Raw genomic sequence first — 576716 nt, forward strand, 5'->3', positions numbered from 1 at the left:
CAAACTAATTCCAAAACAAATTCAAAGCCGAAAACCCTTAGATCCCCTGACAATCTTTTCAGACAGCTCCAGAGCATCCCGCAAATCTGTCATCACTTGGAGGGATCCTCACACTCAGAAGTAGGTGTCTGATTTGCAGGTGGTCGCAGGATCACCACAAGTTGCAGAACTTGCAGCCATGGTCAGAGCATTTGAGTGGTTCAATGAGCCATTTAATCTGATAACTGACTTGGCCTATGTTTCAGGCATAGTTTCCAGGGCAGAGAGAGCCTTACTAAAGGAAGTCGCAAACCCAAAAATTCAGTTTGCTTTCAAAACTGATTCAACTGATCTCCCACCGAAAGCAACCATTCTATGCCATGCATGTAAGATCACACACTGACCTGCCAGGATTTATTGCTGAAGAGAACAGGAGAGCAGATGCCCTAGCTATGCCCATCAAGTTAGTGAATCTGCGTAACAGATTCCAGCAAGCCCAGCTGAGCCATGCAATGTTCCATCAGAATGCTTCAGCTCTCATATGAATGTTCCACCTCACTCGAGACCAGGTGACAGCCATTGTGGCGATATGCCCCAACTGCCAAAAACACCAACTACCATCATTGGGTCAGGGGGTTAACCCCCAAGGCCTAGGCAGTTGAGAGGTATGGCAAACAGATGCCACCCATTTCCCCCAGTTTGGTCGCCAAAAATATATTCATGTTTCTGTGGATACCTTTTCCAGCGTGACCTTCGCCTCAGCCCACTGTGGAGAGAAGGCCAAAGATGTTGTCAACCACTTAGTCCAGGCCTTTGCTGTGTTGGGGGCACCAAAGAAAATTAAAACTGACAATGGCCCAGCGTACATCTCCTCAGAATTAAAAAGATTCATGAGCGAGTGGGGTGTGAAACACATTACCGGCATCCCTCACTCGCCCACAGGCCAATCCATTGTAGAAAGGAAACATCAGACACTAAAAAACTGTTAGAACAACAAAAAGGCAGCAATGAAATCGCCGCTCCCATCCTAAGACTTTCTAAAGTGTTGTTCACTTTAAACTTTTTAAACTGTTCCTATGAAGAACCCAACCCTCCTATCATGACATACTTCACAAACTGCTAAAAATAAACTAACTGAGAGACCTGAGGTCCTAATTAAAGATTCTGACACATTACAAATACGTGGCCCATACCCCCTAGTCACCTGGGGTAGAGGCTATGGGTGTGTTTCCACCCCAGAGGGTCCAAAATGGATCCCTGGGAAGTGGATCAAGCCTTTTATGAAACCACCAACAGACACCAAACAGAATAAAGAAGCTGCCACAGCCTGGAAGAGGAGGAAAACCAGACCACCTGAAAAAAAGGCTCCTCTTCCAGGCCCGAAAGACAAACCCTCCTCTTCCCAGTCTTCCTAATGTGTTTCCTTCCCAAAAATGATCCCTCATTTTATTTTGAAAGAGGCGGAGTCCACGGGAGCCATTGTTATTTAAGTTAATTGTATTTGTGTTATACTTTTCCTAAGGCTACCACCCTTGACCTCATGATGACCTCCTAGCTGCTGCTGTCCCACCTGCTGCTGCAGCTCCTTTTGTGCCACCACCAACGAGGCGAGGCATGGATCATACCGCAGCCACAAAACAAGTGAATATACCTGCCCCAAGACGTGAGGAGACACACTTGCAAACACTACATAATGACAATTCTACAGCCGGCCCGTAAGAGTTGGGCCTCGGGTAGAGTGTGGACAGTGTATGTTCGCGCCCCTCACAGCTATTGGGTGAACGTACAATTTGTCAAGCTCCTACCATCAGAATCCCGACCAGTCAGGCCTAATCAGATTCTTACGGTAAATAGAAACCCTATCTTCACCCCACCTGGCCCATTAGTTACCTATCAAATACCTAAGTCAGCTCCTTACGATCCGTTTCTCAGTGTACTAAACGCTACCTTTTTGTCATTGAATCAATCAAACTTTACAGAATCATGCTGGCTGTGTTATGACGCGCAACCCCCTCTTTATGAGGGCATTCCACTTAATGTTCCTTTTGGCTACTCAGCAGCACAAAATCCACACCAGTGCAGGTGGGACGCCCCCCGGAGAGGAGTTACTCTGAGTCAGATCACAGGCCAAGGCAAGTGCTTTGGCAATGCAGTCTTGGCAAAACGAATAGGCAATGTCTGTACTGAATTTGTCAAACTTGACAAAACAATCAATAAGTGGGTGGTCCCATCCGCGTCAGGAATGTTTATTTGCCAGCAATCTGGAATAACCCCTGTGTGCTTCTTGGTAAATTTGATAATTCCGCTGATTTTTGTGTCCAAGTTTTAATTGTTCCTAGAGTCCTGTATCACCAAGAAGAAGAAATGTACCACCTTTTCGAAGAACCTAGCTGGCTCCACAAGAGAGAAGTAATAACAGGCATAACCATCGCAATGCTGCTCGGCCTTGGAGCCACCGGCGCGGCCACAGGTGTTTCAGCCCTCGTGACCCAACACCAGGGACTTTCTCAGCTGCAGATGACTATTGATGAGGACTTACAAAGAATTGAAAAATCCATCTCCTTTCTAGAGAAATCTGTCTCCTCTCTCTCAGAAGTCGTCCTGCAGAACAGGCGAGGACTGGACCTCTTGTTCATGCAACAAGGAGGCCTGTGTGCCGCCTTGAAAGAGGAATGCTGCTTTTATGCAGACCACACCAGAGTTGTACGGGACTGTAGCGGGTTGAGTTCGAAACCGGGCAGAAACACCAATTAAATGTAGTGGTTTTGATTCAAAATATTCATTATTTACTTATTTTCCTTCTGTGAGATAAGAATTAGGAGAAAAGCAAAGCAGGCACAAACCTTAAACAGTTGCAGTACAATGAAAGAGCTTTATTACTAACAGAATTAAAAGTAAAGAGAAAACAACAAAACAAAATTGAAGTAAATTCCCCCCCCCCCCTCCTTCCAGCACTTCTCTCCTTTTACCCAGCTCACACAGGGGATAACAGAACATGGGCTGTTAGTCAGTGCTGCAGTTCTTGAAAAGTCTCTCTCTTATGCTTAAGGAAAAAGGGTTTTCCTTCAGCTGCACGTGGTTCCCAAACTGCCACTAATAGCAGACCCGCCCGGAAACAAACAGTCTGCTGTGTGTAGAACATCTCTCTCATGAAGAATTTCATAGTTCTTTCATACTACAAAACATGGGCCATCACATGGGGTTATTCATCTTTTTAAGGATGAGTTATTTTGGCCTGCACACAGAGGCTTTTCTTCGCCACAAGTCTCTAACAGCCTCTCACTACTTCTATATAGCCTGGCATAGGCACTCTTCATAAACTTCACAGGCACACGAGGATACTCCATCCCCCATGTTCTTCAAATGGATTAAAGAGACAAACAGTTTGTGGTATTACAGTTTCTTACCACGGCATGCAAGAAGGTTTTTTTTAAGCTGCGCGCCAGAATCGCGGCGCCGCCCTCTTTTCTCCCGTCGCCATGCTTAGCTCCGTCCCACGTGACTCACTTCTCTTTCTCTCTGACTCTGAAGCCGCCATGTTGAAGAGTGTTCTTGTTCAGGCTTTACGGTGGGGAAAGCCTCGCTCCCTTTGTGCTGCTGGCTGCATGGTGTCTTCTTCAGTTCAGCACGAAGTGTGCTGGCTGCAGACAGGAGGCTCTGCCGGCTCCCGTTGACTCCGCCGGCTCCGCATGGAGAGGAGAGGGACCCGCCTGTCCCCAGAAGCCGCGCTGGATGGGTTTAGCTGTGAGCAGTCCATGGCTGGTTTGAGCTGCCTGCGGCTCTGGGACAGTCCCCCCCCCAGCGACCCAGGGTCCGTGCCGCAGCGTTGGGAAAGGGGGAAAAGGGGAAAGGGGCAGTGGCCCCGGCCCGGCGGGGCCGGGAGGCTCGGAGCCCCCCACCTTCCAGCAGGCGAGCTCCGACCAAAGGGGAAATCCCGCCTTTCTGTGCGGTTTAAATATGTAAATTGTGACAAGCGTAATTGGTCTTAAAGACTGTCCATCAACTCAGGGTCAACCCAACACAGGGACTCAATGACCGAACTAAGAGAAAGGCTAGCCCAGAGAAAAAGAGAAAGAGAAGTCCAACAAGGATGGTTCAAGTCATGGTTTAATCAGTCTCCATGGCTGACCACCCTTGTTTCCACTCTAATAGGCCCCCTCACTATGTTACTCCTAATGTTGATTTTTGGGCCTTGCATACTAAACAAATGGGTGTCATTTGTTAAAAGCCGGTTAGAAAAGGTTAACATTCTATTTGTTGACTGCCAACAATTGCCCTAGAGTGCATTTATTTTGTAAATGTTATATCACTTTTTATAACTTGTTATTTAGGTTTTTACTAGTTCTTGAAATTTTATACCATTTATACTTTGCATGTTTTTTAATCAATCATGGAGGGGGGAAATGTGGGTGATTCAGGATGGGGGGGGGGAAATGTAGGTGATTAGGGATAGGCGTTCGGAAGATGTCACATTGTACGGGACAGGTAGAACCCCTCCCCTCTACAGGTAATACGTGAGCAGAAGGAAGTGACGCGGCAAACCCAGGTTATTTAACCCTATGTAATCCATGAATAAGCGCCATTTGCCATCCACCACATTGGTGTCTGTGAGCTGATGGTCCGAACGACCATGCCGTTCCTGAACCAGGTCGCTACACCTCCGAGAGGCAACAGGAGGCAGAGGGCATTAGGCAATTGAAAACCCTGCCTGGACTATTAAAGAATCCTTCTGCAGTTGGGCTCCTGAAAGTAGAAGGGCAACGAGTGCCAATTGCCACCTCGACAGTGCACCGCTGGCAGTATCGGACAAATCGAGATGCTGTGATCCCCATCCACAAGATGATCCGTGAGCTGGAGAGCCAAAGGGTGGTCAGCAAGACCCACTCACCCTTCAACAGCCCCATCTGGCCTGTGCGCAAGTCTGACGGGGAATGGAGATTGACTGTGGACTATCGTGCCCTGAATGAAGTGATCCACCATTGAGCGCTGCCGTGCCGGACATGTTGGAGCTCCAGTACGAGCTGGAGTCCAAAGCAGCGAAGTGGTACGCCACTATTGACATTGCCAATGCATTCTTCTCCATTCCTCTGGCAGCAGAGTGCAGGCCTCAGTTTGCCTTCACCTGGAGGGGCGTGCAGTACACCTGGAACCGACTGCCCCAGGGGTGGAAGCACAGTCCCACCATCTGCATGGACTGATCCAGACTGCACTAGAAAAGGTGAGGCTCCAGAACATCTGCAGTACATTGATGACATCATTGTGTGGGGGAACACCGCAACCGAAGTGTTTGAGAAAGGAGAGAGAATAATTCAAATTCTCCTGCAAGCTGGTTTTGCCATCAAGAAGAGCAAGGTCAAGGGACCTGCCCGAGAGATCCAGTTCCTGGGAGTAAAGTGGCAAGATGGACGACGTCAGATTCCCACTGAGGTCATCAATAAGATCACAGCAATGTCTCCGCCGACCAACAAGAAGGAAACACAAGCTTTCCTAGGCGCTATAGGTTTCTGGAGGATGCACATTCCCGAGTACAGCCAGATCGTGAGTCCTCTCTACCTGGTTACCCGCAAGAAGAATGATTTCCACTGGGGCCCTGAACAGCAGCAAGCCTTCACCAGATCAAACAGGAAATTGCTCACGCCGTAGCCCTTGGCCCAGTCAGGACAGGACCAGAGGTGAAGAACGTGCTCTACTCTGCAGCCGGGAACAATGGTCTGTCCTGGAGCCTCTGGCAGAAGGTGCCTGGTGAGACTCGGGGCCGACCACTGGGATTCTGGAGCCGAAGCTACAGAGGGTCTGAAGCCAACTACACTCCCACAGAGAAGGAAATCCTGGCAGCTTATGAAGGAGTCCAGGCTGCCTCAGAAGTAATCGGCACAGAGGCACAACTCCTCCTGGCACCCCGACTACCGGTGCTGGGGTGGATGTTCAAAGGAAAGGTTCCCTCCACGCATCACGCCACCGACGCTACTTGGAGCAAATGGATTGCCCTCATCACGCAGCGCGCCCGAATTGGAAACCCAAGTCGCCCTGGGATCTTGGAAATAATTACAACTGGCCGGAAGGTGAGACTTTTGGGTTATCTTCTGAAGAAGAAGAGGAGCAGGTGACACGTGCCGAAGAAGCCCCACCATATAACGAGCTACCAGAGAGTGAAAGACAATACGCCCTCTTCACTGATGGTTCCTGCCGAATTGTAGGCGCTAGCCGGAAATGGAAAGCCGCTGTATGGAGCCCCACACGACAAGTTGCACAGGCTACTGAAGGAGAAGGTGGATCGAGCCAATTTGCTGAGCTCAAAGCTGTCCAATTAGCTCTGGACATAGCTGAAAGAGAGAAGTGGCCAAAGCTCTACCTCTACACTGATTCATGGATGGTAGCCAATGCTCTGTGGGGTTGGCTGGAAAGGTGGAATAAGGCAAACTGGCAGCGCAGAGGAAAACCAATCTGGGCTGCTGAAGAGTGGAAAGACATTGCCACTCGGGTAGAGAAGCTATCCGTGAAGGTCCGTCATGTAGATGCTCACATCCCCAAGAGCCGGGCTAATGAAGAACATCGTAACAACAAACAGGTAGATCAGCTGCGAAAATAGAGGTGTCCCAGATAGACTTGGATTGGCAACATAAAGGAGAACTGTTCCCAGCTCGATGGGCCCATGATGCCTCAGGCCATCAGGGGCAGAGATGCCACCTATAAGTGGGCACGAGACAAAGGGGTGGATCTAACCATGGACAGTATCTCCCAGGTGATCCATGATTGTGAGACATGTGCTGCGATCAAGCAGGCTAAGCGGGTGAAGCCCCTGTGGTATGGTGGGTGATGGTCCAAATACAAGTATGGGGAGGCCTGGCAGATTGATTACATCACGCTGCCTCAAACCCGCCAAGGCAAGCGTTATGTGCTCACGATGGTAGAAGCCAGCACTGGGTAGCTGGAGACCTACCCTGTGCCTCATGCTACTGCCCGTAACACCATCCTGGGCCTTGAAAAGCAAGTCCTTTGGAGGCATGGCACCCCTGAGAGAATCGAGTCTGACAATGGGACTCATTTCAAGAACAGCCTTATAAACACCTGGGCTAGAGAACATGGCATAGAGTGGGTGTACCACATCCCTTACCATGCACCAGCAGCTGGGAAGGTTGAGCAGTGTAATGGACTGCTTAAAACCACCTTTGAAGGCACTGGGTGGGGGGACTTTCAAAAACTGGGAGGTGCATTTAGCAAGAGCCACCTGGTTAGTTAACACCCGAGGCTCCACCAGCCGAGCAGGCCCTGCCCAATCCAAACCCCTACAAACAACAGATGGGGATAAGGTTCCAGTGGTGCACATGAGAGGTATGCTTGGAAAAACTCTGGGTTAATCCTGCCTCGAGCAAAGACAAACCCATCCGTGGGGTTGTTTTTGCTCAGGGACCAGGTTGCACCTGCTGGGTGATGCAAAGGGATGGAGAGACCCGATGCATACCTCAAGGGGACCTTGTTTTAGGGTGAACTACCCATGGCTCTGTACTTGTATCAGTATCAGCACGTATATATGTATATAACTTGGGTGATGCATGTATTTATATGGTTAAAAGGATTAAGTTTCATGTAACATGTTAATATGGAAAAAATTCGGGGTGGCTAATGATGGGGTTTTAAGAGTTCTAGTTTTTTTCCTGTTAAAGGAATTTTCCCCATACTGTTCCTAATCGCTGGGTACTTAAGAAACAAAGGGCTGGGGGTGGGGTGTGCCTGGCTACTCTTTTGTTTCACCTGGGTGTGGGGTCAGTTGGGTCTTGGCGTTCGGGGGAGAGAGGAGCTGCTGGTTCTTTTCGCCCGCTTTTTCTTTCTGCTGGAAACAACACCGGGATCCCAAAGCCGCCTTCCCTGCCTCGCTGGAGGCCGGGCTGTGGCCCGCCCTGCCCCGCCGTTGCTTCGAGCCTTTGCTATGCTGTAGCTGTGCTTGTCCTGCCTGCCCAGACCTCTGGGGGGTTCCCCACTTGGATACATCACGCCTGCCACCCGGGACTTGTGCTCATCCCTGGCGCTCCAGCCTGCTGTTCCAGCCCGCCGTTCCAGTCTGCTGTTCCCGAGAGTCCGGCTGCCCAGCGGTTTGTGAAGCTTTTGTTCCATCCTTCCCCGGGACCCCAGGCCACCAGTGCTGCATGCTCCCCGAGCCTCGGGGGAACCATCGCACCTGCCCTGCTCACCGGGAGCCGCCAGCGCCCCTGCCGGCTGCGAGCAGAACTGCACCCGAGGGGAAAAAAGGCCTGACAGCTGAGAAGGCTGGGGCTGGGTTTGTGATTGTTTGCTGTTACTGCCATAGTTATTGTTGTTTGTTTGATTGGTTATATATATAATAGTAAAGAACTGTTATTCCTATTTCCCACATCTTTGCCTAAAAGCCCTTGACTTCAAAATTATAATAACTCGGAGGGAAAGGGTTACATCTGCCATTCCAAGGGAGGCTCCTGCCTTCCTTAGCAGGCACCTGTCTTTCAAACCAAGACAGGCCACTGAGAGGTACACCACGTTCCATCCCTCAGCTCACCTGGAAATGAAAGGATCCAGTGTGGATTGAGCAGTGGCCCCTCTCCGAAGCAAAGCTGTGCACTCTGGAAGCCATCATGGAGGAATAGCGTGCCAAGGGTCACATCATTGAGACCACCAGCCTTGGAACTCCCCTGTCTTTTGCTGAAAAAGCCTGGCAAAGACAGGTGGAGGCTTCTCCATGGCCTCCGTAAGATCAGTGAAGTCATTGATGACATGGGTCCCCTTCAGTCCGGCCTGCCCTCACCACTGATGCTGCCCAGAGACTGGATGCTTGCCATCACAGATATAAAAGACTGCTTCTTCAACATCCCACTCCACCCTCAGGACACCCCCCAGTTTGCTTTCTCTGTCCCCTCCCTCAACAGGAAGGCCCCATTCAAAAGGTACCACTGGCTTGTCCTTCCCCAAGGCGTGAAGAACAGCCTGACCATATGCCACTAGTACGTTGCCCATGTTCTGTCCCCCATCCGGAGCCTGTTCCCAGACTCAATCATTCACCACTATATGAATGATATTCTGATCTGTGCATCAGAAAAAACTTACTTGGACATGACTGTTAAAAGGACTATTGAAGCCATAGAGGAAGCAGGGTTTGAGATTCGTGAAGACAAAGTGCATTACACCAGCCCATGGACTTACCTCGGATTCCAGATCTGTGAGAGGACCATCGCACCCTGGCAACTTGCCATCCAAGATGACCCAAAGATCCTAAGAGACTTACACAAGTTATGCGGATCCATCAATTGGATACGTCCCCTGCTAGGGATTACAACAGAAGACCTCACCCCCTCTTACAGTCTTCTCCACGGTGGTGAGTACCTAGACTCTCCACGTGTCCTCACACCAGAAGCCCAAGATTCTATCACCAAAGTCCAGGAGGCCCTGTCTTCATGCCAAGCACATCGTGTCAAGCCCAGCCTGCCCCTCCAGTTTATCATTTTGGGTAAGGGCCCTCGTTTCTATGGGTTAACTTTTCAATGGGATCCTCAACTCAGAGACCCTTTATTAATACTTGAATGGATTTTTACAAGCAATCAGCCTACAATAACCACTCCTCAAGAAATGATGGCACATCTAATAAAAAAGGCCAGAACTCACCTCCGCTCTCTTGCAGGGTGTGAATTCACATGCATATACTTGCCATTGACCACTGAAGATCTGGAGCATTTGCTCCAGACCAATGAGAGCCTCCAGTTCGCCCTGGATAGATACCCAGGCCAAATTTCTACCCCCGTGCCAAAACATAGACTTTTTAATCATGATTTGCCCTTTAATTTGATCCCAAAATTAATCCAAAGTACAACACCTCTCAAAGCTCTAATTCTTTTTACCGATGGCTCAGGGTCATCCCATAACTCAGTAATGACTTGGAGGGATCCCAGGACTCAGAAGTGGGAGTCTGATGTCCAGGTAGTGGAAGGATCACCACAGATTGCCGGGCTAGCAGTCGTCGTCAGAGCCTTTGAGAAATTCAAAGACGAACCCTTTAGTTTGGTCACAGATTCAGCTTATGTTGCTGGCATAGCTATGAGGGCTGAACATGCCTTTCTCAAAGAGGTCTCCAATCCAAACTTACACCCATTGATTTCTACATTGATTAATTTAATCTCCCACAGAAAACAACCTTACTATTTATGCATGTAAGGTCACACACTGACCTCCTAGGTGCCATCGCGGAAGGGAACAGGAGGGCAGACGCGCTAGCCATGTCGGCAGAGACTGCTAACATCCCTGACATCTTCGCCCAGGCAAAGTTAAGGCATGCATTTTATCATCAGGATGTTCAAGCTCTCGAAAGACCAAGTGAGAGCAATTGTAGCAACATGTCCAAACTGCCAAAATTACCAGATACCATCTATGGGTACCGGAGTTAACCTCCGGGACCTGAACAGCTGCCAGTTATGGCAGTCTGACGTGACCCACTTCCCATCTTTTGCAAAGTCTGAGTATGTGCACATGTCGGTCAACATGTTTTCTGGGACAGTGTTTGCATCAGCCCATGCAGGAGAGAATGCCATCCACACCATCAAGCATTTTCTCCTTGCATTTGCCACCCCGGGAGTCCCTGAACAAATAAAAACAGATAATGGGCCTGCCTATACCTCCCGCAAATTGAAAGATTTCTTCAACCAATGGGGAGTAAAACACATGAAGGGTATACCCGCTAATTCCACAGAACAATCCATAGTAGAAAAGACTCATCAGACCCTGAAAAGAGTCCTCAATCAACAGTGGAGAGAAACAGAGATTATGTCTCCCACTGAGAGACTCTGTAAGGCTCTCTATGTTACTAAATTCCTGAATTGTACATCATGAGAGCCTGACTCCCCCATGCTCCATCACTTCTCGAATTTGACCTGAGCTAAGCTCACTGAGAAGCCACCAGTGCTGATCAAGGATCCAGAAACAGATCAGATTTCTGGGCCTTTCCAGCTGATTACCTGGGGGAAGGGGGTATGCCTGTGTTTCACTACCATCCGGCCCCAAATGGTTCCCAGGAAAAAACATCAAACCATACTTAGCCCCTGCAAACACTGCCTCCACAAATAATAACCAAAATATCCCACAGTCTGACACATCAGGTCCAGATAACCAGAGAAGCTTGGCCTGGAGATGGAGGAAGCGTTGACTACCAAGAAGAATCCACTGTCGCGTCACCAGGTCACAGACAAAATGCAGCTCCAAGAAGAACTCTACTTAACAAAATGCAAACTACAGGCCAGACATATGTCTGGCCAATGCTGTTATAAATAACAAGTTATTCCCCAGTAATCCCTAAAACCTCACTTACCTACATACCTACCTTCCTGTTCCCTCCCCTCCCTCTCCTCCCCAGCCCTCACTTACCTCCAACCAGAATATCCCAAACTCTCTATCCCCCCCAAAAGCATTCATTTTAAAAAACAAAGAAAGGAGAAATGGAAAGGGAGGAGGGAGGAAAAGCGAAGACAACCCTACCCCTTCACCTCAAAGCTAACAAATTTTCATTTATATTCCCTATCAGAAGCCCCATCCCTGTCTAAAGATGAGACCCATCTACCTTGGTGCTGCCCTCACTGCTGCCTGGATGCTCCTCACAGCACCACAGGTCCTCAGTTGGGTGGTCCCACAGCCCAGCCATAACATCTGTGTGACCCTAGCAAGGACATTAAAACAAGATAACTTGTGCCTGTCCATGGGCAACTTAGACAACCCATTGTCAACGTGCCTGGTAGGGATTCCTCTAGCAGCACATGAATACCCATATACAGGTAAGAAACCCAGTCTGGTAGACATCTGGGACAAGTGGACCAAGATTCTTCCACAAGCACCAGAGGAACCCCAGGAACTGGACTTACTGGGGTCCTCCAAAGCTCACTTCTGTATGCAATTTCATTATAAACTATCCGGCCAACATTTGAACCACCTTGACCTTATTAGGTCTACCCATAAAAAATTTATCATCAAATAACAAAGTTTATAATCTTCCAAACTGGTGCAATTACACCAGTCATATGCTTTCGTCATCCTCGCTCCATCCCAAAGTGTTGCCCCGAGGAGCATTTCTTATTTGTGGAGACAGGGCATGGGCCAGGGTCCCCTCACGCCTTCAAGGGGGTCCTTGTAGCCTTGGCCAGCTTACTACCCTCACCCCAAACATTACGATACTCCAAAGTTTAAAAAATGATTCGGCACACAAATTGGCACACCAAAAACGATCGTACATGGAATATGACAAAAATTGTCATTCCCAAGTTATTAATTGGAGTAAAGGAAAAAGGGAAGCAGTCTCCCTGCTTCTACCTTGGGTAGCCGCTGCTAAAGCCCTTGGTGAGCTAAATCACCTGGGGTGTTGGCTTAGCAAGCAGGCCAATGCAACATCTGCCACCCTTAGCGATCTCCTCCAAGATGAAGAAACCACCAGACATGTAACACTGCAAAACGGGGCAGCCATTGACTTCCTGCTCCTAGCCCATGGGCATGGCTGTCAAGATTTTGAATGCATGTGCTGTTTTGATTTAACATCACGTAGTGACTCCATCTCAAAGAACATCCAGCTGCTAAAAAATCAAGTCCACCAAATCAAGACAGAAGAAAAAATCACAGGTGGTCTCAACAACTTTCTCGGAAAATGGGGACTCCGAGGGTGGGCACTTTCTTTAGTTAAGGGTGCTTTGTGGATTTTCATTGTAATTCTTATTGTATTGCTTATGTTCTCATGTTTTTTATGCTGCTTTTAAGGGGCCATTGGGGAGGCATTCTTGGTAAAAAAAGAAGGGGGAGTTGTGGAGGGCTGTAAGCCCTTCTCACGAGAGCTCTCTGCACTCCCTTGGAGCAGAGAGGCCTGAGGGCAAGACAACTTTCCCCAGAGATAAGCAACCTTCTTCCAAGTCGTGGTGACAAAGTGAACCACCCCCAGCATGCCTTGTTTCTCTATGGTAATAGCTTCTACCCAGTAGGCTAGCTGGTTTCTACCCCACCCCCTGCCTTTCCAATAAAGAGCCCCCTGCTTCTGCCCCTCAGCAGGGAGCCTTGTCCCTGGCATCCCTTTCACAGGGGCTGCTGGACAATAAAAGCTACCTCTGTGGAACTGCTATACGAGGCTCCTGTCTCTCTGTTCCCGAGTTCGCCTTGGGTGATTTCACAAAGAGCTGAATCACAAGAGCTGGAATCACTTGTAGCTGAGAAATTGCTACACCCACTGAAATCACTTGCTGCTCAGGGAGGCCTGCCACCGCCCCTGGAAGAGTTGTTCCTTGCAGGACACTCCCTCCAGGAAGGTTGTGGCACACCAGATTGTCCACCCCCGGCTCTCTGGTAGCAATAATGATTCTATAAAAAAAAGGTAAATATAAAGTGGATCTAGGCATAAATAAAATGTATCTACAATATATATTTGTACATTCCTGTATACATAATTTCTCTGCCTATATAAAATGTATCCATATATATTCAATATCTACACCTATACAATGATTTATTGTGGGAGATAAGAAATCCTGTTTACTTCTGTTTACTCTTGCTCACCTGAAAGCACTGTTGGAAAGGTTCAGCTAACAGCAAGGTAAAAAACAGGTTACATAACCAGAGAACAAATTGTATGGCTAGCATGTGGTCACCTTGTGCATGAGGCAGTGATTGGATGGAGATATGCTTGGACCCTGTGTGATCAAAAAGGTGGTTGGGTAAAAGGACATGTGAAGAGCAACACCACAGTGGCAGGTAGCTAATGTGTGCTTGTTTTGCTTAAGTTTAGAGCATAAAGGGGTTTTTTGCAATAAATGATTTTCTTTGGAACAAGCAAGAAGGACATCCATGTGTCTTTATTCCTCATTGCTACAAATAGCAGCCCGATCAGGAGCATCTCACAGACAGTGAAAGACATGGACCACACCGGTAGCAACCTCCACTAAACCACAGTGGTGAGTTGACCAGAAAAATTCAACAAAGGGACCCAAAACGTGCACTTATCACCTAGCAGGTGAGCAGTGGGGGAATTATGGGAGGAAAAATATCCCTGGAACAAAGACAGAGGCTAGACCTTCTACAGCTGCTCTTGCATTGGCAAAATACAGACATTTCTGATGCTAAGCTAAATACCTTTCTGGACAGGGTGTCCACGCACGTAAAATATTTCCCTTCTAACTGGGACTTTTCAATTGGAGGCCTGGCAGGCAATAGGACAGAAACTTTTTGATATTGCCAGGAATAGCGATGCCGATGCTTGAAAGAACCTTGCCACGTGGGGGACTATTATGGTGGCTCTTAAAGAAACCCTCACGGAGGTCTGCCATTTCATGACTTCAGAAACGGATTCTCCTGAGCCCTCAGCCCCGCCCGCACCCACTTCCAACATACTGGACTATCCCAAGGGCAGCCCATCACCTATGGAGGTGCTTGACCTTGATGAAACCCTTACCCAAGGTGGTACTTTTGACCCTGGACCCATAGACCCCGAGCAGAAGGCAGAGCTCAGACCCTGATACAAAGACAGGGGAGTTTATTTGCAAACTGCAATCTGATGGAGGGCACATTGCAGGCACTGCCTATACCATTAGATCAGTGCTATTCTCTGGATGAAGAACCCCAAGATTGTTACTATCTTGGGACCAGGGGTGTCCACAGAGTGTCCGTGCAGCTTAAAGATATTGCAACAGATTCTCCACATTGGAGCAACTTCTATTATGGGTTAAGGAACCTTGTGACTGTTTTCTAAATGAGAGACACTTTGATGTTGAAAACCCCTGAGTGTAGCTGAGGCAGGGAGTGCTGAGAAGCACACTGATAGTGAACCGGAGAAGGACGTATTGCCCTCAGCTCCTGTTACGCCTATAAAGAAGCCAGACCTGTATTCTCCCTTGAAACCGCCCTTACCCCCATCTCCGGAACCCTCTGATACTCCCGCGCTTTAGCAATGTGAAACGTGTGCACCGTGGGTCGGAGCCGCTTCCCCCCCACTCCGCCCCTCCCTCCCCGGCGCCGGCAGCAGCTCCATCCCGGCACGGGCGGCTCCACAAGCGGCGGTGCCTTCCCGCAGCCCGTCCAGTGGCAGCTGCGCCTGGGGCACGGCCGTAGGCATGGAGCAGCCCCACCGCTTCGTTCTCACCGTGTATCGCCCAGCCCCAGAGGGCGGCGGCAGGGGCAGGCGGGCCCCCGGCGGGGAGACTCGGATACCTACACCGTGCGGGGGGCCCGGGGGAGCCGTCCGGGGCTACGCAGCTCAATCCGCAAATGTTTTTTCAAAATACCTTTTTAACTAATGAAACTGAGTTGCAGAGAAATTGTCCCACTTGAAGTAAAGGACAGAACGGTTCCTGGCCTGCTGCTTCCCCCCTCCCCGTGTCCGCGATATGGAAAAAATTAACACTGGAGTGAAGCCTGTAAATCGAAATTTGACAAAGACGGTAACTCTTTCACCCCGCAGCAAACGGACTCAGTGCCTTTTAACAACTTAACCACGTTCATGCTATTCTTCATCACGTCTTGGAGAATACTAGAGATTTAATAATTTTACAGTGCCTTGATAGAGCTATTAAATCTGCATCAGCTGTAGAGTCTTCACAGAATGCAAGTATCTTTTGAAACCAGTTAATGAATTACTGTTAGTATACTTGTAATGGCAGGCCTGGATTTATAAACTTGTATATACTTTCTGTAAAGGAAAATTGGCAAATTTAGGTATTGTTAAGCTTTCTGAAAGTTATTTCATTGCTGCACTGGTCATGAGGGCCTGAAGGGCATAATATTCAAATTTACAGAAACAACCTTTGTGTCAAAGATAGCTGAGAAAATTTTCTGTATGTCACATTTTGTAAGTGAGAGAGAAATAACCTACAAGAAATCAGTAGGTTTGCATGCCATTTCACAGTTAAGAAAACTTCCATCTCATTTTGAGCTTTTGGGAAATACTTTGTGACAACCTTAGTGTCTTTGTGAATGCAAACTATTAATGTTAGAAAATAGGTTTTACTGAATCACAGAAACATATTTTGTTTTTGTTAAACCTAACTTTGTATTTTAAGTAAACTGTAGATGTTGGCAGGACTGTTTATTAGAGAAATTTAAGGTTACCTGTGTGAATGTAATGTATTTCTGCCTGCAGATAGCATCATCCTTACTTTAACACTGCTTAGCATGGTCTAAACTCTTCAGAGGAAATATTCATGTATTGTATGGTTACTAAAACTTGTCATGTAAGATGTATACTGCCTTGTCAAGAACTTTGATTTAAAAGTATGATTTGGCTGAATTAATACTGACTTTTTGCTTAGTAGTAATGATGGAAGATTTTACTGTTAAATTAGAAAATTGTATACCTGAAAAGATATTTGCAAACTCAGTACCCCTGTGGACAGAATGATTCATATTTGAAAGATACTATTCAACATCTTAATCTTAGCATAAGTTGCAGGTGGCCCCTTAGAAACATCAGGAGATCCCTCCTTGGAAATACTTAACTGACCAAAATGTGAAACCACAGCAATTAACTTCAAAGCCTGATGTCAAAATATTGAATGATTTACAAGAGTTACAGGGAGCCATTAGCTGGGTGAGGCCCACGCTAGGTTTAGCCACTCATCATTGAAAGCATTTGTTTGCTCACTTGAAAGCAAATCCTGACTTCCCCATGACCACTATCTGCAGAAGCTATTTGAGGTTTAGATGTAATTAGCTCACAAATCTCCACTGCAAAAGCAGGCAGAATTGTACCAACTTTACCTGTTTGCTTGCTTTTTACCCCACAGCTTTAATAAGATAATTTAAATGTGAATATTTCGTGTGCTTGTTTTGCTTAAGTTTAGAGTATAAAAAGGCCTGGTTTTTTTCCAATAAATGATTTTCTATGGAACAAACAAGAAGGAGGTCTGTATGTCCTTATTCCTCATTGCTACTAGGTATATATATATATATATAAATATCTATATATACACACACACATAAAATAAAAGTTTAGTTTTTCTCTATGGACAAAATGAAATGGGCAGCCAATCTAGTGTGGTGGTACATTTCCTCCCCCATGTCCCTCCCGCCCCCTGGCTGCACTATGGTCTGAGAAATGCCTATTAGGCCTTGGCCTTGATGGACAGCACCTGGACTCAGCTCCTCTTGAGCATATCAGAAACAGTAACTGCTCTCAGGAACTCGTGCTGTCTAATGAGCTCCTGCTTTTTTATGACTAAAGCCCACAGTCTTGTGGCCCTATAAACAGCAGTCCAAAATGAGCCTTTTGAGTGGTCCTTTAAGCCCTTCTGGACTGCAGAGGCTGTGATCAGCAACTTCCCTCTGAGTGGGGCCTCTCAGCAAATGAACTCTCAAGTTTACCACATTCAGCGAATCCCTGGATGACAGTGAATCCTTGAGTGACACCCCCCACTCCTCGAGGCTTGACCCTTGGATTGTTGAGAAGATGCAAAAGCATCTGAAATGAGTATTTCACTACCCTTGCAGGGAATTTTTTGCAGATACCTTTTACAGACTCTTCATGTCTGTGTGCATGCAAGTGTGCATAAGCTATAGCAAAGGTGGGAGAAATGCTGTTCTCCTATGTTGTAAGTGCCTTGGTCTTTAATAACAGTTAAATAATCTAGTAAGTAATGTAACAAAGTTAAGAAATTAGAGTGTTAAGCTGGTTTGTCAGGTCAAGTTAAGAAGGGTTCTGTGACCTAGTGATTGGTGTTGGGAGAGGGTGTTTTGGGGTTTGCTTCTTTTGCGGGCAGAGTTTGTTTAGGGAGCTGGAAACTTTATGTACTATGATGGACATCACTGCTTCCTCAAACACATGACATCATCCTACGCATCATCAAGAGAGGCACGGATTGGGTAAAAAGAACAGCCAATGGAATCACCTCCTGGACAAATGATTGGTCAGAAATGAACCACGGAACGAGCCAATCATATCGAACATGCAAATGAAGGATTGAAAGGGAACTGACCAATCATGAGCCGACTCAAAGACTATATAAACTGTTCTGGAGGCCAGCACTGGGGTCTCCTGAGGTGTCCTGTACTGGGCGAGTGCCTGGTGTTGCACTCACACTGTTACTTTTCACTGCCTTGCTGTCTGTGGTATTATGGGCTACTTCATATACCCATCCCCAGTTACTGTTAAGATAGATAATTAGTGATTGGCAACTTCAAGAGAGTGTTTTTGACATCTTACATTCGTAAGCACCTTATATTTTTAAGTAAGATAGGCCTGTAAATAAATTACTATTGTATAGTAAATCTCATATGAGTCCTTTGCTAAATTGTTACATTTAAGTTGCAAGTTAAGCTAAATGCTATTAAGTTAAAGGTGCTCTTAAGTTTAAATGCTGTTAAGTGCTATTTAGTCTTTAGGTCATACTCCTTTTTATCCTTACCACTTCTATCCTTTTGTCACACACACACCCACCCCACCTCCACATAAAGAGTGTTCAGTTTACTTTGGTTTAGATCGATCAGCTCTGGATTTTTGTTTGTTGCTTTTCCTCATTATGCCCTCACCGTCTAGTAAGTAGTAGAGTGAACCTTGCAAATGATTAATTAGGAGTTAATTGCACGTTGATAAAATATACATTGATGAAACAGACATGAAAAAAGACACCTGTTAGAAGAAAACAGCAGTCACACAGTGCTCATGACACAGATGCATGTGTGTTCCTGCATTAGCCATCACAGGGCAGGTTGTACACTCCTCTAACACCAGGTGCTGCTCATCTGCAGCCTGGGCATGGCCTGGCAGGGGGCTTGCCAGAAGATTCTTTAAAGTTTTACTTCAGCTGCCAGCCCCTGTACTGCTGCAGGTTCACTCCCAAACTTTACTCTCTGGCATGCCACAATCCACCCCGTTTTTGACAGGCCTAACAGGGCTGTGCCAAAGGGAAGGTGCCCATTGGCAGCCCTGTGTTATGGTCCAGGACTGTAGTCCCTGTGCCTGTCAGCACTTGAGCCATGGAGTGGAGTTGGCACAGTGCAGCTCCCACATCTCCCACAACCAGCACCTGGGCTTGAGTGGGTGATGCCCTTGAGAGGAAAGCTAATGTCTTTACAAACAATTTGATGGGTGAAGGTCTGGGTGTTAATGTCTTTGAAATGGGTCTTAATGTCTCTATTAACTTTGGGCAGCAGGTTTGTTACAGAGCCCGGACAGCTTGGCTCCCCAAACAGCGAGGGGGTCTGCACAAGCCTGAACTTCTGAACTTTGGGGTAAAATGACAGGTTCAGGGGAGCATATGTAGTAGGTAGTTCGGGAAGGACGTACCTTCCTATTACCTCAGCCAATGGGGAAAGGAAGAGGGCATCATGCGGCCGAGAATTTAGGAGAAAAGGAAGATGTGTCCTCCGAAACCTCAAGGGAGAAACACCACGGGCGTGTTCCCCAGTGGCCTCTTTCCCTTTATTTGAATAACGTTGCAGGACTCCTCTGTCTCCTTTTTTGAACATAAATCTCTGGCGTTCGTGGATTTTCCTGACACCCTGAAGGAGTATTTTTCCCTGTTAAGCACTAAATTAGGCATTTCTCACCAGTGGTACTAAACCTGCTTGATCGTCACCCACGATGAATTTGGCATTCTTCTGGCTGCGAAAAACTTCTTAATCCAATTTTTCTGCTCCCACCGCCCCCCCCCCCCGCCCCCCAATCCCCGCCCACCTCCAATTCCCCCCAGTATGTTAATATTTCCACCGCTCAGGGTCTGGATACCCTCAACAGATGAGCTGCAGAACAGCCACAACCCACTGCTCTCACTGCTGATATGCCAGCAGCACCCAGCCATCCCGGGAAGGGGCCGCCCGCCTCCCGCATCCCGTTTCCACTGCGGCGCAGCTGGGAGAGGCTGGGAGGCTAAAGAGAAACCTCCCCGCACCGCTCGTCCCTGGCAGCCCCCATCGAGGGAGTCATCGCTGTGCCGGGAGGTTCCCAAGCCAGGGGACACGGCTGCCGGCTGGGGGTGATGAAGCCGGGCCGCGTTCGGGTCAGCGCCGCTCGGTCGCGGCCGGCCAGGGCCGCGCTGAGCCGGGCTCTGTGGGGCTGCAGCCTCACTGCCCCGCGCCCACGGGGACAGCTCGGGGACAGCGCGGCCCAGCCCCCGCGTCAAAACCCCGGCCTGTCCGGTGCCCCCGTGCCCGCTCCGGAGCGGCGATTGCAGGGGAATTCCTCCCGGTGCCCCGTGCCCGCTCCGGAACGGAGTTTCCCAGAGTGATCCCTCCCGGTGCCCCGTGCCCGCTCCGGAGCGGTGTTCCCAGAGGGATCCCTCCCGGTGCCCCGTGCCCCGCTCCGGAGCGGTGTTCCCAAAGGGATCCCTCCCGGTGCCCCGTGCCCGCGGCTATGACCCCGGCAAGAGCTGGAGTGTCGCGTAAACCCCCATGGCCAGAGCTAAGAGGGGACAGCTGCGCATAATCTTACGGTCCCTCCAGGAGCTGGGAACGCCGGGCGGTGCGGGATTGGTCGCGGGTGCCGTCGAGTTGGGGCGCAGCGCTCTGTGTTGGTCGCGTCGGTGGAAAGGTTACCCGGCGCCGTGGTCTTATAGGGTTCTCCTGCGTGAAAACATTTCTATTAATCATTTCTACTGTCAAACAAAAAATATGTTCTCATGAGAACTCGCTGCACTCTTAGATAAAGGCAAGGCCATGCAGGTGGTGTAATCGCCTGTGCTGAGTGGGAGCTGACAACAGACTCCTCACTACACTTTGCTGGATAAATTCATCCTGAGGCCAAGGGATGTATGCAGGATAAAGGACGACCAGGCTGTACCTGCACTGCAACACACCTGAACCTGCTGAGCCAAGACAGCTACTCTGTGCAGTACTAACTTCTAAATGTTCAGTGGCCTTCACCACTAGGATGTTTGGAAATGCCTTTATAATGTGCTTACGCATTCTATTGCCATTTCAGTGCATTCAGAAGCAGAGTTTAGCTGCTTTTGATGTATTCTTCAACAAAATATCCAGATATTAGTATGTTTTCTTTATTTCTGCAATGATTACTACTAGTATTTTCTCTCTAGAAACATTTGTGTGCCAAGCATTGTAATTTTGACACATTAGACTTCAAAATAAATTGATGCTTAGTTAAATACCAGCTAAATGAATGCTTTGTGCTGTCATAATATTTTTATTAGTTGAAAGTACATCAGTTAGCAAAAACATTCAGGAGTTTGCCAGTGAAAATATGTTGACTGGGTTCTGCTTTCATTTCTGTGAGTGTGAGTAAACATTATTACCATGGACCTGTGAGAAGTTTATTTTGTTATGGCTCTTACTGGAACATTAATCTTTAAGCTTGCCTTTGTTAGGTGAAAGCAGAAAAGATGTGAACCTCTAAAGAGTAGTTCATTCATGAACACTTTTCATGAATCTTCACATGTTTGAGATGACCTGTTATTCTGATGGTCTCTTTAGTTAATTCATAGTCAGAAAGTGCTTCAATTAAAAACACCCAGAAGTTCAGAAATAAGAGAAATCAATGTTGTCCTGTGTACTCCCAAGCATGCCATATGAAGCCATTCTAACTGTTTTTTGTAAGGCACCTGTGTGTGAGTAGCTGACTGGGGGAAACACCATGCAAATTCTTGTACCATTTTGCAGGCCTTTTTTCCTGGAAGCAAACAACATACTTATTTTTAAACCTCCTGGTGTGAAGGGGCTGCTAATCTGCATGGAGAATATTTTACTTCATGAATAGTATGATTTGTTCTGGGATTGGTGTATTTGCCAAATAAAATATTAATGTAACACCCTAACTATGTGTGGCTTGTGTTAGTGCTAGCTTTTAAAAATGAAATCTTGACAGCTCCCCATTTCTTTAAGATTGTCTGGACAAAAGCAAATACCTAAACAAACTCAGAATTTAGAAACAGGAGAAAAGACATCTGAAAAGTATGGACCAACTGGCTGCTAAGGGAAGCCAGTATAGTTTCCCCAGAAATGGGGAATCCTGTGAATAACATTTAAGGATTACCTGAGTCTTGTAGCCACTCTGTAACCCATCCATTGTGAATCAACCATGTGGAGAGCAAAATAATAGTTGGAATGGATATGTTCTTAGATATAGAGAAGGCCTATTTGCTCAGCCAGGATCCAGCCGGGCAAAAGAGAACAGAGATTTTCAGTGTGCAAAATGAGGTGGTGCACAGCAAGAATGCAAGCCAAATGTATACAATACAACAGCAAACTAATCTTTTTTATTCTTGGGTGTAATACCTTTTTGTTCTCCTTCTCTAATTTGTGTGGTTGAAGCTTGCTTTTCACTTGAAACATCCTGAAATAGAGATTACATCATTTATCATTTCCCTGGGAAGCATTGTGACAGTTCTATTCTGTTACCTCATTTTCAGACCACAGTTGTGTCACTTCCCATTAATTGTCACTGCCTATGGCAGCCTGGATTAGTTCTGCCAGGGAAATTTACAGTATTAGGGGTCATGACACTGCTCCCTTTCCAGGTACCCTCTTCCCTTGTCACCTGCACTGCCCCTGAACAGATGGTCATCAGTGGAAGGAAGCCTGGCTCCAGCTAGGTCAAGCACAGACCCACCTCGGCAAATTATCTGGCTTGCAATTCAGCTTTGGGAAGTGATAAGCTTTCAGGATAGAAAATTTGTTTTTCCCCATATAGCTTTATGTATGTGTTTTTCCCTCCGTCCCCTCCTCTCTAGTATCGTGCCAGCGTCACTTCATCTGCTTATTTCCTGCTGTCCTGAACACTTATGGATGCTGTTCCCAGAACAATACTTTCTCTGAACTATTAATAAAAGAGTCTAGATTTTCTAAGGTGATAGCAGTACTTTTTTGGCAGAGCAGGATCATGTGAGGAGAGCAGTCTTGCTTGAGGGGGCTGTGGAAGCAGAGCTGCCTTCAGTGGGGGAAGAAGCCTGGAGTTGGGATGACCCTCATGCAGGTTGTGCCCTTCCTATGGGTTCTGGATAAGGGGCATATCAGCAGCCCCAAGTATTGCATGTGATGAGCCAGGTCTGCCCAGGGAATCTCACCAGGAGGCACACACAACTCCAGGGAAGGCCGCAGACTCACCAGGGACAGGCACATGCCCAGCCAGAGCTTCTGCAGGGCTCCCAGGCAGAGAGCATAGCAGGTCCCAGGTGAGGGACCATCAGGGAATTAAAACCTGTTAGTGCCTGACAGAAATGTTTTTATCCGCATGTTTTTGTACATCTCCAGTTCCTTCCACCTCTTATCCATCTCCTGGTGCTTTGGTCATCCTCATTGTGTAGAAGATAGTTTGCCTCTGTGCTGCTTCCTGGAGTTGGGCAACAAGTTCCTGCTGAGATCAATGTCTGGTGCAATGCTGGGTGTATTTTGATGCAGGGACTGCTGCCAAAAGTTGTTAGGAGCCACCCTCCAAGTGGTTTTGCTGCCTCTCCCTGCAAAGTTTCAACACACCATCAATGCAGGAGGGAACTGGTAGTTTAGATACAGTCAGAGATGCCCCTTGTCCCTCTGCCCGTGGGCCAAGATTTTAATCATCTACACTCTGAAAGAAGTAGCATGTAAGTAAATATTGTGGATAATTCTAAAGCAGGTGCTTCAAACACCTTGTGTCTGCAGATCATTTTTGGCTATCCACTCTAGCCATCTGGGTCAAGCAATGTCCCTGTGTTGATGTGGCCAGGCAGCCCAGGGTATGCACACATATAATAATGTTCACTGGTGACTTAGTCATGTACATGTTATTCTCCCCACGGTGATTTTCATCTAAGATAGAGATTTAACCTTTAATTTTTTTTGAGGTTTTGTGCTGTTTCCTGACTTGCCATGGTAACATTAGGCAAGAGAAAAAGCTTCTGTCCATGCAGAGTCTCAACTGTGCTTTAAAAGAATAGCCTAAAACAACCAGCTTTTGTGTCTCTCTTTCCAAGCCTGTATGTTGGCAGTGGTTCTGACACTAATAGCTTTTGATAGGTAAAACAAATAACATTTGGGCACATTTAGCTTAATAGTTCCCTTAATATAGTCTTGTCATGGAGCTAAATTTGTTTGTTGATAGATGAAACTATCAGAACTGAGACAGAGACTTCTGTGAACTGCTTTATTTTTCTGTCATTTCTTCAGGGGCTTATGATGAACAACCGTAGTGATTATTATACACTAGGTTATTTCCTGCTTTTCTGTCACAGGTGCCTCGCCATTAAGAATTTCATTCAGTACATGATTTCTATGTAGTTTTTTAAAGCTCTAAAATGTTGTTATTTTACATGGCTTCTTACTGCAACAGAGAACACCATGGTCTGTGGTGGTATGTGTGATGTATGACACCATGGGATATATACAGATAATTCTATGTATGGATACTTATAAAACTCTGACTGGAGTTTTTCCATAAGTAAGAAGTTGCATTCAGGGGATTTAGTAGCATCATGATTATAAACTAGATTTACTTTAAATGTGTTTGTTTAACCAATTTATTTTTCTGGGTTTTTTTTGTTTGTTTTTTTTTGGTTTTTTTTTTGTTCTGTGCCATTCATTTTTATGGTGTGTTAAGGCCACTTTCATCTCAGAATGTCAAAATACTTTACATGTTTCACAGGCAGGCAAGAAGTCATGCTATGATTTGTAGTTCTGGAAATGGAGCTTGATCATCCTTGATCATTCTGAGTAAGGAATGGAACCAAGATAATATACTGTTATTTTTCTGTGTGACTTTGTTTTCACTGTATGGATGTGGTAAGCCTATCTCAACTTACTCTAATTGAGGACTTAAAGAAATAAGTACCAAATGCTGCTGACTATTTGCAGAGATCATAAGAATATTCTGTAATGACTGTAATTTTCTTGCAGGATCTTTGTAGGCCACACTCTTCTTTCCTTTTGACAAATCTATTCTTTCCTTTTGGGGTCACCTCTTGCACTCCACAAAACAAAATTTTTCCTGGAATATTATCAAGTTTTGCATGGTTTGATGGCTCTGCATGTTTTCCCATCAAACATATCTGTTTGCCAACATGTATCTCTGGATAAATACAATGCTTGCACCTGAAAAAGCAGCACTGGCTGATGTGGAATTCAGACCAAACTGAACAAATGTTGCTAGGAAGGGGAAAGTGCTGCTATACTGCTAAGTAGATACATAGAAGTATATTTTCAAATTCAAAACTTCAATTATTTTTTTTTCCTACCTGGAAGTTGATCCTTCTGCCCTGACCTTGATTTCTTACAGCAATGACAGTTTAAATACTACATAATGGAGAAATATCATGGGATATGAGACTTCTGCAAGTGTCATGTGGAACTCAGATCTCATTCTTGCAGAACAGAATAGCCTCAGAAGTAATCCCTTGCGGAAAAAAATTGAATAAGAAGTATGATTACTGATGTTTTTTACACATGCAGACCCAGAGTTTACTCAGTAGATGTACTGATCAAGAGAGCTTTGCAGCTAGAGAAAAATTCAGGTATAACCATTACTTCTTCAGAACAATGGGCTTAGAAAATCTAGTGGTTTAACTATCAGTTATTGGAAATACCTGGTAGCTTACTTACATGGATGGGCTGTAAATCATTTGTGGCATCTTTGTCCTTAGCACAGACATCCCATTAGGAAAATTGTGTACTCCCACACACAGAATGAAACAAACAGACAAGAAAACCCTACAACATTTTAAGGCTCTTAATTTAACAAAATATTTTAATGTCTGACAAATCATAATTCCAACAGCACAAGACAGGCTGAAAGTAAAATTGCATTTAGGAACTTCATAAAAATATTTAGAATGATAGAATGGTTAGAAGGGACCTTAAAATTCATTTCATTCCAACCCCCTGCCATGGGCAGGGTCACATTTTTGCTAGAACATGCATCTCAGAGCCCCATCCAACCTGACCTTGAACACTTCCAGGGATGGGGCAGCCACAGCTTCTGTGGGCAATCTGTGCCAGGGCCTCACCACCCTCACAGGGAAGAATTTCCTCCTGATAGCTAAGCTGAAGATACTATTGTAGGAGTGCCTTACCAATTCCCATGTGAATAACAGCAGAGGAACAGGGATTGTAATTCTGACGTGATGAGGGCTGAGTATTGCCTGTCTTAAGCCTCTGACCAGTCTGATATACAGGAAAATGGCACATATTTCTCTGGTGTTTGTAGGAAGCCTGTTTTGAGGTGTGGCATTTTGAGATGAGTTCTGTTTAGGCTGATCTGTAAATAGTATTGAAGTGGAAGACAGAACATTGCAAATTAAATGAATTCATTATAAAGCTTTGCAATAACCAACATAGTTAACAAATTTTCCTTTTCTGAGCAAATGTGGCCAGTATACATCTACCCATCAAAATGCTATACACAAAGAAAAGCATACGTCTTGTCTTCTGGCCTCTTGCTTTCTGACTGCGTAACTTTCCACCTTTATTTTTTCTTTCTTTCTTTCTTTCTTTTTCTTTTCTTTTTCTTTCTTTCTTTCTTTCTTTCTTTCTTTCTTTTTCTTTTTCTTTTTCTTTTTCTTTTTCTTTTTCTTTTTCTTTTTCTTTTTCTTTTTCTTTTTCTTTCCCTTTCTTCTTCCTTCCTTCCTTCCTTCCTTCCTTCCTTCCTTCCTTCCTTCCGAATCATTTGCAGGGGGAGAAACTCTTCTGCAATGTTTTTTTCATTAGACCCTTTTGATGATTCATTTTCACGCAGATGCTGTCATTTAACTCTGCTGGTGCATCAGAGGTTCAACTTGATCGAAGTTTTTGGAACATGAATTTTTTTCTAATAGCAGGATGCTATCAGGATCACTTTCTCCTTTGTTATATAATTTCTCTGAAAAGGTCAGCATGACCCTATCTTCTGGGCAGAATTCATAAAATTATAAATATGTTGGTCTAGTTTTAAAATCAAAATCTTGTTTGACAGAAAAAGCATGACCTTAACAATCACCTTGTTGGGATCTGAAAATGGGAGCTTATGTAAGTATGAATAAAATGGACATTACCTTTGAAAAATCCACATTTAGAAAACCTCTTTCAAGTTATAGCCAACTTTTGCATTTGTTTTTTGTCAGTTTTGGAAAATATTCTTTAGTAAATACAGAATGCCTGTGAACTTACTGGTGACAAAATGGAGGACTGAGTCAGGAATGTAAGTCAGCACAGTTCTGACTGCAAGCCACCTTAGTTTACAAAGTCAAGGAACTGATTTCTGCTTTAAAATGATCTGTAATTTTCCTTCCTTTTCAATATATGTTTTTTTTAAAAAATGCAAGGGTGTTAAATAGCACATCTTTTGCAACCTGATTCTGAGAGTATTTACCTTATTTAGGTAGTACCCTTTAAAGTTACCTCAAAAAAGCAGTGAGAAACTGGAAACTGTCCCGTGGTCTTTTCACATCCACAAACAAGCCTTTCTGCTCAAAAGTATTTTGACAAATAAATATGCTATTTCATATACTCCAGTATTTCCTGTTGGGCATTTGCTATGTTGACACAGCAAACAGTGTCCTTTTCAGTGTAGAGAATAATAAGAGAATTGTGTGGTTTAAAGCAAAAGCAAAACAGTCATTGACTTTGTTGGGCACCCTAAGGCCCTTTCTTAATAAACACATTTTTCAGAGGAAGAAGTATTCACATTTTATAAAAGTTACATCACATTATATTAATATGTAAAATATAGGTCCATTTAGAAATGTGATTTACCACAGCATACATTCACAGAAATATTTTTGAAATAGTTTGTGTCAGAAAATAAGCTGTATAGCCAGAAAGTACTGCTGATAAATGAAATACATTGAGACTCTTTCTGAACATCAGAAAAGTATTAGAAAATCCGTGTAAGTCCAATGATTGCTTACTGCTGACTGTATGGACTGGAGCGTTACAATTCCAGGTGTATCTCTGCTGAAAAAAGGCTACTCAAAGGTAACTGAAGATCAAACATCATAATAAATAATAAACTATGTTATCATTATAATAATACATTCAGTGATGAAAATTTTCTTACTGTCGTGCAGCCCATTTGGCTGCCTGAATCCTGCTCCAGATCTCAGGCAGGAAAGAGTATGTGTTGCAGTTAGTGACAGCAGACTGTCAGAACGACAGGTTGCAGGAGTGCTGATGCATCATGTAGATTTTTCATTTTTTTCGTGAGAGAAAGAGGAAGGCACACCTGCTAAAGTAGGGGCAAGTCCAGAGGAGGCACCAAGATGGTCAGAGGGATAGAGCACTTCTCCTATTAGGAAAGGCTGAGAGAATTGGGATTGTTCAGCCTGCAGAAGGCTTTGGGGTGACCTAAATGCAGACTTCCAGTATTCCAGTATCTTTCTCCATCAGGAAAGATGGAGAAAGACTTATTGACAAGGGCCAATGGAGTGACAGGACAAGAGGGAACGGCTTCAAACTGACAGAGAGTGGGTTTAGATTGGATATTAGGAAGAAATTCTTCCCTGTGAGGGTGGTGAGGCCCTGGCACAGGCTGCCACAGAACTGTGGATGCCCCATGCCTTGAAAGTGTCCAAGGCCAGGTTGGACAGGGCTTGGAGGAACCTGGGATAGTGGCAGATGTTTCTGCCCATGGCAGGGGGTTGGAACAGGACGATCTTTAAGGTGTCTTCCAACCAAAAGCATTCTATGATTCTGTAAAGCAGAATTTACTGTCAAGGAAGAGTTGAAGTAAAATGTCCTCAATTTTTTGTTGCTTTTAGCTTTTCTTCATGATCTCTTCTCACGGACTAAATAAGCCCTCTGCCCTCATTTTTAAAGCAGTCCAGTAAAGTTCCTACTAGCAACAATCATGTAGAGAAATCCATAGCAGGGGCAAAGTTCAGCTGGAGCTGCTGTTGTTTAAGTGGGGTTAGTAAGAGGGCAGATGTGTGTTTGTGTGGGTATCTTCCATGTTGGTTGCTTAACTTATAACTGGAGAAAACTGGGGCAATGTGAGTATAAACCCGACTGTTGAAAGAATTCCCCAGGAGTAACAGAAACATAGAATCAATTAGGTTTGAATAGACCTTTAAAACCATTGAGTCCAGCTGTTAACTCAGCACTAACAAATCCACCACTAAACCATGTCTTTACGTGACACATCTTTCAAACACTTCCAGGATGGTGACTCAAACACTTCCCTGGGCAGCCTGGTCCCATGCTTGATAACCCTTTTGGTGAAGAAAATTGTCCTAATATCCGATATAAACCTCCCTTGGGGCAATTTCCTTTAGTCCTATCACTTGTTAATTGGGAGAACTGGTGTCAGGGCTAGCTAATGCTGATGGTATTATTGCTAGATTTGTTTGGAGATTGTATTAACTTTCACTGTATGGCTGTTCAGTTCCAGAATTTCATTGTGGCTAGCATTTTCTTGTCTTTTCCAGCAAATTCAGTCAGTTAACAAGCTATAGAAATAATTTTAAAAGTGTTCTCAATCCTTGCCTGTGTCTGAGTGTCCAAATGCATGTGAGTATGGAGAAAGCTACTTATATTCAGATGTGTCAGCAAAAGCTATCAAACATATGTCGCTTGAATGAAATGTATTGTGTGTTTAGAAAAAGAAAAGTAAAGTAATTGATATAAAATCAAAATTACACATACAAAATGCCAGGTATCGTGTATCTCACCTGACATAAAAGAGTTTTGAGTGTTAGGCACCAGTTTTTGATCTCAGTAGCCCTTCAGGACATTCTTGGTGGGATAAGATGTCTTCTCTTTTCTGCCATGTGACACAAAAGTTTGTTCAAGGTTGGAGCCATCTTATCAGCAGGAAGGAAATTCCTGCCTGCTAATAAATTCTAAGCTGGTCTAAAAAAACCTCTGCAGTATTTGTAAACTGCTTCACTTTCTTCTCTTCTGGAGTAGAGAGGAGCCTAGAGCACTTCAATATGATGCTGAAGGATTGTGCCATTATTCCTACCTCCCCCTAAAAAGGCTGCAGTCTAGAAAGGGTGTGGAAGATAAAAAATTAGCAGTTATTCTGTGCACTTTGTCTCTTAACTGGCTAAAAAGGAAAAGAGTGAATCATATGCAGAATTCAACAGGTGTGGGAGAACTGTGTGGAGCATGGAGGTGAGGAAGGACAAGGAGCACCAGTGAGAGCAGGGCTGTAGCTGAGCAGAACTGAATGCAGAATGAACGGGGAAAAATACAGAATTCTCATCAGCAAAGTGACAGATGCTATTTCTTTATCTGAGCAGAAGCACTAGGTGCTGGGAGAAAAGCCAGATAGAATTCACTTTGTAAATGCCTCAATTTGAAAAAGACCATTAAGCTCCCAAGTCTTTAACAGATTCCATCATGAACTAGGAGAGATGCTGCACATTTTTAATTTTGTTTTTCTTCTGGAAGTTAGTGTTGCTCGTTAAATTTCCATGGTGAACCAAATGAGTCCCTGAAACAAACATATCCCAAAAAGTATGGAGCTACTTGTGTCAATAATAATTGACTAAATTTTCACTCAAATGGCCTGAGTCCTCAGATAAAACTCTGCTGACATTCTTGTAATGTAAATCCCTTTTAGAAGAAATACATACCTCAGCATGTGGGATGTGATTATTTTAGATTTATGGAACAGCTTTGTTCCCTTACAATTGCCTTAGGCAGTGTAGTGAAGGAACTTTTTGCCTTTTCTTAGGCTCTTTGCAGGTTTTTTCTGTTCTTTTCCCCAATATAAGAGACATCCTATTCAGAATCATGTTCCTGCTAGCACAGAGCCCTTTAGCTCCCATCATTTCTGTTTGTGTATGCTGGGGCATGGTAGAAATTATTTCAAAACCCTGTCTGACTGGAGTGCTACTTGTTCCATTTTTTTTGGTTTTTGTTTCCAGAGCTTAGTGTGAATGGATTTTCTTTTGCTTAGTTAATTGCTCATGAGCTTTCTGATTCTATATTCATCACTTTCTATATCCTTTGAATATCTCTTCCAGTTTAACTTTTCTTGCCTTTACTGTGGGTATTCAGGGTATAAAAACAGCCTCTGGGGTATCTTTCTGTTCTCCAGGCTGTGTGCTGAAGAATTATATTACTATTCTCAATTTCAGCTTGTTTTCAAATTTCTTTTTCCCCCCTATATAACTGCTCCTTTCTCTAGCTCACCTACTTTTCATATCATTGTTTTCTTTTTATTAAGAGCTATATATAACTTCTATTAACATTTCATTGCCAGTGCTTTTTCTTTTTCTTTGCTTTCTTTTGCTATGCCTGTAATGTAAGCTCTGAAGCTAAATAATATTAGGAGTTATTTTAATTCTTCACATCCCCCAAAAATGATCACAGTCTTGAGGACCCTTTAGCCCTTCCTACTGTTTAATTACATTAACCGAGGCTTTTATTTGTGTTTTGATAGTGTTTTGATTATTTCCTACCTCCTCTCCCCCACCTGAGCCTTTCCACTAATTGTGCTGGACTGTGCTCTTCTGAAACCTGTAGCCATAAGATACAAAAATCTATAGAGTTATTGTTTGCCCTGCATTGGATACAGCTTGACTTTTATTAATCAGTTATGTTGATTCTCATTGCTGATATTTCGTACAGGGAGTGAGTTTGTTAATCTGTAGCAAATTTGTTATTACTGGATTTTTAGTTCAGTAAGAAAACTTTATGATTCAGTCTGATTAAACAAAAGTCGAAGGCTTGGAAGAGTATCTCTGAAGAACAGACCCACAGTGATAATAAAGAAGGGCTTTTCCACATTCACAACCATCTTAGTAGTTCCCTACTAGGTAGCATCACTTCCTTGATGGCCTGAGCAGTGCACGTTGGTTGTTGAGATAGTGGCTAATGGAGAAAATAGGAGTTCAGTGCAAGATCAGGGACACCTGTAAGAAAGGAATGAGCTCATGTGTATCTATGAATTCACTAAATGCCTTTCCATATGTCTGTATTTCTTTTATCTTGTCAGCCTTGATGGCAGAAGCAGGGAAGATGAGGACTTTCAGATTTCCAGGCAGCCCGAGTGTTGCTTCAGGATCCTTGAGATTGTCTTTCCCTTTTCCATGACAAAGGTGTTGAATGACAACCATGGACTGAAACTGGTGACCCCAGTCAGTCCCTCACTGAGAGCGAGAGGGTGAATCTCAGCCCTGTTGCTGACTCCCATGGACTATGTCTGCAGAAGCAGCAAGGACAGTTCCAAACTGCTCTCATGGTAGAAGGAAGGTGGCAAAGGAATGTGGGGATGCTTGGGCCCTGGTGGATGAGCCACATGCATGCTGAGAATTAAAGTGTGTTTTACTCTCTGCACTGTTATCTACCTGGAAGTTATTTCTGGCCAGAGGGTTCACAGTGTGAAGGTGTCCCTGTCTTTCACTCTCTTTACAGCCTACAACAGCTGCAGCATCTGAAATTTTCAAGAGAAAGTGGGGGGTAACCAGGCTTCTCTGACTCAATTTTTCACATTTTAGGGGTGACCTCAGGAAGAAAACATTTTTCCTGCTCTCCAAGTATTTAGCCCTTGTCTTCTCTGTTTTCCAAAAGTTTTATTCTGTGGAAATGCCTTCTGCTGACTTGCAGGAGTCAGCTATGGGTTTTATTGCAAATGTACACATATGTGTATGATCTCAGTTTCTGTCTCTGAAACTTGTTTTAAGCATTTTAAGCCTTCTTTGCTGGCCCTGCTGCTTATAGAAATTGCCTCTATATTCTGAGGAGGTTTCTGGCACTACGTAAAGGAACTACTTGACCCTACACACAGTGAGAGGGAACCTCGGCACATTGGTAAGGTGTTTCCACCTTGGCAATGTGTTTGCCCTTAGGTTGGGGCTCCCTTTATTTGTGTTGAAAAAGCACAAACGAAATTTACCTCAATTGTGACAATGGTGTCTGACTGCCCAGCTTGTGGAGCTTTTGACTAATACCTAGAGGAGATATTAGGGTGGATGTATTTCCTTAGGAGTTCTCTGCTCATTTTGTCTTTCACTGTGTGTGACCACCTCCTTTCAAGGGCAAACAAACTTGGCTGTCTTCCTGACTCACAGCTGCTTTTATTCTTAAGTTTTCTTTGAAAGAGAGATGAGCAGCTGGAACACTGAGTTTGGACGTTGCTGCTCTGCTGGAGAGAGTGGACCTGGGTGTGGGAGGAGTGAAGAACTCTCCAGGCAGTGTGGGGCTGCAGCTCTTAGTCAGTTCTAAGCCATCTGTCAGGTGCGGCCTGGAGCAAGGGTGAGTGTGGGTGGCCATCAGTACCCCATGGCTTGCCAGTGAGGAACTGGTGATGTGGAGGTAGAAGGGAGGAAGGGGTCGGTTTTGGTAATGGGGAGGTGATGAGGGCACTGGGTCCCTTCTGCCTTGCCATCAGAAGTGACTTTCATGTTCTTGTCATATCACAGGCTCAGAGCAATCATTCCCTGTCCAGTTAAGGCTAAGCCTCATTTGTGGAAATTGACGCTGTTCTGTGCTTCACTGGAAAACTGGTATTTTTTCTTTCCTTTGGGGTATAACAATTATACTTGTGTATGACTTCAGCTGTGTAATTGTATTCAAGTGTGCAGCCAGTCTGGCCACTTCTGTTTCCTTTTGATTCCTTGGACAGTAGCAACTGATCGCTGCTGAATCCTATTGCAGGTGGCACTGATTTATATATTTCAAGTAACGTATTTGTGCTAAAACTCAGCATAGCAGGATAGCTGCCGTGAGTCTCTACAAGGGTTTGGGGACAAGAGGCTGCAGGGACAGGAGAGCAGGGGTCATATCAACCAGAGAAGTTTGTCTTATTACTATTTGTTGCATATTGGGCATAGATGAGTGCAATGGGAGTGTTCTCTGGCTGCAACAATAGCCTTTATGCATTGAAAAGTAAAAGCATTATATAGAAAGGGGCGGAAAAGGACACAGGTTTAAAGAGTGTGTAAGTGACTAATGCAAGTAGATGCAGTAAGAGGTTAAACAGAATGATAATGGGTGATATATCCCTAGACAAAATATTCCTGCTTTATCGTATGCTTGTGTACTTGGGCTTTTTTTTTGAACTGGCTTTGTATTTAAACATTGCCTGATATGTGATGTGTGTGACTTTGTTACTCAGTTTTGCTTTGGAAAGTCTGAAGACTTACGTGGATTTCACTATCAAACTTGCTGGTTTGCAAAGAAGAATTCCGCAGTACTCTGACAGTCATAGCAAAACACATTGCCCAAAGAAAATGGCTTTATAAGTAGATTGTCACACCACCATTGTAATTTGTATGTCTACATCCTTGCCTGCTTACAGTGAAATATTTAACAGTGTTTATTTATGAGCAGTGTTTAATAGGTTTGAGGGTGAAACACCATGGGAAACGATGAGACAGGCACGCAATTTCTTTAGGTCTTGTCTCCAGCTTATCTTTTTCAGTTTGAAACGCCAGGCATTTTTTAAACAGATATTTCAAAGAGAGATTGTGAGACACAGAGTGGCACCCAGCACGTAAAATAACAAGTTCACAGTCTGTAGCAACTCAATTGATGAATATTTTGGTTTCAGTGATCAGATATTATGCAAACTTTGAAGGGGAAACAGAGATTTTATGGGATATGGAAGACACAAGAAAAGTTGATGCCACAGAGATTTATGCTAGTTCTCTAGGTCTTTAATTCTGTAGTAATACAACCCAACAAACTCAAGAGTCTTACTGTGTGAGTGAATATGCATTGGATGCAGATACCTGGATTGAAAAAAATGTTCAGATCAGTTTTGATTAGAACTGCACTTCATATTATTAGAATGTGATGGATGTATTTGTATGAGGAGGAAGTTCAGTTATGTTTAGTTTTCTCCTCTGAGCAATTTATAACCTAAGCATTAGTCATCTACCCAATCTCCAGTCCCTTTCAGGATATATAAATAAATACAGTGTAATGCACAAAAAGTAAAATTTATGACCATTGATTGATGTCACTTGTGTCTCTTGCGTGTGATGCTGAATAGAGGGTAAAGAAAACAATTTCTTAAAACATGCACAGTCTTGATTCTTTCCATAGACATGTACTAGCAGTAGGCTAAATCCTGCAGCCTTTACTCAAACTTGTTACCTAATATGATGATTAAATGAAGAAACTGAGATTTTCACCTCTAGAATGAAGCTAATTCCTGTGTAGAAAACCAGTCCAAAGCATATGATCTTCTTTGAGTTCTGAGAGTCAGACAAAAGTGTTATTTCTTGTGCTGTTGAGTCCCTAAGATGCATTTTGGTCTCAAAAATGCCAAAGTTAGCTCTACCACCTATAGAGTTCCCTTTACCTTAGCTGTTCTCTATATTCACTTACATCTCTGGGATGTTTTCCAGGATGCTGATTAGGTGCCTCCTGCATTGCATCATGCTATCCTTCATTTTTTCCTACTTTACCTGCAAGGCTGATGATCACAATATTAATAAATTATGCTTCTTATCTCACTCCTCCCTGTCTCCCAAACCAGGTAATAACATGTGTCCTGATTTAAAACTCTTTTGATATTCTTATTATTTTGGCACTCCTCATAGAAAATTTTGACAAAAAGAATTTGTCAAAAAGATAAAAATAAATTTTGATATTAGTTCTGGCAGTACTATTATAAATTATAAAATGTTGGGTTATTCAGCTGACTCCCAGCAGAAACTGGGAACTTCAGTGTGTTTTGCCACAAATGAAAAGCAAAGAGGAAATTCCTATTTATCTGAAGCTGCAGAATTTTTCTTGTGCTATGTTTACTCGTGTGCATGCACACAGATATACGCAGTGTGTGAATGAAATGGCCTGAATGCCAAGGCTGTTTTGCTGCTGCCGTGCTGCAGAACTCTCACAAATCTCAGGTTTGCTCTTATTAGTGATCCAAGTGATCTGAAACAACATTGTTTTGGGGTTTTAAATTGACTCAGAAGTTATTTCCTGGTTTGCAAGTGTTTCTTCTCCTAGCCAGGTTTTGTAGAAAGAAGCATTTGGAAAATGCTCTCGGGCGCATGGTGGGATTCTTGGAGCTGTCCTGTGCAGGTCCAGAAGTTGGACTTCAGTGATCCTTGTGGGTCCCTTCCAGCTCAGGATATCCCATGATTCTATGTTTTGTACTTGATAGTGATCTTAACATAATTATTACTTTTCTGAAAAATCACATCAGAAATATATGTGCCCTCTAGTTTGTTAAATGAATTATGAAATACCTACCTAATGTGTGGTAGAATGCTTTTGAAGGAGACTACAGGTTTGTTAAGGTTGAAAACTTTGATACAAGTCTGTGAAAGTGTCTGTGACTTTTGGCCAAAATATTTTTTTAAGCAACAAAAATGTATTCACCCTCTTTTTCAAAATTTTGGTTTTGACCTCAGTGTTGGAAAACTCTTTTGTACCATGTTGCCTGATGTGGTCACTGGATGAATCCATGTTGTTTCTGCATGGCTGCTTGAGTTGTACATTCAAGCCAGGCTGTCCTTGTGACTGGGAATCTGTGTGAAGCTGTGTCTGTCTGCAGATTTGGAAAACATTCTGTTATCCTTTCCCCTGGCCGCTTTTCCTATCTGTGCTGTGCTGTTTTCAAAGCAACGTTGAGTTCACTGATTCTTTCCTCCCTTCAAACTTTCCCAAAACAAGAAGGGGAAAGAAAAAAGGAGAAAAAGCCAGGCTGGAAAGTCATAATGCCTTAAAAAGGAAGAGATTTAGCTGTTACAGGACCACCAGTTCGAGCAGCACTTCCTAGAGGCAGCCTGTAACCTCCAACAGTACGGAGGAAGGCATCTGAAGTTCAGGTTCTCTTGTGCTGTGCTCTGCAGTGAGAGGGGAAACATCCCTCCTGATGGGAGTGATCTTTCTGGAAAAACGATTGGAAAGTTCTGTAGCAAAGTCCCTATTTAGGATGATCTGTGGGCATATCTTTGCTGAGGATTCTGGGGTGCAAAATGATGATGAAATTAGGGAAGTACTGGAAGATGACAGGTGGGCCCCTGTGCCCACCTGTCATCTGTGTCTTTTTTTTTTTTTTTTACTGTGTCTGCTGGATTGAGGCCTGAACTCATGTATACCCTTCTAGGGACACAGGGATGTCTTTTTTTGCAGCACACTGTTCTGGAAAAAACCCTGTCTTAACTATCTTCCAGAGCACAGCTTCCTTTCAGACGTTAAGGCTGACCAGCTGAAAGTGGTACATATGAAGCTGTGTAAGGAGAGGTTTAGGTTGGATATTAGGAAAAGGCTCTTCACCCAGAGGGTGGCTGGGCACTGGAACAGGCTCCGCAGGGAGGTGGTCACAGCACCAAGCCTTATAGAGCTCAAGAAGCATTTGGACAATGCATTCGGGCACATGGTGGGATTCTTGGGGCTGTTCTCTGCAGAGCCAGGAGGAGGATTTTGATGATTCTCATGGGTCCCTGCCAACTCAGGAAATTCTATGATTCTTTGATGCTTAGGGTGTACTTGGTAGAAATCATTCATCTCCAGTGCCAATTGTTTAATGTAAAAAAGGTGGAAAAATTTGGGGTTAAAATTACTTTTGTTCACAGCTGTGAGTGGTGATTCACAGAAGTTATATTTGCTAAGGTGTGGAATGAAAAGGAAGAATACTAGGATGAAGCAGAGACTTATTCTGCAGTCGTTCAATTCCAGACACCATGGTTTAGTAGTTCTGTGCTGTGCGTTAGGCTCGCTTAGTGTGTTTATAGAACTGGTACTGATTCCATCAGGGCTGTGCTTCATCTGCCTGGATTTGAGCTGGGAAAACACAGAATGAACAAAGAGAAAAGCAACCTGTTTTTCTCCCAGAAATAAATTTATAGCACTGAGTTAGGTTTCTTTAGTTTTTACATTCTCTGGATTAATCTAAAAACACTTCCATTAGGTCTTTTCCAAACACACTGATATCTGGTCTGGCTTTGTTCCCATTGTGTAAGCTGCACGTTAGCAGGCAGAATGTATTCATCAGGCCTTGGAAAAGGGCTACTGCAATACTGGGGAAAAAAATTGTAGGAAGAATTTTCAGCAATATTTGCTTTTTGATTTGGGAAAAGGTCTCCTGTTAAAAAAAAATATAATTAACAGCAAGTAACTGTGGACTCAAGAATAATGTTTTTAGTAAGTCCTCCCTCAGTAAGTCCTGGACAGGCTAGGTTGATGGGCTGAGAACAACAGAATGAGGTTGGCCACAAGGTGTGTTGCCAAGGAGGCCAGTGGCATCCTGGCTTGGATATGCAATATTGTGGCCAGCAGGACTAGGGCAGGGATTGTCCCACTGTATTCAGTGAGGCTGCACCTTGAGTGCTGTGTTTGGGTCCAGGCCCCTCACTGCAAGAAGGACACTGAGGGGCTGGAGCATGTCCAGGGAAGGGCACGGAGCTGGGGGAGGGTCTGGAGCACAAGTCCTGCGAGGAGAGGCTGAGGGAGCTGGGGGTGTTTAAACTGGAGAAAAGGAGGCTCAAGGAGGACCTCATTGCTGTCTACAACTCCCTGAAAGGAGGTTGTAGCCAGGTGATCATCAGACTCCTCCTAAGTAACAAGTAATAGGGCAAGAGGAAATGGCCTCAAGTTGCACCAGAGGAAGTTTAGACGTCCTGGATATTAGGAATAATGTCTTCAGCAAAAGGGTTATCAAGCCCTGTAACAGGCTGCCCAGGGGAAGTGGTGGAGTCATCATCCCTGGAAGTGCTCAAAAAACATGTGGAAGTGACATTTAGGGACTTGCTGGATTAATAGTTGGACTTGATAATCTTAGTCCTTTCCAACCTAAATGTTTCTGTGATTCTAATATCACTGTGATCCTTCTGAAGTCAGAGCCAGTACTTGGAGCAGTGAGATAATCTTTCCTCTGAGGTCCATTCGACTATCTTCCACTGTCTCAGGCTGCCTCAGATTTGTATTTTCTCTGAGAAAAAGAATATTCTGCCCCACAATCTTAGTTTTTCCTCTCTCCTTCCTGTACCACAGCATAGCAGACAACTTAGAAGTTAAAAAATGGCTGCCAGTTGCTTACTGATCCTGGAAAACGGATTTATGTATTTTGCAACCTTAACATTATTTATCCCCTCCTCCAGTTTTATGACCCTTTATTTCTTTCTTCCTTCTGTAAAACAAACAAATAAATTACAAAAAAACCCTTTCTCTGTTGTATGGCTAGTTTGACATGCAACACAGGTAGTGAGCTCATTCAAGAATGACATTTAAAAATGCCCCATATTCTGAGGGCTAAGTAGCTCAGCTTCCTCAGTGCTGGACTGACAATCTATCACAGGCTGCTTAAATTTTAGCACAATTCCCCAGTGGAAGCAAGTCCCACTCTGACTCCTTCCAAAGGGACTGCTTAATGAATAAGGACTGATTCTGCTTGAAAAAAAGTGATCTGCCTCTGTTGAGAGTGTAAATAATAATAAGCTGGTTCTGGCTTTAGTGCTATTTTAATCATATTGAGTAGCACTTCATTTAAAATGGATTCCAACAGTTTAAATTCACATGTGTAATGGTTTATTTATTACAACTCCAATTATTTTGATACGTCCCAGTATATTAATTCCTTTTGAAAAGCAAAATAATAAATGTCACTAGCTGTTATGCAGCAGATCTCAGGTTACCTGTGCTATCATTATTTATATTAAAGATATTGTAAAAGAGCCTGTAAGAAACAGTTTCATTGTCTCTAACTCAGGATCCAAAAGAGTCTTTTAAGGTGGAAAGGAAAAAAGTTATAGTAGGGGCAGGTCTAAGATTCTTAATTTGAATAATTAAACCTATTTTGTATTTTTAAAAACATTTCTAGGAAATAGGGACTTTATGGCATGATTGTTACTCAAGTCAGCACTATTGTTAGGATTAGAATGCATTTGAATTTGTTCTTTATATTCAGGTGTTTTAGCATTCAGGGAGACAATTTCTTGCACAATGAACAGCAGATTTAACTATTGTTTTATCATCACTGTCTCATTCTTTAGTGAGCTTTTGATAACATGACTTTTAGCTTTTCATGGCATGTACGATTCCTAGTTTGAGATGTCTTTGTTAGCATTTTGATTTTAAGATAGGTTTTAGAGAAAAAAGTTTTTACTGAATCTAATTAAGTATAAATAGTTTTTGTAGCAATTGTAGCTGGAAACCAATCTGTCTAAAGTTTTCAGGAAAACTCGAGAATCCAGATTTTTGTTCCTAAACCAAAGCTTAGTTTAAATGGTGGATTTCAGGTCTGAGTTTGAGTCTGGTTCTGGAGCCTTACACAGCTCCACAAAAATATTTTGGTTTTTAGTGTGGGATTTTTTCTGAGTGTGGAAAAACAGAGATAACAGTAGGATGATTGGAACAGAAGTTGCCACATCCCGTAGAAAGATTCTGTTTCATGTGACTTCAACCATTATTCTGTATAGAGCAAGGAGATGTGTCATTCCTAACCACAGCTTTTTGCTCATTGCATTGCTAGAGCAGTGCAGAGCTGTCCCTTTTCTATATGATAATGAACCAAGACAACAAAATTACTTACCCTTGGAGCTCGGAACAAAACGTCTACCATACCTGTCAAACTGTATTTGCAAATGAGCTTGTTGACTCAAACCCAGCATAAATCTAGAGAGTGTAGATGGCAGCTACTGAAGATATTCAGTAGTGCATTACAGGAAAAGGGTTTTATTCAGGTTATCAATATATTACCTTTCAAATAGTTTAGAAAGCCATTCAGTAAAATCCAGATTTTCTAATAACTAATCCCATTGAAAGTGAATGGAAGCTTTGTCAACTCTCATCAAGAAACCTATTTATTTGAAAAATAGCTAATTTGTTTAATAGAAATTGAAACTATTAATTCCAAATTTACTATTCAGTAAAATACATTTTATTTTCCATGAATATTGTGTGCTTTCTTAGTTTTAGCCTAAGCTTTTACAAGTGAAATAAATTTCTTTCCTCAACTCTATTCATCATGAAAAAATATAAATCCTGTCTTTTATGGAGCTGTCATAGTTCCTAAGAAATATTAGACCCTAGGGCCCACTACTCCATTTAAAACATCCTTCATGTTCCTACAATCTTTTTTTTTCATATTCCTTTTGCTTGTTTGATGACTTTTATTCTTCCCCTTCTCATTTTGTGAAATTCAATATTATGTCCTTTTTCTGCTTTTTTTAAAAACACAACTTAATAGAACACAGTAAAAACCAGAGATTTGGTATTTTTAGTTTTTTAAAGGGAATATAGCCATGTTTATCACATTGTCTGTATTCTTAATTTTCCTCTTTTGTATTTTTTGTTTGCTTGCATGCTCTCTGAAAGATGTAGGAAATCCAGATGAATTGAAAAAGAACTCAAGCTATGTAAAACTTGATTCTCAAGTAATATTTACATCCCTGAAGAGGCAGAGCAATACATACTGGGATTTACAGAAATGCACAGAGACACTTATTTTCTCCTTCATATTCTGAAAATTCTGGTTATGCTGCTTGTGGAGCTGATGAAGTAATGCTTAAATGCTTATTATTGATTGACTTATTTATTTATTTATTTTCTTTTTTCCTTTTCAATCCACTCTTTTCCTGGCTCATTTGCTCAGGATTGTGCTTGTATCCAGACTTACTACAGCTTGATCCTTCTGCTCTAAGAGGCCTCAGTGCAGTTAACAGCAGGAGGCAGGGGAGCAGAGTTGTGTTCTCAAGGGAATATGTGGGGAAACAAGTCTCACTGAAGGAAGTTTCTCAAGATGATCTGACTGATGAATTAACTAACATAGCTCAGAAAAAGAGTTGATTTGGAGTCTGAGGTGTTGGAGGTGTGGGGTTTTTACCAAATTTTCTCTCTTTTATTTTAGTTTGAACAGTTCATACCAAATGCAGATGAGATTCCTGTCACCTAACTCTAGTTATCTTAAAGTTAAGTGCTCATTTTCTGCTAATTGTCTAGACACTCTATATCATCAATGAAAAAATAGAGGCACTTCAGGAGTGATTAATCCCGTCCTAAAATAGATGTCTAAGATGGGATGAATTGGAAGTAGCTGTCTTCCTCCACCAAATAGCAGGAGAGCACTGACAACTGGTTAGACAAAGAGGAGCTGAAGACAGGTGAGACGGTCCCCCTCTTCTCTCTCTCCCTGGTTTCACTGATTTAGGATATGAGTTACATTTTTCAGTATTTGCCAAATAGTTTGACCATGCTAGTGTCAAATCCACCAGATTCAAGAGTGCATAAGGCAAAAATCGATGTACCCAGTTCCACTGATCCTGTGCATGGGAAACCTGTGCTTTGTTGGGGTTTGTCAAATGGTAGCTGAAAAAACAAAATCTGGTGCATAAAGCATTGCTCATATTCCAGGTTGGGATCAGCCTAGAGATCACCATCCACCCCCAGGGAACGACTCCATTTGGTTAATCCTCTGTACAAACAATGTCACAGTGACACTTCAAAGACATCCTCTCACTTTCTCATTTATTTTCTGAAACACAAATATTCTAATTGAAAAACAAATTAAGCATACGATGAATGTGCAACAAAACTCAAAAGTAACTGGAATTAAAAGCATTTCAAGCTGGCAGAAATATTAGACAGGTTTAATACCATATAAATGGTTTTCTCAATAAAATTCAGAATTAATATCCATTAGAACATTAATAAAGGTTGAAACTTTCCTCAGTAAAGAGAGTACTTAGTAACTCTTTTACAGTAGGAATTCTGTGCAGTAATGTTTTTTCCCCTGTATTTTTTGTGAAATGAAGTGAATATGCCATTTAACCTTGAACTTAGCAAAAATGTTTCTATTTCCTAAGTATACTTTATAACAGAAAGAAACCAACTGAAGGCAGTTATTAAACTTTAATTTGCTTCTCCAGAACTAAGGTTCTGCTGAATGTTTTTCATAATTGGACAATAATGTTTTTCAGACAATAGTGAACCCTTCCCTGAGAAAGTGTGGACAAAACAGCCGTTCCTGTGATATAAGATGTCACCTCTATGAAAATTTCCTTAACAATTGAAAGGAAAAAACATATTTTTTAAGCCTGCACTGATTCTGGGCTGAGACAGGAGAAAATAACACTGTCAGATTCTCATTAAGGTCTGCCCATCTGTAAAATAGTTTCCCTGGATTTTGGTAGGAATGTAAGTATGCCAGTGCAAAAAATTACCCAGTTTCTATGATACATTTTGGTTCTTGAACTACTCATTGTTTTTTTCTCTTCCCTTCGTTATTTTAGTTCAAGGAAAGGAATACCCAAGGACTGGAGTTTCTGCTAGGTTGTTATCAGAGCTTTATCTCATTCATATTTAAAAGCACTTATGCTCATTATGCTTACATTTCACTGATACCATCTTAAAGTAAGAACTGCAAATCCTTAAAATCCCCTGCTCAGTAGGCACAGAGGTCTGTGCTGCAACACCACTTTTCCTTGATTGATGTATGTTGTAGTGGAAACAGACCAGTCAGTTAACTGCACAATTGTATGATTATGGTGCACAATGCAGCATCTTTTCTCATCTAGCTGTTCCTTCAGTTGTACAAAACAAGATGCTGTAGATGTTTCAAAACCAAAAGATTCTTCTGTTCTACTTTCATTAGGACATAACTTTTGCTAGCATTCTGATATTTGTTGTTCTTTAATTAAGATGATTTCTTTCTCTTACCAAACTGTGACTATAAAGACATACACATTATGGATTATCTTTTTAGTCCTTTTAATAATAATAATAATAATAGTAATAATAATGATTAAAAACCCTGTTGCAATTACTTTTCCATTTATTATCATGATAGATTTTTACAAAGGAATTTAATAAGCACAGATTTTTGGAGTTCTTAATGGAGTTGAAAGAATAGCCTATGCATGTTGTTGTACATGCCTAGTGGAATGGTGAACATAAATCACATACCCACACACAGACAGAAAACAAGGCACTGGTAAGACTGTACAAGTAATAAATGACCAAGAGGTTGTTGATACATTAAAAACCGAGATTCTAATGAAAACTGTGTCAGCAGCCATCTAAACACCCTAAAGCTGTGCATGGTTTTGGGGTTCTCTGCTTAATAGCCCTGCTGTGTCCCTCTTTCCATATGTGTTGGAGCCCACGTTTGTAGGTGAATAAACCGCGCCGATGCTGTTGCTGGAGCGGACCAGGAAGTCGGCCAAGCGCTGTGTCACACATGTGGCAGTGTTGCATTTCCTCTTCTCCAGCTGGTGACTGCCAAGATGAAACAAAGAGAGCCAAGATGAAGTCAAATGATGAGCAATCGTGTGTGCCACTTCTCATAGTCACTTGAGCTCTGCTAATGTGGGAGTTCTTTTAATATGTGCACAAATACAAGAACATTACAATCTTCCCACCACCTACTTTGTGCCTGAAAAAAATCCTTGTGCTGGGTGTTATTATCAGTTTTAATGATGGGGGTTATTGAAATGCAGAGACCTGAACAGTCATATGTCATTTTTATTGATATCCTGCACAGCAGTTTATGACATCTAGAAAACCTGTAATGATAGTATAGGTAAGACACTAAGTGAAAGCAATGACTAAATGTTTAACTTTCAGCTGAACTTCTAAATCTATTTAGAGCTCTTGCTGATATCATGAGGATTACTAACATAATGATAATCACTAACATTTATTTAGTTCTCTTGTTCCCACAGAATCATATCCCTCTCTCACTGAAGTGAGTGGTAATATTCCAGTCCACATCAAGTGGATTAAACCCAAAGACTCTTTCTCCCAACTGCACCACGTATCATGAGAGGTAGCAGGCATTGCCAGCTTCTGCCAACTTCATTACCACTTAGGATGGTCTTTAGCTCTGTCCCTCTACCACTTAGCTCTGACTAAACAGAGATTTCATCTACTGAAAATCTGCCCCATCTTTTTTGAAACACCAGCAGCTTGAAAGTTCTGTTGTGGTGGGAGAGAATCATTTGCTGAATGATATTTTAAAGAGCGTCCATGGAAGAATCCATATCTAAAAAGAACATTTTATCATCTGAACCAACAGACCATTTACAGAACCACATGTAAAACTTATGTAGCATGAGGGTTTTTTTTTAATCACAATAAAATGGTTAGCTTGAGAGAGCTTGGGTTTTCAAATTTGTTTCTTAGACTGCTGTGTTGTTCCTTCAGACAGAAATACTGGCTTGCTGAGATTGCCTACTGAGTTATTGCTGATTTTCTTGGATGTCTTCATGCTGATATAGCATGAGTTAGATATTAGACAGTGGCTAAAATTTACTGTGAAGAGCAACAATTTCCCAGTTTCAAACTCTGAGCAGTTACCAATATGTTCCTTTGCTTATTGATTACTAAATCTGTAATCTAAAATGTCATATTTGAAGTTATTTGTATTGATGTAAGAATCCAAATGGAACAGCAGCTGTGAATGTCTGTATTATACTGGTTCTTCATTAGCAGATGGGCAGCAATTTTTAAGCAATTAATATATTAAATGTGTAATTGCATTAAAAGAAAATGGTTGGATAGGGCTTGATATAACCTCTCATTGATGTTCATGCATCTTTCTATTGATTTTAATCAATTCATTTACATACGAGGTTCAAAAAGCAACTGGTTCTCATGGAGATCCTGCTTTGTTTGTGGAGGCAGAATTCTCTATTTCCTTAAAGCTACAAAATCAGGGCCTGACACCCCAAGTTCAAAACTCCAGCCCTTACAGGAAGCTGCTGGGTTTCTATCTCGTGTCTGGCCTGGCTGAACCCACCAACTCTTTTAGCTGTGTGGTCTGTAGCCTTTAAATAAATATATGCTGCCAGGAGAAAATTCACCCGGTGAGACACGGTTCTCAGCCCCAGAAAGGCAGATAAGGCACACCACACTCATGAAAGTGATGCCTTGTGTTTGAGCATTGCAGTTATTTTGGGGGTTTTTATTTTTTTCTAAAGTGATAGCTGTAAAAATGTGAGAACTTCATCTCTATTATAAAAATACATTGGAAGGTACAAAAATTGTCATATAATATTATTTTTAATATATGTATTCAGAGAGAGAAGAACAGGCAACTATATATACATATGTATTTACTGAATTTATCCATAACAGAATTGTCATTGAAAGACATTCACTCAAGAACCTGACAAAACTAGATGAACTTGAAGGTCTCTGCCAACCTTGATGATTCTGTGAAAAGTAGAATAGTTCAGTGCTGCTTATCTTTTAGTACAAATTGCAAATACATCTTGAAATGTTTTTTATTCATTAAAAAGTTGCCTGAAATTGAATTTATGAATTTATAAATGAGAATGTATTTCAGACAAGTTAAATTCTATCAGAACCAATTTCTTATTTTCCTTCTTCCCATGATTAAATTCATATTTAATTCTGTGATTAAAAAATTGCTTACTTACCGAAAGCATTTGTACTATAAAATAACTCCATTCTAGCAGAACAGTAGTATTGTTAAGAAGGCTATGTTTTCTTTTTTTTCCCCTTCAGGGCTTGGAAATCTGACAAAGTTTTAAAAAAAAGAAGGAACTTTCAAAATACACCGTTCTTCTCAAGGTAATGTAGTATTTGCAGCCTTTGTAATTTATGAAAGTGTTATAATTATAAAGTGATTAAATGATTTGCAACTTTGTCCCTGGATTTCACTTTCTACCCTGAATGCTTTGATCTTTATGTTACAGAAAAGCTGATCTTTATGCTTACAGGAAAGCTCTATTTAGTAGAAGGATATTTTAATCTCTTTTTTTTTTTTTTTTTTTTTTTGAGGAATAACAGCAGAAGCAGAGTCTCAAGTGGCAGTATATCACTGGAACAAAGTTTGCTTCATGATTCAATCTGATATGACTGGAAGAAACAAGGAAAATCAATACCTTTTTGTCTTTGCTGCTGGTTGTTCTGGCATTTCCTCACTAAGTCCTGAGAGTGTATGCTGTGACATTACAGGCAACATCCATCCTTGTCTCTTGGAAGTACTATCAGATAGATCATCAGCCACAGACAGTAATCTTTGAACAACAATAAAATAGTGAGCTTGAAAAACTCTATTTTTGTATTATTTGAGACATGAAAGCAAAAGCAACTCATGCAATAATCCGATCTTTTCCCCTAAAAAGAAATGAACATGATTATTTATTACTCACTTCTCAATAGGTGTAGCTTCCAAACAGCTCAGAGTGACAGAAAGTGCAATGAAGAAAACTGACAGCTTTAGGTTGCACATCTTTCCTTCCAAACTTTCTGAAAAGAACAATGATTCAAAACTGAAAGCAAACCCAAATACTCTTCAGTATGTCCTATCATTGATGCCCATTCTGTCCTAAATCAAGAGCAGGTTTTTTTCACAGGCTAGAGTGAGAAAAATGATCCCCTCAAGTTTAGTGAGACAATTCAGTTTCAGAAATACAGCTCTCAGCAGTAAATGCTTGTTTTCCAGACAGTAGTTTCAATCCTATCCCTTCTCTCTGGGTTGCATTGCCCAGTCATATCCCAGTTTCACATTGTGGTCCCCAGTGCAGTTTACTCTGAAGTTGTCTTAGCCTTTTCCTGAAAAATGCTCTCGATTAATAATAGGGAATATTGTGCTTTTCTAAAGCACATCTGTTGCACTGCAGGTAAAGTAAGAAAAAGGGGAAATTATTTACCTTTTTGTGGTCACGGATCTGACTGGAGAAGCCAGCAAGCCCTCTTGGTTAGCAAGAAGTGTGCATGCAACGATTCCACGCTTGCATCTAGCTCTGGAGTATCCTTTTCCCTCTTCCTTTCTGGCAAGTAATACGGCTCTTATATATCCTTGACACCTTTCTCAGCTCTGACATCAGGCAGCACAGAGAGACTGTCGTTAATTCCGATCCCTATAGACAGAAAGTGCCCCAGAGAGGAGCAGAGGCAGGTGGGTCATTATTGCACTAGTACATCAGTAAATATTCACCTGGTGTATGCAGAATGCCCTCATGAAGGTACTGCAACAGCATATTGCACATCAGGAATGTAGCCTCAATTTTACAGCTCTGATAAGCTGCTGAGATAATATTCCCCGTGGGTGTTTTCGAGGGCTAAATAAGGTAACAAAAGTTACAAAGAAAGCCAGAGCAAATGAAACACCAGGCCACTGGTAATCGAAATACAAGAAAACATATCTCGAAAAGATGGAAAAGTTAAAGCTGGGGAGGTTTGTTGTAGAATATAGATCAAAAAGAGAAGGTGTCTGAAGGGATAAAAGCTGTATGACGAATAAGAAAAGAGTGAAAGTTATTTAAATTGACAGATAGAGTTTTCATTCAGGGTAACACAGTAGAAATCATGTACATTTTTCAGTCAAGTCTAAATGTGAATGAAAATTCTGTCACTATTAAAGTAAAATCTCATGTTTTACTAACACTGGTGGATTCTTTGTCATGCGAGAAAATTGGCTCAATTAATACTTTTCAGAAAGCAAAGACTAGGATTAAAAAGCCAGGAAATGTCAATATAAAACTACCTGTGCAAATTTATTTCTCTAGTATCATGGAGTATGGTTCAGGGGAAAATGTACAGTTTTTAATAGACTAAATCCAGTGTTAATGAATCTGACTGCAGATTTCCAAGGATACAACTAGAACCATTTTCCTCTGATTTCAGTGGAAATTAGGCAAATCCCTTTTTTTTTTCCCTGGCCTGTGTCTCCTTAGTTTCTGCTAGGTACCCCAATACCTTTGGAAAACAGGTCTTTTAATTATTTATAGAGGTCGAGGTTCTGGCACAAAAGCTGAGCAAAAGTTCTCAGTGATAAGAAGTTACCATGTACATCTTTTCTATTCCCAAGAACAGGAATTAGTTGCTTCAGTGCCAAGTCCATTGCCTTAACTGGAAACCCCCTTCTTTGTTGGTTTAGTCTGTAGTACCAGATTTTCATTGCAATGGCTCAAGTTCTAGTGTTGGCTCGCTTCAGGCATCTGTGCTACTTGAGGTGAATACAGAAGGAATATTTAGCTGGGGTAGTAGCCTCTTAACTTGATTACAACAGTCTGCAAATAAGACTCTAGAAAGTGACAAAACACTTTGTTGATTGTTGTACATGTTGCTTTGGGGTTTTTGTGTGTAGTTGTGGTTATTTTTTTTTTAAGGGGGTGCCACTGCTGGATATTGCTCTCTGTTTTTGATATGATCATATACTTCTTTTCACCAGGTTCCTGTTATCCCCTCTCTGGATGGACAGTCCCAGTGTGAGAGAAGTAAGTACAGTGCTTTATCTTCACCATGACAGTAAGTTTCGTGCAACATCTGAAACAAGTTTATCTCTCCAAAGACTCACTGTAGAATTTGACTATGATGAAATAATATTCTGGTGTTACTTTCACTTTAGCAATTTCACTCCTCTGAAATGAAGGCATGATAAAACCCATTTTACAGAGATAGAATTGTGCTGAAAAGCAATTATACAGATATTTGGCTGGGGATTGACACCAATATTCACTGCTTGGCTATTGGACTTGAAAATGCCTTGGTGTGCTTTTTCCTGGGTGGAAAGAGATCTGTGTGCCACTGACACTCAGCAGTGGTCTTTATGCTCAGCCTATGTGAGAGATGTTGTTTCAAGTCCTGAAAAGCAATGGATAGATCATTTTGTGTTTAAGATTTCAAAAGACTGAACTGAATACTCAGAATCTCTTCTGTTTTAAGGCATCTAAGTGAGTGGTTTCTGTATCAAAATTTAATCAAGCTACGGGTTGAGAGAAATAAAATGAAACACCAATTTTCAAATAAATATTGATCCCAAATTCTAACTGCAGCTGTCCTGCAAGTGGACTGGGGGGAGCCACTAATGCTTTGAGAGAAGAAGAGAAAGGCTGCTTCTTGAGTGCATTGTAGAAATGAAAGTAGGCTCATGATGTCCCAGGAGCATTGCCAGCCTCCTGGGCCACACAGCCTCTTGGCAGAGTCAGCAAGAAGTCTATCCAGCAATTAGTCACATGTAAAGTTAACAAAATTAAGGTATTGCAGCTTCTCTTGCTAGTTTTCTTGAGCAGCAGTAGTGTTTTCCTACACAAACAGGAATGGAATATGAAATTGTGGAATCTCTTTGACAGCAGAACAATTCATAACTCAGATTTTAAGATGCTGAATACTATGCAGTTGGTGCCATTCAGTGAGTGGTTGGAAAGCTATTTTTACCAAAGTTCCTTAACCTTGATCTTAGGCAAAACCTTTTATTACTGTGCATGACAACTGTTATAAGCATAAGGAAAAAGAAAATCAAGTGTTCTCATTGAAGAAATCTGTGATCAATTCGATTCTGAGTAGTTACATGGTAATTTTAGATATTTATACTAGTGTTTAAGTCTCTGTGCAAAGATTTGTCTAAAAAAATGTGCCTATAAGAGGGCTAGGTGACACCATAGCTGAGGTTTAAAAACAATCCAGAAGACATATTTTCCCAATGCCCTGGCTCCTTCTGGAAACTACCTACACAATGTCTGGAATTGCAAAATGCTGACCATGCTCTGCACTGGGATGTACTGGCATCAGAGGAACAGGGAACCAGCCTTGTCTCAAGTGTCTGCTGCTTTTATATCCTGAGCAGTGGGATTTGAATGACTAAATGTGAGATGAATAGGGAGGCCATTCTAGTGCCTGTTTCTAATGCAGAGGTCTAAAACAGCTTAGGTGATTTGTGCCTGTTTCTCCTTTTTGCCTACAAAAGCAGCCTTGGGTGACTTGCTCAGGTGCAGATGTTTACACTGTGGGTGTCTAGATGCAAATAAAATTAATTTCATCAGGGATGCTTCAACTCTCTTATGTTCTCAGTGCTTGAGGTTTAAGGTTGTCTCCCTCATTCTCACATTTACCTTTTTCTTAGGCTATTCTTGGCACCTGCTGGGCAGCTGGTTCCCACTTTTAATGGCTACTTTTCAATGTCTGAGCTCTACATTTGCTTAATAATGTTAATAAGACATGTTAAGACTCTTTGTAATGGATGTGGATGTATCTGTCCCATTTGTGAGTGTCAGAGCCATATTACCTGTTGTGGGCACTTCCCCAGCTGCTGTACAGCTGTGTGAGGCAGATGTCTCTGGTAAATTATGCTGTTGCTCAGTTACCAGGAACTAGAAGTGTGTGAATAACTCATGGACTAGTTGGCCTGTTGTATCAAAACAGAAATAAGTAAGGTTTAGGCATTACCTTGCAATGGGTTTATTTCACTTTTTTGAGTAAACTAGCAATCAGAACAGCAGCAGCATTAATACACATCAGTGTAAATACTACCAGTAACGACACAGAATGGTGCAGGTGTCACAGCTTGCAGCTGTTACCTGAGTTGAGCACAATGTTTAATGCAATTATTTCATGTTCATAGCAATTTTAGTAGCCTTTCATTCCTTTTAAATTAAGCTGCAAACCAAAAGTAAAGCATAAAAAAGAGGTTTCATTGACAGTCTCAGCACATCTGAAAAAGTCAAAGTAGCCTACATGGCCAAATGTGAAATCAGAAGATTTCTGCTGTCATTTTATATGTCCTAAAATATCCAGGATTGCCGTTCATGAACCTGGCTATCAGGACACTATTGTAACAACTAAAAGCTATGCGGACCATCAGAGGGAGCGTAAAATCACACTAGACAATTATGATTAGGGACCTTGATTGTTCCCTAAATTTTTACATTTGGATGGCAAAGTCTGAAAATTTTGGCTATAATGCTCTCTTCCCAGTATTTCTTGCTTGGTGCTGTGTTGTTGAATACTACAATGTCTGTACTTTCTGGTGCGTGGAGTGGTAATTTTCTATTGTTAGCACTTAAGCTGTGCGAACTGCTTTGATCAAGTAGTGTTTTATCAAATATGCTTTTGCTAGCACAACTTTCTTTGTTACTCCTGTTTCATGTGGGCCATTTCAGTGCTGATAAAATAAAAAGAGCTGTTCTTGTTGATCCCAAAACTGATGTTAAACCTGAGGAAGAAATATGTAAGAAGCAGCTGAGAAGTAAGAGGTGGAAAGTTCATCATTTCTCCTCCAGTGGAAAAAAACGATGAGTCAGAAATGAGTGGTGTCCATCCATGGAATTGACAAGCAAATGGAAAGAAGTAATTTGGGTAGTTAACAGTGTTTTAAACCAACTTTTATGATGCACTTTGTTACTCAGCTCACAGAACAATGATGTAGCCTCACAGGACTATTGCTAATGATTGCTCTGAGAATGAGCTCAGCAGTTTGTGCTGAATCGGTGCCTATAGCTGGGAATCCCTCAAGCAAGAGAAATAAACTCCATGTTTAGATGAGAAAAGTCAGAATTGACAGCTCAGTGGTTGGTGAGTTATAGTTCCAAGTGCCATTCTTATGTACAGTTTATAGAGTTTTAATTGCATCCAATGATTTACCTTTGAATACAACAAAAGTTTTAACTTTTTGATTTTCTTTTCCCCTGTCTCTCCTGCAACCTGTTTCCAGCAGTTAAAAGCAAAAGCAGGACTCCATTTGGTTAGCAGTGTCACTCTCAAGGGCTCTAGACAGTGCTAATGGTAAATATGAATATGGAATAGAAATACTGTTCTTTCTTTCTCGTAGCCTAAGCCATCCATTGCTTCCTGCTATGCTAATTCCTATCAGTCACTTACATAGCAATTAATGTCTAAAAAGGTATTCAGGTTTCAAAGATACTGCTGGAATGTATACATGCCACTACTACAATAGTATAGGGAGTTCTCTAACACGTGTTGTATTCATGTGTACTTCAAAGCAGAACAAAAAGCCTTGCTAAAAGGAAGGGCAGGGTGACTATATTGAATTACAGAATCACAGAATGGCCTGGGTTGGAAGGGACCTTAAAGATCATTCAGTTCCAACCCCCTGCCATGGGCAGGGACACCTTCCATTATCCCAGGTTGCTCCAAGCCCCATCCAACCTGGCCTTGGACATTTCCAGGGATTGGGCAGCCACAGTTTCTGTGGGCAACCTGTGCCAGGACCTCACCACCCTCACAGGGAAGAATTTCGTCCTAATATCCCACCTTAACCTACTCTTTCAGCTTGAAGCCATTCCCCCCTGTCCTGTCATTCCATACTTTTATGAATAGTCTCTCTCCATCTTTCCTGTAGGATCCCTTCAGGCACTGGAAGGCCTAAATTAGGCCACCCCTAAGCTATTGAATGACAGACTGAAGTCTCTCTAAATGATCCTGTTAGGGAGAAAAGAGAGGAATTAAGCATGTGTAGAAGTGCTGTTTCTGATTTACTAAGTGTAACTGTGAGAATTCTCCACCCCTTCTTCCCCACCCCAGCATCTTACATAAAGAGCACAGACATCTGTAGAAGATGCAGTGAGACCAGGAACCACCCTCCATGCTCCCCAGACTTACTGCACTGCAGGTGAATCACTGGCAAGTATGAAGCAAATGAAATCAGTCACCTCTCTGAGAAACTGCTGGTTTTCATAAGAATTCTACACAGATTCATGTCAGCCCTTCACCCCTGATGCAGTGCATAACTTCTAACTAAGTTTTCTTTTAAACTATCTCACTTTTAAAAAATCACTTTTTTTTTTTTCTTGGCAAACTACTGCAAGAGAATGACAATCTGGCTTTGTCTTGAAACACTCTGAGTCTTTTAGATGATGCTGTCTTGACAGCTCTGCTATTAATAGTGGCATTTTCCCTGCTGTTTAAAAAGGAGACTTGTGATGAACTGAGAATCAGTCATGTTCGCAATAATTTTTCACTAGGGGCAGATGCAGTCTATGAGCTTACGTAGGAGAATTTACGTTGACAATACCATGAAACATTAATTAACTTATTTATGGTATGTCATCACACGTAGCTGCAAGATAAGATAGCCTTGCTTCAAAAAGAAGTGCAGTAGGGCTGAATTTACAGTGTGCTTGAATCATTGTATGTGTGAGTGTAAGACCTGACCTTTTCATTCTGCTTGGAGATGGGAAAAGACTTAGACAAGCACAAGGAACGTGAATCAGTACATGACATCATCTTTCTACTGTAAAAAGTCATTAACAATTCATTAGAAGTTCAGCATATGCATCTGAAAACATCTAGTGGATTTTTGGTCTGTTATGGTAGTGTCTTTTATACCAGATATTGCTGTTTCCTTCCATTTAGCAGCAAATCCACTTTTGGCTGAGCTCATCCTTGATACCAGAAATCAGGAATGGTGTGAAAAAGTCAGTAATTAAATGTGAGCTCTCACAAATAATGTGGGAGCTACAAGGGACATGGCTAGTTCAAAAGGTGCTGTTTCTTTTCAATAAATTGTTATTGAGCCAAATACCCAGTGAAAATTGAAAGGACTGCATCATTGTGAGGGGAAAAAAAATGAGGCTCTGGAACATTTCAGTCATTTACATATTGAAACAATTTCATATTAACACATACTGTGCTAACGAATGATAAAATTTCAATGGGACAAAGTTAAAAAGTCACCTTATGAAAACATTTGATTCAGAAAAGAGCCTTGTGCAGAGCAGCAGAGAGGCACAGACTTCAGGACAAGCGTCTTTAAAATCCGTAGTTGTTGAATACCTACTGTATATTTAGAGTGGGTATCTTAAACTCTGCTTTTGATTTCAGAGTATTTTCTGTTGCATAAATTATTGTCTACATAGGTAGTCTTTTTTATTATTACTATTTTTCTTGATTTGCAGGATTCCTACATGTTTCCACTCCAGCTAGTGACCATGATTCTCATGACTGTAGGCTTGCTTTTGTTAGTTTTCACGGAGTTCCCACGGGCTGCAAATGGCTCATTTCACTTTAGAGAGCTATGACTTTGCCACATACCTATTGGAGTTGTGTTCATGCTTAGTTGTGTTAAAAAATGAGCAATGTTGGCAATGATTTCATGTCGACACAACATTTCATACCACTTCATGTAAATGAGGGTTTAACACATTCTCAAATTTTTTTAAGATGATGTCATAAGCATAAGCATTAAGTCATAAGCGTTATGATGTCATAAGCGTTAAGATGAAGGCATAATCTTCATGGTTTTGTGGATCACTACAGCTCACTGCTTTAAGTCATATATCATCCTGCTGCCTTCTATAATACTCATAACAGTTCATAGAAGTTGAAAAAGCCACTGTTGAAAGAACCACAGAAGTTATCACCGTAGAGGTGAGGTATTTTTTATTAGAAAGTCTTAAAGCTACACTGTTATTTGAAGTTAGTATTTTAACTTTCACTGCCAAAAGACAATGTATATTTCATGCAACTTTAACCCTTCTGAGAAAGAGTATCTGCTTCAGGGGATCCTATGAAAATTTCCCATGTTTTAAAAATGAGATGTTTGCAGCTAGAAAGCCGTGCTCACAGGTGCATGCCAGGCTATGTGTCTGACTCCCAAAAGGTCCTGGATCTTCCACTCAGATGTTTCACACCTTTTAGGACTGACCTAAGTAAAGTGTGCCTAGAAAGGCCAGGAGTATCATCTTTAATCATCTAGCCTGATGATATCTCTGCACACAAAGCATGTTATCACACACCAAAAACCTTGTGGACTTGATGGATAGTGAAAGTGAAATGTTATCAGGTTACATAAACCACTGATTGATGAATCATAGGTAATGTCATTTTTTCAGAGGAAAAGACTCCAGAGTATTGAATGAGAGCTTTGGTGGATGGATGCTGTGTTTATTCCTACTGGGTCCCTTGTGGAGACACTTAGGCAGAACTCTCCCAGCACCTACGCGTGCACATAATCTCACCTTCACAGGTAGTTACAAACAGCCACTCACACACACAGTCTGTGCACGAACAGGAGACAAAAAAGTGAGATGGGTTCTTTGCATGCAATTCTGAGGTGTTTAATGGCAACACACTCAAAGGGGGCAGAGGCAAGAAGAAACAAAACCGAAAGCCCAGGCCAATTTTATCCCAAAAAATCCCAAAGGCGGGCAGAGCATCCAAAACCAATAGTCTGAGGGCTAGGGGGCAGAGGAAAGGTTGAATGACATAACAGGAGCCAATGGGAAAAGGGATGGGAGGGGGGAGAGGGCCAGTGACCAGCAGAAGCTGGACAAAGGGAGAACTTTCTGGCCGAGTGTTGTAAGGAGAGACCACTTCTAGGGCAACTTGGGGGGTGTAAAGTGGACTCACCAACCGCAACACCAGAGAGACTTTGAAGCTTTGAACTTCCAGTCAACCTGCAGTACATTCGTTCCTATAACTTTTCTCAAAGTTCATACTTGAGACAATTTGCCTTGTTAGTGGAAAGCTGACGACCTGATTACACAACAAATCCCTTTGTACTTCAACTAGGAGGTACTGCCCAAAAGTATATAATTAGGCTTTCAACATCCTGAAAAGCTGTTTCGACAATTGAAACATTTATGTTTTCTAACATTTAATACTGGAAGTTTGTACAACAGAATGTCTTCTAGACTTGCAGCAAATTTTATGAAAAATAAAGAATTTTATTTCTTCATAAATTTTCTGCAAGGCTAGAAAGCATGAATATGCTTTGCTAAAACAAAAGCGAAGTCCCCAAATCCATACAAGTGCAAATCAATGTGCTAAACTGCTTTCTTAAGGGAGTAACTGTTATGACAGTATCACTGGTTTAAATAAATAACTAGTTATGAAACCAGACCGCAATAATATTTTGCACATATGCAGTATTATCTTCAAGGTAGGGTCTGAACACTTTCTAGAAAGGTCTATTTATTGTTCTTGTGTAAAAATTGAGGCAATCATGAGTTGAAGGGGATGAGTAGAGTTGATGGCAGGGTTGAGGATGGAAGATAGATCTGAATTTTCATTTAGCCTGTAGCTGACATGAACTCTGTTGAGGTGAGAGGGAAGGAAATCTTACTGGATGGTCAAAGTAAATCTGAATTCAGACTCAAAATAGGCAGAAAGTTTTGTGCCTGTCTGTATTTCTGCACATACAGGGGTAAACATCACCCTACTTTTTTATTAGATGCAGGTGGATACTTTTCTACCTGGTTTGAGTAGACCAAGGTTTTACCTATGAGTTTATTCACAGGTCACTACAATGAGGCCTTGTGGCTCCTCATGATTTACCTTAGTTTGGTATAAACACTGCCTAAATAAATACATTTTTGATTAATAGAGAATCAATTAAATTATTATATCTTTCCTTATTTTGCATCCTGCTTCTCTTTCTTTTGAGAAAGTAGGTTCACAAAGTATCTTGAGCAGGGTTTTTTTCATTTATGCAGATGCTGGAACGCCAATGAGCAGGTGAAACAAGTGAAAATGTTGTGAAAGAGTCTTTGTTGTGAGGTTCCTATGCTCAGTTCTGCTGGTCTGTTCAAAGGTTGAAATTTGCAGTGGAGCTTTTGGAGTGTGTATCCAGAATAGGACACAACCCTGAGAAGCCAATTCTGTGTTGTCCTTGTAAGAAATTCTCCCTGTTAACCTCCATTTGACTGGGAGGTACGTGGCTATTCAGCTATCACAGCTCTGCACTGCCAGAGAAGCAGGTCTCAGCAGACACTTCTGAGAAATAAAATGGTTTTAAACATTGCTCTGAATTCAGCTCTGAACTGACGGGGTGAATGATGGTGAACCTACTCTGTGTCATGATATCCTTACCTGTTTTGCCATGCCATGTCCTATGGGATGTCCGACCCTCGGTTGCTGTGGCTCTGTGGAGATGCAGTTCATATTCCCAGCTTTTCATGCATTAGAAGTGGTTGCTTACAACTGCTGTGTTGGGAAAGAGCTACTTGGTCCTTAGTGGTTTCAAAATAATATGTGAGGGCAGAAATGTCTTCTGTATTTTTGGTAGGTAAATCATCATGACATACAACATTTAGACTAGGACCAATAATTATACTCTGCATTTTTCACTGAGAACTTTTACTGCTTTCCATAAGAACACTGTTTATCCATTTGAATTTCCTGTGAGTTTGCACAAGCAGCTGTAAGTGGGTCCTGACCTTAGGCTGGGAGATCCTGGCTGACAGGATTTTTGTTCCTTGGCCAAGATGAGTAGATCTAGAATGACATAAAGAGAGATAACCAGGACAGGTGTCAGCTGACCTGATTTTTATCTGTCTAAAAATTAGTTATCCAGACTAAGCTAAGCTCTTGAGACTTCCAAATCAAAAGGAAGAAAAAAGCACCTCCAAAGAGGTTCTTCCTCCTACTTGCTTTAGACAGCTGTCTCGAAATGGGATAAATTACTGTCTGGAAATACCTGACTCTAATTCCTATTGTGAGGCTCTGGATGAGGATCTTCAACACAACTCCTTGCTACGAATAGGTTATACCTGATTCTGTACAAATACTTGATGTTCTTAAGGTTTATTCCTTGTAATGAAGCAGTTGAATGATTAGAGCTACCCCTGAAACAAAACCTATCCAGACAGGAAAAGATACATGTGGTCTCAGTTTCTCAAACACAAGGTTGATAATGCAGGAAATATGAGCTTAGTGAGAATATGGCCTTTAGCAGAAATCCCATGGAGAAGAAGGGAATTCTGTATGCTAAGACATCATAGGCTCTCTGTAATGCTTTATTACCCATGAATTAATCACAATCAAGAACAATGCTGAATTCCCTATGTGTTGAATTTTACATAAATTTACTGAATAGTAAACTGTGCATTTATGAACATATGATAACTTCATATATCTACTCCTCTCTTCTTGGAGAGCTGTTTAATTTGTACCTGTTGCCAATTATAAATCACTTAAACTACCTGTTAAAATAACCTCTGGGTTAATTTTTCTGCCATGGAGATAAGTATTTAAAGGAAATTTTAAGTGCCTGCTACAAGGTGGTGTTTACTTGACTGGAAATTTTGATTTTCATTTTTTGTGATTCCTTTGTTGGGTCTGAATCTTCAACCTTACTTGTCCGGAGCTGAAGTTATTGTTGAACAAAATAATATTGCAGAGACTGTAGAATTACACAGTCCTGTATGTGATGTTACTATGATTTTTTAATCTCAATGAAGTTTATTTCATGGTTATTTATTTAATAATTTATTGAACTCCAAGACAATGGCTTTTATCTGCCCATTTTGCTTATTTCAGTGGGCAGTGTCCTCACAGCTCAGATCATAGGTTTTTGTCTTATTATTTTGTCAGAGGATTTTTTAATTTCCCAAACGTGGCAGTGGGTAAGCGAGGAAATTATAAAATGCAAGAAAACTGTTGAAATACATTAGGGGGAAATAAGAATTTACCTCAGATTTTTGTTAGAGGATCAAAGGTGGAAACACGTTTTCTGTTTCTGGTTAAGATGTATAAACCAAATCCCAGTACGGGCAGCCATCAGGTTTGATTTGGAGACTATTAGGAAGAGAAAACAGAAAGCAGTGCTACAGCTCTAACAAAATGCATATTTTCTGAGGAAAATGAGGCTTTTCACATATTAGAACCATGTAAAGATCTTTTTACTTGAGAGTTTTTCTCATGTGTGAGAACTGAGAAGTTACCATATCAGAAATTCAGGCTTTCATCAGTCCCAGTCCCACCCTCACCACACGTTTTACACATGGCATTTAGGATTTTGGTGTGCATTGGCACTTCTTTCTGGGAGGGGGACAAACACAAGTGTCAGCAAGAGACTTTAGGTCACAAATGAAACCTGTCTGAGCACCAATACTTGAAGGTGTATCTACTGATTCTTAAATGTGATGTCTAATGGACTTAATCCAAGTCAAATTATCTCTTCTTGTCATGTTAACCAGAACTATTTATGCTTAGTCAAACTACTCTCTGATATTGTAATGTCCAGTAATCAGCAACATAATCTCATTCCCTTCTTCCCTTCTGACTCTGTGTCACCCTTTTCTTGAACTCCACCCAGCCTGTAAATTCACACATTATGTGCACTCTTAAAGTTCTTTTCTCTCCTTCGAGTGCTCTCTGGATGTCTTCAGTGGGCAGGATTGTCTGCACTTCATGCTCAGAGATCTGACACAGATGTAGCCCTTGGACTTTTTTTTTGCAGGGAAGAGAAAGAGATGGGCTTAATTTTCCTTCTAAGAACTCAGCCCATGTCTGTCACATCTGAGTGAGTACTCTAAAATGCACAGCTGAAACAATTTGGCAAAAAACCAAGTTTGGTCCCATTTTTAACAATGTAGATTAAAATTCAAAGTTCAAGTGTGCCATATCTGTGATTTCTTGCAGAAACCTTTTCAAAACTGTAAGTACCTAATTGTTTTGCCATGAGAATAATTTCCTTTGTCTCAGTCTAACATTAGTGTAATTGCATTTGAGTAACAGTTTGAACTGTACCTAGAAAACAAGATTTCAAAAAGCTTTTTGCAACCAGAAAAATAAATTAGTTAAAAATTCTGACACCATAATTGCTCTCTGAATCACTGCGTTTTGTGATTTTTAACCCTGTTTGTAAACAAAACAAAGATGTAGCAGTTTATCTATATGACTAAGCTGAGCTAAATGGAAAATGGATTTTACATTGGAACTAGGATGTCCTCTTGGGGATTAGACAAGGCAACTTGCAAAACATTGCATCATCAACTTTTTAATCCATATATTTGGGTGCCTTTGTCCTTTTTATCAGTTAGCTAGAGTGAAATGTGATTTAGAACTATAAAATGTACTGCTGGGTTTGTGTGGGACAAATGGGTCCAAAGTGATGTCTCAATGCTTGCCTGCCTGCTGTTGTCAGCTGCACCAAACAAGCCTGTTTCAGTCCACAGAGGAAGCATCTGCTTTGGTTTTAAGCCAGCCTTGTTCAGCCCAGGTTACCTTGGATGCTGAGTGTCCTATGGCTGCTTTGGACTGCTCACACTGTGAGATAAATCTTTGTGCACTGTGCAAAGTGGGTGTCTTCTGATCACTTGTCTGTCTTTCTGGTTGCCCATGGAGATTTAGTCAGACAGTGGAGATGAGTGGAACAGGCAGTTGTGGTGTCACTGCCAACTTCTTATCCTGCCATTAATATGTCACCAACTCAGTGCAGAAGTGGAAGGAGGGATTTTACTGCCCTCTTCCCTGAAATTTCAGAGAACGTTGCAGACTTATGAGTGGGATTCAGGTTCAGGTGTTTACATGACAGCTGGTGGGTCAGCAAGAACCCGAGGACAAACTTTTGCATAACTATATTTTAATATAACTATATTTTAATATAGCTGTATTTCTGCCTGTTTAATGAGTTAAAGAGGTTTGCAGATGAGTCAGAAGAGCCTGAGAGTGTAAACAAGGTACGCCAGAGGAATGTACAACGGAGAGTAGGTAGATGGGAGAAGGGAGTGGGAGCACTCTTGGTTCATCTTTAGGCACAGAAATAGTAATTTAAATTTTAACCTAGACTTAAAGTGTGGCGTGAATGCACCCGAGCTGAGTGCAGTATGCAACTGTGTCTTTCTGATAATTTAGGCTGTTAGTCTGTGTTGGCTTCAGTAACACTTGATGAAGTGTGACCACAAAATATTATAAAGCTGGGGAAAGTAATTTCAGAATCATAGCTGGAAATAATAGTTCTGTCTACTTTGTTATTCAATTAATAATCTTAATAATCTTCCCAGTAAAAAACTGATTGAAATGCTTTTTTTCCCCTATCATAATTTATGCTCTGAGGGAAGGTATGAATAATTAAATGCAAACAATGCTGTTTTGTCTTCTCTAATTGCATGAGGAGCAGTGTGATGCATCTGATTCCCCAAGTCAAATGGTAACAGGCTGTCTGGTATCTTGTAGCACAAGAGAAGAGAAAACCTGCAATTAGCCAGATGATGTTCCCTGTGTGTGATAGTGAAATGCAGGGACTGGTACAGTAAGGGGAAGAATCCCTTTGCCAGCTCCTAGAAGAGGACAGACATAGGGGATGGCTGTGATGTTTTGGCGGTGCTGGTGGGCTTCAGAGAAAAGCAGTATTTAGATAAGGTGTAAACAATGCCCTGGGATATAAACTTTTATTCCAAATTGCAAAAAAAAGTACAAAGCTGTACGAGCACAGTCCTGTGATTGAACACAGTTTGTGCAGGAATCTGTGAGCAGAGCAGAAATAAAAACTATGTATCCATCATAGCTAATTGTCTGAGTGCTGACCACCTACAATTAATTGTAAAGTATTTCCAGGAATGCTGTAATGGTGCATTATCTTTTTAAAAACTGGAAGTGAGAAGGTAGCTATAGAAGGAGTTAATGCTTGTGAATTTACTAGGAATCAAGTAACTTAGGAAACACATTTGAGAGGATTAACATTGTTGTAGAAATTAATGTTTGAAGAGCTTGACCAGGAGGGTGCTGAGCTGAAGAATTTGAAACACAATTGAGTCCTATTGGTGGACTTGTCAAGCTTGCTCCCCAGCCCTGGATCCATGAAGTGGAAAACACAGAGAAGAGCAGGTGCTGCAGGATCACACTTAGAAAGTGTATCCAAGACAAAAAAAGAGGAAATTAACCTGTATCCATCCTCACTATAAGGTAGGGCTCTGACTTGCCCTGGCTTTCTTCAGCTTACTCCATCAGGCAGTAGGGAACTGTATTGCATAACTTTATTTAGCAGAGTCTTTGTAGGAGTCCTTAGAATGAGATCTGTTTAACTCATTGTGCAAACCCTCAGATGTGTCGGCACTTTTACAGGTAAGTATAGCCAAGTCCCTGGGATATATTGCTCCTTCTTTGAACACATTTTTGGAATATATGTAAAATGTTAAGAAAGCAGGTGGCTTAGCACTACGAGGCACACTAATCATCAAGTTGAAATGGAGATAAGTAAAAGTAGGCAGACAAATAAAGAGGAATATTTTTGAAAATCTTGGGATGAGAAGGAGAGTGGAGTCTGTTTTGAACTTGAGTTGGTCTGGTGGTTTTGTTTTATTTTATTTTCCTCTAATTTTAATGCCAAAAGATTAATGTGTGTATTCTAATCAAGTTGCTTCTTTTAAAATAAAGTCTGTTGACTTGTATTTTTCATTGGAATCCAGTTTGCAATTATTTAAGGAAAATGCTAATATATCAAATCTTTTAGAAGGAATCTAATATTTTTGTGAACATGGGACAAAAAATTTTGTTCTTTTCTCTCATCTTTTTCAACACTGTGATGGGATGACTGACAGACTCAGAAACAGACATCAGTATCAATTGAAAAAGGCAACATGAAGGACCCTGAGAAGCCACATGCTGAGGACAAAATCTGCTGCATTTCCAAGCTGAAGGTACAGCAATATTTTAGCAATTTTGATGGAACACACAACTCTTATTACTTGCATATACAGTATTTTGGTAGAAGTTACAGCCCAGACTAAATGAATGGATAAGCTGTTCTTTTCTACCCTTAATGTCCTAACCAAGGTAAAACAAGTTTGTGAACAATGGGGCTGGCTTTTGCTCTCCCTGAACTTTACCTGCTGTGATGTGTTGGAGGTATTTGTTGATTGCTGCTTTGGAGCTCCACCACTGACTTTGTGTAATCCCCCCAGTCTAACGTGTTTACCCTTCCTTCTTAAAGCTGTGAAATGAGCCTTACTGACTGGGATGTGGCAGTAAAAACCGGCTGTTGATATTGAATAGTAATTCAAGTTGTTGAGAAATGCTAGTAAATCTTGTAAATTACCTTATTTTTCATAGTAATTAAAACCCCAAATACATTTCTTTTGCCTTTTAGATTTTGCAGCAGATGTATCTAAAAATAATATTGATTTCATTTCATAAATTCTCTTTATAAAGAAGCCTGATGTTAAAAGAATTTGAAAACTACTGCACTCATTCATTTTAACTTTTTAACTGTCAGTTGCTACTAATTGTCTTGTAAAAAGGACATGTTATATACTCCTTCTGGTTGAAATTACTTGTTCTGGGCTTATGACCTCTGCTGAGATGGGAGAGCAGATCCTGGGTCAAGTAATTCAGCCAAAGGAAACGATCCTAGTTCTGCAAGCAATTTGTCATTCAGATGAACAGAGGGTGGGAAGGTCCTGCAGATGGCAACCTTGCAGCAGGCACACGGCTGCCTTGGCTGGGTAAATGGGACTTGGGATTTCTGAAGACAGTCTTGGTCAATTAGAGATGGTGAAGAACAAAGTTTTCTAGTTTTTTTTTTTTCTTTTTTTTTGGTGTGTGTGTTTTTGTTGTTGTTTGTTTGTTTGTTTAGTGAAGCCATAACTCTAGAAAAGAATAGATGATGGGATTTGCACACGTCAGTGAGACAGAACTGCTCACTTTTTTGACTGGAAGCACACCTTCAGTGAAGGCAATAACCATGGAATATTCATAAATATGTTACTTTGAATTCTTTATGCATTCTTCTCTTCCCTTCCAGGTATTTCTGCTGGCACTGTCACTTGCATTCCTTGGGAAAACTATGTCTGGTGCTTACATGAACAGCATGTACACACAGATAGAGAAACAATTTAATATCCCAGCTTCTTTGGTGGGCATCATTAATGGAAGCTTTGAAATTGGTAATCTCTCATTTGAATATTTCTGATTCTTTGAAAATGTAATATGTGGTCTGACTCTCATTTGCTCACAATTACTGTATGTGACAATAGTGGCCAGCTCTGTCATTCCATTTGAGCTGATATGTAACAATTTCATGTCTTGGAAACTAATAGGACCACTTAAATGGGGAAGTTTAGGTTTAAAAACTGGTTCAGCTAATTTATGCACTACCATAAGATATGACAGAGAAATTAACAAAAGAGAACTAATTTATGAGCTTTGTATTGAATCTTCTTGAAGAAAACAAAAAAAGCAACTGTGTAAGCTTTGTTTGAATTTAAGGCCATATTTAGCATTTTATAGTTCCTTTCATTAAATTTGGTTGGAGTGGATTGTGAATCCTTACCTGAACTCAATACTATTTCAAGCTTTTGTATCTGTACAGCTGTACCTGCAAAGAAAGTTTCCAGTTCTACCTTTAGTGCCTGTTGCCTTGCCTGTCAGTAAGTTTTATTGCCCAGTGATAAATTCAAATGCACATCTTTAAGTGTCATTCAAGCCACGGGTTCAATATGGTCTGTTTAGAAATTATACATAAAAAAGGCATTGTCTTCTTTCAGAGCATGACTCTCATCACTCAGAGACATGATTTTGTTCTTCTGACAAAAAGATCATAAAATTAGTAGGTGTACAATTACTAAATTGCTATTTTTATAGGGCCTGATTCATAATATGAAGCTTGATTCTTTTCTTAGTTGCATAGCAATAAATGGAGAAAATCAACTGATTCTGAAGTGAAAGTGGAGGAGAGGAAAATGAAGATTTTTAGCACATTTTTTTTTTTGAATGGTCCTGGGTATAAAAACCTGTATTTTTTATTCTTAAAAATTTACTGAAATTAATATTAAATTATTATTCCATTTTTTTAAGATGATTGTCATCTTGTGTTTATTATTTTCACTACAAAAACACTAGGAGATACACTTCCGTATTTCCCTACACATTACAAAATAAAGAATCCTAGGGGAATAACTTCCTAAACCAGCTATTATTCTGCAGTCCCTGGGCCTGATCTCTATGCAAAGTAGTGGGAAATTTCTTCTCTATAAAGGTGCACTCAAAAATCTTTCTCACTGTGATCTCTTTTCCACTCTGCCTTTTATTCTCATGTTCTTTTCATGTGATGTAACTCTTCCAAAAAAAGATCATACATAGCAGGGAATTATTGCACCATGTAGGCAGTTCCCTGTCTGGTGACACTTTTTACAAGACAAGAAAAGAACCAGCAGCTGAGCTTACAAGAAGTACTCACATTTGTGTTGCACTTTCAAAGATCATGGGATGCCTTGGTTTGTGAATTGTGAACTAGGTTCTCTTTGCAGGTAACTTGCTGCTGATAGCATTTGTGAGTTACTTTGGTGCAAAGCTTCACAGACCCAGAATAATTGCTTTGGGCTGCACAATTCTGTCACTGGGATGTCTTTTGATATCAGTTCCTCATTTTCTGTTTGGAAGGTGAGTGTTTTGCTTAGCTCACATCAGCTTCTGTGATCCTTACTTGCATGAATCCATACATCCTTCCACTGAGTGTGTTGCTTATTGAGAGAGACATTGCTGAGCATGGATTCAATATGATCATTGCAGAGCAGTTTCTTTTGCTTCCGAGATGGCTTCAAAAGTCAGTCATCACTTCCTGAGGAGAGTCTCCCCTCTGGTGGGCACCTTCCCTTGCCTTTGCCTTCATCATTTTGCTCCCCCTTGTGTGGGCTCTCCCAAGAAACAGTGTGCTGTTATACTGTCACTTTACACTACTAGCTCTTATCTGCTTGGATGGGCAAGAGAAGGTGATTTTTAAAGGTCTCTTGGTTTGGAACCTGGATGACAGACCACCTGGTCACTGTGTTGGCAAGGCCTGCACTGACCATAATGATTCATCAACTACTTTTAAATGATTTTTGCTTGGCTTAAAAAATTAATAATGTAGGCTTGTGTAGGTTTCAATCAGAAAGGTGTTTTTTGATCCTTCAGTCTTGTTGTGTCAAGTGTGGAATGGCTCTGACAGCCTTGGTGGCACCCTCTCTTCAGTTAACTTTTGACATGGATTCCCTTCTTCCTACAGCTACACACTCTTCTTATAGGTAGCTCCAGTACTACAGTACAGACACATGAGATGGTTCTCATTAATATCTTCTTGACCTGTGCATGCTTTCCTTTGATTCCAACAGGTATCGTATTGAAAGCAGCATTTCACAACGGGAAAATTTTTCAGTGATGCCTCTATGCCTTGTCAATCAAAGCTTGTCCTCTTTGCCTACAGAGGAACGATCAACAGGTATGGCTTTTCCTATGCCTATTAATATTTTTTTCTGTGTCTATAGTGTCTAAGTAAATAGGTTTTTATTTTCATTAGCAATCACTTCAGGGTTCTGCTGTTGATCAGTACTGTTTGAAAGCCTAGAAACTAGAGGTCAGGAAATTTCCTGGCCTTTGTGTTTCTTTGGTCTGTGACTCCAGAGCTAAAACATTTCATTCATGCAGTTTTCACAGTATCCAGGCAATTCAATTAACATCCCTGGTAGTCCACTTTGGGATAGTATAACACCAGGTTATTCTCACAAGTGTTCCTCTTTTTGACTTGAAATCCTATGATGCCACGAGGAGGTTGGAATCATATTTCAAAAATGGGTAAGAGGCATAAGGATGCTTTTTTGTTGTACCACATAGGAAATAAAAGTCTGAGAAATAGAGCTAGAACTAAAATATAGACCTCAATTCCCTTTAGAGAAAATAGTTTAAACTAGGCTAAAACTTATCTGTGAGACTGAAACATATATGTGCACTAGCAATGTGCATGTAAAGGAACTACTGGGAAGTCAAAGGGCTCAGAGGAAATCATTAAATAATCACACACAAAATTCTCATGCTGAGGGTAGGATTAATCTCCTGGGTCTTTAGCTACCTCAAATGGAAGCATTGAATCAGAACCATTCCTTTAGACTCCCTTGGTAGCTGGACAAAGGAGACTACAGAGCTCTTGCAGAGCTTGTCTCTTGCTGTAAGGACATTCATGCTCCGTACTTTAGGGTGGATCAGATTACCTCTTGGGTCTGCCTTCTGACTGCTGGAAACTTAGGTGATTGGTGGATGGTAAAAGTTAGGTGACCCGAACCCCACAGTTTATTGTTAAACTTAGTGATGGAGTTCCATCAGGGTGTGCTAAAGCTGAATCACACTGCTGTAATACTGTCTGAATGAAGTGGCATCAAACCTTAGTGTTGTGCTGCAGTTTCCTGTGTCTCCATTTAGTAATGGATGCAGCTTCCAAGCTTTCCAAGACTACATGTCAGTTAAACTATTAATTTTTGCATCTGCGCAAGAAGCTGTGAAATGGGCACACCTAACAGCACTTGGAATTAACCTTTCGCTCGAAGATTTCAGATACTGTATTTTCCCATTTTATAAATGTAAAAATAAAGGTATAGAAAGGCAAATAATTTTCATCTAAATGATTTACAGCCACTCAATATGCACATTAGAACCCACACATCCTCAAGCCTATGCATGCAGTTGGGTAAGGTGATTGTTTCTCTATTAGTTTATGGACAAGCAAGACTGTGATGTTCATATATATGAGTCCATTTCCTGTGTGAAGCGAAAGCTGGACTGAATTTGACCACATCTGTGTGTAGATTGCTTCACCTGTGTTTGCTGACAGCAATCTGACTTTGAAACGGGAGATCCAGGTTTCATCTGTGGTCAGTAATGCATCCACTCAGAAAGACAGCAGTTGCTGCTAACAAAGCTGGTTTTTATTTGATAATGAATTTGCACTGAGAAATCTCAGCATGAAAAAGTGGGAGAGAGCAGTGGAATCTGAAGCAGACTATGGGATGAAGAAATCCCAGTTCAAGGAGAGAAAGGAAGTAAAAGCGTATTGTGACCCGTTTTTTCTCTTTTTTTTTTTTTTAATAGAACAGGCTACCCAAAGTTTAAGCTATTGGTCAATTCTTTATCTCTAGATTTTCATTAATAGTTGGGATTAAGACATTGATTCTGACTTCTTGTTTTGCTCACAGAATGTGAAAAAGAGCCTGGGTCCTTGCTGTGGATATTTGTGATGGTTGGAAACATAGTACGAGGAATGGGTGAAACTCCCATCATGCCTTTGGGCATTTCCTATTTGGAGGATTTTGCCAAAGCAGAGAATTCACCTTTCTACCTGGGTAAATCTATGCTATTGTGATAACTACCCTCCCCCAGACACACACACATAAACAAAAGCAAAAGAAAGGATTATTATGATGCCCTTCAGTCCAATAAAGGAAGACAGAAAACAGTGATTAGTGCCTTATCAAAATAACAATATTGTAGAACTTGTAATTTAACCGGAGAGAAACTTTTTGGAACCAGGCCATTTTTAGGTGCAAATGCCTTTTCAGTAGAGCTGCCCTAACCACATGTAACAATTCCAAGAAGATAATTATGTCTGGGTTCTAATTCAGGATGTTTTCTCTCTTTCCTACTCTAGCATGTCTGCATACAGCAACTGTAGTCGGCCCCTTCCTTGGTTTACTGTTGGCTTCATTCTGTGCAGAGCTGTTTGTTGACATTGGATCAGTAGGTGCAGGTAATGGGTGAATATATAAAAACTTATTTTTAAGTCTACGGTTGGTGTATTTATCAGAGCCAAAAGATGTTTCTTTGCTAATATGTGATAGTCCTACCTGAGTTTGTTGGTGTTTCTTTTAGAATGGAAGGTCTGTGTATAATATTCAATTCACAAATCAATATGCTTATAAATTATTCGACGAAAAATTGTGTCATCTGGCTTAACATAGGAAAGGACTAGAATTAATTTAATACAAACCGCTGAAATTTCCCAGAAAATTAGCAACATTAGAAAAGAAGACTGGAGAATATTCTCCTTCATGAGCCTCATTTTAAGAATCATTGAAATGCTTTTACGTCAGAGATGACTAGGAAAACACAAGATGACAGCAAAGAATGTTTCTGAACTGATCCAAGATGTCTGGTTTTGTGTTTTGTTATAGATGAGATAACTATAACAGCTACTGATGCCCGCTGGGTTGGAGCATGGTGGCTGGGCATTTTGATTTGTGCACTGCTGAATCTTCTCGTGGGAATACCATTTTGGTTTTTGCCCAAGTCACTTGTGAAGGAAGGTGAAACCAATGAACCTGAGGAGACAAGTGAAAAAAGAGTAACACCATTGCAAGAAAATGATAAAAATGGAACCAAACAGACCATGTATGAAATTGCTAAAGGCAAGTTATATTGGATTTATTTCCTTCTTACTTTAGTCCTAAGGTGTGAACTGTGTGTATTTGTGTAATTAAAGATGGGTCCAGGATATGCAATGCCTACTCTGTTTTCATGTCTCTGTAGCTCAAAGGATTTGTGCAGGGATTTAAAATGGCTCCTTGCAGAGGAATAAAGCTGATTTCATAGATCCAGGATCTGGACTCCTTCCTTTTCCCCTCCTGCATTTCAGGTGTATGTAGATCTTTTCTTCCCATGAGAGGGGGACTGAAATCTGGTTAGGAATATTACAACTCAGTGAGCTGTGGATAAGTTGCAGATATTAGTTTCTTGTACCCCACATTCACTGTGCAGAAAAGCAGAAAACCAACACATAACTTGTGTCTTTCTTGAATCCAACTGAAAGCCCTAAAAGGGAATTGACAGGTGCTTAAGTGTCTCAAAAAAATTAATTACTGTTGAACAAAGATGTATTCGACTCACATTTATTAATGTTACCATTAGCAGCTTGCACATCTGTGGCCTTTCAAATCTATATATCTGTAGGAGGTTATTTTTTCCTTCTTTATTTGTTGCTGGTTGGAAATGTAAGTGAATAAAACATGTCAAAGACTATCATCTTCAGAGTAGTCTCCTGATCCTGTCCTGCTCAGGGCCCTCATTTTCAGAAAGTAAGTGCCATGTGGCAGCTCCCTCTCCATCCTGCTTCCAACTGAGCCCTGAAAATTCACCATACTCAGAGTGAGTACTTAGATCTTGGCTGATGTTGAAACTTCATTTTGATGTTTATCAAAATGAAGCATCTCTTTCCGCTGTCATGTAGCCTTAAATGAATCCATGAATAAAATACTGTTCTAGTGAGGAAAGGTTCCTAACTCAGATGTGGGTCCTTAGTACTCCAGGGTCCTTTCCAAGCTTATGTTTTCCTGATTATTCCCTCCCCGTGCTTCTGTGAATGTTCACTGTCCCTGAATATCTTGAATGTAGAACCTTTTCATTTCACAGAATAGTTGAGGTTGCAAGGGACTTCTGGAGCTGACCTGGTCCAACCTCTGTTCAACCACTTACTGCCTATTGACCAGGACATATTCAGACGACTTTTAATCACCAGGGATTTCAAGTTGAAACTTGATGCTTTTATAGTTAAAAATAACCCAAAATAAGATTAATTGAATAATAATAAAATTTCCTCAAGAAGCCCTGATTAAAAGTGTCACTGCCTGTGTAAATAATGCAGCCTATTTATAGTGTTTCTAACTGACTAATTTTTGCAAGATTTGCATACAGATCTTCTTCTAATGAGGTACTTGCTTACCTCTGAAAGATATACACCCATCCTAAGTGGTGCCCACTTTCAGTGAGGCCCAGTCATTGTTTTGTAGATGCTTATATTTATCTGCAGAGTTTCTTGACAATAGCTCAGCACATTAATTAACAGAGAACACTAGACAAAGGGGAATTGTGGGGCTTTTTTTATGGTTCAAATCCTGACTTAATGGGCATTAAGCAGAGAAAAGACCTCTGTAAATTAGTTTCTCAGATGCTTCCTTGGCTGAAGGTTGGATGATACAGGTTTTGAGAGGATGGTCACAGCTCTCTTCAGGCCTCTTCTTCCCCAGCAGCAAAACCCAAAATCAGTGTTCAGGTCTCTGGGGGCAGAGACCTTGTCACAGATCTATAGTACATCTGCACCCCTTTGTGCCAAATGCCGGGTGCAGGACAGGGGTTTTGATGAATGCTCTGAGGCATGAGATGAGAGAAAAGGGAGGAAAGATGGGGCAGTAGCTGCTGCTGCTGTGATTTATTATTTTTTTATAAGCACAGATTTTTTAAGTGTGAGGGTATCTTTGGGTAGAGGAGAAATGTTAGGGTACCCTGGGCTAAGCAAGTAATCTTTGGCCTGTGGTGTCTGGCAAAGCACAAGATTTAGCCTGATCCCATTCAGGACCAATTCTGTTCCCCTCTTTCCCCCACAGCCACGCTGAGCAATGGGTCATTCTTTTCATAAAGCATCACACTAACTCATGGCATTATGTCATTCCAGATTTCATCCCCTTCCTCAAGGCTCTGTTTCACAACCCCGTGTATATGTTATTTATATGCATAACTGTGTTACAGTTCAGTGCCTTCGATGGCATGATATCCTTCATGCCCAAATATCTGGAACAGCAGTTTGGAAAATCTGCATCAGATGCCATCTTTTTAATTGGTATGTTTGAATTTTTCTTTGCTCTGTTCTATCAATTAGTGATGTCTCTATTCAAATTATCTATATTTTTACATATATACCTATGTTCATGTGTATTTACATGTACATACTAAGGTTAAATGCTTCTACATGCGAGGGATATCACGCTACAAAGCACTTTTAAATGCTGTAGGGTACACATTAATTTATAATATTTATGTAATAATTTATTGTCCTATAGAAAGGTAGAAAGGCATGACTCCAGGATAGGAGCATGTAGGACTGGGTCCTGATTCAACACTTGAGCTAGAATAGAATCTCAATGCATTTTCTGCTAAACATCTAATTTTTTGTGCAGAATTTTATAATCTAATTCGCATCTTTTGAATTGGCTCAGAAAATTCAGCTGATATGAAACTAAGCCATGTGATATTTGTGTAAAAACACTTCCAACATGTCTTTCAGTCAAAATTTGTTTCATTAAAGTATCAATCAGCAAAGAATGCGAGAGCACATTGAGTAATCTCATCTCAAAACTGAAAAGTCTGTTCCTCCTTTCTGTGATGCTCAGGGTGCATTAAGATGTACCTTAAGATGTGCACTAGATTATCTTTCTGTTGAATTTCTCAGTCAGCTGGAGAGGCTGGACTGAAACCATATAATTTTTTTCTTGGTTTTTTTTTTTGAGTTGGACCTAGAGTTCAACTCTAGATTGCAATTTTCCAATTAATAATTTCAGTCCTACCCTGTAGCTCACTCCCCAAGCAGTTCTCACCTGCTGTTGACTTTGGCAGAGGTTTTGGGTGTGAAAGGAAATTAGCAGGGACCCATTTCTGACTGTAGTTAAATTATTCAGTCACAGGCACTCTTTGATTCTTTGCCAAACACAACCTTCTCTAACAGCAGCTGCAGTAGCTACTTCTTTATCTACCTTATAGTAGAGCAGCTTTGATGGTCTCCTTTATTTTAACATGGAAGTTTCACTTGTTTAAATAGGTGTTTACAACTTACCAGTTCTATGCGTTGGGTATTTTTCCGGAGGCTTATTCATGAAGAAATTCAAGATAAATATCTATCAGGCTGCGAACATAGCGTTTTGGGTATCTTTACTGGAATACCTTCTCTACTTTGCTGCCTATTGGACTGTCTGTGACACCTCACCAGTTGCTGGTCTAACAGTTTCCTATCAAGGGTATGTTCTTTGAGACTCAAGAGGACTTCAGTCTTAAGACACCAGGATGATATTTCTGGTCAAGAATCTGCCAGGGCCTCCATTTTATTTTCCTATTCTAAATTCTCAAGACTTTTTGCTTGCATGAGGCAGTAGGTCTGTTTTCTGTTATCTCTGTTTCAAACAATAAAAGTGCATTAAAATGGATATCCATGTAAAGACAATTGCATGTCCATATTAATTCTTTTACGAATACAATTAGTAAAATCATGTAACTGCAGGTGAAAATAAAAATTGTTGGTCAAACCAGGCATACATGAGTGCAATTTCAGAATAAGAGAGGAAAAGATCCCCTTCTTAATCTTACACCGGTTTACTCAAATTTCATTACTGTCAAGTTATCAGAGGATATTTTATCTGCAGTTTCTTGATTTGAAGCCTGCCATTAATCACCGGGAATCATAGAAGGGTTTGGGCTGGAAGGTACCTTAAAGATCTTCTGTTTCCAACCTCCCTGTCATGGGCAGGGACACCTTCCATTAGACCAGGTTGGGTTGTGTGTCTGTAAAATGGACATGGAGGTGTAGATGCAACTCTTATGGACAATCAAGGACATACATGCCATAGATGAGAAAAATGCTGTAGGGTACACATTAATTTATAATATAAATGTAATATAATACGATTTATTGTCCTATAGAAAGGTAGAAAGGCATGACTTCAGGATAGGAGCATGTAGGACTGGGTCCTGATTCGACACTTGAGCTAGAATAGAATCTCAAGCATTGCAGAAGGTTACTGTGGCTATTTCATTATTGAAATATTTATTCATCTTCTAAATGTGTTTCAGAATAGAACAAGTTTCATATGCTGAAAATACTCTACTGGCTGGATGCAACATGGATTGTGATTGCCCACTTAAAATATGGGACCCTGTTTGTGGGAACAATGGAATCACTTATGTGTCACCTTGTCTTGCTGGGTGTAAATCCTCAAGAGGAACTGGAAGAAGTGTGGTAAAGCATACATTTTATTGTACCGTAGCTATGAACTATAGTAGGTGATAAATAATTATACCAATATAGGGTGGGGAATATCCATGCACATTTGATTGAATATATAAGGTGAGAGATTTGAACAAATTCATTGAGTAGCACCAGAAATTTCAAAATGAATATGAAAAATAGTTTAAATTAAAAAATATAATGAAGAAGAGTGCTTCTCTACTAAGAATTAAAGGAATCTTAAATGCTTAACATGGAGTGAGAAATTATTCTGAAGGTATTGCCAGTTGGGAACCTGAGTGCCCAAGAACATTTCAGCCAAAATGATAGTCTATAGCATGGACTTAATAATCTCTTCTACCCTGTAGATTTAAACAAGTAACCAGGTATTTCAGAGCTTCTATCCCCACATACAGGGGATGGCTGGACCTGGGCCTGGCAGTCTGGGAGAGAGGCCACAGTGCAGTGCTGCTCATGAGTGACGATCTCAAGTGCAGGAGACAGTGAGCTGGGTGCCAGCAGAGTGTGGGTTTGCCACTCAGTGTGTGAGTTTGGACAATCTGTGTGATTAAAACACTCTTATGACAGGTATTTGAAAACTGCACCTGTGTCGCAGCCTCAGGGTTTTCATCTCAAAACATCTCTGCAACTCTGGGCCAGTGTGATGGACATGAAAACTGTGACAAGATGCTCCATTATTTTTTAATATTGACATTAGTCTGCAGCTTCATTTTTTCCTTAGCAGCCATGCCTGGATACATGGTCTTAATAAGGTACGGTAAAATTTCCTTGCCTTAAGAAATCTACTGGACTTTTTATTTTGAGGTTTTAATTCTCCAGGGAATTAAAAGTTGCTTAGTTTGCTTATGGAAGGAGGAAGAGGAGAGAGATCTTATGTCATTTCTGTGCTGCTAAGCTTTAGTGTCATGTCAGCTTTATAATCTGATGTTGCTTCTGGCTATCAGCTTTATCCTGAATTAATGCAGGAACACTGAGTCAGGGCACTGGGACATTGAGTGGTGTGTGATACCCATGTGTTTATCAATCACAGGAACGTGATGTTGATTAAGGCACAGCTACCTGGCACTTTGTGTTGGCCTTGGTACAAGTGGAGGGTGCCTTGACAGAAGCTTTTCCTTTTGTGATTTGGCAGTTCTAGATAAGGAACTTTTCAGCAATCGCCTAATGAACGTAACTCTTTCAACGACTGCCCTTACTAGAATGGTTTGGGCTTAATGTGATGAAGAACTTGATTTAAAAAAAGGGTTAAATAGCTCTTATTAATGTCACCTCTACTAATAAGTGTAAAATGCAATTATCATACAGGTCTCTAAAGCCTGAAGAGAAATCATTTGGAGTGGGTATCCATGGACTGGCTTCAAGAGTATTTGGTAAGAAAATATCTAACACACTTCAGAAGAGCAGCTAGAGCTGACCTAGAGTTAGAGAAGGGTCACATCAGGGCTATGGGCATGGCACAGGAGTCATTGCTTCTATGGAGTGCCTTTGATTGGGAAGAATTTAGAATTTTTTTACAGATCTCAGCAGCATGGCAAAGTAGAACAGCTTGCAGTTTGCATTTTTTTTATACTGGGTAATAGGCTGGTACCTTGGTATGACCCCAGTCAGAATCTAAGCACTATGCATCCACTTACTCTCCTCCCACATGGAATAGGGAGGAGAGTTGGAAAAATGGTAGAACACGCAGGTTAAGAGAAGAACAGTTTAGTAATGGAAAGAAAGAAAAATAAAATAATAATAGGAAAAATAGAGGAATAAAACAAAAGAAAAAAAAGTGACGCAGAATAAAATTGTGTGTGATCTGTTGACCAATACCCATCCCATCCCCAAGCAGCAGTCGGTCCCTCCTTGCCACTTCTGTCCAGTCTGTATACTAAGCACGACATTCCAGATTATGGAATATCCCTTTGGCCAGTTTGGGTCAGCTGTCCTGGCTGTTCCCCCCCATGGTTTCCTGCGCAGCTCCTCACTAACAAAACATGAGACACAAAAAACTCCTTGATGCAAGCACTCCTGAGCAGCAACTAGAACATCACTGTGTTATTAGCATTATTCTCCTATTAAATCCAAAACACAGCACTGCACCCGCTGCTTAGAAGAAAATTAACTGTATTCCAGCAGAAACCAGGACATGGGACTACATCTGCTGCTTGTTGGAATGCCATGTGGCATTCCTTCATTCTTGCTTATTGTTTATGTTTATTGAAGGCAGCATTGCCTCTCAGTGATTAGAGAAAATGTTGAGTTCTGAATAGGAAACACTGTCCATACTGTAGCATGTGGATATTGTTTAACAGGCCACAGGGAAGAAAATCTTTGGTTGAGGGTAGGTGGATGAGGAAGAAGAGAGAGCATAAGATATATAGAGAATGTGGCTCATGCTGCAAGAGGACAGTACAGATGAAGTAGCTGACAAACAGCATAGGCTCTGTAGTGTAGCTGATAACCAGAAGAAAACTGCTATTCACAGAAATGTTGCTAATATCCTTTTTAGCTGGAATTCCATCTCCCATTTATTTTGGAGCTTTGATAGATACCACTTGCTTGAAGTGGGGTACTATGACTTGTGGCGGAGAAGGAGCATGTAGGATATATGATATTGTCACATACAGGTATATTTTCTACTTTATTTTAATTTCTCCTTCTTACTCTATTATTGCACACATAGAGATGTAATTTTATGCACTTTATGTCTTCCTAGTAGACAAACTGCTCCTGTGTTAGAGACGTGACATAATTTTCTTTGGCATTGGCTTTATTTGTCAAGTGCCACCTTTGACACAGACATTGGAAAAACCTTCGAACAGCAATGTGCTGGTGCCATAATATTCAATAATAACCTTTCATGAGAACAAGCCTTAAAAACACTGAATTATGATAAAGCTACTGAAAAGCAGCACGCTTACGTGGGAAAAAGTTTTAATGGGTGACTGCAAATTCTTTGAACAGAAAATGGTTGAAAGAGTACTTGAATTTAAAAAGAGAAGAAGTTTCTAGAGAAGACACAGTAACTCAAGTTGGAAATCGGCCCAGAATACCTCACCTCATGTTTTTATAGTCCTTCAAGGATTGTTGTGGGATTTTTAAAGAAAAATCTAGTTGAACTTGTGGCCTCATACTAATTCCTTTTAATAATGTGTTGAGGTTGATTTGGAAGAATATTCCTATGAATATCTAGAAATTTTAACCAGGTAGTCTGAGCCCTTTCAGGACTCTCTCTTTTCCCTATGGATAAAGCCATAAGAGTACCAGGTGCCTGACTTCACTGGCTAAATTGTTTGCCTGAAACTGGGAGATGTAAAAGGCCATTTCGCTGACTGACATATTCTCTGTTCTCCCATTCTCATCCTCTGTGAGATCCAAAAGGATCAGGGCACAAGCTTTAGACTGGCTGTGTAATTTTCACAAAACAGTGTTTGCTGAATAGTTTTGTACTTTTTTACAAATGCATATATTTAATGAAACTCATGATTTATTTCAGGTGGCTCTATCTTGGCCTGCCAGCAGTGTTACGTGGAGTGTCCTACATCCCAAGTACACTAATTCTCCTCCTTTTAAAGAAGAAACTGAAATCTGAAAAGCCAATCTTATTGAATGCACCAATAGAAATGCAGGATAAAGAACAAGAAGCAGTGAAATAGCATTTCACAGAAGGACATGTTGGGGAAAAAACATTGCACTGTAAATATTGGATATATCCTTGTGAAGAATTTTGTACTTTAACTAACGAACACTTGGACAGAGATTAATAGAATTACACGTAGTTTTATCCTAATTATATTATAAAAGTATCAGTTTGTAAACACAAGGCATGGGAAAAAATGTGTTTGGTGCAAAAGAAAAAGGACTAGAAATAAGAAAACTTATGAAATGCCAGGTTTGAGTTCTCTGAGCAAAGGGCTATGAAGCAGAAACATATGCATTCAGACCTGGTTCACTGAAAATAGAGAGAGTTTTGTGTTTGACTCCAGGTGATGCCAGATTTCATCTCGGAATTCTCCCACGGTTTCTGTCAGAGTCTCTCTCATTGACTGTAGACAGGATTTGTGGCTTCTTCAGGCCCCATTTTCCATATTATTTAATGATATTATTCGTCCTTTCAGGCAGGGATTATTTGTTATTCTGCATAGTACAGGTGGTCAAAATACTGGAAACCTGGTTTATGACATGTCTGGGTGTTTTGGCAATAATAATAAATTTAAAAATTACATTTTTAAAAAATGCCGTGTTATGGTGGTGTTTCAAGATTTGCGTAGAGCATTGACAAGGAAAGGTCATCAGGATTCGTTACTTCCGTTACCTGCTGCCCTGGGATGTCTTAAATATTTAAGGAAGAAACCCTAAATGTCTCAGGTAAAAAAAAAGTAAAGGAAACCCTGCTGATAAAAGTCATACAAGGTGTCTCTGTGGTTTAGTGCATCCATGTTTAGCATCTGATTTGGCACTGCCTCTTATTTGGCCCCAGTGCAAAGAACCCTTAGGTCTGTCTGCCAGTGTCCATGCAATGACTTCCTGAGGCTTTTTATTACAGGTCCTGGTTATTATTCCCTACTGGATAAGGCATGGAGGGAGTTTGTGGAATGACCACAGACCAATGCTCCAGCACCTGCAAATATTTCCTACTTATTTATTCTATATGGCACAGACCTGCTCCCATTCAAACCACCTGGGGCCTTCTGCAGCCACCAAAAAAAGGGAAGGGTATTTTGCCACAGTAGTTCATTAGTTGAGTTACAATCTCTTTGCTTCAAGGTGTCTTATTGATACCATATGTGTGTGTGCTTGGAATTGCTTCCTGTCCTTGTGGAATCAGTGAGAAAAGATCCATTTCCTCCCACAGAGCAGGAAATCAGCTTCAGAATTTGGAGTTTCTTCAAATAAAAGTGATCCTTAAAACTAATTCTTTTGAAAAGATGTCATAGTCCCTGTCTCCCTGAACAGGTATAAGATGGGGAAGGGGAATGGAAGAAAGATAAACATGATGCAGTCAGGAACAGAGCAGAACAGATAATTCAGCTCCCTATTTAACCACAGATCTCCCAGAAGCTTCGCGGACATCTGAAGCTGATTTTGAGCATTGCTCTTGCTAGCATGGGGTACTCACTGAAAGCCATCATTCTTCCTTGTGGTTATATTCTTCCAAAGCTGGAGTTAAAAATCCTTTACAGACATTTAGTCACAGCTTGGTGCCAAGGTAACCTGGGAAACATGAAAAGTTACAGAGCACCAGAATTTCACAGCTGTGGGAAACAAAAGGACTTTGTTAAGTAGGCAAATCTGTGCCACATAAATAGAGCACTGCCAAAGGGTCAGACCTAGTTAACTCACTGTGTTTTGAAGTGGAAGGAAGCAGATAGGAACGTTTCCAAGTTTTAAAATTAGCATTTCAGCAGGAACATTTCCAAGTCTTGAATTTAGCATTTCAGTAGATATATTAATGTTGTGTTTAATCGCTCTGGTTCATCTGCCTGAGAGCGTAGCAGTGAAAAAGGCCAGGTTCCCCAGGGGCTCTGCTGCCCAGACTGTGCATCCAGGTAGGCAGTGCTGGATGGGTGATGCCTCCTTAGAGAAGCTTCTGGGCAGAAACCTGTGGTGGGAACATTGCATCTCCAGAGCAAAACCAGGAAACAGAGAGTGCAGGTTGTGCCAAGGTGATCCTCATGAATCCGGTATGATATGCCATGCCTGGTACAACAGACACTCCTAGGATTGGGTTGTGAGGTCAGAAAATTACTCTTAAAGCTAGTCCTTCAAATGTAAAGCCAAGCTTTAGACTGGCTTCCTTCAAGTTTTAACATGCTGACTGTGATTCAGCAAAACTGTTTAAACACGTGCTTTAAAGTGATTGGCCTTATTGATGTTTATTGTTTAAATAAGTGCTGTTGGATATTTTGAGACTGAACCCCAAACAGACACAGTTGTGACCCCCATTTGAACAGAGGTGGGTTACAGAAGGTACTCAGAGGGCATTCATTGTGCTTGAATGTTTGGTCTGGACCTGGTCTGATGTTTCAAGCACCAAGACCTGTGTCAGCACTGTGGGTAGCACAAGTCACAAATGGGAATAATGGCAGTAGAAGTAACAGTGCTCTAAAGTTTATTAAGCAACAACATACGAATATCTGGGTTGATGAAGTCCAATATGAAATTATAAAAATGAGTGTCAGGTTTCTGAGTGCCTGAGAGCCCAGCAGACAGCCAACACAGTACAACCAACTACATCTTTGTCACTAAAGTTTCAACCCAGGAAAGAGCACTCAAGAGCTGAATTTTGATCCTTGAGCCTACCAAGTGGAAGGCTGGGTGTTGATGCCTGGATACGGATGCTCTCAAACACTGAGAAACAAAAACTTGAAGTTTTTCAGGCAATGTGATGATCTTGGAGGTATTTAAAAGGCAGTGTTACACAAACTGTGCACACAAGTGTTTATCTAGCATTTTAACATGTATTCATCTAGCATTTTGTACTCAAGGTCTTTTGTAATGACCCTTGATGTTCCATTGGGGTGTTTTTAGACTGTGATCAGCTGTTGAGCCATCATTTTCAAAGAAAGAACAAGTCTTCAGTCTCACTGAAAAATGTCAGTGCTTTGTAAAATGCACATCTCTGTGCATGAGCAGGCTATGTGTTTTAAAATTTTTTTCATTATTTTTATTTTGTCTGTATTTTAATTTCATCAGCTATTTAATTGCCAAGTCTCTCATTATTTTAGTCTAACCTGTATCCTAAAAAATACTGTGTCTGGTATAACCTTCATTGCAGCCCTGCTGCTTCCAACTTTTAAGAATTGAAACCTTTACAATTAAACATTTCTGGATATGCATATTGCCCAAGCTATGATCATGATTGTTTTTTTTCTTGACAGGAAATTACTCATTTGGGAGGAAACTATGTTACCTGGCAAGCTGATTTTAATTAGTGGACAGAAGGGAGGTGTGATGACCAAAGCTGCATCCTTACACTATAATTTGGTTGAGGTCAAGTCTGATTGTGATATGATGCTGGCTTTGTGTTTGTGATACAAACATATATTAACACGTGTAGTCTGTGAACACATGAGCATTACAATTTTGGGCAAGTATTACTGGCAGCTTAAGTTTACTTTTCTGTAGTTTCATCTACGGTGAACAGTGGGCTGTTTTTCTAATCTTTCTATCTCAAGTGGAGTTTAGCAGCTGACTCTTCCCTACAGACTCTTCTCATCAAAGCAAATCATGGTACCAGCAGCTAATTCAGCCTGTGGCTGTGGAGAGGAACACCCTGAGAATAGCTGGGATGGGATTTGGCATGCAAAGAAGCCAGATCACTTTTTAGTTTATGTAAGTCTGGTCACATGATACAAACTGGGTATATCCAGCAACAAGTTCTGGGCTACTGCTGGTTTTTTTTTTTCACACAGAATTGTTGTTAGTCTTTTCCTTTCTTAACAAGGCATAAAGTGTTCCCAGTAACGATGGTTGGGATTTTGAACTTCCTTTGTTTAGGACTTTCTCTGAGAATGTAGAAAATTACTTGGTAATTGCCCCTCTCTTGCTTTGTCCAGGGAATCAAGGACATACATTTCTTAAATCACAGCAGACTAAATCACAGGATAAAACAGAGGATCCCTTTGGAAGGTGAAATCTTAGGTGTTGCAATGCCTGACTTCCCTTCTAGAAGAGACCATTTGGTAGCTCCAGGCCAGAAGTGTGCCTATTAATTTCCAGCAGAGGTGCTCAGGGGATACAAGCACACTGTGCTCAGGGCTTTTGCTCATGTGTGTGACCAAGGTTGGCAACTTGCTGGATCCTTACAGCCTGGGCAGAGCAAGAGGAAGGCCCTTACATGGAGGGCAGAAAGCCCCATTACAGGTGGGAAATGGTGGTTTAAAAGAAATAGTTCATTCCAGAGGTTTTGCTTTCTAAAAGGCCTTGGCCCCCTGCATTGGTCAAAAGGCTGCCTGGCTTTGTGAGGTTATCATTTAAATGGTTCCAAAACCAGCTTTGGAAAAAACAAACTTCTCATTTGAGGTTAATGAGACACAGAGAGGGCCAGTTCATGCTGTACCTTTGCTGTTACTATTGTTTCAAAGCAGATGGCCAGAGTGCAGGCAGCTGCATGCTGGCTGGTACACCATGGTTTTTCCTTCTTCGCAAGAAAACTTTCTGATATAAAGACAGAATCGTATATAAAACGAGCTTAAGTTTCTGCAGAAATTTTCAGAATTTAGAAAAAATTGCCAAGAGGGCACAAGACTCGTGGGGTTTGTTTGTTTGCTTGTTTTGTTTTGTTTTGCTTTGCTTTTGGTGGTGGTGGTGATGTAGCTTTCTACCTCACATTGTAGCTCTGAATGTTCTTCCTGGTGAGTCTGTATAATAGGATAGCAGGATTTGCAATGTTGCTGCTGCTACTTTGACAGTTCTACTTCCATGACTGGGATTTTGCAGGAACATTCCTTTCAGATGTGTTTATATATATATATATATATATATATATATATGTATATATATTTGTGTCTGTGTGTGTGTGTATATATATCTATATATGCACGCAGACCCAAACAGACTTGTTTCAGACAGAGACAGCCTTTTTATGCTGTCCTTCAATTTTCCAGCATTACAATTTAACAGATGGAGTCTAATAAAGGACTTCCCTTTTCATTTTCATTCCTTTCCTGTAGAAGCCTGGCATCTGAAATCCTGTCTTGGGTGCTAGAGAAGTTATTTCTAAGTTCAAATATAGGAAAGACAAAACTATTCATTGTTTCCAGTTCCTCTGTTAATTTATCATGCTATGTTTTCAGGTCAGAAAGGCCTGAGCAGCAGAGGCTGGGTTCAGCTATAAGCTGTCCTCACAGAGACCTTGAGATCCAGTATAATATTTTCCTTTGTTAATTAGACAAGTCTATGTAGAGAAGAGAAGAGCTGGTATTTCTCCAAATCTTACTTCTGTATGAACATCAGGAACTTGATACTATACACACACAGAGTCAGACAGTGGTATTGTTAAGAAAAAGAATTACAACTTCAGTAAATACCTGGGGACATGAAGGGTGGTAAGTGTGGGAGAGCTGTTTTCCTTTGGTACTGCAGGCTGATAAATAGCAAAGAAACCCGTATTACACAGAAGCCCTTCTGGTTCTGAGGGTGATCTATTGCAGTCATTCAGTGTAGGTGGTGTAATTGGTACCAACCTCACTTCTCTGCTGTGTGAATTTTTCACAGTGTGTGTAATACCAAGGAGAGAGGAGCCTATACAGGGCTGCAGTTCAGTCCTCCAGGTGCAGAGATCACTGATAGGGAATTACTCTGAAATTCAAAGGCCTGAGTGCCCTAAATGACAGCTGAGCTCTCAATGCTAATTTGCATTTTTAAAATCACAAACTCACAATAACAGTTTTAAATAAAGAGACAGGAAGAGAGAGTACCAAGATTCAGGTTAGTCTGAATATACCTTTAGTTTAAAAAAAGTAAATAGGTAGGAGAAGAGGTACCAAGAGGTACCAAGAGAGGTACCATTTAGCTTGTGTTTGCATGGAAAGGGATCCAGATAACTCCCTGGTGCGCAGTGAAGAAAAACTGCTTCCCCAGAGTTTTGGGCTGGCAGATAATTCTCTGGGATAAAAGGTGTTGCCTGTGGTCACTGGAAAGGGAGGGCAATAAGCAGAGGGTGCTGTGGCTGATATCCCTGGCACTGACACTACAGCAGGAGAGAAAACATCTGGTGCATCTGCTTCGGGTATAACAATTGCACTGCAAGCTGCAAATGGGAGCTCTGGGGCTGTCAAAGGGGATTTAAACTCCTGTCCCTTTATAGTGCTCATGCTGGAGAATGCAGGCAGGGATGGTAAGGAACAGAGGGCAACAATTTAGTGTCCCAGGCCTCTAATTCTTGTACTGACCAAGTTGGGTTAACACTTTTGACTTTATAAATCGAGTACAGTAAATAAATTACATTCCTTACCATCAGTAAAGTATTATTTCTTGGCACATATTTATTGATGTTTGCCAAGTCAAATTTTAAAATATAGGTGGCATGACTTCTATTACTTCTCTGGAGATTGTTTTATACTCTGTTAATTTTGTTCTCTTGGAACCTTTCCCAGTGTGTCACAAGCACCCTGTAATGTTAATTTTTTATTTTAATATAGAGTTTCCCATCCAATTTAACTTTATTTTTTTTCTCTTTGATATTTTTACATTCTTCAGGTATTTACAAGTGTCAATCTCCCTAAAGTAAGGCTGTAAATTCTCTGTGTGTACTAGGTACATTATGATTTGTCTCAAGAATGCATGAAATTTGTGTCATGCTCCATATCCTATTGCTCTGAAAACTGCTTCTTGGTGGCCTTTTGTTTTGCTTCCTTGAAAAATGGCTTATTGTATATTGCTTTAATATTTTGATACTGGGTGAATTTTTTACCTTTGAGATTTTTCAATAATTTGGGACATTAACAAAACAAAAAGCAAAGAACTATTTTTTGGAAATTGGATTGTCATTGGTCCTATGTAGCTGAGTGTCAGAAACTTGTCTCAGGGACTCCTGTTTTTGCTTTACAGAACTTCTGTTACGAAGAAACATGGGTGAAAAAGAACCATGCTGCTTCCTGGAGTGGAATACCAAAACAGTGATTAGAGCTCTAGCTGTATCAGTGATACCTATGACTTTTCTTCCAGATCATAGAGGGTGATATCTTTACATTCCTCAGTAGAAGAAAGAAATTCCCGTGGGATGTTTGCCTAAGTTTATGCTGCACAACAATGTTAATGATAGTTCACAATATGTTTGCTTTAGTTAGTTCTCATGTAAAAACCCAGCTTGCTCAAAACCAATTACTGAAACTAATGCTTAAAAAATTCTTAAGTAATGTTAAAACTATTCTAATGAATGGTTTTATTGAAAAACAAAACTCTACGTAAAATATTTTTTCAAAAACTGACTGTAAGAAAAGCAGCCTTCTTTGGAACTGCAAAGGGAAGTACGGATCTGAGATAATTTAGGAAATATTTTCCTTGAAGCTTCCCACATCCCTCTCTTTTTAAGCGAAAGTACAAAGTTTTAAGTTTTCTTTAATGACTTTTGAAACACCCTTTAGTAGAAAAACAGCTCTAGGTTTCATAAGTAATAATAGTCTTGCATATAAAAGTACTTTAAGATTTCTTCATATTTTAAAAAAGTGAAGGTAAGTTTATAATATCCAAATATACAAACAAATTTGTATTGAGTTGTTCCTTCTACATTTTCCACCAAGGATAAAATGAATACTTTTTAAGAATTATTTAATAAGTTGTTATTATCGTACTTTTGAATACAAGAGCTGGCTAGCCCTTAAACAACCACTACTTTGATAAGCCATAGCTGTGTAGGCCCATCATAATGCTCACAAGAGTTCTTCCTATGACTTTGGTCAAATTTACTGGAATCCAGGGGATTTGCACTCTTCTCGTGGCAGGGAATTTCTCCTGTTACCACCCACGGGGAGATAAGATTGAAAGTGTACTCCTTGCACAGATATGCTACTGGAAGTGCCCAGAGTTAGCTATTTACAAGTGGAGGGCTTCTCTCCACTGCTGCTCTGCTCATGAAGGCACTAGCACACTTTGTGAGCCAGCTCCCTGCTCCTTTTACCCCAGCTCAGGCACCTTCTGCGTTCTCACAGGGCTGGCACAGGCAATGGGCAGGTCCCACTCTGAGCTGGAGGTTAGAGAGGACATCAGAGATCTTGGCCTGAGGAAAATAAATCAATAATAACATATTTGAAGATGATTTCCTTTGGGTTGTATTCCACTATAGACTTGCTTGTTTACTTTCTTTTGATACAAAGTTTCTGTGGCACAAAAGGGCTGTGATTTTTAGAAGCTAAATTTCTCCATCAGTTTGTTAGGTTCGTGTTTAATTCAGCTTGTGCATAAGACACTTGTGAAAGGTGATTTCCAGTGGCATACATTGAAGTGAGCATCCTTTTTCCAAAGGTTGTCAGTTAAACTTCTCCTTTTCAGCTTTGAAAGCATCCCCAGTTTGGGCTGTTCAAATCTTGTAACGTTTTATTTGTAAGAGTAGGGTGTATCTAAACAATAATTCCTTTATTCAGGTTAAAGCATTGTTCCAGCATGTGCTGGAGATTCAGACTGGAAATCTTACATTAACTCTGACAAAAACTTGATTTTTTCAGATATCCTTTTCTTTTTCAGAAGCCTAATTAGTTCAAGCACAAATTGTATCTAAATGCAAAGGTGCAACTGACTAAGAAGTGTTACGAGTTGGATTAATTTTTAATGTCTATTTCTCTAAGGTTGATGGTATTGTTTCCCATATAAGCACACATGTAATACCTGTCTTACAGTCTGAAGAGATCATAACACTCTTCATTTACCACTAATATTGTTTGAGGTTTTTACACAGGAGTACTCAGTAGGCTCCCACCATTGGGGAGAAAATTCCCTTACTGCAGAGTTAGATGGCACCAATTTTGCATGATGCCTGTGAAGAGCTGCCAAATTAAGTTTTACAGGAGAAAATTCTCATAGGAGACCACTTTGAAATTATTTTTGCCACTTGTATCTTTGTCTTTTGTGAGTTTTCTTTGGGACCTAAAGAAGCTGGAATTAGTAAAATAAGATCAAGTGATTGCTTGCCTTAGCAACCCCAAATCCTCTGTGTGCTTTTCCAGAGGTGAAAAAGTGGTGCCAAGAAAAAGACTGAACAACTTATGTAGAAGTCATTCCTCTAAGAACTCTTTTGCTATTAAAGCAGAGGATTAACTGTTTTTCTCCCCTCATTTTGCACATGTTGTCCTTCAATGTTTCAGCAGCAGTAGGGTGTAATCTATCAGAATTCATGTCCCTCCTCCCTCTGTGACTCAGGAAACTCATGATGTGACTTGCAGACTGAGCTCCCTGAACGTTGCCCTTGCAGCCCCATCAGCTCACATTGTCTCCTGGCTGCCAGCTTGGCACTTGGGATTGTGCTGCTCCAGGCTGGGGCTCTGTTTGGCAGGAAAGCTTAATCAGTGCAACTGAGCATAACTAAAGCGGTGACAAGCGGGTCCCCCTCGTGCAGAGCTTTTTCCACCAATGAACAAGAGGCAGCTCCTGAATGGAAGCTGCCATCTGCTTCACCTCAGTGTGGCAGGAGGCCAGGGCTAAAAATTCTGCAGTTTCTTAAGTGACTGCCACACCAAATAACCTCTTGGAGGAAGGAGATGGCTGAGCACTCTCTCTCTGAGTGTCCTTACATGCCCTGGCCGTGGAGCATCTTGCACCCTTTTGATGTGGTTTATCACACATGAGGGTTGCTGTGCAGCCAGCCAGGCACGTCCCATCAGGGATACCACGTCCTGCTTTGGGAACGTGGATGGTGGTGCTGGGAGCCAGGCTGGGAAGAGGCAGCTCCTCCCACTGGAGCTGCTCCCGGGGCCGTTTGCAAGGGTCTCTTGCACCCACCTCCTGCTGCACACCACTGCCAGCCCATCAAAGCCAGCCCTGGGTCACACTGGAAGCAGCAACCCTTCAGCAGCAATGACAAACACTTCCTCACTGGTAATCTTCTCTCCTGTTTTTGAGTTTCTATGCTACCATGGACCTTGCAGAACAGGTTCCCAGCCAGTTGTCAGGCTGGTGGCTGACACAACAGGCCACAGTGTGGCTTGTGGAGAGGCTCTGTGTGTGCTGCTGGTGCTGTGCTCTGCCAGCATGTGCCAGTGGGCTGGCCAGGCTCTGGCAGATGTGCCTTGCCTCTCCAGGACTGCCCTTCTGTAGCAAGGGCCCTTTTCCTCACCTGCCAGCAGCTGCCATATCACAACTGATTTGGACAAGGCATGATGGCAAATGCTGTCACAGGCACTGGAGCTCAGTTTGAAAAAGCTGCAGAAGACTGTTTTTATGGTAGTGCTGAAGTCTTTTATGGTGGGATTCATCTCTTCTGACTTTCTGTTGTCAAAAGCTGATCTTGGCCGTCTAGCTTTTCACAGCCATGTCTGCTGTTCATTCCATCTCCTGCCTAAAGTAAGTATCTAGAATAGAACAAAGAACCTATGCCTTTGAAAATACTTCTGTTTCCTCCTCTGACGATAAGGTGAAGCAGATTGAGTGGCTCATCTGGAAGTGTCTGCACTGAATCCATGTGGTGCTGCCTTGTGAGTGGATATTAGCATCTGTATGCAAGGTTCACAAGAAGTGTCATGTCCTCTATAGATAAACTTCCATGTATTCAACTTTAAAATACATTTCTTGTGCATGTCTCATCTTGAGAACTGTGTTTAAGAGCCTGCTCCCCAAACAGACAATGGGCTTGCAGCGACCTTTCAACAGACTTCAGTTTTTCCACCTGGTTGCAGACTGACAGCAAGAATAAGGAGGGAATCCACTGCTAATGTTCATACATTTTTTTCCTTCTAACTTTGCAACATTGTAACAGTTAAAAGCAGTCCAAATACAGGTTTCAGTACATGTAAATTTGACATTGTCAGGTGATGGAAAATTTGCTTCATTCTAATGATATTCTGGTAAATAAATCTAAGCTTTTTAAAGATTTTAAAAATAATTAAAATAATTAAGGCATTAAGAAATAAGCAAAGATAACTGTCCTTCACCTAAGTAAAAGCATGCAAATGAGAATCAATTTATCTGAAGAATAGGTTTGATGAATTTCCCATATTCTGAACTCTTTTAAGAGAAAGTGAGTTTCAACATGTACATTGTTCCCTTGCATTAAAACAAAATTAATTAAACAAGAAGTCAGCATTTAAAGAGTAATGCAGGAACACTGCATTAAAATTATCATAGAAAAACCCCCTTTTTTCTGTTGCAAATATTCTTACTAAATAGTAGAAAAAAGCTGTGTTTTATTTGTTCACTGAGTATCTAGTATAGAGAGTATATAGTCCTGCTGGTAGAACAGAAAAATTGAAACTTTAAATTAAGACCTGTAATAACTCAATAAATATATAATGATCACAGTAAAATGTGTAAAATTCTATCAAGCAAAATCCAATAACAAGTGCAAATATGGCAGATAAAATGATTGTCTGCAGTTAACCTGCAAGCTTCCGGGGATAATGAGAGCTTGCATATTTATGTACTTAGCAAGTTTATAATTTCTTTCAGCTTTCATAATTTTTTTTTTAGTTTTGACTAAATGTTATAATTCCATGTATTTAATCGAGTTAATTTAGCCTTTATCAAATCCCTTAATGTATTTTTATACAGAAGAAGATAATCAAGGCTTTTCATGCAAACCTCTGCACTGGGGTTGTGACACAGAGGGCTCAGATCTCAAAAAGCAGTTCATGCCCTTTCAGGAGCTAAGCCACCCCTTGGTGTCTCTGCTGACCCTCCTCCAAAGCACCAAGAAGTGAAAGCTAGGAGGCTGTAGATGCTTGGAAAAGCTGAGCCTGTGCTCTCAGGGCTCTTATGCCTGAGCCGAGCCCACTCCATGGTTGTTGGGTGGATGGTAGGGAGTTCCTTTTGAGAGGTGCTTCATGCAGCTGCAATGTTTAGACTTTAGGGGAAAAAAAAAAGAGTGAAGAAAACAAGTTGTTCCACCCGGGAGAGGCTGGCACCACTGGCAGGTAGCCTGCCAAAGCAGTGGCAGCACAAGAAACCTGCCTTCTTCTGCACAGCTTTTGTATCGGTGATTGTGGGAAAGTTTTGCAATCACCGTAAGAAGGAAATCCAAGGTTTAAAAAACATGTGGTGAAGTGCTCCACTTCTCGGAGCAGGCAGCGCTTTGGCTGTGATGTTGCACTGGCTCCAAGCCTGGAAGCCCTCGGGAACAGGAAAGAAACAGCCTGACACCGCTCTGACACAAAGTAAGTGCTCTCTCTGCCTCTCACTGTCTCTCCACAGCCTCCCTCCCTGCTTCTTTCCATTTGTTAGTTAGTCGGTTTGTTTGTTTAGTTGTGAGGTGCCAGTGCAGCCTTTCTGCACATCTCTTTGCCACTAAACTTGAAAGACTTCATGTAAAGTGCAAAGGTACAATTCTGCAGATTCAATATTTTTTTTTAAAGGATAAACACTGTTTGGAGCAGGACTTTTTATCCCTCTGTAGAAAAGCTATCCATTACCCCTAATTCATAAATTAAATCTTTTATTATTTTTCTTGCTTCATTTAATTTTAAATACCACTGGTGTCAATGATTCACTGGTTTGCCAAAGTTCAGATTCTCATAGAATGGTTATGGAAAATGTGATTGCTCGATTAGGTGTAAGAGAAGTGGTTCTACAGTTTAACATTTGAGTTTAAGGTAGATTATTAGTCTGGCACCATAAATCAAATTTTATATTTAAAATTAAATGTATTGGAAAGAAAATCATGTCACTCATTTAGATACTGCTTATTTCACAGAGTCAGATGTTTCACAGAGTTAATCATCAGCAAAATACAAATCAATACAGAATGTATTTGCTTTAGAGAACTCTGTCTTTCAGCTCCTATCCTGTCAAGATTGGGGTAAGTCTGTCTTCACCATACTTCAATTATCTATAGCTTACTTTTGACTTTTTTTTTGTTTGTTTTTTTGTTTTTTTGTTTTTTTGTTTTTTTGTTTTTTTATTTAGTAGCTGCTGAACATAGCCTAAGGAAGTTTAGGTCCCTTTAGAAATTTCATATGTGGTTTAGTCTGAAATATACATGTGTTTGCTTTCATAGTCCCCTCTTACTGGAGTAGGATTTGGAACTAAAATCTGCAAAATTCAAGTTAGAGTTCTTATGAGGCTTTATATCTCTTTATGAGACATTAGTGCCTATTTTTCGGTTGCTAGGAGTAACTTTTAGGGGACTGTTGGGTTTCTAAGAGTGTTGTCCTTTCTGGGCATTGGTGGACATTTCTCTCGGAATCCAGGTAATCCTGGGCATCTTGCTTGGGAGAACTGAACTCTTCAGAGGAACCAAGTGATGTTTGTGGGTTAGCCTGGGACCTTGCCACATCCCCACAACCCTGGTGTCAAAAACCTCCCACAACACTCATGGGTCAGTTGGCCTCAGAGGCCTGCAGGAGGGAAACCTTGAAAGTTCCCATATGACTTAAACAGCATGGCATATTTAAGATTCCAGTGTCTTGGGGGGAAAATATCACAGGCCAATTTCTTGACACATGTTCCTCTATGCTCCTTTAATATATGTGCAAATGTATATCAGAGCTAACTAGTTGATTTTGGTACTCTTGCACCAGTTTTCAAACAGACAAACTTGGCAATGGTTTGTTTTACTTATTATCATTCCAGATGTCTCATTATTAGCTGTTTTCCCCTGCTCAGCTTAATCTGCACTAGCCAACATAGCTAAGGTGACTCCTTAAATCAGAGCCAACTTTTAAACTAAAAAATTTATCAGTCTTAATAAAATATCTACATTTATCATCTGTCCTGCAGGGAACTTGTGAAGGCTTGCAGACTTACAGATAGTCATTATTTGTTTCTTCTAATCAGTGCTCTCTTTTACCTTAATATATCTTTACTTATCATATTCTTACCCTATTTTCTCCTCTGTCATCATTTGTGGTCTGATTCTACAAACATTTATCCAATTAATAATGTTACTCATCCAAATGCTGACAGAATGGTAGTGTTCACTAAGAAAATCATCAGAAATATAATAGCAGAAGCCTACTGGATCACACCAAAGGTCCATTTAGTTTGGAACAGTGATCAAAAATGGATAAGTCAGAAAAAGTTGGTTCAAGTGTGGGGAAGATGTTTTTCTGACAAGCTCTCCTAACCTCCACCTGCCTGGGGACTTTCCTTTTCCACAAAGATTTCTAAAAACTGTCAGAAAGTTACCAATAGCTTTTCCATGTATCCAAGAAAGTCCTGGAGTCTTTTAGAAAGCAGATGTCACAAATCAGGTGCACTAGTCCTTGACTAGTTACGGTAGTTACTTTGAACACTCTTTAATGTCTTTCCTGAGGAAAAATTTCAATGTGCAGATATCTCAAGCAGTGTCTTGCCACTGAGTATGTCTGAAAAACATTGGAACATGCAATTCTTATGCAAATAATAGTTAAACATAGCAATACTTTTCAAACAGGAAGACCTGTCTATCAGACCTGGAGAAGGAAAACCATGGACAGACCAATCGCTGCTGGCCAGCTTAAAGAAAAATCACTGTTCCAGGACAGTGATGGCAGTGCAGTTCCTGCCAAGACTATGTGCCATAATTGTTCAAAGCTAAAGGTATGGAAGAGCCCTGACCACATATTTTCTCTGGATCACTGAATTGCCATTTGAAGTCCTATCAAAATTCAGTTAGTTATGTATGGCACTGTTTGGCACTATATGTTTTGGAAACAATGATCTGGGCTGCATCCATAGGGGGATGGAAGGGATTTGGACAGCAGGGGAGGGAGGGGATTCTGCCTCTCTGCTCTGCTCTGCTGAGACTCCACCTGCAGAGCTGCCTCCAGCTCTGGTGTCCCAACACAGGAAGGACATGGAGCTGCTGCAGTGAGTCCAGATGAGGCCACCAAGATGGTCAGGGGGATGGAGCAGCTCTGCTATGAGGAAAGGCTGAGAGAAATGGGATTGTTCAGCCTGGAGAAGGGCAGGCTTTGGGGTTACCTAAATGCAGCCTTCCAGCACCTGAAGGAGCCAACAAGAAAGACTGAGAGAAACTATTTCCAAGGGCCTGGAGTGACAAGACAGGGGGAAATGTCTTCAAACTGACAGAGAGTAGGTTTAGATTGGATATTAAGAAGACATTCTTTCCTGTGAGGGTGGTGAGGCTCTGGCACAGGTTGCCCAGAGAAATGATGGATGTCCCTGAATCCCTGGAAGTGTCCAGGGCTGGGCTGGATGGGGCTCCGAGCAATCTGGGATAGTGGAAGATGTCCCTGCCCATGGTGGGGGAGTTGGAACAAGATGATCTTTAAGGTCCCTTCCAACCCAAATGATTCTGATTCTATGGTTGTGATTCCAAGCACACAGAAGTCAATAAATGTGCTCAGAAGTTAAAAAATGAGGTAATATTTTACAAAAAATTCATTTAGAGGTGTGCTATAGTCACAGTGGTAGTTGCAGATACATCTTTTTATTCGTGTTTTTAAGAACAGGAGAAGGAGAGCTAATAAGATATACCGTGATAATAAGTACCAGAAATGAACAATGTTATGCTACAAGTTTTTCTTAAGGAAGGAAACAGCTAAACCAATATGTACTAGAAAGTTAGAAGGTGCATACTATCAATGTAAATTTTCCTTTTCCTTGCAGTAGCAGAGTTTTTGGATGCCGCCCTGAAAAAGAAAGTAAGATCTGTTTTAATGATAACGATGGGAAGATTCTTCTCACAGAGAATTAGAAAGCAAAGCATGTGATTTTTGTGCTTCTTGAGTGGGTTGCTCTGGCATCCAGCCATAAAGCAAAAATTGTTACTTTGCAAACTCAATTATTTTCTCTCTTCAGATATTTCTTGGAGCTCTAGCTTTTTCCTTTTTTGCCAAAGGATTTTCTGGAAGCTACATGAAGAGCATGTCCAGTCAAATTGAAAGGAGATTTGAAATCTCATCATCGATTTTTGGCATTATTGATGGCAGCTTTGAGATAGGTATATTTCTTTGAAAGTGGATAAGTGCTTCTTAGTACATTTTCACCCCCAACATAAATCTATTCTTTGTACTGGTTCTCTCTCCTGTTGATGCAGGTAACTTAATGGTGATGGTGTTGGTGAGTTACCTTGGACCAAGAGTTCATCGGCCAAAAATAATTGCTGTTGGGTGTCTCATCATGTCTGTAGGAGCCTTTTTGTCAGTGATGCCTCAGTTCCTAATGGGACGGTAAATATGGAGAGTTTTCACATTATGCACTAATTGAACTTGATCATATGAAGTGTTTTTTAAAGCACACATCTGGGTTAAAAGCTTGCCAGTAGGAGTTTCTTCCAGCTATTCCAACAGGAAAATGGGTGGACTTTTTAGTATTGACTTTCTGATTTCCTCTCTGAAAGCTTACCTCTTGCTACAGGTAAGCAAGAGAGAAACCTCAGGTTTCTACAGAATTTATACATAATTAAGGATAAAGTGGGTTAAATTTTTCACCTGGGATGAATATATATACATAGATATGTATATTTTTTTAACTGTGTTCCCTTTTTTATACTTAAGTGAAATGCAATTAGATCTTGATGGAAAAGGTTTCTTTCTCCATGGTGGTTACTCATGATAAGCTCTTTAAAATGCTGAAGACTTTTATCTAAACTTGGGGAGAATTAAATATCTAAATTTTCACATTTAAGCCATAACACATAATTGTCAGAAGCAGGTCATACCTTTCCAATCATTTGGCATCCTTGCATCTGCCACAAAGGTAAGAAAGAGGTGCCATTATGGGAAAACATCAGCTCTGTTTTGTGTAGACAGATGTGGATGAACTCTGCCTCTCTCCTGCTGTCTAAAGAATGATCTCTGGAAGCAGCTTTGTCACTCTTTAGCTCAGGAAAATATTGGGGTTAGAATCATCATAACACTTGAAAATTGTATGAAGATACCTATTTTTTTTAAGCAAAGCACTGGAAATGGGCCTCCCCTCCACTTTGTATGAAACGGGAATGAACATATGTGAACACAAGGCTCAGACACACTTCCTGCAAAGCAAAGTCCTTCGTGTGTCAGTTGTATTTCACATAGTTGTTTTCCAGTTACAATTATGAAAGGATAACTGTTAGTGTGGACAACTCCTCCACGAGTGTGTCAGCTTGCTCCCCAGTGTCATCTGAGGGCCTTCCAGTCACAGATGCTACAGAAACACCCAGCACAATGATAAATGTTGGTAAGATAAAGCTCTGATGCTGGATTCCCTTCTTCTGCTTGTCCCCACTGTACACCCTTTTTTTCTGGAAAGCAGTAAAACCCTGGCTAGAAACCATGATATATACAAACCTACCCTATAATGATTGTTAAAACCCATATTTTATGTTATTTTACTGTTGCTGTAAAGTATTGTCAGAATTATGTTCACAGAAATACAAATGTTTATGGCCTGCAGGATGTGAAAAAACAACAAATTCCTATCTGTGGCTCTTTGTGTTGGTGGGGAACCTTTTACGTGGAATTGGGGAAGCACCAATTATGCCACTGGGAGTTTCATATATCGATGATTTTTCTAAAGAAGAAAACTCAGCATTTTACATAGGTAATGTACAAATGATTTTTATGCTAAACATTCTGTTCTTTAACATTTCTATAGTCAAGAAAATACTCACCAAAAAAATCTATCTGGATAGTTTTGAGTTGTACAGAGACAAAAAAAACCCCAAATAGTGCAAAGGACGTCTCATATTTATTTTCTAGGGATCATTCCAGGATGGTCTTTTTGCTTTCCCTGAGTAGCTTCTGTGATGAAGAGAAGAATAATCAAATGCTCATTTCCCCAAAGTGCAAAGTCATATTTGTCTTTTCTGGCATATCATCTTCAGTACCACACCTTCAGAGGACCAAATTCTTCCTAATTACTATTTCACAGAAAAGGGAATGATCCTTAATGTGAGGATCTGTAATGTAGTCACAATTAATTACAGTAATGTAAACATGTTTCAGGAGCTCTTACCCGACTTTTTGAATTTTACATGCAGCACACTTCCAGTTGAAAGCTTTTTAAAGTCACTATTTACTGGAAGAAAAACAACACCTTGCCCAGGGTGTTGTAACAAATCCTTTCTACTTGGGATTTTATTCTTGTTTTGACAGCACATAACCTATTGCCCAAGACAGAGAGACTTACACCCAAGCTAATTAATTTGTTGGCAAACTGATTTAATAGCATGGGGTGTTTGTGTGGCTGAGGGAGCTCAAGAACTGTGACCTGAAGTAAATTTGGTGAAATTGAGCTGGTCAGAAAGATAGTAGGACACAGTTTCAGCAGGAGCTCAGTATGTAATACTACAGGGAAAGGCCATAACAAATGTCTTAATTTGGGAATGAGAAAATCTTCAGGTTGAAGAAAATGGAAGTATCGGGGAGGTAGCTGTCAAGAAAAGTGCTCCACTCAGCAGTTATCCAAAATATTTGTAATCACCTCTGAGCTTCAGATTAAAGGTATTTTAAAAAGTTTAGTTGATTTTTTCTTGTCAGAATCTAATCTGGGAGAGATTGAGACAGGTTGGGGCTACTGGGCAAGTGAGATTAAAAATATAAAGTAAACATGGAGAATAGCATGAAGTCAGCCAAAATGAAAACTGGGTTGTATAAAAGAAATAAAGTATTTAATTTACAATGTATTAAAATATTTCACTTTTACATTCAGAATAGCAATTTTCATTCACTTATTCCATTTTGGTGGACTGAACCACTTGGCAAAAAATGTGAATATTGAAACAGTCTTTTCCATAGAGCAGAAATTTCTTTTCTTGTCTAAGTTTATTTCTTTTCTATATCTTATTTTTTATCATCTGGCTAAATCAATTTATAATCAATGTTTTTGTAAAATACAAACATACAAAAAAATATTTTCCTATAATGAAAAAAGTTAGTCAAGTCTTGCTGATGAATTCTGAGCATTAATCTTGTTATTTGACCCTGAAAAAAAGTCTCAGCTTCCTGTCACTCCTTTTTCTTTTGTCCTTTGGTATTTTGTTGAGCAAGAACACAAGTTATTTTGAAGCAGAGACAGCATTTTCGTAACAGAATGAATTAAAATCATTTTGGTAGGGTTGTGGTGACCGCAATAATACCAGAGTTGCAATAGGAAGGCACAGAAAATGTAGCATACTTATTAAGATGTAATGATTTATTACAGAAGTTCTGGGTGGTAAGCTGAGCAATCACTATATTCAGAAGAGAATTTGCAAAACCAACTCTTTCTCAGGAGGAAAATCTCTGCAGTAGAACACAATAGGATTTACAAAGCATAGTTCTGGATGTGGGCAAGAACTAAAAGGCATTTGGTAAAGAATTCCTTCTTTTCTAATAGAATGAAGCCTTCTGCAACTTCAAGGTGTCAGTTCTGTGCTAGAGTTCACAAATCCGAATTACTGAGCTGTATTTTGATGCTGCTACCTCCTCACAACTAAACTTCAACAGAACAACACAAGTGGCAAGGGAATGTGAGAAGCTATGCTTGAATTATTTTGAAGATATTTTGTTTTATTTTATGTTGATTGCCAGTAGTGGTCACCAAAATCAAATTCTGCTGTATTTAGACATCCAGTCAGCAAAATGCAGTGTAGCTTCCCAGGTTTCTGGTAGCCTTCACAGCTTATTCATTTGCTCCTAGGGGCATCCCACCTTCTTCTGATCTACACCACAGCTATGGTTAGGGCAGCTTACACCTTATATTCTCGCTGCTCAGGAGCCTCCCATGAGACATTCCATAACAGCCTGTGCCCCTCTCCTGTCTCCTCCCTCCTCTCTCATGTCCTTGCCCTCAGAGAGGAAGGCTTGCCTTGTACATGCAGTGTTTTGCTCCGTCTCCTTTCTCTTCCAGGCCTGGTGAGATCCTCGGGCATGTTTGGGCCGACCCTGGGCTTCCTGCTTGGCTCGTTCTGTGCCAGTCTCTGGGTTGACATTGGCATCGTGAACACTGGTAAGGGACCATGGGGTGGCACCTGAAGCGAGAAGGTGTCTGGGTGTAGGAACCTCCATGCCAAGAAGCACCTTCCCAGCTCACTGCCCCAAAACCAGGGGCTCTCTAGAGAATTTTTCCTGCTCAAGAGCTGCTCAAAAATTGACATTTTAAAATCGTGTGTTGCAGTGCGGTTGGAATAGCACTTCAAAAAGACCCCTACCCCCACTGCACCTCTTTTATGCTTGCACACACACTTGTTACACCCTTGCTGTGCAGCTGAGTACAAATGATTGAATGAAAGGCCCATCCCCATGCAGTGATAGGCTCATGGACACTTTCAACACTTAGCAAAAAGTGTGTTCTCATGAAAAGCATGCAGCAAAGATTCATCTCAAAACTCATGTCGTTGTTCAAATCACTTAAAAGTCTCTAATCCCAGGGAAAATTTGAGGAAATTTGGGGAAAAACTGTAGAGTTTGAGGATGGAGAAGGAAGACTCTGAGAAACTGAGAAAGGGAAGGGGGTTTTTTTGGTGGTAAAGGGTCCTTTTGCTGTCACTCATTCCCCAGAGAGTATTGGAAGATTGGGGCAAGGAAATGCCACCATGGGCCTAAATGGACACCTCTATTTTTGACTGCATAGGACTGAGTCACTTCCAGGGACGGGTCATTCACAACTTACCCAGGGAAGCAGTGGCTGCCCCACCCCTGGAAGTGTTCAAGGCCAGGTTGGATGGGGCTCTGAGCAACCTGGTCTAGTGGAAGGTGTCCCTGCCCATGGCAGGGGGTTGGAGTGAGATGATCTTAAAGGTCCCTTCCAACCTTAGAAACTATTCTATGATTCTATGATTTGAAACAAGCTGCATTTTAGTTCTTCATATGGAACATAGATCACCTCTGTTCTGTTTTTAAAATAGTATATATGAGGATATGCAGTAATTTATAGTAATCTATAATAATTGTTCTGCTTAATATTTAACCTATTTTCCTGTCTTTCTGTATTTTATAGATGCCATTAGCATAAATCCTAAGGATACCCGTTGGGTTGGTGCCTGGTGGCTTGGATTGCTTATCTGTGGAGCAGTCAACTTCATTGCTTCATTGCCTTTCTGGTTTTTGCCCTATTCCTTACCAAAGGAAGAAGAGAATGAAAACTTGAAGATTAGTCACTTGTCTGTTCAAGGAGATCACTGTAAAATAGACCCCCCAGCTCAGCCACAGTTAAAGTTCTCAGAGGCAGTAAAAGGTGAAAATTATTGCCCAGATATTTGCATATGAATTCTGTCTCATGGATTCATTCTGAGCTGAGCATGAACTCACACAACCTTCAGAGAAATGCATGTTTCTGCAGCGCAATTGATGGACAAAAACGACTTTAATTTGTGCTATTATAATTACATGCTAAGGGCGAGTTTCAGTCCTCTCCTGATGTCAGACAGCTGGAAGAAACTCGTGCTGTTCCTCTGAGCTCCAGAGATCCTCAGTTCATAGTTGTGAGATGATGTATTACAGCTATGATCCTACGACAATGAAGAGAGTGGGGAAAACATCCCATCCCTCATTAATGGCCAATCCATAGCTGGCAGGCTACTGTTTCACTGAGGCAAATGTTTGGGAAGGAAACATGGAGCTCATTATGACTACATCAGATGCTGGAGGGACTTCACTGGATTTGTGTATGAGCGCAGGGATGCTGAATTAATTTCATGCAGGCAATACCAGATCCAACCAGCCATTGCTTTTACTTTTATATTTTTATTATTAGACACAGGGTTTTGTTTGTATGGATGTGCACCTCTACAGCAGATGTGTTTTGAACTCCCACATTTTAGGCAGCTGTGCCAAGAGCCAGACTAGAGTCTAAATGCAGGTGTTTATGTTCACTTTATTTTAATGGACTTCGGTATTCTAATCAAGGGTCCCAGAAATGATTCCAGCCTTTTTCTGGGGCAGGTGCTTCTGTTCCCTAAATATCACCCTTATATGGGGTTCTTGTGTGGTTGGTGAAGGCTTCTGCTTTAGGAACCAGATTTTATACTTGGCAGTGGGTCTAAATGCTCTGTACACACATTGAGAAGGTGTGTTGCAAGCCTGAGCAGTCCCGGGGAGGAGCCCTGTGCCCTAACAAGATAATCTGGGATTCCTGATCCCCATCTCAGCACCCACTGTTGCCATTTGGCCTTGCTTCTCCTGTAAGGCACGTGTTGGCAATGAGGAAAACTTTCACTTGAGCAAGCATGTGTTTTGATAGGCACAGAATTATAACCTGCAACGCAGCCAGTCATTACATCAAAGTTAATTTTACTATCTAAAGGATGCCAAAACAACTCTTCTCTGTGTTTAGCAGGGTGTACAGCATATACCTCTCCATTGCAGATTTCTTGCCAGCACTCAGGAAGCTGTTTGGAAATTCAATTTTCGTGGTGTTCATCTTCCTCACTATTCTCCAGTACAATTCCCTTGTTGGGATGATAACCTATGAGACAAAGTTTATGGAGCAGCAATTTAATGTATCAGTGGCAAAAGCCATCTTTCTAATTGGTAGGTACTTGACTTCTTTTCAAATTCCAGTGTCAAAAAGGAAGCTTTTATTTGTTATTTTGCCTTCCTTTTCAGAAAGAGCTTGTGTGAACTTTTTTTTGGTTAAAAAGAAAGCATGTAGTGGTTTCTTAATTTTCTTACTATATTTTGAAAATGGATGTTAATTTTAGTGTTAATTTTCCTGGTGCTCCTAATTCAGTGAGATAGAGGATTATTAAAACTGGGTGGAAGCTTTTTCATAGTGAGATTTGGGTTATGTGTCTTTTTGCGAGTAAAAACCACGCATGAGCTGCAACTAAGTAAAAACTACTAGAAAAAGAATTAAATATTCAGTGAAATGTGTAATTTTTTTTTTTTCAGAATAACATATTGGTATAAATGTTATTTCATTTTGATTACAAATGCAAATTTTATAAGCAATAACGAACCAAAATGTAGTATTTTGTGTCACTTCATTAATTTCAAAGCTCTTTTTCTATTTACCAGTTCTTTCAAAAATAAGTTTTTCGTAGTGTTCTACAAAAAAGAATGCTGAAATTTTATTAATCATACAGTAATTAATATGGTCTCATAATCTGGCAGGAAAACCAGGCTATGTGAGGTCATTGCAGAACTGGTATTGCATTACTTTAATCTGAAGACACAATGCCTTGGTCAGATACAAATGTGGGAAGAACTTTCTTTTTTCAATCTTTTTTTTCTGAATGCAGAGAAAATTTTACAGAAATGACCAAGAAAACCAACCTACCAAAAAAGCAGAGAAAGGCAAACCCCTCCCAATAACACCTTGTAAAACCTCTCTGTTCAGCAAGTAAATGTAAGGGCTGGTGTTTGTGGAATACTGAACAGATTAAATCTAAATGCAAATCATGTCATTATTCACTCTCAGATCAAAATGGAATCCAGTGAAGAGCCAGATGCAGCTTCCTTTTATATTCCATTTTAGAGACTTTTTTGTAGCTTTCATAAATTTTTATGTTTTATTTAATGTGAAGTGCCTATGAGCTAAGACATTGCCATTTACTCCAGTTTCTAACAGGCACCTGTATATATACATATATATATATATATACACATACAAACAACAATATAGTAAAGATACAGCAAATATTGAGGAATTGAGCTTGTTAGTCATAATATGATTTGAAAAAGAAAGTGGGGAAGTGAAATTACTAGAAGGTAATACAAATCTCAGAACCTCAAAGAAACAGCCCAAAAATAGGTATCTGATATTTTGAAAATACTAGAACCAGATATTCATTCTAAAAGGGTTAATGCAAGTGAGAGCAGCTAACATTTTTCTTACCTTCTAATTGCAGGTGTGATACTTTTACCTATCACAATCCTAGGGATGTTTCTAGGAGGCTTCCTGATCAAGAAATTCAAGCTTCACATAACTGAAATGGCCAAGTTTGCATGCATCACCTTTATAGTGGCATATCTGCTAAACCTCCTGTACTTCACGTGCAACTGTGAGGTGCTCCAGGTGGCTGGTCTGACAGCGCCCTACTCTGGGTTTGTATCCCCTCAGGTTTGGGGTGATTGTGTCATTTGTCACAGCTGCTTTTTTGGGAGTGATGCACAGAAGAAAATCCTAGGTTTTGAAACAGACTTGTCAGTCTGAAATCATACCTAATGCTGGGCATGGGAAAATATACCTATTTTATTTTTCGAATTTTGTTTAAACTGGACATTTATTTTTTCTAAATTCTCTATTTCTTTTTCCTAAATTCTCTGTTACTGACAGTATAGCTATATATTCTGGCAAATTGCTAAAAAAGATGACATTTATTACAGGCAAACTAAATTTCTATATTCTATTTCAAAGCTTTAATTAAAAGCCAGCCTTCTTTTGTCATGTAGGGAGTGGGATGCAAAAGAAGTGTTGAAAATGGCTTTCCCATAGGCACTGCCTCCAGAAGGGACCATCACTAGATCAGTAGTTATGAACCCACATGGGGGATTGCCAGCCCCCTGTGGTACCTGGAGTTGCTTCTGACCCACTTCTCATCTGGGAGGTGGAAAGTGGTCATGGATCGTGTGCTGCAAAGAGAGGTTCCCCCTCCCTTACCAGGACCATGGGTCACGCTTCCTTGAGAACATTTTCCAGACTCTAGCAGCCTGCCACAATTGCCTACTGTTTAAATTTAGCTCAGTCTGGTCCAAATTTCAAGGGATTTTAAAGGATTTAACTGAATCCAGCAGGACTTGCTACATTTTCAGTTCAGACAGGAACTCAGCCCTGTGTTTTTTGAACTAAGCCTGTGCTCGGGGAAATATCTAAGTTATCTTGGCAAACCTGATGTCCAGTTCAACTTTGAGCTTAGTTTTTGACATAAAAATGTGTCAGAGGTTTGTGCAGTGGAGATAACTGGTTATCTGGAGTGCAACATCTGAGACTGCAGAGTGAATTAAAAATAAGCATAAACAACAAGAGAGCTTATACTGAATTACAGTTTCTCCAGGAGAACTGAATCTGGAGAATTTAGCACATACTAGGGTTGTTTCTGGTTTAGCGACTCATTTCATGTTTTACCTATTTAACAATTTATGTTTTGAAGAAAAGCAAAAACCTAATGAGGGCTAAATCCCTCACTTATCTTCCTTTCTAAGAGACTTAGGGGAAGTGCAGCCCACTTAATGTGTGCTTTTGATTGAGGGAAGGAAGAAGGAGGAAGAAAAGGAAGATTTTGAGCACTTTTACCTTACATTGTGATTGACTTCACAGCAAGGATGGTTTGTAGCTGGTGGCCTCCTAACAGTTTCTGGAAACTGAGAACTGCTAATATGCGCTCAGAGTGCCCTGATACAGTGACCTGGATCCAGGGGAAAAAAATGTCAAATACATCTTGCTGTTTTGGTTTTATGTAGTTTTACATCCCTACCTCTATGACCTGGATATGGTGTAATATCCTGCTCCTGGTCTTTTCTTAGGCCATGTCTCTGTGATAAATTCTAGGTATGATTTTCTTTTTCTTTTTCTTGGGGTGAGATTTCGAATGCAAAAGTAATGCCAGATATTCCCACCCAGCTTTTTCAGTTCCATGCCTTTTCAGTAACAATCCATAAAAATGTTAATGCTTGATGAAAAATCCCAAGAGAACTTAGTTTTAGCTGAAATCACCTTAGTGTCCATATGACAACTTCCCAGTGCCTTGGGTGGTAGCAGGTATCTGTCCATTTTGATTGCTTTATTTTCTCCATGTTTTTCCTGGCTACCCCTAATATATATATTTTTATTAACTATATAATTCCACTAAATAATTCCTTAATTTCTTTCTGTTCTCCAGAACGAAGCACCTTTCCTCCAGCAAGCACATCTACATGGCCAGTTGCAATGCTGAGTGCGGCTGCAAGGTGGATCAGTGGGACCCCGTCTGTGGGGATAATGGGATCACATACACGACAGCCTGCTTTGCGGGATGCAAATCATCATCTGGCACGGGAAGGAACATGGTAAATATCCAGGGGGGTAGATGATTGTGCAATAGGACAAGGAACAATGATTTTAATTTAAAAGAGGGTAGCTTTAGACTAGATATAGGGAAGACATTTTTATCAGCAGAAAAGCCATTTCCAGGACTTCAGATAATCCTACCTGAGCAAGACCATTATTCTAATGTTCTATGTTTGCAGAGGGGTGTGCAAATGATTCTATCTTCTGGCAGGAGCAGAATTGTCTTCATGTAACAATACCAAAAAAAAGACAAGCAGCATTATCAGGCTTGTATTTATACATGCCATCAAGCTTCACTTCAGGAAAATTTGCCTTCAAACCCCTGTCTCCTGCTAACTTCAAAGCCCACTCTCAATCCAGCACCAAACGGTCCTTAGGCATATAATGATAGATATTCATGATAGCATATTTGGGTCCACACTTCTATTTTTTTTGTTGTTACTCATCTTCTTCATGGGATGCCTGAGCAAAATGGCTGAATAGCAGTTCACATCTGATTTTGTTAGCTTTGACCCATTTTAAACACACACAGAGCACCTTCTGTTCTAGCAATGGCATGGCTGAAACTAGAATTCCAGTTGCTTTGTGTCTCTGGAGCAGCTCAGAGATGCTGGAGCATATCAATGAACCTGGCCATCAGTCTGCAGAGATGATTACAGAAGTTTTTTCAGCATGAGCAACAGCCTGGCTGGTATGGGGAGTGAAAAATCCAGCTGCTGAAATAGCTGTTTAGTGCCACTGAATTCTGAATAAATAAATTCTTCTTCTCATCTTCTCCTTTCAGGTGTTTCACAATTGCAGCTGTGTGGAAGGACAAGGGCTCGGGCCTGGCAATTCATCTGCAGTTTTGGGACAATGCCAAAGAGAAAGCTGTACCAAAGCCTTTCCCTATTTCTTAGCATTACAGACTGCGTGTGCGTTTATTTTAGCCTTAGGAGGCACTCCTACATACATGATTATGTTTAGGTGAAATACTTTACCTTACCTTGACTATAAAGCTTGGGGAAAGAGAAACAGAAAATGATATCTACTATTTCATTCCTGCTATGAGGAATGGCATGTGGATCAAATTGTGCCCCTGAGGATTTGCTTGTACTCTGAAATCCAGCTCTTTCAGAGGCAGAGCAAAATATCTGCCCAGAAATTTAATTCTAATTTGATACTGAGTAGATACATTGGTGATGAAGGCAGGGGCATTATGCTGATCCTGAATGCTGGGTTTCATTTCCAGTTATAGGGATGTTTTTACCAGAGATTGGTAAATAAGGTCTTGAAATAAGATGCGGTGCTAAGCCATAGCCAATGCTGTTCACATTATTCAGAGAAAAACAGGTACCTTTGTTAAGCCTTGTGGTCTCACAATGTCTTCTGTGTTGGGAGAAGTCTGATACTCCCATTTTTTTAGTCAGCTGATGGAAAGAGAATTACAGCAGGAATATCTTTAAAATTTTCATTCCTTCAGTTGGAAAGCAGCACCACTGTTTCACGTTCAGAAGAAAAGGCAATGTTCTGTGCCTGTCACGTGCAAATGTCTTTCTCCTCCTGCTCATGGGTGAATCACGATCCCAGTGGTCAGTGCACATGACTAAATAACTTGGCTAAGCTGCTGATTTCCTGCAGTATTTCTAAGTGTAGTGCACACCTGGGTTATGGACAAGGCTCACTTTGCTGGCTGGTTTTCAGAACCCTAATATGTATAATGAGAACCCTTTGATGTTGATGCTGAAGTGACAACATACTGGTGTATAAACTCCAGTCCAGGGAGCAGGCTGTGCACAGCAAGGTGCCCTCCTGCCCCTGTGCCAGCTCAGTACTCCCCTCTGCTTTTGGTCAGTTCTTGCAGCTCACCTGATGGACACGGGCTGCTTTCCACTGGTAGGAATGAGGGACTTTTATAGCCAGGTAACTCACATTTGCTGTCTCGGTGTTAAATGCTAGAGGCAGAGGTGGGTTTGATCTAACAAGGACTACACACCCTTGTTCCCTCTGGTCGTCACTGCACAGTGCAGCCCCTTATAAAGCAAGGCAGCTTCTTGGAGCTTACATTGTGGGCATGAACTGTCTTGGTTGGCACAGGCTTAATGTGCCTGTGCATTGTCTCCCAAAAGTATTTACAACCGGTTTTCCTTTGGTTCAAGATGAGTTTCTGTAGATGCTTCTGTTTATTTCAATGAGTGTTCTTCTGTGGAAGGAGACTCTACATCTGAACTTTAACTGTGGTGGATGTTTTCAGTCAGGGACTGAGTGGGCTATGCTGAGTAAGCCACAGTACTCCTGTGATGGGGCATGTGCAGATGTACACAGCAGGACTGTAGCTTCATTACTCTGTTCCTCAATGCACTGTTTTTGTTTCCTTTCCAGATCTGTTTCACCAGACCTGAAATCCTTTGCTGTAGGGATAGAAACTTTGGGTGGTAGAGTACTAGGTAAGACTTAATTTCTCTGTGGTTTTCAAGTGGGTAGTCAAAGAAGCCAAAGAGGTAAACCAAAGTCAGCCAGTGCAATGCCCTTGCTCCAGAGAAGAACAAAAGAAATTTCCCCAAATTTTCTCTGTAAGCAGACTATACATTTCAAAATACTTGAAGGAAATTGCTACATATTTCATGGTATGTATTTACAAATTATGATAATCTCTTCAGATTTTTTTTCTATACAGAAAATAAATTAGGCAAAGGAATGAAATTTCATTTTACTTTTGAGTTTCATATTTTTTAAAACTGTGGATACAACTACCTGAGCTTGATCAGTCTGCATATCCTTAACACCTATGCTCCCCTTTGCTGACCATTATTCACTTAAAGCTCCCATGCATTTTGCCTATTATTTTGTTTCTTGAGTTCATCTGCAATAAATAGTCATTTAAGTATTCAGACACACAGTCTACCCTGCCTCAAGCAAACCTTGCCTCATCTTCCCTTGTTTGCTGATTTTGAAATCTCTGCCTTGCAGACAAACCCAAATAGTCATTTGGATCTCTTTTCCAGTCTCTGTGTTTTAGCTGAACACTGCAGAGAATCAGTCTTCTGCTTTTTAAAGAGTTTACTTCACATAATTGCACACTCTCACTCAAACAGCTTACTGATGATACTAAAACATCATTGTCTGTCTAAAAGAAATTCTTTCTGTATCACATAAATAAATAAATAATACTTATTACCTGGTTTCTTTGGAGCAAGTGCTTAATTTCATCCCTTTGCACTGCACTAATCACCTTTTCATGGCAAATTGTTGTGAAATACCTGAATATATATATGACTATACATAAATATTAATATGTCATGGCATGTAATTCCACACCAGGGATTGCAAAAGAAATGTTGGTTATATTATTTCTTTAAACAACGGAAGTTAAACTTCTAATAAAAATACCATCAAAGGGAATTGCTAACATTTCCCTTGCTGGATATTATTAAGCTATAATTGTCCATCTTTTCATCTCCCTTTAAGTACTTGCTTAAATAGTTTCATAAATCTTGGAATCTCAAAGCTGGAGCTGGATGTTTAGTCCCATTTTATGCAGGCAGAATTCGAAAACCTTGAGATTCACTTCCTCATTTCTTTACATGGCATTAAATGATGAGATCTCCATGCCTGAGATCATGTAATGAGAATTTCTTTGCAGGAGGACTCCCAGCCCCTATTTATTTTGGTGCCTTGATAGACGAGACCTGCTTAAAATGGGGGACAAAAAGCTGTGGGGGATCTGGATCTTGCCGAGTGTATGACACAAAAGAATTCAGGTAAGCTGCATCCTCATTAAGGTTTGGGAATCTGGGCAGCAAGGACCAAGGTGGACTTTCCTCATGTCAATTATTTATAGACTGATTAGGGTACTAACAGCACCACAGCTCCTTACTTTGACTAGACCTTAAAAGGTAAATAAGCCAAATAATTTTCATTCAATCTGACATCTCAAATTGCAGGACACTGCCTTAAGTCACCAGAATTAGTTCTTTTGTTGTAGCCTGCACTGAATAATAAAATAAGCGCACTGTGACACTTTGGCTTTGTGGGATGCTGAAAAACAGTGGAGTACGTGTAGCTCTGCAGATTCTCTCCCTCATCCCTCATCCCTCATCCCTCATCCCTCATCCCTCATCCCTCATCCCTCATCCCTCATCCCTCATCCCTCATTTATTTGCTTCCTATTGTATGACACCTCACAAAATCCACTTGGAGAGGGGACTCAAATGACTGGAGAACTGTGGCCAGGAGCACTGAGTGTGCCAGTGAGGAGCTGGGGAAGGACAGGGACAATAGGCAAAAAGCCCCAGCTGGTGCAGCTCCTCTTTTTTGAGCCCTAAAATAGAGTCTGCTGAATGGCAGCACACTCCAGACATTTCTGCTGTATGTCTAAGACCTGATTAGAGCTTGTCTGGGGCTAAATATCACGAGGTCATTTGCTTTCTGCCTGTTATTTCTTATTTTAAAATGTGAAGCAATACCTGGCTGAGAATAGATGGTTTTGTCAAAACGCTGTTCATGTCTTACTTGGTTCCATACAGAATTGAAAAGTTTTAGTAATATAAATGTATTTTGTCCCTTTTTTTCCCTAGGAATGTCTATCTTGGCCTCATTGCAGGACTACGGGCAGGATGCTGTCTCTTGTACATAGTGCTCTCTGTTTTAATTATGAAACACTTCAAACCAGATGGCAAAGAGATGACAGATACTAAAAATGCAGAAAGATCAACCAGCAAAGAACTAGATACTGCCAACAAAAGAGAAATTCTTCCTGGTTTAAGAACCTCAGAGGAGAGTGAGGAAACTTATATGTAAAAAGAAACAAGGTCTTTTGTAACTTTGCCTATGCTTCAGTTTTTCTGAGCACAAAAGGAGTGTAATTACTGACTTCAACAACTATTTTACATTTTGGGAGTTCAAAAAATATCCTTGAAACATTGGCTTTATATTTGCTTTACCCAATTGTCCTCCTTTTCTCATCTGAAACAACAATAAGGGGAAAAGGTGTTCAAAATTTTGGGGCATTCTCTCATCCTCTTGCTCTCAGTCCCTTTCTAGACCAACCGTAGGACAAGCCAAAATTTTTCAAGTGTCATAAATTTGATTATGATTGAAAAATTAAGAAGAAGAAATCCACAACAAGCTGCTTTGACATTTTTCACTGAGTTTATTTTGAGTCCTCTTGCTCTGTATTTAGTCCTACAGCTCTACATGGCCAATCAAGTTTCACTTGGGCTTCTCTGATGGCCTTTGCTGTGGGGTTCATGGCCAGAGTTCATTGTTCCAGATTCAGTCCCATGTGCCATGGCCAGGTGAGACCCCCAGGGCTGTTCAGAGCACCCTCTGAACTCGAACTGCACTACAGCTCTGGGGTTTGGCTTGAAAGTGTTAAACAGTCAAAGTGGAAAGCAAATGAAGAAAGTGGTGTGTTAATTTTGCAGCACATCTCAGTAATGGGTTTGAGAAAGATTACTCTGAACTGATGCAATAAAGTGATAGGTGTTTAAGTATCTTTGATTTGGTTTTTTGTGTTTGTGTGGAGGGAAGGGAGGGCATTTTTATCCTAAGGACCACTGTATTAGTACCATATATATATATATAAAAATTTCTTTCATTGTTTAAGGGACCTCCAGTAAACCTTGAAATACATAACTGAATACTTGAAAATTCACAGCTTTTCACAGGCAGCCTTGTCTAGGGAGAGGCTTTGTTGGAGGAAAATCCCAACAGTTATTAAAAGAGGAAAGAAGTCTCTAAAAATATTATTAGTGTGATATTTTTTGACAGCCCTCAGGATGTACGTTTGCAAAGGACCAAATCTACTTAGTAAGATCACTGCAGATTTTGTCTCCATCACTACAGGCATTTTGCTTTATTTTCTGGAGGGTATCTCCTCTCCCTGCAGTGCTGTGCAGAAACCTAAAACTGGGAAACAAAATTTCTTTCCTAATTTTAAACCTCCTTAGGATTTGGAATAGAGACAATAGAGAAAATAGAGACATAGAGAAAATCTACCACACTTTATCTGAGAAAGTAGCAGATCAGAGGGCTAAAGAGAGGGACTCTCCATATTAAATTATTTTCTGACCTTTCTTCTACCATCTGCCCCATGTCAGTGCAATAACAGGGATGGGAAAAGGGTTGGTTTGATACTCACTGAAAGGAAGTTCCTCATATCCTGGCCTTTGGGGCTGGAGTTGTTTGCATTTTATTGCTTAAAGACAATGACCAGCACATTTAGACATTGTTTTTTACATTCACAGCTCTGATTGTAAACTGCCAGCAGATATGGGCAAGATGTGTCTATTATAAGAGATGAAAGGAAAAGCACTTAGAAGAGACTGAAATTGCATCTAGGTCTGGAAATTATTAAAGAAAAATCCAAGTTCCGGAAACCTTAGGAACTGTACACAGAGACAATCATGGTGTGTCATTCTCCTGCAAGCAGTATTTTATCATTGAATAAATACCTTGGCAGCTCTAGAAACACTCATGATCTGTGCCAGGCATAGAGTCAGTCAGGTTACTCATACTAACATCATTACCCTTTTACTTCTGTTGTTTGGGTACTTATTTCTGTACAATGTTTTTTTACATTATAGGGTTTTTGTGACTGGAGCATCTCGATTTTCCCAGGAGGTAATGTTTTATCAAAGGTGCGTTGATAATTGATGTCAGAGTGTAAATGAGATTCTGGTCAGATCTGATGATTCATGTCCAGATATTTACCCCAGGTGAAACTTAGTGAAGCGAGGTTTTCCAAACAAATAAGAATTAACATCATTCTTCATAACAGTCCTAAATCGATAACAGCACAAACCCTGCTGCAGGTAGTATCAAATGAGCCTCTTGCTCAGTATTCTGACAACTCCAAGGCTCTCATTTCCCTGTGCTTCCAACATGTACTGTTTTTTGAGTGCAAATCTAAGCACTCTCCTGTGAGCAGAACGCAGAAGTTTCTTCAAGGGAACAACTTGTACTTCAACAATCAACTAGTATAGAATATACAGAAAATTAAATAGGTGGTCAACCAAGTGGCATTTTCCTAAAGCTTTTCATCTCCTTGCTTCTCACAATAGAGAAGTAAAGACATTCTCCCTTCTAATTCCTCGTGCTCCAAAGGCAAGGCTTCACCATGCTGAGACGCAGAGGGGCTCCTGGGAGTCTGGTTTGATTGCAAAATCACATTACTGACTCTAGGATCAGAACTGTTATCTTTGTCCTGTGTGAGAGCAGTGACGTCTTTGACCCCAATCACTGGGAAAATCCTCCAGGAAGGAAGAAAAACGTGTTGCCTTCTGAGTTCATGAGAGAAATTGTTAACCAAGAAAGCTATTTTGAAGGCAAATTTGCAACAAATTTGCATGGCATGCTTTCAAATACCGACTACAGACCGTGTAGTTTAGGGACCACTATAGACAGCTTGCTGGGCCATAAATCATGGTAACGCCACTGAAATCAATGGACAAATAGAAAAAACAGTGAGTTTTCATCAGAATGGGGGAGGTTTAAGGGCATAAGCCTTGTATTTACCCAACTCTTCTTTGAGGATATCAAAAAGCTCTTTAATGGCATTTTCAAAGTCCTTCTGTCAGAATTACTACAGAAGACAGAAGACAGCCCAGTTACTTGGCATTTCTCTGTGTTTAGATATACAATTGAGCAGACATAATGACCTATGACTACCTGTTTTTGTGATGTTTTCTAGTTGTTTATCAAAGAAATAGAAAAAAAAGCCCCAGCAGCCCTAAACCCACAGTTTTCTGTGTGCATTAGGATCATGTACCCTATAAAAATCAAGCCCTCCTATTGCTTTTGTGTCCCCATTATCAACAACTCCTGTCTATCCTGGCACAAAAATAAGTTAGGAATAAAGTACTACTTGTTGCAGAGTAAACAGAAAATACCTCAGGCTGTCAACTTAAATGTAAAGCACTCAAAATTTTTTTATAACATAGGAGAGAGGTAACATTAGATTTAGTCTACCAGTTTTCACTGTGGAGTATGTTGTCATTTTGCCTTCCTCTAGTTTGAAATATGGTCAAAGTTTTTTCTAGCTGAAACTGTTAATATAGGTCTGAATCACAAGGGGTTTTTTTTCTCCAGTGGTACTTTCTAATTAATTCATGTGTTTATTCTGAACTCCATAAACATAACTAATTCACAGTTCAAGTTGGGGATTGTTTTCCAATGGGACTGAAATGCTGTTTTTTTAGCTAGGTGTTCTAAACATGCTATAATGTGATTACCACTTTTAGTGAAAAACTAAGTAAGTCTTGAGTGATTATGAGGAAGCAACAGGTCATCAGATTTCTGTGTATCAGTGGAATGAACTTAAATGAGGGGCAATACAGTAACTGTTACAAGAGGAATAAAGGTGGTAACACAATATTCTGATGGAATCCTTGAGATTTGGTCAGAAAAAGAATTACAGATTGCAGGAAAAAAAACACTAGGAAGTATTGCTAAAATTCTTATAACAGATCTGCCTCTTAAACCAGAGACATTCTGAGTCAGTGACTGTCAAACCTAAATAATTCATCTCCTCATCTGTGTTGCACTATAAGGCATTTATATAAAATGCAGCATTTTCTTCTCTAAAATCACCAGGTAGGAAATCATCAGAAGAGTTTCATGTTTCTCAGTAGGAGATATTGCTGCATAAATGAATGAGTGCTCTTATCTGCAAAACCCATAAATGACTTAATCATATTTGAATGCGTCTTTATTTTAATATCATCTTATCAATGGAACACTGATGTCACATATTATTACCTCTAAAATTAGTATTACACTAGGTCACATAATCACAGACTTTGTGCTGAGTCCTGGCTTAACTGACAAGACCAATGAAACCTGAAATATTACTCCAGCACTAATAACAGGTTATAGTAGTAATATTAGTAACAGTAATATGATCTGAAATATCTCAGAGGTCCTGCCAGGTTTTCTGTATTGATTGCTTCAACATTTTTTTTTAAAGCTGCAGGTGCACAGGTCAGAAAACCATCTTCTAAACATAACATGTAGATAGATTTCTACATAGAATTTTATTCTTCACAGCCAGTAGAAGGTATGAATCACACAAGATTATAATGGCCAAATCCAATATTATATCATTTGGAGGATGGCTCATCAGGATACCTGGTTTGCAGAGTGGAACACGTCAGCACATGAATAAAATTACAAATGAAGAGAAGAATTTGCTGTAGGAGACTATGAAAAAGTTTCCCACCAATGCTTATAAGTATGGATCTGCATATTAAAAATATGATAATAAGTTTGGAGGAAGAATTTCATTTTTGTGTGTCCTATTTTAGGTAATTTGGGTCACAATTTTGAGTTTAAAATCATTAGTATTCAGAAGTCTGAAAAAATCTACCAGCAGGCTCACTGAATAAAGCATTTCTTTACCAAAAAAAAATCAGGACACCTCAAAAACATTTTAACTTTTAATTTTCAGGGTTTTTTTAAGTGTCATTTCAGAGCAAGCACACAAACAGGTTCAACCCTTTTAAGATCATGAATGTTTGACAATCCCTGACAGTTCCAATCTCGTATTTGCTTTAGCCTGCAAATACCTGACCTTGTTTCGATTGGAAAAATGGCTAGATCATAAAGTTATAGAACAATATACAAAACAAGAGGAGATTCATATTGCAGCCAAAGGTATGATCACACCTGAGTGAGCTTAAACTACTGAGTCCAGCTGCCACCTGTTAAAGTGCTGAAAAAGGCACCTGCTACAGATTCTGGGAAAGTGATGGGACAGAAAGCCAAAGCCCTGTGCTGGAAACTGAAAGGCAAAGGCACGTTCATAACTACTGTCATTTGAGACTAAATGAATTAAAGCTAAACTTCCAGAACTGTTGTCTCCAGGCAAAAATTACTCTTGAGTCAAGAAATGAAAGGGTGGGAACTTCAGATAAAATAATGTTTCCAAAATACTTATAAGCTATATATAATATCATTTTTCAGACATGCAAAGCTCATCCAGAATGAGGGAACATCTCAATAACTGTTAATAAATAATATAGCATCCTGATTTTTGAAGCTGTATCTCTTTAAAGTAGGAAGTATTTCCTGAAGCACTCACTTTCTTGTATGTTTACTGTCATCTAAGTCATACAAATGGAAGTTTTCAAAGCACTGACACGGTCCTGTTTCATTATTGAATGTGAGTTAACCTTTTTGGAACCTGCATCCATTGGGGTGCCATTATAAAGAAAACCAGAAAGACAAATTTTAAGTTAGGAGTTTGACTTACAAATCTGCTTTATAAGTGCTTTGGAAAATGTTATTTTACCTAGCTTGCATTCTTGACTGAAGAAGTAAGACTGTAACAGAGTAAGGGAGTGAATGTGAACATCTCAAATGCCCAGGTAGTCTGTTCAACTTCAGTGTTGAACAGTGTCAAAAAATGTAGCAGATGCTCCAAGCAAAGTTTTGGCGGATAAAGAACACTTCTTCTCATGACAGATCATTCAAATGTTTATGTGTAATATATAATAGTTATTTCCAGGTCTGTTTTTCTCTGTTCTCTGACTCCATAATGTTGACAGAGACTGACCTAAGAGCTGAAGATACAAATGGAGAGTTTGGTGGAAATACCATGATTTCCATTTTTTTCTGTAGATCCCAGAAGACATCTTCAGAGAGAAAAACTGAGGAGCAGCAGAAAGGAACAAAACTAGTGCATGCTGATCATTGAGCTCTCACTGCAGAGGGTAAGTTGCATCAACTTAGAAAGAGGTGATTACAAGTAGGGGAGTAATTTCTTAACAGGATTTTAAGCTGCACAGTGCAGGAACTCACTCCAGCATCAACACAAACAATCCTAGCCCTGTGTGCAGTCCCTATCCAGAGGTCCCCTTTTTTTGTATTAACTGGGCTGGATTATCTGCAGATTTTCATTGTTAATACCAAATGTTGGACCAATTTAGTCTCGTTACTGTAATCAGTTCTGCTCCTTGTATTTCCATGTCCTTTTTTTGCTCTCTTAATTCAGCTTTCAGTGTAACACCTAAGAGCTGATGTCTTGCAGAGACTGCCCATGTGTGCTCTCTGCACTGAGTTTAGGTAACTGTTTTCACCAATTCATCTGTTCTCAGAGATAGAACAATTTAGGTAATACATCAATTTGACGCATTTTTATTCTGAGTTTGGCCCATCCATCCTTCCTTAAGTACCTGCTGCTACATCAGTTTTGTTCTGCAGTTCTATGTTTGTTGAAATGTTCAGTCCTCTCAAACCTTTTAAGGATCAGCAGGAGCATATTTGTTCAATACACTGCCTGCTGTTTCTTTGCATGCCAATACTGACATTTTTTCCAAGTTCAAATTGACTGCAAAGTGCATCCCTTCTCCAGTGGTGTCATCAATATAGAGATAATGACAACTGACCCAATGACACATCTTCCAGACCTTCTAATGCTTGGATGACCTTAAAAACTAGCTGTTGAATTTCCTATATCCCTGGAGGATTTGTCAAACAGGGCATTTGTGAGACCTGGATGGCAAAAGCGTTTCTTACCCTCCATAATGCTTCTTTTTAACCAACTCGATGCATTCCTGAAGTCAAGGAAAACAACAAACAACTTTAAATCCTGTGTATTAAAATGAGGATTAAAAAAAAAGACTAGTGGGCTGAAATTAATGATGATTCAGAAATGAGTCAGCTATTGAATTCTCCTTCAAAATCTGTTTTCAAGAAGGTGGGGGGGGGGGGGGGGGGGGAAGAATAGTACGAATAATTGGAAACCAAGGAGCTTTTGCAAGTAAATACTTGCAGGTACTTAGTGTAAGTAAGGAATTCCAGAAAGCATGCATGAGAAGGAGCACTAAGAAAAATAATTAGTGCTATTATTGCAGGTATCTTTTAAAAATAATTGATAACTGCTAGGATTTCAGGTGAATGCAGCAAACAATTTGACATTTTGAAAGACTTGAGAGATCTCACTGCATATAAGACACTTATCATTGAAGTGAGTTGAACACAACAGGGTCAGGTTGTGACCCTTATCCCACGGGGCACTCAGGGTGGGCTTGCACAGAACTCTAGGCTGTCCCTTATGTTTTCATATTTCACACTGATGCATTAAATTTATGTTATCTTTTAAATTCCAAGAGTTTTATTAGAGAGGAAAATGCATATATTTGTTTGCAACTAAAGTCAGTTCTGTTGTTCTGCTGCATTGGATATAAAGCTTGGCAGATGAGCATTTTGCCAAAAAATCCGTCTGATAAATTCTGAAATTTAAAAAAAGAATAGCTATAATATTTAACACTGCTTTAGATGACAGTTAATGAGTTCACCTCCCAGCTTGGACAAAGTCAAATTATTCACACCTGATGGATTTGCATCAGTAGATGCCTTGTCACCAAAACAAAACTGACAGATTTTTTTTTTGTCTCTGTGTCATATGCCTCTGATGTATTTTATTGCCTGTAGATTATACTCCAGAATAAAACTGTGGCAACATCCATGGGGTTGTAGCACCACATAAAAAAACAATGAGCCTTTCTCATGTTTTGCATTGATTCAGACGTAAAGCTCAGGGGACTGCTTAGAAAGACTTAGAAAACCACTTCTTTTTTTTTTTTAATGTGTTCCAGCTTTGTCTTGAAGAGGAGATACTAAAAAAAAGGGAAACACCTTAAGCAAAGCATACTTAGCTCAAAAATTGTTTCTGTATTGATTTTGGACATCAGCCACTCCTTGAAATGTGGGAAAGATTCCACACAGTTGTTTTTCTGTGCACTAATAGAAAAGACAAGAATAATTCCCTCGCCTGCTTTAGGCACAGAAAGTAGCAAGTTAGGAGAAGACTTTTTTTTTTTCCTATGTTTTTTTTCTCACCCATAGCGCAAGGTCTGAACAATGTAAATTTATTTTGCAGTTTACAGCATCTCACCTTTGCTGTGCTTCTTTTAGGAGTGGTGACTCCACCACTTCTCTGGGCCATCTATTCTGACCATTTCTGTGAAGAAACTATTCCTAGTGTCCAACCTGAACCTCCCCTGGCACAGCTTGAGGCCATTTTCCCTTGTCCTCTTGCTGGTTACTGGGAGAAGAGCCTGACCCCCCTGGCTACACCCTCCTGTCGGGGAGTTGTAGAGAGCCACAAGGTTCCCCTGAGCCTCATTTTCTCCAGGCTAAAGAAGAATAAAGAACTTCTCTAGTTTGATGGATGGAGAATCTCTGCCTTCAGTAAATATCACTTCATTTGGAAAAAAAAGTCCCATTCTTCTCCGTTCAGCTGCTGCAATCACTGCTAAGTGACTGTCATAACAGACAACATTTACTTCAGAAAAATTCAGCATTTTGCTCAATGTACGTTGGGTTTTTTTTTTTATCTAATATGCCTGTTAACCATATCCCACTGAGCCCTGAGCATCTATTTTAAAGTATCAGCCGTCCTGTTGTGAAATGCTACTCAAGGGCTCATCTTTTTATTTAAAGTAATAACAAGTTGTCAAGCTCCAAGTGACGCGAGTACAGTGAAAGAAAACCAACAAAAGCAGCTTTGAGTATATGAGCTAAAGGCTCACGCCGAGGGAATTTTAAGGTGTGTGGAAACACGGATGAGTGTTTTTCCTGCCTGATGATGAACTTGTCCCGGAATAACCAAAACTGAGTGTGAAAAACGAATCGATAGCTGCGACAGTCACTGGGGGAAACGCCGTCGTTTGAGTGCCCTCTGCCGGACACTGCGTGGCATCGCAACACAGCCACGGGTAATTCTTGTGTTTCAGAATCACTTAACTAGAAAAAAAAGTATTTTTAAATAAAATTCCCCCACTATAAGGCTTTTTTTTTTTTTTAAATTGTTTTCATGAAAAAATTTCTGTATTTTTAAGCAGGCATAACCTTTTCAGCTCAGGTAAGATAAAATTCTTCTCGGAAAAATACAGCTTTTGCTAATTTTGAGATGAAAACCAGTTGCAATGATGCAATTAGATGAGGTGTTTGGCTAAATGCTTTGGCTTACTGTGAATTCTGATTGAATTTGATGGAATCAGAAAGCTGCTCTTAGCCTTGAGCTTCTCTCTCTTGTGTCAGTCCACTGCGTGGATCTCCATATACAGGATCAGGATCACTTTTTGTGGGCCTTTGGCATGTGGATGTTCTGGCAGCACCTGACCCCACTAAAAACAGCAGACTGGCTCTGTCAGAGCTGCCAAGGGAGGTTTTTCTTTGTCTGTTGAGAATTTGGTTCAGTTTGTGGAACTCATTCTGTTACTGGTAACCAGGTACACATAAGGCACTTTCATACTTGTTTGTTAGTATTTATTGCTGTTGTTTGCAGTTCTGCTATTAGTTATACTCTCTCTACAGTGTTATTATTTATTATTTAGTTACTCACAGCATTGTGAATAGTGTTTCTGAAAGAAGTTGACCTGATTCACATGCCACTGGTCTAAATTGCTTTCTAAATAGAGGATTCATTCTCCGCATCAGAAGAACCTGGCAAACGTTCTTTGATCTTGCAATTGTCTTCTTTATTCATAGCAGCATCTTCTTGTCCATTCTCTAGAGGCCTGGAGTTCTTATTTTGAAAGTGTTTCTTTACCAATATATAAAAAATTATTCCAATCAAGTAGGAAGGACCTCTTAAAATTGCTGCTAAACCAAGGAAGACATACCTGTGGGACAGAGCATAGAGGATTGGGCCATTGAATTTTTCAAAAACACTGAAGAAAATCAATTTAATGGCTGCTAAGGTCCTAGTATATACAAAAAAAAAGCTTAGGGGAAGATATTAAAACTCATTCTTTGTGCAGGATACCACAAACTGGACATTTTTACTTGCAGAAAGATAATTGCAAAGTGAAATTCCAACATCTCTCTCCCCCTCCCCCCCCCCCCCTCCGGCCCCCCCTTTCTTTTTGGAAGATTTTTGGTCACTTCAAGGCTTTAGGCTCTTTAGGGCTTGAAATATATTGAGGTATGTAAAAATAAAAAACACATCAGAAGTGGTGACGTTTGAGTGAAACTGAGAAAAATCTATGGAACATTACCCCAAGAGACTGATAGTGTTTGGGTTTCACCAACACCTACAGCTACTCAGTACAATATTCTTGCATGGACTTTTCTCTCAAAAGTGGCCAATGCCCAAAGTTAGCATTCTCATCAGTGTGAACAAACTACCTGCAAATAAGGTAAATTTGGGTAACTTTCCTGTTTATGGTAACTCCTGAAGTCCAAGGTATTTTTAATTTGCTTTAAGTACATTAAAAATTAGAACTCATTCCAGACATCTCTGTCCTGGATATTAAATTTCTTTTGCACAACATAAAAACTGACTAAAAACTGAGAGCTTAACATTTGATGTTAAGATTTTTCAATTTCAGGAATTCTGGACTGACTTAAAGCTGAGCCCAGAGTTAGTCACAGCGTTTCTGTGTGGATCACACACTACAGTGTAAGAGAACAAAGCATGTCTTTCCACAGTGAGGGTTTTGTGCCCTAATTTGCTTCACCTGTTTGCATTGGAGTCATAGAGCCTGCAAGCCCCTCGCTTCCCACAGCTGGTGTTTCCCCATTTCAAGCACGTCTTGTCGATCACTGCACCGAAATAAACTGGTGCTGGAATCCCACCTGGAAGGCAAGCAAAAATGTGACAAGATTTCACAGGAAAGACATCTTCTTAGAAATCAGCTTTATATTTTCTTAGTGGTGATTACGAGCTGCAAGAGCGGCTCTAGGTGGATTGGACTCTGCAATGATTTCTCTTACCCAGCATTCTCATAATGAGTGTGTATAGACCAACTGCGAGAGCTTTGAGCTCTGGCTGAACACATCTGAAAAAAAGGAAAAAGATGGATAAGTAAGAAGTGTTGGCCTCTTTAGAGTTTAGACATGCCTATTAAACTGCTATTAAATAACCTGAACTTAATACTCTTGTTGATGGAAAGCCAAGATTTGGAAGAAGAGTGCTTCCTTCATCTGCTGAAGTGTGTTAAGTGGTATGAAAAAGGTGAATTAATCTACTGATTTCCATCAAAAAGCTCCTGGCAAGTCCATTCACTAAGCATAATTAAGGAAGTGAAGTTTTCAAGTCATAATCAGAGTCTATCCCGACCTTATTGAAACAAGCTCTCCAACTGCCTTCACACTCAGGCATACATTTCCCTCACTTGATGGAATACTTAATGGGAAATATCCTATTGCCCTAAGACAAAAGAGTTGCAGGTAGCAGGGTTAGTGCAGCATCTTTGTGTGCTTGAATAGAATTCCTCTGTACAAAGACACATCTTGGACAGCACAAAGCCTCCTGGCAATATGCTCCTCTGTTTCGTGGGGAACTGCACTCCAGGCATCAGAAATGGGCATTGATCTTGAATTCATTATATATCCAGCCTCTGCCATCTCCTTGCACATCCAGAAATCCTGACAAATGCATGGCACTTTAAAAATCCAAGCAGAAAAAAGGGACATGTTCTGGAAAACCTGATTACACCACCATAGAACCACAGAATGGTTTGGTTTGGAATGGACCTTAAAGATCATCTTACTCCAAAACCATCCTGCTGTGGGCAGGGACACCTTCCACTAGAACAGGTTGCTCAGAGCCCCATCCAAGCTGGCCTTGAACACTTCCAGGGACGGGACAGCCACAGCTTCTCTGGGCAACCTGTGCCGGGGCCTCACCACCCTCACATGGAAGACTTTCTTCTAACCTAAACTTTCTCTCTTTCAGTTTGAACCCATTACTCCTTGTCATACCACTACAGTTCCTGATGAGCAAGAAAGTCCTTTTTTCCCTAATGTGAAGAAAAAAACATGACTTTGAAAGTCTCACTAGAAAGCCTCCACCTTTGGTACACAGCCAGCTGTACTCACCTGAACATAATCATGTACGAAGGAGTGGCTCCCAGTGCATAACAAAAGCCACCTATGACTTGTATTACTGTGTAATAAATGAACTTCATTGAACAATCATCACTTTTTGGACATTGCCCCAAGGTGGCAGAATTGTTTCCTGTCCATGAACTGTTGATTTCAAGACATCTGCAGTTATGGAAGACCTGGAAGACACAAAGCAGGTGTCTCATGAAATGGGGATTCTGTTGGAGAGAAAACAGAGTAAAGAGATAGCTCCAGACCATTTCTGTTCTGGAGTGGTCACCTGGCATCAGGAAACATGCAAATGGCACAGCCCAATGACTGGAGCTTTGTCTCTGGGACTATGGGCATTACCTCCAGCATTCCATGGCAAGCAAAAATCACTCACCCAGAAAAACAAGCAGTATCCTGACATCCCAGAGTCTCACATGGAGGAAACAAGCTGCCTTTCCTTAACCCATTTTTCATACTTAAACATTAATGATCAGTATCAGGGAAGATTCTACTCCATCTTAGTGTACTTCTACTGTTAGGTAAAACCTTATGGCAGCCAAAATGAGGTTTATGAAAGGCAAAGCATGGACAACCTTCAGGCAACATGAAACCTATCTGATTTGTGTGTTTCTACCTCTTGTCTTCAACCTACAGAAGATTAAAGTTAATATCTACAACAAGGAGGTAGGACTTTTTGCTTAATGTGCAATAACTCAGAGACATCTCTCTTTTCTGTGCTCTCTGTAACCAGAAATCAAAAATACCTTACTGACTTTGGTTTTTTTATCCTACTTAGTCCCTGATGTTACATGGAAAATAAGCTGGTAGAAAACCTCTGAAACCAAAGCAGGGTCTTACTGTGCTCTTTCCATGTCCCTCGGAAGTCTTGCACCCAGCCAGACACGCCGAAACATAGGTGATTCCATTGGCTCCACACACAGGATCCCACACATTGGAGGCACATTTGCAGTGAGAGTTGCACTCAGAAAACAAGGAATTTTTGTGGTATGGAATGGGGTTGCTTGGAAGTTAAGTTCAGACAAGTGTAAGAAATTTTTAATTCAGTGCTGAAGTCAGCAAAGTCCCTTCTCTGTGACAGCGTTGCTGTCCTGAAACCCACTTCATATGCCCAGGCCATGTTTTCACAGCTGAGTATCTACATCTCTATTGGTCTGTTTGAGATTCCATCCTACTTGCACTGATATTAAAGTGATTACTAGATTATAGAGAATTTTAAAACAAATAAAAGCATTTCTACTGATTTTACTGACAGGTGTAGACAGAAAAGAGAAAGGAGGGAGAGGTCAATTAATTGAACTTAGAGCTAGCAACAGTTACCACAGTCCTATCAACAATATCTTTATCTGTTGGTAAAAATGCACCAGTGACAGAAACCAGATCTCCTGATCGCTGTAGTTAAAAAATACTCCTCTGTTAATGCCTAGCCTAACTTTTCATGGAGGATATGAAGAATGCAGTATTCTCTTTTGCTTTCAGACCTCCTTTGTGTATTGAGCAAAAAGGGATGTCTTCCCTCATCTTCTCCTTTCTAGGTAAGTTAAGCTTATGAGCTTGCCATTTTTTCATCTCAGTGCTCCCTAAGCATATTCCCTGGTCCACCATTTACATTCTTAGTGAAAACACTGCACAGCAATACCCCCACCCTCCCCCAGCAAAACAACCTACATTGCTAATGATGCAATTCCTAATTAATCTTTAACCAGCATTGGGCTTTGTCACGCTGACACTCTGCTGACCAACAAAACTACCCCAATGACATGTGGCAGTGTTCACTTTCTCTCAAGTATTGCAAAAGCATGTTTCTCTTTTGGCCTTGATGTCACAGTACATTTTTTGAGAACTATGGAGAAAACCACAATCTTTTCTATTTTATACTCACCCTTCATAGGACACTGTCATCCCTGCCACCACATAGTTATCACAGCCAACAAAAAAGTGCAATAAACTGATGGCATAGGCCAAAAATGACATGGTAAATGAAAACTTTGTTGCACTAATGATGCCCATTTTGTACTTTTTCATTATAAGTCCTCCTAGGAAAATTCCAAGACTCACAGGAGGTAAGGATGTCACTCCTGAAAGAGATTATAGAAGGGGAATGTTAGAATTAAAGAATTGTTATGGTCTTAAGAGCCAAAGTCTGTCCTTAGTTTGTCCCTGGCAGCTTCATGGTCTGTTATGACTTCAGGAAGGTTTGTGTTCAGTCCAACCCCTGGGTTGCATATGCTGTTTTTGAAGTGCCTAACCCTCCAAACCCACTTCCATTGCAAGGAACTTGTTAGATGCTTCAGCAACTAAAACTTCCCCACAGCACTCATTGCATATTTGGGGTGCCCTTGCTATAGATATAGTATCAATGCAATGTAATGTTAATATAATTTAAAAATTTCTTATGGTCCCATAAGCACACAACCCGTGTTTTTTATAATTTAGGTTCAGGTCACACCACCATTTACTTCAACCTGTTCTGCAAGGAAATCAGCTCCAGATAAAACACACGAGAACCTTTCCTCATGCACTCCTTACAGCACAAGCAGTCCTTGCACGGTGTAACTCACCTATTATAAAGTTGGATTTGGATGTAGATTGTCCATACTGCTGTTCCATATACTTTGGTTTGTAAGTGAAGAAACCAATAAAACCACTGAACTGTAACAGTGAGCAACACAAAAACGTAAAGTACATTCGATTACCCAATACTTTTTTCAGGGAGGTATAGAAATCTGAAAGAAAGGGACATATGAGTGGGCATTGAAAGATGCATGGCATAATTACTGGTGAGTAACCCGCAAAACTTAGGGCAAGGTTCTGCTCTCAGCTGTCCAAGTGCAGGTTGTACTGATCTTCATTTGCATGAGGGTATCTGAAAGCAAAATCAGGTTCTTGAAAAACACCAGAGGTTGAGATACAGGAAGAGAATCCTAAAAGAAGACAGAAGTATAGGTTAAGGCCTGGGTGCTCTATTGAGATATGTACATGAAGACTGAAGGGCTCCACACAGCACAGACTTGTTCAGCTTGCATGAATATTATCACAGGCTCAAGGCTAAGTGCGAACTGCCTTGGTGGAGATATCCAGTGTCTTGCACTGGGATCTAAACAAAAAATTTGACAAATGAAGCAATGTCACCTCTTTCCATCACCTTTCCACCATTTTTGTGGCCTAAGGACTGCACAACCAGAGCTATTCAAGCCTGATGTATTTTCATCAGGTACCAATATGCTTCAGAGTTTCCATGAACTCTCTCAGATGAATAATTTGTCTTTCCATATTGCAAAAGGAGCCGTTATTGTTTCCTTTATATTCAAATACAGAAACACTTTTCTACTGTTCAAATTTCTTCCAGCACAAAATTTTAGAGGTAGGTGCCTCTCAGGTGATGATTTATTGCAGGTGATGCATGCAGAACCTCAGAGTCCTTTTACTTCTAATAATTTTTGGTGGATCTTTCCTTTCCTGGAGATAGCTGCCTGGTTTAGATGGAAGTGCAGGGGAGGCAAAATGTTTTGCAGAACTGTTACATTCCCTATGTGTGTTTTGCCTACTGCTTTTCACATTTATTCAACATGAGAAACACTTGCCTTTCAGCATTACTGACCACTTCCTTGGCTTAGTTTTTTCAGGAGAAAGTTTATTCCTCGAGGAACCCGTGTTTTCCAAGAGACCACGTGAAGTTTTGTCCTTATTGGGTTTCTCTGGCTTTTTCAGACTCTTTGGCAGGAAGCAAAATGGAATAGCAGATAGGAAACTGGCTGCTCCACCTATTAAAAAGCCAAGCCACCATGCTCCCACCCAGCGGGAATCCTGTGGGGTGATAGTGATGCTCCCTAGAAATGAGGGAAACAGGCACAAGTTACCCCAGTGAAGAAGCTGAACCTTCCCAACCTTTGTCTGCTATGACAGCTACATTTTATAGTGTCTGACTTCCAACAATAATGAGGGAAGATCCATGCAGTGAAAGCATCAGGAATCATACCCTGAATGGTGTTATGGAATCACAGATTGTTTTGGATTGGAAGGTACCCTAAAGCTCATCTTGTTCCAAAACCCTGCCATGGGCAGGGACACCTTCCAGTACACCAGGTTGGTCTGAGACCCATCCAACCTGTCCTTGAACACTTCCAGGGATGGGGCATCCAAATCTTCTCTGGACAACTGGTTCCTGTGACCTACCATCCTCACAGGGAAGAATTTCTTCCTCACATCTAATCTAAACTTACTCTCTTTGGGTTTGAAGCCATTCCTGTTTGTCCAGTGCTATTTTATCTGCCATTCTACACCTTTTACTGACTGATGTTTTGTGGCAGACATGGCAACACCAAGGTCCTTACCCAACACGTGGGAAACCAAAGGGGTGGCAGACAGGCCTCAAGTGTGGTGTGCTTTTTAGGCTGATACCTTTCTCCTGAGACCATCCTCTGCTCTCCTGAATTGTGTAGGTTACTAACAAGCAACTGGACATTCTCTGTAGTGTCAGCGAAATTAGCCACAGCTTTAAATGGATTGCAAGGCAGATGAGAGCAGCTGGTTGTATTTTTATGATTGTTAATTCTGGCATGTTTCACAAGACTTTTCCTAGCATGACTGGAATTGGCTCACTGTCTTTACTCTTAAATAAAATCAAACACTGGCTTAACAGAAGGCAAAGACAAAATAGTTCACCTGTGTAACTACAGGATTCTGAACATCTGAAAACTTCTCTGTCCTGCTAGAAAAACAAGATCACTGAAAGGGAACAGGATGAAGGACCACAGCCACCACTTACAGGGATTGCCATGTCCCCTCTGGCATTGTGCAGATGTCAATACTTACACACGTTTTCACTTCATCTGAATAAGGAAGGGGTGGGAAAAAGTGTATAATGTGCTGCAAAAACTATGTGAAATGTAAATAATGTAAAATACTCAGTGGAATGGGTGGATAATTCCCCCAAACTGTAAAGCTACTGCGCTAGCAGAATCTTTTTGTTAAAATTCAAGTTTAGAAAAAAATCTTGGTTCTGTGAGAGTTCTTGGTACTAATAGAGTTAAGTGTGTATTACAATCCTTTAATCTTAAAGGACAGTTCTAAAATATGCTCTCAGTATAATTCTGTCTTCACTCTAAAAGCTTTTAGTAATTCAGTAAAATTTTAATAAATTATACAATTTAAAAAATTAAATAAATATAATTAAAATATAAAATATATGAATATAATTAATATAATGAGAACATATGCAACTGTTTATATGAACTTCTTATGAACAAGTATTAGCTTACTTTCACTTTTCCTCCTTTTTGCTTACCTAAATCCACAAATCCAATATCCACGTACAGTTTCGCACATAGAGATCCCAACAGGAAACCAAACATTGGGCCCATCATGGCTATTGTGTGCAAACATGCTGAAAATACAATGAAGCAGATGCTAGTACCCTCTAATGGCTGGATGTTGTCTTCTGCAGAGGGTGATCAACCTGTTATACTATGACTCTCTCAGTTTACTTCATGTTGAGATTACCTACATACACAGGAACATTCTCTTCTTTAGCAAAATCATCGAGATAAGAGATGCCCAGTGGTGTTATTGGTGTCTCACCAATCCCACGTAACATGTTTCCCAGTAAGATATATATCCACATATATGATGATGGTTCCTTCTCACAGCCTGCAGATGAGAGTTAACACCTTTGTAATAAAATATTTGAATGGGAAACAGTGAAACATCACAGGAAATGTAGCGCATTAAATGATTATAGCTTAGAATTCAAGGCATTAAGAACATTTTCCTTATGGAAGATAAATGAAATGCTGTCAACCCCATTATAACTTTTCGTGATCTTTTAATAACACTTTCTTCTTCCTCCATTGCATTTGATTTCTAAAAATACAGGTAAGTATCACCCATCAGAAAAAATGCTCATTAAAAAACATAACTTACTGATATTTTCATAAATATATTACCTGGCATATATAATGTATCTTTAATGTGAGAAGTCTGAGATGGTTTCTGGTGCAAAGCTTGGCTCATTCTCTACCTGTGTCCCATACAAGGAACACATAGAACAGCTGTATTCCATATTGTAAGGAGGATAATAGGAATCTCCATTTATTTCTGTTAAACTCTGTGCAGTTTCATGTCCTATTTCTTCCACTCCCCAGCTCCAGGTCCTGGGTAACTGAATCCTTGCAACCAAGGATAAAACAAGCTCCTGTATTTGTACTTTCATTTACAGTTCCTTACCTGATAGCGAAACTTCCAGGACAGTGTCATTCACATCTTGATGTAGGGAACAGGGATTTATGCTGGTGGTTAAGTTGGCTGAAGAAGCCGTATGTGATGTTGTCTCATACTTGTAGCTGCAAACACACAACAGTAGGTTTAGAAACAGTGCTCACTGGGGAAACACCAGTGTGGTAGGGCTGGAACCATTTGGCTGCTGTTTCCCTAAAGAGAAACGTATCTTTGATTAAATATCAATTCAAAGTGCTACTGAAGGAGCAAATAAGATTATTTAAGAACATTTTAGAAAACTGAAATACTAAAATGAAGAACAAATAAGACTTAGAATTCTCTGTCTGGAAGGCATAACATTTTAAGCTGGAAAATACAAAAGGGCTTGTGAAAGTATTTCAGATGGGATTGAATTTTTGGTGTCTAAATTTAGGGCCAGGTCCAAGTAAACTCCCCATGTTGACCTGACAGCCAAGGAGAAGAAGAATGTCTTGAGTTTGAGCAAAGGTCCCCTTTTCATCTTTGATATACGTTTAGTCAGTTCAGCTGCTTTAGCATGATCCCTTTCCCAGAAACAAGTGCTGCTGAGAGGCAAAGTACAATTAGCTTTGGCAGAACAACATGGTAAAGCACACATTCTGCTTCAAGGAGCTGCCCTGTCTCAGACCAGGCAGGCTTATTTTTCAGGTTGAAACAAAGAGCAGTCATCAGGAGAGACAGTGCAGAGCAGCTCTACAAATTTTCAGGCCCATGTTCATGAGCTGCCTAGCATAGACAAGTATGATACATGGTCTGTCTTAAAGAGTGAAAAACTGATGAAAAGTCTGCAAGATCCACTAACATGAAAGAAAGCATTACTCAGTTTTCTTTTTGCACTAGTATACCTAAAAATATTCCTATATATTTAAGAAATCAACATAAATATGTCTTTCTCTATTAGCTATCCCTGTGCCCAAGCTATGGCTAGAAACATTAGCACATACAAGTATAATGCAGTAATTCTCTGAGCCTGCAGAAAATGAATAAAAATTAACCAGATACAGAAAATCAGTTTAACCAGGCATGTGCATTTGGATCAGGAAAAAACCTAGTATGAGTTCTACCAGCACTGATCCATCTGCAGGCTCTAGCATAATTTCCTTCTTTGCCTCCTTTCTGAACAAGCCTGAGTGGAAACTAAAGCATTGTGATTGTCCCATGTTTTCCAGGAGTTGAACTTTCACTTCAGAAGAGCTGTATTTTTTAAATGAACAGTCACCATCACAATAGTAATGTGTGTGTGTGTCACGTGTGCTTCATTGCACATGGAAGTGAGGTTCTACAGGCCTTTGGAAATCTAAGGCTAAATGTAGACCAAGTTTCATTTAAAAACCAGAAAGCAGAATGCAATTCCAATGTTAGGTTACCCAAATTAACCATGATTAGTACTTACTATCCCATGAAGAAATGAGGCATTGCTGATAAAAAGCATCCCAAAGCCATAGTAAAGCATCCCACAGCTATTACTTTTGGCCTATGAAGCTTAGCTCCAAAGTAGCTTACGAATGCAATCACCAGCAGGTTACCTGCAAGGTAATGAACCAGAATTAGTGCCAGATGCTGTCTCATGTTTCTCTGAGCAGTTTTCTGCATGTTAGGGAATGTCCATTACCCATCTCAAAGCTCCCGTCGATGAAACCTGCAGTAGATGACGTCAGGTCAAACCTTCGTTCAATCTGAGTGATGGAGCTTTTCATTATCGTACCACACAAAGCTTTACTGAAGTAGCTGAATGACAGAGCAGCCAGAAATATCTGGAGAAAGATTCAGACAGAAAATGGGAGGTAGAGGCAGGAAAACTGGTCACAGAGGGATCAAATATATTTAAAGCTGTGTGGAACAATCACCATCATTACATATATTTGTTACTCAAATTGCAGTGGCAAAGTTACATCTTAACCCAAATTACCTTTTGGTTGGGTCATGCGTCCCTTATTTTAGGCCAATTCATAACTGATTCTAGCTCAGTCATATGGCATCAAAATAAAGGCTTTATGCAAGTTTTTATGATACATCAGTATGAGGAATGTGGTAGTGACTGATTGAGTTCATCTCCGTGTCATATGATATATTTTGAAATGTTGCCTATTTACCATATATCTCACAAGGAAAAGCTTAATACTCTTTGTAGTTTGACTGTTTCTTCCACCAACACACATTGTGGCTTTTGCAAATAAAGATTTATTTGGTAAAATGTTTAAGTTTGTTTAAATATTATCCAGCTATTTCCACATAGTCTAAAAACCAAATAGACTTATTGCTCACTGGGCAAGAGTTCCAATACAACAGAAACTTGGGTAACTAAACAAAGTAAATATAGGTATAGACATTGCAATACTATCCACTGTAAGAAATGAAGCCAATCTGGGAAGTAAAAGCTTGAAAATTGGTGTATTTACTCTCTTTTTGTTAGGAATGAAGAGAAAAATCTCCAAGTGTGGGGTCTTTCCTGACATGTTCTATATTTCCTGAGCTTGACTGGCAAAAATCCAAGAATCACCCTTCGTGCCTTATGCCAGCAGTGCTCTCAGAGGGTTTGGCTGCAATCACAAACTGCTGATAAGCATGAAAACACAAACAAAAATTACTGGGGTAGTTTGGGTTTTAAAATGCAATCCTCAGGTCAGCCACAAAACATTTGACGAAATATGGTTCACCTCGCCTTATTTTGACCCTACAAGAATGGTGGTGACAGCAACCTCCAGGCAAGTGCATTGTAGGCACCTAATTGAGGCTCGTTCAAGTCTTCCACTTGAAGTAACTTATGAGTAAATATGGTAGATCATGAATTTTTACTTTCTTTAGAAAAAAGATAAGATCTGACCATCCCCTGTACCTCTAGTGCGTATCCAGTTCCACAAAAGATAGGGGGAGCAGGAGTGAAGGAATTTGGCATGTCACATCTTGAACAACATTTCTTAACAGATAACAATGGTAATTCATGGTGATATTGCTATGGCACCAAACCTTCAATCCAGTGGGAGAGGAAATCTTTTTGACTGGTGGAATTTTGTTTCCTTCATCATCCAAAAGCTGGTCAGGTTCTGCTTCCTGATTTGAGTCATTGACATTGCTGGGTTTGGTTTCCGCTGTCATGACTGATTTCTTTACTGAGTGATCTGAACTCAAGAGAAAACAGTAATAAATACAAAAGCACATATGCCAAAATAGAGCTGCTTAAGGACCTCTCTGATGAATCTGGTGAAACTAATTATAGGAAAATGCGGAGATGTTGAAACTGAACCTTTCTATGGAAAATTATTTGACTCAACGACTTGTATGTTTCAAAGTGTGTATTTGTTTAAATCCCAAAGTGTCTAGTTTTGACACCTTTTTTTTTAAGAGACATGAGCACCCTCCTTTCTACCTTGTCCTGTCTTTTAATGCTAAAAAGGCAGTTTTGATGGAGGAGTAAGAGACAAAGTCTCTGTCCAAAAATAAAGTACAAGGGTCAACAAAGCATCAGTGCTGAAGTACAGGGAGTCGTAGGAAGCTCTAAATTTGCAGGCCATGTGGCTTAGAATTCAGTCGTCAATTTGGTAAAATCTGTAGCAGCACTGTACCATCCAATTTATTCCTTTTCACTGGCTTGTTGGAAACAATTCTTAGTGACAAAACAATTTATTATTTCAGCTAACTGGCCTCCTGTAAGAATATTACATGGTTTTTTTTCCTCTTGCAATAATACGCAGGGTATCCCTGATCTCCTTCTGTTTGCAGAGTGCTGTCTATATGCCCAGATGCATGAAATGATCTGCAACTCAGCAGTTCAGCAGAAGTGCTCCAGTTCCCTCAGAAACTTCCTGTAGCCATAGACAATGATACATCCTTTGATACATCATAATGTTTTAGTGCTGAAAGCCTTGTTTTGTTATTAAGTTGTGTTTTGGTTTATTGCAATGAATAGGTCAATATTTCTTTTTTTTTCCTCAGCTTTTTAAAACTCTGAGTGATGGATAACAGCTAAAAAAATACACTTCAGGGAAAAGCTGTTGAGGAAGTTATATATCTGTTTGCAAAGTTTATTTAAAGAATGAAAACACTTGCCTGTTTGTGCAACTCCTACTACAAACAGAACAGATTTCTCAAGGACGATCCAGAAGCCACTGCAGAACCCCTTGGAAAAAAATGGGTCACTTGAAAAAAGCAATCTTCATCTGCAAATCTTCAGATCTGCAAGTAGGAGTATTGCATATTCTATTAGAGAATTGAAATTAATGCCCTGAAGTCAGAACTCAGAAATCACAGCTCAGAAGATCTGATTTGTTTCACCTTTCACAATACTCTCCTCATTTGAGAAAAGGGTGAAAAAGAGAGAGGGGGAACAAATCGCACAAAGAGAGGTTTATATGCTTGAATGCAGCTGAAAAAAGTTGGATGAACTTTTGCAATGCTGGAAAAGGTCCATCTGCTTTCCCACTGCTAATATCTACTTCCCAAACTCTTCTGTGGCTGTGCTGTAAGTCTGGGTCAGCACATGCATCAGGACCAAAAAAATTAGTTTCTCCTTCCCCTTGGCTACTCAGATAGATAGGAACAAGAAGTAGAGAAAGGATTTCTCCAAGAGTGCACAGCTACCAACAAAAAATGTTACGAAATAAAATTACTGGTGCTCAGGAAAAGTTAGTACACAAATACTTTTGAGCATCTGGTCCTCTGAAATTCACCTGTCTTTGTGTAACCTGAAGATATAAACACCTCCTTGTAATTATGATACATTGATGGCTACAATAATATGCAATATCATTGCAGGTCACAGGACAGGAGAAGTAGCTTTTTTTTGAGGGTTTAAAGGTACAGCATGACTTAGAATCTGCTGGCAGTGTCTCCTCCCACCCTCAGATGACCCTGACCTATACCAATATCAGCTGGAGATGGATGAGATGAGGGCTGGGGAAATTCCAGGCCACAAGAGCATTAGAAAAAAAAGATGAAAGGTCAATTCACAATTGATGCCAACATACAGTAGCTGCTGAGCCCGATAACTTTAAGTATTGATAAAGTTGCTATTTTAGTTTTTTTCAATTAGCATTTCCTTCCATGTTTAATAAATCAAGGGTCTGGTTAAAAGTGTGAAGTATGAAAGCAAAAGTATGAAGCTTTCTGCACCAAATGTGCCCTTTCACTAATATGAGTTCTCTAAAACTACCATTCTTTGCCTGCACAAGCCACTCTTCTGTAATAGGGATCTGAGAGAGTTGCATTTGCAGAAAGACAAGATCAGGCAAGTAAGGTATTGGTATTGTTAAGGTAGTCAATCAACCCAAACAAAAATTAACCTGTCTTTATTCTTAGGGGAAGAAAACAAACCTCTTCCCAAAAAACAAGCAAAAAGAAAAAAAAATCCACTAAAAACTTCTGAGTGGTACAGACAGATGAAATTTAACACTCAGTTCACTTTTTAGGACATTTGACAAATTCACTTGATTTTATGCTCAATACAGTCTCTTCTGAGAACGACTTTGGGTGTGGAAAAATCAAGGGTCTTAACTAACAATCAGTTTGGATTATTTGTGTTGCTGGGAGCAGACAGCTTCCACAACATCATGGGAAATCATTCAGCAACTTGCAATTCAATTGCAGAGTGAATACAGCCAGCCTTGCAAAGGACAGGTGCAGATTTATTCAGTGCTTCAGGGGACATGATCTTATAGGGGCCATGGCCTAATTCTGGGCCTATTCAGTAGATCTATTCCTTACTGGATAAAAAAAAAAAAAACCAGCTTTGTTTTATACCCCCTAATTATATGCAAATTATAATAAATAAGAACATAAGTTAAAAAACTTCAGCATGAATAACAGGTAATTAGTTTACAAAGGTCAAGACACCAGTTTGCTACCGGTTTTGTAGACTCTTATAAAAGAAAAATATAGTGACGTTTGAGGACCTTTAAGAATCCAGCAAAGACAGTCTAAGTCTTTGGGCTGATTATCACCACAGTTACACTCTCAGGGACTGTGACATCACCCAGTAGAAGAGCAAATGGCAAATCAAGAGCCACATTTCCTCCAGTAATTCATGGAACTGTAATGATTTACACTAACTGCAGTGCTAATCCAATTGTCTCACTGATTTTTAAATACAATCACAACAAGACCTTTTAAGTTCACCTAATATGAAAAGTGAGTATCACAGAGCTGTGCAGACATCAATGCTGCTTGCATTGTCCACAACATACAATGCTTACAGTTCAGAGACACACATACAGTGCATAATGCCATCATTAAAGCAATGACACTTTCGCCAGGACTGTCACTGGTGTTACCGACTATAGCAAATGCAACTGGTAGCACACAGGTCGTGTTCAATAGCTGCAAACACTAATGGCAACATTTTAAAGTCAAGACAAACAAAAAGAATATTAAAGAGGTTCCTACCTAGGTTCTGCATCCACAACAACAGCAGTTATACTATCACATAAATGCTCAAAAGTCAGAGTATTCGCTCCTTAAGCAAAGCTCTGCTGGTACTTGGTAGAAGAATCATTAACTTCCAACACAAACCAATGTTTTAATCTTGTCTCCTCCCAGTTCTGCCCTCTGTTAAAGGTCCCAAAATCCATGTTTATCCACAGCGGTCAAAAGTTAATTAGGAAGAAGACGTGCAAGTGTGTTCCTTTTGTACATTCTTGTGAAGCATCTTTTTTTTTTTCCTGACCTTGTCTAGATTATAATGGTTCACACCTTCCTGATGTTTAAAAATGTGGTGCCCCAGCTTTGGAAATATCCCTGTTTCCAATGCATTTTGTTAGGAAGTTTCATTTTCACAGTCTATGGCTAAAGTCCATTCAGCTCAGATCTGCTAGAGCCAGCCAAGGACTCTCACGAAGAGAAAATATAATACCTTGGATATATGGAGTAAAACGGGTGTTCAAGAATCATTTATGCTTAGAATACTGTTCAGATTTATAGTTTAGTGCTATTAACAGCACAGGCAGGGCTATGTGTACTTTGGAGCAGCCCTTTATCTACTTACAACCCTTGTTCAAGGAAACCAGAGCAGGTTTCCTGAGAGAGAATTTATTTGATTGTGCCCCTGCTGTGCATTCTGCCTGATTACTGAGAGTAACTGTAGTTAAAAGATAAGTTATTCTTGAGGCAGGTGAGGTATGAATACTGTCTGCCCGGATGTTACACCACAATACTCCACTCCTGGTAGTTCTTGCCCCCTTCCCTGCCACCACTTTTATCACATCACTGGCCATTTCATCATAGAAATCAACCAGCTTAGTCAGACCTTGATTTATCCTTGATAAATCCGTGCTGGCTCTTCCAAATCACCAGTCCATTGTGTCCAATAATGGCTTCAATCTTAACTTGGTCTATAATCTTCCATAAATTTCTGCTGCTATTTTATTGATTCATTTTGGTTGTAAATTTTTGTGCAGAACAAGTTTTAGTTTTCCATGACTGAGTGATTCATCATTGCAGAGAAAATCCATGGTTTTACATGATGACTGCATCCATTATATTTAAGCCTGAATGAAAAAACAACCACCATTGCAATCACTGCAATTTTTCTAAAAGAGCTATTCCTCACAGTCAGAGCATTACTTAGCATCAAGTACACGCAAGAGGTGGAAACTCATGGTCCTATAACAGATGTGGGCCTCTTTTTAATCAGCATTAGTGATCCTTCAAGTCCTGTTGTGGCATAAAGCTTCGACCACCCTGTGCTGGTTTGGACAAATTTGGAGGAAAATATCCTCTGATAGAAGGCAGGTTACAACCACCCCCCCCACCACCAGGTTCGGGAAAAAAAAATTTCCTTGGAGTGATGCCATGAAGATTTTTTGCCTTTTCTTTTATACCCTTGTTATACCTTTTTACAACTTCTGTATTCTTACTGCTTTCTGTCTACATTCTTAGACTTGTTTGTCAAGCTGAGAGATTAAACATTTTAGAAGCTTTGTATTTAGGGATCAGTGTGCCCCAGACCCCAAGGTCCTCTCCAGAACACACGCCAGAAACTAAGATAGAATCAACCAGGGGAAGGTTCCTTGGGGAGGGGGGCTCATTGAAGCCTCTCTTTGGGGAATTTTTGATAGATATGCTAATTAGTAACACCTATAATATTATATCAGATCTTTTGGGGGTGCATTGTGGGGTGCATTTCAGTGCATTTGACCTGGACGTGTGGACCTAAGGATCCTCAAAATAAACACCAAGGTAAAATCCCTTTTCTCCTTCTAACCATGTTTGACTCTTGATTTTAAGACCAAGAAAAGCCATCAGGAGGAAAGTGAAAGAGATAAAAAAATATTTATTTAACAAACACACAGGAAAAGGATAATAATGCTAAATAATAAAACCTCTCGCTGTGGAGAGAAACCTGGGAAGATTTCAGAATCCTTCTGTAGGTGTAGTCTCTCTCCTCCTCCTCAGAGCTGGGTCGTGGGCCCACCTTCTCCTTCAGTAGCTTCTGCAACCTGCCATGTGAGGCTCCATATGGCTGCTTTCCACTTTTGTTTCATCCCTACAATGCGACAAGAACCGTCAGTGAAAAGAGTGTAGCGTGTGTCTTCTGATGGCAGTTGGTTGTACAGTGGAGCTTCTTCAGCGCGTGTCACTTGTTCTTCTTCATCAGCGAGACCAAAGTTTTCACCTTCAGGCCAGTTTGTGATTATTTCCAAAATCCCAGGGCGATTCAATTTTCCGATACGGGCGCGCTGTGTGATGAGAGCAATCCATTTGCTCCATGTGGCATTGGTGGCATGGTGGGTAGAGGGAACCTCGGCTTTAAACATCCACCCCAGCACCGGTAGTCGGGGTGCCAGGAGGAGTTGTGCTTCAGTGCCAATTACCTCAGAGGCGGCTTGGACTCCTTCATAGGCTGCCAAGATTTCCTTCTCTGTTGGGGTGCAGTTGGCTTCAGACCCTCTGTAGCTTCGGCTCCAAAATCCCAGTGGTTGGCCTCGAGTCTCACCAGGCACCTTCTGCCAAAGCACAGACCATGGCTCCCGGCTGCAGAGTAGAGCACATTCTTCACTTTGAGTCCTGTCCTGACTGGGCCAAGGGCTACGGCGTGAGCGATCTCCTGCTTAATCTGGGCAAAGGCTTGTTGCTGTTCAGGACCCCACTGGAAATTGTTCTTTTTGCGGGTAACCAGATAGAGAGGACTCACAATCTGGCTGTACTCAGGAATATGCATCCTCCAAAAGCGTGTGGGACCTAGGAAAGCTCCTTCTTGTTGGCTGGTGGAGACACCGCAATGATCTTGTTGATGACCTCAGTGGGAATCTGACACCGTCCATCTTGCCATTTCACTCCCAGGAACTGGATCTCTTGAGCAGGTCCCTTGACTTTGATCTTGTTGATAGCGAAACCAGCTTTCAGGAGAATCTGGATGATCTTCTCTCCTTTCTCAAACACTTCTGCTGTGGTGTTCCCCCACACAATGATGTCATCAATGTACTGCAGATGTTCTGGAGCCTCACCCTCTTCCAGTGCCGCCTGGATCAGTCCATGGCAGATGGTGGGACTGTGCTTCCACCACTGGGGCAGTTGATTCCAGGTGTACTGCACACCCCTCCAGGTGAAGGCAAACTGAGGCCTGCACTCTGCTGCCAGAGGAATGGAGAAAAATGCATTAGCAATGTCAATAGTGGCGTACCACTTTGCTGCTTTGGACTCCAGCTTGTACTGGAGCTCCAACATGTCCGGCACAGCAGCGCTCAATGGTGGAGTCACTTCATTCAAGGCACGATAGTCCACAGTCAATCTCCATTCTCCTTCAGACTTGTGCACAGGCCAGATGGGGCTGTTGAAGGGTGAGTGGGTCTTGCTGATCACCCTTTGGCTCTCCAGCTCACGGATCATCTTGTGGATGGGAATCACAGCATCTCGAGTTGTCTGGTACTGTCGGTGATGCACTGTCGAGGTGGCAATTGGTACTCTTTGCTCTTCCACCTTCAGAAGGCCGACTGCAGATGGGTTCTCTGATAGTCCAGGCAAAGTGTTCAACTGCTTAATTCCCTCTGTCTCCACAGCAGCTATTCCAAACACCCACTTGAGTCCCTTTGGGTCTCTGAAATACCCACTTCGGAGGAAGTCTATGCCCAAAATGCACGGGGCCTCTGGACCACTCACAATGAGATGTTTCTTCCACTCAGTTCCAGTCAGGCTCACCTCAGCTTCCACCAGGGTCAAATAGAATAACAATATAAATAGAATAGCAATAGAAACAGATTCTACCCCCCATGCTGCGATGGGATTATTGTACACTGCGCACCAGTGTCAACCAAGGCATCATATTTTTGTGGTTCTGAGGTACCAGGCCAACGAATCCACACAGTCCAAAAAACACGGTTTTCCCTGGCCTCTACCTGGCTAGAGGCAGGGTCCCTCTAATCCTGGTTATGCTTCTTTCCCTGGGGATACATCTTAGAGGTTCCTTCAAGGGGATCAGACATGTTACCGTCTTTTCCATCATTTCTGGCAGTTTGGCTACAGGCAACTGGAGCTACTTCCTTTCTGATAGAACTTCCTTTCTGAAACTTGCGCTCCTTCAATTCACGCACTCATGCTGCCAGAGCAGGAGTGGGTTGTGCCTCCCACTTCCTCATGTTTTCCCCCCTATCATACAGGAAATACCACAGCTTACTTAATGGGATGTACCTTCTCTCTTTCTCTGGGGAATGTCTGCGTTTGGTAGCAGAATCTCTGATCTGTACTGCTGAGATTTGGAGAAGGCCCTCTTTAATCTCCTTCTTGAGTTCCTGGTGATTCTTCTCCATTTTATCTTTCAATTTCTGTACATGTTTTTCCACAGATGCGATTCTTGCATGTGTTGGGCCATGCATGGCATCTGCATATGCTCGGAGCTTTGTCACCATATCCCGCACAGTCTCATTCACACCGTAATCCAGTTTCATCATTGCTAAAGCAGAAGCGTATTCTTGTGGCCCAAGTCATATGAGTTTTCGCCACATCACTGGGTCAACTCTGACCCTGTCTGGACTCCTCAATCCTGGGTCAAGAGCGTAGACAACCTCTACCACCCCTAGTTCTCTCAAGTGCTGGATCCCTTGCTCTATGCTCTTCCACTGGGTTTGCTGCATATACAGGTCATCTCTGCACGGATATCTATCCCTTGCGCCATTCAAGACCCATGTCCAGAGACTGTCAGACTCAGCCCTCCTTATTATCGCTTGGTTGATAGCTGGATTACATGACAGGATCCCAAATGCCTCGCTTCAGCACCATCCACCATTACATCATCACCTGCAGCACCCCAAATACGGACCATCCAACTTATTATGGATTAATCAGATCGTTGTGTGTAGTCATTTCTTAGGCTACGAAGGTCCCTTATGGACATGGACTCAGTAATGGTTTCTGTGCCTGAGTCAGTTGATGGCTTTGAGGTTCCTTCCCCTGCATCATCATCATCTTTCACTAGGCAATCAGTTTTGGTTGTGTGCTTTTTCCTTGTGACAGGAGCCACTGTCAATGGCTTAGGCTCTCCATCTGGTTTGGCTGCAGCCTGAATGACTGGGGTGTCTGCTGATTTATCTTCCTGCCCCTCTACCTTTGCTCTACCTCTGCTGCTCTACAGTACCTAGCAGTGTGTGATAGGCATATGCCAAGGCCCAACATATTGCAATGAGCTTTTTCTCATTAGACTTGTCATTGTATTTCTCTTTGAGATATTTCCCCACCTCAGCTGGGTTCTGAATTTGTTCAGGGGGGAAATTCCAAGCTATTGGGTCAGAGAATTTCTTCAGAGTTTGGCCCATATCCTCCCATTCCCCACACCATTTAGGATTTTCCACATCTGGGTCAGGTGTCTCATCAGTCACCCTGGAAATCTGAGCTCTTATTCTAGACAAGCTGCAAACCACATAGAGGAAGCTTACTAGATAAAGTACCAGGAGGGTGGTCTCTTTAACATCCAGGGGAAACTGAACATTCTCAAAAGATAATGTATCAAATTTAAAGGGGAGGGAGATGAAAGGCTGGGAAACCCCATCTCCTCCACCTTCAACAAACTGGGTACAATTACTAATAAATTCCCAAAACAGGCTACTGAAACTAGGACTAGGATTAGGACAGAGCAACCACATATCATACAGACTTTGAACAGCTTCCTGTACCTCTGTCAACTTCTTATAAATCATTCACTGAGCACAGCAAAAGAGAAAACCTGGATTCATGCCCCTGCTCAGCAAAAGTTACGTTTCAGAGACAAGATTGGAGCAAGTTGTGGATAGGCAAATAGGCCTGGGGACCAGAAAGGCACTAGTACATCAAGCCAGAGAGACATTATGAAAACTCAACCAACATGGTGACTACTTTGCCCCAACACAAAGTAACTAAATTCAACTCAAAATGTAATTAGTACAGGTTTTTTCACTTTCCTTTGAGCCATGTGTTGGGCACCATTAATTATCTGTGCTGGTTTGGACAAATTTGGAGGAAAATATCCTCTGATAGAAGGCAGGTTACAACCATCCCTCCCTCACCAGGTTCAGGAAAAAAAATTTTTTCCTCGAAGGAAAGTGAAAGAGATAAAACCTATTTATTTAACAAACACATAGGAAAAGGATAATAATGCTAAATAATAAAACCTCTCGCTGTGAAGAGAAACCTGGGAAGATTTCAGAGTCCTTCTGTAGGTGTAGTCTCTCTCCTCCTCCTCAGAGCTGGGTTGATGTGGGCCCACCTCCAGGGCCTCGGTCAAAAAATTCTCCCGATGTGTTCTGATGTTGAAACAGTCCAGAAGAGAAGAAGGGAAAAACCAAAGTCCCAGGAAAACAAAGTTCAACTCTCCATCTCCCTCTGGAGAAAAGGAGCCAGGAGCTGGCTAAAAAGCAAGAAGGGTGCTTTCTCCACTCTTGCTGCTGCAGCAGGAGTGTGTATCTGTGTCCTTGAACAACTGTTTCAAAAGGTTCGCTCGGTTTTTTCCTCTCGCCCCTCTCAGAGACACATTATAAAGTCACCCCAAGACACACCCTCTTCCAGCAGGTTTCTTATACCATAACTGACATTTTCTAGTCACAAGACAAGCATCTTGGCCCCTGTTCATTGTTTTTTATTGCAGGCTACCACACCATGCTGCTAATCTGTGTGGTTGCTGGTGTTCCATCAAGGGTGCAGACACACAACTACCTGTGTCCTCATCCTACTTCAAAGGTGTGTCACAAGCTCCACTGTTAGGCTCTGACTATGTCAAGATAAGTATTCCCTGTTGTTTTCAAAGTTTTATGGTGAAGCTTTGCATTCCCAAGGTTTCATTTTCAGATTGTCTTCAGATGTATTAGCAGACCTACCCAAGTGGGTTTTTGGCCTTTTAATCCTAAACATCTGGAAAGGGATGGAGCTAAATTTGCTCTTTTACTTGGGAGTAGTAGAACCTGTGCAAAAACGTGCTACTTTCTTTTTCATATAATGGAAACAGTATTTCTTTGTTTTCATCATTCTGACAAGTGAATACACATCAGTTTCTCCCTATTTTTTCCTAGTCCTGTATATACCATTAATTTATAACTTTCCAGGAATTAAAATATTTTTTGTACTTTGCTTTCAGTATGGCTGAGAAGAATTTTTCTATCTTCAGACTGCTGCTGTCCAAACTGTCTGTGGAAGCATTCACAATCAAAGCTGACTTCTTGAACCAAGAACTGTTGATTGAAACTACCAGAATGGGAAACTAGTGAAGTCAAATTGAAGACTTGGTCTCACACCTAAAAAAAAGAGACGTAATTCTTTTTCCACTCTCCCCCCCATATTACTTACACTTCCAGGAAAAAAAAAAAAAAGGATTATGATAGTAAAAATCCCCTTAATAAGAACATAGAGATATCAGTAATTTCTGATTCCTGTTGAGATTAAAAGCAGTCCTTACAATGTAAGCCACAGTAAGTCACCTTTAGCACAGGAGCTGGTTGCAGACTCCTCCAGGCAGAGGGTGGCAGCAGATCCCACCAGAAGAAGAGGCTGCCAAGGCACAACTGGCAGGGGGCAGGCTGCAGTAGCAGGGAGCTGCTGGCCAGGCAGAGGCCAACTGTAGTAGGCAGCTTTGATTAGAGCCCTTATTCTCAAGACACTAATCCCTAGATACAGAAAATAAATGTATTTTAAAATTTAACTCCTTGTTAACATACTAAGTAAAAGGGATAGTCTACAGCTAAGCAAATGTCAGGATACTACAGGAATCCTGAGAGGGTGAAAAAAGCCTTTATCATAATGGAAAAGGCTTCTTTGGTGCTCCTGTCCCAGAGTGTCTAGTTTCAATTTGGTGCTGTAGAGCTAACAAGAGAGAAAAGCATGCTGAGAGGCGGATCTGTTGTTTCCATCTTAGCCAATGTCTGGGAATTTATCCTTCCACTGCTCAGCGGAGCATTTGTCTTTCATAAGAGCTCCATAATTTTGTCATTGATTTGCATCATGCATCTATCTGGGCAAAAGTAGACCATGATGTGCTGTTTTGATGATATTTCTTATTTTTTTTTCTACTTAAAATACAAAGGGTAGCTATTAATGCTGTTTGTGCAGTTTCTCTTTGCATTCAGTCTTAATCAGCAGCTTGGATTGGAGTTGTTATTACAGACACAGAATTGAAGTGTAAGTCATTGGCAGGTGAGAGTGCTTAGACCTTTGTAGGAGCCAATCCAAATGTGTGCTGCATCACAGAACAACAACAACAAAAACTATGCAGACTTCAGGTGAAAGCCCAGTGCAAGCCCCCCATCACCTTCACATGGTCTGGGATATTACCTGATGTAACATGACTGAGATAATTAATATGGCTCATGTAATTGAATACCCGGCATTATATAAAATACCCCTTCAACAAACTGTTCATCTGTCTCGTTACACTAGAGCAGATCTTTGACAGGAATGGGCGAGTCTTGATTTAAAGACTACACCTGACAGAAAAATCTATCAGATGTCAGAAACACCCCAAAGACTGTTGTTAGAGTGAAAAAAAAAAAGTATCTTATTTCTATTATAGTTCTGTTTGATTTCCAGACACTGGAAAACTCTTGGCACAGTTAAATAAACAGATTTTTGCTGACTTTATAACATTATCACAGGTTGGTTTTTACATAAACAAGTTTGTGTTTTTCCACATTTTGCTTTAGAAGTGCCAACATCACAGGAGCAACAAAAGGGTTCTGGATACCACTGTGTACAACTGTCAGAGACTGAAATATTATAGTTTATGACTTAAACATTATCTTAAAGGACTTTTAAAACTGTATTCCAAAAGCTGCAGAGAAGACTACCGCACCCTGAATGGGGCCCTGATGGAGGCCTCACACGGCTTGCTGATGAAGATAGGAAAAAGTAACAACTCAGGGCTGGGGACATTCACCGAGCACAGGCTTAACATGTCCAAGATGAGGACCACAGCCCCAGGGCTATCAGCTGCCAGGCTCGAACAGACCCCCTGCACCAAAGGGTGAGGGGAGGAGACGCTCTGGGTATCTTGGAAAAGCCTCTGGTCAGAGGCGCAGTGACTGCCCATCCTCCAACTGTGCAAAGGAGCCCAGCTGTGGGGCCCTCACCCGGGGAGGGGAAAGCTTATCCACAGCAGAAGGGGGTGACATGGCCCATCACAGGGGCCCCCCTCAAAGGGGTCCTCAGACCCTGCACCAGAGCACCAGAGATGATGCAACAGACCCTCAGTGTTGCAAGGGACAGTGTCAACCCAGCCCCTGCAAGGGAGGCACATGGGCGTTCCCACCTGGCCCAAAGTGTATATTAACCCATGGGATTCTGCACTCTCTGGCGTGTGGCCGCGTGGCGTGTGGCAGTGTGGCATGGCGTGTGGCAGCATATAGCGGCGTGGCCACGGCGGCGACGGGGGACCCTCACCACCAGCAGACCAGATGGAGGGGAGCAACGAGACATCACTGGGACCCTTGGATGGGTGAGATGCTTCCATCTAACCCCTGTCACCTCTCCTTGTTCCCCCACCCCCCCACGCACACTTCCTTTTCTATTTCTTTTTCTCTTTTCCCTTCCCTTCTCTTTGCATCTCTACTATTAAATAAAATACATCAATTTTTTGGCAACAACATCTAACCTCATTTGGTTTTAATCTCGTTTCTGGGGATATTTTGAACCTTCTAAGTTTTTTTCCGGTTTATGCACAGAGACTTAGCTTGCTTTGCTTTTCTGGGTTTAAACTGGATCGTAACAACAACCCTTCAAACTTACTATGCTCAACAGCCATGAGAGAGAGCTTCCTGGCCTGGTCACCATCCAGCTGTGAGAATGTGCTCCACATGCTCTCCACTAAATCCTTTCCTTATTTACTCTTTTCAAAATTCAATGAACTGTACTAATCTGGGATGAGCTGTTGGTTAACTAACCTCCTGATATTAGCCACATGTTGCTTAAGTAAGGTCCTTTTAATGAGCACTTTAAATCACCATTAAAGGGACCCACACTTAAATTGCTGTCATCATTTTTACAGCAATTATGGACTTTTTGTCTTCTAGAGGTTGATTAGCACTGAATGAAGAAGTGCCTCATGCAGCACTTGTTTAGTGATGGTCCAGGGCACAAAATAAGACAACCAGGCTGGGTCAGACCTATATCTAGCCTTTGGGCTAGATTATGAAAAATTATTAATAATGTTTATTTATTTGCAAATGCTTTTAAAATACCTATATGACCTAGCTGCTTGCAAGTCTTTAGAAGCACTTTATAGCTTCTAGAAGTAAGTTTTAGTAACTTGTTTTTCTTTTAATGTCATGCAGAATTAGGCTGCATGTTGTGTCATCATCTGTCAAACCAGCCAGAGTGTTGCTGTCAGTGTTTTCTCTCAGATTATACCAACTGTGCTGTTATTTCAAAATATTACAATAGTGGTTTCATACATCAGTCTTACTCATTATTTTGAGCACTTCAAGGAGGCAATCTATAATTATTCAGCTTGTTTATTCTTTTTGAGACATCCACACCCTTTGCTCTCTGTTTTTCAGCAATTTCCTCAGATGCTGGCATGGCATGAGCTATAGATAAATTGCATTGTTCCCTCAGTCTTCTGACCTTGCCTTTTTGCCTCCTTTATTTGCTAGAATAAGGCATGATTAAAAATGATGTGCCTATAACTAAGACAAGCAATGTCATTTAAGAGTTGCATTTTTTGCTGGGAGGTAAAAGAGGAAATGTGCCTTTGGCTCACGTGCCGCAGGCGTGATTGCACATCCCATTATGTGGCATAGCCTGGTTACCCTGCCCTCGTCCTGCATGTGACAGCTGGGGACCTTGCTGTAATATCCCACTTTTTACATGGCATACAGCCCATGGGGACTTCCTAACAAAGGGTGTGAGTCCCACTCTGGCCTCTAAGGCTGATATTAAAGGTTGGGAAATCACCTCAGCTAATTCTTTTAACAATCTTACCTTTGACAGTGAAAGGCGTTTGCTTCTTTGCAGTCTCTTGGTTGTGGTTTAGTATCCCTAACTCTAAAAAGAAAAGAAAAGATCCAGATTTGTTGACCTTTATGAGTCAGCACCTACTGCAGATATAGTTTAAGATGAAGAATTCTGGTAGGAAGATTCTGACAGGTCCAAATATCCTAGTGCTAACATCATTTTTTCAAATATTATAGCAAGTCCAGAATATGTATCTCTAGTCAGACACTCATCCATGAATCCATGTTACATCTTAAAGTACTAAAATAAAGTAGCAGAGTTGAAAATAGTTCAAAGTGGGAATGGCTTATATCTGCTCGCTAACTTCCAGTATTATCATTGCTGAAGGATGAGAGGAGAAAAGTGGTCATTTTCAAAACATAATGAAAATAAGACTTACTGAAACCAACTCCTTTCTAGTATTCTATGTGTAAAGGAAATGGGTTATGGAAGGAAAGCCTGCATTTTAAAGAATTAATCACTAAGTACAGGCTTCATATATAACCATGAAGTTAACATACATAACTGATGAAGCTGATTTTTTCTGTCCCTGTTTCTTTCTGAACTACAGTAGTATATGTTTATGTCTCTTAATTTCTTTATTTGTCTGTTGTGGTTTAACCTCAGCCAACAATTAAATATCATGCAGATGCTTGCTCACCCTGCCCCCACAGAGGGATGGGGAGAAGAATTGGAAAAAAAAAAAAGGCAAACCCTATGGATTAAGAACTGTTTAATAATTAGAATAAAATAAAATGGAATAATAATAGAAGAATAATAATTGCAATGAAAAGGGAGGGAAAAAAAGAAAGAGAGAAACAAAACCCAAGAAAGACAACTTTTTGATGCACAATACAGTTGCTGACTGATATCCAGGCTGTTCCTTAACAATGACTGGTTCCTCCTGGCCAATTCCCTCCAGTTTATATACTGGAAATGGCATTCCAGGGTAGGGAATATCCCTTTGGCTAGTCTGGGTCAGCTATCCTGGCCATGCTCCCTCCTAGCTTCTTGTGCAGCTTCTCACTGGCAGAGTATGGAAAGCTGGAAAGTCCTTGACTTGGGGTAAACACAACTCCGCAACAACTAAAACGTCAGTGTGTTATCGACCCCATTCTCATACTAAATCCAAAACACAGCACTCTTCCAGCTGCTAAGAAGAAAATTTTCTCTCTCCCAGATGAAATCAATGAATTTTCCTGGCCCTCTTGCTGCCGGGCATGAGCAGAACTGCCGCAGTGACAGCTTCACTGCTGCCAGGACTGATTCACAAAGTAGGAATCACCCCCATTGCTTTGACACACATACAGCATCAAGCACTGAGTGAAATGCAGATATCTCTCCTTTTTTATCCCAGTGTGTACTTAAGCTGGGTTCCTCCTTTCTCTCATTGGATCTGACAGCTCATTTCTATGGGAAGTGCCCTCCCCAGGAAGCTATGGAAAGCTCCAAGCATTTTTCTTGATCCTGGATGCTGGTGCAGTTTGACATTTTTTGCTGTTTTCATGGTGATGTAATATGAATGAGACCTGAGACAGGAATGCCCGTATTTGTGATTCACCACAACCACAACTCTTGACTTAGTCCCGTATTCATAAACCTTCAGATTATTTTAATTATGTTTGTTTAGTTCAATATCTTGTTCATAGAAGGCCAAGTGAACAGCCACAGCTGTCCAGGACCTCACTGCCCATAGCCTCTGACACTTGCCTGGGAGGACAAAGATCTGGGACAGGAGGCTGGGTATCCCACATTCCAGGGAGACAGGCTGCTGTCTAAACACTCACCCATGTGGCAAATCTGGGTGGCATTGGTTCTTCCTCTGACAAATGCATTTTCTCCAGCAATGCGTTCAAAGCCTTACCTTCTGCAGATATTTGGTGCCTAAGCACCACCCTTCTTGGTGTTGCTATTGAGTGGATTAGGTAGTTCCCTAATGGCATAGTGTAAACACCGATCATTGATAAAGCCCAATGAATCCCACCCTTATGCATGTGCCCCTCCTCATGCACCCCACAGGAGAGGCAGCAGGGTACCTGCAGTCACTGCTGGGACCCAAATGATGTGATATGGGTTTGTTTGGCCAATATTGTGGTGAAGGATGAAGCCTACCTTTCATCATGTGCTCAAAAATTCTAGTTCTTTAAAGGATATCCTTGTGGTGCTGCCACTGGCTTTTCCGGTGCAAGGTTTCTTGAGATTTTTTTTCATATTAAACAACTCTCCTTTGCACTCCCCACCCCAAATATAATTAATATCAAATATTGACAAAGTCCAAAAATGTCTTCGTTTCAGCTAGAAAATAAAATAAATTAAAAGGAAGAGCCCCAATCACCTGGTCTTTTAATTAATTTTAATTAATTTTATTTTTCCCAAGCTGTCTTTTCATAGTTTTTTAAAATATTAATCATATGTATCTTGTACCATTTTGTTATTACATCATAAAGTGCATGGAATTATTTAGTACACTGAGTACTAGCGAGAAACTGCTGGAAATCTAAAAAAGCTCTATTTTCATTCCAGTTTCCTTTGGATGATACTCTTGTGGTCTCTTTGACTGTAATGACAACTTCTATTGTTGATTGTTGTGCTACTGGACAAAGCTACTGGAAAACAGATTCCTAACCACAACATTTGATGTCCTAAGTGTTATGGATTGAATTCATGAGATGCCCAGAGCCTGTGGCTGATTTGTCCTTCCAGCAAACCACCTTCCTCCTGCCCTGTGCCTCACTGTTTGCAAGGACGGGCTACATGCCCGAGATCCCTCCACCTTCCAGGTTGCCAGATCAGGTTTTGTGCCCTGGTTCCTCTTGGCTGGTCCCATGGCAGAGGGAGCTGCATGGCAGCCTCCTCACTACCCCTCACACCCGGGAGGAAACCGAGGGGCAGCAGCAGCTCCTACAGCTTCATGAGGAGGGAGGGAGCTGAGGGGCAGCTGCAAAAACAGTGTCTCAGTGAGGGAAAAACTGCACCTCCCATAGGAAATCCCCTCACTCAGCAGAAAAAATGGTGAGCAGTGTTTTTAGAGCTGTTCACGTGCTAAAAATTGGTGGTCTTTGCTTTTGGGGTTTACAGTGAAAATTGCAAGAAGGTGAACATTTTCATGGTGGATACTAAGATACTGCTTCACTGATGATGGATTTTTGCCTGGAACACCACTCACTGGGTAAAATCACGGTGGAGATCTCAGTTTTCCTAAAGTCTGGTCTCCTTTTCTGGCCAGTAAGTTGACTGAATTAACTGGTCACTATGGACAAAATTATCTTTTCTGCTCTTTGTTCTACAGGTGCCTCTCTCCCCGTTGGCTGAGAGGGTCTCGTCTTGTGGAGAAGACCTTTTCCGGAGAACCCAAAGGACAGCAACACTGAAGAAAATGGACACCGTGCCCAACACCAATGTCAGCCCCAGGTACACATACCTGAGAGAGAAATGATTGATCAGAGCCTGTGTCAAAGGCAACACATGACTAGAAGGCATCAAGGACACATTCATATTTTCATGGGGTAAGGCTGCCTAAGGACACTTCAGTCAAGGGGATGACCCTGGAGAAGGGAGTTTGTCAGCTCACCCAGGTCAGGTATAGTGTGGTCTGTGGTCAAGAAAGCATCTCAGGCATTGACTGACCTCCACCCCCATGTGCTTCAGTAAGAATAGCACTAATATTTTTAGGGCAATTACTCTATTTTTTGGTTGTCTCATAAACAGTACCAGTGGTATCAAGACCATTTGATGGCATTTTTGCTTTACAGGCATATTGACAGCAACAACAGCAGCAACAATAACGTCATAATGTTTTATTAGTAAAAAGAGATTTTGCTCTTTCCTTCAAGTTTTCAAAACAAAATGTACCCTCCTCTCATGTTTATTTTCCTTGTGGTAGGAGAAGGTACAACCTGTTCTCCCATTTTCCTCTTACCATTGTTATTCCATTCTTCATTTCTGGTGAAGCCTTTCACAAATGCAGTTCAGCCAATTACTGTCCTCTAGCAATAGATTGATAAAGACAACTCTGCACTTAAGCCTCTAGGTAAGCCAAGCATGTTTTGTGGCACCTTTGCCTTCCATTTTTTGATCCAGCTCCAACATGGAGAAAAATGAGGTTTAATAACTTATTTACACACACACACACACACAATGACAGCAGAGACCCTGAAAGGTGAGGGAAGCTTTAAGCATAAAATTGAGGTTTCAACACGACTTTTTTTGGTGAATTATTAAGTGACAATTATTACCAGCTGATACTGAAACAAGATGATTTGCCCCTCCCCCAAAAAAGAGATTGAATCAAAAAAGAATGGTGAAAGGTGAGCATTATTGTTAATATTGTTAGTCAGAGCCTTTCATTCAGTTTCAAATCTTTCACTCAAATTTTCTGATAGAAATTCTTCTACCAGTGCCAGGTGTAGATTTACTTTAAGAACAAAAAGAATGAATGGAGAAGAGCAGTTACCTGAGTGCACTGGAGTCATAGAGTCTGCACGCTCCTCTTCCCCCACATCTTTTGCTTCCCCATTTCAGGCAAGTGGTATCTATGGCTACTCCGAAATACACTGGGGCTGGAATCCCCGCTGGGTGTATTTAACAAATAAATAAAGGTAAGAAATTTACTTTCCAGGGTGATCAGTTCTGATCTAGAGGCACGTTCATGCAGAACATTGAATAATATATTCTATTCAGCAATGACACTTCCTCCCTGTTTGCTGGTTTGAGAAGACGTGCCTTGTGCTGCCCAGGCACACACCACCCTTTCCTCCCTGTGGGAAGCCAGGAAAACATGACAAAACATCAAAAAGCCTGTGGAAGTCAGTGCTGGAGTGCTGGCCACGGTTTGGTTTCCTCACCCTGTGGGACATCTCTGGGGAAAAAAAATAGGAGATACTTCTCCTTTCTTGAGAGCCATGGAGTCTGCTCAGCTTGGGTGTAGGAGTGTCCTGTGTGTCGGGTGGGGGATGAGAAGGGGGTTCCCAGTGGGGCTGGGGACCTGCAGCGGGGCTGCAGGAATCCTCCAAGTATCTTGAGATCCTGCTGTGGCAGGGGCAAACCTGCTGCAGTTCTTGGGGGTGATGGAAAGGAAAAGCCTTTTTCATGTGCTGATGGGAACATCCTGGACTCTGTGTCACCTGGGAAGTCACCCAGGGTTGCTGGAGAAGAAAGTAAGCCTGGAGAGAAAATTCTGGCCTGCAAAGGTGTAAGAAAGAAGCCAAAAGCTAGTTTTGATGGAATTTCATCCAGTTCATCCAACTCAGCTCATTTAAATAGGTGACTTGCTTCTTGCTATTTTTTTTTCCATGAAGAACTAGAGGACTTTAGAATTTCCAGTTCATTGGCATCTCATGTTACCCTTGATTTCAGGTGGCTGTAGCACAAGGCTGCAGTGAACCCCGCCCCCAGGCACACCTGTAGTCAGATTAATTCCCTTAGAAACTAGTGAATATATGCCTGAAAAGCAATCACAAATTCTCAGCCATAGCTGTTGTTTTATGCTTTTTGCTGAGTAAGGGGACAAGATGTAGTTTTGATGTTAGCTTCATCTAAAGGATCACATCTCTATAAATATTGGCCTTGTGTATTTTAACTATACCTAACACATAGTTATGTGATTTATGAAGTACAAAGCAATTTCCTTTTTCCAACCTTTTTTTTTTAATCATATGATATTTATTTGCAGATAGACGTTGTTCTTTCCAACAATCAAAGCTTAATTCTAAGGGAAATGATTAGTGAGGAGTGTATTAAAACCGACTCAGGAGTACAGACTTACCAAGTACTCTTATTGCCAGGGTATAGATACCAAGTGCAAATGATTTCAAGTGGGGCTTAATGCATCTAAAAATAATAATAATAAAAAAGGTGTTAAAGAGAAATAAAGCATCAGGTGTATATAATAAGAACACAAATAGAAAGCAAGAGAAAGGAAAGAAATGTTACTTTTTCCTCCTTATTGTCACAGACCTTAACCAAATTGCAGAAATATGTAAAAAAGGTGATAAAATCAGAACGGCATCCAGGAATTCTGAACACCTATATTCAGCATCACATTTTAAGATGGTTGTGGATTTTCAGATGATATCAGCACTTAAGTGTTACTAATACAGGATAAGAAAATTGATAGTGAAATCATGCAGCCATTGGATGGTTTTATTCAGTTAGAAACTCCATTAAATTCAGGACAAATCCCAGGCTAGTACAAGGTATTTAGGCACTCACTTTTCATTGCACTCTATCTAGGATCAGGATCACAACTCCTGTAAAGGTAAATCTTCCAAGCCATTCTCTGACAGAGCAGACCATTTGCATTTGGACTCTTCTGAGATTGCAGGGTGAGTCCAACACACACATCCAGTTCTTCTGGCTCCAGATGAGCCCTGCTCCCACCTTAGACCATCATCTTGGCTCCTTGAGGGAGGGGGAGGTGGTGGGCAGGAGAACAGCTGCCTTTCCCATCCATGTGATCAGCAGTGTGTGTATGGAGCCTCTCAGATTAGCAGGAATCACCTGCTCCCCCACCAGCTACTCAAATGTGCTGTTTCTCCCAGCATGTACCAGACTGACTATTACAATCCCTAATCCAGCACAAATCTGCGTATATGTTTGATTTTGGCAAGTGAGTAGTACCAGCCACATGACAAAACAAGGACATTTTTGGTATGTGTGGTAACATGTATATCAATATGGTAATTAATAAAACTTTTGTCACAGTCATTCTATTAAATATAAGTCAGAAAAAATAAAATGGACTGAAATTCTATTGTCACTATGGATGAACATAGCACTCTGGAGGTACAGTCTGTGTGCTCTGAACTAGGATGGCCTCTGCTTCTGCAGAAATTAATGTAATTGGGAATATGTTTTAAAAAATAATGAAGACATTTCAGAATGAACTCTATTGTTCCCCACCAGTGATAGTTTTCAACACTTTATTCTCTAATGCCCCAGTCATGGATTATCATCATTCAATCTGTTGATTGTGGCTTATACAAGCATTCCCATCTACAAGGGCATGACTGTAAAATGATTTTAAGTTGGAAGAACAGAGTCTTGCTCTCCTACCAGACACTTGCTACATAAGCGTGCCTCAGCCTAGAGTTCTCCTAAACTAATCTGAGGGCATAGAAAGCAAAAAGTGGAAAATAAAACCAATAACTGGATAGTTAATATGTGTTTCACAGGATTAATATCCTGCAAAAAAGTATTCTCTTTCAGATGAAAAAAAATTGTTTTATTCTTTGTATTGTCTTTGCACGGAAACAGGAGTCCTTTGTGATCCTGAGTGATAGCCAGACCTCTTAGGGAGATCTGAGACTTCCTTTTCACTGCCTAATCGCCTGCTATTAATAGCTGGTGCTTGAACAACAGCTATCTGAACTGCAGGGCTTTTTTCTCCAAAACTGGGCTGTCCCAAGTTCCTTGGCTACTGTAATTAGACTAATACCACCAAAATGGCATTTCAGCAAATGACCTGGTCACCCGCTGTAAGCATATTTCAATGACTTCAGTGCGCAAATCATCAAAGTAAATGTCACTACATCTTACAGGCTTTTAGGGATGTAGCTGTATTTGTGCTCCATGGCAGGTGCAACGATATCTGCTCATCTGAAAACATCAGCTTGCTTAAGTGCTGGAATCTTAACAGAGATTACTGAATACGGAATGATTTTTAAAACACATAATTGGAAAAAAATACATAATGAAGTCTGCAATTTGACCTTGGGACTACTTGTATTCAAAGATAATTTACTTTCCTTCGGGTAACAGAAGCACACTTCCAATTCAGCCAGATTTTTGGAGAAAGTCAAGTCAGTGAAGGATTTCAAAAAAGAGAAAAGTAAGCATGAGCTTAAAGTGGAATTGTGCCCACAGGTCACTTGCAGTGCAGAAAAAAAAAAAAAAAAAGGATTGAACTTACTGAAACATGTTTTATTTAGTTGCACATCAAAGGTGGATGCCTTCAATCCAGCAGGAAAACACATAACTTCTCAGCTTCAGTTAAATGTCTCTCAAAGTAAAATGATTTTCAACAGCAATAGAAGCTTTGGAGCAGAACCAATAAAACTGTTTTGCTGATTTCATATAACAAAGTGGTTTAGTATTGTAATTGAAAACCTTTCTAAGCTTTTTTAACTAAATCGATTAAGCAGTAAGACCCCTAAGAGCAAGTTCTTAGGGCTGAGAAGGGAAGGCAACTCTGTGTGATTTAAGCATGTATGTGTTCAGCTATGAAATCTCCTCCCAAACTTTTTATGCAGTGGAGACAAGAAGAAAAGCAGGAGGTTGAGCATGGCTACCATGATTTTGAGGCCCTGCGTGGTACCAGATCTGTACATTTCCCACCATATGTCTTATGGATAGAAGCAAGATATCATGTAGAGGGAAAGGGGAAGGGAACTGCATCCCTGCATAGCTCTATGCCCATATTTATCCAGCATGTCAGAAGCAACCACAGAGAGCGATCTGGTGTAAATCCTGAAGGCTTTTCTGCAAGCTCTCCACTCATGAATCATCCTCATCTTGGCACATGGACAGTTCAGCTGTGCAGAAGCTTCAGTAAAAATTGTCTAAAATAGATTACAGTATGATTGTTCTTGGAGTGAGCCCTTGGGGAGAGAGAGATGCTGTGTGGTTTTCCAGCACTCAGTGGTAACCCTGCAAGGTGTGTGAGGAAAGCTATGCAGCTTGTATACACCTCACTGGCAGTGTTTGTGCAGGGCAGTGGAGAAGGATCCTCACCTCAACCATTTCTGAAAGTCTCTGCGTGAATATTTATTCTGGTTCAAGGATTGTGATGGAATCGTAGCTGAAGTCACATTTCTTTATTTAGGTTTTTCCATATGGTCTATGTTCAGCCAGTTCTAACACTGGCATTGTCTATGTGGTTTAAAGATACCAGCAATGAGACAGGGCCTGGTCCAGAAAATTTGATTCAAAACCAAAGAGAATTTGGGGGTAAGAAAACACAGTTATAATACTAAAGATTAGTTAGACTGGATTTACTGTTGTTTTGTTTGAGAAGCAGAATGTGCCCATCTGGAAATAATTTGGAAAAAGGAACTGAGAAAGAAAGATTTCCAAAACAGAGCAGAACAGGACTTGGAATCCAAAAATCGCAAGAAGCTGACAAAAATCCAGATTAAGCACTGGTAGTATTAAATACCTTTTGTACTTTCTAAAATTAGCTTCAAAGCTTACAGTCAGTGATGGATAAATAGTTCCAGCAGTTAAATATACACTGGGACATGCATTCAACAAATCTGTGCTTATCACAACAGGAAAAAAAAATCTCATGCTAAACCAATCTTCAAAACAAAGAGAAAAATACTAGGAATACCAGGAGGGGAGGGAGTACCAGTCACATGTCAAAACACTTTGAAAACATTTGGCAATGCTAGCAGAAATTATTGCTTACCTTAGAAGCAGTATGTATCCGGGTGTGCCACCTACTGACAAAGTGTATGAAGTGATAACTGATATTACTAGAAAATACAGAAACATCCTGGGACACTCATTTCCTTTTTGACATGGTCCCACCACAGCTGAGGAGCTTTGTGAAGATTCAAAGGTTCCCACGCAGCTGCAGTTAAAAAATACCTGGAAGAGAGTGGGCAAAAGAGTATGATAACCTAAACGGCGGGGAAGTAGATGTTTAGGAATATCTTATCATGCTTTTCTGGGTGGCTGAAAGTTTACATCCAAAGGGGGAAATGTTTTACAAAAGGAAAAGGCTTATTCAATGAAGGACAAAATTATAAAGTATCAACTGTTGATTAATGTAGTTATTAGTTTTTTTCAACAGTCTTGGTAGCCAACAGCTAAAAAAGAAAAGCCTCCAACATTCTCTGCTTGTGATTTCTGCTGGCAACAGCGAGAAAATTTTAAATGCGTGTGGCAGATTGCTAAAAAACCCTGAGGATTTCAGGGCTCAAGAGAATGCGCCATGCTCAATTTTAATCCACTTACTCTGACAGACCCAGTTGTATCAGAAAGAATTATCGCATCTCTTATGGAAACGAAAGATTGTCTTACGGTGTTTTTCCCACTGCCGTTGGATGCCTGGCAGCCGGCGAGACAGGCGGAAACATAGGTAACTCCGTTTTCCCCACAGATGGGGTCCCAGTCGTTCTTGGAACATGAGCAGCCTGAGTTGCACTCTGAAAACAGGGCTTGCTCGTAATCAGTCATTGGTTTAGTTCTGTGGAAAAAGAGAAATTGCAAAGGTGTTGTCTATAAGATGTGGAGGAAATCATGATCACCTCATGGGTTATGCTCTCTTCCAGGTGCACTGGGCCAGACCTTCCCTCTGTAGCCCATTAAAGGTTGTCTCTTCACAACCACACAGCAGTGTAAATCCTTTTTTCTCTGTTATACAAAGGTTTTCACAGTATCACACCACCTACTGTAAGATAGCATGTATTTTATTAAGGGGGACAACTAACAATTTATATTCATGCATTTTCTCAGATTTTCTAAGGTTTTAGTTATCTGAAGCTTGATGCAGTTTTAACACAACTAGGAAAGTGGCAAAGAAGGGACTGAATTACTCATGGGAAATGGTCTCTGTAGAAGTTACCGAGAAATTTATCAGAATGGGATTCATTTAAACTGAGTGTCTGATACCTTGCAGGACAGCTCTCTGCCAAATTCAGTCATCAGATACCAGTGAAGCAGCTACTGGGGCTGCTGTGAGTCAGTGCTGGAAACTCCTCCCAAAAAGTTAGTTTTACAGAGTAATAGCATGGGCAGAAATGTTAGCCTCAGGTGTACCTTGTGATTAACATAATGGTTAATCCATGCGTCCTTAAGTTTTGAGTTCAAAGGCTATTAAATGCCAGGCACACAGAGGCAAGAAAATTAATTGAATCTCATCCCCCCTACTGAGCTCCTCACATTTCCAGGAATCACTGGGCTCAAAGGATGGGTCCCATGGCAATAATAATTAAAAAGTAATCAGAAAAATAATCTGCACTTGTGACATAAACCCCTCTGGTTTATGCCATAATCATGAGAAGGTCATGACACAATGCCCACTGGAATGGAGTGGTTTCCACCGATTTGAATCAAATTTCTGGGAAGCATATTCAGGTCAGTCACTCTCCTTTCAATAATATATACTTTGTGAAATAAAATGAGGAAGGAGTTTGGTTTCCAGTAGCCCTTTCTGCTGAAGCATGGCCTTCCCAGCATACCCGTGGTACGACACAGTCAGTCCAGCCACGTCCGAGTTCTCACAGCCCATCGCAAACAATGAGAGGAGCAAAAGGTAACCAAAGAAAGATGATCCCAAGGAAAGTTTTGCAGTCCCTAAAACACCTATTCTGAATTTTTTCATGATCAGTCCTCCAGAGAATATGCCAAAGGCCACAGCAGGAATATTAATAAGACCTGAAATCAAACAGAAAAATATGTATTAATGAAAACCCCAGCTCAATGGACTAACCTTGTCAGCCACAAAAACAGCTGCAGCAAGGAGATGAAGGAACAAAACATAAAAGATCTTCAGTCAGGGCATTTTATTTTGTCCAGAATTAGAGTGATCCTTGGAGTGTTACAAAGGTGCTGGGACAGCTTTGAAAAACTTACTCCCAAGGACATGCTTCTTTGCTGGTTCTTTGACAGAGAGATTATGGATAAAGTTTAGATAATGCTCTTCCAATATCTTAAGCTAGGTGATTTTTTCCATAATTAGGTTGTCAATGGAGTCATCTGCTGATTCCTAGAGGACAAATTCAGTTTTATCTAACGTTATGAAAGCTGGAGCAAGACCTGCTTTTTTTTTTTTTTTTTTTTGTGCTTCAAATTGCTCTGACAATTTTGATATCTATCAGAGGTTGTGATAGAAACTGTTCTCTAAAAAAGAAGAAGAAAGAGTAAAAGAGGGAGTGAAAGAGAAATAAACACTGTGAGTTGAGTCAGCTGTCAGGTTTCTTAGGAAGAGTGGATTTGGAGACAAAGGAAAAGTAGGAGGAAAAACCACCTTATTGCAGAGATAGCCACCCAGCAGGATCCTTCCCTAACCAAGCCATCACACAGTCTGTGTTGGATATAGTCCCTATGCTCAGAGAAATCAAATGGTTCGCAATCCTCACTCAGTTTGCAAATACCTGAAAGCTTAGCTCCAGAAAATCTTTAAATACAATGAGAAGTACTACACTGAATGTAGGGATTGTTTTCTGGACTTTCTTTGGGCATCAACTATACTTGAAGATTTCTCCTTGCTTTGAGGAGTTTCGTGCCAGGAAATTCCAGCTTCTATCTTTAAGGAATTAACATAGCACAATGGATCATTACAGCTTTTCTGCATATATATACCTCGGTTGCTGTGCAACTAATACTGCTCTGAAACAAGGCAGTTCCCTCTGTGTTGGGTAGACGTAAACCTCTTTGCTGTTTAATGCTATTGAAGCCTTGGACCTCTGGAGCTGAACCCCACATGCAGGTTCAGCAACCAGGCAGTCAAGTCCACCCTCCTGAAATCAGCTACAAAAATATCCATCTCAGTACCCAAAGGCTGAAGCAGCTTCTCTCTCTTGTACTGTATGGGACAGCTTGGGATATGACTTGACTTCCTTTTATTTAACACCATTCTCTTCAGAGAGTCACCTTTAGCACTCACTGAACTGATCTTTGCTTTGTTGAAACAAACGGGAAGCCATCAAGGCAGCAGATCTGTCTGATGATAAATTTATGTAAACTATTTAAAAACTATTTCTCAGTTATTTTCTTGTGTTGTACATATATTACTTTTCAAATTTCCAGTTAAATGGGAATTAAGGTATCAAATTATGTAAACTTTTACAGTAACTCCTGCATAGATAAACTCCGAGTTACCTAGTGCTGAAGCAAAAATGAAATAGCTTACCTTCTATAAGCTATTACTTAAAGTCAGACAAGGAAGGAGAAGAAATAAAAATACCCTAAAAAAAATACAATTTTTCCTACATGCCACTCCTAAAATGTCCATTTTAAAGATATCAAGAAGCAGATATAGCATTACCTATAACAAAGTTAGTTTTTGAAGATGTCTGCCCGTACTGTTGTTCAATGTACTTTGGCTTATATGTCACCATGCCAATTAAAGAATTGAACTGAATGATACTTGCACACAAATACAGACTGTAAACTGGATTCCCAAAGAGATTCTTCAGTGATGGCAAGAAGTCTGGAAGACAAAACAGCAGAAATAACAAGCAGGTCAGAGAGAGAATAACTGCTGTGAGCAATGCTTTGTAACATGTGTGCACCTTCCAAAAAAACCCAAAACTGCAGAACATTTCAAAGGGAATCTCTGAAGTTCTGTGATGTTCCTAACAGCTCCCCCATTTCTGGATGGGGGAACAGTGGAGAAAAATACTAATCATAAATTTCCCAGAAGAGATATCTTGTTTTATAAACCTTCTTTTCATTATAAGCTAGGAATGATTTGGTTTCTATGTGTCCTCAACAGCCGCAGCACCGTTTAGCTTAATTTGGGGCAAAGAGTGCTCAGCACAGCTGACAGGAAGCACAAACATGTTGAGGTACAGATTCAAGTACTGAGGGAAAATGCTTTTGGCAAAGCAGGGCCAAGGAAATGCAATTGTGCGAAACAGCTCCTGTCTAAATCCAGGAAGCCTTCTCTAATACTGTAGCTGGTCTGTGCCCATCTATATTCTGATAGATATTGTACATGTTTTCCTAATGCATGAACTTACAGGAAAAAAAATTAGCAAAAACTGAGGGTTGTTTTTTTTTCTGACCACCACATCTGCAACAGTCACTATATGCATTGGAGAGTGAAATCTCATGTAAAAATCATAATTCTGATGCCATTAAGATAGGGCCGCAGAAAGTATAAAATTTTTAAGTCTAAAAGCCTTTGAGAGAAAAACTCAACGATCAGGAAGAAAACTCCAGTGATTTGCCTTTTGCCATCTCGGCAAGCTTCGCTTGTTGCTGATAGGGTGCGTGTTGGTCTTTGTTTTCCTCAATGATGAACTTTGACTGCTCGGAAGAGGTGCTGGAGTCCTTCCTGCTCTCAGGTTTTGGGAGGTGCTTGGGCAGGAACCAGAAGGGGATGCCGGCCAGGACGCTGATCACCCCAGCTATCAGGTATCCCAGCCACCACGCTCCCACCCATTGCATGTCCTTGGGACTTATTGTGATGCTGTCTGGAGAAAGTGGAAAAGAAGAAACAAATAAATAAATTTTGAGAATATTTGCTGATAATAAGGAAGGTGGTTTTGGAGGGACTTTCCATGCCCACCTCACCAGGTGTAGCTGTGTTGTGTGTCACTATGGGCGTTTTGCAGGAGCAGCTGTGGGGACACGGTGAGGACTTGCTGATTGCTGGGGCACAGCAGCGGCCTAGCCCTGACCTGCTGTGCCACTTGCACAGCCCCAGAGATGCTGCAAGGACCAGCAAATGGGGAAGTCCGGGTGGCCACTCACTTGCTCCCAGTCAGGCTGTTGTGCACAAAAGCCCCAGGGAAAAATAGTTTTCCTCCTGCTTTCTTTCTTCCTGTTTTCTCAGAAGGAGGGCAATCGGGAGATTCGGTACCCCCTGCCAAACCACTTTTCCAGGTGGCAACAACAGGATATTAAAAAAGCACACATGGGATCCTGAGCCTCAGTCCTGCTTCCTCCTGGCTCCCATTATCTCCCCAGAGCCTCCTCACCAGAGCACCTCTTGGAGGCACCTGCTGCAGATCTGCTGGTGCTGAGGAAGAGTGAGACCTCTTTCCCCCTCTACACCTATCCTTCTTGCCAGCCTGTTCTGCATGGACCCCTACACTGCTGTCATCCTTGTCATTTCATGAAGTGCCTACTCTACCCCTGATAGCTCCTCATGCCTAGAAGATAACCAGATAGTTCTTGGCCGAAAATAGGCATGAGGAGCCTGACTGGATTTTTAAAGCCTGAGTGTTCTGACTTACCCAGATCTACAAAGCCAATGTCAACATAAAGTTTGGCACACAGGGATCCCAGCAGAAAGCCAAATATTGGCCCTATAATCGCCACTGTCTGTACACACCCTGGAATAGAAAACAGGAGACTGTTACACTCATGAGCTAAAAAGGGCACTGGTTCTTCTGCATCTAGCAGCAGATTATGGAATGTGATGGGTAACAAGTGATACAGTTACACAAATTGAAATATTTTCAAGAAGAAAAAAAGGCATCAATACAATTTTCCCCATGACAATGATGCTTTTTACTGTTATCCAATTAAAGAGTTAAATTCAGCCTGAAGGAAAAATGTCAGGAACCGGAATGGCCTAAACTCAATAGCAGCACCCATCTATAACTGCTAGAAATGCTTTAGTTGACAAGATTAAAGTAACTGGAAAGCAAATGTCATTTTGTAAATTTAAATGATCACTTTAAGTTGAGGTAGGCCCTGAACAGGCTGAGAAACCGCTTTGCTTTTGGGAGGTTTCCAGTGTTAATATGTTTCAATATACCTGCAGCCAAACTTTCTGAATACTTTGAATTTGCAAAATTCACCTGGAAATCTGGGAATCTGAATCTTTTACAGAGAGAATCTGATTTTTTGCATTTTGCCTGGCTGGAAACTTGTCAAGAGCAGATGCTGATGAGATAGGATTTTTTAGGTAATATTTCTGGTGAATGTGCAGTGGTCAGACAATGAACACAAGAAAACAGTGCTACCAACTTTCTAAAGTTTCAGCACTATTGCTTATAATTCCACATGAATCTGGAGGGAATGTTTTGAGTGCTCACTGAAATTCTATTTTAAGTGCTTAAAAGAGTGCATGTTTTTATCACTTTCCAGAGAACTGAATGTGCACAGAGGCTCAGCAGTCCACATCCAGAAGAATTAGGAAGATTAGGGTAACAGCAGGGACCCAAGGTCAAATTCTTTCACCAAATTAAGATAATGGAACTGTGCTGGTATAATTAAATGGGAACTTGGTCCCTTGAGTGTACATGACTGTTAAATGAACTTTAATATTGGAAATTATGCAAACAAAACAATCAGGGCAACTTAATTCAATAACATTCATTCCATTATTCAGAATGACTCAGTCTCCTCTGGGGAAAAATCCATTAGGAAAAAACCCAATATTTACTTTACCAATGTATAAGGCAGCATTCTCTTCAACAGCATAATCATCGATGTATGTAATTCCCAGGGGCTGGATGGGGGTTTCACCTATTCCACGCAAAAGATTTCCGAGTAAAACATAGATCCACATGGAAGAGCCTGCTTCCTTTTCACATCCTGTGTATACAACAAGAGACAACAACGATGTGTTTGTAACAACAGTTTGACACTGAAAGCTCAGGGCTCCTAAAATACTTCTGTTGTAGGAGAAACAGTAGGAAAACTGTGAAACAGCTTAAGGTAGACAAATTTTTAGCATGAGCTGTCTCAAAGATACTACAGTTTTGCCGGTTTTATAAATTTGTTACCACATCCCTTTTTAGAAAACTCTTTCACTTCTAACAAAAACTGGGATCTCCTGACAGAAGGATTTGGGAAACATTGATGATAGTGAGCACTACCAGCCCCAATATTTAACATTCTCACCTGAATTTATTTTTGCTTGAGATTTTTCCAAGGCTGAGAGTGGAGTTTGGTTTTTATCCTGCAGACATGGAGAGATGATAGCAGTCGAATTGATGGTGGAAGGGAATCTTTCGTATCGGTATCTGTTTAGAAAACGAAGTTGTATTTATTCACAAGTACTGATAAGAAAAAGCAATCAGATCTGCTACTACCAGATAGGCTTATAGCACTTAAATGCAAATTTCATCTGCATCCATATGAATCCATCTGGATCCATCACCAGTGATAGTTTACAGGGGATAAACAGAGCTCTACTTATACTGCAGCAGTACATGACAATTGTCCTGTTGGTTCTTTTTTTGTCAGCGATTCATTTCAGTTTAGCAGGCACTTTGCTCTACTATGATACATGAATTTGGACTAAGAGATTATCAGACAATGGTGTATCCTCTGGCTTGTGATTGGTACTCAGATTGTCTTCTTGAGTTTAGTAATCACTTCTTCACTGACATTTCAACAATTCCTAAACCATATCAAAATGTGGCCAGTCAAGATCAGAGACTAATAAAAAAATAAGTTGATTACTACTGAAAATAGTACACATTAAATTATTTGCTTTACAGTAATAAATCTTTTCACAAAAAAAAAAAAAAAAAATTAAGTAACCGCATCCCCATATGCCTATTCCCATCTTCATAATCAATGCCTAAATATTTTACTGAGCTGCCATTCAGTGTGCACAGCCCAGCTGGAAAACACTGATCTCTTTGCACTTACCGTCCCATGAAGAACTGGGGCATTGCAATTAGGAATGTTCCAGCTGACATAATTAAGCAGCCTGCTCCAATTATTCTTGGCCTGTGAAGCTTTGCTCCAAAGTAGCTCACAAGAATTATGATTAGGAGGTTCCCTTTGAGAGTACAAAAGGAAAATTGAGTTTTACCGCTTGTTGATAAGAGATCCTCTAAAATAACAATTCCTAGTATGTAGTATAGGCACTGATTTCAGGGAGAGAGGGCTGATGGGGTTGGTCTTTCTCCCTCTTTCCAGGCATTCTACAGGAGCCCAATGCCTTCTGTGATAGGAAAACCATAAACCTTTGGATAAACTGCTGGAAAAGAGGAGAAAGACTGTGCCAGTTGAAGAGAGCAAATAACCAGAAAAGCAGAAAAAGGAGAAATCAGAGTTTTATACACTTAGGCTAATATTTCATTCCTGTGAGTACCACAGTCCACTGAACACCCATGAGATAAATTCAGTAATCTGAAATTGTAAGAGACAATGACATGCTGGAAACCTTAGTGTGAGAGGGAAGGAGAGGGACCAGACAAGAAATGTAGATTACAGCTAGAGCTTTGTCCTCCTGCTGCTTAATAAATCACAAAGGACAAACACTGGTGGGGGAGGTGGATTTCTGCCTGCAGAAATCTGGGCAGGCAAATTCTCATTCAACATTCAAAATTTCTATTAGTATGAATTAGCCACATGCTAAGCTTATCAAATCACAATTTTTTTATTTCTATGCTGAATTGGTTGTATTAGCAACCCTGTCCTATTGAATGTAATCGTACTGATAGTCCCACTTATTTTTACCAGGTGAATCTTGCTCAGTTTTATGGTTCAGGGAGATTCAAACAATCATTCTTCACAACAGATTGCATCACTCTTTTTTCTGAAAATAAAAACGGGTTTCTACAGCACATACCAATTTCAAAACTTCCATCAATAACACCAACCAAAGAGGAAGGGATGTCAAATCTTCTTTCTATTTGCGTGATAGTACTTTTTAGATAACTTCCTGACAGTGCTTTAGCAAAATAAACAAAAGACAATGCACCAAGAAATATCTGTGAAAAAAATGACAGTGAATAAAATCAGGCAGTACAGAAGATATTATGAATTATTTTTAAACAAGTTTTGCATTCCTACCTCTTCTTTTGCCAAATAACCACATCAATATTTTTCCTACATCTTATTAAATGCTAGATTGCTAATTTGTCTATCTCTTATGAGCAATATTGATAAAAACTGAATTGACTCTCAACCACCGCTCATTTCAGGTAGATGCCAAAGCTACTGCTCAGTTGAAAGACAGAAACTGGTGATTTCCTAAGGAGGCAGTATCTTACACAGTAACCATAACGGTAAATGCTAAGTGTGGCTTGGTGGGGAAGTGAGTTTTTGGACATTTTGAAATATTACATGCTTCGTGAGTTGAACAGTGACCTGCCAAGCAATTCTCTTCTAGGCTCATCCTTCCCCTACAAGATCTCTTGCATTTTCCTTAGAGTGCACCTTGCATTTTCCTGGGGACAGACTTCTCCCATCCTTTTGTTATGTAGAGACAGTTTTCTCTCAGTTATCACTGTATCTGTTTTAGCATGTTCTTCTGAACCAGGAGTGGGCTTTGGACATTAAACTCCATCTCCCTTCACAGTGCTTTGGTACATATTTCAAAGGTGGACACTGAGCCCCTTTCCCACAAAATTAAACTGGAAGATGAGGGCTGGTCTGAAATGCATGTAGTGGGAGTGCAGGGTCCTTAGCACCATCTGTTTGCTCCTGCAGCTCTATTGCCTAAATTTGCCCTCACTGAATGCAGCCCTGTAGAGTTTATGAGTTCCAGGGATAGTCGTGCACAGTGCAATTGGTCATGGAAACCACAACATTGCTTTCTACCCTCAGGTACAGGCGGTGTTGACTCAATATGAATATGGATGCTTTCTGTAAAGCCCAGTCCCAGAAATTAAGAGAGACAGTAACATTTCATATGAATAGAGGTCTAGAGCCCTGTGCTTCTCCTTATCCTCTCTGACAATCACACTCCCAGTACACAGGTTCTCTGAGCAATGTACTCACCTCCAGTGCGAAACTCCTTACAGCATCTCATCTGACAAGGTGCAGTGGTAATAACATCACTGCTGAATGCAAATTTTTGTGTTCAAATATATCTCTGTGTCATGTTCAATACACTTTATCCAGTGCTGGCTGTCCCTCCTTCAGAAACAGTTGTGGGTAAATAAACTTGCACAGCCCCTCTCTGGTTCTTTTTTCCTACAGCAGCAGGTCTCAATGAAGTCTCTAGTACAAATATTGCCGTAATATTTTACATTTTCTGTATGTTTATGCCCTTGGATTTTAAATAGCAATGTGAGAGCACTTTTTTTTTTTTACAGGAAAGTTGTATAGGTAAAATACAACTTGAAAAGCTTCTGTGTGTCTTTAGCACAAGTTTTTTCACAGGATTTGCAACTGTCCCAGGTGTGCAGTGGTGGAAAGACACTCCCAATTTAGGGCTGGGACAGAAAGGTACAGATGATTTCACATTCTGCTCTGGTTTGTCAGTGCTTGTGAGCAGATATTTCACCACATCTATCTGGTTAATACAGGCAATTTTAAGACACAGGAAGGTTGATAAGAAATGTTGATAATTGGTAAAAACAACCTGTTGAATCTGCGTATTATTTTCTTAACACATTAAGCAAAACCTGAAGCGGACTTTTTCATGATTTAGAGATAGCTTAAATAATTTTATTCTGACTCAGCAAGATCTAATCAGAACTCAAAAAGGGTTAGTTCACAAAAAAAGAGAGGTTTTCTAAGTTCGGACAGGAATACATAAGTTACATTGGTTTGGGTTCCCAGAAGACACAACTTCTTTAAAGAGAAAGAAACTGAGCTGAAATATTATTGCTTCTCTATTTCTGGAGCTAATAAGATGATTCCTGACTGGCTAATCTGTGACAAGTTTTATTCATTGAGGGGATTGGATTATTGTTGTAGCAAATGAAGGAGCAATGATAGAATTAGATTATGGTACAAAATTTAATTAATACAACTCATCTTCTATTTCAAAACAAAAAAATTCAAAATTTCTAGACTTCAGGGCAACTGTTGCTGATGTCATTGGCTGTACTGGGAGCTGGATTAATATCTGAAAGTAGATGTGTGTGTGAGTGAGGGGGAAAAGCAACAGAAGAAAAGACTGTGCATGATGAAAAGAACGGGCCAAGGCTGAAAACTCATTTTCCGAGTAACTCAAATCATCTCACCATAGTATGGTGATTTTTGAGACCTCACCCAAGAGAGTGTGTCAGCATTTTGGAAATAAGGTAGAGGCAGTAGGCAAAGCTTTGTGCTGCCTGCTGTGCCCCTGTGTCCCGAGCAGGGAGCAATGCTCCTCCGAGGTGCAGATCCCACCAGCAGGTAGGCAGAGCTACATTGTGAGGCTCAAAGCAGGGACCTCCCATTACCTCCAGGAAAAACTTCTTGGGGGTGAGAGAAATGTAGATACAGTGGTGATGCTTCTGCAGCTTCATTTCTTAGTCACCTCATGCAGAGTTCTCTTGAATAAGGAATATTACAATAATGCTTTAATAATATAGCACTCAAAACACACAGACCATAATACAAATACAACTTTGGAGAGCCCAGGAGACTACCACGGCTACAGTCTTAAGCAGTCTGTACTGACAGCCTGTGGTATCTGTCTGCTCTGTTCTTAACTTTGGGTGGTGCAATAAGGAAGATAGAAGGACTTTTCAGGATGGCTCTTGAAGATCTCATAATATGCAAGCCTCAACCAACAAATTATATTTGATGACTGTCAAATGTTAGGCAAAAAGAGATCTGAAAAAGATTTTCTTGTGACTTAGAAATACCTCTAATAATTTCATACTGACTCAGCAAGACATAATCAGAACCTAAAAAGGGATCATTCACCAAAAAAAAAAAAAAAAAAAAACCACCAAAAAACCAGAGAGATTTTCTAAGTCCTTACTGGAAAATTCAAACTTCTCTTACTTTACCTTTATACCTCCACAACACGACTGTTTTTCCTTGGATGCGGATGATTCAGATTTGAATGAAGAGCGGTCCACAGGAAAGATTGTGTTGTTTGAGAAAAAGTGAGTATTTTCTTTTGATGAAATCTCCATGACGGTATCCTCTGCTTCTAAAGCAGAAAACATGAAGAACATTTTAAAAGGGCATCCTATTAGCTCAGCCTCAAAAGCTCATCATGTGACAGCAACACCCTGCTGGACTGTTTTCCCAACAACAGCAATTACCAGACTTTACAAAAGAATCTGACCAGTGCACTGGATGTTTAATTATGGAAATTTGCAATCCACTTGCCTATAATAATGGAGATTAAATCATACTCAGCAAACAGCCATCATCTTCATTCTCTAGCTATCATCAATGTGATTTCACTAAACATTTGACCAAGCATGGCCAGCAGACTAAACAAGGCTCATTATCATTTCAAACAACATTTCTGAAGTCTACATGTAAATTCACGTTTCTAGATGTGACCAGGTCTGCAGAGATTTCTCAGCGCTGATCCCTGAATTTCGCATATATTTGGGACATTAAGTAATTAGATCAAAGGAAATCTATCCCCATTAATGAGGTACTTGAATTGTTTTAGATGGAAACATTAGCTCTAATCATCTGATTTTAGCTAATGAGTTACACAAGAATAAAGAGGTTTAGTTCCCTTTACCATTTTACATAGAGTCTTAGGGCTCAGTGGTCAATTGTTTCAGGAAAAATGTGAATTTGCTTCTTTGCAGGTAAATACAAAGAAGTAAAGAAAACCTAAATACTGCACTTTGAAAACAAAAGATATCAGTAATTCCTAAATCTCTAGTTACATACTGCAGTACTTTGTTCTTAATTTCAATCTCTAAATCAGATCTGCAAATATTTATGAAATCAGCATCTGTGTTCACTTTGAGGCAGTCCTATGTTTTACAGAACTGCTGCCTGAAAATATGAATAAGAAAAGTTCCTGTTCTTATATGTTTGTCTGAAGACACAGATCTTACATAAGTTAAAAATATGTATGCTTTTATGTATATGTATATACCTCTGGATACATATGTTTTCATGGCTTCCCAAATAAGCACTTGTTTTACCACAAATACAAGTGAAAATAACAAAAGTATATCTTTAGATGCTAAGATTTGCTCACAGGCTCTTTTCATGTATGAACAAGACAAAAGGACTTTGATTGTGGCACCAAAATTTTCACCAAGGTCTCTCCATCATTTAAAATAAGAGCTATGACTACATATAAGAGAAATATTTGCATTTGACGCTGTCCTGACAGGAACTCTAATGTATTTTCTTATCAACACTAAAGAGCACAGAGATGTTTTTGCCATAAAAAATAAAATTTTTTTGTGCTTGCTGAACACTTATTGCACATATTCCTGTTCTGCTTCTGGCTTCCTTGATGTGTCGGGAAAAGTCACACTGTCTCTCTCTGCCCCATTTCTGAACCTGTACAATGGGGAAAGACAGCATGTACCTACAGCAGTTGCATGAGGATAAATTATTTTGTGACAATCACATAGGGTGTGCCATGTAAGCACATCAACTAGCCTTTACTGTAAGGTTTGAAATGCTCTGCATATTTATGGCAATTTTGGAATTAAAAAAACCCAAAACCTGGAAAAGGAAAACATATGCACCACAGCTAAATGAATTGTCCTTATCTCTGAGCAAAGCAACATCCAACTAGAGAAGGTCTGGCAGAGGTGGAGGGTCCCCTCCACTGCACCCCATATGCAGGATTGGTCAGAACAAAAAAAAAGATTGCTGTGGTGGTGTGGGGGTTGAATATGATGCACTGATGCTTGACAGCAGCATGCAAGTTTGGGTACCGCTGAGCTGGTACAAATCTCAAAAGGACAGCAGAGCTTAAACAAAACTTTTGCTCAGCAGTATACAAATTATTACAGTATAAAAATTATTAACATTTATCTTCTGACTCTGGATGTCAAATTGAAGAGTGCAAAGAAGGTCTGATATTCATACAGGTTCTACAGACTTTAATATATCCCCAGCTGCTCTTGTGGGATGCCTTTAAGAAGGTTGGTAAGTTTTCAGTCACATGCAACCATGTATCTCAGTGCATCAGTTTGGTTGCCCTGACAATGCCTCTGATGGAAACTTTTAACATGAGACAGAGTGCAGAGAAAGGTACCCAGAGTAACCACAGCCAACTGCACTATTAGTTTTGATCCTTCCTCTTTAGTGAAACCAGAATACACAGGGCTGTTTCACTGTAATCACAAATTTGGCACTCAAATACTTTTGGCACCATCGGTGTTATACTGGGAGTATTCCTAATATACTGTCAATTCTGGAAGGAGGTGAGGGACATCTCTGGTTTTATCCAAGAAAATATCTAGCTGGTAAGGATGGTCTCTTACTGAATTGGGTATAGTGATAGCCTCAGGTTTCTACCTTATCTGGGATACCATATTTCTCTAGTGACACAGAAAATGAGGACAGAGGCTGTGTAAGCACTTCCTTTCTAAACATGGCTAGAATGTCAGAAAAATGTAATCATAGAATCATAGAATTGTTTAGGTTGGAAAAGACCCCTAAGATCATAGAGTCCAACTGTAGACCCAGCACTGAGAGGTCCACCACTAAACTCTGTCCCTAAGTGACACATCTGCCCATCTTTTAAATACCTCACCAGGATGGCGACTCAACCACTTCAACTGGGCAGCCCATTCCAGTGCATGACAACCCTTTCAGGAAAGATTTTCCTGGTATCCAATCTAAACCTCCCTGGTACAACTTGAACCTGTTCTCTCTTGTCCTATCCACTGTTACTCAGGAGAAGAGCCTGACCCTCCCCTCGCTACAGCCTCCTTTCAGGGTCCCACCTGATCCTCTTTTTCTCCATGGTAAACACCCCCAGCTCCCTCAGGTGCTCCTCACAGGACTTGTGCTCCAGATCCTTCCCCAGCTCCATTGCCCTTTTCTAGACACACTAAAACACCTCAATGTCCTTGCAGTGAGGAGCCCAGAACTGAACACAAGATTTGAGGTATGGCTTCACCAGTGCTTACTACAAGGGGGCAATCACTGCCTTGGTCCTGCTGGCCACGCTATTGCTGATACAGACCATGATGCCATTGGCCTGCTCCTGCACCTTTAAGATTTCTTTCTTGAAGAGTGTCCAGCCTTCCTTGACCCCTTTTCCCCTCAGAACTGCCTCCAAAGGAGCTCTGTCAACCAGTTTCCTAAACAGGTCGAAGTCTTCCCTCCAGAGTCGAAAGTGGCAGTTTGCTGAGCTCCCCTCCTTACTTCTCCAAGGATTAAATCTCTTTCATTTCCTGATCACTGTGCCCTAGATAGCCTGCAAATGCCACATCACCTCCCAGTGCTTCTCAGTTCACAAACAGGTCCAGTGGGACACCTGCCCTCACTGGCTCTGTCACCAGCTGTGTCAGGCAGTTTTCTTCCACATGCTGCAGGAGCCTCCTAGATGGTGTGGACCTCTTAGACCTCACTTCCTCTCTGCTGTGCTGTATTTCTAGCAGACTCTCACCATGACATCTGCCTTGCTGGCCTTTCCACTGACTCCTACCCATAAACAGCTGTCCCTATTGTCACCATCATTAAGCTCTACAAATCAAAACACCCCCTAGTGTAAGGCACTCCCACTGCCTCTCCCTCTGTGCCTGTCCCTTCTGAAGAGTTTATGATCATCCACTGCAGCACTCCACCTATATCACACCTATAACAACTGAGTAAGTGCAGGTGGGTGACACTTTTCCTTAAGGACAGCTGCTCACACCTTGTCCCTGACTGTCCCCTGGGCTCACAGCTGGGGCTCAGACCCCTCCTTCCATCCCTGGCTCCAGCTGCCTGGGGTGTGGGAGCCCTCTCTGGTGGCTCTGCTTTCCATTCCACCAAAAGCACGCCCGGTAGCTCACCTGTGACACAGCTCGGGTGGCAGGGGCACTCACCCTCCCCAGGGTTGGCATGTGGACCTGTGCCTGATGGTCAGGTGCAGGGACAGACCTGTCCCTGAGCATGCATTCAGCAGGCTAAGACACCTCCAGGCAGTTCCTGAAGTGCCCCTTCACTCATCCAAACTCCAGGCAATGAAAAAACCTCCTTCCCCTCTGGAAACTCCTCCACTCTGCAGTAAGCCTCCTTAGCCATGCCTTTGCCGTGTGTCAGCCCACAGGCACAGGAGCTGCACTTGCTGGACTGGGTGGACACAGAAGACTGTTCACCCATGAACCCAGCTAAAGGACATGCTCTCTGAAAAGTGAAGCAACAAAGAGAAGAAGAAAAGCTGAATCTTACCTGGCAGCAGGAATCCCCAGAGATGGTGTCTACTAGTTTTCACAGGTAAGCTTCCTCTACTGCTTATGCATACCCACACTTGCATGCACAGGCACTGGTCCCAGATTAGAAGGGGGAAAAACTGGAGGGGAAAACCTCCTCTTAGAAATTACCCTCTCTGGGGATGTACATCTTATACTGGAGGTAGAGAAAGAAAACCAATAGGGGTGGGGGAACTCGTTTTGTCTCTTGTTTTGCCTGAGCATTTGCTATTTGCCTGCCACCCATCCTCCTCCCCCACCTCCTCAGGTTTTTCTTCCTCTGTCCCCTGTTATCAATTCCAGGACACTGGGCACACCAGCAAAGCAAAGATGCCGGGTGCCCTAGATGGGAATCATGAAGAGCATCTAAACAGCTCCCAGGGAGTATTTTTCTTTGCAAGTTGCTGTAAGTTTGATGAGGCACGTGACAAAGCTTTGTGGAGAGGAAAAAACCAAAACTCTGATCTTCTTAATTGCTCAATCCCAGGAAACAAAAGACTTCAAGGGGGAATGGACTTGGAAAAAAAAAAAGAAAATGGAGAGTGCATGAAAGAAGACAGACTGGAGGGTGAACAGGTGATTCACAAAGACTCCTTATCCAGTCCTTGGTCCTTATGCCCAGTACGCCCTGCTCCCCAAAATCCCCAGGGCAAAGTCCCTATCAACATGATGTAAAACCAGAGTGAAAAGATCCATTAAGGGGGAGGACAGAATTGCATGGGACAGTCAGTCAAGTCCTTTGCCACAAGGAAAGGAAAGGAAAATTTTGCAGACTTCATTCCCACCCTGAGCTTTTCCTGCCGCAAAGTCACAGCTACTGAAACATTTATTTGCAAGTTTGGGTAAAGGTGAAGAACGTGACTAGTTCCCCCGTAGTTTCTTGAGTAGAGAGAGGCTGTAAATCCTGTCTTCTGCTACCCTGTAGGCTTTGATTATATAAACAGAAAAGGTATTGAAGTTAGAAATTCTTCTTCCTTTTCCCTTCTTGTTGTCTCCCACCCTCTGCAGTACAGCAGGTTCCCATGGCAGCTAAACCCTCACTCACATAGCCAAACACAGAGTAGGCTTCTGCTTTCCTAGATTTAATACAAATTACCCTTTCCTTCGTTATTTCTCCATTTTGGGTTCTTAATGCGGCTGGAACTTTATTACACTACACATAATTCACATTTTGTACTTTAAAGTGTCTTATATCCTTCTTTGGTTTGGAAACTTGGAACTCTATTTTCCCCTTTTCTAAGAGATATCAGGGTGCCTAATAGTCCACAGTAATTAGTGATTAGGAGACTTAGTGATTATGAGCTCTTTCAGCCTCTTTAAGAGAACAGCTTCCAGGCCATTTCCTTCAATTATTAGGAAAACTGAGTTTACACAATACGGGATCTGTACTAGTTTTACATGACCTTTAATCTTCATTGCTGACCTTGTTGCTTTCAAAGATTTCTGACACAGATTCCAGTTATTCTGCCACTGGTAACGTTTACCCCACTGTCCTTTAAAATAAGTGAAGTTTCATGATCAGATCCATAAATTTGTTAAAAAAATTCCTTAATGCCATAATCCTCCAAGACCCCATTATGCTACGAATTGTATTGATGAACACCAGAGCATTGTCCTCCACACTTACAGAAAAGTACCTATGGGCTGGTTTTATGTAGTTCAGAAAGCAGAAGTGCTTTGAGGAACAAGGACCACAAGATTTAGTGCAATCCTCTCACCTTTCCTGGATTTTTGGCTCATTGTAAAACCTCTGTATCAAGTTTTTACCACATTTGGGCTTTTACTGAAATTTTATTGTAGAGCCTTCTCTGACTTCTTTATAGATGCTGATATCTTAACTGGAACTTCCCCAACACCACCCTGGGGGAGGTATTTTCCATTACGGAAAGTTTTCTTACGCCTCCAGAAGAGTGTCACCATTCCTTTATGACCCAATGATAGTTCCTCAGAAATGATCGTACTTATGTTCTCTACAATACTTTTCAAGATGCTCAGAGTAAATGAATACTGGATCCTCTCTAAAATTCAGTAAGTTAATCTGACAGAAAAGGAAGTCTCATCCAGGTAGGAATTTTTTAGTCTTCTAGGCCTTGCAGGCCATGGATATCACATGGAAAGGCAATGCAGTACATCACCTACCACAATTCACTACCAAGAACTGAGACATGAGAAACAAATCACTACCAATTCCAACACAGGACATGACACCTCTTGCTGGTCACTTTTCTGTGCCTCCCATAGCACAATGACACAAAACCCATTGGAAGCTTGCTAGACAATCAACCAGACAAGAAAGGTTTTGCTTTCCTATAGTCCTAAAAGAAATTGCCTACTTATTCTGTAATTGAAACAAACAGAATTGAAACAGCTTTAAAGCAGCTACAGAACAAAGAACCAGACTGAAGCTTGTTCCTTGAGGTCTGTTTTCTTTACATTCCTACTTTGTAATAGTTACAGGAAATTAGAAGCCAGACCACCTTAATTTCTAAAGCACAGGTTAAATTAATTACACTTACAAAGCCTTGTCTAGCCAGAGTGAATAGGTGTGGCAAGAGTAATCTTCGTGCATGGGCCCACCTTTACACTGACAACATAGCAGGTTTGTGGGCCAGTCTTCAAACCATCCAACAACCACAGAACTCTGAGGTGCAGCCCCAGGAAACCAGCTGCTGCTGCTTCTTCAGGCACATTTCATGAGTAAATGCTAACCTTGTCAGTCTCAAAAAATCCCAAAGCTGCCCAAAACCCCATACAAACACCTGTCATCTTCCCCCCCATCCCGCCCAGTGTTTAGAAGCATGAAATGTTTTCCTTTCTAAAAGAAATTTTTAAAAAATGTATCCCAACAAAATGCATTTTCATCTGCTAAAAGGAAAATACTGTTTAAAAAAGCAAGCCAAAACGTATAAATAGGATTAGGATATACCACATCACCTTAAAATCTTAAATGATTCTTACAGTCCAACAGAGAATACATTTCCAACCCTTAATATTGTGCTGCAAAGCAAAGTTACTTAAAAACTCTTGGTGGAATGAGTCCTCAACTACTCTCACTGAGCCTTGGCCAAATGCTCCTTTAATACTTTATTTATGCTAACATAAATACTCCAACCCTGGGCCACTTGGTGCCTGGACTGACTCAGAGGAGAGCCAGTCCCAGCAGCAATTACTGTAAATGTGTAGCTTGCAGTCAATGACGGGTAGAAAGAGGGAAGACATCTGTTGTTAACTAATAAGGCATCCCAGTTTTACTGCCTATAAAATTTTAATTGCTTTAACTATGCTACTCTACTGCTATGGATTATTCATTTCTTGACATTAATTTTCCTCTTCTTTTTGTTGCCAGTCCTAGGAACAGGCTTGGTAAGAACATAAATGAGTAGGAAACCCACTGCCAGAACAAACCTTGAGTACCCATTCCACATCAAAGAACCAGAGACAAGTAATACACTTTGGCTGTTAGAAGCTCTTGGGGATTGCTGTGAGAATTTTAGCATTGGGGACTTTCTCATCCAACTAAGGAGTTCCAGATCTATCCTCAAAGAATAGTTTTCTTACCAAAGGACAGCAAAGCAATTGAAAATTTTTCTAATTATATTTTCGACTAACTTCTTGTTGTTAGGATATGCAAAGGTCCTACTGAATAGTCTCTTTACTCTGAGGTGCTCATCAAATTATCCTGACATTTTCAGCCCCTTGCATGAGACATAGGGAAGAAAAACTTTCAAAAATAGGAGTGGGAGTAAAAACCTTTACTGTACCCTGATCACAGAACAGTATCACCTCTTCTGTGTATGCTCTCCATGCTGGGTGCCTGAGGCAATGTTTAGGAGTGTGGTCAATGGCTGTACATTACCTTGAAAGAGCTTGCAGAAGGTGACTGATCAGGTAAAATGGCTCAGAGGTTTTCTTTCCTGAGTGATTCGTAAAAAAAAAAAACCAACCCCCCCTCCCCCAACCCCCCCCTTCCCCCAGCTCAAATGACAGAGTCAGACAGGTTTTAATGAGATCTGGAAAAGAAATACTATGTATTTTATACAGCACCACACTTTGCAAAGATCCCAGAGGGCCCTGTGAAACCTGTTTCTGAGGGAGTATAACAAACAGGATGAATGAGAATTCCAGTGATGTGACATTCTTCAGGGCAGGAAGCATTTGGGGAGCTTTGGGGAGAATTTCTGTGTATAAAGATGTAATAAGTGAGACTGGAACTTGTCCAGCCATTAGAGATTAATACCATTAATCTTAAAAAAAGTCCTCTAGCACTTTCCTTAATGAAGATAAGTTCTTTGAAGTAGGTTTAAAACCAAAGATTTTGGCTAGAAATGTGGAAAGAGAAGGTGCAAATAATTGAGCAGAGGAGCTGATTACACAGAAGGCATTGAATTTGTAGACTATGATGCCTTTGGCAAGAACAGTAATAAACAATCACCATGTGCAAAGGATTGTGAAGGGAAGTAATTTATCAGCAACAACAACAACAAAAGGCACATTAAATGAAGCCGTTTTGCAGATCAAACAGGAACCTTCTGCTTTGTATTTCCTGGCTGAAGACAAGCAGGTGCTGCAGCAACCTTTTATTTGTATCAGACTTCCAAACCATTATGCCTGTGTCTATCCCAGATTGTTTAGTGATTATAACTAACAATCTACATTGGGTGTGACACAAGCCATCAAAACCTGCAGTTAAACTTGAAACTTGCATGTTTTCTCATAAATTAATGCAAGGTTCCTATCACCTCTTGGCAGTAAAGCTGTTCAACAAAGTAGTTAGTTTTGACACCTGCCACTGCAGCATGCCAGGTCTTTGAGAATCCAGTGTGGAGTGGTTACAAATCTCCCTTGGACAGTATGAGATGGCAACCCCAGAGCTACAGACTCCATCAGCCAGGGTAGCACCTGCAAGTTACTCACCTGTCAAAGTCGTTTGCTCTTCCATGCCTACATTAATCACTGACAATATCCGGGGAGTCCGTGGTGTTATGAGGTTGATTTCCACAGGGTTTTGGTGAGATAATTGAAGAGACATTAAAAGAAAGCACTGCTAAACAAAGCGCCAAGAGTTCTCTGAGAATTATGTTTTTAGCAAAACACCTCAAGTGCTTTTAGGCAAGTGGATTTGCCCAAGCAATTGATTGTGATGTGAACACCTGGAAAATGCAACATTTAATTGAGCCACTACAGACTGTGCGTCATGGCCTCCTTTATGCTTTACCAGAACCCCAGGAGAGTCAGGCTCATGTGTGGTCTCATTAGCAGATTCACTGCTTCTGCCCTGCGTTTTATTGCTCATCTCTTCCCATGGGAACCTCTTGCTGTTTGAAGAGCTCCAGAGAGACTTTGGTGATTTTCAGACAAGTGTATTCTTTACTTTGGTAGCCACTACTCTTTGTGGTGAGAAGTAGTGAGGGAAAAATTTTTCTTTGCTACTCCAACTGCATTCCTCTTCTGTGAATTTTAGCATCAAATAATTACATGCTATTGAGTTATTGTTTGGGACAGACCAGCTGCTGGCTTAGAATCAGTTCCCTTGGAATAGGTATAAACATCTTTTACTTTCCTATTGGCAAGGATCCCGACTTGTATCTTCCTAATCACTGCCTGGTGCAAATTTCCTTACATTTTTTCCATTCAAAATTTTAGCCAGAGGACAAATAAACTGGGGGATTTGAAAACTGACGGCCAGATATGTGGCTGATACTCTTGCAGATTTCGAAATCTGTTAATTTTTAAGTTATGGGAAAAGAGGCTTTGAACACATGGTTGATAATTTTTATGCAGCCATTTCAAATCAATTAGCTGAAGAGCTCTCCAGGTCTTTGATGAAAGTAGGTAATAAAACTTTAAAAATGGGTAAAATTTTTGACAGCTGTGAGATACTTTTTTGAAATTATAAACAGTGAGCAAAGACAGTAGCTAGATGTCAATTCTAGCCCACATAAAAGACTAGTAAAATTTTTCACTGAAAAATGACAGCATACTTACCAATATAATGGCAAGAAAATTGATTTCACTCACTGATGTCCCACTTTAACAGATTACTCCTATGATTAATATGGAAAACTGTTAAGGTAACACATTTCATTTTCTCTGGAAGCATTAGTCACTCTGCATTGCTGTGGCTGAATGCTGCCATGTAATACTGACCACATTCAATCCTTATGGTCCATATTAATTGGATTGAGCAGTACACAGATGATGGATGCTAAATATTGGTCATCAGTAAAGAAGAATGGTTATAATGAGGCTTTCCACAGATTGGCTGAGCCATAAAGTATTTAACATGGGATTTATTAGTAATCTGAACCAAAGTGCAGAATTCTGCAGGTAAAAGTTGCAGGAAATCCGATACCAATAAACAGGAGCTTGGGTCACTAACACATACCAAGCAGGGCTGGCAGCTAAAATAGTAATTCAATATATACAAGCTTTTACTGGATTTAAATCAGAGTCCAAAGAGGGTACAAGTCATTTGTAGTCTGACACTTAAACTGAAAGCTGGGCACTGAAAGCAAATTTGTTCAGTAAAGGAAAAAGAAGCACAGCCAACAGGATACCACAGAATTATATTTATGTTGTACATTTGTCTTCACATTGCAACATCCACATTGTTCATTTTGTGACAAGTATTTCTAATAATTTTGAATACATATTTACTGTATAATACATTTTACCAAGAGGCACTTCCAGTAATTCTGGCAAAAAGGAGCTTCATTAGAGTGTCTAACTTACAAAACAGTAAAAATAAATAATGTTTATCTAAAAGATTTTTTTTCCTGTACAGAATCTATTTTGTACAAAACATTTATCAGCCATTAACTAAATCACTTAACAAATACTTGTGAAGAGAATATATTAAGTATTGCTACATGTATCGAGTGCAAGATACTAGTGAAAGGAAAAGAATTATTCTGTTTATGAAAATCACCTAAAAATACAAGGCCTTGTTCCTGAAGTGTTTAGAAAGGAGAAGCTTGGTTACAACAATATTGACAATATATAAATATAAATTAACATATGTAGTACTTAGTGAAAAGAACACTGTGTTAAAAACTGGCGTGTACAAATCCTAAACAAGATGGCACTTTTCTGCATTGCCACTTTGGCTGGCAGTTGTTTTTTAAAATATTGCTTCAAAAGAATTATAAAGGTACACAAAACCCTTTTCAAATAGAGCCATATAAAATTACACTCCCCCCACCTTTTTCTCACCTTTTGAAGCGAAAAAAAAATCAAGGAGGGATTAAATTTGTAGTACTCGAGTGATTTGTGGAAACTTGCTACTATAGCTGAGTCTGAATAAACATCATTAAAATAATTTTGCCCTGAGGTCCCAGGCCAGGAGTCAAACCTCACAGGATAGGATGTAAGATGACCAAATTCCTCAGTGTTTCCTGAAGTAAAAAAATTTGTCTGGCCCGTTGTCGATTTTAAAATACAAAATTTGTATAATTTGGCCCTAAAATCTGGTGGGGGTCAAGTGCTTCAATTATACTGGCAACTGAAGATTTTAATTCAGAAAGGGTTGTGATCTTGCTATGTTAATTTCTTGATTACCAGAATGGGATTTTTAATTTTCTTAATCACACTTTCTACATGATAAACATACTTGCATATTGTAACCCAGACAGGGCACACTGAACTGGAAAAGAATTATTTTTGGAAGGTATTTCTTCTACAACTGGAGGCAAAGGTGAAAATATATGTTTTTGTTGGAAAATGTCCTAGATGTTCTTCTATCAAAAGCACTAAAAAGGAAAAAAAAACTGCCACCCGTCAGTGAAAATGTTAATCTGTTAAACAAACGTAACCCACAGTATGAATCACTGCTTTTTTAAAAGTGAACTTAAATTACTTTCCATCATGCAAACATCTTATATTGATTACTCAAGAAAAGAACACTTAACTTTAGAAAAGTAATGACCAAAAGTATGCTGACATCGTTGAAATATTAAAGATATCATCAACATCACATAGCAGTTATTAACATTGTCTTTGATCTTTTGGGACACCATCTGCAGTACTGTATCAAGGTTTACAAACACCTACAAATCAACATTCTGCAATCAAATACAGGTTTTCGTTGTGTTTCAGGATCAGGCAGGAATTTTGAAAAGGAAAGTCAGCTTTAGCAGACTTTAGCAGGCTTTCTACCTAAAGCAGTATGTACACACATGGCAAACCCCTCACTGTTTTCTCTCTGACCAGATCACACAGATTTTTTATATTTTTTTTTAGCAAAGCATGGGGGAATGTCATAGGTTAGCTAACCTATGACAGGGAAACATGACTAGGGACAGAGGAGGGAAAAAACCCTGCCACCAAGAACTCCCAACTTCTTTAAATAAATACTTAAAAGCAAAGAGCAATAGGAACAATTGCTAATTCACATCAATTGTTTCAAAGCATTTGCTGCAGTAAAGGAAGACAGCATCGAAAACTGGAGCTATTATTTGATCTGATTTCTATGGTTTTGCCTCAGGACAAGAGAATTCAGTCATAAAAGCACACATGGCCTGCAGCTGTGGCAAAGTCCTGTATACCTGCTCTTACACTTCCACACAGAAGACAGAAATATTTGGGTTTCCCCAACTAATTCACTGCTGGGATACACCCCTTTGCACACCTGCAGATTTCAGTGGTGCTCCCTGGAGCACACAGATTCCATATGGCATCCAGGGCAGAACAATTCTCATCTGTTGCCCCTTTCCCACACCTTGGACATACTGCACACATGACTTTGGAATATGAAACCACTGGCACAGACCAGTGACCTGAAAAGCTCAAATGAAATATTCTTTTTTTTTCCTCCTCTTGCAGCAACCAGAGTTTTCCTTAATGAAGGAAAATTAAACAACGTCAGCCAAAAAGTCTTCTTGATTTACTACATCCTGCAGCTTGACAGACCAGAGTCAAGGCCAGTTGGTTTTACCTGAGCTCATCAGCAGTTTTACATGAGCAAGCGCTTGGGGGAATGTCTGCATACATCTCAAGTGATACAGGCAAGGTTTCAGACTGCACAATGCTTATCGTTTCAGTTTTATCAAAGAAGTATTGTCAACTTGCTCAAGCTTTTGCCCCCTTTTGTCATGGTGAAAATGGACTCTCCAGAAATACACCAGCACTGCTCCACCCCCAGGCTCCTGAGGAGCTTGTATTGTCCTAAGAGCTCAGGCAGGTGCTCACTCAGGTGACATCTCCATCCTACTGAGGTGGTGTGATGCATTTTTCATCAAAAGAACACCTGCCTGCCAGGAAAATCCCACTAATGGCTTCTGAATAAATCATAATTAGGTTGTAAATGGAGAATAATTCTCACACTGCTCCCTCCAACACTGGAACTCAATAACTACCACAGCAGAGCAGGGGCTAAACCCTGCTTTGATTTACCTTCAGAGGGATGTTGTTTTGCTAAAAGAAAGTGATGAAATTCAAAGAAAGATTTATCATACTAAATTGCTCTCAAAAGTACTGGTGCTATTTTGCTCTAAAGTTTGACTCCAATAATCAATAATTTTGCAAGCTCTTCCAATGTTTCTTAAGATAGCTGTCACCTAATTTCAATTATTCTTTCATCTGTTCAAAATCATTTAACATGTATTTTTCTCCAAGATCTCTGGACTTTCTTATTTGTTGATTCACTGAAAAATAGGGGGGAAAAAAAAAAAAAAAGATTCCTCCACTCTAATTAAGGGGAATAATAATTATCTTCTCCTTAACACTGCCATCATTTTGACTAACACTGCAACATCAAACAGAAATTAAACTCCCAGAAACTTTATGTTTACTCCATTTCAGCAGGATTACATTTGATTTTGAAAGAAAAGGAAAAAAAAATTTGTTCTATAGAATCTGTTTGATACCGGACTACAATTTCCTTTTCTCCTTCCCACAAAATGCTAGTTTGACTTCCTTCCTGCATGTGTGCAACCCCATCAACTCGAGGACTGATTACACCCACTCTGAGCTGTCAGCTGAGGAATACCCAGGTTCTAAGGCCACCATCCAGGGCTGAGGCTGGCAAGAGGAGGCAACCCTTTGTGCCTGCAGAGAGGTGCGTTCCTCACTCTGTGAACGTGCTTCTGTCTAATCTTCTGCCCATGAGGCCATGGGATGTGCAGCAACTTCTCATACTCATCCTTAAACTGAAACCTTCCTTCCTTCCTTCAACATGTGATGTTGGAACATCTCGATCATGACAGGACTTGCATAAGTAATAGCAAATGTTACATGTTGTTTTCATGCAAGTTTTCCAACAGTCAAAAGCCTCTTCTTCAGAGAACAAAAAGCCACAGACTGCGGCTGTTGTCCTCCCAGCCCACTGAGCACTGTGTGTGTGAGATGGGCCAGCCCTAGCATGGGCCACAGTGCATCTGCACTGCCTCTCCCACACCTGAATTGCCTGGTGCCCTGCCTGCGCTGTCTTCCCTGGATCCCAGTGCCAGCAGAGCTGGTTTGCTGGGCTCCTGGGCTCACACTGACTGGTGCATCTGGCTGCACATACTGAAGGTTGGTGAGAGGCTGGACTCAGACCTGTACCCATCTTCGTCAACAGCAAAGCCCTCACAGGATCACACCATAGACTGAGTAGGATAATTCAGAGACTTTGCACAAGTACTTAATTAACAATCAGGTCCAACCACAAACCTTTTGCTGCATTAGACTTATGGCTAAGTTTTCAAAAATCCTTAGGGTTCATGTTGAAAACTGACAAAATTCTCTAGGATTCCAAGACCAGCTAGGCTCAGGTTGCTGACAGCTACCCCACACCTACTCAGCTCACAGATCAGCAGCATGGGCACAGCACTAGATGCCCACAGAGAGTCCTTACAGGCTCTACCACTGACTGATGCTCAATTTGGCAAGATCTTTGGCTTCTTCACACTGCATTCTACTTTCTAGGACATTTCTGAAGAAAGATGGGGCCAGAATTTCAGAAAGAAAAAAAAAATTCCAGCAAAAAAGCAGACAGAAATTTGGAATTTTAAAAGAAAACAAATTAACTTAATGTCCAACATGGAATGCATAGAAAGGGACTTGGAAGTGGAATTTGCTTAGATTCCAAATGGTACTTTAAAAAGCATCTATCTGAACCTCTACAGCCTTAACTTCCTTCCAGATTCAGACCACCAGGATCTTAAGAAATTCTACCAGTGGTACACTAATGGTAAAAGACCCAAATGCATCTTGTATTTTAGGCTGATGATGATGCAGAGAGAAGTTCACCCATGATGCCAGGATAAAAACTGCTGAAAATTATCCTTGCATTAGTAACAAAAGCATTCTCAAATTACATTTACCCTGGGAATCACTTCCTGCCATAACATGACCATGTTTGCTATGAGAACCAGCACCCTGCACAAGGTCACAGGGGAGGCCTTTGGTGACACACAGCTTTGTGTAAAAGATTTCATTCACAGAAAAAGGCTGTCCAAAATCCTGCCAAGAGCACAGTAAAATCCCTTTTCCCTAGATTGTTTCAACTCAATTCTGATGCACAGCTTGCAACATCTCACCAAACACCATCTTCCTACTGGAAGAAGTAGATGATTTTGAGAGATGAATTTTAAAATGCCCTGCACATTAGCTAAAAACAAACCAAGATTTTAGAATTAAATCATAAATATAGAGCACATGGCCCTTTGAACATGGTGGAAACTATTGTTTTTAGACACAGCAGGTTTGGTTTCTTAGAAGCTAATGTCTTACACTCCTCCTAAAAGAAAAGGTAATGAAATACTTTGGGGCTTTCACGCTCTCTACTTCTACGTGTTCCATCTGCAACACAAGTGCAATGAGAGAAGTTATATTCCATGGTAAACAGCATGTGGCTATCAAGGAAAGTGTCAATATATGGACAAAAGTGTTTACGTGTGGTTGCTATGTGACAGACAGAGTGCTTTTGCAAGGGAGCTGCAAGGACTGTAAAAGCCCCATAATTCAGGCAACAGCAAACTTCTAGACTAGGAGAGAACAGGATCAGACACCAAGTGACATTAAAGAGGGGAAAACAAAATATCCAAATGGAAAAAATCATCTAGTCTTTCTCTTCCTGCTTTTAAAGAACAGAAAACTAATAGGCTTTGGGGTTTTTTGTCACTGCAAAACACTGTTCAAATGGGGGTTGCTTTCTCCAGTATCTAACACGCTGCTTTGCATATGGTATGTACCAGAAATTCCTATCAACATTGTAAACATGCCACCTAAAACATGAGCGTTTTGTTGATTGGATTCAATTAGTTTTCTTTTATTTTTTTTTCTTCCTAAAATATTTCATAGGCTGTGGTTTATTTGGTGCTTGTAACACCAAAGACTATGCAAAGTGGAAAACCTTCAAGATCTAGCCTCCAAAAGGCTGCAGTAACTGCAGGTGAAAAGTTTTGCCTCCTTTGGACTACAAAATACTGTGGAGCGCCCTAAATTACCTGCTTCATTATCTATGAACCCTAAAGCACAAAAAAAGGAGATTTTTCACATTCTTGACATAAAATCTCTCTGGTATTTTCTTTTGTGTTATATCTAAGCCAGCCTGGAGATTTCCTGATCATTGTCTGCAGACATGCACTTCAAAGACTGAGAATCAGATTCATAAGGAGTGGCCACCTGCAGAAATTGGATTTGACTACTCAGTATTTGGAGTGGGAAAAAGAGTCACCTCTTACCAAGCTGAGCACTCACAGCTACTTCAGCTTCTTCACTGGAATTTCTTTCCAGTTTAGATAAAAACAACAATCATTCTGATTTTAAGCCTGGCAGCAATTTCTTCACCATAAAGATCCAATTCAATGACTGTTCCCACAAACAGGCTTGGGTAGCAATGGTGTATCAATTTCTAACAGCTGCATTGACAATGTCAAAAAACAAACTAGAAGCTGACACCAATTTTACTTAATGGCAACCAAAAATGATGACTAGAAAAATATAATGGTTCAATTTCAGCACATTTTTAGATAACTTTTCTTAGTTCAACCCTGCATATGCCAGTTTAGAGGAATATGTGAAACTTCACTTACAGGATTTTGCCTCATTCTTGAATGCCTCTTTGTAATTTTACGAGCTGGAAACCCACTAATGCTGCAATAGAATTTTTTCATCTTCCAGGTACTGTAAAACCCAATATTAAAGTCCAGTTGCAGTGATTATGTACTGAAAATTGAGAAAGAAGTGCTTGGAGATGTGACATTTTAAAGCATCTCTGTGAGTTTAATTTTTAAAGGACAGAATGAGGCATAATAAATCCTTCTCATACTATAAGGTATGCATATCATTTGTACAAGAAAAACCCAAATAAAATGATCAATCAAAGTGACTGAAGAGATGTGAAAACAATGCAAGCTGGAATTGGTGGAGACTTGCTGAGATCTTGGAGACAACTTTTTTCTTTTGAATGCATTCTGCTATGTCCTTTCCCTTTAAAATAGCAGTGCGATTTGGATCTTTGCTTTCCTGATTTCATTGGAAAACACTGCCTAAATATTCCTGCTGATAAGAGCATTCAGAACTGTGCTCCAGTCACTCTGCTGAAAGGCAAACACATTCTCTACTGGTAAGAGTAGGACAGGACAGTATCACGCAAATGCAACCAGTAAAAACCCCAAATCCTCTTTTGAGCAAAACCTCATTCTGACATAAATGCAAAGCAAGAAGGAACTCTGAAGTGATAACACAAATGTGATTGGCTTTGATAGAGAATGTTTTCCAGTGTTTTGGGGAGGTGTCAACAGGATCATGAAATTTGGTGAATGTGTAATAATAGCAAAAAGTGATGGGTGTAATGTCAGAAACTTAACACAGAAAGGACTTCTACAAACTCTGCCTTTCACAAGGAAACTTACTCTCACAAGCAGCCCTCTTCTTGGTAATGGGCTGCAGAATCAAAGTAGAAAAAACATACATAGTCAAATAATTTTTGAGATACTGAAGTTTATATATATAATTCCTTCTGTGGGAACAAATCTCTAAATTGTGTGGTACTGGTCAGTGCTGCCAGTCTCCAAGAGCATTAATATTTTAAAGCCTTGATCCTGTAGACCACTGGCTTCCCAGAAGGGTCTATACAAATTACTCAAGACTTTATTTGTGGGGTTTGGAAATGGCTACGCTGTATAAAAATGTTTTTGTATTTATTTTTTAAAAAATTATCTTTACAAAACAGCTTTTCCCTTTTTTTCTTTTTCTTTTTTTTTTTCTTAAAGATATCATTATCTACAGGAACCCATAAAAATTTTTCCATATTTACATCTAGATAGCTAATCATTGACAAATATACCGTGACATAAAATATTGAAAGTGAATATCCAACCTTTTAAATAGACATTTGGCTCACAGCATAAACAACAGAGAAAACAAATGAACAGAACAACAACAACAAAAAAGATCTGCTGTTCTTACAGGCCTGATCTTTTTCTTTCTCTTAAAAAAAAAAAAAAAAGAAAGAAGAAAAGTATATTGGTGGGACCAAACATGCTGCTTCTAAGCAGAATGCCAGCAACAAACTGCTCCCATCCAGCACCTCACACTGAAAACCCAAGCTCTCTGAAGCTCACGTGAGTGGTTGCTGGGACACCCGAGTGTCCAGCCCATGCAGGACTGGCACCTGTCCCCCATGCAGCTCCTAATGCACCCTTTGCATTTTTCTGGGGAAGGCCATGACCCCCACGCTCCCCCTTCTTTTCTCTCACAACAGTTTAGCTTTGTTCTTAAATGGTACATTTGGTCATTGATGCCCAGAGGCAGAGGGTGAGGGCAGAAGAGGATAGTGTGCTTCCAAGATAGCTTCCAAGCACACATCTGCTCCCCATTTTCTCCTGCCCAAACACTCGTGCTGACCCCACGCAGCTGTTCATGTGTGCAGCAGTACAGGGAGGGCCAGGTCATCTCCAGGGGAACAGACTGCTGTGTCACACAGTTACCCCTTTGGAAACAGCCCTCCTGGCACATCCCTTTTGCCAGCAGTCTGGGAAATGCCGAGGAGGAGGAGGAGGAGGAGGAGGAGGTGGTGCCGGCACAGCTGGGTAGGGCCAGAGCGGCAGCCTGGGCCACTACTGAATGGCTGCTGCCTGCAGCTGGAGTGCAAACTGGGATTGGAGGGCTATGGGAAAGCAAAGCTCCTCAAAATCGTTCCCTTGCAGGCACAAATTCTCTAAAATTCTGGCCTTCTGTTTGTTGTGGTATATTGGGACATGTGCTACAGCTAGTGTGGTAAGAACTCAGACTATGCTATATTTCCTCACATCCACTCACACTTGCAAACACCCCCTCACTCACACATATGTGTTGGCAGGATATATCAGCATTCATATAAAGCTTTGGAACTTTTATCCCTCAGCATTAAGAGCAAAAGCTACTTAACTGGTACCTTACTGTTAACTGCAAATGTGCTTCAGAAGCAGCATTTCCTTAGATAACTTTCTTCTGTAAATATCACAGTGACCATAATATATCATTAAATGTATTTTGCTGAAGTGTGCAGCCAATAACCCTGGCTATATATATATATATATATTTTTATATAATTCCACCCACCCCCAAAATCTCTTCAAAGACAGTCTGTAAAGCCGGTGTTGCAGTGTGAAAGCTTCCTTGAGCATAGGAGTTTAAACAATGTACCTCACCATAAAAAGGAAAGAGAAACAAATTAAACAGCTGTAGGCGCATTATCCCATACTTCTACAGTGTTGTGTCTAAATGCTGTGCTGGCTTGAGAAAGAGTCTGTGCACGAGTCAATCTGTCTTAAAATACTGCTGTAAATATTGTCATTGGTTTGGTTCTACAGTTGTGTTCTCCTCTTCATCCTTCTTGGCCTTCCCTTTCTCCTCCTCCTCTTCCCTGATGGCCTGGATTTGTTCTGAAGATTGGTGCAGTGTGGATTGCTCCGTGCCTTGCTTCTCTGACCCAGCTAACCTCTCCTCATCCTCAATCACTTTCTGCCACATCTTATGGTTCTGAAGCAGGTGCTGAGTGATCTGACAGTAGATTTTCCTCCTCTTGAACTTCTTCTTTCCTGTAAAACACCATGTGACATTATGTACTGGTTTCTATTGGGGAAGGAAAAGGGACTGAAGGTATAGGAAGCAGACAGAGTGTACTGTGACAGATTTTTAAACCCACAAATTTAAGCAGTGTTAAAATTCAGAAAGCTGTGTCTCTCCAGACCTTGGGGAAAGCAAACGGGTTTCCCGCACAGTTTGAGCCCCAGCTTCATCCTATCTCAAGGCTGCATGTTGTCCCTGACTCTGCTGCTCACAGCAGCACCTAGTCTTTGAATGATTATGCATCAAACGTTGCTGAGCTGTTTCTGCTCATTTTATATCAAGTTCTTAAAGACTCTGATCAACACACATTAAATTCTGTGCCCTCCCCACCCCCAACAGATCCCTACTGATTGTCCTAGGGAAAAAAATCCTAATTTTTTTTTTCCACATTTTACAACTCAGAAGAGCTGTAGAAGGATAATGAACGATTACTAATGAAGCATTAGTAATCAAAGGAGGGAACCCATTCCTATGTCCCATTTTCAGTCATCTATCTCTCCACCATTGCACTGGAGGTGACCTTAAAGCTTTAGCACAACATTGCTTTGGCACCAGTCTGAGCACTAAAGAAGGACTCATACAGCCAAATACTATCAGGAAGCTTGCTTCTCTTTGGTTTTGAAGCACCAGTCCCCTGCTCTTAGCCTATGAAGTGTTTTTGTCCCTGGTGGTTCCCATGGCTCCTGACATAGCTGCACTACAAGTGTTTTGCTTTCTGAAGGGTGGTTTTTTTTTTCCTGTCAGTACAGTCTGTCCAACACAGATTGTTAACTCCTTAACAGTACAAAGTTTGAAAAATTTTCCTGGTCATTAACAGTGACAATGGCAGTCACAGAACTGAAATAATCACCCCTCCAAAGACAACTGCTGATTTTTCTTTAAAGAAGGTGACGTAGAGGAATGTTCTGTACCAAATAAATTTGCGTGGATTAGTATTTGCAGGTTGCCTAAAGCATGTCTGTGTCAGGATCCAAAATGGTTAGCCCTTGAGGCTTTTGAACTGGAAACAAAGAGCTTTTCACTGAGCACAGACCAAATCCAATTCAATCCTTCATTAGAAAGCCCTTGGTTCCCTGTAGGAAACCTTCAGGTTTAGCACTAATAGGAAGCCCCTACCCTGCCAATGCCACAGCAGGACATTCTCTCCTGGGTTTCCCAGGTGACCCCACATCTTGTTGCTCTCTACAGACACTGGCTGTGGTGTTAAAATTTGTCTGAATCACTAAAGACTGAGTCTGTTTAATTCTTATACTTGCATAAGACCTACAGGGAAAGTATGTTCCTGTATAGTAAAAAAATTTTTTCAAGCTACCTTAAGTTTTGTAACTCTTAAATTTATCTGAACTGCTTCAGTGAATTATCAGGACTTAGGTGAAGTGTTTTCTGCCACAATTATATTTCTATCTGCCTAAAAGGCATTTTCATCAAGAAGAAGATCTCTCCCAACATCTACACAAGTCTTAATATCTGTGCATCTGACATCTCAACCTTTTATTGTTTCATTAAGAAAGTTTAGAACATCCAAAATTGTGTTGATCACTGGTATACATTTCTAAGGAACTATGAGGCCCCTATATTGACACAAAAGGTGTCACAGAATCCTGAGTAAGATCCACACAGTCACAGAGAATTAAGGAACCTGAAGAAAACAATTTGCCACACATAGGTATGATAGAGAAGATGAACATCCCCCATTTGGTACAAAGGAAGTAGAAAGAATTTGTTGGATATTTCAGAACTTCTGGTTCATTAATCTTTAAAGTTTTGAAGACCATAGTCTAAAAACACCAGGCTGAATAGTAAGGTACTATAACAGGGTAGAATGTGAAAAAGAAAACAGAAGACCACTAAAATCGGTCTGTTTGCAATGTGAAAAGTGTTAATAATGATCAGTGCTTTTAACCTGAAAACAGCATTATTTGACTGCACTACTGGTGATACAGAAGATAAGTGAATAGAGATACAAGATGAAAGGAAACAAAGGATTTCAGATTAAGGTTAGACACTCCATGGATATATGAGAACATCCTTCATCTTTTTTTTCATCTTTTAATACGGCAGTATCAGTTTCAGGCTTTGGGGTCTGTGTTAATTACCAATTGCATACACTTCCTCCTAGCAGGCACTTCCATAAAGGCCACTCTGCCACAAACACGTGGCTCTGCCTATTACAGAACTGGCAGATCATGAGGTGCTAAATTAAGCCATGTGTGTTATATTGATGTTTACTGTTCTCTACAAGATTTTTTGTGCATGTGAACGTGCTAAACTTAAAATGTGTGTGTGTGTGTGTGTGTGTGTGTGTGTGAACAACAGGAACACCAACAATGATTTCTTAAATACCAACTGTTTACCTCGGGATCTTATTAGAGGTAAAAGGTTAATTCTGCACATCAGGAGACAGATTTTTGTTCCAATCCATATGTGACTTACTGCACTCATCAAATCTTTCTCAGCTTTCCCAACAGAAAACAGGGATGATACCCAGGTAGGGCATGAGCGTGTGGGAAAGAACAGAAAAACTGAGGCTGTTGAGGGGAAAAGCTGTATATTGGCATTTCATGAGTGCACTTAAGGGTGGTGTTTCCTGAAAGTTCTAGATGTAGGAGAGAGAGAGAGGGAGAAAGGACATGAAAGGAAGAAAAAGGTAAAACATGCAGGATTAAACCGCTAAAAGAAAGAAGTCTACAGCTGCAGTATTTTCTCTTAAAAATCACTTCCCACAAGTGCCTGAAAACTCCTTTCAAGGTAAAAAGCTTTAATCTCAGTACAGCAAATATTAGCAATGTTGCATTTCTAGAGAAGAGGCAGGAGAATATGAGCTTTAGTTACTGATCAGCCAAGTGATGCAGCCCCCAGCACACAACACAGCAATGCTCAGTGCCAATTCTCTTCCCACTCTTCTCCACATTTCCTTGAAGAGATTTGCATTAAAATGATTCCATAGTTAAAAACTCTGTTACTGCATCAGCATTTCAGACCCTTATTCTATTATTCCTGTACATCATACTAACTCGTGGAAATGATGAGTGTTTTCCTTGGAAAATCTTCTCCCAGACTTCCTTTTTTCAACTGAAATTCTTGCAGTCTATTAACACCAGTCCTGAAAGAGTCTAGAAAGCCCTCATGCACAGACAGGTGACCCACCACCAGAAACCTCAACTAAGGTAGAAATAAGTGGTAGATATGAACCACATTGGTCCTGAAACCATGGAGCATCTCCATTAACAATGTAAGTGGCTACAGCTTCACCAAGGACAGCACTGACTCACTGTCCCTCTGGAGGAGGCCCATGTTGAACCTGGCCAGCTCACAGCCTCAGCTTAGTGTTTTGGTCACAACATGGAACTTGTTTTGTTGGAAAATGTAAGTGTCAACAACTTACTGGATTCGGCATTTTCACAAGTTTCCATTTCTGCTGTTTCTTCCTCTTCTTGCTCATCAGTGTCTCCTGATTCATCACTATCTTCTATCCATTTTCCTGGCATCAGCCCCGCTGAGTCATAGGAGTTACACAGTGGTCCCACGATGTGAGTGATGAAGGACTCCTGGAGGTGTGCCAGCTGAGGAGCAGAGCGGTCCATGAAAGGGCTGATTGGCAGCCCCAGGCTGGCCTCTTCATCACCCTGGAGATGAAAAATAGCCGTAATTTCTCTGAACGAAATGAACCAAAACTATGTCACAAAAAGGGTGTAAAGCACATCCAACCAATTAAAAATGCTGAAGAACAAGAAGCAAAGGCCAATGGCACTTCCAGCATGGCACTGCTACAGTGCCATCGTGTCAAATGGGCAAAGTTACAGCTCTTTTCTTGTAGGAGCTGATACCAACCCACTACTGATAACATGAATTTAACAAGGATGTTAATGACTCTGCAGAATGATTCCCCTAGCCCTTGTCCTGAACTTTACACTGTGTGAAAACTTGAAAATTATTATTTCATTTCTTTATTTACATTATTTTAAAAAAATCCCTTCTGATTGTGTGATTGCTAGCTCACACCAACCTTGTTTACCGGGAACAAGACAACTTCAACAAGACAACTTCTACAAGACAGGGCTATCTCACCAAACTAGTGTTCTTAATGATTTTGTCCTTATTAAAAGTAACCTGGAAATGTCCTCTTGGCTTTGGGTCATAAATATTTGTTTCCTGCAACTATTAGAATCATCCCAATGAAAGCAGGCTTTGCTCACAAGCAGTAAATCTTTCCCATGAAGCTTTTTCTTAGCTTTATTTGGGGAGAGAGGGAGGTATAAGAAGAGTTTTTTCTCTCTCCTCTCGTGATGTAAAATAAAGTAAAACTTCATTGCAGAACCAAATCTGATATACTCAATTTCCTATCACAGCAAGGCTTCTGGTGATATCAGTGCACTTTCAGCTGAGCAGACATTACAAGATGCCATTTCCCCCAAAAAATATCTAACCTCCCTAACAAGCCTGATATATAAATTAATGCTTTTAATACAATACAGAGTCCTACATTTAAGGATATAGATTAGAATTTGGGGATACATTTTCAGTTTCCATTATATTATACATTGCTCATATATATCTCCTTGTAATGTAAATTTTTCAGAATTAATGGTCTTCATATCTGACCTGTCTGTATCTGTGTTCGGTGAAGGCCAAAAAATGAGAGCTAAATTTTGGAGCACGTACAGCAAATATCTCATTTCCTTATGTTTTCTTCGTTACTTTTACAATAACCAACCCTGAAATGTTATGTTCAATCATTAAAAACAAAATATTTGTGTTGACAAAACACTGAAACATGCCATCCATTCTTGAAATAGCAAGCAAATTAAGAAGAGGTGACAGCTTGCTCTTCTTTACAGAAACATATCTGAGATTTCCTGGTTGTGAGCTGGGAAAAATGCTGACTGTTGAAATGTTTACAAATTCTTTTTTGTTGTTCTGTTAAAACATGATTTGTTATGTGAAACATCTTGCAGTGTGTTTTTTTTTATTCTAATATGTCTAACCTGTCTTCAAATAATTATGCTGGGCATGTGAAGAGAAAGAAACATCCTGCAACAATATGACACAGGATTCTGAATATTTCTATACAACACATTTTTACTAAGTAGTGTTTATTTATGTGTAATTCTTCAAAGGAATTGGGTTTTATTGTAACAAAGATATTTCATGATTTTCACAGCAGAGTGAAAATATGTGTGCTTTTTAATAATACTTCCTGGAAAATTCAAACTTCCCATAAAATTCTCCTTTTTAAAAATGAAAATATGAAGACTCTTCCAGTTGCAGAAAAAAATCTAACACTCAAAAGCACGGTGAACACGGTTTAATACACCTCTTGTAGCATATTACATTAAAGAAAACCAGATTTTATTATAGGTAAAATAAATTGAGAATCTGGCTTATCCTGCTTAAAGTCAAAAGTAAGTCCAAGAAAGAAAATGTTCTCTGTTTTGAATCCAATTTCTGGATGATGGAAAACAACACAGATTCATACTGTGGAATAGATAACACAGTATCTTCCCACATCTGTATTCTCACAAGCTTGCTTCACTGTCCAACACTGTGATGATACTAATGTATCGGGGCACTTCCCTCTGATGTAACTTATATTGGAACAAAGGAAAGTCATATAGCACATCTGATTAACAGCCTTTGTCTGCCTGCACCAGTCACCCACATAAGCTATGATCATCACCAGAATTGTGAAGCACAGTTTGTTGGGACAGTTGTAATGAAGAAAATTTCCTGAACGAAAATTTGGGACATGAAGGTTGTTTTGGGACACACTTTCTTTGTTTAAGAAAAAAAATGAAAACAAAAATTGAATAATAATATAATATTCATAATATATGTAAGGTTCATTGTACTTTCTTTTTCTTGGGAGATTTAAAAGAAATTATGAAGCTTCAGGTCAATGTTCGAGTTTTGTTCCTTTTCCTGTCTCCTTACATCCTCCAGAAGTCAGCAGCAAATCCTGGTTGGGTTTTTTTTTTTTCCAAACTGTAAGTGCAGTAAATTTAAGGAAAATTGAAAAGGTTTTAAAAGGGATTAGTCTGTGACTCCAAGTTACTGCACAGCCTCCTTGAGAAGTCTGTGGGTTGTCTGGTTCAGTGATTTAGCCTGCTTGCTTCATCTGGAAAAGACAGGATGTGGAGTTTAATCTGACCAAAACATTCAAAATGTTCCCACTCAGGAAACAGAGGAATAGTGTGGGAACAGCCCTGACCCTTGCACTCAGCAGGGCTAAATAGGTTATAATGAGAAAAGGTTCCGTTAAGGGCTCCCTTACACCTAGAAAGAGAGGACCAGTGCCTGGCTGTGTTCCCAGGTCTTTGTAAATCAATCTGTGGCTCTCCCCCTTCCTTGTGTCACCAGCATGGCCTTGCATAATTAGTGCAGTTGTACTGACAAACCTCTGAGAGCGGGAAGTGTTGTCTTCAAAAATAAAGTATGGGTCAGGATCAATGTGTAGGGAGCAGATGTGGTTGGCTTGTGATGAGCTGAAAGCCAGTGTTACAGTCCTGCTCAGCACATAGAGGTTCTGCTTGTGTGAACAGAGATGTGGCCTGCAGGGAAGCTAGAATAATCCCACTGCTCTGTTTAGATCATCTGAACAAGGATGTTGTGTCCACTTTTGGAGACTACATGCCAATAAAAGTGTGAGACTGCAGAGGAGAGCCATGAGAACCATCTGATGTCTTGAAAGAACACAGAAGGAAGGATGAAAACATGGTTTGCATTAAAGAAAAGTGAAATGACAGCCATGATGACTGACAACAGGGGGAAAAAAAAACAGGAAAGGAACACTTGTTCACCATGCCAGTGCTTGTCCATAGTGCCGGAACTGAACAGTTCAGCCTGTAGAAACACCATCATCAGAGGTCTCTGAGGACACATCAGAAACCTCAGTGACAAACGGACTTTCACTGGTCCAGCAAAAGAATGGATTAATGCAACTCTAGCCAACCTCTTCACTCCCATTCTCTCCCATCACCAGCTGTATCATGCTGCAGGACTGTTTCACACCAGCCATGCAACTTTGGAATGCATTTACCTGTTCATAAAACTCATTGACGATGCCTTCTGTCCACTGCAGATGCAAGTCTTTGCATTTTGCAGGCCCATTGATGTCAGCCAGCTTGATGCACATCTGACAAACCAGCAAGCGGTCGTTCTCATTGGTCCAGTCAATTCCAACATCATCGTTCACCTAGGAGACAGGAGAAAGAGACCATGACAGTAATCCTGGGCAAAAAGATGCACCCACAAAGGAAGTTCTGACCTGGGATACCGTACAATATGTTTAGCTATTTAACAAAATCACTAGCATAAGCAGGTGAGCTAACCCCAGGCTGGAATTAACAATATGGAAAAAGAAAAGTAAATGAAAACCAAAGAACATTGAGATGAATAATGAGAAATCAATATTTAGCACATTATGCACCTGTTTAAAGCACTTACTAGGAAAACAAACAAATGCAATGTTTCCATGACATTTTTCAGGAAGTAAATACCTACTGGTGTATAAATATAGATTACCATAAACTACCATGCTGGTTTGATTGCAGTGTGAAGATGTGTGTAATGAGCTTATTTCCCTGTTTGATCTAAGTTGAAACTATTTCCACCCTTTTTCCTTTTCTCTATTTTTCCCATACCTCTCACAAGAAAAAGTGATACATATTACCAACTGCTCTAAAATAAAAGCAGAAAGATTAAGGTTGGAAGGGACATGACTAGCAGGGATGCAGAAGGATCTCAGACTTTTATGGACCTACAGATCAGTTTTCTGCCTACCCTGGACCATATTTAGGACCTTTCTTTGCAGATTCTTAAAGCCTAACAAAGAGAGATGTTATAGGGAAATGGAAAACAAAACCAGTCGTACATCTGGAGGCTTCAAAGTGTCAGCGTACAGATCCATCGTAAGCAGTACCACAGGAAAACCTTTTATCTGTGTCACCAAAACAGCTAGGAGGTCCTAGATATGAAACACACTGTCCTTGGGGGTTTCTCACAAGGAACAAGAAAGCAGTACTAGTTCCAAAGGCAGGTAACCAGTTAACATGCCAACAGCTTTGATGGGTGATGGAGTTTATTAAAATATCTGAATAGGAGGTGAATTCCAATAAGTTAGGTTGAAACTGTAAACAGGTTTTAAGAAAGGTTTCTCAGGGTTGTGATTTTATGCTCGCCGAATGGAGCATGCAGGAAAGATCTTTAGTGATCTTTCTCTGGAAAGAGAAAGGAAAGGAAGACCATGCTTTCACTGCATTTGGAGTTAGAATGTCAAAATTGTTGTGATTTCTGTGCTTTGATAATACAACAGTGTCACTAAATCAGTGAAAATTCACTTACAGTAGCCATTATGGAAACTTAGTAATAACATCTTTGATTTTTCCCCTCCAAGTGCTTTGTTAATAGGTCTAAAGTGCCAGCGAACCAGAAAGCAATGCTGAAAAGTAGAATATAAAAATAGTCCGTAATATTTTTAGCCTTAAACCACCTTCTGAAAAGAGTGAATATGTATAAGAAGAGAAGCTGTGCCTCTAACTTTAAATGAGTAAAACCCAACGGAAAGGCCAGATTATTATTCAACATTCTACAGCAGCCAAAAGGACATTCAGAGGAAATAGAAACCCTTTTTGTTGGATGCCACCGAGGCCCACAATCTTTTCTGACCATCCCCCAGAAACTCAAACTAATCTCACCTTGGCGTTGAATTTGGCAACAAAATCAAAGTGTTTCTTCAGGTCAGTAGCCAAAATCGCCTCAATGACGAGGAAACGGAAATGCTTGAACTCCACGTGGTCCAGATTGACCAGGAAGTTGTACTCTGGCCTGGACATGAAGAGGTTCCAGGCAGCAGCAGCGTGGTGGTTCTCCAGCACGGAGCGGTCGTTGTACAGCACTGCCTGCGGAAGCAACGCAGGCAGGGGGACGCTGAGGAACATCTTAGCAAAATCACAGCAACGGATTATTCTGTTTCAGGCCAAGGTTAATGGCTAATAGAACACAGGTGTGTGCTTCCCTGATTCTCAGAATTACCCTCATTTAATGGATTACTGTCTTTGGTAATTGTACCAGGCAACTGTGTCCATGTAGGCCTGATTCCAAATGCAGAAACAAGTCAAATTCCAGTTTCCAGCCTGAAAACACATACTCAGCCTGACAGATAGCTCAATGCTAAAATCCAAAATTGGTGAAATCTTTACCAATATAGGATTCGTAACTCTCATAGTCACGGTAATTCCATTAAGAAAATAACAAGAAAATTATTTTTTCCTACTACTTTATTTTCAAACTAGAGGCAATACATAAAGGCTAATCATCTAACTTCTTTTTCTGAGTTTTAAAACCACAGAGCTAGAGCACTTGTTTCTTACAATTAGATTTAAAGATAGTAGATATCTTCTCCCAGTCTATTTACCTGGCCAGAGTATCAAAGTTCTTCATCACAGAAATGCATTACAAGGATGAGAAGTATTACTATCAATTTATAGACACATACTGATACCAGAGCGAGTTCAGGTGACTTGCTCTTGGTGACAGAGGAAGTTTGGTTGCAAGCTGGGGAGTAAATTTCTGCATCCCTACCTGACTTGCCACCATTAATATATCTTTTTTTATTTCCTAATCCATAGAAGTATTTTCTAGCACAGTGTGCTGAAGCCAGGTGGGTCAGCTATGTAAAGTAAGGAAAGATGATCACATAATTAAGCCAATAAAGAGTAACTCAGAATTGCTGCATTCAACTCTCAGGACTGGCAGCAACTTCTGTGTAACTTTAGGCAAGCCTCAATTCTACATTTATAAAACTGAGATTATTTTCCACTCCCTGCCTCCAAATACTTTCATAAAAAGACTGCAGCTGCTCATGCTCTATAGAAACAACATAAAATATGTTATGATCATGCACAATTAACTTGCAAAGCACAGTCAACTACACAAGTGGGTTTTTTTATTTTATTTTAATCTTTCTACGCCTTATTTGGTAGAATAATTCTTCCATTCTTTCACAGTTACAAATCCTCTACCAGTCAGCAGAGCTTTAGCTTCTCCTTCACTGACACAGTTTATCAGTACCTTTTTCTTAATAGCTCTGCAAACTGAGAGTGTATAGGAGGACTCTCACCAGCAATCCCCAAGTGAAGTGATTATTTCTGTCACTTTGATAAGTTGTTTCAAAATATTTGGCAGACTTGTGCTTAATGGAAGCCACAGGCACCACTAGCAAGGAAAAGCTGTCATCAAGACCTTCCAAACTGTACAGCAACACTGCCTGAGATTTATTTACCTGAGGAGCACTCGTTGCTACCAAGAAGGCATTGGTCCTTCCTGGGTGATCATAATCATGCATGGCTGCAGCTACATAAAGAGCCATCAGCTCCAGGGCAGGGATGTTGCCAGCCAGGCATCCATAGCTGTCATCTGTAGGTGTGTATGTCTTCGAAAACACATAACCCATGTGGCCATGAGTGATTCCACTGTCAGAATCTGAGCAGAAATAAATAAATGAAAACAGTAAAAAAATCCAATGACATTTTTTCATTGGCCTACTGTAACAGAAGCAACAAAGAGGGAGAGAGGGAGCAAATTTACAATACATAACAGAAGAGTAAATGCAGCCTGACCTCAATGCTTTCTGTGCCTATGATCCAGTACAATAAGGCAAACAATTGGAAAGGAACAAATCCTGATCCCACCTGGGGATCTTCCCGACATCCAGCAAAACCTATTTTCAAATTATGTAAGTTACAAGCAGTGAGACATGGATTCACAGCCATGCCGGAGCTTTGTGAGGGAACTTGATCTCCCCACTCCTTCCTCTAATTTCTTTCATCATGTAGACAAGTCTATGAGACACTGATAGTCCTTAAAGCAATGGACTAGAATTTATTAATTACATTGCAGTGCATTTTTTCCAATATGAACGTCTAGACTTTTAATCTTTGCTGATAATCCTCTTACCATCCTCTTTTTGAAGCATCTCAAGCATACCTGTCAGAGACACATACTGAGATGCTTTGCTAATTTAATCTGAATGACCTTGAATGGATCTTGCATGCAGCTGAACAATGTTTTCCAAATAAAAAACATCAAAAAACCTCAAAACTCAACCCCCCCTCATTCCACCTCACCTACAAAGCCACCAAAATCCCTTTCTAATAAATGTTTCCAGGAATAAAACCATTTAACACCAAAAAAAAAAAAAATTGAGCAAACTCCTGCTTTTCCAGCAACTCTCTGAGAACTCCCACAAAACACAGACAGGTCCTCTAGTTGCCACAGCTGAACATGGAGAAGTTAATACAAAAATGCAAGAAGAACAGCTTCCTGTAATGAGCAATCATAAAACAGAAGGAGAGTGAAGTCTTGTAGAGCAGTTGCCAGATAGTTACAAGTCTCTTTCTTTGGAGACAGTGAGGAAAAGCAAAGAACACTTCAAGACAGCCAAGCAGTGGCAAGTGCACAGCACTACCTGCAACGCCCCAGAAATTTTAGAATATCAAAACAATGAAGGGTTTAAGGATTTAAGTCTACGCTGCTTCTGGTGCAGCATTGAAAAGCACTATTAATATGATTTTCCTAGGAAAAAACCTATTGCAAAAATCAAATGGTAACAAAGATCTGTCGTTATAGGCGACCATGAAGGCTTGCATTCACACATCATTAAATGTTAAGTATTGGGTTTTGGAGGAACAATTCCATTCCCTTCAAAGTCACACAAAGACACCTGAACACCCTCAGCGTCCACAGTGTTACTGAACTACAACACTGTGTTACAGATTGCAACAAGTTCTGCATGCAATCCTCAACTGCTGGTTTACACCAAATTTCATGAGAGAAAATTTAAGAATACAACATTAAAATATACCTGAATCACTTGCTGACCCGTGGTCATTAATCACAGTTGGGAGTCCTGGGATGGGCTGAGTTGTAAGGTACCACACGGCGTGTAGGACATCAGTGGCATGGATTCGGTTGTGATCTGTGATGGAAAGAAAACCACCCAGCTATAAAACATCAGGCTATTTCTGACAGAGGGATATCAGCACCATCTAGTGGGTACTGTGTGGCAGTCAATCCAGCAGAGACAAAATCAACATTACCACGAGCATCAGGGTTGTTTTTACCTTTTCCACAGAAATAATAAAAAAGATAAATTGATTTTGTTCTAGACAAGATATTCCTCTTTCCTAAAACAAAACACACGAGAAAAAAACCAAGGAAATACAGTGCTAGCTTCACAAAAATCCCAGAGACTCTATGAATAGTTAAATGTTTTAAACAGAAAGGAATGGCTTCAGCAGAACAGGCTGTGGGACTTCCATCTCTAACCTCCTCAGGCTGCAATCTGCTGCTTTAGATCCCTGATCCAGGTCAAACACAAGAAAAGGACTGAAACTGTGTCTCTTACTTTCCCAGAACAGGGTCCAGACCACCTGGCTGAAGGCATTTTGAGGTAGTTTTCCTTAGATCCTTCCCACTGTAGCTGCTCCAGCTGGTATTTATTTTTTTGACAGAGAGACTATATGACTTTTTATATATAATGTCTCCTACATTTTTCTGGGAGTGTAAAGAAAACATGTTCCTCAGTGCTGGGTTTATCTGCCAGCTAAAGGGGGTAATAACTCTTTCCTCTTGGGAAAACAAGAGTCTTTTGCAGCTGAAGCAGTTTGATAAATTGGATTTGAATACTTTGGGGATGACTGAAAAAAGGTTTTTCAGTGAACAAATGCTTCCCACTGAAAAATATCAGCCAAGCTGTAGTTACAGAACAGGGTTCACTCATGTATTTGGCATATTTTTTCTGCTTATAAAGCTCATCTCCTTTGGTAGCACAGCATTGGTACTGTGTAAAAGTCCAAGTTGCCTTTAGGGGGTTAAATGTTTCAAGAACCTCCAGCTGGGGCACTGGGGTTTTTATGCAGTTGCATTATCAGAAACAGTCTTTACTTATAATAGCTTTATATGATTTCTGGCTTGTGCAGATTTTGCCATGAATTATGAAACAATGTGAAACATAAAACACAAAGAAAAAAGCTGGGAGGCTGTGGTTCAGCACCAGCCTCTGCCTAGCCATCCACTTGGTCATGATGTACTAGAAGAAAAAAGTAGCTGTTATAATGTGAGAAGAAAGGCTTCAACACACAAGCATGTGGAAAACGCCCAAAACTTTAAGGAAGCATCATTATCTGCCAGGAATTTTTACTTACAAGGTATCTCTCGGTATCCACACTCCAAGGCATGAAAGTAGTTCATAAATTCCCTCACTGGTATTTTAAAGGTTTCAAACAGCCCCATGTCTTCAAAAAGCCTGTATGATACCTGAAAGAAAAAAACAATAAAAAACGATGCTGCTAAGTAGATGAGAAAAACTCTAAAAATTAGATATAAAACTCCTTAGGTCGAATTACCCCATGAAAATCTGCTTTCCTGGTAGTATTTTCTCAAATTCATCTGATCCAGCTGTAGCTGCAGCTATTTGCATTTCTAGAGGGATATGGCTACGCAGTCAAGATATTAGTGCCTAACAGTCCTCCTCATTCCCTCATTACAACCCTCCAGATGTTGTTCTCTTCCTTTCAGGCATATGGATCCCTCAAATTTTGCAAACACCTCAGAAACCTAAATACGTAAAGATGTTCAGAGGTCCTCGGTGCCTTTGGAAAAAATTCTCTACAAACTTACCTCAGAAACATCATCAAGTTAAATCAATTCCCAGAAATGGAAGAGCAAGCAAAGGGCTGACAGAAAGGGGAACCATGTGGATCCTATGCAGTGTCCTTGCTTTCTCTCCAATTTTGGAAGTGAAATAATAAAAATGACTTCAACAGGATATAAGAGGCAGCAAATAGCTTAGGAAGCAGAGCTGCTCTAAGTGTTCCTGCACTGTAACCACCCAGGAGAGGACGTATTGGGAAGGAGAATGTGACGGATGAGTGAGGAGGTGTTCTGGAAAGATGAATGCTTAGAAATGTAGACAGCAGCTGACGCAAAATGGGCACTTCGGAAGACAAGTTTATCTTAACAGACAAAACAATGGGACACAGTAAAATCACTGCCTGATGTTTTCACTTCTTTCACAAATTGGACCCTAAAGCCTTGCAGACTCTATTTATTTACTGCTGCTAGGCTAAATTCTGTCCTTTTGATGCCATCTGCCTGGTAATGACCTGCCTAGAACTAAGCAACTTGAAGCACATTTGGACTGATGAGTGCTACATGGCAAGAAATGGTTACAAATTACACTTTGTGTTTTACACCTGAATGTAAATCAAACATCTATCCACACCTGTTTTTTATTGTATATTTTGTATATAAAGTGGGACCTGTGAGCTGCACCTGAAGTTTAATGAACATCAGCTCCAAATGTCCTGCCACTGTGGATTTTTACAGTAAGAATAACAAAAACGATATGAATTTGCAGCATTAATGATCCTCCTCCTGCCTCCCCTCATGGTCATTCCCTACCAGGAAAAACCTGCCTGTGAACTAATTCTGGCAAAACATTACAACAGGCAGTGATGGTGCAGAGACAGGTTGAGTGTGGTGTCTGACCCCATCCAGGATGACCCTCTAGTGACCAATATCTGACAGTGGGAGTGGGAGTTCTGCTGGTGGCCCCAGCTCTTACTTCTGTTCCTACCATAACTGAACTACTGAACTATTGTGCTCTGGAAGACAAGAACTTAGAATAAAAGGTAGGGCCCGTAAAAAGTACCCTTCATTACTCTCTGAAAACCCCATGGGATGCCCCTGTATTGAGGCAGAGTGAGTAGAGTGACCTTATGCATAATTTGGATTAGACATAGAACCCTTTTCATCTCCCTAGAATCATGGTTTAACTGTATCAGCTGGGATCCAGTATTTCACCTAGAGAGATGAGGATTCTTACATTCTAGTTTTAGGTCAGTGAAATGTAAGCCACTTATTTCCAGAAAAACATCTCTGTATAAAAAGAGGAATCATAATAAAATAATATTCTGCGGGACCAAATCTTACTGGTCTACACTAGCAGCACTGGAAAGGTATCTTAAATAAAGCATATCATAAAAGCATGTTTTTCCTCCCCTTGGATTTTGGGGGATGGGAAATCCCATAGTTGAAAAGAAGCAAAGTTGACTGTGATGTGTAGGCATGACAGCTTTTCCCTCTGACTTGGAGTAAAATGGCATTATTCTCTGTGGTCATTAGAAAGCATAAGTAGCCAAGCACATACTTTGGCCATTTTCTTTCTTTTCTTTCTCTCTCTCTCTCTCTCTTTCTTTCTTTTTCTTTCTTTCTTCTCTTTCTTTCTGTTCTCTCTTTCTCTCTCCTTTCTTTCTCTTTCTTTCTTTTCTTTCTCTCTCTTTCTCTCTCAGCAAATACGGAGGAAGCAGGTGTAAAGGCAGGTCAGAAAGATGAAAAACAGGCACTGATGTCTTCCCCAAAGTCAACCAGCCAAATTCTTTCATTTAAAAAAAAAAACAAAAACAACTGTGCAGCTTTTTTTATTCCTTGCTCTTGATTAAACATTTTAATGTGCTTCTTCTGTCTTTCAAAATACTTTCTTCCCAACCCACATGCTGTTTCAGGAGCTCCCTGGGAGTTGGAATCCCGTGGGCTGAGCACTTGCAGCTGAGGTGTGGCCCTTGCTGCCAGGGGCAAGCCCAGGGACACTCTGATGGCTGCCAGGTGCTTGGCAGAGCGTGCTCCAGCTCCTCCAGCCTCCCTTTCCTGCCTATCTCTCATGATGGCTAATGCTTGAATGAATCATATATAACTCAGAGACTTCTAGTGGCACTGCCTGACGAAGGACAAGCACTTCTGCATGATTCCTAATGGAAGCTGTTTTGCAATTGGGCATTGTTATTCAGATGTAGTTCCTCTCCTGGGTGTTGCAGGCACACGGGAATGGCTCTCCTTGGTGGACATGTGCAAGGCTTAGATTAGCAGTTCCCTTCTCAGTGTTTGCAGGCAACCCTCTCGCACTCCTTTTTATGTCTTGTGTATTTGCTTTCTTCAGATACGTGTTTCTTTGAAATTGCTGGCACCCAGGCTCTGGCTCTGACAAACTCCTCCCAAGGCGGGTGTGATGATCCCAGGAATATCCCATCCCCCACGTGTGGTGATGAGAGGACCAAACAATCCTCTTGTCATCATGCAGGGACCAACTCAGAGGCCCTGCAGTGATGCCACCCTGCCTCCGACACTGCTCCTGTACTGCCAGCATAGGAGCACCTCCACTTCTCTCTATGGGCCCAGTAATAAAAGCTAAACTACAGGTTTTAGTCTTATAGGAGCTGCCAGAAAAATGTTAAGTGTGACTGAAGATATTATTGAACTTTATGGCCTGTTATGAAGCAACAGCTCAGTTCTGAGAGCTTGGCTCTTCATTTCTGAAATGAGACTGAATTGCATGTTCCTCTCTAAACGCTATCATGATTATTTGCCACATTTACTGTGCTTGCCACTCTAGTTTGCACAGATGCTTTCATGGCTCCTGACTGGTTTGGGGTCTTTTTACATGTCTAAATCAATTTAACATTCCACAAAGAAGGAACAGACATCTCAAGCAGCGTCAAAGATGCTAAGCCAGCATTTGCTTTCTAAACTGAATGTTTCCCTAGAGGCATGTGTCAACTTTACTCTGTTCCATCTCATAAATTTAACCTAGCAAGGCAAACATAGTTAATTCAGCTTTTTAATTTACTTTTTTTTTTTTTTTGAATGGGTTAGTCCATTTAATAGCAAAATACAGAGAATAAATCATTAGAGCTTTTGCTTTCCTTTGTTAATAATATCCCAGGTTTTAAAAATCAAAGTAGAAAAAAATAGTGCTTTGGCTGGAGAAAAAGATTTATTTATTTTAGTTTCCTGATTTCTGAAAATAATTTCATTAGCAACATCTGAGTAGGTGGGGGAAATAAGGATCTCTATTTTGTGAACAAGGCTGAACTTGCTACATTCTGCTGTTAGGGAGAGGGAGTTATTACAAACAGCTGTTACAGAAAATGTTGAATTTTCATCACAAATATTAAAGCTTCTCTATTTTATTTCACAGGTCTCCTTTTGTGGAACTGTGAAGTGGATAACATGTTGAGAACCTGTGCAAAAAACACATGTTGGGAAATAGAGTGAGGAGATTTAGTGCAATTTGAAGGAGGCACGGAGGACTCACGTCCAGAGGTACAGAACCCCACGCAGCTTGGTAAAGTGCTTAAAGCCTACAGAGGTACCCATGTCAAACCAGAACAAATTTTGGCTCATCCAAGCCATTGGTTATGCCATTAAAAGTAAGTGTGCCTTATGTTTCATTCATTGTTCTATTGTCATTCCATGTTATGAGCTAATCATACTGCTAATGAGCAGTATGATCTAAAAGAGCATTTCAATCACACACTCCCTGTCTAGTGCAAAAGTGCCTCAATGTGCATCACTGAATTTATCCAATAAATATATCCAATATCCACAGTTTGCCTATTTCTCTAAAATGAACCTAGAGACTTGGCAGGCTGGTCAAAGACAGATGTTGCTTGCCAGCTACAGAACACTAAAAGGCAGACCACAAAATAAATTTGAATTCATGCCATGGTTTTCCTTGCTGACCACCAGATAGTTGAATCTAGCTGAATAATAGGTAACCACCAAAGGACTGTAATTTGATCCAGCATTCTCTGGAGCTTGTTACACTGAAATCTGCCTGACACACTACCCTCTGTGTTTCTGGGGGGGTGATAATTGTACCACATTGTACCAATTAACTTTATCTCTTCTTTCCAGCACTCATCACTACATAATGCCTTGTAAAGTGATACTCGTTCAGTCAGATTCTCTTGGGCTTTTTTCCCTTTCATCCCTAAATAATAATAAAAGTAATTACTTGCTTTTCCTGTTTAATAATCTTCAATACTTTTATAAGAAAAAATGACTAATTTGTCAGTGTGCCAGGAAAAGGGGCATAACAGAGTAAAAAGTTCAGCCAAGAAAGTGATTATGAAAAGTGACACTAATTGTGCTGGGTAGAGACAGGCTGTGTCAGTAACTGAATTAAACCCACAGGAAAGAATAAAAACCTGAGAGCTGAAAGAAAGACTAGTAAGCTCTCCTATCCCAACTCATAGCAAATGAGTCTTCACTATGTAATAATCATATGCATTTTCTCTCAAAGTTCTGATTCTTTAAAAATGAGGGAATATAGCAAGGATTCTTTCTCCCCCCACTTCCTCAGACCTTGCTTTCTTGCCTAGCCTGACTAAAATCTTCAGTATAAAAGAGGACCAAACCTCTGTATATCTTGCATCCACTGAATATATTTACTGTTTAGCTCTCCCATGCTAAACCCCGTGAGAAATTCTTTCCCAAAGAGCTCAGTAAGGGATGGAAGCATCTCAAGAGAATATTGAGAAAAGCAGAGAGAAGAAGGCAATATAGGTGCATGGTTTTTTCTTTCACATTTTTAAATTTAAAAATGAAGACATTCAAAAGTAAGGAATATCATGAGACAGAGTTCATACTGTCAGCTTTGAATTAGGTGTCAGGGATCACAGTTCGTTGGATCATCAGCTTGTAAGGATGATGGCTTTTAACACATCTGTGTCTAAATCTGTCAACATTCAGACACTGCAGACAAGGTACACTTCTCACCTGACTGAGAATCCGACCGCATTTCTTCCCAATTTTTTCCACCAAATCAAAGATTGGGAAGTTCCAATTATTTAGCTGCTCCATCAGGGGATCCAAGTTGTCCATAACCAGAGGCTCAGGAGCCAGTACAGGCTTGTCCTGTGCCAGAAATCAGAATAAAGAGAATTGTTAATTCAGTGAAGCATCTCAAGCAAAAAATTATGCTCTTAGAAACTGAAGTCACATTAACATCATGTGTAAGTCAGTGGTACTTCACTAGGCTCAGTGTAGATGTCCTCATTTCTAGCAGCCCTGCAGCTACTCACTCTCCTTTGTAATGTGTTTCACTTGAATGGATAGGAAAGTCTGCTTATGAAACAGCAGTGTCTGCACTTAGCACTGAGACTCACTCATTCTTTCATTCACTCATGGGAATCATTCATTCATTTCCAAGGGAGTCTGCCTTCATTGTGAAATTCGCTGTGGTACAGAGGGAAAAGCTCTCAGTTTCTGCTTCTGCCTCACGACCCATTCATTACACCCTAACATGGCTAACAGACCTCAGTCCAAGTGAAGACTTGTACTCCTTAACCTGGAACTACCTGTTTTTCAAGGTCTGCAAATAAAAGATGGGTTGTGCCCCTCCTTTCATATTTCTCCCTGTATACTCCCTGGAATTTCATTTTACTTAGAAAGTGGAGATGAGTAAATGCCAGAACATTTCAAGCAAAATGCCTTCTCTCAGCACGTCCAACTCCAACAGATTACAATAAATTTTTCAAGAGCTCCTGCCAACTTCAAATTATTAATTCAGTTGTACAACACGCTGTGGAAAACTTAACTAAACAAAGCTTTCCCTCTGCATCTCAACCAAGCTCACAGCTGAGACAATCATCACTTGTTCACCACAGTGCAAAATTTGTTGTTTAATACACCTAAAATAATACCTTGCAGCACCCTTAGACCAGATTTTTTCTGTGGGGATTTGGGTTTTTGGTTAGTTTGGTTTTTGTTTTGTTTTTGTCTTTCCCCTCCATGTCAGCATACACTCAGCCTGTTGTGCTGGGGCAACTTAGAGGAGCTACCTCAGGTGGTATCAAGGGATGCAGGATGATGGTCTCGGGTGTGTAGGACCTACAGCTGGATCCCTTCCGTGGCTGCTCCTTGGAGCAATCTGTGTCATCATCGTTTTGTACGATGTCGCTGCTGTCGCTGTTGTTGGTCTCATAGTCAGAAGTGGCTTGAGCAGGATCATCTGCAAACACAAATCACAAAGCTTGTGGTGCGAACAGCAAGGACTTAATGGAAGTCTTCCTGTGACCTTCTGAATAATAGCAACAGGATCTCTGACTCATAATACGTATGTGCTGCTTGGCTGGCTCTGAAGTCAGACAATCTGTCCAAGGGCATTAAAGATATACCCAGCAGAGTGTAAAAAATGGCATCAGGGAATGAAGAGAGAAAAAATTTTGAAGACCATTATTTAAGTAAATGGAGGGAAACAGTATATCCTTTATATTTTAACTCCGTAAGAATTCTGTACATGTTGTACATACGAAAAGGGAGGGAGCTTCAAAGATGATTTGTATGGACTCACCTGTGTATGTCCTCCTTTTATGACAGACAAGCTCATCTGCCCTTTTAGTGGATGATTACTGAATTTGAGGGAACGAGGTGTTTTTGACAAAGAATTACCTGTTCTGTTCAGGGTGTGTGCAGTAGCATCATTTCTGTTTAGTGTCCCATCACCAGCTTCTATTTGGTTGTAGGGTCTGCCACAGCTGAAATACATCAAGAAACATGCACAGTATAAAGAACCACGTGCCTCAGACAGTCTTGTGTAAAATGATTTCCTGCTGGCAGTGTGAGATTATGTCATACAGTATCAGCCATGGTCCAGGGTACATTCTCCAGACAAAATCACAAGAGAGTGCTGAAGTTTTATTGGATCTCAGGACAAAAATACAAAAAGAACTTGGATTAACTGGCCACCACCATTAAATTTGTGTTTTCAACAGTAAACCTGTATCATGTGGTTTCTTTAAAGGATTTTTTTTATTATTTTCTAAGTATACCAGTACAAAATAAATTCCCTAGTTCTATACTACAGCTGCCCAATAAAGATGAATTAAAATTATGAAAATGCCAGAGTCCCATACAATCTTAGAGAATTCAGTTTGAACACAGTCATAATCTGGCTTCACTGTTCTTGCTTAAAACTTTAATATGTTCCTCTTAAGGAGGAAAATGATATTTTATCATTTCTTCAGTGACACCATACCAAGTACATAAGAACCAAGACAGCAGAGTTTGTTTCATCATTTCCAGAACAGAAACACATTTTGGGAGGGATCACAATATTATGACCTTTTAAAATGACTGGCTCTTCCCTCCCATTAAAAAGCTGTACTCCTTGTGTATAATTCTCTTTAAACCCTAATTAGGACCTGACATTTTAGCATTTTCTCTGGTCGGAGTCAGCATTTTGTGGCATATCTTATATGTAACAGTCTTCGCAAAGCAACTATTACAGAATTATTTGGATTGGTCAAACTTTGTACGAGAAACTTTGCACCATTGTAAGTTCAACATATAAAAATGGCTGAAATCCTGTGCCAGCTAGCTTTTGACTGGGTCATCCAAACATATCCTGGAGCTTGGAATGCCCTGCAAACTCAATGAGTTCCTGAAAGACTTTCAAATAAAAACACTAATCTGTATTCAATGATACCTGTAGTGCATAGTGAAGAAAATAAAGTCTTTATCACTCAGGTTGATAAACAAGAGGAAAAAAGGTATTAATTTTCCCCTCTCATATTCCTTATGGTTTCTATAAGGTCAGTGATAGCCTTTGATTGGCTGTAATGCTACAAGGCTTTTGCACCAGTATGAGTGCACCTCTTTATTTTGTGAACACATGCAAACTCACACTGATTTAATGTGTATGGTCCACAAAGCACTGTAGTAAAAAAAAAGATTACTGAGCTGCCCAGTAGAACACTTGAAATCTGCTGTGTGTCGGAGGTAAACATGCCCATGCAGCTTTAACTCAATCCCTTCATGCACAGGCATTATAATACACTCCTTAGCTTCAGGATTGTTTGCTATTTTTTGCACAGGATTTCTGCCTCATCCACTCAGCAGAATTAAAAATGATTACTTATGAATTAGTTTAACAGCCTTTCCTGATATATGCTCTTGCTTAACGTGCTTTTCAAACTGTGCTGTCTTACCACACTTCACTTTGTGAGTAAAAAAGAACTACAGTAAAACTGCCATCTTGATACCCCTGCCTGATCTGCCTTAAAGGACTGAACCCATCAAGAGTTCATTTTCTCTTTTGTTGTTGTAGGGGTGGGATTAGTTTGTTTGTGGCAGGGGTTTGCTGAGTTGGTATTACTCCTCTACAAGGCAGGTGTTGAGGCAGGGAATTTAGGGATTGCATACCATGAAGACCAGCAATCTACCATGTGAAAGCTCAAACATTCAAAAATTTATCCTTGGTGTTTGTTAATTTAACTCTCACAACTTGTCATAGCCATTTAATTTCTTTGGCATTTGGGATTTTATTTTGTTTTGATTTTGCCTTTCAGCTGTGCCTACATTACATGTGTACATTATTTATGTGTTCAGCTTCTATCTCTGGATTTAGCACCTCTATATACTAATGGCTAGAAATGGGACAATGCTTATGATTTTTCAATGGATGTTAAAGGAACAGTGACTATTAGCACTAGGGGATGCCAATTCTATTAGCAATCATTACACCAAAATATTTTAAATAATATGTTTGTTTCAAATAATCAACAACAAAGACTATGTCAGCAATGTAACTATTTGCAATACTTACACAGTCTAAGCATTTGAAAACAAGTAAACTGAAAACCTACATAATCTATAAAACTTACATAGATCCAATAAGACAGCAGTCACAAGTTAATGAGCATTTTACTGGTGATAATAATGAAATCAGTCTGCACATGTCAAGAAATTATATTTCATTACTATCTACAACAACCTTACATTGATTTTTTTTGGCATTTTTAATGCAATTGTTAACTTTTTTTTTTTAATAGAAGGCTTCCAGAGATGATTGTCACTTGTGAAATAGCAGTACTTTATTGTATTATTACCACTTTGAAGTGGTAATAAAGGCACAGCTTAATAAGACTGTAGCACCTTTATGCTGTATTTCTGTTGTGTAATACAGTTTTAATTTCAAATGAATCTGTCCAAATCCCAATTTTTGTAGACCTTCGGAAAACTCTTAAAAGCACTTAAGTTTCTATTTAGTCATCTAAATACGTCTTAAAAGCCTGTTGGGATCCTACCCCAAGCTCCAGTGAGGATGACTCCCTTGAGCACACTTGGAATCTCAGTTTTGACTTTCTGACAGCCACTTCCTAGCCTTGCACACAGCACACTGAGACACATCCAAAGTCACGTGATTGAAGCCAGAAACAAAAACTGTTTCCAAAGATAGTCAAACTTGATAACAGCCATGCTCTCTGCTGGCTGGCCACTCCTCCTGAGAGAAGGCTCAAAATTACAGAGTCTCCAGGCATTGTTGGCCCACCTTTGTCAGAAGCCTACAGGCCAGAAGCTTTTAAACCCTAGAAGTCAGATTTTTCTATTCAGCATAAGGTGCCTGCTGTGGAAGACTTGGCCTGTGACCTAAAGGTGACTGCTCATGTTAAGAGCATGGCTTGAGAAGCACAAGCTGTAAGCCTGAGACCCAGCTTTGGGATCAGGTTACTGATAAAGAATTTATTTATGAATCAGGCTGTCCATCTGACAGGAATAAAAGCAATAAACAGCAATAAACATAGCCAACAGTCTTCCAATTTAAAAGCACTTTGTAGCATTAATCTACACATTTACTCAAGTATTGTAAACCTGAAATATCAACACAAACACTGCAGTAAATCACAAAAACTTGCATGTGGGCCAATAGAACATGTTCCTGAGAACAATGTGAAATGATTCCAAGGCATGTCAAATTATTATCTTACCTGCTGCAGATGATGGAGGGACTGATTATAGGGTCTGACAGGCTAGGTGCACTCTGAGTAGAAGTTAAGACTTTGTGTGGCTTTAAGCCCTGCTTGGTGTCAGTATCTGTAGACTCTGGAAATGACACAGAAGATGTTTTTCCAGTAGGACTTGTGGCAGGGGTCCCCTGAATCGGTGAATGGCACGGGGAGGTGAGAGGTGAAATATTTGGTGGGATACCTGGCCAAGGAAAAGAAGAGTCTTGTCAATTAACAGAAGTGGCAGATGGGTACTAGTTCACTGTTCTCCTCTTGAGATGCACCAGCATAGTCTCCAAAAACAAAATAAATAACAGAATACCCTCCTCCACTCTGAGCCAAGCCCAGGGCTGTCACAGAGTGATGAACTTCCATTACTATCAGCCACTTTTACCTCTTGAAGATCTGGCTCAAAACACAAAGCTTATTTTCCCTGTTGAGCAGGATGCACTAAATGGACAGGCATGAAGTGAAAGACATGTTTGTGGCATGACTGTTGGTACCAACATGTTGTAGTGACAGAGACACACAGCCCTAGGCAGGCAGTTCCCAGACCCTTCTGCAGTTTCTCTATCACCATCTGCAAAGCAGGGACAAGGAAGGCTTACACACATTCCCAGAAAATTTGGATTTCTCCATGTTTGAAGACTAGCAATAAACCAAAAAGAGGAATTTTTAGTAGTCATACATTATACAAAATACTGTGCTTCTGGTGCCATTTCTGCATTCCTCATAGATTTTGACCTTGATCTTCAACTTGAGTTTATTTTCCAGTATCTGTTGCTCACTAAGGGAGACTTGCAACCATTACCTGCAGCACACGGTACTGTACACCTGAGCTAGAGTATAGAAACTGCCAATATCCACATGTGCAACCCTAGCAAGATGTAGTTCTCTCTGTCCCTTATTCCACTAAGCACCACTGCCAAGATGAAATGCATCAGCCAGTCCAGTATTTAAACAAAGTGCCGCCTTCTCTTGGAATCCACTTTACAATTCCTAGTCTCAGACAAAATGATCCTACTCCAAGTGCAGAGGAGCAAACTTAATCTATCTTAAAAGGAAACGCACGGAAATTGAGTTACCTGCTGTTCTGAAGTTTGTAGGAACTCAGCCCCAGTTAATTTACCACATTCATCTTCAAAGCCAAAGGATATCAAGGCCTTAGGAACTTGAACCGGTTTTATGTTTGAATTGTGCTCTCTATCTAAATGTATTCCAGACACAAAAATTACCTTAAAATAAGGCAATATGTTGATCTAAGTTTATGAAATATTAACCTTGCAAGATATACATGTACAGTTCCAGTGTTTTTTTCCCTGATAGCAACTTACTGTGATAGGAGGCTAAAATATGATCTACTGTTGACAATCCGAGAGTTCAAAAAAAATTCTGATAGTTACTGTGCTGTAATTTGGAGATATCCAGCATCTCACTTTTGATTAAGGGTATTTCTTCAGCAAAAGTGGTATGTATTTAGTGTTTTAATTCAATGTTTACAAGTAGGATATAATGCTAGTCTTGAGATCAGAACACTACAGCCTTCAGAGCAATTAGAATGTTATCAGATGGCCATGACACAGGAAAATTGCCTTAAAATACAGAAAAACCTGTTTCACATTTATGAATTCATTGAGATATCAGCTTTTCATCCAACAAAAAAAAGTTTTTAAAAACATTTCACAGTCTGTTAGTTGCACAGGTGATAGAGTTGGATTATTATCTATCTTTGAGCTATATGTTACCAAGTAATACTCGTAACTCTTAGAGGAGGGAATACATATGGTCATCTTTCAACAATTTGAAACAAGTCCTGAGAATTTAAACAGCACTTTTCACAATAATATCTCTAATCACAGCAGGCTTTCTACTGCTAGTAGGGCTCCAGTCTCTCGAAATATTTTTTGTTGTGTGTGTTTTTGGGTTTTTTTAAGAGAGTAATTTACCAGGGAAGGTAACTACAAATAAATAAATTTACCAAAAAAAAGGAAACCTTTTTCCAATAATCCAACATTCAAACATTTACTGGCAAAAGTGAGAGAAAATGTCTTGCTACAGCAAGGATTTTTTAACAATCAAGAGAAGAGAAGAATAAAAATACAAAGAGAATTTTTTAAGTATGTCCATGCACTTAGGTCCTCCAGAACTTCTTCAAATGTGCAGTGTTGAAAATATAGGACAGTGACTTCGATGTGATGTGAAATTACAGATGAAAACACTTGAGTTTTTGCCAAAATAGGTAGAACTAGCAGTATTTTAAAATGTGAATGTTTTCATGCATAATTAAAGACATTTTATAAATTTTATAGATTAACATATTTACAGAATTAGCCAGAACAATTTCTACTAATAATAATTGTATAGTGCCAATGGAGCTGACATGAAAGTCTAAATTGTATTAAGTAGTGCAAATTGAAATTATGTAGTTGGAACATGAAAACAAATCATAACTAAAAATGCATGATTATAAACAGTCTAAAATATTGTAATATCAATTTTCTACATAAAACACTGATGAAAAATTTTTACTCCTCTCCATCAGCATCCCAAGGAATTGCTTGTGATGGAATGGAGATCTCTCTTCATCATGGGGGAGCTCATGTATTTGGACAACAGAGATGACTATTAACACTTTCTGAAAGCAGGAATTGCTAAATGTAAAACTGACTGATGGGCTTGATAAGTGTTGTTTTCCAAGTACAAGATATTATACACCCACTCCTCTCCCTTTCAGTTTACTGGGATAATCCCTGAAAATCACAAGCCAAATGTTTATTTTGTTCTAAAGTGAATTCCTGGATCCTTGGTACTATGTCTCCATTATTTTCCAGTTAAATTTTATTCATTTGCCTATGTGCCTATTACCTTTTAAGATAATATTTTGCTACTTAATCTTCACTGTGGTAAAACAAAGCAGCTTTGTACAAGAGAACCATCTTTTGTATGGTTCTCTTCAGTTTGAAAAGGTGATGTGATGTGACAGCACTAGAAATGCAAAATAATTGTGCAGCCATATCTTCAAACTCATCTCTAAGTTGGGATTCTCTCACTTTTCTAATGTCAGGCCTCAGGCATCTACCAATTTCTATCTGATAGCTCGGTCGCCAGGATCTCTGAGTAATATTATCTCAACAGTATTTCTCTTTGGTTAAAAAGCAAGCTGGTTTGAATTGTGAGTTGAAGCACAGGTAAACAGCATGTTATACTGCGTTTGTAGAGAGAGGAGAACCACATTATTGTGGATTAAGGCTGCTTCATGGCTGTCATATTCTACATTTCATTATCAATTCCAGAGTGACCTTCTCAATTTCTTTCAGGAAAGAAATACAGGAGTAATGCTTTTTTAAAGGGTCAAAAAGCTGAGTGAAAAACCCCATATTTCTCACCTCTAAAAATCAGTAAGAATGACCTGTACTTTCTCAATAGTGAATATACAGAGATAGACCTCTGAGTTACAAAGGTTTTGTCTTGGATATGTTTGCATAAGACAAGTCAATTGCTGCTTCCAGCTCACAATGGATTTATGTAGGTTGTGCTTTAGGAAATCTCACTCAAGTGATATGCACAGACAGCTAATGTCACAAATGTTATGCAAAACACCCTGCTCTCAGCCCTGCTATAGTCAAGGGAATAACAAAGATATAAATCACAATTTAGTATTGCATTTGCTGCATCATGTCATGGCTAACTTCTATAAATCAAAAGAGTCAACACATTTACAAAGGGCGTGACTATGAGCTATAGTATTTTAAGCCACTGTGTTGGGTTTTTTAAAATAAAAGAAATAACTATATTATATTGATGGAAAAATAAGAAAAGCAGCAGGTTGGACAGAGAACAAAAGCAGATGCACCAGCTCGTCACAGGGAGCAGTTAAGCAAGGCTGACAGAGCTCAGGATGCCCACTCACCTTGCCGGCTCTGCCTTTTGGCATTCAGGTGGTTGGTAGAGGACACGGCGTAGGAGGTGGAGAAGGACCTGCTCTTTGTGATTGTCATCAGAATGGAGCTATTCCAGGAGTCAGAGCTGCTAAACCAGAGCACAAACAAACAACATTCAACACAGGAAAAAGCCTCAGTGGCAGATCTTAAGAAGTTAGGAGCTGCAGCAAGAAGTATGTGATACTGAGATAGCACAAAATCTGATGAGGAAAATGACATCTAGGGGTTGGCTGAAATGGTGTTTGTGAGGCACTCAGAGTACTGTGTTCAGCAAAAATATTTACAATGCAGACAGCCTGAAGCTGGACTTCCCTCAATGCTGAGGCCTATTTGCCTTATTTATACAAAGATGCCTTCATTGTATTGTTTTGACAGTACAAAGAGGCTCAAAAGTTGACTTGAAATAAGTTAGATTTATGTTCTCTTTTAACACCTCCTTAAAAGAGCCAGAAGTGACACAAATTCTCAGCAGAACTGGAAACCCAGTCTTCTCTGCTGAATGTGCCACAGCAGATAACACAAAAACCCTTGGGGCACTGGAGAAACTCCTCAGGAGGCTGGGGAGGATTGAAAGCATCCTGCATGGCCATGGTTAGTGGTGTGTCCCTTCGTGCCCTAGCCAGAAATTCCTGCTGCATCCCCAAAAAAATCCCACTGACAGACCCTGGAGACATTGGTCCAAGAGAAACATGCTGAAGGAATCAGGGTGCATGTGTCCATGTGTAGGGGGGAACAAATGTTAGTCCCCTACAGCAGCAGGGGTTTATGCTTTTAGTCTTTGGGCTGTAATTGTATGCCAAAAGATGCCAAAATCTTCTGTACAGCAAGAAAACTGTATTTATACTCATTTTCCTGAATGACACCCATCAAATGTCAGCTTCTTGCAGGGATGCAACACTGGCTCTTATCAAGCTCTCTGGACAGGTCTTCCAGGCATCTCAGGCTCCACATTCCTCCTCACAGCCTCACATCCAAGGGATGAGGTGACACTCAAGGCAGAAGACAGACTTTTAAAGTAGCATAGCTCCAGCTGAGCTTGAAAAAAATAAACTTGAAAGGGAAAAAAAAAGGATTCTGAAAGAAAAAAGCATGTGACACTGTGTTACCTCTACAAACATTGTTTTGGAATAGTAAGTACTACCTACAAAAATATTTGTTGGTTGTCTTCATGGGCCAAAATTCTTAAAATCTGTGATGAAGTGAGGCAAAGAAAGAATACAGGTGTTTTTTAAAAAAATTTGTTTGTTTTGGTTTATGGTTTTGCTTTTTTTTTTAATTGATAGGAAGAATATAACACACTGGCCCACTGCACAGTAAAATAACCCCCATGAACCAAACCAAACCAAAAATTTCTGAACCGCATTCTTTGATTTCCTGTGGGAGAATCACTCGATATAAAAAGTGGGTGAGGGAAAGAATGCGGGAGCTCTATTATTTTTCCAGTATAATGTCTACCCATTTCAGTGACATGGGGCTGGAAGAATGGGGGATTACTAATCTCAAACTGAGAGTTAAGGGGGCTTTTTTGCAAATAGAAATCCAGAAGTGATGTCCCACATTGTGAGGAACAAGCTGCATGTTTTGTAACTACAGAATCTGCCACAGGGCAATTCCAGGGTCAGCCTCTCTCCTATCCTTCAACTTATAAAATGTTTCTTTCTTTGTGACCAGTGGAGTGCTTGAATTTGGTACAGGGGAAGTGGCAGATAACCAAGATATATTTTTTTCTCTTCAGTTCAAAATTCTTCTCCTTGAAAGCAGATCTCTCTTGGTCTGCCAAAATTTTTAAAGCTAGACTTATAGGATTCATTTTCCCCCTTTCTGGAATACACATTGTTTCTCCTACTGTAAAAGAAGTAGTGCAAACAGTAGGCTGGGAGGCTTGACAGAGCTATAATTATACAACTGGCGACATTAAACATAGGAAGAATTGATAGCCTGCTTAGCTGGCTCCTCATGCAGAGTTATATAACAACTGCAGGAAAGGCCAAATAATATTTAATTGCTCTCCTTCTCCCTCTGATTCCCATCTTGGGACACTTACACACTATGTGAGAGTGGGATCAACAGTATAAATCACATGCACCCCAGGAACCACAGGTCTGTGAGTGAAGAACATTTGCATTTGGTTACAGCTTCCTTATATTTACTTTTACTGAGACAGATGGGACTTCTCACAAAGGGAACTTTGGCAAAGCACGTATTTTTCTTGCATGAGACTTTCAGGGTACTCTGCAGGCTGCCTTGAGCACCTCCATGCCCTATATGAGAGTCTCATCCATTGGAAAGGTTTAAGTATCTGGAGAAAGGCCAACCTTGGAAGAAAGCAGCTCTTTGGGGCTGCATTCACCCAAGCCACCCAACAGCCAACACTGGTGATGCTGGGCCTTCCCAGGTCCTATCTTTTTCTCCACTACCATCACCAAATTTTGAATTTCAGAAAAGCATGTGAGTCTTCCGATGTCACGGCTCTGAATTCTCTTCTTGAATTTGGTGCTTTCATTCTGATCTTCCTTTCCCCAAGGCACAGCATGTCTCCACATTCTTTCTTCATCCACCAGCTCCAAGATGATAGCCCTTGCTGTGGTGGGGAGGGGACCTGAACTTTATTCTCACAGGGCGGTACCACAACTCGCTGCTCTCCACCCTTCCTTTGAAGGCTCTGCTCCTTTCTGACTAGAACAGAAATGTATTCATGGATCCAGAAAGGAGGAAATCCTGTTGTAATGACATGATGTGTAGCTATTACAACATTTATTACAACCTTAATTAGGCTAAACCTCTGCAAATTCCCCAAACAAGTCAGCTGCTGGCTATAAGCAGCTGAGCAGACTCAATTCTCTCTCCATTTCATGGGAGGACTATGTGTTTTACGATACCGGCTTGGGAATCAGACCCCGAGAAGAATGGAAGATGGAGTAGTGCTTTATGAACTGGTTTAATGACAGGACCATATCATTAGGTGAGTTCTTAGAAATGGCTGGGTTAATGGTTACAATTTTTGCTTGGCTGGGCAATAACGACCCCTGCATATCAAGAAAACTTTAACCAGATATCTTGCCTTTTTTCCAATTTTATTGGGCAGTTCTGCATTTCATTAGCATAAATAGATTTTTTAAAATTTATTTTTCTGCCCAATAATATGAATAATTTTGGCATAATCTGACAAAAAATGGGAATGCTGCTTCTTTGGCAAATCAATTTATAGAAACATGAAGTAATTCTAAACCAGTAGTTCACAGCCAGCATTTTTGAATGTTGGACATCATCACACAGAACCAAAGAAATCTGTCCAAAGAGACACATAAAAGTGAGGGGAGGCAATTTGTAACCTGGATGAAGATGATTCATGGGGTTTGATGCTGGCACTGCGATCCCTTCTCACTGGGGCTGGCTCCAGTGTGGGTAATCCTGTGGCTGATGTTGTTGTGGTCCAGGTTGAGGACACTCGTCTCAGCAGTCCTGGAGGCAAACTTCTCCGTAAGCGCTGCGGAGAAATCAGCTCCTTACAGTTTATACAGGCTTACAAAACCTCTACACATGCAGAAATAAAACCATTTCCATTTGCTTAATTCTGTCTGACAACACCTAGTGAGATACTTTAAATCTGGATTCTCCCAGCTATTATTCATTCCAAACACAGCCAATGCTTGAAATGCTTGGAGAGTCTGGACCATCCTCCCTATCTCAAGTTTAAAAAAAGATGCATGTCCACAGCCCCATAGCCACAGATGTTCAACACCTGATGTGGCCAAAGGTACTTAAACAAGTTGTCAGGGCCACAAAGGTGACTGAAGCATCTGTTATAAAAAGAAAGGCTGAGGGAGTTGGAATTGCTCAGTCTGAAGAAGAGATGGCTCAGGGTAGATCTTACCGGTGTATACAAATACCTAAAGGGAGGGTGTAGAGAAGAAGGCTCTTTTCAGGGGTGCCCAGTGACAAGGCAAGAGGCAGTGGAGCAATAACTGAAGTACAAGAAATTTAATTAAAATGTAGGAAAATCTGTTTTACTGTGAGGAGGACTGAACACAGAGAAGTTGCTTGAAGAAGCTGTGAAGTCTACATTCATGGAGATGCTCAAAAGCCAACTGGACATCCTCCTGAGCAACCTGATCTAGGCTGAGCCTAGAGAAACTTTCTCCTCGATGAGCTGAGGGATAGGACTGGACTAGACAATCTCCAGATGCACTTTCAGCCTCAACTACTCCGTGATTTAAACTGTCACGAACCCTCAGAATCAGAGATTCAAGGCAAGAGAGGCTGTAAGAAAAATAATGCAGGGGAGTCCAACTTTTTCCCCTACTATATCTACCCAACCCAAATATTACACACTGAAATAAAACTTTCATGCTCTGGGATACAATGCCTCAAAAAGCTTAGAGAAAGCAACACTGTTTACAGCAGATTTTTCTTGACCACCCTGCCTTTTTCTTTTATCTGACTCTTCCATTTCTCCAATTAATAGGATTCACATGTTTTTTTCAAATTTTTGCTGGCAAATAAAGGATCTTTTTTGGATCCAGATTTGCTGTTGCAGATCTTGTAATTTTGTCAGTTGTTTCTCTTGTGAAGTTCTCATGAAGTGTTTATAGTTAAGAACTAAAATAAATATATCTGCAATGGAGAGCTTCGACTTTGCCAGAGGGTCAAGAAATATGAGATGGAAGACATCTGTGGTTCTGAAGCTCAAAGTTGCAGATAAATATGTTAACACATTATCTCCTTACACGAAATACGCAGTGTCAGATGCTTAAGGTGAAGATCCTAAGTCTGCTTTTAGGCACTTAAATAAAGACCTGCAAACTATTTGTTTTATGAACCATAATACATTTAGGTCAGTGAATTCTTCAGTCAGATTAGTTCTCTGTACCTTTAACTCATTTCTTCATCCTTCATTTCTCTTCTCCTCATAAGGTATTATGCAACAGCAAACTGCTATCTGCTCCCTGCGTTTACTCATGTGATAGCAGTGTTCTTTCCCTCAGAGCCTAGAGTGCAGCCATTATAGACATGGTCACTGAAATAAACTGGAAAATGTGCTTAAAAACCTGTGAACATCCATTTCATACATACAGCTGCTAAACAGGCAAATAGGGTGGTAATTATCATCACGCTACACTATAATAAAGAAAGAATCACGAGCATTGCAATTCAGATGCCTGGAAATGCTGGAATGAATACTGGCTGTGCCATTTAAACGGTACAAACATAAAAGCATTTGCCTGTGCACACATACTCTGCCTATATTTAATTTTACAAGGGAGGCTGCAGTACAAAAGCATTTTGGTTTAGTTTCAGAAATGAAATGTAAGCTTTGCAAGATAGCTAATTAGCAACAAATCTACAACTCAAACTACTTCAAATCTGATGTGCTCTTTCCAGGTGTTCACTTACTCAGTGTGGGTGGTTAACACTGGTTATTTCCTGTCTGATCTCTGAGCATTCATTAAGCCATTTTTCAAGGCGTGTATATATATCTGTGGTTCTGTCTTTTTCTTCTCAAGACAACTTCCATGAGCTCACAGTATTTGTCATACTAATGACTGTGATGATATTTTTGTTAGTTTGTGGGGTATACAACAGTTTAGACTTGATCCAAAGCACCTAAAGGTCATCAATAGAGACTTCTTCACTGACTTCTGTAGGTTTCACTCTTCTGGTTAAGGGAAGGAAGAAGAGATGAAGCCCAATGACATCTGAGAGCCCAGTGATGTCCCTTTAGGGAGAGCCAGGCTCCAGCACTCACCTTGGGAATAGCTAGTTTCTCTCCTTTCTCCGGACATTCCTCCGAGTCGGAGCAGGTGTAGTTCTCACTGAAGGACACCAAGGGATTCACCCTTGGCTTGTGGATGGCCTGGAAGGTTAACTGTGTATTGAGCAGGTTGCTCACTGTTCTCAGCGACGTGCACACGTTGGGGGGCAGCGAAGGATCGGCCAGAAGGTCTGTGATGAGCCCGTGTGCTTCTCCCATGACAGCGATATCCACGGTGATACTGGTACCAGAAGACTAAAGAAGAGAGAAATAATACATATAAGACAACAGAAGTGAACAACCTGCTGAGTACTACCTCAAGCTGTGGTGAACTCTCTTCCTAGCTTCTGTTAAAGCGGTTACAGGTGGAAAAATATTAACATAAAATAATTCTTTAAATACAGAGAACAATGCTGAATAGATCAATCAACAGTCTGCAAAGACTTTGTAATTCCATCATATCTGATTTCACAGCTTTCACCATCTGCAGCTGACTTAACCCATCTGAAATGAATTGTTCAGGCTCCCGATGGAGACATGGTCAATAGCCAGAGCTTATTTGCACAAATAATTTTGGAGACATGGCTTAGGATGGGAGGAGTCTCTCTTGAGAGATACCTGCGTACTAACTACGGAGATATCTAGAACAACTAATGTTCATTGCTTATGCCTGGATGAATGAAATGAATCCCAAGCATATACTGAGATTTTTAAAATATCCCCGTGCAGCTAAACTAAAGTATTCTGGTTTGGTGGCAACAGCACTCTTCTCCAAGCAATTGCATATTGGGCAGCTGTATCAAAACGGAAATGGAGTAAAAAGTGGATTTTTTAAACGTTAAAGTTGTCAAGTCTGTGAATTGACAGATATATAATACAATTGCAAAGGACTGGGGATCTTTAAACTCTAATAAACAACAGTGAGACTTGGATGCACACAGAAGTAGAACACCTAAAAAGGCAGGAGGCATATGTAATTTCAGTGCATTTCAGCCTCACTAGCTGGTGCCCTAAAACCCACCATGAATTCTGCATGGAATTGCTAATTCAAGGCACTCCAAGAGTGGCCATCTACCCTTTCTTGTGTCTCTGACACATAAGCTCAATCCTGCTGCTACTGTTTGGGACTTAGTAGGTGTATGTGCAGTTTCCCAGAGAGACCACTGCAGCAGATTTTGTACTAATTTGCTTTCATATATTTCTTAGAAAAAGCTAAAATACACAGTTTGCTAAATGGGGAGGTTATGTCTGTGAAAAGAGCATATAAGTTACTTGGAGTGGCAGGCAAAGAGCATGGAGAATTGGTCAGACTCAGAAGAAGAGTGATTAAAGCCCCAGCCAGGAATGACTCATCAGTGACAGCGTTCATGGACCTTAAAACACAAAGAACAGAGTAACACAACTCGACACTACTTTGTTCTCAGAAAAGGCTTTACAGGCAATAAAAAAGTATTTCTGAGGAAAGTGATATATCAGTTAAGTATAGCTAAACCTCTTCTGTCTGTCTTCCCAGTTGCATAACGTGGACATCAGGCCCTTGGCAAATAGATATTTCACTCCACTGATCCCTTTCTCATGTCCTACTTCTTGCTAAGACAGAGGTAGGCTGCAGGACCAGAAGATAGGCTTCCTCACTTACCATCCTCTCCTGCTGCCAGAAAACCAGCCTCCTCCCCCATTTCTCTGCCATGCTATGAAATAGCACAAAACAGAAACTGCTTGATCTACTGGAGTGCTATTTCATGCTACTGAAAAAAATTAATGCCTGAATTTAACTTAATGGCTCTTTCATTGCTTAACATCTCAGGAGCGCATGCGGAAGATTCTGGCAGATGCTAAAGAAAATTCTTAAATTAAAGGACAAGGCTTGGGATGGGAGTAATTAATTATCTATCTTAACCTCAGCCATGACAAATGGACCAAGGGGGAGTGAGGCAGAATACATCACTCAAAATGCGACAGAAGCCTCATATTTTCAGCAAAACTGTGTCATCTACAGTTTAAAATTCTATTAAGCCTGGAGCCTGGAGTTGTCGACCGCCAATCAGAGACAGAGATTAATACTTCTACGAAGTAAACAAGTCTGACTCAGCAGGCTATAAGCAGAGATTCTGTACAGCAGTACTAATATTTTGCAAAGCAGCCAGCATTGTTCTCCATGATTAGTACCAAGTGGGGAGAGGGAGAGCCCTTCTCTTCTCAATGGTGGATTTCTGCCACAGGGCCTCCAGCTCCCTGTGTTGTCATGTGTGTTGGTGACCCCTGCCTTAACTCTGAGACCCAGCAGGTTTTTCCCACTCAAATGCCAGGCTGTGGTGAGTTATGCGAGTCATGAAATATGAATGTTTCATCCATCTCAGGGTGAATTTAGAGCACGATCAGACGAGTCTGACTAGATAAAATTACAGCTATGTAGATTATTATTTTCTAAAAAATATTACAAATTGAATGCATGGGAACATTTTAAAATATGTTACTTTTCAGATTCTCTACTACAAAACAGTGGAGAACTGTGTATGGTTTGCAGACCATTATTCAGAAAGTAAATGACAATGTGGTTCTCTAAAGGGCAAGGAAACCTGGAATTTAGTGCACATCACTTTGATGATGTGAAAGCAAGAGAGTAAACTGGTGAAAATTTTAGATTAATGTAATTGCATATGTGCATATGTATTGTACATATGCACATACACGTGCACACAGATATATATGCACGGAGTCTTTTTTTAGGATAAAAGTGCATACAAAATCCATGATCAGTCTTTCTAAGTTGTTTTCTACTAACGTGCATAGCCTCTGCATGAACGGATTTGGATTCTTTCCAAACCACTTTACTCATTGAAGCTCCAAGGCCGGATACTTGGGAATAGTGGCATAAACAACGTTTGCAATCAACACTAACAAACAACTAATTTGACGAAACAAAACAAAGCAACGAAGAGCTAAGCTAAGGTGAATTTAATTTCACAATGGTCAGTGTTCATTTACTCATCTATGCCAATAATTATGAATGCAGTTCCCTCCCATGAATTTTGGATAAGACTGGCTTGCTGTTCACTTTGTGACTTCATTCCAGCCCTGATTTCAGCAATGTCATGCAGTGACTAAAACTGAAACGCTCTAGGGCATGAGAATGAGAAAGCAAGCAGGCCAGGAACAAAAGCAAAACTAAACAGGGTCATTTTTAACTAAGGTAAGAAGAAAAATTAATTCCTTACAATGCTGAAAAACAGCTGGTTTAGGCCACGGGGCCATCTGGAATTACTAACTGGGCCCAAATGCACTTGCTGCATGTTTTGAGGGTTTGTTTTATGTACAGAAATTAAAAAAAAAACAACCCAAAACATACTGCTGCATGTGCAAAAGTAGCATGTCCCAGTATCACACAGACGATTTTTGTCAGGGCAGGAAACAACTGTAAGGAACACTCTTATATTCAATAAGAAAAAAGTATAGTGAAAAATTTTAATAATCATTTAGAATTTTTAGGTTTGACTCATCTGTTTTGGAGTCTGCAACATGACTAAAAAAGCTTTCAAATTTTGCATAACCTTCATTGGGCTTTTCTATTACAGTTCACAAAATCCTATTTGTTTTCTTCTGTTAAATTATATTATGCACAAAACTCTTAAGAATAGCTTTTTACTCAGTAGGAGGAAAAAGCAGATAAAACTGTGCAGGAAAAATGAATTTAGGAAAATAGGAATAACAAATTCCTTTAGCCATAAGACCCGATAGATAAATTTTGGTATGAACTATTCCTGTTGGCTCACCTGTGGAGCAGATTTGACATCCGTACACTTAACAGATGCTTTACCACAAAGAAAAGTCTTCCCCCTTCCCATTCATGTTTTGCATATGATTCTCATCCAGCTTAATTAAAAAACACCTCTCTCTCCAACCTAGAAAAAGGGTGATTATCGTGACTACACAAAATCAGTCAAAACTTAAGCAGGAAAAAAACCCCAACCCCAATTATCAATTACAAACCACAATTCCTTTCATGCAGCCTCATGTTAGGAAAAAATAAAATCTTCATTTGCTGTGGTTTGTACAAGGAAAAGCAATGAAGGCAGAGATGTTGGCCTTTCACAATGTTACACTCAAGAACACTCTGTAAGCAAAAGAATGAGGGAGGCGAGGAGGAAAAAGAAAAGAAAAGCAGCATCCAGCGTATCTTCAATCTTCACACAATTATGAGCAACTATAAATCACAATTTGATATGGTTTCCAAGTCACATCATAAATGTTCAGGCCAAGCTGTCTGGAAACAAAATTAAAAGCAAATATAATTCTCCATTATTTTAATGTCCACAGAGCAATTTGAAGGATAAACATCAATTGGCTTCTATGGAAATAATGAATCATTTTAAAGGCGCCACAGACTTAACTACTCCACCTTCCACTGAATGACTAAGGAAAAAAAGCGTGCATGCAATTCTTTCACATTTCACTTTTCTCCATTTAAAGCTCTAGAACTGGAGTGTTTTTATTTTTATTTCTCTCTTACTTTGTACTAACAGAAGATTTCAGATTTTCTCTTCTCTGGTGAGCAAGCAAGATGTTTACGACAATCTTTTCTCCAGCTTAATGAAGCACAGCATTCCCACTGCTCTCTGGAGGTGAACCAGCCACAGGCTCTGTAAGGCACACTCTTTGGTGGGGCTGAAAATAGCATCTTCCTGTTGTCTCATCACATTGATCAAAGAAAACCTTTCCAAGGCATCTATGTAGTCACCGACTTTGCCACTGAGTCTTTAAAGCACCCAGGGCCACATTACCATAAACCAGACACTGACGCACAAAAGATGAGCCCACAATGAAGGAAACTTAAACCTTGCTTGAGCTGTAACGATTTTCATTTTAATCCTGGCTCTAAGATGCTTGAGATGGCACCACTACAGCAAAGCAGACCTACCTGATAACAATTACATTGAACTCTGATCTGCAGAGCAGATAATGTCATGACTGCCCCATGAAGTGTGTCTGTAGCATGAGCACATGCCAGAAAGATGCCAGAGTCCAAGGATCACAGAGCAGCCAGAGCAAGTCTTTCAAAGTAGCTCTGCAAGCAGAGGATCTAATGAAATGGGTCTCACTAAAGAGTTATACTTTTTGTCCCCTCACTGTATTGCAATGACCCTTTTCCTCAGCAATAGACCTGAGGCCACAGAGTCAGCAAGAGGCAGCCAGGCCTGGGGCTGGTGTGCATGTTGTTGAGCAGCTGGCTCTGTAATCTCACAGTATATTAAACTACCAGTCTTCTACTACCAAGCAAAGCCACTGATTTGGACCTTCCTCTGGTATCCCACCATTGGCTAACATAAAATTTCTAGGAAGGTGACCATCTCTGAAACTTCCTCCCATCTGCCACATTTGTTTGGAACTGTCACAGAGGAGCATGACCATGTAAGACTACTTTCTTTAGAAAACCAGGATGACAACACCACCATCCTTTAAGAAAGAGACACTGGTTTGGGAAGGAAATACTTTTTCCCCCTTCTTATAAAACCTGTGGAATGTATCACTGTCTATAGCACACTTTGTCTGGGGAGGCAGCTGCCATCCCCACATCCTGCATCTCTACCTTAGGTGACACCACTCACAAAGCTCATAGTTACAGCTGACTAACTTTCTTCCATTACAGGATCTTTCAGTTCATGACAGCTTTGTCAGCCAAAGAGCTCAGACTGAAACATATACTGCCAGGTATTTGTCTGGGGTGAATTATTTCAGTGTTTGAGAAAAATTGCTCAGACATTTACAAGAAGACTGTTGGAGTCTTTTATCCACGCTAAAAACTCTTCGTAAACTGATACCACTTAATCTGCAGCAGGCACTGAAGGTGCAGGAAGGCCTTTTGCTTTCCCTGCCTTGATAGGTCCAGATTTGGTTGTGAAGTCCCTGGGAGAAACGAAATCAAAGCCAGCCCTGCATGACCTCTGTGAGTTATGAGAAACCCACCATCAAACTGCCCTAAGTGTGCTCACCTCCACACACTGCACATGTGTCCTCGTGCACTGTGCACAGCATTCCAAGGGGCAAAGGATCACATTTAAGAAACAGAGAACACATTTGAGTTCTATGCAGTTTTGGTGCCATCTGTAACTTTCAAGGGAGGCAATCAGTTCTTTCAGGTTACCTAGCAGGCTTTTCCAGATTTGTTACACACACCGAAAGGAAATGTCCTTGTGGTCACTAGCAACCAAGCAATAATAAAAACATAGATGCAGAAATAATCTCAAGGAGTGGGAGGATTGGATTTGTTAAGATTCAAGACCTACAGACCAGGAAATTCCGAACCCGTGTGGATGCAAGTACTGGACACAACCCAATGCAACATAATTAAATCCCTGTCATTTATATCTGACAGAAAGGACCTCAAATGAACTAACTCCACTGGTACTGACATAAAGCAGTACTTAATTTTCCACCTTCCCTCCTGCCCCAGTAGAGCGCAGCTGGAAAACCCTGGAAGGCATAGGGAAAAGGGGCAGAGGGTTGTCCCCAGAGAGTGTGCTGGGTGGCACAGCATGGCAAGGGACAAGCTGCAACCAGCCATATATGTGCTCTGCCTTGGGCTTCTTGGGAAATCCCAGCTCAAGTGAAGATGCTCAGACAGTTGGGATGACCTTCTGCATAAGGCACGCCATGAGGAGGATCCAGGGAAAGCAGCTCCTGGAAGGAGGAGAGAGCACGAGCTGAACTTCCTGGCTAAGAGCCGCTGGTCACAGCTTGCAAACCTTGTGGAAACTCTGACGCTGATGTTTGATGTTCTCAGCAGAGCCTTGGGGACTCAGTCACCCAATTCCAAGGGACTTTCCGTGCTATTTGGCTGCCTAAAAACATTAAACTATCACGACTATCCAGCCCAAAGAACTACTTGATGATGTAGAGTAGATCACAGAGTCAGTCACAGTCAGGGTAGATTATTTAAAATGTAGACACCACTACAAATAAACTAGGAACTTTAAAAATTATTGCTTTTAATTAAAGCACAGCAGATGGGAAAAATTAAATTCTAAATGGGGCTGAAATCTGCTTTGCATAACACAGACTGAGGAAAACAATTCTGTACTTCAGAGGCTGTCCTCAATTGTCTTACATTATTGTTCTCCAATTTGTACATCAGATGGTCACAAATTGGTAGCTTGAAGCTGATAGTTTGTGTTCATACGAAGAAAACAGTGACAACTGTCTTCAGCCTCAACTTGAGCTGCAGTACCACAAGCTGGGACCTAGCAGGAGTGGGATGCTGGGTGCACACACAGTGGAGGATAAACCATCTATTTATACCTGGTGATCTTAACCATTTGAGTTTACAGCTCCAACATCCCAACTGCCTGCTTAGCATGGAAAGCTATTTTAATTCTACAGTGAACTAAAACAGAGCAGCCAAATATACAGCATGAGTTTAAAAAAAAATCCATTGAAAGCAATAATCACCATTCTGCCTTCTGTGTACTAACTAATCCTCCCACATTTTCAACTTGACAGTCTCAGTTACACCAGAGCAAAGCCAAAGGAGTCACACACTGCCATATTTTCTCCCTTTCAAAGTATTTCAGGCTCTTTTGGGATGCAGCTTGAGAAGAGACATCACAATTAGCAGCAAACTTCAGAAATATGTATGAAAATAACCCCAGCTAAAGATTCACATCCACCTCAGCCCTTCACTAAGAACTGCTGAACAGTATTAAGAAGAGCATTACCAAATATCATTAAAAACGTAATGCAAATAAATGCAGCCTCTAAATGAAGATAAAAGATTGGGGGGGTGGAGTGAAGAGTTGCTACACAGGGTGTCAAATGTATTTTCAATTACTAAAAAGGAATTGCCACAGGAGAATAAACAGAAAAAAAAGAAAATTTGGTAAGGTTTTAAAAATGAGTGTTAAAAACCAGAATAAGAAAAAATTAGAAACCAGGAAGTAATCATCAGTGAAGCTGTAGATAAAGAGCCTTTAATGTTCAGTCTGTTCTTACTGGAGTTAGGACAGGGATTTGGAAATGACAGCAGGAGCCAGATGTATATGTCGGGCCATGTTTTCCATATGCTGCAGCAACAGAGCAGAAAGATCCCATGAAATTCTCCAGTGACCAGGAACACTAATGATATTTAGTGGCCCATTTTTAAGGATGGGCTTTCCCTGAAGCCAAATGCAGACAGAGATATTCTCCACCTTTTGAAAAGGATAAATCCTCTGCACATCAAACTCCAGCGAGAGCTTCACAACAAACTGGTCAAATTTTAAATTTTTTTTCTTCTCCATCAGACCTTGTGGTTTGCATTATTTCAGTTCTCCTGATTTTAAGCACTCGCACTAATACCAGTTAATAGCCACTGAGTGCTACAGATGCCTCCTCCTCTTTCTCATGACTTTATGTCGCTAACGAACTCCTCTGTGAAAAGAATTAATCATTTTTCTGTAACACTTGGCTTTGGATTCTTATATTATGACTCATGCAAGAAAAACAACTGTAGCCCTAGGGACTTGCAGCCCCCAAATCCTTCATCATAGCTGCTGCAGAGCTATTATTTCTCTAAGTCTCAGAGCTACTAACATCTAAAGCCACGACCTGCAAAAGACACACTAAGCATGCACTAGATGTGAAAATGCCCCACCTCTCCTGGATTATTTCTATGCTGACTCTTCAATGAAGATCAGAACAGAGAGAAACAGTAATTCATATACAAGAAAAATAAAACACTATCCTCTATATGCCTTCTGTGGTATTAAAATAATTTTTTTCACTTACCACAGATGTAAACTGACAGACCGGCAAGCCCTGAGGACTGCTTTCAACCTACTTCATCCTTGACCTGCAAGGACCAACTTAAAGACACACTAATTTCGTTTATACTGTGGGCTCATTTTGCCTTTGCTGTCATGAATGAAAAAAAACCCAAACCAAAACAATTTGCCTGCTGAGATACAAGATACACCAGCTGATCGCCACAGGTCAATGCCTGCATCAGATGGCCATTTTCAGCCACTGCTGCTCTGGCCTGTAATCTACACATTGGATGCTAAAGGCTCTAGGATTTTCTAAGTCATCTCGGCAATCTCTAACTTCTTCCATGTAGCTGGTGGCTGATTTGTCTTGTACACAGTTTTAATCTAAGAAAAGTTTTAGTTTCAACTTGTGTCTTTTAGGTTGTGAGCAGTGCTTGACTTGCACTTTAGAAAAAGAAAAATGTAAAATGCATGTAATGTTCCTAATTATGACACCCTGGCTGCTTCTCAATTCCAATTAGAGATAGACCCAATCTGTACTTCTGCATCATTAATATCTCACCATACTGAACTCTGACTGTCTGGCTCAGGGTCTGCACTATTTTATGAGGGCCAAACACTTCTGTGTTTTTGGAAAGCTTGGATTCAAATTCACATCTAAATATAACAGCACCAGCTTCTCATTTACAAAAGGCAACAGAACCATAGAGACCAAAAAACAGACACAGATCATGAAGCACTGGTGCTTATGCTGGCAACCACACTAGACAATGATTTCTATCTCCACAGTGAGTTATGTTTTCTGCTTGGATGTGGATATTAAGTAAAAAAAAAATCAACTGTGGGTTGCACATGGGCTTTTTTAAATGTTAAATATCCTTGTGAAGCTGAACTTCAGTGGTTCATCTGAATCTACTCCAGTAAGAAATCAGTGGTTTTTTCAGTAAGTGCAATAGAAGCACTTACTACTACTGAATAGGTAGGCTGAATTGGTCCTGGTAGACAGGTTAAAAGTCTTAACTGAATTTTTAAAAGGAAGTATAGAAAAGAAGTTATCAACATACAGATCTGTTTTACCACCTAAAATCAAAGATTTTGGAAGATACATCAGTATAGAGCCTTGACATTTTAGCTCAGAACTAATCCTATTAATTGGTGCACACAGCATTGAGCTACTTGCTGATGAGACTTACAATCACATGATTGAGCCACAGAGCTCTCTTACACAGAGAACAGTGTGGTGTCCTCACAAACAAGAAACAGCAGCTGAAAGTAGGCAGCTCAAGGATTCGCAGTGCATTGACAACTTCAGACAAACACAAAAAATATTTTGTACTGACAGAAAAATTATTGGTTTTGGAATTTCCAGCAACGGGAAGGGCTTTTTTTGGCTTTGCTTCAGCAATTTTAGAGTAGCTTTATTAAAATATAGGAACAAGAAATCACATCAACTTCTCAAAACTTAAATCTTTAGTTTGAAAATGATGAAATGAAGTTCCTCAGTTGTTTTTTTCAAAAAGGTTATGGCTTCTCTTTGTGAAGAACAGCCTGGTGCCCATATTTGCATTGTTTTCTGCATTAGACTTCTGTAGAGGCATAGTGTGTCTCTTGTGGTGAGAGGCTCACAGTTGAATTAAATGGGATCCATAATGGATTAGACTCCAGAGATGACTTCAATATTCAAGTTTGTTAACACTGGTGACCTAAGGCAGGGTACTGAAGCGAAAGATCTCTCCCCAAAGTCAGTTTAACTTTGAGGGGTTAAGCTCAGAACAACAAAGATAAAAGACCAGTTTAATCACAAGGAAACACTTGACTTCATACTCCTGACCTTGGTGAACAGTCACGCACATCTCTCATTGAAATGCTTTATGTAAACATATTTGTTAACAAACTGAAACAGACCACAAGCTAAATTGTTTGCCATACGGTGCTCTGACTGATCAGCTGATGAAGCATATGGATTCTGTCTTCCTAATTCTCTATTATCTTCCTGACTGCTTCCATCTGAGTGTTACAAGTGGCCTCAGATATCCTATTTATCCCATTAAAGTAAAATAAATAGATCCATAAATTGCTGCTCAATTCTCTCTGTACACCCTCCTTCTCCTCCTAATGCATTTGAGAGACTTTTGGCAACATTAGGAAACAGCCTTCTCTAGAAAGAAGAATCATTTCACTTAAATGATTTGTTCTTTTAATTACTGTCATTCCTAGCTAACACAGAGCAGAAAATGCATATCAATAATGCTCACTGTGCAACAGGTTGGCATTTTGCCAGGAATCTGAAGACTGCCCTTAACCTAAGTAAAAATTTATTTGTATCCATTTCCTCGTTTAATGCAGGCTGCAACTACTGCGGAGAGTAAGGCTGAAGCATTCTGTATGATGCTACAGCAAAATGAAATACCCAACCAAATTAAATATGCACAACACTTTTATCCACTTGCCCTCTTACTCTTCACGGACAGATCAAAGAAACATGTTTGATTTCCTGTCAATAAAATCAAGGTGGCACAAGAAGGCAACATGATGAGGTCCAACTTTGTTCCGCTTTTTAGGAAAGATGGCTTCAATTAGGATGGCATTTTTCTGGCATGGTATAAATATGTCTTTAAGTCATAACTAACTATATAATTATCTCATTCTATACACAGCCACAGTAATATACTTCACACACATGTAAATAGCTCACTTTAAATAAGGGAAGGGGAATTAATTGGAAAGAAAGAAATTAACACTTAGTTGGCCCTTTTTTTTTTAAACGGAGAAGAAAATGCAAATCAAAAACTGTCTCTAAAGACTATTTAATCTTTTGTGTATAAAGACAACCATATAAGCCTGTGCCAGCTACAAACAAACAGTTGCAAGTAGGACTTCACATTTAACTCTGAAACCTCATTTGTGTGGGTTTGGGTATACTTTGTAACCAGTCAAAAAAGACAAAACCATGTTCTGACCCTGCGTAGAATTTAGGGTCTGCTTTAAGGCCTTGCTTATGTGACCAGCCTAAATGCAAACCAGCCAAAGGACATTTCACCAAGTGCACAGAATAAATTATTTTAAATAAAACCTGTCTATTGGCAGACTACTAACCACACACAGTAACTATTTCTCCTTGTAATATGATGTTCATTTAGCTCTGTATAAACAATTTATGAATCCACCTTTAACATAACATAACCTTTTCTCCCTGCACCAAGCTGACAGCCATGGAAAACCTCACATGGCTCCAGAGCAGCAGGCTGAACTCTGTTTCTCCTCGGGCAGCAGCAGCACTGGTGATGCTCTGCACGCCAGCCCTTCATTACTGATGAGAACATAACGAGAGAGGAGATCAGAGAGCAGGTCTCGTGCTGGAACTGAGCCACAGCCTCACTTAGAATCCAAGCCAGGCAGACTGGGAGCTCCCAGGGGATGGACCAAGGAAGCCCAAAATGTCACTCCTCTCTCTAAGGGTTACTGCCTGCCCACCAGGGTCTCATGGGGTCAGCGGCACAGCAAAAGGCGAAAGGGCAGGAGACAGAGTCAGGCAGCACAGATAGGAGGACATCCAGCTGCACAAGCGAAAGTCAGACTGGGAAAAGGGGATGAGAGCGAGAAAATTACAGAAGACCTAGTCTGAACACCTATTCCAGGCTAGAGCACAAATACTTCCATAAATGAGCACACCACCAAGACACCTAGTGCCAGATGACCACTGCAAGTGAGTCAGTGCCTCAGGTAACAGCCATGGTACAACTGAGCAGAACTTTTCATACAAGGCATTACAATCCTGCAGCTTTAGGTGCAGAAAAGCCTCTCCCAGGCATCACCAGATGGCACTACTCTTCCTTCAAATCAAGACTGTGGCTCTGCTGTGCCCATGAAATGCTATCATCGATTTGGGAGGAAAAAGATCTTAATCCATGTTTTTTCTATATTAGCCCAGCAATCTCTCACTGTTCACATTCTTTCCAACGATCTTGCAAATCTTGTACAAACAACAAAGAAATTCTGCATCTGTGGGAGGTGGAGGGAATCTCATAACATTTTGAACTGACTCTCATACTAAAATATTCCATAGCAGAAGGATTACAGAAGTTTCTCTAGGAACACAAAACTCCCCAAGCAATGAAGTGCTTGACAACTGTATTAAGAAAGCAGAATTCCTTCCAGAGAAATAAGTCAAACACATAAGGTTAACATATACATGCCTCTCTCTTCTCCCCATGTTGTATTTGTCTGCTATCAGAGCTGTTGAAGATGCTAAACTCTACCTGTAATTGTGCAGTGTTTTAGCATGAAAGTATTCTCTAAATTTGGTTGAAGTTTATTGCATTTTTCCCTCCCAAAAGGAGCTGTTAAGAGTATCCACATACCAATAATAATGGAAGAGAGAAAATGAAAGTACATTAAAATGCTAATAAAGAAACATCAACACACATATACACAAAAAGCAATGTTTACACATGCATGTTAGTGTAAGCATGCTTTCTTTTGGTTATTGACGTGATTTGCAAAAAGATGCAAAGTATTCACATTGGCACGTCTTCAGTTGGGTACAAGCTGATGTCAGGCTGTGGAATACGGCTAATTTGGGACGGAATGGACACGTTCAAATTGAAGTCCCAAAACCCTCTGATTTTAGATGAGAAAGAGTGGTATTTCTTTTTTGCTTGTTTTCTTTGTGTTTAATCCACCACAGGACTCATCTGCACTCAAGACCTTACAAATTGATAAACTCAGGGGCAAATTAATCTTCCAGAGTGACTCCTCTAACTTCACCAGGAGTCACAGCAGAACTGAAGTCTGCCTGCTGTGCTCATGAGCTGAATTCCTTCACAAAACAGATTTTTGTTTTTCTTCTAAGCAACTCTCCCCCCTTTCAGCTCCCTAGAAGTTGACAGGCTGTTTCCTGCTCCATGATCTGTGAATCATGATGTGAACGCCGATTGCTACTCCCCTGTGAAATTAAATTAGGTATCGGAGCACAGCATGAGCAATAACTTTGCCTGAGATGCCAGCCCTAAAGAAACTCTACATTTTCTTCCCCCAGTTGAAGAATGGAGTTATGAAAGCAGGGTCAAGTTGGTTATTACTCTTCGTACTCTGCAACATCACCAAGTCTGCTCTGAGCCAGCTTAAAATTATTTCTCCACTTCCTAGTCAAGAAGGTACCAAAATTAAAGAGTCCAATAATTCACTGTATTTATTTGTGTGTTCTTCTGTAACCACTTAGCACCATGTGAATTGCAGCAATGCTTAACATACACAGAATACCACGATAAATCACCAGAACTTAGTGCATGTCATACAGCTGGGAAATTGGTAAGACAAGGGTAACCAATAGTAACACATGGTTTACCAAGCAGGAAAGGGAAGTCTGTGATGCCGCGTTTCAAAGTGCCTTTCAATAGCACTTTGTTAAGCAATAAAATATTCACACTTGGAAAGATCATAGGGTTATGTTGCCCCGTATTTTTTTTTCAGACATATGGCCCTTGGGAACTTACACACATCTTTGTCACTGCCGTGTACTGTGAGCAAGGAGGCACCACATGGGTACATCTGAAAGCTGAAACTGCTAGAAAATAGAATAGTAATGTATTAAAACCCGGTTTGTGAGCTCAGATTATTGCTCGTTCTGGAGCCTATGGTAATCTCAGATAGGTTTAGGGGAGTTTTAGTTTCAAATTGTGATGTAGCTGTCAAAATCAGATTACTTAGCCTCTGTTCTGCATTACTATGGAGTCCATGATGCTCCAACAAATGTAGTTTGTGTTTCTTTCGAGGAAAAATAAAAAGTCCTCCCACCTTTCATTCTCAGACAGAAATACAATTCTCCTCCCTTTAACCTGAGAAACTACTCCAAGATCAATTTCATAATCTGCAAGAAGCAGAAGTCTTCATGCTCCCCAAAATTGTCTGGCTTTTCCTTCTCCAACATTCACATCTTTCCCTGTGAGCCTTGCAGGTTCCTCCAGGTTCACTTCTCCAAGGTCCACTCAAAATCTAATCATAAGCTCCCTCCCTTCTGGGTTAGTTGCCAGACAAGGGCTGATATTGGAGTTACTACGTCAGTAAGAGATTGTTTTGGCCTTCAAACACTGCCATGTCCCCTGCCCAGCTGCTGTGGAGATGGCTCAGGCACAGCAAAGTAAATTGGTTTAATCTTGTGCATCTGGTACTGAGCTCCCAGTCATCTGTTCAGGGGTATAAAGGGACTCTGTTCCATTTCAACACATCGATCATGTCACAGCCCAGCTCCAGTGATAGAGCCTGGAACCTTCAAAATCTAAATCCTGATAGTTCCTCTTCTCTGCTAATATTTATCACAGTGTTGGACTTGCATGTTTGTTCCACAAGCTACTGAGTCACCTGGACCTGAGAGATTGTAAGTAGCCCTCTTAGAGCTACACTCTAAGTCTGTTTATTATCCTAAATTCACAAAAGTATTCCTCTGTTGTTTAAAAAGAAGTCCACAAAACCTCTGCAAAGCACAACTGTCTAGAGACTTTCAATATTTCTACATTAGCCAAATGAATGTGAAGTAAACCCTTCATCTCTGCATCCTCTAAAGGATTCATAAGGCAACAATATCCCACAGAAGGCCCTCTGGGTCCCTGGAAGGTGCAGAGCACTCTTCGCCTATACAGTGAGCAAAAGCTTTAGATCACTTCTGGGAATGCAAATGAATGGGATCCACGTGACCCCGGTAATAAAAGGCTCCTGTCTCTTTGCAAAGCATTGAAATGCCATCTGGCAATTTTGTTGACGTCAGCAGGCACAGAAAAACAACCACCACCTCCCCCAAAAAAGCAAAAGCCTTGGGCAGGAGGGGGAGGAATGCAGAGTTTCATGGTGTGTGTGCACTTCAGGCTGGTGTTACTGAAAACCCACGGCAGCGCGGTCAGCCCGGAGCCCAAATTCTGCACCAGCAGTGCAGGCAAACGCACCCCCCCCGTTGTCCCTATTTGATACTGCTGAGCAGCCCTGCGTTCCCTGGCACCCCGGATTCAGAGACATCTGTTTTGATGCCGAGCATCAAAAACGAGCACTACATCCTCTCTGTTATTTTGCCTTGTCACTGGCAGGTTGCTGAAAGTTTGTGCGTGAGGAACGAATCTCTCAGTGCAGGCTACAGGGAAAGACACAAAACTTCCAGCAGTACTTTGCAGGGTACAGAAGATATGCCACTCAGTTGGCTGCTTTAAACATTTCTTGCACACTGATCTGGAACACAGTGAAAGAAATTCTGTACTAGTTTTAAGTAAAAATCTCACACCAACATTGCATGATGACAAGAGATAAATGACCAAGGATAATGTAGAAAAGATGTCCAAATCCTGCGGGGATAATATATTAGCTGCAGGCACGAATTTTAAATTGTATCTAATAGAAGGCATAATATTGCGCCAAGTATTACCTGCCATTTGGCACAGAAAAATTGGCTGCATTTTCATGAAAAATGACAATATTTTATGTCAATAATGTAAGTTACCTTATCTATGATAAGCTAAAATAATACTATGAACACATGTGCATGCAAAAGAAGCAGGCATCTTTTTGTGTTAAAGTACATTTTCCTGTTATCAAAGATTTCTTCAGTTATTTCTAATCTCAGTAAACAATTCACATCAAAATGCAGGAAAGGGCAGCAGAGCACTGCTTTAACACAAACTTTAAAAGGATGGACATGTCCTCCATGAGGCACATTTAAACGCTGAAGAAAGGAGCTTTGTGAGTTGCTCTTAACAAGGGATTAGAAATTTTACAGTAGCTTTGTGACAGAAACACAATTCCCTCAACAGTATTTCTCAAAAAAGATTAGAACCACACAAGATGGGTGACGATGAGGAGAGAAGGATGGAGGGAGGAGGCTCTAGGGCCACATGCTCTCAATTGTCACACTGAAGTGTTGTAACAAAGCACATTCTTAAGGCTCTCCTGGATCAAGGCCTGACTGACTATTCAAACCTGCCTGAACTAACAGTCCTTTTTCTTTGCCCTGCTCATTCCCCCCCTTCTCTCCCTCTTTTACCACATCTCCTCTTACTGAATGAAACCGAGGCATTTTTCTTACAAAACTGCTCTTTGAATTCCTAATCTCTGCCTCAGTGTAATTTTTTAACAGCAAGTCAAAGCAGCACTGTGTAAATAACTGCAAGGAGACAGCTCTGCCTGGAAACTGGGAAGTTTTCCTTGCTCACATCTTAGGCTTGAAAGCTTATGCTCAATTCAATTAAGAAAATTTATGGGTAATTCCACAGTTTCTTCCCAAATCCTTATGTTCTCAGGCAGCCAACCCAGAAATGAACAAAATCCCTGACAACTGACTACTTTCTGCCAGCACATGGGCAATTATGCAGAAAGTGTGTATTTAATTGAGTTAGTAGTAAATCCTGATTTAGGAATGAATCAGAGGATGGAGAAGAGATACAGCTATTCCCTGCTGCCATTTCAGGTTTAATCACTTCTGTTAAGGTTTATTTATTGACTTCATAAAATACATAAACAACAAAACCATCCTTCCATAATATTATAGGTATTAAGCCTCCACTTGAAGATGTAGGAGAATAAACTTAAAGCTACACACATGACAAGGGAGAGATTTTCTGAATTCTCCCCCTATCTCTCAGGTCTGCATCATATCATATCTGTTTTAAATATAAACAATTTTCAGAGTTCACAACTAAGTCCCACTCAGCGATTCTGGTTAGAGCACTCTCCAGTAAATCTTGTGTTCAGCAACAAACAAGAAGTTTTCATGCCTTCTTTCACTGATCCCAGAGTAATTTCAATGAACTCATGACAAATACAACCCCCACACCTAAGTGGTCATCCTGAGGACTGTGTTATCTTCAAAATCAGCAAGATGCCTCTCCATCCATTCCAATCACTCACTCAAAAAAAAGTTGTCCTCCCTGTGTCTGTATGACAAGTGTGTGTTTCGCCTCCTGAAGCTGTTGCAGACCCCTGAGCTCCTCAGCTAAGCCAAGAAACGGCTGTAGCAACATTCCCAGGAAAGTCTTAGCAGCTCCACTCTAATGAACTTTCAGCTTCTAGTTAACATAATGTCCAGACACATAGCCAAAAATTCAGGATTGTAAAATTAATCTAATTTTCAAGGTTCATGGGGATTATTCATACACTGACATCCACTATGCATACATTAAATGTGACTTATTCAGAGGGAGCCCATCACTTTGGCAGCCATACACAGTGTGGGAGGAAAGCAGTGCCACTTGCAGATCCTCCTGTACAAATATTTGTTTGTTCTTGTACAGAGAGCATTTCCTAATGCTATTTCCTGTTTTCCAGTTGCTTTGTTCTGGTCTCCAAGCAAGTCACCTCTCTCTCTAGCAGAGTTGTATCTTCCCCCTGCCGGGTACATCTGAAAATTTCTTTGGGCCAATTCATCCACTCTTCCAACTACTCGTGGACTCCCCACCTGAAGTCAATACTCAGGGCTCGGGGAAGTCCCTTGCCCTTTCACTGCCCTCCTCTCTCTTGGAGGTCCTTCCATATTTCAGTTTGGAGACTAGAGCTGAGCAAGCTAAACCCCATGGAGGCCCAGCCTGGGCTGGAAAGTTTCAATCTGAACTAAATCTAGCACAGCAGGCTGGCAGGTGACTGGCTGCACTGAAGGACTTCTCTAAACTGAAGTTAAGCTAAACTGAAAGGCTTTTAAAACTATTTCAGGCTCCTGAATTCGATATTGAGTTGTTAATCAAAAAATGAATATAAACCCAAGGACATGTATGTGGTCAGGCCACTTGAGATGATTCCTCTCTCCCAGTTTGTGTGCCAGCCCCTTGCTGAGGGCTCCGTTTCCCAATTCACAGCTGATAGCGCAGTAAACACCTCTGGCAGTGGAAAGAATGTGGCCTTGACACAATCCGGGCAGCCACTGCAGACCCAGCCAGGGAAGGCAAAATATGGAAATCCCAGCCTCATGCACTGAGGGCTAAAGCACTTACAAGGTGCCCTTTTATCCCTCTCATGAAGCTGAGAGCAGTGTGCTTACTAAGTGTGTGAAAGGGTCCCGTGGAGCCCTTGCCACCTTCCTCTGAAGGCTGAGCATCCTCATCTGAGGGCAGTTCCACAGATTTTACAACAACAGTATAAATCACAGTCAGAAGCTCAACCAAAGGTTTACAATGCAGATGCTATGCTCACATATTTATAGGCCATTATGAAACAAGGTAATTAAATATTTCCACTAGGCTAAAAGTGCAACAGTGCTAATATCCTGGGAAGAAGTGAAATTGGGAAGGCTGCAGATAAAATCTCTGTACTAGGATCAGCAATGGTAAGAAATTACAGGTCATTTGCTTATATTACAGATGTAACAGCCTTGCTAAGTTGTGGATCACTGAGACAGCATGATCTTACCCTCTCCAAAAAGATGCCAAAGAGAAAAAAATTAGAATCCTACGTTCCCATGAAGCAAGTAAAGCAGGTGTTTAGTTCATTACTAAGTTACCTCATACTGGTATTATCAAATTTGTTTTTCATCCTAAGGTCCTTTACAGCAGCCTTCAGAACCTAAGCAGGGGTGTGTTCAGTTGTATTATTTCGAGAGGACGTACTTTAGCCACATTTTCACTGTCACCACAAGAAGACAGGAAGGATTTCAAGGGAAATGGGGAACCACAAGAAGCCATGTGCAGAGTTCAAACTGTAACTGTGCTTACAGTCAAGCATCTCACCAAATGGGGCCACTGCAAGTAAGAGCTCTGTCAGTGCATCCAGTGTCAGCTGATGTAGAAACACGCTGGACTTGCAGCTAAGCTTTGCCATTTATTGCTTTTACTTTCCAATTTGATCAGGAGAAAATTATTTCTAACAAAGGGTAGCTAATTCACATTTGTGAACCTGCCTTTTTGCTAACCCCTGCGTTCTCTGCTGTGCCATCCAATCTAACACATATATCATTGTGAAAAGTTTTAAACTTAATTTACCACTGTGTTGAAGTCTTTAGTGTGGAGCAATGTGATAGATTTTACCAACACTTATTAAAAATAAAGAGTAATGGAGCAAGCCATAAATAAAATAAAGTGCTGGCAAAGCCTGGAATGCAATGAATACATCTGCACTTACAGCAGTGGCCAAACCATAGTGCTTTATCATAGGAAAGTAGCTTGAAATAACTTTTCAGTGTATTTGATATATGATACCGCTCTTTTAAAACCAAGACTAGAGCAAGTTTGTGAACTTCAAAGTGAAGTTGTTTCCGGTGAGAGGTTTATTTTGTTATGAGCTTGACATACTGTAGCTGCGACACTGAGCAGGGTTGCAATGTCAAGCTTCAGAAAGTTCACCCACACTAACGACAGGCAATCACATGAGCCTGACAGCAAAAAATGTCACGGGTGGGGGGGGGGGGGGGGGGTCTTCCAAAGTTTAATTTCCCAAGCAGTTTATCTCACACAGATTGCACACAACACCCCCCTACTCAAATCTCAACACAGAATGAGGCCTGAAGTGAGTGTTTGAATTTTCTTCTGTCTGGTGTATAATAAATCTAATTCATGTAAGGCAGTTTTGGCACTAAGCTATGTATTTGCACATTTCTGTTGGCTTAAGTCACACTTTCTGTTAGGAAAGCTGCTCAGAAAGGTTTATTTCCTCCACTGCTATAAACTGTTGGCATAAACAACCATTCAAAAATTTAACCTCAAGTTACTTGGCATTCTAATGGTTTACACTGAAGCCCACAAACTTGGGTTTCTTGTTAAAATCTGTGTGAATTTAAGTGTGTTAACCTTCAAAATATTTAAATTCAACCTAAGAGAATAAGAAGGGGGTGGAAGACATCTGATAGCAACACTGCTCACTTCCACTGCTGTCTGACTGGAGAGTGACACAGGAGAACCCACACAGATGAATCCTGAACTGGCAGAAAGATGAGACAGGGAGATACCGTATTTTTTTAAATTTTGGTCTTCCATTTCTATACAGGCTCCTCTGTGTGTCCCCTCTCAGCATTATCTCCTTCTTAGTCTTGGTTCCTTCCTAATTCGAGCTGGGGGGGGGGGGGGGGGGGGGGGGGCGGAGGGGCGGGGGTGGGGAGCGAGGTTTGGATTGTTTGGTTTTTTTAAATTTTGTTTCTTGGAGGGTGACAGGAAGGTCAGCAAATAACTAAAATGTTTTGGAAACCAAGCTACACAGTAGCTTCAAAGAGGAGTGAAGCCAGATGGGACAAAGGGTTTGGTATGAAACACCAGAGTGCTTCGACAGTGGCACAGATTCACCTGAGTCGTGCCTGCTGGGTGCCACAGTATCGCCAGTCTGAAAATGAAGGGATGAATAAAACATGCACTCAGTCACTGACTCATACACATACAAGCACACGAACTCTTTGGCACTTCTCCCCCTCCGAAATAATACAGGAAAAAAATAATCCAAACAAATATCCCAAGGAAAATTATTTTGTGCTTCGCAAATTCTGTTACAGAAAGGGGATTTATATTCAAGCAAGTGTTTGTGCGTGCAGCTGGAACGGAGCTTTTTGAGAAAAGTACTGAAGCAATGACTAAGTCTTTTGTGTCTCTGTTTACCTAAAACTTGATTAGCACATTGACATGCAAAACACAGACACTTTCCAAAAAGAGTTACAACGCACCACGGGAAAAGGAGCAGTGCCAAAACAACATCATACTGTTCCTAGCTAGCTAAAAACTCAGTAACTCTGGTCAGTTAGCAGATCTTTAAATGATTTTCCTGACATCCTTCCTACGTCATCTGAGACTGGTAAATCAAAGGCAGCTTTCTTTCTGCTCCCACAGCTTCATCCGTGATAAACACCCTGCAGCTGGCTATGGAGGCAGTGCTGGTAATAGTTTATGGGTGGGATTAAATCTGGTTTACTCGTTCAGAAGACTTTCTGTATCCATGCAAGAGAAAGCAGAAGGCAGAGTTGGGCAAGGAGCACTTTTCAAGGAAGCATCACTCCTGTGACCTGAGCTACATGTTTAGGTGGTGCTGAGGCAGTAGCTGACACCACAGGAGAGCAGAGAAGCAATCTGCCCCATGCACTTTTCTTCACAGGATGTTTAGGGATGTGCAGTTTCCACATAGCGGTGTTGGGATGGGTTTTTTGTTTGCTTTTGAGGTAACATTTGGTCTATCTTCAATGAACTATATCCACTATGCCTCATGTATTCCTCACATGTGTTACTAATCCTTTTCCAACTGTCCCGTAGGTGAAAGGGAAGAAATGAAAACACAAAAGGCAAGTGAACAGCTGAGCAGATACAGATCATCAAATCCACTGACACTTGACGTAAAACAGATGCTGAGTGGCTTAACAGTGATACTTATGGAGTGATGTAGTGAAGTACAGAGACACCAAAGCTAACCAGGGAAGATCTCTTCATTGCTGGAAGCAGACAAGCCAGGTGAGCTGAGAAATTGGATATGTTATTGAGGCTATCTGTCTGATTCAGTACAGGCTGAACTGTTCCCAACACCAAAGCTAATTCGCCTGTATCTGCACGAGTGTACTGTCAAAATCAACACTTTTCATTTGCTAAGTTAGGAAGGAAAGTTTAGTTTGCTAAGTTAGGAAGGAAACAACAATGCTACCATAGAAGAACCCTTTAATCTTAAAATTAGCAGTGTGCCAGCTCAATTAAAAACCATTTGTTTTGCACCCTCTGCCTACATTCTTTAGTTGCATTCACCGTATAACTTTACACTGTTTGGAGTTCTTTAATAAAAAACCCAACCCTAAAACCCCATAAATCCACAGCCCAAAACTCAAGTAGTGACTAGTCACTGTCACTTGTAGGCTAAGCATATCAGAAGTGGAGGAGGTTAAAACTGAGGCAGAGGAATAGATTATTCTATACCGCACCTATTCTATTCAGGAAACCTTTCCAATGCCCTCTGCTACCTCCCCCAAAAACCAACACATCCCACAACAGTGTATGTATAAGAATTCAGAACCTCTATCAGATCACTTCTTTTTGAAAGCAGTTTAAAAATATTTTGCTTCTATTTTTAATAAAATAATTTAGATAAGAAGACTTAGACTGTATCCAATATTGGGCTCCTATGGAGTCCAGCAGCATTTAAGCAGCACAAAAGATGTTATCTGCTTTGAAATCTGTTTTGCCTCTTTGCTGTGGTCACATGTTCCTTTTGTTCTTTTTAATGTAATGTAATTTTATTAATTTTATCAGAAAAGAGAAGGAGGGAAGGTGATCTAATTTCAGTGGGAATGTCAAAGGAAATTTGTACCTACTGTAGCAGCAAGTAATGATGTGTCTGTATCAAAGCAAAGAAATATATTCTTTCAGTCATCCTCCTGCTGGGAAGAGCAAAACTTCTTCCCAAAGACCTTATGTTCCTGTTCTTTAATTTATGTATTTTACATGAATGCTACCATGTATGTTGTTCATTTTACATTCAGTCAGGGAAGTAAATAAGACAATAATCACAAATATATGCTCTAATCCACAATTAATGAGCACCCTTGGAAGTATTCTATGCTCCCACATATGTCAAACTACAACACACAGCAGCTAAAAAAATTACCCAATGGGCTCACGTGTCATCTAAGTATTCTTGGCTGGAAATACCAGTTACTTGTAACAGTCTAATAAATTCAAAATGTCTGGCATATCACCTTCTCTGTTTATGCATTGGCAGTATCTTATTGAAATAAAGTTAATAATGTGGTACCCCTCTTCCTGCCACTCCTCAGATACCTTCCCCTGAAACAGTTGAAACTTCCTGGCCACTCTCAGCCAAGGCTGACGGCAAAATAAAAGCCAAAAACGTTTTGACTCTGGCAAAACTTCTTTACACGACCATCAGTTTTCATGAGGGGTAATACTTGCTATGACCTCAGGAGCAGAGAGGGAATGGCTTCAATACGAGGTCAGTGGTTACCTGGCCTGGCCAGCTCACCCCTGCTGTCCAGTTCTTAGTGAATTTACAGCAGTGATAGGAATTAGGGAATTGGGGTGTATATAGGATGTGAAACATAAATTACTGACTAATTAGGTTTAATTAGATTTTCTGCCATTGAGCAACCCATTTAAGCTCTAACTGCAAGCCATTGAAACCTAAATGATGGCATTTACACTAGGAGTGCTGCCTTAGCTGATCTCCTTCATCTGTACTTTGTGCTCCAAAGGGAAACAGTTGCTCTTTCCTAGGATTAATACTTTCTGCCTTTCCTTTTAAAATAAATTAAAATTATTCAATCAGCAGAAAATGAATCATTTAAAGTAAAAAATCCAAGAAACCATTACTCCTCTGAAAACTCCTCAAACTTGGAAAGAAGCCCTGCAGATTGCTGAAGAGCCAGGAGACCTGGAGCTGCAGACCTATGTGCACTTCTCCACAAAACTGATTATCAGGGAGAGAGCAAAAAAATAAGAACCAGTTTCAAAATCCAACAGTGCAGATATATTTCATGGTCAGGAAGTAATTTCCAGAGCTGAAAATACAGGCTCTGCAATGATGCTGCTTCTGCTATCTCCAAGGCCAGTCCTGGAACAAAACAGCCCAGCACATACACCAAACCTCTACTTTGTTCTCCAGAGCACATTTGTCTGATATATCAGATCCAAGTAACAACAGATAAAATTTTTGTAACAAAGACATGACACATTTCCTCACGTTTTAATTTTTATTTTGCATTACATAAGACAGCTCTTTAAATGCAGCAGACACCCACCTCCCTCCCACGTGCCTACATATACAGTCTGTCCACATACCTATGAAAAATATATTATTTAAACATTAGTCAGAAAAAATGCAAATCTGAAGAAACTCCATCTTAAGAGAAGAGCAGAAAAAACAAAAGCTGCACCCAACTTCTAGATTTGTCCCACAGTATGTGATAACCTTTGCATCTGAGAAAGGATGAGAGATCCCATCCCTTTCCTAGATACTTGAAGTACATGTTATGGGCTGTCACAATATTAAGTCATTCCACATCAGAAGCCTCAAATGCCGTCACTCTCTTGCTGAGCCTCTGCCACAAATGCCTTGGAGAATGTCTGCCAAAAGGGTGACTTTGTGTCCGACATCACCAGCTCCCAAATCAGCAAACACAGCTTGATGGGAAACACTTCCTAATGCAGGTTTATAATTTGTTTTGGGTTAAAAGGCATGACAATTATTGGACTTCAGTCATCATTTCTGCCATTCAGCTGACACTTGGAAATGTTACTTGCCCTCCCTTTAAAAACTAGATTGTGAAAAGAAAGCACGTCTCAGCAAAGCGTGCGGGTAAACTTCTGACTACAACCGTGACCTCAAAGCTGTAATAAGAAAAATAAAGCAAAAAAAGCAAATTATTGATTGCATTTAAGCAGTAGATTCCTCTTTAACTGCTCCAATACATCAGGTAATCCAGGAAAGAGAGATGGATGGCTGGCAATTTACTCCATCTCCTGAGACCATTTGCCTGGGGGAGGCTTCTGTTTTCTGTCCATGTTTGTGCAAGATGGAATATTCCTCCTGTCGTTTTCTTCAACTACTTTTCCAAATAGCTAAATTAAATACAACTTCAGGAGGGGAAAAGGTCATGAAAACTCAGTTCTTGTGCTCTAAAACTGGAATTCTTCCTCCTCCCTTTTTCTCCTAAATTAAATCATAAAGTACAAATATAGTAAGCATGATACCTCTGTCTTTTGTGGTTTTGCTATCTTTATACTCCTTTTCTATTTGCTAGTTAGAATCTATACACATACGTATCATTATTATATATATTCTATTTAGAACATTTATAGAAAGCATATATATAGCCTAATTTAAGAATTCTTGCTCTGCAATTTTCCAAGAATGCTATAGTTTTTCACCATCCATACCTGACACAAATTGTTCACTAAATATATTTTGCTCAACCTCTGCCTTGCTCTTTGCTCATCAAACACACCACACACAGCAGGTTAACCTGCCCATCCAGACTGCACATTTCTATTATTAGACCCTCAAGAATTTCACCTGTGTGCAGCTGAATGACACGCACTTCTATTGCTATAGTTCTCCAGACAGCTGAGACAGAATCAGTGTCAGAGTCCCCTCATCCTCTTCCCCACTGCCATTCCACCCGCTGCTTTTCCACAGTTGTGGTGTCTATGTTACCTGCGTCAGATGTTAGTCTGGCTGCTGCTGCCACTGAGGAAATTAGTGACAAAAATTCTGGGGAATCCACTAGGAGGATATGTCAGTGAGCAGGGATCAGTTTTTGAGTTTCTCCGAGGCCAGGTCAGTCTTAGGAAATGGACAAAATTCAGTACAGAAGCTAAGGGTTATACTCCTGGAGACTAGCAACAAGAACCAGCCCAAATTAAAAGATTCTCTATTTCAGATGGTCAGGAACATGTTCACTAATCACTGAATGACCAAACAGCAGGCACTGATGCAGGTGCAACAGGAGTGATGCTTCATCCAGCTTGGAGGTGTCACCAAGGTTAACGTGGCCCAAGCCCTTCATCAAAATTGCTTCCATAAAGAAGAAAAGATGTGTTACTGTCACAGGAGAAGGGAGCAGAAGGCCAAATATGCAGAGCAGACCCACTTTTTAGGGAAGTCTGCTGCCTCCCTGGTGTCCAGGTTAAAAACATGAAGAGAAAGCTTCCTGCCCTGGTACAGCCCTCTGATGCTTATCTGTCACTATTCTTCCAGGCAGGCAGTGATGAAGCTGGAACAAGAAGGCTGAGGGCAATCAACAGAGAGTTCAGGGGCTTGGGACAACTGGTTAAGGGCTGAAGAGCACAAGCTCTTCTGTATCATTCCAGTTGCAGGGAATGAAGAGGGAAGGAACAAGAAGAGCCAGCAGATCAATACCTGGCCCTGAGCCTGGTGGCACTGGCAGGATTTGGGGGTTTTGATCATGGGTTCATTTACACAACAGCAGATCTGCTGGTGAGAGACAGGGAAGCTGTCAGAAGGGGAAAAGGATCTTTGCAAAGAGTGAGCAGAGATCACTGAAGGAGCTTAGAACTAGTTTTGAAGGGGGAAGGAGATAAAACCAAGCTCCCTAGAGATAAGACTGAAGGCAGCACGCCGAAGTTTGAGGGATGGTGTGCTAGTGAGGTCCTTCCATCTGCAGATTGTAGAGGTATGGGGATGGAGATCCATGCAGCAGCAGAGACACAAGGGTTATTGAAGTGCGGGAAATCACAGGAGTTGCTGAGAAGAGTCATGCAGGAACTGAGGCTTCTTCCCTGCCAAAGATGGTGGGGAAGATCAGTAGCTCAACTGAAGTGCACCTACACCACTGCACAAGGCATGGGCAGTGAACAGGAGGAGCTGGAAGCCATGGTGCAGCAGGAAATCTCCTTGGAAGGGCCAGGCAAAGAAGGAGAGGCAGTAGGCTAGCCCTGTATGTGGGAATATGAGGTTTTGGAACATGCAGTGCCAGGTTAACAGTTGTGTTGATGAACTTAAAGGTCTTTTCCAACCTATTAGATTCATGTGTTCTACAAATCTAAATGGCTTCTACTTTACAAGAGGATTAAAAATAAGTTTTAAACTTGATTTATTTTCTTTCCTTTAATCAGATACATAGCCGGGCTCTAATTTATGTTCAATTTGTGCAGAAAGTTGAATTCTACAAAACTGCAATAAACCCAGGAAAGAGCCTTTAGATGAAGGAAGGAAATAAGCTACGGGTAGACTAGAAAAAACAACCCCTATCTAATGTAGCAGACTGATGGCTGAGAGGGGATATGTCTGCTCTTTAAAATACCCAATAGAGCAGCCTTGTTTATGCTACAGGATAATGCTGGACTGTTACAAATGGGATGGACTTAAATATTAGCAGGAAATTACGAGACTGTTCCTTACCACTAGAGGAGAATTGAGGGGGGGAGGGGAGGGGAAGTAAAGTAACAGTAAGATAAAGCTTGGACTACATTTATGAAAGGATTACATAGTGCTCTCTTGCTAGCAGAAGGCAGCATCGGAAGTGTCCTTGCTCATAAACTCAAATACTGCATTTTCTGTAACCTGAGTAAAAAACAATAATAAAGAAGTTATAGTACTTTGAGGGCCAACTTTTGGTTTGTAAATTATCAATATTCTCAAGTAAGACAACAGGCTGTAGGATTTGACTTATAAAATGTAATGGCAACAAAAATGAAAAAAGTACTCCAAACAGAAAAAAACCCCACCACAAATACTAAAGCTCATCAGCAACAAAATGCAGTTATAAACAAGTTTTATTTTCCTGGTTTAGAGAGAATCACTAAGTTATGATACTGTCAAATGGCACACTGAAAGGGTTGAGTTTAGATACAGGATAAAAAGTGAAAGTATATATAGGCTTTGATGAGAGCACATCAAATTGTTAAAAGTACTAGCAGATGGACATGAATAATGAAAAAATCTGAAGGTTTTTTCCTGAACTGAAAAAGGCGTTTTCCTAAAATATCAAAGCATTGGATGTTCCAGGGATTAAGGTTTAATACTGTGAACCCGGACCACATTTTGTGGGTGGGAAAAGTTCCATATCAGAAATGAAAGGGAAAAAAAAAGGTTGGCAAGGCTAAGGCAACTTTGCTTGGATTTGAGGGCCTACATAGAGCTGGATGATTCAAAGGAGGCCTGAAAGGAATCTAGAAGGGAATTCAGAGGAAGCATAGGTCTATGGTCTCTATACCAGGCTTCTGATGACTGAAAAATAAAGAGGCATTTGAACATTTCTTAAGGAAAGAAAAGGGGATGCAGGCTCTAATACAGAAGAAATATCATCAAATGTGGAGATGAAACTCAGTTACTAAATGCTGATATGCACTCTGGCCAGCTGAAAACATGTCTGGAATGCCAGTCTGGATGGAGTACACAGCAATATCCGTAACGGACTAGGCAGGCATTACAACTGAAATGGAGTAAGCAGTCAAGCTGGGGACTCCAAAGTAATATCTGGAAAAATAACAGTCATATTACTGAGCTGAAATAATTGCATCTAAACCAGACCCATGATCAACACGCATAGAAAATTTTATGGCAGTATGAGAAACTTACAGGCATGTCTAGGTTAAATTCCAATTTCATGGCAATGGCCAAAAAAGTCCTTTGACATGTTACTCCAGCATGGCAGGGAACATGAATGGGACTGATTCTAAGTAGTTGGCTTCATACTAGGAGGGATGATCAGGCAAGTGACAGAAAGGCAGAGAACAGTCCTCCAGATGAGATGAAGTGAGATGATGGGAAGAACCACATCATAAAATAGCACTGCCCAATTATGTCCCTACTAAAGGCAGTGGATATAAGAGACACCAATTTCTAATTAAAGAGAAATAGGAGGTGCACTTTGAAATACCACCAGAAGAAAAGGCTGACCCAGAAATTGCTCTGTGCCTTTATGTGACTGCCACCTCAAGTGGTTCCTTCTAGAGCACACAGAAGAGATGCTGACCAGGGAATTTCATCTACCCTCCTACAAGGACTCTGAAAAGCCTGACTTGAAGAAACAAGCAGAGTGCAGATTCCACATCCATAAACACCTCCCAAGCACTAAAAAACTGAGGTAGAATTTTCAGTGAAAGACACTCAACCATTAGAAACTGGACTGGGATCCCCAGCTCATTTTTCTTGGGTCAGTTGTTGCTAACATTGTCTTGACATTTAAGTAGAGCACTTCCCTTTGGCAACAACAGAACTATGTGTGCCATATTAAAATATCTTGGATTTGTTTCTTTCTGCTCCTATGGTGAGGACTTGCTAAAAATTCCTGGACTTCAGAACTCCAGCAGTAATTCCAAAACAAAATGTTGGAAGTACATTTTTTCAAATGCCTGTAGCAACAAAAATAGCACCTTGAGCATCTCAGGAATCCAGTGCCCAGTTGCATAACTTTCCCAGTTTCTTCTTCCCAACTTTAAGACTCAGTATTGGGGGGGTGGAGAAAGAGCATCAGAATCTTGAAAGAAATGTGTTGTCTATGCCTCAAAAGCCAAAGGGATACCCTACAACAAAAGATTAAGGGATTTACTCTGTGACTGGTATAGGATAAAGCAGTGTGCCTTACATGTTCACACCACTCAAAGCACTTCCATTTCAGTTTCTGCTTTTCCTCCTCTTCCATGCTCTACTTGATCTTCAGGAAAAAATGTGCACTGTACAGCATGAGCCTAAACATGCTGGGGGGGGCTTATCACAAGTGAACTGTTGATCCACTTTTACACTGTCCAGCTGCAACACGTCCTGTGGTGAAGGACACACCGTGCCTTGCGCGGCTCCTCCACCAACACCAAGCAGCATCCATCACTGATGGCTACTCTTTGCAGCAGCTCAAAAACCAAACCTGGTGTCTGTTTGGAAGACAGGAGGTGGCAGCTACACACAGAAACTACATGTACAATCATGCATTTTAACAACTCCTATCTGGAGGGAAATGAGTCAAAACCTAGAGTGTGATTTTGTCCAGGGGCTGTTTCTGTGATGAAGATGCTACCACATCACAATCCCAGCAAAATCGCCATTCTGAGACAGAACTGGCTCAAAGGCAACGTCGATCCTTGAAGATTCTAATCACTGACTTCAGCTGTTCATCACTTTCACATCCCACAGAGTTGTAAGGAATAGAAAGCAGTACTGCAGCTTCTCTTGTCAGCTAAGCCCCCCTCCTATTCTGCATTTTAATGAAGAACTTAATCTAAAATAATTATTTGCAGATTGTTCACTCAACTCCAACTGTTAATTTAAAAGAAGCAAGCACATAAAACCCTCCAGGAGTCCTAAAACACAATCTCAATACGCACAGAGTTATTATTTTTAGACACCTATAAAAATTGGTCCACGATAATATGACACAAAAGCTTATTGCCATTTCACATTTCTATTATATCCATCACCTAACTTTGAAGATTCAGGTCCCCCTATCCTGGATGTGAAAACTGAAAATGCTCTATGTGTGGGGTTTGCTCTGAAGCCGAGGGCATGTATGTGAGAACAGCATATGAACTTTCAAAACTGTACCTGACAGAAAATCTCTAATTTTTTCTCAGATACCAGAAGAATAATAGACAGTATTAACAATGATATTTTCCTCATTTTTAGAGAAGTGAGCTCTTGTGCTTCAGAAGCAAAGTTACTGGAAACAGAAAGGTTATCTGGGTTTCTACCAAAATACCATCCAGGTAGTCTGAAAAGGGATTACATGTTTTAAATCACTACCTTGGTAGCTGGTTTTTAATATAGCTCCAGCTCTGTTTGGAAAGGTTTTTTCCTGGCTCCCCTTTTCCATCTACAGCTTTTTCTGCCTCCTCATGAATTTTGTGTGTTTGTGGGGGGAGGTATAGGGAGCAAACAAAGAGTATCTCCAAGGATGAAGGCTCCATAACTTCTCCATGTAACCCATTCCAGTGCTCAGATTAAACAAGTTCCTTCCTATTTTCAAACAGGAATTCCTGTATTTTAGTTTGTACCCATTGGCTCTTGTCCAGTGGCACCCCTGAAAAGAGCCTGGCTCCATCTCCTTCATTCTCACATCAGGTATTTATACACATTCATAAGATCCTCTTGAGCCTTCTCTTTTCAAGGCTGAATAGTCCCAGCTCTCTCAGCCTCTCCTCATATGACAGATGCTGCAGTCCCTCAGTCACTTTTGTGGTCCTTTTTTGGACACACTCCGGTATTTCTGTGTCTCTTGTTCTGCAGAGCACAGACCTGGACCCAACACTCCAGATGTGTCTCACTGGTGCTGAGCTGCATCAAAGCTCAGGTTGCCTCCCTTAACCTGTTGGCAATGTCCACTGCAGTCCAGGATGAAGCTGTTGGCTTTCTTTGCCATAAGGACACACTCCTGGCTCACATTCAGCTTGATGTCCACCAGGACCCCCAAGATTCTTTTGTGCCAAGCTGTTCTCCAGCCAGTCAGTTCCTTGTCTGTACTGGTGCCTGCAGTTATTTCTCCTGAGGTGTGGGAGGACTTTATCCCCTGGTGTTGAACTTAGTAAGATTCCTGCTGGCCCCCTTCTCTGACCTGTCCCTCTGAATGGCAGCACCACCACCTGCTGTAGCAGCCACTCCCCCCAGTTCTGTACTATCTACAAATTTCCTAAGGGTGCAGTCTGTCCATCATCCAGGTTATTAACAAAGGTACCTTTCTCATGCTAAATGTTGAAGGTTTTTTTACTTTTTTGCAGTTCAATAATTGATGCCTTTATCTCTCCTCTAAGGACTTGTCCATTCGTCGTAACAAGTAGCTTTTCTAGCCCTGCATAAAGACCAGCAACTTAATAATTATGAACTCCAGATTGAAGACCTTATAATCTCCAGACTTCCTTTACGGACTGTAAGAATTCATACTGCTCTTGTAACATTCAAGGTTATTCAGGAATTGAAAATAGAGCAATGCAGAGCCATTACACAATGAACCTTTGATCTCTAAAATCCAACCCAACACGAAATTTTCTTTTTTATGACTTGACTTTAAGATTTACTCCAGCTCTAGCTTATTCAAAAATCTCAGGAGGCTGCTCCAATAACTCATTTTTAAATTTTGAACACTGATCCATCAGACATAGAACAAAATTATAGCTTACTATTGAAGTCAAGAAAAAGAACATCTGCTGTTGAGAGTAGAGCTGATCAGCTGTGAGCTTTTCCTCTGGGAAACTCATAAAATGAGCTACTAGAGAATTCAGCATGTGTTCTTGTAAGGAAGGAACAATAGGAAATACTTTCACTTATTTATTCTTTAAAACTATCCCAGAGAGCAGCAGTTACAGCATACATATCTTCCCCAGTATGGACACTAAACACAGGGGAAAAAAAAGCCAAAACAAAACAGTATTAATAAAAATGCTTTTAAAATGAAGTTTCCATTAGAGAGTGAAATCAGCCAGTTCATTTTGTCCTCATTAACGAAGACATCTTCCAACAACAACGGCATTGTGGAAACTCTGTAAGGAAGGTTAGGACAGCCCACATCCCCCAGTGATGCTCCTATTAACATACCAGTGGAAGCACACTGGCTGAAGACTAGGAATAAGCCCTGCTCAGTAAAAAATTAGGCCCATTAACCACATTCATACCATAATTGGGTTCATCTCTGAATAGAGGAAGCTACAATTTTGCAATGATTGTGTTAAAAAATGTGCTTGGGAAGGTGACAAATACCTGGAATGCACATATGCGGTAAGTGAAATTTAAGGTGTTACTGGAAATTAACAGAACACCTTGTGGCATGACTCTCAGCTTTACATAGTTGTGAGGAGCAAAAGCGTAGTCTTCTATCATCACAAAAGCCCCAGTGCTATATAATTTTAATGTGGCGTGGGTTTTTTCATTACAAAGGATCTGACTGTATCAGGCATTTATTATGTTGGCCATCGCTTCCTCCCTAAGACCCTGTTTCCAGTTGCTTAAAACTTTTTCAAAACTGTGAACTTTTGCACTGACATTTCCCCTTGCAACATTTAGCCTGTATTTGGAAAATTTTATCCAGCATAGGCATTTCCAGGAGACTAAGGGACACTGTTTTACTCACTTTTAACTACTCACCTCTTTTGAGGTGCACCACTCTGGTCTCAGAACATTCTCAGTGTAGCTTTTGTTTCAGAGACTGGCAGATGGATGCCCGTATGTTGGCAATTCAGAGGATCTGCAGTCTGAAAACCTGCAGAGAGTTCTAGCTTGTGCTAAAGCAGAGGACTTGAATTTCAGGGGATTAAACTCTCTGAAAGTCTGTAAGTTTATGGGTCTTAAAGGTATCCAGCAACTTTAACTGTCAGATGCCAATAAATTTCAAATCCCCTTAAATCGAACAAATGAATATAACTGATGCTCTAAGCATTTTTCCTATGTTTTCAACTAGAAAACAAAAAACCCAAAGCAAACAAACAAAACCCCCCATAAACCTAAATCAAACCCCAAAACAACAGAAAAACCCCAACCCCCAAAAAAAGCACATGGACAAAATCTCTTAACCTGAAGACCCTAAGACTCTAAATTTACAAAGAAGCCACTGAGAAAGACAAGCTCTAGTCAGAAAATCACACCATATAAAAACCAGGGTTCTGAAAACGAGCAAGTTAACAAAATTATGAAAACTGCTGAAAATTAAATTATGAAAACTGCCAGAAAGAGACTCTTGTGATGAGAGAGAAATGCAGGGCAATTAAGGGGTGTTTCAGGAGTCTGATCACCCCAGATGTAAAAAAAAATCTCTTTCATCTGCTCCAGATGATGACAGTTCACAATCCCATCGTCTCAATGCAAGTCAGTCTATATCTGTACCACACCACTGGACATGTACTCCCCAGCCTAAGGCAAAGCTTGGCCAAAAAAATACAAAAGGAAAGAAAGAAGACCACTTATCAGCTTCTGCCACTCTCTCTGCTTTTCAAAAGACAAACAGCACTGAGCCCAACTTCTCATACTCTTGCCATGCTGCTTCTTCAAGGAGACGTTTCACCAAGATGTGGTTTCCCACTCCTGTTTGCATTTCAGTGCTGATTCCTTTTCCAAATGCACTGATCTGCAGCACAGCTACGATCCTACAAACTGCAACCTTCCTGAACTGGAAGTTGGTCACTGAATAAAGAAAAATGCAATTTGAGTATTGTCAGCGAGCTTCTCTGTCACATAACTGGACTGCCTGACTAGCAGCAGGACTTGCTCTACAAACCTGGGAGGAATAAGGGTGGAGAAGGGTTTTGAAGAAGAATGGCAACATTTCTGGGAATCTGTGTTGAGCTCCTGCTTAGTTATGAAGAATAGTGACATGACAGAGTGAAAGTCATTACTGAGCTTCCAATCCACTCCTGTCCTCCTGCCACTCCTTTTGGGATAGAGAATTTGAGAGCAAAGAGATTCACAGGGTGGCTGACACCATTTAAAAGGTTTTTCTCCATCCTATGAGCAATGGATGTGGAAGGTTTCAGGAGGTTTGCCCACATCATCTGTGTCACAACTGCCAGTATGACAGATCCTGTCTTACCTCAGAGCAGCAGGGTAGAAAGCCTGCAGGACAAAAAGAAATGGCCCCACAGTCCCGGATAGTACCTGAGGCTCAACTCCTCATTCTAAGGGAAGCAAGCACAAATCTGAGGCAGATTATTTCTTTGAGATAGCTTTCTGCTCTGCATCACTCATTTGCTGCATTAGAAAGCAAGGAAGTATTTCAGAGATCATTTCTTAATCTCGGACTCTGCTTCCTGCACCTTTCCTGCTGTGCATAAGCAACTCTCCTCCCCCAGCCCCAGCTTGATATTCCAACCAACCCACAACCCTTCCATGAGGCTTCTTTCTCATAACACCCCAAACCCTGGAAATCTCTGCTCTGCCACTAAAGCTTTGAAAGCTTGTCTGCTGAATGAAAGGATAATGTAAGGTTTTATTAACAATGAATAACTGTGAAAACCCACAAAAACATTCTTAACAGGAAATTTTTTTTTTATTTAAATTGTTTTCAGGAAAGTAAAAGGGATTTGGTTAGAAACAAGGATCACTGTAGTGATGTGTCCCAGCAGGACTCTGCTTTATGCATGAACAGTGAATATGGTGGCTGCATGATGTAATGTTATATGAAAATCAGAAAATCCCTTGGTTTATCATTTCACTGCTATGACTCAATCAGGATCAGTTTATTTGCTGCTTAGCTCCCTGCATGGGCTGTAGACTATGGAAGTTTGTCCCATCTACCACATCCAGTGGTAAGGAACAGGATATTGCACTGTACATGCAAACTGCCTTAGGCACAGCTGTGCTGTAAATCACTGGCAGGTGAGGGAAGCATCACTTCATGGGCTTTACACTAATCCATCACAATCTAAACTGGTGACTTAATAGTACAGGAAGCATTACCACTGCTTACACTGCTGTAAGCATGCATTCCTACCTACAAAAATATTACTGCTTTTATTTAACTGCAGAGAACATTCCTTTCAGCTATCTACAGCTGTGTATATATAAAACCCTACAGCAACTATTGGTTATGTTCTTCCTACATTGTTTTGGAAATCTAGTTTGTGTTTTTAAATTCACAGTCATCAAGAAAACAATTAGAAGTTTCCATCATGGGGTAATGTGAGAAGATTTTTCCTGTCTTAGGACCAGTATCAAAACCAACTTATGCTCAAAGGCTACAGCTCATGAGATTTACAGGTAATTTCAGGTAGATGGAAATACTCAACAGCATTGCAGCAAATATTTAGCGCCTCTGGCTCATCTGGTTACCACAATATTTTAAATCCATATCCATTCAGTGAAAGCATTCTCAGTTGCAGCTCTCAGGAATAAAAAATTAGGATGAGTCCAAGAAACAAGATCCTCAGGCACATACACCAAATAAAATCAACAGAGAATTTCCCCCCAAACCTGTACTGAAGCTTCAGGGAGAGCTTTCAAGTAATCTGAACAGCTGGATGGACAAGAAAGAAAAGCATTCACAAATTCTTTCCTTAGTCATATAAAGGTAATTCCTTCTGAAATTATTGACAAAGCCATTCAAGATTCAGGAACTATTATGATTTGTTGAATAGAGGCCAATATATGGTATTTAATTCATCACTATTTAGCTTAAATTTACCCATGCAAAACACCCACAGGATAAAGATATATCTTCCACATATAAAAATGAACAGGTAGATCAGACATTTTTCATCAGCCAAAACCAAAAAGATCTAATTCTGGGTTCACACTTAAATCTACTTTCCTCACTCCTTCACACACATAAAATACAAAACAATGAGCAGCAAATTCCTTTGTCATACCAGAGCCTGGAAACCATGGAGACCTCTGTGATGTAGTGTCTGGGAGCATAAACAATGCTCAAAAGATAAAAAATAAAATTATACAACAACCTATCTCCAAAAAAATCCCCAAACCAGCAACCTCCAACTATATTGTCTATAGACATCATAATTGCTCTTGTTTTTTCTCTTACTTACTTCTCAGTCTGCTCACCCTTGCCTAAACAGTTCTGGGTGTCATTTGATTTCATGCAGAGTAGCCAAGATAAGCAATAAAAATCACGTAATGACTTAAAAAAACAAAAAGTATGTTCAAATAGAGTATCAGACTTCACTGTGGACTCATAGCTCTTCTTATAAGTCAGACCTGCCACACTGTTTTACACTAGAAACAAGATCAAGCCAAAGAATTCCAGTTTTTTTGATTTTATTTCCTTCCTTTAGCTTTTTGTTTGGTTTTTGTTTTTATTTTAGATGGCAATAAAATAAACCCATTTGGAGAGGTTTTGTCATTTGTTAACACAAATACCTTTTATCTACTCTGAATAGAGAAGTAACCGACAATGTTACTACTTACCTGTATATATATCTATAAATAATAAAATGTATATATAAAATGACTGTATAAATATAAAGTAATTTTGTCAAAGCCTAGAACACAGTAAGTGACTGCATTCCTTTAAGGACTAAAGAATGGATTTGCACCAAAAGGCAGAGGTATTATTTCTATACAATAAATTGTGAACAGGACCAGCCTAAAACCCTCCAGAAGTTGCCTCTTTGGGGTTGTCATCTTGCACAGTAACTGCATTTTCCTTCAGTCAGTCCTTACAGACTCACACTGTGCTCAGGTTAACTGGATTTACGTGCATCACTTACTGAGTCTCACTCTCCCAAAGTGGCAGATGGGTCAGGGAAATTTCCTTTCCTCTTTTAAAACCCTCCAGAGGGGTTGAGAGAGTGATGGTGGAACTCATACACAGCTCCGTGGAGTCAGGCACACCTCACACCTAGGTGAGCAATACTTATTTTTCCCACATACTGTGGTACAATATGTTATATGATGCAATGCAACATTAGGGTTAGAGTGATTCAAAGGAAATGCTGGAAAAGTAAGGCTGAAAAACACCTTTTCTTTGAGATAGCATCAGGGCTTCTACATCTTCTTAACAGAAACAAGATGACAAATTATTCACATCCTAACAGAGCATTTATTTATCCTTTTTTACCAGGAGATTTAAGAACGCTGGACTGATCTGGATCAATTCAATTCCTTTCACTACAATAAAATTTTATCAGTCAACAGTGCCTTTTTATGTTATTGTGAATAATAATGTGAAAGCATGAGGGGTTTTTTTGACAAGTGATGTGTCTAAGATCTCTAAAAGTTCCAAGTGGTATGATTTATCTTTAAAATCTACAACTCCATAAAATACGGTATGTAATCTGCCCTGCCCTTCTCCCTCTTAATAAAAATATACAGGAGGACCCTTCTCAAAAACTGGGATGAATTTCTGTTGTCCATCCTTCTTTCTGTCAAATAATTGCCTCTTTCCCACGGATAAAGACTACCCCTCATAGTCAACTGTTTCATAAATGGAAAACTGAGTTGGAATTATGATTGAGAAGAGAGTGGAGCTGTTAGCTCACCAATATTATTTCCATAATCATTTATTTTATTATCTTTACATCCCAAGGAAGATACTGAAAAATAAAATAAATCAGAGAATCTTGGAGTGCCAGGAGCAAGAAGTAGGAAATATACTAATTGTGCTGTCATTCATCACATCTTAGTCGTACTTCTGGTGACAATATTTGCTTTTCCCAGCAGATGTTTACATATGTTCTCTTTACATCTGCTTTACTCTCATCTTGGTTAGTGCACTGGAAATGACACATCAACCAAGACTGCTCTGAAAATGCTGAGGTTCTGGCAATGCCTCAGTGATTTCAAGCACATATACATATATGTAAGATATGAAATACAAAAAAGTCATGCACCGAGGAACTCATCAACAGCAGAGTACAATTTTCCTTAGCCATTCAGTTTAACATACTCCTAAAACCTTTAGAAAAGTCTCCTTTTTGAGACAGGGAGGCTCTGTTGGTTAAATACACCTGCATTAGTGGGCTGCCATGGCATCTCCATATTCACAAGCACATGCTCTTGCACAATCAGCTTTACCAACGTTTTGCAGCATTAATCTTGGAAACGACAAATAATGATCAGCTGGTTCCCACTGTACGCAGAGAACCCCTACACCCCTTTAAATCACTGTAAGGCTCTTTACAGTGGCACTGAGGGCAGACTAAGACACAACAGATTCCCAGAGCACAGTACCTGGTCAGCAGCGGGAATCGACTCCCACCTACGCTTCAGCAAGTACAGAGATTTCCGGCTCATGGTTCCGAATCTGCTCTAGAGGCTTTTCCAGACTTGAGAAAAAGGCTTCTGTCCCAAACCAGTGGCAAGAACCTTATTTCTGACTCCTGTTCTTCATTGTAGATGGCAGAGCTCCCCGATGCACACAAGTTTTTGTAAGCTGCAAGGTCGAGACCAGTTGTACCCCAGCTTCTCCTGTTTCTCTAAAGCATCTGTGTCCTTGCAGTGCCACAACAAAAGGCTGAGGCAGTGAACAGCCCGGCTTTCAGTGACAAGCTACCTCGCAGAAAGAAGCCTGGAGTAGGTAGACAACACCAGACGCACTCAATCTGAAAATAGCTGTTGCTTAGGAACTGGAGGGGTAAAACGCAGCACCTCAGATATATAATTGAGAGCTTTTATAGTTAAAGAGAATTAAAAATGCTGGACTTGTGTTTCTCTCTCCATCATCATTCTTTTACAATGCTGGAGGAACGACTGCTCGATTCCACTGACTCTGGGGCTACGCCTACATCTCCAGCAAGCCAAACAAGTCTTGATGACAGAGCAACAAATTACTCCTACACATCCAAGAGCCCTCGTAAAAACGTGTGCACAAAGTGTGCCGTGAGTCCCACCTGAAAGATCTTGGAAGTACTGTGTTCTGGTAGAATGATTAAAATACAATTTGCATATTTTTTCTGCAGAGCAATAATATTCCAAGGATTAATTCTGCCAGTCACACTTTCTTGTGGCATGTGCCAACATTACAAATGGGTATGAATATTTTCCCCTCACATGATGTGGTTCTACAGACTGCATGTATATATTTGAGAGGGAGAGATTTCTTTAGGTGGATTAAATATTCCTAAACACGAATTTCTTTAATTTGGAGCTAAATTTTAAAGCTTCATGTCCAAATTCTTAATTCTAACATGTATTAATCTTTAAAATTAAGCACGAAGTGTAATGAAATTCACTTTGCACTTCCTGCTTCATTTCAAACCCATACAGCAAATTCTCAGTGTGAAGCACTTACAGCAGGCAGTGTTGTCTTTAGGGATGAAAAAAGAAAGGAAAAAAAGAGAACAAATACGTAGCCAGGAACTCACTGCTCTTTGTAAAGCAACCTATAATTCAATCTAATTAGAGCAGCCTTAATAGTATAATTATTCTAAAAGAAAAGGAATCCTACAACATACATAGACATATTTGTGGGCAGTCTCTTAAAAGTGGAGTGCAGTGATGGTCATGGTAGAAGTCATGAGCAAGTTAAATATTGTAAAGACAGCTTTTTACTTGTGCCATTTACATTCTATTGAATTGCAGATGCTTATCACGAGACAAACTCCTGCAAACAGAAATTCCCATAGGCCTCAGAGTATTTCATTTGACATCCATCGCTACCTGTAACTACAGCACTTTGCATTTAACTCCTACGTGCAGAAAAGGAACATGTTTTCCAAGTGGGCCATTAAGAAATATGACATGCACTTGTAGTAGCTTCCCCTCATGTTTCAACACATGCCATAGAAAACCTACTAGCTCTTAAAAAAACCCCACTGAATCAGAGCTTTTTTAATGAGTCTTGGTAGAATAACTTTATGAGTTCATATGTGGATTTTAGTTTTACATTATGGTAAACCAGTGATTCCACTTCCCCTTTTTTCTTTCTAGGTTTTAAGGTATTTAAGTATACCTAACACATCACTCACCTTAATTTTTCACCAAGATCTTATTTTCTACAATGGGTGCATTTTTTAAAAGACACAAACAGGCAACAATGCAACTGAATCACAAAAGGATAAAAAGAGTCTTTTCTATTACATGCAAAAATCAGAACCTCATATATTTCTCCTAACCTTTCAAGAAACTACTTAAATTAGGTTTAATACTCTTCCTATCTAGACAATTTTCAGAGTCATGTAAAAGAGAGGATCTAAAGCTACAGTGGAATAACTGAGGCACATTTTCTTCTTTCTACTGAAACTTTTCTTCCTTTTCTTCCTTGGTTTTTGTGTCTGGGCACTAGGATAGCACATGGTAATCAGAAAGCTTGGGTCATTTTGGGACTCTTCATCAGGAACTGTAGTGAGAGAACAGGGGGGAATGCCTTCAAACTGCCAGAGTGTAGGTTTAGAATGAATGTTAGGAAGAAATTCTGTCCTGTGAGGCTGGTGAGGCCCTGGCACAGGCTGCCCAGGGAAGTTGTGGCTGCCCCATCCCTGGAAGTGTCCAAGGCCAGCTTGGATGGGGCTCTGAACAACCTGGTCTAAAGGAAGGTGTCCCTGCCCATGGCAGGGGGGTGGAACAGGATGATCTTTAAGGCCCTTCGCAACCCAAACTGTTGTATGATTCTACAGTTTTCTTTCTCCACTTTATTACAGGACCTTTAACGCTTTTATGGCACATCTGGATTGTCATTTGTACAAAGTATCCATATGAAAACCCTTCACCTGAAGTAAAAGCAAGCCCAAAATGTGGAGCCCTAATAATGTATTTGTGTATTTTCAGCACTAGATAGGAAAGACTATTTTACGCAAGCAGGAAAATTCCTGAGCATCAATACTGGTAGCAATGTCTTGTTTGCAGCAATTGTAATTCTACAGATAATTTTAAAATGTATTGTGATACCATTAACACTACTGGCATAATTTCCTTCCAGTGACAGGTCAAGAGCAAACCAGTGGCTACACGTGGCTTTCCTGCACCTCCCCACATAGTTCTGACACCTTGGTCAACAATGAAAGGAGCCATGGTGAGAGGGCCATCGAAGTTTTACAAGTTTTTTGGGTTTAAAAAAAACCCAACCAAAACATACACATGTTATTTGAAATTGCATTCATTTGATGTCCTGATGAAGACGTGAGTAAGAAATGCTTTCTCCATACATCTAACCCATCTTTTTGCTACCCAAAAAACCTTTCTGTTGGATGACTCAGCTCTGTCTGGATCAACTGTTTGAATTACAGCTCAAAAACTATATTAATAAAAGCTGGAATGGTTTTACGCCTTTTTCCACTGCTCCAACCCTGCAAATATTAACAAAATTAACAACTTTGCCAATCTCAGATGGAAAACTTGCATGAATGCCTCAAATATAGCAAAAGCCAAAATCAAACACAAAATACTGAGCAACTGACCTGTGAGCCTCTGGGTCCTCGTTTGTGATCCCATTCAGAATGCCCCATGAGCTGAAAAACAAAGAAAAGCAGAGGTAAGGGATAAATTGCAGTCATTTGTTTTAATTGAAACATTCATGCTTTTATATCCATTACACATTTTCTTGCAAATAAACAGGTTTGCTTTTATGATTTATTTCACGCAGCTTTTAGCTTCATAATGAAGCCATGTAACATTGTACCTTTACATTCAGAACCCAAACACATCTAGCATCACAACTCTACTCATGCCAATAAAATTCCCACTGCCACAGATTCGGCTTAAGCCAAATGTTTAATAATGATCTGGCAAAAGGACAGCTGATACATCATCAACAAGGAGATGACCAAAAGCTGGGGACATTTGATTAAACAGCAATGTACATTTTTTTATCAGCCATGATAATTAGCAACAGCTTTAAATCTGTTTCACCGCTGAATTGTGGGGTTTTTTGTACTCAGGGATTCCTTCTGGGCATCATTTGCTCCTACACACACAAGCATAGCTTAATGCAAATATAAAAATATGTGAATGAAAGATAGGAGGGTTAATGTGACATGTAATGACTTACAGTCATGATCATTTTCTTGCTCATTTTTCCCAACATTCTTTCCCAAAGGAAATGCCTTCTCTCAGTTCAGAGGTAGGCAAGGAGATTTACAACCTACACTTATTGCAGAACATGCTTTCAAAACACTCATCCCAGGACAAGAGATTAAAATTACTTTGAAAAATGAGGAAATCCAAATGCATCTCCTATGATGAGACTTTTTTTCATATTCTCCATCAACTGTTCCTACTTATCCTTTCCTTTTCCAAGGGCCCCTTCTTTTTAAGTTACTACTTACAACTATCTACCTCTGTAGCTGGAGACAAACCACACATGCAGATAGGCACCAAAGATCACTAGTGCCACATCATTTTTCTACCTGATACAGCCTTGTGACTGGCCCCTTCATTTTACTGCAATTATTTCCTATTTTCCATATACTGTTGGTGGAAACACTGGCTGTGCTGCATTTCCCTATTTGTTCTCCATTACTGGATGAAGCACAGCTTTGATGTTTATGAAAGCTGGCCTCAGTAAATAACTGGTGTGCAAAAACTACGAAGAGATGCACCTACCGAAGGTTATGTGCTTCAAAGAGCCTCTGCCAGAACCCTTGTACCTGTCCTTCCTCTGTGGCTCCTGCCTCTCTGGACCAAAAAAACCTCTTCAGTTTTACTCTTTAGCCCCTGTGTCTTTGGAGGAATTAACTCCTGCTTTCTTAATTTACTTGGCTAAAAGAAAATTAATTTAGCTTGAGTCTGACCACCTGCGATTCCCAGCATGATTAAGGGCTGTCTCTACCTACAGGATCCTATCAGTGAAATTAGCACAAAAAGTAAGCCTCACAGTTAAGAAAAAAGGATTAATGTTACAGGCCTGGCTGTGGCCACGGTGGTTCTCCAGGCTTTACAGACACTTGGCAGCACACACCACACCTTCAAACCCAAGTGTAGCATAAGATCCTGCTGCCAGGTTTTTCATGCTCCTACCCTCACTGAATCCAAAGTTCACTGAAAAGTGAAAGGTTGCTTTATTACTACCACCAAAAATGAGAGGCGCAGTCACAAGTCAGGCTTGGAGTTACTGTTCCCATATGCAGGGATGCTCCCAGTCCAGCCAGTCCCAGGAAACCAGACTGATGTGTGCCAGGGTGGTTACTCATGATCACCACTAATCCTCACACCTAAATCAAGTCCTCTTAAACATTCATTCACCTCCAGGCATAGTTTGCTCATCCTGATCCTTATTCTTGCCTGGTGCTCCACATCTCCACAGAGAGTTTTCAGCCCCACAGCCTGCTCCTGCTCTGCTCCACCACTCCTCCACCTCCACAGCCTGCGGGTACCTTTTGTTTCCCCATCTCTAATCCTGCCCCTCCACCAGGTGTGGAGTGCAATCCTGGGGTGCTCCACAGACTGGATGTTGCAGCAGCAGCTAATGCTACAGTGAAAAGTCAGTCCAAAGGCTGTAACAACTCATCCTTGCTCCATTTCCCAGTGTCTTAACTACCAACATCACTTACAGAAGAGAAGCCAAAGTCACCAGTGAAGCAGTCACAAATTCTATGGAACCAACAGAGTGACCCCTTGCTTATTCTGTCACCATTTTATGAGCAAACTCCTCATAGCAAATTACACCCTCGTCCAATTAAATTTCTCTACAAAAGTGCATTGGTGGAATCAGCATGTTTGTATTTTTGCTGATAGATCCATTGTCCCCAGTGTAAAACAATGCCCACATTACTGTTTTGTCTCACTGTACCAGGATGTTCTGCTGAGTGACATGGACTGTGGCTGTCACCCAGTAAAATAGTGAGGTTGCTTTCAAGCATTACTGTCAAATCCATGACCTATGAAGCCAACCTTTTCCTCCCATTTTTATAAAATCTTACTGGCTTTAAAATGTATTTCTCCCTCATAATCTAAAAAACTGTGCTGATCTCATGCTACAACATTCTTGGCATATGGTGGTCCCGAGTAACAAAGGAGTGAAGGAATGAAAAATTAAATTAAAAGGATACCACACAAAAAGGCCTCAAGCTTTAAGACAGAAAGAGAAAAAACCCAGAGGTTATAACAAAATCTCTGCTGGGCCAGCATTCTACAGAGGGATGATCGCTTCAGTGTGACACCCTTTAGCTCAACAAACCACACTCTGCTCAATTACTTCTGAACCTGATTTTCTTTCCATGGACAGACAGTAAATGCTGGAGCATGATACCCAGAAAAGGAGGAAAGAAAGTATGCCTGAATTATTGGGCTAGGTGGAAATCATGATTTCCACAAGCTGAATAGAAATTAAAAGATGAAAAAACAGAATTAAAAGCAAAGACAAAACCCAAAACCAAACAAAACCCCACAAAAACAAACAAACAAAACCCCAAATCAAACAACAAACCAACTACACTCAGAAAAAACAGAGCATGTGCATAAATCCACTTGAGTGAGTCAACTTTCTAAAATAATGGAAAAAGAAAATAATATACTGTTTAATTGATGCATGCATGCAAATAGAGATGCTGACATAAAAATGCATTTGGAAGTAGGGGGATTTATGTTTATCACTAACAGATGGGTTTGCTCCAGATCCCACCACCTCCTCTGAAAGTTCTCTGGAATCAGTTTCGTCCAGAGTGATGATAAACAGCCTCAGAGCATCAAATTTATTATTCTTACTGACCAGGCAACTAAGGCTAAGTGTATTAAGGCTAAGCAGCAGAAAAGGAGGGATAAAACTGAAATCAAACTCCCACACAGCTTATATGCATGCAGTCTCTCTTGGAAGAAAAGGAGCTACTTTACATTTCATCTGAAACTGCTGGAAAACCATCTCTGACAGTTTTAATAGTTACAGATGAAAGCAGCTTTTAGCAACAAGAACAACTCTTGCATGTTCAGGAATGCACAAACACATGGGCTTCACTAAAACCAAGTGGTTCGTTCTACCCTAATAATTGACTTACAAGTCTCCAGGGAAAACGCTCCCCCATTCCATCTGAGGGTGAGGACTGTCAGTGGAAGAGGAGGCAGGAATGGAAAAGACCCCAATACCAAAATCCCAGTCACAGACAGAAAAAGAGAAGTGAAAGGGGTCGTGTCCTTTTGAAGATGTAGGGTGGTAGCCTATGCTCTAAATTCCAGGTTTTTGCTATAAACACCATGAAGTTTCTAGGCCTGTGGTTTTAAAACTTATGTTCACTAATGCAACAATACCTTCAAAGGAGTAAGGAATGGTATAAAGGACTGCCTACATTAGATATCTGAGATACCCATGTTGAAGTAGAACAAAGCTGTTTAAAAATTAGCATCTTCAGCCCTCGCCTCTCTAAATGCAGTTCTTCTCCTATACGGTTATTTAATTAAAGCCCCAGCAAACGGTTACATAAGGATTTCAACTTTCATTAACATTCATAAACCATAATTCTAAGCCTCCTTAGTATTAGAGAACTGCAGGAAAGTGTGACCCACACATTTTGTAGGAGATCTAAATAAATAAAAAGAGAGTAAAGAACGGCAATTTAAACCTTTCCAGCTGTTTATAAGTCCTGGTTTTCCCATATATAATTTTTTTCTCTCCTGGGGTTTTAATTTTGGCACCCTTGAAAGAGCAATACTGCTAACTATGCAATGGCTGGAAAGAAAAAAAAAACCGAGATAAAAAAGCCTCCAACAAAACCAACCAAAAAAACCAAACCCCAAAAAATGACTCAGAGAAATAGAAAACACATAATCTTATTATAAGGACCTCCTCAACTGGGCACAAGTCAGGAACAAAACCCAATATTTAAAATACAAGCAGCCCCATGTATACTCTTTGAAAGGGGAGGGAGTCCTCAGCAGCAGAATGCAACAGCATTTTGAAACCATATGGGCTCATTAAAGCAAATATGACACTCAGCACAGTTTCATTAGAGGGAATGAGCAGATCTTTTCCCTGTAAGTACTTAAGAGGACCAATGAAATAGTTATATTTAGTGTTTAATAAAAGCCTTTAAATCAATTCAAAGTCTATTCTAATTCTATTCAGATTACAGTCTATTACGCGGCAATTATTTTTGACACATATTTACAAATATGCAACACTTTTACTGTTATAAAAACAATTCGATGGTGATGACAAAAGTGAGCTAAATCAGCCAGTAGTCACCAAAGACAATAAATGGGATTCAAAAAGACTGCAACAGGATCACATAGCCCAAATGCACATGAGGACCTTTCCCCAGCTCACTGGCTCCTTCCCTTGGATTTCAAGAATTCAGAGTGTGGCTGGATACCTCATTTCCATTATAGTGAACATAAAAGTGTCCTGCTTTCTCTAGTGAAAGGTGAACACAAGGCAAAGCACAGGAATGTGAGAGAAATTGCTCCGCTGCCCCATCTGTGATTGAGAGCCAAACACTTGCATCCAGAATTCCCTGTGGAACTGGCTGTGATACATGAGAGAGGGTGGCCTGAGCTCTCCCAAACATCTGAGAACCTGCAAAAATACCTTTTTGCCACTCCTGCAAGAATTTAGAGAATTTAGTAGTGGTAAAAATGAATTACCACTGAGATTAAGAGAAGTTTTGGCTGGGCGGTAGCCAGCAGCTTTAAGAGTTGTTTACATGTGGGAATCAGCACCCAGAAGAGCAAGATAGAAGTATCCAATCAGGCTGGCACCTGGTTTCAACCTTCACCAAAATAGCAGAGCTTCTGTTTAAACATGAGCATAACATCTTCCCTCTTTGGAAGAGATTTAGTTGAATGGGCATGTTGAGGATGTGAAACAGTGTCTCACTGTTGACTTCTTTGACACTGCCTCCTTACAGCCTGTGCTGAATGGGGCACAGTATGATCCATATTCTCTGACTGAATGGGTATTAGCCATGCTCCAGTCAGGATCATATTTCCACTGGTAATAAGAAACTGTTTGTTACCAGCATGTAGGCACAAAATGTTCCCGATAAGTTCCTTTTTTGGTAACAAAAAAAAAAAAAAAAAAAAAAAAAGAAAAGCACAAATTATTTCCTTGATTACATATTAGAGGAAACATTTATTTTTGCAAACATGCAGGAGTCAGGTCACACAGAAACTAACAGGGTGTTTTTGCACATGCTATTTTGAGTAGGATTCCTTCTATCCGATAGACTGTTCCCTGCATTTTCATGGTAATCAAGATAAATGAGATGATTTACTGACTTGATTGATTTAGGGAGGGGAATTTTGGTGTGGACACCATCAGCAAGAGTAGCTAAGCAGTCTGGGAATCTCAGTCTGGCTGCTGAGATGCACCACTGCCAGATCCTGATAATGTAACAGGGGAGCAACTGCTGCTCTGACCACCTTCTCCACCAAATGGCAGAACTGCACCTTGCCCTGAGGGCATCCAAAGTGTCAGAGATGCTTTCCCTGCTGTGTGCTGAGAGTGATCACACACAGGCATGTGTAGGCTATGACACACACAGACAGCAAAGGGCTCCAGTATTTGGAAAAACAATCCCTTTTCCATAACCCCTGGCCAACTCCCAGGGTCAGCACAAAGCACAAGATGTCAGAGCTGCGCTGTTCAGCCAGATGTGTGAGCTGCATGCTCCTGTCATCACAGCCACTGTGGAGAGGAAACTCTCCACCCAAATGCTCCCAACGTTTTGGAGCCCTGCAAATCACCAAGGTCAACCTCAGTTCCAAGACTGGTTAAAAAAACCCAAACAAAACCCCCTAACAAAATAATTCACCACAACAAACCAACCAAATTAATAAATTGGGGGTGAGCATTTAAGAGCCATTCAGCTGCTTCCTTGTCAAAGACATTGTTTCAAAGGTTTCTGGGCTGCTGGACAGCAGCTGGAAGCAGAGATAAGCTTTTTAAACCAAAGCAGAGGCAGAAATGCTTTGGAACTTGGCATTGCTCTGAACTGGAGGCAGGGGCAGCGAGGTCCAGTGATGGGTCTGAAGAGGAGTTGCAGTGAATGGTTTCCCTGCAGGATGAGCCCCATGTGGGGACAGAGTTAAGCCCTCTGAAGTTGCTACCCTGGGGAAGCTGGAAGTCCTGGAGGGAGCTGCCTCCTTCAATCCCTCTCAGAACCTGGCTGGGAGGTCAAGCAATGAACCACAGCACTGCCAGAGGTGACACAGAACAGTTCTGTATCAGGCAGATACTCTGCTGAGACAGTGAGCAGGACAATGAGCCACTGCAGCAGCAGGGGATGGAGAACAAATAGGGCAGTTGGTGAAGCCAAGGGCTGAGGAGCGGTAAATGGGCATGGCAGCAGAGAGCACAACCCAAAAGGCACCAGCAGTGACTGTCCCGCAGGCACGGCGCGAAGAAACTGTCCCGAGCACTTAACCAGGGACTCAGCTCCAAAGGAATGAGATCATATCTGGCACGGGGAGAGACAGCAAGAGACTACATTTTGGAGGACTTTCTCGTGGCAGCATATGACCTTTTTGCTCCAGACAATAAACTGCATCTGACTTCCTCAGGGATCCTGGCTTCCTCACGGGGTGGCAGGGGACACAAAGACAAATGACACAGCAAACTGGCAGCTACTGTGCCCCTAGCTCCACTGCACCCCTGAAAATGAGCAGGTTTAACTTCAGAGAATGTGAAGCTACTGGGAAATAAGAAAAAAAACCGTAGGTGGGAAAAAGAAAAGGCACAGGAATATCCACCTCCACACCCTGTATCTGGTTTTATACAAATCTTTGTCACAACTACTTAAACAGACGACAGTAGTAAAACAAATCCATGCATGTTTCTATTATTTTCACTCCTACCATTGAATTTCTCAGGTCCCCATTAATCTTTCACACATCAAGGAGGATTTTAAACAACAGGTTTGGGAGGCAGAGCTGTAGTAAAATAGAGAAAAGACCTGATTTTGAGCGGCATGGGGGGTAGGAAGGAGGAGGTGGTGGTGGTTGGGTTTTTGCCCCTTTTTTATTTTGGTTTTTTTTTTTTGTAAGCAATTCTTATTCTTCAGTGATCCTCAAGGATGGATGCCACACAGAGTTACTTGCAGATATAAAGCAGATTTTTTAACAAAGGCTTCCTAAATTAATACTCTTAATCTGGATATTTAATTCCAGAATAAATGAGTAAAACAATTAAACTGATCATAAAGAGATTTCTTATCCCCTTGAACTGATCTGTTAGATAAATAATGGGCATATCAATCTGGTAGACTAGTAATCCACAAACAAAAGTGTTCACCAAATTTTCCATATACCCATTTTCCCATTCTGAGCATAGTCATGAAAACCAAAGCCTTAGAGAAAAATATCCATACTGGCTAAGATAAAAACTGTAGGCACAGCTACTCTGATATCCTCCCACCTTAGCCACAGCCATAATTTACAAACAGTCACTTAGAAAAGAAGATTCCTTAGTATGGGAATGTCAGGGCAACACAGCAACATCAAGACTCCTAAATATAACAGCAAGTTAACAAAAGAACGGAAGTAGATTGCTAAAAAGGAGAAAATTACTATTTAAACATTGCTTGCTATTCACAGTGCACACATGAAGCTCCTGGATTTCAAAGCTACACAGTCAAGTCCACCCCAGTGCAATTACGTTCCTAGAAAAAGACAGAAAGCTTATTTGCTTTTTTTTTCCATTGGGAATCATTAACTGTGCATTAAGAATCCCATTCACAGTACCAAGCCTGCACAGGCTTGATAAACTAGACAGCTACTGCAGCAGACAGAGTCAGCATAATCTGAAATCATGTTGAGGTATCTAAAATATTTTTTTCTTTTGTTAAGGGGTCTAAAGACTTCTACAAAACAATCTGCTCTGAAATGTATGTTCCCAATACTATTCTCTCTTCAGTGCACAGTTTTTCTCTCCCTTTTTATCTTTTCAGAGATCCTAATGTCACACAGGTTTCATCTGCACTTTGTGTTGCTAACACAAATCTCAAAGGTGATGTGTACCCTTTCGGGCTAGATACCAGTGCACAGGAGGGTCTCTGCTTCCAAAGAAATGTCTTGAAGATACAGGGAATGTCTTTTTGCACAGCAATCAAAACCCACTGGAAAAGAAGGTAAACATTTCAGGGATTTTTCAGTCAAGCTCTGATTCAGCTGGATCACCCTCAATATGAACACAGATCATGACTGCTCATATGGAAGGCAAGTTAGTCCAATGAGTTTAGGAAGTGCATTATTCAAAGAGCTGACCAATCTCTGGTAGTTTACATAAAAATGGGAATTTTCCAATTTGAGTCCCAGTGGATAAGAGTCTACCTCACAGCTAAAAATTAACAACCCAAACAAAATCCCAGAACATCATCAAATTGACATCCTTACTGGCAGTCTCAGCAGAAAAAAGCCCTCAGGACTGAGTAAGCATGGAGGTTTCACCAGATATTTAACCTTTGGAAGTGGTTCCAGTGCAAGGGAACCGAGCCACGGCAGCAGGGACAGGGACATGTGTGACTTGCTCGTGTCCCCTCTGTACTTCCCTCATGCACACAAGGTCGGTTGGTGTTTTGTCACAGCTGTCAACTCAAACCAGAGCACTTACAAAAAGGAAGAGGGTAGAGAGTAAGAGAGAAAACATCCTAACTCCAAGTGCTTGGTCAGAGAAATCAAAGGTGGCAGTGCCACTGCCCCCTCAAACTGTAAGCAGCAGAATCCAGCAGTTTGACCAAATCACATCTCTTGTGATACCATAAGCACTTACTGAAAAGAAAAAGCCCAACTTTGCTTATGGTAATAGGGCAACTTAGTGTCCCTCTGGGGTGAAATGCAAAACACGGTGACAACAGGAATTGGTCCCTGGTAAGGCCAAAACAGAAGGTGGCAGAAAGCCAGAAATGTAATACTTACAGTTTCAGCAGCTCCTTTTCCTGAAATGCATTAATGGTAGCACTGAGGGATAGCTGTGATGCAGCAATGAAAATTCTAAGCTAAAGAGAGTTTGGCCTCCCACAAAGCAGACTGACCCACAGGGCCTTCTCCCACCCTGACAGCAGCACTGAGTCTGGCCAGGTGAAGCCTCAGCTTCCAGGGTTTGCCTGGAAAAGAAAAAAGCATTGCTCTGCCAAGGGCTGTTTCAGCCTGACACCCACACAAACAAGCCACTTCTTTCATTAACACACCATTTTCCTGGTTTTGAGGTTTCACAAAGCAGAAGAATAGCACTGACATTTCAACAGCTAGATCCCAGCTAGCAAATGTCCTAAAATTACTCTGTAGAGTCTGGTAGCTTACTAAAAAACCTCAATGTCAAAACTCAAAGTACATTCAGTTTAAATACACCCTTGGGGGGATTTTATACTGACTACTTTCTATTTCAGACTATTCACTTTAAGCTCAACCAGCAATGCTTCATCACTCATCCAGGAAAACTCCCCTCTCCGCCACCCAATCTCAATCAACCTGCCAAATTAATTATCACCCTGCATTTGTCTATTGCTAAGAGGAGGGAAAAAAGCAAATAGATGAACCTAGCAGTGACCCGAGCAAAAACAAACCCTCTGAAACAGAACTAATTAAATCAGTTCAGTGATCTTCTTCCAGCACAACACATTTCACCCACTCCATCCCCAAGCAGCCCAGTTCTTCCATCTCCTCCAACTGTCCTCGGCAGGGTGCTCACATGGGTCTCAGATGTCTCTCCAGCAGCAAACCAGGGATCTTTTCTACTCATCCTTGCAACCGCATCATTTAAAATAAAGGAAAAAAGCCAACTGTCACACAGAAAATTCACGATAATTTCCCACTGACATTTACATGCAAATTCCTGGCCACAGAATATGTGTTTCAGCCAGATAGCAGTAGGATTTGATTACCTACCTCAAATTTATGGGACCACAGGCACCAAACTTTGGTGCTCTGCTGGCTCTACAGAATGAGCAGAGCTCAGAGCACTGTCAGAGCAGGGCTTCACTTTTAATACCCCAGTCAGGCCTTACAGCAGAGCAGAGAAATTGCAGAATTTGTGGGTTTTAAATCAATGCCATGAGTCAGACACCAAACCTTGTGCTAAGTGCATTCCCAACCTAGCAAGTCCATGTGCATGCACAGCCATAGCACTGATGACCCTGCTGACTCAAAAGGTCCTTGCTCAAGGAAATAAGCTTTAGGTTCTCCCGTCCTACCATTTTAAGTGACAGTCCAGTTGAAATGCATGCAAAAACACATCTGGGGCATAAATTTTCCCACTGCTGGAATTGGCACCAATTTCCTTGGGGTCATGCTGTCAGACACTGCGTGACACCCTGTGCCAGCTGACCACATCACGCCTGTGCAGTGGGAATCTCTTAAGCTGTAGGACCACGGTAGAAACACCAGCCTCTCCTCTTTCAGTGCACTTCACTTTCCATCACTCTTCTCTTTCTGTAGAACACATTCAGAGCAAGAGCAGAACAGGGCAAGGCAACTCAAACAGGGCACGAAACGCCAGGTGACAGCCCCACCTGGGGAATTAAAAAGACACCGAAGTGAGACTGCCCTTGACTGCGGAGTTGGAATATCACGTCAATCTCACCTTGCTTTTCTCCCTAAAGAGAGAGAACATGGTCTGTGCTTTCTTGGACAGGAGGCACGTCACAAATAGATATCAGCACTGAAATCTGGATGCCTGCATGGGATCCCTGTCGAGTCAGGTAGAGCTTCAGATGCAGGAGCCCTGACAGTGCCCTCTCCCATAACGGAGCGCAGGAAAAGCACAGCAACACACAGAGGCAGGACTCTGAGTCATCTCTAGGTAGGTGCCTACACAGGCAACGGTTTGTCATTCGCACCCATCTGCTGCTCCAAATCACACACACATGCTGTCACATGTGCTTTTCCCCATCTGGATTGCAGAGATGCTGGATATAAACAGGCAAAAGCCAGGAAGATGAATACCAGGCTTGTGCTGTACAAGTGGGAATTGTCAGGCACCTTCATCCACCCTTAACAGGAGCGATTTCAGTGGAGGTTTCTAGAAGCTGAAGTAAAGACAGATTTTTCACAATGGCTGCAGGTTTTTCCATGATTTGAAATACTGCCTTTCAAACCAGTCTGACTCTTAATGAGTTTTGCTTCTCAGGTTTTATTTTTAAATAAAACCATGTATGTTTTCTTAGAGGGATATCATAAAATACATTCTCCTGCAACATTGTCTGCCAACATTTCATTCCATGTGGTTCACCCAAGTCCTATTTCCATCATATTTCCATAGTGTCACAGCACTGCTAACAGCAAAAGCAGAGCCCACCAAAGGTGCAGTCTCTACCATGGTGTAAAGGATGCACAGAATATACGATATTCGGGGGGGTCATGGTGCAAATGGGTGTACCAGGAGGCATTTCAGAGTGAGAAGGAGAAAGGCAGAGCAGGACAGAGGGGAAAAGAGCCCTTTCTGGAAGGACTGACCTCAAAGGAGAGACACGCAGCTGACCCTCTGTTTCAAGCCCCTAGTTTTGGTTCAGTTAAACTAAATGACGTGAAAACTGATGAAATGTTCTTTGCTGGAAGAATATCCCATATTGGAAATATATGTGGACTAATTTGCCTTCCAGAAACAGGGTTCAACAAAATAAAGTACCATTTCTGGGGTAAAAAAAAAAAAAAGGAAAAAGTTGTGTGACAAAAAGGCCCATCTATTAAAACCAGAAAACTTTGAAATTTGTTTGTCTTCTTTTATATGCGCAACTACTTGGCCCTCCACCATTGGTCCTTTTTTTCCCCCCAGAATTTTATTACTTCAGTGATCTAGCTTTGCATGCTGCTGAAATATACTTTTAATGCAAGCCTCATCAATAAAAGCAGTGTTTCCTCTTCTTATTGAAAAGCTGTCCAGCACTGCCTCAGAAACAAGAGCTTTCCTTCTATTAATCTCATTACAGTGTCTTCAGTCCCTTCATTTTGTTGCTGAAAAAGTAATTTAAGTTCCTTTTTCCTGTGTCCCAAATACTTTTCCTTTCATCTTCTTATGTTCAGTTTGTGCAAAAAAGCTATTTTGATTCAGCAGAAGTATTATTTTACTAGAAATATAGTGCTTTACCCTAACCAGGAGGGTCCACATTGAAACATGTTTATACTTCTGTCAAAACAAACAGAAAAAAAAAAGGGGGGGAGAGAGGGGGAAGCTTTGCTCAGTGCTAAGTGGCTGTGCAGATCTGGTTTTCTGACGATGAAAAAGGAGCTCTCCAGATGTGTATTGATTACAGATTCAATCCTGAGCCCCTAATGCTAACAACATTTTCATCAATTCAGCGTGGCCTGGAGGTTGTCCTTTGTTTTTCCTCCTGTGCCTGGGAACCAGCCTGGCCTTCCGGGAGCCATGGTTAAACACAATTAGTCTGCGTCTTTGTAAGATGGCTTTGAGTCTCTCCCTGCTATTATCTGTCAGCTGCAAATCAGAGAAATCTTAGTAGCAGCCACTTCTAAAGCATTTCCAGGCCACCATACAAATTTGTTAACTCAGACAGAACCTTCCTGAGGAAAAAAAAAATTATTTATCTCCATTTCACAGATGGAGAATTGAGGCATTTACCCAGCACAGTACTGCAAATCTGGGAATAGAAACTAAATATCTTCAGTTCATGGGATCAGACCATAGGCTTTGTTTCAATCAACTATTTATGTCCAAGTTCTTCTTTTGGGAGATTCAAGGGTATACACCAGGGAACAGAATTATTCTTATTTTTGGCTGCCAGGAGATCTTATCACTCTTTCTGAAAAGGAACTGTTCAGCCCTCTAAATATCAGAAGGAGGATGGCTTCACGTACCAACAACCTTCCTTTTTATGAAAGCACATTTTAAGAAAGTGAAACAGGAAAGAAAGAAAAACCCAAAGGATAAAAAAATACAGTTTTTCCCCCATATCTGGGCTGAACTCAGGCGTCTTTCCTCAGTTAGAAGGACTTCAGCTAGAGAAGGTAACTTGAGCAAAGTCAAAAACTTTACAGTTGTGCCTCAGACCTGGGCTGAACTTTCCCCAAGCTTTCAAGACATTGAATCCACTTCAGCTCTGCCCATGGATGCAGAGATGAGCAGAGACAGGAAGAGATAAAGAGCCAAAATGCCAGGAGAGAAAGCATTCTCACAAAGCGTTCTGATTTACTGAGGTGTGTGAAACAACTCTCACACGAAAGTTTTCATGACAAGAGCTCCATTTTCTCTCTTCCACTTTCAATTTTTCCATGCAATTCTTTTTTTCAGAAAGAGAAATCATAGATAATTACAGCTTACCTACTTTATTAGTATAAAGACCCATATTCCACAAGCATGTTGCCAGGAGATAAGCAGCTGCATTCTGAACATTGAGTGCCTGTGTGCCTTGGGGCCTCTCAATAGGTCCCTTTATGAAGACAAAGACTCCTTGAAGGAAAACCAGGGCCACCGACAACTCTGGTTCAGGCAAGGGCGACAGAGGCTGAGAAACAGATGCTTTATGAGCTTGGGAGAACTACAGAAGAGGAAGAAAAATAACTTCCCTTTCTTATACCTAAATATAGAACATAAAAATGTATATATCCTAAATAGTTTTCCTAACCTTACACTTTTCTTCCCACACATCCGCCCTGTTCCCCCCAAACACACACAGTGTGGCCCTGCAACCAGCGTTTTCATTTGTTTTCAGGCAAAGACAGTTCATGGTAAAACACCTGCAGTGCCTTAAGAGAAAGTCAGGTGGATCAAGGAGCTGCTTACATGCTCAGTTCTCATCAAGGAGCCACACGAAGGTGAGTATTCCCAGTGGAGACTTCTCAGTGGCAGTCTGGAGTGTGACATCGAGGAAGAGATGACCAAAGAGGGGGAGAAAGAGTTCCCAGTTGCTTGTAATGCCAGATTTTGTTGGCTCTATGACTAAAAAGTGGCGTCCAGCCTCCACATGCATAATGCCACCCGCATTTTCCACAATATTAAATACACAGGATGGAGAAAAAAGTGTACGGAAATGCAGGTAGTGCCCACACTGATAACTACTGATAAGCTCAAAACATTTGGAATCTCTAAAGACAACAGCACTAAATCCTCTTACTGTAGCTTACAGAAGACACAGCTGGTTGCTTTCTGCAGCTGTAAAAATTACAGCATTTCAAAGCTTGCTTAGAATTTCACTTCCTGGAATCTGATTCATAGAAAAATAAAATAAAACTTCAAAATTATTAGGGAAAAAAAAAAAAGAAAAAAGAAAAGAAAAAAGAAACTACATTTCCTCTAAGAGAGAAAGAAGGATTTTAACTACTAGGACTGCAAAGAGGGGAAAAAAATAAATACAAGGACTGAAAATGGAGTATTCATGGCTGATCTGTGGTCTGCTGCCTCTGCATTGGTGGGAAACCTGCTGAAGGGTAAACCTCAGCTCTGCCTGGTATCAAAAGCCAGAAGAGTAGATATGGTAAAACATAACAAACAAGCTGCATCCTTCCACTCTGTCAGGAGGATGGGCAGGACAGAACAAAATGCCAGAACTGAAGCAAGCTAATGCTAAAAATAACTTTATCTCTCCTTCTTTATCTCAAGGGCCAAATTATCTCAGTTCTACTTGAGAAGACCAGGCAATGCCAGCATCAGGAAGGTCAGAAGGCATGTGAAAATTTACCCAGTAGCTTATCCACTGCCTAAATATCTGCTATTGCAACAGTACAGAATAGCACAAGAATTCCTACTGTCTTACAGCACAAATATATGCCAAGTCTTTATTTGAAGAGCATGAGTTAAAAATGCACTTTGGATACTACAGATTTAATGTCCTCACATCCTAATACACAAGACTTTTTGGGTTTTTTTTTAAATGAAATAGCCTTCTGGTTATTTATTAAAAAACTGCTTTGTGATTATTATGAAGTATCTTGTAGAGGTACAGACTAATTCCTCATCCCCAGAATGCAAAGAGCACCTGCATATAAGCAAATAACACAACCAGTTGACTTGACTGGAAGAGTTAAACCTGGATTTCTTCAAAACTCAAATGCTTCACAAACTGAATTAGCTAGAGATTTTGGTTTTGATACAAGTACTGGAAGGGAAAAAGAGGATATTTATGAGACATAAAAACATCCTTTTTTGATATTTCAAAGTCTAGGACAACAGCATATGAGTTTTCTTTTACTACAGAGTGTTGAAATTAAAATTTGAAAGGAAAAAAGCCCCAAAACCCAGGGAAAAAACCCCACAATTGTTTCAAGCTGTAAAGGGTTTACTGACTCAAATGAGCTTTTCTGCTGTTGTCAAACTTCACTCACAGAACTTCTCATGGTATTCAGGCTGCGTTTCCTGAAATGCTTCCAGAGTCCTCCTTGCAAATCTGGTCACTGGGCTATAAATCTGGTTGTTGGGTAGCTCTTGATTTACAAAGAGTGGCCAAATTTTCAGAACTTACAGGCTGGTCAGTGTTTCTAAGGTCAGGATGCACAAGCTGCACACTTGGGAGAAGGGCAGGGAGAAGGAGTCAGGAGAGGTTCACGAGCAGGAGCTGACAGCAGCTCACAGGCAGCCTGATACCCAACCGGAGAAAAGTCCTGTGAGTGCTGCGCTCTAGGAAAACTCACAACACTGAAGCCTGGTGTCTTTCCTCTCCCTGCTTTCAGGTGTGGATCACCCCAGAGCAGTGCAGACGTCCTGGTGACCTGGTGCACAGCAGCAAGTCCAGCTCCACTGCTCATGCCCAGCAAAACATGTCCCTGGGAGCAGAACAGTAAAGAAACACTGCCGAAGTGCCAAGCTGTAAGGACCAAGGAGCCAGGGGATCTAACAGGATGCAGACATCAGAGCGCAGGGACAGAATGAGGTCAGAGTCTGATCTCCAACCCAGGGAGCGCAGCAAGCTCCGTCTAGGCCAACAATTTGCTGTAATCCTGTTACTGGATGAGAGGCAGAGGGAGAAGAAGGAATATCCTCCAAATTCATACAGCCACCAGGTACCCAAACAACGAACCCAAACTAGAAATGTGCTAAGAATGTGGCAAGTAGATGGCTGTTCTTCTTTTGCTGTGTGTGGAGGAGTCACATGTCCAGGATTCCACACCAGGGAGGAATTTCACTTTTGCAGGACAGGACATACAGCTCACCCTAGCTGATACACCCAACTGCTCAGTAAGCAGACAAGTGTTCACTGTTTCTTTTATTTGGTTGTTTTGGGGTTTTCTTGAAGGCCACACTTCTACAAAGGGATGCAAAATCCATCCCTAAATCTAACAAACAAGTAAGAGACATTGATGAATTGGCCGATTTAGCTCCTCCAATCTTCTTTATCAATCTCCTCTAATTGTTCCCAAGTCCCTGTGGGAACAACAGGAAGCAGTAACTTCAGTTGGAGAAAAGGCCCATGGGATTAGCTGTACCAGGGTGGAGTTAATTCATTATTTTTGTCAGGTTTTGGCCAAAACCAGAAGAAAAAGCCCAAAATATGGAGGAGGTATGAGACAAGGTTAATTTGTATGTGAGAAGTCAAGAAAAAAAGTTAAAAAAGATCCCAGACTTCTTTCCAGCTCTTGTTGTTTCTTAATTTCATTAACATCTCTCCTATGCTATAACCATTTCTTTTCAGTTTTTACCTCACAGAGTGCATTGCCCAGCAAACTCCTGACCACTAAAAAGTGGGTAACTATCTACCGCTGGAGAATTTTTTTTGCCCTAAGAGGACACAGTCAGTACAGCTCCAACACCTCAACTTTCAGCAGCCAAAGAGTTGCTTTGTCACTGAATGCAGCTGCAAAAAAGCCAGAAAAAGAGCTCGCTTCATTTTAAAATATTAATATCCCAATGTGAGGAAAATTCTTATACTTGGCATAAAACATGGGGGCCAGGTGGTACTGAATCAGTCCAAGGTAGAACTTTCCTCCAACCAAAACTCAGTTTGACTGAAATTCTCTGGGGCAGAAGAATGTGTAGTTCTGTCCTGGTTCTATGCTGCTTCTAGAATAATGGGGCCAGATACCCAAGGGGAAATCCTAAGGGTTACTGTCCTGTAAATAACAAAATCCCAAACTGGCAGCTACACGTGGACAAAAACCTCTCTGGCTATCACTGTAAATATGGATTTAACTAATCAATCAGCCTGAAAGACTACAAAAAGGTCAAGGATGATTATTTAAAGTACCAGTTATCACATAACTGATAGAAGAACAGCATGATTGTGCAGCTCTTAAACCAGAGACCAGATGCCTAGACCTAAGAAAAGCTTATTATTGAGATTGTGAGGCTGCGAGGGAAAGAGGTTTTAAAAACACACTCAAATAGCAACCTTCCTTGAAAACAACCATGCTTATACTATCCTGTAATACTAAACTAACACAGTGAAAAAGCAAGCAAGCAAACAAGATTGAATATCTACACGAGGAAAAAAAAAAAACAACCAACCAAAAAAGTGGGCAATATTGAATCTATTTTGAGAATGTTCTTAAAAATAAAACTTTCTTTTCATAACAGGGACAATTGGTCCTGACAAACTTACTTCACTTTATGCATGAATCAGATTTAAGCTCAGGCAGTTACAACAGTGCAACTCCTGTCAAAGAACTCTAAGGAAAAACTAATATCAATATCAAGTTTCTGCTTTTCAGACTCATCAAGCTAAGGGCTGATTAGGTTTAGAAAAAAATTTAAACAACAATATGATGAAAAAAGAGGCCATAGCCCTGGCATATGGTATTATAAACACAGGAAAGTGCCAGTATAAACCTTTATTGGGAGACTGGGTTCTTTGTCAAGCCGTGCCTTTCTTCCAAAACATCCTTGCTGCCATATGTCTGCATCTCGCCAGCTGCAGGCCTAATAAGAGACTTCTTATTCATGCTGTATAATGTTTTACAGGTTTGCCACGGGGGTCACTCGCTGGGAGTCATTTACGTCACAACCCCAACAGCCTTGGAGCTGAGGGGAGCCAAGAAATGTAGGCTGGTGGAGGAGAGAGGAGGGGGTGAGGGGAAACATCAGGCTTGGAGCTCTGTGATTTCATCTCCTATCTGAAAGCTTGGCTTCCCGACTTGCTCCTCTGCTCCAAGGGGCTCTGGGACCTTCCTGCTGTTTTTACACTCAGGAGAACAGGGGAAATTAAATACACATACTTAGATGAAGACTGCTGAAAGATTTTATTCCCTCTACTCTTGTTCCGCGCCTCATTATTTGCAATAACGCCACAGTTCTAACAGGCCAGCCATCAGTTTCTGTAACCTGTTTGGAACATTTTGTGCATGTATAAAATGCAAATTGAAAGACATGCCACACATGCAATGCAGCCTTCATCCAAGACAAAATGGAGCAGGCTGCCTGATGAAGTCAGTTTTTAAAAGAAAAACTGCTACCCCACCCTCAGAGTATATCACCCTAACCTGGCTCTCAACAGTGGTTTTGGTTTGGCTTTTTAATCAGCATCCACTAATTGTAGGAAAATGGCTTTTCAAATCTGTGTGCTATTACAAAGAAGAGACATACTCTCACTAGAGTGACATCTAAAAAAGCAAAATATCAAATCTGGAGCTGTGACTGGAGTGACCAGAGCGTCTCTTCCAACTGTCTGCAATCCTGGAGGCAGGGAAATATTTGTCTTTCCTCCTCACTCACTTTCACATAAACAGAGAATGACAGAGATGGGTGGCAACATGAGGGCAAGGTAAAAATTTGCCCTTTTTGCTACTGGAATAATTTGCTCATTTAATGGCCAGTGAACTGAGTATTTAACAATTCAATCTTGCACACCAAATTCAGAGCCATGCCAACAAATTCATGCAAAGCTGCCATGTAATTGCCCAATAAGTGATGAACAAGAAAGGCCAGAGCTTTAAATTGTTCATTTCCAGTCAAGTCAGTATTTCAAGGGGTTTTTTTTAAGTGCAGGTATTCTGTAAGCGTCAGAACAGGGAGGGGACACTCTTGAAACATTTTCAACTCTTGCTCCACTTTGGGGAACTTGGGGCTTTTGTTTTCCTTTCTGTCTCAGGGGAGAGGAAGCTTTTTATTTCAGTATTACCCCCTCCTTTTAAAGGTTTTGAACACTGCACAAGTGTGAAGTCTACAGGAAGACAAGCCTTGCCCGGTCAGATATTCACCTTTTTCAAATGCTAGCAGGTCATTCACAAGGCAGGACATTTTATTTAGTTAGGAAACATCTGCAATGGAAAGTGACTTGGAAAATATGAAGCAGGTATTTCCATGGAAAGTTTAATAGCTACAAGAGTTATTTTGCTAAAATTTAAAAAGTTTAAATGTTTCAGTCTTTGTTTTGTTTTTTGTTTTTTTTTAAGAGAAAAGACATCAAATGTCTTTTCCTTTCTCTTACCTGATTCCTGTAAAGTCATGATTTGAAAATATGCATCAAAATATAGTCTGCTTTAAGAGCTCCTTGTCTTGGAGTCACACAGCCAGAGGAGAACTGCACTTTGCACTTTTGAAATACCAGCCTTCCAGACTGAACCCATCATACCAAACAACAGCTAGAAAATCATTGAGGACAGAACAAGAAAGTGAAAGCAATAACCAAAGAGGAGAACATACTGACGCTTATAAATATTTTCATTTGTTCAAAATGATACACATCTAAAAGATGCAGCACTAGCACTTGCAGGCTATAAATGCATCCTCTGCATGAGTGCAGCAAACCTCTGTGCATCCCACTCATCCACAGCTTCTGGACGAAGGGAGAGATGGAGGACCAAAGCACTCCAGGCAAACCCAGAGATTTATGAATTCATGAAAGCCTCTCAGTGGAGAAATACAGATCTTTCAGGTCAGCAATCCCTAATCAAGGCTGAAAATAGCACTTCAGAGCTATGACGCACTTTATAGCATGTTAAAATTAGTGTTATGAGTGCTGAAACTACAGTAGCTCTGCTGGGAGTCCTGTTAATGAATGTACAGGAAGTGTAGTACTAAAGTCCTGTGGCACAGACACACACACACACACTGCTGTCAACTAACCTATAAACATTCTGTGCACTAATTCCAAAGTCACGGTCCTGGTCTATTTTTTGCCATTCTTCCCATAAGAGAAACTAAAAATAGGCCCATGAGAACCACGCATGGGACTTTGCTCTTCAAATGTTTAACTCTTGCAACCAAAACTGCCCAGCAATGCTTATGAAGAGATTCTTCAAGGATTTTCCAATACGTAGATGAATGATATATTTTATATGTAGACACACATATGATGAGGTAACGATAACCATTCTTGCCTATTTACGTATTCTCTCTCAAGTTCATTTATATATTATTTATCAAGATAAAAATAAAGACATGAAGAAAATACGGGCATGACCTCATACAGGTCTGAAGTTCTGCTCCAAAGCACAAGAGCAGAAAAACAAAAAGCGAAGAAAAACCCCCCGTTCTTTTGAAGAATCAGTGCTATGTCATCAAGCAAGGTTACATAGCTGGGTGTAAAAGAAACCCTCTGACACACTGGAAAAATAAGAGCTGTTAAATTTAAAATAAAAGATATGCCAGTAAGAAAAACCAAGAATCACCTTGCCTATGCAGCACCTCCTGTCTCTGCTACAAGGCCTTTTCCACATGGTTGCAAGGCAGCCAAACTGCAGGAAGGTCATACTTAAATGCTGCAAGTGCCAAACAGGAATACAAGCATGCTAAACCAGCAAACCTCCACCTTCCCCCTGCTCCTCCAGAGAAATGCTTCCCTGGTACAGGACAGATAACCTTCCTGTTGCTATCAGAAAGGGCATGTGCTGTCTCTGGCTGCAGCCAGCTCAGGGGAGCAGATGGCAGCAGAGCCAGATGGCAGCGCACACAGGTTCTGCGGGGCTGGGAGCACACAGTGCTGCATCTTCCAGTGAGGAAAACAAATGTTGGGAGACACCAAACTGAGGCTGAATTGACTGCCTCAAAGCCTCTGCTGTTTATTTTTAGGGGCTGACGCTTCAAAGAAAAGAACTGTTAGGTTTCTGCAGTGATGCCCAGCACTATAATGGCTGGAAAGGCTCCCTGCACCTTGGCAGAAAACTGCCTGAGCGTTTGCCTCAATGTACCATCACCAACTCCACTTTTATCTCATTTCATTCATTAACAGTGGTGCTTTGTGCTTTCAGACTGCTGAAATGCTTCTTACACAGAGTTTTAAATACTTTTGAGAAGGAGACTAAACGGTCTTATCTCCTTGGTAAAATAAGGAAACAGATGGGTAAAAAGTCCCATTGTCTTCTGCTGTGAAAGCTGAGAGTCGCTGCCAAGAAAAAAGCCAGAATGCCTAAGCTCCAGTCATGCTACAGCCACCACAAGGGACTGCAAAGGGATAGGGTCGTGAGGAACTGGAGGGGAGGTGTGACAATCCTGGGAAGAAACCTGCAATACAATGAAAGGGCCACTGGGCAGTTACGGATTCATAGTGGGACTTGGCAAAACCAAAATCACAGGACCAGAGAATAGCCTGGGTTGGAGGGACATTAAAGATCATCTTGTTCCAACCACCTGCCCATGGGCAGAGACACCTTCCAATATCCCAGGCTGCTCAGAGCCCCATCCAGCCTGGCCTTGAGCACTTCCAGGGATGGGACATCCACAGCTTCTCTCAGCAACCTGTGTCACCACCCTTACAGGACAGAATTTTTTTCCTAGTACCTAATCTAAACCTACTGTCAGTGTGAAGCCCCTTGTCCAGGAGACAAGGAGCTGGGATCAGTCATGTCACAGTGGAAACCAATGGAGCAAAGGAGACAGGGAGTTGCTGTGGCACAGGAGGGTGGAGTAGGGACATACAGACTGGCATCTTCAACAAAACATACCACCAGTGAACTCCTTAAACAGTGAGAACAGGCTGGGCACCATGAACACAGATTAAAGACACGAGCCAGGGAAAACACTTGTAAGATGAGTCAAGAGCAGTGAGTGTTGGGAGAAACGTGCCAAAGCATTCACCCAGCAGAGCACTGGCACATTTCAAACCTCGGGCTAAGACACATGGCCCTCCTATGGCCAGAGGCAGCCAGAAACCTGATCTCTCTGAATTACTGATTCACCTGAATAATGAATGAAAAAGAAAAAAAGGCTGCAAATAAACAAAAAGCCCCACTTTTTAACTCAAAAGTCCAACTGTACTTCACTCTTTCTTCTATCACACAGCATGGAGCTTAATGAAGTGGCTGTAAGGTATTTCACTGCAGGGTGAAATACTCTCATTTGGCAAACAGAATAGGTGCTGCCTACAAATGCTTTTGAATGAGCAGCTGCATTTTTACCAGTATATGTAGCACTAAAGTTTAACTCCAAGCTATGGAAATTCTTCTGTCTGTTCCTTTATTCTCTGGGAGCTTTTAACATTCATCACCACAGTACCTGAAAGCTTCAGAAATATTTATTTGAATAAAACTTCCTTAAGGAAGAGAGAGCTAAGACAAAGAGTGTCAGGTCAAATCTGTCTGGTAATTTGAAAGGTACAGTATGACAAATCCAAGGCCTATTTCTTAGAATTTTTCTTATTATATAATTCTTTCCATATTCAGGAGAGTACCCACTGATCTCTGGAAGCATTCAGTAAATAAGATAAAGAGTCAAGCAGTCATAAAAACAGGAACTCACAAGAATCTGGATTTTAAACAAATTGCCTAGTACTGCACAAAAAGTCATCACTCTAGGGCATCATTCACCTATCTTCACCCTGAAATTTTTCCTTCTGCAATCTCCTGACTCATTCTCTAAACATATTCTGGCATCCTCAAAAATGTGATCTAAGAAAATGCTTCTGCCCTCAGTGGAACGCACAGATTTACATCCAGCACAGAGTTGTTCTGTGCAATGAGTGGATCAAGGAAACTATAGGAAAAGAAATATAGAGAGACGTGTAGGAGATGTGTATTACTTTAAAGGTTTAGGACATGAAGGGGATAATGGGATGCAGGCTAGTTAAACTCATGCAGGCTACCATAATTTTAGCCTTCTCCTTTTTTCTGAAAGCTAAATAAATCCTTTTACAATGTTTTTCAGTGGAGTTTTATGAGGTATACAGTCAGAAAAGTGAGACCTGCCTTCATTTCTGTTTCAAGTTTCATGAATATTTAAACGATGCAGCAAGTGAAATCATCCAGTGTGAACAAGCTCAGAAACTGTGTCTTGTTAAAATATAATCAAAAATCATTTTAGGTTCAGATTTTTTTTTTTAGTTATGTAAGACAAGTTCCATTTACCTGATTCAGTTGAAACATTAGTCTCTAATAGAAAGAACAAAGCAGCCCTTCAATCATAACTTTGGGTAACCACATACTGTATTAATGAAGAAAAAAAATAAGGTTGAACACTTCTCCTTGTTTCTAAATGCATTCTTCATTTAAGACCAATATTGCCTTGCTAACAATCTGTTTTCCTGGGACCTCGTTCTTTAACCCAGCAATCTGGAAACCTGAGCTTTCATTAATGTTCTTCCAGATGGGTTTTTTTTGACATGCACTGTTATTTAGTTATTGGTGCTTTTATATAATTTACGTCATTTTGGAGGAAAGAAAAAAGTGAGAAACAGCATTCCAATGCGGCCTGAACAAGGATGAACACTTGCACTTTAGGCTTCTGCTTTGTAAGACGTCTGATTTAATGTAGAATGTTGTTGTCTGTGCTCAGGTCAGGGGAAAGGCAGAAGGAATGACAATTTGAAGTCCAGCTGGTACAGTAGCAGTCAGATGGGTTTGTAGGGACTGTAAAAACCAGACAAGTCACAAAATCAATTTGTTTTTTAAGTCCTCAGACAAGCGACTTTCGCCCCTTCATTCACAGAGTTCATTTTTTTTTCCTTCTCCTTTTCCTTTAGCAAACAAGTTTCTAAGGCTGAATATTTACATATTCTGAGTTCCAAGAAGGAAAGCTGCAAAATATCAAAATAACTAATTACAAAGACGATCTTTATATTGAAATATAAAACCTTCTTGCAACAGCCCTACTGCTTACAGTAGCTCTAGTGACCTGGTCAATGTGAAAAAATACATTTTATTGAAATAGTAACATTTTTATATCTCATATAAGATTTTTTGTTTTTATTTTTTAGCCATAAAAAGCTCCTGTAGTTGAGTTCAAACCAGCTGTTACTTTGTACTGGCTTTCAAAGACTAATTGTATATACTGCACGTTTAGCTAAAAACATATGCTTACTGTGAGCATACTTAAAAAAACAAACCTAGGCTTCTTCAAAAACACACATCTTTGGCTTCATTTGCTCTTCTGGCCAGAACTACCTATGCCTAAGAATTTAAATTCTATCAAAAAATGAAGCTGCTTTCCCCCCCCCCCCACTCTCCTCCCTCCAAAACAAGATAGCTAAAAGCTAAAATAAACCCATACAGTTTTGCTGGCTTACTCAAGACTGTAAATTCCCTCCTGAGTTGCTGGAGCCCCCAGCTCCTATGTGACATCATGGGGTGATAGAGCCATTGTGTTCAGGTCCGTTGATGTTGGCAGGTATCAAAAGCTCAGGGGAGGACAAAGCTCTAAAGTGTTAAAGAAAAGGTCGCCTGAAGGATGAGGAAAGGCAGTGGAGAGACCAGGCAGAAACCTGTCCTCTCTGCCCCTCCCCTGTTCCCACTTGGGCCAAATTCTGTCAAGAAGCAGAGAATGGGAATGGTGAATGAATGGCTCACCTTCCACCACAATGTTGTTTAAAGCTCCAGCTTTCTTTACACTGTGAACAGATTGAAGTAGTAAAAATTAATTAAGCAGTAACTTTTGACTACTGCCATGGGCAAGATGATGGCACAGAAGTCATCTCTGGGTCACCACAGTAATCTTGCACATTTTAGTGTAAGTTGCAGTAAATTCTACAATGTGAAAAACTTGCTCACTGCTTATGAGAGGTCACCCAGAATTATTTCCTTATGTGGGGCAATGACTATAAAAAATGCAAAGGTCTTGACTCATGATAGTTACAAATTCACTGGAGAAACACGGAAATTCTTAAAGGTAGGACAATCCCTCCATGCTGAAAACACATCGTATTTTATTTTCCTGTGTTGACCCCGAGGACAGGCTGCAGTAGGTACTGCAGAGCTGCCGCTGCAGTCATGTTCTACGGACTGTTCTAAGGTTTTCTCAATGAATTGCCTTGTACTGGTGGGGGGAAAAAAAGACCCACAAAAACCCCAGAAAGAAAATCCGAAGCAGCTGACCGCACATCAGTACCTCTCCTGTGCAGAGAGCTCGTACTTTCCAAAGTCAACATTTTTCTTCCTTCTCTGGTTTGTGGCGGGTGGGGAGGGGTTGTGTGGAATTTATCAAACAAATTATTACAAACGAAACGAAGATAAAGCTGAATGTTTTTTACTTTCATCTACACAGTGACAAATATGACTATAAGAAGTCCTTCCTTTTTCCTGTCCAGGCCTGAAGTTGGTTGAGAGCGAGATTTGAAAGACACCACTTCTACTTTTCTTTCATTACATCACTTCATATGACTGTACAGGCAAAGGAGCCTACATGATGCAAGCTAAACCTGCTTGGAGAGGAAGACTGTTTCTCTTGGACTTACTTACAAGCTTCAGATGCCAATGGCACAGTTGAAATTCAAGCATTTAAAAACCCCAACATGCCGTTTTCTTCACAAAATGCTCTATCTAGCAACAGTCCACTGAGGAGCAGGAAGAAAGCAGATTCTTCCTATTTCTCTCTTATTTTCCATTCTTCATTCCTTTCTCTTTTCGCCCCACCACCACAAATGAACAGGAGAAATCTCCTCCCTCCCATCCCTCCTTTTTGTGGGCAGTGACTGGGAAATCAGAACCTGAAGCAGCTTCCCAGCCCATTCTAAACATGTGGGCAGGCTGTACACTTCTCCAGCTCTCTTGCTGGCTCCTTTCCATAATGAGCTCAGAAAACACAGAACCATCCCCAAATATTACAAGCACCAGACTGTTCTGCTTCTGCAGACTCCATCAGTGAAAATGATGAAGCAATACAGGAAAATATCGCTCCTTCCCCTACCTTTCATTTATAATTGACCTCTTTGATCCTCTCTCTGGAAGGGTGTGAACTTTTCCTTGAGGTAGGCCAGCTTAATGACAGGAAAAACAAAAATTCAATATTCATTTCAAGAAGTGTCAGGCATAAAAGAATGAAGTCCCTGAGAGAAAAGTGGAGGGGAAACTTGGGAGCGGCAAAACTACTGAAAAAACTTACCCTGAAAGAGGGCAAACCCATGACAGTGTTGTCTTTCTTGCAAGCAAGCAAATATATCTGTAAATTTCCGGGTTACTTAAGCAGTGCTTTTAAAATTTATTTGTTAGGGAAGCTAGTATTAAAAAAAAAAAAAAAAAGAAAAAAAGAACTCTCAAAGCAGTATGATATCTTTTAACTATTAACTGTAGTTTGTAATATTTTTTTCAAAAGAAACAACAACAGGGATCCACAAGACAAAAGCCTGGGAGTACATACTGGCACCTGAGATACAAGTAACTAGAAAAAAATAGTTATTCTTTCTAGTTTCACAGAGCCTAAGAAACTCCATACATTTGTCTAATCCTTTTTATTTGTATTATTGCAACAATAAACTTCCTGGACAGACACAGAGCTGCTCCCTTGCCATGTTGGCCTTTCAGAGAGTACTTTTTCACCACTGAAAAAAAAAAAAAGTGCAGGCACAAAGGTCCCCTGGGCCACCTAGGTACAAATTTGGGGCTACCATGCACAATGATGAAGGCCAAAGAGAAGCTGGCACATCACTGCCACAGATCAACATTGAGGACGGGCACCCCAAAGAACAAACATTTGGTCACAGACTGAGGACAAAGCCCAAACCTGTACCATTCGTACTTCTACAATCTCACTTCCTGAGAATTTTTATTTTCCATAAATGCAAAACAATTTTTTGAACTGCAATGCTAGCAAAGAAGTCATCAAACTTAGAATGGCCAAAGTTCTTTAAGAAACCAGTACAATTCAAATATTATGGATAAATCTCAGTTTGGATTAAAAACTGAGATTTGGATTAGAATAAGGTTAGAAAACTCTGATTGAGAGCACAGTTAAACATGTAAATTTTTGAATTATGAATAATTCAGGTTGAAAAGGACCTATCAAGGTCACCTAGTCCAAGTGCCTGTTCAAAGCAGGCTAACTCAGGGTGTTGGTTGAAGTGAGCTTTCCACCCCCAGGACAGGTGGGCCACAGCCTCACACCGTACACTGTTCTGCTGTGAAAAGTTCTTCTACTTGATTCTTCTCTTGCTCTGCTGATTGCCCCTGGATGTTACAATATGCACCTTCAAGAAAAACCTGGCTCCATCTTCTCTCTGATCCCTTTTTAGGTAGACTGAAGAGTGCAGAGAGATCACAGCCTGCTCTCAGCCTCTTGTCTCAGCCTCAGTGAAAGGAAATCACACACAGCAAGTCACAGAAAGTCATGGGATGCCTGGAGGGAAGGGAAAGATGCCTTCCACCAGCTGGTCAGCTCCACTCCTGCAAGGGCAGCGGGTTCCTGGTGAGCACCCATGGCCAGCGGGCGCAAGGATGACTCAGGGTCTGGCTGACTCCTTGCTGACTCATTTCCCTAGAACCTATGGAGTTAATCACTCAAGAGTGCTAATGGACTGCTGAAAAGGGCAAGTTGCTGCTTTTGCCCTCATATGTTTCATGATTCACAGAATTCTGCTAATAGCAGAGTGCTTTGATTGAGTGCTCCGGAACCGATTTATGCCATACTTGATGCAATTGTCAAAGAGTTAATTTTCTACAAAAACCAAAACAAGGTGGTCAGTATCTAACTTAACAATGTCACCCACACAACAAAAAAGACTTTGCGTGGAAGAATGTGTAACTGTAAGGCTGACAGCTGTTTAAGGGATATTGGACTAATGCCACAGTCCTATGAAAATCTATCCTCTGAAATCAAAAGAGTTTCTTAGTGCTACAAAGCAAAAGATAACCAGCACTCCAAAATAAATCTCATTTTCTCTGATTCCCAATGTGCAACAAAACAAAAAACCCAGAAAACTACTGATCAAACCAAACACCTGGTTTCCAGCACGCAGCCCTCAACTCTGCACTCAATCACAGCTGTGGACCTGTCATACCATGAATCAGGAGGAAATACTTTAATTTGAAAAGCAAATGTAATTACACTAAAGAAAGTTCAGTCTGCTGGCACCATAGCTCCATCTACCTTCCTAGCTTCCAGGGCATGCACAGCTGGAAGAGCAAACTGTGATGCATTTGTGCTCCCAGGTGTTTCCTCTAAGAACTGAGCCACAGTGCTTTAGGGGCACCCAAGCAAGTATTTGTCTGTGCTACGCAGAGAACACATGTCCAAGGCTTCTGCATCTCCCCCAAAAAAGCTGCTCCTACAGCAAGTACATAAAGCATTATCTTAATTGTTTAAGTCTTTCCCCCTGGCATGGCAAAAATCTTTTGAGGTTCTGCCAAGAATATTTAACTAAGTCTTCCCTTAGAGAGGTGGTAAAGGGGGAAAATAATCAAATGGTGTTAAAGAGATGGTTTTCCTTTTTCCCTTCTGATAATGATGCCGAATATATCTCAGCCTGACAACAGAAAAATGATCACCTTATAACAAAAGAACTGTAGGTTTGTTGTTGTGGAGGTTTTTATGGCAAAGCTTCAGGTCACAGCCTATTGCTGTTGTCTTTTTCCACGCAGTGTTACACACAGAGACTTGATGAAGATACAATACAGGTGAAATTTCCTTTGCATATGTCACATTATTTTTCTAGGCATTTTCTACTGATAAAATCTATTCCAGCTCCATTTCACGCAGTTTTTTACTGTCACATTACCTGATATCAGCTATGAGCAATACATGCTTCATATCCCACCTACCAAAGGAAAGAAGAAAACATATCTGTCTGGAACTCTCCCTTGCAGACTCCAAGTCAAGTGACTATCCATGACTTTCTTGGTATGGACAATTTTCCAAGCTTCAGTGAGATACAGACCATTTAACAGTCAATAAAATCATTGGCTAGTTATCAACTAGAAGACTATAAAAAGTTAAAATGATCTTTTGCAGACAGATGCAAGACACTTTTCTCATGCCTCAAGGCAAAGGAAAGACAAAGGCAGTTTCGTTTAGTTTAATGTCAAATCCATGTTTAAAAAGTGGCTTAAATTAATCTGTTTTTCTTTATACCAAAATAAAATGGGAGCTCTCTGACACTTTTGAGTCTCAGTTTAGGGAAAAATGAGGAAGAGTTGAAGGGTGGCAACTTTGTAAACTGGTATTGCTGAAATCATTCATTGAAACCTATATGAGGTTATATGAAGAACTTCAAAAAATTATTAAAGCCTTTTTTTGTGATGCCACTGCAGTTTATAAAGACAATGCACTGCACCACACTGTTTTGATACAGGAATTTTATTTTTAATGTATCACATGCATCCCAACACCCTGGAAACAACAGGAGCAATACAGGATACTTCCTACTTCCAGTAAAGCACAGAGATCACCACTGATATAGCCATCCAGACCTTTATTCTACTGTGAGTCTAGATACCAACAGATCCACGTGATATTTCTCCCAGAAAGATTCAACAGGCAAACAGCTGTCCTGTAACTAAATAACCTTTTGTAGATATTTAATATGCAGCAACAGACACATGTATCTGACAGGCAGCAAAAAGACTCATTGACTTCCGTACTGACATGTCCACAACTACAGCAACTCTTCTAAATGAAATAAAAACTTTCTAGAAGTCTAGCCTATAAAGGAAAGAGAAAAGTTACAAAATTAGTAACTTTTTAATCTGACTGGGTGACATTTTAATACTGGCCTGTGGTGTAAACAAACTGGAGTATTAAAGATATGTTGGATGAATAAATTGTATTAAATCAAAAGAAAATAAAGAATCGCTTCAATAGAACACCCTACCAGGATTTTACTGATCCTACTGCACACTGATCCTAGATGATTGGAGGGCTCTGTCTGTGATACACATTCATGGACAAGCACGCACAGACTAGCAGAGGTTTAGGAACAGAAAAGCACTCATACCTATATATGGCTCTGTTATATGGCCCTGCAAATAAGTGCAAATACAGTAAAATATATGAAAGGAGTCACATGGTGAGCAAAATAAAAGCACAGACAGACTGGAAAATTTCCCACTAAAACAAAATTCATTCCTGAGGTATTCATTTCAATGGAAATATGCTTTTGCTCTTACTGAATTTAATAAGGAGATCTGCCAGTTATTACAAATGCAGAAGACGCAGTTACTCTGAAAGACTGAGACAGTCAAGAACATTAAATCATACAAGTCTCAAAAGGTTTGTCACTTTTAATAAAAGGCTCAGACACTGTATTGGTAATCAAATCAATCCATAATAACTATTACACCATACACAAAGAATGCAAAACCTCCGTAATCGAGATACGGAATTGTCAGCTCACATGCATCAGGTGGAATCTAACCCAGGCCAATAGCAGCCAAAACCATTATCTGTCTGATAACTCTTTGGCAGCATCGGCAAAACAAGTTAGGCAAGTCTACACCATGCAATTACACCACCATGCAGGGCTACGGGAGCCAGCTCAGGTGTGGGAAGCTGCCTTGCCACGTCAGTGTGCTGCAGTGTCCAGGCTAATCAGTGGCTGCTTGGGGCACAGTCCTGCTGCTTCCAAGGCCACAGCTGGATTCCTGCACAGCACTTCCCTGTCTAGACACACCAGCCCCTTCAGAGCCAGCACTCCCTGCCAGCCCTGCACTGCTCGGGACAGAAAGGTGTCGAGATCAGTGAAAGTCACCACCGCACTCCCGCTGGCAGGAACTGGGAGCCCTGACCTGAGCTGAGGTGCTGGGACACACAATACTTCCTGGAAATGCTCTCTTCCCAAAAGGCACAAGACAAAGTGATGAAAACACAGCTGTACAAACTTGTTCCAGCTTCCCCGGTCTCACTACAAACAGCTCTGCGCCGCTCTCTCGTGATGGGCAGACCTCCTAGGGAACAAGAGGCCTTCCAACTTACATGCTGAAAATTTTAAAGAATGTTACTGTTCCACTTTCTGCTGTAAAAGACACAAAATGGTGATACTGTGGGTACACAGGAGTGCCTCAGGCACTTTCAATTAACCTACCCATTGTGACACCCATGTGAGAAAAATAGCCTTGTCAGATGCTAAATTGGTAGGAAACTGGACACTCGTTTAGGTACTGGTGGTACACAACTGGTAGCAGAGCCCTGGTCATCCTGTGCACTGACCCAATTTATTTTATCCTGTATTTCAAGGCAAAGAGCAATTTTCTTCTAGTCTCTCTTGGTACAGTGAATGTGATAGTGAATGCAGTACCAACCATTTCAACTAGTGTGCCCTAAAAACTGCAGAAAAGTGCAGGACATCTGCTCGTTCTACTGAGCTGTGAAGGAAAGTGACACATGACAACCTTATGCTTCAGTGTCCTGTGACACTTTTCTTAATAACAAGGATCAAAAAGACACTCAAAGAAAATGCACATCTTTATGTCATTAAAAAACTTACATCCGATGCTCTCTAAAACCCCCAGCACCATTCCAAATGAAGAGTATAGCAAGTCAAACTGTATTGATGTCTCCTGGGCATTTCTAAATTAAAGCCTAAAAATCAATACATATTGTAGCCACCTAGTAAAGGTTGCTTTCTTCAGGGAATTTAAAATCATGGCACACCTTGACATTTGTCTAAGGTATTGAGCTATTATTTTAAACACATACTTATGGCTTCTAGTCTCAATGAAATGACTCACTTTTGCATTTTCAGTTTCAGAACTCCAGCTAAATGGAAATGCATATATGGTAAATGGTGAATGCAACTGAAATAAAGCACGAAATGAGGTGTAGGAAAAAAAAAAAGAGAGCACAAGCGAGAGAAAGAAATAAGGATCCAGTGGAAGCTAGTGTTTCAGAGGTTTAAAACAGAAATACTAGTTATATTCTCTTCTCTCAGTATTCCTTCAGTATTTTTCTCTCTTGCAGTCAAACAGCTGCTCCTAAAAGTTAACCTGATTGTTTTGGGGTTTTTTGAAAGGCTTGAATCCCTCTTTCCAATTTCTGCAGAGAGTGGATCCTACTTCCTCCATCAAGTTCTAATTAAATGGAAAGGTTCATTTCTACACTTCTTAACACAACTGTTACGGCAAACTTCACCCTAAAGCAAACTTCAAAAGGGTAAGAAAGACTAGAAATCGTTTGCATTGGTGTGATCAAAAAGAAAGACAAAATAAAGTAGATTTAGGAATTTGATGTGTTGCATGTATATGTATGAGTATATTCTTCTCAAATTAGCTTTGATCTGGAGAATGAAATCTCAGTGTAAAGAATTTCAGACTTTGGTCATCAAAACATCTATGTGCATAATTACTGAAAGAGACCAAAATAAGCTCCAAATTGCCAATAAACGTAGAAGTGGAAAGCAGCAGGATCATTTCAAGAACAAGACTGTCATCATTCTTCTCTCAACCACTCTTCTCTGCCCCATATGTTTCTCTAGGAAAACTTAAGATCCATTTATGAACTGAAAAGACAAAAAGCAAACTACAAACTCTCATCTGGAATCAGATTCAGTGCTCACAACTGCCAGAAGTTGTGCTATTATACTGGGCGTCAGAGTGTGGTCACTGTTGAATCAAATCTGACTGGAAACAATCTGTAAATTACCTCAGGTCATAGCCCTGCCTTGAGTCAGGATCACTTACGGGGGTGGCATTCCTGACAGACACCCGGTTACCCTTGTTTGACAGCACTGCTTCCAGTGCCAGTGCCAGTAATCCTGTTCTCCACTAATTTACGCAACAGATGATTACTTCCTCCTTGTGAGAGCCTTTTAAAGAGTCATGTTACTCCTCCAGCTTTTTTGACTCGGCTCAGATTCTGCCAATCTTTCTTCAGAGGTCGTGTTTTCTCTATCTCCCATCATTTTAAGAACTCTCCTCTGGACTTGGGTTCATATCTTTCCTGGACCATGGGGCACAAAATTAGAAAGAGCTCACTCTGAAGCCACAGAGCTTTGCAATTTCAGAGCAAAGTAGACAGGTTATGTGATTTGTCTAGCTGAAACAGTAGTTTAGTTTAGGTATTCATTATGGCACTGAGTTTTTTTCACATCCATATAATGTTATTTTTCCAAGTGTGGGCTGTGATCCACAAAAAACCCCAGATAGCTAGATAGCGATCTAGATTTTTTCTAGATAGCTGCTCCAAGCAGGTTGTTTCCCATCCTCTTTAGGATTGCCTAGCTACACTAATCTGCATTTATCAAACTGAGCTGCAGTTCATTTCTCACACCGAAACTGCAACTTGCTCAGATAAATTTTGGTATTTAAACCTGTTCTGCAAGACAATGACAGTCTCTCTTAGCTCCTCGGGGTTTCTGTATTTAATGAATATTCCCTGAGGTCCATCATTCAGCTTGATAATGAAATTACTTAACAACAAAATCAGCTGTGATTTTCTTCCTTTCGTTCTTCTAGGTGCTTAAACATATTCTGGGTACTTAGCTTCAGTGTTTTTTTAGAACTGAACATTTGAAATTTCCTCTCTCACCTACCTCCCCCTCTTCAAAAATCAGTTTGGACACTAATCTATAGGTCTGCCTCACATGTGCTCTCAAATATGGCAGCTAGCAGCTCCAAGATGTTAGCCACCAACTCTTTACATGTCCTAACACGGAATTCATCAAGTCAAGATTACCCTAAAACATGTCCTCTAACCTTGTCCATATAATGCTGTCATCTGTGGGCAAATTAATTGTATCAGGCATCTTCCACTCAACAGCCATGAGTAAATTTCAAAAATATTGGTCTCCCACTCTATGAAGAAGTGGATTGACTCTTTAATCTTCCTCTGAGTACTTACATATGACGACTTCCTTTGATTTTGTGTGTATCTTGCTAGTCACCTCTTAGTTTTTGGCTTAGCCTTTCCTGTTTTGTCCATGGGTACTGCTAGTACATTTCCTCATTTTTCCTTAGCTCCTAGACTCAGTCCCCATGGGTTGGGTAGGTGCCTATATATATACACATACACACTTATGCACACACCAAAGCTGACATTTTTACTTTGCTGTCATTTCTTGTCACTCATGTTGCTTTCCCACCTGGACGTATTCAAGCTGTTGCTTCCTATTGGTTGCAGTCAAATTTGAGAAGTTTCTCTTCTAGTTGTGTTCTTCATCTCCTGAAACAAAAGCCACTTCAACTGCTTGTGTGTCCTCTCATGCACAATGGTAAAACAGACCTGGCACTCATCATAATAAATTCTACAGGCTTTTCTTTTTCAACTGTCACATAAAGACTCTGGGTAAAGCCCCTCCTCATATACAAAGGATTTCAGAGCAAGTACATAATGGCTATACAAGGATGTAGCCCTATTCCCTGCTTGTTCTTCTTAAGCCAATTAACCACTTAAATATTAATCTTCTGTTAAAATTACTTACTCGGTCAAGTCTATCCCAGGCAATATTGCTTATACTCATCCATTATTTTCTGGTTTCCTTCTCCTTACATGTGCAAAGCAGGTTTTCCAGTTTTTCTCCCCTCCCATTCCTTGCCCCCCAATTTTAAATTGCTTCATAGAAATCAATGCAATATCTGTGACCTAAAAATCAATTAGCCAGTAATTCCAAACCAGGAAGCCATCATCGTTCACCGTTAAGTCCTCAACATGGATGCAATACACAGCTTTGTTCCAAAGAGATTATATTTCAAATAATTCCCTTCCTGCATCATAAGTCAGACAGCAGTCCCACACCATCAGAATAATTAGCCACAGCTTTCTGTTCTTCAGTGAAGATGTACAGGCTAACAGCTTGATTTTAATTCCCCTCTGGAACAAGTAACTAATTACAACCTGCATTGAAAGTTAGCTCCAATAATTTAACAGGGTAATTCTGGAGATCTGTCAGACCTTTAAATTATGTGTAAATAGATTGTTATGAATGCTTGAGAAAATTAGATTATATATTTAAAAGTCTCCTACAGAGCAAGTTGAAGACCAGCTAGACACAGGAGTCCCTTATCACAGCAATTTCAGTTTTTGAGTTTAATAATGCTAACAGTTGCATATAGCTTCTGGCCCAAATAAATCAATAGCTACCCAGACAAAAATCCAACTTTCCTGAACAGAAAAGGGTAAGTCACAAAAAACAAAAAAAAAAAAAAAAAAGAAAAGGTATGAAATTGAAAATGGTAATTCTACATTAGCATCTTTTAAAAATAAGAGGCCTTTATCATCATGGGAGGGATGAGATAAAGAATCTTTAGGTTTTATCCCCAAAACTTGATAGCCAGCCAGCATAATAAATACCCAACACATTGGACTGACTGCATTTGAAATTCGTTAGTCTATTGCTTTCAAGAAATAAAGGTTTTCTTTGGTGACCAGTGTATGGCCCCTCCCTGGTCTTAGAGTGTTGTAGCCTGTCTCCCAGAACAGTGAGAGACTGGGGGGCAAAGGAAAGGAGAAGCAGACTAACTTACTTTATATTAGTTTAAGAAGAAGAAATGGGAGGGCACTACCTAGAAGATTGTTGAGAAGAAATACATCAACTGCAAATTTCCTGCTTCCGCAGAAAATCTGTCTTATTTCAGTTCACAGTTACAAGATCACTCATCTTACCAAATTTAATATAAAGATTAAAATAATTTCAAAATTCAGCCTGAAGATGTAACAAGCCTTCATACTCATACAATGTCCACAAGATGCAAAATGAGTTTCAAATTTATTTTGTGTTCCTAAAAGCCTTAAACACCTCTCCTTTTACTCCTGTGGCTATGTGATAAAAGCATGGCCAAGGCAATATTGCTGCATTTCACCTCCAAGTTCAATGGAAAACTTACTGTCTTGTCAACAGAAATGCACAGCATGTCACATTTCCTGAGCTTTAGCACAGAAATATTTAAATTTCTTTTCCAACTTCTTTTTCACACTTCTCTCTTGCACCTGTTCAGACGTAGTTTTTCCTTCCTCTGTATTACTGTATTATTATAATACTTAATAATAATTAATAATAATACTCTGTATTATTATTCCATGTGTCAAAGGAAACGCACTTGAGAAATCTTGGGTCCAAAAAGGCACAACCACTAGAATCCATCCTTTCCATGAGCAGAGCAGGGAGCATCTCCTGAGCTCCCCAACTGCCATGCTAGTAGCACTGCCAACTCCAATGCCAATGAAAAACAACCAGTATTTCCCAGTTGCCTGTCAGGAGGCACTGAGGCAGCAGGGTACTTCTAGAAAGTGCTTTAAAAACCTCCAGGTATGTGCAAAATGGCTTCGGATAGCACACATCAGAGAATCTGCAACTTAAAAGGACTCCTGAGCAAGTACAAGGCTAAAAAATCCAAAGGGAAGAGGAAATTCTTGTCTTTCATCTCCTACACACACGAACTCTCACTTCTACTGGGGAAAGTATTTCATAAGCTTATGTAAGGAGAATAAGCTTCAAGTAGGATATATATCTGAATAAAATCATCTATTTTCAGACTTTTCCCCCCAGATGTTAAGATTGAATAAAGACACTTTGCTACTGGAAGCCAGCCTAGCTGCTGTATTTATCACTGGTCAGAGACTGCATAAAAAGCTACACTTACCAAACCCCACTGGACCTACTGGCTACTCTTCCACATGAATTCACATGGTGCTGCTACCCACAGGTCTGACACTGCTGTGGAAAAGGGAGAACACAGCACCTTCACTCAAACAGACTCTCCAGGGCAGAAGTCACAGCACCAAGAGTTCAAGAAGAGTCTGGACAACACTCTCAGACACATGGTCTGATTTTTGGGGCCATCTGTGCAGGGCCAGGAGTTGGAGCCAATGATCCTGGTGAGCCCCTTTCAGCTCAGGATATTCTATGATTCTGTAGCATGGAAGCCTCAGAAATGCAGTTTATTCTGTGACTGTTAAAAATTTGCATTCTTGAGCCTAAGAATAAGCAATTATTCCCATTCATCTAAATCATAGTCCCTAGAAACTATTGAACCTATTATGTGTAGCCCAAGGCCAATTGCTATGCATACAATTGAAAGTAAGATTTAGATGTCTTTCAGCCTCTTGAAAGGATTTTTTTTTAAAGTCCATATGTTATTTAGATAAAATTCACTCCAGAGAAATCAGTTTTATCAAAAACCTGAATGATAAGATTGGCTCAGATTCCTTTCTTGAAAAACCATCCATATCTAATTAAGTGTATAAATCAGACTGATGAAAAAGGAAATTTGTCCCCCAAAGATACAGCCTATGCTATCAACTTTTACCCAGGAATTAGCCATATACTCTTTCATTTCACTTCACTCAGCCTTCTCAGTCTGTGGTTGTTGCTCAATTACCAAAATATATTCACTACTTATTACAACTTCCTGTACCTCTCTAAGTCAACTCCTTCATTTTTTCCAGGACACATGCAGATTCTCATATACATAAAAATCATTCAGACTGTTCCTGCCTTGACTTTTTAAACATCAGAGCATCTTTCTGTGCTGTGTTCTTTTGTGTTCTGGTTTTAAGCTCAGTCTCAGACTGCAGGGAAGCCCCTTCCTGCACAGTTTCACCTCCTACACAACAGCTGGAGGTAGCACAGGTTATTCCATTTAGGGTTTGTAACTCAAGTAGTCCCAGCAGAACATAGGACAAGCAGATGTATTGACTACCACAGAATTCACAGTAGGGCTGGGAAATCCGTGCCGGCCATGCCAACCCTTTCCTCTCAAAAAAAAGGGCCCAAAGAAAATCATACTGCTCATGAATTTGCCACCAGTTTTGCACTTCCATGCTGGAAAGCCACCCTTGTTCTGTTTTGCTGGAATGCAGTCATTCCAGTCTACCTTGCCTCACCTGCATGTGGATCAATTTATCCACTTTCATCCCAGACTCACACATCAAACCCTGAATTCCATTAAATCAGCTTCTCGAGCTGAAGCTGCTTTTTGTGTTCTTTGTAATTATTTTGCTTTAGCTTGAGTAAAAACAATCCTTTTAGAATGTTTTTAATGCCAGCCTGTAGAGACACAGTTTCCCCTTTGCTGCCTCTTCCTATCAGCACAGAGCAAACCTCAACACTCACACGCTGCTCCTCCCACGTGCTGACCTTGGCATGCTCAAGTGATCGCAGTGAAAGGAGAAAGCTTTCCCTTCGGACATGTGAGAAGCTGCTGCATAAAGCATGAAAAAAGGCACTTGCCCTGCAACCGGTAGCACTCGGGAGATAAGGAAATGGTCAGACAGAATCCGTAACAGTGCAACTGATAACCCGGCTATCTGCTACAGTTACCAGATAATGCATGAATCCGGTCTTTCAGCCTCTCAAAAAATACACAGCCTCTGCTCACTGAATTTAACACACTCCAGAAATCATTCATTCTTCTGTTTCCTTGCAGATTCCTGAATGCTCACTAAGCTTTGGACAAGGATTTGCTGCCATTAGGTTATCAGCAAGCACTCCACCCCTGGCCTGCTCTCAAGATGACTTTAGCATCTCTGCAGCCCAGTAATCTTGAACAAGTTATATGAGGAATGAAGATTCTCCTCAAGGGCCGAAACCACCAAATTAATATTTCCACAACAATATCCCTTGACTGAGATCATCACTGCCGCACCTCTAATAGTGTGTTCAGTTCTGGGTGCCTCACTACACGAAGGACATTGAGGTGTTGGAGTGTGTCCAGAGAAGGGCAACAGAGCTGGTGAAGGGTCTGGAGAACAAGTCTTTTGAGGAACAGCTATGGGAGATAGGGTTGTTTAGCCTGGAAAAAAGGAGGCTTAGAGGGGACCCTGCCACTCTCTACAACTACCTGAAACAAAGTTGTAGTGAGGTGGAGGTTGGCGTCTTCTCCCAGGTAACAAAGGATAAGAGAAGAAGAAATGGCTTCAAGTTGCACCAAGGAAGGTTTAGACTGGATATTAGAAAAATATCCTCGCATACCCCCCAAGAAGGAACTCTCCCAGTCAGCTGCAAAAATCATAAAGAAAAAGCCCTCAACCCATACAAGAACAACCATTACTCCCATCCGGTCAGGGCAAAACTGTGACTTAAAGCACCACCCTATCCATGAGTCAAGGCAAAAAGCTCAGTGCAGAGAGATGCTGCACAAGTGTCTCAACAAGACTAACAGACATCTCCAGCTCTAATGCATTCCTCCTTCTCTCCCAAGATTGCAGGAAATTTGCAATGAAGGAAAAGCACCCACACTCTACTCATGAGTTTCAGTAATGGATGTGACGCTCACTCCCACATTCTGCTCACTTGCTTGAAGACAAGCTAAAGGGGATGATTATCAGCTCAGCAATTTGTTAAGCATGAGCCCTAGGATTTAAAACATTTCCTACAGGACATCAAGGACATCAGGACGTCTCCATATTCTCAAGCAAGTCTGTAGCCAATTCACAGCTAAGTCTTTATGATGCGAGCCACACATTCATGGCCAAGCAGGAAGCAAAAAGCATACCATTGAAACAGGCTGAGACCTGCAAGTATCTCAGCAGAAAAGGTGATGGCATTTTCCTGCGTTTCCAGAACTCATTCCAGCTCTCTTAGAATATTACCTCCCTTAAAATTACACACAGGCTTCAGTGTCTACTGATGCTGCACCTTCAGTCTCTGCTGCAGCCCAACAGCACTGCTAATATCAGGGCTCCTAACTTGCCTCAGAAATCATGGGGGAAAAGAAGTGGAAAAAGGACTGTCTAGCTCACAAAGCTCCCATTCCTGCTATCAACAAGCTAAGCTACAGTAATGACAAGCAGCAGGAGGTCTGGTGAAAGGCTGCTCTGTGTAGAAAGCTGAAGAACAGAAATAGTATCATGGGAACCCAAGCTCAGGTTGTTTCAAAGGACACTGTAAGAGATTCATAGAGCCAGCTTACAAGCATTTGCACATTTCAAGCCAAGGACATAACCGAGTCTCATCATTAACATAAACAAAACCATACATCGTACACACACATATGGAATAGTTTGTGTGCTTAAGATAATTTTTGGTTTCACTTTCAGGGAATTCAATCATAGCTGACACTATGGTAGAAGGTGACCTTACATAGCATCTGTGTTGCAATGCGTGAATGTGTTGCTAGGGTGAGCTAAGGATAGGAGCTAAGCCTTGGCTCTACGTTTTCTGGCTTGTTTCAGCTCATGTCAGCCCTTATTGTTATTTCCACATAGGGAGAGGAAGGTGTGATTAAGAGGAAGAACACTGTTGCTTTGCTTGACTGCTTCTTGGCAGTTGATGGATTTTGCTAAAAACCTTATCAGAATAAACCTCTTTCACGCAGTGGAAGCATTTTCATTTACAGGAAAGGATATACTGCAACTGAACTGTTCCCCAACCCAACATTACACACAGCTTCCCTGTCAGCATGGGCTTGATCCCTCTAACCTGCAGGAAAGGAAGACTGAAGTTGAATCTCTTTGAAATAACCTTTTAAGTCAAGTTTCACGTACTTATTGGGAAATAAAACAAACTAGCACACTCGGGTGGACAGATGATTCACTCCCAGCTCTTAGCACTACCTCATTTTACCTTTCCTGGAAGTACAACCCACCCAATAATTTTTCTTATTTCCCTACTCTTCCTAACACCTATTCATTTGCAGATGCCTGTGTCCCCCAGTAAGAACTGTGAGATGTATTATGAACAATTTTAAAGTTCACAGACATTGCGTGTTATTTCTGGTAGACAACAGAAAAGGTTAGCAATTAATCACTGTCTGCTGTCTGCACTTAAAAAGTGGCAATTATTGATAAATGTGTTCCCACTTCAAGCATGTTGCTGAGAACTGTTGAGAAGTCTGGACTACTAAAAAACCTGAAAACATTAACTGGTCAAATAGCTTTTGAGGCCAGAACACAAATACCAGCTTCGCTAATTGAAAAGACGACGTCATTGGACTGATTTATGAAAGGCACTGCTGATGTTTAGATTGGGAAAATTTACTTGAGATGGCCAAAGTAAACTCCATAGCCTTTGTTTTGGATAGGTCAGTTTATGAAGCTGTCATTTAAAAGAGCAATTAGAAATAAACAGATACATGGTGATATGGAAGAGGCTGGGGTGGGGGGTGGTGCTGCTGGTATTGTTTTATTTTTAAACCCACATACAACTGGCCCAGCAGTGTTTCCTCCAGGCTCCCACTCTTGTCCTCTCTCAGAAGTGAAAAGTTTCCAATACAGCCTTCTGCCTAAAATACCATTAATGATAGCAGCATATGTTGTTTACGATACAGGTCTACTCAGTGTTCCAGCAACTAGAAAGTAGGGAATATTCTATATTCCCAAGAGAAACAGGCTGAAAATACTCTTGCTGAGTCACAAATATTCACTAGGACACAATTCAGGTAGTTTCCAAGAATTCAAGCTGCGGCTGAAATGATTTATAGTCAGAGCAGTGAATTAAAACATTTGTGATGCTTAGAATTATTACTGGTTTATGGACTCTAATTACAAGTAGCTTTCTTTTCTTAGCAATTCTATTTTTTTACTCTCTAATATATTTGACATTTACTGCTTTTTTCCTGGCTGAAGACTAGAACACAAGGATGTTTTAAGGCACCCTACCCCATAACCTTGGCGCTTTCCTTGTGCAACAAGGAAAGACACGCCCTCCCGTACACTGCAGAACAGACTGCATTGAAACAGGTTGCTTGAATACAAGCAACCAAGTGGCATCCATTCCCAAAAGAAACAGCAGAAACTCATCCAAGACCTGACTGCCAGGCCCTCATGCACAGTGAACTCAATTTTTTTTCTGCACTTAGACATGGTTTACCTGTTTAACCAAACACGCAATGCTACCGTGGAAAAGCTGTTGTCCAGCTGAATGGGGCTGCTATAATCCACTAGTAATGCCAGTGGATCCCAAATATTTATTGGTTCAGCTGTTCAACACACAGCAAGGGGGAAAAAAAAATTAAAAATGCCTGATTGCTCACACAGAATATGGAATTCAGGTACAGTCACTGCTAAAGAGCATCTATAGGCACCTGGAACAACTACACAAACCTTCGGGTGAGATTGCAACAGAAGGATAAATATCCAGAAGAATACAGGACTAAACTAAGGAGTAAATGCCATAACTGCCTTGTAATAAGGGAAAGAATAAAAAGGTGTGAGGGAATAGGTAAGGCAGTTGAAGGAGGACACCATAGGGCAGCAGAAAGAAATTATTAAATGTTGGTTTGGGAGCCAGAAGCTCTGGCATATGGTGGGACCCAAGACCTCACTAGCCATGGCCAGAGTAAAAATGAGATTTAACTAGATGCCTGGTAAGTATCACATAATTGACTTTACCTAGAATAATCAATCAGGCATATCAAATTAATTTAAAGCCTCTGTCTTCCAGGTGTTATATTCTTTAAAGTATGAGATACCCCCAAACAGTGTCACTTGTTGGTCACAAAAATATCAAATGTTTCGTGAAATTATTAAAAAACCATTGCCATTTTGAATTTCCAAAGACTTTCACCTGTCTTTGGTGGGGGTTCTCTTCGGGGAAAAGGGAGAAGATATTTGTGTAAGGGAAAATTCCCACCTTACTATAAATGCAATCAAAAAGCAAGCAGACCTCAAAATTCCCAGCTTTTATAATTATCAGTAGAATTCAAATCAGCCCACAAGTAATTCCTGGGAATTTTAGATAAGCTAACCATTAACAGCTGAGGGAAAATGAGACCTTTCCAAAAAGGATTGCTGTGTTTTGTACCCATTGAACTGCAGTAGGGCAGACTCTGCCCTGTAACACACAAAAGTAACTCCAGTTGGCTTCAGTGGTCTACACTGAATTTTTAATCAATGTATCTATATTAATCTTTTGGTAAGCAGCTTTTCAAGGCCTAGTACAGTACAAGAAATTTCATACATGCTACTTCAAATAGAAATTAAAGTGAAAAAGTTTAAACAAAATCAGACCAAGCCAAGCGAAAATCCCCCACAACTTCCCAAAAGCACAGTCTAAGGGACTAAAAAAAAAGGCAATTTCAAATACATAATATTAACTAAAAAGCCACAAAAAGAAACGTCAACACTGCCCCCACAAAAAGCCCAGCCAACCAACAAACAAAAAAACCCTAACGAAACAAGCCACCAGAAGAAAGAGAACAAAATGAAATAAAAAATCCCAGTGACATCTCAGAAGCCTCTCTCAGGGCCACAATAAACTCTCTGCTGTCTGATTAGTAGTGCACTCCCAGTGCTCCTTTTTCCACTGTCTCCAAACTCCAAACACAATCTGGATTTCCCTCTCTTTACTGGCCACCTGTATTTAAGAAACAGATAGAAATTTAAGACCTTTACCATTCTCTCCAGGGCAACTAAAACTGTTTAACAGGTTTAAAACCAGCCTTTTGTTTGCTTTCTGGATGAGGAAAGGGAAATTAATTAGGCATCTTCATTCAAGGAAAACAGTGCAATGGTATGGCTTTATTTGCAATGCCATTACCTCTATTATTTACTCAAAAAATTAGATATTTAAAAACAGTACACAAAATAATTGGCATCCATAATTATAGGAGTTGCTTATCTTGAAGAAATTGTAGTCATCTACATTAAAAAAGTAACCTCCCTCAACAAACTCCACCTCCTGATATTTCACCTCTGTTTTGACATAAGCTGAGTAGCAGCAATGTCTCCCTGATTTTTGCTTTTGCAAAAAGTCCTTAAGATGATTGTTTAAAACTCCAGGATTACCTATAAAAGATTGAAATACCTTATCATAAAATCTTGTTGTAGACATTTAATAGTTTATGTCTACAGCAGAAAAACAGAAGGCCTTCTCCAGGCCTACTGAGCAAATCAGCAGAGCCAAGATTAAAACTCTTACTCTCCTAATGTTTTGAATTTAGGAGATTCACTGTTAGAATGGGATAACTAAAAAAAAAAGTCTTCTTCAGACATGAACACTCACTCCCATCAAAAAAGTGCCAAACAGCATTCCATTAAACTTTCCAAAAAAACCTTTTGGAGTGAGAATATGGAAAAATTTCAGCTCAGAATTGCCTGCAAGTTCACAGCTCCTGTTTTCACATACTTCTAACAATAAAGCTTCATTACATAACTGCAATGTTGTTCTTGCCATAGGAAATCTTTCAGATGACTTCCACGTTGCATGTGGCAGGTCATGCCCTCGCTGGAGCAAACAGAGGCAGCTCCAGCAAAGCTGTGCTTCAGCTGACAGCAAATGGTCATCGACTTCCATGTCCCTCAAAAGCTTTCACAGTAATGTAACAGAAACACTGCAGTTGTGCCTGCTCCAGTCTGACAAACTTGAGCTATTTCACGAGATTTTCCTCAGTTTAACAAAGAAAAAAAAAAATCTTTCTACTTGGTTGACTTCAACCAATACCCTAAATCACAAAGCAATTGGTGTCAATGGACACTGTGGTACAGCTGTACTCGTTTAAAATAACAGCTGCTCAAGAAATAAAAGCACATTTTTTTCATCCAGCCACAAAACTTTCAGAGACATGAGTGACAAATCTGCCTAAGTGGATATTTATTAGCAACACTAAGGGCTCCTCCTTAGATCCCCAGTGTTTTGTTCCAAGCCCCAATCTTCTCTCAGCATAAAATTACTCATTTTTTTGTGACTGTCCTGGCTTCTACGAGCAGCTGCTTTTGCCAAACATTAATAACAATTATTTGTCTTCAGATTCATGATATACTCAGTGTCACCCATACACCTGAGTGTGCTCTTATGAGGCCCCCCCAGTACCAGCTGCCCTTTATAGCTATTCTGGAGCCCCCCCACCAAGGCCTCTGATGCTGTAGTCTGAAAAGTAAAGCCCAGCTTTACTGCAGGCATCTGGGTTTGTGGCAAAGGAGGAGGTTTTACTTTTTCCCATGGCCTCTGTGTCATATCCTGTTTCTCAGAGTCCTCCCATTCTCCTAAACATGACTTATCTCTCTAGCACTTCTCTTTCTCAGACTCCAGGCTCACTATCCTGCTGACAGTGGAGCAGCATGGATGCCAGCTTTGCATATAATTATAGAAAGACTTCAAACCATACTCCACTGTTTCCCGGCCTTTGGTTATTCTAAGAAATACAAACTTGAGAATTTGAGGTTTGTGAAGTGTTTTGGAATGCAAGATAAGAGTATTATGCAGAAGTACTGTTTATATTTATTTGGTGTAATAGAATTTAGTTCAAATAAACCTTGTAAGTGATGGAAGTAGGAAAGTATTTGTTTGCAAGACTAAAATGACTCTAAAATGCACTCTAAAATGACTAAAATGTGTTTCCAGATTAAAAAGTTACAGATGCACAAGCACAAGCCAAGATCAAATTCTGCTGTCCTTAATCACGCAAGATGACCCTAAAGCTACTGGAGGTCTAAGACAGTTTACAAGAGGAGGAAACTGGATCTTTGGCATGTTGGTGTATGGAAACAGTACAATAATCATCCCCTACAGAGGTACTTACATCTGGGTCTGAGAACAGATGCTACAGCAGTACCAGAGGTGCGGTGAGGTTTGGTGGGTTTGGTTTGTTCATGTTGGTGGCTTCTTTCCTTCCCTGGAAATAATCCAGGGACAGCGTATAGAAAATAGAATACAACAAAAAGAAAGGAGTGTTCCTGAGAAAAATATTCTCTACAGAGCTATGGATGGCTCAGGAAATGGACAACTGACCCCTGCTCAGGAAAGATTTTATCAATGAAGAGCTTTTTGGTATTCCAATCAATATTATTGCAGGATGGTGGAGGAAGGCAATGCAGCTTATCATATCTGCTGCGTTATCTCTCAACTTTACACAAGAGATTTAAAAAACTGCTATGGAAATGCTGGCCATTAATGTACAAAAACCTTTTAAGGAGGATCACAGAGCAGGGGTGAGTATCTGGTAAGAAGTTCCATCTGCGGAAGCCAGTGGTCCAAGCAGCTTCCTCAGTGCAACCTGAAGCCTTTTCTAAACACACACTTTGCCCTGCTAGCCAAAAAAGAAATAAAAGATGTGCTCACATTTGGCCCCAAATGAAAGCCTAGAAATTATTACGAGTTCTAGTGAATATCAGTAAAACCAATCTTTTTCTTTTTTGACAATCCTCTCCCAAACACCTCTCAGGAACAAAGGCTAGGACAAAAATTGCCTCAGTGCTTTCCCAGTGTATTTCTTATACACAGAAATAAATTGTGTGTAAGCCTGCAAAAATTAGGTGTTCAAGTAGTCCCAGAACAGGGGAACCCAAAAGTACCACTGAGAGAAGTCCTGGAAGGGAGAAGATAAGCAGGGGAGGGGAGCACAAGTAACCAGAATCAGGGCTCAATGCCAATTGTGAGGTCAATTCTGTTCTCAAGTATGCAGGCACAAATCATTCCTTTATAAAATGGACTACTGCATTTACACAGCAGAGCAGCAGTAGCCAGCTTTAGGAGATTCACTCATAAATTTGCCAGAATACACACACAAATTCTATGTTATACAGAGCCCTGTGTGGACTCAAGGGTGAAGGGAACAACTTGTTTTCAGCTATATCTGAACTGCACAGACAACACAGAGAATAATGGTGCCATATTTTCCTATTCTGGACTGACAGAAGAAGGTGTTGGCTACAAACTTAAGGCTCACATTATTGAGCTCCATTCAAATATTCCCCTCATTTAGACCACAGACCTCAGAAACAGGTCTCCTCATTTTTCTTTCCCTCCTTTTTGAAAACTTAAGGCAGTCATTCAGACATGCAAATGTAAGAACTAGTTAAATTTTAAAGTATCTTCATACCAGAAGGTTCCAGAAGAGGTTTCTAAACTGCTTTTCCAACAGACATAACTATCTACTTTTAGAAGCAAAGCACTTCCACCATGCTCCAGATACAGAGAAAGGAGCTGAACCCCCATTTTTTTAAATAGGATGATCTGATGCAGAGCAGGTGTTTAATGAAAACCCCAAGCAACCATACAAACCGGGCTGCCTCTAGCACACACAAGTCCTTTTGCATCCTTAGATTGCCATGGCTACTTCTCCAGCCTCTTTGGGGTATCTTTCAAACACCCACAGATCCACTCCAAATTCATTTGCTACCTTTGCTATTTAAATGAACCCCATTTCCCTAATGCAAACCCCACAAATTACAACTGAAGTGCTGAGAACAGAGACAGGATAGATGAGCAGCATGTATATTCAGCAACAACTGGTTACCTAACTTTAGTCTTCAAAAGAAGAACCTACACCCAGGCAAAACACGGCAGTTAGGAAGTAAACAGTAAAATGTATAATGCATTCAATTTCATCTTACTCTTTGAGTCAGTGAATAGACACAAACCATTACTGTTGCTGGCCTACATATGAAAAATTTGTCTTCTCTGTCTAGCAGCTCTAGGACAAAATCCTCTAAGGAAATTCCACATTTTAAAAAATACTTTTCTACACCACACTTCCACATAGGTAGAACTGGGATCAGTCATCCCTAGCAGTATAAAAAGGCTGTGGACCCTTATCATCATCCCACTTTATCTAACACATGCTTTACAAGCAGTGGTAGCAACACCCTGGTGGTTCAAAATTCCCAGTTCCAGTATCATTGCATCAAGAGCACATTTGGACCAGTCCATGAGCCATTTGAAAACTCTTAGGGAAGATTTTCAAGCTCTCTTTGTTACATTTACATGGGCTGTGGTTGTTGTTTAGATTCAGCCTTCAAGGCTTTGGCACTCCGGGGACTTGGTGGAGTCTGGCCTGGGGTCACTCCTGCCGCAAGTGGCTGCCAGAGGCTCGGCTGGAGAGGCGGCAGGGAGAGCCCTGTCTGGAGAGAGGCACACAGCCGGAACCTGCACCAGCCCGTTCACGCATTGCAAGGACAGCCCAGTCAGCTGGCATCTTTTTGTGTCCCTTTAGAGCAGGACTGACTTTTTAATGGATTTATCAAAATAAAAGCAAGAAGCTGTTAGTCACGTTTAAGACCACCAGTGTCCCCATTTGAGACCGTGCTCTCCATTATTCCTGCTATTTGACATGCTTTCCCCCTTTGCCCTGAGACATTCTTTCCATTGAATTTGCAACAGAATGAACATAAAACAGACCTTAAAAAAAAAGCCATTACTCTGAAATAATAGGAAACAGACAAAGCCATAGCAATTTCTGCTGGTGTAAGACAAATTAGTGGGATTTAACACATAGCCTGATGAGTACCTCCCAGCAAAGCATCAACCAAATACAGATGAAAAGATTAGGAGTAGCCATTGCCAAATAAAAATTCTTATTGAAGCTAAAAGTAATCCAGTTTCAAGGAAAGTTCCAAGGAAAGACTAAAAGCATTGTAATGCTAGCAGATTTCCATGCTTTTTCAGAAAGTCAGGAATTAGAAACTTGTTTGGTTTATAAAGAGGAATGCATAACACGCTTGACCATGACAGGGAAGAATTGGAACAGATCACACCACATGTCCTTTCCAAACCTTAGATTTTTGAGATGACTGGATACTGAAAGCAAGATGATCCAGATGGTTATTTGTTATCCTGTTATCCTGCCCTTGTGATTCCCTCCTTCCTTCCCAATCAAGTGTACTTTCTCCAAAGCACTTTCAATCTCAAATGAAACAGTCTCAGGAAACAGTACATTATTTCTGAGTGCTAAGTTTAATGTAAATTGTAGTTGAAAGAGGATAATATTTTAAGTGATCAATTAATCTGGTCAGCATTCTGAAATGCCCAATTATATGGTTAACATAAGCATGCTGAAAGCTTGAAAGCTGAGCTAAATGAGTAATGAAATTCTCTGGCTTCGTGGTTCAGTAAAAATGAAGAAGGGAAATGGGGGGAGCAGAAATCATCTTAGGCCAAGAAACAGCAACATTTCAAAATAACCCCAAGAGCAGGTTCTTCTCAAAATAAAGTTCTTTATGTCATTTTTGGCTAGCATATATTTCTATTAATCTTTAAAAAGTGAAACATAATTTAACATTTAAGCATAAGTGACAAATTCTGTTTTGAAATAAGGCCTGAGAAATTCTTTACCTAGCTTATTTGGTATTTCTAGAGTTCATCCTATTGTCGTCTTTAATTCCTTGGCTGAAAATACTCAAATCATGTTAGTCTTCTTCATTTTCTTAAATATTCGTGATGGGGTGACAGAAGGGACACGCTACTCCACTAACCATACTTTTCTTTGCACAAGTCAGCAAATGTTTCTAAGATGCCCCTGAAGCCTTAAAGATGTCACTCCCAGATGATGCCCACAGAGCTGCTGATGCCAACATACAAAACCCTGGGGAACATGAAAAGACAGCTTATCTTGAGTTCCAAAACAACTTCTCTCAAAACTGTTGGACAGTGAAACTACTGAGAGGGAAGCTAAAAAAACCCCACATTAATCTTTAATTAAAATATTTTATAAGCATAGAGTAACTGAGGTTGGAAGGGATCTTTGGAGTAGTAACTTCATGTATCTCTTAATTCTTCAAAGACCCAATAAGAATAAGCACAACCACAATGATTTAGAAAGGGATATCAAAAGTCTTTGTGACTTAGATAAAAACAGCGTGAAAGTCAACCAAATTAAACCAAAAAAAGGAATAAAATGCAAGCCCGCATAAATTCCTTCTACGTTACCTGCTGTTGATTTAACACTCTCCCTTTACAAAACACACTTAAGTCCAAGAGGAGGCAGGATATAAAACCTAGACAGGAATATGAAATGGTGGCAGATGAATGAAGGCACCTCAAAATTACACTTTTCTCTTAATGTATTCTTTTCTTTTCACTGAGGTCCAAAATACAGACATTTCACACCATTCTTTGGCTACTGGTAAATTAAACCAAAAGAAGGGATGTCTTTAAATGCTAAGTTTCTCCTTCTGGAAGTCACACTTCCAGCATGGGCAAGCCCCTGAACAGTTCATTGCTGTTTCAGCTCAGTGTCCCCCAGCTGGTATCAGATGTCTAAGAGGATGTTCCAAGAGCTCCCTGACAGGCAGATATGGTACTCTTTAGTGTCTGGGAACATCTTTTCCTAAGCCCTAAAATTTGGATGTAGTTTCAAGAATGCTGTATCTTCCTCCTTTCCGACACTTCTGCTTTTCTCTCTCTTTTTTAAAAAAACCAAAAAACCTCTCAAAAACCAACAAACCCTAAACATTATTTTTTCTTGTAAAACCCAGACCACCATCGTTGAGAGAGGCCAAGAAGCTCACACATAACGTGATAAATTTATCTGTACATCTTAATGTCAACAAAGATACAAACAGGCTAAGACCTGAGATGCACAAACCCAGGCTTTTGTCAGGGCACCCATGAGAAAATTACAGTCCTCCTGTGTGACCTTTACCAGGAATCTCAAGTGCAATCCTTTCATACAAGCTGAGCTCAATAAGCACGAGGATAAGGTTAAGTCAGACAGCCGAGACTCTTCTATAATCAGAAGAGAGTGACGGGAAACTCCTGAAAGTAATTCACATTGGTGTAAAACAGGGAGAGAACTGAGAGGAAAAGGAAGTGGAGGAGAGTAATGAAAGTCTTCTGAACACGATTTAGGAAAATAGCACACTTAATTTTTTCTGCAGCCTTCTAAGCTCTTTAAAAGCAACATGATTAAAACACATATATATCGAAGGAACCCTGAAAACAAAGATAACACAGCCCTTGGGAAACGGTAAGGCTAGAGCTCACAAACTGTTCTTTCAGAAAAATTCTCTCTGCCAGATGAGAAAGGTACATATATTTTATCAAACAAACAATACTCACTGTGTAGTTTCATATTCTGTACAACTTGAGACTGTATTGTTAAGTACTTATTTCCAGTGTAAATAATTTTAGATACTGGAGGAAAAAACCCACTGTCTTTGAACATGAATGGCGGCAGGGTGCACTTAACACTATTTCTCCTTTTCAAGCATATCTTTACACTTGACTTAAAAATTTAGAATGGGAGCATAATACCCCATTCATTGCTAACAGCACTATGAATGAAAGGCTCTCTGAACATCTGTTCAATGATATTTAATGCATGGTCTAATAAGCATTGGCATTTCCCGCTCACAGATTTGTAGAAATTACATATGGGCTACAATTCTGTTGACAGATCCTTGCTCTTCTGGAAAGGCTCTGCCCAGTCCTCGAAGCTTTGGTTTAATTCCTTGCGGACATCACCATATGCTTGCAACTCTGGCTAGTTACAGTAAGCCAGGTCTGATCATGGCATTGGATACACATTGTCTAAATACTGTAGAGCATCAAAAGCCACTTCCCAAATTAGCTGTTGCTAGGAGAGAAGGGAATGACAGAGAAACACAGGAAGCAGAAACACTGGAAGCAGAAAAACTCTGTTTTTTCACAGAGCTGGCATTTATGAGGCGTTATCATAAAGTTTACATAGTCATGTCCACAGTCTCTTCCTAGCCCTTTATTTCATAGAATAGTTAAAGCAGCAATCACAGAAAACAGCAAGGAAATTCAGAAACCACTTTCTGTGTTATACAAGGGGGCATAAAAACAAACACCTTGATTTTTTTACAGTTCTGTACTTGGAAATGCAAAGCACGTAAGTTAATTTTGATTTGCACATGAAAGCACACTCACTCCCTATTTAATCTTTTAAAATCCAGTAGGGAAATTGATTTTACTTCAGGGTAGTAGAAGGAGAAGCAATAGGGAAAGCTTTTCAAGGTTTATTCCTTGCATTTGAGTATTCATGGAGACGAAAAGATCTGAAACTTGTGCAATATTAGTCACACTGAAGAGGTCCAACATAATGACAGTGCAAGAGCTAACAAAACATCTGCGTGGAAAGAAACCTGACCCAGCATAAGTAATATCTTTCTTGGTTTGTAAAGCTCCCTATGGACTTAATCCAACATACTTTGTGGATCTGCTCTCTCTCTATTCCCCTGCTGCAAACTTGCACTCGTCTCAAACTGGCTGCCTTCTCAGCTCTCTGCATAACCTCGGTGCTCCGGCTGCTTGAGCCAACTCCTCTGCAGCTCTTGCTGTCTGGAGTAATCTCCCTGTGCTTCTACACCTGCACAGCTTTTCTCCTCCCTCATCCTCCCCCTCTCTACTTCATGAATGGCACTACACAGCCTTGCAGTGCTGAAACACAATTCAAACCAAGAAAAAGAGAAAACCTTTGGTGAAAATAAAGCCACTGGAAACAGTGCGGTATTATCCAGCATACATGATGATGGAATGGGAAAAATAGCAGGATGAAAGCAGGAGTTCATGCGACTTTCAGGGTGAGGAAAAGCTGAGAAATGAGCCATCTCAAAGTCCTTACAGGCACAGAGGCTGCTGCACTAATCTGCACTGCTCACTGCTTGTTATCCTGCTTGGCCCTTTTCTCTTCCAGAAAAGACCCTCAGAAACTTTCACTGGATAAACACAGCATTTAAATATGAGAAAACTCTTCTGTATACTTAATACAAGTGATTCTTGGGTGGTGACTGGCTTCTTGAACAGCCCATGTTCAAAGCCATCCGGCTCCTTGCCCTGGTTCCCAAATGATATGACTGTCACCTGACACCTCTGCCACCCGCATTTACTGCTCTCTGACCAAATGCAGATAAATTATTGAGGACCACATGGGCAATGGAGAGCAACCTACCTTCCTAAGGGAGATAGCAACCCTGGAGAATGTGAAATAATGCACCAAAATATGGTGACCTGACAGTGGGGATGAACAAGCTGTAAAAGTGAGGGGCATACAGACAACTCAGCAAAGACCTGAGGAGCGCAGCTGAGATACCAGATCCTGTACAAGTACTGATCTTGAACATAACAAGCAGAAGAGTAATGGAAAATGTTGACAAACGTCCCCCCACCTCTGGCTACTTGGAACAGATCTGTATTTCACTGCTGTCAATATGCTTTTCACTAGACAGCAATACAGATTAATAAAAACATGTCTTCCAGAAAATGTCTGGATTATGAGATACTTTAGACAGCCAACCTTGGTAAGAACAGTGGATTTTTACAAATCAGGTTTGAATTCACAAAACTCACACCAATGAATTAAATTGTAGCCTTTGGTTTACTCCAAGCCACCAGGTATGGAGTATGGCAGAAACCTTAAATATTTGGTCCCCAGGCTCTGCACATTTTGTAAACAGCAGACATTTCCATAAACCTGTTAACCTCTTGAGACAAAGGATCCCTTATGGCATGTAGGAAGCCTTTCCAATCTGTATTTTTTCTTTCAAATTAAATTTTAAAAGAACTCACAAAATGAAAGAAAGTGATATAGCAGTCTTTTCCCATTACACTTGGTGGTGATCAGGACACATTAAACGATGTTTTCCTTCACAGAGGTTGAGCAACTGGATGCCTTACAAGGACAGGGAAAATATCAAGTCATTCATATCTAAAAGGCCAAAATAAATTCCACAGTTGCAACAGTAAAATCTAAGAAACTGAAAAATAGAAACACTTGCTGAATATTTCAAACAAAGGAAATGGAAAAAAAATCAAATTAAAAAAATACTCTGGAAAGCAAATGGTAACAACAACAACCCAAATACTAGATGGAACATTTTAATATTATTCAGCCTATTCCAATTACTACTACTACATTTTAACATGTTTTTTAGACAATCTATAACTCCACGTTGATTTTCCTCTACAAAAAATGTCTTGCTCGTGTCAGACCCAAAGTTTCAGATAAAAGAGACGGAAGTGGGTTTTTTAAAAAAAGAAAAGAAACACCCCCACGCCACTTTTAACATGAACAGCAAAGAGATTCAGCATTCACTTAAAGGCTTTACCTTCAACCATCTGTGACTTAACTGTTATTATTCTATAGTCATATATCACTTATTCCTACATGCTGTGAGGAGTAGGGGAGGAGAGCTGGGAGAAGGCACTTAATGACAATAAGCAGAGTACTTCCTAATTTAAATAACTCCCAGTAATGTTCTTATCTACTGAACAAACATTCCAGTGTTTTAATTAAGCCAAGCAGAGAGAGATCAAATGATGATGTAAATTTATGAGTAACTCTCAGCAGTGCAAGATGCACTTTTGTTCCTTAGGCCAAGCTAGCCTTTGAGTCATTTTTCCCCCCTTTAAGTTAGAATACATGGGGAAAAACATTCTGGAAAGTAAGTTGCATGGAGGCGCCTAAACCTACTTTGTTACTTCCTCTATAATTAAATGTTTTTAGCATTCAGCTGAGTAAGTAAATCACTAGTAAAACTTGTTTTTTAAAAAAACAATCTGCTGCTAGGGAAATAGAGCATTCAGTAGCAGACATTTCAAAGTTTTAGCCAGAAATACCAAGCACTGCTCAAAAGAAAGGGTTAAGAGCACAGGAATCAATGTCTACATGCATTGCTTTGGCACCAAGCTGGAGACCAGACTGAGCTGCAGGGGTGTCCCTGACACAGATCTGCACAACCACAAATTTCACAATGCCTTTGAACACACATCATCAGGTTTTTGTCGGAAGAGGAGTCACACTGATTTGTTTGCTCAGCATCTGTCACTGCTCTGCATCTAGTGCTAGAATTACACAAGTGCAAAAACCAAAGCTCAGATGGGCCACCAAACAACTTTATTATAGCTGATATTATTTCTGTTGATTTGTTTTAAGAGAAAAGTTTTATCTCCAGAAAGCACAAAAAGAAAATCACATCCTTAATGCTTTACAGAAGAGAAATGTTGGTGAGTGCATCTTAAACCAAATATTGCTCCATGTTATGGAAAACCAAATTAACAGGTATTCTGAAACATGAGCAGAGAGCTGAAGGTACAAAGAGGTTTCATCAGGATCACAGTCATGCAAAAGTGGAGCAATGCTTTTAAATGACTGAATAAGGAAATGTCAGAACAAGTCTAGTCATAGAAATATTTTTCTTCATATAACCTTCCAAGTGATCTGTTCTTCATAATGTAGAGGAATGGAAGAATTTTCCACTGCAGAAGAATCTATGAACATCTTTCAGAAATCAACTTCAGCAAGAAACCAGGATAGGATAAATAGGTTCTTCCTTCCATTATTTGATAGCACAGTTCTTTCCCCTTCAAAGCAGCAAATACAGTTTTCCAAAACTGTTCTATTACATCCAAAACTCTTCTAGAATACTTCACTTCTTAGATACATGTCTGCTCTCCCACATCAGCACAACGATTTCAGTTGAAACCAGTGCAGACAATCTTTTGCTAATTTATGCCTTACAGTTGTCTTTACCTTATCACCAATCATATAAATAACTGAGGCTTTTATTTCAAAACAGATTTTAAATACTTCACTGAGTCAATCAAAAACATATAGGAAAATGTTCACTATATTTAGACCAATTTAAAACCCACAGCTCTACACAAATTTCACTGTGAATATTTAAAAAGCATCAAAATGCAGTAGAACCAGTTGTCTGTATACATACAAAGAAGAGGGTAAAAATGAGCCCAAAAATTACAGAATTATCTGGAAAAAGGAGACTGGTGACTCATTAAGATAATTCATGTTTAGGTTTAAGATTTGGGAATCAAGAATAAGGACCCAAACTCCTTGCATTAAAGTCTAGGACTGCATAAAATTTCAGGACGGGGAGCAGCCCCCCACCACAAACAAAACACACATGGATGCTGAACAGATTTGTTGGAGTCTGTAAGCTGAGGTTAATATCAACAAGAGCTGTTAATTATTCACGCGCTTCAGTGTTGACTCTCTTTCTGTACTGGCCCTTCATTTAAATTCATCTGTCCTTTTTTTTAACCTCCTAGATTCATGTGATCATATATTCCCCATTCTCAAGAACTCAAGAGAAAAATCAAGCATGAATGTAATTATGAAAATCTCCCAGAGTTGCACATGAAACTTCTTTTCATGCAAGAGACACAAGTAATGATCTTTTAAAGTCTGAAACCAAAAAAAATTGCTTCACTCCCATTCCTCGTAAGTATTTAGAAGTCTAAAATTAGCATTATTTTAAAAATAATGTTTAACTAAAAAGATTTTGGGCAGAAGAAAATGAACATTTTACATCTTCTCGTACAGAAACGTTACATACATCATACTTATAATGCCTTTTTCCATTTAACTAAATAACTTGACTTCTTTCTCAGCTGTTTTAACCCTTCATCTCCCAGTCATCATCATTACAAGACAGGTTGCTACGGGGAAAAGTGGGTAATAGATTATGCACCTTGATAGCCCCCCCGCGGTGTAAAGGACAAATCAGCAATAAGCAATCAGCAATCAGATAAGCTTGGAGATAACTCTGGGCAGGAAAAACTTCAGATAGTCAGCAAGAGGTACTAAGGAAAGGGTAGAAACATCTCTTGGTAGAAAAAGAGAAAGGAAGCAGAGCTTTTATTGGGCAAGGAAAAGATAAGATATGACAACTTCGGAGAGGTCAGCAGGTTCTAGTCTCTCACATGCAAAGCAGGCATTTATGATCGGGAACAGATTTAACTGTGGGGACTAGAGAAAGCCATAAAAATGATGACTGTTCTCAGTATTTTAATGCTGAAGATACAGACAGCACCAAACATGAAGAGTTAGAAAGCTCCTGGGAAGACACCTTGAGCACAGCAAGAACAAAACACCTTAAGGGTAACAGGTCCTTGAGACAAAAATGTAACACCACCTTCAGACAACAGACACCTGAGGCATGCTAAGAACAAGCCCCAGTAACGTCTGTAGCGCTACCTAGCAACACTTTAGTGTTCCTGGGAATCTCATCCTAAACATCTTGCCAGACCACTGCCACACCAAAGCCTTGCTAGGGCTGAAACAAACCTGATTTCCCCCAGTTGTGTTCTGCAGAAACTAAGAGTGAAGACACACGCACATTCTCCTTTAAAATTTTGAGGGAAAAGAACCGGTCATTAGTTTCTGGTGAAGTATTCATGCCTCTCTCTCCTCATTCTCCCTCCCCATTCTGTACCTAAGAGGCTTTTAAAATATTTTTCTCCATGAAAAAAAAAAGAACTATGCTGTTATGAGCCAGATGTGATGAAAAAGGAAGTAAAGGCTTTGCTGTTTTTGTAAAGGTAATGTATTACATGAAAACAAGTGCAAGTGTTGAACTGCACTGTAAGCCTGCAAACCTGCCATAACATTCCCACTCCCTCAGCCTTGAGGTGGAGGAAGCATGGTCCCTCCAGGGGACAGAACGATCCAGTCCCAGCCAAACCAAACTTTCAAGAGCCAAAAGCTCCCGATTTATGTTCTAAATTATATGTAAAGATTTTACATCATGAGCTCCCGGGGTCAGAGCAGAAGCTGAAACACTTCATTTTAGAGTCCCAAACACAAGATAACTTTATTTCCCCTGCCACCTCCAACACACACCTAGTTTTGATTGTTTCTATGTATCTTCTTTTCAAAACTGGACTCTTCTGGAACTTGGTTCATCAAATTTGGGAAATGCCACAAAGGAGAGGAAAGAGCATCCTTTCTGTGAGGAAGTGGTTGCTTAGCTCAATTCTCTAGAGAAGAAAGTGTACAGGACCTAAGTAAATTGCCTGCTCACTACAAATGGCTTTGAAAAGATTGCAAATGCAACAGAATTTCTGTAACAACCTTTTAGATCACCACCTTAGCTTTGGACCCAACTTGGAACTTCCTCCTGAAGTTCCAATCCACTAAATTAATTCCTGATTGCCGCAAGGAGAACTGAAGTTTATTTGCTGTTATGGAGTAGGATTCTTTTTGTCTTTGTTTTCGCTAAGCTAAATATGTACATCAGTGACTTGTAACTGTGCTTTCCAAACTTCATTCCTCTGTCTTACGATGTGAGATGGATCACTTTGTGCATGTAGCACTTCACTCTGATCAGACTATTCAGCAAAGGCATCCTTTACTAAGACCAACACATTACAAAACCAGTTCTCATGAAAACCTGAATCAAAAATGAGAGCTTACTGATTGGTTCTGATTAGGGGGAAGAAAAAAAAAAAAAAGGAAGGCAAGGCAGCAACAACAACAACAACTCATCCTTCATATCATTCCCCCACAGAACAGGCAGTTTTCAGAGTAATTTGTTTACAAACAGCTACAAGGACAGGAAAAACAAGCCCACCCTGGCCCTCTGACATCCAGGTTGGTGTCTGCTAAGAACAGAGTGCCATTTTCAAAGGTTGCATTGCATAACAGCACAGGGCTCAGCACTGGACAGAAGGGTGGGACTGGGAGCTCACAGGGAGTATTTGCACATAATTTGAGAAAAAAAAATTTCAAACAGGCCTTTTAAAGAGGCCTGCAGACTTTATCAGCCCCTGGAGCAGCCGTTGTTTTATCCAGCCTAAACCAGAACAACTTACTGATTGCATTTTATTTTTTTTTTTTCCTGGGAAGCGAACAGATCAGTCTGGCACACTGATTCATGGTGTTACTACACTGGCTTTCCTCAGCTGGAACATTCCTTCTGCATCCCATGAAGGCCCATTAAAATAAGTAAATCATGAGAACCATCTGTGCTCTGCAGAGAGGAGGGAATGGGGAACTGCAGTGGATTTCCCTCTTGCTGTACAGTGTTGGCCCCTTCCTGCTTGTGAGATCAGCCTGAGTTATGCTGAGAACTACATCCAGTATATGACATCTTGTCTGTTTAGTTAAACTTTCAGTTGCACAGGAAGATGGACTAGACTTGGGGCCACATGGGACAGAAGACAGCATAACAGTATGCTGGGAGAAAGGAACATCATCTTTCTCTTCCCTTCCCAACAAAACCTTCGTCAGTTGGGTTTTTTTATTTTACATTCTCTTCTTCCACTTGAGTTGACATCCTTCCTTTAGGCTAAAAGCTACTACATGCTAATGAATATATATATATATATATATATATATATAAACTTTGTTGCCAATCTTACAAGAGAAAAGTTGCATTTTCTATGAAAATTCACTCCTTACAAGAGTGCCTGCTTTCAGGTTTGTTTAAATAACATCGTACTGAATTTTCACTCACACCAGCAGAATATCTGTCTGCCCTCTGAGCAAAGCTATTTACTCCTCCACTAGCATCAAAGCAGAGGAAGAGGAGGATGCAATTAAGCAATTAAACACACGATGAGGTGATGTGATATACACCCTTACATGAAAGTGAATTAAAATGGAAAAGCATAGGCCACTTATAAAAGTATCTTTTAAGAGCAGTATGCTTTGCTTGGAGACAGGCATCTAATCCTCCATGCCTCAGCAGGAGGAAACACCACTTGTCATCAAAGGAAGCTATTGTTGACAGTTAATTAATGACTGTAACATGCCTTGGGATCTTGGAATGTAGCATATCATTGCTGTTACATGATGCTGAGGTCTCTTCAATCTGTGAAATATTTCTATTAATGTGGATAACCCAAGTGTGTTGTGATGTTTACTCTGAGCATGCTCTTTCTAAGCAATTTCACAATCTTCCTCCAATCCTGCAAAATATGGCTTGAAAAATCTGCAAAAACAGCTATAAAAATATCAACCCTTATTGATCCTCAAATAAAAGATCCACATTCTACAAATGTTTTTACAATGGCTCCTTACTTAATGGAGCAATGTGCTGTATGTGAGTGCAATAGTCTTTACAAATTTGGGACATAAAGGGGTCCCAGCCATTAAGACCAACAGGATTAATTCCTTTCTGTATTAAAAGACAGGCAGTAAAGATCCACATTTTTTACTGAAGACCAAACAACATCGCAGAAGATGCCATCTTTTCTGGTAGGAATGTGGACATCACAGGAGAAGAGCACATATTATATGCTGCAATCCTTTCCTAACAGACATACAGACTGTCTCATCAACCTCTAAAATTTCGTGTGTTCTTTGATAATCATCCTTCTCTACCTCAGGGTTTGTAAATGGGTTTTATAACCTCTCTCTTAAGAACAAACGGAGCTTAAACCAAAGTAAAACAATGCTCGTCATTGCTAAGTGGTGCAAGACACAAAAATATAATTTATGGCAACCAAAAAGATAAACTCAATCAACATATACACACAGAGCATATATGGGAAACACTCAAGTTTGCAGATACAGAAAAATCATGCCAAGGGTTTAAGAAATAAAGGAAAAACAACATATTTCTGTTGAGATATACAGAAAATTTCTCTTGTGCCTTACGCATTTGCCAAGAGAACAAATTGAAATTTGATTGCTAGAACCACACAGCAATAAAGAGCGCCCTAAGTCAGAACCAGCATAAAACCACAAATAAAAAACAGTTGTTTGCCAAAGGCTGCCTGAAACCAGGAGGAGGCTAAAACTTTTATTTAGCAAAGATGAGAAAGGAAAAGCTCTGATGTGGTTGTCAGAGTGAAGCACATTTCACAGCCAGGCACAGAACTGCCCTCTCAGAGCTTCCCAGCCCCATGTAAACAGGCTTGGCTCCTCACTGCACCCTGCACAGCTCCTGGCTTTCAGGGCAGAACAGGAACCCTGATGCCAAAGAGACATCGCAGACAAAATCCCTGTCAGTAAGAATAGAAAGGAGCAGTGCTGAGGAAAAGCTGCTCTCCCTTCTGCAGCTCACAGTTGCAGAACACAAAATAGTCACCAAGATGGATGGCTACAAGTATAGAAATTAATTTTAACTCTTCAAAGTAGCAAGATAATATATCAGCCACCTGTAACAAAAGCACATTTACACATTTCCTAGTGGAAAAGTCAGTAACAGGGTAATGAGGATGTCAAAAAGCAGTCATGGAACACAGTGCTGTTACCAAAACATTACTATCAAAATATTAAAAAAGCACATTATAAATAAGCAATCTAAATGTTTCACCTTCTTTCAATTCAATGTTTAGCTTTGTCTCTATCTATATCATTCAACTGCTTGTATTTCTAAAGGACACCAGACAAACATCATGGTGACAGTTATACAGGCCTGAATTTTACTGATGTGGTGTCAGTATTCTGCCTGTATTGTAGTATATGTACATGAAGAATCAGTATTGAAAGAGCCATTCTGTTCACTTTAATGAAGAACACTGTGGTAAAGCTTACATAAACTAACTCATTTTCTGCTTACTGGCACGAAAATTGATTTATTTTAAATATCTGACCTATGACAAAAATTACTGTCAAAATACAAGAAAGAAGAGTGACTTTAAAATATACTTCAAAAAGTCTAGTTGAATTTACCTCTCCAAAGTACCTTCTAGCTCTAGAATAGAAATTTCTTATGTACATTTCCGGTTTTTTAGGTTTTTCCAAAGGTGAACCGTTACAAGCTTGCTTAGTTAGCAGGCATTGATTTAGAAGAAGTCCCACTGTTTATAGTGAAGGCATAAAATGAAGAACGGTACTTCTGACTCTTAGGAAATTTTATTTTAACCAGACTAGTAAGTCAAAAGATGAAACAACAAGGTTTTGATGTCTACTTCCATAAAAAGAGCTTTTTCTGAATTTGTTTTAGTACAGAATTGTTAAAAATATCCTCACATGCCCAAAAGAACATAAGAGTGTAATGTGATGCCATTTTCTCATCTAACACAGGCTGTGACCTAAGAACATGAGTATCTCACTTAATGGCTACGGATTTGGATCCTCACAAAAACCAGACCCACTCACTTAACCAAACTTTTTCCTGTTCTATTTCCACACAGTAATGTTGAAGAACATAAACTACTTTTTGACATAGTTTTTCTTATGCATTGGGATTATTTGCCATTCCTCAGGACAGGAAAAAAAAAACCAGAAAAAAACCAAAAAGAAGGCATAAAATATTGAAATCCAGTATTCAGAGCCTACCAGAAAAGTAGAACAGGTTCTAGCAGAAACCTGCATTTCTTAGCCTTTTATTGTTATAACAATCACAAAGAACAACATTCCAGTTAATTTAGGATACACAAAATAGCAGAATTTGGGGTATTTCTTTAAGCTATATCTTCCAGAGCAGAATAGAAAGTAAACCTGCTCATGACTAAGAAAACTTCGTAATGAATCAGAACGTGTAAACCTTGTTTCAAAGAATAAAAATACTGAAATTAAGAATCAGGAAGTTCCTCTATATTTGGCCCTAGTTGCCAAAGGCAAGTTATCGAGTGTCACTGTTTTGAACAAAATATTTAGTAATATCAATAAAACATCAATTAATTCTGTGACTATCCTGTGATAGATTTTTATTATTTTCCCTTAATACTGTATGCCATGATCAAATTTCTCTTATAAGAACAAACGAAGATTACACAATTGAAGCTAATATCTTGAGAAGGCATGAAATAGTAAAATGCTATGAACAACTAATTAATGGAACTCTTCCCTACTTTGAGGTAATTCATGTCATTCCTTTGAGCAAAGTATGGAGAAGGGCCTCTGTTCTTAGAGATGAAATGCTCCCAGAGATGGGTGAAGAGAACCTTTGTTTCTGAACGGCTCAACCTTAAAATTGTACCCCAAAAACCTTCAAGAGTGGACCCTCGAAAACAGTTGTGGGAAAAGCTGCAAGTCGGGGGAAGGGACTCACATGCGAGCAGAGACTCCTCTTCCTAAATGGACTGAACAATATTTGGAAGTGGGCGGCTGTCTCGTTGTGATAATGTTTTCATAGCACGAGCAAGAAGAGACTTCTCTTTCTAAATGGACTGAACAAGGTTATTATGGCAGTGGTAACAGACTGAACATCTTAAGGGTTGTCTTTTTACATTGTCAGTGGGAGAAGGGAGGAAGGTGGGGGGAGGAGGAGAGTTCTGAAGGTGTGGTATAATTTTTTTTCCTCTTTTAGGTCTGTTAATAAACTTCTTTTTATTCTTTCAAGGTTGGTGCCTGCTTTGCATTTCTCCTAATTCTTATCTCACAGAAGATAAACGGTAATGAGTACTTTGGGCCAACCCACTACAACATCTTGTTTTGTATCTGCCTTTCTCTTCAGGATTCAACCTCATCTGGGTTACATTTCAGTATTCCAGAGGTTGGAAAGATTTTAGAGTAAAGTTTGTGGGTCCTACCTGGCATGGCAGGCCAAATTTTCTGCCCCAGTGAAAAGGAAGAGCATGCAGCACAACCTGAGGGACATCCATTCAAGCTCTACCCCTTGTTTGGTTACGAAGCCTCTCTTTAAATTGTCATGGAGCAATAAAAAACATTCTCTTCCAGTAAGACAGGTCCAGGAGCAGAGATGCCTGGATACACAGGCACAACTGGTTTGTTTGCCTTGTGCCGTACGGCCTCTCTGAAGACACTGAGCCAGGAGCCCCGTAAGAGCTGAGGGACTGGCAGAAGTGGCTGACAGGACATGGCTTCCCAGCTCCTTTCACTTACTCCTATGGCTTGGCAGAGGTCTCCCTGTCACCAGACTGCTCCCTGGGAGTGCATGGCTCTCCCCAGGAGCCCGGCCGAAGCTGGTGCTCCCTGGGAAGGGTCAAGCTGGCTGCAGCAGGAGCACGGCTTCGCACCCTTTGCACCCAATTATAAATACTCCGTACTATGAGTGAGCTGGACCAATAGAAGTTCATCTTCCATTGGCCACCCACTTCTAAATCCAGCAGTGACATTGACACGACTCACTGGGCCCTGCTAAAATAGAAACAAACAGAAGAGTTTCCTGCAGCCACCAAGCCAAGTTCCAGGGCAGCAACTGAGGCATGACATGGCAAATTAGCCCTGAATTCATCAGTGCTCAAGTGCTCTATTTAGGGCAGTCAATAGGGAGACAAAACCCCATCTCCTCTCGCATTGTTTAACTCACACTGTCTCATGCAGTTTCTTAGGGTCACTCTAGACTTTCCAGATTTCTTTGGAAGCCCAAGATGGAGCTTTTGCGAGTCTCTGTCAAGTACCATGATTACAAGGGTTGTATACAAGAAGCAAATGGGAAAAAAAAAAAGAATACCAGGCTTGATTCATCAACAAGTTAGACCAGTGATCCTAACCATGCCTTTCCATGCTGTTCACGGTCCTGTTCTCATGCTGCTACTTTGATTTCAAACACTCCACAGAGCAGCAGTTTTACCTTTAATAGTCTGAAAGTTCTGGCCCATGAAAAATTAAAAGAATCACTCCAAGTATGATGGGGAAAAAGCAGAAGGCATGAAACTCTAAACGTAAACCTTTATGTAATGTTACTTCAACAGGAAAGCAGTACCTACAGGAAAAAGGATTTTACATTTGTTGATAAACAAGGGACTCAAGCCAGTTGAAGAAAAATTAAAAATAATGGGATGAAATAAAAATGGGACCCCCTGAGGTCCAAACATGAAATCTGCAGGTGCTAAATCTCCTATTTACAGAGGTTTTCTGAATGCTCACAGTCTTGGTTAGAGAAACAGTGTACACCTCACAACATCCAAAGCTGGATCTGCAGCATATTAAATTTAGGAATCACTAGAGTTAAGCAAGCCAGTTTTCATGAGGGCTGAACACTCACAGTACCCATTAGCTTCTCTGTAAGCCAGAGTGAGGCAGACTGGGGAGAGTGAAGAACAAAGATGAACACAACCACTAATTCCTCAATGACGTCCATTTTCTTCCATGGAAAAAACCCCACTTGCTTAGGGAACTCCTAACCCTCAGATCAGTTCTTCTCACTGCAGTCTGTCCGCTCTCATCCCCACCCTGCCAACATACAACTCTTTGTAGAGCCACAAAGAAACTGTTAAGATGACCTCGATGAAAAACACCTCCTTGAAAGGACTTCAGGTTCGTCTCACTTCTAGGCATTACATAAAAACCAAGGCAGAAGCAAGCCTTAAATATAAGGGCCCCGGGGAAAGTCAGTGGTCAGTCACTAAACACTTTGATGCTGCCAGTGTATCAATAGGCAGAGCCTGCTGACATACTGGAGTGATAATATGTGGCCCAATGAACATGTGTGCTGTCATGTGAGTATATAAATCTAGTTCAATTTCAGACTTGTGACAAAAACTCAAATAATCAGGGGACAAAGGAAAAAAAAACCCAACAACCAAAAAACCAGCCCAAACCAACAACAACGAAAAACCCAACCAAACAAAAAACCCTGCAAAACCCCATTTTCAGCAGGGTCAGTTCCTGACAGCTCACTGTGCAACTGATTCAACACCAGTGCTGGTATAAAATGGACAAAAGTGGTTAGAAAGCACTATCAGTCCATCAACAGCCACCTGAACTTAACAAGATAAAGTGACTACGAAACCACAGCCAGTTAAGGACCTTGAAAATCATATTTTCAGAAACTCAGCTTCTGGGTACTTTGTCTGACCACCACAAACAATTATGGAACACGGTAGCAAGTTACCTTCATTTGGGAAAAGAAATACACCTGTCTCTATCTTGTTACCAAAAAAGCTTCACATTTCTGTGTAAATGCAGTTTCTGCTTCTAAGTAAATTCCACATCCCTTCACTGCAGCACTTTAATCCATGCAGCCTTCAAATTTATTTTCACCCACCAAAATAAAGGGAAGTCATACAGCTTCTCCATTGGCTGGAAAAAGAATCTGAACTTGACTGAGTAATGAATAAATTTCTGTTTAAAAGAAAAACTGGCTTGCTTGTATTACAACAAGGACACAAAAATTTAGAGGTGAGTTAAGGTGAATCTCTATTTAAGATGCTCTCCTAACTGCACTTTTTTGTTAACACACTCAAAGCTTTAGAAAAGAGTATACTCGAACATCTGGACAATGGATTCTGCGACTGTGAAATCCAGTTTGTAAGCAGAAAAGTCCCTCTTCTGGGAGAGAAAAGAAAATGGAAAGCCAAAGCACTTCCAGAGGAGGAAGATGATGGCGTTTTACTTGCCTTCAAACTCAGCATAGGCGAATGAAAACATTTAAATAATCCATGCTTCCAGTGTACTTAACAAGAAAAACACTGCCACTGAGTGAAGGCCAAGCCGCTTGTGCATTCCTGGCAACAAGGGTCTTTCTAGACAGAGAGAGGTACATGCAAAGTTTGAGAATTAAAATAAGTCCCCCAGCTGAACATGGCTACCCTTGGTGTTGGTACTCAAGAGGAAAAGAAAACATCAGCAATCATTTCTACAAGACAGGAACTGCTTTTTTCAGTTTCACAGGAGTGGCTGAATCTCCCAGGTGTTCCAACTCCAGCTGGCATGGTGCAGCTCCATCAACAAAATGCATGGCTCATCTTTTACCATTGCTAGAACTGCCTGCACATGGAAAAATCTCCAAAATGCATTCAAATCATCCCATAATGTGAAAATTGCCCAGTCCTTCAAAGCCATCTGGAAAATATCTCATATTAGGCAATAAGGTCCAGACAACCACACTGGTCATATATTTGGATGTCTGTGTTAAACAAGGCAGTATCATACTGCAATACAAAGCCTAAGAAGCCTGGTATTAAATAGCTTATGTATTGCTGAAAGAACGAATATTAAAAACCACAGAGATAAGATTAAAAAAAAATAATGCAAGCTGCAGCTCCAGAATCTCTGGAAATGCCACCAGTCTTCAAGTCAAGGCAAGTACAGTAAAAAAAAGGAACAAATTTGACCTGTATATTTAGTGAGGAAGACGGAAAGCCAAGGATCAGATAACTTTCCAATACACCAAAATGTATCTGCAGAAACTGGTTCCTCACATAAGCCAACATGAATGCTTGGTTTGCAGGCACGGGGCTGTCCAAGTGAAGTAGCTGTAGCATCACAGGAAAAGGACAAAAAAAGGCATCAGCTGTTGATATGAGAAAAATCACAGGAACTACCCAAGACAGACTGGCTTGTGGTTTCCTTTGGGTTCGCAGAAATCATAGGAATACTCTGCTGATTGCCTTAGAGCAAGTATTTGCCAACAAATTACCACAATGGTTTCCTCTTAAGAATAAAGTGTGTGCTCAGATTAGGATCCTACATCACTAAAACAGGGAAATTTTGTTATTGATTTCCATGGTTGTTAGAAAAAAATACAAACCAAATCCTTTGTAGCTGATCTCTTTGGAACAAAAGCCTACCAGGAGCTAGAAGGCAGAGGGCTTTGCAGCACCAAGCTAAAGGAAGTGCAGCGTGGTAACTTTTGGCAAATGCTATCATTATAAACAGTGACCATGGCAACCAACAGGAGGTTTTTTTTTTTTTCCCTCTAGACCCTGGGGGGGAGGAAAAAAAATGTGGACATTTCTCTGTGTGTACATATATTAGTCTTTGTACGTCATGACAATGTTTGTGTGTCAGGACCTTGCTCTACAACAGCTGCTCACTCACTTAGGGTAATGTATATTCCCATTGATTTCCTGCTAAAAAAGGAAACAAGACACACAAATTTTCTGTCTTTGCTTGTAGCCCAAAATGGAACACCTCTAAAAGGAAATCTGAAGAAGTTTTCAGCTGACAAACAAGGGGTAAGAAAAGAAAGAGGATGCTACCTAATAAATATATAACAAAATGGTAATTGTCTTTTGATGTGTTATTTCTGGCCAGGTTTTCTTCCAAGTACATCTGTTTAGAAACCACAATTAAATTACTTTACCCTGCAGCTAGCATGGGGGTGGTGGTAAAAAAAAAAATCAACTACTAAAAATGCTGATAGCTAAAAATGTCTTCTTTGGGAAAGTGAGAGTCAACTTTTTTTAAAAGATTACAAGGCTACAAGTACTTACCAAGTTATAAATCACTTTTCAAGTATACTGTGGCACAGTAAAATCTTCTGTGATGAAAACAGTGTCTAGATCATGTACTAAAGTGGCACCACATTACTCAAAACAACACTTGTCATGCAAAACTGAGGCCTTTGAAATCTCAGCACCACTTCAATCTCCGTTCAGCAGAACTGCCTGGAGTAACTCACTAGTTAAAGCCAGGTCCTCTTTGCCTTCCTTAAAGATGTGGATGACATGACTGAGTAAAATTCCCAGCTTTTAGTCTTGGATCATAGACTTTTGCATCACTGTGCTTTATTCTTAAGGTTTAAGATACACATGGTGCCCCTACCCTATTCAGGCATCTTTAGTTTGCCTATACAAAAGCATCACAGAATAATTTTGATTGGCAGGGACCTCCAGAGGTCATCCAGTCCAACCCCCTGCTCTAAGAAGAATCAGATGTCAATGGGAAATACAGGAAAAAAGCATTCTTACTGAAACAACTTCATTACGAAGTCCTCACAAAAAGAGGCCTTGGAGTGATTTAATCTCTCACTTGGAGAAATGCCAACAACCTACTGGAAACCTGACTATTTCTGCTGGATATGGGGCAGCCAGTGCACAGGAAGGGTCAGAAGCCATGGATATCTTTCTCTGGTCATTGAGGAGACCCACTAGGACACAACTATTAGGTACCCATCAGCCATCCCATTCTCAGAGACCAAAAAATCCCATCAACTACACTGCAGTCATACGAGCATATTTGTGTTCTGAGTATATAAAATAAAAGCCAATATCATGATTTCCTCATGAAAATTCACTCTGAAGACAAGTCTACCATATACTCATTGGTCTTGTGTAATATCTACCACACCCTTCAACAAAACTTCCCCAAAAAAACCACAGGACAAATAAAATTAAACAACCCCTTCAAACTCACCATGGTCTATCTGTGAGTCACTCCTAAGAGTAAGCATATTTTTACTGAAATCAGGATATCTTAAAATGCTGAATCAAAGATATATTTTCATTATTTTGTACCCCACTGCCATCCTGCAATGAGGCGCTGCTTTCAGATGTAAAAAATCCTGTGTTCTTGAGCTTTGTCACAGTGTTTAATAAAAAAGTGTATGTGGGAAAGCTTTGTGACCTAGAAAGGAGATGTACTGTATGAATGATGCACTGAGCCCAGAGAGTAAGACGTCATTATTCTATTTATATCTATAGGCAGAGGAGAAACAAGTCCAGTAAAAAGATGAAACACTTCGTGTACTGCAGGAATTTTTATTTACATGACATTTTACATTTACATTTATTTTAAAAAAACCCAAAAGACCAAAAAGCCAGCACCCAAACATGAAGACTAGCATCCTTGTGGTACAAAGAATAAATAATCAAACTTATAATGATCAAATCTCAGTCTTGGCAATTTGTCCTCTTGTGTATTTAGTTTGCCACATCTCCAGTTGTCTGACATGAAGCAAAAATATTTCCCATCCGTGGTTCACAAGTAGACTATCGAACCCATTTAAAAATTGTGTTCAGCTGGTTCCAGCAATCTCACCAGATACTTAGAAATACAGTGCTTTTTTTTGTCAGCTTTTCTTCAAGAAACACCTATTTTCTTTCCTCTCCTGTGGCTGCACACTGGCACGGGTATGTGAGCCAGAGACAATGGAGGTGTCAGACCAACCAACCACCTGGGCAGTTTATGGAATGGCCCTCAAGAGTTTGCAGAATACAATGCAGATTTCACACCTGTGATTTTATTTCAATTCTGATTAGATAACGTGCAAGAAGGAAGGAAAGGATAACCCATCATTCCCAGGACATCATGATGCAGGGCATTCTAGTCTCCATAGATTCTGCTGTAATCTCTCACGTGCTTTTCCTGGTATGATCCCCTTGTGTTTTTTGATCATCAAACAACATCAACACTGAGTAGAGGAAGAGCACCCTGATACATGACTCATACATACATCACTGGAGTCCATTTGTAAGAAGTAACTGTCATCATAACAAGGATCTCTCTCTCTCTCTTACCCCTGCTTTTCATTTAAGCCTTAATTTACGTAAGTAAAAATCCTAGTGAACTGCCTCTCCCATTTTCATAATATTTTGAAAAATCACTGGCAAGCACAGGAGAGCTCAGGGACCCACTCAAACACATTTAACCTACACGCAAAGAGCTAAGGGAGCTATTTCAGCCCTGCCTTACGAGAGAAAAAAACCACATGCAAAATCAATTACCAGTTCTGCCTTTCTGAGGCTCTGGATCTAACAGCTGTAGCTCACAGACTCCCTCACATCACATGTTTATATGACAGCCCTTGTACATATTTTAGTCATGGAAAAAACAAAACCTTTGATGGCCATTTCAGTTGTCATCAAAACAACCAGAACCTTGTCTGCTTCCATTCTGCATTTCCTTCTTTGTATTCACCACGGACTCACAGCACGCTCTGGAAGATACACCCTCAGACTACCCTTTGCAGACGATTTCTGATTTGCAATAAAATGAGAAGCTGCCATGGTTTTTAGAAGGAAGTTTTCTGACACACACCTGCAACACATTCCCCCTGTATTACTCTTCTAGGCAAGAGAAGCAGGTTCTCTTGGCCGGTTAACGCTGACACAAGTAGTGAGTAGGTCTAAGCTCTGGAAAGAAAGGATCCTACTGAAATGTAACTAACCAGTCACAAAGGAGTAACACTCATAGTGTAGAGGCACTACCAGAGAAGAGACACAACTTTCTAGTGTTTCACTATAATGAAAATGCCACTTAACAGCCCTGTTTACCTGTTCCAGCAGCCATTGACGGACTGTCTTAATGCTTGCAAAGGTTCTGTAGGTTCAAATACAAGCAGGTATTTGCTCACAGAATCACAGGAAGGGGACTCAGGAGGACATCTTGTCTGACTTCCCAATATTTAGTTGTAATAAACACCTGACCAATTTTACAGCAGCTGACTCTAATCTTAAATTCATTAATGGAACCAACATGAACTCCCTACAATCAAATGAAGGAACGTAGACCTGACCAAAGGAGTTAAACAGCCAACTTCATAACCTTCCAACAGCATCAAAATCCGGTCTTCATCAATTTTTCTCACCTTTGATTTGCCTGCATTTTTGAGTGGAAACTATTGTGTGCTTCGTGTGCCGGCAGAATCCCAGCTGGAGGCTGCCAGCTCTGCACCCAGCCACGTGCTGTGCTCAGCATGTTGGAAAATGTTTGGGACACTCAGACCTAAGAGTGCCAACTCATGGCTGTGGAAAAATACCAAATGGTTACTGAGGAGAAGACTTGGAAAAATCGCCAATTGTTCACTAAGTGTTTTAGTCTTGTCTCCCCTTTTTCACTGAATGCCTCTGTCTTCTCTTACAAAACTGCAGCTTTAGAGTTAGGACACTTTGTACTTTCCCCCCATATTACTAATTACTGCCGCCAAGCCATGAAGAACTACCCCACACTAAGTAATTTTTTCCTTCTTTTACATCATTAAATTCTTTGGTTGGCTAGAGTCCTTTATTGAAAAAGAGGTAATGAAGTTTAGTTGTTTCTTATATCTGGTTTATATACACACAGAACCAAACCAGACATCATGCTGTCCATGACAGGTTTACTTTACTCAAGCAATGAAGTTTAGCAAGACCAACTTTACTATTTTTTTTTTTTTTTTTCAATGCATCAGGTTTCAAAGCCAAACAACTTCTTTTACCGAGAAGCAGCTTAGGACTACGTGTAAACAGCAGAGTGAAAATAGGTCAGATTTTGACAAGTCTCTGAGTTACCTCACAGAAAGTCTTGAAGGAAATTGGAGATTTTCTGGGAAACTTATCCACATCATGTTTCCATTACTGAACAAATAATAAAATTATAAAAACAGGAAGGAGGTTTTTCACTGTAGCCTACTGTATTTGTTTCTTTGTCTCCCATTAAATTTCCAGTGCTCTGGATACATCTCACTCCTATTATTTCTAGAATAAGAAACCCCATATTTTATTTTTCTTAGTTTATATGCACAGTATTACAAATCATATGCTGTTAGAACAAACCACCAGACAAGTCACCATGAAAATCTGAGTTGTTTTGTTTGGGTTTTTTTTCAGCAAACCAACCAATGCCCATTATGGCAAAATAATTTATTTTTCAAGGAAGCGTTAAGTGGCAAAATCGGAATGTTCAACCTCTTGTGTTTTTAAACTGAGATAGCTAATATAGGCAAATATGAGGTCACAAATTACAGGAATGCTTTTAGGAAAGCCTCTGGGAATGAGTAACTTGGGTACAAATTGAGCACATGGGCAGATCCCCTGACTTACCAGAACGACATGCTAGAAAACATCTGGCTCAACTTCACCCTTTGTGGAATTCCACAGGAGCACAACCAGAAATGTGTCCCCTGTCTGCAACAACCAAACTGTTTTACTACTTCCAGCACGGATTCATTCAAGTGGAAACATGAAAACAAAGCAAGTCCTTTTAGGATATGCAAAACAGAGGGCAGGCCAATGTCAGAAAGGCAAATAGAGCCAAGAGCTGAGGTGGGGCTTGCAATTTTCCCTCCATGGGCTCTACCCAAGAAGGGCCACATTCCACAAATCCATGCTAGCACGTGCTCAAATGCCAGCAAGCAAACAAACCTCACTGAAATCACTGCAGGCCTTCACTTTTTACTGCTGGGCTCAACACTTCAACACAGTTAAGAGCTCTTAAGAGCTCATCTGGTTTAAGGCCAAAGTATCCAGTGTTTTATTCAATCATGTCGATAAAAAGGATTATCAACCACCTACTTAACACACTCTTTTGCAGTGTTTCCATCCCTCTGACTACTCACCTATTTGTGTCGAAGATAACCTGTTTTACAATATACACAGGTTAATGATTCTCACTAGTGTACAAGGTGTACACCACGTGCTTGGCAAAGATAAAGACCTGGTGTGCACCATAAAGCTTGCTATCAAAGCAGTCAAATAAAAATAAATAAATTTAAAAAAAAAGAAATAAGGGAAATATGGAAAGTGAAATTAGCAATTTTTTGAGCCCATCTGTAACACAAAACCCAAATACCTCAGCAGACATATAAGGAGAATCTGTTATAATTTTTTTTGTACTGGCAAAATTAACAAAATCCAGAACAAAAGCAAGCAAGGCCTGAACCTCAGTATCCCAAGCAAACCTTATTAGAGCAGATTGGGAATGGAACTCTGTCAGCTGAACACTCTGTGATGTCCAGAAGCATGGCATACATGGACTTTCGTACGACCTTCACAGACACTGCAATAGGCTCTACACCTCCAAAAACTCAAACAGTGCCTAAGGACATAAATGTCAGTCTTCACGCTTCTTTTGTGGTGGTTTCGTAATGGGAGACCTTTAATTTACTTCAGATTTTTTAGGCTCCCCTCACATTTAAGAACCTTGCAGTTTGAAAGAAGCAGGATGCTTCAATTTCTTGAACTGCTGCCATTTGAAATGAGCCATCTTCCATTTTGTACGGAATGAGCACAAACTAGTTTCATGAAGATCTGCTCCTTTCTTTGAACAACCACCAATGAAACTCAGGTCTGCATCTTCTTGGTTCTGAAATGCAATCTGAGATCAAGCTGAACATTCTTATTTCATTCAACTTTCAGTGCTTGCAGGTCTATAACAAGTTTTACAATAGCTGAGGTTCTCTCTCAAAAATACCCATCAGATCTCAGAATTACATCAAGATCTTCCCTTACACTTGGAGGAGGAAAAAAAGCAAATCAGGCCAAAGGCACTAGTTATACCTGTGAGTGACATGCAGGAAGAGAGCTTGAAACTCACAAACCCTAAAGAATCTTTTATTTTCTTAATAGGTGCATTTATTTATATGAAATCATAGAATATTCTAAGTTGGAAGGGACCAATAAGGATCACTGAAGTGCAGCTGCTGGCTCTGCACAGGACACCCCAAGAATCCCACCATGTGCCTGAGAGAGTTCTCCAAATGCTTCTTGAACTCTGTCAGGCTTGGGGCTGTGACCACCTTCCTGGGGAGCCTGTTCCAGTGCCCAACCACCCTCTGGGTGAAAAACCTTTTCCTAATAACTTCAGAACATTTATTACCACGATTTTCAAATTCCTCTCTGAGCTCTATGTTATTGGGATAGAGTTTCTTGGCTTTTAACACTGTAGTTCTGTAGATTTGAGTTCTGATACATGAAAGTTGTATACGATTACTCATGCATAAAAGTAAAATTAATCCAAGCTGCTCCAATTAGAAGCTGTAATTCCAGTAGAGGGAGAAGTCATTAAGTCCCAGATTCAAGGGCATCCCTTTGAGGAACTTCCATAAACTTTAACTACAGGGGCAATAAACACAGAGTGACAGCTCACATTAACTGAAATAATAAAACAGTGAGGTCATTTCTCTATAATGCTTATCAAAATTTTATCTCAAGTAAATGATTTATAGTACCATAGTACCCATCAGGGCTACTCCTCTTTCTGCCTCACAGTCAGACATTCTCTTAAGGGGAGACACTCTTCAAAAAGAAGAGACAATCTTCCCTCAATTTGTCAATTGGCAGTCTCCAGTAGATAAGATAATGTTGCAAACAGCCCCCAGCTGCTATTTCCACTCCGAGGGATTCAATGCACGTGTGTCTACCTGCAAGAACATTTTTATTTACCTTCTCCACTGGTCTGGGCATACAGAGATCAGAAGCCACAACCTGTTCTGTACACTTCAGGAGTACTACAGGCTCTTCAAGAATTGTTTCATTCAGCTCAGAGATGGCTTTCCAGGCAGCAAAGGGAAATCAAGCACAAGCATTCTGTAAAATACTTCGCAAATTGAATCCTGGGTTCAGAAAAACCCTAAGGTACTTGTCTTGACATTGAAATGAGCTGGGCCACTGACTTCAACCACAACTGCATTTCCTCAATTTGTGCAACACTCGAAACCCCAGAATAATTTGACAGGAACACTGGGTGAGCCAGGAATGCTCATCCTCAGTAGCAGTTACGTAATCTACCAGGCGTTAATCTTTCCTTGTCTAGGATGAAGCCTGTCAGATTATACTGCCACCAAAGCTACCTCTCCAAAGTAAACTCCGTAACTTGTACAAACTAACATCTTAGCCTGTTTATTTACATTTTTCTTTAATGACTGCTGCGTCTAAAATTCTATAGGCAAAGACATTTCAAAAACCCAAACTAAAACAACAAAACCCCAAACCCTGTGTTGCACTTCCTTATCTTCTTCTCTCCTGCCCATTGCACTTTACCATGAGGAAAAAGGAGAGCTCTGTTCCAAATCAGGGGAGAGAGGAACAGAGAGGTTAGGAGAGACACCCACATCCTGCAGATAGTCACTGCAGAAACAGCGTGAGAACCTGGATGTGAATATCAAAACATTCTCTAATTAAAACATTCAAGTGCCCACACATTTTTTTCCTTCTGATGTTCTTCATTATTGACACTATATGTGAAGCTGCATTTAGCAGCCCTTGTGGGTGGGCATAGGTCATTCTCTGCTTCTGTATATTCTATTTTCCCCAAGAGAGGCTTATGCAATATCCTGATGTTCAAACAATAATGGAGTCATGGAAAATGTGCTCTTGCATGAAAACTTTAGGAGGGGGATGGGATGAGATGGAGAGCTATCCCATTATCCTCAAAAGTTTCAATTTAAACCAGCTGTACAATAAATAACTTCCTGCACTTTGCCACAAAGACAGTGCAAGAGTACTCTCTAAAAACAAATATTTTTGGGTCAAGTGTGTATCCACTATAATGATAACACTGCGAGTACTTCCTGCGAGCTCAGCAACAGCCACATGGGATTCTGCACAACTTCACCATTTTCCAATGTTCTACTTCAGAAGCAGGACCTGGCCTTCTGTCTCTCACCATAACATTTCAGCCTGCTAAGTAGGTCTCCTCGATGTTAAGTGAGCGGGCTTCCCTAGGGAAACCTGTTTGCAATCTCTTGTCCTGTGCCAGCGGGAAAGCCCAACCCTGACTCCATGACTACAGTACACGTACAACCCCAGTCCACATGGATGTTCTCATGTGAAATTCAGAATGAAGTCATCTCAGGCTTTTCCCTTCAGCTGTGAAATGGAGTGAACTGAAATGAGTCCCTTTCTCTCTCCTTCACCCATCCATCTTTTCTCATAACTTGTAGGAAATAAGTTCCTTTCACCTTTCTATATCCTGTGAGAAATTTGTCTCTCGTGGGCTCAGAGTCTTACAGGACATGGCAAAACATGTATTTATAAAAGTAACAAAAAAATGGAATTTGTGTGACTGGAAGAAACTCAGTTAAAAATACTTCATGATCTGTCACCATAAATCGAATGCTTTCTGCCATATAAAGTCGCCCATGATGAAAATTCACTAGCAAGACACTATGATGCACACAAGTTATGCAGAATTTGTATCTATTTGTAGATAATCTAAATAGTTAAAGATAACTAATACACATTTCTATTCTATTAGATAATGCAAAGCATGGTTTGGGTTCTTTATTTCTGCATGGAACCACTTAAAGTATGATGAGCTGCGACAGACCTAACCCAAATCTTTTGGTATTTCATATTTTCCCCTAAAAGTTTTGTTGCCTACTGAAAGGTAACAATGGGGAAATATCTGTTTTCATTTTAAAGTAAAGTTTTCAGTGACAATAGCCTAGGAAAAGCTTGAGAAATGTACCAGGAAAAAAACCACACAACAAAACAAACAAAAACTCACAAGACAAGTAAAAACAATGTATACCCACAGTTTGATATTAGCAGGTATATACACTCTAACATAAAGGTTTATTTCTCTCTTTCTGACACTTGGGGATGACATGGCTCATTCAGGCAGCTGTCACAATAACTCATATTTGGCTGAAAGAGTGGAGCTGTATTTTTTTGCTATAAAACTTTTTTAGATTGTTTTGAAATTTCTCATCCAATTTTTTCCAGCTAAGGCAGTGGGCCAACATGCCTGATCAAACAACCATGCAAAATATACACTGTATATCTAACCTGAATCTATCTATCAAGTTTTTGGGGCTTCAACAGCTTTAGCTATGACAAACTGACTTATTCTCCTCAAAACCCTTTTTTACCATTAAAGGGTTTTATAAGACACTTACATAGAGCATCAATGCCAAAGACACGTCATGCTGGCATAGATCAAATATCTCCTAGCTCCTGTGGTGGCAGGAGGATTCTCTGCTAGAAGGTATCAGGCATGTATGACCTCTAATGACCCACAGTAGCTGTTCAAGGCCTGCACCTCAGAGGCCACGTTCCCTCCGGACTTCTTACCTTGATCCACAAAAGCACGGCAAATTGTTGCTGATCCAGGCAGCTCAGCTGTTCAAGACATCACAGTGAAGAAATGTACCATTAAATTACTTTTCCATGCACAGTTTATAGGTGCTGGTAGTCCATGCTGGGCTGGAAAAAAATGGGGGGATTGTTCCTTATGAGCTTTGTGCAGACAGCTTGTGTGAGTGTTAGACAAACACCATACAGGCTATGGCAAGAGAGCAAGGATGTTAAAATAAAAGCATCACTTCTTACCTGCTGTCACATGCTCTGTGGCCATAGCACTTCACCATATAGTCAGTCTCTATCTGAACTGAGGGGGTTTTAAACCCATTGCTTGCTATTTTTATCTTATGGAATATTACAGGGGGGAAAAAAAAGATTCTCTTCCCCTTCATACTAAATGTCTTTACTGATTAGCACCTTATCTTCCTTTGAAATCCAGCATTTAGACTGTTTTCTTAAAGGAGCAGGTCACTAGACGCCCTTCAATGATCCTGCTAACAAGTCAGATGGCTTTTTAGATTTAGGGTATTTTTTACAGAGCCTCCATAAGTAGAAAGCACTACCAACAGCAGCTACAAAACTTGTCAGCACAAAGACTAAAATGATCTCCACAGCCCACAGCTTTCAGTAACCTCACAAATGCCAGCCTCTGCCCTCTTGCTCAGCTTCTGTCCTCCAAAGCCACCATCAATATTCTCTGCAGCCTGTCGCTCCATTGATTTTCCAGCACTCAGACTCTCTCAGCATTATCATAATGATAACAGCTACTGGAGACTTTCCTGCTAATTCATTAATAATCATAATCCATCAGTTGTTAAGATGATTTGAAACAGCAAATTTACAGAAAGCCCTTAATTTGCTTTTAGCAATTATCTCAGCATCCCAGCCAGCCAGTGAAGTCCTGGGGTCTGACTGCTTCAGTGCAACGAGATCCAGGAATCTTCAGATTCCTTTCTGATGAGATTCAGGGTGCTGGCACTTACAGTCCCCTGCCGGGGGTTTAGCATGATCATTTAGAATAAACCAGAGCTACCTCCAAGCAATCCCCAAGGCTTTGCTCCTGCCTTAGCCCAGCCGCTCCTGGCCTCTCCAGCACCTGAACCTCTCTGGCCATGGGTCCCTGCACACACACCTCTCCAGTGGTTTTCCCCTTTAGTCAGTTTTTCTCATCTGAAGGGAATTTTTTTACCAGTGAAGCCATTAAAACATTAAAATTGACTTAGCCTGATGAAATCCTGATGGCCAAATGGACCAGGTTTGATGGCAAAGCATGAAGATAAACAGACACAAAACAATCAGCATAAAAATGGTGCTTTTCATTCCTGTTTGATAAAGTTTTGAAATCAACATATCAAATGCTCAGCACAGCAAACATCTGCAGACAGCCAGGAGCAGGAGCACACCTGGCTTTTTGTGGAATTTACCTTAGAGCGTTGCAACAGTGCTCACATATAGGACAGAAATCATTTCACGACTGGATATTCCAAATCATATATCAAACGTGCAAAATAAAACCGAAAAAAGAAGTTAATCTGACAAGATTAGCATTCTCTCCACCTTTTTTGCCTTCTTCCCCCATGGAATCTCCATACAATTTTCCTCATTTATGCTTATAAACCTCACCTTTAAAAACACTATGGGTGTAAGAGTGTATTTTTTATCTCCTCCCTTGCTGAAACTGAAGCCTGTGGCAAAGTGGAAAGAAGTGGTGATTATTAATTCACTGCCCCACACATAGAAGAATCAATCATCACCTTTAGATAAGCAGACAGAGAGAGAGAGAGGAAGTGTGTATGTGTGTGTGCCTGTGTGTATGAACACACACACATATATGGTAACAACTGGTTTTTCACTTTTCAAACTATTTGCTTTGAGACTGGAACATTCTGATCCTGGCAAAATGACGCAACTTATTAGTGGCAAGGAGTGACTCAGTGCCTTGCATTATTTTAGAAAGCCAGAAGAGAGGACTGCTAACTCTGCTACTTCCAATTCACACACTCTTCCAAATTCAAACTTTACTATGGAAAAAAAGGGAAAAAAAAATAGAAGTACAATGGAAAAAAACCTTCAAAATAACTCAGAAGAAAGTACAAAGAACACTACAGAGCTTTCAACTTGTTCTTCTTAAAATGACCAGGAATGAGAAAACACATGTACCTGATCAACTATTTATTCTAACTAGCTCTGCTTTTAAAAACAGATCACAAGACATCAGAAAGAAAAGTTTACAAAAAGTCTCCAGGTCTTCTCCATCCATAGCTCTTTTGATAAGCCAGAAAAAAATCAATTTAACTCAAGTGTACATCCATGTTTCATACAAGCAGTCATTTCCCTCAGATATTGTATGTGAGCACCAGTAAGAGTGAAGAGGTATCCTCAGAGGTGTCTCCTCCAGGAAGCAGTCGTTTCTGGAAACTCTGCTGCATCACTGGCAGAGCACACACTGTATCAGGGCAAAAAGAACATCCCAAAGGCTACTCTAGATTTGCTGAGGTAAAGATGGGAAGCTTTGCCCAGTCTTCAGTTCACCTCACTGTTAATCCTTTTTCTCCATACCCATAGTTTTGTCTGGTAAAACAAATCTTGAGAGGAAGCATTTTACTTATTTTAAGCATATATGAAAAATACAGATCAATTTATATATGAAGGGTCTTTGACACAGTGGTCCCGGCATTGTAGAGACCCAGCTTCCATTCTGAGCAACAACATTTACATACACTGAAGTGTAACTTACTTCCCCTCTCAGTTTGCTTATCCCCAAAGTGGAACTCCTCATACCTACCCCACTTTGAATACCAGGATTGAAAAAATGTTAAGAAAGCACTTTTCTGGATCTGACACCCCAGCTGTACCAGCCAAGCCTTCTAATACAACTCCCAGGCATCAAAAGGTGGTTTTGATAACACAGTTTATGACTGGTTTGTGAAGTGAAACAGGCTATGTTAAATACAGGCATGTTTTTAGCTTAACAACTACACATAGAGGATTGTAAAAGTTACTAAAGAAGAAAATAAATTTCCATCCCTAAATTCTGAAAAATTGTGGCACAGGTTTGGCATTAAAGTTACTAAAGTAGTTTGAATATTGCTTATTTTAAAAAAAAAGGGAAAAAAAAGAAAAAAAAAAAGAAAAAGAGGGAGGGCTTACAATTTGACATTTATTAGAGAACACAGTAATGCCATTCTGTGTCTGTGTCATATTGAGTCTCTGTGCCCTTATGCACACAATCAGCACAGAGATGCAGGCATAACACCGAGAGAGGTAGGAGACTCCTTTCCTACCTCTGTAGCAAGAACCTTTGTAGCAAATGCTGAAAATATCAGCTAAGCATTTCTCTGACAGCTATTTCCAAAATTGCCATTTTTATGTGGATTTTAGAATCCAGAAGAGATGGTTTTTATTTTGAAGCCAGAGTAGTCTGGCTTAAAATAATAATCCTGTAATTTTATGTAGTGTAGTTTCTGAGTTCACAACAAATGTCAATGTCATATGCAAGCTCTACTACAACAAAACTCCCTGTAATCATGTTTGGTAACTGTTTATGAAGAAAGAGAAACCAAAGTATGCCCAGAGACAAGGAAAAATTAAGAGTAAGATGATTAAAACAGAGATTGAAAAAAAACCCCAAACCTAAGGCTTTGGGAAAAAAAAAAAAAAAAAAAAGGCGAAAAATAGAGAGGATTATTGTCTTACTTACGTGATCCTCTGTATTGAAAAGAGATTGCAATCAGAAATCTGCCACTTATCCAGTAAATTAGCCTGACTTTCAAAGGCATGCTTTAGCAGATGTGTGCCTTGGAGTAATCAGTGCACCCATTACATGGAAAGCCATTTATCGCAGGAAGCAGGATTAGACTGAGTCAAGGAAACAAAACCAACTCTCCCTCAGAAAAACCCTAATTAAAATCAGGCAATGTATTCTTTCAGACAAAAGTTTTTTCAACTTGAAGCATCATCAGGTATGAAATGTCGAGAATAACTGAAAGAGTAGAATTCAGGGATCTCTACATCTTTTTTTTTTTTTTTTCTAGTTTAAGCCTGAAGGTTTGTGAGTAAGCTGACACACTCCCTAGAAGAGACAAGGAGCATGCCTTATGTCACCTTCAGTATCAGCCTCCAACTTCATAAACACACAAATTCATTATACAATGTAAAAACTTGGTTTCTCACCAGCCAGGGAGGATGAGGGGTTTATTCTCCAGATCTGCGATCGGCTTTGGCACATCACACCCTCTTCTGCCTCTCTTCTCCTCAGGGAAAGTCACAGGCTCAGAGCTGTCTGGGCCCTACAAATGTGCTTGGCGAGCCACACATTCACATACACAGCCTGGACAAAATCAAACAGCAGCAGGGAAGGGGCTGGAAATGTGGCCATAGGCTCCACAAGCTGTGTGCCATATCCTGCCCCGTGACCACAAATTCTTCATTGGACTGCAACCACCAACAAAGGTTTTCAGCACACACCCCTTACCCCCAACAAGATTACTAGCTCAAAGGCCACACATACGAGGGAAAACATTATTATCACCTATTAAAACAGCAAAGGTCTTCATCTCATGCTCTGAAGCACTCTGGGCCCTGGACTCAGAGTAGTTTCCAGGACTGGTTTGCCTTCTGTCACCTTCCTCTCTTTCATTATCCTCCTCTGCTGTCTACCTGGCAGCACAGCTTGTGTTCAGCTCCCTAAAACTGATCTGGGAACTAAGGAGTAACAGACTAGGAATGCAAAAGCACTCATCGATACTGGCAGAGAGGAAAACCAAAAAGAAACCAAAACAAAACTACCAGGGACACACTTTTGATTGTAGTGTCTCATTCCACAACTCATCGTCATTGGCCTAATGGTTCAAAGAAATTTATGGGAAATGCCCCTCTCTCCCAACCCAAATTGCAGCACTGATTCACTGCAGAACACTGACCAGGTCATTTAACCTCTCCCTTTGTTTTAATCAGCTGTAATGGGAGAATGAAGATCTGCATCACCTGAAGTCTGAAGAAGTTTCTTTGACCAGAGAAGATGCTTTGAAGGATAAGTAAGCAACAGAAACAACACAAAGCACAAATATATAGTAATGAATCAGCAAATATAAAACAAAATACTTCTCTTTAAGAAAAAATCCCCCAAAGATAAGGTTTGAAAGTCAGATTTCTATGAGGCAGCAAAAGAAGTGAACTCAGATTTTACCATATCCGATTATATTTGGGATGATCTGAAAATGGAGTTCACAAAACAGCAAGTTTGCATACGAAGAAAAACATTGTTCCAAAAATGCCTAGTTTTACAAAAAATGTACATTTATAACAGTGTTCAAATCTTTCAGATTCTTTAAGGTTTTTATTTTAGTTTCTTTAATATCTGGGCATTTTTGGCCATTCCCACTAATTCTTTGTGAGTATTTGCTCAAGCATTCGTCAAAGGCAGGTCCCGAACATGGGAAACCCTCTCCTGCATGTCAAATATGCCTTAAAAATACTAAATGGGTTAGCACAGACAAACAAATACATAAGAGAATGTAATATGAGCTTTTGGACATTTGACACATTGACAGTTTGGAAACGACCACCTCATTTTTCAGCTGGTTTCTGTTCTTTCCATTTACTTGGTGAATGCCCTGCATTCCCAGCTTTTAGCTTCTCTGGTTGAAGAATGAATCCCAGGCATTCTCTGCTTCAGAAACCTACACACCCCCTTTTATTTAGCAATACATTTGAATGGAAGGATGAGCATCACTGCATGAACATCTTGTCTATGCCACAGTGTAATTTTGGTACTTCTAAAAACATTAAAGAACAGAGCCATGATCCTAGCAGTTACTGTAGGATAGTTTTTTCCAGAGTGGCACAAGATGAAATGCATCCATAATAAGTGTGTTTAATTCTTTGCCATTTTCTTGTGATTTACAATGCTGGTCATTCAACCATTAGCCACAGACATTCCCAGAACATCCACCATCTGAAATAACACATGGAACAGCTGTTTACCTCAAATGCCATTAAATCTATTGCGCTAAACAAGACTGGAAGCAAGGGAAAGCCTGTAGAAATGCAGGCAGAAGCACTTCAATTTGCTTTCAATTCAGAGATTTATGAATTCCAAAATTCACTTAATCTGGAGTGTACCCCTGTAATAAACTCCACCCTGCACATGCAAACACATGTGCTCACCCCAAAGCTTTGCTCCAGAACACTTTGCTTACTAATTAACATATTGCACCCCTTATCTTTAAAGTAAAATCTGACCTCTTCCCAGGAGTGAATTTTATACATTATTATGATTATACATTTTTAAGAATTCAGTTTCTCAGTCCCAGTTAAGAGGGAGATTTCATAGTCTCAGGTGTATTCTTGCCCTGGCTTCTACAAACAAGAGTCTGAAGTATGATCTAGCACTCTTAAAATTATGACACTCCAACCTGTTCCTAACTTCTCTCCTAACAATGAAGCAGCAATAGGTCTGGACAAGAGCCCACCCAATTTGATACCACCAAGCCCCATGTCAGGAAAAAATGCCTTTTTTTTTTTTTTTTTTGGTTCTGTTCAGTCTTTAATGGCTCTCATTAATTGCCAGGGTCCACCTTTCAAGTGAGCAGCTCTGGTGTTTAACAACATCCACAATTAGCTGGCCCTGTTACTGTTTATCTCGGAGGCAGGCACGGAAATTTCCAAGTGCGTGGTGTCTGCCGTGCCCATTAGGAGGAGGAGTGAGGACATCAGTCTTTGTGACATATGGTATTCAGATGCACCCCACTGACACAGAACATAAATGGCCTCGGGGCACTGATGGTGAACACGTAACTTCTGAAGCCATCATGGCCCAACTGTCCACCAATTTATCACTGTCTCACAAAAGCCATGTGTATTCACTCACTCCTGTTAGCCATCTTTTCAAAGGGGCTGGCATGTCGCTACAAAAGGGACAGTCAATAAAACTGTCAGTGCACTCCACAGCTTTTTCCATGCTGAGCGCTGTGTTGTGCACTGTGTTAGGTGGGAATCAGCAGAAGAAATTCTCTGTGCTTGCCTCTCTCTGTCCCCACACCCAAATGCACAGCTGGGAACGAACCTGAAAAAAAACTTCATTTGGGGCAGTGAAAAATGAGAGCCTAATGAAATTCTTACCTCTCATTTTGCCTCCATGCTTTGCAAATCCTCTCAAACTCCTTGTAATAATGTAAATGAAAATAGATGCAAATGCAAGCAGAGGAACCAGTAAATAATTGACTGTCTGATTACCGTTGTCTGCTCCTATGCAGAGCTCATTTGGTAATTATGAGGAGCTGCAAACAAGCTATATAGCTCTACAAATGCATTTAAAATCAACACATTTTGGGGGGAGCAGGGAGAGAAAATACATTGCATCATATTTTCTGCACCATTGCTCCTTTTAATTCTTATTTTGAGCTTAATACATCTACTGCTTCACTTTTGTTAATAGACACATTCAAGTCAGAGATTAATATTTTGGCTGCTGCACTTAAAAAACATGAAAATCTTGCTTTTGGATGCTGACATGGCTTGTATTTCTTGTTTACCTTGATCTGTAACTTAACAAGACCAATTTCCTTTCAGCTATGTACACATGCATGTGATTGACATGGGAAAATGACACATGTCCAGCTGAAAACTACTTAAAAAAATGCATTCAGCACTGCCCCTAAACCAAACCAATCTCTCTTACCAAGACAAGGTGTGCCTGTATTTCCAGATCCATTGGCCCTGATCTTCTAAAGGCACCAGACCTGTGCAAACCAATTGAAGAAGGGCTCCCAAGATCTACTTTCTGAATACAGCTGGGTATTTTTAATACTGGTTTGTAAGGACAAAACAGAACTAGGTTAATACCAATATAGAATAGAATAACAGGATTTTTTAAATCCCCTTAGGCCAATAAAGAGCTGTCACTAGGAAAAAAAAAAAGAAACATTCCAGTTGAAACATTTTTCCTCCCATGCTCAGTGCTTATGCAAGATGTAATATATTAATAATTAAAAAAATAGAGTATTTAGGATTCCTGCCTGTTTCTTTCCAGCTACCCCAAGCCCCAGACTCCCATAGGCAGGTAAAAATTAATAAATTATTCCATAACCAGTCCACCAAGCCATTTTTTTAGAGAGGCTGAAGGGCCTAGAATGCTGTTTTGTGTCAAACAGCAAATATGGGAATCAAAAATAATGCTAGTTACTTCTGTGACAGTATTTTAACATTAGGTAAAAAGAATGGAGTGGAACCCTAAGTTCTTCCCCATGAGTTTATCCAAGAAGGAAAAGCAAACAAACAAACAAAAAAAATCTGAAAGTTAAATACCAAATATTGAAAGTAATGAAAAAACAAGTTTAGCTAAAGTTCACATAAAAACAGAGAAAAAGAAAAGTTATTTTGAAAACATGCATAAACAGATTTAGATTTAGAAAACATAGCGTTTCAGCATTCAAATGCTCCCTGCTTCTCTTAAACTGAACCTGAAGAAATGCCTGATACAGAAAAAATACTACGTAAAATACATGCACACAGGTATTCATTTGTGCTGGCTAATGCAACTGCTTGAATATCCAAACTGAGGATATCACAGCCAGAACTAGGAACCATTCCTTTTGTTGCAAGTTGTGAAGACTCTCCCAAATTTCCACTGCAGTTAGCACTGGCAGGCACAACCACACCCTCGGTGATGAAAACATATCCCAGGTAAGTGGGAAGCTGCAGTGACAGCTCCTACAACATCTTCCTTTTCAACTGTTGTCCTCTCTACCAGAGGATGGCATCTTACAAGCAGCTGATGTTCTGCAGTTTTCAACAGCGTTGTCTGATTGTCGTATCATAAAGCAGTACCTGACCCTACTCTCAACAGTCTAATCAACACAGATTTCAGTGATGTTCAAAGCCAGAAGAAGACTCTTCCTTTCCCTTGGAAGTTATATGAACAATTTTACTGTACTTCCTACTTGCAGGTATCATTCTGTCAGAGGAGGAGGAAGCAAGAGAGAGAAGGTAAGAAACATTTCCATTTGGTAGGCCACTGATATTTATTTAAAACCCCATAAAATTAGCACAGATTTTGTAACACATTTAAATTGTCTTTGTATTTATTTAAAGCAAGTCTGAACTGCAAGCATGGGAACATTTCTTCTACAAATCTGACCTCACCTTGTCCAGTAAGTGACCCAGGGGACCGGATTACAGTATTACAGCCTGGAGGTAATTCAAGCATTTTCACAACCAGTGGACAAATCCTGGTTTGTTCAGGGCCTTATTCATGCATCAGAAAACACTCTGGAGTAGCATTTCAGATTACTTTGAAGACAAGGTCTTATCGTTGAAAAATAGGTAAGTTACTAAGTCAAAAAGTTTTTTTTTAAAAGTGATGTTGCTCAAGACAAATGGCAGATTCTAATAGCAGCCCATTATTTGTACAGCCCTAGAGCATCAGAGAGATGAAGTTTAAAGCTGCACGTGGCCATCACACCATGGAACTGTAGCTGACACGGGGACAACCTTTTCTCCGTGGAGAAATGGAAGGCACATGTGTCTTTCCAGAACTCCATATTCAGTCACATTTTACAATGCCAAGTGCAAAAAAGACAACCACAAACAGTTTGTTTGCTGACGAATAGGCACCAAAGCCTTGGAAAATTCTACAAATAGTGGCAAGGAATTTTGTGCTAAACAATACGTCTGTGGCAGAGATTAATCCAGTTCAAGGGTGATTAGAAGCAGGAAGTAATAAAGAAAGAGAGTCAGCATCAGACTCTGTAGAAAGTCTTTAACACCCAATTATCATAAACAACAGGAAAAAATATAAAATTTATTAAAATCAGGCTAGTGCTGCATGCATCCCATCTAGGTTTTTTATTTCTATGAAAACCCCTAGCATATCAATCTACTTTAAGGAATGACTAATAAATTTTAATATCCCTCCTGAAGTCCATATTAAAGCATTTTATAGCAGGCATGATTAGTTTATTACTATTAGATCAATATTAATATTGATTTGACATAATAAAGTTAGTGAGTATCCATTACTTTACTAATTTTTACTAAATTGAACAAATATTTCAAAATATCATTAACAAATGCTCAGTATACACCAGATTTTGAAGTTTCTCCTTCTCCTCATGAAGGGAGCAAGTCCTAATAAATGCAGAACTCCAATCCTGACTTCACTTGCCATTAAGGGTACAACTAGACCAAGTGGAAAGGAATGTTCCCTTATTACCCTAAATGACACATTAGTATAAAAATTACATTAGAAGACAAGACCTGTGAAAATATGCTTGTATTATATTATACATTAAGCTGAGCCAACACCTAACAAAACGAGGAACTGCAGAGTTCAGAGTATCAGCCTGAGGAAATGGCATTTAGAGAGAGAAGGGATGCCGTATGTAAAAACTTTTAATGCTTTAGGAAGAATAACTACAAGTGTGGGTAGGTCATTTGTGGGCTACCCAATATCATCCAGGTGACTGAAAAGTTCCTGAGTACTTTTGTGAATCTTGCTGAAAAGGTACCATCACAAAGCACTTGCACTTCCTGAGCTTCCAGCCATGAAAACCAAGACATAAATCCAGTTTCCAGCAAAGAAGTCACCAAGCCTCTTTATTACCATTAAAATTGCTAGTAGAAAACATATAAACGTATTTCTAAACTATTTCCTTATTTTAAGTCAATTGCTGTAAACTAGTTATCTTGATGGTAATTATTCAATCCTAAAATCTATTTCTGCCTTGGCTGAAAAAATAAAGCTGGAGTTAAAAAAAAAAAAAACAACCAAACTTAAATCCCAGCCTTGCAATACATGTGGATTTATTTTCCATTATAGCATGTGGGGTTTACTGGTGCAAGTACCACCAGAAGAAAACACTCAAGTCTGTACTTGACTCACAGGCAACTGTAGTACAGGCAGGACTAGTAGCATCAATTTAAAGTGGTCCAACACTTTCCATGGGTACAGCTCATTTTAAGTTGCATGTGCAACGTTTGATTCTTCATTTTGTGCCTGAGATTATGGATATGGGTTGAATGCTCACTGTGCAGATGACAGAGAAACACATTATTCTACCCCTGTGGAAATCGAAATCTGCTTTCTTTTAAGTCTTATTTCAAATCACGAATTTCACAGTTTGGAGGCGATACAGTACAGCAGATGTCGTTCTCTGTCCCTCTCACAAGCTCCCTCAAAATGGCCAAGTTGTAAGACAATGAAAGTAGAGCCTTGGATGCCTTAAGCCCTGCAATTCCTGCCCTCCCAGGAAGCTGCCTGCTGCCAGGGCTGGGGCACACAGACAGCAACAACCAGCAGAAAGGGATTCTGCAGCTCACCTGGCAGAAGACTGCATTCACTGTTTAGGTGCCTTTGACACCTAAATGAAGCAATAGTCTCAGTTCCACTCCAAACCTGCAAAATTTATCTTTAATAAACACTTATGAAATTCAATCTAGACAACAACAAGGGAACAAATACACAAACTTGGGATGTCCACATAAATAATTTTAGAAGTCAGTGCAGAAAGCAGGTTGTGATTCAAGACATCAGGACATCCAAACTCTCTCCTCTGCTTGCTGCATGACCTCCGACCAGCAATGCTGCTCATGGTCTTAATACTTCCATTCCCTTACAAATTCCTCCTATGACAGGAGGACACAAGGATAGTGAATCAGATCTCACCATTTAGGTAGATATCAAAACACATGTGAAAAGGGGACTCACATGAGGAAGTGAGAGAACCAAGGTTCTTATGGTTGAAGTCACCAAGTGAAAATTAGTCCCATTTAAAATGGGGCTGACTGTAACATACCGGATAGCATACAGACCCCAACTTGTGTTATGTCAGAATCCCTGTGAGCGACAGAAATTTTACAGCCCGACATCTTTTCCTTCGGGTAGCTGATTATTTCTTCTGACACTCGCAGTTCTATTTTCCTTTTGTGCTGAGGAAGAGGCACCTGTGTTCCTCCAGTCATTTATATTATTGAGATTCTGCTTTTGAACCTTCCTTTGCCCCAGTTTCTTGTCATCACTGCTTAGTTATCAGCATGGGGAAGCGAGCAAGTAGCTTTCTCTCTTCCCTCAGGCAATACCATTTCTGCGCTTTGATTTGCGTCACAGAGACAAAAAAAGTAGAACAGCTGCAGCCCTTAATTGCAGAAACCACGTATGCGAGGCGAAGCTGCAGTTTCACTGTTGCTCTTTCAGCTAGAAAAATTATTAAAGGCGCAGTCCTGCTTCCCCAAAAACACGTTTCCCAGCTTGTACACTAGAGCAGTATACGACTTTCAGACAGTGAAATATGGTAAAAAAGTAAAAACATCAATACTTTTAGGTAGAATAAAGGCAAGTTTCAGAAACAGACTCCTATACCAAGTATATCACCTGCTTCCCACAAGTGTCTTAAGGGAGAAAACCCATCACTGCTTGTCCCTGTTCTCCGGACCTCTCCTTGGAGAGGATGGATGGGCCCAGGCAATTTATTCTGCTTGCTAAGGTGGGTTACTGTAGTGGGAAAAGTCAGGTGCCTGGGTTGTTGATTAGGTGCAGGTAGCACATTTATGTTAATAAATACTAGATCTAAGAGTCACATCTGGGATTTGCAGTGAGGGGAAGACCAGCAATACATCCCACGTTCCTGGGGACATCTTTCCCCAGATTTGAGATCTAACTCTTTCACACATACACACTCCTTTTTACACATCCATAGGTGCACTCTGACAACAAAACAAAGAGGGGCTTTCATTACCTGGGCATGGAACTGAGGAGCTTAACTTGCTGGGAATTCCCGAACAGTGAAAGATGGTCACCATGATCCAGCCCTGGCCAGGAAAACAATGACTATGGCCAGACCAGTACTGATTTGGACTAGAAAATACCCACACAAGTTTATTACCTTCAGCTTCAGCATACAATACTTCTTTCCTAATGAAACACTTTCTTGCAGATAAATAGTCCCTCTGGTTCTGAATGGCTGTTTTTGAGATTTTCATGAAGAAGTTCATTTTCTTTCCTACTGTCCAAGTTACCAGATGGTCCCAGAAAGTACTTTAAGATGTAGTTTGTTTACTCTGTGGGGCATTAGAAGACAACTTTATACTGAGAAGAATCATCATCTAATGATAATCTTTTGCTTCTAAAGAAAAGAGCAGTTCTGTAATGGATAATGTGCTAATACATTAATATTTGAGAAAAAGGAGTAAGGATATCAGGGTAGGTGGTCCAAATATTAAATGTAGAAAGAACAAAACACATTAAGTAAGTGAGGACCATCAATTAGAATCCTAAACAACATAATGATTAATTACACTAGGAAGAAAGCTACCAGTACCTCAAGGCCTTAGCAAATCACTACACAAATTCAGATGCAGACTGCTTTCAGACTGTGCATTCAAAACTTACACCTGCAGTAGCCACGTGCTGGTGATGCAACATCTGGCTAGATCTACTCTCCCATCCAACCTCCATCAGCTGATTCAAGAACAGCAAGGAGCATGAGAAATTTGTCATTATACTGTAATCATATGCATGTTACTGATGCTTACACAGCCCTGCTTTCATGAGGAGAAAAAGCCAAAAATAAAAATGTCCCAACTTAAAAGAGTGCCCTGTTCTAGCGATATTTACACTGCTGCAGAAGCGTAAGGTTTGGATTACTAACATGGACTATTCACCACCAAATTCCCAGGAAAACACAAGCTGTAAAAGGTTGTGCTTGCTTTAGCTTCTTGACCAAAAGGTAAAACTCTTCTAGACAACTTTACAGTTTTGTTTAAAAAATATTTTGATCCTGATGAAATTTGTCATTTCCCAAAAACCACACTTACTACCTTGAATAAAACCAATCACCTTGAAGCACTGTTTCATTGGTTCAAAGAACAAAAAAAATTCCTAACTCACTAAGATTTGGTTTTGCTGGAAATTCCATAATTATTTTCCCTACATTACTTGCTTGTACTGGGTGAATATGGTGAAGGTTCTGATCTTTACTGTCATGTTCTCAGCACATCCAATCCCTCTTTTCGGGAGAGCTCAATTTTGCCATTAGTACAGGGTGCTCAGTCAGGAATACAGTTTTTTCCATATTCAAGGGCATTGCTTGATCACACCAAATAGCTTTGGCTCAAAGCATAGACCTGTCTATTTTTATGAGTACTTATTTTGGTGCCTCACAATCGAGCTGTTTGCTGTAGGCAGTAACTATGACTTCTGCTCATGAACATGCTTTGTTCCTCAATCTCCTTCCAGAAAATAGGAAGCAACAGCCTGACAGCAAAAGGGAAAAGAAGACAGCAGAAACCTCTGTATCCGAGCTATCCTCACACATTTCCTTCCAGGTCAAGATGTACTTCTGGACTCACAGTTGCTTATTCCAAACAAGTTCTGTCATGGGAAATTTCGACAGACATGGAGAATAACAATGTTTTTCACCTACAGTGAAATGTTCCAAAAGGAAAGATGCCTGGTGGCTAATTTTCTCCTTTTGGTAAATAGGCATATAGCCTGTCCTGTTGCTGACTTGAATGATATTTGAAGTATTTTTAGAGGCAACCACAGGCTAGACCAAACATTCTCCCTTTCCTGAAATAGTAGCTCTATTTTATGGTCTCTGAAGCATCCTGGTTTTCCCTGTCTCAACTACAACTCAGTTCTGCTGATCTGCTCAAGCAGAGCTCTTCCCCACACCTTCAGGGATGCTCCCAATTCTACATAGCCCACCTCAGCCTTTGACTACCAGAGCTGTATTTCAGTGAGCAGTATCACCCAGACAATCCCGCTTGTGGTCTCATCTGGACAGAAGAGAAAACAACATGATGGTATCTCTACTCATCCCAAGGTTTCTTGACAAAGACATGGTCCGGGAAAAATGGACTTCTTCTCCAACACAACCAGCAAGAAGAGATATGGAACAGGACAAGTTCATTCCTCCATGGGCAGAGAAAATCTTACATCAAGGATGGACCTGACTCTGAAGAGTGCTGGCTGAATTCTGTGTCTATCTTTCAAATGAGTACCTAATGTACCTTGATTTCATTCAAGTTTAACAAAAGCATCACGAAGGAACAAGGTGTGCATGCTGGAAAGGCACCAAATGGTGACATGTTTGTACTGCTGTTTGGCTAGAACAATACAGCATTTATCAAAAGTTAAACATTTACTCAAAACAGAGCTTCTGAACACTTTCTGTCACAGTGTAAATTGCTGTAATACAGCATAAAGTTCCATACAGAGGAGTGTGCACAATGGAAGAGGTAAAACAATTCTGCTAACTTGACCCAACCCTTTTTGCTCTGTTTCTTTATTTCTAAGCATGGGAAGAGTGGGATAAGACTATTTCATGCTTGTCTTAAAGAAGATAATAAATTACAACAGCATCTTTTCCTGTTTGATTTCAGTCTGATTAAACTAAGTTAAGGAGAAAAAAAAATAACAAAGACAGTGGTACAACAGAGAAAGTAATTCACTTAGGATTTGCTAGCCCTGTGGCCTTGATCCAGTTTCAGCTTTTGTTTCTAGCTGGCTAAACAGAAGGAAGAGTCAGAAAGAAAATTACACAGTCCAAACAATTGTTTGTACAGCACGTATCAGTAAAGTGTCAACCAAATTATCCTGCTTCTGGATGGAAAGGAATTTACCCCAAGGTAGCAGACTGTGACGTGGGCACCAGAAGTTTAAGGTCCTGGGATATAGAAATCCTTCTACTGCCATTTCTCAGTTTAGAAGGGCAGCAGCCTGTCCCAAGAGGGGTCATAAAGCAGCCCTACCACACAAAATCTGACTGGCTTTCTTTTCTAGCATGCAGACTTTAAGACTGGTATTGCTTGAACGCTGCACTGTCAGTTGAGTGACGCTGATTTTCAGGAGTCCTCCAGCAAGCACTCAAAGAATTTAGTCTTTGCTTTACTTGAGCCAGTTCTGGAGACACATATGCTGCCAGCCTCCAGAGGCAAGGGATTGGCCTAAAACCCCTGAAAAAAAGGGCTGTAACTTGCATATTCCTTCTTACCACTGCTGCTCCAATGTTTATGTATTTATATACAAAACCAATATACATGGACAAGTCATCTTAGACTTCTCCAGGGAGAAAAATGACATGAAAAGCTCTCCCACCTCCCAAAGAGTACAAGCTGGCACAAGGGCAACTGTAACTGAGATGAGCATGCAGCTGACAAGCTTTTCCAAATGTTGTGGCTGTCCTACCCTACTGCCAGAGGTGTGTTTCTTCCTTTGTGCTGTCATCTGATGCAGACTCAAAGGAATGAGTCCATCCACAGAACTCAGGCAGCACTGAAATGCATTTAACAGGCGCCATGGAGGCACTGAAATAATTACCTAACGTGCAAGGTCACAGTGTCCTGTACTAAATCTTCCATGTATTGTAAACAGGCAACTTCTGCAGGACAAAAGCACAAGCAGCATTGTTTTGCTCACCTCTTAGAGTGGCCTCACCACCAGCATCATTACAAAAAGAGGGTATGTGATTAGAGAGGAAAATAATCTAAATTTCATCCTCAGGCCACAGGCTCTCCATCCCTCCAGCTTCTCCCAGCGAGCACAGTGGTTTCACTTACACAGGGCTCGTGTTTCTGCCATCTGCCCACCATACTGGTGGAGAGGTTTGAAAAAGGACCGAACAAAGCAGAGCTTGTCTCTCTCCACCAGCCAAAGAGAAGCCTGAACTGGCACCCAGCAGGCAGTCTCTGCATCAACAACTAGTCAGGAGTCTGTGAAGGTTAAAAACAGCAAGAGATCTGCTTTCTAAGAAATAATTTAAACTGAGTTGAGGCTATATCAAGAGCTGGAAAAGGGCCTATTGAAAGAGTCAGGGGGAGGCGGGAAAGACCCCATCAACTACATGTGTGATAAAACTAAGGCAGCACAAAAATCCAGCTGACATGCAGGAACCAAAGATTTATTCACACCCCTTTCTGCAGAGGTCCTTGACTTACAGCTACTGTAAGAAGCCTCTCCTAATTCCAGGTATTGAGTGGCTGATGGCATCCCAAGGGAGGCTTTGTCACAGTTACATATTTTCCTGCTACAGCAGGCAGGAAGAAAAGACAGCTACTGGGAAGAAACCATAATTAAAACCCAAACATATTTGTATGAAATGAGTTAACACGGACAACAACTCCATAAGAGGAGGATGAAGAACTCCAATATGATCAAAATATTATCCAGAAATGGAAATTCTTTGGTGAGAACTTGGGAGAGGCACTCAGACAATTGTTATCTCCCATTCAGTTTGAGGCTGGGCAAGCAGCTAGGGCCAAAAATACCAATTTCAGTCAGTTGTTCAACAATAGAAGTTGATACAGCAGTGATAACAGGTGTCTGTGTCATTACTGTAAAATAAAAGCCTTTGAACAAACTAAAAGGAAATTTCCAAAACCAGACTTTATGGCAAAGAAAAACAAAAATACCACAGGGCGCTCCCATCACTCCCTCAGCCTGGAGTCTGCCTTATTTTCCAGTGAGCAGGGCCATAAAACAGTAAAAGCCCCAGAACTGGATCCTACAGAACACAGCATTTCTGAATAGCTACTAACACTCTTGGAGATAAGCCCTAGTTGGATGTTTAATAAACAGCTGCTGGCACAAAAATCATATGTAACACAAACCAACCAGGATACACATATTGATCTTACCATCTCAAGGGGATTCACAGTCTACTCAAACACGCAGCTTCTTCATCAGTTATCAAAGATAGAAAAAGAAGGTGTGACTGAACACTGGAAAGACCTAATTGTTTAAAAAAAAAAAAAAGCAAATAAGAAGTATTAAAAGAAGCAATAAAATGGAGAAGTGAGGCAAATCTTGTAATTTTCAGATCAAAATAAATTAACGTGGTCTGAAAATTAAAAACATCCCAGATTAAAACTCAGTCAGCCACACCATTAGTACATTCCTCCCAGACCAAGTGGTCTGAGGAATTTATACATTTGGCATCGTATAAAATGTGCTATTCCTGGCAGGTCTTCGAAACAGGGGAAATGAAAAGGCCAGGAACACAGGCAGAGCAACAGGCCCAGCTTCAAGAGCACAGCTATGGGCTACTTGCTGGCATTTCCAAATATTTTAAGTCCCAAATCCAGAGCGCCAAAGAGGGCTAACGAAGTTGTGCTAATCGGCCTCCCCTTGGATTAAGCTACAGCTCTGATACATGCTGGGATTTGTAGGAAATCCACAGCAAATTTAGTCTTGTCTTACTTATGGGTAACAACATACAGACTTTTTTCATTCATTTAATTTAAAAGTACAGAAGTCACAAGCTGAGACACCCCTTTTAAAAGGTTTAATACAGACCAGTTCTGAACTACAAAACACAAAAACCTTTCTTTTTTCCATGCTAAGGCAACACTTCTGAAAAAAACCCAAAAACCAAAAAAACACAATCAAAACAACAAACCAAATAGAAAATTCTTTTCCCACAAGGAAAGGCAGCTTTATGCATAAGATTATCTTTCACCAACTATGCAGATAGTCCGCCTCAAGGGAATGGAAAGACTTGCGAGGCATCTGTCACACACAGCAGCAAAAAGGTAGATGGCAAAGAAAAAATGAAAGAGACAAAACCAAACAAACTCCCAAACTACCAGGAGGGTTTGGATAGAAGGACTCTTGCAAATGACCATATTTGCCCACAGCAATGACATCTACATTGGAAACACAAAGCTTTTCTCGGTTGGGCTTGAGTTTTTAACATTTGGAGCATTCATTGCAAGCATGCTGCTGCTTCTAATTTTTAGGAAGAACACCTACATATCAGCAAAAGGAAGGAACTCACTTCAAGTACACAAAAAAAAGTCCTCTACTGAATTTCCAAGCGAAGGCAAATGAAGGACTACAGAGTTAGTGGTATCTGTTCAAACAACTACGTGTCAGACCATATGAAATGTACCAACTCCATCACACAATTCCAACTCAGTTCACTGCCACAGATCCAATCTCCATCAACCCAAGAATTTGTGTCAGCCTTCATGAGTTACTTTTAGACATTGATCTGTGCCTCTATGACAGAAAGTAGCTCCACCTGTCACTCAGTAAGGACTGAAGAAGTGAGAGCTTAATGTCCAGCAGTCCCTCACTCCGGCAAAAGAGGTAGAAATGCTACACCGTGCTTGGGAACAGCTTTGTCCTGCTTTTCTACAATTAACCAAATTGTTGCACAAGATATGGGCCTAAAGACTTATTTCTTACTGACTTATTTTCACAACATGAAAAGCATGTTGGGCCTATGATGGTTTTTCCTATTCCAAAATATTTGCAAGAGAGATGAGCCACCTTATGGAAGTGCCTCGTGGCAGTCCTTGGCACAAGGTGGGAGGGTGAGCAACTGTGAGTTATGCACTGAATGGAAATTTGTCTTCAGAAGTGTGCTCATCAAAAGGTAATTTGGAACCAGTTCCCCAGCTGCCCCTGACACAGACCAAAATCCCAGACAGAAACATACACCTTATCTGCCTCAGAAGAAAAACAAGGGAACCTGAACCACTGCAGCAAGAAAATATTCTCTAGGTTCCTTCTGTATCACAACCATGTTAGCTCTGCAGACCCTTTGGCATACCTGGCATCATGTCCCACCCCACCCCCACCATTCCCTGAAGGTCATAAGAACATCTTTGATTTGCAGAAGATAGAACACATGTAGAAAGAAAAGATCCTTTAGGTTTAGAGGCTAAGGACCTATGAAATTCTCTATTTCTTAAAGCAAGGAAAGGCAAAGACAACGGGATCAATCAGAGGTGCAACACAGATGTAAAAGCAGAGACACTAAGAAGAAAGGAATGAAACAATAACCAAAGAATGAACTTCTTCAAACTTCACACATCTTAATGCTGCCCACTTCCTTTGCACTCCCTCAGTTAAATTTCCGTCCATGTAAATAAGCCTGTGCAATGGGAATTTAGCTCAGGACCTTGCTCCCATTACTGTATCTTACATTTAATTGAAATGTGCAATCCCATGGAAGTCCAAACTTTAACCCATTTGGGTGGAGTGACAATAATTACAAGCTTCATATTTTTCCTAAAGCTCCAGCTGCTGGAACTCTAAGACTCCGTGAGAATCCAGAGGTCTCTATTGCAGGATTTTTGTTTTGTTTATTTTAAAAGATATCTCAAGTTCTCATGCTTGTGGAGAAATAAAAATAAATAAAAAGAGAAAGCTTAAAACCATGACTTGCAGGTTTATTAAAGGCTCGGAAACCAGAAGAGGAGAGAAAAAAAATACTTTCCGTATTTTAAAAAAAGCTTATGATTCTTTTAGTTTCCTAACTGCTAACTCCTTCAGGTTTTTATACTGCAATACTTTCTCTCCAATGACTTTTTTTTTTCCAGAATCAAACTATTCCTCAATAAATAGTTTGATAGATTAGAGGGCCTGTTCTTCCTGTAGCTTTACTGAAGGTGATCATATTTGATGTGTCCAAAATTATTTCTCTTCCATGCATACAAAAAGATGTAAAATTATTCCAAGGGTTAGTTTAGACCACAGTGCAGGAGATGAGAGGGAAGAGAGATCTGCTACAAGACTTTTTAGATGAAACATAAAAACAGTAACAAAACATTTATGTAGCCTCAGAACAAAAGAACCAGGCCACAGTCTGTCATCAGGTTTGTACCTATCACCTAATCAATGCCAACAATAAATGAAAGCCTGGAGAAGCAGAGAATATATTTGACTCTCCATGGGCATTTCTCTGGGAATTCACTACAAGGCCTTATCTGCAATACTGACACCATTAATGCCAAGGGAAAAAAATCACCCAGCACATTGCCCTAAAAATGGGTTCATTACTTTTTAATGGTGATTTCAAACTATTTTCAGACTTATCTGGTTTTGAAAATGCCCTGTAGAAGTTGGGGAGCAGCTTTGTGATGCAATGTGTTTTACGTGGTAGCACCAGATGATGACACCAGCACCACACCATGCACCAGACCACCTGTATCCCCTCCACCAGAAGAGTAAAGTAGTTGTCAGAACTCATTTTCTTCATAGGTGTTATTAAAGAAGTTGAGATACCCTTTGTCCAGCTCTAATGTTTTCATGTTTTTATATTTTCATGGAGAAAAAGAAAATATTTTTTCTAAGCAGTTTCCAGCTTCAGGACTCTCAAGTTACAGAACTGAAGCCCAATAACCAACACAGGATCGTTGGTGATAAAGATGAGAGAGACAGAATGAAGCACAAGCAAGAGAGCACACATGTGTGTATATATCATTATATTAAGCTATGCATAAGCACAGCTTGGCCAAATTAAGTTTTCAGTTAAACTCCCATTACTGAAGCACAGATTACATGCAGTTAATTAAAAAATACCTTCTAATAAATCTCGCTGAGTAAAGCAGACTACAGCTATATAATAGTGATGGAGATATTTACCGAAATTCACTCAGACCACTGTGCTGGCTAAAGAGGTTAAGCATTGGAGAAGAGGGCAGAGAGGTGCACTGCCATCTCACTGTTATGCTGCAATCCCAGAAAGCCTGGCTGGCTGAAGAGGAGCTACTCAGTTTACAGAGCTGCTTCAAAAAAAAATTGCATCCATTTTCAAATGTGCTGCGAGGTTTCCTCCCCCTCCTCTGCAGTATCAAATGCTACAGTTGGAAAAGATATATAAAATGGGATGGAGCCCTGACTCCTAACAGTAAAACCCCACTAATGAGAAGTTATTAGAAATATCTTACTCATTTGACCCACAAGAACACTTCCCCAAAATATTTATCATCAGCGTAGACCTTAGCCTGAATGGTAAAGCCAGCGATCAAGCTCAGCCTTTTCTACACGGACTGCAGTACCACAGCATAATGCAAGCAGCACCTACTCTTGAAACATCCTAATTTTTTTAACATATCTAAGGAATTAACAACCAATTGTTTTCATCTTCAGGGCAATAACTGCTCAGGCCAAAGGAAGAAAGCAAGGAATTGTTTCATTTGGCATTCTCTTGTATCAGAACATTTACCAAACAGCTCTTACGTAGAACTTGTCATGGTGATTCATTTTATTGCATCCAAGCCTGCTGTACTGCCCCAGTAGGTATTCCAACTACAAATGAGTCATAAAACCCCTGAATGTGGTGTTTCGTAGAAAAGGCCGAATTCTCCATCAAAGGAGTTTCAAGAAAAAAAAATTAAAAAAAAAAAAAAAAGAAAGCACCATTACTTGGGGGTGAGGGGGCTGGAAAAAGAAAAAGAATACATGAATAAATAATGTGGAAGTAAACAAAGTCCTTGCCGTGTCGAGCACAGATGTTCTACAGCATTTATAAAGTCTCTGGTTACAGAGTCAGGGCCATTTCCCCAAGGAAAGAAAAGCACTGTATTGCACAATATGGGAACATGCATACATAGGGAATATGCACTGACTTGTTAGCACTGAGGAAAAAAAGTATTTTGATAAAATCACCAATCTACTGCAATTCTACACAACCAAACAACCTGATGCTGCCAGAGGACTTGCACAGAGGTGATTACACTGGAGTCAAAATTCTTACAATGAATTCTTAGAAACATTCAGCTTACTGTTTTAGACATCTACCTACACACAACCAATTTTGCCTCTTTGAAGCAATTATGTGGATTAGAGAGCAGCCTATTATGAAGTGCAGACACTGAGTAACTCATTGCCCTTGCTCAGTTCTGAAACAGAGAACAAGCTGTTCTGCTTTGCTCTGGACTTCTCATCTGTGTTCAGCGCGTGCACTGACTCTGTGTGTGTGGAACCTGTGCCCATTCCTGCATGGAGATGTGAAGGCAAGAAGTTAAGTAACAATTATGCTGGCATTAAAAGCTGTCCAGCAAAGCAAGTCTGTAGGAAAGGGACGAGGTACAGCACTCTGATGGAGCAGAGCCATAGCACGTCCATGGGGTTGTTCAAACTGCATTAAGCCACAGAGCACAACTGTCTGCAGAACTCAGAGCAGTCCATAGGCAGGGCAGCTCTCTGCTTTCTCAGGGCTACAATAAATAACCACAACAGCAGCAAACGAAGTGGGAAGCCATATTTTCCAACAAGCATGACAGCATGAGATACTTGCATTCATTCTCCCTCTCTGAAGATGGGCATATATGAACAGGTAGCCAGAAGTGCAATCTTACAAGACTCAGGCATAGCTCTTCTAAACTTGCTGCACTGCAGCACAGAGCTAGTGCACATATCCAAAACAAGATAGCTGAAGAGCCAGCCCAGGTTTGTTTTGCTCTGCTGGAGAAAAGCCTTATTGCTTCTGGTAAGGAAGCCAGCTCAGTATACTCATGTCTCAGGGCATACAGACATTCTTTGGCACTATGTAAGTACCATAAACAACTATCCATCTATCCAGTGCTAGCTCCTTCAGATTTATTCACACAAGTCATCCCTTCTGTTGAAAGACCAGGATTTCTGCCCAACATTTCCAGCTGATCCCGGTGTGACAACTTCATTCTGAAAATCAAAAATCCCTGCTTTCCAGTTCAAGAAAGCAAACCATTAGTCAGAGCAATCTCCTAGCAGTAAGAAACCACTGATTGAATTTTCACTCCACCCAATTCAAAGGTCAGAGAGTAGTTTTCCATCCTACATTGCTCTGTACCATGCAGACCAGGAAGCTGAACCAAGTCTTCCACATCTGAAGCCAGTCCCTTAACAGCCTACCACGCATCTGCACACTCACGTGCACACGCTCTCTCTCTTTCTTCAGAACTCTCTCTCATTTTCCGCTGAAAAAAAATAGCAAAACTGATGAGTCTTGCAAAATACTTTGGCTCCAAAACAAAAAAACCATTTCAACAAAATTCCAAGTCCAGTTTTTCTGAGTGATGCTAGTACTGACATCAATTGTCAAGATAACAAAACCAAAGTGTGCTGACAGAGTAAACTAATGATACAAGACCGTGAGCTAATTAGGATGGAAAACAGACTTCTGTGGCATTAAGTTTGTATTGCTCAATGTTTGTGAGGTTTCAGGTGCTGTTAGACAGATCTGGAATCCTCACTCTTCCACTGGCTTGTGTCTAGAGCAAATGCTATACACTAATCGAAGTTGCTCTAATATTTTCAGGAATGCAAAGATGAGCTAATAAAAATTAGATTTTAATTTTAACACAGCCTATTTTTTAAATCATCAGAAAAAATGAGTATTCTGTTTAGAAAGCAGTTTTACTTTCACTGACTGCAGGGATGGAAAAAGGAAAGAGAAAGGAGAGAAAAAAAGACTCAGAAGCCACATTCCTACTCCTCTGCCTTCTTGAATGACTCCATTATGAGGGTGAAAAGGAGACTTAATTAAATCAGTTCCACTTACCAACCAAACCTTACCTGTTTCTTTGCCAGAGACACCATTCCTTCTTGTTCCCAAAGGGGTGTTGAGAGGAGGGAGAGAAGAGCTGCAAAACTGGATTTTAAGAGCAGGAAAGCAGAGGGGGCTTTAACTTTCTGTTACTGAATGAAAAAGTAACAGTGGAAAAAAACCCAGAGATATCAAGCATTCATTAGTGCCAAGGCACCACTGCTACAACTCTTCTCCAGAAGATCTAGGATACCACATGCAGAACTCCTGGATACTAAAAATAAGTAAATATTCTAAAAGGGCTTCTGCTGAATTGTACTTTCACAGCAGAAGCTGGACAAGGTCCAAGAAGAACCATGAAACTGAGGCTTTCTGTATATTGCAGCCATCAAAATATGCAGTAAGTTAAAAGACTGCAAGGAAACCCTGTACTGTGGTAGCCCCTGCTAAACCTCATAACCATCTCTTTCTCCTCAACTGTTGTATGAGAGGAGAAAAATTATTACTCACTGAAAATTAAGAATCAACTTCTTTAAACAGATGAGTCAGCAGATGTAAACTTGAGCAAAGCTAATTCCCCAAGCTGCTGACATCACCACACACATACAGAGACCACCTAGGAATTACTGCAGGCATGCTACCATCGTGAAAAACATGGAATAAAAAGCAGAACCACCTCTGTGATTGTAGGTGTTGTTTTACTGTGATTACCCCGGGTAACAGAGCTGCTGATTACCTCAAATAGTCCGAGTGCTACGCATTTTGTTCTTCAAAAGCTTTCATGTAGCATCACCTCACACCTAGCTGTTTGCGACAACAGAGCTGGCATTGCTCTGGTCCCTGGCGCAGACAAAACAAGTCCCAGCACTGTCAGGGGCTCCCGAGCAGCTGCTGAGAGCAAAGGGGGATCCTATTGTGCAGAGGCACAGGTCACCTCTGCCCAGCCACACTGCCAGCAGCAGCCTTCACCCACAGCTTTGAGGGGGCTCAGGTATCACCAGCGATCGGCAGCTGAGGAGACTGAACTGTCAAATTCTATCACCCACAAACCCAGATTTTTGCCCCGAACTGAAGCAGAACTGCAGTGAGCCAGCTGGATTAAGAAGAGTAACACCGTGTTGTCACTATGCTCACTGCAAATAATATTAAAAAGTTGCAACTCTATTATTCCCCATACTGCAGAAGAAAAATGTCATTATTAAAATCGCTTGCTGATAAAACACCTATGATATAAGCTGGGCTCGACCAGAGCCACCCATGTAGGCCTGTGGCCAGATCCAGACAGAGCCATGAAGCCACACATGTTTTGGACCATGCCAGACCTCCCCAGCCATGACACACACTCCCCCAACCTGGCTCTACCCCAAGTTTCACTTCTGCAGGAAGAGAGGGAAGCTCAGGGTCACCCATCCCGGAACCTCTGTGGGCTGCCTGAGCTTCACAAAGCTCACCAGTTGCCCCGTTTGATAATAAATCCCACTGCTTCCTCTGCCCTGACATTACAATGTAGGTTCACATTCACTGCTGGACACACACCATGCCACTGCAGGATGCCAATTCTCACAAACAAAAGATCCAGCTAGTTAAACAGAAAAATAAATCTCAGCTGCTAATAGGAGGGAAGGGAATTTTCAGTCCAAATAGCTGCAGGATTTCTTAAGAAAATTTTTTTTTTCTAGTTGGAATAATTCAGACCTAGAAGAGGCCTGTTACGCCAAGCACAGTAAGTTAAATCCACAGCCACATCTGAAATAGGCATCTGGCTCACTAATAAGAGACCCTGCATTTTGCACTTTACCTTCAGTATAAAGGAAAATCTCACCATGGCAATGCCTACAGACTTCACATATTCCTTTTACTGAAGAAATGTAATACGACCTTATAGACACAGAAAACAACATTTGTAATATGGACAATATGGACAATCAGAAAATATATCAGCAAGTCATATTTTATTTTGACTACTTCTTTAAACAAAGAGGAGAAAAAGTAGACTGAGCTGCTCACTATCTGTTTTGCAGATTAAGGTGACACTGACAAATGAACAGTCAATTTGCCAAAAATTCAAAGAATTAACTTTTTAAAAGGAAGCAGAGATACTGAATGTATTACAGCTGCCTTTGACTTTATAATGCAAAGCACTGTGCTGAACTATGGAAATCAGAAAGCCAAACCAACTTGGAAACAGATCAGTCTGCATTTCACTGTAAGCAGTAAACAGGAGAAAAGGCTTTGAGTTTTAGGGGGTTTTTTTCAAAGCATAATACGACAAATAAAAAGCAACTTTTCCCACCTGCCATCAAACTGTCTGCCTTTTGATATTTCTGTCTTTTACAGCAAGTACACTATTTATCACTTTCCCAGTAAGCATTCAGTGCCTCCCCAGTAACTGTGTACCCAGTTTGTATTTGAAGTGCCTTTGCAACACATGCATTGCCTGCCTGAGAAAACAGCTGGTTTTTTTTAATTCATCCCTAGTCAAATGGAGCACAAACTAGAGTTTGACCATGTGACTACATAAAGAAATCATCAGAAGATTAAGCATAGATGATTATACATTCTTAAGGCTTTAAAAAACTATTTCAAGCCCCAAGGTGTTTTAGGTTAGGACACTCTTCTTCATGGCTTGGGATTCTCTTCATGGGAATCTGCAAACAAAATACAAATAAACAAGAAGACAGTATTCAGCTACCCTGGCAGGACTGTTCAAAGCCCTATGCTGTATTTACCCCAAATCCCATTAACAGATGCTGTTGGTCCTTTCAACTACTCTAAGAAATATGTATGACCTTTCACAAGATCTCCTGCAAGCTGATGTGGTCAAAATTAACAACAGTCATTTCAATTTTTACTAATGCATAACCCCCTGGTCCCCACTTCCTGACGCACTTTTGCACGCTGTCCTGCCAGGGGACGGAAAAGGGTAAGGAAACACGAAGTTACCTAGCGTGACTTGGAACAGAGGGCCTCTGTTCGGATGTAAAAACCACAGTGTGTTTTTAAAAAGTTGCAGGCTACCAGGACAGCTGATGGGAGGAACAGTGAGATTCACGCTGAATGTCGGTGTCACTTCTGAGCTGTCACACTGTGCACCACGGAGATAAACACTGCACATGTGAAATAATTGTCAGTTACTTCAGGCTGTCAAACATTTCAATGGAACATTGTCATCTCAGCAGCAGACAAGTAAAATAACTGTGTTTAAGCAAGTCTACATTCATCCAAAACACACCTCACAAAATCCCAGGGGCATGGAGGGAGGGCATATAAAAAGCACCCTTCATTTGCCCTTAGAACACACTGAAAGTTCATGACAAAACCCTTAATGCCACGTTTTGTGCCCACTTGCACAGCATACCTGCCTAACTCTGCAAAAGTAACGTAAATGCTTAAACCATGGTAGCACAATGCAGCTGTGTCTTAAAAGCCTTGTTATTTCAGCTGGCAGAGACAAGATGAAATTTAAAAAGAAATACACTGGTGCATACAGTTCCACTGGCAGGATAGGCTGGGCTCATGTTTTGGTTGTAGGATGGAGAAGATTCAAAGCTGTTCAAACCTACCATGGAAACAGCTGGTGCCAGCATGGCACTACTCTGTTGTTAGGGGAAATTCCTTGACCGACCATCCAGGAGCCACTCTGGCAGTCACCCTCACACCACCTGAGCTGGGATGAAAGCCCCTTTGCACCTACACATCCCACACTCACACAGACAGAACAGGTTTCCTCACCAGCTCTGTCCCAGGTTTCCTATAGCAGAGTCTCAGACCTCTGGATCCTTAAAGCAATTTAATCATGGCACAGTAGCACAGAAACACCTCGAGTTGGTGTCTTCGAGGACGGAACCAGAACAAAAGAACCCCTGAGCTTTTATCCCCTCACAGTCTAAGCACAGGAAAGTCTGGGATCTTCCTGTTGAGTCTCTGGCTCCTGCTGAGTGTGTGAGCGTCCAGTCACCGGGATGTGCCACAGGTCCCTGTGCCCTTTAGAAAGAAAAGGGTTGGCAGTTCACAGCCTCCTGTCTCAGGCTCCCACCCAGAGCTCAACCTGCAGCTCACACAGCAGCTGCACCCCAAGCTCCCTGCACTGAATATGTTCCTCAATACTGTTAGCTTGGAGCATGGACATCTGGGGCACTTAAGAGGGTCTACAGCCACCCTGGGGATGCCAAGCATTTCTATCCCCCATCACAACAGCTCAGATGTACCTGTGTACTTAAAGCTCAGGAAGGGACCTCCACTGTCCCCGCTGAGGACCAGAACTGACCCCTTCAAGAAGCCTCCCTTGCTTCCCTCGCCACAGAACAGGGCATGCATGCAGAGGCTTTGTTAACTCTGCTCAAGTTGGGGTGTTGCTACCCCTGAAGATAAGATCAGTCCCTTTCTGCTGCTGCAGGGGAGGCAAAATGCTCTGACCCCTTACTCCATGGTAAGTCCATGCCTGGATTTCCTGATTTAAGAGCAGGTAAGTCACCTACCTGGTCTATGACAGAAAATATCCACCTGTAGATGAACAACAGTGTTATTTCCTCACTCCAACATCTGCTGCTGTACACTGCCCCATCCTCAAGGCAGGGACTACCGACAACTACACGTGGAGCAAACCATGACGGACGTTGTTGTCTTGACCCAAGACAGATGTTGTCTTGACCCAAGCTGGTGCCTCCAGAGTTTTTTCTGGTTATATCAGTACCTTGTGAGCACCTGACTGGGCAGGTTAAAAAGAGCTGGTAAAGGTGGTCTGCCTTTACCCAGGTGGTGTCCCCAGAACCCAAACAGGAAAGCTGAAGTTCAGAGCAACGAAATCAGTAAAACAAACACTTTTGGAAGGGCTCTCCAGCTCCAAAAAAGCCAAGAGATTTGCAACATGACCACAAATGGCCAAGAGCTGTCTTCTCCCAATACTTAACATCTAAACCACTAGTGCAATTAAAAGGCAAATACTTTTGTGAGCTAGAAAATGGAAAACAAAACTGTTTGGTTTTTGTTTAGTTGGGTTTTTTTAAGTTATTCTCTGTTTCTGGAAGCCTGATTTTCATTAATGTAATATTTCTGTTAGCAGCCTTGTCTACGTAAGGCATCTGTAGAAAGTTTTTATTGTTAACTTAATAGTGAAAATCTAATACAGGTTCTATTTGAATTTTCCTATTAAATTGACGTCAATGGCAGTCTGAGAATCAGATTGTTACAACCCAGACTATGAAACAAACATTCAAGTCAAATGCTGTAAATGTAGCCACTGCACATAGGTAAGTGTGTTTTAATATTTTTAATCAGGTCTCTAGGTAGAGCCAAGATACACTTGGCATAGAGATGAGGGGAAAAATTATAAAAATGTAGATGTTTTTACTTGGAAAGTCAATTATAATTGATTTCCAGAAAAACTGGAGAAAAAATGGAATACACAGAGAATTGCACTTTAGCAAGCAGATGTACAAATATAAAAGTAACTAGAGCTTGATGCCTTAATCTGCGCTTGCCACACAACAGAGTAAAGGTGAGACATTGTCTTCCCCCTAAGGTTACTTCCACAGGAACATTATGTGTGGCACAGGGATCCCAAAAAGGAAGGGGGAATAAGGGAATCCTGGGGCAGTGTTGGAGCAGCTGAATGGACTGAATAGTGGTACAGTAGAAAGAAAAGAAATTGTGTGTAGGGAAAGGAGATTTTTGGTTGGAGATCAGAAGTGCTTCCTGAGAACAGGATTAAAAGAAATCTGGAAATTCCACCTAAGATTCCCATCAAAGGGACAGCAGGGTCCTATACCTCATCAAAACCTTACGCACTTTGGAAGAAACTCATCCTCCTCAAAGCTGTAGATTTCTACAAAGAGACCAGCACAAAAACAGATTAAATAAATACATCACCAAGTGGTAACAGAGAGCTGTGTTGGAAGAGAGATGGCTGGGATGGCCTTCTTTCCCTCTCCCGTGCTGGTCTCCAGAAATCTGTGGGTATGGCATGGGGTTCCAGGGCACACAGCACTAATGCTTCTCTTGCCAAAAGCCACAATAAGATCAAAGAGAGCTCAGAAGAGTAAACAAAATGTCAACACACATGGCTCTATTATTTGCAATTGTTTACTGCTACAAAGAGGGCCTGAACCCTTATCAGATTCAAAACCTTTTAGGCATGTGTGAAAGAAGGATGAATCAGAGCAGAAAAGCCTGAAGAGTTTTGTAATTTTTCCCATAGAGGTGGACTACACAAGTTGTATTTTCAACTCCAACAGAAAAGCATTGAGCTTTGTGCTAATTATGAAAATACTCAGAATATCATCCAAATCACGCATTCTTTTATTAACTGGAAAACCAGTTGGGTAAAAGTTCTCTTCTAACCCACAAGATATTTGTAAGGCCTGCAATAATGAGGTTTGAAATCAAACAGGTTTTTGAATTAAAAACAAACTAAACAACTAAATTGCATAAAAAAAAAAGAAGGTTAATTACAGTTCACAGAACTTCAGATTGTTTCTTAGTTTATACTGACAAGGCTGTAAGTTACATGCAAGTGTTAGAAAAGTGAATTCTCTTTCCAAAACATTTTTCAGGACTCTTGGCAGTAATAACCAGCTTGGGCTTGGATGTTAGATTAAGGAGAGGGGAAAAGAGCCCTGTGACCCATATTTTATGTCAGAGTAAGAGCAAGGAATGGTAATGCCAGTGCAGGAACCAGCTACCTGCCACAGACCTGACCTCTGTCTGGAAATTATGGACACTGCACTGAAAAATGGAGGGATGCCAGCACTGCAGTAGAAAATGAAGGTGCTGAAGCCCTCAAATGCATCCCTCTCCCTTATAAATCCACGCTTGCAAAATGCAAATTCCCAACGTTCAGCAAGAAGTTATTTACTCGATGCAAACATAAAAACATTCAACTTCCTCCTTCCAAGCAATAACGTGCTGAGATTCTGTGGGCACTGAAACGCCTGCCCGTCACAGCCCTCGGGAACACAGCCTTGTTGTGATTACACTGGTGGACATTTGCTTTGCGCAGAGCACCAGGCTTCCTGTGCAAGGCTGGAAAGATCCCAGCATGATTTATGGTATATTGTTACAGCACCGTCTAGACGTGACTCGCTCGCTCAGGAACCGATAACAGTGAGCCCATGACAATACAAGCCCAACAGAGGTAACATGTCCTGCCAACACTGCAGTCGGCACAGCTCTCCGGGACAAACCTCTTTTGTACAGCCTCCTCAGCAGGCTGGTCTCCTACTCCTAACCTGCCCAGGGTGAGGGAAAGGCAGACTGAGCTTTTAGGAGCTGTGACGCACCTATCACAATCTTTCCTAGATGAGCTGTGGGGATTCTAGAGCCCTCCCATGACACTTTGCCCAACTGGGAATGGCTGTTCAAGGTATGGCTCCAGCAACAAACTCAACCCAGGCTGGAGCACACTCTACAGTCATCTTGTTCACACACTGGGAAAGTGCTGGGTGCCTTCTCCAGGGCCTTAGGATGGCTTACTTTTGCCATACCAGTAAATGCCATTGCCTAGCCAAGACACAGCTTACTTTGGCAGAAAACTCTGCAGGAGGATTAGCAACAGCACCAAGAAGGCTTTCATGCTGGGAATAAGTGTAGCTGCACCTGGGCTTCTGTTGACAGAATTATGCCGGTAGAAGTGGAAGGGGGAAAATGGGGGGGAAATGGCTTCCTGACCAACCAAACATGCCAGCAAAATCAGTAAGCGTAGGGTCAGGCTTCAGAACAAACCACACCGTAATTCCTGGCACACGCTGTTATAGTGGAAATTTCAATCACAATAACCTGCAGTAATTAAATGGACCACGGAAGGACTTCTGCCCTCAGGGAAGGGATAAAAAGAATAATATTTCCTTCAACAAGCTGGAGTACATCCAGCACCAGCACAACTGTGCAGGACTGGGTGTAGCGGTATCAACCTCTCACGCGACAACCACTGGCAAGGAAACCAGATAGAGAAGTGTGGGAAATGTGAGTGCTTTCTCTTTTCAGTCACATAGCATTCCTTGATACCTGAAGCTCCTAGCCCAAGGAGAAAAAAAAAGCACAGCTGACTTGGAAGTCCGCCAGTGTGCACTGCTGCTTGGGGAAGTAGGTGTGAAGAAAAACTGCAAGTCTGGAGCATTCCTGGAGTTGATTCCTTTCTGCAAGCAAGCTCATTTAAAATGTCACTTCTTCAATGGCAGTTCCCGGCGCAAGTCTGGCCAACCAGAACATCTCTCAGAGGTGTGTTGGTTTTGCAGGGCCTGGTTTTTGGTAGCAGGAGGACCACAGAGGTGGCTTCTGTAAAGCTGGAAGCTTCCACCATGTCCGGCAGATCCAATCCCTGATGGCTCTGAAGATGGACATGCTGCTGGCCAAGGCTGGGCCAGTTAGAGATGGTGGTAACACCTCTGTGATAAGATATTTAAGAAGAAATCAAAACAAAGTTAGGACTGCTGCTTGTGAGATTGGAACCATGCTGGAGAAGTTCAGGGAGAACTGTCTCCTGTGGGAAGGACCCCACGGTCTCACAGGGGAACAACTCCTTTCCCTGAGCCCAGTGGAAGAAAACTTTGGGTGCCGAACTGACCAAAACGCCCATGCCCTGTCTCCCTGCACTGTTGGTGGGAAGGAGGGAGGCGTTGGGGGAAAAAAAGGTGGTTTTAGGGGCTTATTTTTCACTTCTCATTATCCTCCTCTGACTTTGTTAGTAATAAACTCACTTTGTATCTCTAAGATGAGCTTGTTTTGCCCTTGGAGTTTTTTCTCCCACTCCTCAACTCAGGAAGCCTTCATTAAATTTTTCTCTCCTCTGCCCAGCTGTGGCAGGGAAGGGTGAGTGAGTGGCTTTCGCCTGGCATTTGGCAAAATGTCAAACCATGACAAGAGGAGATAAAGATGGAAAGAATAAGGAGAATAAAGAATGGAAAATAAGGAGAGGAAGCTAGGTAGAGTCCCCACAAGGTTCCAGTCAGCTGGAACTGAGCGCGTGAGGAGCCGGCAGGCGGCTGCGTGGCATGGACAGCACGGGAATGCTGGGATGAGCAGTGAGGTGTCTCCCATTCCACAGTCACCTTCTCGAGTACAGGTGGAAAATAGAGCAATTTCAGGAACCATGTACAGATGTGTAGCAGCTGAGCATTTGAAAATCTGTCTCCTTTTGTGGAAGCTGAAGAAGGCTTCATCATTCAATCTAGCACAGCATTTGTTTTTCAGGCAGATCCAATTATTTTTCAAGATGCAAGCTCTTAAAGCTGACAGGATGCATCCTTTTCCTATCCTACCACTACACCAGCTTTTATGGAAACTATGTATCTAAAAAGACAAACAGTTAACAATTCTCCTTACAATAACATCCATCCTATTTTTGTAATCATTTGAAGCCTTGTTTAAAGACATGTGAAGTTATAAATTTGCTTTACTTCTTTCTGGTTGACTTAGCAAATCTTCCCCAAATCAAATGTTAGTCACACATACATTCTCTAAAACTTAATGCTTAGCAACACCCAAAATAATAAACTCTACAGGATTTTTATGAGTCAGTATTTCTACACTCCTGTCCCATGAAATATCAAACTCCAAACTCCTTCCTTTGATCAGTTGGCACTAATGTCACTATGGCTAACTCTGGCCACACTCATGTATTAAGCAGATCTACTTCTACCTGAATTTCTTATTTAATGCATTTGCAAGTTTTTAAGGGGGAAAGCAACAAATCCCTGCATCTGTAAACTTTTTTTTAATCAAATGTGTAGAATCTTTAAACTTTTTTTTATCAGAACCATGGCCCTGCTACAGAGCTGGCAGCTCCAGAACTGCAACCACAGGTTCACAAAAATATTTGATAATTCCCTTCCCAGAAATTCCTTAATACAGATTACCAGGCATTAGGGAATCCTGGGTAGATTAATGAACAGCTGAACGTGCAGTCAGCAGAATAGGAATGTCCTTTCTGAGCCCAGAAAGTAAAAAAATATATATGCTCATATTTCATAGAAGACACAAAACAGAGCAGATCTACATGGGGGAGCACATTTTAGGAAAGGGCCAGTGTTTGTCCAGCATTATTCTTGTGTGCAAGCTCACAAGCACAGAGAGCATCAGCCACTCTGAGTAACATCCACACACTCCCTTTCTGTTAATAACAGGTGAGATCAGAATGCTTTTAAACTAGGAAGAATTATGACAGTTAATGAAATCTTCCACTACATTGTAGTGCACATAAAATTAGTGTCTTGTAGTCAAATACATAATACAGTGAAAAATAAAGCAGTCTGTATTAGCAGAAACATAGCTGGGAAATTGCATGTTTTCTTTGCTATTATATCTACCACTACAATTTCAACACCTCAGTGGCATCTTGCTTCTTGAGTGCACGACAACTCAGAATTTACAGGTCAGAGAATAAAGGAAGAAGGGTGAAAACAGAAAGACATTTACCTACAACTGTGCATTTTACAAACCCTATTTATGCCTAACACAGCTATTCACATTTGGTCAGCTACTGTACATGTGTGGGAACTGTTCTGAAAACAGTAATTTGGCAAAGGCAGTAAAAACGCACAGCCAGGACATTTGCTGAACAGAAATACATGTAAGCTCCATGAAGGGGCTTAAGACAAAGCTGGGAGGGGTAGTATTCTAAACAGTGGTAGTAGCAGCAGCAGCATAAAGCTTAAGCAAGCAACCTAGACAACCAAATAGGACATTCTCTCTCTTTCCTTTACAGAGAAGAGGAGAAAATTATGGTAGAGATATAAGGAGCAAAGAACTGCTCCGTTTCTATTCCCCTATTCTTTCCATTTGTTAAAAGCATCAAAGTACATTCAACAGCCAGAGAGAGCAGGACCTTTCACAGCATGAAGCTCATTGATACAGGTGAACAATAGGATTTGAAGTGTGCTAAGCAGCAGGTGAAATACAGAATGAATCTTAGAATCCTGCAACACTGCTGACATCAAAGGAACAACACTACAGCAGGCCTGACTCTGACCAAGAGCTGTTCTTAATGTGGGAAACCCTGTAACAACAGATCATGGTGGGGTGAAAAAAAGTGTGGGAGAGGGAAGTTAGCAAAGCAGGTTGTCTCCAAGCAGCTTTTGCCACTCTTTCCTTGGGAAAAACCTGTAGAGGTGCTGTGCTGGTTTTGGCTGGGATGGTTTGGGTGCTCAAAAGGACTGTTTTGGTTAAGCCCTGTCAGCAACTAAGACCCACAGAGCCACTTGCTCACTGTCGCCTGCTGAGATGGGTGAGAGAATCAGAAGAGTAAAAGTGAGAGAACTCATGGGTTGAGACAATGACATTATAAGAGGTAAAGCAAACATTACACATGCAAGCAAAACAAAACAAGGAGTTCATTCACCACATCCCATGGCAGGCAGGTGTTCAACCACCTCCAGGACAGCAGGGCCCCGTCACATGTAACAGTGACTTGGGAAGACAAATGCCATCACTGCAAACATCCCCTCCTTCCCCCAGCGTTATATGCTGAGCATGATCCATATCATCTGGGACATCCCTTTGGTCAGCTGGGGTCAGCTGTCCTGGCTGTGTTCCCTCCCAACTTCTTGTGCACCCTCAGCCTCCTCGCTGGGGGGGTGGGTGAGGAGAAGAAGAGATTTTGTGTAAGTCCTGCTCAGCAAGAACTAAAGCACTGCTGTGTTATCAACACTGCTTCCAGCACAAATCCCAAACACAAATCATACCAGCTACTCTGAAGAAAATTAACTCTACATGTCAGCCAAAACCAGCACAGGGGCTCAGTCTGAGAGCTCACAAATATCACAGCCACCAGTGTCTGGTTATACAGTCTGGGTTCTTTCAAAACTTTCTCTAGTGCTAGTGTATATTTTCTTCCTCTTCTGGCTCACAGACTTCTGGGACAGTTCCTGTAACCACCCAACTATATTTCCAGCTTTGCTTGGAAATTTGTTCTTCCAGCTGTATGCTTTCAATCTCTGCCTCAGAAGTACAACAGCAGTACATGCAGGTTTTATTCCCACCTAAAGTGCCAATTGCAACACCCAAGTCAAAGTTCCAGGAGTGACCTTAGTTCCTACAGCCTCAGGGACAGGCTTGGTGGCACATACCAGCCTCCCCTGCCCATTTCCTCCAGGAGAAAAGGAGTAAGCAACAGTTTCCATCTGGAAAAAGACCATCAGGGTGTCAATAGCAACACTAACCTTCAGAAACCCAAACCTTCATCACCAAAGCTTACATTAAAGCTACCTGAAAAAAGCATCAGTGAGCACAAGTCCTACTGAACTGCAAAACTAAACATAACTAACTGCAAGCGTATCCTTGACAGGGACATGAACACCCTTCACCTTTACAATGCCTCTGTCAAGTGCTGGCCTTGCATGGTTCAACACGTGCAGGTCCAGCAGCTGCAACCAAGTTGCTTTCAGGACCAAGAAACAAAATTTCTATTTTCAACAACATTTCTATCTGTCCCAAGAAAGATCTTGCAGGTGTAAGAACTGTAGAGAATAAGAACCTCACATTACGACATTGGGACTAGAAATAAACATTTACAGCAGTCTGCTGAAAACTGGTATCACATGAATCAAAGTAACAGCAGGAAGATCAGAAGAAAAGAACATGTAGTACATTGTGTTTCCAAACCCAGGTACCCATCCCAATTTTCAAGTATTAAAAAGATCCTGTTTTTCCTTTAGCTGAAAACAGAGTTCAGATATCAAAATGTTCACAAACTCCACAAATCAAGTCTACATTTATACACAGGTGGCTAGTAACATTAAAAAAAAAAAAAAACCTCCTCCCATCCAGGCACATGTACATACTAGAATCTTATGGTTACAGAATGAAATTCTGCCAACTTCAAAAACAGACAAACCACCAACCTGCTTCAAAATCCATGCTACTGAATGCTTTATGGTAAGGATCGAAAAGCTTTCTGTGAGGAGATAACAAAAATGGATAAATCTGATTCCCAGTCAGTGCTTTCAAATACCCATGGGTTCTTTGCAGTCAAAGAAAATTTCCCCAGGGATAACAGGCTAGTGGTTCAACTTGGGGATGCCCAAGTAGTCGTGCTGGGGTCACCATCTCATGTTCCTCACCAGACAAATCCACCCTCTCACGATAAAACAGTTCATGCAAAGGATTCAGCCTCAGTCTGCTCTGCATGTTAATGTCCTTGACCAACTATCGCCATACAAAGAATTAATCATAGAATCACAGAATCATTTAGGTTGGACAAGACCTCCAAAATCATCGAGCCCTACCTATGACTGAACAACACTCTGTGAACTAGACCGTGGCCCTGAGTGTCACATCCAGTCATTTCCTGAACACCTCCAAGGGTGCTGACTCCATCACCTCCCTGGGCAGCCCATTTCAATGCTTGACAACCCTTTCCATAAAGAAATTCTTCCTGATGTCCAACCTGCACCTCCCCTGGAGGCTGTATTTGTGAAGCAACATGCAATGAAACTCAAGCAAGAGGAAAAGACAGCACACAAATATCAAAGCACACAAGTGTGAAAGGACCCTGTGTCTGGATGCACACCAAAACAATTAAGTATCATTACTTGTAAAGTATAAAATACATGTCCACACATCATGTTTACATATATATATAAATTCAGAAGTGTTTCCAGCTTTATGTGTTTCTACATGTTTCCTGAATTTGGGAACACCTGGAGAGATGCTGAGATGTCACATAAGGGAGTTTCACACACCAAACCTTATGAGGAGAAACAAACCTAAAGGTTACAGGGTTATTTGACTGCCAACATACACATTGCTTCCAAAAACCTGTAGTCAGGAAAGGAGGAACCAATCCTGTACTCATGATCCCTTCAAGCAATTTGCTGTTGCAATCAAATTTAAAACATGCAATTAATCAATAAAAGTTGCTAAAGGATTCAAAAGTGTTCACATATGCAGTCATGGAAAAGTTCTGACCTTTTTCCCTTGACGTTCATTAAGGAACATTCATCCTGTTTCTGTTAACACGGAGTTTCGTTATTTCGTTACACCCAATGCCATGGAAACACCATACACCAGGACATCTTCATTTTGATTAGCAGACCATCACAATTTAAGCTCTTCTTATTAATGAAGAGTTTTCTTAAGATAAAAAGATCCTAAGTCCCTTAAAGCCAGTTAATTCCTGTTGTAATGGAAAAAGTAACTTTTTCCAGCTGTGAAGCAGCCCTAAACTCCTAGAGGCCTAAACTTCCTTAGCCAGATTTGACTTGAGAGCCTTTTCAGGATTAAGAAATTGGTTTGAGCTCAGGGTGTACTGTCAGACCACAATAAAAGGAAAATGAATACAATATGCTGGAAACACAACACTAGTCGCATTAAAAAAAAAGCACTTTCTGACAGCATTAATTATGACACTGTGGCTCCCACTCTTATCACGCACAGCCCTTTCACAGCAGCTCTACAGACCTCCACCCTCAGCCATCCCAGGCATGAAACAACACAACAACAAGTCTTGTGGAAGACAGAAAAACAGAGTTACTGCTTAGTTCAAGTTCACAGAAAATGCTTGCTGAAAGTTCTTTTGGTCTGTTCTTCAGTTTCATCTTTTTCAAAGAAACTTCTGCATCAGTCTTTGGGAGAAAGGGTGATGAAGGCGAGTGGTAAGGAAGGGACAAACACTGGCAAACCAAGGAAAGTCACAGTTTTCATAGAAAAAAACAAAACAAAACTCCATGCTTTACATATTTCTACTGAAAAACTTTTTCCAAAAGGGGGGAGGGAGGGAGGGAGGGAGGAAGAAGAAAGAAAGAAAGGAAGAAAGAAAGGAAGAAAGAAAGAAAGAGAAAGAAAGAAAGAAAGAGAGAAAGAGAGAAAGAACGAGAGAAAGAACGAGAGAAAGAGAGAACGAGAGAAAGAAAGAAAGAAAGAAAGAAAGAAAGAAAGAAAGAAAGAAAGAAAGAAAGAAAGAAAGAAAGAAAGAAAGAAAAGTGAAAACTCTTGGGATGCTGTATCTGCCACCCAAGGCTCCAACATAATCCCTGCCAGAGCAGCCTTAGGCTTGTGACTTAACAGTCATCTTTTCTTTTGTCCTGCAAACCCACAAATAAGAAATTGTTTATTTTCTGAAATCTTCTGAAAACACACAGCTGAAAGCAGTCAGTGAGTGATGTGCCAGCTTAATTCAGGTTCTCCAGCCCATGTATCAGATCATGGGGTCTGAGTGCCAGAAAGAGCCAAGCTGCCCAGAGGGCTCTGCCATCCCCACTGGGGAGTGCCAGCAACTGAGATGGGCAAAGAAGTGGAAGAGCCACAGGGATGAATACAAAAGCAGTACTGTACACTGGAACAAACTGGTGCAGACTGGGAGTGAGGTCTAAGTCCCCTTTACCAGGAGCTCTCTACCAATATTCCACCACACAACCCCTTCCTTAGCGAGACTCTGCTTAACCTATTCATCTTTGGACAGACTTGTCCTCCACTTTTGGACCTGCTCACATGGATTGGTGTGCACAAGAGAAACACAGAATGAACAGTGCAATATACAGCCATCAGGCAGAGCTGTGCTGCAGAAACCAGCAAAGGCTGCCCCAGCAACAACTTCAGTGTGAACAACTGGTTTTTCCTCCAGTTTAGGCAGTGGTAAAACCAGCATTTGCTGCCATGCCAGCAAGACCCAGCAAAAAAACAACAGCCACGTGCTCAAAGACAATGTACAGATTTACTGCCCTCATGCAGAGGGCAATGCCATGACTGCTCCTTATCACAGAGCAGTTCAAGAAGCAACACGTGTCCCATCCACAGGTATTCCAACCCAGGAGAAACAAAGTACAGCAAAATAGAAAGCTACAGGATCAACGACCAGCAAAAGCTGGGCAGTGACTGTCTGTAGCTGTTCTGGCATTTGGAGTGGCCACATAAACAATGATTTATGGGTTCTACCATTTGGAACTGTCAAACAGCAATGGCACAGGAACCATCTTTAATTATGGAGGATTTACAAGAGTAAGTTTTGAGACAAAGAGATCGATTTTCTTTGTTCCTATAAAATTTTGGCCAACTTGTCTGCTTGACCAAGCCCAATTATTTTTCCTTGAGAGTAAAAACCATCCTAACTGTACAACAAATCACTATTCTACACAGCAACACTCCCTGTTAACAGAACCCACATGTGTGGTAGTCCTTTAATAGCACTCATTTTTAAGAAACAGTTCCCAAGAACACATACATACCACAAAACATCCAAGTTATAAAATCAGGAAGAAAAGTTAAGAGCTAGCCTTGCTCAAAGAAACAATACCTGTATCAGCATCTTTATTTCAACTGCACAAAGACATTAAACAAATACATAACTAAGAGCCTGAGACCATTACAGTTTTGTTACAAAACCATCCAGTGCAGCCGAGTTCAGAAGCCTGCCACCCTGAGAAGAACGCAGATGATGTTGCTGATTCATTTTTCTGGCAGTCACAATGTCGACTCCCATTCAAATGTCCATTTTCCAGACTCTGCAGGACTGTCCTCCAACACCTAGTCTTGATAAAGTGTCTTTTCTTTTTGTATTTGAAAAATAAAGTTGATTTCCCATTGTCAGTAAAACTATCATTGCAATTGTACTCATTCCATGGACCTTCTCCCATTTTGTTGTAACAATTGGTCCAGCTTGTGATCACAGAGTTTGACACAGTTAGCGTGTTACTGAACTGTCAAGACAGTCTTTCAGAAGGTGCAGACACTGAAATTATGTAAGCCCCTTTTTAAATTAGTAAATTAATCTCTTATTTTTAGTTTTTAAATACAAGTCGGAAAGACCAGCAGTAATGAATCTCTGATGGGAGTTAATGGATCTCTTGTTATCTCCCAGCAGGGAAAAAAAAAGAAGCTGCTTGATTTTTGCATCTCAAAGAAACTGAATGAAATAAGTAATGTCAAAATTCCTACACCCAGGATCTACAAATCACTTACTCTTTGAGCAATAGAGATGAATTCAGGATACAGACTAGCTCTCTTTATGGATTTCAACCCTTTTGTTGACCTCCTTACATTGATACTTATTCCTCTTCCTTTTCCTACATTGCAACTCTGTAAAAATCTAGCAATATGCTTATAAAATGTTCTTGAAAGAAATAATTTGTGTCCAGCAGAATAAAGTTTTGCTAGTGCTTTCCCTAATGCAAACATTCCAAACAAATTTCAGTTTTGGTCAAAAATTTATTTAGAATTACTTTAATTAAATGTTACTATTATAAATATCGAGGCAATTTAAAACATCTGGAATATAAAATACTTCTTTGTATGCAGTGTTTTGAGTAAAATCCAGTAATTTCATGAAATTTATTTACCATGTGCTTCACAGTTAACTGAGGTGACTGAACTAGGTGTTACCTCTGAAGTCACAGTTACCTGCTTGTGCAGAGATTCGTGCTTCCACCCACACCAGAGGAGCAAAGCACCCACACACCAGGCTGCTAATCCTTTGGGAATGATGGGAATACCACCAGCTCAGCCACACAGTTCAGGAAATGGCAGTTTAAGCTGTACTATAACAATCCCGAGCACAACTGCAGCACCGCTGCCCTGAGCAACCCCACAAGCATTTCCTTCATGCCGGAAAATGCAAGAGTGTCATCAGTATTACCCACTGCCATAGAGAAGCTGTGTGCCTGGCTTGATAATGTGAGACAAGCAGTGGGGCATTTTAGGGTTTTACATCTAAAGCAGAAACAAAAATACTTCTTTCAATCTTTCTGTGAAAAATACACCCTGAAATCCCTTCTTGTCTGACAGTTTCTTGAAGAAGTGCACTCACCACACATCCTCCTAGTGTGGATGGGTAGGGTACAAAGAGATGTAAGCAGCACTTTGTATGTAACTGCATAAAGAGCTGGATATCAAAAACCACTTAATTCTAGGACAAACTAGTAATACTAGTTAACTAGGACTAATACATTCTTCCATGCCTTAACCGCAGTTTTCCCAGTTACAGCCCAGAAAGAACAAACTGTCCCCATACTAGAACCTCGTGTGGCTGAGGTTTCCCTGTGCCTTTCAGAGCCTCAGAACTTCTTGTGTTGATTGTTTCAGTCTGGCATCCAGCACATATCCAAGAATGACTGTAAGGGTCTCAGGTGAGGCTGGCCCAGGGTGGGGTTTCCAGGCCTCCCCAAGGCTGTGCACCATGTTAGAGATCCCTGTGCTGGCCCAGGTGGGCTGGCCCAGGTGGGCCGGCCCACTGGCTGACACACTGCTCCATTAAGCAATTATATGAGGTAGTCCCTGAAAAACTGCTGGTCTGTTAAGACTGCACCATTCCTGGCCTAAAGTCCATTCCCCTCTTCTTTTTTGGCTCACTGAAGGTTTGTAAAGCAATGGCACTCTCCAGAACTACTTTCTCATGTCATTTCCAGTAATTACAACATCCCTGTGAGATTAGAGACCCCCAAGTTGACCACTGTCAGATGCCCATTCCCTGTAACATCATTCTGCACAAAGTCTCTTATGCCAGGGCTGATTTAAGATCTAAACTGGTAAAGCAAAAGACAGAGAAAACGACACATTAATTCCATTTATAATGCAAGTCACAGATACTTCAACATAACCCCTCAAAAATAACTGAGCAACAGGCAAGAACTGTGTCAGATCTAAGTTCTGAACTGAAGTTTAGCCCAAAGACCATACAGGATGCTGAATAAAAGCACCCTACTGATGCAGCTCTCCAAGGCTATTCCCTCTCTCCCTGCAATTTCCTGACCTGCTCCCACATCAAGAGCAATTTCCTTTACCTTCATGCTGACTCCCACTCCTACACAGGCAGCTGACTGAGCTGTTTTCCTTCCCTGTCCTCCTTCCACCCGGCCTGGGTAACCAACATGCTTCTAAAAGGGCTGCTTTCACACCGTGCTCACCACGTGTGGAACTGTGTGCTGCCACAGCCAAGGGCTGCTGTACCCAGGGAATAAGGGCCAGGGGCCCAACAGTGCCATGCCTTTGAAATGTGCTTTCAATTATCTGGGAAGGACTCAAAGAAATGCCTCGGGCTCCCCATGAGACCAGATCACCTGTGACGCAGCAGAAAATGCCCCTTAAGCACAAACTCCTGCAGAAACTCAGACTTAAATGCTGAAGCTAAAGCTGCATTTCAACACTACAGAAACAGTCCCTTACTTTTTCCCCTCTCTCCACAATTTAGCCTTCTACAACATATTTAGAAGATAAAGCTATGTTTGAAAACATAAATCTCATTATTAAGTATTACAATCACGGAAGAAAAACACAAAAAGCCCCAGCCAGAAGTCTTTTATTTAGTCCTCATCTATCATTCTTTTCCAATCTATGTGCTCAGTACAGGCTTGAAGGGAGCTCGAGGTTATGCTTCTTGCAAATCCTTTTCTGTCCTGTATTATCAGCCACTGTTATTACCTAAAGTTTCATTCAGAAACAGCATTTGGAATAGTTTTTCAAGGGGGAAATTCTTTTTAATCAAGTCAGGTCATGGATGATGTTAACCAGATTTGTTTTTATTTCTAGTCACTCTTCCAATTATTAATATAATTCCCTGCAGACAAATGGTGTGTTTGTGGTTTGCAATACACATCGAGAGAGAAGACTTATGAGCACAAGGCATTCAAAGTCTTTTTGCCAATGAGAAATGGGAAACTTCTCTGGGTAGCAGAAAGTACAGCATCCATTTAATTAGTATTTTCCTTTTTTATCCCTTCTATTTTTTTAATTTCCACCTCAAAAAGGCTTTTGGTTGCATTTTATTAATTCCCATTTTTGACAGACAACTGAAGCAGGAATTGTATGGAACACAGTTCAAAAAAATCCTTTCTAAAATAAAGACAAAAATAATTGAATGCAAGAGAGGTTTAGGGACTTGCAGGGTCCTAAGTGAAGTGTTGTCTTCAGGCAGATGAACTTTGACAAGATGAACCTGCAACATTTTAAGAGACAAATTCAATCGCTGGGTTCCCCAAGTGTTTTCCAGGTGATTTCACCTAAACCACTTATCTCCATGTCTCTGGTTACTTCTGGGGCTTGACCATTTTTCTCCCAAGACACTCTTAGGATTTCAGATGTTTAAGAGCTGGAAACAGTTATGATGCAGACAGGCCAAAGCTATTCCTTTTGCCTCCTTTGAGCAGCTGTACAAAAGCCATGACTCCCCATGCCTGGAAGTACTCGAGGCCAGGTTGGATGGGGCTCTGAGCAACCTGCTCTAGTGGAAGGTGTCCCTGCCCATGGCAGGGGGGTTGGAACTGGATGATCTTTAGGGCCCCTTCCAATCCAAACCATTCTATGATTCTGTGACCAAACCAGACTGAGGGGAACCACCTCCCCCACCACTAAATGGAGCACACCAGGCAGGAGCACACCAAGTTTTCCCAGCCCTACAGCTCTTGGTGGAGGGAATATCAGTGCCCTTCAGTACATCTTACAGTTACACACTAAACTAAATCCTTTCCCCACCCCACAGCTGCACTTTTTAGACACAGTTTTACATGCCAGGTCAAAAATCACTTAAAGAAGAATTTGACCAGAGAAAAGAAAAACATCTGAAGCAAACAAAAAGCCCAACATCAAGAGAAATGGAGGGGAGAAACAATAATTTTGAAGTGACCCTTAGTGGGGGGCAGGGGAAGAGGTCTGTCTGATTTTCTTTGGATATAGTTGTGCAGGAAATCGTTGAGGTGGGTTAAAATACCTTTCTTGTACATGCTTTACAAAGAATTTCCTCTGATTACTAGAATAATATTTGTTTTCATGTCAATCTTGATAAATCACAGCTGTGGTGCTTTATTTCCTCTCTTCCCTCTGCTTATTTCCATCTATTAATAGGCCTGCATGTACCCACACATCAATTAAAAACATTCATATATACTTATTCTATATATAAGCACTTCTGTTTCGCAATCGAATTCCCTCCATAACATTGTTCTGCTCCTGAAATGTGTCATTTGCACTTGCACTCCTGAGCTCACAGCATGACCCTGCTCCCTCCCCGGTGAGCCCAGGATCCCAGCAATGTCCTACACTTCACAAAGCCCCACGCTTGGAGAAACACAGAGGTGTCGAGGAGGTAACTCAGTCAATGTCCCTGCACCCATTGTAGGCTCACAAGTGGAAGTGCAGGACAAGGGAAGCAAAAGCCTGAGCAATGCTGGCTGTTTGGTTCTGGGCTTTTTCCCTTTCTGCTTCCCCAGTTCAGGAGAAAGAAGGCAAGACATCTGAAGAAGCTTTAGTATAATTCAGAGCTATTAAATTCTGCAATTTCAAAGCTATAAAAGGCTCTGGAAGTAGTTTTAACCAAGTATTTTAGGCCACCAATATGGTCAGCATCAGTTCCAAATGACATTCTTCAATATTTCCACTGCTGAATGTTGGAATCCAGCATAGGAAGGAAGGGATTTATTCTTCAAGTTTGATACACCAAAATTCACATATTTTTAGTCATATGACTTACAGGAAAACTACAAAAATCTTAGTTCTTGTTACAGCTTATCTCCTCCAGGTGTCACCTACCCCCTTAAAATACAACTCCGAACTAGTTCTCAGGCCCAAATTCAACACACTTCTCAGACTCCAAGGAGAAACTGGAGATAAAACTGCACTGCCACAGCCCACTGAGTTTCATCAACTGATCAAGTCTGGAAATTCTTTCCAATTTCAAGTCTTTCTTGAAACCTCTGACAGTCACAACAGATGTTTATTTCTATGCTGAGCAGAGCAGCATTAATGAGAGAGTTATTTGCTTTCTTTAAGAGGATTTAGCACAACCATAAAAGAGGACTTTTATGACAGGTTCCACTAAACAGTTCCTTAGTTCTTAACAAAGCAGGTAGATACAGTTTTGAAAACAAGACTCCCTTCCCAGAAAGTTACCTGGAGGCATCTGACCTATTCCTGCTGACAGTCAACGCATTCAAAGGTCTCCCCTAGGAAAGATTATCTCCTGGAGTTGATTAGGCAGTTTTACAGCTGCCATGCTGAGATTTTTAACAGCCTTTAAGAACCAACCAGTTACTTCACAGCGAAATGACAATAAAAAGAAAAAAAAACCACACTATGGACTCACAACAAGCATTAAAACCCAGGCAGATGAGAACTACTGGGCTGGGCATCAGGGCACAAGGCACAGAACATGCTGTACCCTACACGTACCCATTCCCTGGCCCTTCCTCCCACAGAAGCTCTCTCCCAAGTCCAATGCTGGTCCCTCACGTGAGCAAGGGTGACAGGGTGCTGCTGTGCCCTTCAGACTGCTGTCCCTTATCTGGCTGCTAGGAAACCTCCCTACACACGAAGTCTAACAACTCCGGGCCACTCCATCTCACTTAGGCCATGTAGCACTCTCCTGGCAGCCATAAAAGCATTAAGTTAACAAGCGGACTTGATAAATCAGCCTGTGGCCGGGCCAAACGAAGAGCAATTAGGAGCCTAATCTGGAACTTGAACACTATCATTTAAGGGGAAGAAAAGAGGGGGGGGGGAAAGAGTCTGCCACAAATCACAACTTGATAATACAAACTAAACAACACTGCACCTGCTGAATCAGAGAAGGGCAACAGTAGAAGAGACACAAGAAATCTGATCTGTTCTTCAGTAACCCTAAGGGCAGGCACCAAGACTGCAAACTCCTGGCTCTGGAGTAGGATTAACACTCCACTTTGGGTGCTGACTGGAACATAAACGGGGCTTACTGGTTGGGTCTGCACCAAACAGAACAACTGGCACTGCGCGAGGATTCTGGCCAGCAGCTGGGGGACACAGCCCGCAGGCAGATGCAGGAAACACTGGCAACAACAACTTTGGTTTTCTCTAAGAAAAAGCAGGTATCTAGACCCACTGGGAAAAATATCTAAAACGCTATGCTGAAAGAACCTTGCATGTACACAGATGAAATTTCCCTACGTAGCTTGTTGCAGAGCTTTACTACTACTATTCATAGAAAAGTTTTCCCCAATATCCAATCAAGCTTTCTTTTTCTACAAAATACATAGGATGAAAAGAAATCAGCTACCAGCAGACATGGAGCACACTATTCTTTTCTGGTATCTTGTGACATATCAGAAAAGATATGGGTTTTGTTCATAGCCATTTCCGCCCTCTAGGCCTCTCAAAGAATGTTGTTTGCATATAAAAAGCAGGGAGGAGCTGTAAAGTACAAGAAGAATTCCGAGGGAACTCTGGACTTCCAGGCTTAATCCAGCCAAGACCGGATGTGATGCACTTGGCCTTCATGGCAAACAAGGAAACACTGAGAACCACGCTTCCCTTCAAGGTGAATTTTATCCAAATACATCTGCACATGGATTTTGCACCATTCCAAGCCAGCTGGTCTCAGGTAAATTACACAGCTGAAGCAAGGAAGAAGATGGCACTAATTCACCTCTCCTGATTTAGTATTTCATTTACCTCAAGTGAGGCCAACAAGATCTATTCCATCCGACACAGCCCTCAGACTTTCCCTCCCTCTCAGCTCCCAAGAATCCCACAGAGATATAGGGCAAGTGTAACTCAGAAGACAGCAGGTCAGAGCTAACAATTTCAGTACCCGCCTTCCAACTGTCTCTGACCCAAGCAAGATATAACAGTAATTTCTATGGCTTTTTCACCACACTATTTAATATAAAAGTCAACACAGGATTAATCTGTCAGTGTATTCATTCCTGTGAGATGCCAAATGCCCTTACTGCCCATCCAGTTCAGCACAAGTTGAGTACAACACACCTCAGAATGCCAAGCCAGTATCTACAGGGTGTTCTATAAGTAAGAAGACCAATACAAACACTAAGCAAGATTAGCAGAGGGGACACTGATTTGCCACTTAATAGTCAAACATCAAAGAAATAAAAGACTTCAATGCTGGCATCTCTATGTGGAAGCATCTGACGAAGACACTTAATGATAAAACCTACTGGCCTGAGGAAACATTTTCTTGCAGCATTACTGCTCTCACAAATGACAAAAAAGTGCAGAAACAGAAGTAGAGGATGGATGGGGATGGAAGTTCTGAAATCTTACCAAGACTTAACAAAAAGAGCTATGACATCTCAGGAACCTGAGGAGCACAGTGCTATTATCACAGGGGCACAGCTCTGGGACTTCAAATCCAAGGTAACAATTTCACTTCCTGGCCAACAAGCCATTTGCAGGAAGGATATCAATTCCCTCTACATCTGCCCAACGCAGAACGCTTTCCACCGCCTCCAGATGAGGGACAACTACCAAAGAACAGTGGATGTGAGCTGTCTTTCCAGGTTGTAAGCAACAGTTCATGGTGAAGATTTTTACCCTGGCAAACATGAGAAGATATAAACTGTGTTCTCATCCAGATAGGAATTTTTTACTATTTTCTTCTTCTTTGCGTTGCTTCTTTGATCTTCTGAAATGGTAACAATTTCAGTGGCAGCGCTAACAGCAGGCCTAGAAACTGCACACATCCAAGAAGCAGAGGCAAGCAAATAAAGAATAAGATCTTGCTCATAAGCCAGCCCCTAAAAGCTAATTTATTGCTTCCTATTGCAAAGCAGTGTGTGGTCACATCAGGAGTGAGCTTGGAATATCATGCTTGCTGGGAAAAATAACACACATATGGAGAAAGTACAAGACACTCACTGGTACATGGATTAATTAGAGATCTAAAACACAATGTCTCAATGAACAACATGCCTAGGTCATCACAGTAATAGCTAAAAGCAAACAAGAACTTTTTTCAGTTACACATTCAACAGGAACAGTGTATTGGAAATTATTTCCAAGACAAAAGGAAGCTCTACCCACATGCAACGAGTAAATGCAGGTAATTTTATTTATAAAACATTTCTGTACATACTATGGATTATGACAAAAATGAAGATGAGTTTTCTAGGCAGAAAATCTTACTGCAGCTGCACAGACAAGAGCACATGCCTTAACACACTGAGCATCAGAAACTCCTCTCCCAAGGCCAGTATCAAACATGTTATGAAAGAAACTGAATTACAATTTCACATCTCTGATAAAGCTTCTTTCCAGCCCTCACACACTGTAAGTGAAAATTATTTCCCCTTCTTTGTAAACTGCTTTGATTATGAGCACCATGTATCATCTATGGACATTTAGAGGCAGTGAAAATCTCACAGCAAGGCTAACATTAAATCTTTGCTGAGAAACAAGGGGAGACATCTGTGTTTCATTGTCTTTGAAATAATTAACTGATTGTCCATTACCAAAGTGAAAATTAATTTTATTCTACTGTGAGAAAGTTTGGGAAAAGTGGAAGCCTTTAGTAATCTTTAAAAAAAAAAAAAGAAAAAGAAGTCTAGATTAGGCCAGACAAAGAGCCAGTTCCCACAAAAGGCATGATGGAGCTATGCCAAATGCTTCTAAGAACAGAGCATTTTTTGGTTGTTTTTTGGAGCCAAATTTCTTATGCATTCATTCTGTCTTTTATGGGTATTAATAAGATTTCCACATAAATCTGTCTCTACTTAGTCATCTTCACCACTGTCAGACTTCAGAGTCCTCCACGAGGAAGGACTGCCAACACAAATGTTTGTGATGTCACATGAGCCACACCACGGCTCCAGCCATCGCTCAGAACAAACAGGCCCAAAAGGTGAAAGGCCACTAAAACCCTACAGAGGGGCAAAGGATTAAACAGTAAATATATCTACCATTAGAATTAAGAGGGTGAGAGGTGAAGTAACAGCAGCAATTACCTTAATGCATTTCCTGATTCGGTGTTAACAAATGGAAAAGCAGTGAGCATCCTTCTCTAGTTTAAGACGCATTCTTAGGACACACTTCACCTGCTGCTGGGAAATTTTACCTGTGCTCATCTGAAGCTGCCCTTCTATGTTCATTTCACATACTATGACCAGAGCAAACCTGTCTTTGATGGATGGAAATTTCCTCCAAGGCATCAGTGAATTTTTGCATTCAAGCTTTTGTATTTAGAGCCAGGTAGCTCTTATCATCCGTCAGAATCTGAGGTAGATTCTTCACAGATTGACACCCATGGACATACACGCACATACACCCCCCCCCCCCCCAAAAAAAACAGAAAAACAAAACCAAAAGCAAAGAAACAAAACAAAAAAAATCACCAGATGCTCTTTAATCTGGTTGAAGGGAAAGAAGTGAGATAAGCTAAGGAAAAAAAAATATCACCAAAGTGCCATCATTCTTGGGTGGTCACTCACAGACAAGTATCAAATGAATCTAATTCACCTTTCTTTACATGCAGAAGCAGAATCAAGTGTCCAAAGCCCATCCTTGAGTTGTTTGGCCTGTCTTTCATGAAGGGGGGTTCAGATTTGCTGGACTAGAAGATAGGGAATGAGGCAGGAATAATCAGTTCATTGATGTAAGCATTCCTAGATCAAAAAGGAACATTTGACTATTCAAAAGAGGGGCACTGAGGAAGCTGTTAACTCAAAGCATGTGGCCATCAAAATCATGACATTTCTTTTAAGTTTGCTTTTTATTAAATAAACACATGGAAAAAGAAAACAAACCTGCATACAGCTAAGAAGTTAGATATCTAAAATTTCATTAAAAACATCTGCGATTGCAGATTCAAGCATTCAAAAGATAGTGTATGACATAATTATGCTTACAAACAGTGACTCACTGTTTTAGACAGCAATGCATTAAGATCACAGGAAAGATACTCCCTGGGCTATCAAGTTTCTCCCTAAAGTTCTCATCTTCTTAACCTGCTATTATAAATGATTAAGACAATCTGATTGTTACTTTCATCTCAGTTCTAAAAACCTTAATCAAATAAAAGACCCAGAGGCCCCCAGGCCAAGTTCTCATGAGTGCACTGAATGACAGCAAAGGAAGCTGTTTCGTCACTGCTCCCACTATCACAGGATTTTTTGGGCTGGGTTTTTTTAAGTGCATTTCAGTAAATTTTGCAATACAGTGACTTCAGCTTAAAAATCAATGTTTTTCTCAGCATCACGTCACCACTTTCATTTGAGAAGAGACAATATATAAAGCAGATCAGAACATGAAATAAGCACATATGGAAGAATTTTACCATTTTTTTAACACAGATTAGTTGCAGTTTTCAAAAGAAAAATAAAATATAAAGATCTAAACATGAACCCAGAATTTAAAATTTTGGGTTTTCAAAAAGTGTGCTCAAGTGGCAGATCACAGCCCGAGTCAGGAAGTCTTAAGGTTAATCTTAAGGATCTTCTTGTCCATCTATGCATAATACAAAAGGAAAAGAAAATTCTAGATCCAAGGATGATGGCAGCTAAAATGTTGGAATGGAAAACATTGAAACTATGCCTCAGTCACTATTATCAAAAGTACTTACTATCCATCAACTCTGAATAAGAACATCACACATTTTAGGACTAGATTTATGCACCACACACAGCAGAAGAGAATGCTGAAATAAAGACTGGATAGCTTTGAGAGGAAGGGGATAGACAATCTGTCTTTCCTACTTCACTTAAAAATGCTCTAGAGCTCTCCAAGAAACATTTGTGTTTGCCATCTCTCTCTGTCTCACCACAACAGATGCATCCAGAGAGCTAGGTTTAGATGTCCTAAATTTCAGTTAAGCCCTGGTTCCTCGTGTTTCCTATGAGCTGGCTCTGACTCCAAAGGTGCCTCGCCAAGAGGAAACGACAGGCTTGGATCCTCAACCGGAATTTAAGCTGGAGTAAGTGATTTAGGGCTGGCACCCCAGTCTGTCTAATTGTCACACTATTACCCCATGCTCCTCTATGACACTGCTTGACAAACACAGCAGGCTTAGCAGGAACCAGCATTCTGGATTCTGTAGCCCAGAAGCCAGTTTGCAGTCCCAATAAGGCACAGACAATATTTCTCTTTGCCACTGAACAGATGTCTTACTATGGTCTCTGTAATGAGGCACGAACAGAGCCCATGCTGCCTAAAATGATCAGACTGTACACACCTATGGATATACCTGCCTGCTTCCAAAGGTTTTTTGCTTCTCCACAAGTCACAGAAAAGATGAATGCTCTGCAGCTCTGAGCAGAAGCCTGCTGGAAAGGTTCAGGCTTCCTTTACACTCTTATCCCCATTTTAACTTCCATCCCTCACAAGCACACATGAAGTACAGCATTAATTCCTTTAATAGAAAATGTTTATTCATTTGCAGTTGTATGTAATCAGTAGACAATTAGGACTGCATTTAAGAATGGCACTTGCGTATGCCTTAAGCTGGTCTTAAAAAGAATAAACCTCAGTAATGGCATATGAATTATCTTGAAACATTTCAGCTCGCACAGAATCAACAGAAATGCAGTGAATTTCAGGGTACTGTTTTAATAAATAACAAACACAAACTAGTCCACAGCTTCCCAGAGAATAGGTACATAGCAGCAACAACATATCCACTACACATAACAGAGTTTTACCAGCTAAAGCTCATTGTGTTTATCTGTAAAAATACAAGTCATCTATTTATTTCAACTGGTCTTATCATACTTCTCACCAGCCAGAGCTACACGCTGAATAACCCCTTATTTATGCCCACAAGAATGGCTCCAGTTAAGGCTGCACTGGGACCTTATCAGCTCCTCCTGCCCAGCCAGTCCCATGCTCCACATCCCAGCTAAAGCCAGCAGCAAGTCAATCCAGGCACCTGGGACACCATGGAAAGCACCTTTATGGCTTTACACCTCTAGAACAGATTTCTGGCACCGAGCTCCAAATTTAATACTGGAATGTATCATTTGTAAGACACAAGCAGTTATTTGTTGATCAAAATAACTACTCAAGCGTTTACAAATAAATAACAAATAATTGCACAACTTGGCACACATTTGCAAATCAAGAAAGAAGAAGAAATATTTAAACTATAAAGAATCAAAAGTCAAGCAAATTATTATTACCAGAACTGGCATATTAATAAACAAGGCTGCCTGCAGAAACATCAGAAAATGTGATTTAATATCCAGAAAGAACCTTGTCATATGTAACTCAGGCTTGTTAACTGTGCTGTCAGAGTCAAACAAAGAATTCCATCCCTCTCAACTGCACAATACTAACTTGTGTAGATAGATACATACACGTATGTATATATATATGAATGTCTATATGTGTGTGCTCACATCTACAAAAACATGCTACAAGGTGTCAGGTCACATTTTCAGCAGCACAGCCAACCTTAGCTTTGAATTACTTTCTTTAAAATAAGGAACAGAATGGCTAGCTGTTAAAAAAAAAAAATTTAAAAGCTCTCTTTGGATTTATGGATGTGAACACAGCTCCTTCTGCACTAAGGACTGAACTAAAAGAATCACCCTGTTACCCTGGGAGGGCTGAGCACTCTCAATTACCATTGAAAATAGCAGAGGCAGGGAGGAGATGATTAAAAACCTTTACAAAAAGAATCTAAGAAAAATAGTGTTTTTAACAAACTTTGACTTGTACAACATGAATTTTAAAATATCACTGAATGAGAAGGTGAAGGTATCCATTGTCTCACAAGAGTAAGAGGCAGGCTGCATTTCAGCACAAGTATTCCTGTAACAATCCCAGTGACAGATTCAAACTAAAACTCCAGCCACATGAAAAATATCTTATCAGTTATCTTGCAATTATAGAAGCGCCCAAACACATTAAAGTTCCTTATCAACGCCAAATACAGTGATCAGACTTTGCCAAGAGCAACCTATAGTTAGCACGACCAGTACAGCTGAAGGGAAACACACCAGAGAATTCAGTGCAGCATCCAGCAGCTTTTTGCCATTCAAAAGTGAGTTTCAGGGGAAGGACTTCAGCATTACCAATATAGAAATAGTGGTATCTGCATTGCAGGGTGGGTTTGTAGAGGAAATGAAGCAGCAGAGTCTACTCTACAAGGAAACCCCAGATAGATCTGTCAGTTGGTGAGCGCAAATAGGCATCAATAAGAAAGAAAGAAAAGGAGAAAAAGGGAAGAGAAACCAGGAAGGGAAAGAGAAGAAAGAAAATAACAAAAAAAATATTCTCAAAAGCACTTGAAACTGCATTCACAGAGGCAAGGGTAGGCAGTACATAAGGTTGTGCAGCCCTTTTTAATCTACACTTTCACACAGAGGTCTGCGCCTTTCCACAGCTGTCATTTCACCTGAGATTCAATATACGTGCATAGACAAGGTTTCACAAGTTTTACTCTGCAGGCAACAAAAAGCTTGGGAGAGCATATCTAGATTACTGCTGATAGAAGTGGAGTAAAAATTGCTTGGACATAGCTTTTCAGCCCATGCAGCACCCTTTCCAAGTGCCCTCCTCCACTGCTGGTCAGGCAGCAAACAGAAAAGCTCCTGAGAGTGCTTTTGCAGACTGCTGCGAGTGCCTTCACTGACAGCATACAGCAGACAGCCCCCCTCTGGCCTCTTCAGCAGCCCCACAACCACATTTTAAGGCAAATTTGGGGTGTATGTATTTGCCAAGAATCAATATTTTTACATAACATAGGTAACAAAACATTAACGCTCTGCCTCTCCTTCATGACATTAAACACAAACACGCAGGGGCTTATTTAAAACCATACAGCAAAAGTAAGTGCAAGAGACTCAAAGTATCTGTACTCCAGGGTGAGGAGCACTTTAGGTTATTGCTGGTGCCCTGGCAGCAACTCCAGCACACAGAGATGCCAGCAAGGTATCATCAACCTGCTGGGAGTGCAATAGTTCAAAAAATAATTAACCTTCACCACTCAAATACTCAATTCTTTCCCCACTTGGAATTCATTTCACAACTGCGTTTATGGACAAATTTACTCAAAAATCAGTCAGAAAGATGCTGCTCAGAATAAGTAATGTTCAGTTTTTAAGTTCAGTAATAATTGTTCCCCTACAGTATTATCTTTGAGTAAAAGACAACCAGAAACAAGAAGCTTTTCTAAACAAAAAATAAACCAAACAACCTTCAGTGACTTGATCCTCAAAACACAGTGATAGTTTTCCAGCAGGCATCATCGTACTTATATTTCACACAGCTTTAAATGAAGCTGAGATATTTCTAAGAGGACCAACCAGTCTGAGAGGAAGGGTTGCTTTTTTTAAGCCATCAGCGGGGTGTGCCTCAGGACTTCAGCAACCATCAGAAAAAGCATCATGAGGGTATTTGAAAAGCACCACTCCTACAGAGTTAGGCAGACAAAAATCCCAGCTAAAAAAAAAAAAAAAACCAACAACAAAATGACGCAGAATATAATTTTATTTTAAATTTCAAACCAAAGCATAAATCTTACTACAAAACAAAGCCAACTTAAGCAACATACAAAAGTCAAATAAACCACTTTAACCCTGCATATTTCACTGGCGGCTTGGGAGTGTTAGCCAAGGAGGCCTCAGCTATGCTCTGAGCTATTTCTGATATGTGGAGGTTTTGTAATTTTCCAGCCTTGTGCAGGGCAGAAGGAGAGCTTTTAGCTGTATTGATGCTCATAAATATGTTCTCCCTAAATTGTTTTTCAGTAGTTAATTGCAGTAAAAATACAAAGAGTCATGCAGTGATAGGTCCTAGTCAGTAGGCACTCCAGATAAAACAGTATGGTCACTAAAGCACACTGAGTGACCAACTGGTAACTTTCTTCCTAACAAGTATCAGATTTAAAAAAAAAAAGCCAGATTTTCTAATCCTCAACCTGTTTGGCATCAGAAACCTGTACAATTCAATAAATAATAAATACAAATGTCTAAGCTGGAAGAGTTTCATTCATACCTTGTGACACGCACATGTTCCATGATCAGTGTGTATTTCTGTCTCACACAATCAGACTTCTTTGTAACAGTTTAAAAATAAAAGGTTTGGGGGGAGTTTGTTTTGAGGTTAGAGAGGGATTTTTTTTCTTTTTTCTCCAAATTCCTTTCTATTCTTGCATTTTTAGGCAAGTACCTTGTCAATACCCCTCAGTCAGATCTGTTTTTACACAGATTTTCCATCTCTTCTTAGCTGATGCTCAGAAGTTTGGGCTATCTCTGGACCCTAATTATTCTGTATGTCTGACAAAAACTTGATAGAGCACTCCATACCATGCCTTCACTAACCCAATTTCACTATAAAACCTCACACACACAAAATCTTTTCAGTGACCAGCACTGCCAGCTAATACAAAATCCTTTTCTTGACAGGTTCCAAAATTAACAATGCCATTTCACTGACCAAACTCATACAACCACCAGTATTTTCCCTTCTGTTCAGCAACCCTTGAGGTGGCACTACGAAAACATCCGTCTCCTGTGTTCAACAGCAATGGACCTTTCTCTCATCAGCACATTGCACAGAATCACAGGCTGGGGCTGGAAGGTACCTCTGGAGATCATCTAGACCAACCCTTCTGGCAAGGCAGGGTCACCTCAAGCAGGTGACACAAGGTGGTGGCCAGCCAGGTTTTGAATCTCTCCAGAGGAGACTCCACAGCCTCTCTGGGCAGCCTGTTCCAGTGCCCAGTCACTCTCACAGTACTTTTTCCTCGTATTTAGGTGGAACTGGCTGTGCTTCAGTTTGTGCCCCTCGTCCTGTCGCTGGGCACCACTGAAGAGAGCCTGGCCCTGTGTTCTTGTCACTCACCCTTCAGATAGGTGGATGCATTGATAAGATCCCCTCTCAATCATCTTTTCTCCATACTAAACAGGCCCAGCTTTCCCAGTCTTTCCTCACAGGAGAGATGCTTCAGTCCCCTCATCATCTCCATAGCCCTGCACTGAACCTTCTCCAGCGGCTCCTTGTCTTTCTTGATCTGTGAAGCCCCGAATGGGACACTGAGCTCCAGATGTGGCCTCACCAGGGCAGAGTAGAGGGGGAGGTTCTGCTATTGCACTCTCCGAGTGTCATTTCCCGTTTTCGTTATAAATGGTTACATAGAGTCTTGAGGCGCACGGAATATTCTGCGTCGGGAAGGACCCACTAGGATCATCAAAGTCCAGCTCCCGGCTCTGACACCGCGGAGCCACGGGGCGCGGGCAGCGAGGGACGCGGCTGGAACAGCAGCTCCGGAGCAGATCCCGACACGGGCCGAGTTAAGGACCACGGACAGATTTTGCGGAGGATGTTCGTGCCCGGCTTGGCCGCTCCGAGCGGCGCAGGGGCTCTCGTGCCCTCTAGGGGGCCGCGCCCGCCAGCGCCGGCCCCGCCGCCAGCGCCCGCCCGCTGCGGGAGAGAGAGGCACCCCTTCACCATCACCACCAGAGGCTCGCGGCAATGACTTACACCCCACACAGAGGAAAAGGAAGAAAAGCAGCTCAAACCTTTCATTAAAAAAAAAAAAAAAAAAAAAACAACAAAACCCAACAAACAACAAAAGAAGCCAAAGCTTGATAAAGAGGTAGAGCTCCTCCTCTTTCCACAACCCCAGTGAATCTCCAAAAGCAGTTCAGAAAGAAAAAAGGCTGATATTCCACCCACAACTTAAAACTCAGACGCACATCGCATTTCATTATTGTTTTTTATTACTCCCGGTACAAAGAACTGATGCTTCCACTTGCAGCAGGGCATAAAGCAAACTCGCAGCGGGACATAGAGCAAGACAACTTGAACAAAAAAAACCCAACAAACAAACAAATAAGCAAACAGCAAAAAAACCCCAACAAACAAGAAAAAAAAAAAAAGAAAAACAAACCCCACAACCCTTCCCCCAACACCTGAAAACCTACATAGTCCAAATGAAAGGTGTTTCTTTGAGTGACACCCTGACTAACACCGAAAAGACTTTGAGGAAAGTGTTTGGTAATTCATAAAAAAAGTTCTTCAAAACCAAGCAGAGGAAAAAAAAATAAAAATCCATACACAAAGAAAAACACGACTTCCACTTTGTTATCTGAATCTGTACATTTCTTTCCTTATCTGTCAAGGGATATGCTACAAGCTGTACATCTCCCATTAGATTACCTAGGTAAATCACAGCAACTGGCTCAAAGCTTTAATTGCAGCAGTGTTCTTTTGATTCTCAAATCATTCAGGATATAGTTAGCTCACCCCCATTCCAAGCCCTGCAGTTTGCAGGCACCAGAACCCAGCAACCTTTTCACTTCCAGGCTTGAATTTTTTTTTTTTATATTACTTTTTAAAGAAAAAAGCCCAAGCAGTATTCCTTCTATTTTGCAACACACAGCTATGCCTCAGTCTCCCACAAAAAACAGCTGGAATGTGAGAACACTAACAGCAGATTAGGACAAATTCATACAAATGTCACAGTTAAAGTCCAAAACATCATGTGTCACTGTTTTTCCCCTCCAACCCCCCAACAAGCTTCTCAAAACACATTTCATACACAGGGTCACTGTTCTGGCTGTTTATTTAATTAACATGACAAACCCAGAGTACACAGGATTTCTTTCAGTTCCCCAGCTTTTCATTTTCACACTTCAGGCAGAAAGAGCAGAAAGTCACTACTGTACTTTACTTTTTTTGCCAATATACCATAATATACATCTATTGATTTAACCAATTGACAAAAATAGATTCCAAACCCTTCGTGAGAGTTTCAGCAGCAGTTTTAACATTTTTGTGAGGCTGAAAGAAAAATGAAAAAATCTAAGTAGAGCGGGTTTGCGTAAATGAAGCCATGCAAAAGAAAATAAAGCATTACGTCTGGAATCCCTGGGTGATTTTTCCTGGAGCCTTACTTTAATATTTTACACAGTTGTGTTTCAGAAAGTCACCAGATGACATAACTCCTCAGTATTCCTTAGTTTTTAGTGACCTAAATGGCAATGCCAGTAAATCTTATCAGAGTAATTATAGCTCAATAAACCTTATTAGCAGGAGGTATATGGTATATAAAATATCGCATCTAATAGGAGACCTCTGTCTTTGACACAGACAAAGTTCAGTATCTAAATCTGATCTGCCTTCTCCCCTCCAAAATTTTAAATTTCTCTGTGTTGCACCCTGATCTCCCCTATTTTCAGGCCAGAGGACAGGATCCATATTACTAAAAACTGGTATAATGTAAAGGTACATTTGTCTGTTTTTTAAAGCAAAATGAGAAAGAACCAGCAAAGGGGAAGAAACAACATATTCCTGGTACTAACAAAGCTCTCACTATCAAACAATGAGAAGAGATAAAGCCTTAATTTTCCCTTGGAAAAAAAAAAACAAACTACAAATATATTTCTTTTCCTCCACTGTTTCTTAGATCTTATCACTGCAGAGATATCTTTGACCATGTGAACTGTTACAGTATTGTCTTCTCAACTCCACAGACAGGCGGTGATAACGACTGTCCCTGCTCACAACTTTCCCAGGCTACAGGCTGGGAACAAGCAGAGTTACCACCCAGAACCCCATGAAAAACAGTCAAATCGAGCAAAAAGCCCACTGCTGCTGCTGGAGGAAGTTAGACAAGTCTGGCACCAAAGTTACCGATCCGAAAAAATAACTCTTTAACAAGGAGAAACGGGATGGGAAAGATGCGGCAGCACGAAACAGCTACCAAGTCCCAAATCAACTGAAAATAAGTGACAGACCCTCAGATGTCCCTTGGGAAGGCGAAGAGCTTTCTCCTTCTCCAACTACCCAGAAGGAAGTAAAGAGCACAAAAGAAATATGTAAGGAAAATGGATAGAAAGCCTGTGTGCCTAAGGAGCCAGAGAACACGGACAGGAGTTTGTCCAGGGAGCTGCTGGCCTGGCAGCTGGGGACATCAGAGCTGCAGGAGAAGCTTCTCCATCCTGATGCTGCCTCCTGCACGGATCACGCCAAGACTCAGCACCTCACAAGTGCCTTTTCTCACACAGGGTTGTGTCACCCACTAGTTGGGGGACCAGAAAGTCCTTCAAACCCTGATGTGTGCTGTACCCCTACAGTCTTCTGACTGAGGAAAAAACAAACCTACAAAGGCAAATCAAACTATTTGCAGCAGCTGCAAATAACACACACTTGTAATAAATCCAAGGTAGCTGAAAGCTTCCCACTCCCCTAAACAAAACAAACAACAAGCAAAGCTCGAAAGCAAAATCCGGAGTCTTCAGCATGGTTTAAATTTGTCCAGCTACAATCTCTTGTGCAGCCTTCTACCCACCAAGGCAAAATCATCCCCTTGGACTACTGTATGTTGAGATTAACACGCTGATCAGAGGCATGAGCTCTGGAGCATAAGGGCATTATAATATTTTAATGGAAAAAAACATAACATAGAACACATTTCTGCTCCTCTCCCTACCCCCACCAACCTCCTCTCTATGCTTTTAGAAAGAGCCAAAATGTTTGCAGAAACCTGGAGAAAAAACTCCAAAAGCCATCTTCCTGGTGCCACTTTTGCATTTACTAGAAAAAAAAAAAAAAAAGGTATTTCTTTATTCATTTCCAGTCTTATCCATCCATTCACAATTTTCCTCTGCCTCCTCTTTCAAGTCTGGGTGAGCGAGCCCTCAAGGAGCGGAGCATCCTCGGCCAGCCTTGATGAAATCACAGGGAGACAACACTCAGCTGGGAGCAAGATCACGCACACATTTCTCAATGAGATCTACACACACACCAGTCTGGAAGCTTTTAATCCAAAGAATTTGCCAAAGTCGGGAAAGAGAGACAAACAGCAACCACAAAAAGCACAGAATTAAAGTTAAAATGGGGAAAGAGCAGAAGATGCAAGAGAAGGTTGCATCATGGTACCATTTGAATTCTGGATGGTGGCGTTTTTTAATGAAAGTTTTGCTTTTTAAATTCTTTTTGGAACTGATAAGCAACTAACATGAGATGTGTTAATACAATATCCATATTGTCAGTTTGCAATTCCTGGTACTGTCCTTTACATCACAATGCCACATAGATTCACCTTCAAATTCTAGTAGGGAAGAATTCAGGTTATAATAGAGATGTGTGTGACTAAAAAAGAAAAATTCAGAAATTCCAACTTTCATAGAATCTCATATTAACGGAAACAGATATGAAGGCAATCAAATTCTGGAAAAATAAAAGCTCAATTAAATGCTCAGCAATAGAAAAGGTGACACAGGAGGTGATGGGAAAGTTCTCTAAAACTTTTCCTAATGTTACTCACTAAATCAAAGTATGTGTTTCAAAGCAATAAAGTGGATCTATTTCCTGATGAAAATTATTGGCAGCTCACAGATGTAAAAACAAGACAAGAAACATTCAGGGGAGGTTTTTTTTAAAACGGGGGGGGGGGGGGAGAGGGGGCAGGAGAAGGCCTGGTTTTTTTCTTAAAACCCTCATCTCTACTTTTAACATGTTCTATTTAAAAACTGTCCAAACGAAAAACATTTACCTGTGCTTTCTTAAAGTCTACAGGTAGCTGATTTTTGCTATAAAGTTTGTTTGCTGTAAGAGAGTCCCACTTCTCCCAGCATTTCTTCAAGGTCCTTACAGAGCTTTGTTTCAGCTTTTCCATTTTTCTATCGTGCTAGCATTTATTTCAGAGGACAGCTTTTAGGGAGAGAACTTCAAATACACACAGCCACATTGTGCTAAAAAAAAAACAAACCAAAAAGTCTCCCCGAACTCCAAAGCAATCATCCATTTCTAATCACACAGTGATGCAAGCAATAGCAGATCTCACTATTGATTAATAGTGAGTGAGAACAAAAGAAAGCGAAATTTGCCAAAATCCTGCAGCGGGTGAACTGAACAGTTGCCAGCTAACTCCAGCCCAGCTCCATAGCCTGGAAGTGGGAATTGCTGAGGGCAAAGCTGACCACTGTCGCCAAGTAATAGGAAGGGAAGTCTACCTTGTTACCATCACCAGTTTAACATTCTGGTATATGCAGCAGATTTGAAGTCCTTCCATGAGCAAAGACAAGGACCGTGGTCACTGAGTCCTGTCTCTGAATGATTACATTTAGAGATGTTAACTAAAAGGCTGCTTTTATTGGAAGTGTGAAAGCAAGCAGAAATATGTTTAAAACCTTACAAATGATTATTGTAAGCAACCACCAGAAATGTCTAGCATCACCAAGTAAGCCTAAAGAGTTTTAATTTCGTGCCTTATTGTACTTACAAACTACTCTTACACCGTTCCCTTTCAGTTCCTGTTAAAGTCTGAACCAGGTCAGTTCTCTACTTTTTCACACTGTATTTGTCTATGGTAAATATTTATTTTACCTAAACAAAACTGTTAAATAAATAAGTACATTTGTTGTAAAACAAGTCTCAAGCATATAAGGTTGTCAGGCCCTCTTCTAGAAAATGTCAAAACCAGCCACAAAGAGATGTAATCAAACTATTTCCAGAAACAAACTAGCCACCCACACCATATAGTTAGATGCCATTACTTGGAAAATACTTTGTTGCTTATCCAGCAAGCAACCTGAAATAAAACCTTTGGTGTATGACAACACGCTTCACCTGATCACAGTGCACAGAATCATTTTCAATACTAATTGAAAAAGAAAGCTTAACACCATTTAATGCTTATTTCCCTGCCAGGAAAGGTTTCCTTTTCCACTGGTCAGCAAGGGTTGCGCTGACTTTCAAGCCAGTTACATGGGACCCATGGAGTGATACTTTTGTGGGGCAATCTTAAATCTCAAAGCAACTGAGAAACACTTCAAGCGCAGAACTAAGTTCACTTTGTGTCCGTGTCAAGACTCCACAGTTGCGCAGTTAAGATACCGGTGCTTGATTGCTTCTTTCTCCAGTTTTCTGATGTGTGCATTTAAATGAACGCATCGCTGGTCACAAAGTTCTCACTCAGCCATTCCAATCACAGCCTCTCAAAGGAAACAAAGTTGAGATAAATCGCGTGTGCCTCGCACCGGTTCCCACAGCCACGGCAGAGCGGGAGCTATTGATTACACGCACGGGAACAGCCTTGGGGAGGCAAAGTGCAAAGAGGAGCCTCAGCGGACAGGCTACCGCCCTGATAAGGGACTTCTCCCACCGAGGACAAGCTGCTTGGCTCACGCACACACCCCTTCCAAGCTTAGAGCAAGTTTAAAAAGGCTAAGCTACCTTTCTAGGAAACTACAGGTTTGAAACAGCGAGGCTCGTAAGTGATGCTGGGAAACCCGAGGGCTGCGCTGAGGGCAGGTTCCCACCGGCTCCAAGAGCCAAGCGGGCACCGTCCACCCCAGCCCTCCCTCTGCCAGGCTTAGGAAAAGCCAGCGCCGGCGACAGCTGTAAGAGAAAAGCACACCCCGAGCCCTCTCCCCGTCACCCGCAGCCGGAGCAAGTCAGACGGGTCCGGAGAACCCCGCTTCCCCCGGCCCTGTCCGGAGGCGTCCCGGGGCTCTCCGTGCCGCCGGGAGCCGGGGAAAGCCCGCACTGTGCGTGGCCCCTCCGGCGAGGAGCGGCGGGAGGACGCAGCTCCCCGCGCCTCCGCCGCCGGCGGGACCCCCGGCAAAGTTTGGGACCCGTCTCCCCCCAGCCCTGCCCTACCTGCTCCCGGGGGATGCAGGGCAGCGAGGTCCTCCGGTGGGTCTTGTTGCCGCTGCCGCCGCCGCCCGACATCTCGGGGGAGATCATGGAGCTGGACCGCCGCCGCCGCCTGAGCACCGGGGCTTCGTCCGCGGCCGGGGGGCGGCGGGAGGCTCGGCCAGCGGGGCGGCCCGCCGCGGGGGCCAGAGCCGGTCGGCGTAGCCGGCCAGAAGGATGCCAGCAGCCCCAGCAGGTAGGCCAGGTAGGGCCGCCAGGACGCCGGGACCCGCTCCAAGGCGACGAGGGACGTGGTCTTGGCCGCGCTAGTCACGGCGAGCATGAGGACGCCCTGCCTCAGCTTCAGCACCAGCCATGTCACGGCGGCCAGGCAGCTCAGCACCACCCCCGTAGCGGCGAGGGAGAGCAAGTGATCCTCCTCCTCCTCCTCCACCTCCTCCCCCGCCGCCAGCGCCGTCTGCGCCACCGCTTCCCCCCGCAGCAGGCGGCCAGCAGCAGCAGCAGCAGCAGCAGCAGCACCGCCGCCCGCGGCCGCACCGGGCAGCGCCCTGCGCCCAAGAAGGCGCCGGCCAGGCAGAGGGGCACCGCGCCGGGGGGCACCCAGCCCCGGCCCCGCGGCCCCCGGCCGCGCTCCCCCCGCTCCAGCCTCACCACCAGGGCTAGCAGCACCGAGAGGGAGCCGGCGCGCAGCGCCGAGGAAAGTTTCCGGCGGCGCCAGGGCTCCCGCGGCGGCGGCAGCGGCGCGGTCCGGGCGGGTGCCCTCGCTCCGCCGCTGCCGCCCCGCCGCCGCCCGCCCGCCGCCCCGCCGGGCTGCGCGCCTCCCGCCGCCCATGGCCTCGGCGGGCTCCTCTGCGCGCCCCAGGCGCGATGGGCGCCCGCCCCGGGGCTTATTCCCAGCAGGGCAGGGTCCGGGAGCGACTCCGGCAGTCAGTGCCCGCTGGCCGGGGGGCGGCGGGCCGGGGGCGCTCCCCGCCGCAGCAGCGCCGGCATTTCCTACGGAGCGCCGCGCTGGCCCCCCGCTCGCCTCCTCCCCGAGAGCCCAGCGCTGCGCACGGGGGGCTGGGGAGCGCCGCGCCTCTCCGCGACCACCTCGGGCTTGGGGCGAGAAATTAAAATTTCTTTTTAAAAGTACAGGAGTGGGAGAGACAAGGAGAATTCCTAAGCGGTGTAAGAAAATTGGGAAGGGGGGCGGGCGGGCGGGGGGAAAGGCAGATGTACCGCCTCAGAAGTGCTGCTTAATTTCTAGGCCATCCTTTGCCTTCCAGGCGGAGGCAGGGAGGGGGAGGCGGGGGCGGAACAGCGCTGCCCGCCGGAGGGTCCGTGCCCCGCCCGCGGGGGTCCCGGCCGTGCCCCGCGGATAAGGGGAAGTCCTCTCCCTGTTGTTGCGGACTGCGGGGAATGAGAAATGACAGGGGGAAAAAAAGAAGGGAAAAAAAAAAAAAAGCGCCCAGGGCTAAAAGAAAATGCAAATAAGAGGCCGGCATAACCGCGGCAGAAGTTGCGAAGTCCTGCCGGGAGGGCGAGAGGGAGATCTGCGGGAGAGACTTAAACGTAAGCCAGCTTGGGAAGAGAAAAAGAGGATGAGTGAAAAGGAGAGGATTTCCCTCCTGAACGCTGCTGGGATAGTCCTTGAGTTTTACACGGGAAAAGCGCTCCCCCCGTCCGGGAGAGGAGGCTGCCCAAAGCCCAGAAGCGAACCTGCACCGAACAAGCGGCCGAACCCGAGCAGCGGAGCGGGGGGTGTTGGAGGCGATAACGAAGCAGGAGGCTGCGACTCCCGGGGAAGGGCAGCCCCGTCCCGGCCCGCGCTCCTCTGAAGGAGCTCCCTGGCACCGGGCACTGGCAGCCAGGGCATGAATCCGCCTGTCAGGATGGGGGCAATTACGAGGCCGTAAAAGAGTCAAAAAGATGGATGTTTATGAGTGATTATTACGGATTGTGTCGTTGTTTTAATAGGAAGCCCGAACTGGAATACCGAAGCCAGCGGGCTACGGTCCTCAGAAGCGTTATGGATTTCTAGGCTGTGGCTCATCCAAAAGTGCCTCCCTTCCTCAAAACCTGCCTCACTCTCAAGCCGGAGGGCTCCGCAGAGTGCTAGGGGCAGACTGCCCCTGACCTCGAGCTGCCCAAAATTGGTCTTCACACGAGTGAAATCAGGCGCGGACTAAAAGTCTGTGCAAAACCCCGGGTCGCCCCGAAGAGCATGGAGTAATGTATTTAGTACTTAATACAAAACACAGAAAAATACAATCACCAGCTGTGAAGTGATTAAGAGTCAGGAAACTAACAGATTAGAAAGCAGAATTTCCCAGCCCTCTTCCCTCTCGCACATCTACAAATCACTAATTTGAGACAGATTTATAGCCTTTACATATTTATTGGTGTATCTATCTGGATATCACGCCTATCATCTGGGATCTGAGTATCTGAAATGGTAGCATTAGTGAAGCATACTTGGGATTTTTATTAGAAATGGGTCATAAAAACGGAGTCTGTTTTAAAATAATAGTTTTCCAGCCTAACTATTATGGAATATGGATTTATTAGTCATTTTTATGTTTGAAGCTTGGTTTGAAAACAACCTAGATATTGTTAGCAAAGTTTGGCTCTGAGGAATGGAAAGCCTCTGGTTTTTTTAAAGGTTAAGGGGCCAGATTAAGAACAGCTGGAAAGGTTTAGAGTTTATTCTGGTGAGACAGCAATCAGCAGGTTGCCATACACACCTAGAAAAACATAGCTGGGTTCCATCTACCCTAAGCATCAACCTCCCAGAGACAGAACCAGTGCCCAGAGAGTAATAACTGCATGACTCTTTTTCAGTTTTTTTTTTTTTTTTTAATATGCATCTTTTAGGTATTTCTAATTCTAGATGCATCAAAACAGAATGCAAAAAAATGGATATTGCAGTACTGAATACCACACATGCAGCAGCTGTAAATCAGATAGATCTGACCTTCGACCTAGTACACCCTACCAAGTAGCATTTGCTTACATCTTAATTTATCTCCACTTTGTTACTTTACAATTACACCTCCTGATACCAGAAATGTTGGCACTTAAAATAACGAAAGCAGAAAGTAGAACCAGAGGAATAAACACACCCTACCTTAATTTTTTTGCTGCCACCCAATTTAGATTTATAATACATAGATCAAAGCAGACAAGTGAATATATTCTTTTAGTTCCTTAAGCTAAAACATTAATTATTCTGTTTAGATTAAAAGCAGCAGTGGGGTTTTTTTTGACTGGACAGATTCTACGTTGGTGTAAAGAAACATATATTCTTTGTAATAACTGCTGTAATGTGGTTTTAGCCTAAACACAAGGGCCTTTTTTTCCCAAGAGTGTTTCAAAGTCATTAAATGATTGAAACGTATCTCTTAAGCTCTGTCTGCCAGGATCTCTGAGGCTACCACGAGCCTAGCTGGCAAAGTAGCGGTTCCGAGTTCTAGGCTCCAGCAAGGATAAAGGCTTAAGCTGTCAGTGGCTGAGCTTCCCTGAAGCTAGCAACCCTATGACAGTCTAGACAACCCTAAGATCTTTCCAGTCCCACATGAAATGGACCAGACCTCCCCAGGGCATTTGCCACTTTCTGTGCTGAAGTTGACACAAGAAAGTCAAATTAAGAGTCCTTTTTCCTGGTATATTGATTCTTGCATCATGCATTAGGTAGCATGATGGAAGTCGAGGCTCACAAAGTCAAGGCACAATTTCTTACGCATTGATCAGTACATGGGAAGATGAACTCTCTGTGCTCTCTGCCACACGGGGTTTGATGGAAGAACTTTTGCATGTTTCTTAATGAAACAATGTAATTGTGTCTTATTGGTCTACTGGTCATCTAAGGGTGTTTTAGGCACTTAAGTTGTGAAGATCATTCACAAAAAAGGCAGCAGTAATTTAATTTTAGTGTCTCCGTCAAAATCAATAGCAGGTGGGAAAACATGGTAGGTGATGAGCCAAACAGAACACGAGTTTCGCAGAAGATGAGAAATAATGACCATTTAGGAGTTTTCCTGTGCAGGGACACACAAAAAGAAGGGGAAGGGCGGGAGGGTATTGGTGTTATTTCATTCTTCAGGATATAATTCCACTGGATTAGGCTGTCTACAGCTGATAGGTACCTCTTTAACAGCATGTTGAGCATATAGTTACAGTCACCTAAAAATTCTGTCTCCCTTCTCTAGAGAAGAGAAATTCTGGGAAGGCAGAACTCTACTGCTGCAAATAGTCAACAGCTCAAGATTTCACTGAAGTTCTGGTGATGCATCCTTTTGGCACTTGCAGAATCAGCCTCCTTTTGATGAATAGATGTCTATAATAACCCAAAGAAAGTAGGAACCATTACATATGATGAGGCCATTGTGTAAATTTGCTGGAGAAGTATCAGTCATTTACCAAAGAAGCTGCAGCAGTTCACAGTGCAGTGAAAAATCTAGAAATACCCTTCTATTTTTCATTTGAAAAGCAATCTTCCAGAGTGATGGTAGAGATTTGTTGGAGACTTCAAAGGAGAGAAACCCAGGAAGCTTCATGGGTTACCATCACAGAAAGATCTGTAAGAAAATAAAGGCAAACATCCAGTTAGATAAAAAAGCTAAACTGGCTTTCACTGAAAGAAAAAAAAAAAAAAAAAAAAGCAGTTTGCTCTGGACAACAAAGAGCAGGAGATGGACAATGAAGAAAAGGAGATGTAAGGAATTTTTGGACAGCTGACTGCTCCCCAAGACATAATCATCTGTCTCAGAATCACTTCATCCTTAGTAAATGGTGAAGAAGATGAAGTGAATTTTACATGTTGTAAGTAGTAGTACTTTTACTTAATTCCCTCAAGGGACTTTACGTGAAAAACCCACACAAAACACGTGATTCTCCATCTAAAGAGAAACAATGCTTTCCCTGACCACTGAGGAGAGGAGGAAAGATTTCACAATGGAACTGTTTAGCCCAGCTATCCAGATCAGACAACCAGCATTTGTTTGGTTCGTCCACACTTCCCTGCAGTCTTTTCTCATACCACTGCTGGTTTGTGGTCACAGGGACTGGGCCACAACTGCTCCGGGCAACCACAAGAAACATGTACAGGGCCACTTCCCATAACAGGTTACATGGTCTGTGCTCCCCAAAATAGTAGTACAACTAAACAAAAGTCCCAAATCCTGAAGAAATGCTGTGATTTAGCTGAAGTGAGATGCTCTTCTGGGGGTAAAGAAGCAACAGTGAAAATGACATAAATTCTGCCCATGTTCTATTGAAGAGTGCCATGGCGGGGGGGGGGGGGGGAGGGAAGAAGAAAAATAATAGAGACAGTCCTATTCATACAATTTCAACTTTATCAGTCTTGGTCTATACTCATGGTGGTTATTCTTACATTTTTGTTAATTTTTTTATCTTATTCCTTGTCATTAAACTTTTCTCAGCTTCCTATGGCTTTGCATATGGATAATTCTATATAAATTTTTATAATGCTACTGAATATTGAATGACTGAATTTAAATTTGCATAATCTGTGAAATGTACTGTGATTAAAACCTATACACGGTGGTAATGTTCTGGACTTTAATGATAGTTTTCTGTGTTAGGATCTCAAATTATTTGACAAACTTTTTAAATCATTAAAAATCCTCAGAAGTTTAGGTAATGACCAGTAGGTCACATGACCGATTTATACATGTCTGTTTACTGGAGCCCTTAAAAATATGCTTACTTACAAATATGAGCATTTTTCTGACTTCAGTGGCATTTCACAAAGACTATCACATGAAATTCAAATGAAAGGTTTGAAAATGACAAATTTTTCATGTAACTCAGTAAGCATCCAGAGTAGTATGTAGTAAAAGGTTTTGTGTGAGTTATCTTGCTGATTCAATGATTTTAAAAGTGAATGTGGCATTGAAACATGTTTATCATATGAATTAGATTATTTTTTATACCATTTTCAGCAAAGAAGTAGTAAATAATGTTATTTTGGGGTTGAGTGCAGGCATACTCACAACACCCACACTGCCTCTGTTTCATTTAAGTCACATTTTCAAGGTTTTCTTCATGAGGGGATGACCGAGGTATGTAATGAACAAAAATTAACTCCTATATTGTGGAGAACATCCACTTGATGACAAATCAAATTTATTAATTCATTAAAATTTCCATTGCCTTCCATTGTGGTGTGACTAGAAAGAATTACGATTACTGTATTAGGAAGACAATTAGAATCCTCATGCACTGTAAAGAATAGGTTGATTCAGATTTTTCCCAAGTACAGAAGTGAGCTTTTCAGTCTCTGTAATTCTGTTATACTTCCAATAGAGGCATTTAAGAAAGTACTACAAACTTTGTATTTCAAAATAGAATTATTCAAAACTGGATGGATTACTTTTAGCTTACTTGAATGATCATGCTTTAATGAAAGAGTAAAATTCTGATTCTGGAGAGGAAGGAGTGTGACTGGAGCCTTTTATAGGTTATCTTTTGTAACTTTTCTATATTATTTTTTATCTATGTATCTTTTGTCAGTAGAATCATGGAATCATAGAATATTTTGGGTTGGAAGGAATCCTAAGGATTATCTGTTCCCACCCCATGCTATGAGCAGGGACACTTTCCACCAGACCAGGTTGCTGAGAGCCCCATCCAACCTGGCCTTGAACACTTCCAGGGATGGGGCATCCACCACTTCTCTGGGCAACCTCACAGTAAAGAATTTTTTCCTAATATCCAATCTAAACCTACTCTGTTAGTTTGGAGCCATTCCTCTTTGTTCTCTCGCTCCAGGCTCTTGTAAAATATATGTGTATGGAATATTTTTTTATGATGCCCATGGAAGCAGTGTCGTTTTCAAAGAGTGATTCCATTTTATCACAACTGAGAGCTCGCATTATGCAGAGGTTTTTACTGCAATAGTCAATGTGATACTGGTCTGTGGACAACTGACCACCTGTGCTGATACCTATGTGTATAAACCATGCCTTAAACACTCTCCTGGAGCATGGCATGCTTACCTTTCATAGCCAAGAAAGTCACAGGGCAAGAAGGGCTGTAAGAAAATGAGGAATAATACTGAGGCAGGCAAAATTCCTTCAAAGAGCTAATCTCCCTTGTGAGGGCCCCTGGATCAGCAGAAAGTGGCCCGTTCCCACTGACACGCACTGAACCTCATCCACATGGGCTGGCTCTCCAAGCCACTTCTGAGAGCACTGCCTGCTTTGGGATGTAGAACATGAGTACTTTTAGCAGTGTCCTGGTATTTTTGAAAGAAGTGTCATATAGCAACGTGATCACAAGCACTCCGTTTTGATTTTTTTTTGAAGATGCCAGCTGGAATTCATAATACTTGAATGACTGTCCCAGCGATTTGGTTTGCAAGTTTTTGCTAACATTAGGTAATTATGCCATAAATTTCTCTCTCATAAATTTAGGTTCAGGAAAAAATACCTTTTAAAAATTCTGTATGTTATAATTTTGAAGCCACCTGAAGTACTGGTTTTGAAAGCAAATATTCAACTTCTTTTAAAAGTAATAATTACAAGTACACTGGCTGGTTCAAATCTGCACAGGACCCTCTGTTTATTTTGTGCTTCAAATGGTGTTTAGTTTTCTGATCACTGGGTTGTTTAACTCTTTCACTGTTCGTTTTTTTTTTTTTTTTAAATATGCACTTAACAAACTTCTCACTCAACAAATTTGAGTGGATACATAAATGTTCATAGGTTGGGGCCCTATTTCTCATAAACTTTCATTTGACTGGACCTTGATCTCTAAATACCAAATATGCTCTTGATCTTTTTTTTTCATCTGGTGGTTTTGTTGGGGTTTTTTTTTCTAATTCTTAGAAATATTCTGCATAAGGTACAAGGAATTCACAGATTCCTCCAAAAGAAATTTCAGTGCTCTTTAATGTAACCTGTTTTGTTACAGTTCTGGGAGACAACACTGAAAAATCAAGATATTTACTAACCTGAATACTATCTTCGGTGTCAGTTACATTTATCTTGTGTTCCAGAGGTCACGGTACCAAAAAATGTCAGCAGCTACCAAAAAATAAGTATTTTAAAATTATTTTTAAGTAGTTCTGTAAGTACACCAAGTTTTACGCTTCCTGGTTTTGTGATTTATAAGCATGTATATGTGTGCAACCTTTTTCCATAGGAAATGGGACAGATATTTTCAAAGCATCTTTACCTAGTAAGACTAACAAAATGAGTTTCTGTTTAAATAGCTGAGAAACTGAAATGTAGGCTGAAAGTAAGTTTTAACTAGTATATTCCAAGGAAAATGACCAAATCTCTCGGAGTAAAGGGAAGCTAAGAATGAATACTTGTTCTACTGATTAGCCAAAACAATAATTAATTTCATTGAAACAATTCTCACTTGACATGTAATGCACACAACCAAAGGTACAGGCTCATTAATAACTCAGTAATGACAGTCCCTCTCTGAGCCGTGTTAGGAAGCTTCTTTTAGAGTGTGTACCAGTTTGAAAACAAACCAGTGGGAGGCACCAAGTCAGAATAACAATTTAATGGGGAAGTTAAAAAAAAGAAAAGAAAAAAAACTAAAAGAAAACACTGGTTCAAACTGACAGAGTCAAGATACAACCTGAGTCCCTGTTAGGCAGGGTAGTGGTAGCAGTCTGGTAGAATGGTGGCTGCAGTCCTCTGAAGCAGTGATCCTGTAGTAAAAGATTCTGCTCTTCCTCAGAAGGTCCAGTGGTGGCTGTGTAGCTCCTGTCTTCTGGAAATCCAGTGGAAAGGTTGTTTCTGGTGTTCAGTCTCAGTTTATACCCATGATGGGATGCTTGGTTCCTCCCTCTGGGTGGAGCATCTCACAATGGGGTAATGAGTCATGAGGCCAAGTGTTGATTAGGCTCATTAACAGAAGATAGTCCAGAGGGAGTTATCTCTGAGTCATGTGGCAGGACAATGATGGGCCATTAACAGAAAGATAGTCTGGGGGGAGGAGGCAAGGAAACACTGCCCCACCTGATTTCAACAGCTCATGAGGATGGTAATGGAATACACTGCAACCCAGGACAGGGTGAAAAAAAAAAGTAATGCAAAGTCTTAATATTCAAGAAACACAAGTTCTTAAATTGACTTGGAATCAAATTATTGTAGTTAAGTAAGAATCTAAAGATACAAATAAATACTTAGTGGGGTTTTCAAAGATTGTTTACCTTGATGTGCCTGCGTCCAAAAATTCTTCAGCTACCTCTACAGCCCTCTGCTTCCAGTGTTAAGTCAGGTGCTGAAGTTTCACTTCTGGTCTTGTCCAGGAGCCTTGCAGTGTCAGCAGAGCTGAATTCTCCATGTCTAATTAATGCCTGGCAGGATTCTCAAGCACAGTTTCTCCACCTGTATCTCCTGAGAAACTCTATCCCAGAGGCATGTGGTGAGCACATGGAGGAGCTCCCCAAAACCCCCAGTCACAAAGTATGGAACACTGGGTAGCAAATTCCTCTCATTCTTCAACAGTGCTTTAAATTCCTGTCCATGAAATATTTTGTTAGTCTTGCAAACCTTGATGATGAATCTGTTTCATTTTGTATAAATAAATAAAAAATACCTGTGGTAAAAAGGGAGAAGCAATGAGTATGATACCACAGCCTTGTGGTAGAAACATTCACTGAGGGGCAGAGACACCTGGATCCCAGCCCCTGTTCCAGAGGCTGGTTTATATAAGACTTGTAATGTAAATGTTGCAAATAAGATTAAAAAAAATATTTAAAATACGTAAAGTAACCACTGGAGCAGGGACAGGTGTCTCCGTCATGAATATCCCTACTTTTCATGGTTGCCAGATTCCATACCTCTATGAGCTGTACACCCAAACCTTCACATGGCTAGAAGCCACAATATACATTCTTGCCCCGTGTGCTGGGAAGCAGAAGCTCTCGGCAGGAACTGATTGTGGCTCTTCAGGAATTCCACCAGCCCGTTTCTGGATCAGACTGCATTAGCCATGCAGTTGAGTCCTAAATCCATGTTACATTGCCTTCAGCAGCCTGGACTGCCATGCTCTACCTCACAAAACAGAAATTCCCTCATGTTGTAGCTCCCTCTTGGGGATTTGGTTCCAAGTGACTAACTGAGAAAGAAATATATCAAAAATATCTGTAAAATAATGCTGGCCTTTGACATTAAGTCTCAGTGGAAGCTAAAGCTTACAATGACAGTTAGACTCGTGAACCTTTACAGACTCCTTTTGAGATGTTATCCTAGATCCTGAAATCTTGACATTTTTAATCAGTTCCTTTTAAGCACAAAGAGGATATAACTAAATCTATCATCTAAAACCATCCATTTTAATATCAGGTTGCTTCAATACTATCTCCCCTACCAGCACCAAAAGGAGCAAGTGACATTATCCATTTCCAAGACTGTGTAATCCTGTGCAGCATCAGAACATTTACAGATCTTATGCAGTGTACATGTACAGATATTAATGCTGCATGATGTCACACCTGTCATGAGATGATTTTCTTGGGAAAATGAGGAACACACTCGTATGCTGAAATGGCTTACAGACACACACCACAGAGTAAGCTTTAGGCACAGTACAGGTGGGTTTGACCCCAATAAAATCAAGGGAACTGCATATTCCCCCCTCAATCTGAACTGACTCACACAACAATTCACTCCAGTACGAGAACACAAGAATTTTTAACAGCAACTTTGTTGAGCTTAATGAAATTAATTTCCTAGTTACAACAACCCCTCCAATTTGTTTCCAGGTCTAATACAAGAACCATATGGAGAAAGGCACAGAAAGACAAGTAGGCAGTGCGTGCCATTACCCACCATCTGTCCAGGCAAGCCATGCTGAGCCAAACGAGGAACAGGTCATGGCTCACACGACATTCACAGATCAGAGCCTGTCTGAGAGCCAGTGTGCACTACAGCAGCAACTGACTGCCAGGGCACACACAGGAAGGTTTTCCTGGACTTACCATGTGAGATGAGGACAGCAAGGGGTTGACTGGTGAGGGAGGAGTAGCAGGTGAAGACAAACACCTGAGAAGTGAAAGCCTGTGTTGAGGGAAACAGTAAAAATTGACTGAGTGGTGTAGGAGTAGATTGTAAAGGCATACGTGATACAGCAGCTTGAGATGCTGGCATGAAGATTTTTATTGCAATAGAAAGCCCTACATTTACTAAGAGCTGGAGATTTTGCCCCAGGTTTCATAACCTTATAATGTAACATTATTCCAACTGGTATTGCTTTCTCAGCAAAAATTATAAAAATATAAACGCATGTTAAATCCTATGGCATGTGTTTCGCTAAGATTTATAGATGAACTTATCCACCACAGAGCTGTGTTCTCAAAGAACCTGCCCTGCACTTCCCTGCACCTGCAGAGGGCTGGGACTGGGAGGATAATTATGAGCATTGAGAGCCTACACCAGATGTTCCAGGAATGGAGAAATTCCATCTTTGGTTGGCTGGCCTCAAGACGCAGGAAAGCAGCAAGAGGAAGTGCCCGTGTTTGAGCTGGCATGTGCCATGCAAGCCCTTGGCAGGTCAGTGCCAGCCCTCTGCTGCTGGCAGCCTTCTTGCTGTGCTCTTTGCCTGGGGTTATTGCCACAGACAGGGCAGAGCCAAACACGGGGAATATACGGGGAAGGCTGAGGTGTTAAAGGAAATACGGCTGTGAAATAAGAGTGCATGCAAATGAAGCGAGTACAAGACTCATAGGACTCGTATTTCCAACTCAACACATTCCAGAGTGCAGGGCATTGCTTCAGAAAGATTAGGTGTCACTTCTGTGCTTGGATCACATAGATTTTGCATTTTAGATTGTTATCAGAAAGAGTATGTAATAAAATATTCAGCAGCAATGTTAATGTTTTGTGTCTGTACTTTGCTGCCATGATGATTAATATTTTTCTTTTTAAACAAAAGGGACTAAATAATAGTTAGCCCTTATCTCTTAAGTGACCAACTTTGGAGTTATGTTTTTCCCAGTATTGGAAACATCCATTTTCACTTCCTCTCAGCATATTAAGCAATACCAGAAAAGTAATCTTGCTTACAATTTAGAGCAAGAATTTTCACCTCAAACCAGAAGCCTTGCTTCTTAAAATTACATACTGTAGATTGAAGAACAGAATAAATCCTAAACCATACGTTTCAAATACTTTCAGTTCCTTCTTCTCTTACTTTTCTTTTCAGAAGTGCAACATGGGTACATGGTCAGCTTAATAGTAATAAATAAATCTTGGTCAGCCACTTCCAACTTCTTTTTCACTAATTCATGCAAAACTGTCAGCATGTCAGTGGACTGCAGTGCTTGATTTCAAAGAGGTCTGAAGAAGGGAGGAAAGCAGTATTGCCAATGTATTATTGAAAGCAGGAATAGCTCTGCTGAATTTCAGAGGGGCATTTTAAGATTTAAATAATGAAGCCTCAGAAAGAATGAAAATGCCTAGGTGACACAGCAGTGACAGGCACAGACACTGTTCGTGTCTGGTTGGTATGTGTTCTGTCACAGCTCACTGCTTTTCACACTAATGTGGAAAACGAGGGCTTCTTTATTTTCTTTTCTCGACTGATCACCAAGCAATCCCAGTGGAAGTCCTGTGACATGGAACCATCCAGCCTTTGGGTGGAGAGAGGCCCTTCTATCCCACTGGGGCAACCTCTTGAATTTGGGCTGTAGGATACCCAATGCTGAAGCTGTGTCTGGGCTCTCGACAGCACCACATCCCTGTCCACGTATCCCTTCACTTCTCACACCTTTGCCCCACTCAGACATTTGAAGGAAGGTTTCGTGGATGGCCTTACAAGCTGATGCCCCTTGTGCCTTTACCAGATCCTTCCATTCCTTGAGGAGGAGGTTATGAGCCACTTTGCAGAACTTGAACCATTTACTGAGGGCAGCTGCTCTCATCAACAGCTGAATTGCAGATCCTTCAGCAAGGCTGCGGTGCCCAGAAGGGCAAATGAAAGCTCACAAAGAGAGACAATCCCCTAAACACCTCATTTGCATTGTTTATAGGCTTATTTCAGCCAAATTAATAAAGGGGTATGTACCATTGTTGTTAGTAACAATGGTGGGCTAAGGTTTTTTTGAGAGCTCTCTGTTGTTTTCTTTAATTAAAAAAGAGCCATTTTCAGGAAGCTGGCAAAGACCAATGAAGACCATTTCATTGTTTAAGGATTAAGGGCCAAAGAAAGCCTGAATGGTTGATTAAGAGAATGTTTGTGTGAAATAAGGGAACAACAAATGGATTGAAATCCTTTCCCTCAGGATCAGGCTTTATTAACTGGCACCCCTTGAACAATCATTTTTGAAAGAAATTTAGGGGATAGTCTAGCCTTATTTAAAAATCTGAAAATCACTTAGATGTCTTTCCTTATTTTAAGTTCATCACTTCTGTGGAAGTTCTTGATAAGACACACTTAGTTTGCCCTTTGTTTCTGTTGCACACACCAGAGTGTATCTTGCAGGTAGGCAGTTTTACCTCACTGGCAGCAGGTTCTTAAGAGCTCAGGATTTGGGTGATTCTCCATTTCTGAACAAACTTGCGAGCAATTATTTAGAAGATGTAATATATTTTATCTCCTCCCTGGTGCATCTGTGCGGCAGATTAGTTATTCTCATTTAGAGACTGAACATGGGAGTTGGGATATATCTGTGGCTCCTGTGGCTCTGTAGCATCCCCCAGGGGCAGAAGTGGCACCCAATCTTTCTGGAGGGGCAGAAGTCACGGCCACAGGAGGCAGGCAGGCAGCAGCAGCAATGCCGTGTTTATCCCATTCTTGCCCAGCCAGCAGGAGAGCTGCCTACATCCAGGGCACTGCATGATCTTCTTTTGCAGCCCACAGATTTCATTGTGTAACTAAAACAAATGTGAAATGACAGACCCAAATTTAGGATTTAGTGTGTTGCATTATTTAAAAATCCCTATTAATTTTGGAAGCTTCCAAATGTAGTCAGTGCCGTGTGAAAATAACCCAGAATCAAGCGAACCTGAGCTAGACTTGCCAATTTGCAAAAAATGTTTGACTTTCTTTGACTCTTTTACAATATTTTTAATAATTTACTTGCACCTCTTCTAATTAGCAATATCTCATCCTAAGAGAGTAATTTTTTTTTCCTCGAAATATTTCTTTTCAAATTCTGTATCATTTTTTCTCAGTTTTAGAACACGAACAGGGGCTCCAGCCACATTTCAGTTCATTGCTGGCTAAGTAAACCTTCATGCCCAAATGAATTTTTGAATCAAACCACCCCAGAACTTCAGGCAAACCCTGCTCATCTTGCTACTGTAGAAGGGAGGAACTTGAATGGTTTTTGGAGTACTGAATGTGCACAGGTGAACCAGAGAAGGAAGAAATCCATCAGCACATTGGGCCGTTCTAGTTGCAGAGAGACAAAAGTGATCAGTTTAGATGGAGTGGTTGGCTCAGAGAGAAGGCACACTAACAGGGGGCTGAAACAGGAGAACTGGAGCTTAAAATTAAGGGCAATTCCTCATTCATAAATAGAGTCTAAAACAGCATAGACAAATAAGACATTGGTATGTCCACCAATGTTTGATGGCCGTCACATGGGTGGAGCTTGGTTTATTCCTTTTAAAGTATTCCAGTGATCCCATTAATTTCTGTTTTCATTAAATAATATTAATATTTTCATATTACTAGGGGAGAATAGGTGGATTTTCCTTTGTCACATTAGATATTCTTTTGATAGAAAAGTCATTTTCTGATAAAACTATAGTCAATGTCTGACCATTAGCTGGTTTTCAAAACTCTTGCAAGGCAGTTAAATGCTGAATAACTAATAACTGCGTGGTACGATATTTTTTGTAGCTTATGTTTTCATTTCTATTTTGTGCCTTTAGAGTTTGAGTTTGTCAAGTGTGTTGAGAACCTTCAGTCTGATGGGGACTGCGAGTTTATCATTGCTGTATAAATCTCATTCACAGCAGCATTTAATGATTGCTGCTTGACGTTAAATCTGGATGAAATGCAGTCTACTCAGCAAGTTGAGTGCATTTTCAAACCCCCGCACAACAGAAAACAAATCTAAAGTTTTATTTTGCAGCCAACCCAATTTAATACAATACTGGGATAAGGTACACAAGATCCACACAAGGGGAATGTAGCAAATGTCAGAAGGCTGGGAATTCACTCCTTCACAAATTTCCATGCCTTTCCATAACCACAATGCAGGTACATGAAGACATTTCAGGCAGTTTTTTACCTCTGTAGCTTCAGCATCCAGAGCAACTACCCAAGCTGAGCTCTGGCCATAGATTTATTCCAGAGGTCTGAAATGCAAAGAAAAAATATACATTTTTAAAATTGTATAGGGTTCACTCATAATGTGTTTATTAATATAATTAGAGCATAACCATTCCTTTTTGCTTCTTATTTCCTCTAGCTAATCCTGATTATTTGTATTAACTAAAATATAGCAATGATACTTGCCAAGAACCTGTGTCAAAAATCTAAAAGAGACACCTTGATTTTGCCTCTCAGATTTAACAAATAAAAATTCTTCTAAGATAAAAGGAAGACAAAGCACATCTTAAACTTTCATCCTTTTTGAACATGACGGTGCTGGTGCAAGACACAAGAACATGCTACTAGAGCTTGTGAAATTTCTCATGCAGTGTGTCTTTTTAGAAAGTGAAAATTACATACATCATGGAAAAATAATGGTTTATCTCTTAATTAGTAAGAAAAAAACCCAAAAACTACAACCCAGGCTGCATTTTGTTTGAGTCAAAGAATAAATTAGACACATTTTTTAAATGAAATCTGCTTTAGAGTGGTATACATTGAATCAAATTTAGGTTGCTCTTTGGGAATGTGAAACCGCTGTGAAGTTGCTCAACAAGGACTGATGGCATAAAGATCATCTGGGCATACACTGGAACAAATCCTAGAAATTTTAGTTCTCGTTTTTCTATGTATCTGCATTTAGTTGCTTTAAACTGTGATCTCTTTATGATTGTAGCATGATTCCATATTCCTCCGAGAACTTCTTGTGATGTCATTCATATTTGAATAGAGTAAATACAGCACCACCACGATAATTACAGAAGGACTTTTTAGTTAAAACAGGTCCCTGTATAGGAGAAAAGCAACATTTTCAGTTAGATTCCTAATAATAATTGCACTCCAGTATTCTACAACTGCAAAGGAGATGAGCGAATATGGGGGTGGAGAGTTCAGCCCTTCCTTTCTGTGAACTGGATTTAAACCTTAAGCCAAACAAAACTGTGAATTGTGAGGTGGTTTTGATTTCACTCTGTAGTCAGCAGCTGGCTCTGAAATATAATCATAAATTGCCCAAGTCTATCACAGATATTTTAAGACAATCTCTTAAATGAATCTGGGCCATTTCAAATTAGTAATGAAATCTTAATCCAAACAAATTTCACAGACAGCAGATACTGATCTAAACACAAATGATAAAAAAAAAAAAAAAAAGAAAGAGGCACTTCAGTCTCAAAAATGAAGTTACCTGCAAAGCTTGAAACACGCAGCAGTGATGGATCAGGAAGTTATTAACTATTCACTGTAGGTAAGGTTTAAAAAGCTGAATTTGGCATCTGCTATCATATTTCATTTCCTTTGAGTGGAATGTACAAAGAAAAACTTTGAAACTGTGGTTTGAGGGCCAGCCTAAGTGCAATCTGTTCCTTGAACAAACCAAATGTAAGTTTACACCCGTTCTCTGGATGCCTTTGTTACATTATCTTACAGAACAACTGACGGGACTCTGCTGAAGCACTGAGAAATGAGAAACTGTTTCCCACTTGTGAATATGTTTTCCTGAGTGAAAAGAAAGTACCCCTCCAGTAACAGCAATATAATTACATTCCTAAGCATGTTGAAGGTATGTTAATGAGACACAAACTGTGAGACAGGTACTGCAGTTGGTGATAATTCAAAGTTTAAATCACAAAATCTGTATTACAAAGATCTTTCAAAGAATCACATTTGCAAAGCTAGTGAATTAATGTGCTGACTGGGACTTGCTTCTGACAGGTCCAGCTCATTACATTCAGATACCACTGGCACAACTGAGTCTACTGGGAGCCTAAAAGTCTCTGAGAACAGTCTCAGAGTGACATTTGGGATAACAGGGGTGAATTTCAGCCAGGTCTTTCATATGCCCATTTGCTGCTCTATATTTTTGGCTCCAGGCACATGCCAAGATCAAATTCCCAGACTTTCTCCGTGCCCGAGCAAATATTGTTCGACCCAGATTTGGAACATTCATCAAACACAGACACAGCACGTTACTGTACATGGCTCTGTCACACGAACACAGTCCCACAGTGGGTTGGGGACCAAAGGGATGCACAGAGCCTCCTGCAGCTTGGAACCCTATGGCACGGAAGGAGAGGGTGCATCTCACTGGTGACATGTCAAGGGACAGTGTACAAGGATACCTTTATCCTGGGGGATTGATCTCCAGTGAATCCTCCAACCAGCTCGGGGAAGAGGAGACAATGTTCCTCTGGGCTGCAATTTAGTGACTAGCTCAGACCTGGCTCTGAATAACCCTTGAAAAGCCTGCAGTGCTGAGCTTGGTTAATAAAGCTAGGCTACAATTTGCATGCCAAATGGCTATTCCCCTCTCCCTCCCCTCCCCACCTGAAGCTGATGTGGCCCATGTTATTTTAGCTGATAGATGGTGTCAGGTACAGTTGCAATGGAGCAGAGCACACAGGAGTTGTGGCAGGCTGCTCTTGCAGTAGAGTTTCTCAAATCAAGGTTAAGAGTTATGCTTGTCTCAAGAGGGGCTCTAAGCACAGGAACAATCCCCTCACTATTAACTTTTTAGAAGGAGATTCAGCCAAGAAGATGTAAAAATGTCTAGGATGCCATCTAAGTCTCATTACCTTTCATGAGACAGGTACTGCTGCCTTGCTTTTTGAGGAGCACTTGTTTGTCACCTTAAACATCTAGAAACGTTAATTTCTTTCAGACATGGCTTTCAGTCAGGCTTTCTTTGTTTGCATCTAATTTATGCTTCACTTTGTTTTTCGGAACATAAACTTTGGAAATATAAAGGTAATAGATTAGAAAATTATTGTTGTAGGAAAAATATGGAGTCAAAGATTTTTAATTAAAAAAGAGAATGAGTTCTAGCTTAGAGAATGCTTGATGGTGCTCTAACAGGACCTCTGTTGCTGATGTCAGGATCAGGAAAGAAAGTGCAAAACTTCTCAAGTGTCTTCTTTTTTTTTTTTCCTATTTCCTTCATTTCTTTGTGACAGGTTTGGTTCATCTGGTTAAAATTTTTTGTCTGGCTTAGTGTTTTGAAACACAAAGTGGGATTTACAGCACTTCATCAACTTTGGTTGAAGACCCAGGAAGTGAAAAAGGGGGGGGGGAAAACAAACAAACAACTTTCCCCCAAAAGAAAAAAAATAGTATTCACCTGGTGGCGTATACTGATGAGAACGGAGGTTCCCAGCCAGTGCTTCTTAGATATCATCACATCTGAGACTGAAATAGAGATATTCCTGGAGACCTGTAACAGCTTTGATGGTATCTCAGGTCTATTTTCTTATAAATGCAAAAGAAAGAAAGGAAACTCTGTGAAAATAAAAATGAACAGATAGAGATCCAGGCTACAAAGCAGAACTACTTTCAGAAAATATGGAAGCGTCATTACCAAAGAAAAAGAAAAAACCAACAAAGCCCAAACAACAAAAAACCCCATAAACCCAAACCCAACCAACCAAAATAGCAACAACCACCAACCAAACCAAAAAACCCCAAAAAACTCTGTCTTGAATGGTGGAAGAACTCACCCTCACTTAACCACCAGAATGGAATTTACTGTCGGAGTGAAACTTGCCTTTCAAGATTAAAAAAACCCAAACAAAACAAAACCCCAAAACAGAAACAAAATAATAAAAAATCTCATGAAAAACCCAACTATGCATTTAATGCTAACATCACTGAAATCATGTTCAGCCCACTTTAAAACAAGGAAGGCTATCTAAAAAGTTTAGAGAACAAGTTCTCGTGTAAGTTGAGATACTGAACAGGATGGAGAAAGATGGTAAAATAGCCCTGGGTAGCCTCTTTTGCTTTTTTTTAAGTTGTCAGTAGCACATCTCATTAAATATTCAGAAGGATTCCTATCTCAGACTGCAATGTTCAGAATTTTTGTGTACACAAGAGATAGAGAAGGAGCACTAGTTTTCCAAAGCCATTAAAATCCATTTAGGATATAAAAATAGTTCTTACATCACAGCATATAATGAAATATTTCTGAGTTTCCTCATTATGCCAGACTGCAGTAGCACAAAGGGAAAATAAGATTTCCCTGCATCCTACATTTGTGGTCACAGGTACAGTTACTACTTGCATACACATTTGTGCTCTTGGACTATGATTGCAAAGGAATACTCTAAGATAAATCATCAGAAGATATGAAGTCAGTTACTCTCTTTCAGAAAAAGCTTTAGATAATATAATTATAGCTTGAACAAACCCACCTGCTCATCCCGCAGTGTTCAGGAAGAAAAGGTTTCTAAGCACAACATTTGGAGCATACATGCCCAACAGATTTTTTCCTCAGACTACTTATAAATCTTAACCTATTAATAAAAGTGAAGGAATTTTCATCCAGTGTCTAATTTTTCCTCCTCAAATTAAGATAAGTGTTATGATTCTGAAAATGTTGGACACAGCAGCAAATCATATATGATCTGTTTACTTATAGTATCATTCACTGATCATGAAAAATTGAAATATATGCCCACTTAAATAGAATATTGTATCATTAATTTTTTTTCTCATTTGATAACTGAGTAAAAATAAGCACATACAAATTCATGTTAAGGTAATAAGAAAAATGATCTTGCACGAAACAGTGATATAAAAATATCTTCACTGTACAACAGTTTGAACACTGACACTACCTATTTTTAGGATCAGTTTTGAAAATGGGTAGAAGTGGGAGAAAAAGATACTGCTCCTGGGTATTTGAAATAAAACAAGCTATTCAGTCACATGGACACTGTTGCCATTTTGCCTCTTAATATTTTATATGAAACAGATATTTTTTCAGATCTAGTCTAGCATAAAACAAGACTTATATAGGCCATTCAATTTTTGACATATTCTCTCAATTATTTAGTTCCCTGTCTTGCAAATACAGCACTGGAGTGCATGGGCAGGCTGACTGAACAGCATGCTTGAGGGATTAAGATAAAAATATTTACATACCTGTAGATGGATAGATAGAGAGATGTATGTACATACACATACAGAAACGTGTGTATATATATTTGTCTTGAGAGATTATGGATGGAAACTCATTCCAGCCACAATTTCAGTAAGAGCAAACCATTTCCCTCACTGGAAATGGAGCAGCAAGGACTTAAGACTTCCACAAAACAAACCAAACCACACTGATGGTTTTCACCATCCATATTTTTGATTTTAAACCCAAGGGTTTTTTAGGATGAATGAGCTTATAAATGTATGAGTCGTGATCAGGTCTGGTTATGCCACATCTTTCATATTATTTAGGCTTCCGTTCACAACTGGTGCTATTTGACTTAATGATTGGTGTACCTTTCATGAAAGTTTCTGAGTATCTGAGAATATTAATAGATTCAGAATTTTATTGCTGCTTCGAGAAGACAAAGACATTGGATTGTTGTTTTCTTCTAAATTACAGCAGAATTCTCGTGCTAATCTCTCAAGCTCTATGTCAGTTTATTTGCATTTTAAGTTCACTAGCTCCTTTAATGTTTTCTATAAGGGGAAATCCAAGTTCAATACTCACTATGAAAATTTAATTTCTGGGAAGTCCTCAAAGACCATTAATTAGATTCTTTTCCTATGCCCACCATTCATAACAGCTCCATGTGTCGCTAGGGGATCTTCTTACAAACAACCAGAAGTTGCTTTTGAAACAGTTTTCCATTAATATTTAAACTCATGATATAGAAGGGAGGACTCTTAATTATAGAAATCTTGTACAATTCTGGTGTTTGTGATTATTCCCAGAGAGTGAACAAATGGTGAAATTAAAAGCAAGTAAGCACAGAATAATTACCAGTGCTAGGAAAGTACTAGAGTTATTTCTGGTGTGTTTTACAACACCTGCAATTATACAATTACAGTTATAATGTAGCTAGAAATCTATACTAAAATCAAGACTCCATCAGTGTTCTCAGACCTACTGAATTAACTTAAATTTTCTCTCTTCTATACAGGCATGTACAGAATAAGGAAATACTTAATTAATATGAGAATTAAGGACACGTAAAGTTCATTTTTCTGCACAGGGACAATGCCATTAGTGTCCTTAAACTGATACATATGCTGAAGTGTTACATGTAATTGGGAGCTTGCAAAAAAATATTTGGAAGCATAGGAAAAGAAAATCCTCAACAAAAGGACTGAGCAAAGTGAAAGAGGAACTATGAACCAAATTTACATAGTTATTGAAATAATAATGATACTTCCCATTTTTAGAACATTATTTCTTCTACTCTAAAAAGGGTACAGATTTGTCAGTTAGAAGTCAAAGACTATTTGAAGCTGACACTTGCAATGTAACTTATTGAAAACCACTTCAAGAAAGTTAAAGGTGAGTAAAGTAGAACATCATAACTCAATGGAATAAGTGGCATAAGAAGAAACAATGGTTTTGACCTGCATATAATATAATCTTAAACCACTGGAGATAGAGCCAGCTACTGTCTGCATAACCTCCCAGCACTTTTTGGAAATATATCCAAATTTCAGTAAGACTTATTTTAGAGAATCAGAATCTTTTAGACTGGAAAAGTCCCTTAAGATCATCAAGTCCAGTCATAAACCTTAAACCACCAAGTCCACCACTGAACCGTGTCCCTGAGCACTGTGCTTGCTCATATAGAATGGTGTATCTTTTATATGTAAAGATACAACAAGGATCGTCTCCTAAACATAGCTTCTCATTTCTGTTTCTTCTAACTGTTATACTTTAAATTCCAGTTCACACTTAAAAAATAGCATTTGCTGAGAAGTTTCAGAAGTTTTCCAAACTTCCAAAATTCAGGCATCTCCAAGGAGGATGATGATCTGGAAAAGTTTTTTTGAATTTCATTATGGTTTCTCAATTAAGCATTTGATAGTCTTAATGAAGCCAGTAAAAGTCACAGTCATCTGCCCCATGGCCCATTTTTTCATCTTGCTCCTGGTAAGCAGAACAGAATTATTAAAACATGTGTTTTTCATGGTGAACGAAGCTATCCCATAATTACTATTACACTAGCTGAACAATACAAAGTATGGCAGTCAAAGGCCAAATTCACTGCTGCATGTGAATCTTAGATTGTTATCTAAATTTTCAGCCCTTGTCTAAAAAACTTTACTTTTCCTTGGATAGTCATGACATGGATACAAGGGCTAGAACCCTTTCATTTTGAGAAATAAAGTTAATTTCTAACCTCCTTACAATTTTCCCCCATCTCACAAATGAATAACTAGTTATTAGTTATTGTTTTCAAGGAGAGTAGCTTTTAACAGATGTATAAACAATTACTCTAACCTTATTTACTGGCAACAGAGATAAATAGCACAAACTTTGAGTTTCACTGTTGTATTTCCTGTCCTTAGTCTCTTGTTAAGCAAGCACAGAATGCATTATCTGAGAACTATCTAAAATGAGATAATGTTTAACCATGAATATATTTTTATTATTTATTATCCTTTTCCTAAAATTAGTGGTTAAAAGAGTTTTGAAATTCAGATTATTTTGGAGTAACTCAGGAAATTACATCATCTCCATGGAAATATTAATTCCAGGTTTCCATCATTCCTCTGCTTATATGGGGGAAGGGGAGAAGGAGAGGAAGTTGTCAATGAGACAATTAACACAAAATGAGGCTTAGTAGAAATCTAATCTTCACCAGAAAGAACATTCTTCTTGCTGATTAAACAATCAACTCTGGTGCTAAGAAAATAGCACAAATTTTACACAACTACCAAAAGAGAATGAAGACTAAGCTAATTATTAAAATTCAACTATAAATTGCCAAGAAGTTTCCAATCATTTAGGAACAGCTCTTACTCACACTTTGGGGTTAGCATGTCCCAGCTGTAATTTACCACTGAAATGATATACAGATGTCAGTAATTCCAGGATTAGGCACAGTCCCTGCACGAGAACAAGAGGGAATACGATTTATTATTTCACTTGATAACTGTAGTTAGAAATGTTTAATAAAAATATATACATATACACTGGCAGCTAAAGCTTCTTTAAATTAGGAATAGTCCCTGTGGTTGGACTATCCCAGGAAACCTAGTAATTGCTTGCCTTACATGACTATTATCATCTTGTGGCTGATTAGTGCAACAAAAATTATAACTGCAATCAAGAGAACTCAGCAGCTGGGGTGGTGAATATGGTACATGGCTCTTCTGCAATTTCATAAAGCCCCCACTGTTTGTCAAAAAATTAATCTATTTGATAACACCACTTCCTTGGCAAGAAAGTACAAGCATGATGGCATCCTCCAAGATAAAAGGGAATCAAGGATAGGGGAGGATGGGAAATAGGACTATGATATGATTTTGATTTCAAAATCTGCATGGAATGAACAATAATATACATGTCCTTCCCCCACAGGACAAGGAAAATTACATAAGTAATGAGCCTATTTGATTAGGAAATGATCTAGAATACCAGAACTCTTTGGGGAATTTGTTCCAATCAACCGGTGATAGATAACCTAAGAAATTACAGCGGAAGGCAGGAACATTATTATGTTATTAAACTCCTTTCAGCAAATATATCTAAGTGCAGAAGAGCCATTAGGCCTCTTGCTCGTGCAGTCAAAGAATTAGGGTCAATCCTTCATTCAGCTACGTGTAGGACTACAAAGTTATTGTAGGGAAATTATACTTCAAATATATATTTGAGTGTGTGTGTACATACTAATACCTTACTTTATGAAAACCCTTGTCAGATAACTGGGTCTACTGGACATGAGTTGTATGACATGAAAAATGGAAGAGAAAGCAGGGAGCGTCATGCTTTTTGTTTTCAAACACATTTGGTTTATGAATTAAATTCCCTGCTTGCTGACAAGTCATGGCCTTGGTTTTTCTTGGCTTCTCTTTAAAATAATCTTAAGGCTATATATTTCCTCCACCTTTCATGTAGGTATAAAATACTTATTCCAACAGGTGAGACACATTCCAGCTCGCAGGTGTCCCAACACAGATCCCACCAGTGCTGGCTGTGAAGGCTGTAATTACACCTGGGTCACATGTGAGCTTCCCAGAACAAGATCAAAGACCAGGAGTAGTTTTCACAATGCCTGGAGGGAAAATATGTGTGCAAAGGGACTTTACATAGTTCTAGCAAAAGACATTTCATCTCTTAGCAGAACAGGCTGGATACATCACTGCTATATAATGGGTTTTTTTAAATAGAAATAAATATGGTTGTGCTGCCAATGATGCAAGGAGCAAAGTGCGGGGCAAAACAGGGGAACAACTCTCCTTCTAAGAGGAAACAGTGTCAAAGGCACAGGGAAGAAGGAGAGAGACAGAGACAGAGACAGAGAGACAGAGAGAAAGAGAGGTGCAGCACAGGGAGGAGGGTCTGCGGAAGAGCAGCAGGCAGCAGCAGCCTCTGAGGGGATGAGACCACAGGGAAGTTGAGACCCACTGCTAGAAATTTCCCCTGAGGACTTTAAGAATAGGCAGTTGCTGTTGGGAGATGTTATTTCTCTTATAATTTCCTTCTAGAAACAGTATCCAAATCCACATGTGCAAAGACATGTTTTTTTCTTGGCTTTTTGTCCAGACATATTATGTTTTGGGTATTTGGACCAGAGCTTGCCAAACATACATAATTTTCAAATTCAGAGTTTTATTTCAAGCATAACTTCATTATATTTAAAATTTGTTTTAACCAATTTGAAATTGAAACCCCCACAAGCTGTATTTTTCATAGCAACCTATGCTCCTTGGGTTCCAAGAGGAGCAGACAAAAGGCTGATTTCCTCAGGAAGAAGTTGCCATATGGCATTGGTGCCAATTGCCGAACAGACTGCACCTGCCTCCGATACCCACCGAGATTTGGCCACCCTCAAAGTAAACAGGCAACGGGGCTGATTTGATGGAGCAGTTCCCATGACTGTGAAAGCTCACCAGATTTCAGTTCATCTCAGCACCAACCCTCCTCCTCTCCCCCACAACCCCAGCAAGCAAATCCTCCCACGTTTCTGCGTTCTGAGATGACTCCAGTGCAAATACTGGCAAAGACCTCATTACTGGAGTGACATCACTGGGGTGGCACTTGCAGTTCTCTTCAGTCGTTATTCAGCAGGAAGATCCACGCTGGGTTTTTTGTAGTTTTGGTAATAACGAACTTGGCCCTGGGGGAAGGCAGCTGCGTGCTGGCACTCAGACCCTGCGCCAGTCCATCCCCTCGCTGGTGTTGGCACACGCTGTGTCGGGGTCATGGTGCAAAGTGAAGTTGCCTCATTAGCATCTCTTGACTGAAAAAGGATAAAACTTAAAATGAATCCATCTGTTTTCTGCACTGCTTTGTTTATACTTTCTAATGCTGGGTTTTGGCAGGCCCAGACACTATTTATTCATCACTGTTGTCACTTATCCGTTCATCTAGCCACAGAATTTTGAATAGGAGCGTTCACTTAGGCAAATTTTTCTCTGCGTATTTGTTTGTCTTTTTGGACACAAGTGCCAAATATTTATTTGAAAGTGAAATCCTGAACAGCAGTCATGTGAAAGCAAAGAGACTGGGAGGAAAAGGGAGTAAAGGTATGTTTGATGGCACTCAAACTGCAGTTCCTGTCGACAGATCCCACTTTTATTCTGTATAATGAGCTTTCCTCACTGTACTAGGAACTTCTGCCTTATGCTGAGAAAAAGCAAGGCATCCTAGCACCTGTTTGAAATGTTCATGTTTGGCAGAGGTTTTTATTCTTAGACATATAATAGAGTCATGGAATTGTCTGGGTTGAAAGGGACCTTAAGGTTCATTTAGTTCCAGTCCCCCTGCCAAGGACACCTTCCAATATCCCAGGTTGCTCAGAGCCCCATCCAACCTGGCCTTGAACACTTCTGGGGATGGGAATACGCAAACCTCCCCTATGAACTGAAGGAAGGAATCCCTCTAAGACCAAAAGCATGGAAGGAGAGAACTACAAGGTGAATGGACACTCATGAAAGAGTGGGGAGCACTTGCTGAGAAAAAGATTTCCAGAGGTTGCAGAGAAATGACTGTGCCCATTCAATGCCTCAGGAGCTTCTCAGTTAAGGGAGACAGCTTCAGTCATGGTCATCACAATTAGTGTGTACAGAAAACATGGCTTTTGTATCTACTTAAAAGGGTCTAAACAGATACTGGGATTGCTGAAATGATGGCTGGAAGTTCTTTACTCAGCAAGTGCTTGATGAACTACCTTCTTTTCCCTGAAAATCCTCATAGTACAGAGGTCAATCCTCATAGACAAAGTCAGTATGGCATGCTGTTTGATTTGAAGTCTGAGGTGTCCTAGTCTAAAGTATTTATTTATTTACACATACCTGACATCTCAGCTTGCAGAAATTTACCTACATCTCAGAATATTTTAATAACTGTGGCCCAAATCTTCACCAGAGCTGTGGTCCATGGTTCTTTAATTTCCTCACACCACTAACTTCCCTTAAAATTGAATCTCTGCTCACCGCACTAAATGTAGTTAGACAAGAATCACTCAGAGGGGAATATGATTAGTAATAATTTATATCATGCTCAGCAGAAGAAATATTGTATGTATGATAGTTTGTATCATTGTAGACTGGGAGATTTGGGCTGGCCAGGAAGAACACTCCTTATTTTAAAATAAGCCTTAATTTATGTAACCTTGACTCAAATCAAAGATGATTTCAATGCATTTGTGAAACTACTTAGCACTGATGAAATTGCACAGGTACAGAAATGGAGTTGTTTATTCTGCCTTACTAAATAGTTGTGGCTGGACCTTCTAGTATCTAATCAAGGCATAATGAATGCATTCATGTTTGCAAAATCACAAGAAGTGGAAGTTGCTTATTGCACAAGGGAGGTACTGTGAATAGAAATCAACCTTAAAGTAACAGGGTAAGGGTTAGGACAAGTTAATCTAAAAAAACAAAAGAGCATAGTGATAATTTTTCACTTGCAGAAGGATGCAGATAGGCATTATATAATACAACCATTTTTAAATTTTAGTTATATTCGAATGAGAAGTTGCAGAATCAAAACTTTTGTGAAAAAAGAATTGTAAGTTAAAAAAATACATCTACATAAGAAACTCCAGCAATTCTATCTATCCTAACTTGGTTCTGGGGAAGTGTTTTCAGTGTCATCACAGCACTTTGGAGTTCATAAACATGTTCCTGGAGTTGTTGGAATCCTCATCCTCATGAAACTGCTCCAGCATCTCAGAAGTCACAGTATTTGGACCAGAAGAAAGATGCATTACATATAAGCTAATGTTGGCTTTTTTTGTGACCTTTAAATATTTGGACCAACAAGTCTTCTCCCGTGTATGGGATAACCTCCTTGCAGCCTTCCCATCAGATAAAGAGACAAAGCTGGTAGGAAGAAGAATAATCTTGATCACATTTTCTCAAACATTTGAAGAAGCTTAGTCCTGATAGGTGACAAGTATTTCCCCCTTTTCTGGAGAGACTCCAATTCTCCCACTTATCCTTTGAAGCCTGTGATAATTTCTAACTTTGCCTTTTTAGAAGATAGTTTACATAACAACAACGAAAACCAACCAAACAAACGAAAAACCCCACCACCACCACCAAAAACCCAAACAAACAACCAAACAAACAAAACCACCACCACCAAGAAAATCACTTCCCTAATCTCCCTCAATTGTTTTCTCAAGATAAAATTTTTGTTTTATTCGTCCAGGAGTTCTAGAGGGCCATTCATTCCCATATCATAAAACCTTTTGCCTGTTCTCAAAGTAGCATCTCTCTAAGCTTTAGCATTGTAGCTGTATAGAATAATGCAATATTAAGGATTGAAAAATTAAGAACTCAGACATAAATGAATGAAAACAAAACAAAGGACATACAATGCTGCTTCTCAATTTCATCTAAGCCAGTGGAGAGGTGTCACATATTCTCCTGTAAACCCTAGGAGCTACAAACATATAGAGAATAGTCTCTCTGGCCTGAGACACTAGTCAAATTTCAGAGCTTTCAGTGATTCTTGATATGGAGAATATGAAGGTTACCATATTCTTGTCAAAATGCACCCAACTTTTTCTCCTGGCTTTCTACTTTCAACTGGGCTCTTTGTTTACAGTGGGGCAGCCCATAAAGCTCTGGACTAATGCTTTTGGTTATCAATCCATCCCCTCAGCACTTTTTTGTCCTGCTAAGGGCACTTGGTCATTCCTCCAGCTGAGCTACTAAATGTACTTTGCCCATGAGTTGTCTTTAATGCAAACTTCAGTTCTCTTTTGTCTCATTTTTTGTGCAGTTGGGTGTAGTTTGAACACAGTAACTGAAAATCATGAATCTGATTTAGCTTCTCTCTGAAGTTTCAGGACTTCGTATGTGGTCTCCCTATTTTCCTACATCTTGGGCAAAGATGTTTTCACTCAGTGCACGGGAGATTGTCAAGGTGTCATTTCCTACTTCAGCATCACTGGAGATATCTGTGGATGGGTACTTTCAGTCCTTGAGCCATCTTATTAATGTCTCTCTGTCAATGGGGAGCCTGGGATCAGTCATCATGCCTTGAAGAGATATTAAAGTTTACAATTTTTGTTATTCAGCTGCACATTGGCACTCCCCACAGCAAATCCTTCCATAGCTTAGAAACATGGGAGTTCTGATGTTTGAAGCTCTGCCTATTTTACTTTAATCCCAACTAGACACTTTGTGGGTCAGATACAGATTTACTTGAGAGGGAACACTCACACTTCTCTTCAATCTCTTAGAAACTCTAAAGGAAACCTAATTTCTGGCTGCACCACTTCTCAAATGTAAATTATGTTTCAGATCTTACTGACTTCCATCTCCATGCTCTGAGACATCTCTTCACAGCCACTGCCTTTATTAACTCATTTTATGAAGTCTTTCAAATTTAAAACCAGGAAAAAAAATGGTTTCTGTACCTTGGGTGCTGACATTTGTTTCTGACATAGATGGAGGGAAATTTCTCCTTTAAAATTATGTCTGTAAATAACCTTGTAAAGGAGCACTGGCCCTTCCTTCTTGCCAATAGAAAAGCCATTTTGACTGTACACAAACAAAACTGGAAGGTCACTGGTTCAGACAAACAGGCCAAGCAGGCCCTGCTTGCAAATATACCTATTTATTTTGAAGGAAAGTAGTGCACTGCAGTTATACAAAGTTTCTGCATACTAATATGCCCTCACCTTCACTCTCCCACATACCTTTTGCACTGTCAGATTGTATTTCAGCATAGCACCTAAAAAAAAAAAATCACAGATATGTCTGTGTAAGCTAATTTTCAAATGGAACAGGATAAAATGTTTGAGAAGTTGTGTCAGAAAAGCAGTCTTCAGATCATGCTGGCTTTCTATCTCTGCTTCAAGCCTCAGGAGGTCCTGCTAACTCTCCACATGCAGTGCAGGAAGCTAAGTAGCCTAACTCAAAGCTCTAGGTTGTCCTCTGGAGCACGGCTCCTTTCTAGGTCTAGCCAGGAACGCTTTACCTGGACCGTGCACTTACAGCCTTTGAGAGGACAGCAGCCCAACAACTCCCACACCCTCTCTTACAGAATGTGAATGATCAGTCCACACATGATATACTTGTAGACCCCTTACTTCTGGACAAGGGTTCCTGGAAGTACTGTCCTCAAAGTGCCACCCGAACCCCAAAAGTTAATTTATCCATTAACTCCTTATGAAAAAGATCCGTTTAAAAATTCTCCATTGTGTTGTCTCTTGCACCCTTTGCCAACATTGAAATGATCTCATCCTTAAAAGCACACAAACTTTTCAAGTTGTGCAGTTATTCTAAGCACAAATTTAGCTGCTTGGGTCTAGAATTTTAATCTCTGTAACCTGCTCCAGCATCACTGATCTCCTCAGTTTTTCTCATCTGATTTGATCTCTAGCCTGAGAGCCAGTGACATTTTCATTTTTCACATGAGCTCAGCCAGTTATAGCTGTTCTCCAGATTATTTCCTTGGCGGGTGTGTTCTGACCCCATTTGATGTGTTGCTGTGGCTTTATCTAGTGAGATAAATCTTCCTCAGTTAACTCATGTGGGAAGTCCCGCTCTGAACTAATTGTGTGTGCAAAGCAAGCGTGGTACAATACACATAATCCAAAGGTACTTAACGTGCAGTAAGCTGCCCTACTTTTGGTACAATCGTCCTACTTTTCAGTGAGGAATTTTGCTTTTCTCCTCAGTAAAAAATTGGCTAAATATCCTACTTTTTGCCATTACACTTTGCTTTTCTTTCCTTGGGGAAAAATAAGGAAGATAAAGCATACAGGGAATGTGCAAAACATTTTTCCAGGTTTCTTCTGTATTCCTCTTTTTTTTTTTTTTTTGTTCTATCAGTGTTCATCTCAGCACTAGAAAATACAGCATTAAGAGCAGGCCTTGTTTCAATCATGCCTTGTATTTAAATAAACTGATCAAAGCACATTATAAAAAATTTGTTAAGCCACATGAAGCTCAGTAGAAGTATTAAGATTGTCTTGTTACTGCAGCAAGAAAGGTTAAAGGATTTTCTTGTGATCCTGCTGGTCAGGCATAAAAACAAGAAGCACAGATCAAAATTATTATGCTCTTCCCTTTCTTTGCTGCCTCCATTTCATTGGGGGTTTTGGTGCTTTAAGAGCTAATGACACAGTGCAGTACTTACTATCATCTCTATTGAGGTTTTGTACTTAAATTTTAAGGGGAGGTTTGTAGCTAAGACAGAAAAAAGAAATGAACCAGGCCATACATAGGAAAAAATTACTAGCTAACAGCAGTTAACCAAATAGTTTAACCACCAGAAATGCTCTTCTCTTCCAAAGTATGCACATATCAAGGACTAATTTTATAAATGACTCAAATTACTAGTAGTTGTGGTGAAAACAAGGTGTTGACAAAGTCAACCTGACCCTAGGACAAGGGCTGAACATTTCTGTAACTTCTCCCTGCACTCCACCTCTATTCCTTTAATTCTGGATTCCTAAAGTTTAGCTTTGGTTCCAAAAACAACATTCTTTTTAAACACACCCTCAAAGTAGATTTTAAAGTCTCTCAGACTTGGTCTTTTCTTTCAAAATGCCCAGAAAAAATGGCCCCAAATGACCCTCTAGTTGGGCGAGACTGGGCTTTCATCATTCCTTCCACTTGAACACGTCCACTTTCCTCCTTCACGCTGCCTCACCCCAAGGCATGGTCCTCCCTTGGCTTCTTCTTCCATTCCTGCCCTAGAGGCATTCTGGTACCACTCTTACTGCTCAGCTGCAGATCATGTCTGAACTGCTGCCTGCAATGACACCTTCTGAGGAAACAGACGCAAAGCCTTTCTGTTGAATCTGTCAGAATGTGAGGTAAAATTAACACAAAATTTTTGCCCAGTGAGCATTTTTCCTAAAATTGTTTTTAAATGTGACCTGCTGAATTTAAAGGATTTGAATGAAAGTAAGACCCAATCTTCTCTTTCTTGGTTGTGGTGTGAAAGAAAATTCCTTGCCTCATCTCTATCTGGACCATCAATTTTCATCATTCCTCTTTCAGTCTGAATTATTAGAGTGTTCTCTTGGCTGGCTGTTATGGAGAAAAGGAGAACATATCTGTCAAGACACACATACTGACGTAGGAAACTCTAAAGGCACACATTTGAGCCTGGAATTGTGGGTGCTGAAGCTAAGATCTTAATCACCCTTTGCTGAAGCAATGACCTCTCCCCCCAGGATTTAAACTAGTGCCTCTTCACCTGACAAACACTGCTACAAAAGGGAAGCAAAGTACTCTAGTATGTTATACCATGATGCAGACAAGCAAAATGAACAATGTTTCCCAATTCTGAACCTAATCTCTGCCAAAACCACGCCACTGTGCTTGTAATTGTCTTCAATACATATAATGGATTTATGAAGACAAAGAAAGATATTGAAATGTTCAATAAACGAAGCAACAAAAACTGATGAGAATTTGGAAAAATCCAGCTGGGAGGATGTCCCCTTTATAATTTCTTTGCATATAAATTTACCAAGTGCCAACCTCAATTTTTTCCTCCAGCTTTACTAAGTTGATTCCAATGCCTGAAAAAGGTGCCAGCTTAATATATGTTGTTTTTAAAGATCATTTATTGTTCATTTCTTACAAATGAACAATACCCAGGGACAGAGTTTTCCTATCCTAGATCAGCACTGTATTACAATTGTGGCCAAGAAGGATCTGTTTAAGAGATAAGTTTCTGAATTCTTTTCAATGCTGTTCTTGCAGAGGCTTTAATTGAGAACTTTAATTAGTCTATTTTCTCATTGCCTTCTTTGTAGGAAATGCTGCTTATTACAGAATTTTTGATACCTGGACAGATTTACAACAGAAGAAGGTTACAAAACTCTTTCAGAATGATCCAGAGCCATCATGAGAAAATTAGAAGTCCAGCTCCAAAAGAACTGGGCTGGATGTGAACCACTGATCTGTATCACAGAATCAGAGAATCATAGAATTGTTTGGGTTGGAAAAGACCTCTAACACCATCGAGTTCACCACAAAACCTTGTTCCCAGGTGCCACATTTACATATTGAGCAATTCTAGGTTCCACCACTTCCACACTCTTCATTTCTTTGTATCATATTCTTAATTCCCTTTCTGACACGATTTCTAAGCACTGTGAATGAAGTATTTGCTGCTTTGGGACTTCTGTTAGGATAGTTCATTATATCAACAAGCTACAAACTCTGATGAATGAGCTCCATTTTTTTATCCTTGATAACTACTAAATTTTGCACACTTACTGGAACTATGGAGAAGCCTTTTGCCCTCTGTTTTGCTTTCCAGCAAATAGACATTTTAGTGCCCTCCACTGCACACATTCACAGGAAAGAACTACTGCAGTCAGGAACAGGGGAGCTTGAGGCCAGGTTTTTCATTCATGTCTACAGGCAGGACTTTGTTCATCAACCTGAATCTCTCTAATTCAACCCAAGACACTTCCAGCATGAGATCAGCTGCATCTTTCATAGACCCACCTCAGCCAGAAGTAATTGTGCCTACAAAGTGACAGTTCAGGCTTGCCAGGAGCTTTCAATCCCACAAGACTTTTTTTTTATTTTCCCCATTTTATCAGGAATCTGAGAAATGAGGTGAGTCATTCAGGCAGCCTTGCAAAAGTTGACCAGCAGCTTGCAGTTTTGGCACCAGGTTTGAAAGAATTTATCTAGGAACGGATAACTGAAAGGAGCCAGGATTAATGTAGGTGGAAGTAGCTTCTTCTACAGACTCCCTTCCCCAGTCTCACAGAAGATGTGCCCATTCAGGCTGCCAAACAGAAGTCCAGCTGCAGGGTCTGCTCCCTTCCCACAGATGTAGGGGTGCCCCAAAATGTTCCTCATCTAAAGCCCAAAGTGAGCAGTATAGATGATAACCACAAATCTAGCAGTTCTGTGGCAGCTGCTGTTTTTCCTTACACCTCCCAGACTTAGCTTCTTGCTCATTTGTTAAGCTCCCACTCCTCCACCAGGAGCATTTGACAGCTGAACAGGGGTGCTGTAGCTGATCACTGACATCCCACTTAGGCCATAGCTGATCTCTGATTCATTTTGGGTTTGTCCAAGCTCCAGTTCAAGCTCTCACACAGTCCTCAACAAATCTATGGCATATGGCAACATTAGGATTGCTCCTAATTATTTTCCCTGTAGTTTCATCTTTGCTGCTGGCTTCCTGTACTCCTGACAGTTTCAGTTGTTCTGTGCTTCTTAGCACTGGCTCCTGCACAGGCTATGTGCAGATAAGCTACAGAGCTTACTCTGTGATGTATCACAAAGTAAAAGCACCTCCTGAAGGTGCTTAGTCAAACACTAATTTCTATTTCAGAATTTACCAGAAAGTACTGTCATAGATGTACAAATCTCTTGCTATTCAAACATTTTAAAACCTTTTAAACACTTTTTTAAAAAAGAAATACTTCAGGACTCCATTATCAAAAAGCAAAGGAGTACACTGTGATGAGCTCTCCAGGCATACGAGGCTCTTGGAAAAGTGGTGCTTCCAGAGAGTGGGCTACTATTTTAAATGAAATTTGGGAAAAAGGTGGGGAAAGGGAGGAAATCTATCTGCATATTATCTTTCTCTAACCACCTATCAGTAGCCTAGTCAACACAGTATATACTCAGACTTTGCAATGTTTTATTTCTTCATCAGGAAACCAGCTCTTAAAACCTATCAGTATTTTCCAGAGGAGACTTTGGATTTCTGAACCACTCTGAAAACCTCCAATGAAAAAACAAAGCACCTTATAAAGGCCCCAGTGAATCTTGCGGCCTCCTATGACTCCCTGAGCAGGGTTATGTCTTTTGTGGTCATGAAGTGACGAAAGCTCATTGCAAGCTTCATTTTCCCAGAAAGCCCAGAGCCAGATGCCACAGCCCACAAAGTGGTCAAGCTTGGCACGGGAGCTGCTCTGCTGCAGCACATCTCTTGGACAGCCCCCAACTCTTAGTGCTTCAAGGGAGGCCTGGCGGCAGTTCCAGAACACTCCCCTGGTGAAACCTTGGGAAAATTACAAAGGTAGTTCTGCTCAGGATTTCCTTTTTTAGTGCAACGGGGTCTGGTTTGCATCCTTTGTTCAAGCTCTCTCGGAACCCAAACTGGTGCAGTTGAAAAAGTTCTCTATTTAACTTTTCATTCCCCTATCAAATGGCAAAATTTAGTGTTGACCTGCACATCGCAAACTCCTCAGACAGGTCTTCATGGAGAAAACCTGCTATTTTTAGTACATTTCTGTGCAGTAGGCAATACTCTTACTTCAGTGGGATAAAACACAGCTCTGGAACTGCATTTAAGCCTCTAAGTGCCCTTCAAGGCCTGATCCCTGGGAATAGTACCATGTAAAAGCATCAGGGTACTAGGCAAGGATTCCCTTCTGCCACAGTTACTCCTGTTTTGCTCCTACCTCTCTACTTTTCTCAGGCTCTAAGTTGCTGTTTGATGTGGGCCAGGCCTGTAGATCGTGTACAATCACAGTAAGAACCATGGGCTGCATTTATTGGTATGTATCTCTACAGATCCACCTAACCAGGGATGCAAACAATCACTGCAATTAAAAGATTGGGATCCACAAATGTTATCAGTCATGCAGTGTTTGAAAGTGGCAGTGATTGTTAACACAATCTTTCCTCTACACTGAAATGACTGTAGTGTCTCCACAGATATCACACTTCCAGAAATAATCATTTTATGGAAGGACTTTAGCTATTTTTACCTGGTCTTTCTGCATAAAATTCATTAAAAGCTGTGCTCTTTTCTTGAAAGTATTTTCTCTTGCTGACAAAAATAAAGTCAAATATAATAAAAATAAATCAAGAATACATCAATACAACACTCTGGGACTGTGTAAATTACACTTCTTCTGAAAGTGTGACTAAAGCATAGAGAAAAACGAGGTCATGGTTGAGTCTGGCATATAAAGAGTACACGTTTATAACTTTGAAAAGAGTTGCATAAGTTAAGTGAAACTCAAGATAATAACACAGTAAAAATGCACTCAAAATAGCCACTAATCCATCATTTTAAACATGCATTTAAGTAGACAAGGTAGACAATGTGATACTTCTTATTGGAATGAGGATATTTTATAAAGTTCAAGCTTGAGGGCCCAGAAGTTCTGCTTCTGGATGTATTATTATTATAAATATTAGATTAATATTCTTGTTTCAATAAAAGATATCATGTTATCTGTACTGTCTTAGACTGAAATTTCTTGTTCTTGGACCAATAAGGATACAAATATTCAAATTTTCCATTATTTTGACTAAACCTCAGAGTATTTAAAACACATCTTTAAAAAAACAGTGGTGAATTATGCCTGAAAGGCAATTTTATACAGAGACTCATGGCTATTTCTGTGTCAGTGTGTTCCCCAGCTAGCAAAGCCCCCCACTAAAATCCAAGAGAAATTAAGGTCTCTGATTTTTCTTTGTCAGAACTGCAGAGTAGAACTCAACCTGTTTTCCAAAACTTTAACCCTCTTTTTTCTGTTTAGAATTACAATCCATCTTCTAATAAATCTACCAAAAGGCAGGATGGGTGCATGGAAGAAGTGCAGCAAAAGTTTTGGCTTGTTAGGAGCAAGTCTTTTGCCAAACTGTGATTTTGGGTTTGGTACACAAAGCTGTGGGATTTGGGGACTGCTGAGCTACTAATTAAACTACCTGGTAGATTACCATCTCCCAGTACTGCCTTCTCAATGAGCAGGTTAGGCCTGAGAATGCAGGAGCTTTGATACCCCTTTGCAGCCTTACTGTGGATTTCACTTTCCTTCCCAGACCCAGGAGTTCGGGCTCAAAGATGGATTTGAAATCCCATACACACCAATGACTTCACTGACTAATAGGGTTAGCTCACAAGTTTTATTCCACAGGATGGAAAATGTCCTTAAAAGTTCAGTCCAGCTAACTAAAAACCTGCTAATGTTACCTGTGGATTAAGTAGGCCATAAGAACTTGATAAGCACATTGAATTCAGTAATTATCAGGCTGGAAAGTCCATAAGCTATGTAATCAGTAAAAATTACAGGATTGAACTTCATGGCTTTTGGTTGAAGATAGCCTTGAGACAAGAAGCTTTAGAGCTGCAAGTTATGGGCATATTTTAGCTCAGCTTTGCACATTTTGACTTATACTACATAATTCTATCTTCTTGTACAAACAACTAATGGCTCTATAGGGTTACATTAAATATTTCGATAAAATTGTACTTTGAAGCTGCAATCAGTTCTTCAAGAAGACAAAAAGCTTCAGCTCCTGCTCTGCTAAGGTGCCTGCTCTTGGAAGAATTTGCCTAAAATCTATCCACGTGGCAACAAGGGATTTTTCTTTCCAAGTGTGCTCTTATGAGAAATGTACAGGGTGGTGTTGAAAAGTTGGACAGTACAAACACGTCAGGACTCTTTCCTCACCACTCAAACCACAGAGCAATTTAGCTAAGTAAAAAGGCCAGGCACATTATGATAATGGAGACCTAAAATGAATGTGGCCAAACCACACTTGATTTTGATTCAGTTAAGCGAATCAAGAGCTTTCTTGGTATCCTTTATGCTGTGGCATTAATAGACAGCAGACCTGAACAGATGAACAAGAAAGAAAAGCTCTTCCATAAAGGTATTTCAGAGGTGCTCAGCGTGATGACGTGAGAAGTAAGCAATTTCTTCTGTAATTTCGTTCAACTGACCCCATAAATCTGGTTTTCAGTCAAAGTAACAGATACAGGGAACCCAAGGGGAACATTTACTTGTACAGATATTCATGCAATGTTTGCCCTTTGCTGGTAGCCGAGGCACTTTTAGCACCCTGGATGGATCTTGGTGAAGGATTGACAGTGAGTTCAAGCTCAGTAATTGCTATAACCATGCCAAAGAGGAGGAGGAGGATGGTGTTTCCCCAAGCTGTGAATAGCAGTAATTTAATTTCATGACAAATAAGATGATTTTACAGAATCTTTGTGATCTCGAAATCAGAACAATGGCAGCAACCAAGCCAATAGGGAAGATGTGTGAATGGAAGCTTTTAACCTTTGTTCATTTCAAAATATCCTGACAACAATTATGTTCTGTAAGGAGTGGGAAAGGTTTAGCACCACCTTGTTTTAGCCCCAGGGGATGGATTAGAGCCTGAACCTTTGGGCTGGGAGGACATCAAACCTCCTTCCTGGAGCTGGAAGTCCGTCTCTCGGCAAAGTCAACTCAAATTCTCATTCTTAAAGAGCAAATGGGAGACATAAAGTGCCTGCAGGAATATGGAAACCAGTCAACATTAGTGCACAGGGATCATGGCAACTGTGTCTAAAGAGGGCTGGGAATTAAGTTTATTTGGTTTTCTTCTGCTTTATTTCCTTTTCTTTTTTATGTCTTTTGGACATGTAACATTGTGGGGTAAAAAAGAACAAATTCCACCCAGGAATTTTTGCTCCTAAATCAATGGAACTCTGCTGCTGTGTGTCCCAAGCCTGGCTAGACCTGTCACTCTCTCTTTTTCTAATTGCAATTTCTTCAGCTATCTGTACAGCCACTACTAATCAAGTTTTCCACTTTTGGCAGCCAGTAGGAAAGCAGCAAGCACCCAGGAACTAGAGGAACAGCGCCTTTCATTCAGATAACAGAGCATAAATCGGTTTTAGGTTGTCCATTGAAGGCCACCATCTTTTGTAGATGAGAGAACAAACAGACTCACCGTTTTTGCTTCCTCTTGGAGTCTAATGAAATGATCAAATTTGATGAGTCATTCAGTAAGAATTCATACCGAAGCTCTTTTAACTTCAGTGAAGTTTCCAGTAATGTGGAAAAGTCTTCAGTCCTTTGGACCATTGTTTTACTGGAGTTAAAAGCACTTAAAAATGGCTGTAAGAGCACATGAAATTTATGGGCAGGATGTAGCCCCTGGCTTGCTTTTATTTCCTTTTTCCAATTTTAAGTCCACTGTCCTGCTTTTATTATCCTGCAGCTTCATCAAAAAAAAAAAGAAAAAAAAGAAAAAAAAGAGAGATTTTTAAACTTACTTCTACTCTATTCTTTGCTTCCACCAGTTTCACTGACAGTACATTTGTGGGTTTAATGTCCTTATGGGAAGTAGTTCTTTCTCTCAAATCCCAGCTTTTTATCTTCTCGTCTTTATTGCTTTCACATTCATCACTAATTTTGAAAAAAGACACCAACACACACACACACAAAAGAAAAGGGAACTACCTCTCCCTCCCTTTCATTGATCTTTTGGGCTTCAGCTGGACTCCCTTCCTCAGCTGTGACTGTAGCTGAGGTGAAGTGCACAATTAAAAAGGCACAGGAATTAGAATTACGGAACACTAAGGAAAAACATTAATGAAAAAAATCACTTTTAAACTTCCTTCAGATTTTATAACCCTTTCTTAGGAACTAATTTCAAACACAGAGTTGGTTTTATTGCACAGCTCTATGCTTCCCTATAATGATCAAGCTGTACTGAGCCTGGACTTTTACTGCCAAGAGCGTATTTGCAATCCAATATTTTGGTAGTTTGCACTGACCTTGCATGTCACGATCAGTAGGGACGTGAGTTCATTTCACTTTTGCATATAGTTCAAGCCACAGGCTTGAAGTTATCAGGTCTATAATGCTTAGTGACACACAGCCTTTTATTGCCAGCTGTCCGAGTGAACCAGCTTTCAAAGGTTGCTTTGCTGCTCCTCGAAGTCATGATCACAGGAGAGCAGAGTAATGCAAATTAGAGCTCTGAAGTGCCCCACCATTTAAAAATAAACCTCTGCAAACTTCATAAAATGCAAATCTACTCATTTCGAGCCCCAGCTTTTTTGAGAAGACAAATAATCAGGGAATGTGTGATACCTACTATTATTGCATGATGTAGGTAAAGTCTAATTAAGTAATTAATTAATTGCACCTCTGATATTGCAGAGTTAATACTCTTCAAAAAAATGATGCCATGAAATGGGACACTGGATGCTCAGTGATTCTTGAATGTAAATGAGTGGACCACAGTCAAAGGAATTACTTCATGGGAAAAGAGTGCAAAATTTGCATAGCACATTTGGGTACAAACACAGGATGTCTCACCTGCCCTCTCCAGCCTGGAGGACAAGAAATATCTCAATAAAACTTAATGCTGCTGTGGTCCCATTCACTGCAGAGTCCTCTAAATTTCTAAACTTACGATATCCCTAGATCCAATGCCTGAAAGTTCCCTTCAGGATTTCCACATGCCATCATCTGGGAGTGCCCAAGATGCTGACCCATCATCCTTCATCCAGCCTCGTGACTCCCATCTCCTTTATTTGCATTTCTGATGATAACATGAATCTTTAGGTGGACTTTGACCTTTTGACTTCTCTTGAGCAAGAGTACAGGAGCCAATTCTCCCACTAGTTACATCCAAACAATCCCTTTGATATCAGAAAGGCTTACTCTAGAGTTTATGGAGAGAGACTGCTAAACTTGACCTTTAATCTAATCAGCATTGTAGAAGAGTTCAAACAAAAAAAAAAAAAGCACAACATAAACCAGATTCAATAGTAAGCTGCTAACAATTACCACCAGAACAGGAAAACATGGCTTTATCTCAAAAGGCAAATGGAACCACCTGACATCAGACAAAGAACAGTTCACAAGTCCTCATCACCATGACACTGAAAAGCATATCAGGGCATTCACCCGGCATCGCCTATAGGCAGAACTGGCAGTGGCAAGCCGTAGCAGATCTACATCGCAATCAATAGCTCAGGCTGGCATGATCACCTTTTGCGAAGTGCGTTTGCCAAGTGCAGTAGAAGTTAATATTCAGTGAAGGTCCAATAGCCACCGTTGATTCAGCATATTAGTCCAGAGCAGGAGATTTCCCTGTTATTTTGCAAATACGCACCCTGACACAACACCAGATAGCGAATGTCACCCGTGAGTTACTGCACATTGTAATCTGGGCTGTCACTGTCCAGCAGATGCTGTGGAGACTGAACCTATGCTTCTCCCATCACCTAATTCACCATTAACCACAGCTGTGTGAAGCATTGCAGTGAGAGGACCAAAGCCTCTGCACACAGGCTGGTGCCTGAGCTGGTTTGGAGCATCACGGCGCCAGTACTGTGATCCCATGAGTGCAGATGCACGGACGAGTGGAAGAGCAGAACACAAGCTGACACAGTGCAGCCAACAGCCCATTCGAGTATCATTCCAAGAGGTATCCTCTGGTTTTGACTGCAGACAGGATGTTCTGAGTTTCCAAAGCTGGAAACAATGGGAGCTGCAGGTCGTGCTCCTTCAGCTGAATGAGATCAGCTCCAGCCAGAATAACAACTGTGTTCATTCATTGTGTGAACTCATGAGAACATTAAAAAACTAAAGAAAATGTAAAACGTGTTCATTGGCATTTTAATGGCATGTCAGATGTGCAAATAGCTGTCTTCACACAAGAGGCTAGTGCAGCTCCCACAGACTCAGCTAGAGGGAGGCTCCTTCCTGGATATGAACCACCAGGAGTCTTCACTGCAGCTCTGCTACTCTAACTCCATAAAGGAAGCAAAGGTATTAATCTAGGGAATACCACCACTCCTTGCTACAATGAAATATACTCTTTTCTCCACCCTGGAAAATAATTTGGCCAAACTTGGAAAAAAGTGAGAATTCCTGGCCTTTCCAACTGAACTCAAATTTTCAAAGCACCTCCACAGAGCTTCCCTTAATCAACAAAGGAACACAGTCATGGTACAGTGCCAGGATATCCTTCTGTTAACACAAAAGAACCACAGTGTGATCTCTTGAAAGTTACAGGTGAGTCACAGGTTTAGTCTTTGGTCCCAGACTCAAACAAACCTGTAAGATAGGACATAGATTTGAAATTTGGCCAGGGCTCTAGTTCAACTGAAAGGGCACCAGGTTGTTCAGTAAAATTAATTCTAAATGGCACAAGGCACTTCAGGTTATAATTTTCATAATCTCCTTGCTGTTTCTCAACAGCTCCAGTTTGTGACTGGCTGTATATTTTTTTCTGCTTAAAGACTCAGCAGGTCTAGAGTCCTTCACTTGTGCCTTGCTTACCCAAATTCCCAGCAGTCCTGCCTTTCAGACTCCAACACTTACTCTCTGTGCAGAAATTGATTCAATTATAGGAAAGATATCAAGGGTCTTAGAAGATTACTTAAAAAACCCCAAACCCAAAACCTTAAAAATGTTGTTGGCTCTGTCATCAAATAACATATGACACTTTAGTGTAGAACATTTCCTCCAGCTGCATTTATGGAAGGATAATCTTATTTCCCTTCACAGAATTGCTTTTTCATTATTTAACTAAACCCTCAAACTGCACATGCAAGGAAGATTATTTCTATGTACAAACTGAAAAATATTTTACTTTCTAATGTGGATAGTAAACTTTGAATTAACACACAAATCAGGGCTACCTACAAAGAAATATAGTGATGAGTTCAATTGACTCTACTTAGAGGTTTTCCAAAACTCCCATAGCAATATAGCCCAGCAGCAATAATATATACAGAGAATTTGTATTCCTTAGCTATGAAAACTAAATCTATGCAGAACTTGATTGATTTTTATCTGCTTCTAAAAAGCCCCAAACTTAGACCAGATTTAAACAAAGTGGGTACACATAACACATGTGGAACGCAGGTATGCTGTATTCTAAGAGAAAGTTCAACTCTGGAGTTAAAAACTCTGCAATTCAAACACCAGTTCTGAAAGGAATAAAGTCAAGCCTTTGGATGTGAAATTGTAGTCACTCTCAGTAAACCAAAGTGTCTTCCATGATAGTAGTTTGCTATCCATTACTATAAAATAGCATTTTTATCAGTAATTTACAGCCAAACACTCACAATACTACACACAGGGTGCAATTTAAGGAAAGAACATAAAAAATTTGTTCCTTTCTACAAAGATTCACCCAGAAGTACCACAAATAAGAAAGGACTCTATTGTGGCCTTCCAGTACCTGAAGGGAGCCTACAAGAAAGATGGAGAGGGAGTTTTTACAAGGGCCTGGAGTAACAGGACAGGGGGAATTACTTCAAACTGACAGAGAGTGGGCTTAGATTGGATATCAGGAAAAGTTCTTTACTGTGAGGGTAATGAGGCACTGGAACAGGTTATTCAGAGAAGATGTGGCTTCCCCACCCCTGGAAGTGTTCCAGGCCAGGCTGGATGGGGCTTGGAGCCACCTGGGATAGTGGAAGGTGTCCCTGCCCATGGCAGGGGGTTGGAATAAGACAGATCTTTAGGGTCCCTTCCAACCCAGGCTGTTCTAGGATTCTGTGAATTCAGGCCCAATACTACAGACTGCATCTGCTTATGTCAACTCTGAAAACACCCAGGAGTAGAATAAAATCTAGCCACTGTTATTCTGCCCAATTGTATAGACTGTGATAGGTGGTTCAGCTACTTAACAGAGAAGTCTGCATTAAATAAAAAATTGAAAAAATTATTCAAATTATCCTAGTAGGAATAAAACAAAACACATAGACCAACTCATCATACTTGCTGCTGTAATTTTTAATTAATGCACGACTACAACACAAATCTTGGTGCTCCAGGTATTTAGGGCAGAGAGGCAATGGGCATGCACAACTCTGACCTCCTTGAAAGCAGTGGATATTCAGGACCACTCAGAAATAGGCCAAGAAGCTTAAAATTAAAAGAATAATCATTCTGTTATTATTATAGGAGGAATTGCAAGACTGGAAAATGGAATTATACAATTTGTATTAACTTTTAATCCCTAAAACTCATCATCACCTAGAGGAAAGTGATTTTACAAAATGTCACTGTATGTTGGTTGAGAATTTCATCAACCTCTGACATAAGTGCTGGGGCTTTGCAACAGTAGCTTCATTTCTTTATTTGATTCATGAACAGGCTGTGACTATAAAAAGAGAGACGTGCCCCAACTGTCTTCCAACACACGGGAGATGTCAGCAAAACTCAGAGCAAAATACGGTCTATAAAACAAAAGAAAAAACCCAGAGTAAGTATGTAGTAAAAACATATTCCCAGTACTACAAACACTATCTTTCAGACATTTCAGAATTGTTTATAAAACATTGCAACATGTCCTTCTTTGCTATGCAACATTTTACCCTGAGTAAGATACTTCTCATCTAGATTTCCAGGTACTTGAACACAGCTGTTATCCGTGTTTTACAAGTGAGAGAGCTGTGACAGCAGACACCTGCCTCAGTGTCTCTCAGCAGAGCAGTAGCAGAACCTGAAAATTATTTCAGATCTCTTGATTTTCAGAGGATGCCTCACTGAATTTGACACTTTGGGAAAATAAGATTCTTGAAAATTAATTTGGAAAGCTTAGCATGTTTCACATAATTAATTTCTTGAAAAATGGCCATATCAAAGTTTTCAAAGTTGCCTTGAACACTGTTCTTACAGCAGGTAAGTTTAAGAAAAGACCCAGAATATCCCTACTAAACAGAAGATGAAGGAAAAAAGAAAAACTGTGATAGCCCATGGGAATAAGTAGAAAACAAGAAATCAAAGTACAGCAGCTGAGACAAATCAACAGCATACAGTGTTCAGGGCTAAAACCATATTTTTCTGACAGCTTCAGAGTAGCCTCTCAGTCGTGGCTACTTCATTAATTCTCCAAAAAAATAGCTTTCCAAGACTTCAGTCATACTGTACAGGAATATGCTTCGTATCTGTCTTTGCTGGAAGAATGCCTTTCTTTGGGGGTGCTTAACCTAGGCTGGTTACCTCAATTTACAGCAGTGAAATCTGTCATTTAAACGGAGCTCTCAGTAGAAATCCAAGCCTGTGGGAGAATCTGAGCTTGAATTCATCTGTTTACATAGGTAAAAACCCAATAAACTTCTTTCACTGCTCTTTTAATCCAGGTTAACTATGCTTAATTTAGCTGTGGGACAAATACACCACTGATACAAAGAACAGTAAGCAGTCATTTGGTACCTCAGTATAAGCCCATGAGACCAAGTCAGGACCATTTTGATTTACATGCAAGAGCATCAAGGGAAAACCAGGCCCTGTTACTGCTGGAGCAGCCATTATTTCAGTTTGTTTTAATGTCTGTGCCTGAGGCCTGTTTTAGCTAATTCAGAAGCTTGTTTCAGAGGAAAAACTTCATCTCAGTAGCTGATTTATTGGGGAATTCCATCTGCATCCTCAGAAAAAAAAGGTACTAGAGACTGGCGCCTGTAGATAGTAAAATCTGCAGATTATATCCCTGAATTATTCACACTAACTACCAGGGCCATGTGTCCACACCTTTTATACAACCAGAGCAATGTTGTCTAATCTGTGTGAAAAAACAGTCTCTGTTGATTGGCTTCATCTTGGCTAATCCCTGGCAGTGTTCAAGACCAGGCAGGATGGGCCCCCGAGCAACCTGGTGGAGTGGAAGCTCTCCCTGTCTGTGGCAGGGGAGTTGGAATGAGATGATCTTTAAAGTCCCTTCCCACCCCAAGCCATTCCATGAATATAGATTCTATGTCAAGTTTACAGAAATCATCGCTTAAAAGAAAGTGATCACTTATAGGGGTGGAATAAGAAGCCAAGTACAACTAAAACTTTTTTTGCAATATATGGTCCACTGTGGCTTGGAGAAGATTGAAGAAAATCAAGTTTAAAGAGCAAAAGCATTACTTTTTTCCCCCCTTTTTTCCAATCAATATATTTTTGCTGGAAGGCCAGCAGCAAGTCACAGAACACTCACTTTTAATAACCACAGTACACCTAGGAATTTCAGTTATGCTGACTGGTTTGTTGTGAGCAAATTGGTAACACAGCCTGCTGTTAATATTGCATAATACTTCCGATTTGTATGTTCTTGTTTGAAGTCCAGGAAACTCATAAAAAGCTGAAGCCACTAAGACTCAAGTTCTTCACGCTCAGGTTATGCCTCAGGCTGAATTTGTTTGGACATTTTCAGCCAAAATTATTTGGGCATCCCTAAGCACAAAGTCAGTGAAATATATGCTGTTACTTGACTCCCTCCGCTCCCCATCTGTTTAAATAAAAAAAGGTGACACTCTCAGGTCATTTTAGTGTTTTGAAGCATTCACAACATTTTGAAACACTGAGACTGACAATGGGAAAGAAGAGGTCTTCCCATCTTAGGTAGGCACAGTGTGTCATCTACTTGAACTGCGCTCTAATTCAAACCACCTTAAAACCACTTGAAAAACCAGTTTGTACACCCTCAGCAAAATTTCCTTCAGTTTTGCAGTGAAAGCTCCCTCAAAGATGTTGACACTGAGCACATGGCCAGCATTTCCAGCTGCCGGAGGATGGGCACCTGGGGTGGGTTGGTCCTGGCTGGATGCCAGGTGCGCACCAAAGCTGTTCTATCACTGCCCTCCTCAGCTGGACAGGGGAGAGAAAACATAATGAAAGAAATATAATGAGTCGAGATAAGGGCAGGGAGAGAGAACTCACCAATGTTCATTCCCCCATCTTCCAGTCCTGTGAGGAAGTGTCCTGGGTTGTAGTGTATTCTATTACCATCCTCATGAGCTGTTGAAATCAGGTGAGGCAGTGTTTCCTTGCCTCCTCCCATGCAGACTATCTTTCTGTTAATGGCCCATCAATGCCCTGCCTCATGACTCAGAGATAACTCCCTCTGGACCATCTTCTGTTAATGAGCCTAATCAACACTTGGCCTCATGACTCATTACCCCATTGTGAGATGCTCCACCCAGAGGGAGGAACCAAGCATCCCATCCTGAATATAATCTGAGATTCTGAACACCAGAGACAACCTTTCCACTGGATTTCCAGAGGACAGGAGCTACATAGGCACTACAGGACCTCCTGAGGAAGAGCAGACCCTTTCTACAGGATCACCGATTCAGAGGACTACAGCAACATTTTACCAGACTGCTACAACAGGGTGTCAGGTTGTATCTTGACTCTGTCAGTTTGAACCAGTGTTCTCTTATTTTTCTTTTCCTTTTCTTTAATTTCCCCATTAAATTGTTATTCTGACTTGGTGCCTCCCACTGGTTTGTTTTCAAACTGGTACAGGAAGTAAAAATTTCAAATGAATGCAATGTAGTGCAAAATAAAAAAAAAAGACCAAACATTTCAGGGCAGGAAAAGAGAAGTTTGGTAGAGAAAGATGGGACAAAGGGGAGAAAAGGCACCAGGGCTGGCCAAGGAGACCATGCTTTCCTTAGGGCTGAGTAGACCACAGAGGAGAAAGAATTTCTGATGTTTCAATAATCCCTCAGTCTGAGAGCCAGGGAAAAAACAGTGCTTCTGAAACACTGAACAGTTTGTGCTGTGGAAAGAGCATCTGCTTTCTGAAATGAAACATTGTTAAGTTTTGGATGGGTGACCAATGCAGGTTTTACGGGCTAGAGAAAAAGGTGGAGAGAAGATGTGTCAGCTTGGGTTTGAATAAAAAATTTCCTGAAGCTCAAGAAAATATTCATCTATTTAGAACAATGTTTCTTGGCTTGGTCCAAATTAAAATAGAGTTGTACAGAAAAAAAACCACAAGTGAAAGTTGACCAAAACCTGGATTTTAAGTTTGTCTATCAACAACGGAGTGATCATTAAAAATATAAATTTTCCTAGTAGTCATGAATAGTGTGCTTTGGTTTTATGGATGTAAAATGCATGATTTTGCAAAAATCCTAGCTGCAACTCACATGAGGACCTAAGCACTGAAATGATAAAGTCCTGATCCAACAGTCAGGAGCCTGAAAAAATGCAGGCTTTACACATTAAAAACAAGTGTGTAATTTCAACTCAATGAAGCCATGGGCTTAATTTTTTTTTTTTTTTTTTATGTAAAGTGGGGCCTGCATCATCCCCTCACCTCATGGGTTTGGTGTGAAGCTAGAAGAAAGCCTTTGCAGTGCTTCAAAATTCGGTGACAGGCACTGCCAGAAAAAGCTAGGGGAGAAGTAATTCTTTCTTCAGAGGCTTAGTAATGGGGTGCAAAAGGCCTCATGCCAAGCAACGATGATTATCAAATTATTAAACGTAGGTTTTTAAATGAGTGCCATCTATCTTGTTCACCAAATCAAGCAGGGATCCTGTCAGAAAAATACTATAGGATCATAATTAAAACAGACAAAAGAATTGAGTTTAAACTGCGTAGGCAGGCATGTGCTGGCAGGAATTACTCCATGGGTTCTTCATTTCGCAGGCTTAAAAAGGTTGATTTTTTTAATATCTCACTGTTAGTATTTTAAAATCTGCAGTGAAGAAATGGATGGTTTAATGCACTGGATGCAGACTTTCTCACTTGACTTAGCTCTTCTTTTAATTGACTGTGCAAAGTCAAAGCTAGGACCTGCTGTAATAATGAGCACAGACTTGCAAAGAGTGCATATTCCCAGTTGTATACAACTGCTTACATCTATTATAGGTCACTCCAAAATGCCTGACTCTACACTGATACTTTAACAAGGTCCACAGTCCTCCCATCTTGATAAGGCACAGAATACAGCAATGGCTCTTAACTTCCACTGGGTTTTTTTAACTAAAGATGTCAAAGGAATTTCTCTTTATTCAGTGAGCCTCTTTCCACCTCTTTTGACAGCCTTTTATTATTTTTAGGGTTTAAAAACATGACTAACTGAAAGATGCTTACATCTATGCCTAAAGGATGTAAAATTTTGTTAAGACTGCTTGTGGACTACTGTAAGGTTTTCAGGATTTTTTTTAAAAAATCAAACACCAAAAAACAAGAGCCTTGTAGCGCACAGAGCATTCACAAAGCATTCAGGAATTGCTCTACCTGTGTTGTAAATATATCCACCTCTGGATCTTCAGAAAGCATCTGTTTAACACTTTTTGCAAACATCACAGTGAGAGTCAGGGCTGGAAGAGAAGGAAATGACTGTGTCTAACTGTGGAAAGACAGAACATAGTTAACCAAGATGGAATTTTCACTGTACCCCAAGACTGACACACTTAAACTAAACTAAAACAAAACAAAAAAATGCAATGAGATGCTTATATTTCCAGACACAGACAGGACTTTAGGGTATTCCTATCACCCTAAACACTGCAACTCTAGCAAGAAAGTTTTCTGTGGCAGAAATTCAGTATGAGCTTTAGAACAGCCTCTCTTACAAATGCAAAAGGAAATAACTTGTATATTTGCTTTGACAGATTTGTTAGATTAAATCCAAGAAAGTGAACACATTCCCTACTGTTAGAGAAAGCCAAATTTTTAACCAGACTTCAGTGAATCCATTTTTCATTGTCCATCTCTCCAAACTAGAGATATGGATGGCTCCTGACTTCTCCTGCTTTGAAAGCAAACTTCCTCCACTAAAAAATCCTCTACAAACAGGAAAACAAACAGAAGCCTGGACAAATAAATCTGGTGATACTCACTGTCTTTGTACAATGAAAACAGCTTTTTTTACATTGTCTCATTTCAATAAGATTGTTAAATAAATATCTCAAGATTTGGAAGATGTTTCTAACCAAGCAGAGATGGAGCTCAAGCTGTTCAGTATAAAAGGAGCATGAAGTCAACACATAGCCATAGAAAGAATCAGATTTGCAGCCACCAAGCTTACCACAGGTGCTAGGAACTTGCTCATTTTTACAGGAGATTTTTGCATTGTGTAACTGGTAATTTGATAGTTTTTTCACAAAACACAACATCTTATTGGCATAATGGAAGGTGAGACATCTGTTTGATTCATTCATTCAGGCCAATTTCCTTCCAGCTTTATTTACAAAGACCGTAGTTTTCAGTGGTTTTTTTCTTAATGTAAGAGGAAGACAGGCAAAATATTGTCCCTTAGTCATGTGTCAGAACATGCAGGAAGAGGAACTTGTCTATAAGTCTTTCAAATACTATTCAGATTTTGGATATTTTGTTCAGATACTGATAGAAGTCTCTCGTTCATGTCAAAATTTAAAAAACAAAAGACCAAAAAAAGATGGGATATTCCACACCCAATGGAAACTGAACCTGGGATTTTTTTCTGTTTGCTCTTCCATGCAAGACAAATCAAGCTAAAATAATAAACAACTTTTAAAGTTAAGTCTTGTATATCATCAGAGCTGAATGCAATAGGTTTGAATATTGCCTCATCAAAATAAATGAAGGACTGACCTGTTTCAAAACATATCTTTGTGCCTGTTTTGAATGGGACAGAGTTCATTTCCTTCACAGTAGTTGGTATGGGACTATGTTTTGGGTTTGTGCTCAAAACAATGTTGCTATATAGAGCTATTTTTGCTATTGCTGAGCAGGGCTTGCACAAAGCCAAGGCCTTTTCTGCAATGTAAATTATGGCAAAGAAAAAATTCATCTACAGAATTACTATCCTGTAAATTACAATATTTCTTCATCCTGGACTTCATAATTGGTTTCATTTACAGTAATTTGCCTTCAATAGCACGTTATTGGGGAGAATGTCATTGCTCGCCTGTTTGTTCTGCAGAAATAACCTCCCATTTACAACATTTTAAATTCTTTCACCTCTCATGAACCCGATCCTAATTATAAAAGAAAGGTTAAATGGGATCTCCAGGTTATCAGTTCCTGACTAGCAAACATTACATGCGTGCACTCTTAAGTCCTGGGCATTTCAGTTTGTGGTATCCCAAAGTGTCTCTGGAACAGTCTGTGAGCAGGGCACAGCACTGGCATTCACTGAATTACACCCAGGGTGCAAATTGCAACAACAAATTCGAGTACAGTAAGAGCCTATAAGACAAGAAACCTCTCAGTACTGATTTAGACCAGTTCAGTACTTATTATTTGCTTCCTTATTTACACACAAGTATTGACACCTGAGCTGAGAAAATTGTGAGAAAGATCAAGAAAAGGCCTCTAGCACAAGAATTTAAGGCAAATTTGGTCACAAATGTTGGCAGACAGCGCTTCTTGGGTTTGTTGTTTTTTTTTTTTTTTTTCCAGAGTTCAAGAAGTTACTCAGCAATATTTAAGTTTATATAACTCCCTTACAGTATGATAACCTGTTTCATAAGCAATGAATGAAAATTTTTATCAGGTCTGCTGCAAGTAATTTCACCACTTTTTTTTCATATAAACTTGTCAAATTATTTCTTTCAACATGCACTGCACACCTGGGATTTCATTAAACAATGTCAAAGACAAGATTTTTGATGTTTTCACCTCACAAATTTTGTTCTAATGGTATTCTAACAAGTAAATGTAACTGTGCAGATTCCACACACAATAAGAAAATTATATATATTCATTATGCTGCTCTGATTGCTTTTTTCAATCTCTACTTAAAATTGTTGGGGGAAAAAAATCAGTAGAAAAGTATCCATAATATAAAGTGGGTGGTGGAGAAGGCCCTTTCTGAAATATTTGAAATTACCTAGTCACCTAAGTGGAATTTTCAACTTTTGTATCTTCCAATCTTTCTTGCTGCTATCCTAGTCTATCACGTTTTCTGTATGAAGCAAACCTGGAGAGGGGAAAAAAAAGTGGTTTGGGGTTTGATTTCAAGAGGAGAGAATATGTTTTATAAATGTGTACTGTGTACTGTGCAGGAAGTTAAAGAACATCTTCAGATACCTTCAGGGGATTTTATCTGGATGGTAAAACAATCATTTTATTATCAACCTAACTTCAAGACCTCATTCCTTCCTAAGCCATAGTTTTTCAAAGGGTAATGGACATATCTGTGTGAATGAACTTTGCAAGACTGAACCTTTAGCCCCCCAAACTTGATAACACAACTCTGAATGACTTTGCACATAAGAATAGTCCTCTTGATCTCATTTCAGCACTATTAAACAGACTGCAGAGGAAAAAGTCCAATGGAGTCATCCTAGAAGCTATTTAAATACAAAAGTCTATTCAGATCAATGCACTGATTTGCAATCCGGGAAATGCCATGAATTGACCTTCTACATAAACTCCTGAGGAGTTTCAATATGCCTTTGTTTATTCAATTAATTTATAAAAGTATAGAATCTTTATTTTTTATGCAAGAATAATTCCCCCTCCTTAGTCCCAGATGTTTTCCTGGATGTAATTTCAATGTTGTGTGTCTTATTCAGTGCTTTTGATTAAATTTGTAATGCATTTAAAGTATCAATATGTCCAATCAAGTGTAAAGAGACATGTGCAAACAAAGTGATTCATGCAACAGGAATTCAATCTTACACTGCCTTGTCACCTATTCTTTTAGGAATGAATTTCATTTACAGCTAAAGTTTCCATCACACATTACCAGCCATGCAAACAGACTAGAAAACACGTTGTACACTCATTGAATGTGAATACGGATTGCAGAAAATCTATTATATATTTTTTAAACAAACATCTTTGGTTTTGTGGTTGAGCCACAGCTACTCCTTCCTCTTGAAAAGTACAAAAATGCATGAAACCAATACTTCAAGGATTTTGCAGAAATAATGTAATTAAAATTTGTAAAGCTCCCTTACAAAGAGAACTAATTTGGCAGCAGACTCAAGGTCTGTCAGAAGCCCTTTCTTTCCAAAGCATCTTCACACCAACACTCAAGTAAATTTTAGAAGTGAAAAAGCCTCTGTTAAATTGAGGGCTGGGATAAAACACTGAGCCAAGCCCTAAGCTTTCCTAAGTCAGGGCAACAGAACAAGGCTGATGTCAGTGAAACAGAGCTAAAATATAGTGAATGAAGATGTAATTCAGCATCTAGGGAAAAGAAGCTGCAATGGCATGGACATGAATAGTAAGAATAGCTCCCTATAGCTCTCTGCACTTTACTCCAATTTGCCTTCTTCTCCATCAGCGTCTCTTACTGAATTAAAATAACTTCCTGCATTCAATTTTGTTTCTTAATGTGGTGTGCTTGCCCTATGTATACAAAAGAATGACAAGGGTTAGGGCAAGATAAAATCCCTGTATACCAAAACTGAGCTCTAGTACAATGACATGCCAAAAGAAGCATTGCAGCCAAAGTTCAGCCCAAGCATGGCAGGGGTGCACGTGTGTGTGCTTTAGGTTGTAGCACAATGTTGTGTGTGTCCCTGCATCTTTGGGCTGGAATATCAGGGGGAAACCACGTACTTGAGGTGTCAGAACAACCCTCTCTGTAAAGCCAGTGCTGCCTACAAAGATCCAGGTCAGCTTCTGGAAGTGTCTGCAGCTCTGTGCTTCCTCACTGGCCTGTGCAGGGCCAGCCCTGCGGCTGGGAGCTTCCCTTCGGAGACTGTCAAGGCTGACAAAGTGGATTTTGTGGTCTGGCCATCTGGCCACTCGAATGACATAATCTACCCTCTTCATGCAGTCAGTCAGGAAGCATGAATCTTGCTCTTGCTCTGGGGAGAAAGGAGGGCAGGACAAGGAACTGGGATGAAAAACCAGCTGGTTGACTAACATAAATGAACACTGACGCATCCAAGCTGTCCCCAGCTTCATCTCTTCTCAGATTTATTTACACAGTCTATCTTCATCACAGGTAGCATAAGGGAAAGAAACACAATTCTGATAATGACATAAGGCCTGGAAACAAACAATCCAACATTTACACATCATTACAAAGTTGGAGGCATTAAATGACTTCTGCAGTGATCTTTGGTGCTGCTCATAGGGTTAATTAGTAACAGGAACAACCCCGCGTTACTAAAACCTCATCACACTTTTAATGCATCTTTTAGGTTGACAGGAACGAAGTTACACAAATAATCTTGATATTTGTGATCCTTCATGAAACAGCCTTTTTGATAATAGCTGAAAGTGCTTGCACTTAGTTCCATTACTGCATGGCTAAATTAATTTTTTGCAGTCCTGTTCCTTTGAATAATACAGTAAGGAAAAATTTAACACAAACTTTCCTCAGTTATGACATTTCTATATTTTAGTTAGGTTGAACTATGTTTCCTGTCCTGAAATAAGGGTTGTCATAAAAAGGCACTGCTGGGCAGGACAAAGACTCCCAAAATAATCAAGCTGACAGTGATTTTCTGTTTTCTTTTGTTATTATTGTAACTGCAGTTGCTTGATCACAAGCTTTTCCTCTTCTCAAACCAAAATTCTCCTCATCTTAATAAGGTCACAAGAATGTATTTACAACCTCAGATTCCATTGTCTCTGAAATGTTTATGTGGATGCTCAACCTTTTTAAAAATAAGTCTTTATGAAACAAACCTATTCTGAACAAGTACAGAGATAGCAGAGCCCCAATGGTTAAAGTTACTAAAAATCCATGGCAAGTGGAAGATCACTTGCTGTGGCAAACTCAAACCCAGAACAAAGACATGGCTACAAGATTAATGAAAGTTTAGGACCTATTATGCCCGTTCTTGAAAAATTAGCATACTTTAATAATTTTAAGGCTATCCACTAGTACCTAGTATATATTTATACACTAATTGGTGTTTTCTCCCCAGATTTACCTCTGGAGACCTAAAAGCAGGGCAAGGTAGGTAATATCCAGGACCCTGTGGCTGTATGGTAAATTTCCTGCTCCCTGCTCTCTCCATCCAGTGCCTGTAGCTGTCAGAGGACAAGCTCCAAAAGAAAAGTCACCAAAAGCTGTATGAGCCCCCAAGGTATTTATTCCATCTGTGCATTGCTGCACAGCTTCTGATCACTTTTCCCCTCCCATTGTTTTACTAGCTTTCAGGCTTTATTGTGATATTCATGACATTTGTTTTATCTTAAGGCCTGAACAATTGAGAGAACCAGCATTTCACAGCTTCAATTTTTTAAGGAAAGCCCATCACACCATAGAGCATCAGAGTGGCTCAGAAAAAGGAATGAAAAAACCCTATTTTTCAGGCCAATTTCACAATTTGAACAGGAAGGGAGGAGGGAAGTTGGTCTTCATCTTTGAGATTTTTCTTAATCCACAGGCAAGAAACACATTTTTGTTATTGTTTGAAAGAAATACAGTTGCTCTTGGTAAGAATAAACCCCTGCAGAGAAAGATGCTGTTTTCCAGTGGATGAAAATTCTTCCCCCAGAACTCCTGGAAGTGGGAGGTGTGAAGATTACATATGTGATGCTTATTTGCATCACAAAAGAAAGTTTAGATCTGAACGTCAGAATGCTTTATGAGACTTTAAGATAATTCCTGTTTATGAAAGTCAGATTTGCATGGGCAATTTTGAATATTTCATTGCATTAATCATAACTTCAGATATATATAAGTGAAAATTAAGGAAGCATTAGAAACCACAGTTGCTGTCAAAAAGGATATACAGCAGTTCTTTGACTTCAATATATTTTCATCATTCATCCAGATTTAATTTCTTCAATGGCTTCTGGGTTAGAGAAGAAGCAAATTATTTCTGAGGGTTATGGCTCATGTCCTCAGAAAACACATGACATATTTCTGCTATATCACATGCCAAGAGAATGCATTCAAGCTAGAGGATAATGGAAGAAACACATAGGAAAAAGTCTTTACCTGGAGAATTCAGAGGCCGAAAGGGAATAATCCATTAAATTCTCTTGGGCCAATTTCTTTGTTGATGTAAGAAAGGAAAAGCATGTCCACCAATTGCAGCAGCACATACACCGGGGGAAAAAATAGTCTAACCAAAACAACGTACTAATAAATAAATACAGCTAGCACACAGGCCTCAGAACAGCTGCTGCAACAGAGAGCACTGTGCCCTTTCTCATGTCCTAACAGACAAAAATATATAGCTCTGTTTTACACCACAGACATCCCTATCTAAATATGAAAACAGAGGGGAAAAGGTGAATAAATAGATTTAAAAGTATGTGCCTAGAGAGGCCTGGGGATTTTATGTGTAGAGGTTTATTTACAATCTTTTTTTATTTATTTTTTTTACTAGATCTAATACTGCCCTCACGGTCCATCCTCAAAAGAGTCAAAGACTTGAACATTTGCATGAAGGCAGCAAAGAACAACATTGGTAACAGACTCTTTAGTGTAAATAAAGATGAATTTACTCCATTTCTTTCCAAAAGACTTGAATGAGAAACCTTCAGTCATGGAGAGAGACCTTCTCTGTCTCCTCACTTCAGGCAATTCAAAGGAAACCACAGGAGACTTGACCTCATCCACTTCTTACTCCCAGACTGAGTCCCATGTTTCTAGCTTGGCACAGGGACTTCAATGCCTGAGACTCTGAGCTCTGGCAGCAGATTTCAAGGAGAGCCCAGTGGTCTCAGAAGACCCTCCCAGTTTCCTCCCCACCCTGCACATCCTACTGAGGGTGCACTGAGGTCAACCTCATGCCTTCTTCTCTCCACCAGCCCCTTATGGTACCCACTTTTTAGTCCTTTTACTTTTGTGTCTTAAAAACCCCAGGACTTTTATGTTAAAAAGTTATTCATGTGCCCCATATTCACATATCCCTTCAGGCAAATCTTTTTCTGGCTTGTTCAGAAAAAGCACTCTGGAAAATTTGCGACACAACCAGCAGAGCCTGTGCCCTTTCCTTAATCCTACATCCACTCCAAAGTTCTGCTGATTTAAACAGCAGAGCCTCAGGGTCAAGACCCCTTTCCTTGTCCTAAAATAAGTTTTCAGAAGCTGCCCTTGTGCCTGAATTTTTTTGGTAAAACAAAAAGAGGTTCAAAAACTCCTGCAAATAGCTACGTTCACTCAAAACAAAAAATCTACCTCAAGGGAAGTGTTCTTCAGTGTCACTAATGACAGATTAACTGGAGAGCAAGGGAGCCACAGGAAGGAGCTCTGACTTCTGGCTGTGACTCTGCAATGAAAGCTCAGGGTCCTCAAAAAGAGACAGGCCACTACACCTATTTCTTTAGTACTGAGAATGTTGTGAACCTCTGTCACAGCTAAACAAAATCTGGAATAAACTTTGTAAAGTAGCCTGGAGAAGAAGAGTGGTTCTTCTTTTGTTTTGTCTTGAGAGATACTAATCTAATATTTAACAGATTGGAACACCACAGCCTGAGAATTTTTGGATCACAGAAGTGGAAAGCTAAGCAATTATTTCTAATGCTACTTTTTCTTTTTAATGAACAGCTAGTTTAACTGCTGATATTAATTACCTCTGTCCCACATCAGCTCTTTCCTTGTGCTGAGGGATGCATAAACATTGCTTCTTGTCTGACTTGAAAGGCTCCAGGCAAGCTGAAGCTTAAAGAGCTCTACTGGGGTGTGTTGAGCATACCTCCCACTAGAGCTATGGCCATTTACACCCTCTAATTCCCTGGTGCACAGGAGTCAGTTATTCATTCCTGAAACACAGGTCAAGAACATGGCTAGAAGTAGACTAGGTTCAAGAAGAGGATCCACAGTTAATTTTGACAGATGTTTTTATCAGCCTACCAACAGCTAAAAGGTGATTTTCAAAAATGCAAAAGCATATAAATTCACATTTTTACTCCTTAACGAAAGAACTCACTTAACAAAGCTCAGCAAATTTAGAGAAAAGTAATTATCCTCCTGTTCCAGATAGCACTGGATATTTTGAACCAGGAAAGTTTAACAGAGTTGAACATAAAGTGTACCAGGCAGGTGGTTTTTATTAAGATTTCTGATGTCATGCATTGCTTGGAAGCCACACAAAGCATGCAGGGAACATTGTGAAATGAAGTTAACAAGAGGGTCACACACTCTGTAGCTTCTGTAGGCTGAACTTGCAGCATGCCAGAGAGGTTTCTTGCCTTCCTCCCGAGTCTCTCCTCCGCACGCCCCATCTGTCCAAACCAACCTTTATTACAAATCCTCCTTCCCCCTTCCCAGAGGTGCTGTGTCTTCCACATCTTTGTCTCTTCTACAGTCCCAGTTAATATGCAAAATGTCTCCCTCTTCACTTGCACTGTCCCATCCCACAGCATAATCCCTCCTGGGCAGCACCTCCTGGTCTCTGGCACAGCAGGATCCTGCAGGTCTATCTTACAGAAATCCCTGATGTTGCAGATCCACCCCACCCCTTACTACCTCCTTAATGGCTTTGCATTTGCCCCAGTGTTCCTTCTTTCCTGGCAGCTGGTTCCCCACTTTTTTTCTGGTCCAGAGGGGCCAGAGAAATTTTCTTTTTTGCAACCCATTTGCCCCCAGTAACAGAGGCCTCTTTCCTTGGCTGTACGTGCTCCTGTTTGCTGTTTCTGTCCCTGCTGACGTTTGAGCTGTTGTCTCCCTTTCCCGGGATATTTTCATTACACAAACTACTCCTCCACACTTTCTGACATCTCCCATTTCCTAACGCCAGCACTTTTGTAGGAGGCAGTCCATCAGAATAGCACCACCTTGAACAACTGTGAGAAGAAGATGGCATTTCTACTCTGCTGTACAGGAACCATTAACCAGATCTCTGATCCAAAAGCACTCCAACTGTGGCTGTATTTGAGAGAAAGCAGAAGCTCCACATGTCTCCCATTTTCTTTTATTACTTTTCTATGAAATCAAGGTCTTGGCTATCAAATCTTGTAACTTTCCCTAAAGTTTCAAAAGCGTTCGGATGTGATGTTCAGAAGTTGCTGTTTTGCAGACCTACAGAGAAATGCCATTGAGTTGAGTCTGTGGCCTCTTGAGCTAAACCAAAAACCAGAACAGAGGTCCTCCTGAAACAATTCCACTCCAGCTGCAGAGTAAAATAGGCCCTACTCACTTCCAAAACACAGACAGTGAGGTTTCTGAGAGCGCACTTATGTAAGACATGAAGAAAAAGAATGTAGCCTCTATCCCATGATCAAAGCTGACAATTAGGCCCCACCGAATTTTGCATGCAACTTTTTTCCTGGATCCAATTGCAGGCCTTCCTACTTACCAGGCTTTATACTTACAGTTCTGTGTAGGTCAGAGCCTGATCCAATCATCTACAAAGCTTGGGGGCAATGGTTGCTTTTAGGGTTCTTTGCCATGCCATTTCATAGGTGGAGACCAGCTACAAACTTGTAAACAGACACATATGTCAACTCAGAACTTCTGGGGTTTCTGTCTCAGAGCATATCTGTCTGTTTACTTTCATTAACAGCAAAAAAACTTCATAGCTATTAATTCTTTTTTTCTATATAACAGAAAAGGAAATTATGGCATGATTTAGAATTTTGGTTTTGAGCTTGCAAACAAAAAGAAAAAAATGTAAACTGGAGCTGTGCACTTCAAAGACACTTTGTTCCCTGCAGATTTTTCCAATCTGTTCTTTATAAAGCAAAGACTGTCTGTCAAAAGTGACATAGAGCTGATCTTCAAAAAGAAAAGGGTACTTGTGGGATCCCTCATCCTATATTACTGAATTCACTGCTTCTAGACATATACTTTGTGTTGTATATATTGATTATACTCCATTATGAGGAAGAGACTGCTGCACAACTGAATTTTAAGCATGGTTTCAATAGCACTGAGAGGCATAATTTGTTTTGCACATTTTCATTTACAATTATTTCTTTCTCTTATTCACGTTCAATACAAGACTTGCAAGCATTTATCCTGTGCTCTGGGCACATTTGATATTCCTGTAAACAGACAGCAGAAAATATCCCCCTCAAATGTGCTGATAATATTTTAAGTGAAAACAAGTCCATGAGACCAGAAGCAATTTTCCAAAGTCCATAGATGCTCATAGGCCCTCTCAAATTTAAGAAACTTCAACTTTGGTGTTTTCGAATAAAATTGGTATGAAGAAGATTAGTCAATTATCAAATTATCTAAGAGATTTAAGAGCAAGACCAACATCTCAGACTTAGCAAATCTAATAGCAATGATGAGGAAAAATTTCAGCTAATAACTACCTATCTGCTTCCAAGTATATGTAATATTCCCAAGCAGAAAGGACTACATCAGTCAGATTCTCAGACAAATGACACAGTATTCAACACAGATGAAAAATACTCAATCACTCTGGAATTAAATACATTCTTACTGGCCTTGGAGCTGTCCCAATGTGTAAATGCAAAGGAAAATAAAATGTATCCTCTATAAAGAACCTGAGCAGAGTACACACAAGGAGTAAGAGCTAAAGAACCCAAAGTCTTCTCGAAAACGATTCTCTAGAACCTCTCTTACAAGGCACAAGAATGAAAGCACTTCACATTGACTTTGCATTTTTCCCAGTCCTGAGAAGAGCTAAAATAACATCCTCTTGAGGTCAGAGTAAGACAACAACTCTAAAAATACCATCAGGGTTGTAAAAGCTCACATTAAAAGATCAAAGTCACCATCTGTATGGCACCTGGACTGCTACACAGACTACCTAGCCCAAGAAGTGCAAATAACTCAACTGGAACTTGCTCATGAGCTTGAACAATAGGCAAATACTGGCATAAAATGGCCTCTGACTTCACTGTCAACATCCTGCAAACACTTCACAGGCAACAGCTGGACCTGTGTTCCCTGAAGGAAAGCTGAGTTTCCTAAAAGGAGAAAGTGATGGCAGCTGATCAGGATATCAGGTTTCCCCTTTTCTGCTGTTAGCAGAGGTTGCTTATCTGTGGAGCCAGAGCCTGGACCAAGGCCAAAAATTCACTCTGTAACCAAGGCCACCTTTCTCTATCTTGTACTAGGCATGGCTTGTTGGTCAAAATTTATTTTAAAAGATTCAATATGTCTTCAGCCACCTTTCTAAAAAGAGTAAGGCAGTAGAGAATTGGAAGGGAAAGGGTGAAAGAGAAAGCAAAACCACTCCTCCCCAGAAAACACATCAAATGATCACCCATGCAGCTCTCTCACCTTTCCCTCTGGCAATTACTGTAATTCCTTCCCATGCCACCTGTGTTTTTCCATCTTTACCAATTAACTGCTGAGACTGCATCAGCTCCAGTACCTGCTCCTTAGACCCATGGAAGTGGATACGATGGGATGAGAGATGGCAATTCTAAAATTATAAATCCAGTTGTCATTTACTGTGTTCTGGAATGACTGGCCTTACAATGTATCTCTTTGCAAATGTTTCGCTTTCGGGCAGCCCAGTTGACCTTACTCTCTATGGGTTTTATCTTCTGTATGCATGCTTTATCTTTTATATATTTATGTTCTGGTAAACACTACACACATATTAAAAATTACCCTGATGATGCATCTTGCAACTTGGCTTCAGCCACGTTCTGGTGAAACCTATGACAGTCACAGGAAGATGAGTTACTGTCTACAGCAGATGTGTACTTGGGCTTCACATCTGAGGTGTTCTTTATAGCACAGCTGTGTTGATTTTTACTTGCCTCGTGGTGGAAATTCTCATTTAATATTAGCTCTTGACTGGGTCCTCCGAGTTAGATCTAGAGAGTGGTATTAGTTTGGGTTTTTTTCTGCAAGACAGAGGCGGCTGATCTCACTGAAATTAAGCTTAGCCAGGCAAAGCTTGTAGTTGATATTAAAAAAAAAGCCAGTAATATAAACCCACACTAACGATACAAAATCAAGAAAGATAGTAGAACGCCTAGCCACCTTCTCATTCAGATGAAATTTGCCAGCAGTTTTTCAGTCTGATCTTGGGCTTCTCATGCATAAAGTTCATGTCAGCTAAAATTCATAAAAGCATCTTTCTTCTGCTACAGGGATGATAGCAAATAACTGTGCCACCTAAGACATGTTACTGTAGCTCTCATGTACCAGAGACAAAATTACATTTTTGAGATTAATATCATTTTAAAAGCCAGACAAAAATGCTTTCCTGAGTAGCCCCTGTAACGAAAAATGTTGTATCCCAAAATGGAAAATTTCCATGCAGTGAAAGTAGTTTTTAAAAATAAATTTTCAGGAAAACCAAAAGGAAACTTATTAAAAAAAATAAATTAATAAAATTGTCTTTTCATTTTATCTGAAATGTTTTCTTCACTTAGTTTTCCTTTCTGATGCAGCACAGCACTTTCAAAGTTGGCATTTGCATCTGGCTACCTTCTGCTGTGGCACTGAGAGGTGACATCCACCAGAATTCCATTTAGATGCTGGGGACCAAGCTCCAAGGCACAGTCACCAGACTCATGGCACAGAGAGTGTCTTGGGAGATGACGCCCAGACAACAACTGTGATAAATCCATATTGTTATCTTATTTATCCTCCCACTGTTCATAGCTCAATCTTTAGCATGATAGAGTGAGTTTCCTTCACACCTTGCTGCTGTCTTACTGTAGCAACTACAAAAAAATGCATCTTCATTAAAAGTTTTGCTGTGATATCTTTGTTGTTAGAAGGGTTGGGGAGACTTACGCATCTGTAAGGAAAGTATGTCCAAGGATTTTTGGAGTTGTTTCAGGAAGTATTTATTTTCTCCAAATGAGTATCATAAAAATGCTGGCTATTTAATTAATTTAGTTACATGGTATGTTGCATAAGTGTATGAAGTTCTTGAAAACTAGATTTGACTGAGAAAAACACATTTTTGTGAGGAAAGTGGTGATTTGCTGTTCTAAATTTCCCTAAACAAGCATTCAAAAAATCCATAGTTTTAAATAAAAGCTGTATGAAAAGCATCTGTCCTTAAACAGAAACAATTCCATCTGTCAGTAATATAATTTGTATTTCTCAAAATTTCGCCATGACTGTGCAAATAGTAAAGTGTGGCAGCAGACAACAACACAAGACTCCAGTTTATTGGAGTTTAGCACGGTCTATGTTTCTCTTAGAAACTGAGCCCTGTATTTCTACTAATAACAGTCTTGGGGTGTGTCTTCAAAAAAATCCCAACCACAAACCAGAACTCAAAAAACCCCATAAAACAGCAAAAAGAGCACAGCAAGATCCTTTCTCAAACTGAGCTGAAGCATAAAAAAGTCAATTTTAATATTCCTCATTTCTTCTGGAAGCGCTAGTTGCTATCCTTTGCCTTAGGAACTCTGCTTTTATGTTTTCCAAGGCTGGGTGGAAAAACGTCATCTTTTCTAGGTCACATATTATGTGGTTTCTTATCCAGCAATGTCCTGCTAAGCGATTATCTAGTTCTCCTTTTGACATCAGGGTGCTGGTGTCCTGAATCCGTAGCAGGCAGCTCAGATGGGATCAGCAGCCATTCCTTATGCTTAATGGTTTTAGTACGTAATTATCTGTGTTTGGTTTGGATTGCTTAATATGCACAGGGCTCGTAAAAGTGGTAGAGCGTATCAGAATTATCTCACAGGCTATTTCACGGCACTGTTGCCACCTTGCTTTCAATTTATTTAAGCTGTTTAGCAACAATAATAATGTTCTGTCCTGTGGATGATGCCTGCAATTGGCAATGCATGCTCAGCTGACCTGGCTGGCTGCTGTACCAGACTCACTGTAGAGCTCTACTTCTGTCTTCTCCAGCAAGCAGAGTTCTCCACTGGCATCTTGGGGTGCATCTTATCACTGTTTCTTTCATGTCTGAACTTTAGACTGTGTCCTTTCACATATTCTGTGACTTGGTTTTCACCTCTCTGTTTACTTCCCATTATGTCTAATAACTGCACAAGATGGACTGGAATTGAGTAATCAAGCTTTCCTGCAGAAAACAAACAAAAGGAGAGAGAAACTTTTCCCACTGAACAACCTTCCTTTCCAGTTTCCCTGGTGTTAGGCAGTAGAACCTCTCAATTCTATTTAGAAAGAGAACCTGCAGCTACAAAGAACTCATCTCAGTACAGCCCTTACCCAAAAAATCTCTCTCTTGAAGTTAGTCCATTATTCTTTTTCTACTCTGGGGCCCGAGTGTGATTCAGAGTTCTGGTAAGAAGTTCTGTATTTGTCTCCAGCAATGTGTGCTCTTTTGTTCCCGAGGGGGCTTGGATATTTGGACACATCTTTAAAAGAAGCCATTCACCGTGTTGCAGGCACCATCAAACTACTCTCAGTGGCACCTCTTTGGGTACCAGGCTCTTGGTAAATTCACAAATACTCAAATGCTATGATTTTGATACTCGGATTATCTTGTTGGAGTACTTTGCAGCAAAAATTATTTAGAGGAACCAGCCAAAAAAAGCCAAAAAATAACCCTGCTACAAAAGCAGTCAGGCTGCCAGGGTGTTCTTTCAGTCTCCTGTAGATTTGGCACATATGTGTGAACATTTGCAGCTATTCTTGACCAAGTTCTGGAAATGCAACTAAAGCAAACATTCCAGCTGCCTACACGTGGTATCTGCTCTGTGTTGGCATCAGTGCCATGCAGGGGCTCCGCCTAGTGATGCAGACTTGATACTTTGGGAGAAAATATCAATACTGTCCCATTAAAATAAGTTTCCATGTTATATCCTTCTAAATTGGGAAAAAAAAATCATTAAAATTTGCTTTCATTTGGAGCACTCTGGGAGGCAGAACTTCCATACCACTATCTCCAGGCTTTGAAAATAGAACACTAAATTATATTCTTAAGTCCCAAAATAAATAGTATTTTCAGCATAAGAAAAAGATGTACATTTTTAAATGGTCTACATTGCATAGCATGTCTAAGCATTCTGCTCACCACACATCAGCTCACTGGACTTAATACTGTCCTATACCTTTTATGCCTTACCCAATACCTTTGCTGCTGCTAAAGCTATAAAGGTGCCATCATAATTTGCTTGGTATATTGTTTTAATGAATTATTCTAAAATTTTGATTATCATTGTAGTCCAATAACTATTATCATAATCTTCACTGGAATTCACTTTGCATGTCTCTTCTTGTATAGAATGATACATCTTCGAATACTTATCCAGGGCCCTTTTTAAATGTGTCCTGCTCTAGCAGCTTGGTTTTGTACTGGAATTCCTTTCTTGGGATTTTGGACCCCACTGATCTTTTGTATTGCAAGTTGTTAATAGATTTGTTGAGTTTTGGTTTGGTTGTTTTAATAAGAAACGCCATAGGAAGCAGCCTTATCTGAAGCTCTCAGAGAAGTACAGCAGTTCCCAAGAGCAGCCTGCAAACCCGCTAGATCTAACCACAAGATCTTCAGGCCTTCAACTGAGCTGAGCCCGAGGCAGTAATTAGTCACATTAACAGCTTCTAGGTCTTAACTCTACCTGGTGTTTCAGATGTATTCTATTAGCTTGTAACAAATTAATTTTAAGAGATGCCATGTGGCTTTACAGCATTAGTAGTCCAAAGCATGTCACAGAACAACTAAGTGGCTAAAGATTAAACTTTAACAGGTGGGAGCTGAACTGCAGTGCCCCGTGTTTAATCACTTTTGTAACAAGACTTGTGGGAAACAAACCCACACAGAGATTTGTTGTTACTCCATAAAATTTAAAATAAAACCAGGGAGAACTTTAAATGAAAATACTGTTCATAAAACCAGTAAAGTTACAAGAAATCTTACTTTTTCTCCTTCAAACAGGATGAATTTTCTGTGAAACATTATTATCTGGAAATAATATCAATTTAGCAAGCTAATAATTCAACACAGGATAGTTTAATATCTCTCATTGAAAGTCTTGCTAGAAACAGTCCATCACATTGTTTCTCACCAACTCTGCTACCTTCAGATATTTTTCCTGACTTCCTTCCCTCTCTAGAGGCTCACTTTATTTTCTTGAGCATGAGCTGGTCATTCCTTTTCATTGTTTTCCCAGGAAGCTAGACTGGTAGATATCCGTACTCTGCCCTTTACACTCTACTACGCTGCAGTGCCACAAAGCTGAGCTGGAAGGATTCCATTGGCAGAGAAATCACTCACCTGCCAAACAAGTGAGAACACCCATCTGTTCCATACCGTGATTCTGTTGCAATTTACCAGCGTCTTGAGACGGCAACAAAATCCTTTGATCTCATACTTATTTAGTCCAATTACCATGAAAAATACATGGCCAGCTATATCACCCTAAGTGAAACAAAAAAAAATCTGAAATTAAATATCCTGAGTGACAGCATAGCTGAAATTTGTCTGAGAGTTCCAAGTCCTGGCACATACCTAACAGCAACACTGTAATTGCTGTCAACATTAGGTAAAGCCTTTGTTAAAGATGGAATCCTTTACTGGCAGGAGTTGTCATCTAGGCATTTTTAGCTGTAATGCACAGAGGAAACATTTGTTTTTAAGAATTCTCTGTAATCTAAGGTTAAAAATACCATGGTTATAAAAATCCTACACATACAATATATTCTTTAAAGATCAAAACCCCAAAGTGACAGATATCACATAAAAATGGAAAGGTATTTCTGATTTATAAACTAAAGGCACACTGTGCACTGCTGGTATCAGATAGTAGGAAAGATGCACAAGTCTTGGAATACAGAGGTTTAAATCATCATATGCTGTGAACAAAAGGCTGGTTAACATGTCCTCCTTGACTCAAATAAGAATAAACATATGCAAAATGTAGCAAATGCTACAGAGAAAGTGCTCTTCCCTGGAAAGCACCATGTAAGGATTCATTTTAAAGGTACTAAAAACCAGAAGGCTTAGCAAAATACAACCACACTCAGTACTCCACTAGCGATTACCGCTGCCCCCAACCTGACGCTGACCATTTCTCACGCTAAATGTATATAACCACAGGGTATTTTTAACTCCCAAGCAAATTTCTCAGTAGTAACTTTTCTGCAGTATTTTGAAAAGTTACTGTAATTCCACATCCTTAAAGAAAAAAAAAAATTCTTGGTTGCAAGTTGTGCTCTCAGAATCTGGCAACCATGTCTGAGTGAAATGGAGTCAGAGTCCAGTAGAATAACTCAGTTACCAAGTAGTCATTTGGATTTGAAATATCTGCAACCTATTATTGAGTGCTAAATAGTGATAATCAAATGAAAGTATTATATTAGGGACCTTCAACACATGAAAGCTGGTGTGGTCACCCCACTTCACTCCCTAGCATTCCTCCTGGTCAGTGAGCGTAGGAGAAATATTGAAGTGCTCTGACACTTAGCTGAGGAAGGTTGTGAATTGGTGTAAACAAGAAGAAACATTTACTAAAATAATGGGGATTTAATCAGCATACAGATAAAAATACTGCTGGCTCTATCACTGTGACAGTAGTTGTGTGGTATTGACTCTTTTTATCAGGGGAGAGCAGGTCTGTGCTGTGTTGAGCACTGCAGACGTATGGAATAAGGTGCTGCTGGCTGAACATTTACAATTTAAAAGGGTGTTGTATCTTGGTAGCTCATACTTGGCTGAACTTTGAAAGCCACATTCCTTATGCTTGAAGTAAGGGCCCTGTGATCCAAGCCTCTCTTTCTCCCTCACCAGTGGGGATGGACACAGGAAACAGGAGGACAATAAAGAGGGATGGAAAGACCATAAAGGCCTGCTGGTGGTGTTGTGCCCTTTAGTGGCACAGCAGACCTCTAACCTTCAAAGTGTTGAAAGCTGAGTTTCCACAGTCTGTGCAGTGACTGATGCACAGGGAACAGCAGATACATGACAAGAGAGGCAATATTTTACAGCAAGCTCTCCTTTCAGCTAAGGAATAAGCAAAACATGACCTCCATGATTTCCATTCCGAATTTGCTCTTAACTCTGATAAGGAAGCTGTGCTCAACAGGAAGGGAACCAGCAAGGATCAGGCTGACTAAATGAATGACCAATGCTAAAATATTCCTCTTTTCTGTCAGCATATATGCATTTCATAGGTTTTTGAAGATGTTCCCACTGCCATACATGACTACCCATGAAAAGGAGACAGGATGATTTTCTGCCTGGCATTTTAAAAGGAACTAAAAAAACTCTCAACTAACTATATAAGAAAATAATTGATAATACTGTTTTAACAGTTTATATTGATGTATACATGTTTTCCTTTAGTGAACAGATTTTTTGGTTTTGGCTGCATTCTTTGACCATTATGAAGGTAGTTATTCCACCAATTTATGACTATAATTTAATAAGAGGTGGTTGCTTTAAAATTTTAACTTCAAGCACTTAAATCACTGAGGCAGAGAAACAAATTTATTGCAATTTGAAGAATGTTATGGGAGTAGTGCATATTGTTTACAGCTGCCACAGCATTTGTTAGTGCATGGAACTTTGTTTGCAACCCCTGCAATTTCTGACAAATTCTCAGGAATCTGATTCTAAACAAAGGCTGCAAAATAATAATTAAAATTTTAAATAAGCTTAATTAAGGCCATTAGAAATAATTTGGAACAGGTGTCCACATACGCAATAATGAGATCATTCCAGCATATGGAAGGAATAAAGGCATTAAATGGAATAACAGATTATCAGGCTAAGCTCTGTGTGAATATACAGGAAGACAAGAACAGTATGTGTTTCAGCAAGTGCATAAATGGAAACTATACACCCCATCTTTAAAAACAACTCCAAACTCACTTTTGTTTTGAAAACATCTTTTATTTTATATTGTTTGAACACACAGATTGAAATTTATAATTACCAACAGCTTCCTTCTGGAAGGCATCAATCAGTTTTTCCACAAAGGCAGAGTTTGGATTGTTGTTCTGGAATAGGTGTGCTATAAGAATATGCTTGCGATATAAACACTTCTGTGATATTTATGGCTGAGACTCTGAAATCCTTTTAAATCAATTCAGAGTGCTACTATGAGATAGCATAGCAATTCTTTTGTGTACAGACACACAGAAGCAGGTTAAAGGAATTATTTAGATTTTAAAAAAAAAGCACTTAAAAAGATCCTGAGAGGAAAAATATTGAGTCTTCACTCATTGAAATTAGCTCAAAAAGCCCTGAGCTTTCTTGAGAAATCTCTAGGGACTGTTCTTGCCAAAACCAAAGGCTGAACAAGGAAACTAAGGGCGCACTACTGAAAGGAATAGGTGATTCAGTGACATTGTACAGATAAAATATATTCCTTGCCTTCTCTTCCCCGTTCTCTATCAGCAAGTACTTCCAGGTTTGAGGAGGAGGGAAAGCACCAACAGAGGGTGCAGGCTGAGCCAGGGAATAAATGTGAGGTGACAAAGCACAGAGTAGACAAGATGCAAAAATCCGTGGTAGTGATCAGTCCCATCTGGGAGGACGGCGAATCCGCAGTGCTGGGAGGATGATGGTGCTCCTCAGTCTGAACCAGCTGCTTACTGCAGTGATACACAGCTGGGCTTTCAACCTGGCTCCATGAGTAACAAACCATGAACCACTTCACATTTTTACCTTTCTGTAAAAACATCAAAAAACCACCCCTCTGATTTCGATGAAATGTAGATTTGCTGCTCACATTTAACCTCATCTGGTGAGAGCACCACAAGGAGGCCAAGACCTCTTGTCAGGCAGCTACGTCACCTCGGGAGATGGGAAAGGAGTGGGAGCTTAAAGGCGTTCAGAGCACTAAAAAAAAGTGGCTCATTCAGTCACTGGCCAGGAGCTGGTGTGTAAGAGCTACTCAGCAAGCACTCAGACAGGCAGCAGTATGTGCATCATGTGCAGAACTGATGCTACAAAATGTTAAGGATGCAAAATCAAACACTAAAGTACTGGGAAACACAGCAGAGTTTGTTTAAGTGCCTTGGAGCAAGTTTGTCCTTGCGTAGTCCTAGAAACAGACATCTAAAGGAAGATCCATCAGGAAAAACAAAGGAAAAACAGCCCCATATTATTTCTCAATAGTTTATTTTCTTTGTTATCTGAGGTGTGTGAAGGGAAAAGCACTGTTTTTCAGGTGGAATTAACAATAAGCATTGATGAAGAAAACAAACAGATACCTGTGTGGGAGGCTGCACTTAAACATTTCTGTTCCTTCAATAAATTGGAGTGGTTCTAAGTGGTTCTCTGCTATGTAGGCAGACTATTTTTCAGATAATTTTAAATTAAAAGAGAAAAACCCCCAACATTCCATTTATTTCCATATTGTGTTTACCTATAACATAGATGTGGAACACATAACATTATAACATCTGTATAATGGACTTTTTGAATTCTATTACCTTGTTTCCTGCTAATTGAGTCCTAGGAACTTTCTTTGAAGCCACTTGCTTAACCTAAATAAGAAACATTCCCATTTCAGAACCTCCATTAAAGCATCACATTTTGTGAAGGCACAAATTCAATTTGACTTTTAGAGAGCTGTTTGAATAGATTTTTATTTGCTTTTCTTTCCCAGTGATTTTACCGGCAATATTCTGTGTCACAGTCAACAATCAGAAAACTACTCTCCAGCTGAGAGAGAGGCACAGAGAGAAAGTTCTGTCCAAAAAGCTGAACTATGGAAAAACCATTACATGAAGTATGTATCAATCACAGTCTGCAGCAGGGTACATCTGTACCAATACACATGTAGATTTGAGACACTCACCTAGACTTCTCAGAGGAAGGCTTTCCCTAAGGTGTGATTCATTTCATCCCTAAATAAGTACCTAAAATGGATCAAATGGGGCAGTCCTAGCACTAAGGGTGTTCCTCTCCTTCTCCCTTTACTATAAAAGGACTCAGAATATGAGCCTGAAAACAAATACTCTGGCCTTAGGATTTCTATGATATTAGTTCTAAGCAAAATATTTTAGATCTAAAAATAAAAATTAACTGGTTTGATCTCTAAAGCTTCTGCCAAAAATGTACCCATCTTGTTTGATGAAGCCAAATGCTCTGTCTCTGCACCACTATCTTCTGGAACTGGGTCACTTTCCTTCCTCAGAACCATGGTAATTCCTTCTCTTGTCTTTCAGCTCTGGGAACTGAACTTGCTAATGAAAGTCTTATTTCTGGGAGCTTTGCACTTTTGTCCACATTGTAAGAAAATAGCAAAGCAGAAAAACCTAGAAACAGTTCAATGCTCAGTTAGGTAGACATTGTTTCAGGAACAGACCTGAGCCACAGATTTAGGATCTAAGTTTTGTCAGAGGTTCTGGGCATTCAGACTGGGGATTTTAGCCCACGATCTTTGCAAGATACTCACTTGGAAACAATGCTCTGGTTGCTGTGCCTCAGCCCTGAGGCTGCAGGAGTCAGTGAATACTTTCACTTCATTCTACGCCAGTGGGAAACTCTTGACATTCAAGCTTGTTCATGCTGTTGTCTGAGTGCTTTCCCACGTTCCTCTTCTCATCTCATGACAAAAGGGTAGGGTACCCAAAATTTCCAGTCATCTTTCTTGGTCCTTCTGAACATTCAGCAGGCGCTGTTGGAGAGATTTGTCCAGTTCTCCAGGTATTCTTTGAACTATCAGTTGCAGCAACCTTCTGCTGTTTGGCAGACAGCAAATTAGTGTTACCTCCTTACATGTCCAAATGACATCCCTGTCAGCATCTTTTAAAAACTGCAGTGAAGTTTCTAAATCCAGGGGGGCCACTTGGCCCCATATATGTGGACATCATATTTCGCATGTGGCTTGCAAGGCCGAGGACGGAAATGAGCATAGGCACATCCTAAGAAGACACAGACTTGTCATTCTACTCTTTTTCAGCAAGTAACAATGTTTGCCTCCTCTTATTTACCCTTAAACTTATCAAAAGCACTGTGTTCAACCCAGCTCTTGAAGATCACAACAGATTCTTGTGTCATCTCTGTTCCAGCTCAAAAGCATAGGAGCAACAGTCCCAAGTTCCAGAACACCTCTCAGGTTTTTTTAATAGTCTGAGTGCCATTAGCATTGCTACATTTTGTTCTGCCTTACATAACTGATGCACTCTCCCTACAGTGAAATCAAAAGTTTAGTATTATAAAAGAACCCACAGTGTACTTAGAGAAATTCCATTTGGAAGCTATCAAAGCACTTTACACTGAGAGAATATTGTTCTTATTCAGCAGTTTAAAAAAATGAAAATAAGACAAAACTAATTTGCAAAGTAGTACTGCAAATGGGGGCTATAGTACACCTACCATCAGCTCAAGTGAGTGTCTCAGTCTACTGTTGAATGTATCAGTAACTTCACATTCTAGTCCTGAAAAACTAATGTCATCACTGGACCCAATTCTGCTGGCACACCATAAGATGCTGGGTGGAAGCCAAGTGCTCATACGGATCCATTTAATCTTTAGTTTTATGTCAGAATTCTGTGGTGTTTATGTTTTTTAAAACCCAGCTGAGCTACCCGACAGAGCATACTCATTTTGCCACACTTTACTTTGACACTCCATGGTCTGTCTGCCATGTTCCTGCTTCGTGTGACCTCATTCCTACTGTCAGGATAAGGAATACTGCAAATGACAAAAATTCACAGGAGGTAGACAATTGGAGTCAGAAAGGGGAAGGTAGAAGACTGGCATTACGCAAGGTGTTAGGAAAGCATAATGTAAAGTTGTGTCAAATTAAAAAGACATCACTGATTTGGAGGTTTTACTCAAAAGTATCCTGTTGCATGCATGAGAAAAGAACATTCCCTTGGGAACAGCAGTGTTCTGTTCTTCAGCTGCGACAACAGAGTTGCTTTCATTTAAGTATCAGTCAAAATAGTCTAGTAAAGATAAAAAGAAACAGCTGCTCAGTAAAAATAATGAAGATATCCAGGTGAGAAATGGAGACAAGCAGGGATAGGAAGCCCAAAATGAGGCAGTGAGATTCATGGTAAGAAAGCTGACTAGGTAACAGGATTTTCAGACATTTGTGCCTCCCTACTGTTCATGGACTGAACAGGATTTCCAATTCCCTTTCCTGTGGGCTGATCATCCTTGTTGCTGTGAGACATTCATGTCTTTGCTACACTGTCTGCACCTGCTGGAGGCAAGCCAGCCCCATGCCAAAGTAGGGCAGGGATGTTAACACAGTCATGGGTACCAGCTAATGAGCATTCTGGCCTGCACAGCCACACACCAGCTTAGCTAAATGCCCCCTGGGACAGCCCGTGTCTGGATAGCTCACACCGTGAGTAAAGGGAGTGCAGGACTGCTTGCATGTGTCCAAGGGGAGGAATACGGCTCCAAGTACACTGATGAGTTATGGAGATCTCCTGCCTGGCACCTTTTCCCATGGGATGTCCTGGGATGCATGAACCTTGAACCCCCAAAAAAGTGGATCCAATCCTGCTCCTCAGGCCATTGGTTGCTTAGGTATATTCCCTTAGAAACAACCATACCTTGTACTAGAGGGCTGTAAATCTCTGGTTTCTAGTTAGATTTTTAAGGGACAGTATGGCAGATTAACAGAGAGCACTACCCTCGTTTCTTAGCCACAGACAGTTCACACTCAAAAATGACAAGAGAACTGCAGACTCAAGAGAGCTGCAAAAGTCCTGATCTTGTTCTTTGCCAGTCACCAAGTCTGATTAGCAAACTTTCCTATTTATCCTCACAGAGTTTTGTTCCCCTGTTGCATTTAACAAGACTCGAACTTCCCAGAAAAGCTCTCAAAAATGTAAAAAGTGACGCAAAAACTTATAAACAGTCACCACACACAAGAAACACTTAGGCATATCCAGTCCCAGGCTGGATCACTGTGCAAAAGCTGCAGTATGTGCAGGCAGCTGTACTCCAGGGAAGACACCTTTCTCTTCTCCTTCAGAGAGACAGCAGGAGCTGTGTCTCAGAGCTACCAGGGAAGCTGCCCACCACAGACAAAGTTAATCAGATTTTGGCTTGTAATAGGACCCTTTATTTCCCTTCCCTTTCAAAGGAAGTATGAAACCAACAGGCATTTGCTGTATTTATATCTGGGGACCGTCAGAAGGAATCAGAAAGGGTCGACACTCTTGGAAGTGCTGCCATCACCCTCTGTTTACTTGGCTTAGCAGGAGATAGGAAATGGTCTGGACTCGAACCAGCCTTCTAAAATTCAATATTGCTCAACACCAGCAACAGGTCTATAGATGAATATTTTCACTGACCACAAAGCTTCGTTCCTGGTAGCAAAAGTGTGTAATGCCCTCTATAAAGCATGACACTTGCACATTATGTAAAATTCCTGTATTTACAGGGCTCCTATGCAGCATGGGGCTGCATAAACGATTCCTTGTTTTGCTAAGGATATTATTACACTGTGCATACAGCACAGTAGGGCTGAAGGTAGTTCAAAACTACTGTGTATGATTTCTTTTCTCCTTTCTCACTTAAAAATCTATATAAATTGCACTTTGGTTAATCAAAAAAATGCCCATAAATGATTAGCTCTTCTCCTCAGAAGGATAATTAATTACCCACTTTTTTTCCTTGAGAAAAAAATTGTTGTCTATTGTTTCTTTGCTTGTTTTGGAATTTGTTCCCGTGAAATGATCTAAGACACAATATTTGTTCAGGTTAGTTATGCAGTAAGGGAGTCCAAGCTGCTAACCAAAATAAAAAGCAAAAGGGTTGTGTAGTTTGTAGCCTGAAATGGGCAGAGGAAAGTATTTTCTTTTTGCTTTGTCCAGAGGACTTTTTTCTAAAGCAGAGATTGTGAGAGGCAGAACATTTGGTATTGGGTTTGGTTTTAAGACAGTGCATTTCTTTGAGATTTTTTTTAAGCTACATTATTCTTTTCAATATCTTATAATTTGGAGTTTTGAAGCCAGGAAAAAAGAAGCTCAAAGTTATTCATGTGGAGCATTTCCAGATTGTTAACATCCTTTACAGCAAAGATTAACACCTATTCCATTGTGTTGATGAGAAAAAATTGCAGTTTTATTTTACCAGCAAAAGAACATGGTAAAACATCTTGGATTCAGGACTTTGTATTTTATTTGATGGTGAACAAGGCCAGTTTTCCTGATTTCATCCAGATATTTATTGGACACTGAGTCCAATGCCTGCACACTTAAGGTTTTACAGTAAGATGTGTGTTATGGCTGCTGGGTGATGAAAAGGGTTTTAGGGACATGTTTTTTCTCAACAAAATGCGTGTCTTGGACATACTGGGCTTCAGGTTCGTTCCTGTGTCCTGATGCTAATACTTATAGTATGTTAGGCACCACTCACACAGAATTAAACAAAATAGAAAAGAAGTTATTCAATAGCCCAGTGAGTTCAGAAGGGCAACCAACAGGTGAAAAGAGAACTTCTGACAGGAACTGGCTTTAAGGAATGACTTGGCTCTCTTCTAAAACATTTTATTAAAAATATATTCTTTCAGTTACTGTGGGATAACTGCACAAGGCAGCACTGTGTGAAGAAATTCTCTTTTCTTTTATTTTTCTTTTAAGAGAAGCCAGTTGTAGAAGGCGAGGCAATATATCCTTACACACCTTACTCCCCTTAAATCTTCATACCATCACTGTTACAAAAACATTGGATAGATTGTTATAAGTGTGTGTGTTAAAATATTAAATAAAATTATTATGACTTTTTGGAACTGGACACTGAAGCTTTTACACGACAACCAGACAACTCTTCCTCAAAAACTGAATGAGAAATATTATGGCATTCCAGACTCTTGGAATAGAAAACAAAGAACTGGCTTAGAATTGCCAGGAAATAATGAGTCAAGAAAGAGATTTTAGAGAAACTTCTGGCTTGTGAAAAATCATCTGGGGAAAAAAAATAAAAGAGAAAGATTACAAAACCTGGATCAGCTTTTCTGAAGGACTAATGGGCTGTAAGGTAGCTACCACATAAAAGTCTGTAAGCTGAGTTAGGGGCAGATTGTACTGAAATAAAAGAAATCTTTCTGAAATACCTTGGTATTTCCACAGCACATAATCTCAAAAAAATCCAACGAATTAAATGGATTTAGTAATGGTATAAACCAAGTCTGCTAAATAACACTCAATAAACATCCTGAGGATTTTTTTCTTAATCTCTGGTGCACGAAGCACCTTAACTCTGTTAGGCTGTGAATCAAGTCCACCACATCATCACTGCAGAGGATCTGAGCCTCCCCTTTGTGACAATTCAGAAGGGGTTCAGTGTGAGACCAAAAATTCTGGAGTGGTGTAGAAAGAGGTGATGTTCAGCCTACACATATGTGTGTCATATAGATGCTGAAAAAAAAAAGAAAAGTTATTTTTTCATTTAGTCTTTAAATATCCAAATTTTATCCTTTTTCCATTCCGATCAGCTTATGGCAATAGAAAATTCCATGCAGTGCAGCAAATGCAAACCTTTGGCTTCAAATAATGCAGACTGGTTTAAGTTCACAGCTTCTGTTGAAGCCGGTCTTTGAAAGCATTCATAGTCAGTGAACTACCACCTCTGTACAAAATGCTTTGGAAGCCAAATACAGAGATGGTTCAGTTTCAGACAAGGCAGCCCATCTATCCCTGCCACTGCTTTAATTCATGCTGCATGTTCCAAGTAGACCAGGCAAGAAGCCCCACACCTACAGGAGGAGCACAGAAGGCTCAAAGCCATCAGTCAGTCAGGTCTCCAGAGGAGGGAAGGAAAAATCTTACTTTGCTCTGGGTCCCCTTTGCCCCCAGTCCCAGGAAACCAAGGACACAGCTTTGTGTCCATTGATTCCTGACCCTCATCTCTATCTTCTTCATCACCTGCACCAGACATTCATTACTCTTCTAATTTTTAGTGCTTTTGGATGGGTCCAGTACCTTTTGCCATCTCTCCCATTTTCACACAGAAGTACAATGGTGGGAATTACCCTTCATCAGTCTGCATATCATTATGGGACCATGTTTGGCTCCTGGCTGTCAAGGCAGTACATGAATCCTTTCATGTAATATCCCCTCCATCCCATTTTTTTTTTTTTTACTGAGCAAATTTAGTAAATCTACCCAGGTAATGCCATGAATTAGCATCTGATATCTCAGTTAAGCTATACGTGATCAGCAGGGTACTTGGTCTCATGTAATATTCAGCATGCAAAGGATAAAAGAGTCATAAAACCCTGGCTTCCTTGATCCCCCAAGGGATGGCTAAGTGGCAGCAGTTCTTTGGAAATGATGACATAGCTTGGACCGCTATTTCCACATCACAATGTGTGAAAAGTCCTTTTTCAGATTCCTCCACCTCTACTAAAATGGTCTTCCACCATATTCTTGAACTGGGTCATCAGTTCACTGTTCATTTTATTAATGACTTTTTGTATTTTGATCCTTTCTTATTACTCATGGCAATTCCAAAATTAGATATTTTACACTAAACCATCTAATTTCACCACAAACTAGGTCTGGCAGGCACAACTAGAGTAAAAGAGACATTATTATGGCTATTTCCACCTAAGCTAAACTTGTTTGAGAGGATATTAGAGCACACATTTAAGGTCTTGTGGACTTCCTGTACCTCTAACTGAGTTTGATAATAAGATGGCCCCATCTTATCTTGCACAGACAACCTAATGCAGCTTGATTATACACTCAGGTTTCAGTCAGTGTTAAGAGTTCCCTTAAATCTGACAATTTTGTTGTATTTTTGTATTTCCATTTCTCCTCTTGGATGGAAATTCACCATAGAGTGATGGCAGATGAATGAGAAGTTCTTCCTGGATCAAAATCTTTAAGTGCAGAGACCTCAGTCCCAGCCATCTTCCTCAGTTAACTCAGACATCAGCTACATTTCTACACTACGTGTTTCTACAAGTTTACAGAGAGGGATCCATGACTCACTTTTAAACATTACCTTTAAACCTTCTGTACATCCTTCTGTCTCTTCACTGAGCATTGAGCAGTATATACTGATATCAAACATTTAATATTTCCTACAATTTACATCCCAAAAAACCATAAAAAGGCTCCAGAGATCCCATTACCACATATAGTTCTTCTTCCCAAGGCCCTTCGTGCCTAGCCTGTTAGAGAGACTGACAATATTCACTCGAGCAGCTGTTCAAAATTCCTTTAACCTACATGACACATGTTGAACAACGCTCTCTACAAATGCATTTCCATTAGTCTGGTATTCCTAATAACATCCTCCCCCTCCACACAGCCTCCTCCTACTTCATCTAAGCCCCTTTTAATTCTCATCTCTTATGTTACAACTACGATGTAGTTGACGACCAGAGCAGTGGGTGTCCGAGCCAAAATTCATTACAGTCTATTGAGTTTTTGCATTGACTAGACTTTGGACTGCATGCTTCAATTCTCTGTTCTTTACAATTAAGAAGTTAATTAAATAATCCTAAACACAAATAAGATCTGTATCCAGGCAACCTATGAATTGACATTAGTTAGTACGTCCCCCACATTACTTGTAAAACGTGCTCTTTATTTGTCTGCTACAGGACAATTAGTGAGCATGTCTGAGAATGCCAGATGAAAGTTCAGTAATCTGAGGCTGAGAGCATGAGAAAGGAAATTGGTGGCTAACCAAATAACCATCATCATGTTTTTTAGTACTCCATGATCAAGTTGTATTTAGGTCTCGCAACAGAGATTGTCTTGTTGAGCTTTACAACATGTAAAACCTGAAATTAGAACAGGGACAAGAAGTATATGGCCTGAAATAATAATTTCAGCTTACTCTTAAAAGTGTTAAGATTAGTTGGAGCTAATGCCACACCATGGTATGTCCTACAGAAAAAGTCAACCCAGAGAAGAAAAGAATTTAACCTTATAGGACATCTGACTTCCTGCCTCTCTAGGGTTTCTTATGCTCATCACTCTGGTATGTGACTTCACAGAAGCCACTGGAACAGAAAGCATTCCCTGTTTTGAAGATCATAAAAGCCTTGATGGACTATTCATGGGTGATTCCAGGTTGTTATTAAACCCAGCTTTTTTAAAATAAAGAAGAAAAATTATTACAATCCCTTACTGTCCTCTATCATTCCTCATGGAGACAGTGTTCTGTATTATTTCCTGCAAAACAAAGTAGGAAATATTTCTTGTTCTTAGAGTCATTGAAGAATTACAGAATGACGACAATGAAAAGAGCAAGGGATTGAGTTTGAAATGTAAGCATGGAAACTTTCCTGTTAGAAAATCTTAATTAATGTCTTAAGAACTGTCTCTGAACTAAATAATATTATTCCTTCATCAGTGCCACGTAGTTCCAACGCACTGAGGGCCACCTTCACAGTTATTCACAAAAAGTCTGAATGCTCCTAGGTAAAAGAACTGTGGGACATCTACTACAAAAAAAAAAAAAACAACACAAAACCCAAAAAAACCCCAAAGCAGGCAGCATACAAGGCAATCTAAAGCACTATAAATTGTCTCTCAAAGAAATCAACAAGTCAGAAGATGCAGAGGAGTAGCTGAAAAGTGGACGAGAGCCAGCAAAGAGATGGAAGATAAGAAGTGGTATTTCAGCAAATACTACTCGCCAGCCAAAACAGAACAATTATGTACAGAGCTGATGTGAAAGAGCTGTTTTAAAAATGCTGCCAGTTTATATAAAAGAAAAAAGATCAAATAAAGTACTTTCCCTGTGGCTCTGCTCTAAGTCAATGTTGCACACAAAACTAAGATTTTTTTTTTTTTGAGCATGTTCACATATGTACTTAATATTTCACACATCTTTAAGAGTACAGAATCATCTACTAACTTGTTAATATTTCTCTATTTAATATTTCCCATGCTAATTCAAAATATTACAATCTCTTACTCAAAGGATGTGTTTATAATAAATCCTGGAAGCAAAATGAATCTTGTGTCAACTTTTCAGCTGATACACAGTACAGATAGTAAGAACAGTCCCTTAATACAGTTACTTCCAGGTGCCATGCAAACCAAAAATCACATTTATTACTCAACAAAACACTGGTGCTGGTGCTTTAAAAATAATCTAATTCTCATGAACACTCACAAATTGCAGTAAACTGATTTTAGTAGATAGATTAAATTAAAATCCATACATTAAAAGATACCCCACGAGAGCTAATAGTTGTGATGAATCATCTGTAAGTTAGCTACAAAAGTAGAAAAACTACTGAAATCTGTGTAAATGAGAAAAACATAGCAAAAACTGAAAGGACAATGAACTGCTCAATACAAGTAAACCAGAACCTCCTCTAAATAGAATGGTGCACTTGCCAGAAAATTCTCCTCTCTCTCATTTTTTTTTGTTTTCTCCCAGTTGGTGGAAAAGAAAGAGAAGAATCACTGTTGGGAGATGTTCACTGATGTTTTTCCATGAATTGACCTTTGAACCATGTCAAGTAATCCAATACACCTAATTCCACCAGGAACACAAATATATTGCTTGGTAGGGTAGCTGCTCCACAGCCTATAAGAGTCCTGAGATACATCTGCAGTAAACATTAACTGGCACCAGACCAGAAATCTGTACTGTCAGCTTATGGCAGTGCTGAACCCAATTAAACACAATCTGCTGAGATGAATACAAAAACATGCTACAGACTTTCTGGGGGAGAAATAAAATCATCATATTTTGCTGACATAGGATCACCTCAAAGCATAAGACAAACACTATCTGTTCTATCTGTTCTTAGCCAGATAAATATGGTCTTGTTTGACCTTATCTGGCTAAGCCAATAGTCATTAAGTAAGAATCATTCTTTTATTTATGCAAGTAAAGATTTAACTTAGAGTAGTGCAAGGAGGTCCTGCTGTGGCCCTCTGGTTGAGTGCAGGACATGCCTGCTAGCTCGGATGTTAGACATGAAGCCAAACTGCAATCTTGGGATCCAAATGTGAGACCATTTGGATCCACCTTACTGTTTTTAAACTCTCTATTAAATTATTTCCATCAACAAAGGTCAGTTTGGCTATAGAATTTTATTGCAAAGTGATTTTAATTCCTTAATTCATGTCTATTCACACTGCCATTTCTTTCCAACATCTCTAGTTATGCCTGGCGAGGTGGAATTAAGTGCACTAAATTAATATTGAAGTTTAAGTCAAATTCTTTTTTAAAAAGCTCTTCTACATGCTCCCAATATCAGACAATCACTTTTTTTGGAATGTTATAGAAAATGTATTTCTAGTTATGGGTTCATTTGCATGTTTGTTGAGCAGCTTGGTCTAGTGGAAGTTGTTCCTGTCTATTACAGGGGTGTTGGAACCAGATGATCTTTAAGGTCCCTTCTAATTCAAACCATTCTATGAGTCTATGATTTAAATAAAATAGGCAAATAAGTAGATCAATCCCTTGGTGTGATTTTTCATAGTAAGTTGTATTTTTCCCACACTGGAACAATGAATCAGATTTTGTGTTCGTTTTATAGACATAAGCTTTATATAAAAACCCACTGAGAATCCAAACACAGCTTACTGTAAATACTTAAAACAGTCTTGATTGCTAAGCAGAAATTAAATATGCAGACAAAAAATTCCCCTTGTTGTTCAAGGGAGGTTTAGATAATGCCTGAATAGGTACAACCAGAGCTTCTCATCAGGCAAGTAAAAAGGATTTCATTTGTCCCCAGTCAGAACTATATTTAGTTACAGGTCACCTTAAAAAAAAACCACCCCAAATTTAATAAGAAAGTATTAATATATTTTATATTTTGCATCTTTATTTCTTGCATTGATTGTCAAAACTTCAACTGTTTAGACCTCAGTCACTTCAGGAAAGAGTTGCTTTTCCTGGTTTATTTTGCCAGTTTAGTTTTATCACAGAGCAAAGTCACAGACACAGAAAGAGCTGCTCAGTCTCCACAGCATGCTAAATGTTAACCTCACAGTCTTAGCTTCACACTAATAGAAAACAAGAATAAATCTGTTAAACCTGTCAGGTTTACAATCTGGAAACATTAATGGTTGATATGGAACATAGAGCATTTTATTGGGAATGAATTGCACTTGAGGAATGCAAGACATTTCTGATCCTGGAAAAAAAACCTTCCTAGAACAGAGGCACAGACTTTTAAATGAGCAAGATAAAAAACACTTAAAAAAAGGAGAGTCAAATAAAAAGGAAATTTCCCCATTATCTTAGTTTTGAGCCCGGGTTTGATTCAAAGCCAGTAGACAATTTGTCCTTGATCTCAGTGTAAAAGCAGAGTCAGCTCTCCTGTGTTGGAATCTGGAGTTGCATGCCTCCTTCCTCTTGCATAGTTTTATATCCATGTTTCTGGGGATGTTTTCTGGCTTTTCAGATCCCTGTCCTGGATTTTGACTGGTGAAGAAAAGTCATCACTGCATTCTGTTAAGAAGACCACTTCTTTTTGGTTAATTCTTCTGCAAACTGTAAAAAGAACTGAGATAACCTCCAAGCATGCACACCCTTCATTGACAGTTCCTCTAATTGATGCTCATGGGTTGCATGGCTTAACCAATCTATGTCCAGAAGATTGCTGGCCCAAATCAAGCTGCATTCTCAGCTATTAAGGTTTGTCTCAGGACACCCTGAAAGCAATTCTCATTGCTCCACCAGGTTTCCACCATCACAAACAGACAAAATTAATGTTTGGCAAGTTTTCAAACACTTCAGTGATTGTACAGCCTAACTGTATTAAAAAAAATGCTTCAGGCACTTGGGAGCTTTTGCCTTGCTGGAAGGCAGCAGGGCATGAACTCATAGATCACCAGGGGACCATTTTGTTTTCAATTTATTAACTCACCTATATAAACCAGAGGGAATTCACCTTAGTCATCTGTATAAGTAGACCCATCCTTTCTACCACTGCCTTTTCTCTGATGACATAACTACCCACATTGCTGCCACATTAACTGGAGAAACTGCTTAGTTCTAGTCTTATTACTTGTGATAATATTTATTCCACTTTAACAAGGTTCTCTGTTTATGCCCACAACTTGTGTTTGTACCCCAGAGGGAGCATGAGTGGGAAAGTCACTGGTGTGCAACACAGGGTGGCCTGGATTAGAGCTCTATTCCCTTGGAATCAAACCAACTCAGAAATTAAGCTACGTGCTTTCTGTGGAAGTTCATAGCAGTACAGACACTGTTGCAGGCTCCTTGGCTGGGCAGCAAGCAGCCTTCTGCAGTCCTGAACATTCCTGGGAATATGTTTTTTTTTTTTAAAGGGTGGTAGAGTCTTAGTTGTCCTTTTTAAGTCTGAGTGGGGCTCCTGGACCAGAAGTGCTTGGCTTTCATAAAGCAGATTAAAACTCAAGAAATTATTTGAACCATTACAGCACCCAATAAAGATGAAGTATAATTGCAGGCTTTTTGCTGGACCATCTGACTCAGACACACATGAAAAGGTAGGATGCAGGCAGGGGAAGCAGGGAAAGCAAGGCAGGGAAGGGAATGAGCATATGCACAGAAGTGGTGCATGAGAAAACATTGCCAAGGCCAGCAGGGCAAATGTCCCCAGTGTGCTAAAAACATTCAGTGCTGTGCTCTCTTCCTGACCTCTTTGGCTGTGTGCTCTGTCTATTCCAGTAAACAGAATAAGGCCAGGACACAGACTGAGAGCTGGGCCACAGTCATCTTTACCTCCTCGTTCTTGGCATGTTCCCTGGCACAGTTCTGGCTCCTTCAAAGGCTTACCCTCCCAGTCAGGGCTTGGCCTCAGTTCAGGGGAAAGCTCATGCTCACGGTCAGCAGCCTGCATGCAGCCACCTTGTCTGGGGGAGTCTGAGGAATGGGACATGAGGCAGGATGAGAGCTGAAGCAAACAGACATAAGCCACTTGGCAAGGGAGTACTTGGTACAGGTACAGCCATTACTAAAGCTGGGAGACACCAGATCTTATACTTTTTTCTGGCTAAATTAAATTTAAAAAAGCAAATAATAAAGCACAGGTATATCCATACATGTGTCAAACAGAGAAATATCACCAGGGCGTGGTCTTCTGTCCCTATGCTGAAACAGTCTGTCAGCAATCACTGCATGATCCACCTTCTGCCTCTCTTGGCTCCAAGGTAGCTCTGCTGCTCCTAAAATACTGTGAGCCTCCACCCCTGACACCAGAATTTAGTAACAAAGGGTTGGAAGTCTTTTCCAGAGAGAACTTTCCTTTTCTCCAGTGTCTAGTTAAGGCCTGCCCTCCAGTGCCTGTGATGCCCTCTGGATTATGGAGTCAAATGGCATCTCAGCAAAGGCACCAGAAGAGAAACTGGTTCTTTTATGTAAATACATGCAAGTACTCTGTGTGACAAGAAAGTGACAGAGGGATTATCTTCTAACCTTCCTTTTCCCCCATAGATCATATTGAATTGTGCACTGTATATTTTCTTGTTAATGCTCAGGGCTTAGAAAGCCCTGCAGAAGGATTTACTGTGAAATTTATACCTTTATTTAGCGGATTACTCACAGGTGCTGAATTGATTGAAATCTCACTGTGCTGCCGTACACTGCTATTCAGTACAGCAATCTTGGCATCAATTTTGTTTTGCATTTTGCAGAGAGCTTTTTCTTCTGCATGTTTGATTTTGCAAGGTGCCTTATTCTGATTTGCCAGCTCAAAGCACACTTCTTACTCATTGCTTTGCTTGCAAAAGCATTGTTCAGCTGGCAAATTAATAAGGCTGCACTGAAAAACAATATCCCATCAAAACTGCCCATAGGTTCTTCTGAGGAGAATTCAAGCTTTGAAATATATGTTTTATTTATAGAATGTCCATTAGAAATCAAGCCAGGAAGTTAAAGCTGCTAGACATTCTGTTTAATTTTTAAACAAAATTCTAAACAATGTATTCTAGTATAAAGGAGGCTTTTATGAATCATGAGTCATTTTCTGTTGATGGAAACATGATTGGTATCTCATATAACTTATTACTTCCCTGTCCTGCCCCTGCTCTTTCCTATTGAAAGTATCTGACAATCTATCTTTGCTATTTATAAAACACCTGAATGGGCTGATAACTGAAGAGAGACTGTTTGAAGCTACCATTCATAAGGTCTTTCAATGCTCTCTACTTCCTCCTAACCTGCCAAATGCTAGTCTTATATTACTAATAAAAACTAATTTGAATGTGCATACCATTTCCCAAATTTTCCATCCTTTGTCTAGATGCTGTAGTTTCAAAATGTGAAATATGTTATTACTTCAATCCTATAAATTACTTTTTACACAGAAATTTCTCAGCAGAGCCATCTTTTTCTGTTGAGTCATGGCACCAGATTTACAGACAGGTATCTGTTCTTCACTTCTTCACACAATTACCTCTCTGCTAGTTGACTTATACCTCAAGAGAAGACATTTTCAGGCTCCTGATAAATATATTTCATAAAAAGAATCATTCTTGGAGGCATTCTTATTTCAAAGTGGCTCCACAAGCACAGTAGACTAAGAAAACTGCATGGGTTTTCCAGCACCTGGAACAAAGCAGGTGAAATGCTGCTACTCTCCAGGTTGCGATCGTTACTACAGTATGTAGATTAAAAGCCAAATTTGAAAACATTGAAAACAAACCAGGTAGAAACAGGGTAAAAATGAAGTTTCCAATTGCAAGGCACAAGTGCTTGGGCTGGGCTGGCCCAGCATAGCAGCACCTCGATATGACTGCCTGATTTATTAATTGGATCTTGCTTGTATATGGAAGGTACAGCAGTTGAGCTAAGTAAAAGAAGGGTTATATCCACATCTCTCATGGCACAACACACCCTTTTGACTGTTTTCATAACTAAAAATTGATCATATTAATCATAATAACTAATAATTTCATCAGACAGAAAACTAACCTTGTGTCCTAATGAAAATAATCCTCGGTTATTACCTGTAACATTGAAAGGTATATGAGCATAAATAGGTAACTTTGTTAAAAAATTTTTTTTCTTAAGAAGCTTACTTCCTAATGTAGCGGCAATTTTGATAGCTCCTCTGGCTGTCCCAAACCTACAGTCTGTTCCAAGTATTTCCTTTGCAGACCCTGAGGAATCCTCTTTGAAGTCCACTGTGCTATCAGAAAGCTCTTAATAGCTTTTGGAACAACACAGACTTTACAAATAGTGGCATCACAGAAAAAGCAAAAGTGGGGGAAAAAAGATAAAAAACAAAGATGCCTTACTTGCACATCTCCATGCAGAAGGGAAGAATGAGGTATTACTTCACAGATGCCACTTGCGCATGTCCTTTACCTTCACCTCTTCCTGCAGGCATGCCAAGCACACAGAATCTACTACATTAAAGAGTATGACCATGCCTATTATATTAAAATGAAGTGGTCTCTCCTCAGAGTACCAGCCTTCCTAGATGAAAATACAGAGAAAAACCTCTGGTCCTTTCGCTAAAATGATCTTGAATCAGTTACAGCAAGCAACTGTGGCAGGCCCAGGGCAATAGGAATAAGGATTCCAGGCCTATAAACCACTCTGCCACAGTCAAAGGACAGGGCAAGCATTATTTTAGGGGTTAAAAAAAGAACAAGTACTCAATACACATAAAACGGATGTGGTAAATTTGAATGCAACATAAAACCTGCAGATCAATGAAGTAAAAAACAAGGTATAGAGCATGTTCAAAAACATTAAAATGACCACATATGGAAACTGAAATAAAGGAAGAAACAACAGCTTACATCCTCCTCTTCCTCCTGGTAAAGGGCTTGGCTTGCTGATCACTTGCCAAGCCCTGTACATTTCCAAACTGAAACCTTAAAGCCTTGGACCCACACAGAGGGGCAGTGAAAGGGGAAAGGTAGCGTCCCAGAAAAGGATAAAAAGCACAGAGTTTGTTTGTACATTAACTGCATATACTTGCAACCAGAAGTATTAGCAGCTTCGTAATTTGTCTAATAAGTATTTAATTAGACTGTTTAGAATTTAATTAGATTAACAATGAATTTTGTGCTTCCTCTGTCCTTAACAAGGTGTGAAGAGAAACAAACCAGTGGGAATTCGAGCAGCTGCTCTGAAATTTACATGCAACAAACAGACATCCCATGCAAGCCGAAGGCCTGAGAATGCAGGTCTGCAAACAACTTCCTGAGGAAAAAAACCCCCTTGCCTGTCTTTTAAAAAATAGTGTGTTAAGGAAAAGAGAGTTTCCTATAATATAGAAACTTAACTGCACTGATATGGAGGGGCAAAACCCTGCAGAAACTGAAATTTTTGCTGTTGCTGGGTTCATTAACAGCTGTGTTAATTGACTCAACAATTATGATTTTAAGAACTGCAGTAATTCACAGTTTTAGAAGCCATGATTGAATATCTATCCTAGGGAAGGTCTGGAGAGGATCCTGGTCTCAACTCTCACAGCTCTCTTGTGCTTGCAAAATCCGAGGGATGCTCAGTGAATGTGTACAGCATCAGGGAGTGGAGTGGAGGCTGTGCTTTGCAAATGAAAAGAGTGCAGCTTCAACAGATCTTGCATTCCTATACATGGGAATTATATCAGGAAGTGTGTGTGTAGGAAACCAGCAAAAAAGAAAAAAAAGAAAAAAAAAAAGGAGAGTGGAAGGAAGGCTCAAATTATTGCAGCTTTCCAGATGGAGCAAATACAGAGTCCTTTAAACAATGGTTTTGGGTCTGAAACCTGGACTACAAGCTTGCTGCAGTCAACCCAAACTAGTTTGTCCTGATTACTCTGTTAGGGCTTTTTTTTCCACTCTGGAAACTGAAATGCACAGGACTGTAACAGCAGCAGAGCTGCTCAGCTACAGCAAAAACATCTTAGCAACAAAGGAAGCAAGTGAGTATTTTAAAAACAAATGTGTTTTTTCTTGCTTGTTATGGAAGAGACAGAAGCAGAAGAAATGGACTTGACAGTTTTACTATTGTTTAATGGATTTTAAAGTGGCTCTTGGCAGTGCAATGTATTCCCTCCAAAGGACCAATGAGAGAGGAGGCAGCTAAAACCTTGCAAAGGCCTGCACGCTAAGTGTGACCTGAGAATGTACACCAGTTTGGCACCCAGAAGACAAGCTCTTCTTTCTACCCAAAGTTAAAGTAAACTTCCCTTTACTTTTCCCCCCAAGTTCTAAAGTTAATTTTTGAAAGAACTGGCCAGGGTGAGACATACCCATTTGTCATCCTCCTTGGAAGAGCCCCCAAAGCACACTCAGCCTGCTCTCACTCTTCAACCTCTATTCATATTAACAATGGTTTCAGTTCTGCTGTTTCATTTTTACTCTTGTCCTGTACTGATGTGTCTTTCCAGGCAAACAGAAAAAATGGAGTGTCACACTGAATGGAAACCATCACACCACATACTCAGCTCTCTGTTTTTCCTCTGAAAATTTTGGATTAAACGTTTTAACTGGGTTAAGATTTTTCAAAGGATTGTAAGATAATAGATAGAAAGGAACTTATTTGTATGTTGGTAGGTGTTTCTACTTCTTTCTTGTTTTTGAAGGAGTATGATCATTACAGAAATTATTTTTAAAATCTCATGAACAAACAACCCTAAAAAGAAACCAATTTTCCAGTTTAATTTCACTAGCTAGTAGAAAGATTGGATTTTGTCCACATATGCTGCATTATGACCTACATTAAACTTTCTTGTTGCAGTTTGCTTACTAACGAAAATGATGCTTTAGAGAAGGAATTAATTTTTTTCTTACTATATCACTTCTATCACCCCAAACCTCCTCAAGAAGACTTTTTAAAAAATTCAGCAACAAAATAATAATTTAAAAAACCTCTCCTGACAGCAAAAATATCACTACAAAATTATAAGTCTGTGGAAAACACCTTTTTTCCTTTCATATTTTTGTATAATCAATGTGTGTAAAAGCTGACATAAAATTCACATGCACATGAGCCTTTACAATCTCCACAGTAAAGTTTTTACTATCATGTAGAAACTCCAAATATCCTCCAAAAGCCCAAACAACATAATTCAAAATATTTACACAGTACAAATAGAAACAGTCAAAAAATAGATGAGATACAAATTAGTCTCCAAATAACTTTATCATTTTTTGATTAAAAAAAAAATTCCAAATGTGTTACTAGAAAGTTAAAATTGTAATATACTGATTAATGAATAAGGATGGTTCTTTATCAAACAGCAAACTCGAATCAATTTCTAAAAAGTATTTTAATTAGACACTTGCAATTTTAATATTGTAAGCCAGGACAAGAAATCGCCACTGAAGTTTATTTGGTTTAGACTTGCTGCTGTTTACCAGGATGCTGATGGGTGTAGCACTCCTGCAATACAAAAAGGCAACTATCATGTTTATGGTCATGGGGATCTTTCTTTTGTCAGATTTCAAATTTTTGAATGAGTTACATACTACAGGAAAATATTTTTCCAAAGATCTTAACTACCAGCTTTGGATCTTGCATACTGGGAAACCTAATGGAAATCAATATTTAAAAGTTTGCGATGTGTTATCTTCATGCATATAAAGAGGCATAGGTTAAGTTTGAGTGAAATATTTTTATTTTCTGAATGGACAAAACATTATCTCAGGTGCAGGCTGTCCTTCAAATGCTGTTGGGTAAAATCAAACTCCTTTTTGTCACTGAAGATGCAGCCAGCAACCTAAATTAAAATTTCAGAAGTGCAGATTTGGTGCTGTAATTAAAACAGTTACTAGTCTGACAGCTCTCCAGTTCATATCCAGTTGCTGAAGAAATTTGAGCTGTGATCTTACTAGATCTCATAAATTTCTCATTAAATGTTTGAATACAATAAAACCCAAAAAACCCTTAAGCCAACAACAGAACCTATGGGAGTTAGAGAACAAATGTAATTGCCTTTGGAAGGATTTGCCTTGATAAATTTGCAGAATAACAATTTGGTCACTGGAAACCTGGGGAACACTTTGGTATTCAAAGTTTTAAAAGTATCTCAGTAGGATTTGTTATCCAACCAATGCATCCCAGAGCAACTGCAAAGATCTGGGCTTGGATCTATTCCTGTATTAGTTTGGTCCATGGAGCTTCGTTGTCATTTCTTGGAATTTTGTCCTCTTTTACATTAAGAAAGGAACAAGCACTGCAGTCTCCCCTATGCACTAGGGATACCTCCCCACTGAACTGTCCCTTGAGCTCTGCTCCTTCCCCCTCTGCCCAGACTTCTCTGTCACTAGCTGGTCATTTTGGCTGAAAGGGATCAATTCATTGCCCTTCTAATCAGTTGGAATGCTAGATCCTGTTGTATCTGCTAGATTTTGCTTAGCAGGCTGCAGCTTCCTGAGAGCTCAGGGGGGTTACCTAGGGCAATGCAATCCGTCGCATCCCGCAGTCCATTTCGGACAGCCCTGCGATCTTGCTCTGGTCAGCTATCAGCGTTACAACCAGTGATGACAGAGGTGGCAAGAAGGGTCTCCCATGAGGGTAAGAGATGACTTTAATCACATCTTGAGCTGGCGACCCTCAGAAGCAGAGAGCCCTGGTGATCTGGGCGCAGGGGGGTTTTGTCAGGGGCCCAGGGGCGGTCCCTGGGCGGGGTTGGGGTACAGGAACCAATAGGGAGAGCCTGAGGGAGTGGCCAAGGCTAAGTCAGGGAACAGCAGGGGGGAACAATCTGGGATAGGAAAAAGCATTGGTAAACAGGTCGCCACAAGATCCAATGAAAAGTCAAAAATCAAGTTTCCTAAAGTTTCTAAAAGTAAATCTCTCCTACAAGAACAGATCAAGCTATTTATCTGACCCACAGATAAATCATGCAGAACCTGTTAACCAACATATTTGTATTTTAATTCTTCAGAATAATAAAGGTTAGTCCTGTGTCTTTATAGCATTTAGAGATTATGCACATACTTAATATGCAATGGAAAATAATTTAGTCCACTCTGTTGATCTCTGTTACAGTAAGGACTGTTTAATATTTCGTTGGAAGTGCCTGTTGCACCTCTTCAGAGGGCAATCTTAGAGATATGGGTTGTCATTATTTATACTGTTTCCCATGTCCTTTTGACTTTTTGTCAAGGTTTTACTAAAATTGTTATTTTCACCAACATGTAAACAAGAGGGGGAAAAAAACCCTTATTGCATTTAAAATTTGCAAGGTGTTTGCATCAGCAGGATTATTGTTGTGCCTTCTGGGTTTCATTAATAATTTTTGCTACTGTTCCTCATCTCTAGGTCTACTCTAGCTAAATTCCTGCTCCAACTTAGCCTAAAAAACATCAATTTCTCCTCCTCCAACTTCACCAAGCTTCCATGATCAGGCTAGTATTCTTCATTTTCTGCCTTCCCATGTCTTTTCTTTTTCCTAATTTTGCCTAAATTCTCTCTGGGAGAACGGAATTCTATACCTGCCCTTCCAGCTGTTCCACCTCCACCCCCTCCAGGTGTCTGATTCAATGCCTCAAGCAATCCCTTGCTTCCTCATCCTCATCAGCTTCTTCCAAGAAAGTGGTGATGGAATGTTTTATTTCACCATTCCCATATTTCTTCTCTCTTTTGAATATTTTTATTCATCTGTATTTTAAGTTCCTACAGCTGAACTGTTGCTAAATATTAGAAGCAGTAACATTAGGAAGACAAAATATACTTCAGAGTCCTGCAAGACATTGGATTACATCCAGGAAGTCATTAAAGCTACCCTGGAGACAATAGTATTGGAAGATTCTGATTTTTCTGGGTATTTTGGGAGATATGACACAAGGGTCTTATAGATCATTTTGATAGACTTTAAGAAAAATCTTATTGAACCTATTGCAATCTTTTGTGTAAAGTATTGTGTACATTATAAAAAGGGGTGCCAGTCTGTGAAGAGATGAAAAAAATTGAAGTATAAAGGATCTTGGGAGAAACATCTACAATAAAACAAAAATGTTTTAACTGATGGCTTGTGAGGGAAATATACTTCATGAATTAAGAATTTTGAGCATCAGGAACATGCTGCATTGTACAGTACTTGTAAGACACCCTGGACAAGCACCAGCTCACCATAGCACTCACTCAGTTTTTGGGAGGCACGCTCTTCAGTGCAAAACCAGAAATACACGGCTGTTAAAAGTCTTGAAATGTCTCCACTAGCTGGTCTTTGTAAACTCGTCATGGTCTTAGCATTAGCTGTTGTTTTTTGAGGTTTTTTTCATTGCTTGCTGAAAAGGAGAAAATCATGCATCTGGGAAGGGCTGCCTGGAGGCCACCTAATCCAACCTGCTGCTCAAAGCTGCAGCAGATTCCTCAGGCCCTTGTTCTGTCAAGTTTTGACTATTGCCAAGAATGGATAATTCATAACCTCTCCAGGTCCCTCTAGCAGTGTCTAACCATCCCCAAAAAGTTTCTTCTTATGTCAAGATGGAGCTTCCAATGTTCTCACATTATTGGGCCCATTACTTATACCCTTCCATCCCAGACCCCTGTAAAGAGCCTGGCTTCCTCTTCTCTTTATTATCCCATCAGGCAAATCCAGCTCTCAGCTGCTCATCATCCATTCTGTGCCTTCAGATCCAAACCGTCCTGGGGGCCATTCACTGGATTCACTCCAGTATATCTGTGTCAGGCTGGTTCTGGGGAGCCCCAAACTGAACATGACATTGCAGACTTGGCTTTGCAGTCCCAGATAAAGAGAAGGAAACACGGCTGTACTGCTAATAAAGCCCCCATGCTTTTGGATGTCTTGAAGTTCAGCAGTGTTACAACTACTCTCTGTAGTTCTTCTTTGACAAAACCTTCTAATAAATGGTAAAGAAAAGCTGATTTCCAGTCACTCCAGGGCTTGAGTAACTTATAATGATCCCACAGGTTTATTTCTGTATAGGACAGAGTTTGCTGTTGATTTCAGCACAACAACTGTTTTGATCTCTCTCCATATCAATATACAAATTCCCAAAAACCTGAGTGTTTGGGCTTCTTGACTAATGTAAATTTAATAAAAAGTTTTCATTGTGTACTGCTCAGATGAACATTGTGCTGAAATATTGTATAAACTATGTGTTCCTATCTTTGAAATTTATGATTAAATCCAAATGTCAATATGATTTATTTTTAAAACATCTCTCAATGACCATATTAGGAAAGGATAGAATTCTACAATATACAGTGGAGGAAAAAAATAGATCCTTAAAAGCTGTAGACTACAGGCATGCTATTTTACATGAAAGATAGCACTAGATTCAATAAACTTCTCTGAGTCAAGACTATTGAAGTGATTTATAAACGTGAAAATGACAATCTGCGCCTATTCCTTGTACGTGCCCTCCAAAAAATACCCTAAACTTCATCTCTGACTTTCCAAATTCATGGGCACTCATAAGATCACAACAATGAAAAAACATTATTTTGTTTTACGTCAGCAGTACTCACAATGCTTGAGAAAATTGGCTCTGACACCATTCCCATTTTATATATACACTCCATTAATTCCTGCCCTGTCTTTGCTCTACCAACTAACCTTAAGATTTAAAGGTAGGATAAAGTAAACCATTCTTGTATCCCCTTAAATATCTAGCTAACCTTTAACTTATTAATTAAAATCAAGTTTTTCAAACGTCTTAGATTCATATAAAGTAAACACACTCTTTACAAAGAAGCATTTAGGCCTTGGCCACTCAGAGGGTTGCAGGCAGAATGTTGTGTCTGCCCTGGGCCAAGCACGAAGAGCAGCTCGTGCTGCAGAACTCAAGCCTTGGCAGGCAGAGCCTTCCACAAGGCAATTTATTCCAAGAAGATGCAGAGCTGCTTCCTAGTCCCTTCTCAAATCCCAAACACCAGTTGGTGGCTATGTGCTCACATGGATGGCTGTATGAAGGTTGTCAGAGCTGAAAACCAGAAAGACCTTGGGCAGAGTAGCCATTTATGGCACTGGAGAGATGGCACCAGCATGGGGAAGCTTAGGGAAGGTGTCTGACAGAAGTAGAAAAACATGTGGGATAAAAGGGATACCAGGAGGCTCTTTAGAACACAAAGCAGACAGTTTTTTCTAGGGAAGCTAAAAGAAGGTTTGGGAGAGTTAGCCTATACAGTGCCAAGCAGAGAAATTATTTCAGCCAACCCGATGCTTGCCTCTTCTCACAGATGTTTCAGGCACTGTGCTGGACCTTGCTGTCTTATTAAATTTGAGGAAGACAGGTAGAGCCCACTCTATCAAAACCAAGTTGTTGACCATATCCTCTCCCCACTGCCACCTCCTGTAGAAGAGGAGCATCTTGATGGGTGGAAGTTTAATGGAATGCCCTAGAACCTCCACGTCTGCTGCATCTCCAACTGCTTTGCTGATGGAGCGACTTCTTTGTTTTACATCTCCTCTCAAAGCCCTAATTGTGCAGTCAGGATGGGCCAGGTGCCTCTGTCTTCCCCCACCACCTACTGACATTTTCCCACCTATTCCCAAGACCAGGTTAAAGTGCTGAATGAAGATTATGGATATCCTTTGCCATAACTAAAAGTACAGAGACTAAATAGAGAGGAATGTGATGCCTCAGTCTGGGAGCTGCCATAGGCAACACGGTACAGCAAGATGGAAATCATGGTTGTGGCTCTGCCATACTGGTTCACACACAGTGCCAAGTTTTCTTTGGGAAATGAAAGCTGGGATCTAAGTATTTTAAAACTGATAGGGTGGGATTATGTTTGAAACTGCCCATTTATGAAGGAGAAATCATTGTAGCTTTCTGTGTCCCACACCTGGCAGTAAGCCCATCTTTAAACAGCACAGAAAACCTATCTGGCAGAAAATTAAGGCGGAGAGATCAAGCAATTAAAATCAGTGATTCTCACAGTTAGTTTGGGCATACTGCACACCAATGATAGATGTTCCCATTTCATTTGTTACATACTCCTACTTAGGCAAATTACATTATATCCTTCAGATAAGCGTGTGAACAATGATTATTTCAACAAATCACTTCTTTGAAATACTTAAAAATATCTGCCTCTCCCTGTAAAAAATTTAAAAGCAATTAACAAACCTAAAGACAGCACTATTGACACAATTTTCTCTTGGGGAGACTGATAATCTGGACAATAGTTTAGTAGCTGTGTTGGTTTTTCAGTAGCTTTTGTGCCAGTTAAGGCTACACGACTGCAGAACAGCCCTGTGCTTAATTTGTATAAGGTATCTTAGTTAATCCAGCATCTTTTACAAACAATTTACGAGAGCGATACACAAGTGTAAATCTTGAAGCATAGATTATTTGCCCAAAGGTGTCTGCTACTGTAAACAGTGTGTAAGGCCATATGAAGTGTAGCTTGTTGGCACTGTTGGACGTCAGCAGCCTTTTGAGAGATTTATCCCAGCCTATGTCATTACAGAACCTGGTCCTATAGTTATTTGCGCAGAAATTTCTCTTTGGTCAAGCCTAGCAATCTCTGTCACCTAACAAATGACTTCTTAGAAAAATGGACACAAATGTTGATCAATTGCCCCCTTTGCTGCCTCTCAGTATAAGCATATTCTGCTAGTGAGTCAGCCAGAAGCTGCTCATAAGCTCTCTTAGCATGACTCTCCAAGAAGCCTTTTGATAAATGAATTAGTGGCATTTTTTTTAAATCTTGGAGCCAACCCCTAAGCTCAAGGAAAGATCTTAAACAGAGAACAAAAAGTTCCTTTACTGGATGAGAGGCATGGAAATCAAAGATACACTCAAGCACTGCTCTTCACCTGCTGGCTTGGTTGTATTTTCACTCCTCTAAACAAAAACTGAACAAAAAAGCTGTCCCCCCCCACACAAAATACCCAAGCATAAAACATCCCCTACCAAAGAGCACGCCAAAAAACCCAAAGAAAAATTCTCCCCTTCCCAATAAACAATAAAAAATAATCAAAGCCAAATAATCACCTACTTAAAGAAAACCTCCTGCCAGTTTAGAGGCACACTGCAGCAGCATTAAATTTGCCAGAAACTGGCTAAATTTCTATTATTAAAGTTTATTTCAAAGATCTTTATTAATATAATATTTTACTCTAAACCTCCTAAACCACTGCAGTTTTAAACACAGACCACTCCCCACTATCCTGCTCCTCCTCAACAGGTGCATAAGCAGCTACTCTAAAAATCCCTTAAGGTGCAGAGAAATTTAAAAACAACAACAAACAACTCCCCCAGAAAAACCCAACAAACAAAACCCCCAAAAGACTGGAAGACCTGATTAGTGCTACTTTCTGAGCAAGACATGGCTTAGGACTGACACTCTGGTACCGTAAGGAAAATTCAGAAGGTGCTCAGAACAGTCTAATCCACCACAGTGTGCCCCTGGGGGCAGGAATTAGTGGCTTTTATGGAACCTCAGGAACAGGCTGTACCCAGGCTCCACACATGTGGACTGGGTGACTCACTCCATTATCACCTCCTGTCTTTCATTAAAGTACTGTGGCTGTAAGTGCTACTACATTACCCTGAAAGCAGGCTCTCCCAGCCTTGTACGGCTCTCCAACCCATGGGAAACAGGAGCCTGTTTCACTGCACAGAAAGAAACCAAAATAGTAATGGCATCTCACCCCTGCCTCCCCTCCCAACCCCAAACAGAAACCCAACAAAACATTTTAGGGTACAATAGTAGTTCCCCCAAACTAATGGCAACAAATCAGAGAAACTGTTACAGCCATGCCAAGAGGCAGAAGCCAGAAAGATTTGACAGAATCAAAAAGGGCTGGAAAGCAAAACAAGATTGCAAGTTTGTGTTTTGTAGTATGAAATCAGTATCTAGAGAGGCAGGAATGTTTCCCTCAAAATCCTACATTACTGCCCTTAAAGAACTCAGATTGGTTTTTGATGTGTGATTAAAAACCTTAATAAAAATATAACTGTCCATATCTCCTTCCCCCTACCTTCCAGTCCTGAAGGCAAAACAGCTCGTTCACAACTGCAACTCTCCTACTTCCAGGGCATGCAGGCTGTGTCTCTCTCTGAGGTGTTAACAAGCCACTTACATCTAAAGCAGAAGGTAACCTCAGCTTTATACAAGACAGAATCAATTTATTTAGCACATCTGTCATGTACACTCTGCATCACCTGTGGATGGCTTTGAATATCATGGTTTCTTTTGCTAGTCCTACAAAGCCAAAATGTATTGAAAAAAAAATAAACTTTGCTCATTTTTGTTTGTTGATGTATTTTTTGGTTTATTTTAAAGCTAAGTGCAATCACTTGATGCCTATTTAAAAACCATAAAGCAGCATGGGTGGAATCAAGAGCAAACCCAAAAGCAAGGGCAAGCATCATAACCCATACACACATGAAAGAGCACTGCTCAAGACTAGCTGAATGCACAGGCCAGAGAAGAAGGTTGTCTTGTTTTTGAGCTTGTAAATGGAATGGTTTTATTTCTTTAAAGGCTGGATAAACACAGCTAATAGATCTCTAGATTGGCCTTCTTGCTTTCTCCTCTGAAAATGCTACTGCAACAGAGCTTTGGTAACGGACAGATATTTGCTGGTTTGGAAGTGGTGTTTACTGACTCTTTTGCTTTGCTCTTACTTTGAGCTTCCCTTCCATTTTTTATGTTTCCTGCTGTTCCCTCTCTCTCCTTTGGACTGGAAGCTTGCAAGAGTACCATTATCTCACATGCAACACTTCCAGTGGCCACTAAAAATCAGTCATATGCACAGATGAACACCTGCATAGAAAACACTGGGGTATTTTTGGTTTGCCTTTTTTTTTTTTTTTAATCAAGGAAAGACAGAAATCTTCATACAGTATAAATAACCCCTGCAAAAAAACAAAACAAAACAAAACAAAACAAAACAAAAAAAAACAAAAAAAAAACCAAACAAAAAAAAACCAAACCCAAACCAACAAAACCCCAAAAAGACCTGACCCCCCCCCAAAAAAAAACCCCTCCACCTTAGTACACTATTGATTTGGTGCCTCCAGTTCAGCAAGGAAAGCCAGCAGCCTATGCCCAGTGCTATGCATTCTTTCCTCTGGGTGTTATCTGCTGAAGTTTGCTTCTCTTGGAGAGAGCATTGAATTGCAGATTGTAAGGCAAAGTGGTAAAAGAAAAACACCTTTTTTTTAATTTTTAGTGTTTCAGACCTGGATCCTCGGAGCTTACACAGACAAAGCCGTGATTAATAGGTCTTGGGTTGAGGGAAAAACACACATCTTTCCTCTGTCTATATGTCTGGATAAAGTAAAGCCACAGCATAAAGCCTTTGTAATATGTCCATTGATGCCAGTTCACTTATCAGAGAAGATAGAAAGGGATCTGACCCAGGAGAAATATTTACTTCAGCCATAAATACTCTGTGCCTATAATGAATTCATCATCTGATTTTCTCTATCCCCCGTGCTGAGATCTGGAGAAGCTTCCTTGCTTGCTTTCTTTTTTTGCCTACTGTTTGGCGCAGAGGCTGTTTGAGCAGAGCTGAACTGTAAATGCCATGATCACAAATCTAGTATCTAGCTGGCACCAGGGACAGAAAAAGGTTCTATTTACAGCTCCTCTGGGCAGTGTTAGCCAGTGGACACGCTGCTGCTCTGCCCATCCTTGGGACAACCTTCACAGGAATACAGCTTTTGCTTTGTGATAAGATATGACAAGGCCTTCAGGTTTGTCAGAATGTTCCTCTTGTCCCCTCCCTTCTCCTCTACAATATTCTGGAGTTGCTCAAACCTGTGTCTGAACAAAGGCATTTGAAGCAGCTGTATCTGAATGGAAATTGGACAGGTTTCAAAGAGGAAGACGCATGCTGACCTTCATGGTAAGTACTGTGAAATACTGAAAGCTAGCAAATTCTCTTTGACTCCATAAGCTTTTAAATCACCCTTTTTATTTTTCTTTTTACAATTATTTTTTTCTCTCTCTAACCCCTGTGCAGCTGAGTTAAAACAGAACTCTCTTTCTCCTTAAGTAATGAGGTAGAAAACAGCTTATGTAGTTTATAGAGAAACTCAAAGGAACTTACAGACATTTAAGCAGAAATTTCTGAGTGTCCATTCTGACAAGGAGCAGAAGGGTATTCTGAGTTCTTATTGCCATCAAAACTACTACACAAATCTTAAATAAATACAGTGAGCAACAACTTACAGTGTGAGATGGAAGAGAGAGGTCAATGTGCACATGTGATCACAATATACGTCACTGAAAGTGTACCTCTGTTACCTGCTGAATTTTATTGCCTTAAATAACTCCTCTAAAATATGAAGTGCATGAATTGCATCCACAATGATAGCTGGAACCACAAACAAAAATCTTTAAGCAAAGTGATTATAACTTGACTGCTGTCAGTGTTGTGCCACACAGCTTGTTCCTGGGGCAGTCACATACCAACAGTGAGGAGGAAGTAAACACCCAGTTACTGCAGAGCTCCTCAGAAACCCTAGAACTGCTGACCTGAGCCAGCAATAGATTCCTTTAGCGTGTATTATAGCGCATATGAATACATCAACTTCGAGATTTCCTTTTAAATACGCATTTCTTTAGAAAACCTAATTTAAGAGTACCTTCACTTGTTAATTCTGTGTTGATGGTTGAATAAATGACTACTTCTTGCCAAGATGCCCTTGTAAAAGCAGCTGTTGAAATCAAGTGGTCCTTTCCTGACTGTTTCCAAGATTTAAGTAAACTATGTTTTATCAACAAAGTAGCCTCATTTGAGAGTTTTGGACTGAGCTGCAGCAAACTAAAGACAAAGATCTCAAATGTTCCTAGATGAGATTCAATGGAAGTGGAAAAAGGTAGTGTGGGATGCCCAGATCTCACCCTGTATTAACTCTAAGGTAAATACTGTTTACACAGGCAGTGTGATAATCATACAACCTTGTTAAACACTGGCTAATAATTGTACTTATTCAGAACCTTTCATCTCATCATCGCAGAGCCCTCTGCAAACACAAATTCATTTTTACAACATTGTAGGAGTAGCTAAACAATTACTAAAGATGCCAGATCTCTGGGGTAGAAACCATGGAATCACAGAATCATAGAATGGCTTGGGGTCAAAAGGACATTAAAGATTACCTTGTTCCAGCCCCCTGCCATGGGCAGGGACACCTTCCACTATCCCAGGTTGCTCAGAGCCCCATCCAACCTGGCCTTGGACACTTCCAGGGATGGGGCACCCACAGCTTCTCTGGGGAGCCTGTGCCAGGACCTCACCATCCTCACAGGGAAGAATTTTTTCCTCATAGCCAATCTAAGCCCACTCTCTGTCAGTTTGAAGCCATTCCCTCTTGTCCTGTCACTACATGCCCTTATAGAAAGCCCCTCTTCATCTCTCTTGTAGGCCCTCTTTAGGGCTTCCCTGAAGTTTTCCATACTCCAGGCTGAACAATCTCAATTATATCAACCTTTCCTCATGGCAGAAGTGCTCCATCCCTCTGACCTTCTGGACTCACTCCAGCAGCTCCATGTCCTTCCTGTGCTGAGACCCCAGAGCTGGATGCAGACCTGCAAGTGGGTTCTCACCAGAGCAGAGGGGCAGAATCCCCTCCCTGGACCTCCTGGCCAGGCTGCTTTGGATGCAGCCCAGGAGGTTGGCTTTCTGGGCTGCCAGTGCACATTGCTGGCTCCTGTTGAGCTTCTCAGCAGCTAACACCCCAAAATCCATCTCCCCAGGGCAAGTCTCAATCCATTCTCCTCCTGTTCTGTGTCTGTGTTTGGTACTGCTCCAACCCTCTGCAGGACCTCGCACTTGGCCTTGTTGAACTTCATGAGGTTCACATGGGGCCGCCTCTCAAGCCTGTCCAAGTCCTCTCTCTGTAAAGAGACAGAATTCTCCACATCCTTACCCAGAGTTAAGGGCAGACCCCATAACTCTGCTGTAGACTGTAGGAATCGGCTATACTGGAGTTTTTACGTTAAAGGCAGCAGAGTAAAAATGAAGCTCTAGTTTCCTTGGGCTCTGTTCATAACAACAAAAAATTATTTCTCATAACTAAAGGTCAGGCTCTTAAACCAGTGACACAAAGACATCCTGCACAGCAAACCACAGACCAGAAAAAGGAAAGTCAGTCAGCCATCTTAATCTGATAAACTGGTTTTGGCAACAAATTAAAACAGTTGTTTCATATTTGTGGGCAGTTTTTAATGGCTTGTTCTTGCATTTTAAGGTACTGGCTCAAGATTTCAGGTTTATGACAGGAAATGTATTTAACTGTTTTTCTTTTTGCTCTGAAAGAATAATGATGATGCAGTGACTACAGCAAGAGATAACTTATGTCCTCATTGGAATCAGCGAAGAAATGCCTCAAGGTGAGTATCTAGCATAAAATCTAAATTATGTATCAATTTATGTGCATAACAACATGGAAGTTCCCCAAGTAAACTGGAAGGCTGGCAGATGGCACAGGCTCAACTTCATTAAAAAACAATGTGAAAGACCAGATTCCGAATTAAGATTTCCTGTCTAAAAGCAGTATAGGGGAACAACAAACTTTTCCAAATATCCATATAGCCACAGACTAGCTATTAGTTGAACCACTGTCAATGTCAAAGGACACATCTAGTTTTCGTGTTGTTATGGCCAGTGTTTTAATTAAAGAGGCATGGAAAGTGACCAGTGAAGTATGAGATGTGATGGAAAACAGAACTATTCTCCAACTGATGAGCACGGCTTCCCTTGCTTTCCCTTACCAGGGCAAATTGCAGATACCAAGGACCAGAGGAGGATCAGGGGAGTGAATTTAAGTTCCTTCTGGATCCCTGATGTCAAGATCTCTTTATGCCGGTCTCGTCCCTCACATTTAATAGAAAACCCCACAGTCATCTGGAGACTGACCAGTACAATACCTACTGGTAATATCATGTATTATGATGTCTTCACGAATTTTACTACAGTTTTCAATCCATATATTTCCTCCTAACTTTCTCTTCGACACTTCACTTTAGCCCTTAGCCCTTCTTGCCTTATTTCCCTTTCTTGTATCCCTGCTGAATTCACTTCTCATCTCTCCTGTTGTTTGTTTTCCTAATCAAATAATCTCCTTCCATTTTTTACTGAGCACCACTTACTTAATATTTAAACAAATTAAATAAACCAAATCAAATTAAATGAACCAAATCAAAAAAGTCTGTTGTCCCTATGTAATGTTTATCTGCTTGTTTAATATATTGTTCTGTGGGATACTGAAACTGAAGTGTTCAGCCATGGATTGCCTTAGCCTGTTTATATAGCATCTAGTGAAACAAAATCATGTTTGTAAGTGGCATCTAGGTCTTACCATAATAAAGATAATTAGGTACATTGCTGGTGGTTAATGGTACCAACAGTTTAAATAAGGGGTCTAAGCATATAGATGGAATTAAATCCAAAGAAAAGTAACACACTAACTACTGTATACTATACTAATGTAAAGTATATTCTAAGCACCAACAATCTTAAAAAAATAGAAAAGAAGAAAACCAATAAGCCCTCGATTATTAAAGGATGTTCCTTTCTCGGAAACTTCCCATCCAAAGCAGTCAAAATTATCTCTCTTTTGAACTGAAGTTCCAAGAAGTTTGAATCAATATTACAGCTTTCAGCAGCTAATGAAGACTGGTTACATGTAGACAAAACATTCTGCTGTTATCTCAGTAGGCAGAAAAAAACAAACAGAAAATTTTATAGCTTGAAGTATTTCCTCCATAAAACATTTTTAATACCTTGTGATTCTACTAAGAAAATATGCCAAGTTATTTTGTCTTTTTGGTTTGAAATATATAGATGGCTCTTCTGTCACTTATCAAAACATTAAACTAATTTTTCATTGCACAGACAAGCAGCTGGGTGTATACATGGTTAAGTGCTGCTGAATATCCAGTGTTTTTAGAAAGGTCACCTTAATGGCTAAGATGATACTCCCATTGTGTGTCACCAGCCTTTGAATCAAAGATGACTAGAGCATTCAAAATACAGGTCTGACCATAAAGGTGAACACGAAGGCTTTATACTTAAGCTGTGGATTCTGGCCAGATGAGACATTAATTCTGGATTCTGGAAGAAATGCCCAGTGCAGCTCTCTGGGCCAGGCAGGGCCCATGGGTGATGCAGTACTGAAGGCAGTGCCCAGGCATCCTGCCCTGCAGCACACACCACATCTGGGGTGCATTGCCTCTCTCTCCTCTACTTCCAGGTCACATCAGATCCCAGCCTCAGTCCCCCTTCACAGTGTTTTCCTGGGTGCATGGGTTTATTCCTACAGAAACCAACCGGAATCACCTCACAGAATTTTCTCTCTTGCTGAGGCTAGCATTAAGGTGCTAAAGATTTTGATTATTCAGTGAGGATAAGGGTATTTTATTTTATTCTGCAAATTACGGAATGGAACTCTCTAATACATCTCTTTCCAAGTAAAAGTAACACGAGATGCGATGTTATCTCTTAGAGTCATAGCAAAACAAATAACAAATAAGGTCTGGTGAGCCTTCTGTAAGACAATAATACTATCCCAGTTAACAGCTGATTCAGAAAGAAATAATTTTCAGAGAATCAAGAGGAATCAAAGAAAGAAAGAACATCTCAGATAATTTCCTCTACAGACTTTTGCAATTGCATTTGCTTGCTAAAAGACAATCTTTTTCTCTCTTTCAAGGATTATCTGGTATCTATTATGTCAGCAGAAAAACTTGGAAAAAAAATATCCTAGAACAGAACCTCCTACTCTTTAAGTCCATGCTGTGATAACGGGGAGGTTTTGTCTACATGCTCTAGACAGGGAAGTGACAAACAGGGAAGCTGTATGGCTTGCTTGTTGGCACAGGAAGAATTTGCATGAAGCAGGGAGCTGAACACATGTTTACAAGGCCTAACCCAAATCAGCACAATAGCCTTAGGGGTGACTCTGGGACACCATCTTTTACTTTTTTCCAGGCAAGTAAAGAGCAGGGACACAAGCCCAGCTGAAAGAACTCCAGATGGGTTGATCCTACCTGCAGTAGCCACCTCCTTTTGCCTTCTCCACTGCCTCCTTGGGGACTCCATGGCAGCATCTTAGATCTGACTTTTCCCCAGCAGCTCCAATTCTGATGGGTGTTGGGTTGGTTTTGTTTAGGTACAAGAAGGGACTTCTGTGGTAGTGGATTAGTGGTACCCAGATATCTGGTAATCCAGTAAGTTAAATAACCATCAGGACTAACAATGTCTGAGCTAAAATAAAATAGTTCTTATAAACAGCCACGGGGTTATCACCCATCCGCTTTCCACCAAGGACTTTGCATCAGCCTCTACAGAAAATGGTCTGTAAGCATTCCATGCTTCAACTCTGATTCCCACTGAAGGTTTTTTATGTTCTACTTCCAGGGGAGACTTGATAGCCCTAGACAGCTATTCAAAATGACATTTTGAGCAGCAGAGGCCTCAGGTACTTTGGCCTCAATATTTTGAAGCAGAGGACATAAGGCAGTTAAAATGGCCTATGGATTTAATCATTGTGCAATGTTATCTTCTACTGAAAATATGATTCAATTGTCTTGGTGATTTAATCTGTCCCTTGATATCACAAGTGCTTTCAAAAATTTTAATCTGCTTGTTCAGTTCTGCCTGCAATGTATTGTACAGCCAGAAAATAAGATCACTGTCAGTGCAAGCTAAAGGTGGAAACCTTTCCGGCAAACCTGTGCAAGGCAAAATCAAGGTTTTGGGGATATAGCTGTGTTTGTCTAGTCCACCCCTACCCCACAGGGCAAGAGGATGCACTTTTCAAAATGCCTCAAGCTGAATCTGCAGTTTTACAATAGATGAAGATGTTAAAACAAGTGCAGAACATAACATTCCCTGGGAATATTAAATACACGGTCGGGGAACAGAGCTGTAATTTTTCCATCTCCAGTGGGTGATGGCTGAGGAAGGTTCCCTCCTGCCATTTGGCATCTATGCAGCAGATGCAGTAAGGATTGCACTGGATGAGGGGGAGAAAGAAACACATCCAGTAACAACATCCCCTCGTGGTTTTGTAAGAAACCTCTACTTTCCTCAGCACCATCTGCTGCACCCCAGCGGGTGCTGGAGACCATCATAGGAAAGCTCTGCTTTTCTGCAAGTTATTAAACCATCCTCCAAAATGAAAGAGGATATCTTCTGTTTGACAAGTCTCCCTCAGGAGGTAGAGTCTCTTGATAGGGGGAAGAGGGAAGGCATTGTGTTGGGATTTTTTGGGTTGTTTTGTTGGGTTTTTGGGGTTTTTTAAGATAAAAAAACCCCAAACCAAAATAAAACACAAGTGTAGCACCTCAGCTGAGCATGCCCTCCTGGACAGTAATATATCAAAAAATAAAAGGGATGACAAAGATGTTCCAGACAGAGCACAGTGTACACCTGGATTTCACACTTTGAAAGTGATAGGGGAAAAGGGTAAGGGAAACGGTAAATGATAAATTTTGACCTGTACCTATGACCAGAAGGCAGCACTGTAGTCATCTAATCTGACTTCCTGAGCAACACAGAACACTAACCCAGACATTTCAGAAAGGGCCATGCCCCAAGACTGTTTGCACAGAGGATTTTATTCCCAAATTAGACAAAAGAGCCAGCATTAAAGGAACATTTGGGATAGAAGTGATTATAATACAATTAGAGTTGCCTTCATGTTTCTTCCTGGAACTGTTTCACAGATGGCAAAGCATCTTTAATTAGAGTTGAGGACCATCAGGAGCAGAGCACAGCAATGTGCATTCTCTCCTCTTGTACAGAAGAGCTCTGGGATGCAGTGTGCCATTTACAGCTTGATCAGGGGGATTCTAATGAAATTATTTCTTTTGTCACACACTCTTGATGTGTGAAAAACAAAAGTTTTCATGGAACAGTACCAGGCACAAGAAGAAAAATGGAAATCATCAAGAAAAATGCATCAAGAAAAATGGAATTTCCAGTTAAAAAAAACAAATTAAATAAAACAGAGAGAGGATGAGAGGCACAGAGAAGAAAAATAATAGCAGAGAAATTCAGTGCTTAAGGCACTTCCATAACACGAGCAAGTTTTAATTTCCCCTTTTTCTGCACAAAAATCAATGTATCCACAGAAATTGCTTTAATGCCAGTGTACCACGTGGCTGAGGTTATTCCAGTCTTACTGGGGGGCTGCTCTCTATCTCCTACTGCAGACCTTTTATTCTGCGTAAACAGCTAACACCCACTGGGCCTCACTCTGAAGTGCTTCCACACTCAAGTTTCCATGGAATACTCACCTTGGACATTGGGTCCCAACCCTCCTCTCCAGGCTATATTGCACTAAAATTTTACTATTTTAAAAATAGTTTCTAAAAATATGCCAGAGAAGACAATACTACAGCTGATCCTGGCATTCACCCTGGATAAGGCAGGCAGGCTGAAATCTTTATTCTTGATCTCTTGTTTTTCTTCCAGCCTCCTTTTGTCCCTCTCTACACTTAAAAAACCAAACCAAACAAAAAGAAGCCCCACCAGGAGAAAACCCCAAACCCCAACACCCCCACCCCCCCCATCCCAATTAACCAACCAAAGCCCACCAAACTGTAACATAAAATAAATACATAGAGGTAATGGGTTTTGTTTTATCTCACTGTGAAACTGGATTCCCACTCCTTTAGCTGCCTCCACTTCAATCAAGCAGCAAATAACTTTTGTGCCAAGACCTGCTTCCTGTAGTTTTGTTTGTCTAGAGCAATACTACACTTGCTCTTAAGTAACAACCACAGGAAAACTTTTGACAGAAATTCCTATAAGGGACTCAATAATCTGAGTGAAGAAAGTTTTAAGTTTAAACTTTCTGCTGACAACTGATAACTCAGGTTTGAATTTTGCACATCGCCTCAGAGCCCGGGTCTATGCTCATTCAATCCAATATCTGATCGATTTTTAGAAGACTGGAAAACCTTCTCTTGTGATAATCTCTGTTGGGTCAGGCAGGACAGAGAACTTTATAAGTATGATCAAAAAAACAAAAAGAAAAAAAAAGAAACAGAAAACTCAAAATACCCCCAAAGAAAGTCCAATCCAAAGACATAACAGAAAAGCCCAACAGAATGACCCCCAAAACTCAAAACAACCCCTTCTCTCCTCCATCCTTACCTCTAATTAATGTTTTGAATAAAGCAAATTAAATTAGAGCTGGAATTTCAAGGCAACCACCTCTATATTGGAAATCGTGTGCATTCAAGCAAGAGGCATTTGTTTTCCCTTGGATGCTTATCTTTTTCCAAATGATGGATTTGCAAAATGGGCAGCTGTAATGGCTGCTAGATTGGTTTTGTGCCTTTAACTGATTCCTGTCTAACTTCCGCAGTTTGATTATGATTAACTCTGTGATTTATGCCTTCTTGAAGTGCATAACTCTCTCCTTGTGACAGTTTCACAATCAGCTGCAGGGTCAAGGAGGAACCTCATCTGTGGGCTTATTGTAGATAAACCCCAAATGGTCTAAAGGTCTCATTTTAAATAGAGAAGCCAACTTCTGGCAGGCAGTAATTGAGGAGGGGAAGTCACATGCTTTCCTAAGGTTGTTGAATATTTCAACATAAGGTTTTATGGGAAAAGGACTTTGATAAGAAAAATTATGCAGCGACAGACTTGAGAGTGGTTTTGTTTTGTTACCAGTACAAGCAGAAGGGGATTAGTGAAATGCAACAATTTGGAAAGCAGGGATGAAAAATATCATGTGTTATTGTACAGTACATGGTGTTAGATAGGGAGCACAGGAACATTAACTGAATTCCCTGGCCCAGGGAAGGCAGTCCCATAGGATGCAGAGCACACAGCTGCAGAAATAAAGATGCAAAAAGGAACCAACATCTTGTGACCGGGGCGCTGTGCTGAAAATTCACTTGTGACCTCAGCTGCTTGCTTGGTCACAGTCTCCAATGAAGGGTCACTCAGTTAAACCCAGCTTCAACAAAGCATGAACCTCTGTGCCTAAGCTTCAAGCCCTGTGCAAGGCACCCAGACTGGTGTAGGTATGCAGCGTTTCTTGTGTTTATGCTGAAATGTGGCACTTCAGCAGCACTTCAGCAGAACTGGTTTGGTGCTGGTGCCCAAAAAGGTTACCAATGTGGAATTGTCCCCTTCTCAAGCTGCTGCTTTTGTTGTTCCTGAACCTATGTAGCTCATGTTAAAGACCTGCCTCAGTTATAATCTCCAAGGACGTGGACAAACTAGGAAGAAATGAACCCATAAAACCAAGTTTAAGGATACAGAGCTGTGGGAGCAACACATTTGAAACAGCACTCCCAGTGATGCAGGTGTGCTGGGATAGGCAGAATAAAGTGACATCCTGCCTAATAATATGACAGTGTGGTGGCATTGAGAGCACAGGTCCTACATAGTGGTGGAGGCGAAAGCCTAAACCACTGAACAACTCTGCTGAGGAGGCAAGGTTGAGATTTGATGATCTGGCTGAGGTAAAGAGTGATCAGCTTCCTCCAAGGCCGGTCAGTGACCTCAGTTAAGCCTGGGCTGCTGCTCTGCATGCTTGGCCCTGTGCCAGCCCCAATTTATTCTTTATTCCTCCAGTGGTGCTGGTGCCACCCCACTGTGAAGCAGATGTTGTGCAGAAAATTCATTGTTTGTTTTGTTGCTGAATTCAATTTCAGCTGGATCAGTCCAATGATCTTGTCCACCACACGGATGATATATCAACACAAAGGAGGATCTGTGCCTAGGGGTGGAGGAAACCCACACCTTTGATCGACAGGGCCCGGGGATGCAGGTTTAAAACGAATGTACAACAGCATGCTCCAAGGAAAAACAAAGGCGGTTGGTAAGAATTAGGTGGTCTGGAAGACCCTTCCTCAACAGCTTTTGTTTTCCAGGTCTCAGCTAGCTGCCATGTGCAAGATGGTCACAAATTCTCAGTCACACAAGATTGGGGTGGACATAAAGACACCAGAGGACATCCAAAAGAAGGCAGCAACTGGACTGTGTGCTCATTTGTCTTACACCAGAGAGAATGAGTCTGTCACTGCCTTGAAGGAGTGCAAGAAAACACATCCAAAAGGGTTTCCAGCAAGGAAATAGGAGGTGCTTTGAGCACAGTTATTCTGTCTGCTTCCTTGAGGGAAAAGTCAAACCCAAATGTGGAATGAGTAGCTGGAGGCTGAGCAAGCTGTGCGGGGCTGCTGGGGGATGCCTGTGTTTGAGGAAGGATTACACAGTGCTGAGAAACCAACAGATTTTACTCCCACAGCTTTTATAGGCTTGTTCTGTTTTCTCCAGGTTATAAAGTTGTTTTGAAGCCTGGGTCATTGACGTCAGCACGTCACATCCATTCAGCCTTGAATCTTTCCTGACAGTGTTTTTATGCACCTGCGAGCCAGCAGCACGTACAAGCACCAAGCAACAATGGTGAAAGAGGCTTTCATTGCCACCACGACAGCAGATGCAAGCCTGGCCCCTGAGGAAAGGTTAAGTGACCAAAGCACTTGAATATGAAAGATCTTTGAAACAAACTGTAGCCTCCAAATACATAAAAAGTAACTAGAAAAAAAACAAAGTTGTATTTTTTTCTTTTTTCTTTTGTAGCAGGGCAAGAAATAATGAGCTTAAATTGCCAGGAAGGACAGGCAATTGTTGACACAAGATTAAAACTTTTTAACAACAAGGACAGTGAAGCATGGGACCAGTTTACTAAAAGAGAGCTCTTCTTCAAGAGCAGATTAGTCAACTCTGTCATGCACGATTTAGACTAACTGGATGGAAAAGCAGGAAGATTTCTAGGATTCTGAGTTAGCCATCAATATATTAAAAATAAGGATCTTTAAAACTGGAGCATGGGCAGCATCACACTGCAGCCAATACCATAACATAAAGCACAGTCAGCCTCAGCTTGCAGTGAGGACATTTCTCCTTGTGACTTCAGGCACTCCACAGCTCTGCCTCGTTTCTGCCAAAATGAAGCTGAGTTTACTACTTGGCCTCAAAATGTAGGAAAGAGATTGATTAACCGGAGACAAGAGCTATGAGGGTCAATTTCATTATTTGGGGCAATTGGGAAGTGATTTTCTATGCCCAGGAAGAGAATCTCCTTCGTAATGTTACTTGTCTCCTCTAGCTTATAAATTATTACTTTAGAAAAACGTTCCTAGACACATGAAAACAGCAAAAATATGGAAGGAAAAAGAAGGAACTAATCTTGCATTAATTATTCCTTATATCAAACATTAATTACAGTAGTTAACGCCACACACAGAAACTGCTTTGGTCCAAATTTGGTACTTCTTAAAAAATTCACAAAATCCCCACACAGACCCCTCAGCTTTATTTATACTTGTGGCAGCTGACATCATATGTGTTTGCCATTTGTTTCTTTAAAAAAAATTAACAAAAAAAGCCCACAAAAACTCCACTCTTCAGCATCATAAGATTTCTATTGCTTTTCCTTGGTTCATAACAGATTAACCTTTAGAAGGCCAATGGAACAAAGACTGTCTACCATTTTTTTTGGCTAAATATTGTGAAATACGTTTTTTTATTCAAAAAAGCTGCCTTTGGCATATTTTATATGCTATTACTCACGGTGTAAGACTCTTGCAACTACAAAAATGGCTAACAGGCCCAGACATTGTGGTCTAAAGAGGTCCAGAAGCAGCTGCAGAAAGCTCTTTGCTTTAGTTATTTGCATACAGCAAAATATTTTTGCTTCTTTAATTCTGTGTGGTTCGTACACGGCTGTCCTCTGCAAGGAGTACAGTAGCTGTAATTACTAGCTAAAATAGACACAGGGTCTGGAGACAGATGGAGTCTACTCAGAGGCCTTTTTCCCCACAAAGTGGAGTTTACCTTTTGCCCATCCCTAAGTGGTCCAAATTTACATTCAAAAGTAGCGATGTAGCTTTTTGGTACAAGATGTAATTAATGTCAACAGTTAAGTATGGATCATAAGAACAACAAAAGTTTATGGACAATGGAACCACACCCACACCACGAGATGTACATTTTACCAGGAATTTTAAAATATGTATTACAGAGCTTCTTGATCAGCTGCTTTCAGATAGTCAGGGTACAATGAGCTACTGGACTTCCCTCATGTGACAGGCCTCGTGTCTGAAATTTGACAAACATAACGGTTTCACTGCTTCATTTAGGTCTTGTCTAGTCCTAATTAAGAGTCATCATATTAGGAACTTGCAAAAGTCTGTCTGCATTAGAAAACCATGATGCTCAAAAGGTGAAAAAACCTTCAGAAACACACATGTAGGGTGTGGGAAAGGTTGACTCACAAAGTTCATTGTCTTTAACAAAGCAGCCTGGAGCATGTGTCCATCAAGAGAAGGGACAAAAAGAGGGTAAATTATTTGCAAGTCCTGTGCTTTCTCTACTTGTTGGTAAGTGCTTCATTTCGAGCAAACCCTCCCTGTTGCACATTATTTCTCATTCACCTGCTGCAGTTTTCACAAAGAAAAATCTCGAACCAAAATAAAAACCCACAAAACCCCTACAGGTTGTGCTGATCAAAACAAATTATTGTAACTTTTTTCTACTATACTAATATCCCCACCAAAACCAAACAAGACACTATGTTGATGTCTGTTATGGGAATGATGCTGCCGCAACAAAGATTTCCATACATTTCCCCTCTGGCTCCAAACCAGCTTCCCTGGAATCAGCACAATACAGACACAACATGACTGATTTTCTAAATTCACAGCAATCAACACCACATCTAAGACCAGGTGATTACATACTTGGACAGAGATGAAGAAAAATCCAAGATGATTTCTATCTTTTAACTAAATATTCTTTCTAGAATATTGAGTTAAAAAGAATACAACTTTCTATTCTTTTAACTAAATATTTTATAAAAATTTCATTAAAAATCATGCATTTTATAAAAAAGTAACAATTCACCTCATAGTAAATGGTGTATTATTGTGAGTTAAAGAAAAAAGATTGATACAGATAATATTTTCCAGATGTAGAAGCAAATACAAAAGACATTACCTTGTAAAGAGCTCACAGTGCAATGGACATTTTTGAGAACAAGGATTGACATGGCTGAGAATAAAATATATGTGAAAATATATTTTTAGGGGTTGAACGCTGTTCTGCCAGGGCAAAGCAATGGATGTTTATTTTCAACATTTAGTTTAAAAATTGTAACTCATACATGATGACAAAATGCATATTAGTCTCTATGATCATCAGAAAAGTTGGGAAAAACTAACACTACAGAGCAAAAAAATACGCCAAAAATATAATTATTTGAAAAGTGAGTAGCAATTGTTGAGTAGTCTACTCAACAAATAAACTGAGTAGACTAGTGACAGATGAACTCTCCATGCCTAAAATACTCCCAGATATTCAGAATCCAGTTAATTTATATGAGAAGTTTGATAATTAAAACAGATTAGCTTTCTTATACTATCTCTGAGATGGTTTTTCCTGGAAACAGAGACATTGCAGGCAGCCAGGTAATTCACAGAAATAGCACTGCTGTGGTCAGGCACTGCCAGGAGCCTGATTGTTCTGATAAAAACCAGGTGAGTCACAAAGAGCGTACTCCCTCTGCCAACATTTAGGTTTTATAGCACTTTTCTTTTAAAATAATTATCCAAGTTAAAATGAAGCCTCTTCTATGTTTTATGTAGGTTCTGGAGACTCTGGTTCTGTGGTTATTGTGGTCACCATTTCTTGGTGGAAAAGCATTTGTAAATCAAGGTTTAAAATTGTATTTGTCTGTATTGAAATGATTTTAATTGTGATAATATTTACGTATTCAATATTTTAAACTGCTTGTCTTTCTGAAAATCCAGAAGGAATAATACACTTTTTTGGTTACTCTTAACAGAATTAATAGATAACAAAATAAAACTAACCTCAGAAAGAGCCCCTTGTTCTAATACAAATCCTGACGGACAAAATAATGAATCTTAGCAGTACCTGGATTTGTGTTTCCATCCTTTTTCTATAAGATGCCAAATTAAAAGCTTGCAGCCTCTCCCACTGAACTATGGATTCTTTTAAATTCTGATCTGAACTCATATTTAACTCTCCATTATGAACATCAGACCTTCCAGAAATGTGCAATTATCCTGGTATTCAGAAAGGAAATAAAATCATGTCTGTTTTTAAGCAACATACCAGGAAATTGCTAAGGGCTTGTTCACCATTAGTTTGATTTTCTCTTCATTCAGGAATACTCTTGATTGCCCCAGGGCATGGAGTATATTTAATCACACCTTTTCACATGAGCACATTTACAAGCCAATAACTTTAGAAAGTAGATCGCTTGTAAGATTCATGATGTCCAGTCCGTGATGAACCCCAAACTTTCAAGAAAAAGGGATATGCTTGACACCTTATCTGACTGCCAGCAGCCTGAATTTCTTTATTTCTTATTTGAAAACTAACTGTAAAATTACAATCTAAAGTAAATTCTAACCCATATTCTTTCCAAAGAATTTCACTCTTCCCTATTAAATAAAAAAACCAGCAACACCCTGTGAGTTCCAATGGCTGGGTGCTCTCAGCTGCAGGAGAGGCTGGTGTTACTGCGGAGGTGCCAAAACAGCAACACACAAAAATGGCAACAGCCTTCGTGCAAATGTAGCTGAAAATATTTTGAAGATGACTTTTTTTTCCAAATACCCTGAAAATCATTTTCAAAGAAAGGCATACTGATCATTCTTAATGTTTACAATGTTTACATGCACTTATCAAAAATATAGAAATACCCAAACAGAAACTCCTAATAATTCTGATAACTCCTAATGTACTTTCACATGAAGTTCTGCTTAAAAACTGACATTTCTGTACAATTCAAACTGACTGACGTGTTCTACACTGAATGACTAACCACATCATGTCTGACTCATCTTTGGTTGCTTGTCTGTAGTTTATTGTTATTTATTCAACCTGGATCGCTTAATTTAAAACTGATTTTCAGTTCAGCACAATTTAAAGCCACTTATTCATGTCAATAAGAACAAGAAGAAAATGATGTGACAAAGATTACTGGCCTAAGAGCCCCATAATTTGGATCCAATTTGCAAACAGCAGCAATCTTTAATTAAGTAATTTCAAGAACTTAGAAAAATTGAAAGTCTAGTTTTCTCCTAATAAGAATGAAGCATGAAACTTTGGCTTTCAAACAACTTCTTTTTTGAGTGCACCAATATTGACAACTCACATCAACTGCAAGGTGTTACAGCTTAAGGAACCTGCAACAGCACTTGTTTAGCCTTTAATTCATGTACTATAACTTCTTGGTGTGTGTGTGTATTTATAGAACTATTTAAAAAAAATAGAAACCTTCAGAGACATTAGGGTAAGGTGTAGCTTTCTTGCATTCAGCATTCAGATGAATAAACTGGGAAAAAGGAGGAATGCATTTTCTTGAGGAGTAGCAGTGGCACAAAATTGACTCTGAGGTCTAGTTCTGCCCACATAAAATCAAAATATTTCTTTAAAAAAACAAAAAACAAGCCAAAAAACCAAGACACAGACAACAGCAGTGTTAACACAGATGTAAGCTTCCTTATCATCGTAATTGTCAGAAGGTAGTTTGAAATTTGATGTGTATCTGCTGAGAATAAAAGTAAATAAGAATTTTTATTGGTCAAAATCAAACTGATTTTTTTAATTGGACAAGAACAGTTTCTAACAGAAGTAAATGATTCAAGATTTCATTATTAAAAAAATATGTCACAGAAAAGAGAACAAATCCTGTACACTCCTGAGTGACATTTTATAACCCAAGGATACCTCTCTTCGGATTAATTAACTTCTCTTGCTTTTTGCTGTGCTAAGCTCTGGTCCTCTGGGAGTTCTGGTTAAATGAGAAATGGACTAGAAATCTGGATCCATAAAGGGTCTCATAGGCTCCCTAAATTCAAGCACTCTAAGGCCAAGATCAATATGGATGCAAGAGTTGCCTTAGACTCAGGAAACAAACAAATGAAAAACCACAAACAACCCACAAGTTCTTGTTAAGGAAAAAAGCAACAAAGCCCACAGCCAGTTCAGCTAAAACCCAACTCCATCACTCAGATGCAAAATTTCTTAGATATATAGCATACAAAAAGTTTCTCTAGATAAAAAAAGTGGTTTTTTTATTAAATGTTTACCCAAAATTGTAGTCTCACTTGGTTGATGTGGACAGGGGTGGAATTAAATCTCAATACTGTGGGAATAGAAAAGGAAACTTGATAGAAGTCACCTAACAGAACAGGACCATAAGATAATAGCTGTCTATGGTCCTTTTCCTCCTGATACAGATTAAATCTATGGCACCTGAAAGGGATTTCTGCTGAAATATATACACGTAACATATAACTGATATTTATACCTTTGAATATTTTAGAACATTCACATTAACGATGGGTGATTTTTACTTCAAACCTCAGCAAAAACTAAGTAACATTTTATTTTCAAAGTAATTTTGAAGCTGTAGAGTTGCATAAAGTAACACAAAGTAAAGTCATAGCTCCCATCCTTGTTTCACTAGTAGGTATACCATGATGGCTCACTCATCAAACTCACTCATTAATATTACTGGACAATCTCCTGTGGCATCTGGGTGTCATGCAAGCCACCCTCAGAGACATCAAGTCACCTACAGGGCACTGGACATAAACTGAAGCAGGTGTCATACTACAGGGTATACTCTCTCTGCCATATCCTTGTCACATAATTTTACCTTTAGTCCTCCACTTAAGCTTGCAAGGTTTTCTAGGCTGGGACCATTTTTTTTGCCTGCATGAGAACTCAGGTAACGTGGCTTCAGCTTCTAGATTTTCCTTTAGTTCCTATCACATATTACAAACAAATTTATTTAAAACTAATACAACTGCAGCAAACTCAAAGCTAGCTCACCTCAGAAGATGGAACAGATCCCAAGAAAATATATCAGGAAAACAACTTTGCTGGGAACCACTTTGTCTCCTGGATATCTGTCTCAAAATGAAGAGGTGTTTCAACTGGTCAGTAACTGGGGGCAAAATATATGGAAACTTTCATCAATATATTAAACCAATCTGCATAAGGACACAGCCTCAGGGCTTCCCTGAGGAAATACCTAAAGAAAATACAGAAAGAAAAGCAGGAGAGCAAAAGAGGACCACATAAGATGTCTGGCCACAAATTAACCTTTTCTTCTTTGTTTTGATGAAACAGCATGACTGAAGCATGACTAGAAATCTCCATGTGGCATTGCTTTCCTGAGATTACTCTGAAGGGAAACACCTTTGTTAGCTCGGCACAACCAGTTATCTCTGATACCAGATCAATTCAGGTATCTCCAAAGGACTAGATTTACTTGAGGACACAAGACTCAGCTGCAAACGTTTCAATAATTCTCAGTTTGCTCATCTGCTTGAGATTTACGATCTTCTGCTTCCCTCACCCTCCGGGTACAAGTTAGGAGTCCTGTGGTTGTGAACATACTACAGCAGCTCCTGCTTACTCTTGAAGCTGCAGAAACTAAACCCCTCAGGATAACTCAACCTGAGTCTATTATGTGACGATGCCAAGATTATCCTCACAATGGCCAAAAGCTTTCAATGCCAAATCAAAGTCAGTAGGAGCTCCCTGTGGCTGTTTTCTCAAGCTTTCTTTTTATGTGGCTTGGAACACCTCCTGACCAATTATCTAGTTACCGTATCAGCTGCCTATCTGTAAAACCTCTGGAGACTTCTGTGCATCTCCAAGTTACATCCAGGTAGGACATTTTGATCCCACTCCCCCGCGGCTAAGTGGAGTTTCAAACCTACACTTAGATAATTAACATTTTTCCTTCCAAACATTTGGGTTAGCAAGGTAATACTGAAAATGTTACATTGTAACAGACATTTAGCACACAAAGGAAATTTCATCGATAAGGAAAGTGCACACACAGACAAAAAAGGTCGAAGTAGTCAGGTTTAACAAGTCACAATAGAAAACAAAATGCTGTACTCCCTGTTATTGCTTCATTCTAAATCTATTCCAGACTACACAAGGTAATTTACTATTAAAGGTTATCAAAGACATTTAATTACATACACATGGACTAGTGACTTTGTGTTTAAATCAACATGCAGATCCTTACAAAAGGACCACAGAAGGAAGTTTCCTGTGATCTCAGATTCCTGTGGTGTCTGTTTGAACCTATTGGGCTGAATGATTTGTGTCCAAGTGTACTGAACAACTTGTATGTTAAAGCTTGGACAAAGCCCTTTCATCCAGCCCATTTCATCCTGGCACACACTGAGCAGGATCCTGCACCTTATGATGAGTTACACACATGTATTTATGGCATCAGCAATCAGCTCAGCATTCCAGGAACGTGTGCCACACAATTGTGTTAACAAACATTATTGTGTCAGTTCCACAAGGGCTGCAGGGCATTGACCAAATATCTGTTGTCTGCAACAAACCAATAGTAGTCACTTACACTGCAAGTACAAAATGAACACTGTTCCAGTCAGGCTGGTGAAGGAGCCCAGAATCAGTATAGTGTCACTTCTGTGATTCCCAGACAAAGGATTATGCTTATTTAGGATAGTTTTAAGGCAAAATTCAAGCCAAGCACGTCATCGTATGTATCTTGGGGTGACTTTGTGATGTGTATCCCCTCTCACTGCTCTATGCCCAGAAATTAATTTTGTGCCTTTCTGTGCCTTTAAACTGAGCCTGAGAGGGGGGGAGAGGAAAAAACTGAGCAGACTTCTCAAAGTGGTTGTTCAAGGACACAGACACACACTCCTTTGCATCCTGCTGTGGTAGAGAGCAGAGGAAGCACCCTTCTTGCTTTTCAGCCAGTTTTTGGCTCCTTTTCACTGGAGGGAGACAGAGAGTTGAACTTTGTTTTCCTGGCACTTTGGGGTTTTTTTTTTTCTTTCTTTTCTTCTGGACTGTTTCAACATCAGAACACATCGGGAGAATTTTCCACCAAGGACCTGGAGGTGGGCCCACACCGACCCAGCTCTGAGGAGGAGGAGAGAGACCACACCTACAGAAGGACTCTGAAATTTTCCCAGGTTTCTCTCAGCAGAGTGAGAGGTTTTATTATTTAGCATTATTATCCTTTCCCTGTGTGTTTGTTAAATAAATAGGTTTTATCTCTTTCACTTTCCTCCGAGGAAAATTTCTTTTTTCCCAAACCTGGTGGGGGAGGGATGGTTGTAACCTGCCTTCTATCAGAGAATATTTTCCTCCAAATTTGTCCAAACAGGCACAATATGGGATTGGAATAGGTTTAGAAAAACCTAGCTGACAGCAGTATTTTAAATTCTTCCAGTAATCAAGGGAAAAATTAGGACCATCAAACATGCAAATTGTTACAGGCCCATTTAAAGAACAATCCTGGCTTTAGAAGCATTTATAAGACACAGAGGAGGAAAAAGGATTATGTATAGACAAGTGTTTCAAGATAAGGCAAATGAAAACAGAAGGCTAAATTATTATGCTCATTCTCGGGAAATCCATGGCAGACCCAAGAAAGCAAGCAAAAATTCTTTCTTTAGACTAGGCTTTTACTATGATATATATATTATTAAATATACATCGTTTTATGAAGTGCATCAAATTTCATTATCCAGTACGTCCTATAGAAGTGGTTTATTAAACTGAAACACCTTGAAAGCTCACATATTCTCCTGATTTCCAGTAAGTTTCAGTACATTTCTTACATTTAAATATACAATACTCATTACATAGTAAAAACAGTAAGGACTTCAGCTTAGTGTATTTAATGAAACACACACACATATTCCACACTAAAATTTTTGTATAAGTAAGATAGGAACTACCTATATTATTAAAATTCACTGAACACTGTTTCCCATTACTTAAAACATGACTAAACCAACTGTTCTGGTTGAAAGTTTCCAGGCTCATTTTCTGCCTCAGATTGATTTTTTGTTTTAGATAAATGGGAGGGAAGATGTAAGATTCCAGCCAAACTGCCCAATCATTACTAAACACTAGAGTAGAAAAAAAGAAAGATTTATTATTCCTTTTAAGAACGGCTTACTTACCTCCTTCCCCATCAAGAGAGAACATTCTTATGGGAGCAGCAGTCCTGACACAGAAGAACAGCAGCTCTTTACATTGGTCTTTTATTCATGCTCTGAAAAGTCACCAAATTTGGTCATCTGAAAACTCACAGGTAACAGGAGCTCAAAAGAGATTTCTTTCATTTTACCAAATCAGCTTCTTAAAGACTCACTCTCTGTAACATATTTTCCAGGTAAGGGCACATGAATACATTGCTGCTGAGGGACTAAACTTTGTTCACGTCACCTGAAAGCTCTGGATCTTTGACAACCACTTTGTTCCACCTCAGAGCCTGATTTGATTGCTGAATTAAACCTGCCTTAACCAGAGAGGAATGAAAAGTGATACAAAGGAATAGAGACTAAAGAGGAAAACAACACTTGGATATTAGAATACAAATAAAGAAACTAATCAGAGCAGGAATGGCTCAGTAAAGAGTCTCTGATTAATACAGAGAAGACTGGGAAGAGTAGTTGCTGGAGAAAATTAAATGAGTTCATGATGAATGAAGGGAATTTGGAATTTAGTAGATAAATAAACTGCAGCATCTTGGAATGCACAGGAATATCTGAAAGCAGCAGAAGAGGGGCAGGTAAAGGTGGAGTGGTCAGTGACTGTCTGCCTGGCATGAAGAGAGTCACTCACATGCTACCAGCTGCAGTTTGAAAAAGTGCATTTACTCTGTGGAGCTGCAGAAGTGTGACTGGGGTCAGTGAAGGGCAAAGGGGGTGCCCATCACCTCTGGAGAAAGGACTGTGACATTCAGAGAAGGGAGGTGTGTAAGTGGGTGCCCTGGCAAGAAAAACTCTGGATGACTGGGCTGGATTATCCTGGCTGGAGAGCTGGGAATCCTCCTCCAGAATTAAAGCATGAAGGCAAGGTAGAAAGAAAAATTGGAAAGGCATACCACTTTCTGGGGAATTTCTAGGGAAAAGGCAAGAAAGTGACCTCTAACTCGGACACAGGACAATTCTGCTAAAGAGCAGTAGTTGCTGAAACCCTAAACTGAAACTAGATCTGACTGATACACTTAAAATACAAAGCTGAGCACCAAATTAAAATACTGTGACAATAAAAATGTGAATTTGTGTAAGTATACATTAAAGTGTAAATCTCTCAAATATCTCAGAACTCAAACATCCCTTTGCCAAGATAGTAAAAGGTTCATTTTTTTTAATTGCTCGGTGAACAAATAGCATTCTCTAGAGGTTAGTACTTTTAGTTCATGTTAAAATTCATTAATGTAGCTTAATCTTTCCAGTTCCGTTTTTCACATTTTACACCTAGTCTTAATCCATTGTGTATCTTTGTGTACATGTGCATATATAGATATATATATATATGTATTCGTTTTAGCACTAAGAAGTGGAAATGACTCCAGTTTGAAACAAATGAAAATGTTTTTGTTCCAGAACTATGATAGGAAATATCTTAAGCCTAACAGCTATTGATTTAGATAGCAGCTTTATCTGCTGAATGGATGAAGGAAATGGGAGTGGTTAAGAAGTGAATAAATGTGAACTCTGTCCTGAAACTCATAAACGAATTCCCTTCCAGCTTTCCATTATGACAAAAGCCTACAGCGTATCTCAGCTTAACTCTTTCTCTCTTTCAGAGTATTCACATTCAGAATACTTAAACGAAATCAGGAACATGCCACGCCACCCCATTTTTACTCCAGTCTCCAGTGCTATGTGTCCTTTATTAAAACCAAAGACATGAAAAAGCAGTTGGTAGTTTGCAATACACAGAAGCACAGAGTTTTCTCCACTATGAAGCACTTAAATTCCATTTGGGGCAAACAGGATTGTTATTTCACTTACAGAAAGACCTCAGCAACCAATATATCAGTGATGCAGAACAGGACAGTCTTCAATGCAAACTTTGAAGAGGGAGTCAGTTGTTGAACAATCAGTGGAAATAAAAATGAAACTGCAAAATGGTGTGGGAAAAGTAGGTGATGAGCAGTGAGCTGAAAGAGGAGGAATGGAGGACAGGAAGGACAGGAGGGACAGTGGAGACAGGGGCATCAGAGGTGCAGGCAGAGAAATAACTGAGATGAGCTTTTGGGATGGGGACAAGATTTAGTGCAAAAACATAGATGCAACCAGCAAAGAGCTGCAAGCAAGTTGTGGAAATGTGTCAGTTGGAACAGGCTGGTGAAATGTAACCCCTGTCCCAAGGGTGTTTGGCAGGAAAAAGAGTCAGAATTACATATCTATGTTTCCTTTATAAATTACCAGCACTGTTGGTTCACAATCCTCCCCAGCCTACAGGAAGCACTAAACACCCTTCCTTGACTGTACAAACCTCTTGGTGGCCTCCTCTGGACTTACTGCAACAAGTCCATGCCCTCCCTGTGCTGGGGACCCCAGAGCTGGATGCAACACTGCAGGTGGAGTACCACATGACTGAAGTGCATCCAGCATTACATATCCTGCCTGTGGTGCCTGGCAGTGGCTGCTTTTTGGGTGCAGGTGACAATCAGGAGTTCTTGGTTTTTTATCACACAGGAGCACCCTAGGTGGCTTCTGTGGTCCTAAAAAGAGAGAATTACTTCTTGGGTACTCCCTCTGAGGGAACTTGCTCAGAGCATTTCTTAACACAGATTCTGGAAAGAATAATCTGTTCCTCCTTTGTTTCATTTTTGGAAGCTTTTCTGAGGGGGGATTTTTGCATCAAATATTGTTTTTCTTCTGGAGAGGCAGGCTGTCTTGTAATACAAATTAAAGTCTACACTGCAGAATATTTTTTAACACTAGAAACTGAAAACAAAAAATAAAAATGCGATGTGCCTTGCTGTCAGCACAAATGAAAGTTCCACAGTCTCACAGTTATGATTTGGCCTAAGATCCAGGAGGAGGAAAAAAAAATCCAGAAACCAAAACCACAATACAGAATCCTCACAAATCTTAGGAGGCTGTACTAGTGCTTTACAGGGGCTTGACTCCCAAATGACTGGGCAGTCAGATGAGGCAAAAGGCCAATATGATCCTTGATAGATGCCTGTACTCTGGGAAGAGCTGTTTTCTGTCCTTGATGCTTTTGGTTTGTATTTGCTTTTAGGCGGGCAGGGAGAACTGTAATAGTTTGCATCCTATCTACTCAGGAACCTCTTTCTGCAGATACAGCTATTACTTAGATTTTGTAGGGTCTGAAAGCATCTTTTCTTTCTTATGCTTACATTTTTAATCATTAGCAATCAGCATCAGCAGGTCATTAGCAATCCAACCAATATTCATTCATGTTTTTTGCCAAGTGTTTGGTTGCAATTAGATTATATCTTCAGGGTTTTTTTCTATATACATTTTTTGATTCAGGTGGCTTTGTCTAATACCCTATCCCAGCTCTTCAATAGTACAGATACACGGGAGGCTGCTCTGGTTAGTGTATTAAATGGATCTTCATGGATCCTGCTCAAAAATTGTCAGGAGAGTCATACAGCCAGCAGAAGAAGTTTGGATTTGATTACGGCTCATGTGGGTGGCCAGTTTTCTAGAGAAAACCAAGCCTAGCTCCCAGAACTGAGAAATATCAGCCTCTGGGAATTTCAGGTTTGCTCACTGCACAGTCTCCCAGAATCAGTCAGAAAAAGTTGCTGAGCTTTGCCTGGACTTCTTTCATTTCAATCTAGAAAGATTTCTCAGCATTTAAACAACCAATACAATTTTAAACTGAAGAAGTACAGGCAAAGAGCCCCTGCAAGTATAGCTACAGAAACCTCCAGTGTAAAAGCTGAATTTACAATCTCCAGTAATGAGTTGTTCCTTGATAAACAGCTTGGGGAAGGGATCAGACAGAGGCAACCCCCACATGCTCTCACTATTGGCAAGTTCACAGCACACCAAATGTGAAGTCAAAGGAAACACAACAATGTTATCTAAAATACACAAAGGGCATGAACTGATATGGATAATGGCAAATAGACTATATAAATAATCTTAAGAAGATGTTATTAAAAGCCAACACTTCTATGCAGCCAATGAAATGTGAGATACGGTGTTGTTTGCCATTCCCTTTCAATGGGACTATAATGGAAACTGCTGATTTCCCTCCTCTTTCCCTCGACATCAGTAACAGAGGTTTCACCAGGGCAAAAAAGCTTCCAGCAGGTGCTGGTGGTCACAGTGTAACGCTCGTTGTGTAGTGGAACTTTTGAGTGCTAGTAAGGGTTACCTGCCCCAAAACTCCACATGAATAGCAAGAAAAGTGAGCAGCAAGCTGCCCAGCACTTGGGCTGCTGGAAGTAGCAGCAGTTCCCATTTTGTGGTGAGGTTTTCTCAGGTGCTCTACCTTCCTTAAATGCTTTGAAAAGGAGTATTCTGACACTGACATCCTAATTTTCCTCACTCTTGTCTCCTTGCCAATAGATCAGATTCATAGCACCTCCCCTCATTGTGTCTCTCCAGGGAGAAACGTGTGCATTGTAGAAGTCAGGTAAAGTTTGAACCCAACTATGTTATAATGTAAAAAAAAAAAGCAAACCCAGAGAGAGAGAGGTAGGTTTTGTTCCAGACCTAGCAGAAATTTAAAACATTTTCTCCAAGAGAAGAGATTCAATTCTTTGCTACTGCGTCTGGAAAACAGAATTAAGCAATACAAACTGTTCCCCAGCTTCCTGTCTTTTATGTCCTTTCTATGTAATTTGGCTCTCCAGGTTTCAGGTCACATTTGCATAAGGTATGAGACCCTGGCATTAATTATCATTTTAAAAGTAGCTCTCAGAACCATTGACTAGACAAAAACGGATGTACAAGTCCCAAGAGGAAAGAGAATGTTTCCAGGAATTGGAAACAATTCTTATTCAAAGAATTGTAATATAGAAGCCTTGCTCTGTTCATTGTCATTCATCCTTGAGAAATACAATGAGCATTTCTCTCTCCTTACAGTGATACAAACAAATATGAATGGACTGACACTAGAAGACGTCCTTTCAGGTATAAGACTCAAATCAAACCCAGTCTATGGTCTCAAAGTATGATGAAGTTCTCCTTCTTTTTGCCCAAGACACAGATAATTATCAACTGTGGCGTGAATTTTAACAATGACTATTTACATAAATTCAGTCCTCTGTCCCATTTTATGACTGACAGAGCTACAGTGAGGTGAATGGCAAGAGATTAATTTCCTCTTCTCTCACACAGAAGTCTATTGCTATAGGACAAGCAAGCACTGCATCTAAGAGGGCCATGCAAAGAAAAAATTTTGGTTTGTGTGGGTTTTCTTTTAAATAAGCTAAAACAAAATGCAATTGCTGTTCTGTTCATGGATTTTTATTAATAAACTCTGGCTGATGCTGCTGGCACCTTGCTTCTGTTATTGAGATGAATCCTTCCAGCTTCTAACTGTGCTGGTGTTTTCTCTTGGGAAGGGATATGGTCTGCAAGAGTTCCATTAGTCTAAAAGAGAAACATCTGCTTCGAGTATGCAGCAATTTATTGGCCAAGCTTAGCAGTAGGTTCACTGCAGCTGGTCAACTCTGCCCTATCTTGCATGCGTCATGGAGACGAAAATGAACCAGCATTTACTGGTTTTCAGTGCATTCTTAAAAGGAGATATGATTCAGATGAAAAAGATGATTATGTTGGCCATTTTCCTTTAATATAGCTTTGAGTTACAAGAGTATGTTTTCCAGAAAGACAATACTGTTGAACTAGGAAGAGGGAACAGGCAAGTTGTTATTGCCTTTTTTACTGGATGTGGAATTCTAAGTTACTGCATCCAAAACCAGGCTAGAAAATTACCAGGGTGGGACTACTTGAACACTGCTTTGGCTTTAAAGTATGCCGGTGGCCACTTGTTGTAACATTGAAAAGGAACTTTGCCAGTAAATCCAGAAAATTCTGTGGAATTGCCTTCACATCATGAGGTGCTTAATAGGTTCTGTTCCAAATAAAAAGCCCCTATGGCACAGTCTCTGCTTCCTATGAAACATTAGTCAGACTTAAATGTGTTTTTTCGAGGAGATTCTTTCTGACTTAACAGTAGCGGTAGCCCTTAAAGTATGAGCTACATAGATGTGCAATTCTTAATTCCATAATTCATAATTCACAAACCTGTCATTTGATTTTATAACAGTGAAACTCACTAAAAAACCAGCTCTGTCGAAAAAGGGCTCAATTCATTTCTCTGTTCCACTGCTTTAACTGCTCCAGACACCACTGGGCACAACTCAGACCGGTAAATCTGGTGTTACCTCCTTAACTTAGGTTATTCTAACAAAATTAATTGGCAAACCTCAACAATTCTGGTTATGTCTGTGGTACATTGATAATGTAGGTTGTTTTAATAAGGATAAAAAAGTCTGGGAGAGGAAAATATTCTTGTGTCTGCAAGTCTGCTCTGCAATGGTTATCTAGGTGGTTTATGCTGCAGCCCATACAGAGGCATATTTGTTTTGCTACAAATGTATGCTTTTATAAGGTGTTTTGGGATCCACTGGTATGGAAAAAAATATTACTTCCTTCATGGCTTTTTTCCAAAACTTATAGGAGAAAGAAATTTCTGGTGGAGAGCAAACATGAATTTCCACACACTGCCATCAAAACCCTGACTTTGCTTATATAGAGCTCCAAGGATTTTCTCCCTGCTTCCTCCCTGTAGATGTAATAACAGGATGTTATCTCAGGCCAGCCATGCACAACTTCCACACCCAAATTAGCCTTCCCTAATTCTCTGTCAAATCACACACAGAATATAGTACTACAAACAAGTTCCCTCTTCTTTTCACCCTGTAAATATTACAGGCCCACTAGGAACAGCAACAGGAGAATAATAAACTAGGAATGCAAATCCACACATATTTTGCAGAAGAAAGTTTTATACACAGAAAATGCAATCAAAATAACCTGTTATAAAAAGACACTTTGTGAGTCAATCCAGTAGAGACAAGAAAAGCTCTCTGGTGGAAGGAAAGACCAGGACTTGCATTCATATTTTCCCTGTTGCTAGTGGTGTCAGGAAGAAAAAGTATCACTTTAACATTAAGATTGATATTAGTCTATTTTAATTTTTTTATATTACCTCTAGCAGATTGAGAGTTGCAACACCCTCACCATCTGCTGTAAATTCAGTGCTTGGATGGCTTAATGCCAAACCCTCAAAGAGCCATCAGTTTGTGTATCAGTCCATAAGATACACTTTACAGTTTTCAATTTCAGAACCTCGCTTAAAGCTGGTTTGGATTATACTTCAGGTCCCAGTGAATTTGCTCAGGCTTGTCAGCATCACATTAAATATGTGTTAGACCCAATCTTCCCATTTGATTCTATCTCTCCTTTGAACATTTTTTCCTTTTATTTTGTCATGGATACACATGGTTCCAATTAATGTCTCCTTTAGTTTGTCTTAATAAAGCCAGTACACTGCTGTTGAGGAGTTTTTTAAAAAAGCTCTCCTATCACTTTGAGGCCCTTGTCTATCCATCACCACTCTCAAAGCTTCAAACTATGCAACTGATGTATTGCATGATAACCATCCCTGCACTGTCCCTGGATTTGTGACTCAAGGCACAAAGTGCAGAAGACAGGACAAAACTGTTCTTTTACATGCATCAGAATATTAGTTCTGTAAAGGACAACTCTAAGCAAATAATGGAAAAAAACCCTAACAAAACAAAAAACCCAAAAGAACTCACAGTAGAACTAACATGTTTTATAAAAGAAAGATGGCTTTTTCCTAGCAATATCTGGGTAAAAGGAGACATTTTGTACTATCCAGCTGGAATAAACAACTGCCATTCTCCCACATGGGTAACCCTGAAAATATTTGAAAGCAAATTTCCATTGAGTAATGTAATATTTAAGTTTGGGGTCTGTTTACCTTTTTTTCTTCTCTTGTACAACTCAATCCAACCCATCCAATCCAGTGGATGTCAGAGAAGACACTCTCACAGATTACAATAAAAAATGGTTTATCCCTCTAGGGACCCCTAATAGTTTTTGCTCAGCATGTACATAAGCAAACTCTGGCTGAAAATCCAGTTATTGTCCGAGTGAAAAGTGAGGGAAGGATTCTGTCACATTCTGTTTGGCTTTATTCTTGTAACTTATTTTTTTAAAACTGTTGAGAATCATGAACTGGACATCCAAAGCTAATTTGTAAAAACCTCAAGGGTCTGAGATCTGGCTCAGCCAGAACACTTTTCATCCCTATCATCAGAATTTCTATTTCTACTTTCAACTGTGGTTTTTTTCCATGCTTTGTTATATGAATTTGATTTGGGAGAGTTCACATCCTGGGAAGATACTCTCGACAGAACTCTTCCGAGTTTTCTTCCCATTTGCCTCTGCACAAAATTGTTCAAATCTTCATGTAACCACCCTTTACCCTGCTGTGTGAAGAAAAGTAATAGAGCAGAAAAATGAAGCTTCTCCTTATCATTCTAGCATGGCTCTGTCACAGACAATCTATATTTTACAGTCACAAACTTAATAGGTAACACATGTATCTTGGTGTCTTCCCACATAACAGCTCACCAAACAATCCAAAAAAAGCCTGAGCTGAAGGAAAGCAATTAGTAATTTGCCTAGTCCTGGCTGTCAGCTCTCTATCCAGGTACTTGGTGTGCCATGTCTGAGCACCCCACAAAGATTAATGCAGTCTTTCAACACCTCTGCTCAGGAGAGGACTCATTTTCAAACTGCAGATGCAAACCAAGGAGAAGCAAATTGCTCCCACTGAGTCAAGACAGCTTGTCAGATGTGAAAATTGAGCACAGGTCTCTGAGCTCCAGATGTGGTGCCTTGATGATTCTCTCTTGCTGGACATTTCTCTCAAACACATCCATTTCCTCGTGTCTACAGGAAGGGTGCTGCAACATACAAAACACAAAACCCAAAACACATTAGCCCCATGTTATACTCCAGAGGTGGAGTGCTGGGAGGAGATTTGCCCAAGTCCTCACAGAAAACTCTTTGGGACTGAGAACACAGGTAGTAAAACTCAACTTTTTTCCAAAACCCATTTTTCTGCTGTTAATAAAGTTTTGACGATTGGCATCATTCACCAGTCTTGATTTCATTTCCTGTTGGAAAAACACAGGCAAATCATGCTACTAGCAAAAGTTCTTGGAAAATTAATAAACTAATACATTAAACAAATGCTTGAAAAACAAACTGATAAAAAAAAACCCTAGGAAGATTAAAGAAGGATGAGTTTGCAGGAAGAGAAAAAAAAAACGGTTTTGAGAACAGTCGGTACTTTTTGGTTTTGTGGCAAATTGTTTATAACCAGAAATGGATATCATCAAATATTATTCCTGGATGCTGGATGCTGCAGTCACATTTGCTGGATGGCATTCTTTGGCAGGCAGGTCTAGGCAGCTGCCAGGAAGTGTCACTGCAGTGGGGATGATGGAAGTGTGATCGTGGGAAGAACGTGGGGTCGTTCAAGTGTTCCCACAGACACATGCCACCTCCACTGGAGTCAAATCATACCAGCCTTGCAGAAAGCACCTGGACCTGAGCAAGCTTGGGAATGCTCCTGTGTGCTGGAGTCACCTCCACTGGAAAGGAAAATGGTAGGAGGGCCATGGAAGCCAGCGGGATGACTTGGAGCACTGGAGCAGTGGGATAATCCCCTCTGGCTACGAAGCCATTCTGAAGCTCTCTGTAAAAACATACACTTCACTTGGGTAACATTTGGAGTGTGGGTGGCAATCCCCAATGAATTTCTTCACAGCTGATGTTGCATTAAGCTGTTTGATTATAAACAGTATAATTAGGGGAAAAAAAACCTAAGGGAATAGTTTTAGAAGTGGATGAGTACTTATATAGCTAGCACCAAAGAGAATCAACTTTCATTCCTGTAAGAGTGGGGTCTGGCACCTAGAAATCCTACCCATAAATGGAACATGGCTTGTCAAATCTGATGGTCTTTCTTCACAAGATACTTCATGAAAAAAAGACCATTTTTCAAAAATATTCAGCTACAAAAATTTATATTACTATCCACTCTTTTTGAAGCTCAGACTACTTACTTCAATATTATGTTTGTAATTCTAGTGCCTTACATTTCATACATTTTTGCAATATCATACAATTTCCTGTGTCACTAAAACTGCTGAAAATTTAAAAAGATATAACTTTTTATCTCCAACTAAACCTCACAAATTGGTGCATAAACATTATAAAACTGGACACTGCAAATGTAAGCAAAGCAGCATAATCACAAAACAAAACTGTTACTTCTTGATCGTATAATGACACAAAAGTCAAGGAAAACATGGACTATGTAGTGGCAATGACAACATTCACTGCTAATCCATCACTCTCATATTGATTACCATTTTTATCTTATGAGTAGTTTCATGAATCCAATTAATTTTAATTAATTGTGGGGCAAAATATATTCATGTGACTCACAGTGGCAGCACTTTGCCCCAAGGATGTGAGGCAAAAAATACAGAAGTCAGTGGAAAGATCACAGTTGACTTTAATGGGCTTTGGCCTGGGTCCACAGCGTGAAGCTCATTCACCAAAATTAGCTCCAGTCAACTTTATAAAGACTCTTTGTCTTTGGAGGAGCTGTAGACTCAGCTCTACAACTTGCTTTTGATTAATAAATAAGATGAAGACCTTACTGAAAAGCATGCCAAGAACACACACACAAAAAAACCCCTTGAAGAGGTTTGTCTGCAGCTCCCCAGAGCGTGAGGAGCCCTGCCAGGTTTCCCAGTGATAACTGCAGCACAATAAACCTGTTTCACTCCAGCAATGCTGTGTGACGCATGAACCTTCTCTTTTCACAGGTGTTCCCTGAAAGCCAAGGAGTTCTTTTGATGTTTATTGACAGTCAGTCCAGCTTCCAAATGAAAATATGGTTGTTAGGATTAATAAGTTTGCTCTGCCATAAATCTTGGGGTTATAGGTGAGAGGATGAAATGGCAAACAAATATTGAAAAGGTCAGAAGCCCAAATGGCTGAAACACATACATGACTTACCTCTGGATTCACATTGTCAACATCTCAGAGTAACAGTAACTGTGGTACTGCTGTTAATATTTAGCACAAAAATGGTATTTCATTTTCCTGTGTTGTAGCAAGATTTCTGTGAGAATTCACCTCCAGAACTGGTAGTCCAGGCATTTTTGGGTTCTTAGGTTTGTTACCACTTACCTTTTAAAAAACAGAATGACTTTTCAGAAGTCTGATTATATTTTGCCCTGAGTCCAGTGACTTTTTGTTTTTTTTCTGGGAAACAGGAACACCTACAAAGTCCTTAATTAAACAACTCTTATGCTATCATATGGCAAAAATACAGAAACACTGTGGGCACTCAGTCAAGAAAATGTGCTCAATAGATTTCCTTGAAAGGAAAGTGATACTAGGATCAGTCCTAGTTCAATTCAAATCTTTGTAAGCAGGCAACTAAAGGCTGGATCAGGTATTTTATGAGGAAATCCATGTTTTATTATATCACACTATGAATTTGATTTGGGAGAGTTCACATCCTGGGAAGATACTCTCGACAGAACTCTTCCGAGTTTTCTTCCCATTTGCCTCTGCACAAAATTGTTCAAATCTTCATGTAACCACCCTTTACCCTGCTGTGTGAAGAAAAGTAATAGAGCAGAAAAATGAAGCTTCTCCTTATCATTCTAGCATGGCTCTGTCACAGACAAGTCTATATTTTACAGTCACAAACTTAATAGGTAACACATGTATCTTGGTGTCTTCCCACATAACAGCTCACCAAACAATCCAAAAAAAGCCTGAGCTGAAGGAAAGCAATTAGTAATTTGCCTAGTCCTGGCTGTCAGCTCTCTATCCAGGTACTTGGTGTGCCATGTCTGAGCACCCCACAAAGATTAATGCAGTCTTTCAACACCTCTGCTCAGGAGAGGACTCATTTTCAAACTGCAGATGCAAACCAAGGAGAAGCAAATTGCTCCCACTGAGTCAAGACAGCTTGTCAGATGTGAAAATTGAGCACAGGTCTCTGAGCTCCAGATGTGGTGCCTTGATGATTCTCTCTTGCTGGACATTTCTCTCAAACACATCCATTTCCTTGTGTCTACAGGAAGGGTTCTGCAACATACAAAACCCAAACAAGCAAACAAATTTAAAAATAAACAGCTCCAGCCCCAACCAGTGAGTTCTGAAGTAGGATCCATAGTACCATGTGTTATTGCATGGTAAAATGTCTTTTCTTCTCAGTGCTGAGTGCTAAGACTGTCAATTATGTGGCTGGTAAATCACAGTGTAAACCATCTTTTCTCTCTAGCATTGTCTTTGCCTTCCCCTAATCCCATCTCTTTCAAAAGTACAAAAAATCCAAACTGAAATATCTGTTTCAAGTGTTATTGAAATAGGCATTAATTAATAAAAACTAAAAACTAACTGAGGAAGGTTAAAGATTCCTGAGGAAACCACGTCATTAGTGAATCCATACCTTCACCTGTCCTGAGCATTTTCAGAACTGCCAGTTTAAACTTTGATCATCACAGATAGCAATCAGGCAGAAAGAATTTGCAGTGGTCAAGTAACAGGACACATGACAGAACACCTGTGATGGTCAGACTCTGCTCCCATTAAAGAATGAGAATTTCAGTTTCATTAAAATATCCATTTTCATCCTCAGAGCAGCAGAGAAACAGCCCTCTCAGAGAGCTGTAATTCCTTATACAGTGATTACTTTTCTCCTAAAAGACACAAGAAGATAGCTTGTTGTGATCAGAAAAAATGGTGATGTATAGAAAACAGCAATAATCAGAGCAACTCAATCTCACCACAGGTTTTCCAGAGCTGGACTTTTCATGTACCCATCCAGACTGCATTTGCTGGGCTCATTCTGCACTACAGGGAAGTCTTTCTGGGATTTCGAGTAGCACCTCCTTGGGAGGAGCACATTTCTCCAATGTGGAGCAGCTACTCCAGGCCACTTGTGTGACTAATAGTGGGAGACGGAGAAATTAACCCCATCCCTAAAATACATCTCCAAAATAATATCTGCAAATTGCTCTCTGATAGGTTGTAGGTTTTTTCCTCCTCTCTGGTCTTTTGACAAAGCTGAAAGCATGGACAGACACCCAGTTTAGACTGAGGCTGAACTTTCAGATGGCCAAAGTCAGGAACAGTAAAGCCAGTTCAAAGCCCTGACATTTTGGAATTGCAGTCAAAAGTTTAGAAAAAATGCCATCAAATTCCAACTTCCAAGGCTTAGCAGGAATTGTGTCAGGGGTTTAATGCTGGATTTGGGCCGGTAGAGAGCATGGTGAAGGCAGGAGGAATTAAGAACTTGGCCATGATTGTGGCACCAGGTATCTTGTGGACATAACTAAGTTAAATTAAGACTTGTTAAAATCTTATTTTTCCTTCTGTCAGCTAAAACTGCTATAGCTAGGACATCCCACGGCAGCTGACCTCCCATAAATCATGTCAGAAGGAAGGGGGCTCTCCTTTGTATCCTGTCAGAATCACCATGTGTTCAAAGGTGACAGGAAAAATGAGACTTCATTGCTAGTAACCTAATTTTGTTAAAGATGCCAATTCTCCTTATCCAATACCCATTTCTATAAATGTTTATTGGCACATCTTCTCAGGTACCATTTCATTCTGTTAGCATTTTAGGTGCTCAAACTGTGTAGGGTTATAGGATGTGAATGACAAACCACTTAGCAGATAGGATGCACCTGTAACTATTCTAGATTAATTAATTGTAAATCTTCATGTTTTCCTGCATCAATTTGAAAATAAGTACTCCATTCAATACATCACTCTCAGAATAGGCTATCTAGTTTTCAAGTCCCTCATTTCTCAGGAGGTTACTGCTTTTTGAGACTACAGAACAAACAATCTGCCATTTTCTATTACTCTCTTAAAATTTAAATGATTTGATGTTCTCTTAGAAGCCTGAAATTGATGGACCTGAAATTTAATTTTAGAGTCATCTTTGATTTAGTGATGACAATTATGTTCACTGTGACCAACCATAACATAACTTTTCCAATATAATTTTTCTTTTTTTTTTTAAGAACATTGTTCTAGTACTGTGCAATAAATAACATGGCCTTAATTCTGTCTATTATTTTAAAGGAACAGAAAGTGCCTTACTGCACTTATAATTGTGCTTTTCAAGGTTTTCACAGATTCCCCTGGTGAAAATACAATGCATTACTTTTTAAAATTTTGCAGATATTTCAGACCAGAAATAAACAGACAGGAAAGAGAAACTAAAGAATCTTTTGCTGATGAATATCATTCTAAGCATTATAGGATTCTTATGTTGATAATTTCTGTCTCTCACACCAGCTCTTTGTCACATTTTCCCTATTCCTGGGCTTTGGTGAATTGAGAAATGTCACTATACCTATGAATGCAACTGCATGAAATTGCACAAAATTTAGGTGGTATGACTTAGCTGCCATTTGGGCAACTAATTCAATGCTTGTATAAAGCCTGAGTCTACAAATACATTTGTGAAGGGAATGGTTTTATTGTTCCATCTCACCTTAAGCTCAAAACCTGATACCATATGGCAGCAAGATGAAGACGAGAATTTAGAAGACTTTTTAAAAATACAAGAACAGAATGGGCCTGCAAGTGTCTCCCTTTTCCTCTCAGCAGTTAGAGGCAAACACAGATGATCTCTTTCACAAATAGAAGTTCATGAAGCCCTGTCTTAGCTGAATAAGGATCTATGCCTTATCAGATGAGTATTTTTGCTATTTCAACTGGAAACCCGTTCCATTGCATTTATCTTCCCATTGCTACACACTGTCTTTTAATTTCCATTTAAATTCTGATTACAGGCTGTGTGCTTTAATTTGTTTCTGTTATCACATTTTCTGGACTACCAACTTTTCCTGGAAAGACATTCCCAGCTACCAGCCCCTGTTCTAGTCCCACCAAATTCTGTCTTGGTCTTAAAATATCTGTCCTGTTGAAAGTTTTATTGAAACTGGAATAATATTTCAGCAAAAGAAAAAAAAAGTTGTGGTTCTGATGAAGTGCCACTTTCCAACACACATATAAACCATTTCAACAAATAATTCCTGACCACATTTATTACATAACTGAATTTTTAAAGGTACCTCAGAGAATAAGTTAAATAGGGTCCAGTTATGTTTTCTGAGAAATCTCCCAGCTTCCTGATTTTCCTGTGGTTATATTCCTAAGTAGTATGCAGCATTATATGGGCTATGGTTTGCTGAGCAACTGAAAGCATTTTTGATTTCACTGTTATTTTTAGCCAATCCATATGAGCAAGTTCCAACATTGCTGCCATATTTTGACTGAGGTAGACTCGGTTCCCTAAGGGCAGGGAAACATTGGGACCAAAACTGAGAAATACATGCATTAGGAAAATGGAGACTAACTATGTAAGCAAAAGATCACATCTTTTTTCTTCTTTTTTTTTTTTTTTTTAACAAGGAAGGGCCAGAAGATTGTGAAGACTCTATTAACTTCCCACCCTAACTTTAACCAGACACTGGTTGGCTCTAGGAAGGGCCAGAAGATTGTGAAGACTCTATTAACTTCCCACCCTAACTTTAACCAGACACTGGTTGGCTCTAGTGCTGTATTTTCCTCACATCACTTTTAGTCACCAAGTAAAAAACTGAGAGTATCATGGCAATAGTCCTACCTGGAAGGCTGGATTTGCTACCTGAGGAGAAAAAACCTGCCCCTTTTCCAGATCTGCTTCCAGTTCCTTTTCTCAAGCCCAAGAGTGGCATGTGGGAAGAACTGTGACACCATGAGGTGAAGACCAGTTCTCAAAAGCACAGTCCAGCCCTGAAAGGCCTAGTGAGTTACTAGAGAAGTGATGATGAATTTCTACAGAAGTTCCTGTATTTTCAAGGGCTGAGGATTGTTTCCTCTTTGCTAAAGGTCAGATTTTTTTCACAACCTGTTTGAACGGAGCTGCATTTAGTGCTGTGGGCAAGTGCAGCTCAAGTGCACCACAAGAGCCAACAGAAGTACACGCTTGGTGTGAGCACTCCACTGAGACAACAAGAAACCTCCAACTGAACATTTGCGAAGTTCCTATCCAGTAATTGCCCTTTAAAAAGATTACACCGTGATCAGGGAATGTCTAACTGGGGAGGAAGTTTGTTTTTACAAGCTGTTGAATGTGATAGGGTGTTTTTCTTTAAATCATAAATCTGCTGACTTTTGCGGAAGCTTTTGGAAATTATGAAACATGCAATTGTTTCAGTGAGGGGTTTGCTGAAAAATGCCAGATGGTTATCTTTAAATTATTAGTTTAACTAAACAGGAGAAGTTGAATAGCTATAGATGGATAGATATTTTGTGGGGAAATACCTGGTTGTATCTACATCATTCATTTACAATGCTCAGCTCTCCTCAAAGCCCAACAATAAAAGCTGCTCTGGGCATCACTGGTTAATAGTAAGGATTTAAATGCATTTTAAAAGCCATGCTATGACGAATCTCTGCAAGTACAGAGCTAATATAAGCCCTTTGTCTGGTCCAAAATCCATGCAGTGAATGATAGCTTTGGCTTATCACTAGATAAATTGGCAATTTAGTGCTTCTCTCTGACTCCCAACATCCCTTAAATGGTGGCTGCAAGACCACAACTGCCTTGAGCTTTTCATTGTTTAATGACAGCCTTATGTAAAGGAAAAGTGGATTCAGACTTGAGGAACAAGGGACAGACTTTTTTTTCCCCTGCATACCACAGGAATTTTCTTCAGTGTTACTGCTGGGATCAATTTTTTTCTCCTGAGGGATAAAATTCACCTCATCAGAAAGAGTCAGTAGATGAAAACAATACAGCCTCTCAAATCTACATAAATCCAAAGGGTTAAATTTTATCTTCACCTCCAATTATTCTTATTATCAATTAAGCCAAAGAAATAACAATCACTAACCTACCCTTATCTGACATTAGTACATAGCCAGCTCAGTGTGCTTTGTAAGCATGAGCTTTGGCTCACAGCTGCTGTGGAACAGGCAAGCTGTATTTATGCTCCTTTTACTGACACAGAAGCTAAAGCAAAAGGGAAATTGTGCACCTGCTGATAGACCCCCCAAACTCCAAAGAAACATTATCAGAGATCTCAAAAGGCAAGAACAGCTGGAAAGAGGAAGGACAGTAAAGGTAAGACCATGGGGTTTAATATACCTTCCTGAAAGCATATGAAGGACTCTGAGATAAGCAGAGAAAAAGACATGTCATCAAGGAAATTTTTTTTTATTTTTTTTTGAGCAGTCAGGTTGGGAAATCACACTGCTCTTTTCAGGAAAAACAGTCATGCTCAGTTCTCATTCAAGAAAATTAGTAGAAACTTGAATTTCGTTTCAGAGCTGCCCTTTTTCCATACAGATGAACACAATGCTTATCTGTACTGTAAATTCATCCTAACACGAGAAAACTCGTTAGGCTGAGCCTGCCAAGGGCAGTTCCTGTAGGGAACAGCATGCAAGGGCCTCATAACTATCATCATGTCTGATCAATTTGAAACCTCCAGCCCAACTGCAGCAGGGTCATGTGAGGAGGCTGCCAGTATCAGCCCAGGACAGGAACTGAACAGATGCCTCAGGATCTGCTGTGACAGGCTTTTGCCTGTTTGGTTGTCACACCTGTAACATTCAGTTTCATCTAAATACAGGAAAAGACCCTTCTCAAGACAAATAATCTGCTGTTTCTCAGACAACCCTTACTGCCAGTCACACACCGAAAAAACATTTTTTGTATTTATTAATGCTATTCCCAAATGATGTTTTATGAACTTTGGTATAAACTATTATTTTCAGCATAGGCCAGCAATAAGTTCAAGCTAAATGCATATTCAAAGAATAATTTTATGATGTGACCAAAACAATATATTGAAATTAGTCAAACTTGTTCCTGTGAAGTGACCTGAAACTCTGTCCAGGGCTTATAATTTCTATAAATTGGCAGTGGTAGGAGTCAGCTGAAAAACAAGAAACAATTGAATGCTTTTGTTAAAAACATTTAACACTATATTTTTCATTTCAATTAAACAATTGTAGCTATAAATTTTCTGCAGGAGGCATTATTTCCCACACAGTCCAGAAATTACCTCTGGGACTTCATTTTCCTCCAGACAAAGCATGAATTCTTTTGCAGTGTATGTGGATATCTGTGTGTGAGAGTGCTGTTTGTAATGCAATAGATTGTTTAGCCTCCTGCAGTTTACAAATAATAGAAGGAAGTTCCTTTGCTTTGCTACAATGGCAGTAGTAGAGAAATAAATCTTGAAGTACTAATCTGTAGTAGAGAAATAAACCTATTTACAATTTGAAGTAGGGGCCAGCATTTCATTGACTACTTTTCTCAGATCAGGACCAGGAATATTTACAGAGTTTAAAAAAATGGTGTCGTGTAATGAAAGTGTCGTAATAATGAAACTAAACATTTCTAAATGGTAAAGAGATTGTGTCTGAGACAATGGCTTCATTCAATGTGGTGATTATAAGTGTATTTCAGTGCTCGTGCTACAGGTGAGAGATGTAAACCAACATAAGGAAATAAACAGCCAGTTGTTCAGTTTTTACTGCCTCTCATTGCTGCCACCTATGGCAAAGCTCCTAAGTAGAAGAGGATATTATTGTGCTAGACCCAGGGACTGGGTCATAGGGTTCAGTTTCTGGCTCTGTCCCAGGATTAATCGGTGACTTCAGTGTGTTTATTGTAGCTCCATTTGCAAAACGATGACATTAACATTTCTACCCCTTCTCTCTTTTGTTTAGATTGCCAGCTCTTCCCAGCAGAGTGTTCCAGAGAAAAGACCTCTGGTAACATACCTAGAATTTCTTTTAAAAGCTGAGAGAAGTGGGAAAGGACAGGCTACAGAGTCAGGATGAAACTCCTTGTAAATACAGATTTTTTTCCTAAATTTTCTTGCTCACATATCAGAATACAGAAAAATAATGCAAAAACCTCTGCACATGCTGATAATGATAATGCAATAATGACAATTTAAAAAGGATCGGTTTCCCTGGGATGAATTACTAAAATTAACATGTCAATTCTAATAAAATTTCAACAGAACAAAAATTTTGAATGAAAATTACAGTTTTTTATGGCTTGGTATTCCTATTTGGCCTTCCCAAAAAAAGCACAACCTTTGAACTTTGCAGTTTCGATCACTTTTATGTCACCACGCTTTTAAATAATATTATATTACATACAATACTATGTTGAAAAAAAAAAATCACAATGAAATGTGAACATTTGCAGAGCTTTTGTCATTTGGGGAATTTCTACAATTTTACATTTCCCACCAGAAATTCACTTTACTGACCAAGAGTTCAGCTTAACTTTTTGGTCCTGGGAACCAAACAATGGGAAACCTGAGAAAGTGATAATTTGTGGACTGAAAAATGAGAGAAGTTTAACAAAACAATCCACAAAAAGATCACAAACAACAACTGGAATATAAATATATTGAGACACATGCAATTTGCCTGGATACCTCTCACTAATTCCTTCTGTTAAAAATCTGTTATGGATATTTGGGAAGAGTGAAAGAGTATCCCTCAGTGTGAATGTTCTTGGTAGAAAGCACAAACCCTGTGTGGAGGGAAGACAACAACTTTCAAACCCTGATAGCTGTACATGAACACCACCATTTTTTCTCATTGGTGTGACCACTGTGTTATCACCTACCCATGTCAGATAAAAACTTTCCCAGGCCATTGCTACAACAAGGAATTGCAGAAATGATGAAGACTCAGACACAAATCCAGGCAGGGAACAACACTCTGCTCCTTTCCTAGCAGCTGTCAGAACCAACTGCTGGAGTAGATGAAATGTAAACTACAGCTCTGTCACACATACTTTTGAGATGTGGTGTCCTGGCCAAAGAAAGATACAAACTTGTTTATCATAAAAAAGAGACAAGAACACTGACCTTGAAGATCAGATCAAGTGTTAAGTGGCCTAAAATAACAAACAAAACGTGTCTCATATCTCCAAGATTCATTCCTCAAGTTTACACATGAAACTCATAAGTGGTTCTGGAGAGGTTGATCCTGTGAAATGCTGTTGAGAACTCAGAGGCCAAGAAACTGCCAGTGGAATTTTGGATGCTCAGCACCTTCCAGGATCACTCTGATGGGAAAAAAAGAAAACCAAAATGCCCCATTAGATTAAAATCAAAGGGCTTAATACTGATGACAGGATGCTGCTCTATCTTGCTTTTAATGGACTTACTTTTGGAGCAAGAAAGTCTTGCCCTCAGTAGAGGAGGGTGAGGCTGGGAAACACAAACAAACTGGGCACACGCAAGTCCATGGGATGTGATGGGATGCAGCCATGAGAGCTGAGGAAGCTGGCTGGTGGCCTTGCTTGAGTATCTCTGAAAGGTTATGGCGATTGGAAGAGCTTCCTGAGGAGTGGAAGAAATAAATGTCATCTCTATCTTCACAAAGAGAAAGAAGGAGGATCTAAAGAACTACAGGTTGTTCAGCCTCACTTGCATCCCTGTGAATCTGGTGAAGAAAATAATCCTGGAAACCTTTTTCAGACACATGAAGGATATAAAGGTTGTCAGGAGTAGTCAGGACGAACTTCCAAAGGGCTCATCACTCCTGACCAAACTGGTAGCCTGGCCAGCTTGGTGGATGACAGGAGAGCAATGGATGGTGTTTACCTGACTTTAGCAAGGCTTTTGACACTCTCCCACATCACATACCCCCGGATGAATAGTTTAAATACAAGTTAGGTAAGTAACAGGGAGGTGGATTGAAAACCAGCTGAATGGCTGAGCCCAGAAAAGTGTCATCAGCTACAGAAAGCCCAGCTGGAAGCCAGTCACTAGTGATGTATCTCACCATGGCTGATACCATGTCCTTACCATTTAACCCCTTCCTTAATGTCCTGGGAAACAGGGCAGAGGACATCTGCAGTGAGTTTACAGATAACATGAAAATTAGAGGAGTGAGTTGTATACAAGAAGGTTATATTGGTGTTCAGAGGGACTCGAACAGATTTTGAAGACGTTGAAAACCTGACTACATCGGCATCATGCTGGGCAACCTGCTCTAGGTGATCCTACTTGCTCTCTTCTAACTGTACTGAGTCTGTGGCCCTATGATCTGGGATTAGTTTGAACGTAAAATCCAGCCATGAACAATCAACAGCAAACCACCAGATAATAGGGGAGGGTAAGAAAAACCATGATAATAACTTTTTCTTCTAAATTGTCTGCAAGATCCAGGCAAGCAATGTCTATTTTCTGAAATATTTGCCTGTTAGGTTATTTATTTATTTATTTATTTATCCCAGCCAGCTTGGTGATCCTGCCATATCCAGCTCCTAAGTAAAAGTGAGCATCTGCAATTCATTAGTGCAAATTTTAATCTCAAGCTTAAATACTAATGCAAAACAAATTTTAAATCTTGCTTCCACAAGCAGTTTCTCTAGAAACACAGGGCCAGAATTAAGTTTGCATAGTCAAGGATATAAAATCTTAGAGATTGTGATCAGTTGTGAACCATAAACACAGCTTGAATTCCAGAGCTTTAAGATTAAAACAGCTGACATGGAGAAAATAGAATCCATCCTAAGTGGAGGTGGCTTTCTATGCCTTTAGGAAAAAACTCCACAGGAACTGGTTTTGTGTGTTACCTACACTTTACAAAGCTGCAGATACATTAACTAACAATAATTAATTGCTAACTAATATTACTCTATCTGCTGCCATACTAGGCACAAATATTCTTATGCATGTTATTGTACATTTTCATACCTACAGAAGTTAAGTGACTCACCTCAGCCTCACACAAACAATGGCAAATCTGCACTAGCAACGTCTCGTGTCTAGTCTAGCAAGTCACATCTACTTCTTTTGAACTTCTTTTAACAAATCAATGTTATGATCACTGCATAACAAAGACTGGATTGCAGTATCTGTACCTGCACTGTTCTCAACTTAACTGCAATTAAAGTTCAAAGACCTTTCCAAACATCTACACTCAGCACAAGATGTACCTTGAGTTAGGTAAAATTTATCCCCATAAAAATAAAATTCCTCTTTTCAGGTTTTATGAGGCACTTACATCATAAGGTTTGTGCTTAGCCACTGTACAGAGTGTGTTTGACCCTTGGTCTCCTCGAGGGCGCGTGTTATAATTCAGAAGCCTCCAGTCAGTGATGGATTCAGTTTAAGGCCTTATCTGCCTTGAAATCAATGGCAAAACAAAAAGAGCTATCCATACTTTTTTTAACTTTGACAAAAATCACATTTGGTCCCATTGCAGAAAAAATGGAAGAGAAGAGAAATGATGGGGCTTTTTTTCCATTGGAGGTTCATTGGTATGAATATCAACGTCATAAAAAAGACAGAAAAGTATAGTGCATGGCAAGCTTTTGAGACTTTTAGATCAAGGAGTGCAAGCTCTCTATTAGTCATACCATAGCCTCTGTTTTGAGGGATACCAAAACTTGCTCTACGCTGCATATCTGCTTCACATTTCACATCTATAATTCTACACTATAAATATTCAGCACACAGGAAAAAAGGAGTCACAATGAGAGAAGGGAACAGTGCTCAAGGTTTTCATTAGTATTGTGTTGATTTGATTTACACAGGGCAATACAAAACCACATGTATTGCTCATCAGTTCACAAAGGAAATAAGCACTAAACCCGAAACACTGCTTTGTCAGAAAGAAAAATCAAATGATAATAAGGCAGAAAAGTTTTGCAGTATAAAATGTTTGTAATGGAGCTTGTAATTTTCCAAATTTCTTATTTGTCTGCGCATATTCCAAATAGAGACTCTGCAGGAAGATATACGGCTTCCATCTTCATAGATTTTCTATGATGAGACAAAAGCAATAAACTGTAAGGTTCTATAGACTTCTGGGTAGAAAACGTGTCTTTGTAGCATTGAGCCAGGATAATTAGCACAGAAATTCTTACTAAGACCAGTCTGGCAAGCCAGCTTGTTGCCAGTATATATGGCCATTCATTCCCTAATCTGCCTGGTGAAGTAATACTCTAAAAAGATCGAGTTTGGAAAAGCAGACTCTAATTCACTTACCACATTTTTCATTTAAAATAAAAAGGAAAGGGGAGAAGTGGACATGGTAGCTTACTTTATTTTCTCTGGGTATTCAGGCTGATGTATTACCCAGCACAAAGAATCAGGAATTGCTTGTAAGGATTTATCTTTACACAGAAAGAAATAGTTAATCAGTATCATTTATCTTGTTGGAGAGAACAGTTAATTATACACTTAATTCTAAACCAACCAAACCTCTATTGTGTTCAGCTATAAAACACACCACAAAGTTCAGGCAAAGACGTCAGCAGAACCACAGAGGTGTTATGAGCAATAGATCTGAAAATCAGGAAAGCTGGGAGCAGATTAAGCTTGTACTGAAGGCATGTTCTTTCTTCAGACCTTATAGTCCAACTTTTAGTTGACTTAACAGTACAGCTGGTCAGAAATTATATAAATTTCAAGGAAAATTGAAATATATTATAGAAAAGTTACTAATATGATTGCCATATTTTGAAAGCACTTGTTGCTTACAAAAGGAAAGAAGTGATAGTTCAGTAACCATCCTACAAAGTTTTGCTGGTAAGAATCTAAAGAAGAGCTCAAAGAATTCTTACAGCATCATGAAGGATTGCAAGTGTTAGAACTACATGGTACAGTTGTCCTACCACTCATTTCTCTTCAAACATTGAGTTATGTTTTACTTGCTTTATTAATTAAATCTAGTTGGCTTAATTTTTAATATGCTTAGCCTTATGCTCTGAAAGATTCTAGTGTTTCTCTAATAATGATGTTTAACATCTCCTAGAAGGGAGTTCTACATGTGTGTAAGCTTTAATGAAGTAAAGACGTTGCCTTATAGCAACAAAAATCAGGGGCTGACTCCTGCAAAAATAAAAATGACCCAAGGAACAAGACTTCTCAGTTCTAACAAGTTTAAATTCAGCGCTGGCAGTCTACAGAACATTCCTAAAGCATACAAATTAGCCACAAATAATTGGTCTAAGTCCTGCAGGTTTCTACCTCCACCATCAACCTAAATTTTAAAAGCTGAAAATTGAGGAAGATTGAAAAATAGTTAGCTCCTTTTTGACCTTGAAACTTATAGTGTTTTTTTATTTTAAATTATTAATATTAAACTTCACAGAAAAGCTGAATTATCTCTGTTAAATTGTTAGTTTAACTCCCAAATTTTGAAAAAAAAAAAAGTTTTATTTTTAGGAGTAAGTGTGAAGTCACATATGAAACAGAGCTAAATAAAAACCTTCGAAGCAGATAAAGGTAAACTTTTCAGAATGATTAAGATTATTGACCAGGAGAGAGAGACTTTCATAATGAACAGGGGACAGCTGGCAAAAAATATATTCATTATACTTGTGATTGGAGGGATCTGTATTGAAAGATATTTATCTTCTCAGATGAGCAGAGACAAGATCAACTGCGTACTTGGGAAGAGAGAGGAAAGGGTTGCCATTCATTGCAGATGTGAGCACAGATCCTGAATACTTGTGGCTATTTAAGCTTAGGGATGGTTGCACAAGCTGCACAAGTGTGCTTATAACCAGGGAATACTTTTACGATATCAAGATTAAAAAGCTTAAAATTGCATCATTTAGTCCTGCTTTAATATTACGTCAGTTTGTACAAACATAGCAAGCATCCCATTTAGGGTCCCTTTGAACTGCAAGGTAGAACTGGGAGAACTAAAGAATCAGACTCCAAAGGTTAGCTTGCACTCCAGTAAACATTTGCCTGGTTAAGAGCATATTACCCTGTAATGAAAGGTGTGAATAATTAACATTCCCAAACTGGGTTGAGAGCAGCCACTTCCAGTATTGATAACAACGGGAGCACAGGAGAGCTGAGCTTCTCCAGCACATGATGCAGGCTGTGCAGAGCTCTAGATAACAGTCCCAAGGGATTTGGTTTAAATCCAGGTAAGTCTAAATGAGGTGCCTTTACATCTGACTACAGCAGACACAAGGGTATAGAGGAGACCCATAGCCTGTATAGTTCAGTGTGTTCAAAGAAACCCAGAATCCCAAGGAAATGTACAGTGGTGCCTTTAATGGTGGAAGTGCCACTACTCTAACAGTGCAGAAGCTTGTAAAAGAAAGCATAAGTGGCAAAGATCAGATAAAAGCTCTACCCATGTCAGCCTCAATGACAAATCCTCTAGCTCAAAGCCCCACTGAAATCACGGACACATTGTATTGTTAAATTGAAATTATTACTGGACATGGTGGTCGAGTATTCCCCATATTCACAGTAGATAAAAGTTTTCCATTGAAACTGCTCTTTCTACAAAAGAGGTGCTAGAAATGTGCATTGTGCTGTTTAAATGCTACTGAAATTGATGCCAAGAAAAACAGTTGTGCCTGGTTGACATTCGAGATAATTTGGCAAGTTTTACTGTATGCCCCAATTTATTGCTGTGCATACGAAGCCATCTCATAAGACAAAAGCTATGTTAAACTATAACAACCTTGTATTTTCTGCACAAGAATAAAAGGTGACAAGGAACCAGTACATTTTTTGGTATTAAAGCATATGATGAGAAACTATTTTCTACCAGAGTACAACCATCGGAATGCTTTTGTGGTAGAGAACTTTTTGTTTTGGTAAGTTTTAAAGCCTGTAGGTCATCTGGAGACTGTTTCCAGCTCAGGAAGTTTTTGAGCATGTGGTTAGACCACAAAGTGATCTAAAACACTTTAAGAAAATGTGGTTTCTTTTTCCTCCTAAATTTCTTTATGTCACATTTGTCAACAAACACATCACAGCACAAAAGGCATGTGATCCCACAGCAAACTGCCTCTAGGGGTGGGGATTCAGCCTGCTGAATCCCATCTAAGCCTCTTGTAAACCTCATAATCTTCTTGATGGCCAACACATCCCTTATCATGATCATAAGTTTCATCACACACCACTCTGAAACAGGGCTATTAACCCAAGGGTCAATGAGGCAAAGGTGGCAGGGCATTGTTTAATGAAGCTCAAAATCAGTGAAAGCCTCCTGAACTCACCCACCAGCAGAGGTACACCAGAGCTGTTTTGTGAATAGAAGGACAAGTAAAATATTTGGTACTGCAGGGAGTGTGAGGGGATGTTTTATTTATCCCTTGACCAGAACACCTGAACTGCTCTAGGAGACTGTTGGTGCTCTAAGCATCATAAGAAGCAGAAAGGGAGGAAACCTTTCCTCTGCTGTCAAAACAATTTGGACCTCAGAAATATTCTATAATCACTATCCCTGGTGAAAATCCACTTTGCTAAACTCAGCTATTCCAAAATTACGATCAGGGCTTCAAAAAATTATGGGATTGAAAAATGGCAAGTCTGTAAGAAAAACATCACTGAATACTGAGGTCATGGAAGTTGGCAGTATCAGTGTTGGCGCACTGCTTTCAAGTCTGAGGGAGGACAGGCGGGTTGAAGGAGTACAAGTCCCTGCTGCCCTGATCACCATCTGGTTCAGCTTCTGAGATCAAATCTCTACAATTAACTCCTCTAATTAAAAAAAAAAAAAACAACAAGATTCAAAATATGTTGTAATTGAACTGTAACAATGAAACAAGTGATGTTATACATTGAAGCATAAATAAGATTTCTTTCCAATAACAGATGAACAGAATAATGTTAATTTATCTTTTTATATCTATTTATACCTATAAGGAGTTACACTATTTGTTACTTCTCATAATGACTCAAATTAATGATAGATTCATTTTATAAAATGTAACTTAATTCTCTCCATAACAAAGATTTGGTTAGGATGATGGAAGTTACCAAACTCAGCTGTACATACAATCTAAATATAGAATATTAATTTTTAAACAAATTAAAATTTGTTTATTTCAAACAAAGAGAAAATAAAACACCAATAGTTCAGAGAAACAGAAAACACAGGCACTGAGTATACAAATGTATTTTACATCTAACCAGCTGTATAATAATTTGATGAATCCCAGATGCTGCAGTAAAGCAAGGCAGGAGCATAACTATGCAACTTATTTGAAACAGATATATATTATTTAAATTTATTCCTGTAATAACAGTGAAATGGACAGGTTATGAGTTTCAGCCTGAATTTCCTACATACATCAGAAACCATAGTCCTGTCAGTAAGCCACCTCAGTGGTCAAAAATGAAAGGTGCTCTGGTATTTACTGTGAGAAAGTAAGACTTTCCCAGATAACCTACAAGAATAAAAATCCCACCTCTTTTCTTCGAAAGTCCGTCAGTTATAAAGGGTCCTGAAGGAGGAGCTGAACTCCTGCATTTGCTCAGGACGCTCTGAGAACTTTCACAGAGTAATCTTCACACTGGAGTTATGTAAACAAATCAAACCCATAAACCACTCCAGGCCTGCCAGGGCTACATGGCAGAGCAAAAGGTTTGAGGAACAATGGTCAAGGATTCACTCTCACTTAAAGCCTGGTCTAGCAGCAACAAGGCAGGGCAATAGTAAATAGGAGAACATGGAGAGTGGGAATGGGGAAGAAAGAACATCAGAATTCTGAGAAGGGAAAGGCTCCAAATTTTCTCCAGGTGACAAAACTCAGAGACACTTGTCATGTTCTCTGAACACAGCATGAAATGGGTTTACAGAAGGACCAGGCTTCTCCAATATTTTGTGTGGACATGAAGTCCTTCGTACTGCAATCTGTTTGTAGAATGCCCAGCTGCATGTAGATTTCAGCAGCTGTATCAAACAGGGGAAAAGAGAGAGGAAAGAAAACAAGTCATTTTTGTGCTACATCTCTGCACAGATTCCATTGGGTTTTTTCAAACTATTCAGGAGGACAGCATACAGCTAGGAGAAATCTTGTTAAGTCTGTCTTACCTTTAGTTTCACATAGCTATAAAAATAAGGAGTTTTCTTCTTTAGGCCATTTGCCTTAGTTTCGGAATTGGGCTGGAAGCAGTGTTGGTAGCACAGGAATGTTTTAGTTCTTGCTGAGCAGGGCTCACAGAGAGCCAAGGCCTTTTCTGCCCCTCACCCCTCCCCAGCAGCGAGGGGGCTGGGGGTGCTTGGGGAGTTGGGAGGGGACACAGCCAGGACAGCTGACAACAACTGACCAAAGGGATGTCCCAGGCAATATGGATCATGCTCAGCATATAACGCTGGGGAAGGAGGAGGAAGAGAGGATGTTCACAGTGATGGCTTTTGTCTCCCCAAGTAACCATTACACATGATGGAGCCCTGCTCTCCCGGAGGTTGCTGAACACCTGCCTGCCCTTGGGATGTGGGGAAAGAATTCCTTGTTTTGCTTTGCTTGTGTGTACAGCATTTGCTTTAACTCTTAAATCCATGAGTTTTCTCTTTTACCCTTCCAATTCTCTCCCCTATCCCACTGGGAAGGAGTGAGCAAGCAGCTGCATGGTGCTTAGTTGCCATCTGAGGTTAAACCCTGACAGGTCTTTTCTCCTTTAGCTTATTTTATTAAATTAAATTATATCATATGACAAAAAAAATCTAATACCGCATCTCCTTTAGGACTCCCTAGGGGAGCAATGTGTTTTTAGTTGTGTCTTCTTAGCAGATACCTGCAGAGTTGTCATTTCCTCAAGTGCAGCTCACAGATGTTCTCAAACTAACTTCAACCCCTTGCATCACATTTGGCATTGGGACAACTACAGAAGTCATCACTCCCTGCCTCCCACTTTCTCCTCTGCCAGAGGTTACCATCATCCCAGCAAGGATGAGACTGAACGGGACATGTGTTGTACTACCAGAGCCCAGGGATCATTAACTGAAAATCACAAATTCTCTTGATAAGTCAAAAAGCAATTTGCAGACACACAGGTGCTACTGTGTGTGCCAAAAATGCTGGGTAAGTACCCAAGCAGCTGGCACACACCAAGCTCTGCACCATCACCACTGTATTGCTCCGGGGTCTAAAACAGCAACTGAGTACCTCTGTACACCTTCCCAAGGGCTGCTCAAACTATGGATTACCTATTTGAAAAGAAAAAAAAAAAAAAAAAAAATGAAATTTAGGAGTGAAAATGTAGGGAACTGTAAAAAAAAAATTCAATTGAAATATAAATATTAAAACCATATGGAAATACCAGTGATTACTCATCATTGCTACATTCTCTAGTTTACAAGGTTTGCTAAAAATCTCTAGGTAGTTGAAGAATTTGTCTTCAAAAGATGTAACTAAGATTCTGCACATATGTTTATAAGGTAATTTTGGTTGAGAATTTCAATCAAACTTAATTAAAAAATCTAGAAATTCTTCCACAATCCAGGACTCAAAGATTCTTGTATTTTTTAGGTTTGCCATTTCATATAGGAAAATTGCATCATCTATTCTTGTCATAATTAATGACAGGTTCATTAAATACTTTTCTTTGTTTCAATAAGCAGTCTATACATAATTTCTAAACCCAAACCATTTTAAATTCAAAGAATTTCTATACCTAAACCTGTCTGCAGACTCACTCTGAGGCTGTCACAGGAGAGCCTCTGCTACAAGGTCCGAAACCTCATTCCCTGTAGTTATCATGTCAGCAGGATTACCCATATTTGTCATGTTATGCACTTGGTTAAGTCTTTTGTAAAATGTGAAAATCCAACTTTGAACCTTTCATGAGAACTGAAGGAAAAAAGATCCCTTCTCAGGTGAGAATGACAAAAGAGATGGATGAGCTAAAAGGATTAGTGGCATACATTCTACTAGCCTAGTTTAAGAACTTATTCATCCAAAAATAAAAAATAAATAACCCTTTTTCCAGAAATGATTAATTTGGAGTCTTCAATGGAGAAGAAAATATTTGTGTATCACTGACCACTTTTACTGGAGTTGTAGCCACAAAATGTAACTTCTTTTTTAATTCAGCCAGGGCACAGAGACTAATCTTACAGGGCATGATTAAGTTGTCAGTTTAAGAATACAGTGTGGGGGTTTTACAGTTTTCTTTATATTGTGGCATTTGGTTTAGTTCCTTATATGTGCAGTTTTTAAAGACTTTTATTGTTGCGGAGTTGGACCTAGAATGCAAAGCACCGGTGGCTTTTATGAGCCTGTCTGGGCTATCCAAACAAAAAAATCCTTGTAGTAGGCAAGTTTAAGGCACTACTACTCATGAATTTTAATGAAAAGTCCAGCATGCATATGCAACACAGCCCTGTGCTGGATGGACTCCTAAGTGTTTTAATGTGTTACCACTGGCTAAATTTTCAGGAAAGATAGAGTGGTTGAGACATGTGCTTTAGATCAGAATGACGTGCACTTTCTTCTCACATCTACAGTAGCTTGTTCTGGCCACGGTATTGTGTGTGAAATACAGGGGACAAGGAAATCAGGATGGCCAAAAATCTAACTGTATGTAGGGATTGTATTTCACAGTCGGTTTTGCCTTTTTTTATTTCCATACTCCTAAATTCTAACTGAGCAATGACTGATGAAAATGTTCTTTTTGTGTGCTGCAGCCAAATGAGTTCAAACGAAAACAAATGTCCATCAGTGGATGTCACATTCATTTATTTGTTTCAAATGCCAAGTCATCCCTGGTTCCAAAAAAAAAAAAAAAAAGCTCCAGCAAATCAAATAAGTTAAAATCCCATAATTGTTTGTTTTTCAGGGTTTTCAAAAGTTCACAGGGACATATTTCTAGCATCTTCAAAAATACTGTTTGTTATATATCCATGAAACTAGATATCTGTGAAATACTGACTCCTAGCTTAAACATCTCCTATATTAGAGAAAAACAGTGGTTTTTACTCCCCTGAGCCTTTCCTTCTTTCCTTTTTTCCTTCTTTTCTTCTTTCTTTTCCTTCCTTCCTTCCTTCCTTCCTTCCTTCCTTCCTTCCTTCCTTCCTTCCTTCCTTCCTTCCTTCCTTCCTTCCTTCCTTCCTTCCTTCCCCTGCTGTCCAGTTCCGTACACTAAAATGCTGCCTCACCTCCCACACATCTGGTTCCAGGCTCCTAAACCAGTGTGCATGCACACACATTTTCATCATTCATAAAGGAATGATTTTCTTTATATGAACAGGCCCGAGAATACAATGTGTGCCTCACAATCGACCCTGTGTCCTGCCTGTTGTGGCTTCTGAAGATGGGCACCAGCCGAGCTCAGAGGTCATACTATTGTCTTACAAGGTTATTGCTTTTTTCTTCTTGCCTGCAGCCAAGATGTTCTCCCAAGCTACAGAAATTGCCGTATGTCGGTAAACCTGAGAATAAAATAGCCCAAGTACCAGTGTTTTCTAAAGCAATAGGAAAGAAGTACTCTGTCAGAATTTCCATGAACAAAAATAAAAATTCAAAAGGAAAAAATTTGGTCTGTTTTTTGTTCAAATTTCTCTGATTCTAGTCCTATAGCAAAATATGCAAACTCAAACCTCTTTCAAGAACACACTTCACTCAGAGTGTGTAGACTCAGGCTCACAGTCAGATTTAGCAGCACAATCTGACCTGGTTCCAGCCCTGCACAGCAGCATTTGGAGGTGAATGAACAATCAAGAATCAGGCTGCTGAGGGCTGGAATTCAGGAGTGCGGTGATGGGAGCTCTCAGGAGTTAACATCATGTCTTGCATGTGAAAGTCTCCTTCAGATCACTCTCCTCACAACTCAAAATATGTGTCTGTTGTCTTGACCATAAGGAAAAGTTGGACATGCAGCTGGGTGGAGGGTGTGGAAAACTGACTACACCTGTGCAGATCCTATGAACCTGTGTCAAAAGCTGGTGGTCCCAGAAATGAGCAAGGAGTTTCCTGAACTAGCTGTGAGTGAACGAGCTTGGCTGTCATTAGCAAACCAGTGGCAACACTACACAACATAAGTTCATTTATCTTTTAAGTCAATTCTTGTGCTGTTTCATCTCATCATTAACTGGTTTTGTTGCAGCTTTCCTCACTGCCTCCTTTTCCTCTGGAAACAAGGTCAGGTACACATCTGACAAGTAGCTTATGCTTGCACAACCAAAGAAGTTATCATGGTAGAGATGTAAGTCAGGCTGAATGTCTCAGGTGAGGGGGTACAAGAGAGACACAAATGTGTTTTAGTAATTCATACATTGAACCCTAAGCTCTGTATAATTTAGTCCATATGGCTCACTCTACCTCTCTGTGCCACTATCTGTCATGTTAATTAGTGTGGGAAGACAAGAGAATGTATACAAAGGATGTCAGAAAAATGTATTTTTTGCCAGCTGTCAGGTGGGAGTAGAGTTTGAGAAAAACTTCAGGGGATACAGACACAGCTTCCTGGACAAACCCTTCAGGTTGCTGGAGAAATTAACTGAAAACAAGGCAGACATAAGCTCACTAAACTGCCTTCATGTGGTGATTAGGTTATTTTCAATCTCTCAGGAGATTCCATAACGCTTAAATGTAGCATGATAAGGAACAATTAGTGATTCTCTGAGAGTGTCTGGAGTAGCAAACAACAATTACTGTCATACTTATCTGGATACAGAACTCTGTTACAGAAGTAGGAACAGAGAATAGAACCATACTTAGAAAGAGGAGGAATGAAAAGTGGTTTTATTTCCCTTTGTCTCTGGGAAAGAGCATATCAGACCCAGCCTAGGCTAGAAGAGCAATTTCGGGGCCATAGCAGGGTTTCTGACACTGAAAGGGACTCCAGGGTGTTGTGAAGGTACTGGACAAGATGAAACTACAAAGAGTAGATAACCATGAAACAAACTGTCCCTTAATAAATGAAAGCTTGCCCTGTAGATACCTTACCTGAGACATCTCTAAGTGTGGGGGAAGAGGTTGATAGTGAAGGGAAAACAAACAGAAGATGTCTGCCTAGAAATTCCTCCGTATGCTTAGTTACAGACCATGCCTCCGGCAGGCACTACCTGGTAGCCTAGGTTGACTACAAGCTTTTTCAAAGAGAAAGAACTTGGTGGACAATCCAATCCATATGCACCCTTAACTAACTCAAATTTTATTTCCACCCTGCTGAACATTCAATATGTACTGAATTTAAGTTCTGCAATAAATCCAAGCAATTAAAAATAGTTAACAGTTGTGTTTACATGAGAACAAGAATTTTCAGATAATTATTCTGAAAGTTGGAAGTGGAACCAAGCAATCTGTCTAATTAGCTTCAAACCTACCCCTGCTTTTTGGAGTCAGATTGGACAGGATTTGAGGGATTTGAATTTCAGAAAGTGTTGCTCAAATACTTTAGCTTTAACACTAGTCTGAAAGTTCAATATGTGTCACAAACCACTGTAATAATAATGATGGTGATAATAAAACTTTGATAGCAGCCATCTGCCCATTCCAGACAGCTGAATCATTTCCAGAGCTCCCTGAGAGCCAGCACTGACATGGATTTTCATACACTATATCACAGACAGTATATGCAGGGTCTGCAGCCAAGACCTTTCTGCAATGACGTCAAAGAGGCTGGGCAGCCAGCTTTTAAAATTGCTGCAGGCTCGTCCTAATGACATTAGGATATAACAAATGGGGAAAGGAAGATATGTATATCACTGTTACAATAACAAGCAAGGACAGCACACTTAGCTCGGGAGGCAGCACTTAGGTTATCCTCCACAGAGCTGAGCTCCAAAGTTTGCGTCAGTGGGGGGGGGTTGGGGTGTGAATTCCATGACTAAGGGGCAAAACTCAGCTGGAGAACGTTTTAGTGTGAGGCCTGGGAAAAAATGAAAAGAAAAAGGTATTGGAGTTGTTAAGGCAGAACTTAAACAAGAAACTGGAAAGAGAAGAGACTTTAGCAAGTTGGTTTAGCGGTCTGGTTGTAGACATAGGGGTAAAGTATATAATTTAAAACAGCTAAGGAGTTTTTCCAAAAGCATACAGAAAAAAAAAATCTCAAAATAAATTAATGGAACAAAATATTCAATGATCACTCATAGACTGCTGGCAGGGATGCACAATGAATCAGTTTGTTTCAGCCCTGGTGATAACCTACATACAGCCACATTTACACGTGACCTTATCTGAGCTGGGGATTGATGGCAGGTAAGAGGCACATGGCTTTTTTTCCCTAAATCTAAAAGCTGCATCTCTTCTGTGATCCATCTGGACCTGTCAGCCCTCTGGGTAAGCTGGGAAGCTCACATCAGGTATTGATAAAAAGGCATGCAGAAGGCCTGTTTCTTATCAGAGGGCAGAGAAATCTACCTGTACTTGTCAACTGCCTGGATTTGTGCAAAGCATTTGACACTGTCCCTCATGGTATCCTTGTCTCCAAACTGCAGAGACATGGATTTGATGGATAGACCTCTCAGTAGATAAGAAATTGGCTGGATGGTTGTCCTCAAAAAGGTTGTGGTGAACAGCTCAGCACCAGTACAGGCTCGGCAGATTCAATGAAATAGCAGAGAGTGAGTCCAGCTGAAGATATTATAGGAATTGATTTAAAACAGGATAGATTTTAGGAAGTTTTGATGGAAATCTTTGTATTTTTAAAGTTCAAATCAATAAGCGATTGACAAACTTCTAAAAAAGAGTAAAAAGGTGAAAAACCCACAAAAACATACTGAATCTTTACCAGTAATTAAGAGGTAGGGTCCAGATGAATTCCTAGTGCAAGGGGGTGTTCTGTTCATGGCGTAAAATAGAGTTTGAGGAATTTTGCTATTTACACTCAATAGATGCTCCTATTTATGTAAATAAGACTACTGGTATTTGTATGAAATATGCTAATAAATGTTATTTTCTTTACCTCTAAAATAACCTGTGATTTAGCCATTCATGCTAATAGCATAATGTGAACATTAAGAGTTTCTTTATGCTCTTATTTAATTTTTCCTTCTTATTTTCACTGTACTTAGCAGTACTTGCAGTATTCCAGATGTGCCTCTCAGAATAGGTATACATTTTAGCATAATTACACTTATCTATAATTATCAACATAAAAAGCTTAAGTTTACTCCCTGTACCTTTACTTTCTTCCTATTTTCTGGAAGCCATTGAAAAGAACACCTCTATTTATATCTAATTGCATCATAACAACTTGCTTTTGAAAGTATTTTTATTTACTGTGGATTTTTGGTCTTGAAAGGAGCATTCTGGGGACTTAATCTTTAGATCTGAGGAATAAAGAACAGAGGCATTACCACACTGGAAGGCACCAAGTGTTTCCAGGTACTATATTTCGGTGTATGGTGCAACAAGATGGAAGTTTCAGAGGGACAGGGAATTATGAATATTCCTCTGAGATGAATTTAAGGGTGAAAACCAAAATAATTTCTTTTGAGACAATTGTTGTAATCAAGTGCTATGATTACCTTTGATTTATTGCACTGTAACGACCATGTTACCTGATGGAAAGATCGTATTAAAAGACCTAAAAAAGTCAGAAAATAAATAAATAAAAGGCAAAACCTTCCTAGGATCAATCTCCTTCAGGTGTTTTCCTCTCTCTTTCTAGTTAAGTTATTACCAGCTGTTCTTTGTCTATAAAGTCATCTCATTCAAACACTTTGCCATGCTGGTGGCAGGGCTGTGTGGTAGAAGACAAGCAGCAAAATGTCTTCCTTGCCTTGCGATTTTTCTCTGTTTTAGCTGGGCTTAGTCATGATGTGCTAAAAGAGGCAATTCAGGAAAGCCTTAAGCCCCCAGAGTCTGCTATTTTTGTAAGACAGCAAGCTTAGACTGATTTCTTAGATAAACTAGAGCAGTGACAAATTTACAGTGAGCAATGATTCTGATGAAGAATAACTTTAAAAGTCATACAGTGATACAGAAGGATACAAATATAAACTAAAAGCTTCAGGGTGAAGAATTTAACTGGGCTTCGTTCTGGTGAGAGGTTATGCCTACATAAGAGCTACCCCCAGAGCTGTGTGGGAAAATGGAAGAGCTGAAGATCAAAGAACATATCCCACATTTGGTGCCACTGCTGCGTCAGAGTCACAGCTGAGCATGACACAAACCAGAAAGTCTCCTGTGACAGCGTTTTCCTGAACCTCCTCCAGCCCTTTTCTGAACTCGATAAAGTGACCAAGAGGATGAGCAAATGCTTCCATGATGATCTTTCTACCAGTGCTCTTACAAAGAGACTCACTTGGAATCGGTCTCCAAGGTCAGAGACAACCCAGCAGTTGCAGTGCAGAGGACTCAGACAGCAACAACAGAGCTGCTGGATTCAACACTTTGCTGTCAAGTTTCCAGATGTTCTCAGTGTGTCCAAAGCTTTTGCTATCTCAACTGCCAGATTTTTTTTTCTCAAAGAAAAGAGAGAAAGGAACTGAAGGGATTAGGAATTCTGAACAGAGGAAGCATCTGAGCAGGAATATAAATACAGAGAGTGAATGGTTCAGTTGCTGACCTAACACCAAAAAAGCCAGGATCACAGGCTTCAATTATGTTGTTCACATGAAATGCCCTCAATTCATTGCACAGAAGCCAAATATTATCTCATGGGATATAACACACTGGAAATACAGGGTATACATGATTTTCAAAATTTCCAGAAGGGGGACAAAAAAAAAGAAAAATCTAGTCTTCGAGATACCTCAAACTAAGACTTGAAAGGCTTGTGCATTACTCAGAGGTCAATTTTTCCTAGTTAGAGAGAACAAGTTGAATATTTGACAGATCTTTGATCACTCACTGTTCATGGGGACACAGGCACTCATATGGATCAGGAGAGGTCTTGGTATCCCTTGAACCCAAAGTCCAATAAAAAAGAAAGTGAAATAGTCTCTACAAGACTTTCAACTATACAGCAGTGATCTGGCTGTTAAGTGTTAATTCAGGGATACCTTGAGAAACATCTAGAAATTTTTAGTAAATTTGAATCAAGATGTAGATTTTTGTAGCTAAAAGCTGTATCTAATCATAATTCTCATAAATATTCATATGATCAATGTCCTTTTATTTCTCTGCCCATTTAAGATTCTGATCTTTCTCCTGGGATCAACTGCCTGCTAGGATGAATTCCACAAAAGAAACCTAAAAACACTGATAATGTAAAGGGATGGGATTTCTCAGGTGACTTTATTCAGCACATTTCAATATTAGATGAACAAGATTTTTATGTTCACCCTTTTACTAAGTCCAAAAAAGCATGTTTTAATAAATGAGAGCTGATGAAAAACATAGTTTATTTCCAAATTTCAGAAACACATTTATTATCTTCCATTACCCAAAAAAGTAATAAATATGAAAAATGAAACTCCTATCAGATGGAGTTATGGCAATTCTTAGACAAACATTTATTTATGAACTTATATAGCTCTTTTTACATGTTGCAACATTTTTCCATGTAAAACGACAGCCAAACCTCTCTTTTTGTTCATAGATTTTCAATAAACAACTCTTCTTTCAATTTAGTATCAGCACCACATAACTGGCACAAGTTTTTATGCTGAACCCATAATAGCAGGAGTGATTCTAGTCTCATCATTTCTCCTTTTTTCATGACCCATTTTCTTCTCATTCCCCCACCCATCCATAAATCACTCCTGCTTGATTTTGCTATTTTCCCGGAAAAAAGAAAAAAGGGATATTGGATTGGATTTTTAAAAAGTACATTTTAGATGAAAGAAACTTCTCACATACACAATGCAAGACAGAGTTCAACTCGTGCAAGCAAACCAAGCTTCTTAAAGCTTAATTGCACTAAAGTAACCTTGTTTTCGTGGGCTGAAGAATCCCACAAAGAGGAAAGGAAACAAATGTCACCTAATATACTTTTTCCAAACTTGTTCTGGCCTGTAGAGCCATATCACATTGTTCCATTAATTGGACAGAAATCCTTGCATAGTAGAAGGCATGAGTTGTTTATTTTAATGGGATGCTCTTTTGTTCATTGCCATTTCCAAAAGCCAGACAAGTCTGAGTCCATTCAGTACCACCACCTTTAAACATCCTCAAGAAGTACAATTATCTAACTTTACATACGAATAAACCCAAATGTAAGCCTATGTTAATCCTACCTAAAGTAAACAGTTTCAATCTTAGTCATCTAGGCCCCTTCAACGCCCAAGAAAATACAATAACCTTGTCCAGGGAAGAATTTGTTCAGAAGTGAGATCAGTGGCTGAGAAAGGATGAATGATCCTCTGGAGAGTTCCCTGGCTACAATGAGAATTCAGTCATGTAGCTTACACTAGAGACCCTTGGCTCCTGGGCAGCTGAGTCCACATGAAATGAGTAACGCCACAGGGCAGCTGGGGCACAGAGGGAGAGATATTACATCTCGTTTTAGGCACCTAACCTGAGGTAGCCACGGTGTCAGTGGAGCCTCCCATGAGCTTGGTTTTCAGAGTTAGCACTGAGGGCTCCACTCTCTGTGCAGATGTCACTAATTCAGACAGTATTTCACACAACTAATGGCGTGATGGTATCTCTTAATTAAGAGTTCTCTCTCCACTCCCAAAACACAGAACAGGTCACATGCTGAGGCCTTCCAGAGGAGGCCTCTTGCCAAGATGTGATGCTTAGCATTACCAGCTTCCCAAAGGCTCAGCTAAACACCTACCTGACTTCTAAGGATGTACAGGGACATATTCACCTGCAGTATTAACAAGAAAATAAGGAGTGAATTAAAAAAAAAGCATTTCAAACTTTTGAACAAAGCTACAAAAAAAGGGGCATCATCATCTCCATCACCATAAGCAGCTGTAGAATGATGGAGTAAAAATTATTTCCAGAACAGATTATCCTGAGAACTTCTGCCACTATGCTGGAGGAAGGGGCAATTCAGCATGACAGAGTGGAAAAATGAAGGTCTGAGAAGACAGGGTAATATTTCACAGGATTTCACAGTTTCACACAAAATATTTCACAGAGTTTTCATATTCTACATGACTCTTCTGCTGAAAAAGCGAACAGGAGGGAGGAAACACTGCCTGGGTTCTGCAGAGAAGAGGCGAAGGCTGTCTTTGCTGTTCCAGCTGCATGTCATCAGGGCAGCACTGCTTCGAACTAGGAATGCAGTGTAACAAGGTGTGCAATCAGAGCAAAAAGCACCATGACGATCTTCCCAGGTTATTTAGGTCCAGCAGCCATTTTCCAGTGCTGAGCACCACACTTCAAGACAGAAGTGGGCCAAGTGAGGAGGCTGTGGACAGAACACCAAATAAAAACATAAGAAATCATATTATCTGGGAAAAGCTGAAGAAAATGGTGTTGTTCCACCTCATAGAAAAAAACCCCAAATCCATAGGATTACTTTTTTCATGGCTCAGATTTATAGGTTTAAATGACAGTGAAAAAGAACATACTGTGAAAAATCAGGAAGTAGCATACAACTCTGTGTGGGGATTTCCACCTTCAGAGGTCTTTAAAGAACAAGTTAGATAACTTTGAGATGAGAAAAAAAAACCAGATGAGTCAATTTTTTACAGCCCATCAAGTCATTTAGATGCCTCTGCTTAAACTAATTTTGTAATAGATAATAGGAGTATCTGTACTATGAGGAGCAGGGGTGGTGGGGTAAGGTCAGCACAAGATTTTTCCCCAACCCCTCTGATTCTTCTCACTAAACTGGGCAGTGTGACCAAGTGGTTTTCTTTCCTTTAGATGTTGGTTTGGAGCTGGCAACAATGGCCTGACTGACTGAAACTACAGCTTCCAGAGCTCATTGCTTAGGGCTAATTTCCAGCATCACGGTGCTGGAATATATCATATACCATGAAAATAATTCATTTAATCTTATCAAAGTCAATCTGCAACAAATTTTTATCCCTTCACCAGCTAGATAATTGGTTCTGGAAGTGCTTCCAAAAACCCTTTTAATATCTTGGCCCATATTATGATAAAATCCAGATGAATACCAGCTCCTTCTCAACACCTTTACACCTGGGGAAGGAGGAGAGGAAGAGAACGGGTGCTCAGCATGCTCCAGCCAGCTCGGAATGATCAGCAGACCTGAATGATCACCAGGACCCCAGGGCAGCACTCTGGAGCTGCAGCGAAGATATAGGGCCACCCTGGTGTCATTCATCAGACAGATGGCAGCTTTGGCACACAGGAGGATCATTTTGGGCTCCTAAGCTTCTTATCACCTCCAGTGAGTCAGTGGCAAAAATGTGCATGCATTCTTAGAAACTTTCTTATGTGAAACTCACCTGGACTTACCTGGTTTCGTGCGTCATTTTTGGGTTTTCTTTGTTTTATAATTTTTCATGTAATTTTTTTTACAAGTTAAGCATTTACTGGAAAACAAACAAAGAGGAGAAATAATATTGTTTTACAGACTATTTTATTACAACAAGAGAGCTACAGCAAACAGTAGACTAAAAAAGTTTATATAGAATATTTTAAGAAACTTTACATGACACACATCAAAATGAAAACCAGTAAAAATTGATTGTAACTCTAATTTCATTTTCTCCTATAAAGACAAAATGAGTTCATTGAAATTTCTGACTTTATTATTTCTTTATTGGTTTCATATGGCACAAATTTTCCTGTCTTATAAGAAGAAAAAACACTAATTTATAATTAGAAGCAACAATCTTAACAACTTGTCCCCGTGTTTGCAAAGGCAATAAGGATCCTCTAAAATTTTCTCAAGTCTCGTGGGCACATTATAATAAGACTACATAAACCAGATGTTCACTATGGCATATCATAGTCAGATGAAAAGATTACACATTAGTTCTCAAAACACTTCATAGATGAAGTTTTGTGAAAAGAAAAATACTATTAAGAGATTTGTTGTCTCTATACTGCATTTCCTGAAAGCCTACGGAGTGATGTTTTTGCCTGTCCTAAGAAATCACCAAAATGAAATATCCTTTTTTAAAAACATGTAATTAAATTATAAATAATTTTAAGTTGTTGCATTCTCCATTTTTGTTCAAGAGGCACTGAGGCAATAAAGATAAATTACTGAATACTGGCGCTGAATTATCAAGAATGAAACTGAGGGGACTTTCCTTCTACAGAGGTGATATTAATTGTTGGCAGTTAATGGCAGAATTATAGGTTCATTTTGGTTTTATATAAAACTTTATTGAATTAATTGAACCACGTGCACTGTGTCACAGTGGGAAACATCAATAAACTCTAAGGGAAATTTCATTTCTGCACTGAAGCTTGTTGTAAGAGCTCATGTTATTCAGTTTAGACACAGCTGCACAGCATTTGGCTGTTTTGCCTGGGTTTGTTAATCTTATGCCAGGGAAAAGAGACCATTATCCGCTAACATTTTGTAGACCGTTTGTACTCCAAATATTCTATGTCAAAACAAATGTAGCAACCTAAGTTCAGAAGGAGAAGAAGGTTGCTTCATGCTAGGAACTGAGGTTAGCTCTTAGGAAGCCTCAGAAGTCTGTACAGGGCCAGGAACAACTGACAGGGGATTCTCAGAACTACCAAAATCATCTTAGACTGAACTGCTACACTTCTGGGCTCTGGGATACTTTCTCCTTCCTGCAAGCCCTAGTAGGAACCTGAATGTAGGAGTTCTGCTCATCCCATCCTCTGCCAGACCTACTGAAGACATTAAATGACGGATTATATAATTATTGAATTAAGGCAATGTTTGCACATCATTACTCTCCTTGTTATATGTTCTCTCTTTCCCTATTGCACCTGAGAATCCTGACACAGACTGAGGCCATCCACAGCAAGTGAACGTGGCCTTTGGAGCATCACCAACAGCTCCAAACAGCCTCCATGAATGAGGCCCTCCCATGCCTCAGGCTGCTGCTGCAGCAGTAGAGACAGGGAATAACATTCATTAGCTCATCAACCTTTTCTTCATCAAGATAAAACCCTCCTGCATGTATCAACAGAGCATCACGATTGGTCTCTTGTCCTGTGGTCCCCCTTTGTGCATATACCAAGAGAGAGCTTATACCAAGAGTTATCTGTCAGTGTGCACTCCTGCTGTGATCTTTATAATGCTTGGCACTTGGAAAGTCTTCCTTCTGGTAAGGACTCCTATAAGCTTGAACAAGGTTGTATCAATAAGAGTCGAAGAAATTTAATTTGGTTCAGCTTCACAGATTATTGCAATTCTGAGTTAGTTTACTCTGCAAATACAAAGGAAGTAAAATTATAGAGGTGACTCCACATCTTATTTTTGTCTGTATCACAACTTTCAGGCAGAAAGGGTTGACAGAACTGTTGTTTGGCTTGACCTGTCCAAAGTTTAACTCATCTGGGCTCACTCCAGTAGTTGGACAAGAGTAACTACCCCAACAAATGAGGAGTAAGCCTATTGTAATCCTTTTTAAACATCTCTGACTGAGCCATTTGATCCAGCTGCTTCCCTGCAAAAGGCATGACGCAGTAGGAACAATTCAAACCAGGTTACTTCGGGGAAAGCCCTTTAACCTACCAGAACTGATGGCAGTTCTGATATGAAATACAGCAGATTCAGTAGTTGTGACATGCAAATAGCTGTGAGAGAGGTGAGGATGCTGAAATAAAAGTTCATGGTGACAATAAAAATCAGTTCAACCCAATTTGTAACACTCAGAAGTTCTTTCAAAAGGAGAGGCCAGTGAATTTGATTCGTGACCATATCCCAAGGAAACATTGTGCTTATTGGTAGCTGACACATTCAGCTGTGACCATCACAGCACTGATTCCAGAGCACCACATGCAACTTCTGAGCAATGTTTTCAGATTCACTTTATCTGAATTTGCTACAGATTATGTAAGTAAAGCAAAAATAAATGTTGACTTCCTGTAAGAACAGAAAAATAAAAGGTTTTCTTCATAAGGAGAAAGATCAGATTGTTGGGATAAAAATTATTTCAACTCTATTCATTTATTCTGTTGGCCAAACTCTTCCTCCCTACCCAGCCAAGGACTCCTGCCAAGCTCTGGATAAATCACTGGCAGCCATTTCCATGACATGGTTGGCTTGAAAAGGCTTGGGAGGAATTCCAGCACTGAGAATTCAGCTGCAGGTGGAGGAGCACAGTCTGGAATACGCAATGGCAGTCATCTCCACACACTGGCATTTGCAATCTTTTTTTCTGGCTCACAAAAAGTTGTGCAATCATAAGCACTTAGTGTAACATTCCATTACTACTTACAAGCATCTCTATCACTGCATGCACAGCAATATGACTGAAGCTGTTGGCTTGACTTTGAAGTAAATCCTTAGAAGTGGCAAGCCCTTAATCAATTCATATTTTGTTCAGTTGGTGTCAGCACTCCTCAATAGAAAGAAAAAGGTGCTTCAGTTCCATCTCTTAATGATCAGCTGAGAATGGCTCCAAAACCACAAAAAGATGCATAGCTCGTAATCAGCAAGAGCCTCTGTTCATTGTGATGGATGAATGTGGAGTTGGACAGCAGTTGCTCAATATTTTGGAATGTCTCTGTATGCTGGCAAACCCTTCTCTTAGGATCTTGCTTGCTAACAGGCAGCAAGACATTTTAATTCTTGCTGACTTTTCTAAAACAGTTTTTGCTGTAGTGGTTAGAGCTAAAGAGGGGAAGGCTCCCTTCCCTCAATCTGCTTCCACTGTCACCAATACAACCCAAACACAATGTGTTTAACCTTGTTTGTGAGATTGTACTGCTGATTCCTGTCCAGTTTGTTGTCCCCTAAGACCTATAGGGTTTTGGGGGTTTTTTTGTTTGGTTTTGGGTTTTTTTGTTGTTTTTTTTGGTTTTTTGTTTGTGTTTTTGTTTTTGGTTTTGGTTTTGTTTTTTTTTGCAAAGTCCTATGGGCCTCCAACCTCTACAGCTGCATGCAGCTTTTCTATCTAGATGAAGTCAGCATCTTTAAATCTATATAATCCTTGTTTCTCATGTCCTACACCATGATATTAAGCTCCTAATGTTCTGGTATGTTGGCAGATGAAGATCCTACTTCCAGGTTTGAAAGGCAGCATTTATCTTTCTTCGGCGTGTGTCATCTTAATACATATTCAGGCTGATTCTGTGGTTAGGTCCTTTCCTCTGCAAACATAAACATCAGAGAATTGATTTAGCAAAGAGATGACATTGAAATGCTTTGTCTTGATTTTAGCCTCAAAGCACTTCAGTTAAAATGCTTAGCAACAAGGCACATTTCAGCAAAAAAGGGAATGACGCTCCCTAATTTTCATTTGCGAAATTGAAAACTCTGGACAATGAAAAATTATGTAGGCAACAAAGGAGCCTTCAGCAAGATTATGATTTTGTTCTTAAGAACAGCAGGCCCACAGTGACAGTATAATGGCATATATATTGGCTTTATGACTATTTTTTTGTCTGGGATTTCCTGTTTTGTTAGCTACACGATAAAATCAGTGTCCTCATGGTTAAGATTCCCACAGTACTGGCTAACTTAAGGGACACTCCTTAGCATGTCCCCCTCAATGTTACATGAGCTGTCATTCAGATCACCCATAAAGGCTTTTTTTCCAGAAACCTTAGAGTTGCACTGAAGGTGATGACTTACATCTAGAGCTCATCCACACCCTTCCCATGAGCTGGGTGTTGAGTGTGTGCATTCAGCCATGAAGGAGCCTGTCTTATCACCACCAATGTGATCAGTAGCACAGGGACAGGGCCCTCCTGTGATGCCACAACTTCTGTTACTGTGCAAAGAGACCATGGGAGGACCTGGGTCTGGTGTGCTCTCTCCACAGAGCAAGGTGCAGCATCCTGGGGGCACAGGGCTGCCTCCCCAGTAAGTTCACCTGGCATGGTGCACACTGAAGGCTATCCAAGCCTTTAGCTCCTCTTTATTGAGGTTACAAACAGCAGATCTTCTATTTCATGCCTAACTCTGTGAAGTGAAAGCCAACACATGTAACTGATTGTTCTGCAAAGCAGAAAATGTTTGCAAAAGGGCAAAAGGCTACACTGGATCAAACCTTACTGTCCCTGGGTTTGTAGCTACTCACCAAGGAAGCCCAGAAACCCAGCTGTTGAAGGAGTTGGTGGCACATTAAGGGCTACACAATCTAGAAAACAAAGTGACTTGGTAGAAGAAGATCTAAGCTCAGAAATCAGCTTTCATCATGTAGGTTTGTCTAAATGGGAGAGGTCAGTGAGGAAAAAACTTGCCAGATTGCTTCCCACCATCTCTAGGAGTGAGACTGTTGGGACAGAAATCTTTAGTAGGGACTGTGGAAATGTAATAGCAACAGTGGAAGTTTCTAGCGGAGAAAAAACAAATACTTGGGTTTATGTCTAGACAAATAGAAATACCTTAGCGTTTTTGTTTATTTTTTTCTGAATTGTAGAGGATTAAGAAGGACTATTTTCATGTCATTTTGGAAATAGCAAATCTCATCAGATCTTATCTAGACTGCTGGCAAAATCTATAATGCTTGCCGTGCTTAATGTGTAACTTAAGAACCTTAAAAGGGGTATAAGCGTTTGAAAACTAATGCTAATCTAATACTAAAGTAAAACTGAGTTAACGTTGAACAATTTTCAAGCCTCACTAACATCTCAGTCCTTAAAAAGTCTTTCAAATTAAAAGAACTTTAATTGTGCTATGAAATAAACTGCACAAGAATTTGCTTCTACAGTAAGAAAAGTAATTTTTAACTTTTAAAAGAAAATACTGAGACCTACAAATAATACAGCAAAGAAATTATGTTATCTCTGATGGGAAGAGCAATCCAAGAGAAGACCCTTAGTACAGTTTATAACCATGATTAAAATAAGCAAAAATATGGAACATGAGAGATATACCAGTGCTTTTTCCTGCTATGCATCCTGCAAATTCTACACAAAACTGACATGACAGATTAAAGTACAATTCACAAGAACTAATTCTCAACTGCTGAAGAGTTACTATCTTTACAGCAACTAATACTTTTGTTTCACCTGTTTGCCATGAACCATGACCTTAGTTCTTTCATTACATTTTCTTACACTCTCCCTTTCTGTACTAGTGATAATCACCTCCCTTCCCAAGAAAAACGGACCCTATCTTAGGATCATGCAACAGAGGCCAAGGGATAGGTAGCATTCTAAACACAAAGCATGGGTCATGTATTTTCGATTCATTGTGATTTATACTGCTCAAATATCTCATCAATAGATACGAAATTAAAGCAAGAAAGTAGCTACAGTAGGCCAAAACCAGAACTCCAAGAACAAATTCCTCCAGATTAGTCAGGTTCCAGTCCCTGAATCATAAACCAGATTCATGGGTTTGGCCCTGGCCCCTACGCAAACAATGTGGAGGCCCCTTTTCCAGTGAGGTTCAGCTTTTGCCAAAATCTTTAAGGAACAGTATGTCACTGAGACTGAGATGAGTGATGAAACTTTCAAAAAGGAGCAGCTGACCCACATTGCTCAAGAGGAGCACTGTCCCTGGAGAAGATGAGCAAAGGAATGACACTCCATTTTGGATGAGAAATTTCATCAAGAAATATGCCAAGTCCTTTGACTCACACGAATCAGAACCTGCCCCTGGCCCTGACCTGGCCACCAAACCCACATTCTGACACATGTTTAATTCAGTCCTGCCCCCTGATCCTACCTTTATACAACACATTTGTTGTTTCTGGTTAAGCTATGGGAACATAACTGTGCTATTTCTTTCTCTTGTACATAAGGTAACAAAAAAGGGTGGATGGCAAAAAGAGGCAGAAATATGTTCTGTCTATAAATAGAACTCCTTAATTGCTTAGCACGCTTCAATTATTTCATTGCACAATTAGAGTTGTCAGTTCTTCACTCCAAAGAATCCTTCTTAACTGCTAATCCAGAACTATGATTTAAACAACGCAGCATTAGGAATATCTGTGTGAAGCAAAACACAACCAATTATAATCAACACTGGCGAATTCTAATTTGACATCAGACATAATTAAGTACATGAGAAATTACCCTTATAATAATATTCAACAGGAAGCAAAGGCATCTTCAGTAACTCATGCTTGCTATTAGGTGTACTTACAAAGCTCCTGTTGGCTTCTTGATTAACTACCTGACAGAGGGGCCCAGGATTTTTGGGTAGTCCAGGTACCTGTGGTACTAAATTTTTCCAAGTAAAATACTTTTTCTGTCATCTTCTACTGCTGCACAGCCTGAAAGGATTCAGAAGATTCCTAGAATCCTAGGGGAAGATTGAAGAGAGACTATGGCACAAAATAGACCTTTAGTTTTGGACTCCTAAGTCCTTGACACAAAAAAAAAAGGTTAATTCAAGTATGCTCTTGAAGTTCTGGCAACCATTCAGCTTAACGTCAGGAACTGAATGTTCTCTTCAGTTTTGAAAATTCTTCTCCGATTTTCAGGCCATCTTCTGTCTTGCTTTGCTTCTGACAGAATGGTTTAATCTTGGTTCTCTCTGACTGAGGATATGGCCACTCAGAGGCATCTCGTCAGAGCAGCTTAACAAATGGCAGCTTCTCAGCCTGGGTTGCTAAATGAGGAAATTGATTTTGTGGAGTAAATAGTCTGTCCTGTATCCAGGTCTTCTCCCTGTTGCAATCTTAGCTATCCTTTCTATAGCAACTTTGGGTTAGAGGTCTTATTTATGGTGAAAAATTTAGCATGAAATAGGAACTGTTAAATTGGCTCATTAAGCTTTGGAAAGTCAGACAACCCAAATCAAAGCCAATGGATATTGTTGTACTTTGTGGGTTATCCCAGACAAAACCAGAACAAGATGGAGAATTGCATTAGACAAGGCAACAAAGAGGGAAGGAGAAGGGATGCAAGGGGCAGAACTGAAACCTGGTATGCCAAATTTCGCAATTGTCCTTGCCTCAAAGAGTTGAGTGTGACAGAGAAAATCACTCCCACGTGGCAAGTCTGGTGACAGTGACTCTCAGTAACAGAGAGAATTTTTTTTTTAATTTCATTAAATGCACTGTAGTTCTTGGCATCCTCCACTTTTGTATACCATGGATAATAGTATTTCTTCACACTTAGATTCTATAGCTTGAAATATATTGTCAGAAACCTTCAGGATGAAATCCTGGGCCCAATGAGGTTAATTAAAGTTTAGCCATTTGGTTCAGGAGAGCCAGAGTTCATATTTATAACCTTCTCATTTTCTGTTACCATGCATTCTTTTTCAAATTTTCCTTTTTCCATTTAGAAAGTGCTCTTAGGATAACAAAGCAAACATCCCGTGGATATAGAAACCTGACAAGGAATAAGCCTCTTGTGCTAAAAGCAATCCAGACCACTAAATTTTTCATTAATTAGTATTTCTCAGAAAGTTTCTGATTAGCCTCCCAGCTGTTTCCAACACTTCAGTCTGAAACAGCCCAATAAATACAAAAACAAGTTTTCACATTTTTAAAAGCTAATGGCTCACAGCTTCTAGCTTTTGCATAGGCCAAGATGACCAGAAATAAACTGGGCAAAAAATGAGCAAGGAAAGCAAAGGCAAGTTCCATGAGGAACTGCTTCAGAAACCACAAATGAGAAAAAAATAAGATAAAAATTAAAGGTCTATAAAACTGTGCCCATCACTTCTTGATGAAGGACTGCTTTTTACTGGCAGTACTAATTTTTCTAACGTTAAAATACTGTTAGCACCATATATATACATATGTCCATATGATATCTTCAGTGTGGCTACAAAAGATAAAAGATAATCTATGATCCAAAGAGCATTTTGGACTCAGATAATTCACTGGTAAGCAGACATGCCTTTCTGAAAGAACAAATGTAGAAAAACAAAACACTGACTGAAGCTGCAAAAAAAAAGGTGACATCATATTACTCCTACAAAATGAAGTCTCTATGTTAATTTTACTCACCATATTGTTATTTTTAATCAGGGCTTAGGAGAAAATGCATCACAAACAAGCTTGTTTTTTGGTCCAAAAGCAAGGCCCGTTCCCTGACCTTGCCTTTTTAAATGAATACCCAGCAACATTCATATTTAAAATAACAAATTAACAGGACACTTCGCTGCACACACTTCCATCCCTGGGGAGGAGAGTACAAACAACGTGTGACAGATGTTAATCACATAACTTAATGCACTACTGGAAGTGGGTCAGCAATAGCAGTGAAGAGCAGCCCACTGGAACCATAAAAGGATGGAATAGAATTAGAATAAATTAATATAAAGACCTATAATACAATTGAAATTTGAATGATGAATTTGGTTTGTTTCTGATACATGAGAAAGTTTGTTTTTAACAACTTGTTTGCAGTGGAAGGTAACCTCTCCCATCTGGACAGCTAGTGTCAGATTCAATATTTAACTTTGGAGATGGCAATTAACTAGAAATATCTCACATGGAGATGTGGTTAAAATCAACTGGAGAGGGAAAGCAAATAAGAAATTAATTAATCTTCTTAACTGCATTTTTTCAAACAAATGCCCTTTGTATGGTCATTTTCATAAAGTCATAGACCAAAACCAGGCAGTATCTTTTCACAGGGTAAGGAGGACCTTAACAAAGACACATCTAACTTTATGTAATGACAATTTACATTTAGTTTGCTTCTCACTGATTCAGCATTCAAGAGAATTCTTGCTCACTACAAAAAAGCCTCATAAGCAACACTAAACCCCTTTGCTAAGGTATTAACAACAGAGTATGGTAGGGAGGATTAGAAGGATGGTTTTTTTATGTCAAGTAATTTTGGTCAGAGTAGAATTCTAGGCAGCACACTTTATACTTGCTAATCTCATCTCCATGATTGCAGCTACATTGAGATAACTTTGGCTTTTGCTCCACTGATTCACTAGAATTCTAATTTCAGGTTTCAGTCTTGTTTCAGGAACACTCTTTTTGCTGCTTTTTTGCAGTGAAGATAAAATTCAACCTGTCTGTAAAAGACTGGACAAAACATTTTCTTCTCTTTTGTCTATTTGCTTTACCTCCTAAATATAAGTATGCTGAAAAAGAACTGCTTCTATGTATTAAACTAATGCCTAGAATAACATGACTAATATTTTGACCAGGGCCTCAGACAACTGCAACAGAAATAAGAAGCAACCATAATAAGTTCATTGAAAGAGCCCTTCCTTTGCAATCTGTCCTAAAGGGAAAGGATTGTGCAATTAGAATGACATTTTGTCCCTCGTTTCTGTAGAAAGGAAAAAAAAGTGAATATTGACAGAAGCATTGGCCTCCTAAACTAATTTTGATCTGACTGCAATTTCTCAGAGTGTGTAAAGCACTAATATTACAAGATAGAGATAAGTAAATTCATGTGAAATTTGACCAAATAAAAATTACAATTGTTCCAAAGTTCTTCAAACAAAGAGGAAAAAAAAAAAAGGCATAATCAGGTCTAATTGTAAGAGGACTAAAAAAGAACTATCTAAATATATCTAAATTCAATGATGAACTACAAAAAGACAAGTGCATAACTTAGGAAATTAGGAATGCAAATTATAAATTCTTTATTTGGAGAATCAATCAACCAGGGACTTAAAAACCAAAAGATTCTTTCCTCATACAGTGTCCCTTTAATTAATATGTACACAAACTTCTGTGACTGAAGCTTAAGAAAAACAATGTACATTACAGTAGAGCTTATTCTACTACTGATTCCTGCTTTGGTGAAAAGTACAGCCATTTGCAATCACATGTCTAAACCCTTTTTCTCACAGTAGTTCCTGCAGCAATAGGCTATGTGCTGTGTTTTTTCCTCCATACACTTAAAGTACCATTATTTAGGAACAGTTTGACACTCACACTGAAAATATGAGCAACAAAAAGATGAGGGGATCAATGCACCATAGAATAATTTAAGGCCAAGAGACCTATGGAGGTCATCTGGTCCAACATTCTGCTCAAAACACAGTTGATGGCACTGTTTAAACTGCTCCAGTTTATCAATACCTCTTTTACAAACATGGGCTCTGAACAGAACATGGTGCCTCAGCTGTCGCTGCACAAGAGCCAAGCTGAGGGTTGTAAGTACTTCCCAATGTAATATCCAAGCGACTTTCCTAAGACTTTAAATATGAAGACCTTTAAATAAGGGTTTAATTTTGCGAAAGGCTAAAATGCCTTGAAGCAGAGTTGTCCACAAGCTTCCATTCAGCCTTGCCTTGGAGACACTTTCAAAATCTGTCCATCAGGACATCTGGGCACAGCTCCCTGGGTTCCCACAGGAAAAGGTCTCTGAAGGGATAAGACAACTGAGGGATTTTATCTGAGAATTGTTTGCACAATCAGTATCTTTAGTCTAAGTGGTGCAATGCTGCAAAGTGTGCGCAGGTCTCAGACCTTGTGGAAGGCAAACCTGGTGCTCAGTGACCCAAAAAGCAGATGCCCTCTCACAGCCACTTTAGGGTGGCAGCTGCTTCCCACTGCCATATTTGAAGTGCCAGCCCTCCAAAAGCAGGGAATGTAGTAAGTCATGAACAGGAAACAACACTGCTTGGGTTGGCTACACTGCAAGTGAATCTATGTTTTGCTGGAATAGTTTTGAAAGATTAAGCAACAAAAGAAGTCTGGGGGTGGGAGATGCTGGGGGAAGTGGAAGGGAAAAAATACTGCTTCACCTTGTAAAATTACCAGTTGTTTCAGACAGCCTTTCACTACCAGGGCAGCTGCTGGTCTTCCCCAGAGTAAACATGGTGAAATTGCTTTCAGCTTTAAGCCTGAACAGAGCTGAATGTGGTGGCATCTCCAGCATGGGCTGCCATGTGGAGAAGAGAGGAGCTGTGCCACAATAGCACTTTTTCTGCTAGAAGAGCCCTTGCAGGAGGGTGGCCCATCAAAAACAGCCCCAGTTTGTTTGCTATATTGTCTAAGTATTGAAATAAAGCTTTTAAGGATGCCTTTTACCTCCAGTACTTTATGCTTCATGGTCTAGAATCATAACTATTTTGACTAAATGCCCTGTAACAGGCAGTGAAGATGAAGGCAACTTCATTTTGAAAGTGAGTCCCCAGGCTCTCCTGCCGTGATATGGTTAAGTATTCACTACATAGCTGTTTATATCATTTAAATCTTTGGTGTATTTTATTTTGTATCACAGTTTTGGAGTAGATTGAAACTACTCATATTAGTCTTGGTAACTATTGAGAAAAATGTCAAAACAAAATGTGCTGGAATTCAAGAGGGATTATAAATACATGGAGGGATAAGATAGGAACTAGTTTAAGCTTTAACTATCATATGTCAAAAGTTATTTTCTAGCGGGTTTGAAATATGCTACTTCTTTTTATCTTTTTCTTTTTTTTCTTTTTCTTTTTTAGTCCAGTATTGACAGGAAGAAAGCGTCAGAGTGTAGGAACAGCTCAGGTTGTTTTGTGGTAATACTCTACAAGGTTCATAAAGGGAGAGAATACATCCACTAGCAAAAAGCCTGAACCCAAAATCTCAGCTGATAACAGGCTGAATTATGGAGAGCAGGTATGAAATTTAAAACAAAATTTGTATCCAAGCATAGCACTAACAATGAGAATCCTTCCTTAAAGGGAAGGATTTTTAATGTATTGTGTGCCAAATCCCCCATCTACCAGTATGAGTGGATGCAAGCTGTCAAATGCCAAGCTTAGAAGTTATTAAATTACTATAGTTCAAAACTTAAAATAGTGTCTCTCTGGAGATTGTATGAGAAGGTGCTCAGAGTGTTTGGGCTGGTGCGTGCTTTTTCTGCTTGTATTCACCCACAAAAATCCTAGACAAAGCACAGCTTCCATGAAAACTTCCCAGAGTAAAAATCCCTGAAAAGATTGTCGCTGGCTCCAACACTTCAGGTTATGTTATGAGAGAGGCTGAATCTCTTGCAATAAAGCACAATAAAGTCTTGCAATAAAGCACATTTTCATGCCTTTAGCAGGGTAATCTCATAAATCGCTTTCTTTAAAAAGACATCCAAAAGAAAACCCCTGTGGGAGACTGTGATTCTAGATGAGCAATTTGGAAGAAGGTGGTCTTAGTGGTGAACAAAACATTCCAAGAGATGATAATAGCCTCAATTCCCCCCTAAATTAATTGCAAGTGCAGACTCAGCCAAGAAGAAATAACTTCTATTGTTATTTCACTCTATGCTAAAGAAGCAATTTGGGATGAAATCATGTGGTTCTAGAAGACAACGAACATTTTTACTGATTCAGATATTTCAGTTGCAAAAGATACTATCCTCTGTCTTTCTTACTCTGGCATTTTTATGAGTGGTGTTGGTAGAGTCTTCAGTAAGTGGTTTTCTGTCAACAATCTCAAGCAGTTCAAGAAAAAATGCTCAGAAAAGAAATAATGTTAGAGGTTGGAGAGAGAGAAAAGACTGTGAGAGTTCAACATGGAAATAAGCTAGAAAACAACCTCAAAACAATATGTCCAAGGTGACAGCAGGGGATTTATTCATAGGTCTTGACTCTCTGTTTGCAACAAGAAATCATGGTGAGAGGGATTGATAAAGTAAGGGGCAAACTGAGCTGGGAATCATGAACTTGGTTGTAAAAACATGTAGTGGTTATGCAGAGCACATTCAAATCTCTTCTGTTCTCAAAACAGCAAAAAAATTGTGGAAACAGTGAAAATATGTTTTTATTGAATGTGCCAATTCATAAGAACCCATGTGAAGCACAGTTTCTCATTTTACATATTAACAGGCAATATTTCTACCATGTCTTAAGCATTTTCTTTTTGCCTCAAATATCGTGTAAATCTACTGACCACCTAATAATGAATGTTCTCTAAGCTAACTTTGTTAGGTGGTGAGAGCAATTCTCTTCCCCTTCTCTTATCACATGATCCTGTTTCTTATTATATATGAAAATATTTGTTCTTAAGAATAATTTTCTAATTCCCCCTCAAAAAAGAAAAGCTCCAGAGAATTGTCTGCAGCTCAGGTAGGTCAAATTGCTGTAACTTTAAACAAAATAGCTCCAGTATCATAAATATAAATACTTGGCAGAAAAGAATCATCAGTAGTGCCTGCACATTCATGCTTACCCAAAGTTTTCAAATGGAGGAACCATGAAATAAAAATGATTCACTTTGTAAATATGCCTTCAAGTTAAAAGAAGAAAAAATATCAAAATGAGTGGCTGTTCTATAACAACAATGAATGCAATGCAAACTTACCCAATAACCTGGATGAAGGCACTAGTCCAGGTTTATGAAAGCATCTGATTTGACAATCTAATACATCATAAAGCAATAGGATTTTGGAAATAAAGATGCAAGCACAGGATTTCTCCACCATTCTGTCTAATTGGCTGACATTAAAGAAACAAGAGATCAGCTGTATTCTGAAGTTGTCTAGTTTCCCTTTTTATGAAATGAATCTTCCACAAGTTTTCTTCGTAAATCAAAACACCATGGAAACGTAGAGCAGCATTTAGGAAAAACTGGATTGGATCCCATCAGACTTATGATCACAACCAACCCCACCAGACTGCTTGGTTTTTCTTGACCTTGTTTTCTCCAGAAAGATTGAGTATTTTTGCTCTTTCATCCACTATATGCTCTGAGGACAGAAGCTCCTCTACCAAATCCAAAACACTTCACAATATAACACTTAATAACTGTAAAATCCAATTAGGAGTCCAAATTCTCCTAATCTCACATACGTGACAAATCCCGGTGGCTTCTGCTGGTGTGTCAACATAACTGCAAATTGAATATGCTCTGAAGTCACACCAGACTTTTAGTTCTTCGGAAGATTATTTCTTGACCAATTTTCTGTACCTGTAGGTACTCTTTACTTGCTCATACTGTGTTTTAATTCATGCAAGTCACTGAGTCAAATTCTGTAGAAGAAATTAAAGGCTGCCAGCACTAGTCTGCAAAGGTTCAAAGCATACTGACAGGAGAAGCCCTTTAAAAGGAGATCTCAAGCTTGTACAGCCTCTGTTCCATTCAATTCTGAAATTTGTCTTGAATCCTGATCTCCAGAGCCCTTGTTCAGTTTCCACATCTAACTTTTGCTTACCTGGAAACTAGCCTCGTTTTCTAAAAGGTATTGGATCCCGACTCCTTGGAATGCAGAGGAGTTACAAGTGAAACATACATCAGGCTTATCAATGCAAATAATGCATAATTGGCTTTACATTTTTAATGAACTCAATAATGAAAAGTTATACAATACCAGTTTAAAATGTTTGGCTAACTCTGCTACTGACCTTTTATCTTTTCTTCTGCAGGGAGACTTTACTGACCATCTCCATGGAGAAACTAAATGACAGAGATAAGAATCACATAACTGAAAGGAAAATGTCTAGACCTTGGCCCCAATTTGTTTTATTTTAATACACTTATTGCATAATTGCTTGCAAGTATCTTTTCAGTTCTCACAGCTCTAAGATTTATATCACCCTGGTTAGCTGGCATTCACGAAACACACAGTACTCATAAAAACTGATAACCATATGAACAAAAAAAATGCTGGGGGGGAAGATGATTTGCAGACACTATCTGATACTATTGATGAATATCTCTGTATTGATACTCCAGTATTCAAGAGGTATACAAATTTTGCACAGCCAGGAAATGGCAGGTTTATTTTTAAAGCAATAATAGTTTCTGTAAGGGGATTCAAAGCTCTTCTCTCTCACAGCTCACAAGTGAGCTCCTTTGCATGAGTCCCAAGTGGAGATTAGTACAGTCTAGTGATGCTGAGCAAGGTGTACTTTCCCTCCTTTCCAGATACAAGATATTTGCTGCCCTTCATCCTCTCTATCTGCTGATACGAAAAGCACTGGCTGCTTTTCAGTCCATGCAGAAGTACTGACTTTTCCTTTGGATGTTAGACATGGAGTGTGTGCACTTTGGACTCACTTGGAAGAGTTGGATGCCTGAGGCCTTTTGAGCAAATCCCTCTGGGGACTTGTATTTGAATGCGTAACAAACTGTCCTGAAGATAAGGCTGCAAATAAACAACTTGAATCTTTTGGCACCAGCAATGGCAAAGTGTGCTTAGTATGGCCTTTTGAAGGCAAGAGAGTTCCTCCACGATGGGCTTTTGATCAAATTCTGTAACTGTTATGTGCAAAGTAAAACCGTTTAACCTGTTATTTTAGACTAATGCTACAAGATTCCAGCTTTCACCTATGTCCGTTTATGACATAATTTATTGAGGTGAAAGCCATCGGGGGGAAATTAATTTTAGAGAAAGTCTAATAAAGTTGCAACCACATGTTTAACCAAGCTCAGATGGCCTAATGGCAATAAAATAAAATAGAAATGTGCCGTGATTGAAAAGCTCTGCTATAATTTTAAGAACACCAGAGTGGGGAAATCCGAGATGCATCTCCCACAGCTGCAGGAACTCAGCTCAGTTACACACGTGACAAGGGAGCACAACTCCCACTGAATTTAACTGCGCTATGTTTTCCATCTCTCTCTGCGATAGGTCAGATTCCCGACTGGTATAAATCAACCAATTCCATTAAAGTCCACAACAAGCTGGACTGATTTACACCAGCAGAATACTTGGTCTGACCTCTTTCCTGTTCTGCAGCAATTGCATGACCAACTTATAATGGGTCTTGGAAACCAGTTGCCTTTTTGCCTTCAGCTTTTAGGCTGTTGTGGGCTCCTTCTGCCCATGGAGGCAAGGAAGCAACAGGTTTTCTTGGAAGGGGAATAGAGGCAATTTGGGGCCCAGGTCTCCCTGCTCAGACCCAAGAGAAAGCCCTGTTCTCCCATGGAGAGTATAGGAGCTCTTCATCAAAGAGCAAAGACACTGCAAGACTAAACAAATAAACATATGATCCCCTACACTCTACAGCTCTGTTTTCTGGTATTCAGATAAACAAACGGCTGCAAGAAAAGTGAAGCCATCTTTGCCATTTACAGTTTGCAGCTCCATAAATACAGCGCAGAGCCATTTGTAATGCACAAGCTGTTTTGGGTAATGAATCATTAATTGACAAAGTAAACACAGCATTATTATAAGTATGCTGGAAATGTTTTTGCTCATGTTCAGCATCCTTTGGGAACTTCTTGTACTTTGCTCAAGATTGCATCTCAGGAGGATTTTTTTTCTCCCTTAAAAAAATTGGAAAAAACCAGTCTTTTATTTTGAAAGCTACACTTTACTGTGTAGCTACTAGAAAGGAGAATGCTGTCCCTTTTCCTTCTTTCTTCTTTCTTTCACGTAAAGAGCAAACAGCAGCACTAGCATCAGAAATGCAAGCACAATTAATTCTATCTCTCTGAGCATGAGTCACGGCCACTGGCAATGTTTGATGGGAGCTCACATCACTTGACATCACACGGGGATGAAGGGGATGCTGAGAGGGCTGCACTATAAATGTGAACACCCAAAGCCTGATAATGTGACACTGGCTCCACTTTCAAGGCAGCCTTTTCTTGTTGCTTGAATAAGTTTTACATGTAAGAGACAGATATGTTCATCCCCAGCCACCTTTCGTGCTCTGCTACTACAAAAGAAAGTTTACATGTACAACAAATCAACTGTAAGAAAACATGTTCATGATGGGACCAATATCTTCATGACTACACCCTACAGAGGCATCTTCTATTGGCCATGTTCATCCTGCTCTTTCCCCCAGCAGTCCCCAATGTTTCTTTGGTATGTGTTTGCAGACGTATCGTGATACACTAAAGTGTATCATGAGCCCCCTCTGCTCTTGACACAGCTCTCTCCTCCTGCCAAAAAAAGCTTCTGAGCTATGACTTTGAAGCTTATATAGGGAGGCAAGGAAAAACAGAATGAAGCCCAGCAATCTTCCTCAGAACGTGTCACACAATTTTTAAGTGCTATTTTTTATCAGAGGAGGTTGTTTAAGTGAAGGGCAGGAAAAAGAGAGCGGGGAGAGAAGGGAAGTAGGGTTTTGTTTTTGTGAAATTGCCTAATCAATCTCTCTCTTTCAGCTTGCAGAACAACATTCTTCACAACTGCACTGCAGTATCCAGCTCTAAGTGCAGGGGGAGTTCCCTTGAAACAAGAAGTACCATAAATATATTTCAGAAATATAATGCTTCGTAATATCTAAGTGATAAAGAGGATCAGGGCTGAAATTTTTTTTTATACAATGAAATAAAAATTATTTTCTGTAAAACAGATTTCCCCTTTTATATGGGAATGTGACAAGTGAATTTAAAAAATCCACCTGAATTTGCTCATATCCTCTTACATATTGCTTGTTTTTAATGTGATAGACTGATGAGACAGTCACTTTAAAGTATCAGTCAGAATTTCCTTTGTTGCATGATTGTTTTACTTTTTTTAAGATTAATTGAACTGTTTTTATTTAAAGCATTGTACTTTCAGTAAGAGTGGAATGAATTGTAAAATGTTTTTATTTTGAGATTTACAAAAATCTTATTAGAATACTTACAGTGAAAAAAAAATACACTCCTTTCTTAC

General features: G+C 40.4%; 5 protein-coding genes and 2 long non-coding RNA genes across 25 annotated transcripts; 3 read left to right on the forward strand and 4 right to left on the reverse strand.

The window, feature by feature from the left end:
* The first annotated feature begins 32941 nt into the window (after positions 1–32941).
* LOC104692282 (solute carrier organic anion transporter family member 1A2) lies at positions 32942–77923 on the forward strand. Of its 5 annotated transcripts, XM_010404213.4 has the most exons (19): positions 32942–33042; positions 33210–33293; positions 46213–46278; positions 47529–47611; positions 48887–48932; positions 62715–62813; positions 63917–64058; positions 65421–65553; positions 66264–66370; positions 68115–68261; positions 68567–68665; positions 69090–69323; positions 71363–71527; positions 72503–72698; positions 73528–73693; positions 74270–74454; positions 75008–75072; positions 76197–76314; positions 77184–77923. In XM_010404213.4, exons 5-19 carry the CDS (start codon positions 48909–48911, stop codon positions 77341–77343), a joined length of 2040 nt encoding a protein of 679 aa, XP_010402515.1. In that variant the 5' UTR covers positions 32942–33042; positions 33210–33293; positions 46213–46278; positions 47529–47611; positions 48887–48908; the 3' UTR covers positions 77344–77923. The 5 variants fall into 5 exon arrangements, with proteins under 5 accessions (XP_010402515.1, XP_010402517.1, XP_020440472.1 ...); XM_010404215.4 differs by lacking the exon at positions 47529–47611; XM_020584883.2 differs by lacking the exons at positions 32942–33042; positions 33210–33293; positions 46213–46278; positions 47529–47611 and adding an exon at positions 46666–46747.
* Positions 43436–47450, reverse strand: LOC104692281 (islet amyloid polypeptide). The gene is made up of 4 exons (XM_010404211.2): positions 47364–47450; positions 46863–46959; positions 46593–46727; positions 43436–43959 (listed from the first exon to the last, which is right to left on the reverse strand). The coding sequence occupies exons 2-4, from the start codon at positions 46940–46942 to the stop codon at positions 43770–43772; spliced, it is 405 nt and encodes a 134-aa protein (XP_010402513.1). The 5' UTR covers positions 46943–46959; positions 47364–47450; the 3' UTR covers positions 43436–43769.
* Positions 77924–87121: 9198 nt separating the features above from the next.
* Positions 87122–108644, forward strand: LOC104692280 (solute carrier organic anion transporter family member 1C1-like). 5 transcript variants are annotated; one of them, XM_010404208.4, is made up of 17 exons: positions 87122–87685; positions 89302–89490; positions 90027–90131; positions 91707–91852; positions 93077–93218; positions 93315–93447; positions 94308–94438; positions 94655–94801; positions 97091–97189; positions 98180–98416; positions 99547–99711; positions 101031–101226; positions 103002–103167; positions 103953–104134; positions 105530–105594; positions 106791–106908; positions 107725–108644. In XM_010404208.4, the coding sequence occupies exons 4-17, from the start codon at positions 91742–91744 to the stop codon at positions 107945–107947; spliced, it is 2115 nt and encodes a 704-aa protein (XP_010402510.2). In that variant the 5' UTR covers positions 87122–87685; positions 89302–89490; positions 90027–90131; positions 91707–91741; the 3' UTR covers positions 107948–108644. The 5 variants fall into 5 exon arrangements, with proteins under 5 accessions (XP_010402510.2, XP_019144278.2, XP_019144279.2 ...); XM_019288733.3 differs by having other exon boundaries at positions 89401–89490; XM_019288734.3 differs by lacking the exon at positions 89302–89490.
* Positions 108645–116561: 7917 nt separating this feature from the next.
* On the reverse strand, positions 116562–169641 carry LOC104692279 (solute carrier organic anion transporter family member 1C1). Of its 8 annotated transcripts, XM_019288732.3 has the most exons (17): positions 169250–169639; positions 164935–165080; positions 161832–161973; positions 160904–161036; positions 160148–160269; positions 159692–159838; positions 158530–158628; positions 157519–157764; positions 156612–156776; positions 154804–154999; positions 153644–153809; positions 153027–153208; positions 149385–149449; positions 148074–148191; positions 143609–143671; positions 130295–130420; positions 129318–129366 (listed from the first exon to the last, which is right to left on the reverse strand). In XM_019288732.3, the coding sequence occupies exons 1-16, from the start codon at positions 169332–169334 to the stop codon at positions 130381–130383; spliced, it is 2115 nt and encodes a 704-aa protein (XP_019144277.3). In that variant the 5' UTR covers positions 169335–169639; the 3' UTR covers positions 129318–129366; positions 130295–130380. The 8 variants fall into 8 exon arrangements, with proteins under 8 accessions (XP_020440463.1, XP_019144277.3, XP_020440465.2 ...); XM_020584874.2 differs by lacking the exons at positions 143609–143671; positions 148074–148191; positions 149385–149449; ... (10 more) ...; positions 164935–165080; positions 169250–169639 and adding exons at positions 116562–117777; positions 118615–118732; positions 118871–118935; ... (9 more) ...; positions 127860–128001; positions 132626–132746 and having other exon boundaries at positions 129215–129366; XM_020584876.2 differs by lacking the exon at positions 143609–143671.
* Positions 169642–175542: 5901 nt separating this feature from the next.
* Positions 175543–401334, reverse strand: PDE3A (phosphodiesterase 3A). Of its 4 annotated transcripts, none has more exons than XM_039571105.1 (16): positions 401076–401334; positions 260521–260571; positions 218616–218876; positions 216202–216356; positions 212839–212957; positions 208911–209025; positions 205594–205679; positions 204984–205153; positions 203920–204057; positions 198507–198618; positions 197165–197278; positions 195584–195783; positions 193998–194201; positions 192341–192496; positions 188690–188930; positions 175543–185273 (listed from the first exon to the last, which is right to left on the reverse strand). In XM_039571105.1, exons 1-16 carry the CDS (start codon positions 401160–401162, stop codon positions 185026–185028), a joined length of 2457 nt encoding a protein of 818 aa, XP_039427039.1. In that variant the 5' UTR covers positions 401163–401334; the 3' UTR covers positions 175543–185025. The 4 variants fall into 4 exon arrangements, with proteins under 4 accessions (XP_039427039.1, XP_039427037.1, XP_039427040.1 ...); XM_039571103.1 differs by having other exon boundaries at positions 208911–209130; XM_039571106.1 differs by having other exon boundaries at positions 208911–209130; positions 212839–212954; positions 401076–401235.
* Positions 401335–412024: 10690 nt separating this feature from the next.
* Positions 412025–419614, reverse strand: LOC109145244. The gene is made up of 3 exons (XR_002273467.2): positions 419476–419614; positions 416278–416344; positions 412025–412096 (listed from the first exon to the last, which is right to left on the reverse strand). It is a non-coding gene; the product is annotated as an uncharacterized LOC109145244 (long non-coding RNA).
* Positions 419615–498260: 78646 nt separating this feature from the next.
* Positions 498261–501814, forward strand: LOC104692276. Its single transcript, XR_752337.3, has 3 exons — positions 498261–498524; positions 500943–501016; positions 501401–501814. It is a non-coding gene; the product is annotated as an uncharacterized LOC104692276 (long non-coding RNA).
* Positions 501815–576716: the final 74902 nt, after the last annotated feature.

Source organism: Corvus cornix, chromosome 1A (genome assembly GCF_000738735.6).
Source record: "Corvus cornix cornix isolate S_Up_H32 chromosome 1A, ASM73873v5, whole genome shotgun sequence".
In the NCBI taxonomy this organism is placed as follows: Eukaryota; Metazoa; Chordata; class Aves; order Passeriformes; family Corvidae; genus Corvus; species Corvus cornix.

Coding starts and splice junctions, on each gene's coding strand:
- LOC104692281 (XM_010404211.2), bottom strand. CDS start 46,942: ATGTGCAACCTAAAGCTGTCAGTTTTCTTCATTGCACTTTCTGTCACT. Junction 46,728..46,862: donor GAAGCTACACCTATTGAGAA/GTGAGTAATAAA, acceptor TGTTGTTCAAAG/ATTACTGTCTGTGGCTGATG. Junction 43,960..46,592: donor CCAGCAGCAAAGACAAAAAG/GTATTGATTTTC, acceptor TCATCTTGGCAG/TCACCAGCTGGAGAAGAGGA.
- LOC104692282 (XM_010404212.4), top strand. CDS start 48,618: ATGGCTCAAGTTCTAGTGTTGGCTCGCTTCAGGCATCTGTGCTACTTG. Junction 65,554..66,263: donor CCTCATTTTCTGTTTGGAAG/GTGAGTGTTTTG, acceptor TGATTCCAACAG/GTATCGTATTGAAAGCAGCA. Junction 66,371..68,114: donor TACAGAGGAACGATCAACAG/GTATGGCTTTTC, acceptor TTTTGCTCACAG/AATGTGAAAAAGAGCCTGGG.
- LOC104692280 (XM_010404208.4), top strand. CDS start 91,742: ATGGACAGACCAATCGCTGCTGGCCAGCTTAAAGAAAAATCACTGTTC. Junction 91,853..93,076: donor ATAATTGTTCAAAGCTAAAG/GTATGGAAGAGC, acceptor TTCTCTCTTCAG/ATATTTCTTGGAGCTCTAGC. Junction 98,417..99,546: donor GTTCTCAGAGGCAGTAAAAG/GTGAAAATTATT, acceptor TCTCCATTGCAG/ATTTCTTGCCAGCACTCAGG.
- LOC104692279 (XM_020584872.2), bottom strand. CDS start 169,334: ATGCAAGTGTGGGTATGCATAAGCAGTAGAGGAAGCTTACCTGTGAAA. Junction 158,629..159,691: donor GAATGCTGCCTTATACATTG/GTAAAGTAAATA, acceptor TTTCTATTCCAG/GGTGTGTACAGACAGTGGCG. Junction 153,209..153,643: donor ACGGCAGTGGGAAAAACACC/GTAAGACAATCT, acceptor ACTCTCTTCCAG/GTATTTTTTAACTGCAGCTG.
- PDE3A (XM_039571103.1), bottom strand. CDS start 401,162: ATGATCTCCCCCGAGATGTCGGGCGGCGGCGGCAGCGGCAACAAGACC. Junction 195,784..197,164: donor CGGGTCAGCAAGTGATTCAG/GTATATTTTAAT, acceptor ATTTCTGCTCAG/ATTCTGACAGTGGAATCACT. Junction 188,931..192,340: donor TCAATGAGTTTTATGAACAG/GTAAATGCATTC, acceptor TTTCATCTCCAG/GGTGATGAAGAGGCCAGCCT.